Here is a 576,716-nt window from a genome sequence, read left to right as displayed (position 1 = left end):
CCTCTTAGGAGATTAAATCAAATCTGACAGAGAAACAAAATCATTTACTTTTGGCCTTATGGGAGAAGTGAAACACCATTAAAATAAATGTATTGCCAGCAAATGTAACTCCTCAGTTTTTGACTCAATTTACATTTTAAAGCAACATTTTAAGGTTAATAATACTCTGAACAATATGGAGGAATGGGGATGGAGGAGAATAACCCCTCACCTTTCAATTAGTTGTGCTTCCTGGCCTTTGAAGGATCCTTTTGGCTTTTTAATTTATGTATGCATTCTTCACCTTCAAGGTCTTCTTCCAGGACCAACCAAGACCTTTGGTTAAGTATTTATTGAATTGGTGTGAATTAGTCTGTCACACTAAGGCAAGGGTGGGCAATAATTTTGATGGTGGAACCACTCCAAGAATTTGGTGAGTGGTCAAGGACCATACTCTTCCATGATATTAATGGAGGAGGTGTGGATAGGTTGGATGCAGAAGAGAGCTCAGACTAAGGGACTGGGATGCAGGAGACAGTATGGGATCTGGGAGGGAGTTCTGGAGAAGGAGGGGGCTGTGACCAGGGGCAAGGGATTGGGGTGAAGGATCTGAGATGGCATGAAAGTGCAGGAGGGACAGAGGATTTGGGTTATGTGGGGCAGGAAGGCAGAGGTAGGGAGGCAGATTACTGGAGAACGAAGTGTCTGGGTGCCTTAGAAAGGCTCTGGCTGGGAGATGCCCACCTGGGTGATTCTAGGCCAGCAACCCAGCAGGTTCCCTGCATTCCATGCCCCGGCAGGCTTCTCAGAGCAAGAGCTGTGAGGCTGTCTGTGTCTATGAACAGCTGAGAGCCCAAAGAGTAGCGGGGAGAGGTACTTACTGTGCTGCCTGTTCTTCAGACCGGCCAGTGGGAGCTGCGAGATTTGCTGGGTATGGGGTCAACATGTGAACTAACTCCTCCCTGCCCCTGAGCTCACAGCTATTCATAGGTAAACAGGGCCTTTCAGACAACTTTTATGAGCAGTGTGAAGGGGCTGGGCAGGCATGGAGCCTCTCTGGGCCTCCCACCGTGCCAACGAGCCTGATCCAGCAACTTAGCAGGCTGTACCTAGCCCATGTACTGGATTTTGTCTGTCCCTGCACTAAGGGCAAGTCTACAATACAAAATTAAATCGAACTAAGTTACATTCATGTACAGTCACCCCAATAACTAAATTGCTTTTGTGTGTTCACATTATGTTTCTTGTGTCAGCAGTATGTACCCTTACCACAAAAGCTTGCACCAAGCTAACTGTCAGTGTGGGGGCTCTGTGGGACAGAGGCTGAAAGAGCAACAGTAAATGCAAGCAACACGGTTGCTACACTAATATTGTGTTAACTTAACTGTATCAACCTAAACACTATGCTTCTGATGGAGGTGGAGTTATTAAGTGGGCGCAGTGGACAAGTTACGTTGGTGGGAGTTACATTTTAGAGTTTGTCTACACTACTGGAGAGATTGAGCTAAGTTATGCAACTTCAGCTACATCAGGGTTTCCCAACCTATGCGTCAGGACCCAAACATGGGTCACAATTACATTTCAAAAGGGTCACGGGCCGGGCCGGGCTGGGCAGCTCCACCGGAGGCTATTAAGAAGCCATTCACACTCCTGAAGTGGTTCTCAGCTTCTCAATTGGATTAATAGCTGTCCAGCAAAACAAAGAAGCAGAAATGTAGCACCTTAAAGACTAACAAAACAATTTATTGGGTGATGAGCTTTTGTGAGACAGACCCACTTCTTCAGGCAGTTAAGCCAATCAATTAAACTGAGAACCATTTCAGATGCACAGCAGAGAACTGCATACCTGAGGAGCAGTGCCCAGCTCAGGTAAGGTGGGGGCCTGGGTCTGAGGCTGGGAGGGAGGGCAGATCTGATCAGCTCCCTGGCATCCAGCCTCTGAAGGAGATGGGGTCTCTGCAGCTGGCACTGCTGGCGAGGGCTCTGCACCCCAGACAGCTTCCAGCTGTGGAGGTCCCTGTGCCTTCCCTAGCTTCCTACAGCCTGTGAGTGACTCCTAGCCCCTGAGAGAGACACCCTTAGCCCCTTCAGCCCAAGTGACTCCTAGCCTCTGAGCGTGACTCCCAGACGCTGAGTGTGATTCCCCTAGCCGCTCTAGCCTGAGTGTGACTCCCCAGCCCCTGCAGCCTCTGAGTGACTCCTAGCCCCTGAGTGTGACTCCCCTAGCCCCAATTGTGGGGTTTAAGCTGGGGGGGAGTAGTTTGGGGATGAGTGTCTTTCCACCACCACAACTCCGAATAACGATAGTAAATGTAGTGTTATTGTTTTATTAGTAAATTTCCCCTTTTCTATGAAATAACTATTATGAATATATGAACATGAGGGGGCACAATTTTATATTCTTGCCTCAGGTGCAAAATTAGCAAATTATTTGACTGCTCTCTCTCTCTCTCGCTCTCTCTCACCCCCTCCCCTCCTCCTCCCCCCCGCATTTTTGAATTGCTTTGAGTCATCAAGAACAACAAGAAGTCCTGTGGCACCTTACAGACTAACAGATATTTTGGAGCATAAGCTTTCCTCGGCAAAGACCTGCTTCATCAGATGCATGAAGTGGGTCTTTGCCCATGAAAACTTATGCTCCAAAATATCTGTTAGTTTGTAAGGTGCCACAGGACTTCTTGTCATTCTCAAAGCTACAGACTGACACGGCTACCTCTCTGATATCTGGGTCACCAAGTCTTCCTGAATTGTCAAAATGGGTCCCCAACTGTTGGGAACCACTGAGCTGCATGAATAGTGCAGCTGTGGTTGATGTACTTAGATCTACTTACCATGATATATTCATAGTGGTGTGTTGATGGAAGATGCTCTCCTGTCAACTCCCCTTATGCTTCTCATTGAGGTGTAGTCCTGGAGTCAATAGGAGAACAATTGATGTAGAATCCCTTCCTCTCTTGACCTCCAGAGATACTGAATTTGACATCTATGAATTATTAATGGACAACCTCTTTGAAAATGCATTCCACACCAATTTGGAAGTGTACCTTTTTTGGCATCTAAATTGTAGGTTAAATATAATAGTATGTAAAACGGAGGATTTTCCACAACTGTTGTCTGATTTCATCATTCATTTGAATGATACCTCATTGGATTAGTAACATAAAGCAATACACTGAAACTATGATGCCCTTGGTCAAAGAAACACCTGGTGAAAATAAATGTTGCCATATTTTATTATTAAAGTTATTGCAAACTTATATAATAACTTTTGTGAATTACCGGGAGCACTGAATGTTTGTTTGCCAGCGAGGATATAAGCCAGCTATTTTGCCCTTGACCCGCAACCCTTTACATAAAACATTACAGATTTACAGGAAGAATGGGACATTTTCTGAATAATGTGAAGAATCCACAGAAAGAAATGCAGTTTAAAGGCCAGCCAGTACTTTTTAAGCTGACTTGTGTTCAAAATGAAAAATGGGAAAAGTGTGTTAGAGGACTGGTATGATGTTATTTATTAGGCTATAACTACATTAAACTATTTAACTGTGATTCAAGAATATATCTCTTTGCCCTATCTAAAGTACATAACTATAATATATTGTGACATTCTGTATATGGCGTTTATATGTATTCAGCAGTGTGCTGTGCTTTTTCATTTATTGATTTTTTTCTTATACATTTATCTTTGAGGTTTTATTTTAAGAATGTCTTCCCAGGTACACACTGGAAATGTATTTTAAAAACCCTTTAAACAAACAGACAGATAAATATACAGCTGGGCAGATAAACAGATAAATGGACAAGAATGTTCTCCAGTTCTGACAGCTAAGACTCCTACCTCACCATTTATTTAAAATTAAGTTTCTTCTCTCTTTTTAAAATGAGCTCGATACAACAGGTAAGGAAAATACTTGTGCATTGCCAGATCCTATACATTTCCCTTTAATGATGTTATCCAATGTGAATTTCTTCCCATGGATGCTTTCTATTTTTGCAAATTATGGAGGCACATAATTATGAACCACAGCAGCACCACTCTCAAGCTGACAGCTGCATGGCTGGTGGAAAGCAGAGGGAAGCAGCCAGCAAACTGAGCAGCCCTCGGGGGCTGTTCAGTTTCCCAGGTCCCACAAGTGGCAGGGAGCTGGGAACCAGGAGGCAGCCTGGCTCCCCACTCTCCTCTGCTTGCAGAGCCAGGAAACTGACCCGGACAGCAGCCTGGGTCAGTTTCCTGGCTCCAAGGAGTGGCGGGGGCTGCTCCTGGTTCCTGGCTGCCTTCCACTGGCTGGAGCCAGGAAACTGACCATGGCTGCTGCCCAAGTGCTGAGGAGCTGAGAACCAAGCAGCAGCCTGGCTCCCAGCTGCCCTGCACTGGCAGGAACCAGGAAACTGACCAACCATGAGTTGGCCAGTTTCCCAGGTCCTGCAAGCCGTAGGGAGCTGGGAACCTGGCTGCCCCTTGGTTTGCATCTCCCGCAGCTTGCAGGACCCGGGAAACTGACGCACGTGGCCAGTTAGTTTCCCAGGTCCTGCAAGTGGAGGGGAGACAGCAACCAGGCTCCCCCCTGGTTCCCAGCTCCCCACCAGTCTGGGAGCCAGGGCTGGTCAGTTTTCTGGCTCCTGCAAGCCCAGGGGAGCCAGGAACCAGGCTGCAGCCAGGTTCCTGACTCCCTCCCAACTTGTGAGAAAATTTGAGTTACGTGGGGTTACAGGAATGCAACCCATGTGTAACTCGAGGGTTTACTGTACCTGGATGCAAGCAAAAGGGCTGAGATGATGTAAAAGTTATTTTTCATTAACTGTATATTTTAAACTGTATATCAGCATTTTCTAAATAAAAGCTAGAAATAAAGGAATATTCATTCATTCATTCATTCCACTCTCTGCATTATAAAGAATACCAAGCCTTTCTATTATTTTAGGCATGTAATTTATATCCACTGTAGAAAATGAGAAGTCTGAGATAAAATGAATAATACATTAATGCTGCCCCAGGGCCCATGGCTCCCAGCCAGTCATGGCAGCAGCAGCAGTAGCCAGAACCCCAGACACTTTAAATTGCTGTTGGAGCCCCACACCCCACTGGGGGCTCTGGAGCACAAGGGGCTGCAACATTGTACAGACCAGGCAGCGTCAAGGGCTGGTTCTGCAGCCCTGACCCCTTTTTCAAGGACCACAGTGCCACTCCCACATCTTGTCCAAGAGCCCAGCGAGACTGTCAGCTCCCTTGTGTTTAAACACATTTGTACATGTTACAAAATAATGAGCTAGCAGATTGTCACAACCACTGCAGTTAATGAAGATGTTGGTATTTTAGCAAAATCTGCTGTATAATGCAATTCAATGAGAACGCAACAGCTATGATTAAGTGCTGAAAAGTGTAAGGTCCTATTAACACTATTCAAAAAGTTGAACATGTGATTTTTAGCACCTTTGCCCTGCCAGGATATACTGATAGCAAATAATCCCATTGCAAGATACAAATTTCGCATTCTCCAACAGAACCTTCCACACTAGATTGGTGTGAATGCTGAAGCAAAGATAATTTGGACAGGGAATGGATACATCCACTGTGATGGAAATTTAGATGTGGGGTTCTTTGATTTTCACTTTCCATATTTTTTCAGTTTCCTCCCTGATCTGAGACCAATATGCTTTTGTCTTGTATTTTTTCTACTGCTTTGCTTTCACTAATTTCAGAATGATACTGTCTGAAGACTCTCTGGGGACATTATTGTATTCCAGATATTAATATTCCAGCTGGAAATATATACAGCAAGGTTGCAACATTTGCAAATTTAACATTCGTAAATTCAGTTATTTGTGAATGGCTCATGGCCCCAGGCACTGTTGCTGCCATGTGGCTCGAGGCACCACAGCCTTCCAGGTGGTGCTGCCATAGCTGCTAGGTGGCATGAGGCACCATAGCCTCCCGGGCAGTGCTCTTGTAGCCGCTGGGTGGCACCATAGCTGCTCACACAGTGCTGTCGTTGCTGCCGGGAAGCATGAGGCGACCTAGTCGCTGGGCAGCGTAGGGCGCCATAGCCTCCCAGGAAGCACTGCCATATCCACCAGGCAGCACAACGTGCCATAGCTGCCCGCACAGCACTGCCGTTGCCACTGCCCACCCAGTGCTTTTGGACCTGCCGTGAGGTGCCCTAGCCACCTGTGCAGCGCATCCAGGTATTTGCGAAATTCAGCGTTTGTGAGGGTTCTCAGATCCCTGTCCTGCAGGGTCTCTGCCCTGCTGGCTTTCTCTTTCTGAGGCTCCCTGCCACTGCTGACTGCTCAGTGGCTCCAGAGCCTGGTGCCACTGAAACAAAAGACTAAATTCAGTTGGTCTAATGGTGGGCAACTGCATTTAGTTTTTTTGTTTAAGTGGTGGCAGCCTGCAGAGCCAGAAGAGTAGTCAGCGGCAGCAGTGCTTGGAGCTGCAAGTGGCTCCTTAAAGAGCTGCATGGGGCTCCAGAGCCGCAGGTTGCTCACTCCTGATCTATCCACTTACAGTTCCACACATCCATCACCATTGTATATGAACCTCTTCCAAGTACTTAAAATAGGAATAACAATTTCTCTGTCTTCCTTACCATCTTTAGAGAAGTTAATTATTCTTTTATGTTCAGATTTGCTTGTGTACATCACGTGTGCAATGCCTAGCACAAGGGAATCTGACTTCTGAATGGCGTACCTATTGCACACTAGCACAATACAAATATTGAAGGATACACATTGTTGTTTGCTTGTTTAGGTCTGTGTAGAAGTCAAGGGAAAATCAAACTGAATCCATGTGCGTTGCAAATGTTCTAAAAGCAGTTACTTTTTTGGGCATACTAAAAATTCTGTCTTTGCTCATGAGGACTTGTCTAACTACAGATCCCTGGCCCCCAAAGTAGGCCCACATGCCACCTGGTACAATAAACAACAGCCAGGGAACATGCTGATAGTGTGTGGTTTTCCCATTATTCTGTTCAGCTCATTAATAAAAATGTCTGCAGATGCTGAAAACAACCATTTAGCAGTTATTTTTTGACTTACTGGGCAAAGGATTTGGCTGTGGATTACAGCGTACCAAATAGAATGGATCATTTAAATTAGCAGAGGATGGACCCTGCAATAATGTCTAATTAATGTTTTGGGAACTAATGTCACTACCATTTAACATCAAGTATTTGTGAAAGAATAAAAAAGGTTCTCTTACACTGCTTCATACCCCTGTGTCTTTGCTTTCCTTATCAGTACTGAAACCTGGTCAGATACGTCCCTAGTGTAACTGTGCTGAAGTCAAAGGCTGTCTTTAATTGACAACCTCTGTGGAATGGCACCGTGGATAAATTTGGCCCAAGTAAGCAATTTGCTTTGGCTAACTGCCATTCTTCTCCAGAGGTAAGAAAAGCAGCACTTTAATAGCTTGTGTTTATTAATTGAATCTGACTGGTTGTAAATGGTTATCTGAAGGTATGACCATGGGATGTAACCATACCATGCTTGATACATTTTTAACAAGCTCTCCTTATTTATCCTTTTCCTTAAGTTTGTAAGTTTTACTTTTATCTGAATTTAGCTGCTAGTGTGAAATTAACAAAACAAAACAGCAGTCGTGTAGCACTTTAAAGACTAATAAAATAATTTATTAGGTGATGAGTTTTTGTGGGGCAGACCCTTTTCTTCAAATCTGGAGATTGTGCTATACTGGAAAGAAAAAGTGCTACATGACTGCTTTTTTGTTTTGTTAAGATACAGACTAGCACGACTACCTCTGCTACCAGTGTGAAATTAGAAGTTGCTTTTCAGCTCTTGTATGTTGATTAAAAACAGATCAGCAACTGCTTTGATCGTGGTGCTAAACCAGCATTTCTTAAGCCCACCCCCTTTGTAAAATTGCTAGTTGGGAAGAAATATTGCTATTTTTGGTAGATTACTGTCTGATCTACACATGGTGAGCAGTGTTCTATGTTATGAGTGCCTGACCACACTGAAGTCAATGCAAGTTTTCCCACTGACTTCAGTGAGGCCAGGATTTCACCTTGTCTTTACAGTGCATTTTATTATTAAATGAAGTAATATTTACATTTTATATCAAACAATTATTGTACTGTCTAGTCTGCCTTCTGACTGTCATTGTGTCGGGAGATAAGGTTCTTTCAATTCCTATTTTAAGTGAAGTTAATTATTTACTGTGAATAACTTCTTTTTAGCTATGGTCTCATACAGACTTCGGAGCTTCAATCACACAGCTTCCATGGGAGCAGTATAAAAAGACTGGTATTCATCAGTCCTATTTCCTACTTCTAGGTCAAATCCTCAAGTCCTTAGGTGACACTGTCATTGACTTCCATGAGAGTAAGGATTATAGCCCAGATTTTTAAAGGCATTTAGGTATTGCTGTGATCAGTGTTTTGATGCCTAATTGATCTAAGGCTTGGTCTACACTAGGGGGCTAATTCAATTGCAGATACGCAATTCTAGCTACAGTAATTGCACAGCTAGAATAGACTTATCTGTAATTGACTTACCTGCCGTCTACACAGTGGGAGGTCGATTGGAGAAACTCACCCATCAACCTCCCTTACTCTTCACAATATTGAGGAGTACAGGGGTCGACTGCTGACCCCAGATAATTCAATTTCCAGTGTCTCTACCCAGCGAACAAAATCAAGCTCTGGAAGATTGACCCTGACCGAGTCAATCTGCCTGGTAGTGTAGACATACCCTAAGAGCCCAAATCTTAGTTTCAAAAGGGATATAGAAGCCAAAATCCCATCAACTGAATGGGATTTGGGCTCCTAAAGCTATTACACTTTGCAACACTGAGCTCAGTAATGCCTAAATATTTTTAAATATTTTTAAAAATCTGAGCCTGGGGGCCTCATGCAAAATCTATGGTAACTTTATAAGACCACCAGTGACTTCATAACAGGCTTTGAATCAGATCTATCTAATGATTGCAGGACTTGGCCATAAGTGCAGAAAATCAGTTGCTTGTTTTCATTTAAATCATGACAAGCCCTGCATGAAAATATTTTACGTTTTTGAGCTCAGGCTGATGATTAAGTTTTGGGGTGATTAAATCTGCTCAGTTTAAGTAAGAACAGAAACCAAATTTTATTCAAACTCACAATTGAACAAAACTTGTTTAGAGGCTTATTTACTTTTTTAAATTTTTGGATTTACAGATTGTTTCTGTGACTTTAAACAGAAAGATCAAGCTAAAATGAGAAAAGCAACAATCCCAGTCTGGTCAGAAACAGTAATTAACAAAACATCATAAAAGAATATGTGCTCATTTTGATTCCGTGCCAAGGAAATTTAAAGAGACAAGCTGGATATATTGGACCATATATAGACAAGCTTCTTCATGTAGAAGAGATCCTTGTAGCTCAAAACCTTGACTCTTTCACTGACAAAAGATGGTCTAATAAAAGATGCTCTCTCTTCTTGGCTACATCTACAAGAGAGGGTTATTCCAATAAAACTCCAGAAAAACCCATGGAGCGTCTACATGCAAAAAGCACTTTGCCGACAAACTATCAACAAAACACAGCACATCCGCTGGCAGCGTTGTGCCTCTGTGTGTTCAGGAATAATGTCTTCATCGACAGTTTCCTGTTGACAAAAAAGGTGTGTAGAAGTTCCAGGGGCCCTTTTGTCGAGAGACAGGGCTTCCAGTTCCCTAGGCAGCCCTGTTTGCTGAGCTTCCAGTTGGCCCTTCTGTCAAGACAGCAGTCAGGCAGTCTGGCCATGTTCTGTCAACAGAGCAGATTGCTCTTTCAATTCGCTTTTGTGCGAGGATATGATCTGTCGACAGAGGTTTTGTCAGAAGATCTTTTCTGTTAGTGACTTCTGTTGACAGATCGCTGTAGTGTAGATGCAGCCCTCATTTCTAATTTCCTGGGACCAATATGGCTGTAACAAAATTGCAAACAGAAAAGGAGATTTATTAATTCAGATTCACTTTCACATTTTCTTTCCAAACACTTTGGGGTTTGCTCAACTCTAAAATAGATCCATTCTACTCACAGTAATACTGGGTATTTTTACTGTATCTAAATTTAGCTCAGGCTGATTCTGCAATAGTGAAGCACCAGCTATCCTTAAACTAAGCCTTGTACCAGATCCTGAAATCTATGCTCAGTTTTTATCCAGTCTTTACTCAAGAGTGAAGAATGAAGTGAAGACCTCATAAGAACATAAGAATGGCCACTTCCAGGTCAGACCAAAGGTCCATCTAGCCGAGCATCTTGTCTGCCAACAATGGCCAGTGCCAGGTGTCCCAGAGGGAGTGGACCGAAGACAATGGTCAAGCAACTTGTCGCCTGCCATCAATCTCCAGCTTCTGACAGAGAGAGGCCAGGGACACCATTCTTACCCGCTGGCTAATAGCCCTTTATAGACCTAACCTCCACGAATTTATCTAGCTCTTTTTCGAACTCTGTTATAGTCCTAGCCTTCACAGCCTCCTCTGGCAAGGAGTTCCACATGTTGACTGTCAGCTGTGTGAAAAAGAACTTGTTTTAATTAGTTTTAAACCTGACACCCATTAACTTCATTTGGTGTCCTCTAGTTCTCATATTATGGGAACAAGTAAATGATTTTTCTTTATTCACCCTCTCCACACTGCTCATGATTTTATATACCTCTATCACATCCCTACTCAGTCTCCTCTTTTCTGAACTGAAAAGTCTTTCAGCCTCTTTAGCGTCTCCTCATACAGAACCTGTTCCAAACCCCTAATCATTTTAGTTGCCCTTTTCTGAACCTTTTCTAATGCCAAAATATCTTTTTAGAGGTGGGGAGACCATATCTGTATGCAGCATTCAAGATGTAGGCGTACCATAGTTTTATAAAGGAGGCAGTAAAATATTCTTTGTCTTATTATCTATCCCTTTTTTAATAACTCCTAACATCCTATTTGCTTTTTTGACTGCTGCTGTACACTGTGTGAATGTTTTCAGAGAACTATCCACGATGACCCCAAGATTTCTTTCCTGATTATCTGTAGCTAAATTAGCTCTCTTCATATTGTATGTATGCTTTGGGTTATTTTTTCTTATGTGCATTACTTTACACTTATCCACATTAAATTTAATTTGCCACATTGTTGCCCAATCACTCAGTTTGGTGAGATCTTTTTGAAGTTCTTCACAGTCTGCTTTCATCTTGCCTGTTTTGAACAGTTTAATAACATCTGCAAACTTTACCACCTCACTGCTTACCCCTTTCTCTAGATCATTTATGAGTAAGTTGAATAGGATTGGTCCTAGGACTGGCCCTCAGGGAACACCACTCATTACCCTTCTCCAATCAGAAGATTTATCATTTATTCCTACACTTTGTTTCCTGTCTTTTAACCAGTTCTCAATCCATGAAAGGACCTTCCCTCTTATCCCATGACTACCTAATTTACACAAGAGCCTTTGGTGAAGGACTTTGTCAAAGGCTTTCTGGAAATCTAAGTGTACTGTATCTACTGGATCTCCCTTGTCCGCATGTTTGTTAACCCCTTCAAAGAACTCTAATTGATTGGTAAGACATGACTTCCCTTTACAGAAACCACGTTGACTTTTGCCCAACAAATTATGTTCTTCCATGTGTCTGACAATTTTACTCTTTACTATTATTTGACTAATTTGCCCAGTCCTGACGTTAGACTTACCAGTCTGTAATTGCCAGGGTCACCTCTAGAGCCCTTTATAAATATTGGCGTGATGTTGGCCGTCTTCCAGTCCTTGGGTATAGAAGCTAATTTAAAGGCTAGGTTACAAATCACAGTTAATAATTCTGCAATTTCACATTTGAGTTCTTTCAGAACCCTTGGGTGAATGTCATCTGGTTCTGGTGAATTCTTACTGTTAAGTTTTTCTATTTGTTCCAAAACCTCCTCTAATGACACTTCAATCCAAGACAGTTCCTCAGATTCACCACCCACAAAGGATGGTGCAGGTTTGTGACTCTCCCTAACATCCTCAGCTGTGAAGACTGAAGCAAAGAAATCATTTAGTCTCTCCACAACGGCTGTATCGTCCTTGATTGCTCCTTTTGTATCTCTATCGTCTAGGGGCCCCACTGGTTGTTTAGCAAGCTTCCTGCTTCTAATGTATTTAAAAACATTTTGCTATTACTTTTCCAGTTTTTGGCAAGCTGTTCCTCACAAGCTTTTTTGGCTTTTCTTGTTATATTTTTACACTTAATTTGGCGGTGTTTATGTTCCTTCTTATTTACCTCATTAGGATTGGACTTCCACTTTTTAAAAAATGCCTCTTTATCTCTCATTGCTTCCGTTACATGGTTGTTAAGCCATGGTGGCTCTTTTTTAAGTCTCTACTATATTTTTTAATTTGGGGTATACATTTAAGTTGGGCCTCTCTTACAGTGCCCTTGAAAATTTTCCATGCAGCTTGCAGGGATTTTACTCTAGTCACCATTCCTTTTAATTTCCATTTAACTAATTTCCTCATTTTTGTGTAATTCCCCTTTTTGAAATTAAATACCAGATTGTTTGACTGCTGATGTGTTCTTCCCTCCAGAGAAATGTTAAATGTTATTATAGTATGATCACTATTCCCAAGCGGTCCTGTAATAGTTACCTCCTGAACCAGATCCTGTGTTGCACTCAGTACTAAATTGAGTATTGCCTCTTCCCTGGTAGGTTCCTATACTAGGTGCTCCAAGAAGCAGTCATTTAAGGCATCAAGAAATTTTACCTCTGCATCTCGTCCTGAGGTGACTTGCACCCAGCCAGTATGGCGATACTTGAAATCCCCTACTGTTATTATTGATTTTTTTATTTTGATAGCCTCTCTTATCTCCCCTAACATTTCAAAGTCACTATCACTGTCCTGGTCAGGTGATTGATAATATATCCCTACTGCTATATTCTTAGGAGAGAATGGAATTACTATCCATAGTGATTCTATGGAACATTTTGATTCATTTAAGATTTTTACTTCATTTGATTCCACATTATCTTTCACATACGGTGCCACTCCACCACCCGCATGACTTAATTCTGTCCTTCTGATATATTTTTATATCCTGGTAAAATTGTGTCCCACTTATTTTCCTCATTCCACCAGGTTTCTGTGATGCCTATTATGTCAATCTCCCCCTTTAATATGAGGTGCTCTAGTTCACCCATCTTATTAGTTAGATTTCTAGCATTTGTGTAGAAGCATTTAAAAAATTGCCACTGTTTATTTGTCTGTCCTTCCCTGATGTATTAGGTTATTTTATATGTGAGCATTTCTTGTCTGGTCTGGTGCATATTATATCATCTCTCCTCCTCTCTTTCTGACTAAAACCTACAGAATCTCTATCAATGGACTCTCCTCTAAGAGAAGTCTCCGTCCGATCCACGTGCTCCTCTGCACGAATCGGCTTTCCCCCATCTCTTAGTTTAAAAACTCCTCTACAACCTTTATAATGTTTAGTGCCAGGAGTCTGGATCCACCTTGGTTTAGGTGGAGCCCATCCTTCTTGTATAGGCTTCCCATATCCCCAAAGTATCCCCAGTTCCTAAAAAAATGAAACCTCTCCTCCCTACATCATCGTCTCATCCACACATTGAGACTCTGAAGTTCTGCCTACCTGGCCCTGTGTGTGGAACAGGAAGCATTTCTGAGAATGCCACCATAAAGGTTGTGGATTTCAGTCTCTTTCCTAGCAGCCCAAATTTGGCATCCAAGACATCTCTCCCACCCGGCCCTATGTCATTGGTACCTACATGTACCACAACCACTGGCTCCTCCCCAGCACTATGCATAAGTCTATCTCGATGCCTCGAGAGAGCTGCAACCTTTGCACCAGGCAGGCAAGTCACCATATGGTTCTCACAGTCATCACGAACCCAACTATCTATGTTTCTAATGATCACATCACCCACTACTACCACCTGCCTCTTCCTAACAACTGGTGTTCCCACCCCCAGAAAGGTATCCTCAGTGTGAGAGGATGCCATAACATCCTTTGGAAGGAGGGACCCCACTATGGGATGATTTCCCTCTGCTTCCATTGATGCTCTCTTCCCCTGACCCATTCATCCTCCTTAACAGTGCTGAGGGTGTCAGACTGGAGATGGGACAGCACTACCATGTCCCAGAAAGCCTCATCAACAAATCTCTCTGCCTCCCTTAGCTCCTCCAGTTCAGCCAGCCTGGCCTCCAAAGCCTGAACTCTGTCTCTGAGAGTCAGGAGCTCCTTGCACCGGGTATACACATATGCCACCTGCCCACAGGGCAGGTAATCATACGATACATTCATTGCAAAAAACAAGATAGCCCCAACTCTGCTGTTGGGCTTCTGTCTGCATTTTTTCCTAAGAATAAATTTGATTATATATGGGGCTTTTAATATTTGGGATATAAGTTTTATGTCTAAAGGTGGTCAGAAGTAACTAGCACCCTCTAAGCGCCCACTGTAAACTCCCCTCTCAAAACTCCCTCCTGTTCACAAGCTCCCTGGTTGCTTACTATCAGGGTTTATAAAGCCCTGGCCTTCCTGATAGTCCCTCCCTCTGGCTCTGATTGGCTCCCTCTGGCTCTGGCTCGACTAAGGAGCGGAGTGTTTTTTATTTCAAATCCTAATTAAGGCTCACAGCTTCCAACTGCCAGCCTGAGCACATGGCCTTTCAAACAAACAAACACAGTTCAGAACTCAAAACTCCACACAAACCGACAAACTCAAGCATATTTTCCAAAATTCAGGACTGTACCATCCAGGAGCTTTTGGGACTTTTTTCCCTGATCAGAAAATCAAGATTGATGACGTGGAGATGCCCATTGTTATACTGGGCGACTCTGCTTACCCTTTGCTTCCCTGCCTGATGAAATGCTACACAAGAGCCCTGGAACCCAGCAAGGAAAATTTTAATCACAGGCTGAGCAGGGGCAGAATGATTGTGGAATGCGTCTTTGGATGTCTGAAAGTGAGGCTCAGATGTTTACTGACCAGTTTGGACATTTCTGAAGCTAATGTCCCCACCGTTAGTACAGTGTGTGGTATTTTTCACAACATATGTGAATCAAGGCGGGGGACTTTCCCGTCTATCTGGAATTCTGAAGCGGAGGCTATAGGCAGAGCTTACTCGTAGCCATCTACTGTGCCATCCACCAGTAGCCACGCTCAGGCTGCAGCAATAAGGGATGCTTTAAGAAACAGCTTAATGACGGACCTCTAGCGCACATGCTACCTATGTATGTCTCTGCCATATTGCAAATAAATCATATCGTGCCATAATGAATGAATGCTCTTGCTTAGTGGGAGGGGGTTAAGTAAATAGAATGCATCTGGCGGGCAGCTGCGCCTTCAGCATTCCCCCACAACCTGCTCGGTTCCCTCAGCCACACATCTGTTTCACTGCCCAGCTGTGCCTTCAGCGGCACTCAACCTCCCCCCACCCACCTGGTTTGATTTGTGTTCTGCCCCCACCCCACTCCTGCAGGATAAGAAATCATAAAGCTCAAAGGAAAGATTTTATTTTGGTGGGAGGAGAGGTTTAAGTGGCTGGGAAAAGAAGCCTTCTCAAGGGTGTTTGAAGAGGCTTTTGCAGTGTCCCTTGGGACGGGAGCAGCAGGATAGCCTTGCCCTCCGTCCCCATGTGCGGGGATCACAACAACAGGGGGTGTGTGATCTCTACTCAGGGGATTCTGGCCAGTTGGTATCAGCTGATGCCTGGCTGGGTTGGGAATCCCTCTGCAGTTGCAGCAAGGAGCACAGGACTTCCGTCTGCTCAGTAACGGCCTTCACAAGCTTTGCCGTGACCTCACTCTGCTTTGCCGTCACCTCATTCATTTTTGACAACTGAGGCGGCTGGAGGTCAAGCACTCTCTTGTTAAAGTTCACTTGACTCTGACGCCATGCAGCGGTACTGTGATGCCAATGAGCACTGTCCTTTGTCAGGTTCTTGTGCTCTGCCTCCGTGTTTTCCATGTGCTGCAGGATCAGATCTTGTTTGAATTTCTTGCGTCTCCTGGTTTTCTCTGGAATGCTGGGCACTGGGTCTGGAAAATACAGGTCAAAATTAAGATACAATTTGCATAATGTGCTTTCAAGTGCAATGAATGGTTCTTTCTGTGTACTATCACTGAACGTATGCTTTTGAAGGACACATGGGTTATTAAGGATGGGACAGTAAGCGTGCATTTCACAATACCTTACTTGCCATCACTTATCCAGCACACTGCTTTTGTGGACATGGTAAGTTATAAGCAATGTCCTCTTTTGGAAGGAATGGGAAGGTCTGCAAAGTAAGGGCAGCCAGTGGGTGTCCTGTGGCAGCAAGAAATGGACGGCTGCGTGTGAGGCTTCGATAACAATAAAAATAAGTAAAGAAAAACATATCCAAAGAAAGGCCGGATGTAAAGGGACATGACAGGGGAAAAGCACAGCAGAGGAATCCTCTGCGTGGCACAGGGGGATTCCTGAGAACTGCAAAGAAATGGTGCTTGGGAAGGGACATGGGAGGAGGAAACACTCATCAGAGTCTGGCAGCCGCGGGGCACTATGGGGGCCCAGGAAAATGCAAAGAAATGCTGGGGGAAAGGGACATGAAATGGGAAGAGCACAGCAGAGCCCAGCAGCTGGGAAGTCCTGAAAAGCAAAAAGAAATGGTTGAAAGGAAATGCTGGAGGAAGGGGACATGGGATGGGAAAAGCACAGCAGAGCCCAGCATCAGCATGGCACAGGGGTGGGGGCAGGTCATGAAAAATGAAAAGAAAAGCTGGTTGGAAAGGGACATGTGGGGGCACCCTCACAGAGCCTGAAAACCACATTGTGTGGTGGGAAATGGAGTGCCCGCCGACTGCTGCAGGCAAATGTAAGGGAGGAGGGGGTGGGACACCCCGCAGCAGCAGCAGCAGCAGCAGCAACAGCAGCAGCAGCAGCATGTGATGGAGTGGAGGGAGTGCAAAAGGGAGACAGGCTAGATATGAGCAACAAGAGCCGAATAGCTCCCAGGGGCAAAGGATGATCGTGGGGCTACAGCTGGCATGTGACACCTCTGTCCTGAACAAAGAGGAGGGAGGAGTCGAGCTGGCTTTGAATCGGGGGGGGGGGGCGGGGGCCGCAGGTAGAGGCTAGGGGAAGGGAGAGCTGGAAGGCAGCCAGCCTGAGGAGCGGGAAAGCTGCATCCCAGAGGGGCACCCCTTGGGGTCTTCTCCCCAGGACGGGTTGGAAGGACCGTCTCTTCTGACAGCTGGTGCTGCCACTCCTGGGAGAAACTGGGCATCTGTGGCTTAAGAAACCTCTCCTGTCAGACCCTGTGGAGTGAAGTGAGAGTCGCTCCCACCAGGGGACGGGGTGCAGTGCAGGGGGACCCCGAACCCCATCCATCACAGCAGCATCTCCCGGGGACGGGGATGGGGAACCTGCAGCACAGGGCTAGGGGGACAAAGGCCACGGCTCGGGGCCCACACTAACGCCTGTCTCCATTCTTCTTCCCCCCCTCCTCTCCTGTGTCCTGCACCTGCACCATTGGAAGGACCGGAAGAGAGTGCCGGCGAGGCATCAGTGGTCCCGGAGACCCCTCCAGGGCCATCGCTCCAGGCAAGTCCCTCGGCGGAGGACCGACCGGCCCCACGGCGGGCAAGACGGCGGACTCAGCAACACCACACGCCGGCGACGGACCCCCAGCTGCTGGCCATCCACCGTCGGCAGCTGGAGGTCGCGGAGCAGCACCTGCACCTGCAGGAGCGGGTGCTGGCCTGGCGCCAAGAGGCATGGGGGGCCTACATGGAGACTTTCAACCGCCTGGTGGACTACCTGGCCCCCCATGCTGCGCCGGCCGCCGCAGCGTCTGCCCTGCCTGCTCCACCCGCCGCACCACCAGCTGCTCCGCACGTCGCCGTCCCGTCCGCCGTTGCCCCGCCACCCACCGCCGAGGGCCGGAGCGCTGAGGGACCCCTGGAGCCAGCTGAGACTCGCTGGGCATATCTTCCGGTCCGCCCCGCCCGCAGCCAGCCCCGGACAGGGCTCCCGGCCGCCCATGCCCAGTGCCGGACTTTAGGGGCGAGGGGCCTGGGACGTGGCCCCCCCCCGTATATAGTTGGGACTTATTATTTTGTGCCCCCCGTTTGCCCCGTGTAGCCAGACAGCCAGCCCCCTCTCAGACCAGCATTGCTGGGAACACAAGGGAGCCAAAACAACAGGGCACTTAACATAAATTCCAGCACAGCCTTTGAAGCTGTGAGAAAGCACAGGTGTGCTGCTACAATGTGCCTCTGGGAACATATACAACGATTAGGCTCACAGCAGACAGAGAAGCTGTGACAGACATGGCTCTTAGCCCCTACTAAATAACGTGATGCACACACACCAACATCCTAGGTGGGAAAATATTTACCCTAATAAAAGGAATGTCCAGTAGTCGAAACTTATTGTTTCTCTCCCTTGCAAGTGTAAACTACTCTTGCGAGAGCTGGCGTCGCCCAGACAGACCAGCCCCAATTTGGCATAAGAAAGGAGAAAGAGAATAAAGGAGTACAGAGGTATAAGTATGGGACCTACAGCACCATGATTTTTGAGTGCTTTTCACTATCTATCTGCTGGTCAGATAAGTGACAGCCTCCCAAGGCTTCTGCAGCTAAAAGGGTCCCTAAGCCTTGTCCCTTATTCGTCTTTCCGCGGAATTAAGTGACCGATCCTGGCTTGGCACCGCTGGAATCGAGAGATGCAAGGAGGGTAAGAAGCACCCACACCTGATCTCCTATCTTTAGTGTACACATATTTTGAAATAGAGCTCTATACTTTGTTTTCTTTCTTTGGGATCGTGGCTTCAGTTTGTAACTTGTTTGTGTGTGTAACATCTATACATTTAAATAAGTAGGCACTAGCAATTTTGTAACCACATGATTAGAATCTAGGTTAATAAATTTTGGTAACTGTTTGTGCATAAGCCTGACTTGTTTCTCTGGTTTACTGTAAAGCAGCCAACACAATTAAAGAACCTCAGCCGTTTTGGCTATAAAGCCTGGCCATTAGGTGAGAGTACTAAGAGCCTAGCGTTGAGTTGTGCCGCCTCCACGGGGCAAACTCTTGGGGCGCCTGTCAGTCAATCCTGACTGCCCACTGCGAAGGGGCTCTGAGCTCTAGCAGTTAAAGTCACGGGTGCGGAAAGGCTCTTAGTGCTGCCATTGGGGCACCTGTCAGTCAGTGTTGACTGCCCACTGCGAAGGGGCTCTGAGCTCTAGCAGTTAAAGTCACGGGTGTTTAGGACCTTGGGGCATCCGTCAGCGTAGCCCGGGCTGCCCGCCGCGAAGGGACAGTGCGTCCTAGCGGTTAAAGTCACGGATGGTATAAAACGGGCATAGCTGGCACCTCACCAAACATCCTTGGCCATCGGCTAACACCCCGTCCCCCCCATGTAAATAGTTCTCCCCTTTATCATCCCTGGTTTTCTTTTTATTACTGAACAAACTTTTTTATTACTATTGTTTTATTTGTACATATTACTTTGGTTCCACACGTTGTATATAGTTTGTTCTTGTTTTATTTATAGTTAAAAAAAAAAGTTCTAAAAGAAAAAGCAGTTTAACTTCAGCCACAAGTGCGTGCTGTCATTTGTCCAGGAAAAGTGGGAGGGGGGTGCGGTTGGGTGCTCCATGGTGTGGGCGTTGGGGCAGGGAGTGTGGTGGAGGAAGGGGTGGGCAGTGGGGGGCCTGGCAGAGTTCACCCCGTGGCCTCATCATCGAAGTGGGCCCGCAGGGCCTCCCGGACCCGGGTCCCTTCGGGGTCCACCTGCCGACTGGGGGCAGCGTGTGGCTGCACGTCGGCCCTGCCGGCCTCCACAGCCTAGCCCTGGAAAAAGGCCTTTCCCCTTGCTCTCAAATTGTGCAGGGTGCAGCAGGCACCCACAATCAGGGGGATGTTGTTGGGGCCAGCATCCAGGCGGGTCAGGAGACATCTCCAGCGTCCCTTCAGGCGGCCAAATGAGCGCTCCACCACCTGGTACGCATGGTTCAGGCGCTGGTTGAAGCGCTCCTGGCTAGCGGAGAGATGGCCCGTGTACAGGTGCATGAGCCAGGGCCGGAGGGGGTAGGCCGCATCTGCGATGACGCAGAGGGGCATGGTGGTGTCCCCCACAGGGATCTCCTGCTGGGGGATGTAGGTCCCCGCCTCCAGCCGGCGGCACAGGCCCGAGTTCCAGAAAACCCGGGCGTCGTGGGTGCTGCCAGGCCAGCCCACATAAATGTCCTGGAAACGGCCCCGGCTGTCCACCAAGGCCTGGAGGACCACAGAATGGTAGCCCTTGCGATTGATGTAGCGTCCTCCACTGTGATGCGGGGCGCGGATGGGGATGTGAGTCCCATCCAGAGCCCCGAAGCAATTGGGGAAGCCCAGGGTGGCAAAGGCCGCGATGGTGGCATCTGGGTCCCCCAGCCTCACGAGCCTGTGCAGGAGCATGGCATTGATGGCACGCACAACCTGCAGGGAAAGCACATGGGACAGCACCAATGAGGGGTGAGCAGGGTGTGCGTGGCCCTGCCCTGCCCTGCCCTCCTCTGCCCTGCCCTGCCCTCCTCTGCCCTCCCCTCCCCTCCCCTGCCCTGCCCTCCCCCCGTGGGTTCTCTTACCTCCATGAGGTCAGCCCCGACGGTGACCTTGCCGACACCAAACTGCTGTCCCACGGATCGGTAGCTGTCTGGAGTGGCCAGCTTCCAGACAGCGATGCCGACCCATTTCTCCACAGGGAGGGCACGCCGCATGGCGGTGTCCTGGTGCCTGAGTGAGGGGGTGAGCCACTGGCACAGCTCCATAAATGTCTGCCAGCTCATCCTGAAGTTCCTGAGCCAGCGGTCGTCGTCCCACTCCTCAAGCACCAGCTGCTCCCACCAGTTGGTGCTGGTGGGGTAGCTCCACAGCCACCGGCGTGTGAGGCGGGGGTGGGGGCGGGGTGCTGCAGGGTTGGGGGTTGAGCCCTGCTGCCCTGGGGGCAGCTCCTCCTCCGGTGTAGCAAGGAGGTGCTCAGCTGCCTCCCGCATGGCATGGATCAGGGCAAGCCCTGCTCCTGCCGGGAGGGCTGGGTGGACCTCTGGCTGCTACTGCTGCTGCTGCTGGGGGTCCATGCCTGCGTCGCCTGGGGTCTGTGTGCCTATGGCTCCTCAGACCGCGTGCTGTGCAGGCTGAGTGTGTCTGGGAGGGGCCCTTTAAGGGAGCAGCTAGCTGTTGCCCCGGAAGCGCTAGTCCGCCCTGTGACCCTGTCTGCAGCTGTGCCTGGCATCCCTATTTCGATATGTGCTACTTTGGCGTGTAGACGTTCCCTCGCAGAACCTATTTCGATGTGGTGCTGCGCAACGTCGAAGTTGAACGTCGACGTTGCCAGCCCTGGAGGACGTGTAGACGTTATTCATCGAAATAGCCTATTTCGATGTTGCTACATCGAAGCTATTTCGATGTATAATAAGCTATTTCGATGTAGGCTTCACGTGTAGACGTAGCCCGACAGAGACAAATACATACAGGACCTCTACCATGCATTCTTGAAACTGCAATACCCACCTGAGGAAGGGAAAAAACAGACCAACAGAGCCAGACGTGTGCCACGAAGCCTCTTACTACAGGACAAGCCCAAGACAGAAACCAACAGAACACCACTAGCCATCACCTACAGTCCTCAGCTAAAACCTCTGCAGCGCATCATCAGGGATTTACAATGCATCCTGGACAATGATCCCCCACTTTCACAGGCCTTGGGAGGCAGACCAGTCCTTGCCCACAGACAACTTGCCAACCTGAAGCAAATCCTAACCAGCAACTATACACCACACCACAGTCACTCTTACTTGGGGACCCATCCATGCAACAAACCTCGTTGACAGCTCTGCCCACATATCTACACCAGCAACACCATTACAGGACCTAACCAGATCAGCCACACCATCGTGGGTTCATTTAGCTGCACATCTACCAATATAATTTATGCCATCATGTGCCAGCACGGCCCCTCTGCTATAGACATTGGACAAACTGGACAGTCTCTACGTAAAAGAATAAACGCACACAAATCAGATATCAGAAATGGCAATATACAAAAACCTGTAGGAGAGCACTTCAATCTCCCAGGCCACACAGTAGCAGACTTAAAATTAGCTATCCTACAGCAAAAAGATTTCAGGACCAGACTTCAAAGAGAAATTTCTGAGCTACAATTCATCTGCAAATTCGACACCCTCAGCTCAGGCTTAAACAAAGACTGTGAATGGCTGGCTAAACACAAAAGCAGCTTCCCCTCCCTTGCTGTTCACACCTCCAGATCAACTGCTGGTAGTAAGCCTCACCCTTGCTGACTGAGCTAACCTTGTTCTCCCTATCCTTGCTCTGGCTTATTTATACCTGGCCCTGCAGATTTCCAAGACCAGCATCTGATGAAGTGAGTCTGTGCTCAGGAAAGCTCATGCTCAAAACTTTTCTGTTAGTCTATAAGGTGCCACAAGACCCTTCGTTGCTGTTACAGCTAGTGTGAAGTGCATCTGCCTATTTTTTTAAATTGGGACAGGGCAACATGAACATGATACATGAAGTGAGAGCCAGTTTAGATCATTTCTGGTTGCAAGTTATCGGTGTTTAGTTTACGAAAACACTCCACGTAGCCTGAGACTACCATGATTATCTCTGAAACTGTTTTTCTCTATGAGACCTGTTGTAGCAGATGGATTAGTCAGACTGCTCTAGTGTGTCTCAAGAGTTAGAGTGTAGGCATGCTTATGAATTTTAATGAATAAGGGCTATGAACGAATATGAGATAGATAGAGAGATAGATCTTAGCTCTGTATCCACGTGGCTCTTTGCACTCTATGGCTCTTTGTCCTTTACTGGTTGGCGACCGCTGACCTACTCTCTTCAGAGTGGGAGACAGGCTCCTTAGGAATGGTTTGTTTTGCTTTGTTTTTTCCCCAGACATTTTCTGGCCCACAAATCAGTCAGGGTTAAACTAGTTTGTAACTCTAGCCTGTCATTCCAAAGAGTTACTCAACTGTCAGTGAACTTGTTTTTTCTAACTTGGGCTTTGCAGTAGACAGACCAGCCAAAGACATGATTTGGCTTGAAGGTGTCATGCCACCTTTTGTCTGTGGTGCCCCTACAGTCAGCAAATGTGTATCTATCAGAACAAGAAGTTGCGGCCTGCTCCTACACTTCCTAGCCCAGGCCAGAAAAACACATGCAACAGGCACAAGTTTCACCTGCCCAAGGAACAAACATCTCCTAAAAACTTTTATGCTGTTGCTCACCCAGGCTTAGAACCCTCCACCCCACCCCAGCCAGGCACACCTGGTCACTAGCACTGTAACAACCATCACACACCCCTGCTCTGAAGAGGGATAGCCAGCCATACCCTCACTGCCCTGGCCTCTGCCCATTCCACCCCACCAGCTCTACCCACACCGCAGCGGCTGGGCCTGGCAGCTGGTGCCCCACGGAGCAGCTTTGCTCCCACCTTCTCCAGACTCACCCTGCACTGACTCTCCAGAGAGTTCTCCGCCACCAGAGCTGCACCTCACCACCAGGCTGGTGCATCCCAAGCTATGCGGAGCAAGAAGATTCAAACAGGGCAGCAAGGTGGGGGCGAGGTGGGGGGACAGCCAATCACACAGCAACCCCCTTCCAAAATTTCACAAACCCCCTGAGGGGACATGCCACACACTTTGCACGCCCCTTTTAGGTTATTGTGCCAAATGTCCCAATGCTAAGTCTTCAGGAATAGGAGTTTGAGAACTGAGTTTCTAACTGAAAATTCAGGAGACGCAAGGGTTCAGTTTTCCAAGAAATCACATGGAACACAACATTTTATTGAGTATTAACTGCACATGTCACTTTTAGTTTGTAGATGATTTACCCATCCAAAACAGCTTTAGATTCATAGTACTACTGTTCCAAAGAACTGATTTTATGCATTTGTACTTACAATGCTGCCACCTATTGATTTAGATGTCACTATAACCAGAGCTTTGAGATTTTTTCTTTATAATAATGCTTTACACTTTATCACCTTGAAGCTCTCTGCACTTCAGTTTCATTCCCCAAACCGTAAAAGAGGAAGGACCTTCAGGCTAGTGATGCTGTGAAGTTTACTGAACTAATGTTTTGTAATATACATCCACATATTTGAGTGTGATTCACTGTAGAAAGGATGCTACTGCCAAAGTTTTCCAGAATAGGGCAGCAGTCTCTTCGGTGCACTTTTAATGTTAGATTATATAATAACTGGAACCAAACAAGATTCACAATGTCACTTTGACTTTTCAATGGGAGCTAGATGCCTAATTCACATAAAATGCTTAAAAATCGGACCTATGGAGCCCAAGTCCCATTTTCAGAAGTGTCTTAGGTCCTTCAGATCCTCAAGAGATGTTTAGGCACCTAACTTTGTCTGATTTAGATCCGGACCCAAGGCATCATTGAAAGTCACAGGTAACCAGTTTGTTGAAAGGAGCAGAGCAGTTTTAGTGGAGGATCTCACTGCCTGTAATGATAAGGACCAGTTCATTTCTCACCTCTTTTAAAGCACAATGCAAAATACTTATCTTCCTTCAAACACATATGATGAAAAGGGCAGTAAGACTTTTCCTTCAACATATTTTTGTCCAAGAATGCCCTACGGAAAAATCTAAGGAGGAGCTATGATGTTGGTTCATACTCAGCCAGTAATGATATTCTATTAGTTCTTGTTTGCTGTAGCAATAGACACACTAAGGGCAGGTATACACTATGGGGCAAAGTCGATGTACCTTAGGCTGAGTTGTCTGTTTGTCTAAATTGTAAGCTCTTCATGGTAGGAATAGTCTTATTTTATGTCTGTACTGTACCTAACATAATAGGGCCATATTACAGTAACAGAGAGAAAGCCGTGCTAGTCTATATACTATCAAAACAAAAAAGCAGTCCAGTAGCACTTTAAAGACTAACAAAATAATTTATTAGGTGATGAGCTTTCATGGGACAGACCCACTTCTTCAGATCATAGCCATATCAGAGCAGACTCAATATTTAAGGCATAGAGAACCAAAAATAGTAATCAAACTTGACAAATCAGAAAAATATTATCAAGGTGAGCAAATCAGAGAGTAGAGGGGCAGAAGTTGTGGGGGGGAAGTCAAGAATTAGATTAAGCCAAGTATGCAGAACAACCCCTATAATGACCTAGAAAATTCACACCGCGGTTCAAACCACTTGTTAATGTGTCGAATTTGAATATAAAAGAGAGTTCAGCAGCCTCTCTTTCCAATTTGTTGTGAAAATTCTTCTTCAGTAAGATGCAGACCTTCAGGTCATTAACAGAATGGCCCACTCCATTAAAATGCTGACTGACTGGTTTGTGGATCAGGAGTGTTTTTATGTCTGTTTTGTGCCCATTAATTCTTTGTCTAAGAGAGTTTGAAGTCTGTCCAATACACAAAGCATCTGGGCATTGTTGGCACATGATGGCATATTTGATGTTAGCTGAGGAACATGAGGATGTGCCCATGATTCTGTGAATAACCTGGTTAGGTCCAGTGATGGTATCTCCAGAATAGATATGTGGACAAAGTTGGCAATGGGCCTTGTTGCAAGAAAAAGTCCCAGGACTAGTGTTCCTGTGGTATAGACTGTGATTGTTGGTGAGAATCCTCATAAGGTTAGGAGGTTGTCTATAGGAAAGACCAGGCCTGTCACCTAGAGCCTTCTGGAGTGTGGCATCCTGATTAAGGATAGGCTGTAGGTCTTTAATAATGCATTGTAGTGGTTTGAGTTGGGGGCTGTAGGTAATTGACGATGTGCCGACCTACTTCGGGTTCCATGGGTGCACGTGGGGTGTGATACAGCAGGGGGAGTCGGGTGGCCCAGGACCAACCACCCCACCTTTATAGCAGCCTGATATAGTGGAGCAGCAATATGTGATTCAGTGTATTCACTTTAAAACCTAGGTTTCCACAGTATTATGAGTACCAGGAACAATAACACTTTGACTGTGAACACCACAATGCCCTGTGGCTGTTCTAAGTCCCAATAATTCTCTATACAGACCCAGCTAGACCAGCTAGTGGTATTTACCAATAGTGATTTATTCATTTATTCGTAACTACAATTACTTAACACTTGTTATATATATATATAGATAGTTATTTATTTGGCATAAGCTAAATACTAGGTTACATATAACTATATATAATTACATGTGACTTACCAATAACATCCAATGCTCCCACATCTCACCAATAACTACGTTACAGCGGCCCTTCAAGTCAGAGATACGGCTTGGTTGGGACCTTTCGTGGTGGTGACGTCCGGGTGATCAGGCCGGGGTCTGCTGTCTGGACTGGAAGTTGCTAGCCTCCGCCTTGTGTCCAGGAGCCCACACCCTTATTCCTGCTAAATCACCTTTTATACTGTTTCTTACTTGGGGGTTCGATACCTGGCCAATTAAAGCGTTTGTTACCTAATTTGGGCTTTCTATCCTCCCGGCCTGTTAGAACATGTTACAAGATTTCCTCTGTCCTTGGTCTTTTTCTGAACCTCCCCTGAGACCCTCTGATGTTGTACAACCAAGATGTTCTCTTTGGGGGGGCTTCCAGCTACTAGCCCCAGCTGTTCTCTTTGGGGGCTTACTATTTGCTTGTCAGGATGTTCTCTTTGGGGACTCTCCAACTACTTGTCAACTTTCTGATTTCTTTCTCCTGGCCTGACTTCAGACCTTCCCGCCGCTGTATGATAGCATTCCAAGATGGAGTGTATGGTCATTCTGCCTTGCGAGTGAGGCCCGGCCACCAGGTGCTTGTGCTCCCACATGCCCCTTTGGCCGTGGCCGAGCGAGCAGGACCTATACCTCCACATCACTACTGCTATTAGCAGCTAACAACAGCTCAGTATCTGCATGGAGGGCAAGAGAGTTGACCTGAGTCCCTATTGAGGTTATCCTGCGTATAAGTTGACACCCCAAAGAAACGACAAGTAATAATGCTATGAGTATTATGCAAATAGACCAAAATAATTGTTTTAACCCTCCCAATCCAAATATGGATGGGATACCACCAAACCATTTGTCCCACCAAGATGCCGCCTCTCTGGCCTGTTGACCGATTTGTTCTATATCCTGGATTATATCACTTACATTTTGCTTGATTGACTGAATTTCAAAACAATATTGTCCATTAAATTGTGGATACTTGTTACCTAGCCATTCACAAAACCCATTTTCTTTAGCAAGTAAATAATCTAATGCCAAGCGATTTTGCATAACATAGGTACGAATTTCTTCCATTTTATCATTTGTTAACCCTAATGCTTCTGCAGTTCTATTCCCTAAATGTTCTATACTTACGCCTAAAGCTAATATTTGCTCCTGCATAACTAGGTTACCTAATGGATTAAAGCTAACAATAGCTTGGGCTGTTTTTGATACCCAAGTTTTAAAAGCAACCCAACCATCCGATGTGCAACCTCGCTTTTTCCGGCCTATAAATCGTGATTCGGAATTCTTTCTGGTATAAATGGTGCCACCAGAAATTGCTAGTTTTCCTATAGTACAGCGACCGATAGGGTACTTCGGCAATGTTGAATGAGCCTGACTCCCACAAATCCAAAACCAGGCTGGGGGTAAGCTGTTTTGTTTTATCCACTTATGTGCCAATAAGTGGTCGGGAACTTTGGCCTGTGGCCGTGTATTATTAAACCTGTGCCACCATGGGCATCCGCCCAGCACACCCTGATTTTGCGTATTTTTGGCCTTACTTTTGGGTGAGTGACCCAAACACGTCATGGGGTTTATGATGGTAGCATTAAAGTGCTTAGTGGAGTATTTGGTAATATTACACCCCCGTTCAACCATATCCAATTGCCGAAAAACCCCGTTGGCTGCAAAAAATGCTGGATGCGACTTATCATTATTACACGCATCTGCAAGCGATAACCAATGGGTATTATTCTTGTTAACAAAATTATCGGTTACATTTATATTTGAATGATTATATAACTCAAACAGCGAAAGCGTCAAATTACAGTTTTGTTGAAACCCAACAAAAATTGGCTTGTAATCTTCTCGCTGTTCTCCAATACATTGATATATTGTCTCATGTAAACGCGGAAAATCCCAACAAAAAGTTCCTTCTGGGGCAGGGGTATCCGTTATAGCCAACGTTATAAGTGTACTTGCTCTGGAATTTCTTTCTTGATAATCGGGGAAATATCCGAGGTTAGTAGAACTGAAATTAGAACTGTTCATAAACACAGGGTCCAATCAAAATGGAGCCTCATTAGCAGAGGGTACTTTGTTAGTACAAACTACACATTCAGTGGCATTGGCTAAAACTGCAAATGCAGCTGCCCATAATTCAACAGTATTGGTGGAGTTTCGTGCTGCCGATTTCCATACGGGATTGCCGCTCCCAGCATGAATTAGGCTGACCTGTAATAAAACACATTAGGCTCAGAAAATTATCCTGGCCATATGGTTAGATTATATGTTACAAATTATCTTCTGCTAAGCCAATTGTGATGCACCAGCACTTCCCCTTTGTGCTGTAAGCGAGTTACCCAATAGGTATTAGGGTATTGGGCCTGTCGTATTATCTTTCCCTCCTCTGGGATTGATCCCTTCAATTGGGGTATATGAACCCATACTGACTCTTCTGCCGCAAACTTTCCTTGCCACGGCATTGGGATTTTGGGCTGCAAATTTGGCCACCTTGATGTTTGCTGGTTTAAATTAATAAGTACCTTTGGCAAAATTAAATCCCATCCCTTATAACCTTTTCCTTTGTTTTCTGTTTTAATTCCTAATTTCAGTACCCCTATTTTTCGTTCTACTACACCATTGCTTTGGGGATGGTATTGTAAATGAACATGATGTTTGATGTTATAAAATGTAAGCCACTGTTCTAGTTGGCATGCAGTGAATGGTGGTCCCCCATCCGTTTGAATTTCTGTGGGTATTTCCCAATGTGCCACTGCCTTTTCAAGGCCTCTTATTACCTCCTTGGCTGTTGTCCTTCGCAAGGGCAAGACCCATGTTTGTCTGCTTCCCAGATTGACTATTACCAGCCCCTTGGGGTATTGACGGGCCCCTTCTAATGGTCCCATTAGATCAACCTGCCAAACTGTTCCCGGTTTGAATTGTGCAGCTGCAAAAGCACCTTTGTCATGGGCGATCGTCCCCATGGATTTTTCTGATTGACACACAAAACACTGCCGTCCTGCATGTTCCCAAATATTCAGCGGTATCTCCGTTTTCCCCACTATCTCCCGCTGGTATCGGTGATAGTTCTTTCTAGCCCCATAATGTCCCCATTCATTATGTAACCAGTTTGCTAACCATTGCACTTCCTCCTCTGGAACCTTATTAGCCCCTACTGCAATGGGCTGTTGTGCCTGTTCGTCCACAAATTTATGAGCCCAGTAGGTATCTGGCCTATGGGACTGTATATGCACTATATATGCTCGGTGATACCTTTCCCTAACACTTTGTAACATTTTTTCCCACCTGTCTCGATTTAAATCTGCAGTTCCCTTACAAGTAGCTATAAGGATGATATAGTGTGCATCAACTCCCATAATTAACCCCTCCTTTGGTGAATGCTTCTCCAATGCATGTTCTACACCCATAAAGAATGCCTCAGCTTCTGCATGCTGAGCTCCGTGCTTGAAAGGCAATGCTTTAACCTCTACAGCTTCACACTTTACACAGTACATTGCCGCTCTATCCTGTCCTCCCTTTGTGCTCCCATCTGTAACTATCCACGGTTGCCCTACTGCTTCGCAAAACACAGGGCGGGTAGTTATATCCTCCATTTCATTAATCTGATCCTTAAGCTCCCAATTTCCCCAAAAATATTGGGCCTGTGTTGTTAGTTGTGCCCAGGTGCGCAGGGTCCCGGAAAAATCCGGGGCAGGGCAGTCCGGTGTAATCCATTTTAATGCAGTTATTAAAGGAGCTTCTATAATTTCTACGTGCCCCTTTGACCAGAATTGCAAGTGTGCAAGTCCCAACAACAGCTTCCCTAATGGCCCATAGTTTCGTTCTGATCTATTTATGCTCCATTGCTCCAAATGTATTATCTTGCCCCTTTGAGTTATCCTGGTTAAAAAATGGTCTGCGGTCCATGCCAGCCATATAGTTATAGGAATCTCCTGTTTCACCCTGGATAGAGTTAACGGCTGGTTACTAACTTCAATAAGTTTAGTCAACGCCTCTGAATCCTCTGTGGTCCAATAAAATGGGTGTTTTTTAGTGACTTTTTTCTGCAATAGCCTAATTGCCCAATTAATTTCTAGGGGGAGAAACTGTCGAATATAGTTTAATTCTCCTAAGATTTGTTGTACTTGTTGTTTATTCTCAGGATGCTTATTTTCCCACTCCTTTAATCGTCTGTCTTTTCCTTCCCTTGGCCTAATGCCATCAGAGTCTATTTGCAGGCCCAGGAAAGAGAACTCTGTTTGCACGACCTTGGACGACTTATCTTCACTGACCTGCCATCCATTCAGTTTTAACTGTTGATATACCTTATTTAGAAGCCTTTGTGTGGTTTCCCTCTCCTCTCCGGCAACTAAAATGTCATCTATGTAATTTAACACAACCGTTCCCGGTTCCTCCTTTATCTTACTTAAAGTCTCCGTCAACTTTAAACTGCACACTGCTGGGGAGTTAACATAGCCTTGAGGGCAAACTTTCCATTTATATAATTTCCCTAACACTGAAAAGTTTAAGATGCCCTGATCATCCCTTAGGGGGACTTGAAAAAACATGTCCTTAAGATGAATACTTGCCCCATATCTCAGTTTCTTAGACTGTAACATCTTCCAGAGTTCCGGTAAGGTATATGGTGTTGTAAATTGTACCCTTTCTACTCGTGTATTAGCCTGTCTGTAATCCACCACCAGCCGGTACCCATCACCACTCGGCTTCCTTATTCCCCACCCGGGAGTCAGAAACCTTGACTCTGGTACTAACTCTATTTTTTGTTCTGACAGCAATTTCTTTAATAAAGTTCTTATATGCCCTTTCCCTTCCTCTGGGGAAGGAATTAGTTTGAACTTCCACGGACTCCCGTTAACTACTTTTGGACTATGCACCGAAGCACTTTCTAATTTTACTGGTAAGGCCTGCCATATTAATGTCTTCAGGCCCAGTCGTCGAATCTCATTTACCCCTAGTAAATTTTCATGCCCTATAATAGCTCTAATCTTATAAAATTTATTACCCCTTTTAACCTTAACCATAGCCATTTCTGCGGCTTTTACTTCGTGCAGTCCCTGGACCCATAATTTTTTTCCTAATTTAGTGTGTGGGACAGATGGCTTAATTACTGAAACCTGTGCACCCGTGTCTAACAAAAATCTGATTACTTCCCCTTCTATATGTATTTTAGTGTAGGGCCTTGTGTCTCGATTAAGCTCGGTTACTTCAGATACGGCCCTGTCTGAAGCAACCCCTAATCGTTTTTTGCCTTGTCGTCTGCCCCATTCTTCCCCTTCTCACTGTCTCCGTAAGGGACAAAACCCTTCGATTTTGCCAAGGTGAATTGCTCCTCCGGACTCAATTTTCTCAGTTCACTTCTTGTAAGATTGCTGTTATTCAGCAAGAACCCAAATACTGCCTTTTCAAGGGGGGAAAACTTTTGCTCTCCCTCTCCTTGCTTTCGGTTCTGCCTGCTCTCGCTTGCTGCTAGGACTTTTGTTTCCCCTACGCTTGTTGGAAACTTGAGTTTGCCTGTGACCGTAAACAAAGTACCCAAAGGACGTCCGACTACTGTCTGCAGCCACATGAGATCTCCTGCTGTAACCCCTGCTGCCTCACCAGCCCCTTCAACAGCTACTGCACTAACAGGTACTTGAGACGGGTCTGCCAAAAACAAATAAGGACGGGGATTGTTAGCCTGAGCTGCTGTTAGTCCTAAGGGGTGTTGGCGAGCTTGCCACATGATAAATGACATGCCAGCAATGGTATTTATCAGCTCCTCCTCAGTCCTAATTGATCCCAGAGGTATGTTAAACATTTGTAACATGCCTTCTGTCATCAAGGAGACGACAGCTGGGACAGTGACGGGCCATTGGGTGTTATCCTCTATCTCCCGGCTATTCGCAACACCCCCTGACCATCGAGAGTTTCGCACTAAATATCTAGCCTCTTCTTTATCTACTAGATCTGATCCAAACTGTAATACTAACCGACCTAACCACTGAGGCAATGGTTCACCGGGTTTTCTGCTAGTGCTGTCTAATAACTCTTTCCGTTCCCCCAGGGTACGGGTCCGTAACACAATCTTAGTAGTTGTTCCCCCGGTTTGATCATGCTCTGTTCGTGTGACTGCTATAGGAAATGCTTGTACTACTCCTGTCCCTTCAGCCATAGTCTGCTCACGTTCCCCTTTTCCTATGCTACTCGGTCCTTCCCCCTTTTCCTTCAGCTGCCTGAGATCTGGATACAACGTCGGGGCTGAGGGGACCGCTGACTCAATCACCTCTGGGGGATATGGGGGGGGGGGTGGCTCTCTCAGAGGAGCTGACTCCCCGAGCTGGGTGCCCCCCTTCTCTACTTCCCCTAGTCCTCCTGGTTTTTTCTCCAGAGCAGATGTCTTTTCCTGTTCCCTGACCAACGACCTAGCCAATCCTTCTGACGTGTCTAGGGTGCATAACAACTTAACAAATTTCTCTGCCATGATTTTTAACAATCGCCTTGGGTCATGATCATCTGCTTTTACTTTATGAGCTATTCGCGCTTCCCAGCACTCCTCAGCTGTCTCTACCAGCAACCTACGTGCTTGTCCCCCGTCTTCCAAGGCATATTTCGGAAACCAAGGGTTCTTTTCTTTTGTAGCTCTCTCTACACATCCTAAAAACACTTTATAAGCATGCATCTGATTCTGCTTGGGATCCAGCGGTTTCTGTATCCCTTCCAACTGCAACTGCTTCTTTTCCTCCCTGGGATAAAACCTCGACCCTGGGTGTTTTCTTAAGACACAAGCCAGTCCCTCAACTGACACTCTCATAGTATACTTTCTGTCATCCCCCTTATCAAACAGACATACATCAAGTCCCTCTTCTCCGCCCTGCTCGGTTTCCAATTTATGGAACTGAGCATGATAAAATAACTCCTCAGGCTTTGACTCCCTCCCTGTTGACTCCCACGGGCATCCGCGTCCCAAGGGATAAGACCCTTGACATCCTGTCCGTGACGCCATGACGATGTGCCGACCTACTTCGGGTCCCGTGGGTGCACGTGGGGTGTGATACAGCGGGGAGAGTCGGGTGGCCCAGGACCAACCACCCCACCTTTATAGCAGCCTGATATAGTGGAGCAGCAATATGTGATTCAGTGTATTCACTTTAAAACCTAGGTTTCCACAGTATTATGAGTACCAGGAACAATAACACTTTGACTGTGAACACCACAATGCCCTGTGGCTGTTCTAAGTCCCAATAATTCTCTATACAGACCCAGCTAGACCAGCTAGTGGTATTTACCAATAGTGATTTATTCATTTATTCGTAACTACAATTACTTAACACTTGTTATATATATATATAGATAGTTATTTATTTGGCATAAGCTAAATACTAGGTTACATATAACTATATATAATTACATGTGACTTACCAATAACATCCAATGCTCCCACATCTCACCAATAACTACGTTACAGCGGCCCTTCAAGTCAGAGATACGGCTTGGTTGGGACCTTTCGTGGTGGTGACGTCCGGGTGATCAGGCCGGGGTCTGCTGTCTGGACTGGAAGTTGCTAGCCTCCGCCTTGTGTCCAGGAGCCCACACCCTTATTCCTGCTAAATCACCTTTTATACTGTTTCTTACTTGGGGGTTCGATACCTGGCCAATTAAAGCGTTTGTTACCTAATTTGGGCTTTCTATCCTCCCGGCCTGTTAGAACATGTTACAAGATTTCCTCTGTCCTTGGTCTTTTTCTGAACCTCCCCTGAGACCCTCTGATGTTGTACAACCAAGATGTTCTCTTTGGGGGGGCTTCCAGCTACTAGCCCCAGCTGTTCTCTTTGGGGGCTTACTATTTGCTTGTCAGGATGTTCTCTTTGGGGACTCTCCAACTACTTGTCAACTTTCTGATTTCTTTCTCCTGGCCTGACTTCAGACCTTCCCGCCGCTGTATGATAGCATTCCAAGATGGAGTGTATGGTCATTCTGCCTTGCGAGTGAGGCCCGGCCACCAGGTGCTTGTGCTCCCACAGTAATGACCAATGGTGTTCTGTTCTTGGCTTTTGGGGGCTGTCTTGGAGTAGCTGGTCTCTGGGTATTTGTCTGGCCCTGTCAATTTGTTTTTTTTTTATTTCTCCTGGTGAGTAATTCAGGTTTATGAATATTTGGTAAACATCTTGTAGTTTTCGGTCTCTGTCAGTAGGATCAGAGCAAATGCGATTGCACCTGAGTTCTTGACTGTAAACAATGGATCTAGTTATGTGTGAGGATGGAAGCTAGAAGAGTGTAAGTAAGTGTAGAGATCAGTGGGGTTCTGGTAGAGTGTGGGTACTGATCAAGCCATCCTTGATTTGTACTGTAGGGTCCAGGAAATGTATTTCTCACGTGGAGTAGTCGAGGCATAAGTTGATGGTGGGGTGCAGATTGTTAAAGTCTCCGTGGAATTCTTCTAGAGTCTCTGTACCATGGGTCCAAATCATAAAGATGTCATCAATGTATCATAAGTAGAGGAGGGGTAACAGGGAACAAGAGCTGAGGAATTGATGTTCCAGGTCAGCCATAAATATAGTGGCATATTGTGGGGCCATGCGGGTGCCCATAGCAGTTCCACTAATCTGGAGGTATAAATTGTCCCCAAATCGGAAATAATTGTGGGTGAGAACAAAGTTACAGAGGTCAGACACCACGTTGGCTCTGGTGACATCAGGGATGGTATTCCTGTAATCCGTCTTTGTGTGGACTATTAGTGTACAGAGCCTCTACATCCATGGTGGCAAGAATGGTGTTGTCAGGAAATTTTCTGAGGTTTTGTAATTTCCTCTGGAAGTCAGTGGTATCTCAGAGATAGCTGGGAGTGTTGGGGGCATAGGGTTTGAGGAGGGAGTCCACGCAACTGGATAGTCTGGTGGTAAGGGTGCCAATACCTGAAATGATAGGGCGTCCAGGGTTTCCAGGTTTGTGGATTTTGGGAAGTAAATAGAATATTCCAGGTTGGGGCTCAGAGGGTGTGTCTGAGTGAATAAGGTCCTGAGGAGCAGCAGGGAGTTCCTTAAGTAGTTGTTGTACTTTCTTTTGGAATTCCAAAGTGGGATCAGTGGAGAGAGGTCTGTAAAATGTGGTGTTGGAGAGTTGTCTGGCTGCCTCCTGTTCATAGTGTGACTTATTCAGGATGACAACAGCACCCCCTTTGTCAGCTGCTTTGATTATGATGACTGGGTTATTTCTGAGACTCTGGACAGCATCCAGCATAGTTAAGATTGTGTCTCATTTGGTATTGTTTGCATATAATGTCAGTCTGAGTATGGTTGCAGAAGCATTGTACGTAGAAATCCAGACTTTCACTACGACCATCAGGGGGCATCCACACAGAGTTCTTCTTCTTTTGGTGTTGACAGTGGGGGGTTGAGAGAGTCCCATTATGTTTTTTGCTAGCTGACAGTTCTAGAGACAACCACTGGGGAAAACAAAAAAAGATAAAAAGGCTAGACGGCCTGAAGACGGCTTTCAAAAAAATATGATTAGTTCACACATTCACCCACCGTTTTTCCCCTCCAACTCTCTCCCCTGTGGGATTATTAAAAAAAAAAAACAAACCTAGCCCAGAGAATCACCCAAATCAATCACTCACAGACTACAGCCTGACACCATATCTTTCTAGCACTGGATTATCCTCTGTGCTTCGTAGCTGCAAGTAGTGGATTGACAGGACCTAAGAATCAGTGTTTCTGTAGCACAAGGAACTTCACACTCCTTGCTTGTGTGGATGGTTATTGGGAGCAGATTCCCATTGCAGACTGGCTTTTCTGCTAAACAACTCACCCCCGCCCCCAAAGAAGTTTAAGCTTTAACTGAATAAGGATCCACAGACTTTCAAGGCACTCACAGGTTTTAGGGCAACAGGTATTTTATGTTGAGTAAGAGTGATAGTGAACCAGCTGAAACGTAAGCAAGCAAGTTGAAGTAATCAAGCTAAGTGACAACAAAGAGATTGATCTCTGGGAAAGCAGAAGGTCCTGATCTCACCATTTACAGAATATACTCTAGCAGCTCATTTAACAGAGTGACATCAAGGTGAGTCCCAGAGAGCATTCATCTTTCAGTGTTTCCACCGAGTAAGGGTTCAGCATAGGTGGATAAGAAAACAGCAGCAAACAACAATGGATCTGGGTTTGCCATAATATCTATGTACCTTTAGGACATCAAATGGCATGTTTTTAAAAGTTTGTGATTTTTTAATCATTTTAAATAGAGTCTGAGCTGGATTAGCTAATCGAAAGTGAGAAAAACATTTAGGCTCTGTCTACACTTGCATTCCTCTTTCAAAAGAGGAATGCAAATGAGGGAAATCAGAAGTGCAAATGAGGTGCTGATTTATATATCTCATGCTTCATTTGCATAATCTTTTTTCGGGAGAGGTTCCTTCAAAACTAAAAAAGCAGTGTAGACAGGGCTACATTTCTATATTTCAGAAATAAACCCCATCTTCGAAAGAACCCTTCTTCCTGAAACAAAATAGGAAGAAGGGTTCTTTCAAAGATGGGGTTTACTATAAGTTTAAATTTTGAAGACATACACAATTTTAAAGGGGGGCGATTGGTAACTTTCCAAGCAAAGATCTTATTAAATAAAATTCATATCTAATAATCAAAGAACTCTTGGAACTTTTACTACAGCTTCATCATTAATAGTGCTCTCCCATAACAATATTTTCATAATCAATCCGTATCGCTTCCCTTCCTTGTTTAGCACTTGCACCGTTCTCGCTCGCTTCTCTTTATTGCCTTCAAGGATAACTGTATCATCTGTCAACCTCAATCCGTTGATTCTCAACCCATGCACAGATATATCTTCTACCTCTTCCTTGATCTCTGTCTTAGTGCGTGATGAAGATGCTTGGCAATATCGGCTCCTTGTCTCATACCTCTGCTTATTCTAAACCAACTTCCCAACTCTCCCCATGTTCTCACCTCTGCCTCCATATTGTTGTTGATATCCTTCAACAACCGTATCAGACTGCTATCCACTCCGTACAACTCCAGCACTGCCCAGGTCACTTTGGCTGTGTTTAAACTAGAAAAATAACTTCAAAGTTGCTTACTTCGAAGTACAACTTCCAAGTTGAGCATCTACACACACCCTACTTCGAGTTAAACTTTGAAGTACAGCACTACTCCATTCCCGAGAATGGAGTAAGGCCTTTGAAGTTGGGTTCCCTACTTGGAAGTTAATGTTGAAGTAAGGGAAAATGTTTGTAGACTCTCTGCTGGCTACTTTGAAGTAGTGTCTAACCTCGAAGTTAACTTTGAAGTTAGTTCCTACTGTAGACGCACTCTTTCAGATATGTAGTGTCAAATGCCCTCTGAAAATTGACTAAGCAATTGTACATGTTCTTGTTCTTTCATCAAGCTTTCTCTGCTATCAATCTTAGCGCCAGTATCTGCTGCATGGTACTTCTCTCTTGCCTGAATCCCGCTTGCTTGTCCGCTAGGTTTTCTTCTATCTGTGGTCTCAGCCTCTCTGTCAGCATAATCATCAGCCCCTTGCCTAAATGACTTGTGAGGGCAATTGTTCTGTAGTTCTTGCACTCCAATGTACTTCCTTTCTTGTGTGTTTTCATTAGCACAGATCTTGTTCACTCCTTAGGTGCCTTCCCTTCTTTTCATGATATATTACACAGTACATGTATTTCCTGAATCATACGTTCTCTGCCATATTTGATCATCTCTCCTGTGATCTTACCATTTCCAGGGCTCTTGCTGTTCTTTATCCATTTCACTGCTCTTTCTACTTCCACCTTCGAAATATCAGTCTTGCTCTCGAAGCTCAGCAGAGATAGCTCTTTCAGTTCTTCAGTCAGTCCCTCTGAGACACTTAGGTCCAACTATGCTTTGTACAGATCAGTGCAATATCTCGTCCATTACTGCTCAACCTTCTCCTTGTTCACGAGCACCTAATCTTTCTTGTCTTTAATCGCCATCTGCTTCAGCTGCCACTTCCTGTTAAGAGTCCTGATCATTTTATACACCTCTCTGGTCTTACATTCTCTGTAATACCTCTCTATATCTTGACACTGATCCTCTAACCATCTCGCCCTATCCTTTCTGGCCGCTTTCCTTACCTCGTTGCATTTCACTCTATATTGCTGTTCTGTCCTCTCAGAAACATCCTTTCTGATCGTCAGTGATCTCTTCACTTGGACCAACTACAGTGTCTCCTGAGTAATCCACTTCTTACTGATCTTCTCTTCTTCTAGAACAGTCTGCGCAATTGCCTCTTCTGCCACAGTGGCTATCCCTTCAATTCTCCTACTTAGGTCTTTCTCTGAGCCTGCATTCCTAATCTTCTCTTTGAGTGCTCCTCTGTATGCATTCCCTATTTCTTCCTTGCCTAGCCATATCATGTCTCTTCTTTTTTTTAAGCTGTGTTTTATACTTTCTCTTGAGTTTCATTTTGATGTTTGTGAACATTAGACTGTGGTCCAAATCTATATCTGATCCTTGGAAAGTTTGGCACTCCTGTATTGATGTTACCAATCTTCTTCTTCTTCTCAAGATCATATCTATCATGTTCTTGGACTTCCCATCATTCAATCACTATGTCCACTTCCTGCTTTTGTTGGAATCTCGTGTTGCAGACCACCGTCTCATGCGCCATAGTAAACTCTAGTACTTTCTCACCTTGTTTGTTTCTTTCTCCGTATCCAAATCTTCCCATGACTCTCTCCCAACTTTTGTTATCAGTTCTGACCTTCACAATCCAATCTCCTCCAATGATCAACACATCTCTCTTCGATATTTTCTCCAGAGTCTTTGTCAAGTCTTTATAGAATAGCTTGATCTCTTCCTCCATACTGTCCGACGTGGGTGCATACACCTGAATGACCAAGATGTTGAATGGTTTTGCTTCAAATCTCACTAACGTGATTCATGCAGTCACTGGTTTGTATCCTAACAGTGCTCCTCTTGCTCTTTTGCTGTGAAGGAATCGAACTCCTGCTTCATGCTTCTTTTCATTCCCTGACCAAATGACTTTGCAACTGCACATCTCTCCTGATGCCGTCCAATGCAGCTCCACCAGTCCAAGTATTTCATATCTGTATCTCTCCATCTCCTTTTGAAGCAGCTCTAACTTTCCAGTTGCCCAGTGTTTGGATGTTCCATGTTGCAACTGATAGTACATTGTGTTAGCTGTAATTTTCATTAAGTAGCCAATTTATCAACCCAACCCTGATCGCTCAATTAGTGCCACGGACCTTGTTAATCCAGGAGAACACCCAAGCCAGCATCCTTTATCAGTTTGTTGTACTGGGATCAGATTTCATTCGTATTGTTGTTTCACAGTCACTGCATCGTCACTCATCTGACCAACCCTCTTCCTTTATCCGGGCTTGGGACTGGCATGGAACAGGCTTCATGGCAGAGTTGTATTGCATTTTAGCACAGAGTCCATATTTATACATCTCCTAATTAAATACATATTTTTAAAGTACGATGTTCAGGTTAAAAATTTCAAACTTAGATATTTAATGTTAGGCTAGGTCTATACTACCGCAGAAGATTGACCCACTCAGGGTCGATCTTATGGGGTTTTGTTTCACACAAGCGCAAAATCATGCTTTCTGGTCAAAGTTGACCCTGGAACTTCTCACGAGTGGTGAAGATTAAGGAAGGTCAACGGGAGAAATGCTCCTGTCAATCTTTTTTCATATAGGCAGACAATGAAGTAGACAGCTGATAATTCAATTTTAGCTACACAGTTGGCATTTATTTTAAAGCTTCTTCCCCTTTTGTTACAGCTTTATGTTTTCACATTGTATTAATAAAGGCAGACAGACACCATTATTCAGGAAAAGAAAAGAGGAACCAATATTGAGCAGCAGCAGAGAGTGTTCCATCTTCCTGAGCAACAGCCGTAGTCATGGGCAGGGGAAAGGGGCATAAGACTGGTGGTACTGCAGTCCTATGATCACAGAGTCATTCTGCTGAGTCTAAACAAAGAGGTTTTTGTTTATTCTTTATGCTAGATTAAACTCCCCCAGAATGTGTGTTTATTGAAAAAGAAGAACATGAGTGTTGTGAAACTTAGCATCTCTGTGCACCTTTTCACAGCAAGACCTGGCACTGCAGTATTTTTACTTTCCTTACCCCACAACAATCTTTGACCTACTCACACTGTAGAGGTGTCATGGCCTTCCAGCCAAGCCAGAATTCCCTGTAGGGAGACAGGCAGGCTAGCTTGCCTCAAGAGGATGCCAGAAGTCTTCCCCAGGAAACTCCCCTCCTCTTTTATGACACTCATCCTGTACCAGTGGAACCAGTGGACTAACAGAACAGGGTTGACCAGCTCCAAGCCTTCTGGCCCTTAAAGAAGCAGGCTACTCAGTTAGAGAGAGTAGAAAAGGCTGCTTCATCATTTGTTAAGGGATTAAATCAAAGTTTCTGAAATAAACACACACACAATACTTTAACTAATAAAGTCAACATCAGTCAACCTGATATCCAGTCACAGAGTGAAAAACCACGATAACGATGCAGGCAGAAGACTACCAACTGACTCGTCAAGATGGGACTGCTTATCTTGTGGCCAAATGATAATATTATGTGTGTAAAAATATGCTGTAAACAGAACACTTTTAAATGTTAATATTTTTCAACAAGTGCCTTCTCATTTTAACCTCTCTTAGTGCATTCTTCTAGTGAGAGAAGCTTGAATTCAGGGAGACTACTCACATGTGCAAAGCACTTGTGTTGTCACAGAATCAGGGCCCAGAGCTTGAAGCTTTTATCTAAATGTTTCTGTAAAGGCAGACACAAACAGTTCCAACTCTGGGAGCATGAAAAACAGAGAGGAGATAGACTAATGCTGAGCACTCTGAAAATCCCACACAGAATATTTTTATGTCATTTTGCATTTGCAAACTTCAAAAATAGTATTCTTTTGCAAATAAATAAAATGATGACGATGATGATGGTGATGATAGCATTTAAGAGCCCCACTCATGGAACAAAACTAGGCTGTGTTAGCCACTGTGCAAGAACTGGACAAATAATATTTTCTTCCCTTTCATATTGCATTTCTAGCGTATGGATCTGTTGCATTTTTGGAAGGAGGCTGCTATCCCTGCAGTGTTTGCAGTTAACACACAAATATCACTTCAGAAATCAAAATTCTCCTGTTTCAAGTCCCATGGTTTCCACTCTGTGTGTAATGAAATCAGCTCAAGTCAACAGTTCAGCTGCAAAGCTCCCTGGCGGCAATAATACCACAGTGAGGGAAGCCTCCGTCCCTCCCACGCACCTGTCCCATTACTACCTGAACAGATACCCATTTTCTTTTGGAGACTAACCACGCTTCTTACCACTGCCTAGGGTCACAATGCATATAGCAAAGGAGCTTCCTCCTGCCTGCTCGGCATTGCACGGAAACGTGTGCTCAGCCCAGGAAGCTGCCGACACGGATAAAGCAGGCGGAATGAAGCCTAGTGCATCCCCGCTCCTGTTGGATCAGCACGCCGCGGCCGCTCGGGCAGCAACCCAGCCTGGCACTCAGCGCGCGCTTCCCTACTGAGCCAAGCGCTCAAGTTTCCCCGGCCCCAGGGTGGCCCCCTGCAGGGCCAGCCTGCGCCCCTGAGGTTGCCAACGCTCCCGACCGGACGCCCTCACAAGCCCTGGCATCTGGTCCATCCGGTCGGGGGCGTTGGCAACTGCGTGAAGACCGGCGCTCGCTCTGCTCCGCCAGATGGCGCCGCAAGCCCAGGAGGCGGCACAGCCCGCCCCGGCCGGAAGCCGGACGAGTGGGCCGCGACGCCGGTGGTGCCCGCGTGGAGTTACAGTACGTGCCGCGCGGGCGGGGGGCTGCGTGTGGGGCTCGGCCGGGGGGCGGCGGGATCCTCTCTGTTAGCCCGGGGGGCAGGGAACCGCCTCACCCCGCCTGGAAGCTCAGCTGGGGACCTCCCCCTCCCCCAAACCCTCTGGTTCAGAGACACCCCCCCGCATCCCCACTGCGCCGGCCTGGGCTCCCAGGCGCAAGGGGTTTGCACCAGCATTGGCCTGGCATTGTTTTGTGTGAGGCTGGCACGTGGCAGCCCTCAGTCATGCCCCGGGGCCTTGCGGTGTTAGGTGCTGTGCAGAGGTAGCCCATGCACCTAATGGGGAGCAGAAAGACAGCCCGATGCGAGATGGATGCCCCCGAGGAAGCACACTTAGCAAGCGTCAGATGCCTATTAGCCCATGCGGTGTTACAACAAAGGCCCAATGTGGGCAGAGGGGCGGCTCACTCCTACTTTTTACGTCTGGCAAAAAAATCTTGCAGCAGCGGGAGCCGGTGGAGACTACAGCCCTTAGATGTAATACAAACGGCTGATGACTTTATTTTTGCCCTAGGAGTGTAACAGTTGTAGAAGACAGTATGTGTACTGTCCATATTGGCTCTACAGGGCAAAGGTTTTGTCCCTCCTCTGCAGAACTGAAGTTTAGATGCTGCAGGGACATGGTCACACTGATGAGCCTTATGTTCAATGGGAAGCTCACCTACTTAAACATGTTTAAATCTTTGCAAAATTGGAACTTACTGATATTTGTAACTGCAAATGCTGAAGATGTTTCGTTTGGTTTGTTTTAACTAGCAGCTCAGGATTGGGGATAATTTTTTTCTTTCAGTATTTATTTTTAGAAGACATCTAAAGATTAGGGGTAAAGTTAATGATAACATATTGCTGACTATTACAGATTTTTTTAAAATGCAGTTGAAGTTGACATTTCAGTTTTTCCAAATCTAGAATCTACATTTGTCCTTTTTGAAATGCAGAGTGCGTCCTGAATCCCAAAGCAATAGCTTGTATTCTCAGATCCATATAGGACAGAGGTGTCTAAAATGAGTGACCCCCCTCAAGGTGTCATGGATTGACATTCAGGGGTGCACAGAGGGCTCAGACAAGCCCCCCATGGGGTGCGAGGGCTGGAGAGAGAGCACCACCAAGCTCCACTCTTCTCCCACTTCCATTCAAATCCTGCTTCCAGCTGTGGTTCCAACCCCGACTGTTGCCCAGTTCCTGGCCACAAATCCAGTCTCTGCCCCAGCCCTTGGCCCCAAGACAGATGGGCCTACCCTCAGCTAAGAACCTAGCTGCAGAATTGGCCCCACTCCCAGCTCCTGACTGTGCCTCCCCCAGCTGTGCTAGCAGGAGTTTGTGGGCCTTTGATAAAGGAACAGGGCTTTAGACTCTTAGGACCTAGTGAACTACAACTTTATATTCCCATGTTCCTCAACTAACATCATATATGCCATCATGTGCCAACAATGCCCAGATGCTTTGTATATCGGACAGACTTCAAACTCTCTTAGACCAAGAGTTAATGGGCACAAAACAGACATAAAAACACTCCTGATCCACAAACCGGTCAGTCAGTATTTTAATGGAGTGGGCCATTCTGTTAATGACTTAAGAGTTTGTGTCTTACTGAAGAAGAATTTTCACACTATATTGGAAAGAGAGGCTGCTGAACTCTCTTTTATATTCAAATTCGACACATTAGCACATGATTTGAACCGGGATGTGAATTTTCTGGGTTATTACAGGGGCTCTTTTGCATACTTGGCTTAATCTAATTCTTGACTCGTGCCCCCCGCCTCTCTGCTCTCTGATTTGCTCACCTTGATAATGTTTTTTCTGATTTGTCAACCTTGATCACTATTTTTGGTTCTCTGTGCCTTAAATATTGAGTCTGTTCTGGTCTGGCTGTGGTCTGAAGAAGTGGGTCTGTCCCACGAAAACTCACCTAATAAATTATTTTGTTAGTCTTTAAAGTGCTCCTTTACTGCTTTTTTTATTTTTAGTTTATATTTGTTACTGCATGGTGTGTGTACAGTTTTTGTATTGGTTTAACTGTTTTCAAGTGTGTGAGGCAAGAGTACAGTCTCTAGCCTGGGCACAATTATACCATTATAACTTACTCCCCTTTTCTTACAATAGTAAGCTGTATCTGCATGAGCTCCTTTATACTAGGATAACTGCATGCATATTAGATGGGTCTGTAGTGCCCCTACTGTACTGACTAGATAACAGCCAGGTCCTAACTGAGTCTCAAAAATCAACCAGTAAACATCATTAATGTTTACAAATATTCACAAACAGGAATATCGTCTACAGGAGTTTGTGTTAAAGGAATATATTGGTACAGTTAATTGGTTCTGTGATGCACATCTACAAGAATTATAACTGAGCTATGTCAATAGTTAAATGAACATATGTGGTGATGGGCAGTGGTAAGTAATGAATATCTGAGTGTCAGATAAGGCTGAATGGTTTTTCTTTAAACAGTCTTCTGCCCCTCAGATTTCCTAGCACTGGAAAGGTAAGAGAGCATGATAATTTGAAAAATATAAGCTGTTGGTGCTACAGTATGACATTTTGTTTTCACTGAGTACTTGGAATATGTACAAAACACTTAAAGCAATTTTAGTATTGGTTCAAATCATTGGTCCATCTGTTCCTTTATCTAGCAGTCAGATAAGGGTTTGGTGAGAAGTGGGGGGGGGGAGGGAGAATCGTTCCTGACATGCACAAATGATTGACCTGTTCCCTGAAATAAAAGTTGTAGTGACTTGACTGAACAGTTATTTTATAGAGCTACAACAGTTAATATTGATAAGATTCTCTTGTCTTCTTGACAGTTTTTCCATTTTGTTTATTTCAGTAACTTTCTGTGACTGGTATCAGAGAGGTAACCGTGTTAGTCTCTATCTTCAAGAATAACAAGAAGTCCTGTGGCACTTTATAGATAAACAGATATTTTGGAACGTAAGCATTCCCGGGCAAACACCTGCTTCATCAGATGTAGCAGGTCTCTGTCCACAAAAGCTTATGCTCCAAAATATCTGTTAGTCTGTAAGGTGACATGGGACTTCTTATTGTTTCTGTCACAGTAGATTCCACAGACTGACTGTGAACTCTGTGAAGTATTTTAATATGTTCTAATTCTTCCCCTTCTTAATTGTTTCATGCTTTATATTCTATTACTGTGCAACTGTGAAAAGAAAGGACGTAGGAGATGGACGTGTTGAGAGTCTCTGGGTTAGACTAAGAGGGGTAAAAAACGAGGGTGATGTCCTGCTAGGCATCTACTACAGGCCGCCTAGCCAGGTGGAAGAGGTGGATGAGGCTTTTTTTTAAACAACTAACAAAGTCAAGCAGGGCCCCAGATTTGGTGGTGATGGGGGACTTCAACTATCCAGATATATGTTGGGAAACTAATACAGCGGGGCACAGACTATCCAGTAAATTCTTGGATTGTATTGGAGACAATTTTTTTATTCCAAAAGGTTGAAAAAGCTACTGGGGGGAAGCTGTTTTAGATTTGATATTAACAAATAGGGAGGAATTGGTAGAGAAGTTGAAGGTGGAAGGCAGCTTGGGTGAAAGTGATCATGAAATCATAGAGTTTGCAATCCTAAGGAAGGGTAGAACACAAAACAGCAAAATAGAGAGAATGGATTTCAGGAGGGCAGATTTTGGTAAGCTCAGAGAGCTGCTAGGTAATGTCCCATGGGAAGCAAAGCTGAGGGGAAAAACAGATGAGGAGAGTTGGCAGTTTTTCAAAAGCACATTATTAAGGGCCCAAAAGCAAGCTATCCCGCTATGTAGGAAAGATAGAAAATTTGGAAAAAGACCACCTTGGCTTAACCAGGAGATCTTGCATGATCTCAAAATAAAAAAGGAATTGTATAAAAAATGGAAACAAGGACAAATTACAAAGGATGAATACAGGCAAACAACACAAGAATGCAGGAGAAAGATTAGAAAGGCTAAGGCACAAAATGAGCTCAGACTAGCTACAGGCATAAAGGGAAACAAGAAGGCTTTTTATAAATATATTAGAAACAAGAGGAAGACCAGGGACAGGGTATGGCCATTGCTCAGTGAGGAGGGAGAAACAGTAACAGGGAACTTGGAAATGGCAGAGATGCTTAATGACTTCTTTGTTGCGGTCTTCACTGAGAAGTCTGAGGAAGGAATGCCCAACATAGTGAATGCTAGTGGGAAAGGGGTAGGGTTAGAGGGTTAGAAGTTGAAATAAAAAAAGAACAAGTTAAAAATCACTTAGGAAAATTAGATGTCTGCAAGTCACCAAGGCCTGATCAAATGCACCCTAGAATACTCAAGGAGCTGATAGAGGAGGTATCTGAGCCTTTATCTATCATCTTTGAAAAATCATGGGAGACAGGAGAGATTCCAGAAGACTGGAAAAGGGCAAATATGGTGCCTATCTATAAAAAAAGGCAATAAGAATAACCCAGGAAACTACAGGCCAGTCAGCTTAACTTCAGTGCCAGGAAAAATAATGGAGCAGGTAATTAAAGAAATCATCTGCAAGCACTTGGAAGGTAGTAAGGTAATAGGAAACAGCCAGCATGGGTTTGTAAAGAATAAATCTTGTCAAACTAATCTGATAGCTTTCTTTGATAGGATAACAAGCCTTGTGGATAGGGAAGAAGTGGTAGATGTGGTATACCTAGACTTTAGTAAAGCATTTGATATTGTTTCTAATGATATTCTTATAAAAAAAAAAAAACTAGGCAAATACAATTTAGATGAGGCTACTATAAGGTGGGTGCATAACTGGCTGGATAACCGTACCCAGAGAGTAGTTCTTAATGGTTCTCAATCCTGCTGGAAAAGTATAACAAGTGGGGTTCTGCAGGGGTCTGTGTTAGGACCGGTTCTGTTCAATGTCTTCATCAGTGATTTAGATATTGGCGTAGACAGTACACTTGTTAAGTTTGCAGATGATACCAAGTTGGGAGGGGTTGCAACTGCTTTGGAGGATAGGGTCATAATTCAAAAGGATCTGGATAATTTGGAGAAATGGTCTGAGGTAAACAGGATGAAGTTTAATAAGGACAAATGCAAAGTGCTCCCCTTGGGAAGGAACATTCGGTTTCACACATGCAGAATGGAGAGAGACTGTCTAGGAATGAGTACAGCAGAAAGGGATCTAGGGATTATAGTGGACCACAAGCTAAATATGAGTCAACAGTGTGATGCTGTTGCAAAAAAAGCAAACGTGATTCTGGGATGCATTAACAGGTGTGTTGTGAACAAGACGCGAGAAGTCATTCTTCTGCTCTACTCTGCGCTGGTTAGGCCTCAGCTGGAGTATTGTGTCCAGTTCTGGGCACCGCAGTTCAAAAAAGATGTGGAGAAACTAGAGAGGGTCCAGAAAAGAGCGACAAGAATGATTGAAGGTCTAGAGAATGTGATCTATGAAAAAAGGCTGAAAGAATTGGGCTTGTTTAGTTTGGAAAAGAGAAGATTGAGGGGAGACATAGCGGTTTTCAGGTATCTAAAAGGGAGTCATAAGGAGGAAGGAGAAAACTTGTTGTTCTTGGCCTCTGAGGATAGAACAAGAGGCAATGGGCTTAAACTGCAGCAAGGGAGGTATAGGTTGGACATTAGGAAAAAGTTCCTAACTGTCAGGGCAGTCAAACAGTGGAATAAATTGCCAAGGGAAGTTGTGGAATCTCCATCGCTGGAGATATTTAAGAACAGGTTAGATAGATAGTACTTGGTCCTGCCATTGGAGCAGGGGCTGGACTCGATGGCGTCTCGAGGTCCCTTCCAGTCCTAGTGTTCTATGATTCTATGACTGATTAGCTTTTGCTGTGCCTTTCATAATTTTGAATAACTTTTGGGGGGAGAAAGAAGGGCTAAATAGTCTTGCTTCTTCAGGTCTTGCTATACGAAACACTAGTATTTTTGTCCAATGTCTATAGGCCTTATCAAGCTGTGCAATATATTTGAATGGGTGGCTACAAAAACTTTCTACAATACTCCACCAGGGGGCTGTGCTGTGTTGGAGTACAATGTAACATCGCATTGTGAAAACACAGCATTCCAGGATGCAGTCTTACAGGATAGTGATCCATTTCAACTTCAGTAGAACTCAGTGATGGCACAACACTTTGTGGGATTGGACACGTAGTTAATTATAGCTGTATTCTTCCTACTGCTTGCACGCTTCATGTTTATAAGTAGATGGGTATGTTTTGATGAAGTGCAATACATCAGAATTTGCTACAAATGGGAAATTATTTTGTTATTCGAAAAGTTAGAAAAGGAGCTACTTTGTATTGGCGGAAGTGGCCTGTTTGTAATGTGTACAGTGCCTAGCATAATGGGGTCTTTATCCAAGATTGGGACTCCTAGTCTCTGTAGTAATAAAAGCCGGTAATTACCCAGATGTGATAACGAAAGGGGTGTGTTGGGAACCTTCTGCGCCAAAGCCCTCCAAGCAACAGAACATTTCAAAAAACAGAAAGGGACCAAAATATTCTTTTTCCAGGTATTTTATTTCTGGTGCCTGCAGACATGAAATCTTTTATTTTAGGCCCTAATCCTGCCAGGTGGTCTGTGCCAGCAACCTCCCCATTCCTCTAGTGAGCCATGTTCAGTAATACTCCACACTGGGATTAGGGTTTGCCTGCACAGATAATTTGGCAAGATTGGCCCAGTCTTAATTGTATTACCATAAATAGTCCTTTTGATTGGACTATTCACTGTAGTAAAATTGAGCATGTGTGTGAGTGTTTGCAAGATTGGGGTCTTATCTTTAGTGCTACCATTGCAAAATTCTTCCCATCCAATTGCCTGGGGATAGTAATCTTTGTTTGAGCAAGTAAATGTTTTAATCTCCTCTATGGTAGTTCAGGCAATTTGATTTTTCTTCCAGAGTCATGCATTTTTTTTGGTAATTTTATAGTATAATTCATACCTTTTAGTAATTTTCTCCATTTGGAAGTTTAGTGATGTTTCTAGTGGCATTAGATTACTTTCAGATTGTAGTGCAACCTCCATATTTTAATTTTTTAGCAATTAAAAAAAAGCCTGTGAGTTTGTTTATTTTCTGCTTCTTGTATATGTTTTGATAACCAATTTAATTTACCTTTGAGTCATTTTGGTTTTTTATTTCTTACTAATTATATCATTGTTTGTTTGTATTGTGGTAGTACCCAGGATTAGGACTTACCTGTGTTAGGTGATACATTACTATAATAGTTCATAAATAACTTTTATAAAATTATTTTTTCTGTTTACTAAAGTGTGTTTATTTCATGTTCAGTAAACCGATATATTTTGAATGCATTTGTTCGGGGTTATTTACTCCTCAAAAAGCTCTCTGTATTTGCTTCTGAATATGTTGTGTATTTTATCACTTATGGTATTAAAAACAATGTCCATTTATATCAGGCTTTGAACCTGGTTTTTGTTTATCCTTAAGCCAATTCAGAGAATGTTTTGGTATGCAAAAGTCATAGGCAGACAGAATTCTGGTGAACGTAATTTTTCTAAGCTCAAGGCACAGATGGGAGCGGCAGCTACAAGAGATCTTACATTTTCAATGTGAGAAAGAGACTTTTATGTTTATTCCAGTGACCCTGACAGTACCCAGATGCACAGACACCCCGTAAGAGAGAAACACAACTTCTAAAACCAGGATAGCATGGGAAATGGTGTTATTCCAGTGACCTTGACAATACCAAGATGACCAAGTATACATTCATCCATAGGCAGATTTATGTACACATATGGGAAACCGTATTTGAGATGAACAGAAATGGGCAGCACCCAGACCTTTTATACATCTGTAGGCTAGTAATCCTGCAAGTCAGTACAATATTTCTTTAGTGACCTGAGCTCTTTTTAACTCCTGCCTCTGTTGGCAGGTGGGAAGGAAGATGATTAGTTCACTCTCTCAAATAGTTATGAACCTGATTTTGCTAATTGTCGCTCATATGTCTAGGCCCCTTGACTGCATCAGGACTACTTGTGTATGCAAGGACTGTTTGCAGTAGGGTTGCTGAGTGAGGGTTTGCATATTTGGGCTCTGTCTCCACTATACAAAGGGTGACAGTTATGCCTTTGTGCTGCTTTGCAATAGCTTCATGATTTGCATTTCTTTGGTGATGTCAGGATGGACTGCACTCAAATGTCCTTTCACTCTGTACTGCTGTCTTAAGAGGCGAAAAGTTGCTGTTTGATCAATAAAGCCAGAGGCCAAATTTTACTTCATCTGATGCCCTGGGCAGTCCCAGTGGGAAGAATTCTATTCAGTTATATTTTTTTAAATCTGTGATAATCCTAAAGGAAACCATAGAGTTACTCCTGTTTTACACCAAGGTAACTGAAAGTAGAATTTGACCCTCTACTTGGAGTAGTGTGGGAATGTCAGACGATTCTTTGGCTCAGTTATTTAAAATAATTGGGGAGTTAATCTTGGTATCATTCCCCTCTGCTCTTCTTATCCCTTTAAGTGAGTCTCTTGGTGATGACACTATGCAGAATGGTTGTTGGCTTTTTAAAATCTTGTTATAATAAAAAAGCTGTCGAGTAATCAGGGCATTATTTAAATACCTTTTAGTGTTTAATGTTGGTAAATAACATTAAAGGTTAAAAATACAATGTATGTGCTAGGTCAAGAGCAGACAAGATACTCCCTCCCAGACCCTGCACCTCACTACCCTGTCCCAGGTCACAGTCCCCTCCTTCACCCAAACTCCATCTGAGACTCCACACCCTCTTCTGCACCCTTGTCCCCTACCCTGAGCTCCTTTCTGCACCCAACTTCCATTCACACGCCACACCTCCTCCATAGAGGAGAGCAGCTCTTGACCACGTACCAAATCTTGGAGTGGTCCCCCATCAAATATGATTACCCACCCTCACACTAAGTAAGAGTCATTTTAAACTGCAACTGGTAATAGCAAATCTTTATGCAAACTGGTCCTTTCCAGCTTCCACTTCTGTACTTAACCCCTCTTCTCTCCCTTCAGCTACTTGATCACCACTTGAATTTGTCTGCTTCCTTTCCATGAAGCAGAGCTGCAATCAGGAAAGCATAACGTGGGAGAAGAGGTGGGTATACAAACAATTACAGCATAGAATTAAAAATAAAAACCTTACTACCTGAATGAAATCAAAATGTTTTTTAAAATACTTAAAATCCTATAGGATTGCTTCTGCAGATGCTGCTGAGGGATAAAGTGAAGTGTTTCTCATTTAGGGTCATCATTCCAAGTCATTAATTTTGAAGATTTCTAAAGGTGGAGGAAGCCACTATTGTGTGGAAGATAAAAAAGGGAGTTATGACACAAAGTTTATTTCTCTCTTTCAGCATTCTAGGCTGCAGAGGGTGGGTGACAGAGAAAATGCTCTGCCCTTTGATCTTGAACCTTGCGTATTAATCATCTCAATACTTAAAAGTTACTTACTAAAGATACGTTCTGTATTTGTACCTATAAATTTATAAAATTAAAAAAGCACTATTTTCTCTTCTAGTTTACGTTGATCATTGGAGCAAACTCCACGGGTGATGGTAAGCATTTGTTACTTCCATTATGGATCTGACAGCATGGTTAATGCACACTTCATACATTAACTGCATATACAAGAAAACTATCGAACCATCAGCACTTATTTAAAGAATTGTGTTTTGAAGTAGTTAAATTGCATTCAAAATAAAATTAATGTATTACAAGTGTTGTTTAATTAGTCCCTGCAGAGAAGAGTCTGGAGACACAGAAGAAAAATCAACAGAGAATTCTGCTAACCACTTTTCTTAAATTTATAGCATTTATTAGGTTGAAAAAACTTCCTCTGCATTTCCATTTGCATGACAGATGAGAAAAGCACAGACATGCAACTATATTGCATACTCAGACTTTAATGCGCTCCTTTCCTTCCTTCACCCCAGTCTAAAATATCTCTTAATTTTTGTATTCAACAGATGGATTTTTAGAATTCAGTGAAAGAGTGAGGTTCTCTCAGGTCATTTTTTTCCTCTCCCAAATACAGACGTATTTGGATAGGCACCAGAATCACAATTCTGTCTATATGAAGTGGCCCTTTGTATGTCTCGTCCCTAAATTAACAACTGGGGCTAGTCAGATAGACAGATCAGCCAGCTGTATTCCACAGTTTTCAGTGAGGTCATCACCAAGGCCCATTTTAGAAACATTTTAGTTAGAAAGAACTGAAAGATAATTCTTGTATTTTAAAAAGATATGTTGTCATCTTAGGGAATACATAGAGAGTATGAAATGTTCCTTTTTTGTCAAGTTATATTAACTGCTCTACTGATCATCCCAAACTTGATTTTTAAGTATTTCAGACTGAAAAATTAAACAGACTTCTAAAATTAACTCTGTGAAATGGGAATTGCAACTTCTCAGACCTGATGATGGAATTTTCCTACTCTTGACCTTACGTTGAACAAGTAGCATGAGAGTGACATTCTCATTTAATAAAAGCAAGTAAGAACATTAAATATCCTGGGGTTTAGGAGTTCATAACACAGTTGTAAATAAATACATCGTAGCAACAAAGTCAGACTCTCCTCTTACATCAGTGTAAATCAGAGATAAATCCCCCAAAGTCAGAGGAGTTTCACCAACTGAGTATACTTGCACGAGGAGTATCTGACCCATAAAGTCTTAGCCAAAAAGTCAAATATTTGTTATGCATTCCCATAAAGATTAATCTGTTTTTTAAATCACTTATATAGCAAGGATTTGCATAAACATCTGAGACACACTCCCTGACCCAGTATTTAATTGACTTGGGGGGAAGGGAGGCTATTATCCTGAAACTTTTTCTTCTTGTAAGTACTTAAGCATAACCTTAAAATTATGTTGTCGACATTTTAAGCCCTCACACTCCATTGGCGGGGATAGAAAAAGAGGTTGATTTCGGGGAAGGGAGTGGTAAGACTTCAGTTATAAGGTGCTTGTAAACCAAATTCATAAATCGGATTTTTTTTTCTTTTAGAAAATCATTCCCGATGATTTAGGATGTAAATACAGATAAGATGATACCTCTATAAAGTACAATATTTTTTATCTTGATAGTATCCCTGAAAAAGAAGAAGACCTTCCACATTTAAGGTTGAAATATTCAAAATGTGTAGCAAAAAAAAAAATCAAATAAAACACTCCTTCCGCTGAGACACATGCATTAAGGGAAGAGTATCAGACTTTTACACTAAATTTCTTCGCTTTTATCTATTAAAAATAGATGGGGAGTTGCATCATCGATATCCAAATGAATAAAATAAAAGCAACTTGTTCTTAAATTCAGTGTTACTTTTCATGCATCCAGAACCCTTCCTCAGAAGTACTACCCCATGGGCAGACAGTGGGCAGCCCCAATGCAAGAATGCTTTAGCTTTCCCGCATCTCTAGCCCTTCTCCAATGCTACCTATGTGCACCTTATTTGGTAGGGGAGGGACGCCTATTATATTATTTTTCTATACATAATTTACTTTATAGGATCTTCGTTCTTAGAGTGATGTGGCTCGAGTAGAGCCGTGGGTAAACTGTCTTGCCAAGCAAGCAAACAAACATTTTTAAAAACAGTTGTTGCTTTTTTGCATTTTATAACTGAAAAAGGATAGTTTATTTCACTCAATGAACTTTATTACCTTTTTTCGGATTGTAGCCAATGATGAGTAAAGAAGTGAGAATTTGCTAAGCTTTTTTTTTTTTGTTGTTTTTGAGACCCTAATGGATGTGTGGCGACCACTGAAATTATTTTGGCAAGGAGCTTGGGTAAAGGCATTACTAAATGAAATAGGCGCCTCTATTATATAAAGAGGAATTTCAGATGGCTTGAGTTTTCCATCTTAACACAGAGGTGATATATTTGTCAAGTATGGTTTATCAGATGCACACGTGGAAGTAAACAAGTTTTATTCAGCTCACCTTTACCTATGTTGAATGTGCATTCAATTGTCTTAATAAGCAGTGAGTATTTGTGTCCACACAGGCTCAGTTTGCATTAGAACATTTCAACTTTTTATCCCAAAAGAGTGGTTTCAACTCTAATAATGGAGATTTGAGGGGAAAGCTGTGATGTAGTCATTCTCATTATGTTCTTCCTTGGTGACTAGTAAAGCGAGCAACATGCTCATGTTTCAAGCACTTGTCCAAAATACATGATTTTTGTTATCCTAGGAAGTAAAGCATTTAGAATGACAAAGGTTTTCAATTCTAGGAGTTGCCTTGAAACTTTGCTCCCACTTTTTTCAGGAGGGCTCTCTGGATGAAGGCTCTCAGCCATGGTATTATGAACAAGTATATGCAAGGTACTGGAAGCATTACAATCAAGCCATGCACTGGATGTACAAGCACAAAAATGCCTACAGGAAAGCCATGGAGTCCTTTTATCAACTGTCATGGTATCCACCCAAAACCCTTCCTACAGACCGTTACTCGGATTGGGATGGAGGCAACCCATCAGATGCTGACCACTACTCTGCCTGTGCTCCAAGCAGCAGCGTGCATTACCCTTCCTGGCCCCAGCAGTATGCAGGTGCCCACTGCAGTTCCCGAGTTGACAAGGAGATGGTCGGGGATTCTGAAATGGAGGAGAACTCTGAGTCTGAAGAGGAGATTGAGTGCGACCTGAGCAACATGGAGATCACAGAGGAGCTCCGCCAGTATTTTGCACAGACAGAGAGGCACAGGCAAGAGTTACGTAAGTTCAGGCTTTGCTTGTATTATATACATTCCATTTTAGGCTAGAATGACTGTGTCCTTAATTGAGCACTAGGGGTGTTGCAATACAGTACACAGGAGTAATGGGCACTAAAAATAAATGAGCCAGTGAAAATACTTGTGGTTTTTCTGCATAGAATGAATATGAATACTTTGGAGAGTAGAAGTAGCCTGGATTTGTTCAGAAGAACATGCTGCCCTTAAAGCAGGGTTAGAACCCCCTTAGGCTTGGGTCTGGCCTGCAGGCTGCATCTGGCTCTTAGTGTGTATATAGCCCATTGTTGGTAGGGTGGTTGGAGGTGGGGAGCCATGGGCTCCTGATACAGCTGCAGGAACCGCAGGCAGCCGGCAGACAGCATGGTAGCAGTGGGGGTTGGGAGTTGCGAGCTGGGAGCCCTTTAAATCAGTGCTGTTTAAAGTGCTTACAGCCCTGCTGCTACTGCGCTGCCACCTGGGGTTCATGTGGCTATTTCAAAACCCCACGGCTTCCCGCCCTGTTGTTGCTGGGGTAGAGGTGGGGCTTCTGATACACCCGCCGGAACACCAGGTGGTGGGCGGGGAGGCAGTGCAGTAGCAGCAGGGTCATGAGCTCTTTAAATAGTGTTGATTTAAATAACCCCTGCCACTACCATGCTGCCTGCCCACTGCCTGCAGTTCCTGTGGCTGTATCAGAAGCCTGCAGCTCCCAGCCCAGACAGCACCCCAGGTGGTTGCCAGGTAGCGTGGTAGCAGTGGGGACTGGAAGCCCTCAAAATAGCATCAATAGCATTAAATATCACCTCAGGTTCTTGTGGATATTTAAAAAGCTCCAGGCCCCCCACCACTACCTTGACCTCAGGGTATAAATAGCATGTGGGGTGGATCTACCCATGGGCTGTATCTTGCCTGCCCCTGCAATAGATGAAAGATGGTGAGGTAAGAAGCTGTCAGGGGCTGTACGTTGATCAGAATTCATGGAGTACCCTTCCCCTGCCCTTCCCCGGTAAAAATATTGCCCACCTCTCATTTAGAGCAGTTCTGGGGGAAACAGAGGTATCTGTAAAGTTAAGCTGGAAATCTCCATCTTTTTCCTCAACAGAACATATGGAAATGATTCAAAGGATCATTTTTAACTTTCTATTGCCGTGCCCCTGCTATGCTTAGGTTTATCCATCCTAACCTATCCAAGTGCTGAAAAATTGTTGGGGTGACACCCAGTACTTCCTTTAAAACCAAATATATATTTTTTTAATATTTTACAATCCTGACTCAATTGCTGCTCCCATTTTAAATTAATGTGTAAGTCACTTGAGTTAGAAAAAATGAATACAGCAATATTCTCAAAATTTGGGCTTCTTAAGGTTAAGCATAGCAAGAGTCCTGAAATGTCCAGCCCAAAGGAAATTCCTAGCTACATTATTTAATACTGGAGGAAGCTGCAATATACTCTTTTAAGATGGAGTAGCCATTTGTTTTATTTTTCTTTGGCTCTCCCAACAGTAGAAGTTCCAAGACCTCTCTTCCCCCATGGTACCCTTCAGTGCTGTACAGGAAATATTTTTTTCTTTCACATTCAAAGCCTCAAGCCTAACTCTGGGAAAACAGTAGGGGGATATTAGCCAAAAAAATCATTAAGGGAGTTTTGTAAGGCTTGGTCCTTGGAGACATTAGTCATCTTTATCTCTGTGAAACCCTTTTCAAGAAAACAAAGTGTCTCGTCCTGATTTATAGTTTATTGACAGAGTTTATTGCATAAACAAAGTTTACAGGCAAGTTTACAGTCGATTTTGAGGAAAGAATGTGAAAAAAATCATTTTCCCTATGTTATTTGCATTGGAAATAGCCAGCATAAATGCTTAATAGAATGAGCTCTTAAGGGTCATAAGCTCTGTAATGAGCACTGTAATTTTTATCTTTTTTTCTGGGCATTAAGGAGGAAGGTAGGTGGAAAGTAATTTTAAAATAGCTAATCAAACAACTAGGAGTTTTCTGTAAATTACTTTATGCTATTTAAATCCTTAGAATTGAGAATATCTGAAATGCTGAAACATATAAGAGTTAAGTATACACTTGCAATCAATAACATAATAAGAGAGGCTAAAACACACAATGGGCTTGTCTATACCAGCTCCCTACTTTGAAGGCAGTATGGTAAGTAGGGTGTCGGGAGTTTATTAATGAAGTGCTGCGGTGCACATGCAGCACTTCATTAAACAAATTCCCCCCCACAGCAACTTCGAAGTGTTAAACTTTGAAGTGCTGGCTTGCATCTAGCCATGGCTCATGCGCCGGTACTTCGAAGTCCCTTTACTCCTCAAGCAGTCTCGGAACCATTGAGGCTGGGTTAGGTTTTAGAGGACTGGAGAAGGGGAAACATAATACGTATTTTTAAAAAATGGAAACAAAGAGGATCTGGGGCCCTGATAGACCAGTCAGTCTAACTTCAATACCTGGAAGGATTCAGGAACAAATTATTAATCAGTTAATAGTCCCCATTGATTTATGAAAAAATTAGGTTAGCTTGGCATTATCGTTCCTTCTTTGACAGGGCAGGGTTACTGGCCTAGTGAATGCAAGAAGCACTAGATGACATAAGTAAATTAAGGGCTTGATCTTGGCTTTTGACATAATTGTGGCATTCTTCTAAGTAAACAAGGGCATTTTAATTCTAAATGCAATGGCTGAGGTATGTGCACACTGGCTGAAAGACTGTAGTCAAAGAGGAGCCATCTGTGATACACTCTCAAAATGACAAGAAGTCCTGTGGCAGCTTATAGACTAATAGATATTTTGGGGCATAAGTTTTCGTGGGCAAAGACCCACTTTGTCAGATGCATAAGAAGGGAACCCTCACTCATACATCCAACAAAGTGGGTCTTTGCTCACAAAAGTTTATGCTCCAAGATATCTGTTAGCCTATAAGGTGCCACAGGACTTCATGTTGCTTTTGAAGATACAGGCTAACGTGGCTACCTCTCTGATACTCTCAAAATGGGAATGACATCTAGTGGGACCTGGTCAGATCTGGGTTCAATGCTATTTAATAGTTGCAGTATTGACTTGGATAATGGAATGAGTATGCTCATAACATTTATGGATGATACCACACTAGGAAGGGTTTCAAGCACTTTGAAGGGGGACAAAGTTAGAATTCAAAAAGACTGATAAATTAGTCTGAAATCAACAAAATGAAATTCAGTGAAGACAAGTGCAAAGTACCACATTTAGGCTGTGTCTACACTAGAGAGTTTTGTTGAGAGAAGGGGCCTTCTGTTGACATAACTCGGGGAGCGTCTACACACTTTAAGCATTCTGACAACAGAGTCTTGCCAGAACTCTGCATTTGTCGTACTCTATCGACAGAAGTGCAGCGCAGACATGTCTGGCGACAGAGAGGGCTTCTGGTTGCCAAGCAGCCCTCTTTGCAGAGCTGCCATCCCGTTTTCCGGCACCAGAGGGCAGTGCAGTCTGGAAGTTCTCTGTCCACAGAACAGGTTGTATGTAGATGCAAGCTATTGACAGAGGTTCTGTCTAGATTTGCCCGTCAACAGTAACTTCTATCGACATATGCTTCCAGTGTAGACATAGCCTTAGCAAAGTAAAATAAAATGGACAAGTACAAGATGGGGAGTAACTAGTAGTACTGCAGAAAAGAATCTGTGAATTATATTGGATCACAGGCTGAAGATGAGTCAACAGTGTGATGCAGTTCAAAAAAGGCTAATCTGGCAGTGTTGAGGCCTCAGCGGTACTATGTGCAGTTCTGGGAACCATACCTTAGGAAACCTGGACAAATTGAGAAGAGTCCTGAAGAGAGCCAGTAAAATAAGAAATCCAAGCTACAGTAAAAACTGAGCGTATCTTGGGTTAACAGGACTGCTGCCCCTGACAGGAGTGGAAAGCTGTGAGACAGGCAGCCGTCCCTGCCAGGAGCAGTCTCCCAGTTCCCAGAGTGGCAGGGAGCTGGGAACCAGGCGGCTGCTTGGCTCCCGGTTCCCCACCACTTGCAGAGCTAGGAAATTGATCAGGGCAGCAGCCTTGGTCAGTTTCCTGGCTCCAAGGAATGGAGGGGAGTCAGGAGCTAGTCTGCCCCTGGTTCCCAGCTCTCCTCCACTCTGGTAACTCGAGGGTTTAGTGTAGTAGTGAGCTCTGTGGAGACCCTTTGGACAGTGAAAGATACAGTGCTGCTATATTTAATTAGATAGAGCTATTGATTTTCCTGAATACCATTTTTAACTCAAATGAAATTTACAGAAGGTTCATTAAGATGAATTCTTTCATGACATTGTCTTGGTCTATCTTTCATCCTTGAAGCTGTATTGATTCTCAAAGAAATATAGAGGAAGCAGATAAAATTGATCACATTATCTGCCTTTTATGCATCTCTTTCAGGCATTTTTCTTTTTGTAACCCATCAAAGCCAGACTTGGTTCTGACCTGGTAGCCTAGTGGCGATGAAGGGTTCTCGAGTTCAGTATCTTGTTGTTAATTATTTGTGTCTGCCATAAAAATGCATGGTGCTACGCATCACAGCTTTTGCTGAGCAATTAACAAATTGACACCCTAGGAAGTGAAGAATCCAATAGTACAAGTGAAAATAAACTGAAGCAATATAAATCAGAATAAACAGACATTGGCCACACGTTTACATGTGTATTATGGAGTCCGGAAGAGTTTCTTCCGGACTCTGAACCCCGTGCCTATATGCCAATGAGGCGCGGAAATTTACATCCATGCCTCATTAGAATCTTCTGGATGGCTCATTACCATGCCGCTTCCAGAAGAAGCAGCACGTGTAGAGACAGCCAATGAGTTATAAGAAAACTTCCTTTCAGTACATTCAGAATTATGATGTAATTTAATTGTTTTAGTAATATTTTTTATTTTATTGGACTGTGCTGGTTATTCTGTTGTATGGTTCCCTGCAGAACTGGTGATTACATAAATTCAACCTGCAAGTGATGTTTTGCGGTTGCATTTATGTCTTCCCTCTGGCTACTGAGAAGAAGAACATGTAGTCATCTTTCCAGGTTATTGCACATGTCTGACGAGACATGCACTATTCCCGAATTTTACAGGCATGCTGGATGAAAAAGACAAAAATACATTACGCTTCCCTTTATAGGCTCACAAAGAACATGTTTTAAGAATTAAAAGAACATAACGTAAGAAAAGCATTTTGTCAGGTCTTGCAATTCAGCAAATAGTTGTAGATATTTTCCATTTCACACTTTTTAACCAAGTCTTTAAAACATTACTCACCTTTTGGATTTTTCTTACATAGTATTTTTCTCTTTGTGTTATTTTTAATAAAGGGGAAATGGTATAGTGCTATAATGCAAGGTTAATTACAGAATTAACAATATGCAAACTACTGTACCGCAGTATTAAAATGGCAATGGGATAGTTTCCTGTATTTAAAAACAAAGCAAAGCAGAGGAAATTACAGTCACACCAGTTAATAATTAAGGCATGCCAGTCTGTCCATTGCTTATGGCATGGCTAGCTTTTTTCCATTAGAACCACGGTTTTTAGTGGATACGCATATACCCCCCACCCCTTCAGTTTACAAAACTTGTCCAAATAAAATGCTTCAGACATGTTTTCCAGACAGAGAAAGCCATTAAAAAGTTTTGGAGTGATCATATAAGATGTTTGTTACATATGAGAGATTAAAAATTCAGAGGTTTTCTAATTTGTCTCTTTGCCCTCCTCTGAATCTTGAAAAACATTGGCTTCTTTCCTGGATCTCAGTGCAGATGGCTGCCTTTGGCTATTTTGTAAAGATTGGTGAGTTAAATTGGGAATTTTTCAGTATGCTATGTTTAATATGTGGAAATACCAAGATTATGATTTTTAAACAAGTTTGTACATGTTTCCTTAGAGCCATATACTCTTCCAAATAGAATCGTAAGACTAGAAGGCTGGGTCTAAACAGTGCAGCTTTCCCAGCAGATTCATGCAAATGAGCAGCCTCGAAATTGCAAATGGCTGCTCATTAGCATGATCCCACGGCTCATTAGCATAGCCACGCGAGAGCTTGGCCTCAGAAGAGGGGGCGCTGGCAGTAAAGAGGCCGTGTGGACTTGCCCCTGCTGGCAAAACCCCCCTCTGTTGCCAGACCTTTATGACTGAATTTTTTCAGGCATAAAGGTCTGGCAACAGAGGGGCTTTTTGCCAGCAGGGACAAGCCCACATGGCCTCTTTACTGCCAGCAGCCCCACCCCGCCGAGACCGAGCTCTCGCACGGCTATGCTAATGAGCTGTGGGATCATGCTAATGAGCAGCCATTTGCAATTTTGAGGCTGCTCAGTAGCATGGATCTCTTCTGGGCAAGCCACACCATGTAGACCCAGCTGAAGTGACCTCATAAGGCTTTTTAGTGCAGTCCCCTGCACTCATGCCAGGATTAAGTATTAAACAGATCACTGAGATAGATTTGTATGCCATCATTATAATCCCCGGACATACAGTAAATTTTTCTCCCCGCTCTTCGGCTGCACTCTTTCCCACCAGAGGTCCTAACAGTTGCTTGGTGTTGGATGCCACTATCCTTCCTTCCTTTTCCCACTGCTGCTAAAGCAGGGTGATTGGTGATAGAATCATCACCCCCGAGCACGCTGCACATGTCCTCTTAACTTCAGTGGCTCTGCCAGCACCACTGCCACTTGAATCTCTCAGCATCCTCTTCCCAGTACTTGAATCACTGAAGAGTCTTCTTTTGGAGATGACATGGCCTGAGTGCTTACACTAGCAAGCTCTCTTATAAAATCAGGCTCTTTTTCAAAAGAATACATGGCGCGTCTATACACAAACAGCACTGTTTCGATCTAAAATCGAAAGAACACAACTCTACTTCCAGAAGTCCTCCTCTGCTCCCAGATCAGGAAGACCACCTCCTTTCGAAAGAGCTGTCCTCACAGCACTGTATTTTTCAATCCCTGGACCACTCTTTTGAAAGAGCAGGGGCTGTGTGGACGCTCTCTATTGAAAGAGCGAATCGATCTTCTGATCCACTTTTTTGTGTGTGGACATGCTCTTTTAAAAGAAGCGGTTTTTTTGCAAGAGATCTTCTAGAAGAGCTTCTTTCAAAAGATTTCTGTAGCCTCTGAGACAGGACTGTCTCCCAAAGGCTGAGGAAGTTGGTGTGCATGCCCCTTCAGGAGCTGCATGGAGCGAGTGGATGGGAACAGCTTGGAAGGAAATGGGGAAGCAAACAGCAGAACTCCCTTTCCCATGTAGGGAAGCAGTGGCAGAATTTTCACATCCTCAGCATGTACTTCTGTCTTGACATGTAGTTGTAGTTGTGCAGTTCCAGAATGTAGACTTAGGCCTACGTTTGAGGGGTGATAGAGGCAGATGAGTGGACATGCTCATGTATCTGTAATTTCACAAACGACAGTAACAGAGAGGTTGCCGTGCTAGTCTGTATGTTAACAGAACAAAACAGAGTCATGTAGCACTTTAAAGACTAACAAAATAATTTATTAGGTGATGAACTTTCATGGGGCAGACCCACTTCTTCAGATCTGGAGCTTAGTGCCCTACAAAAGCTCATTGCCTAATACATTATTTTGTTAGTCTTTAAAGTGCTACATGACTGCATCTTTTTTTTAATTCACAAAGGACAGTTTCTTTACTTCTATAAGTATCTGTTGGGGAACACAGATTTAGTTAGAGAACTAGTTGGTGGGTTTTTTTTGTTTGTTTTTGTTTTTGTTTGTTTTTTTTTAAGAGCATGCAATTATCCTTCTTAAAAGCCCGAGGGTCTTATATTATTTCAGAGACGCTTTGAGCATGTACAGATATTTTGCTTTTGTAGATGGGGATGTAAATTTCATAACAATCCAACAAAGCCAGCAAACCCTGAAGCCTGCACTGTATGTAGAGCTGCTATGAGAATAATAGCTAACTTAAAGCAGGCATCGGAAGGAAGGCTTATGATGTTAATGATGGATCAGGGCTTTTGTCCCTGGGTAATTGATTCAAAGGCAACCTGAGCTTCATGTTGTTTGTTAGTTCTTCAGTGATTAACTTCAAGGAAGGAAGTTTCTATCTAAAACAAAATTATTAAAATAAATTATTACAAAAAAAGTAAGAGGTCCCAGTAGCTAATGGAGCAACTTGCTAAGCCCTCACCAGAGTGGTATGGTAGCACAGTTTCTTACAGAAGTCTGGAAGAGTCCCATGCCTAGAGACTGTCCTTGTGGAGGGATGAGAGTCTTGAAAACCCTAAGACCCTAAAGTGGGCTGCATGTGAAAGACACTTCCTGGGAATGGGGAGAAAGACAAACTGTGGATACTTCCAGCCGGAGAAGGGAGGTTGCTGTGTGGGACTGTCTTAATAGCTCCGTGGGGATTCTAGGATTCTGCTTTTCTCTAGAGCTGCTACTGGCCCTGGACTCTGCTACATTTGTAATTTTCTGAAGTTAGTCCTGTTTATTTACTTATTTTGGTGGCATCTGCAGCTGCTCTTACTTGCTCCCCTGCTCTCTTTCACATTCTTTACCCCTCCAGGGGAGCCTGGGAGAACAGCTGCAGCTGCCAGGCAAAGAGCTAGTGAGTTCCTGATGATAACACTGTCTCCTTCTCTGGTAAGTCCATTGCTTCTCATGCCTATTCAGCTCTCTGCTCAGGGTCTCCTCTCCCCAGACTCTGCATTTGCTGCCTGCCCCATAACCCACGGTGGCTGGAAACCTTTGTTAGGCTCCTTTTGAGGGGAAATGTCTAGTATTTGTGGTTTCCTATATGAATACAACCAAGTTGGTCAGTTCCTTGCCCTTGTCCTGATGAATCCTGAAAAGTTGGGCATTCGCAGAAGCCCAACAACTGGCTTCTACCAGGAAGTGGAAGCAGGGGCCTGGGAACAATGAACCTATTCTAACAAGCTATTAAAATAAAAAAGTATTTTCCCTAGCCCTTTGTGCATGGGAGATGGGGGAGGAAACTATTCCTGTACCTATTTCTACAAGAATTTTTTTTAAAGTGCAGAGGTGGTGTAGAACGTTGGGATAAATAAAGCAGAGTGAAAGATTAACATGACTAATGAGATATACACAGAGGACATAGTTTCTGCAATTCCAGGGCTAAGAATTGGCCACATAATCTCTCGTCTGCCCTGGAATATGGCTGCACAATATCTAAAATTTCATTTTTAAAAGATATATTTTCTCGTTCATATGGTAATAGAAAATTTTCCAGATGCCTGTCTCTGAGAGGTGTGAGCTGTTCTCATTCACTTTAATGTGCATTAATACTCAAACTTAGTAAAAGTTGAACCTCTCTAGTGCAGCAATATCCATAATCCAGCATGATTTTTGTTAGCTGGATGACCACTTATCATGGGTGTGGCCAAGTTTCCTGTGGTCCCATAAAGTTTGTTTACAGCCACCAGTCCTGGCTCTCAGTGTTCTGTTGTGTTATTTATCTGTAATTTACCCCAAATATCCTCTAAGAGCCCAGTAAGCAGTGGAAGTGTTGGCAATGCTGATAGATGCTATGGACCTCCCATGTTCCAGCAAATCTTCTAGTTCAACACCGCTCATGTCCTGATGGGGGGTCAGACTAGAGAGGTTCAACCTGTAATAACTATGCATATGCCAACATCTTTCACTATCTCTCTGATAAATATGTTAGCAGCAACATCCCAATAACATGCTTATGGCAACGTTATACGCAATCAGGAAGAATGGAGCTGAGGAGTTCAGGGCTTCTGCCTCTGCCCTCTTCCAAAACTATCACCTCCTACACTGGTCAAAAGAAAGAGAGCACAAGGGTAAGGATGGTGTGATGGTTAGGGTGCTGAATTCAGATGCGCTGTTATGGAGATCCCGTGTGAAATCTGGGAACGTCACTTCTTCATCGAGTGTTCCCGTGGGTGCTCCACAATAGGTGTCAGGCTCGCCCGGCGCCGCAGATCGGAATTCTTCCAGCAGTTTCTCCTGGATCGCGCATGTGCCGGTGCGCGCCGCTCCCTTGCGCGTCCCTGGCCACATGTGCGATCCGGTCCCCGCCAGTTCCTTCTCAACCGCCATAGGCTGCAGACGGAATCCACTCAGGCTACGGCCAGAGTCAGATTAACTAGAGTTTTACGTGTAAATTGTTGTTCTTTTTTCTTTCAAAAAAAAAAAAGAAAAAAATATATAATAAAAAGAGAGAGAGGAGCGGAGAAGACGCGTGGACGTGTAGGCCAGTAGGCCTCCCGCCGCTGCAGGCCGGTATCCGCGACGGGTAAACAGGCACGAATTGAGTGCTAAGTGCCCTATCAACAACAAAAAGACTCACCGCGATGTCCTCTTCTGGCTTTAAAAAGTGTGAGTCCTGCCGCGAAGCTATGCCGGCCTCCGATGGGCATAGCGAATGCATTCGGTGCCTGGGGGAATCACACGTTACCCAGAAGTGTTCCCACTGTGCTAAGCTCACAGCCAGGGCCAGGAAAGACAGAGAAATGCGGCTGAAAATGCTCCTGTTTGATAAGGCTCTCCAGCCCGACTTGCCAGAGAGGCCTCAACCAGAGGGGCCCTCAGGGCTCCACAAAAGGAAGGCGGCTTCCCTCACCCCCTCCGTGCAGAAACGGAGGAAGCTCTCCCCAGCCCGATCCCTGCCGGCGGTCTCAGCTAGCGGGACAGGCGGAGCACACAGCCCCCAGCCGCATACTCAAACAAGCGGCAGTGCAGCAGCGCACGTGGTAGAGGCTGAGCCTCCGATTACCAAACAGCCGGCACGCACGGCACCTAGAGCGGCGGCCAGGCAAGCGCCGGAACCGGCGGCACCGACCCCTGCGGCGCCAGCGGTGCAGGGCCAACAGGCACGGAGCCTGCAGGCACTGGAGGACGTCATCCGCGCGGCACCACAGCTGAGCGGGCTAAGCGCGGTGCCGACAGCGGGGCTGAGATCCCCGGCACGGGAGGGGGCGGTGCCAGCCCCGCAGGGGAGGAGGAAGGCAAGAGCAAAAACCCAGCACCGCAGCCCTTCTCCGGCCAGGGCTGCAATGCTGCTATCAACAAGCCCTCCCCTTACGCTGCACACGCCACCCAGAAGATCTGGGTCTCCACCGGCCTATCCAGAGCCTCCTTCTCCATTCCTCCAACCTACAACACCATGGCTTGGGCCACCTTTGCCCTTTCTGGGACTGGATCCCCTGGAGTACTATCACAAACCAGTTTCGCCGTTATCTGTATTGTCGCGGAGATCTCGCTCTCCCAGACGTTGGGGGTACGCACCCCGAGAGTGGTCCAGGTCTCCATCCCCGGACCCGTGCCTGTGCTGCCATGGTCGTTCTTATCATGCTGGACACAGACACCCCAGGCCTACACCTAGGGGCAGGTCCCCCCCGGCCATCCAATACCCCCCGGACACTCCCGGCCAGAGACAGAAACACAGCTATCTCAAGGGGAGTTAATTTTAGAACCCCGAGACTTTCCTTCGTAACCCTGCAGCGAGCGCGTGTACCATCGGCCACAGGAACCTGAGAGTTCGAGGGAGGTTTACCCCAGTGGTTCCTCCTTGTCCTCCCCTGATGAGGCCACGGCCCCTGGGGACGTTGCTCCCCCGGACGACCTCAAACAGTTTCAGGAGCTGTTTAAAAGGGTGGCTTTTATGCAAGGCATCCAAACGGCAGAAGTGCAGGAGAAACATCACAAACTCCTGAAAAATTTGAGACCCCCGGCTTCATCCAAAATCGCTATCCCACTCGACGAAGCCATTATGGAGTCAGCCACTACCATATGGCAGACCCCGGCCTCCGCTCCGCCTATGAACAAGAGAGCGGATAAGAAGTACTTCGTCCCGGCGAAGGGCATGGAGTTCCTTTTTAGTCACCCACAACCAAACTCATTGGTGGTAGAATCGTCTCAGCAGAGATCAAAGACTTCTCAGTACAAATCGGGGGGTTCAGACAAAGATGCCAAGAAGCTAGAGCTGTTTGGCTGGAAGGTATATTCCTCCTCCACCCTGCTATTGAGAATGGCAAACTATGCAGCACATCTAGCGAACCATAATTTTGATAATTACTCCAGGCTTACTTCTCTCATGGATTCGCTTCCAGAAGATAAGAAGCCGGTGCTAAAGGCAATTGTACAAGAGGGCTGCGCGGCTTCGAGGACGGGAGTCCAGATCGCCCAGGACGTGGCGGACACAGCGGCATGCTCAATGGCTGCAGCGGTGGTCATGCGTAGAGAATCCTGGCTCCAGACATCGGGTATCCCGCGGGATCTGCAGGCGAAGATTGTGGATCTTCCCTTTGACACGCAGAAATTGTTTGCAGACTCAACCGACTCGGTCCTCCACTCCAGTAAGGACTCCAGAGCTACACTTAGAACTCTGGGTATTTATACCCCTCCCTATAGGAAGACAAAGTATTACCCTCAGCAAAGACGATACCCGTACCAACCACAGCGTGCTCAGTACCAATGGGGCTACGAACAAGGGCGACCTCAACAGTAGCAACAGTACAGAACTCCCAGGCGACGTTCTCAACAAAGCCGTGCATCCTCGGGGCAGGCCCAAAGGCAACAAGTTTGACAGGCATGTCGAGGGCTGCACTATCACTACCATCGCGCAATGCCATTCCCAGCTCATGTTCCATCATCGCCTCTGACCGTTTCACTCCCAATGGCAAAAGATCACCGCAGACAAATGGGTACTGGAGATCATAGCCACGGGTTACGCGATCCCCTTCCAGTCGCTCCCACCGCCGAAACCTCCTCCCAGGCCCAACCTCGGGGACGCTTCCCACGAGGCGAGACTCAAACAGGAAGTGGACCATCTTATGTTCATAGGGGCGGTGGAAAGAGTGCCGGAGCAATTCCTGGGGAAAGGCTTTTATTCACGCTACTTCCTCACAGAGAAGAAAACAGGAGGCTGGAGGCCCATCTTAGATCTTCGGGGCCTCAACCGGTACTTGCGCAAATAACGTTTTCGGATGATCATAGTCGCCTCCATACTCACGGCACTGGACGATGGAGATTGGTTTGCAGCCCTCGACTTACAAGATGCTTACTTTCATATAACGATCCACCCGGCACACAGGCGCTTCCTCCGTTTTACCGTCGGCAAGGAGCATTTCCAGTACAAGGTTCTCCCATTCGGCTTCTCCTCGGCCCCCAGAGTCTTTACCAAAACCCTGGCAGTGGTGCCAGCCTACCTGCACAGACAGGGGGTATTTATATTCCCATACCTGGACGACTGCCTATTGAAAGGGGCCTCGAAGGTAGAGGTCCTACGCATGATACGCGTAACAGCAGACACGTTTTCTTCGCTGGGCTTAGTCAGCAACCTCGTGAAGTCAAAGACCGACCCCACACAAGACATAGAGGTTATAGGGGCACGTATAAACTCTATCACAGCAAGGGTGTATCTACCCGACGCCCGCTTTCGCGCCATCAGTTCTCTGGTGCAAGTCATTACATACAACCCCACAGTGCCGGTCTTAACGTGCTTGCAGCTGCTGGGCCACATGGCGGCGGCGACGTTTGTGGTACAGAATGCCAGATTGCACATGCGCAGCCTACAACATTGGCTGGCGAGCGTCTACAAACTGGCATCCCACACTGTCCGCAAGGTGGTATCGCCCACGACAGAGGTGCGCAGATCCCTGCAGTGGTGGGTAAACCCCAAGAACCTGCTAACAGGGGTACCCTTTCACCAACCACAAATCTCTATTTTTCTTACTACCGACGCTTCCCACATAGGATGGGGAGCACATATCGGCGACAAGGTGACGCAAGGACTATGGTCCCCTACGGAACAGTCGCTGCACATAAATCTACTGGAGCTCAGAGCAGTGTTCAACGCCTGCAAACGTTTTCGAGACCACATACAGGGCAAAGTAGTCTGGATTAATACAGACAATACCTCCACTATGTTTTATATAAATCGACAAGGAGAAGCCCGATCCCATGCCCTATGTGCGGAAGCAGTTCGGCTGTGGAACTGGTGCATCGCCAACAATATAACGTTGAAAGCCTCATATTTGCCGGGAGCTCACAACATGAAAGCAAACCAGCTGAGCAGGCGCTTCGCACTCACGCACGAATGGCAGATCCGCTCCGATCTGCTACGACCGATCTTTCACACATGGGGGTTTCCCCAGATCGACCAGTTTGCCACTCAGCACAACAAGGAGTGCCCTCAGTACTGCTCCAGGGCAGGATTGGGGCGGGGGTCCCTGCGGGACGTATTCACAATTTCTTGGAAGGGCCCCTTACTTTATGTGTTTCCCCCCACAGTGCTCATCCACAAGGTCTTGCAGAAAGCCAGAAGGGAGAGAGCCCACATGATTCTACTAGTCCCAATGTGGGATCGACAGCAATGGTTCCCCTTGCTTCTGAGCATGTCGGACCACGCACCGCTCCCCCTTCCGGTGGCGCCGGACCTACTCACGCAGGCCAAGGGGTCCATAGTGCACCCACACCCTCAAGGTCTGCGCCTACAAGCATGGCTAATCCATGGCTCAGCTCCCTAGGAAGCACATGTACGGAGGGAGTACAACAAGTCCTGGAAAGTAGCCGAAGGACCTCCACCAGGGAGACCTACAAGCAGAAATGGACTCCGTTCACTGCCTGGTGTTCCGCCAAGCAGTTAGCTCCCCTTGATGTTCCTATACCTGTAATACTAGAGTATTTATTGGACCTCAAGAGGGACGGGCTTTCCCTATCCTCACTAAAAGTCCACCTCGCTTTTATATCTGCTTTTCGGCATGCAGAGGAGGGGCCCATGGTATTTGCCCATCCTATTGTTACCAGGTTCCTGAAGGGGCTGGTAAACCTGTACCCCCCTCGGAAACCGCTTCCACCATCGTGGAACTTGGACTTGGTGCTCAGCACGCTAACGGGTTCACCATTTGAACGCTTAGCCACAGTTCCCCTACGTCTCCTTACGATAAAAACAACATTCCTCCTTGCAATTACGTCAGCTCGCAGGGTGAGTGAACTCGCAGCAGTTATGGCAACGCCGCTCTGCACGGTATTTTCAAAGGAGGCGGTAACTTTACGGCTGCACCCAGCCTTTGTTCCGAAAGTTTCTTCAGAGTTCCACCTTAACGAACCAATAGTTTTACCCTCGTTTTACCCGAAGCCTCACAGCTCCAGCAAGGAGGCGCGCCTACATCTCCTAGACGTGAGAAGGGCGTTGGCCTTCTATATAGACAGAACTAAGTCCTTCCGGAAAACAGACAGACTTCTAGTCTCTCTCGCTCCCAGGTCAAAAGGAGAAGGTCTCTCTTCACAGAGGATCTCTAAGCTCATTGTGTCCTGTATAAAAATGCGCTATGAACTTCGAAAGACTCCTTTGCTAGCCCCGCCTAGGGCTCACTCCACCAGGGCGGTGGCGGCGTCAACAGCCTTCTTCAAGGGCATTGTGTTAAAAGACGTCTGTAGAGCGGCGACCTGGTCATCCTATGACACCTTCGCCAAACATTATGCACTACAGCGGGTATACCAAGAGGACACCCGTCTGTCGACAGCGGTCCTTTCGGGGGCGAGCTGCACATAACCGATTACCCACCTCCTTACTTGGGTTCCTGCTGAGTAGTCACCTATCGTGGAGCACCCACGGGGACACTTGATGAAGAAAGAGAAGTTACTCACCGTAGTAACGATGGTTCTTCGAGATGTGTCCCCGTGGGTGCTCCACCACCCGCCCATCCTCCCCACTTCGGATCTCTGTTTAGTGTTTTTCAGGAGCATCCAAGGCGGTTGGTCAAGGAACTGGCGGGGACCAGATCGCGCACGTGGCTGGGGACGCGCAAGGGAGCGGTGCGCACTGGCGCATGTGCGATCCAGGAGAAACTGCTGGAAGAATTCCGATCTGCGGCGCCGGGCGAGCCCGACACCTATTGTGGAGCACCCACGGGGACACATCTCGAAGAACCATCGTTATTATGGTGAGTAACTTCTCTTTATGGTGGCTGTTGCTACGCTACATCTACCCCAGAGTGACATAACTTACAGCAGTGTAAGCAGTGGTATAAATGGTAATCTCCCTCCTGCATATCTACCACCACTAATGGCAGCTGGAGTAAGAACACTGTTGGGAGAGCTCTCTCTCATCAGCTTAGTGCTGCTGTATTAGAAACCTTATGGGTGCATCAGTGCAGGTGCAAAGCTACAAGCTGTCTTGTGTGGCCATAGTGTCAGTCTTTCTGTGCCTGCAAAATAGAAAAAAAAAAAAGCACTTTCATCCTTCATAGGGTCGTTGTGAAATTAGTTCTGTTAGTGACTGAGGTATTCTAATGCTCCAGGGAATGGGTCTACATAAAGCACCTAAATAGATTGCTTAATCACTTTCCCTGTTCCACAATTCTCATTTGCCTCCTGAGTGCCAAAAAAAAGTCCTTACCCCACTCCAACACTCCCCCCTCAGTTCTGAAAAGTGTTTGTTATCCATATAAAATTCTGCAACACATTGAAAATATGGCAGCCGTGTAAAATGAAAAATAAATGTTGAATCGAGGTTTGTATTGAAATTAATATTAGAATGAGTAACACGGAACATTTTTCTGATTCTGTGCTTGTTCATATTTAATTTAGTAAAATCCTCCCTGCTGATTTCACTCGGAACTTTTACAGAAATGTCATTGCACCAGAAAATTCCTAACTGCTTTGCCACAGAAATCAGGAGCACCAGCTGTGGAATTTAGGTTCCCAAAGAGTGGCTGGGGCCCTGATTTTGACACTGATATCTCAAAGTACCAATATACCAACCTTCTGATATTCTCTTCTACTGCATATACCTTTTAGATTGCCTTCCTTTCCAGGATGCTTGCAGCTGAAGATGGAGAGATGGAGACTTGAGCACTTGTGGTTGAATGCTTGTTTCAAGTCTGATCAGTTGTGATTATTTTCAAATTTTATGCCAATGCCTTGATTCAGTAGAGCTAAGAAATCGTTTTCTTCTCTTATCATAATATCAGTGAAGTCATACATGGTAGGAAATGTTAGTAATTTAACATTGGGTAGGATGCCATCTACCTTTTTAAAACAGGTAGTAGTTAGGCACCTGATCCAGAAGCAGTCTGTGAATTGTTTCCTGATCTCAAACCTTCACTTGCCAGAGCAGGCAATGATGGAGGCAGCTCCAGTCACATCTGGAGTCCATACATTTTATTGGTTCTTATCAGTTGGGTTTTTAGACCTAGGTGTGGCACATAGCATTGACACTGTTGATTCATGATCTGTTTCTAATAAGTATGCCAAAGGGTATCAAAGTTGATTTTACACATCTGTCTTCTGTAGTATATATATATATATATATATATATATATCAGAGGCAATGAAGATTTATCATTTGTTTGGGGAGACTTGCAGGAGTTTGATAGGGAACACAGGGGAGGGCACTCAAGTAGGTGTTGTCAATAACTTTTCCTCCTCCCAGAAGGCTCTCAAATGCATGGTGCTCAGACTTGTCACCTTGCCTGTTCATCAAAGAGTATATTGCTTCTATCCTTTCTCATTGCTCAGTTGAGGATCACATGGATTAAAGGACCTGATCGTTTTTCTTTCAGTGCAGAAGTACGAGGAAAGGAAGGGGCTTTTTTTTCAGGAGGCATTGTGAATAATCCTAGTTTAATTTACTAAGATGTGCAGGTAAGTGAAAAACAGTATCAGAAGTAGGAGACTGTTTCAGTTTATACACTGGTCTGGACCTTTGCTTTCTGACATGTGAGAAGCAGTTTTAAAGAACCTTAGAATTTCCAAGCTTGTTGACCAATAACCTTGTCTACAGGTGAAGTTGCTTGGTGGTTAGTCAGCATAATATAACAGCAGTGGGAAATACCAAGAACATTCAGAAGAAAGTTGAAGGAAAATTTCAAATTCCTTGCTACCAAAGTTCTGATCAATAGAGCCGCTCTTGAAAGTGTGACAACCCCTCTCACTGGAAGCCCCTTAGGAAATGATGGACAAGCCTGGTTAAGTAGAAAATCCTTGTAAGTGTCATTTATTTCATTGCGTGTCTGCAGTACCAGTAACTTGAATTAACTGAAAGGTCAGTGTGTAGTTCCTGTATGTTTCTTTAAAAAAAAAAAAAAAAAAAAGACAGTTAAAATATTATCTGAAAACACTCGAAGAAGAGAGTTTTTGCTAAAGCAATGAGTAACCATTGAACCATTGCCCCATTGCTTATTATTTTAGTTGCATTCCATATCACACAGGGTAAAATAGCTTCTCTTCAACATCCCAGTCTGTTCCTGGAGTTGGGAATATCATTCAATTTAATATGCTATGATGAAAATGGCATTTTAAAAAAAATAATATAGGCAAAATACGAGATAAGACTCAACAATTCACATTTCAGTACCATTCAGTTGTCTGTGGTATTCTAAATGGGTATGAATTATTTCATAGCACAGATACTTAATCTCTCTTCATAACTCTGCTCAGAACACAGGGGGTGATCTTTGACAATGGCAAAACAGATTTAAAAATAAAACACCTTTGGATTTGGGCATTTTGAATTTGTTTAAGATGCTGGTATAAGCTGTGAAATGGAGCATATAATAAAATAGACTGTCTCTCCTGTTGTGTGTAAAGTTATGTGGCCATATACATAGGTGTATTTTATATATAGATGTATGTAATCTCTCTGCTTTACTGGCATCTTTGTTGCCATCATCGACAGATTGGAATTGTTTTGGGGGAGGGGAAGGAGTGCAGAATCAGGTGGTCTGGTTCTAATCTTATTGCTGTAGACTTGATCCTTACTGGAAGCAGCTGCCAGAGCCTGAGGCTGCACTGATTTCAAAGTAATGGTCAGCAGCTCATTGATGTTGTAGTTCAGTCATGTGATGGAAGTGTACGGACTCTTGATATCCCTTCCAATAGGTTGTGTGGCTTACTGGATAGGTAGTACAGTATAATGTGACCTACTTCAGTCAGTTTAACATTGTGAAGTGATTCTGTGCCTGAGTTACTTGGGATGCTTTAGTCCATTTTGTATGCTGTGTGGACCAGTCCATGTGTGGCAGATGGGACTGATTGTGGATTCTGTTAGAACAGCCTTTAATTTCTAGAATAAAATTTCACGCAAAATGCTGCCAGCCAAACTGGTTTCTGTGTGAAGTAATGTTTGTTTGAGTCCATGTTATACAATAGAACCCCAACTTACACGGTTTCGACTTATGAGTTTCTTCCCATAACACAAGTCAAAATCGTGAGTGGTGGAGAGCTGGGAACCAGGCGGCAGCCTAGCTCCCCTCTGCTTGCAGGAACCAGAAAAGGGACCCACGCTGCTACACTGGCCAGTTTCCTGGCTCCAGCAAGTGGCAGGGAGCCAGGAAGCAGGTTTGCCGGCTCCACTCACCTCGTGGGTGCCAGCAAACTGACCAGCACAACAGTTCTCCACCATTCCCAGGAGCCAGGAAACTGACCAGCACTGCTGCATCTGGTTCTGGGCTCCTTGCCGCTCACAGGACCGGAAGACAGCATGGCCCCTCCCCCACCCGGTTCTGACTTACGCAAAATGTGACTTACACATGGCTGTCCAGGAATGCAACCAATGCATAAGTCAGGAGTCTACTGCATTGGAGAGTAACGTGGTTTTTTTTTTTTTTTAAATAATCTTTGAGGTTAGCTTTCAAAGGTAATAGGAGAAACATAAGCCGGCTAACTGGCAGTTTAGTTGAGCATCCTGGAGAGTAGGAATGTAAAGTATTATTAGAGTGAATATTAGATTGATAATAACCTAAACAATAAATCTGGAGAGGCATTTCTGATCTTGGATCTTTGGGCATGTATGTGAACTGAGACCTTACAAAAGATTTAGCAAGTAAAGAAAAATTAGTTTCTTTAATCTCCTCTTGCGCTGAACTTCACCTGGTCATTTAATCTCAGGTTTTCAAAATAATTTGAAATCATTAATCCTTCCAGTGTTCCTTGTCAAGTGGGAAAATATTCTACTAATTTTATACATCTATAGACTGAGGCATAGAGAAGATAAATAATTTGCCCACTATTCTAACTATTCTAAAGCAAATCTGGAAATGTAACCTGAGAGTTCTGACTTCAGTTCCTTGTTTCTAACTAATTTATGTTCTCTCAATATCTTGATAGTGATTTCATCTTACTTCTACAATTGTCAGTTTCCCTCTCGTAAAGCTCTAGAAAAACTGAGAAAACATCTATTGCATCACAAGACAATGAGCTGAGTTGAATGCACTTGATTTGGAAAATCAGTTTTGTGTCTGCTGCAACAGACTGTCTGTTACAAGGATGTCTACCCTAAAGAGTGCACTCTTCGGATGCTTTTCTCTTTGTTTTCTACAGTGAGATTTCAGCCTATAGCAAGATTGACAATGAAACACATCTGCTTCTATTTCTTATGCTGAAACGTACAGTGAAACTGTTTTTTTTCCCTTAATAGTTGTGGTGTTCATAGATTTAAGCCGAGCTCATAGTAGAATGTATTCCAGTTGTTAGTAAGTATGGAGGTGTGTTAGAAAGTCAGATGGATCACCTAACGTAAGGAAATTCACAGGTAGAACTGGCTTGCCTGTGCTGTATCATGTTTCCTCAATTAGCATGTATGTGCAGTACTTCTCATTGATTAGTGCTCACCTGTGTCAAAGAAACCATATTCCATAAATGAAACTGTGTTTTTTAAGAGCACCAGTTTTTTAAAAGTTCTGTGATTTAGCCTTTAAGCTTCTTACAAGATATTGCAAATAGCGAAGGGCAAAATGAATCAAAATTACATCAAGTATTTGGCATTGCTCTTTTAAAATGAGGATAAATAGTGTCATCTGGGCCACTAAGGACCTGTAGGAAAAATTGCTTAAGCTTTGAAGAGGGCTTAAGCCCCCATCATGCAAATCAACACATGGAAGGTGGTTGGTTCCACATGGATCCCAATTGCCAGTTTTGGGGAAGGGGAGGGGGGGGCACTTCCCTGCTTGCGAACAGGGAGTTTAGAGAGGGAGTTCTCTGAGTAAAGGCGAAGCAAATACAGGACTCTTAAGTAAGAGGCTGTCTGGGTATGTGTTGTGTTTGGGGCTTTCTGGCTGTGGCTGTGGTGTTTTTCTGCTCTGTGGTGTGTGGGGGTTTTTTTTTCCCCTCCTGCTCCCCCTCCCCCCCCCACACACGGAGGGCGGACTGGGACTAGCAGCTGGAAACTGTTGGCTTCTAAATAAGCTTGATATCGAGAAGCCTCTGCTGATTGGCTGAGGCTCAGTAAGGGGAGGGACTTTGAGGCAGTTCAGAGCTTTATAAAGCAGTGTCCAAGTGAACAGGGGACTGCAGACAGGGAGTTTAGAGAGGGAGTTTGGAAGGGAGTGGAAGGGGCCAAGGACCCTTGCCTTTCTTCTAAATCCCTGTTCTAGGATGGCAGGCATGGATAGTGATAGGTCTGCTGTTGTTACCTGCTTGGGATGTGCCATATTTGTCTTCCTCCCCAAGGAAAGAAGGAATTTTGTCTGCACTAAGTGCAAGCTGGTTTCGATTTTAGAAGAAAAATTAGAGGACTGGAGGCTCAAGTGTCGACCCTATGCCCAATCAGGGAGGATGAAGATTTCCTTGACAGAAGGGAGCATTTAATCTTGCAAGCAGAGCAGGCGGAAGAACCGTGGAGGGCGGTAACGGATGAAGCAGAGAACTGGCAGCACATAACTTCTAGAAGAAAAAGAAGGCCAGTACACGAGTGCCCCATCAATATAGAGATAAGTAATCGCTTTCAGTCTCTCTCCACTGGGTGAAAGAATTCAGAGCGCAAGTGGTGTTCTGGTCCATCTTCCAGTCGAAGGGAAAGGGCTAGGTAAGGACCATCAAACTGAGGAAGTAAATGCATGGTTACGCAGGTGGTGTCAGAGAGAGGGCTTTCAATGCTTCAGTCATGGGACGCTGTTCCAGGCACAAGCATTATTGGGAAGAGATGGGTCCACCTAACCAAGAGAGGGAGGAGCATTTTCACGAGTAGGCTTGCAAACTTAGTGAGGAGAGTTTTAAACTAGGTTCGCTGGGGAACGGTGACCAAAACCCTGATGGGAGAAGGGAACTTGGAGGCCAGGAAGAAATGCAAAGAGGAATGTACAACAAAAGTGGACCCCTGGTTCAAGTAGAGAGGGCAGGGCGATCGACTGGTTATTTAAGGTGTTTGTACATCAATGCCAGAAGCCTGGGTAACAAGCAGGAGGAATTAGAAGCCCTGGCCCAGTCCAAGAACTATGACTTGATTGGGATAACGGAGACACGGTGGGATGACTCGCATGACTGGAGCACTGTCATGAAAGCGTATAAACTGTTCAGGAACAACAGGCAAGGGAGGAGTTGCACTGTGTGTAAGAGAGAACTATGATTGCTTGGAACTCCAGTACATAGAGGGAGAAAAGCCTGTTGAGAATCTATGGGTCAAGTTTAGTGGTGTAGGCTGGTTGGTGTCTGCTATAGGCCACCAAATCAGGATGATGAGGTAGATGAGGCTTTTTTTGGACAACTGAGAGAAGTTTCTGGATTGCAGGCTCTCGTTATCATGAGGGACTTTAATTACCTTGACATCTGTTGGGAGACCAATACGGCGGTACCTAAGCAGTCCAGGAAGTTTCTGGGGAATGTTGGGGATCACGTCTTGGTACAAGTGCTGAAGGACCCGAACAGAGGTTGTGTGTGACTCGACCTGCTGCTTACAAACAGGGAGGAGCAAGTAGGGAAGGTAGTGGTGGGTGACAACCTGGGAAGCAGTGATCATTAGGTGGTAGACTTCAGGATCCTGACCAAAGGAAGGAAAGAGAGCAGCAAATTACACACCTTGGACTTCAGAAAAGCAAACTTTGACTCCTTCGGGAACCTGATGGGCAGAATCCCCTGGGATGCTACCATGAAGGCAAAAGGAGTCCAGGAAAACTGGCAGTATTTTAAGGAAGCCCTGTTGAAGGCGCTGACAGAAATCATCCTGATGCGCAGCAAGAGAAGTAAGTGTGGTAGGAGACCAGACTGGCTTACTGGGGAAATCTGTGGAAAGCTTAGGCACAAAAAGGGAGCTTACAAAAAGTGGAAACTTGGACAGATGTCGAAGGAGGGATATAAAGGTATAGCTCGAGAATGCAGGGCAGTTATCAGGAGGGCGAAAGTGCAACTGGAATTGCGATTGGTGAGGAATGTGAAGGATAACAAGAAAAGTTTCTACAGACATGTTAGCAAGAAGGAGGTGATCAGGTAGGGTGTGGGGCCCCTACTGGATGAGGGAGGTAGGTCAGCTCCAGTTCCTTTAGCCGTGAGACTCTGAATTGGGAGTGTGAGGGGCTTCTAGTACTCTAGTGGAAGGATAACTTTCCTAGTAAGTCCTGCTCGTTTATGTACGGATTAACATTGATGTTTGTTTCAGAGCAGTGTTGGAGTCTTTGCTTTGCCCCATATATATTATAAGACTATGCAGTTTATAACATTTTTTTTTAATTCAGTACATTGCTAGTTACTTATTTTCAATCTTTTGATGCAAGGATAATTGTACATTTCTTACAGATTCTTTTAATTTTAAAAGTGCATTTTGTGCTGTGAAAAAAGGCTGATTGATACCCATTGAGCCCAGAGTCTGTTGTTTTTCCACAGAACAAGTGCACTATGTGTAATATAGAGGAAACATCCCCATTTTCCTGGAGGGACTTCTGCTATAGATGCTTCAGGTTGTACATCAATTCATTCTTTGGATTTTTCCCCCCAAGATTTCCAGCAGCTGCAGTATTTACTGCCCATTGTGATAGTAGCTTTTGTGACCATGGATAACAGATTTCAGACCACAAGCACATTTCACACAGGCCCCAAAACACCTCAGCTGCTATCTTTTAGCAATAGTGAAAAATGGTGTGAAATTGAACAAGTATCATGGAAGTGAAAAGCTGTGTGTTGGTATGCATGTCCTTTGAGTCAGACCTCTTTCTGAAGAGTGTTGAACAGCATTTGCTCAGGGCTTTAAGCATCTAAGGGTATGTCTGCACTACAGTGTAAATTCGATTTTATTAAAATTGAGTTTATAACGCCGGGTTTTATAAATTCGAATTTGACTTTCCTCACCTCCCCACAAAGTCCCCAAAAAGTCGACTTATTGCTGCCAAATTAAATCACGAAACATTGACAGTTGCAGCAACTATCCCACAGTTCCCTCAACCCTGTAGCATTCTGTGTATTTTCGCTGTTGCAGTATGGGAAAAAAAAATACCCCACGTGGTGAACGCCAGCGCTGAAAAAAATCCTCAGCCTCTCCTGCTATACCCTGTGCAGGGAAGAAGCCACCACTCCATGTTGGGGCTATTTTTAATTAGTAGATAATAAAGAAGGAAGTTGTCAGCCTTTCTTGCAAGCATGACCCCACAGCCTAGCCACCACAGGCTTCCTTGTGCAGAATTCAAATTCATGGGCTTCCTGTTACCTAATTCCTGCACACCTGGAAAGTGATGGAGAAGGAAGCAGCCAGAGTGGACAGTCGTGGGGCGTTGTGGGATACGTATGGGACACCTGAAGACAAATAAAGTCGATTTAAAGATATGGCATTTTCACACTAGCTTTAATTCAAACTTTTAAATTCAAACTTGGCGCTATGCTGTCACTTTAGATGGTGTTGTAATATTGATCTTAGAGCGCCCAAAATTCGACCTAATGGTATTTACAGTGAAGGCAGTGACATTGTAAAATCCAGCTAACTGCCTTAAAATTGACTTTATCATGCAGTGTAGACATAGCCTGAGCCTCTATGATACAGTGAGTTTTGGAGAGCTATGAGATGATAAATGGTTTGGTAAAGCTGGGTTAAAAAAAATCAAGAGCTGTGCCTATTATAAATAGAAAATAAAACACATATTGTAGCAGTGCATTGATTAATTTTATATCAGAAATATTTGTTATAGGTTTCTAACCACACAGACTGTCATAGATATTGGCAGAATAATGTTCTTCCCTATGGAGACGTGGCTTTTAAAACAAAATAGTTGTAAGAAGAGCATCTAATTTGAACAGGCATGCTCATCGTTCTCAAAGACCTTCGTTTCCTTGCACAAAAGTATGGAGATATGCAGTAACCTTGAAAATGGCAAGGCAAAGCTTTCTGTCTCTCCAGCAAAGAAACAGATGCTGGAGTTTCATATTATACTATTTAAAATATCTATTTTCTGTAAAGGAAGTATGAGGAATAATTTGTTTAGTGAGGCTCACAGACTGTCAGTTGGCTGCTCTACACACTACTTTCCAGCATAAAAATAAATTACAGATGTTCCAAGGCAGATAGATCAAGATACTTAACTTTGGTTTAGAGTTTGCAGATGTTGTGTGTTTAGTGTTGCAGAATAATGAATTCTCCATAACTCTACAGACTGACTCTTGTGTGTAACACATTTTGACCTCTGCACATTTGTGTTTGTTTTTTTTTAAGTACCAGAGCAAAAACACATGACTTGTCTTTTCTTCCTATAATATGCACCAAAACCAGTTATTAACTACAACCTCTGTTGTGGAAGATGTTGACTACTCTTCTCTCATAATACATGTTGAAACTAGTGGTGCTGGGGGTAGTGCCATATGCCCAGATTTAAGTGGTTTCCACCATATAAAGGGTTCACAGCGGGGGTGGGCAGAAATTTTTGGTGGGGAGCCATTCCAGTATTTTGGTAAGTGGGCAAGGGCTGCACTTTTCTATGGAGTAGGTGTTGGGTCTGAGATGAAGGCTGGATGCAGAAGAGAGCTCAGGTGAGGGGACTGAGGTGCAGCATAGGGTGTCAGGTCTGAGAGGGAGTTTGGGTAAAGGAGGGGGTGGCAACCAAGGAGGGCTAGCTTGCAGGTTCCAGGAGTGGGTGGGGATGCAGGTGTGGATTCTGACCAGGGGGTGGGATGTAGGAATGGTTGAAGGGTTTTGGAGGGAGTTGGGGTGTGTTGCCAAAAGCAGGCTCTGGCCAGTGGGACCTGAGAAATTGTGCAGCACTGCTTCCAACCCCAGAAGAATCTCTCAGCTCCTAATGGCCGGGAACCAGCCAATGGGAGCTGAGAGATTTTGCTGGAGGTGAGGGAAGCACCTAAAGCTCTCACCTCTCTGCAGCCTGAGGGACAAGCTGTGGGCTGGATCCAGCCCCTGGGCCTTATCTTGCCAGCATCTGGTTTACAGTTCGGTTAAGTGGCTCTCAGCACTCTGAAGATACGAATTGTTCTAGTACCCCGCATCTCTCATTTTCAGTGGTTGTGCAAAGCATTCAGCACCTTGCCTACTATATCTTCTAGGAGTTGTTCCATAACATTGTGCCCTTGTTTTAACAGCATAACTAATCTTGCTGCAGTGATGGTTTTTCCGTTAGCTTATAGTTGACTGCATGGAGCTGAGCTGGGAGTGGGGAATAATCCAGGTATTACTTGCAGGTGAGTTTAGTTTATTTCCAAGAGTAAATATAACTGTGTTGTACCTGTCTGAATTACCGTACTACATGTTAATATTTTGGTGTGCTGCTGGGGTTTTAAAACAGAACATAACAAGAAAATTGTCTGAGGGCATTTTGTAAAACTCAGTAATGGATGAACTTGGCGCAAGAGTGTAAACATGGCACTGACAGTTGTATTTCCTAAAATACGCTGCATGGCTGGCACTTGTTCTGTCTTTTCATATAGAAAGTGTAATTTGAGATGGTTGGCTGTGGTTTAACTAAAGTTACACTGTTTTGTATATCATCTCATCCCAGCTGCAAAATAATTGCTTCCAGCATTGGGTCTTCAACCTTGATGGGACGTTGAATATGTAAGGGAGAGATGAGGCAAAGCTGATTCAGTTTGGGTTTTTATAAAGGCAAATTTCTCAACAGCTTCAAGATTCAACTCAGACTATTTTGTTCTCTTTTTAATTTTTCGTTATGTGATTTGGTCGTGTTCTTACATCATGTGGCATGATATTTAATGTGAAGTTGTTTTGTAAATGTAACGGTAAGCCCATGAGTGATTGTGAGCTTCAGCCTTAACCACTAGGCCCTGAGTGCATTTGAATCTGTATGTGCTTACCAAATAACACACTGAAGAGATTTCAGCAGAGCTAAAGCATTACTGGGTGGTATCCTACTAAAAATATTAAGTCTCCTGAGGTTGGTTGGTTGGTTTATTTATTTATTTATTTGCTTAGGAATGCAGCAGCAGCTTGAAGCTGAACACCAGGATGTGTATGTTGAAGCAGATCATGACCTACACTTAACAACACGTCGTTCAGTACAACCACCTGCAGAAAGACCCGGAGAGAGAAGAATGGCTGAGATGAAGAAACTCTATGGTGTGGGTGCTGCCAAAATCCAAGCCATGGAGACTGCCATGCAACTTGCCTTTGATAGGAACTGTGATAAAAAGCAGCCTAAGTACTGGCCTGTTATCCCTCTGAAACTGTGAGTTGTCTCTTCTTCAGTATTAGCAGTCAAACACTGCAGCTGTGGGTGCCCAGTCAGGCTACACAGCACAATAAATGAATCAGAGATCTTCACTTGTTCTACTCATCCCAGCCCCCACACTTCCCCTCTTCTTTTTAATCTGTCTGCCATACTTTTCAAAACCTATAGCCTCTCCGCAGGGAAATGCTAAATTATTGATTGTACTGTACAGAGACGGAAAGCTTACTTCTTTTATAAATATATATATTTTCAACAATTTAATGTTTGTCTGCCTTGACCATGCCTGCAGGAAATGGAACAGCATTTGTTTTCACTTAGTGAGCTGGAAAGACTGTTCAGCAAGAAAAAAAATTAAAGTTATGAAATCGCTGCAAATGATCTACTTTTTGATTATTTTAATGTATTAACCTTGAGATAAATTTTAACACTGAAAAGCTTGAAGTGTTGTGAATTCTGAACCCTTATTGATTTTTGGGATCCTGCAGTCAATTGGTGAAGGTACAAAATACTGAATTACTGTAGCATGGCCATTCAAATGCTTTTTGAAAGCAGTAAGGCAGGGATTTTTTTCTTCCAGTCTAAAACTCGGCAGGCAGAATTTCTACCCAGATGCAAATTTATATGAAACCATTTTTTTTTTTAATTTGGCCATTTGTATTAAACGACTGTTTGGCATAGTAGCAAAAATGTCTAATTTTGATATATAAAGAAAAAAAATCACCCCAATGGAGAGGGTTAGGTTCCGGTTCTGTCACTCTTCACTCATTTTGAATGCTGTCTGACTCCACTAATAGTTTCATTGACTTGTGGACTTGCTTTAAGCAAGCAATACCCGTGTTGAGTTAGGGAGACAGAACTGAGTGCGTAATGTTGAAAAGTGAGTACTCTGTGCACTTAGTTTGCAGCAAAACAAGTCTACATCCAGACCAAGTAATGTGGACCTCAAACACTTTTCTGTAGAAAGAGGTATACAAAGAATATTATGGTTAAATTGTCTCTCCATGTAATATGCGACGTTGTCATGCTTCAACATAAGTGGTTCCAAAGAAACGTATTGGTGTCTGAACTGTTATAAACATGGATGACCTGTTTTGGGGATAGAGAAGGCTGAGGCTGAAGTTCTACCTTTAATTTGCTTTAGCTCTGTCTTGTACTTGCCTTTTTGGCCTAGCTCTTGTGGAATGTATGATGTGTCATAGACCATATTAATGTCTGTCCTTTGCTATATCCAAGTAGACTAGAACAAATTTCAGATTAAACTTTGAATATCCTTGTTCTTATTGCTTAGTGTTGTCGTGTACGAGCGAGCAAGAGCCAGTCCTGCTTACCGTGCTCCACCTCCCGAGTCCCATTACCACACAAGCTCCTCGAGAGGCTCAGACCCCGGTTCTAATAGTGGGCTGGTGATCCGTGCTGCTGTCACGTACGATTCCCCGTTTGTTAAAACCTTTTTGGTAAAAATTAAACTGTATTGCCAATTAGACCTGATAAAAAGTGGGTGTTTAGTCAGAAGTATGGTGCCGAATTTTAAGGGTATACACAGGTGCCTGCACCAGCTTGTTCAAGCTACCCGGAGGGGGCATCAGATAGAGCTCACCACCCCAGTACACCTACAGTATGCCTGTAGGCAAACAAGAATGAGACAAATGAATAGTTCAAAAACAGATAAAGAATTTATTTGTTTCGACTGTTTATATCTTCTTAACCCTCAGTTTAGTGTTACACTAACAAGTTCTTGTAATATACTCTTAGATATAACTGTTACATAGTTATTAGGTTACTCACATGAAATATGCTGTACCCATGGACCATGGCTTGAAACATTGGGACTGAGCCAGTATTCTTTGCAATACAAGAAAATTATAAGATAGCAAAGGTTTTTGCTTCCCTTGCTCCTATTTTTACTGACCTCCGAGGTCACTACTCTCAAAGGTCTGGGTATTTTCCTTGAGCTCAAGGCCCTGCTACCCTGAGCTATATTACATTAATAATACTAACAATAATAGTAATTATTCAAGGTGGGGCGCTAAATACTACTAAATACTAATAAAACTACCAGGAACTACTAAATACTAATAAAAATATATTCCTATGTGTAGTACAATATTTATTTTAAATAAATGCTTATATCTTTTAGTAAGTACAGCTAGGATGTTAAACGGTGTTTTGCTTCTTAACTGTGTGCTATAAAATGAATAAACAACAATAAGCAAGTAAATTCTTCACTAAACTTATCCTATACCTAACTAAATAACTAACCAACTAATTATTTAATTAACATATCTAATCCTAACCCTATACTTAATCTTAACTCTATACTAGTACTAATAATATTAACAAAATTTTGCTTATAACTAAACAATCATATTGAATAAAGTGTCTTTGTTTATCAGCGCTATTGTTAAGGAAGTTAGAGTTATTGTCTTTTGTTAACTGTTTGGAGTCAATAATTAGGACACAAATTAATTTGAAGGATTTTATCGGTGGGTAGCTGGAGGAGCACTTTCTTTTGTGCGTCTCCTGCGTCTCCTTCGATGGCCACCTTCTGGATAATGCTGCAGCTCAGTCACTGGTGCTGTTGTTGGGCAACTGCCAGCGATGATGTGGCCAGTCGCCAGGAAGCGCGGCCGCTCTCTTGGTGCGATGTGGTGAGCTAGTGCGGAGACACCGCTCAACGCTGCCTAGCTGCAGGTAAAGTGTCAGCTCTTTTAGAAAGGCGAGCGGAGACGAGGTTCTACGCCGCACGCCAGTGATTTCAGTAAAGCAGGGTGATGGAGGCTCGCTATCACCACCGCTGCTATCAGCTCTTTTTATAAGAAGACAAGGCGCTGCTGTTGCCACTTTTCAAGCGCTGCAGCCTCCGCTCTCTTCAGGTAGTTGTCACCACCGCTTTTCTTCAGTCTTTTTCTGTAGCTCCTCTCTCCAAAGGTCCCTGTGTCTGAAGGGCCCCGACCCTTCTGCGGGCTGTTTTTTTATAGAGCCTCCTCATGAATATTGATGAGGCCCAAAAGTTCCATGTGGACCTGTTTGAAAACTTTAGTTTTGTGGTCCACCAGACTTCAGAAAGTTCTGGAAAGTCCAGGTATTTTTACACAGGTATGAGTTCATCCTTGATTTCACAGGTGAGTTCATACTGTCATGGCATTAATACTCAGGCACGATTGGATTGTAAGTGACCGCTGGGGGCTCCAACGGTAATGCGCTCAATGTAAGTGAATGGACATGTGATGGTTTAAAAGTAAAACTATTTCTAATAAACAATTTTAAAACCTCATGATTCGCATGGGATAAGCATGACCACACATAGGAGGAGACCTTGCAATTCACCCCAAGGGCGGGGACGTCAAAAACCCCACTAAGGGATTCTTAACATGCCGCTGTGGCCTCGGCCGAGGGTGGCAAGGTCCCTCCACGCTGGGCATGCACCCATCCAGCAAATCATGAAGAACCTTGTTTACCTACCAATTTCCATATATGTGCCCGTTCCCTTAGATTGATAAAAAGGATATTTTATTTGAATATTGACTTTGATTATTAATTATTTACATAATTACACGCTATTTACAAATACTTTGATTCTATTACAAATATGAATAAGTAACTTGAGGGTCTACCTCTTCATTATTCTCTTTCTTTTTGAGACACTAATTAGATAGGACATCATCATGAAAAACAAATATACACAAACAATGATCAGCAAGATTAACACCGCTCCCTTTACAATTTGACCACCCAAATAACCTAATGGCTTTAGCAACCCAGTCCAAATATCCCATGACTGTGGCTCAGGGGGAACATAGGCAATTTTCATTAAATGTTCAGCTTGATTGAATACTTCATTATAGTTGTCCGGAATATATACACAACATTTTTCCTTGATTAAAGCACAAGCCCCCGGCTTTGCTGCCAATATTAGGTCTAAAGCCATTCGATTTCGAATAACCATTTGCGTCACGATTCGTTGTTCTTCTGCTAATAATTTTAAGGCTTCCCCTGTGTCATTGGCTACATTTCCAACGCCGATTGAAGACGTAATACTGGTGCACCGACTTGAGATATACCCACGGTGGGCAGGAAGGCCCAGCCTCTCACTGTGTTCCCACATGTGAATGGGGGATTCAGCTGCCCAGTGGGTATTTTGGTAGCTAAAGGATCCATGTGGGGTTGGGTCAAACACTCCTCTGCTCCTTAAGAGTGTGCAGGGAATACATTCTGAAAATGTGTAGCTGTGTGTGTGGGGCGGGGGGCAGCCCTGCTATGAGATCATAAAAATCGTTAAACCAAGGTGTCTCTCATAAATAATTTGTAAGAGACGACATCAATGGCTAACACAAAGGGCATGTGTGACAAATGGATCCAAATCAACTCCCTATTGTGGCTGTCATTTGGAAGCCAGAAAACTCAACAAGAAAAAGGGGTAGACCTAGGATCGCTTGAAAGCATACGATCATCAACAACACAGAAAATGTAATCTGAAATGGGAAGACTTGGGTCACATGGCAGCTGATAAGCATGCGTGGAGAATAAGAGTAGCCCAATGTGCTGAAAAGCCTGGGATTATCTACGGTCTGCTATGAAGAGATCCTCTGTAAAGGAGAAGCAGGATCATAGGAAATTGATCTGAGAGGGAAGGGGACAGAATTGGTGGATCTGTAGAGTTTAAAAACCAGTTTCATGACCAGTTCCAAGGAGAACCAACCCTACGTTCTCCTCTGTTTCCCCATTCCATCTCCAAATAGAATAATGTGGGGAAAACTCTGGGAGAATATTTCTAATTTTGTTTCCCAGGTTTTTATGGGAGGGTTTAGTCTGGCTCCACGAGTTTCATAGGAGGGAGCCTCACGCCTGTTGTACCACAAGAATAATGTTTCTCAACTTGAGAGGAGAGAACCTCTCATCTGCAGACTTACAACATATTGAGGAAAGGGGCTGTCTCCTAGAGAACTCCCAGTTTTCAAGGGATAGGCTGTTCGTGTTTAGCCAGCCATCTCCAGATATAGCCAATTCTGCACTTTTGAAGCTCTTTACTACCATAATGCTAGTTGTTCCATCTTTTTTGGACATCTCAAAAGACAGATTGTGGAATCCTTGCTGGTAAGGGCTCAGATGTGAGAAAATGCCCATGTTAAGATGGTGTGTGCAGTTCTAATTCGGACCCTTTGCCCATATGTATTATGCTACAGTCCTTAATTATGAGCTTTCAGAAAATTTCTCAAATAATACCAGGTTATATCCCTTCAGCCCCTCAAGATGAGGAGCACAAATGGAATGGTGTAGATCTGATTTCCCCCCTGCCTTAACATCTGGTGCAATCATCTGCCCCTGTGCAAAGTGAGTGTCAAATGCCACCAAGTTAGAACTCTGCATTCAGAGTCAATTTGACTCTGCAAAGAAAAGTCACATCCAGGGTTGCTACCTTTGTATTGGCTGGTAAACAGACCCCTGAGGCTCCATCCCCTTGCTCCCCCAAAGCCCTGCCTCTATCGCTTGTAGTCTCTTCACCAACACCCCTAAGACCACTTAGCTGAGCGCTTGCAGACTGTGCAGAGCCATGAGCTATACAAGCAGTCTGGCCCAGAAGTGGTGGCTGCTGTTGCCGCTGCAGCACTGACTCTTTCTTTCCACTTCAGGTTGCAATCTTTTCCACACAGCCAAAAAAAACCACCTCGGAGCTTGTCAAGTAGCACCTGGACAAAGTAGCCAAAACCCACATTGCCTGGGTGAAAACCAAATAGGTGGCATCAGTAAAGTGGGAACAGTGCAAAGCAACATGGAGATGTTCTAAAGATTGATTTCAGTGTTTCAAGAATGTTTTGAAAATTGTCGGGGGGGAGGGATGGTAAAACACTTTTTGTTTATAAATGCGGCAAAAATTGGCATAACTGGACACAACATAAGTTTAACATACAAACAATGTGATGACCTCCGCATCTGATCCCGAAAGAAAAGCCGTGTGTGCTGGCACAGTGGAAACATTGTCAAAGATCTGTTTGTCCTTGTGAAAGTATTTCTCCATAAAGCAGCTAATTATCTCACCTCCTCACAGTTGCTGCTGCCTGCATGTGTGCGCTTATTGGTGGCTATTCTACCTGGCCTGACCAATTTTTACCTTGCTTGCTTGCTTGCTCATTTGTGCTGATGCACTCCCTCTTCTATGTTTTTCCTCTCCCTGTGGTGATGGTTCAGAAACCTCTTGCATGGTGATTGGCTACAGATGCTATATTCTGTACTCAGATGACTCACTCAGAAGGCATTTTTAGCAAATACCATTCCTGAGCAAGTTACAATAAAATCCTATCATAATCTCCATGGAAGACATGCACAAATATGACTATCAGGTGTCAAGTTTCTGATGTTTGTATCTTGTTGTGCTCCCTTTGCTAGAAAGTTCAGTTTGGTCTTAAAAGCTAAAGCTACTTTTGTAAAATGTGGGTCATTTAAGACACCTAAATAAGGGACCTGATCTTCCAAAATGCTAAGCACTTCCACTTTCCATCCAAGTCATAACTCACAGTTCAGCATCTCTGAAAAAGAAACCACTTTTATTGAGGTTCCTAAACATGGACTTACAGGCATCATTTTAGGCACTCAGATTGAAAATTTTAGCTTGAATTTTGTGAAATATGATCTCAGAGATCAGAAACTTATTTTCTTTGCCTAAAATTTCAAGGTTATTCAGGAAAACGTTACTGCCACAGTTGTTTATAGTCCATCTTAATTAACTACATGTTCAATAAGTGTGAAAGAATTATAGTGCATTGCAGCTGAGTATTCTTACTACAATCCTGAATGTATTTGTTTAAAAAAAGTTGCACACAAAATGAAATGTTAAACACCCCATGTTTGATGAAAGATGCTTTTCAGCCAAATAATGGCCAGTTTTCCCCTGGAAGTTATTTCCTATCTTGTGTTCTATCTGATCTCCTAAACTGCATTGGGACTTGTTGCCTAAAAATCTTCTGCAAATCCAAACAAAAATAAATAAATAAATAATCCTGGGCTCATGTTCCTGGTATGTATTTTCACTGAAGAAATTAGCTTTCTTGGAAGAAATAATTTAGCAACCGTATCGCCTCTTTTTCAAGCAGAAGTCAGAATGTTGATTCTGAATTTTTTTTTTTTAATTTTCTATCTTTTATTTCTGCTACATTCAAGATCGGGAATGTAAACTTGGCACCATTAATGACAATGGTAGTTTGCCACTGACTTCAGTGAGGCGAAGATTTCACCTGTGGTTTCTATTGAACTGCACTATGGAAAGCAGCATGATTATCTTGAGGACACAGTCTTCTTACGAAGTTCCTTCTTACTTGTACTCATTGTTTTTGCTGTTTCACATGAGAAGAGTAAACCACTCCTGTTTCTCTTCACAGGCATTTTACATAATCAACGATTTTTAACAGTACTCTTAGGAGCTGTTGCTTTTTTAATTTGGCAAGTGAGAAGCATATTTTTCTGACTGTGATGGGTCAAATTTGTTCTTGGTATAACCAGGTGCTGCACCTCTGAAGTCAGAGGATTTCTGGTAACAATTTTAACTACATTTTAAAAATTCAGTCAAACTCTGAAGAATAATATTGATAGGCACATAAACACTGAGGCGATAATGATATAAATGTTCATACTGTGTTTGTTCTGTAGTAATCCTTAGAAGCCCTGGCTCTGATCAGAGTGCCACTGTGTAAACATGAGATGAAAAACAGACCATGCCCAGGGTTTTATTAATCTCTACTTTCTCAAAATTCCCTTCATAGAAATGTCATATACAAGTCAATGTTTATACTGTGTAATTGAATAAATTCTTCGTGACTGTGTATTTTTAAATATTAATAGTGGGTTAGCTATTTTTGCATATCCTTGTCAGCAGTATTGTGAATACAGTAGAACCTTGGAGTTACAAACACGTTGGGAATGAAGGTTGGTTATAACTCTACCAACCATTATGGGCTTTCTTTCAAAAGTTTACAATTGAACATCCACTAAATACAGGTTTGAAACTTTACTATGTAGAAGGAAACAGGTGCTTTTAATGGTTGTAATTGAAATGAAACAAGCACTGAAACAGTTACCTTATCTTGTTAAATCTTTTTGTTAAACCTTTCCCTTTATTTTTAATAGTTTACATTTATTACAGTACTGTACTATATTTGCTTTGGGAGTGGAGGTCTGTTGCTGCCTGATTGCATACTTCCAGTTCCAAATGATGTGTGTGGTAGCTTGGTTACTTCATAACTTTGTTGTTCATATTTCCGGCATTCTACTGTATTCACCCTCCTTTTAATTACAATGGTTAATAGCATTACTAAGGTAATTACTACTGTGATTTTATTCTGTAGCAGACGCATCTTGGTATTTCTGAGTTACAATCTATTAATTATGATGTACAGTTCCTTCCATGTGCAGCAGAAAATGGAAGTACTCTGGTCGTGGAAATATAAATAATCATCAACTTTCCCCTTTTTCCAGCTAGCTGGTTTCAGGTTGCCAGATCAGTCTTTCCTAGGCTTCCCACTCTTATGTTCATTTCATCCTCCCATAGTCTTAGCAATTATTTTCTTGGCTCTTATTCTTCGTCTGCGAACTCTAGTGTCAAATGTCTCTGTAATGGGATTTCTTTAATCCATCCTTTGTACATGCCCATACTCATCTCAGCCACCACTCCTGCAGGCTGTGTCTGAAGCCACAGATGGTCTCACTCCTAATTACATCATTCTGCCTGTGGTCTGGTAAAGTCACTCCTTTCACAGCCTTCAAACATCTCATATCAATGGCCTCAAGTCTTCTCAAGTTCCTCTCTTTGGTTACTCATGTCTCTGATGCATATAGAAGAGCAGATTTTACCATGGTTTGGTATAGTTGTCCCTCAAACAGTTCAGCATCCATTTATCACAGATCACTCAGGCACTAGGCTTCCCCCCACACTCAGCAGTCTTGCTTGTTGTTCCATCCATTAGCTGCTAAGCAACCCCCAAGGTTCTTACATGCAGAAAACCAATTTACCTCCTGGCTCTTAATGCTGATATTCGTCTGTCTTGTTTCCACACATGGCATCCTGGTGAGTTTAGTATTTTCATTATTTTTTAAGGCCTTGGTTTGCTAGGATGTTGCTCCAAGTATCCGTTGCCTGAACTAAATCAGCTTCTTTCCTAAACTGGGTTCCACTCTTCAGCAAATGCAGTTATGATAGAGAAAATATAAATGGTGCTGTATTTTTCTAAAGTTGAACAAAAGAAGTCTGATTTGTATCGGATACTTACTGCAAATGAAAAGCTTTTTAAATAAATTTGTGTCAGGAGCTATGAATAGAAGATCACTGCAGTGACAAAGAAAATGTTAGCACCCTCCATACTCACTAGGAAGTATATGTTATGTTTGTTCAATAACTAGCTCACCAAGAACCATGCTTGAACAATACATTTCACCTAAAACTTGTGTTCTGTTGAACGGACGTTCATTGCGGTGTGGTTAACTAGGACTGGGGCCTTTACTGTTGCCTCTCCTTCTTGGTATTCTCATGTTGTAATGATAGTCTCATAACAAAGTGATGTCACTGAGCCAAGGTCTTACCATGTTGTGGTGCAAAATGCTGAAATGACAACACAACACTGTGTCGTAAACATTCTGCCAATGTGATGATGGAGCTGGTCCCATGGGACCTGTTCACAAGTGAGGCAACACAACACAACTGCAGAATCAGACACCTAAGTGAGCTAGAAGACTAGTAGGTGATTTAAACAATTATCACAATAGGGAAACCCTTACAGTTAATCCTCTAAAATATATTAATTTTTGTGTATGTATTTTGTGACTTTAGTTTTTGTTAACTGCAGCCCTGGAGGCAAAAGGTCATGGAACCATGTACAATAGAGATTACAAAAGCCTACTGGTTCATCTTATTCAGTCTCTGGAACCAATGCAATATTGTTCCCTATTGTGTGCTTCCCAGTTGCATTGTCGATCCACAAATAGGAACACAGAATAGGAACACTATGTGCAATAGCCAGCATTTCTACAGCATCCCATTATCATTCTTTTACACTAATTATATGTGTCTGTCTGTCTGTGTCTGCCTCCTGGAAACTTTCCTGTGTTTTTTCACTGTAACTCGTATCCCTTTTGCTTGCTTTCAGACTTTAGAATTATGAAGCATACTCTCTCGCACAGCTCTTCTTCACACTTGATTTTGCACTGAAAGTAATGGTGCTGAATTTGTGACACTAAAGTCCACAGCAACAGACTGTGATATCCTAAACACTGGATTATGAATTCATTTCAGGAATAAGACGGAGGAATAGCTGCACAGTAATGGAGAACTCTTAGTACAATGCTGATTTCCCACAACAATGAAGCAAATGCAGATAATTACTGACAATAAATAGCATAAATACTCTCTTTATTTATGCTCTATCATGAAAGTGGTCATAATGTGCTTCTGTTATTGCACCTTAAATAGGGATCTCTTTACTACAGAAGTGCTGTTGCAGAGCACTAGGAAGGATTAATGGTTTGTATATTGCTAATATATTTCACTACAAGGGACCTGCTCTAAAAAATGTTCTCTAGTTTCCTTGTCAAAACCAGTTAAGTTCTGGTTAGAAACAGGGTGCTAGAATTGTTACTATACTCTGTGCCTTCCTATTGATTTTTAGGCTTGGCAGTATAATTTGGATTATTCAAAGCTTAACAAAAGAGATCTTTTCCCCAGCACAACCACTGCTAAAACTTTTTCACAATCCCACATCCATAGTAATTAGTAAAGATAGAATATTGTATTGTGCAAATTGACATTTGTATGCTAATCTGGCTTGCTAGATGTAAACAGGTAGTTCCCTTCAGTTTAATGAAAGCATTTCTGTAAGCAGAGCAAGCTAGAGTTGATCTTAGAGGTTATCCCATCCCATAGGAGTAGGTGATAATTGAGTATTGTTGAAACACAGAGCTTTACAATCATACAAAAAGAGCTATTGACCATACAGTTTTTCCCTGAAAAATTAACTGTTTTTTACCAAGCTCTTAAAGCTTGAGACAACACAGAGAAGATGCCATTGGGTGATTGGACAATGCAACACAGTGCATTTTCTGTGGAATCAGTTCAAGAGTCAGATACAATAAAATACTGGGCAAAATGTTTCTAATATGTTGGTGAGAGATGCTAAAGAGGAACTCTTAACACTATCAAAATGGAAAAAACAAAAACAACCTTGTGTTTGCCCCAGTTTGTCAATAGTTCAGATATAATATTACTTTCACTTTTGATTTACGCAGTGAGCAGGCAGGTGGTGAGTGATGGGTGGAATGAGTAAGATGCTGGTTTCCTTCCCCTACTCAGAATGGGAAGTGAACTCTGGATGCTCCTCTAAACTCTGGGTCCACCCTGAGCAAGGGCAGCAACTGTGTGAGGGACTCAGAGACTCTAAGTTTGGGTGTGAGAAGGGACATTGCTGTACCTAAGAACCTAAGAGGAAATAGACACTGCCCAAACTACTTGGGGTCAGACTTTTACTCATGGTTGTGCTTGTGAAATCTGTGGTGTTTTCCCAAATTAATGCCAAGTTGCTTTCTTCCCTTTTATTAAGTTTCTTTCTACACTCAGACACTGTGCTTGTGTAACCTTGGCTGGACTGGACTTCACTGCCCTTCTCCAGTGCCTAAAAAAACCCCACTCCCACTGCCACACAGTACTGGAGAGCCAGAGTTCGGCATGTGAGGAATTTCAGCAAGAATTGCCCAGTGTCAGCCTCCCTACGTTCAAGTTCCAGAAGAAACTAAAGAAATTAATTTCATTAAATAACTGTGTAAAATCTTATGAACAAATCTAATTCTTTCAACAGACCCTGGCCCCTTTATGTCTTGACGGAGGGTGGTTAGCAGCATCAGTGAGGACCTATAGGCAGTGTTTGAGTTTGCAGCTCCTCTCAGAACTTATAGTCCAATGTTACAACAGAACACAGCTCTTGTGTAACCCTGAGATAACGTCCATAGTTACAGTAAGTAAAAAGAAAATTAAAAGTAAAATTTGAACAATTCAGTCCACACAGATACAGTAAGAAGAGGCTAAATCTTAGATTTAGTTCACCAAAGCCTCAGTTTGTGCCTCTGATCATCAAATCTGCACCATATGCTGAGTCTGAACTCTCTCTCCATTTGCTTGTAGGGAATCATCTGCTGAAGTCCAGGCAGCCTCTTCCTCTGCTGTGGATCAATGCTAGGCAGCCAGCTCACTGATTATACTAGTCAGTTATCTCACAAGTGCCCAGGCTTAAAGAAACCCTATTACATAAACAAATAAATAAATTAAAACCCTGAGAATAACAAAGTAGAAAGGATTCTTTCCCCATTACTATATTTACAGAGAAGCTAAAGTACTGAGAAAAGTAACTAAAACAGTTTGGCTAAAATCAAAACAGCATTCACACACGCAGTTAACACAAAAGAAGGTGTTTTCCCACCCAGGTTGTCCTTGCTCTAAGTAGAATTGCCCATGATCCCTGGTAGAGGGTTAACAACCTGCTGCAGAGTGAGGAGCAACAGTCTGTTCTCAGCTCCTGGCTCAGTTCACACAGGCCTTAGAGAAGCATCTGCCCTGCCTGCTTACTCATGAAATCTGACCCCAATCTACTGGACCCAACTCCAGAAGCTTCTGGGTGGAGCGGTAAATCTGCCCAGCAACAGTAACGCTCAACTCACTCTTACTGCCGCCCAACAGGGATCTCTTAACGAGATAGCTCCCTATTGGGTACATGGGTTACATTTGCTACTGGGAAAGCATTTCCTCTCAGGCTATGGCTAGACTACAGCTCTCTTCTGAGATACCGGAGGTTTCCTAGAAAAGGTCTGCCACATCTGAGAACACTTCCGGAAGAGCAGATGCATTCTGTCACCATCCCTGTAAACCTCATTCTACAAGGATGGCCCAACAGAGGAGGTTTTTTCCAAAATTTGGCACTGTGTAGACCAAATTTCAGAAAAGCCCCTCTTTCAGAAGAGTGGGAAAAGGTTCACAAATTGCAGTGCACAACTTATGTATCTTTTTCCAACGTGTATCTGTAATTTAGCCATAGTGTCAGAGGTGCCTGCAGCATTGTGTGAATCACCCACATGACTGAGTGGGGGCTTGAGCTAGTTCTGTATCTGATGAATAGAGAGAAACCCCAAATATTGAACCTGGCCCTAGCTGCTGCTGGCTCTACCTGGCAAAAGGGTTACGATAGTTTCACTTTTTGCTCATATTTTGTCATCATATTCAGTAAATAGATATTTCTTATTGTCATAAAGGAAGAGCAACAGAATAAAGGACCAATTTTTAAGTCTATTATTATCATCATCATTACAGACAAGACACTAAATTCTTGTAAATATAAGATTTTTTAAAAAAATCTGATTTACTTGTAACTGTACTGTTTACTTTATTCATATACCTCAGAGTGGAGAGTGGAAATAGTGACTTATCTGTTCCACTTTTACTAATAATGTAGCCAGTTTCAATCATGCACTAGCATCAGCAGGCCACATTTGGATGGAAAAAGTATAAAAATGTTTATATGTTTAAAAACAATATTTAAATTGGAATTTTTTAAAAATAATGGAAATGTCCTCTTGGCTTTAGTTTTTATAACAAATCTGATGTAAGGAATGTGGCAGCAGGAATGCAACATTACTGAGGCTGGGAGGAATGTGTCTCCCAGAGGTCATCTGCATGAGAATGCAAAGGGAGGCATGTGTGATACTGAGGCTGGGAGGAATGTGTCTCCCAGAGATCATTGCATGAGAATGCAAAGGTGTGCATGTGTGATGCCTTTCAGGCAAAGCCTAATGGGTAGCAAGTAAGCCATGAGATTTGGTCTATTGTAAACATGTTGTTGTAGAATCACAATTTAAGCTGACACTCCGTGTGGGAGTTGTGAGATCTCACCAATGCTCTTGAGTTGTTGTGGGGGACAGGGCAGTTGCCATAGCTGCATAAGACATTGATTGCACAGGGCTCCCTGCTTTAAAACATTGTAAAGGGAGAGGAGAGGAGAGGAGAGGGGTGGGGTTCTGGTTCTGGTTCTGGTTCTGGTTCAGCCAGCTTGCTGAGTGCCTGGGCCCTGCATATGCCTTGGCCATATAGCTATAAGCCTGGCTTGACTAGCCTTCCCCACCTGTTGAAAGATAGAGCTGGATACTAGGGTGTTCACGAAACCCTACTGGAGATAAAGAGCTGAAATCACAAAGTGGTAGTTAAGGCTGTGCAGAGCTGAAATCACAGGGTTCTGCCTCAGGGCGATCCCTAGCAGTGTGATCAGTAAGGGAGTGACGATGGTGACTGGCGGGCGGCCGGTAGGAGGAGCAGCGGACGAGGGCGGCTGGCGGGCGGCTGGTAGGAGCAGCGGCGGATGACGGCGACTGGCAGGCAGCCGGTAGGAGGAGTGGTGGACGACGGCGACCAGTAGGCGGCCGGTAGGAGGAGCGGCGGATGACGGCGACCAGCAGGCGGCCGGTAGGAGGAGCGGCGGATGACGGCGACCAGCAGGCGGCCGGTAGGAGGAGCGGCGGATGACGGCGACCAGCGGGCGGCCGGTAGGAGCAGCGGCGGATGACGGCGACTGGCGGGCGGCCGGTAGGAGGAGTGGCCAGCGGCCAGCAGGTGGCAGCAAGAGGATGCTGCAGACAAGTGGACAGCTAGTACTGCCCTGGTGATGTATCTGGGCTCTGGGTTCGGGACTGCACCGTGGGAGGTACACCCTGTAACCATGTGTGGGGTAAAGGGCCAAGAGCCCCAGCAAGAGACTTGGTTCTACTGCATATGGGGATGGTATCTTGGTAAAGGGGTTTGTCTCTTCTTTGCTTAGATATACGGCATCTGTCACTGTAACCTTGGGGTAGGTTATGGTCATTAAACAAGCTGTTTCTATCTCAGACTCTGTGCTTGTGAGCGGGGGAGAACCGCCTTACAGGCACCCAGCACGTGGGGTGAAATTGTCCCAGGGCACTGGGTGGGGGCTCGAGCCGGTTGGTTGTATCCTTGACAAGAAACCCCCCAGGAGTTGAACCCAGCCCTTCTGGCAGTCATCTGGCATTAATAGAAGGGTTACACTGATTTTTACCAAAGCACATCTTCGTGCCAAATTTGAGCCCACGGATTCTGAAGAACTCTGTGTAAGCACAAATACTTGTTTACAGTCCAGTAAAAGATATTACCTCACCCACTTTGTCTCTCCGCAACTCCAAGTTCTTGTTCGTTTTTCCTGGTTTTTCTCTCTGACTTTCTACATACTCTCATCTACCCAAAGGGCCTCAGGCATTCCTTTGAATTCCACATTTTCAATGACACTTGGATTCCTGTATAGTCATTGGAAGCAGAAGCTGGCTCTTCTACATTTGGGGCTACTAAAAATGTTGTAATCTGTATCTTCTCTCCTTTTTATCATCCAGCCACCTTTCCAGTTGCGTGCTTCCTAAACTACCACCAGAACTGGGGACAAACATTTCTGCTGCAGGTGTCTGTCCACGTAAGGAGACCAGTAAGTTACCAGGCCCATAGACGGAGGGGAACAAAGCAGACTGTTGCCTAAGGGCCCAGCAATTTGAAAGGGCATGGGGCTCCTGGCTGCCACTGCCACTTCCTAGCCACTTGCTAGAGCTGTAGCTGTATATGCATGCAGTGTCTAGAGTGCTAGAGAAGCAGTGACAGAAAATGCAGTGAGAGAAACATTTTTAAAAGTACTTTAGCAATGAACCAAAGCAACACAGCATCCTATGAGAGAGTTTAATTCAACTTCGTAAATGTTGCTTCAGTTTAAATCTTGGGCACCACTCACATTTAAGGAGTAAAATTACAAACTTCTGTAGGACTCTGTGCTTTTGCCATCTGACAGAGTGAAAAAATTAGAAGGAAAATGAAATCAGCTGGCTCTGACTCAGCCTCCGGTTTCCAGCTGGACCGGGGAACCCTGTTAAGTGAGTAGGCTCATACTTTCCTCCCCAGCTGTTTCAGTTTGGTTAAAGGTGCTATGAAAAGCGCACTTTGGAATATATTCAAAGGCTGTCTGTGGTTGGCATCAAAGGAATTTTCTGCATTAAAAAGGGGGAATTAGAGACTTGTCTCAAGTCTTGTCTCTTGCCAATATGTCTCCTGAATTGGCTGCCTTGAAGCCATTTGTTGGCTGGGTACCATGCTGGAGTTGCTAGATGGCAGCCACTTGTTTAACACTCCCAAATAAAAGCGTATTTCTTAATTTGCAACTCAACATGACACCTAGTTCTGCTCTCTGTGCACTCAGAAGGTATGGGGCTCAATTCTGTCTTTTTCAGCTATTTTCAGAAGATATATGCACATACCATGCTCGGTCTTGAATTGAATACTAATATCAGAGAGCTTGCGAGAAAGCTTGTTCAGCTGTACAGTAAACCCTCAAATACGCGGCTTGAACTTGCATGTAACTTACTTTAAGCTGCTATGCAGATGTCAGCTTGCCTCTAGGCAAGCTAAAAGCCCCTTCTCCTTGCCTTCCTCCAGAGGCACAGCTGTCAGCCTTCGGGCTGGGTTAAGGCAGGGAGAAGCAGCTGGGCTGGTCAGTTTTCTGGCTCCAAGAAGTGGAGGGGAGCAGGGAGTCAGGGTGCCCCTGGTTCCAGGCTCCCCTCCACTGGCTGGAGCCAGAAAACTACCCTGGTCAGTTTCCCGGATCTGCAAGCCCAGGGGAGCTGGGTCCTGTCTCCCCCATGACTTGTGCAAAAATTTGAGTTACACAGGGATTGCAGGAACGCAACCACCATGTAACTCAAGGGTTTATTGTATCTGGTCTGGAGCATCTATATCCAGAGGGCTCTAAGTTCCAGAGATGTCTGCCTGGTCTTTGCTAGCATTGATTTCAGTTGAGTAACAGAGGTAAAGGACAGGTACCACCAAACTTTAATCTTTCATACAGCTCTTTAATGGGTCTTAGATAACTATCCTTTGTCAGATACGTGTATTGCCTCATGGATGTGTGCATTACATTCAGATGATCACAGAAAGGGAAGCATATTTGGGAATCAGGAGAATCCTAAATTTCTCCTGGGAGGATAGGTGCATGAACACTAACATCCTGGAAGAGTCTAACATGACCAGCGTTGAAGCCATTATCATTCACCAGCAACTTTATTGGACTGGTCACGTGGTTCAGATGTCTGATTTAACACCTCCCAAACCTGTTTTTCGAAACAAAAAGCAGTCAAGTAGCACTTTAAAGACTAGCAAAATGGTTTATTAGGTGAGCTTCCATGGGACAGAGCCACTTCTTTAGACCATAGCCAGACCAGAACAGACTCAATATTTAAGGCACAGAGAACCAAAACCAGAAAGCAAAGAGGACAAATCAGAAAAAGATAATCAAGGTGAGCAAATCAGAGAGTGGAGGGGTGGCGGGGAAGGTCAAGAATTAGATTGAGACAAGTATGCAATCTAATTCTTGACCTAATTCTTGACCTTCCCCCCCACCCCTCCACTCTCTGATTTGCTCACCTTGATTATCTTTTTCTGATTTGTCCTCCTTGCTTACTGTTTTTGGTTCTCTGTGCCTTAAATATTGAGTCTGTTCTGGTCTGGTTATGGTCTGAAGAAGTGGGTTTGTCCCACAAAAGCTCACCTAATAAACCATTTTGCTAGTCTTTAAAGTGCTACTTGACTGCTTTTTGTTTGATAGTGTATAGACTAGCATGGCTTCCTCTTTGTTACTGTTTTTCGAGTTAGAGGAAGGACAGAGGAGCCTTGGGGGCCAGAGGAAGTGATATAAGGACATGCTGAGGGCACGCATGAAAAGGTGCAGCATCAGGGTTGACACCTGGGAGAACCTTGCCCAGGACCATCCCCAGTAGAGAGTGGTAATCTGTGAAGGGATAGTGAAATTTGAGAGGTTCCACCACCATGCAAATGAGGAAAAGAAGAGAAGCAAAAACTTCTCTGCCCTCCTCCAACAGCTACTAACACCTGCCACTTCTGTGGTAAGACCTGTGGCTCCAGAATCAGGCTGATGAACCATCAACAGGCTCACGAACAGGAGGGTGACGTGAAGACGTCCTACTCGTTATCAAGTGACAGCCAAGAGAGAAGAGAGAGGCTGTTCCAAGAGCGAGGTCTCAGATCCTCATGTTGAGTCTCAGCTCCACACTCCCCACTGGCCCAGACTACCAGTCACATCAGAGAAGAGCCATATACATAGTGTCAGCAAAATATCTACCTCAAGAACCGCCAAGTAGACCTAAAAGGAAAGTTGCTCTTTAATTGCCAAGGTCATGGTCTGACTATTAGTTCTTTATTTGTATTTCAAAATATCTTCAAATTACAAAAACACTGTTTTGGTTACATGACAGATGATTTGGAAAACATGCTGGAGTGATAACAGCATGCCACTGAATGGTGAATATGTATTTAACACTGTAATTAACTCAGAAATGGTAATCACTAATTTTCAGATAAAATTAACTATGATTCATTCAAATAGTAATGTATTCCCTTGAATATGCAATTATAATTATTCTAAAGCAATCACAGCTCATATTTACATATTGAGAAAAAGTTGCTGGAAATGTGACCTCAGTAATGAACAACAATATTGATTTTTTTCATAGCGGGTATTTCATTTGCTATTGTAACTGAACTTTAAATAGCAGAGGGACTTTCTCTAGCATCTAGATAATGTTAACAAATTACTTTTCATTTTTTGCTGCCCTACAAAATGTAATTTTCTCAGAGCTGCTTTTTCCCTAAACCTTCATTAACTGATGATGTCAACCATTAGTCTGGCATCTTGTCAGATGAACTTCTGAAGCAACTCTCTGAACTGCACTAAGGTGACTTCCTATGGCACCAACAACTGAAGTCCAAAGCAGTGCAACGTCACAGGAAAGGTACAAATGAGAAGAGCATAAATTAGTCTCCTTAATCTAAACAGAAATGCAGAGTTCAAAAAATACAAAAGGTCATTTCTTCATCTTCATCAGGAAGGAAATTTATGGTATAGATTGAACATCCCTAGTCCAGCACGCTCTGGACCTGACTGGTGCCAAATGAGAGAATTCACCAGACCAACACTTCCACTGCTTACTGGCCTCTTAGAAGACATTTAGTGGTAAATTACAGCTAAAATAACAACACAGAAAACTGAGAGCCTGGACTGGTAGCTGTAAACAGACTTTATGGAACTGCAGGAAACTTGGCCACACTATGGTAAGTGGACATCTGGCAGATGTTGCCAGATCAGAGAGTGTTATACTAGCAAGGTTCAACCTGTACATTATATGATGGTCATTTTATTTCTCTTTAACGTCCAAGGTTTCTATTAAAGCCACTAGGAACAAGAGACCAAATGGGACACTGAAATGAAAAGAACAACATGCACAGGATGTGCAAGGTTCATATGTGCCTAATTAAGTCCTCTTAAACTTTTAAAATTCTGCTGACCCTAGCACTGTCCACAGACTCCAACTCAAAGAAATTGCACATGGCCTCTAGGAAGCAGAAATAGAGGATAGCCACGTTGCATCTCCAAAACCCGGCATCCTCTGTCCTGGAAACACACCTCATCCAGCAGGACAAGGGATGCTCCTGGACAAGAGCAGGAGGGACGAGGGCAGGGGAGATGGCATCCCCCGGCAGCCTTGTAGATCCAGGGCTGGGGTGCTGGAGTCCCCCAGTTGCCCTGCAAAGAGCTGGGGCTGGTTAGGAGAGACACTGTGGCTGCAAGCTGTGGCAGGCCAGCAGGGGCAGTCAGGGACCAGGGAGGCATTAACCTTCCCTGGTCTGGCAAAATCCCTTGTTCGGGATCACTGACATCGTAGGAATTCACATAAGTGTGCTCCCTCGAACAGGGCAGACAGTTTTTGACAAAATATGCTGTTTGGGCAGCGCCAAAACATTTCATGGAAAGGGTCTTTCTGGCAAAGTTTTCAACAGGAGGGTTTCGGTAGCCTAGGATGAACTCTCCAGTGCAGACAGAAAACAAACGTTGAAATTTCAAAAGTTGTCGCTTGTCACTCTCAGGCCCCCTTCCCACACCACAGCTTGATATCCTAGCTCCAGCTCTCTCTCCCCCAGCCCTCGGATGGGGTCACACACCATGTGGGAATTAACGTTAGAGCCAGATTATTTCCTCGTGGAGGAATGAGGAAGGAGTTGTGTCCCAGACGAGTAACTGCTTCTAAGTGTAAGATGGAAACACTGACCTTCATACGCTGCGGGATATGTTGCTTCTTCCCAGGGTCATCAGTGGAGCTTCACGCTGTGCTCTTGCCCTCAGTCACTGCTGGAGCGGGGCTCCCTGTCCTCCCTCAGCAGCCATTTGTGGTCCATCTCCCTGACTCAGCTCAATAATGTAGCTCAGAGTGGGTGTCCCCTTTTTTCCCACAGGCAAGAACTAATCTCACCAGGCTAGGACATTGGGAGACACCCTGAGCATGCTTCCACAGAGACCTACAGGGATTTTATTGAGGAGCTTTTCATTTTTACTTTATGGAGCTTAAAGGGAGCTTTATGGAGCTCTATGGAGCTTATTGCACCTCAGTATTTGCAATATTCATTACTAGGGGACGCTGCACCTATTGAGGTAACATGACATTGAGTTATTCAGGCAACTGGAAGGGTGTGAAGTGCCACTGTTATAAATGCTTATCCTGGTCAGTGCTATAGGATTCCGAATCTTCAGCTCTCCTATTATGCAGGGCCATGTGCAAAGGTAGAAGGGGGTATGCAGGGGGCATATTCATGAAACACCTCTGGGGCTCAGAGGGGAAGAGTGAGCATCAGCCGGTAACTACAGTGGGAGATGACAACCCCTGCTTCCTGAGGCCATGGTGATGGTGGGGGTGGGGAACCAGCTCTTCTGGCCCTGGGGCACTAGCTGGGGTGGCTGTCCAGTGCTCAACTGGAGCACCAGCTGAAAACGGACCCAGCCGGCTTGCTGACCAGGCTGCTTCAAGTCCAGTTGGTGGTAGCAGCTGGCTTCACGCAGTGCTCAGAGTCAGTGTATGTCCCTCCAACTTCTAGGGGGGCTTCATGCATTTCCCCCATCCACATGCACTGCCCCGAGAACTGGTTCCATGGCTCCTATTGGCAGGGAAGCTGCAGGAGGAACAGAGCTGAGACATTATGGCAACAGTCGACAGACGCTCTGGAGCCAGCGCTCAGAATGGCACCTGTGGGTGGGCAGGGGCAGTATCTGGAGGACTCCTTGCTTCCCCTCGTTGTAGGCACTGGGGGGGATATGGCGCTGCTTCTCAGGAGCTATACAGATGTCCTCTGTCCCCAGGCATTCCTAGGTAGCACTGGTGCAGCTGCTGTTTAGGGAGGCATCTGAGGTCAGTGCCTTCCAGACCTCTCATAAACTGCACCAGCCAGAGACACCCAGAGCCTGCACCCCGAATCCCTCCTGTGCCCCAGATCCCTGTCTCACCTCAGAACTCCCTCCCACACTTGAACTCCCTCACAGAGCCCGCACCCCTCTCCCTCCCACCCCCTTGCCCCAGCCCTGACCTCCTACTCACATCCCAACTTCTTGGCCCAGCCCAGAACCCACTTATGCACCCCAAACATCTTGTTCCCAGCCCCACCCCAGAGGCCACCTGGAGCTCTCACCCCTCCAAAACCCCACTTCCTGTCCCCAGCCAGAGTCCCTTCCCACACTCTGAACTCCTTGGTCCCACTTTCAGCCTAGGATCCCTTCCTGCACCCCAAATCCTCTGCCCCATCCCAGAGCATGCACCCGCAACTCAGAGCCCTTACCCCCATCTGCACTCTAACCCCCTAGCCCAGCTACCCCCCTACTTCTCCCAGAGCTGACCCACTTCTACTCTCTCCCTGCATTACCCTGCCCCCATTGCTAGGTCTTCCCCATGCCACCACCTCAGCCCTTGCCACTGGCCTCCCTCCATTCTCCCCCCTCTGCTTCTGCCAGTTGCGTTCTGCCCACTAAATATCATTTCTGGCCCTGCCTCAGAGCCTGTAACACCAGCCCAGAGCCCATGCCCCTTCCCACATCCCAACCCTCTGCTCCAGCCCACTTCTACTGCATCCCCAACCCCCTCCCATACCCAAAATACCTCCTGTTCTTCCTAGCAGCGCCCCCCCCCCTGCCGATAGGTGGCCCAGCTCTTTACAAGCAGCCAGCAGCTACCTGGGCAGGAGGGGTCAGATGGAGAGACTCCTAATTTGTGGCTCTTTTCTCCAATAGTCCTTACCCATGAGCCTCCCCTTCAGCCCCTCTGAGGTGTTCCTGTACCGCAGTTAAACTCCCTGCTGACCTGCCTCAGTGGATTGAGGCCGTAACATTATTACAGCCATTTGGTCGCAGAGTCTGGTGTTCGGCTAGTTCAGACAGAGGCACACAGTGAGTCCCACTCAGGACAGCCAGCTTTAACTGTTGTGTAGACACATCCACCCACACTGCCTCCCAACAATCAGGATGCAGTAGCTGCTAGCCTTGGCACCTATGCGGGCCAGTCCCTCCTCACAAGAAGTGCATGTAGGTTAGCCTGGCTTCAGGCATGTCTCTGTCAGTGCATCCAGGGGCAGCTCAGTGAAGGCCGGTTTGCCTTCCTCCACTGGGATGGCCCCTGCACCTCACCCCATCAGTAGCGCACACCAGGAGCCATACCTGCAGTTATCCATCGTTCCCTGCAAAGCCTGGCTGTTCACGCTGCTGGGGGTCTTCCAGAGTTTGCAAAGAGTAAGTGGGTCACATGGTCTGATGGTGCCAACTGCACAGGTGATACAAAAGGGGCCTGGCAACAGGGAATGCATTGCTTCACTAAAACTGATGTTCCTAAAGCAGAAGAGCTAGTCCCTGGATGTGGTAATTTCCCTCACATGCATATACAGACACTTCCAGTTTCAAATAAAGGGCAATTTAGAAATTATAGGGGAAATTTTATTTTTAAGGCTGTATCCCCAATGTTGTATATGTGACACACATTCGTATATAAATAATACATTGGTGCGGAGCTAGTCTACAGAAACTAAGCCCCTCTGCACAGGACAGGGAAAGATGGAAGGAAATAGTGAGGGAAGCACTGGACAGCAACGGGTGCTGAGTCCATGGCTGTTGATGATGATGATGTACAATCCTACGCATGAAAATAGTTATTGAGTTGATGTGTAATGTGGAATGTTGGGCACTGAACAAAGGATGGATCGTCACGCTGTGTATGCCATATTCCCTCTCAGCCTGCTGTGGAACAAATCTGGGACCCAGTGCAAAACTTGAAATGAAGATCATTAGAAATTTATTGGTGAGCAGGATGGAGGGGTCATTTTCTGCAGCATGAATTACATTTCATGCAACCTCATCTTCTTAACATTGAGGACCTGTAATGAATGCATAAAATAATAACAGTTTAATCTTCAGATTATACATATTTAAACATAAATGTCAGGAAATGTTCACATTAAGGTGCCCACAACTTTCATTTGTCCATGCTGCATATAGCGACTATTCAAACATACATTTAAACAATTTAACTAGTCATTAAACACAGGACAGTATAACTTTTTTCCCGCTATAAAGTTCATTGCCAGGTAGGGAAAGAGTCAACCAGTGGCTGCAGCATCATGGGATCCCCTACCAGAAACAGTTGGGTGAAGACAAGAAAAATCAACCTCCTGCAATAGTCTCTTTAGTCTCACTCATTGCAAACAGGGGAATAGGGGGAATTAATTTTACATTTGCATTTAAAATCTCTCCCTGGCGAGGTGGAGGATATTGATTCACACATTCCATCTCCCACATTCCAACTGTTGCAGCTCCTGGATGTCTCCTGGAGCTTGCTCTGGTGTTGCAGTGAAAATGAGTGAGTGAGCAAGGGGGGGGAGAAGTGTGAATGGTGCGGGGGGTGGAGTGAGCAGGGGTGGAGTGTTTGGAACTGGTGGAGGTCTCCGAGAAGTGGCGGGCCAGGGGCCAGGCAATGATGTTCCGTTTTCTGCAATTAGAAAGCTGGCAGCCCTAGCTTCAGCAGCAAGAGGCAGCTTCTCTAGGAGAAAGGGTTGGAGCTCTCCTCCAGCCACTGCGACACAGAAAGTGCCCCTCCAAAAACAGCCTTTTATTTTTTTTAATTACTGTGCACACATTTGCCGTTCTGGCCTGAATCTTTAACTGCACAAAGCCACCTTTGCATTCCCCTGAGGCCCCAGTTCTTCTGAGGATTAGTCTGGATACAATCTCATATAGAGTAGTCGTTAGCAGCGTTCTAAACTGCACCCAACTGCAGCAGCCCCAGGCAGGACTGTCAGAAAGCAGCATGCTGCAGGGTTGCCTTCCTCCATATCATCCACACACATAGAGTACCACGATATGGCGTGGGTCACAGAATCCCAGGGCTGGAAGGGACCTCAGGAGGTCATTGAGTCCAGCCCCCTTGCGTCAAGCAGGATCAACCTCAACTAAATCATCCCAGCCAGGACCTTGCCAAGCCAGGAGTTAAAAACCTCTAGGGAAGGAGAATCCACCACCTCTTTAGGCAACGCATTCCACTGCTTCACCACCCTCCTGGTGAAAAAGTTTTCACTAATATCCAACCTACTCCTTCCCCTCTGTAATGTCAGACCACTGCTCCTCGTTCTACCATCTGACACCAGTGAAATCAGTTTCTCTCCATCTTCTTTAGAGCTCCCCTTCAGGAAGTTGAAGGCTGCTATTAAATCATCCCTCAGTCTTCTCTTCTGTAAACTAAATAGGCTGAAATCCCCCAGCCTCTCTTCATAGGTCACGTGCTCCAGCCCCTTAATCATTTTTGTTGCCCTCCACTGAACCTGCTCCAGCACATCCACATCCTTTTTATACTGGGGGGCCCAAAACTGGACAAAATGTTTCAGATGTGGCCTCACCAGTGCCGAATAGAGGGGAACAACCACTCCTCTAGATCTGCAAAGCGCAGTGCGCTTTCTAATGCATCCTAAGATGCTGTTAGCCTTCTTGGCACCTGTTTACTCATGTCTAGCTTTTCATCCACTATAACCCTGTCTTTGCCTGCTAATGCAACATAGAGAGGATGTGTTTCTATGAGCATCTTAACTCTGAAATTAATCCTGAATCTTCTATTCATGGTGAAGACCCCAGCTCAAAACTCTCCCCTCTGAGCTCAGTCTAAGCATTGTAATGTAGTCTTGGCAGAACAACCAAAAGTTCTGACATCAGCCCTACTAACTTTTTTTTCAGAGATACAATGTAGCCAGAAATGGAAATACCAATTGTATATTGAGTTCTAACCAATATTTGAACAGCTGTTCCATACTTTCTTCTTTGAAGAGAAAAAAGCAATCCAGCCTTACTTAAGATGATGAAGTTAATAAGGAGGCTTGACTCTCATCCCACAGCATGAAGATTTAGATGTGTAACTCCCCCTACACCACCATGAAAGCATACACCACAAACATGTATTCTTGTTTGGTGTGCAGATGCTTAGGCCCTGATCCTGAAAGTATTTACGCTTCTGAATAACTTTACTTGTGAAAGTAGTCCCCCTGACTTCAGTGGAATTTCTCTTGTGTGTAGAGTTTCTCATGTATACTGTGCTTGCAGGATCAGGCCTTATTTCCCACCTATTTTTAGCATTTATCATCCAGCACATCCCATGAGTTTTGCAAGCTATAAAATTAATCAAAGATCTTCCTTCTAGAAGGAAAATTCATTATGTCTCCAACTCATGGTGAAAACACAGCAAGATAGTCTTCCTTTTTGCCTTCCAGCTCCTTCCTTAACTAGAGTGACACTGAATAGCACTCTACTATGTATGAATAGCACTCTGCTACGAGTCATGTGCTTTTTCCATTATTAATCCCATTTTTCAGAACTGTATGGCCCATCTACTTTAATTGCCAGCGGGGACTAGAAATAACTAGCTTGTGAGCAGCTTTGGTGTAATTTTTTTCCATCTTTAAAATAGTTTATCAATCAATTAATACATTTATTACATTTTTAGATCAGAAATAGCAATGTGCGCTGAAACTATTTAGTCCCAGATCCTGCAAAAGAGTAAAAGATCCAAAGTTGTTAATGGAGGCTACAGATCCATTTTGCAAAAGCAGAAACATCATCTTATTTTGGTCCAAGGCATAGGCAATATGTTTTAAAATTCAGAACAAAATACATCCCCCAAAGCAGCACTTAGATGCATAAATATAAGCATATATATAAATGTCTGCAGGACATATGAGCCGTGTCTACACGTGCACGCTACTTCGAAGTAGCAGCACTAACTTCGAAATAGCGCCCGTCATGGCTACACGCGTCGGGCGCTATTTCGAAGTTAACTTCGACGTTAGGCGGCGAGACGTCGAAGTCGCTAACCCCATGAGGGGATAGGAATAGCGCCCTACTTCGACGTTCAACGTCGAAGTAGGGACCATGTAGTTGTTGCGCATCCCGCAACGTCGAAATTGCGGGGTCCTCCATGGCGGCCATCAGCTGAGGGGTTGAGAGACACTCTCTGCAGCCCCTCAGCTCAATGGTGGCCGCGTGGAGCGGCCCCTTAAAGGTCCCCTCCCCCTCCCTTCCTGTGCAGGAAGCTGAGAGCGCGTGCAGGCAGCAGCCCAGACACGCGGCCAGCCTGCACGTCCCTCAGCAGCCACAAGACCCTCAATGGCCACCCGGCAGCCCCCCCAGCGCCCCCAGGGGACCCCCCCCACCAAGGGGAGCCAGGGCAGCCAGCCCAGCCAGGCGGGTAGCCAGGCTGGCAAGCGGCAGCGGGGCCCCTCCTGGACGGAGGCCAAGCTGCGGGACCTGCTGGGGCTCTGGAGCGAGGAGGAGGTGCTCCAGGTAATGGGGAGCAAGAGGCGGAACAAGGATGCATTCACTCAGCTGGCCGACGGCCTGGCTGCCCGGGGTCACCCTGCCCGCACTCCTGATCACGTCAGGAGTAAGGTGAAGGAGCTGCGGCAGGGTTACGCCCGGGCCCAGGATGCGGCCGGCCGATCTGGGGCCGCCCCCGTCACTTGCCCCTTTTACAGGGAGCCCAGGGACATCCTGGGCCCCCGGCACACCTCCTCCCCTCCGGCCACCCTTGATACCTCAGCCGACGAGCCCCAGCAGGCCCTTCAGCCAGAGTCCGCCCCGGAGATAAGCCCCGCACCCTGGGGGCCCCCCCCTGGAGCCCACCCCCGGGCCATCGCGGCAGGAGGAGGAGGAGGAGGAGGAGGGGGGCTCCTCCTCCGCAGAATCCGGGCTGCAGATCCTCCTCCTGCCATCCTGGAGCAGCAGCCGGGCCTCCGCCCCCCGGGGATCTCCGGACCGTGGGAGTGGACCGACAGGTATGTACCCCCCCTCTGGTGTACACCCCTGGGCTTGAGGGACGGGGGGTAATAGATATGTGTCCAGGGCCCCCCACATGCTCACATGGCCATGGCCCCAAGGACAGCAGGCCCATGTCCCTCACAGCACTGCATCCATCAGCCCCTGCCCCCCCGCCACCCCGCATGACAGTGCCATGCCCCATCCCCGGGGCAGGGGGGAGTGGAACCTCAAGGGGCCCCCGGGAGGAGGGGGTGGGACACCCCACAGCAGCAGCAGCAGCAACAGCAGCAGCAGCAGCATGTGATGGAGTGGGGGGAGTGCAAAAGGGAGACTCAGGCTAGATATGAGCAACAAGAGCGGAATAGCTCCCAGGGGCAAAGGATGATCGTGGGGCTACAGCTGGCATGTGACACCTCTGCCCTGAACAAAGAGGAGGGAGGAGCCAAGCTGACTTTGAATTGGGGGGGGAGGGCGGGGGCAACAGGTAGAGGCTAGGGGAAGGGAGAGCTGGAAGGCAGCCAGCCTGAGGAGGGGGAAAGCTGCATCCCAGAGGGGCACCCCTTGGGGTCTTCTCCCCAGGACGGGTTGGAAGGACTGTCTCTTCTGACAGCTGGTGCTGTCACTCCTGGGAGAAACTGGGCATCTGTAGCCTAAGAAATCTCTCCTGTCAGACCCTGCGGAGTGCAGTGAGAGTCGCTCCCACCAGGGGACGGGGTGCAGGGCAGGGGGACCCCTGAACCCCATCCATCACAGCAGCATCTCCCGGGGATGGGGATGGGGAACCTGCAGCACAGGGCTGGGGGGACAAGGGCCACGGCTCGGGGCCCACACTAACGCCTGTCTCCATTCTTCTTTCCCCCCTCCTCTCCTGTGTCCCGCACCTGCACCATCGGAAGGACTGGAAGAGAGCGCCGGCGAGGCATCAGTGGTCCCAGAGACCCCTCCGGGGCCATCGCTCCAGGCAAGCCCCTCGGCCGAGGACTGACCAGCCCCACGGTGGGCTAGGCGGCAGACCCCGCGCCACCACCAGCCGACGGCGATGGACCCCCAGCTGCTGGCCATCCACCATCGGCAGCTGGAGGTCGCAGAGCAGCACCTGCACCTGCAGGAGCGGGCGCTGGCCTGGTGCCAAGAGGCATGGGGAGCCTACATGGAGACTTTCAACTGCCTGGTGGACTACCTGGCCCCCCATGCCACGCCGGCCGCTGCAGCGTCCGCCCTGCCTGCTCCACCCGCCACACCACCAGCTGCTCCACACGTTGCCGTCCCGTCCGCCGTCGCCCCGCCACCCACCGCCGAGGGCCGGAGCGCCGAGGGACCCCTGGAGCCAGCTGAGACTTGCTGGGCATATCTTCCGGTCCGCCTCGCCCCCAGCCAGCCCCGGACAGGGCTGCGGCCGTGGCGGGGTTCCCGGCCGCCCACGCCCAGTGCCGGACTTTAGGGGCGAGGGGCCCGGGACGTGGCCCCCCCCTTGTATATAGTTGGGACTTATTAATTTGTGCCCCCCGTTTGCCCCGTCCCCCCCATGTAAATAGTTCTCCCCTTTATCATCCCTGGTTTTCTTTTTATTACTGAACAAACTTTTTTATTACTATTGTTTTATTTGTACATATTACTTTGGTTCCACACATGTTATATATAGTTTGTTCTTGTTTTATTTATAGTTAAAAAAAAAAAGTTCTAAAAGAAAAAGCAGTTTAAGTTCAGCCACAAGTGCGTGCTGTCATATGTCCAGGAAAAGTGGGAGGGGGGTGCGGTTGGGTGCTCCATGGTGTGGGCGTTGGGGCAGGGAGTGTGGTGGAGGAAGGGGTGGGCAGTGGGGGGCCTGGCAGAGTTCACCCCGCGGCCTCATCATCGAAATGGGCCCGCAGGGCCTCCCGGACCCGGGTCCCTTTGGGGTCCACCTGCCGACTGGGGGTAGCGGGTGGCTGCACGTCGGCCCTGCCGGCCTCCACAGCCCAGCCCTGGAAAAAGGCCTCCCCCTTGCTCTCCACCAAATTGTTCAGGGCGCAGCAGGCACCCACAATCAGGGGGATGTTGTTGGGGCCCGCATCCAGGCGGGTCAGGAGACATCTCCAGCGTCCCTTCAGGCGGCCAAATGAGCGCTCCACCACCTGGCGCGCGTGGTTCAGGCGCTCGTTGAAGCGCTCCTGGCTAGCGGAGAGATGGCCCGTGTACGGGTGCATGAGCCAGGGCCGGAGGGGGTATGCCGCATCTGCGATGACGCAGAGGGGCATGGTGGTGTCCCCCACAGGGATCTCCCGCTGGGGGATGTAGGTCCCCGCCTCCAGCCAGCGGCACAGGCCCAAGTTCCGGAAAACCCGGGCGTCGTGGGTGCTGCCAGGCCAGCCCACATAAATGTCCTGGAAACGGCCCCAGCTGTCCACCAAGGCCTGGAGGACCACAGAATGGTAGCCCTTGCGATTGATGTAGTGTCCTCCACTGTGATGCGGGGCGCGGATGGGGATGTGAGTCCCATCCAGAGCCCCGAAGCAATTGGGGAAGCCCAGGGTGGCAAAGGCCGCGATGGTGGCATCTGGGTCCCCCAGCCTCACGAGCCTGTGCAGGAGCATGGCATTGATGGCACGCACAACCTGCAGGGAAAGCACATGGGACAGCACCAATGAGGGGTGAGCAGGGTGTGCGTGGCCCTGCCCTGCCCTGCCCTCCCCCACCCTGCCCTGCCCTCCCCCGCCCTCCTCTGCCCTGCCCCGCCCTCCCCTCCTCTGCCCTGCCCTCCCCCGCCCTCCCCTCCCCCGCCCTCCTCTGCCCTGCCCTGCCCTGCCCTCCTCTGCCCGGGCCCCCCTCCCCGACCCTCCCCTCCTCTGCCCTCCCCTCCCCTGCCCTGCCCTCCCCCCGTGGGTTCTCTTACCTCCATGAGGACAGCCCCGACGGTGGCCTTGCCGACACCAAACTGCTGTCCCACGGATCGGTAGCTGTTGGGAGTGGCCAGCTTCCAGACAGCGATGCCGACCCGTTTCTCCACAGGGAGGGCACGCCGCATGGCGGTGTCCTGGTGCCTGAGTGCGGGGGTGAGCCACTGGCACAGCTCCATAAATGTCTGCCGGCTCATCCTGAAGTTCCTGAGCCAGTGGTCGTCGTCCCACTCCCCAAGCACCAGCCGCTCCCACCAGTCCGTGCTGGTGGGGTAGCTCCACAGCCGCCGGCGTGTGAGGCGGGGGTGGGGGCGGGGTGCTGCAGGGTTGGGGGTTGAGCCCTGCTGCCCTTGGGGCAGCTCCTCCTCCGGGGTAGCAAGGAGGTGCTCAGCTGCCTCCCGCATGGCATGGATCAAGGCAAGCCCTGCTCCTGCCGGGAGGGCTGGGTGGACCTCTGGCTGCTGCTGCTGCTGCTGCTGCTGCTGGGGGTCCATGCCTGCGTCGCCCGGGGTCTGTGTGCCTATGGCTCCTCAGACCACGTGCTGTGCAGGCTGAGTGTGTCTGGGAGGGGCCCTTTAAGGGAGCGGCTAGCTGTTGCCCTGGAAGCGCTAGTCCGCCCTGTGACCCTGTCTGCAGCTGTGCCTGGCATCCCTATTTCGATGTGTGCTACTTTGGCATGTAGACGTTCCCTCACAGCACCTATTTCGATGTGGTGCTGTGCAACGTCGAAGTTGAACATCGACGTTGCCAGCCCTGGAGGACGTGTAGACGTTAGTCATCGAAATAGCCTATGTGGATGTAGGCTTCACATGTAGACGTAGCCACGGAGATCTAACATTGTGAAAGGTGAATTAATTTTCCTTTCAGACTTCTATTCTAATTGCATGCTCTTGACGCCAGCTACTGTTTGGGCCCCAGACATGACTTAGGTGACCTCCGGTGGGTCAGTTTCTATTCCACCGTGATTCCATAGCCGGGTGCACATATCGATTTGCAGTTCCTTTATGGATCTGTGAGCACGGGTGTGTACCTCATGCAGTTCACCCCAGTCCCCAGTGCTTGCTCCTTCTGCAGAATGTGGGATAACTTGGCTCACACATGCCTTTAGTGTGCCAGGTCACAGCCCATTTTCTGCCTCCTCCAGAACCTCCAGCTGAGGTTCTGGCTGTACTTTTCCCCAAACCTGTTTATTTTTGCATACCCTACCCATGACCTCACAAAGTCGCTGGACCTCTTTATCAACCGCTTCCTAGCCCAGCCAAGGCCACCACCTACAACACCAGGGAGCAGATTTTGGATGGGGTGGCGCTCCCTGAATGTGAAGCTTATTCTTGCTCCTCCCTGATCTCACGTATCCGGGCAGAGTTCCTCTGGGCAGCATCCACTGGCTCCCTAGAAAACTTTGAGGAGCAGTGGGAACTGTCCAGAATTCTCTGCTCAGTGGCCCCCTCTGAGTCCCTCATTTCGAACTTCTGACCTGCACCACTGAACCTGGTTTTCATTAGTTGCACCCCATATTCACTTGGAACTTGGGTCTAGTGCCCGTTCTGCAATGCTGGGGGAAGGGCCTGCACCTGCCCTCCTACCAGGATTTCCAATAAGGACTGAGGTGAATGAATGCCTCTTTCTCCGTTGTGAGTTGCTCTGGCACTCAGGCAGTATTGTACATATTGCGTCCAGAAACAAGCACACAGGTGGCAACAGTGTAACTGAAGGGTACATGCCCAGAGCAAAAATCTAGGTATCAAGTGAACTCAGGTGCCTGCATAGTTTGGTAGCAGCTGAGTGAGTTTTGTGAGTCACACTGGTGCCTAAAAACAGGAGCTAGATGCTTAAGGACTTTTGTAGATCCCACTGAATTATCTTAATGTGCAATCCAGAAAAACAAGTAAACTGAAAGTAGAAGTGACCAGTTTGTCCTTATCTTACCTAGCCCATTGCAAAAAGGTTACAACTCAAAAACGTATTCAATACTGAGGAATAAAGATTTCCATAGCTTCCCAAGAATCAGTTCCTTTGGAAGGAAGACAATTGCAGCTTGAAAGGCATTGCTTTGTAGCACAGAAACGCTTTTTAAAATTCAGACAGTTAACACTTTGAAGTATCAGCTACTGGGCCGTTTACCCAATATAACTGTGATAGGCTTAATAACAAGCAGAAAAAAAACAATACATTATTTATTTTTGTTTGTATATTGTTCATTTCAAATGCCAAGTAAATAAAGGTAACATTTCATTCTAGATTCCAACTCTTTTTTATTTTTTTTTACATTAAATGGCGTAGTGGCCATGTCATAGTTTGTCTACTGTGACCCTGAAATGCTTTTAACTATACAGAACTTTATGATTTTTCTTGCAAAAGTTGGCAGCTGAACATTGACTTAGAGCCTTAAAACTTTACTGTGTAGAAGAAATATTGCTGCCTTCCCTTTATTATTTTAGTAAGTTACATTTAACACAGCACTGTCCTGTATTTGCACTAATTTTTGTTTTTTGTTTTTTTTGCTGTCTGATTGCATACTTCCAGTTCCAAATTAGGTGTTTGGTTGACCAGTCATTTTATAACTCTGGTGTTCATATCTCTGAGATTCTACCACATCATCTGTTGAACCTGAGTTTCAAAGTAATTTTATAAATACATATGTAGATACTTACATTTTATATATATAAAAATTAAGAAGGCTGGGATAGCTCAGTGGTCTGAGCATTAGCTTGCTAAACTGAGGGTTGTGAGCCCAATCCTTAAGGGGACCATTTAGGAATCTGGGACAAACAGATTAAGCAGCTAACAGGGTGTTTGCCAGGGAAAGCATCCTAGAGGAGCTCAGGTGAGTGTGGCATGGGGGGTGGGGGGGTGGGCTGGGTTGTGAGCTGGTGGGTTGAATTTCTGTCTGTGCATTTGTTTAGTGGGGAGGGATAGCTCAGTGGTTTGAGCATTGGCCTGCTTAAACCCAGGGTTGTGAGTGCAATCCTTGAGCAGGCTATTTAGGGATTTTGGCAAATGCATGTCAAGGATGGTGCTTGGCCCTGCCAAGAGGGCCTACAGGGGACTAGACTAGATGACCTCCTGAGGTCCCTTCTAGTTTGTATCTCCAATTATATCATTTTTAAATGCCCCCCACAGCACTATAGTATCTGACCACAATATTAATAAAGTTAGCTTCTCAGAATTATGGTGAGGAAAATAAGGATTATTTTTACCACCTGACAGATGAGCAACTAAAACAAGGACAGGGCGACATTTCGAAAATGCCAGTCACCCATCAGCTTCATTTTATTTGGAAGCAGACCCCTGATTCAGGTGCTTAACTTTAGGTAAACATTTTTTAAAATCTTGGCATGAGAAATCAAGGCCAATATATTTTTTAAAGTTCACCTACGCTCCATGCGGAGTACAAAGGTGAAGTAGTAATAATAATTTTAGGGCCTTAATTTTCCAGTACTCAATTTGAGACATAGTAGGCCTGGTTCTCAGGCTATCCACAACTCCAAATGAAAACAGTGGAAACTGTGAACATGCAACAGCTCCACAGATTAGGTTTATGGAGTCTCAAATCTGGGGACTCCTAGACTGAGACAATTCAGATCAATTAAAAGATCAGGGCCCAAAATCTGGTAGGAAGTCAGTGGCAGAGCCAGGAATGGAACCCCCAGTGCATCAGTTCTAGCCCAATGGCTACCCTTCTCAGAATATAGTGGAAACTTTTATGTAAATATTATCTTATAGGAAGAGTGTTTTAAACCAGACTATTTTAAAGCAATTTTTTGTCTTCATAAAAGGCCTTTGCTCTGACTGTGTTGGCTTGTGCTGAGTATTCTTCACTAAAACTATTAATTCTCTCACTCACCCGTCCTGGAAATCTCATTCATAAAAGGCTGGAGCTCCCCTCTTGTTAGCACGAATGGGACATTTGCAATGGGAACAGGCTGGGGACTTTACGCTAGGGCTGTTTGGCAGCCTCTAAGCTCTGCGCAGCGCAGCGGGAGGGAGACAGCCCGTCAGTGTCATGCCTGGCACTAGGCAGAGCGCAGGACAAAGAGAGGAGCGGGAACGCTGCGGGGCAGGGAGATTACACGAGCTTTAGCGCCCAGGAGCTCCCAGCCAGGCTGGGGGAGGTAGCGAGCCCGGGCGGCGAGGCAGATTACGGGGGGCGGGAGGCCGGGGGAAGGAGCGGTCTGCCAGCCCCCGGTCGCCGGCTGTGATTTGCACTCGATGGGGGGAGTGGGGGCGCTCGCCCCGCGGAAGGGGCCATTATCTGCATTGCACGCAACTCCCCCGCGAGAAGCCCCTCCCGCCCAGCAGCCAGCACCGCGCGCTGCCCGCGCTCAGGGGGCGCTGCCGCCCCCCCCTCAGGGCCTGTGCGAGCTGGGCGGGAGGCGGCAGCCGGCCCCGCCCCGCCTCGCCCTGTCCCGCCCCGCCTCCCCGCCACAGCCGCGGGCGAGCGGAGCCGGCCAGTGTGGGAGCAGCTGCAGCCGCTGTCCCACGTGCGACCGGAGCTCACAGCCCGCTCGCAGCCGCCGGGCAGAGGGCCCCAGGACGCCGCCGCCCAGCAGCCCGCCAGCCGCCCCGGGGCAGCGAGGGAGGAGAGCGAGCCATGGGTAAGCGAGCGGCGCCTCTCCGCTCCGCTGCCCTCCCAACGCAGGCAGCCTTGAACTTGGCAGCTGACTTTGCCTGGGATGCTCCGCGGGGCTGGGGCTGGGGCTGGGGCTGGGGCTGGTGGGGGGGAGGACGTGCACAGGCTAAGGCGGAGGTCAGCCGGGGCAGGGGCAGGGGCAGGGGCTGGGGCTGGTGGCGGGGAGGACGTTCACAGGCTAAGGCGGAGGTCAGCCGGGGCAGGGATGAGCCCATGGTGGGGCTGCTGCAGCACCCCCACGCTTGGCGGGGTCTCCAGTTCGGCTCACCAGCTCTCGGCCCCCGCCGCTGTACAGATTGTTCCAGCGGCCCGGGGGAGTGTGCGAGGGACCCCGGCCAGCCCCTGCCCCGGGGAAGGCAGCAGCAGGTGTGCGCCCTGCGCTGCGGCTAGGCGGGGTGCAGCCTGAGCCCCGCTTAACGGGATGCCCATGAGGTCCTAGCAGGGCAGAGCCTGGAGTTCCATAGCGAGGGGAGGGGGCGGTATGGGCACAGTGCAAACCCCCGTGCAGGAGTTCCCTTTAAGTTTAACAGCCCGCTTTGAGCCCATAGCCTCTCCGCTGTCACTGAGGAGTAACCCACCGCCCCCTTGTGTGTGTCTGGATTCTCGTATCCAGTCCAGTCTAATATCTATCTACCGCTTTCCATTTGGCAGTTATTGTGGGCATGGGGGGGCGGGTTGGTAAATCACTTCAGCCTGTTGAATTCCCTGATGAACCAAGGCAATGCTAGCCAAGGACCCTGATGTTTTTTCTTTTCAGAATAATTTCCCTACCAAGCAGAATTAAGTATTCATACTGGGCTATAAGTCATCTGTCCTGTCTTGCTATTCCTTTTGATCAGTTTGAGTTAATGCCCGCTTCCTTAAACAGTCAGTGGGTCTGCTACTTTGGAAATTACCGGTGTTCTGGGAATCCATGAAGAAAAATTGAGTTGGGTACATGCTGGAGCCAATATTAAGTGCACCCAATCTTTTTGTTTTTCCACACAGTATTTTAGTGTGCAGATAGAAATGCAAGCATTTTAGGTACTATGTGTTCTGAGTGTAGCTGGTATAGTTAACAGAGAAATGAGAGAGCTTTGCTAATGAACTCCAGCTGGAGAGGGTTATATTTAATTTTTTTTAACCTAAAAGTTTCTTACATCTGGTGTAAGTTTCTTCTGTCATGCCTAACTATTTGAAACACTGCAGTCAGCAAAATCTCGTAATGTGATTATCTGACAGACTGTCTGAAGTATATGGGCATCAATGAAAAGTATCTAGATTTACGGTATTTGTACGACTGTTAATGTAAGTAATGTGCATCTAGAGGGAGTATATGTTCCTTTGCTGCAGGTTGGAAATGTAATCAGCATCTGCACAGAACCTATAGTTAGACATACCTCTACAATGAGGAGTGATAGCAAAGGAAGCAGTTTTATATTGGGCCTCAACTTCGAAATTCAATGTGCTCATACTTTTTCAATATCTCCTGCCATAAGTACTAAACTAATTGTGTGCAAGTCTTTATTGGATTCCCAATGGGATTCAGTTCGTGTTTTTGTGTATTTCAGTGCCTAAAGTTTTAGTTATGCATTTCCTTTTCCGTTTACAAGACTCTCAAACATTAATTCATCCACAAATTGTTTGTGTAGACAGAAGAAGGATGGCCTCTGAAGGTGGATACAGATGTGGATCTTTGCATTTACAAAGTTCCATGTGTACTGGTGGTACTATAAACACTAACTGTATTTAAACACAAGGAACAATCTTTTAGGTTTTTGCGGCATTGTGTTAAAACAATTTAAAATCTTCTGGGTTCAAAACTGGCTTCCAGATTCTGATGTACCTATATATTTTCTCAGTTACGTAAACAAGATTGGGTCGCATGATACAAAGTCGTTATACAGGTGTGTCTCTCACTAGTCCACGCACATTTTGTATTCGTATTCTTTATACAGTAATAGATTTTTGTATTACCCAAGGTTTAAATCTCTATTTGAGTCAACAATCTAACAAAATAAATTGAACAACAAGGAAGATTATGAAGTTTGAAGTTACTGAAGGACAAGTATGGCCGTGTTCTTGGTTTTTAAATAAATTGTATCAGCCTGTCATTTAAGGAGGTTGTCATTGCTGGAACCAAACTGTCATTTCATGTCAATCTGTTAATATGCACATACTGATGCTGTCAGGCTCTCTGGCTTTAATTAAAAAAGGAGCACAGTTACTCAGCAAAAGCTAAAAAGAAAAACAACTGATATTCCTATGGCTGTATATTGTTAAATAAAATGACAGCAACTAATTTTTCACTTTCTAGGTGTTTTTTATTTGTTTGCACTTGGCTAATGAAGGTCAGCCTCCTGACACATTATGGAGTTTTTAGTGATGGTTTTTAATTACTGTGCTATCCTTGAAGATCCTCCAAGACTCATGCTTTTTACTTTGCAAACTTCTAAAGTTACAACAGGCAACCCCCATAATGGCTTGTATTATGTATTGTTCTAACATGCAGTTAGATATTTTCCTTCATATTTGTCTATTTTGAATTGGGAAACTTTATTTTTTGGTCTGTTTTAAATAGCTTGAATTTTTAAAGGGCCTCTTGTACTGACAGATTTTGTGCTTCAGCATAATGGATTGATGTTTGCATGTCTTTGAATAGTGTCTGGCAGTTTGCTGCAGAGCTAGCTAAAAATTGAAAGAGAGGGTAAAACGTCTCTCTTTTAAATTAGAAAATAGAGAAGTTTACATTTGTGGTGAGCTCAGTTTATTAGATAGAAATTCACACACATGAATAAAATTTAATAGTTTCTTCAATAAGCCTGAAAATATTGTAAGCTAAACTGGGGGGTGGGGGGGGAAGCTCTAAAAGGAAACTACTTCCAATACCAAAAGTCTTGATTATCAGTATGCTTACCATACTTATTTGAGGTTTGGTATAGGTCATAGTTCTTTTCACAAAGATGTCATTTAATCCATGTTTGGGATTTATTCTCTAAAACATTGACCTAATTTTGTCAATACAAATTTAAAATAAATATCTGAACTGCAGTACTATGACAGATATTAATTAAAAAGTAGAGAGAGGGACCCATAAAGCAGACATTTAGGAAAAGTCATTGCACTGGCAAAAATGAAAAACTTCCTGACCATCCTTCTGACATGTACAGGTAAATATGCTATATTTTCAGTATTTTTAATTTTTGAAGATTTATATTCCAGTTATATAATTGTGTACCATTTAGCTAATTTGATAGATACAGGAAGGGAAATGGGATTTAAAGACAGGGTTTGTTTTTTTTTTTTTTTTTTTTTTTTGTTTCCCCACAAGAAATACTTCATGGAGGAGTTGTGGAGCCCTTATCCTTGTCAGCTGGTATCACACTGTTTTGTGAATTAAAACATTTTGTTCATGCTGTTGCATAACTGTAGCAATAGCATTAAGTGGGCTATGGCTAATTTGACTACATCTCAGATAATGTCTTTGTTTACTCAGGTTTGGTTTGAACTTCATCACTCAAATTTTAAAACTAATACAGCGTACTCAATGATTAAGCTACAAAAATACTTTCAATAGTCAAAAAATCCTGATGATGTTTCTAACTAGGCCCATTAAAATAGTCCTTACTTAGGCAAATCCCTCAGAAAAGACTAGAATTATGTCCTCCTCAATCCACAACTCCCACTGACTTTGCTGGGCTTCTGGAGTACGTGGCACTTTTGAAAATCAGAACCATTGTGTTTATCAAAATTTGCATTTTCACTGTAGGCTTTGGACTGTCTAAAATGGACGGTAAATGTACTGTGCCTTTTATGGGAAAAGATTAACACATTGGGCTCAAACCTTTCAATTTTGTCACTTGATAAATGAAACAAAAGAAAAAAATACTGAACTTGAACAAAAATGATCTCAAAGTCTGGTGTAAATGTATATTAAACCAAAAATGGACAATATCATCTTCCTGAGTATAGTATGATTGTTATTTTTACCACCTTCCATCTCCCTTGCACTAAAAGTTGTGTTTATTTGAAGTTTTGGAAAGATTAGATGTTTGTCAGTACACTTTATGGACTTTTGATTTCACCAGATATACACACTGATGAAAAAACGTCAATAACTGAAATTTATAGTTAGTCATACTAAGAAAAATGCTGCCTGAAAACTTTTGAGAGTTTGAACTTGAGGATATTTGTTTTGTATATATTGATAAATAATGTTGACGAGTAGTGTTTTAGTGATTTATAAGGTTTGTTTATGATCAGTCTGTTATTAAATACTTTTTGTACCCCCCCATAATTTCCCAAACTATGAACATTTACATCAATACAAATAATACTTGAAATAAACCAATATTATATGAAATTATTTAAAAATGTCAAATTGTGCCAAGTCGTCGTCTTTCTCTCTCTGAGAAACAGTCTTGGTTTGCGGTGTTGAGATGAGAGAGGGTTTTAGGGCAGGATAGGTTTAATCTGTAGGGTACGGAAATCAAGAATGTTGTCATGGTCTTGCTTCCCAAGAAGAGAAATATATTATTCAAAGGTCGGGGGAGAACAACAGTCTTTAGTAAACAGTACTTTCAACGTGCAGTCCTAAGCAGGAGATGATTGTGCTGGAGAACTCTGTATACAAATGTATATAGAGAATATTTAAATTTAGTGTATGTATAATGAAGCTTTAGAGTTGATCTGAAGTGGAAAAGTGTAGACTAACATATTTGATTCTGTTATTTCTGTGGTTGGCTGGAATACTGTTTAAACTATACTTCTTTCTTCTAAGCAGCTGGAGGTAGATCTTGAAAGACAAGCAGCCAGCTTTTTTTCTATTCAACTGTACATTTTGTCCAGGCAGGATTTAAAACCTTTTGTGTGACACAGTAGTTGTAAAATCACCTTCATATTGGTCATTAAGACAATTAGCGTTCTGTTGCAGGTTCCCGTGGTCCATTCTGTGCTAAAGCTTTGTCATTATTTTAATAGATGCTAAAACTTACTAAACTTATATTTTATTTATATCTCATCTAAGAAAAGGTCATTAATGCTAAACCTTTTATTACCTTCTCTGCTCCAAAACCACTGGACCCAATTTGACCATAAAATAACCATAATTTGACCATTTCTTACTATAGTCTTTCCTGGTTGTACATGAGAAGGAGGTGGATGAGAGGGTGCCTTTTTCACATTTCTCATCATCATACATTGCTGTGATGGTTTTACCAAGTGTGCAGACTGTCTCTGTCATTAAGGTTGAGATTGAATAATTTAGGAAATCTGCTCCGTATATGATTGATTGCCTCTGGGTTTCCCAGTTTGGTGTTCACCAGTCTCTATTAAAAGGATAGAACCATGTTGAACTATATAGTCTGAAGCTATGGTAGTAGCTTGGATTGTTAGTTTCCTAAGATGGTTCTAATTTGGTGTAAGAATTTACTCAGGCATTTTACATGTGGATATCATTTTAATGCACTTTAGAGAAAGTGCTTCAGCAGTTAAACTTTCTTTTCTCTAGTCAGATGTTTCTAATGTTTCTACAAAGAACTTTGGATGTAACTAGTATTAATTCAATAGGGTAACTCTAAATATTACTCTTTTTCTCTCTCATTTGTAAGTTATTGAAAGTTGCAAGTCTTCCAAAGGAAGCTTATAGGAAATTTTTAAAAAAGTTTAAAAGAGATGCAAAAATATCATATTTCTTTCGCTTCATTATTAAGTTCTTAAAAAAATAAATAAAAAGCTGTTTTGAAACAGGACCCTGACATGGTGATCTGTTGGGTCTGTTCAATTTCGTTCACACAGCAGCATGCTGACATCACTTTGTTCATACACACTTTCATATGTTCCATTTGTGGATATGTACGCTGTGTTTTAAAACCTACAGCAGCAAGGCTCAGAGACCAGCTCATCAGAATTTCTCCTCTAGATGGGGAGTCCGTACAGCCCTATATGGACTCTATGTGCCAGTCAACATTTCGCCTTTGTCAGTGGTATTTAATGTAAACCTATTAGAATGCATTACCGTATGTTTAAGCTGATTGTCTTCAGTGAAGTTGCATCTGCTCATGTCAGCAGGTAATCTGTTTCATTTTCTTAATATGATTTATTATTCACCTTCCTGTTTCATGTTGTTCAATAACACTATTATATATATTTACTTTCTTTACATGTGAATTCTTTCCAAATGGCAGGGTTTCCCAATCTGGTTTTGTTCTGCCCTGTTCCTTGCCTCAATAATTGTGTGTGCCATCAGCGCTCCCACCTCATGATCCTCTTCCACACATCAACAACTTCCCCTGTTCAGTCTGTCTCTCAGCCCAGAATAATTCCTTCAGTTCCTTTAGGTGAGGTTCTGGGGCGTTCCTTCTCCCTTTACTGTAACACACATGGTTCATCACTTGGAGTAGTGAAGCTCTTACTTAACATCAGGAGACTTAGATTTTTGGTGAATCACTTTTGCCTTTCTCTGGAATCTTAAAACTTCTTGGGGTGTTGGAGGGGTAAGCACTGCAAGTTATGCATAGGCTGCTTAAATTAATTATATCACAGTCTCTTCTGGAGCTGAAAAGTAAGAAAAAGAATAATTATGCCACCTATTCCCCTGCATTTTCCCTCCTCCTTTTCAATTTGCCATGTCCCAATGAGCAAAATCAAAAAGAAAAGCGAATGCAAACCTACAAAAGTAGTAGTAAAATCCCATTTATAAGGTACAGAAGAGTAGCTCAGAATAGTAGCACCATAAAAAGTTAGAAAACGAGCAGAGGAATACATGCAAAATGTGCTGCTGATATCTACAGCAGATGGCTTTAAGGCACCCATGCAGGGCTTGATCCTGCCAGAGCACGCAGTGTCCTGGAGAATAAGTGCTTTCTTGGATCATTGCCAGGATGCCCAGAACCTTTTGAAGACTGAGCCCACAGAATAAAAATGCAAATACTCTTTCTGCTGCTTGCGCTCTAGTTCTACGTCACTATAAAGTGATGGTTGGGGGCCGGGGGGGCATGGAGAATGTGTTTAAGGAATAGGTTTGGATCCAAAGCTCGTTACACAAATAAAATGCTGAGAATCAGTTAAGCTTTTTAAAGAGCTACTGACACACAGCAAGGAACATCTTCAAAGAATGTTGCTGCTATTGTTTCTATTAAACTAGCAACCAGAGGTCTCAAGTGAATGTTAGGGCTTTCCCTGCTCTGGAAAGTTTACAGATTAAATACACAGAACAGACCACAAGTGGAAGGGGAAACAGACACATGGAGAGGTGAAGTGCTGGTCTAAAATCTCATAGCAGGTCAGTGGCAGAACCAGAAATTGCACCCAGGTCTCCCGCATCTCCATTTTTGTCCCTTTTACACAAGACCATATTGCCTCTTCCTGTGTGATTAGTTGTGCCCCTTTACTCTCTCTAGCGGTGGCTCTTAACCTGAGGTGCACGCAACCTCTGGGAGTACATGGTGCCCTTTTTGGGGGGATGTGAGATATGCCAGATTTTTTTTAGAAGGTAAATCATTGAAAACACAAATTAAGCACAGGCACATAAGTACAACCACATCATTTAATCAAACCTATGTATGAATTCAGTTAGCTGCTAACTGTTAGCCTGTAGGTTACAGTTTACTTCCACAGCAAAACTTTGCAACATCTCTGGGTAGTACCTGAGTGTTTTTGTATGCCTATTGTACTATTATTTGTGGTGAGTAATAACATAAAACCATTTTACATATATTTAATATGTATTTAAAAGTGTATAGGCCCCCCATCTCTATTTTTGATATTTATGGGAGGTGCGAGAACATATTTGAGAACCAAAGGGGTGCAGGCTGCAGTAAAGGTAAAGAACCACTGCTCTAGATTGTCGACTTGATGGCACTCAATTTGTATAAGCAAGACATGTAATTTATAGATCTTAAATGGGTCAGAAGAAATGTCAATATTGTTTTATGTTGACTACCATCTCCTTTGACTCCTACTTCTTCACTTTCTCTCTTCTGTGCTCACCCAGTTTTGCTCCACCCACTATTTACGTCTCATTATTATGTCAGTTTCACACAGGGCTTTGGGCACAAAGGTGTGCAAGAAAATGGCAGCCTCAGAAATGTTTACAAATGATACAAAGAGTTACCTGAATGAGGAGTTTGGGCTTTGTTTCTCGACCTACCTAATGGATGTACTACAAAATAGTTTCAAACATAATGGCTGTTCAGAGGCTGTCAAATGGTGTGTGCTTCTTCATCATCATCATCATCATCAATAACCATGGGCTCAGTGCTCATTGGTGTCTGATGCCTCTCACTATTTCTTTCCATCTTTCCCTGTCTAGAACAGAGTGGCTTAGTTTCTGTAAAATGGTTTGTTGCTCATGTGTATATCACATGGTGTACTGTATTTTTGCCATTCATGTTTTCACCTCATTTTTTATATGATTTACGGCATGGTGTTTTATATCATCTTTAGTTGTCCTAAAATTTTACAAGATGTTTCAAAAGTGGCTGTGATTATTTTCTGGGGATGCTCTCATTGAGCTATTGGCATGTAGCTGGCAGGAGCTCAGCACTTTGTGAAAAGCCAGCTTCTTCAAGATCTTGAAGTTACAGAAGGAGAGGAGTAGGTTGGATATTAGGAAAAACTACTTCACCAGGAGGGTGGTGAAGCACTGGAATGCGTTACCAAGACAGGTGGTGTAATCTCCATCTGCAGAGGTTTTTAAGTCCCAGCTTGACATAATCATGTCTGGGATGATGTGGTGTTGGGGTTGATCCTGCTTGAGTCAGGGGCCTGGATTCGATGACCTCTTGAGGTTCCTTCCAGCTTTGTGATTCTGTGAATCTATGATTATGTCTGACAGCCATAATCACTGATTTTTTTTTTTTTTTAAAACTCTTACCCTTGTTTGTTTTTAAACATTTGATTAAAAATGCAAAGAGGTCCAGGGGGACTGGAATTCTGCCTCATATGTTTCTGCACCTCCAAAGGTTGTGATAATGGGATAATACTGTTAATAACACAGATTTTATTTGACTTGCAGACTTTTAATTTTATTTGACTTGCAGACTTTTAATTACTGATGGTGATTCATGAGTACCAGAATCTAGTTTGACTCCCTGTATTGAGGACTGAGTGCTAGAACAACATTTTGTAAAGTGAGTAAATCACAGTGAGACAATAAATATAGAGCCTCATGTCACTCTTTCAGTCACATTTTAGAGAAGGACTTCACTTTTAATTAGTGCTGGTGACTATAGTCCTTTAACCAAGTTAGGTGTTTAAGATGCTGTTGGCACATGTGGGAAATCACACCTTTTGAACTGGAAGGTAACTAGAAAAGTGTTTGGTCCCTTACTCAACTTTTTGTATATATTTGTCATAGTCACTTGTTTGATATCTTGTGTATTTACTTTCATGAAGACTACTTAAATGTGTAAGATTTGTAGGGGGTGCACAACTTTTGCTTACTCAAATGTAACTTTTAGTTGCTTCGTAGCTCTCGGGATTAATGTATTATGTTAAAGAAGATGAACTTGAAATTCAGTATCTTTGAAAATAATGATTTTTATTACTTCACTGTGGAAGTACTCATTAGGAACTTCAAAGAAGGTGGCATCTTGATTTAATCTAGGTCCTGATCTTTTAACAGGATCTGTTAAGGTGGAATTCAGCACTCATGGCATCCCATTGAAGTCACTCTGAACCAGTGCAGATTAATGCTCCCTCCATACTCTTTTTGTTTTAATTCACTTGTCAAGGAGAGAGATTTAAAAAAAAATCCAGTTTGTTTTTGTGGGAAACCTTGTTGGATCTTTATATGTAACATTTTACGTGTAGATTAAGCATGCTGTATTTGCCACTCTCCTTTTAAAAAAAAAAAAAGGGGGCGGCGGTTTATCAGGGTTGTGTTAATGTAATGATGCTTGTGCCTGAATGAAAAAGTGAAATAAGATGCCACATGTAGAAATACAGTAGAATCATAGAACACTGGACTGGAAGGGACCTTGAGAGGTCATTGAGTTCAGTCCCCTGCCTTCATGACAGGTCCAAGCACTGGCTAGACCGTCCCCAATAGATGTTTGTCTAACCTACTCTTAAATACCTCCAGTGATGGAGATTCTACAACCTCCCTAGGCAATTTATTCCCGTGTTTAACCACCCTGACGGTTCAGAAGTTTTTCCTAATGGCCAACCTAAACCTCCCTTGCTGCAGTTTAAGCACATTGCTTCTTGTCCTATCCTCAGAGGCCAAGGAGAACAATTTTTCTCCGTCCTCCTTGTACCACTTTTAGGTAACTGAAAACTGCAATCGTCCCCTCCCACTCTTCTCTCTTCTAAACTAAACAAGCCCAGTTCTTTCAGTGTTTCCTTGTAGCTCATGTTCTCTAGACCTTTAATCGTTCTTATTGCTTTTCTCTGGACCTTCAGTAACAAATATTAGTTTGCCAAATGGAAGATGGATATAACTTGTGGGGAACTGAATACTCTTCTTGATCTACTTTGTGCATAGTACAATAAATAAACAAACAAAACCCCCCTCCCTAGTTAGAGTGCTTGTAGCCATTAGGACGTGGTGCAAGCAGAGAGGTCTGAAATAGTGCATCTTCTTGCAGGCTGTGGGCCTGTGACAGTAGCCTAAGCTTTTCAGACAATGGCAGTAGTGTTACTGCCAAGACAAATGGCTGGTAATTTGTGTGATTTGTACTATTAACCTCTTTGAAATCAACCTGGATAAGAAGAGCTACATCTGCCACTTGCTCTCCAAACATTCACTAATCACTAAAATAGGTATATGTTTAATTTCAACAATATCTTTATCTAAGCAAACACTAAATATAGTATTTATATAGTGGCGAGAAGGCTTATTTTTTAAAATTTCTCATAATCTAAAATCAAGCATAAATCAATGTAATGGTGGTCACTTAAGACTTAGCTTGTAATGATATCTGCTTGTGGCTGCAACAAACCCAAGAAACTTTTTGTTTTTTGCTCTCCCCTTCCATGCTGGTTAGTGTGTTTACCCCTTTACATTCCCATTATGTTTCTCTTGCTCCCACTTAGTCTTGGTTTTTAACTTTGTCTTTTATAGACATTGCTCTCTTTTTTTTTTTCAATCTTGGCCTCACCCTCCTCGATCCTTCCTTATTTCTTCTTCCTTCTGGGTCAAATTCACCCCTGATTCTCACACATTTTATGCATCTGTCTTGAGGTCAATAGGGTGAGTGAGTTGGAGAAAGCAAGCAATCAGATGTGCCTCAATGCTATTGTAGTTCTGTGTTTTTCTGTGTTCTCCTGTCTGCCATACCCTACCCAAACAGGCGGCTTCTCTCCTCCTTACCTTGCACCATTCCATGTCTGGGCCTGGACTCCACACTTCAGTTTTTCTTCATGCTGTGCTGTGGTCCAAGAGCCACTGCTGTGTCTGTAAATCACATTGCTATTCATGACACTCACTTGTAGAAGCTGGAAGCAGACATAACTTCAGGTCTGATGCCATTTGGTTGATGTGTGCATGTTGAAAGTTACAAATATTTGTATATGCATATTTGTAAGTGTAACCTCTTCAAAAACTGTTGGGATAAATTATCAGCTCAGATATATTTAAAGAGAGGATTTGTTCCTTTTTAGATAAAGGACATTTAATATGAGAAATGTGGGAGAAACCCATTTTAAAAAGATCAGTGAAAAGAGTTGTCTGAAAATGGGAGGAATTCTTGTAGGTAAGTCAAGGACTTGCCTTTACTGGTATTTGTGGCAGTTGGGAAGCACAACACGTGAGTATAAAAATTGTTACCAAGGACAACATTACGGTCACAAGTGATACGGTAAACTGTCTTCTGAAAACATATCCACTGTATGGTAACTGTTTTGGTTTTGTAATTATATATTAAAGAAATGCAGGCAAGACAGTGGTAATGGAGACTGAAAGTGTATCTACTTTTTCCTATTCTGAAATGTTTCCACAGTGGATGGAAACTGCCTTGTTTCATGCATAGTTAAGCTATTTGGTAAGTATTGTGGCTATTCCTTGGCTGTTTGTTGATGCCTGGAGTAATATAGGCTGATTTTAAGACAGATGTAAGATGACAAGCTGCATTTGGAAGTTCAACTATCTTGTTGGAAGAAAGTTTCAAAATGTATTAGTAGTACATCTGTTCAGTTTATCTCACTAGAGCTCTAAATGATCCCATCACAGAACTCTTATTGTTATAGAGTTGGCTGTCTTTTTGAAATCATATTTTTGTAGGAAGACAAGGAGGTGGGAGAATATTTTGTTCTTGTTTGGTTCACAACAAGAGGCTGTTTTTTCTGACCTTGTAGTGTTCTTCTCTGTCTGGCCAACATAATACAGAGCTTAAGGATTCAAAAATGGCATCATGCCAGCTTAACTTCTCCAACTACAATACTTTTAGAAATATCAGCTAGTGCTGATCCTTTGTTATACTGGTAAATGTACATGGGAGGCTGAGAGTGGGGCTGGTGGGAGGTGGGAGGAAGTGTGCAATTATTTGTTTGTGTGTACTTGTGGGAGTGACAAGCTGCAATATATGCTCTGAATCACGGACTAGTTTGACTAGGACATTACATGACTGGTAAGTGTGCCAGAATAGGTTAATTGAATTTGACTTAGAATCACTGACTTTAGAAATCCCAGTATCTTGCTAGGCTAGAATAAAGCTAGATGGTTTGATCTATATCTATTCTGACAGAGACACTTCCTACTTGCAAGGCAGCTTTTGCATAAATTCTTGTTTGTTCATTCTTTGGACTCTCTTCCACCCTGATTTTTAATCTGGAATGAAGTGTAAAGTAAGCATGTGTAAAATAAACTTCTTATCTAAATTTACACTCTCCTTACTTGTATTTGGGAGTTAAAAGATCTGATAGTCACAGTGGTAGCTGCTTCTCCCCAACGTTGTGGAATGCCGTAGAGTGCAATCAGTGTATTGCTCTTATTTAATGTTGATGTACAAGTAGTAGCCCATGTCACTTTACAGTATCTTGAATACCACAACGTGTGTGCTCTGTGTCCCCCCTTTATCTGGTGATGACACTGATTTCTTCTAGCCACCGCAGTGTAAGAAGATTTAAGAAGAGCTAGTTGAAACTGAGACCAAGAAAGACTAAAGTGATGCTTGTTGGTAGGTAAAAACTCTGAGGGATTGGCTTCCACTCATACCATTTTGGAACCTCCCAATCAAAAGAATGTCTTTAGTCATTAGTAGTTGGGAGAGTGTGCAGCCTTGGGATGCTGCTAGACTCTGTTTCTGGCCTTGAGCACTCAGTTACGGTCACCAGGAGTGCCGCCTTCTCTCCTGGTTGCCTGTCAGACAAGGAACTGGCTGCAGTGTGGTCCATGTTTTTATTTACTTCAGGTTGGATCATTGCAATATCCTGTACTTGGCTCACATACAATTTGACAAGGCAGCACGTGAACTTCTAAGGTGATCTGAAAAGTAGGACTTCTACAACCTACAATGACTCTCATCACATGGTTCTTTTAGAGCTATCCAGGTGTCATAATGGGATGAATCCATACTTTTTCAAGAAATCTCTTGAAAGAGCACAAGGCCCTTACAGTCATCCAGTATACTTGGACTAATGGTGACCTGGTACCCAGAGGGAAGGAGATTTCCTGTTTGTGCCCCCCCCTCAAGTTCACCCCAGAAGAACACGGAAGATTGCTGCAAGATTCAGTGCTTCACTGAAGCATTTCTCAGTGAACTTGTACAAGAAAGAAGATAAAGTTGGATGAGTGTTCATTAGAAACAGATGATGAAACTAAAGAAGGATGAAGAATCAACTATCCTTTTGGGATCTAGGAGAGAAGGTGAAACACAGCTCTTTGGCTAATTATATGTTTGTATCTCCATATCTGGAAATAGAAATATCCAGAAATCTTTCGGAAATGGTAACGTTATGTGATGTATTATATGGCAATACTGATGAAATATGACTAATGTGGTCCATCACATCACTGTGTCCACATCAAGGATGACGACAAAGGTGATGAGAGTTTGAAGCTAATTGCAAGCCTCAGAGAGCATTGGCCTCAAACTGCAAGGGTAGAGATACTGTTTCATTCAAATATTTTAAGCTGCTATTCTCATTAAACAGCAAAAAATGTGTGTTATCAGGTTGAAGATTGTAATTTGGGTACCTCATCACAAATTACACTAGCAAATAGCCTATCCAGTTTATGCCTCTGTCATGAATGAGGATTACAGGTGTGTAGAATGCTTGCTGGTGGACAAGTACAGCTTGAACCTCTCTAGTCCAGCATCCTCTGGGCCTGACTGGTGCCAAATCAGAGAATTTGCCAGATCACAGGAGGTCAGTATTACCTAGCAGCATTACCAACCCCTCCACTGCTTACTGGGCTCTTAGAAGCAATTTAGGGGTAAATTACAGCTAAATAACAGCACACTGAGAGCCAGGGCTGGTGGCTGTAAACAAACTTTATGGGACCATGGGAAACTTTGCCACACCCATGATAAGTGGCCATCCAGATAACTAAAATCATGCTGAACAAAGGATGTGGCTGGATTAGAGAGGTTCAACCTGTACTACATTGTGTCATGATGTTCTTCACATCCTGCCTGACGCTGTTGTGCATTTTTTCTGTAAAAAGTTGCAAATAATTAACCTCAGAGAAACCTCTGTATCATTGCTGGATTATTAAAACAATCCTCTACCTCAGCCTCTTGGTAAAGTTTCAAGTGTTCACTGAGGTTTGTTCGAGGAAATGTAAATATAAGATCATTACTGTAGAGGTGGACTCAGTTAGTGTTGCTAATCTAGCAGAATATCGACTAAGTACAAGTTAAGGATATTCCATTTATTTAGAGAGCATTAAGTGAAAGTCAAGTGTAGCAGTCATGACTCAAATTTCAGATGCACATATAATGGTGCTTGTTTTCAGACAATTGGAACGAAGTTATAAAAGGGTGAGAGGTGTTCTGAATATGTGTACAAATGTCTCATGCTACTGTGTGTTTGTGCAAAAAGTCCTATGGTAATAGCCTATCAGAAGTTAACTTTTAAGATGATGATCTTTTCTGCAGACTGTAAGTCTTCTGCGCCTTCAGTCATTTCTGGTGGCAGGAAATTTCACTTTTTTTTTTTCCTTGTATAAATAAAATGAACAGTTCATATTTAGTGTTTTTCTCCTGTTTTAAATTTTTGAAACTTGAGAACCCAGGGTATTCTAGGTTCTTCCATCTCTGAAGCAACTAAAATGTAAATTTTTGTTATTACTTTATACTATAGTAATGTTAGTGCTGCCATCTCTCTAACAGCTGTCAAACAGTCCACTGAAGGCCCTGCCCACTTGTCCAGTCCCCTTCCCCCACAGTGCTTAGCCCCTGTTGCACATTCTTCTTTATCCCTCCCCCATTGCTTTCTGGATCATCTCCAGAGCCTGCCTGAAGGCAGGAGGTAGACCGGATTGAGAAGGGGCTGGTGCACATGAACCTGAACCTGCCCACACCCCCAGTAAGCGGACTTTGAGTTCTGGTGCCTTAATAGCATCACCAACAAGCTTTACTGATGCTGGACCCATTATAGAACCCTGCTGCAGACTTGCTGGTCTTCTGGGGTCAACTGATTCTTTTGTACTTCACAAAAATGTGTAGCTGCCTGTACCTTCTAAATTAGGTACTATTCCATAAGGTGTTACATACACCAAACTTTTCAAAGCAGCTGGGTTTTGGAAAAAAGATTAGTTATATGACCAAACCCCTGACAAAGTGAATAGTAATGCCCTAACTCAAAGCAGGCTCTTCTGAAGGAACACAGATTAATTACTGTGCAGTTCTCTCTTGGCTTGTGCTAAGAGGGTGATTATGAAAAGGGGGTTTACATCAGAGGCACAGCAGTCATTCAGAAGGCAGGAGGCCTGTTCTTATCCCAACAGTAATATGACCTCAGATTAATTGGTATTTAGTACTGATAGTTGCACATTTCCTTAGATTATCTCCAGTTACTCCATTCCCAGTTTCACATTAAGAGTCACCGTAGCTTGCAGGGACAAAAAAACAAAGCTTGTTGGCACTGCTGCAATTTTTCCATGAGGGAACAACTGCCATTATAAACACTGAGAAATGCCAAAGTTTCTGAGTGCAAACTCACACCATACGTGTAAAAGGTAAGCCTGAAGCTTTCCTAAAAATTCGATGGTAAGCCACTCAGTTTTGATACATGCCATGTAGAGGTAATAGGTGGAATTGAAAACCTCAAAAATGACATTTTACATATTAAATTACAAGTTGGTTTGTGAGGAGTTCAAGAAGTGACTGAGGTAAAACTACAAAGTATACTGGGCCTGGGAAAGAGAAGCTGTTTAGTCTGAACCAACGCAAAATTTCCAGATGTTTCCACTCTGTTGGTACATAGGTTTAAAAAGTGCTTTGATTGCATGCCATAGTGGCACCTGTCTTTATAGGTAATGTTGCTTTCCGAAGAAAGCCTAGGCAGTAGCTTGTACCAGCACAATTATTCTGTTTGTATGCAGTGGTGTTACGTGTGTTTTAGAAAGTATTTCCATTCAAATATTATATGCCTGGTTGTTTATAGCACAGCTATCACAAAGGGCATTCACGGATAGTGTAAACAATGAGTTTGAAGACTAATCTTGATGCTTTGCTTCATAGATTAATAGATTCCAAGGCCAGAAGGGACTACTGTGATCTAGTGTGACTTGCCGTGTAACAGGCTGTACCATCTTCTTCTTCAAAATAATTCCTAGATCATATCCTTTATAAAACACATCCACTCTTGATTTTTAAAATGGTCGTTGTAGGAGATTGGCACTTTGTTCTAAGGCGAGCGTGTGAGAGATAGTTTTGGAGAGAAAATTCAGCTTTACCTGATTCCTGAAGGCCAGAAAGTGACATGCCTACCAAGCCCAAGAAATAGTTGAGAAGATATGAATAGATAAGTCTTTTGTTCTGAAAGTGTAAAATGCCTTGGTCCCTCTACTTGTATACATCACGGAAGATGTGAGAGAGTCATCTGCCAAGAAGAGTTGAACTCCTGCACTTGCAAGCTTCATCCAAAGTATCATTAACAGTCTGTATGGAGCACAGCTTTCTTGATAGGTCATGATCAAGGAGAGAGAGGTGTTTCTGAGATAAGCCAGGCCAAATATCCTTAAAGGCCTTGATTATCAGGCAGGCCCACTGATGGGTGGGTGGGGGGTGGGAGAGAAGTGGGCAGTTACCCCAGGGCCTTGTGATTCAAAAGTGTCTGGGGCTCTCAGCTGCCACAAGCCACTTCAGCAGCAGCCTGGGCCCTTTAAGTGGTGTGTGTGTGTGTGCGCGCGTGCGTGCATGCGTGCGCGGGGGGGGGGGGGACTAGCCCCACCCAGCCTTTTGCACCCAAAGCCCTGCCTCTTCTGGGAGCACAGAGACACTGTCACCCTTGTTTGTTGGCCCAGAAATTTTGTCAGCCCCCTGATATCAGGCAGAGTGCACCAGGATCATCTCTTCTAATACTCCTGGTTTCTTTAGAAAAAGGACTGTTCACATTTTATCATCTGGAGATTCTTTATGGTATCACTTGTCCATAGTGAGCAAAGTACAGGAAACTCTTTCATACCTGGCAGCATTAGGACCAAGAGGTTGCTAGATATTCAGATATTCTGGAATTAGAGAGAGGCATACCTAGCAATGCGTAATGCTAAAGAAAAACAAGATTAGAAACTAATAAACAAAACTGTATTCAGAGTACTTTATTTACCAACAACATTAGTATTGTACATTGCAAGCTTACTGTATTTGCTGTATTCATTTGTATTTACTTTCACTATACTTATGGAAAATGGAACTAAAATTTACTGATGTTTAAAATGCTGGTTATTTCAGAGTTCCAGATGATAGAATGACAGTTAAGGTAGAATTTATTCTACATTGCATTTGTAGTCTTCAGGCTTGACACTTGCAGAGGCCATATCTATATCATACAGGAATAAGTACAACCTACTGGTCTGCTAAAACATGATAAAATGCATTTATGACTAGTGATGCCATTTAAATGCTCAGGAGCATAGAAGAGTTATTAAAAAAGCAGAAACGGAAGTTTTAATAACATTGCTGTTATACAATAATATGGCACAAAGATATTGTGTATTGGAGTTCTAATGTCAAACTGTTGAATGTCCAGTCTTGTCCTGCAATATCATGAGAATTCTTGGATGGGTATTTGGTTTCCCACGTATAATGCAACGGAAAAGAGTTCGTTGTGGGTTTGAAACTGTTAAAATTTACAAAATGGCACTGATTTTTAAATTTAACTACTGGAGTAATAATCACTGAATAATCATAACTTTTCTTCCTATTCTGTGCAAATAGTGACATTCAAAAACTGCACAGCAGTGGTTAGCTTTACTTATACACGCCCTTAGTGTTTGTCAAAAATATGAGCTAAACTTTACATTAATTTGTACATGTACATTTAATTTGTCTTAAAGCTGTTCAGAGCTCTCTCAGTGCTTTTGAGATTATTTAAAATGCTTCATTTAAGCACTTAAGCTATGTTTGTTTGTTTTAAATAATTGGAAATACATATCTCTTAGAAATGGAAGGGACCATGGGAGGTCATTCAGGACCAAGCTCCATCCCTGACATCTATTTGCCCCAATCCCTAAATGGCCTCCTCAAGGATTGAGCTCCCAACCATGGGTTTAGCAGGCCAGTGGTCAAACCACTGGGCTATCCCTCCCCTGACATTGTTCAAGGGCGTGAATGTTCCAGCTCCTTAGCAAGGTAAGTTACACTGTTCGCAGTGCTATGCCTGTGGAGGAGGTGGTTTTATGATGTTTCAGTATCTGTATTATATATGAGCACAGCTACACCTCTGCAGTGCTGTATGTATAGACATAGCCTTAAGAGAATGGCTTTCTTCTCAAACCTGTTGTGAATATGTATAGTTGACTTGTCCTGAATACCATATTAAGGCCTCATAATCAGTGTTGTCTCATGGAACAAATGCTTTGTCTTTATCAGTATTGTTTATTTTTACAGCAGTTAAGAAGTTGATGTTGGCAGACGAACAAGTAGTGGAGGACTTTTTTTTTTTTTTTCTTCTCAGACAGCAGATGAACATACTTTTAGGTGGTTCTTTCCGATTATAACTTTTATATATTTCAAAATTTTGTATAATAGAAACCTGGGAACCAGATTTGAGGCCAAAAGTGGAGCTGTGCATTACTGACATATTCATTATCTCTTTTGATTGTTTCCTCTGTCAAATTCAAAATTTCATTAATAAAACAAAATTGGTTCTATATAGTAAGATAGCATTGTAGGTAGCCTGTCGTGTCCAACGATGACATCTTGAGCTTGCACAGGCGCATTGGTTGTGGACTCACGTGTGGCTGAGGAGTCCAAGCTTTGAACGGCATGGGCGTTCACAGTGGGGGCAAGAGAATTATCCTGTCTCTCTTGGTGTGGCTGCTACTGTTGCTTTCTTCCTCTCATGAGCATCAATGAGGTGTACACGTTGCTGCTCTTCAAAGATGTCATATGCGTGTCGTACGAGAGCACTACACCCAGTTCAGTCTTTTGCATGCTGCTCTAGCTGATCTGATTTTTAAACCAGCATGAGCAATTTTGGCCTTCACGCAGTCTTTATACCTCTTGTGAGGCCTACCTTGATTCCTTTTGCCCTGGGAGAGTTCACCGTAGAGGAGTTGCTTAGGGATTCTTGACTCCTCCAGTCGTATGACATACCCTATCCAGCAAAGCTGCGCTTTCAGAATCATGGCTTCGATGCTCGTGGTTCCTGCTCTGTCCAGGACTTTCAGGTTTGTAACTCTGTCCTGCCATTGAATGTTCAGTACTGACCTCAGGCTGCATGTGTGGAAGCTCTCCAGCAGTTTTGTATGTTTTCTGTACAAGGTCCAGGTTTCACAGCGATACAGGAGACTGGTCAGGACTACAGCCTTGTACACTTTCAGTTCAGTGGACTGTCAGATATTGTGCTGATTCAACACTTGCGCCTTCAGGCATCCTAGTGCCCGGCTGGCCTGGCAGATTCTGGCATTGATTTCTTTGTCAACATCATTGGCTATCACACTGCCAAGGTACTTGAACTCCTCTACTGTTTTTAACTATGTTCCTTCAATAAAGATTGAAGCGGGGAGAACAGCAGATCCTGGAGCAGGTTGAAACAGTATCTTTGTCTTTCCTAGGCTGATGATCAAATCAAAGAGGTGAGTGACATCACCAAACTTGTTGACGATGAGCTGGAGATCAGATGCCTTGTGTGCCATAAGTGCACAGTCGTCAGCAAAAAGTGCTTCAAGGATGAGCCTCTCAAGCATCTTGGTTTTTATCATTCGGACAGCGAAGGTGTAAAAGTGACCCATCAAGTCTGTATTTTATGTAGACTGCATGGTTCAGGTCCCTAACTGCATGGCTGAGAATGCACTTGCGAAAAAGGTTAACTAGCACTGGGGCCAGCACACACCCTTGCTTCACACAGTTGGATATCTCAAACAGATCTGAGGACTCGCCATTTGAAAGAACAAAGCCAGTCATGTCATCGTTGAACAGGTGTATGAGGTTAATGAATCTTCTCGGGCAGCCAAGATTTGACAGGATAATCCACAGGGCTTCTCTGACAGTCTCAAACACCTTGGTTAGGTCTATAAAGACAGTGTACAGATCCAAGTTCTGCTCTATGCACTTTTCCTGGACCTGACGAACCGCAAAGATCATATCAGTGGTGCTGCGACCTGGATGAAAAACACACTGTGCCTCTGGTAGGTTCTCCTCTGAGATGCTGGTGATCAGATGGTTGACGACGACTCGAGCCAAGATCTTCCCAGCAGTACAGAAAAGGGAGATGCCCCGGTAATTTACACAGTCAGCTTTGTTGCCCTTGTTCTTGAAGAGCGAGATGATTGTGGCATCCTTAAAGTCTTTGGACATGTCTTCTTCCCAGATGCCGATCAAGATGTTGTCAAAGGCTTCAAGTGACACTGGTCCTGCTACTTTGAAAATTTCAGCAGGGATACCGTCCATCCCAGGGGCTTTGCCAGAGCTGGTCTGGCTGATTGCCTTTTTGACCTCATGCATTGTTGGGGGCAGGTCAAGACTGTATATTGTGGTTTTCTGAGGGATCTGGTCTAGGGCCACAGGGCTGATAATGCAGGGTCTGTTGAGAAGGTTGCTGAAGTGCTCTCTCCACCTATTGTTGATGCTGTTCTTCTCCCTCAGAAGGGTCATGCCATCTGCACACAGGCGAGGTGTAGTACTTGGCTCTGAAGGTCCATATATAGCTTTGGTAGCACTGAAGAACATCTTGGAGTTCTTGGTGTCAGCGTAGTATTGGACTTCGTTAGCTTTACTCTCCCACCACTCATCTTGCATTTTGCAAAGTGCCATTTGCACCTGGCTCTGAAGGTGTTTGAAACGATTACATCTGGAGATTGAGGACTGATCGTTTTGCCATAGCAGACATGCGTTCTGTTTTTCCTCAAAGATCTTCATGATGGCTTCGTCATTTTCATCAAACCAGTCTTGGTGAACTCTCTCTCTCTCTCAGTCCTAGTGTTGACTTGGCTGACTCCGTCACCAGGGTTTTGAACTGGTTCCACTTCTGTGTTGGATCTCCAGTCAGAGGTCCATGGGATGTCAGCACTTCATCAAGGCAGGCTGCGAATTTCTCACAATGACTAGTACATTGCAGCTTTCTGATGTTGAAGGAGGGTCTGACAACCTTGGGCTTCTTGCGGTGCAGTGGTGTGATGTGCAGCATAAGGACTGATCTGACGAGTCCATGATCAGTCTAGCACTCAGCTCCCCCCATGGCCCTGGTGATCTTAACATCTCGAATGTCCCACCTGCAACTGATGACATAGTCAATCAGATGCCACTGTTTTGATCTCGGGTGCATCCATGTGGTCTTGTATTTATTGGCTTGCTTGAAGAGAGTGTTGGTAATTGTCAGGTCATTTTCTGCACACAAGCTCAGCAGAAGACAGCCACTGGCATTCATGTTACCAACACTGTGATGCCCCAGCACCCCTTTCCAGGTCCTACAGTCCTTGTCGACCCTGGCGTTGAAGTCACCCAAAAGGAAAAGCTTGTCACTAGGAGGAGTTGCTTTCACAAGATGATCAAGGTCCTCATAGAAACTTTTTTTCGCTTCGTCGCTGCTAGTCAGTGTGGGGGTGTAAGCTCTGATGACTGTAACGTGGCAAGAGGTGTTGAGGGGGAAGCGGAGCTTGATCAGACGCTCACTGATACAAGTTGGTAGGTCAGGAAGCTGATGCAGAAGTGAAATCTTGATGGCAAGTCCCACTCCGTGGATTCTGTCTTCATTTTCTGGCCTGCCTTTCCAGAAGAAGGTGTAACCTCCTTTTGGTTCACAGGTGGATCCTTCCTCTGCCAGCCTGGTCTCACTTAGGCTGTCTATGTCAGTGTTATAACATGCCAGCTTTCTTGCTACGAGGGCCATTCTTCCCTCGGGCCTTACAGCATTCTCTCTGTCCAAGAGGCTGTGAATGTTCCGTGCTGCAAATATCTTTCTTTTCACTGTTTTTTGACCACTGTGTGGGTAAAACTGCCAACTGTGGCCTGCTGGCCAGTTTGGTTGGGACAAGCAATTTTTGGGACACCTTTTCTAGTCCTCTCCCTCATTTTGAGGGTGAGCAGTGCTGTTCCTCAAAAGGCCTGCTTAGTCGGCTGGGTTGCTCCTGAACTCCTCTGTCGTCTTGGGGTCAGAGTCAAGCGACCAAAGTCCACAGGCCGCCTACGTGCAGATTTGGAGCTACGACTCCCAGTGGTCGTCACCACCTGTCGTTTTGCCCCTCCGCCATTGCCGTAGGAGTTTGAGGTAGATAGAAGTGATGAGAATGTGCAAAGACCCTGTGCAGGAGAATGTTTAAAGTGGAAAAGCCGTTGCACAGGGGCAGTTCCACTCTCTCAGCCTCAGAAGCCTGGTTCCACTGGTATGAAAAGTCGTCACAGCAGGGACTTCCTAGGCTGCAGTGGATGCCATGCTATCTTTGATGCCTTGTCATGCCCTTCAGTCTCCACAGAGCATTGCAGAACCGCCTTCCTGGTTGTTGGATCTTGCTGTATATCTCACCCGCCCAGTCTGCTGGGGCCGACTTTGCATGCTGAGATAGGGCATTGCCTGCAAGCTATAGCATGCAGCGGCCACACCCCAATAAACCACTTTGACAGGTGGGCTAAACCAGGTGAGAGTAGCTACTGGTTTAGCCCACCTGTCAGTGGTTTATTGGGGTGTGGCCGCTGCATGCTATAGCTTGTTGGAGCCACAGGTGAGAGCTGGGTGCCAGGTGGGGACCAAAGGTGCATGAACTGCCCTGAAGAGACACAAGTCCCCACACCAGAGGTGCTACCCCTCCCTGGACACCCCATACACCCCCAAGATAGCATTAATAATGGCATTACAAATTTACAGATGTGTTCTCTCCCAGATGTTGGAGAAATAGGCAAGAATCCCCTTCACTTAACCATTATCCAGAGGGGCAACAAAGCAAGGGTTGTGCAATACCATGGTAGTTTTAAAGATAAGGGTTCTCTGCAATTCAGTTCCCTCCTGTCTTGCCTTTCAAAGGTAACATTTCTTCTTAAAAAAAGAGCACTGGACTGTGCCTACAGATAACTTATATTTCCTTTTATGTTCATGCTATATCTGTGGTAGAGACCTCTGTGGGCTTTTTCCTTCTTGGGCATTTCAAGTTTCACGCTTCATATTATCTGTTTATTTAATTTGTATGACTGTAGCACCTATTAGCCATGGTCAGGATCCCAGTGCAGTAGGGACAGAAGAAACACACAAGAAGAAACACAGAAGAAAACAGGGTACCTAATCACTACTCTTGTTGCAGAGGGGTGTAAATAACATCTATTGCCAGTGAGGCCACTTGGCCTCCTGCATAGATCTGCCTAGATATACAGAAAGTATTAATATTCCCTTAGTTTTCTCTCATAAATGTTTCTCCTTAGTGGAAAGTAAGTCCTGTAGGAGTGTGTATGGAATAGGCTTGGTCCGTGCCTGTCCTGACTAAGTTACCTTTGCAGACATAGAACTGTCAAACTCGAAAATCATGAGTTAGTCCCCAGTGTCATGAACTGTGATTTTTTTTTTTTAAATATGTTTTGAGTTCTTTTTATTTGCCTGCTGGGTTCAGGTCTTTCAGAGGGTGCGCTCATTTTACATTGCTGAGCTTTTTTCCTCTGTTGGGATGGATAGAAGGATACTTCCTTTTAAAAAAAAAAAACCCTGAGGTTCTCACTTATTTATTTGACTCCAGCGCAGGGGTGGGCAAAATTCAGACCACGGCCCAGATGCAGCCTGCCAAACATTTTCCTCCAGCCCACTAGGACCCTAAAAATCCCACAGAATAGTGGGGTGCCCTAGCATGCTGCCTGCTTGCTGAAGCCCTGGCCATGGTGCTCATGGAAATGGCTGGCAGTGCTAGCAAGCATGTTTCTGTGCTCTCTGAGAGGACAGCAGGTCCCCATGTGCTGTTGCTGTCACTGTCCCCAAGCACCATCTATGGCTGGAACTGGCCAATGAGTGTGGCAGGGCAGTGCTTGCAGGAATATGTAATGCGCGGAGATCCTCTGTTCCGCTCCTGTGCAGAAGTGTTCAGAATGAGACTTATTTGCCAGCAGGAGCTGGCCATTTTGAAAGTCACAGGGGCACCCTGGCATGCAAGCAGCCTGCCTGCCCATGTTCCCCATTGTGTCACCAGCCAGGAGCTGCCTGTGCTAAATATCTCCCAGGCGGGATCAGCATCTGCACCTCGCTCCCCTCTCTGCTCCTGAGGTGAGAATTCCCTCCCAGACCCTGCACCCCAGTCCCCTGCCTGGAGTTCCCTCCTGTACACAGACCCCACATCCCTCCCTCAAAAGGAAAGTGCAGCCTGTGACCATTTTGTAAAATTCTTGGCGTGCCCTCCCTGTCTCCCCCCACCCGGGTCTCCTGCAAAATTTATTGCCACCCTTGGGACTTTCAGACTAAAATTTCAAAACTCATGAGAGGCTCATGCCTCTCACTTCCTGGATGGTTCTAGTTCCTTACAGCTGCCCCAGCAGGGATGAGGTTGGGACAACATCACACTGCACTACTTGCCTTCCTGGTGAACTTTTCGCCACTGGCAATCTCCACCAGGGTGTACACCTGCAAGTTCATAAGACAGCACAAACTTTGGTGAATCTAGCCAAGAGTATGGGTTAACTTCCAGGTAAAGTTAATATTTTCTTCCAAAACGTTTGCTTTAAGGCATCGTATCTTTGTCTTTCTGTCAAGTCAGTGAAACAAAACATAAACAGCCTGATTTAAAAACTTGCAATAGCATGCAGAAGGTGTATTGGTGAAGGTGGAGCTGAGAAGAAAACAGATTTCAGTTTTCCAGTGGGTAAATTATATCTTGAAGTGTCTCTCTTAGAGAACCAGCGGAAACTTTTTTCCTTCTCTTTTGAAACTGAAGAGATGCTGTATCTTTAGGTCCCCAAATAGTCAGAGCCTTTTCCCTCACTTGTTTCTTGAAAAATAAACAAGGCACTTTTCTGTAAGTTCATTGTACAGCCAAATGCATACAATATCTTTAGTAAATAAAGGCACGCATATGCTACCCAGGACTCCTTTAAAATTAAAAGTTGCATTGGTTAATTTCTGCATTCTGCGCATTTGACTTTGTAGTATGTGTCTAATTTTTAGAGGGGAAAAAAACTTTCGGGGGAACTTTTCTAGTAATGCAGGTAAGGAAATTACATAGCAATGTTCCCAAGGCATTCGCTTGTCTTAGCTCTGCTTTTATCAGATTAAGTTTTTGCTAACAAAAATGGTTGAGAGGGTTGGTTTAGTGGGTTAGATAGGCCCAGGGGACTAAATTGTGTCATCCTCATCCAAACATTAGTGCATTTAATCAACACTGATTACTGGATACAAACCTCTGTTCCTCCTCCTCCTCTTTCCCAAAGATGCAAACAAAATAAAAATATAAATGGGTTTTCTGTTGGGTTATGCCATAACATCTGTCTTTTGCTAAGACATTAAAAGGGTTACTACAATGATCCTGACAACGTGGCTCTGAAAGGGGACTGCATGCCAGTCCTGGAGTCTGACTACACAGAACTGTTGACAGGATCAGAATTATGTGTTGGGAACTAGTGTAATAGAAAAAATTAGAACGAGTATTTATGTGTAGAATTTGGAAAATAAATTGCAAACTTCCTTTGACATTCTGTGCACAGTGTTGAAAGAAGTGTGATTAATAGTACAGTACTGTGAAATAAGCATACTTTTTTTTTCTTTGTCTTTGCCTATGTATATTGAAAACTACAAAAACTATTGCCCTCGGGAATATTACCAGAAAATTTCCACCAGTGTTATCACCTGTTCTGTAGTTTAGTGAAATGTAATTTGGTGGAAAAATTGCTGGAGATGACTGGAGCCTTATTTGGTGGGAATGCTTTTTAATATTTCCTAATGTAGACCAATGGTTCCCAAATGTTTCAGCATCATGCCCACTTTTTGATTTTTGAGAAACCCTCACATCCCCCCCACCTCTGCTTTACCATCATCCAACCCCCCTTTAACAAAAAATTCAATTAATAATTTAAAATAAACACACAAACTTTGGTATAAAATGTTACTTAAAATTAAAAATAAGTGCAAATAGTTTTTCTTGGCCCCAAAATTTAATAAACATTTAACATCAGGAATAGCAGAAAGAAAATGAATTTAATGTGAAGAATGATGCTGCATTTTCTTCGTGAACTGAGAAGATGAAAGTGCGGCGCGCAAATAGCTTTCGACATCCAGTAGATTTTTTTTTTTGTTTCATTTTTAGTGTGATTAAACTTGAAAAGCTTTTTTCACAGAGGTGCATTGACAAAAATAGAAGAACATGTAGTGCTTCTTCTCCAGGTTTCAAGTGCATTGGGAAATGTTTTATCCAAAATTCTTCCAAACATGAGTTTTCAAAATTATCTTTCATGCTTGAATCATATTTTATTTCAAGTGCTTGTTCTTACAATACTTCTGGTAGTGAATAAACATCAATGTTGAATGGACTGCGAATGGGGTTGCCAGAAAAGTTGTCTGAAAAATAGTGGATGAATTCATCAGCAAGGCAATCCAGATGAAACACAGTTTTGTTCTTCACATCCTCTTTTCAAAGTTCTTGGAAACCTTCATTTTCAGGGAGTGATGAAAATGTCAGACAAGATGAAAAGTTATGCGTCGGAGCTTGTGTTCGACATTTCCAAAGCTGGATTTTTTTTCTGTAAATACTTTGATGGCACCATGGTGCACAATATTGTTTGCAGCATTGTTTCCTTGCAACTGCAAACTGAGGTTGTTCAGATTCAAAAATGTCCATTAAGTACATCCGTGAAAGTTAAAATGTTTGGTTCATAAATACACAATATAACTTTTTTTTTTCTGTTGCTTGAGGAAAATTTCCACTTCATCTTTCAGCTCGAATAATCTCAAGAGCATATTCCCTTTGGAGAGTCATCGTACCTCCGTGGGAAACAAGAGTTTTATGATGCGCTCCCAAATCTACGCAAACAGCTGCGAAAAGTGTCATATTTAAAGCACTTTTCTTCACAAAATTGACAACTTTGATGGCCAAATTTAACGAGTCACATAGGTCATCTGGAAGTGTTTTAGCAGACAATGCTTGTCTGTGTATGACACAGTGAGTTGTGGTTATGGCTGGGAAACAATGGTATGCTGACCAGTTTATCAATAAAAGACTGAAAGCATAATGGAACTAATAAAATGTATAGATGTTTATTTTCCAAAAATGATTAAAAGTCAGTTGTGCTCTGGTAGTTGTTTGTATCTCTTTCCCCCTCTCGCTGACCTGTTGTTTTTGTATTTTTTTTAAAAAGGTAGATTAAACCACCATACACAAGTGATCTCAAAAATTCATTTAGCAAATGGAAAACTAAACCATTTGGAGAGAATTTTAAGTTTTAAAGTGCATGTTATTTTTTCATTGCAGTCTTTTAGTCAGTATTTGCTGCCAGTCCTATAAACAATCAGTGCTTCTCTCTTTCTTTTTTTTTTTTTTTTTTTTTTTTGCGCCAGTACTTGGTGGTACTGAACACCAACTCCTTGGCAGCCCCAGCCATGGGAAGAGCACTGCATACAATTATATATCATCCCTTCACAGATTCTCAGACTTTCAGGGAAAGAATATGTGCACATGCACATAGGTGTGATAATACCATGTGTTAATAAAATTCTTATTTTCAAGAGTGTTATGTTACTGAACTTGTCTTGCTATATACTGGCCCAAAATATGTTTGCTTGAAGAGTTCAGTTGATAAATTGTAGAGATCTCGAAGTTTAAAAAAATATTTAAGATGTCCATTCCGTCAAGATGCATTTTCAGGAACATACAAGAATTAGACGCTTCCTGTATCTCAAATTTCAATCTTTGAGAGCTCACACAGTTGTCTATATTTGATACTTAATTACATTTTTAGCTATGACAAAAAATGTATCTTTCAATGAGATAATTAACAGCCACAACTTACTATTGTTACACATAAAATATTTAAAATACCAGTTTCATAACTGTTGATTGATTTCTGTAAATGCTGAAAAGTTGTTCATGATTCTCCTTTCTTAACATCCTAGCTAGGAAGGACAGATGAAAAGGGTCCTGCAAATGCATTCTGAAGTGCTGCCACATAATTTTTTGCAAAACTATTTTCACTGGAATAGGCTTACTGAATTCAGCATAATGCAGTGGTGTCCATTCGGGAAGTATGCTTTAGTGGATAAAGCACAGCTATTTATGTAGCTTGTAGTCAGATCTGGGTTATATTCAGTGCGATCTCAGTACCATGTCTCCTTCTAAAATAACTGTGACATCCCAGCAGCTTCCTCTTGGGTTGGGGCCCGGAGTTAAGAAACGCCAGTCTTCCTCATTAAATCTGTGTAGCATAGGGGAAAAAGCTCACAAAATACCAGATTGCATGGGATGAAGCCGTATCTCAGTCTCTAACGTTTTTCATGGCCATGAATTTGTAGTGCCTTAACTGTTGCCTTTGTGACCTGCCCAGGCAAAGCACAAGTTCATGGTGTCCTGAGCTTTGGCAGGTGTAAATGTGAAATTTCTAAAATGTGGTTGTTTTGAAACGTATGGATGAAGAAGTTCTTCAACACCTCTGTTGTACCAAGGCCACCCGCCCTCCCTCAGCCCACACATGATTTTTCTGCACTGCAACACAAGCCCCAGCTCATACTCAACTTTGTGCCCAAGCCGTCTTTTCTGTCCTAACTCATTTTTCTCTTGGGCCAGTAAATGCTCAGTACCCAAGTCCTACACCTGGCCATGGGAAAGGTCTAAGCCCAAGTCTCAATAGTATTTATCATTGTGTAGTGGGGATGCAGCTCAGGGCCAGGTATCCAAACTCATGTCCTAGGAGTCTGCCAATACTGTCCCACAATCCCATGAGCTACTGTCTGTTGTTGGTTTGCTCTTTTTAATCCAGACTAGTTACTTAAGCGCCAGGGAATGGAAGGAACCCCCTCAGTCCCAGTACAACTAGGATTTAACACTTCCATTTTATTCTCCACTGGTGAGTTGAAAGCAGAGTGAACTGTCTGTTAGCAATAAACAGTGACAAGAGGTCCTTTGCTAAATGTTCTGTTACTGGGTCACGGGGCAATAATCTGTATGAGACAAGTAAGGCTTTGCAGCCTCAGTAAGAATCCCAGAAATGACCATGTCTACCAAGAAACAGAGGAGATCTTGGCAGTCTTAGAGAGTCAGTGAACTGGTGACCAATGCAGAGCATGAATTCAATGGCTCAGGGCCAACTGTCATAAATCCAAGGAGGAGAACCACAGCTCTGGGAACTCCCCAGCACCCTGTATCTCTTACAAGAACTTTAACTGTGTGCTGGGAACAGTGATTAGCACTGGTCCCTTACGGTGCCGGATAGTTTGATCAGTTGAGATGGTGGCTTACTGACCTTTTAAATGTAATAATTTATACTCTGGAGGAGAGCTGAGGCTGGCTAGTGAAGTGTCTCTGGTGCTCATGCCCCTGTGAATCCTACTTTGAAAGAAATGGGAGTCCAGCAGCTGAGGTGGTGGTGGGGGACATCATCTGCTGCGTGGAGTTGGGTAGTGTAAGGCACTAATTCGTGAGCATCAGAAGGGGAGTCAGAGTAGCTAGATAGATGCATGCATGGGGCAGGGGAGAGGAGGTGAGGGAACTGCATAGGGCTGGGGGGTTACAGAAGAAATGGGTATGTCAGAAGAGAGGACCTGGGAAAAGTTACAGGACGTGGTAAGGTGATCACTAAATTTTGTCACTGGAGGAAGGAGGGAGGCTTTTCAAACGTGCTTGGGAGTGGGCCTGTGGAGCACTACAGGTCTGTTTTATATAGTGCTTTGAGATCTACGGATGAAGAATGCTCATTCTATGCTACGTATTGTTAATTATAAACTTCACATTCAATAAACGTAGCCGATATCTGTTTCTGTGGAAATAAGTATTGCCTTTTGCTTTTCAAATTTAACACTATTAAATGACTGTCTTGGAAGAGAAAAGTTGTAAACCTTATGGTGAGGTAGATTCCCATTTCATGCCTGTTTCACATGTCAGTAACTTGTCCAAAGTGCTAAATTTATAAATTTATATTTACTCTGACATCTGCTGTGCCAAATAAGACTTCATAGCAAATTGAAAAAGAGAAAGTATGTGTGACTCACACACCAAAGCCAAAACATGAATAATTATTTTCTCCTCAGTTCCTTTCCAAGCTAATCTGAAAATCTAAGGGCCATTTGATCTATTTACTCAGATTTATAAGCAGTTTCTCCTCTGGATTTCCCCACTCAGGGTATGTCTTCACTACCAGGAAGATTGACCTGGTCAGGGTCAACCTTCTGGGGTTTGATTTCACTCACCTAATAGGGATGCGCAAAATTGAACTATTGGCGGTTGACAGTCAACCCCGTACTCTTAAATCTCATGAGGAGTAAAGGAGGTTAATGGGAGAAACATGCCCTTTGACCTCTCTCTCTGAGGATGGCCAGGTAAATCGACTATGTAAGTTGATTCTAGCTATGCAGTTACTGTAACTGGAATTGCATATCAACAGTTGACTTTAACTGCTTACCAATGTAAGGGATTCACAATCTGGTCCTAAACCTGGAACATTTGATTTTCTTAGTAATAGTTTACTGTTTTAGCATCAGAGATTTTAAAGTTTTATTTCCCAGTGTAAAGCAGCACTGCGTATATTGGGTAATATGTTACTTGTGCAGTAATATCATTGCTTTAAGAACTAAATGCCAAGCCTGTTGAAGTCAATGGTAGTAGGGTACCATTCTGTGCAAGTGGCAGAACTTGGCTCAGATTGTGGCTAAGAAGTATATTCTGGAGAGTAATTTAAATTGTGGTAGTATTCCTTCCAAAGTACAGTGTCACTTTATCAGCAGTATTTCTGAAACGACTAACTAGTTTTCATTTTTGCTTTGTTTTTTTTATTGAGCCTGAAGACCTGGAGAGAGAGCGCTTTCCAGAAGAAATTAATTTTTTACCCTTGAGTCATAAAAGACACTCTGTCCTAGAAACAGATAGACCAATATTGTATTCCATTTTAGCAAAGAGGGCTGTTTGGAACAGGCTTGTTTGGAATTAATTTTGGCGACTTGCCTGGCTAGATTCTGTTTTTAACAAGTACTGCTTTGTGCTTTAGCACCCTGTGCTCCAACCCCCAACTTTGTAATTGGAGGGAGGAACAGAGAGAGGGTGAAAAAGCAGCTGTTAGAAGATGGGGGAAGAGATGGTAATAAGGGCTGGTGGCGGGAGGAATTCTTCCACAGCAGCTGTTCAGATTATTGAAAGGGAAGGCGTAATTTTAAATCCGATCACTCTCATTTGATATCGAGAAGACTCTTGAATGCCTTTGATTATATTGTTAAAATGTAGTAGTAACTTTTAGGGTCTACAGTTCAATTTCGAGTGAAATCTTTAATATTTTTTGCCAAGGAGAAAAGCCTGTACTAAGGCAATAGTTGAAACAAATTCAGATTCAGAATCCTGGATTTTGCAATTCAAAAGTGTGAATTCCAAAGTAATTTTTATATGAATGGCTGTGCCTTGCAGTGAGGAACGAAAGCTTGCTGATATGGATTTAAAAAAAACAACATAGCTCAACTTATGACTTGGACCAATACAAAAGTTATAGCATGTATTGTGACTGTATTTTTCATTTGATTTCCATATTCACAGCATTTAATTAGTGTCAGTTGCCCAAGGAAAAGTGCCAGAGATGATTTTTTTTGCCAAAATATACGTTCATAGAATGTCAAAGTAGCTGAAAGTAACAAGATGTGAAGGAGAAAAATGCTGTGTCATTCCTAAGTGGCATATAGTCAGTGTGTTCTTGATTTAAACCAAGAGAATATAAATTGTATTTAAAAAAAATCGTTCACAGATGCAATGATGGATAACACACTGGTACTGAGGCTGAGTAGCATTACTGAAAAATGTTGAGCTGTTAGCCTAAAACATACTGATTTAAATCTATCCCTTGAGCAGAATATCTGTGAGTCATCCTGATTAAGTGGCCATAATATACTAAAATTAAGTGTCTTGATGTGGTAGTCCATTAGACTGTAGGTTTATGTTACCTATTAGCAGGAGAATGACATAATGAGTGTGGGTGGGTTTTTTTAATATGATTTTGTCTGCCCTGTAACTGATAACATAGGAAAGTTGCAAGGCTGTGCTGTGTATATATCACTGAGGATATCCTACCCTGTGTGATCCTTTCAAGGTATAATTATGTGCAATAAAACAAATCATTGTGGTTGATAGTGTGCAGCTGTATCTAGCTTTTACAGTAGGGAGGATAAATGAGACAACCACCTTTGGCCTTGTAAATATAATCTCAAAGTGTGCACAGATTTTGGGGAAGCTTCCCTGTATTACAGGGGGAAAATAGCTGGCTCCATTTTAGTTTTTTTATGCTAAAAATAACTTCCTGAGAATGGGGTAGAACAGCCAAGAATTCCATTCTTAATATTTTATGTGGATAATCTTCAATACACAGTGCAAAATTAAAATGCAGCCACCATTAATAAGTATGGGCCTTGTCTTCGTGAGATGCTGAGCACCTTGAACTGTGCAAGACTAAGTGCTATCTTAGCTAACTAATGTTAGTTCAGTCGAAAGGGAAGAAGACAAGGTAGAAATAGATTAAAATAAAATATCTAAGGGGAGAAGAGTTTTCTTCTACTGCCGTTGAAATTTGAGTAAAGGACTAGTGTCTCTGGCTGCAGCTGGCCTCTGTGGGGCTGGGGCCATGCCACAACCTGGCCAAGGCTGCACCTGGTGCCTGCTCGACTTAGGGCCCCCAGCAGTCTGATCAGGGTCAGACCCAGCCATGATGGCCGGGCCTGAGCTGGACCTGGCTTCTGCAGAGCTGGATCCAGGCTGGGGCTGCACTGGCAGCCTGGTCATGGCCGAAGCCCGGTTATATCCAGCACCCATGGGGATGTGGCCACATCTGGCACTCGTGGGGCAAAGCTGGAGCTGGCAGCAGCACCTGCCTCCACAGCCAACAGCCTGAGCATGGTCCACCGCTGTCAGAATAACATTTGGGCAGGCATTAAGGGGGGCCGTGGGGCTGGAAATAGGAAGGGGAGGGCAAAAGTGGAGTTGACTGCAGGGAGGAGCAGCAGACTGCGTGACTAGAGGCAGGGAACCTCCCTTTATCTGTCAAATTCCCTCATCCAGGGCCAGTCAGGTCCCAAGGGAGGGGGTGCCAGTTCAAGCTCATAGTGTAATCTAATCCATTTAGAATGACAATTTGTCTGAATTCATCTGTAAGATTCAAATTAGTTAAGTGCAAAGTTAACTATTTTTCTCTAGAGTGATCCTCCCAACTCTTTTTAATACATTGATTTAAAAAAAAAAAATCTACAGTATTGAGAAGTAGGGGTATGGCCTAGTTACTTGTTTCACAGCGAGATCTATGTTAATGAAAAAATAAGGTTGCAAAGCAAAGTGCTTGAAAGTCCAGAAATAGAAAAAGCTTCAGGGATTACATTCATTCTACCCCCTTGTGTATATGTTTTAACTGTCTTTAATTACATGGTAGCGTCCTCTTATTTCTGTGGTACACTTGTCTTGCTCAATGTACATATGAGACAGTGGTGCAGTGAATAAGGAAAGAGTGCAATATGTTTATACAGCATGAACCTAGCGAAATGGAAGTTGAAAAATGCCAACTGTAACTTTTCTCTGATAAAATTAAAAAAGCAAGCCTTTTTTACTGCTGTATATTAAATGCATATAATCTACTACGTATTTTAGATAATTTCTCCCTTTGTCTGTTTGATCAAGGACTCCTCCTAAATTATAAGAGCTAGGACCACCAAACTGGACAGACGGCTTCCTCTTACTGTAACTTAAACCAAGGTAAGAGGTTGGTTGAGCCAGGAAAATGGGATGTGCCTCTAATGGCATTGCTTCTCATAAAACCAAACAGAAAAGAAGCAGAACCACCAAATCAACTATAGTCCTCAAAATTGACATAATAGAGTGATTGTTGAGAGAGATGAGCCAGAAAAATAGGATGAACGTGGAACAGGCTTTCTGGTCAATAAACCTTTCTTCAAGGAAATACAATGGAGAATTTTGAAGTAGAGCTCTATTTTGGTACAGCTAAATAAATCCATGTTTAAGGTTTGGAAACTAGAAGAGAATATTATTGAAAACCAAATTGACTATATCTCTTTTTTGTTAAAACATAGCAAATAAATAAGAGTTTTTATGCATGAAAGGGGAAAAAGCATGATGGTGTTCCCATTTAAAAATATACTAAAAAATAAAAATGGAAAAGATTTTTAAAAGAATCTCCTTTTTCAAGAAAGCCAAAATAAAAAAACTCATAAAAATAACATTATTTTTGAAAATATACAATAATTTAATTAAAGCATGTACATTTTCCTCTTTATTTCTGCACTCTTACCCCCACTCCTTCCCCCCAAAAAAACACCTTAATTGAGTTAAGGACCTGAGCAACCCTGGGTAAATCTGCTAGTATTAAATAAATAAAAATTAAATATTTTTGTTTAATCCTCTCTGTTCAATAAGTGCAACCTGGCCTCATTCTCGTGAGAAAAATGCTGCTTGGAACTTTTTAGGAGTTTGTAAGGCTGTTCTATTTGTATGTGTGTTGACATGATGTTGACAATTTGTCTTAAAACTTTAACTCTTTGAATCTCAGCGTCTACAGTATTGCCGTTAAACAATTATCTAATACACTGCCATAATTCCCTGTGAAACTTTATATCAATAAAAATAATAAATAAACCCTGTACTTTTGCACAACTGTGAAAATTTAAATAGATTAAAAAAATCGGTAAAGGCTTTAAAATGATGGTATCCACCTAATAAAAGCCAAATAGCAATCTAATTCGGCCAAGCCTAATCAGAATGCATTTGTAGAAAGGGACAGGATTAAGGTTGCATGTACAATCTTGATTGTAGCATTTCGTGACTTCTGCAATTGATTTTTTGCAACATTTTCAAGATGATTTTTAATAAAATGGCACATAAGTGTTTTACCCTCCATTGTCTGCCTATAATGCTAATTTGTTGTGCTCTCATTGTCATAGTTTGGCTCCAGTTGTTCACTAGAAGTGGCTTGTGAGTGAGCACATCTGGCCATTTCTGGAACAGGCTTAGTAGGTTTCATTTGGTGCTTCACTAGAATTTGCAGCTGGACAGCAGGTCTGTGCGATATTCTTGGTTTTTGACTTTTCAGACAATTTCTTTGTGAAATTCACCTGCAAGGAATTCCCTGTAGCCTGTTCTCCCCCCCCGCCCCCAAAACGAGTTGCTAATCAGCCAAACATTCAGGGTGATTTGAAGGTTTGAGGATACTAATCAACTGTATTCCTATAAAGGTAAGCTAGTGTGCAGAGTAACTAGAAGACTGATCAACTAAAATTCTAATGTTCATTTTCTTTTTTCATAGAGATGTGCTGGTCACTTGATGTTCCCAAGATTTCCAACTGCAGATGAGATCAATAGTTTGTCCTTCGGGGAAGGGACATGTAGCAGACATTCAACACAAAACTGTGGTTTTAAAACTTGTTTGACTGTTAAAAATTAGAACCATCATGTCCTTGTGATGGTGATGTTGTAGTTGTTCTTATACAAATCAATGTTTTTTTTAAAGTATTAGCCAGGTTGCCACAATAGTAGAGAACCGTGTACTGATAGTTTTGGTACATTGTCTCTTCTAGAAAGGTCCCTTAAGCTAAATCTAATTTCTGCAAAATCTACCACACAGCACAGTTAATAATTTTAATAGTAATAAATACAGTTCATTTTATTGAGCTAGATTCTTGAAGAAAATATGAAGTCAGAAGCAAGGAAAACTGACAATAGATTTGGATTTTGATCCCCACTTGCTCCTCCCTCCACCAGACGTCCAGTGACTTCAGGGGAATTTTGCATTTCAGTTCATGCCAAGGCTTTTTTTTTTTTTAATATTTGCAATTTTTAAAATGTAAAAACCAGATATTACTACTGTCTTCTATATTTGCCTTTCTGACTTAATGATCTTACATATGTCAAGGTCATCTTTTTGGGGGGGGCGAGGGGAATCCTAGATGGAATTATTGCTCATCTATTTAAAAAAAAAGAAAAAAAAACAAACAAACAAAAAAAAACCCCAATGAGGGATCAACATGATAAATAGCATCTGTGTTGCAAAAATGGAAAGGACACTTGAACCCAGGGGTCTGCAACCTGTGGCTCTGGAGATGCATGCAGCTCTTCAAGGACTTCTTTATGGGTCCTGAGGCTATAATTTTTAAAAAAAAAACAAACAAAAAAAAAACCACCTCAAACCACCCTTCATGATTACTTTCAAGAAACGGTGAACATCCTGCAATAAACAAACATGTGTTACGTTACAAATCATTGTGTGTGTGCTGTTTTTAAAATAGGGGTTACAAAAATTATGATTTGAGGTTATTTTCCAAGGACTGTTTCGTATGCACATGCATTGTGGCTCTTCTTGCTATTGTGGTTGCGGACTCCTGGTTTAACATATTTCACATAATAAGTGCATTCTTTTTCCTGTTACCTTTAATTGGCTTCTTTGGTAAAATTTTCTGAAAATTACATGTGCTGCCTTCTACTATTGATTGGTTGGCATGAAATGTTTACCTGCATGGTGCAGTTTGAGTCCCTGGAGAACATTTTTGACTTGATTAGCAAAACCAAAAAAGTGATGTTTCTAGCTCCCAGGCAAAATTGAGACTTAAAGTATTGTAGCCAAAGGCACTGAGAGGTATGGAGGAGTAATTCCAAGGGAGTAATTCTATCATGTACAGCATTGTTTGCCAGGGAAAACAGAATTTGCTGCCTCCTGCATGTAATCTTTTTAGCTATAGACTGTATCCAATTTTTCCATGTAGAAAAACTTGAATGTTCAGTCCCCATAAAGCAGTGGCAACAGCACAGCATCTGATTGTTTTCTGAGTGTAGCGCTTGGAAAATGTATAATTACAATGGATTTCTGTATAATATTTCTTAGTTTGTTAGTTGCTCTATCTAACCCACATAGGGCTTGTCTACACTACCACCCTCCTTCAAAGGAAGGATGGTAATTAGGGTGTTGGGAGTTTACTAATGCAGTACTGTGCTGCATATGCAGCACTTCATTAAGCAAATTCCCCTCTCAAGCAACTTCAAGTTCTAAACTTTTGAAATTTTGAGGAGTAAAGGGACTTTGACGTTGCCCCAGCACTTTGAAGTCCTGGCGGGTGAGCCGCAGCTAGATGTGAGCCAGTACTTTGAAGTTGAAAACTTTGAAGTTGCCATGGGGGGGAATGTGGTTAATGAATTGCTGCGTATGCATGGCAGCATTTCTTTAGTTTAAACTCCCAACACTCTAGTTACCATCCTTCCTTTGAAGGAGGGTGGTAGTGTAGACACAGTCATGCTCTTCAACATAGTCTGCAATGTGTGTTATAATCGGGAGCAATGCATATTCTTCATACTGTAAGCTTTTGAAGAATTTCAGCTATTTAAATGAAAAATTAATGAAATTTCTTCTTACATAAAAGAAGATGGCTACTATGCTGTCCAAAGTTGTGACACCCACAGAACAATGATGGGTAGTGCAGAGGCGCACCTTGAGATTAGTTTGAGGATGTTATTTTAAGAACCAACTATATGCGCCAGAGTGTGTTGGGGAGCCATCCTTCGAGGAGGTGCTGTATATTCGATTCGCTGTGGGAGCATATATGTTGGGGACAGGCAGATAGAGACAGGGCAGTATTCAGTCAGTATGAAGAGAATAATTCCTGGTTCTGTTCTTTTACCCAGGCTATCACATGGCTGCTGCTCACCTTAGTTTTTTCAAACTTTGTAAATGTGGTGTCTTTTTTTGCAAAAGATGTATATTTTCAGAGCACCAAATATCCAGATATTGAGCAATACTTCACAAAAATATTTTAAAATTATATTCTGATTTTAAAAGAATTATACTCTAGCTTTGTGGAAGGTAGTCACACTCGTGATCAAACATATTGTGAGTGGGTACAGAGCATGAAACTAGCACTGTGAATATTTTGTTCAGCTCCAATTATGATTGAAGACATTAAATTTTGTTCTATTGTATGCAGATACCTACATTCATGCGTAACCCTCCTCTGTATTAGAATATGGATTGTTACCTTAACACTTCACAAAAAATGAATTGCAAGTAGTTTGTAGTCTGTTTTTACTATACCACGAAAATGTGCATATTCTATTGAATTCTTCCCTTCAGATCTTAAAAAGAAAGTGTCATATCTGTGTTTGATTTTAGTTCCCACTAAGTGTGCCAGATGCATTCAAGCCTCTAGTTAACAGGAGAATGAACTTGCGATCACTGTTGACTAACTTATATTTAGTGTCTATGTATATCTTAATTGTAATATATTTTAGATCATTACAAAGTTTGCTGTTGGGTTAAATGTTTTTTCATACTGAGAAATGGCTTTCATGGCAACTAATCTGAGTCTCTTTGCCTGTTGGTTGAGACTTGCCATACTAATAGCCAAGGGGTTTGTATGTGAAATATTTTTCAAGTGTGTTTGCTTGTAGAGCCCTCAGCACAATGGGATTCCAGTTGTAATTGGGTGTGTTGGGTGTTGCCACAGTGCAAATAAGATTAATATTGAAACATTTAAGGGGACTACTGTTAATTATATTGGACCCTGTGTGTATAAATGCATTCATGTTAGCAGAAAAGCATCTACTTTAGCAATCACTTTTTCCTAAACTAAGGTGCTGAATTTACACAGTTGTGTTGAAGAAAATTACTGTTTGCGCAATGCACTGCATTTGTGGCTGGTTTTTTTCCCTTCAAGGCAGACATGCAGCATATAACTCGGAAAAATAAAATCCCCCTTTTAAGGAGTAAATGATGGCTGTTGCACTAGCACTGCCAATCTAACCTAGCAAGTCAACTCCTGGGATGTCTGAGAAAGTTTCGTTCAACATTTTTGATGTCTGAAAGTTCAGCCTTTTCACTTGATGGTATTAATCCTAGGGCTGGAAGGGACCTCAGGAGGTCATCTAGTCCATCCCCCTGCTTCAAGCAGAATTGACTCCAACTAAGTATCCCAGACAGGACCTTGTCAAGCTGGGACTTAAAAACCTCTGTGGTGGAGAATCTACCACCTCTCTAAGCAACACATTCCAATACTTCACCACCGTCCTGCTGAAGTAGTTTTTCCTAATATCCAACCTACTCCTCTCCTTTAGTAACTTCAGACCGTTGTTCCTTGTGCTGCTCTCTGACACCACTGAGAACAGTTTTTCTCCATCCTCTTTAGAGTTCTCCTTCAGGAAGCTGAAGGCTGCTATCAAATCACCCCTCTGCCTTCTTTTCTGTAAAGTAAATAAGCCCAAATCCCTTATCCTCTCCTCATAGGTCATGTGCCTCAGCCCCTTAATCATTTTTGTTGCCCTCCACTGAACCTGCTGCAGCACATCCACATCCTTTTTATACTGGGGGCGGGGAGGCAAAACTGGATACAATATTCCAGATGTGGCCTCACCAGTGCTGGATAGAGGGGAACAACCACCTCTCTAGATCTGCTTGAAATGCTCCTCCTAATGCACCTTAATATGCTGTTAGCTTTCTTGGCTACAAGGGTACAGCGTTTACTCATCTCCTGCCTTTCATCGACTATAAGCCGTAGGCCCCTTTCTGCTGTACTGCTGCTTAGGCAGTCGGTCCCCAGCCTATAACAATGCTTGGGATTCTTCCACCCCAAGTGCAGGACTCTGCACTTCTCATTGTTGAACCACATCAGATTTCTTTTGGCCCAATCCTCCAATTTATCCAGGAATTTTATCACTCTGGAATTTTTTAATACACAATGGGTACATTCACACTACAAGCATCGGCCTGCAGAAGTTACTGTTGGAAGAGATGTTTGGACAAACCTTCTGTCAAGAGCTTGCATCTACGTGTAAAAGTGGATCAATTGTTTGACGCTCTGTGTCAACCCAAAGGGCCTCCAGATTGTCTAAACAGCTTTTTTGTCTCAGTTTTTTGTCAACAAAATGTTCTTTGTGAATTGATGCTCCACACGTTTTGTCGACCAAAACCCTCTAGTGTAGACATAGCCAATAGATGCTGAGTTACATGGGCAGGTCAGCTATCCTGTAAGAGAATAACTTATACTGGTAGGCATGTAAATAGACACACAATACCCAGAATGTAGAGGGGCTGTGACAGGCACACAGGTCACCAGACTCCTGCATTCTGCTTGCCAGTGTACAGTAGACCCCTCAGTTACATGGAGATTGCATTCTTATGCAGAATAAGTCAAATTTTGCATAACTTGGGGACCCAGGAAGCTGACCTGCTCAGCCGTGCTGGTCATTTTCCCTGTTCCTATGAGTGGCAAGCAGCCAAGAGTCAAGCTGCCACCCCTGACAGGAGCTGGGAAACTGCTCCTTTTGGGCAGCAGCCTGATTTTCCACACACCCCCAACAGGAGTGATTTTTCCTGCTCCTGTCAGGGGCATCAGCCACAGTCAGGCTCTTGGCTGCCACCACTGACAGGAGTGGGAGAATTCCACTGATAGGAGTCAGGGAAACTGACCAGCACAGCAGCACTGGTCAGTTTCCTGGTTCCCCTGAGTTGTGGGCTGTCCAGAGCTAGGCACCAGCTCCCCACCGCTCAGTTGCATTGCGCATATCTCAGGGTTCTACTGTGTAGATATGCAGCATACCATTCAAACACTGTGTGTGATAGATATTCACAAATATTTTTACCTATTTCACACAACTGTATTGAAATCTTTGGTCAAGAGGGGTGGGTTTTTTTTGTTTTTGTTTGTTTTTTCTTTTAATGAGTATTTACGGCTAAGAGTCTACACCCTTATTTAAGATCAACCTTAACATTGGGGCTATGTCTACACTAGAAGCCTCTTTCTACAGAAGGTACTGTTGAGAGAGATGTTTCAACAAAACTTATGTCGACAGATGCATCTACACATAAAAGCGGATCTTTCTTTTGATCTGCTCTGTCGACACAGGGCCCCAGAGCATCTCTACATCTTTTTTTTTTTGGTGTGACAGTTTCTGGGGACCAAATGAGTTTTGTGTGTCGGTATTTTGCAAGTTTTGTTGACAAAACCTCAGTTTTGTGTACTAAACCCTAGTGTAGACATAGCCTGGGTGTTTAGCATTTTTGAAAACCAGTTTAGGGACCCAAATTTTAGGAGCCAAACTCTTAGGCATCTCTTTCTAAAGCTCTTTGAAGCACCACAACTTTTTGTACAATAGAGTGCACCTAAAAACAAACACACATTTTCCAAGCAAACTCTGTTTGAAATACTGAGTTTAAGGAGTTGTAGAAGTAAAAGGGATTTGAGAGCTGAGGGGTTCAGCTCACAGTGCTGCATGTCCATGTATGGACTTTCTCTGGCTGGAAAAATAGGAGTTGGTGGAAAGATCTGGTCAGCTAATTAACTACAAATGCCTTTGGGAGAGGTCGAGTGTATTCTAAGCTGTCTATTGCTGTGTGTGACAGCTTTGGGGATTTGTGGATGCCAGAAATCTGTAGATTAAAACTGTTGTGCACTAAAGAAATAAGATATCATTTGTTTAAATGCAAAATTATTTTGGTGAAAGCCATTTTTAAGTGATTTACCAGACAGCAGTATGGAAAAATTACTTCTATGAGGAACTCACATTTGAGTGCACTTTGGGGACCAATGCCGAAGAAAACCAGCATGATTGAGAAACTTCCTATTGCAGTCAGAGAGCATGATCTTATGCAGCTGTCCTAAAGATAGCAAAAATTGTTTAAAATTTCATATTTCAAATTATTGCTCATTATGATTGTAAAGATAATATTCTGAGTCATAACTCATGCTCCCCTACTTTGAGTATACGTGTTAGAGAATGTAGTTGGAGACTGAGGTAGAAACTCATCAGTAAAGCAAGCTTCACTTCTTTTCCCCCCTCAAAGTCTTTGGAGTCGGCCATGAATTTTAGTGGCCCCATTAACCATAGATTATTACATCAACCTTTCAACTCTGTTTCTATATCAAGCATTGAAAATATAATAGCGCAGCAAATAATCCTGACTTGTTATCGTAGTTATTTGTCACTTAGACCACTCTTTTGTTGTACCATTTCATGAAAATCTTACATCACCTTTCTTAAACAATGTGTTGTCAACTAGCACATAGCAAATGATCTGCTAGTGAAAGCGCTCAGAAGGACCAAATGAAAAAAAGATTAAGTCCTTGTAATATCAGATGAAAATTGCGGGAGATACATTACACTTCAAAGGGTACATCTACGCTTTCTGGGAGATCCACTCGGTCAGGGTTGATTTTCTGGAGTTCGATTTCATGCACCTAGTGGGGACACAAAATTGAACTATCAAGTCTTGACAGTCAACCCCTGTACTCCTCGTTATTGTGAGGCGTAAAGGGAGGTTTCTTCTAGTGACTTCCCTCTGTGAGGACAGCCTGATAACTTGAATCTAGGCGAGTCAATTCCAGCTACACAATTTTTGTAGCTGAAATTGAATATCTAGGACTTTCAGCTCTAATATAGACCCTGCTGAAAGAGTCGTGCCCATCTGAATACCTTTGGATACACTGGGCAACGAATACATAAAACAAATCCAGTGTTGAAAAGCAGAGGACACATTTTTCCCTCCTCTAGGAGCCTTGACTTACATTTCCTTAAGTCATTTAATCTTTGTGCCTCCATTCCCCATATGCCAAATGTGAATAGTGATGTCCTCTCACTCAGTCTGTACTGTTTGTTTAGATTGTACACTGTTTCAGGCAGGAACTGTATCTAGCTAGAAGTATGTGTGTTGTCCCTAATGTGATGGGATCTGATCTAATTTGGAGCCTGTAGTTACTTCAGTTTGAACCTCCTTCATCCAGTACCCTTGGGACCTGACCAGTGCTGAACAAGAGAATTTGAGGGACCATAGGAGGTCAATATTGTCCAGCATCATTACCAACATTTCCACTGCTTACTGGGCTCTTAGACTTTTAAGGATAAATTAAGAACAGCACAGAACACCAAGAGCCAGGGCTGGTGGTGGTAAACAAACTTTATGGGACCACAGGAAACTTGGGTATGCCGATGATAAGTGGACATCCAGCCAACTAAACTTTTGCTGAACCACAGATGTTGCTGGATGAGAGGTTCAATCTGTACTGTTTTAGAAGTAATAAAATGAAATAAAATAAAAAAGAAACAAAGTTTTTGTGGGTAAATTTGGAAAGACCAATTTACAAGAGATCCTGTTGACCGTAGGGAGTAGTTGTGAAAGAAATAATCTGAGTTTCATTGTTACAGTGTAGAATTCTCCAAATGCAAGAAATTCCTCTGTTAATGTTCAGTGCTGACCTGACATAACAAAGTGCATCTGAATGAGGGTAAGCTAGAATTCTTAGAGGGAAATTAGAAATTTCTTGCAAATTTCATCTTGCAGTACTGCTCAAACAATTTTGATAAAAAGTAGATAGCATTTTATTGCAATACATGACTTGATACAAATGTCTTTTTTTTTAATGACTCTGCTTAGTTTTCAGTTCTACTTTCTAAAACATACCCAAGAGGACTAGCTAAAATAGGATCGAATAACAATTCTGTTCTGTCCCTTTAACCTTTAAAATGATAGGGAAAAATTAGTGGTTTGCACATATTGATAAATTTGCAGCATAACTGCAGGCTTTCACAAATTATGATATCTGATTTGTGTTCTCTTTTCAAACTTATTCCAGTGAGGTAATACACAATTAATTCTGAAAGTAGTCTGTTAACTTGAACTGGCGGGGCTGCTTCTTGTGAACTTGTTGAACTTCTCTAATCCAGAACTCTCTCATCTGGCAACATCTGCAATCCAGCATGATTTTAGTGAGCCAGATAACCTCTCATAATTGGTGTGGCCGAGTCTCCCGTGGTCCCATAAATTTGTTTCCAGCCACCAGTCCTGGCTCTCAGTGTTCTGTGCTGTTGTTTAGCTGTAGTTTGCCCATAAATGTCTTCTAAGAGGCCGGTAAGTAGTGGAAGTGTTAGCAATGTGCTGGACAATATTGACCTCTTGTAGGCCAGCAAAATCTCTCATCTGGCAACAGTCAGGTAGGTGGCATTTTATTTCAGTTAAACCTAAGTAACATCTTTTATGATCAGTATGTAGGTCAGCCAAACTTCGTCCCATGTGGCTAATTGCCATTTGAAGAAGAAGAAGAAGAAGAAGAAGAAAGCTTGCCCTTCATATCAGTGTGTACGTATGTATGTGTGGGGAGGAAGTTGACATTCTCTTTGTAGTTTTTTGAGACCTCTGGTAGCTTAAAGTGGGGAAGAAGACATAAGGATTGTTTGTAAAATGGAGCAGCTTCTGGAGGTTTGTCCTGGCAGAAATGGACCTTTAGGTCAGCGATCAGTAAGGCAATACCAATGGGTAACGGTGCTCTCAATTAACCCCATCTTGCCTTGGGAAACATGAACTAGGAATTACACTAGCTTAATCCTGAGTTGGCCTTTTCCAGTGCATGGGAAATATGAATCATACATGGTACTCCTTTCCTATCCTTCCCTTGTGAGCCTGGGGAGTTAGAAACGGAATGGGAAATCACAGGAGGAAATGGTGGATAATGTGTAAAAGAATTTCTGAAGACTTCAGCACTGTTGCTCATTTTGAGTCTTTCAAGTGTTGGTCTGAACTTGCTGGGGGTCCTTGTTCCACCTTCAGCTTCTCTGTTCAGTTTCGCATAGTTGGAATATACCTGCTTGTTTAATTAGCCTTGTGGTAGTCCCTACTGGTGCACCTGTGCAAAGAAAGAAATAATCACAGCATCTATGACTTGAGGCTGCTCTTTCAGAAAGCTAATGGCCTACAACATTAATCTCATGTCCCAATAAACCAACCACCCAGCCCTGAGTTCGTTGGCAATATTTAGTCCCCCAAAATCTCCATTTCCGCTTCCTCCCAACTTTTCCCTGATAGCTGCTTTGGATCAGGATTTCTAATCAGTATTTTTCTTTCCCCTAAGGAACACACTGTTCTTTTGTTTAACAAGGTTTTGTTCATCAGGCTGTGGGGATGGGGCCATGAAATGTTTTGTAGCCTTAAATGTGGTTTTCTCCAGTTGCATGCCACATGCATGGGGATGTACAGTACGTTATAAGTGAAATATGCAGCTTCTGGAAGTTCACAAGGCTCCATTGTAAAACCAGAAGCAGCTCAAACTGTCTATTGTTCTACGCTTTTAGTCTGGCAGTGAGATGCTAATTCATTGTGTTGTGATTGGCAGACTCTTTTTTGTTGTTGTTTGTGTCCTCTTAGGAGTACAGAGATGCTTTGTCTTTTGTCTGCATTTTTTTTAACCTCTTGTTGCATTCCCTGAAAAAATAAGCTAGTTGAACAACCTTGTCCTTTTTAAACTTCTTATTACATTCCCTAGATAGGAATGTGGGGGGGAACTAGTTGAACAACCTTGTGACTGTCTTGAGTTACACAAGTTGATAGACCTCTGAAGCTGCTAATAAACCTCATTTTTGCAGCTGAGTGTCACATGTAGGGCTGCCTTTTGGGGCCACAACTTCAAACAGAACTTTTTAAATGGTGTAGGCATTACTTTTCCATACTATTTACAGCTCTCCTCTCTTTCCCCCAATTGCTGCTTTTAATCACCTGGAGCTAAAGGTGCAGGATACTAAGAAGCAGACCTGGCCAATTGGTAATTTCCATCTCAATTTGTTTATTGTATATCATCTGTGCAGATGAAATATTGTTTTGAGAAACAATTTTGTTTTATTTTAGGTTTTTTGGGGAGGGGGTTTTAACATAGTAATCTGAATAATTAATCTACTTCCAAACTTAAAAGAAATGGTGTTACTTGTAGGTCTCTTGACTTCTAGGTTAATGGCAGATTTATGTATTTATTACTTAAGTGAGGGCTAAGAATTTTGCTGAGCAGAGGGTGGAGGCTGAAACTTACTTCTTTGTTGCTAATTGTAACTCGTTTATCAAGGGAATGTGTGTATTATGGCAAATTCCACCTCCTCCCTGCCATTGACCCCAAAAAAGCTCATACGGCTGGATTCAGCATTGCTGATACCGTAGGTGTTAGGCTAAATCTACACTAGCACTTTTTTGTCAGTAAAACTTTTTTTGGTTAAGTCTGTAAGGAAAAAAATACATCTTGGCTGACGTATATTACACTGGCAGAAGCATCAGTGTGGGTGGTGCTATGTTGGTGGGAGACACTCTCCTACTGATATTGCGCCTGCTCTTCACTGGGGTGGTTTTAATTATGCTGGCAGGAGAACGCTCTCCTGTTGGCTTCAAGTGGCTACATGGGAGACCAGACCTTACTGCAGCGCAGCTGCATTGGACCAGCTGTGCTAATTTTAGGTGTCTAGTCTAGACATTGCTTTAGTGAAGCGCAAATCCTAGACTTACTCAAATCAGTTATTAGTGACCTATATTGAATTGCTGCCTTTCTTTACTAAATTCTTGATTAGTCAATTGTTGCAGTAATATTGTTAACTCTAAATACTCAGAAGTGTGTTTGAGAGAGAGAGAGGTTTCCTTCTCCCCTCCCCAATATGAGATTTAAAAGCAGCTCTTGGGGGGGCTCCCCAACATTTTGTTTCTTTATATATACGATCAAGTTATTGAACTTTTAGAGGTTACATGGTCCACCTCTACTCAATAACTATGAAAGCTAGAAATGTAGTGTTGTGTTGACGGGCGGGTGGGGGGGTTGTTTTGGTAATTGAGCCTGAGGTTTGATAGTCCTGAAGCTGGAACCTTAAGGAAAAAAACAAATGTTCTGAGGTTGACCACAAAGCTGCCAGAGAGGGCAGGCTTGCTACTGGTGGTTGATATTTTTGGTAGTGCATTTCTATTATGGCATTTCTATAGGCAAACTAGGGAAATGTCGTTTCCTCTAGACTACTGTAAGGTGGGAGTGCAGCTGCTTTTTAAAAAAAAGTACTGAGTACTTTTCAGTGGCTCACTATCAAATTGGGAGGACATAACTAGTGCAGTCCTCCAGGAGTCTGTACCCAGTCTGGTACTATTCAGTATTTTCATTAATAGCTTAGGTAATGGACTGGAAAATATGTTTACATATGCAGATTTAGTTTGGTGCATGGTTTGATAGATAGACCATAATGGATAGAAAGCAATAATGAATTGTTTAATTCAAATTGGATTTTTGCTTTTTAAAAGTAAACCTGTCTAAAATTGGATCTGAAATTCATAACCTATGTTAAGGCCTAAATTTCCTGTGATCCATTACAATCATTTAAATAATACATGTTCTTCTTCGAGTGTCCCCGTGGGTGCTCCACATTAGGTGTGGGGCTCGCCCGGCGCCGCAGATCGGATCTTCCAAGCAGTTTCTGCCAGACCGCGCATGCGCTGGTGCGCGCCGCTCCCTTGCGCGCTGCTGGCCACGTGCGCGATCCGGTCCCCGCCAGTTCCTCTTAACCGCCGTCGGCTGCAGACGGAATCTGACTAGGCTATGGCCAAGTTAGCGTATTCAATGGTTTTAACTGTTTTTCTTTAAAGTTTTCAAGTTCTTAGGCTACTGTTAAGTTAGCCAGTTGTTTCTTTCTTTTTTTTTTTTTTTTTTTTTTGAAAATAACAACAAGCGGGACGGCATTCAGTCCAGTCCTAGTAAAAAGCAGAGCACCAGAGGCCAGGAGCCTAGGGCCATTAGCCCTCCTGCCGCGGCAGGCTATCGGAGAGGGGGAAAACAGCACAGAGAAGGTGCTAAGTACCCCATTAACAACTGAAAGACTCACCAACAATGTCCTATTTAGGATTCAAGGAATGTGAGTCTTGCCGAGAAGCAATGCCAGCGTCTGATGGGCAAAGTCACTGCATAAGGTGCCTGGGGGAGTCCCATGTCACGCAGAAGTGCTCCTTCTGTGCAGAATTAACAGCCAGAGCAAGGAAGGACAGGGAGATGTGGCTTAAAATGCTGCTCTTCGACAAGGCCCTCCAGCCAGACGTGCCGGAGCGGCCGCAGCAGGAGGGACCCTCCGGGGCCCATAAAAGGAATGCCGCCTCCCTCACCCCATCAGTGCAAAAACGGAAGAAAGTCTCCCCAGCCCGATCCCTGCTGGCAGCAACAGCGAGCGGGACGGGAGGAAAGCACAGCCCCCAGCTGCAGCAACAGCTGATCGGCGGCGGCACGGAGAGCCACGTGGAGGCGGCTCAGCCTCCAATAATCAAACAGCCGCCCCGCACCGCAGGCAGGGCAGCGGCTAAACAAGCGCCGGTACCGGCGGCACCGCAAGCAGCGGCACCGACCCCGGGGAACCGGCGGTGCAGAGCGCGCAGGCACGCAGCCTGCAGGCACCGGAGGACACCGCCCGTGCGGCACCGCCCATAAGCGTGCCGAGCACGGCGCGGACGGGGCCGAGATCCCCTACACGTCAGGGGGCGGAGCTACCCCCTCAAGGGAGGGGGAAGGCTGCACACAAAACAAGGCACCACAGCCCCTCTCCAGACAGGGCTGCAGAGTGCTCTCTCTCAGCCCTCTGCTCATGCTGCAGACTCCAACTAGGAGGCAGGGGTCCCCCCTAGCCTACCCGGAGCCCCCGTCTCCATTTTTACAACCAGCCTTGCCCTGGCTGGGACCACCTTCACCCTTCCTGGGGTTTGAGCCGCTGGAGTACTATCACAAATCGCTCTCTCCAGTGTCCCAGGTCTCTCGACGATCTCGCTCCCCCAGACGCAGAGGCTATGCACCAAGGGAGTGGTCTAGGTCACCTTCCCAAGAGCAGTGCCCATGCTGCCATGGTCGCCCCTATCATGCGGGGCATAGACACCACCGGCAGTCTACCAGGGAAAGATCCCCACAGACGGTCCCGTATCCCCGAGGGCAATTGCGAACGGGGACAGAGACTCAAGTGTCTCAGGGGGAACTGATTATGGAACCCCGAGATTTTTCCCTTGCAACCTTCCAGCGAGCGGATGTACCATCACCAACAGGAACTGGAAGGGTCCAGAGAGGCGTACCCTAGTGGTTCCTCGCTCTCCTCCCCGGACGAGGCTACGGCCCCGGGGGACGTCCATCCTCCGGACGATCTCAAACAGTTCCAAGAGCTGTTTAAGAGGGTGGCCTTCACGCAAGGCATCCAGACAGCAAACGTGCAAGAGAAACACCATAAGCTCCTCAAAAATCTGAGACCTCCGGCCTCCTCCAAAATAGCAATACCGCTTGATAATGCAATCTTGGAGTCCGCCACTATGATATGGCAGAACCCTGCGACTATTCCGCCTGTCCACAAGAGAGCAGATTTAAAAAAAAAAAAAAAAAAATCTTCGTGCCGGCGAAGGGCATGGAGTTCCTGTTCAGCTACCCACAACCAACTTCCTTGGTGGTGGAATCGTCGCAACAAAGATCAAAGACATCTCAATTCAAGACGGGGAACAGACAAATATGCCAAAAAGCTAGAGCTGTTCGGCAGAAAGGTCTACTCCTCCTCCACTCTACTGTTGCGAATGGCAAATTACGCAGCGCATCTAGCGAACCATAATTTTGACAACTACACTAGGTTAACCTCCCTCATGGACTCGCTTCCAGAGGGCAAGAAACCGGTGCTCAAGGCCATCGTGCAAGAAGGCTACACGGCCTCGAGGACAGGAGTTCAGATCGCCCTGGATATTGCGGACACAGCAGCATGGTCCACAGCTACGGCAGTAGTGATGCGAAGGGAGTCCTGGCTCCAGACTTCGGGTATACCGAGGGACCTGCAGGCAAAGATAGTCGATCTTCCCTTCGACTCGCAGAAGCTGTTTGCTGAATCAACCGACTCGGTCCTTCATTCCAGTAAAGATTCAAGAGCCACACTTAGGACCCTGGGGATTTACACCCCTCCATACAGAAAGAAAAAGTACTACCCTCAAGAAAGACGGTACCAGTACCAGCAACAGCGTCCCCAGTTCCACAGGGCTTACGAGCAAGGGCGACATCAATAGCATCAGCAGTACAGAACTCCCAGGCGATGTTCCCAACAGAGCCATGCGTCCTCGGGGCAGGGCCAAAGGCCACAAGTTTGACACACAGATCCAGGGCTGCGCCATCACTACCATCGCACAAGGTCATCCGAAGCGGTTATTCCACCATCGCCTCCGACCATTCTATGACCAGTGGCAAAGGATCACCACAGACAAATGGGTGTTGAAGATCATAGCCACGGGGTACGCCATCCCCTTCCAGTCGCTCCCACCGCCACGACCTCCCCCCCGGCCCCACCTCCAGGATGCCCCCCACGTAGCGAGGCTCAAGCAGGAGGTAGACCATCTCATGCTCATAGGGGCAGTGGAAAGAGTGCCAGAGCAACTGCAAGGGAGAGGGTCCTACTCGAGGTACTTCCTCACGGAGAAAAAGACAGGAGGCTGGAGGCCCATCTTAGATCTTCAAGGCCTCAACCGGTACCTGCGCAATCAACGCTTTCGGGTGATCACAATCGCCTCCATCCTTACGGCACTAGACGATGGAGATTGGTTCGCAGCCCTCGACTTACAAGACGCGTATTTTCACATAACTATCCATCCGGCTCACCGATGATTCCTGCAGTTCATGGTAGGCAAAAAACATTTTCAATACAAGGTCCTACCGTTTGGCCTCTCCTTGGCCCCCAGAGTCTTCACCAAGACCTTGGCAGTGGTGTCAGCCTACCTGCACAGACAGGGGGTATTTATATTGCAGTATCTGGACGACTGCCTACTCAAAGGGGCCTCGAAGGAGGAGGTACTACGCATGATACGCGTCACAGCAGGCACGTTCTCTTCGCTCGGCCTGGTTATCAATCTGGCAAAATCAAAGATAGACCCCACACAGGACATAGAGTTCATAGGGGCACGCATAAATTCTATTACGGCGAGAGTGTATCTACCAGAGACTCGCTTTCGGGCCATCGGCTCCCTCGTGCAAGTCATCACCTTCAGCCCTACGGTGCTGGTTCTGACGTGCTTACAGCTACTGGGCCACATGGCAGCAGCGACGTTCGTAGTACAGAACGCCAGGTTACACATGCGCAGCATGCAGCACTGGCTGGCGAGCGTATACAAACCGGCAGCACACACCGTTCACAGGGTGGTGTCGCCCACAACAGAGGTGCGCAAATCCCTGCAATGGTAGGTAAACCCCAAGAACCTGCTAACAGGGGTACCCTTCCACCAACCACAAATATCGGTTTTTCTTACTACAGATGCCTCCCTCATAGGGTGGGGAGCACACATGGACAAAGAGGTGACGCAAGGGCTGTGGTCCTCCACGGAGCGATCACTGCACATAAATATACTGGAGCTCAGAGCAGTGTTCAACGCCTGCAGACACTTTCGAGACCATATACAAGGCAAAGTAGTCGGGATCAGTACAGACAATACCCCCACCATGTTTTATATAAATCGGCAAGGAGGAGCTCGGTCCCATGCCTTATGTGCGGAAGCAGTCCGGTTATGGAACTGGTGCATCGCCAACAATATAACCTTGAAAGCCTCGTACTTACCAGGCGCTCACAATGTGAAGGCAGACCAGCTGAGCAGGCGTTTCGCACTCACACACGAGTGGCAGATCCATCCCGATCTGCTACGACCGATTTTTCACGCATGGGGTTTTCCCCAGATAGACCTGTTTGCTACTCAACACAACAAGAAGTGCCCACGATTCTGCTCCAGGGCAGGACTGGGACGGGGGTCCCTGGGGAACGCATTTGCGATCTCCTGGAGGGGCCCCCTGCTTTACGCTTTCCCTCCCACAGTGCTCATCCACAAAGTCTTGAAGAAAGCCAGGAGGGAAGGAGCCCAAATGATCCTAGTAGTCCCAACATGGGATCGACAGCAATGGTTCCCCCTACTCCTGCACATGTCGGACCGTCCACCGATGCCCCTTCTGGTGGCGCCGGATCTGCTTACGCAAGCCCGGGGTCTATAGTGCATCCGCACCCCCAAGGCCTGCGACTACAAGCGTGGTTAATCCATGGCTCAGCTCCCTAGAGAGCACATGTACGGAGGACGTGCAGCAAGTCCTAGAAAGTAGGAGGAGGACTTCCACCAGGAAGACCTACAAGCAGAAATGGACTTGCTTCACGGCATGGTGTTCTACCAAACAGCCAGCCCCCCTTTCGGTGCCTATGCCTGTGATATTAGAGTATTTACTGGACCTCAAGAGAGGAGGACTCTCACTATCCTCGTTAAAGGTCCACCTTGCCGCCTTTTCGGTGTTCAGACACGAAGAGGAAGGGCACATGGTGTTCGCCCATCCCATGGTTACCAGGTTCCTCAAAGGGTTGGTAAACCTATACCCCACTTGGACACCGCTTCCACCTTCGTGGAACTTGGACCTGGTGCTTAATGCAATAACGGGACCACCATTCGAGCCTTTGGCCACGGTTTCCCTCTGCTTCCTTACGATAAAGACGACCTTTCTTCTCGCAATCACGTCAGCTCGCAGGGTGAGCGAGCTGCGGCAGTTATGGCAACGCCACCCTGCACTGTTTTTTCCAAGGAGGCGGTAACCATACGGCTGTGTCCAGCCTTTGTTCCTAAAGTTTCTTCTGACTTCATATTAACGAACCTATCGTTTTACCCTCGTTTTATCCAAAGCCTCATAACTCTAACAAAGAGGCGTGCCTACACCTCCTGGACGTGAGGAGGGCGCTAGCCTTCTATATAGACAGGACCAAGTCCTTCCGGAAAACGGATAGACTCCTAGTCCCTCTCGCTCCCAAATCGAAAGGAGAAGGTCTCTCTTTGCAGAGAATCTCGAAGCACATCGTATCCTGCATAAAAATGTGCTACGAACTCAAAAAGACTCCTTTACTGGCCACGCCCAGGGCTTATTCCACTAGGGCGGTGGCGGCATCAAAAGCCTTTTTCAAGGGCGTTGCGCTAAAAGACATTTGCAGAGCGGCGACCTGGTCATCCTATGACACCTTCGCCAAACATTACGCCCTTCACAGGGTATTCCAAGAGGATACCAGTCTCTCGACAGCGGTCCTCTCGGGGACAAGCTGCACATAATCCGATTACCCACCTCCTATCTTGGGTTACTGCTGGGTAGTCACCTAATGTGGAGCACCCACGGGGACACTCGAAGAAGAAAGACAGGTTACTTACCGTAGTAATGGTGGTTCTTCGAGATGTGTCCCCGTGGGTGCTCCACTACCCGCCCATCCTCCCCGCTTCGGATCTCTGTTTAGTGTTTTGCAGGAGCATCTGAGGTGGTTGGTCAAGGAACTGGCGGGGACCGGATCGCGCACGTGGCCAGGAGCGCGCAAGGGAGCGGCGCGCACCGGCGCATGCGCGGTCCGGCAGAAACTGCTTGGAATATCCGATCTGCGGCGCCGGGCGAGCCCGACACCTAATGTGGAGCACCCACGGGGACACATCTCGAAGAACCACCGTTACTACGGTGAGTAACCTTTCTTTTGTTCATCATCAACGTTAGCCATGGGCTTATTGCATGTTGGTATCTGATGCCTTGCTTATTCTGCCCTTTATGTTTCCTTGTCCAGTGCAGAGTGGCTTAGCTTCTGTAGACTAGCTCTGCACCAATCTACTATATCATCTACCCATTCTCTGTGCAGTCTGTCTCCTGTGTGAACTGTCCATTATGCCAGATGCTAGGGTTTGATTTTTTCATTCGTCGTTCATTTTGCAGATACGCTTAAATAGCTGTAACTTCCTTTGTATAACTCTGTTACTTTTCTGCAGTAGATTCTCTTTTTGCTGTATCTTCCTATATAATTCCTTGTTGGTGACCTTCTGCATTCATCCTATTCTCAGGATCTTTCAAGAACAATTCCTCTCGAATGCCAGTATTCTTCAAATCTTTTGTGATCACCCATGTCTCACATCCATTAAACATGCTGCTAAATACATGTTTTCAAGACACTCTGCTTCATTCATATGCTAATTGCTTTGCTTTTCCAGATCTAATCTATCACCTTCAAACTCACTTCTGCTTTCGCTATTCTAGTTGCTATTTCCTTCTGACAGTCGAGATCATATGTTATGTTACTTCCCAGATATGTGAACTTCTCTACATTCTCTAGTTTGATCTTGTGTACACTGGCTTTCCTTCTTGTTTCTCAGCTACCGTTTTTTGTTTTATTGCTGTTCATAATCAGTCTGTACAGCTTCCCTTCCTCGTTTTAGCACCTGCACCATTCCCAGTGGTTTCTGTTCATCTTCTTCAATGATAACTATATCTTCCAGGAACCTCAAGTTGTTGATTCTCATCCCATCCCTTTCTACCTCTTCCTTAATCTTGTCCATCACTCTCTCTAGGTGCATGATGACGATACTTGGCCATATCGTGTCTCCGACCTCTACTCGTTCTAAACCATCTGTCCAACTCATGACGTTCTTACAGCTGCCTCTGCATTGTCATTGATATCCTTCAACAACACTGCCTAAGCACCTGGAACCTGAGTTTGCTGATGTGCTAAAAAGCTTTTCACATCAGTAGCCTCTTCTACAGGGATAGACTGTTTTCTTTATTTCAGTTTGTCAGTTAGTTCTGTTCAATGATTAATTCATTAAAAGTGAAGAAACTGGTTGGGAGTTGGAAAAGTAGGAATATTATTCTGCTCCTTCAACTTGTCAATAAATACCAGAAATGTCTGGTGACAGGGTGACCAGAAACTCAGCTCAATTCAGTCTGTGCACTGTATGATATATCAGTTAGCTTTAAATGCCAAACTTTGATTGTCTTTAAGAATAAAAAGTTTATGTATAAAGCACTTTTTAAGGTAGTTTTTTAAAATAAATGCCTAACATGGTGAATGCTAGTGGGAAAAGTGTAGGTTTAGGGGATAAAATAAAAAAAGAACAAGTTAAAAATCACTGTTAATGCCTGCAAGTCACCTGGGCCTGATGAAATGCATCCTAGAATACTCAAGGAGCTGATAGAGGAGGTATCAGAACCTTTAGCTATCATCTTTGAAAAGTTCTGGAAGTCGGGAAAGATTCCAGAAGGGTGGAAAAGGGGAAACATAGTGCCCATCTATAAAAGGAAAAAAGAACAACCCAGGAAGCTGCAGCCCAGTCAGTTTAACTTCTGTGCAGGGAAAGATAATGGAGCAAATAATTAAGGAATTCATCTGGAAGCATCCGGCAGAAAATAAGGTGATAAGTAGCAGCCAGAATGGATCTGTGAAGAACAAATCATGACAGACCAATCTGATCGCTTTCTTTGACAGGAAAACAAGCCTTCTGGATAAGGGAGAAGTGGTGGATGTGGTATACCTAGGTTTTAGTAGGGCATTTGATGTGGTCCCACGTGATTTTCTGGTCCATAAACTAAGCAAATACAACTTAGATGGGATTTCTATAAGGTGGGTGTATAACTGTTCTCGGAGAGTGTTTATTAATGGTTACGCTGAAAGGCGTAACAAGTGGGGCTCTGCAGGGGGTCTGTTTTGGGACCAGTTCTGTTCAATACCTTCATCATTGATTTAGATACTGGCATAGCAAGTACTCTTATTAAGTTTGCAGATGATACCAAGCTGGGAGGGAATGCAACTGCTTTGGAGGACAGGATCAGAATGCAAAATGATCTGGACAAACTGGAGAAATGGTGTGAAGTAAACGGGATGAAGTTTAATAAGGACAAATGCAAAGTACTTCACTTGGGAAGGAACAATCAGCTTCATGCATACAAAGTAGGAAGTAACTGCTTAGGAATGATTACTGCAGAAAGGGATCTAGGAGTCATAGTGGATCACAAGCTAAATATGAGTCAACAGTGTGGTGGTGTTGCCAAAAAAAAAAAAAAAAAAAAATCTAACATGATTCTGGGATGCATTGACAGGAGTGTTGTTAGCAAGACACGGGAAGTCATTCTTCCGCTCTACTCAGTGCTCATTAGACGTCAGTTGGACAAATGTGTCCAGTTCAGGGCACCACATTTCAGGAAAGATGTGGAGGAATTGGGGAAGGTCCAGAGAAGAGCAAGAAGAATGATTAAAAGTCTAGAGAACATGAGCCATGAGGGAAGACTGAAAGGACTGGGCTTATTTAGTTTAGAAAAGAGAAGACTTAGTGGGGGCATGATAGCAATAATACCATAATAACATGATACTTAAGAGTGTTACAAGGAGGAGGGGGAAAATTGTTCTCCATGGCCTCTGGGAGCAAGGGGGCTTTAGGTTGGATATTAGGAAAAACTTCCTAACTGTCAGGGTGTTAAACACGGGAATATATTGCCTAGGGAGGTTGTGAAATCTCCATCACTTGAGATATTTAACAGAAGGTTAGACAGACATCTATCAGGGATGGTCTAGACAGTGCTTGGCCCTACTGTAAGGGCAGGGGGACTGGACTCGACCCCTTGGTCCCTTCCAGTTCAGGTGTTCTGTGAGTCTATAAAAAACTGAAATGCTCTTTCTGCATTTTAATTGAATTTGAATTGCCATCCAAATGGAAGTTGACAGAAATTACAAGTAAAAAGTGAGTTATGGTCCAGCAAATAAGACATTCATCATTCATAATTCTCTGACATAAGTTATTCAGATTCATAATTTCTTACTAAGGTAAGTTTAGGTGAAGGTGAATAGATATTGTGTCCGCAGCACCACAGAGTTTAAAGGCTGTATTTAGTTATAAATTCATCTGCTTTAATGGATGCCAACTAATGAGAATCAACCTTCCTTTAGGACAGTAACTAAAAAGTACAATTGCAAAACATGATTAAAATTGATTATTTAAATCAGGTTTTCCTGCTTGGTAATTTAGATCACAATTAAAATCATCAATTTAAATTGTGTTTATTTAAAGTAATCCACCCTGATTGTACACAGTGTTGCCATGTATTACCATTTTATCATGGCTCTTACATGGGATCTCATGTTTTATGCCAATGAGTTCAAGTGATTCTAGATTCTTCTTCCTTGACAAACTGGGAGCTAAGAACGATGGTTTAAGTAAGTTCACTACAAACAGTCAGTGGCTTTCATTGTTTGTGCTTCTTTTTGTACGTGCATTCTCTGCTACCAGGGCTGTGTAATATGGGAAGCAAATGTAACTTCAGAAGGGATGGTAGTTAGCATAGTGGGTCAGAGTAACCTTGTGAGTTGACAGAAAATGCTCTGGCTCCCAGTGATATAAACACAGTAGTTCATAGCTGAGAAGGAAAAGGGAGGGGGCACTTAGGTTTTATTTCTTGCTATAGAGGCTTAATCCTACGTATAAGGCAACATAGCTTCTTATAATAGCCACATATAAGTAGTTCAGCTATTACTTATTATTCCTGATTTTTTGTTTCAAAAAGTGGTATGTGAACCTAGCTACTGCAGTTCCGAAAAGGAGCTAGACTTATATTAGTCCTTTACGCTACAAGAAAGTTTCATAGTTGCTTTGGCCACAGCAAAGGACATTTATCTTCCCTTCTGCTCTCTGAGAGGCTACATCTCACATAATACTTCCGTGTCTTCAAGTTTTAGATTTAAGAATGTAGAAATGGATCAAGAGGCCAGTGTTTTAACTGCCAGATGTTAGCTCAGTTAGAAACCATGTGATGAGCTTAACTACTTGTATTTTAAGTGCTTCCAAGTGTATCTAGGAGCTACATTTATTACAGTCGGAGGAGAGGATAAATGCAATGGTCATGGTCATAATGGAGGAAAACACACATTTTCTTTCAAAAATACATTCCCTGGTTTGATAGTTTTATATCTGTTTATAAGCCCTGCTGAAACTTGGTAAACTTGCACGAGGATCTGTACTATGTATTCAATATGGAGTAGATGCATCATTGAGATGTGGTTATTTTGTCGGGTTTTTAGATTAAATTTTAGTTCATTATCTTAAGTTGTTTGTGGCATAGAAGAGTAATTTATCTTGTGACATGATTTTGCTACGAAAATATACTTCTCTGTATCTCTGAAAATATTTTGTTTAAATGTGTAGGGGGAAAAAATCTATTTGAGTGTCAAAAATAATTAAGGTTGAGGGGTACACAATGGAGTAGTACAGTACTTCACTGGTTCAGATATTGTGAGGATTAATATTTTAAGGAATTATGCATATACTTAACTTTTCATGTTCTAATTCCATTGACTTCAGTGGAACATCTCTGAGTGGAAAGTTAAACTCATGCAGAAGTGTTCAACGAGACTCAGCCTTATAGTGGTTATTTGAGAAGGGCACATAATTTTTTAGTTTGACTTCTGTACAGTTTTAGTAGGTTGCTTGTGGTTTTGAAAGTTCGTATGCCCCAGTAAGGGAAAAATAATACATGACCTGAATTTGATTTTCCTTTCAGGGTATTTGAACTTGTTAAATCTCTCTAGTTATCTGGGGTGGGAGGTGGGGGTGTGTGCACATGCACACACTTGCTTTTGGGCTCTTCTGCATCCTTACCGCAAAATTTTTGGCTAAGATACTCGGCACCTGGAAGGATGGATATAAATTTACATTGGAGAGCCATGCAATGTACACAGGAAAAGGAATGTGGAATAATACAGAACTTCAGTTTGACTCAAGAGTCTGATGGTATCATTTAAAACTTGTGTGTTGAACACATGGAATCCCAGTCCTTATGTTCCCACTAACTCATGTTACAGGTATCTAAGTGTTGCATTAATCACAGTAGAAAAATCATTTCACTGGAAGATGAATGAAGTGTGTTTCCCTCTAGCTTCAGAATTCTTCAGTACAGGTTTTACCTCCCTTATCCATCGCCCTCGGGACCTGAGTGGTCCCGAGTGAGGGGATTTGCCTGATGAGGGGAGATCAGGCTGGCTGCCTGGACAGGGAGCCCCTCCTTCTTCAGGCTCCCACTCGGGGCTGCTGGTCTTTCCCTGGTCCAGCACAGTACTGCAGCTGTAGGGCAGGCTCTATGTCTCAGCCAGCTCCCTGCTGCAGGGCTCCCCTGGGGCCGTGGGAGCCCTGCAGCTGCAGGGCTGCTGGCGGGTTCACATAGCCTAGCTTTCTTTCCTCTTCCCTGAACCCTGGTGGGGCTCCTGATTGGAGCAGGGCACCCAGCAGTGGGGCTCTCCAACCTGTGCCGGGCTCTTGGTAGTGGGGCTCCCTGACCTGGATCCCTGCCCTGCCCCATGGCTCCCCAGAGTGGGCTGCCAGCAGGGCTCCGCTGTGCCTTGCACAGCTGGAGGTCTCTGGTCCAGCAACATTCATTGTCCTGCCAGACAAGGGATGTTACTGAATGAGAGTGTTTCAAACCCTTGCTGTTATTTTCCCCTTCTTTAACCCTCCCACGCCAGCCTCAAGGCATCCTCTACCGTCATCCTCTAATGGAGAGGCGTAAGATTGGGACTTGTTTTCGTGCAATGCTGTTGTCTGCTCTTGTGTGAAATGGGGTTAGAGATATCTGCCTAGAAATTAACAGCAGATCACTAGATCAGCCCTGTAAACGTTTAAAAACGTCACTATTTTGCAGCAAATTATCTTGAAGTTGAATAGAAGCTCAGTGAAAACCTCTTGCTGCTGCTTAAATAGATAAATATTAGCTGTATACTCTGGAAGACATTGTCATCTCATCTTCAAAAATGCCTAATGCATGGTTTGATGTTAACTTAGAGAAATGAATTGTTTCTATCAAATTCAAGGCCACAGTGAGCTAGTGATGTTTCAAAAAGTGTTCTCAAAAGTTATTGCTGTGTACTACTGGTATCAATTTCAGCTTCTGTAGTAACAAAAGGGAGCAAAGCCGGCACAGGAAAACCTTGCAGGGAGTATTTTTAAAATGGCATAATAAAGTAATTTTAGCTGTGATGACATGCTCAAATAAACAGGATTTTTGTCTTTGCTGCACCATCAATAATTCCATTATGTGTAACAAACTTGAGGTTTAGAAACTTACATCTGGCATGACACCTAGTATGTCCAACTTGATTTTAAATGGAAGGGTTATTATATCTCTAGAATTTGTCTACAATGAGTATCTATCAGTTCAGTTTCAATGGTATAAAAAGTCATGAGTGACTGAATTTTTTAAAAGGGGTTTATCTATTCTCTTAAGGTGTTAATAGACTAGTGTGGGAAGGAAGTGGAGGTTTATGATTACTTGCCTCACATGAGTGAGGTAAGTCTGTATTAATGAGTCCGTAATTGTTTAAATTCTTGAATAGAGTGCAAATTATTGGACAAAAAGTGGAAATTATATTAATATACATTATAAAATATTGCTAAATTATTTACATTGTATTTTGTATACATTTTCAATACATGCTTGCTAGCTATATATTGTTTCAGTATGGGCTTTGTTTACCAGCTTTTGAGTAGTTCAAAATTACTATTATTCAACCTTCAATGTCCTTAGCTGCTACTTGTGCACTTTGGGCTTAAAGGATTACAGTTCAGTGTGACATCACATCTGTCCCACAGCCTTTTATTTGTATGCTAATGCCATATATTCTCCTGCTTTACTGTCAGTACATTTCAGTCAGTGTGCAAGACCGGCTTCAGAGTCCAATAATTAATCTTTGGTAACTTTGGTACCCTCATTTGAATTGTTTCCTTGCAGTATCTCCTCCACTGCTCTTACAGCACGTAAATCATTTGACCTCGTTTTGATGCATTCTTGTTAGCTGTATGCGAAGTCTGCTCTTAGAGTAGATGCAGCCATGTGTTCCATGTAGGTGAGTGTGCATACAGTGCACCAGAGCCAGAGAACTTTGCCTAGCGGTAGTGGGAGGGGCAGAACTCACATCTCATGGCCTTAGCCCTTCCCCTGACTGTTTAGAGACGGCAGCTTTGTCTTGATCCCTGACAGTTCCTTCCCAGTGCCTGTAGCTGGAGTTCTCTTTCATCTCATGTTTAGTGATCTGCACCTTTTTTTCTTCTGGTACATAGTTGTAAAACTACCTTAGGTTTGATAGATTTACTTAGAGTAACACTTTAACTTAGTGGCTGCCTTGTGTGATCCTTCTTCAGAGTTCAAGCATTATCTGTCCTGTTGGAGACAATCCCAACAATGATCTCGACACAAGATGCTGATTGTGTTTCAAGGAGGGATGCATCAGTGAGTCATGCCCCTTCTGTAAGTCCCTTACAAAGAGGACTTGGGTGCTGAGGGGTTAGTTGAAGCAGCACTTGCTGGACAGGCCATGAGGCGCGTGATCTTTGGCATCAAGATCGGTGTCCGATCACAGCTGACTGTGGAGTCAGCAAGTGAGACCACTCCATGTTTGGCTTCCCCCAAGTTGACAAAAAGACCTTCACCCTCCTCAGGTATGCCGAGGAATAGGTCCTATAAATCCAGCTGGGATTATTTCAGGGACTGAGGCGTGCTGACCCCTCCAGCACTACTTCTGGTATGTGAGAGGGGTTAGGTTCAACTAGTTGCTCCCCAATATCACTCTGAACTTGATAGCTGGTGCTGTTGACTCTGGTTCCAGCCGTGAGGTTAGCACCAACAGCATCAGCATTGGCACTGACTGCCTCTGCACCAGCGACTTACCAATCATAAAATCTGCTGTGTAGATAGTGAAGTCATGGAAGTTTGGTTCCAGACTCTCATGGTTCTGGAGCCCTTTGGGGCCATGACTTCCACCACCTCATTCTCCACTGTGCCCTTGATAACCTCAAGCTGTATGCTACAGCCCCAGGTTTGCCAGCACTGCAGCCTGTGTTTTCTGGGATGCAGATGAGGGAGCTGAGGCTGAATCTGGGCCTCAAACTGAAGGCCGCCTCAAGGGGCATGCATGCCTTGGCACCGTCGTTGTTCTCACAGCAAGCCCAAACCCTGGGTATCACTACTGGTTTGTTTGTTTTTTTCCCAAGTTACAGACAAAGTTCCCCTGCTACATCAGAGACAGGGATTCTGCTGCTGGTATATCCTGGAACCCAGAAGTCAGACCTAGTTTTGAACTCTGTGATCACAATACCTGAGTCAGGTACGTGATATTCCATAAGTCACTCTGGCATCATTCTTCCTTACCTTGTATTCCAATGACTGGTGGGCTGCCCTGGACCTTCCTCTTCACCCTGCCCTGCATCTCACAGCATGCGTGCTGCACAGTTAGATGAAGAGGAGGAATGATGTCTGACACGTCCTGCTGAATAGCAGGAAAATCGTCCACCAGCACAACCCCTGTTACATAGCATTTTTCCCAAAGGTGGGCTCTGCCCTGGAGAAACAGTGCCTTCACGTGTTAGCTGTATCAGACAATGTTGAGCTTTCTACTGGGTAGGACTAACCCTTTCATTCCTCACCTTGTATGTTTGGGTCATATACAGGTTGAATAAAGTGTGAAGCAGACGCTTCCCAGACTTTCTCCAGTCGGATAACTTCCTGCATCATGGTAGATGCTACAAGAGCTCCGGTGACATCAATGGCATTTTCAAATTACTACGTCATTACTCAGGCATCCTGCATAGATGCAAACTTGGGGGGAACCAGATCTTGCAGTCTTTGTTTAAACAGACTGCAAGCCCCATTGACTGCATATACTGCTTATGAGCCATTTAAGTGGAATACCTGGCTGCATCCACTCAAATAAAAAACAGGCACTGTTAGGCAAAGTTCTCTGGCTGCAGTGGACTGGGCAGGAGAACATACATAGGATACACATCTGCACCAGATCCTGAAGACCAACCAAATACATAACCCTGTTTTCATTGCCTGCTCCACTACCTTGAAAAGAAAATGTTTCAAACGCTTAATTGAGAATTTTTCAATACTTGTGTCATGGTGACCCAAAGACTTGTAAGTACAGGTTGAACCTCTGGAGTCCAGCACCCTCAGGACCTAACCAGTGCTGAATGAGAGAATTAGCCAGACCACAGGAGGTCAGTATTGTCTAGCAGCATTACCAACACTTCGACTGCTGATCAGGCTGTTAGAAGACATTTGAGGTAAATTACAACCAAATAACAGCATAGAACACTGAGAGCCAGGACTAGTCGTGGTAAAACTTTATGGGACCACAGGAAACTTAGCCACGTATCATATGTGTAGCCATCTGGTTAACTAAAATCGTTCCAGATGATGAATGTTGCCGGACGAGAGAGTGCTGAGTTAAAGAGTTTCAACTGAAGCTAATAAATGTTATTTCCAGATGCTGTTTGAGGGTATTGGTTGGGGGTGGGGGATGAAAGATGGAGATTATATAGTGTTCATACTTGCGTTTGTCGAGAATGGGTCGCCAACCTTTGGGGCAGAGTGCTGCATTTTGACCCTTTGACCTCTGTGTAGGTCTGAGTGGCAATGATACTTTCTAAAGTGACTAATAGCGCTGCTTACAACAGCTCCGTTAATAAATAAAGATGCCGAGCGTTACCACCCCGGACTCATCTTGTTTCAAGTTTCATTACAGCAGAGGTGGGGACCTTCCCCCTGACAGCTTGTGTGGATCCAGAACTTAGGGCTCCCCTTCCCAGCATTCAGGCCGTGGCGGGTTGGGGGTATGGTGCCCCGAGCCGTCTGGGCCGGATCCAGGCGAGCCGGGGCCAGATCTGGCCCATGAGCTTCCCTGGGGTGGGGACGGGCAGGAAGTGGCCTTGCCACCACTGCTGCTGCCCTGCGCCTCTGCTTCTCCTCCCCTTCCACCAGCTGGGGGAACACCAGCATAGCACAGCCTGGAGAGAGGCTTCCCCACCACTCTGAGTATCTGGAATTCCTGCCAGTCAGGCCAGGACAGCGGGGAGGGCAGTGTACAAGAGCGTGGGAGAAAAGTCCCTCCAGGGCACTTTTTCCCCCCCGCTGATGTCCCCCCTGCTGGGAGACGGGGCAGTGACAACACCGCAGGGAGATAAGTGCCCTCCCCTTCACCCAGCCTGCTCCTGCTCCCTCCTCCTGCCCAGACCACCCCACCCTGCTTCTACATCCCTTCCTCCCAGACTCCCTCCTACCCTCCCTTCCACTGAGGCCCCAGACACACACCCCAGCCCACTGGGGATGGGGAGAGAGCCCAGCCTGGTTTATCAGGGCTCCACCGATGCAGCCTCCAGCCTGGGCCCTCTGCTGTGATGGGGGCTCTGGCCCTGTTGGTTTGGGAGGAGGTGTCCAGCCCCAGCCTCATGCTGCACAGGGTTTTGGCCCCAGCCCTGTGCTGTGTCAGGGTCTTCACAGCAGGGGCTCTGTCCCCCTCCTCCAGCCCTCTCCTGTGCTGCATGGGTGGAGGAGAGGCAGGGTTGAGCTCCCACTGCATGCCACTTAAAATAGGTTCACATACCTGCAGTGCTGTGCATCCCGGGGGTGGCTGACCCCTGGTCTAGGGTTTATAGCATCAGTGTCAAAAAGGAAGTGGTGGAGGTGAGGAAGAAGCCCTTTCTGATTCCCCCCATTAAACATTTGCCAGAGGAGTAACAGCCAGCTGTTTGTTCATTTAAAAAACTAACTGGGTCTCAAGAAACTTGTTTTGTTTTTTTCCCCCTCTTGGGGTGTGGGTAAGGCTGTACCCCTCTTGTTTGATTTTATAACGGTAACACCATGTGGTCAGTAAGGAAGACCTAGGGATGAAAAGTTTTCTGTCCCTTTGTGACCCGAGCTATTTGTTGGTGCATTTTAGTACTTAGCATGTTGATCTTCATGAAATCCACCCCCGCCCCATGACCTATACTAGGTGTTCCCGAAGTTTTTGTTGGGATGATCACATTTTAATGAAGTATTTCCTGTCAGGACCTCAGGCAGCATGCAAGAATGCCATCTTACAGAGCAAAATGGCATCTTCTGTGCAGGACTTCCTTGCACGCACGGTATGTGAATTCGGGCCACGTGAAAGATAACATTTTACTGTACTAAATGGGAAGCTCCACACAATGCATGTGGCAGTGTGCGGAGCAAAATGATGTTGCCCATACACTGGGGATTGCTGTAACTCCACTGCTGATGGTCTTATTCCATTTGGGGTCATGAACCACATTTTGGGAGCTAATGCCCAGTACTGACACAACCAAAATGGAATCCAGGAATAAAACGTTGCAAAAGGATGCTGATATGATTTCCTACTGCCCCACTCTGAGGTTACCATGGTGATGAATTGTTACCAGTAGATTGCTGAATCCTGATTCTAAAGGTGGTGAAAGAGCCTTTCCCAATTAACAAACAGAAGTAGAGCCTGCTACAAATTGTCCTCAACCTCAGTTCAATTATGTTACCTATGGTCAGCCTTTTGTTTGCTTTTTCCACACTTTCTTATTCTGTGTCACCAGCTATAGTGGAGCTCTTCTCATTTCTAAAATCTTTATAGCCACCACTTACTCTTTCCTCCTTCAGATCTCTCCTCAGAATATTGAAATTGTATATGAACAAGTTTGCATGTCAGGCATTGAATTTAGACATATGGCTGGAGGAGGAAAAGACATGACTTGAAAAAATGATGGTTTTTTTCCTCCTCATAGCTCACACCTGGAAAATTTTTAAGCATCCCTAAAATAATTGGTTCCTAATATCTTAAAAAGTGGAGGTGGAATCATTTGGTTGTCTCCATGGAGATTCCTCCCCCATTCATGCTTATTTTATCACATCAAGCTGTCTGTTGGTAAGCTTGTGATTTCATTGCACACCAAAGTGGTTCTGCAGTGATTTCAGTTACATCCCTGAGAGGACTGGGGTTTTAACTGGACATTTATTTGCCATGAAACGTTTTGAGAAATGTTTTCCTAACTTACAAGCCATTAATTGAAATAACTTAGCATTAACCAAAAGAAATGTGATGCTAATTTGATAAAGGTTGCATAATAGCAAAATAGTATAAATTTAGCATATATATTGGAGTATACTTTACACTTGGAACTTTCTGTTTTAAGTATACGTATTTTAGCAAAGTCAGTAGGCTTTTGTTACTAATATACTACATTATTTTGTGAGTGTTTACTGTTGATACATTCAGCTTCGTAATGCAGCAGTTGGCAATTCCATTTCTGCTAGTGATTATTTTATGTTTTGTAGATATTATACTCAACCTTTCCTTCTCATTTTACCATGCAAATAGCTGACTCTGATATAATGTCTATATTCTTAATAGGACCGTGATCTCTGCACTCCGAAGAATCAATGCTAATGCACATGCACTTCAGCTGTTAGCAGCATAGCCATGAGGGCAATGAATGTCAGGATGGTAGGACTTATCTACCCCGGAGAATGAGTGTGTGTGTAATTGGTACATTAGCAGTGGCCCATGTGTAACTGGCAAGTTACCAAATGTGCCCACTGTGAGTCTTTTTGATATTTTTTTATCCTTGTATCTATTCACAGCACCATAGCAGCGCAGGACCCAGGAGCACCTGTTAGGTACAGTGGCTTGTAGAAGGTTTCAGAAGGGTATCTAGAGTAACCAGAATCTTATCAGATGCTGATGGGAGAACTAACTGTAATGTGAAGTAACCCTCCAGTGCTTCTCATCTATTTTAGCACTATGATATTACAAGCAAGCATGTGCTAAGAATAAATAATATTGGTATTTGCTTGCTCCAGTGGCACTAAAAAGTGTGCTGCTGGAATATTTGTAGCAAATTTTTGTGTATATGTTCAGCTTTCTAGGAGCTAATAAACATTACTTAGCCCACCTTAATTCTCTTGTGGTCCAGCAAAAAGCATCCGCCTACTCTTGTGTGCATGCTTTCTGTCATACCCACACTAGAATCATGACCACTCTATGGCCTGTTGTATTAGATATGCTGAAGTGGCAGGATGGCCACAATTTCTGTGCTAGTAACAGCAGTGCTTTCCCTGCTCACTCCCCATCCCATCCTCTACCTCAAACATGGCCCTACTCAAAGGATAAATGGATTGTTCAACTATTGTATAAATAAATTCTCTTATGCGTGCACACAAGGATACAACACCCCACCTGCCCATGTGGTTTTAAAAAAAAAACCCGCTTTTTAAATGTAATCCAAAGGAACACAGAGGTTTTAGTTAAGCACACACCAGCGTATCTAATTTGGCAGGAAAATGTTACTGTCAGTCTAGTGCTAGGATTCAGTGTGTAACTGTGCACACACAGGCACTGTCTCACCTTGGCTAGGCCAATTATTACTCTGAGTGCCTGGAAGTGTTCAGGGACCCCAGCTGGACTGGTTAAAGTCAGCCTTGTGTATTTTAGCTCCAGCTGCAATTGTAACTGCCTACAGGTAGGCTGGAAGCTGAGACCTCCTGGAGTTTAGTGCAGGTGCCTCTACAGCTTGAGCTGAAGGCCAGCTGGCTCTCAGCTTAGGCTGTAGAGGACACTTAGTTCTCTGTGGTGTGGTCTAGGTAGCACTACATGGGACGGTTAACCACACATAGGTGTGTGGGTTACATACTTCCCCTAGCTAAGGAAGCATGTACTGATTCTACATCTACCAAAATTCAGTGCAGTAAGAATATTTTATCCATGAACATAATCTCCCAAAGTGTGTTGCTAAGAAACCTTGTTCTGCAATCAGTTAAGTCAACAAAAATTTTGAAGGAGAGAAGATGGTAATGCTAATATGTACGGTATTTCTAGAAATAATGCTTGTCCTTTCAGTCTCTAAAGTCTTAATAGTTTGAAGCAGTGGTCCTTAACCTGGGGTGCACACAACCTATGGGGGTGCATGATACCCTTTCTGGGGGTGCAGCACATGCCAGATTTTTTAGAAGGTAAATCATTGAAAACACAAATTTAAGAACAGACACGTAAGTACAGCTACTTTTTCATCAAACCTATGTATTTATTGACATTATGCTTTTTTAACAAAAAACTATTTTACATATCTTTAGTAAGCATTTAAACGTGTATAGCGCCCCCCGCCCCATCTTCATTTTTGATAAGGGGCACAAGAACATATTTGAGAACCGAAGGGCTTCAGGCTGCAGTAAATGTTAAAAACCACTGGTTTAAAGAAACATGAAGGGGAGCATTCACTTCACCACTGATGTGGACTAAGATGCACATATAGCTACAGCCATGCATTGGAGGTGGATACAAGATACTTCTTGCATGTTCTAAATGTACTTGTTCTTTTGCTTTTTCTTTGTTTCAAAAAGAAACAAATCATGCAATTTACCGTTAATAGATTTTAGCAAAGAACAGGAAACATTGGCTTTTTTCATATTTTCTTTATACTAGTAGAGGAATTTCAAAGAATTAATAAATAATTTGAGGCTATGTCAGAATCAGCAGTAAAGCATTTGGTCTTGCCAGTAAGTATAAAATAAAGCCTGAGTCCTGCAGCATGACTGACATGGGTGCAGACGTTGTAGGATTGGGGAATTAGTTCTTTCCTGGTATAAAAGGACCCAAAAGTCATTTTGGAAAGATGTTAAAATCCAGATTGACGTTGATGATTTACAGTGAGTCAAAAGGAACAGAAAAATACAAATTTTAGAATTAAAAATTAAATCAATAGAGAAGATGGAAATAAAAACCAACTTCCAGGGAGTGCAAAATTATTTTCGTGAATTTTGAAAATGAAGAAACAATCCAGGAGTCTTCAGAAGTACCCCTCCATGCACACACCATTTTATTCACCTATATTTTTAAACAAGGTTTAATTTTTCCTTCACAAATATTTAATTACCACTAAAATTGTTTTTTTAAACTGTATTTTTTCAAAATTTTATGTGAGGTACATGGAACAGAACAGGGTCTGTACAATGACAGTAAAATGCTTTCAGAAAACGTCAGGCCAGAGCCACGCTACAGTGGAAGATCGACCCGCTTAGATAGGGTCAATGTTCTGGGGTTTGTGAAATGACATTCCCAGGGGTCCTCCTCGCGAAAGGCAAGGAATAAGGAAGAAATGCTCCCATTGACCTTCGACCATGTGGGCAGGCATGGAAGTTGACCACAGGTAAATTGATTTTTAGCTATGCAATTGGCATTGTTAAAATTGCATATCAGCAGTTGACTTCTTTGTCTAGTATAGCGTTATAAATAAATGGTGAGCATTTTCAAAATGAGCTGAAGTATTTCCCTTCAGTAAACCCAATATGGCTAAACCACATGCATGCAGATTGGAGAGAGAGAGAGAGAGAGAGAGAGTGTGTGTGAGAAAACTATTAACAGTGAAATAGTTAAGTGCTGCTATTCTACATAATGATTAACATATTACAGGCTTAACACCCCATTGAGATGAATACAACCATACCTCCTGTTGATGCTGCTGTTTCAGATTGGTGGTTGTTCTTGGGGTTTGGATCCTAGTTAGAGGGTGACCTTCAAAATAAAAGGGCTAGGAACTAGTTTTTCTTTCCTCCTCTTCCCCTTTCTTTAAATTCTGCAGAAACCCATAAAACTGCCAAGGAAGAGTTATCGTGGTATACTGTACATATAAACAGTACCTACTCATCCCAACTCATCAGTAACAAACTATAATTCTAGTTAAGAGTTCTGAGTATTCTACAATGCACATGTTTTTTAAATCTTTTCAGGAAAATGTCAGTATGAATTATATGCTCCCTAAGTAAGAGTGTAGGTGAGTGTCCCTGTATTCACTTTCGGAATCAAATCAGAAGCTCCTAAAACAATTTTATTTTTCCATAAAAGTTGTGTTGCTGCTCTGTGGCACTAAAGCTTTCATGGCAAGAAGGGACACTGAGATCAAGATGAAATATCTGTTTGACAGAAGAGTATTATGCTAGGTCTCAAATTCCATCTCACATGACTATTAGCATGCCCATTTGACTACTGTCAGGAAGAATGAAAAAAATATAGGTCTTGGAAGGAACTGAACAATGGAGGAGGAGTCAAAAACCAGAATTAACTTTTTGGATTGTTTTCTTCACATGATTTAAAGTAGGGTGATTAAACTTTTTACATTGGGCCCCACATTTCATCCCTGCAATTATCAGGGCCCCTCAACCTGTCTAATGTAATCCAAATGAATGGAAATGTTGGTTATATTCATATGGAAAAAAAATCCTTACAGCACATGTAAGAAAATAAATATGTAGAATGTAAAAACTTTAATGGTATATAAATACGAATACACATACATTAAAAACCTTGCTGCACCCCCTTTGCAAAATTTCATGCCTCCTGAGTGGGCCTACGCGCCCTGCTTTGCACACTGCTGCTTTGAAGCCTTTAAACCTGGATTACTTAACAACAACACAGTGTTAGAAAATGTTCCCGTCTTTTGTAAAGTGTTAGTATTTGTGCTAAAGGAGCAATAAGGCCATCCAAACTTGTGGTTTTTATTGCAACTCATGCCAGGAAATTCTTGTTCCATAACTTCTATCTTGGTTCTCTGAAATTCCAGTCTGAGGCAAATTTAAATATGGAGCTTGACAGGCATTTTGGAAAAGGAGAGGTTTGGAGATGAGTGGCTGGGACACTGCCTGACTTGTCTCAGCACTTGGGCATTCAGAGATCTATTAGTCCTGCCCCTGCCACTGGGTTTTGGTACATCAGGGTGGAATGAGCGAGAAATAAGCAGCAGTCTTCAAAAGTATGCACACTACATTGAAAAGTGGTGTGATACTTACTTCCTTCTGGTAGCATAAAAATCTGCTGTTGTCCAGAAAGAGATGTGGTGCTAATATTTTTTGTTTTATCACTGAGAGTGCATGGACAGGGTGGGGTGTGATACAAAATGTCATCCAGGTTTGATCCTAGTTGGAGGGTCAGACTGTTGAGGAAAATAGCCATTTTATATAAACTTGTAGGAGTAGGAACTTTAGGGGTTCTGGGAACCCATTGGTTTTTCTCTTCATCTGACGGTAAATAGATGACTGGCCTACTTAAATCAGGATGGAATGTTGTTTGCAGAAAAACCTAATGGTGCTTGTCTTTCCAGTGTGATATAAAATCTCTGCATCTATAAGTAACTTCATGGTAGTTTCACTTCATGACAAATCTGTCAAATTGAGCTGAACTAAAATTTTGATCTTGTTGTGCCCAAAGTGATTGAAAATAGGTCTGACCAGAAAAATCAGGTCTACAAAATGACAAAAGGTCTATATGGTAGTGAAGAAACTTCATCACTTGCTCCCTTCTCTAGTCCTTCTAAAATAAACAAACAATGGCCTATTGGATATTGGGGAAAGGATCCAGCAATAAATGAATTAATTCAAGTAAAGGAGCAAAAGCCAAGCTTATGCTCCAAACCCTGAGTGAATGATGCCAGGAAAATAAAGCAGAAATTTGAAAAGTGAATTTAATGTTTGAAAGGCTTTGTCTGATTTCAGCATTAACATTCAGCTTTCTTAGGTGTATATTTTAGAATAACTCTGAGTAGCTAGTTTGGGAAAACTGATGGTATGTCTAACAGGTGTGATGTTTCTTAATCGGGGATAGTGAGAGGTGTATGCATCTGATGCAAGACACAGTTGTGTAGTACAAGGTGACAGCAAACAGTGCTGAATTCATAAGAGGCAATAAATACCCTTCATGCTGCCAGTTGACAGGCAGAGTCAGGTCAGCAAGTCCGTCAATTTTGGATAAGTGGATATGATTGGTAGGGAGTAGAGGAAGGCAACTGATACATGCAGTTCCCAAACTCTCACAGGTAATTCTCTATGTCCCCTGAACTCCCCCTGCCCCAAAAACAAAAAACAAAACAAAGAACAAAACCATCAGAAAAGACATGGACATGCATTCAGATGGAGAGAGCTGCTTTAGGGTTCTGGATTTTTCTTTCTTGAAGGGGAGGCTGGGGGCAGGGAGATAGACTAAATATGTGGCCTGGCTTTTGGAAGCACTGAACACCAACAAGCAGAGCAGTGTGAAGTCCGGGTGAGTAAATGAAGACTCAGTGCTACAGGAATTGGGCCTCTTATGTCTAAATATAAATGAAAAAGCCTCATTTGTAAATCAGTTTCTGAAATGTTTGGCCTAAAAGTCATCAGCTGAACTGCGATTTGTAGGAAACATCCCTGTTTGAAAACTGACCCACATCACTGTAACACAAACTGCTCATCCAATTAAAAAATCAAATCTGCAAGAACTGCGTTCTGAACAGGGTTGATTGATTTTGAGTCAAGACAGTTTAAATCACGGGGGAAAAAAAACCCAAAAACCAAAAAAAAGCTAAGACTGACAGTGGTTACAGTGCACTTAATTTTAGACTAAGCCCCGTTGAATTCATTGCCACATCTGTTTTTTGAGAAAGCAAGTATAGAATGGGGTTCCCTTGGAAAAGCTGAGTTATGCTGAGGTAAAATAGGGAATAGACCTATGGCATCACCATTATGGTCTGTGGCTGTGATGTTCCAAAATAAAGTGTATGGATTGTGTAATATAAAATAAGACAATGGCAGTAGCAAGTGATTATTATAGATTTCTCTTACTGCAACTTTCTGTATTGTATACCTGTTATGTGATTCTAAATCTAGTTAACTAATTAAACAAGCCATAAAGATTTGGTAAGCTGAGCCTTTTTTCCAGCAACATCTAATACAGCAAGCAACTTGGGAATTTACTTCTCAAATCACACTTGTGCTAAAAGGCAGAGACAGAGTCTTGAAGAATGATGCATTGCAAAGTGAATTATTTAAGTTACTAGCCAGTTGATCTATTCAGCCACATCCACATCTTTATTCACATAATTTTTAACCAATAAGGAATTTTAGTTATGCTGTTTTACCCTTGCAAATAGGTCCTGTATCATGTTTTTGCACTGCTTAAACTTGACATGTTTTCCTTTTTTACCCAGTGAACAAATTTCTTCAAAATATTCCCAGTTAGGGTGTCTCTTACACCCAGAAGCCATTATGGGTTTTTCTGTGGCTAAAGTGTAGGGAGGAATATAGGAAGGGGGGTGTGTGTGTGCGCGCGCGCGCTTAATAACAGCTTCCCTTTTCTTTCCAGTTCCATCCACTTTTCCTTTCTATGCTGCCCTCATCCTTTCCTATAGTTTGTCTCTGTGTCTTAAGACAGTGTCTTAACTACCTCCTTTGCCATGCTTGGCTATTGTCCATCACAACATAAGCACAGAACAAAAACAATCCTGTCTAGTGTGTGTGTGTCTCATTGCACATGTTACCTTTTACTCTGCTGAGAAACAGAAATGGAAAGACGAGAGCTTTAAAGAAACAAGATCTAGTAGTTAGAGCTGGACAGACTAGAGCAGGGGTGGGGAAACTTCTTTGGGGTAGGGATCACTGACGCTCGACAGATAAATTGGGGGTCACACACGTAAGAAGTACAAAAAACCCCAAACCAAACCCCCAGGACATGGTCCACATGTGATCCCAAACTGTAGGAGGGCAGGACTGTGGGGTCATGATGAGAGGGAAAGTGCAGAAGCAGGCTGGGAACTTGGGAGTCTGGGCAAGCGTGAGAGTGCAGAAGCTGGGCTGGGCACAGGCAATCTGGTCAGGAGTGGTGTGCAGGAAGGGGCTGGGGGTGGGTGATCTGGGACAGAGTGGGGTGTAGGAAAGGGGTGGGGGGGGTGTAGGAGAGGGCTGGGGATGTAAGGTCTGGGTGGGAGGAAGGGTGCAGAAGGGTTTGGGGTGAGGGTGGGAGTGAGGGGTCTGAGAGCAAGGGGGCAAGAGCAGGGTGAGGCGAAGGAGCTGGGAGGTGGGAGGGAGGGTGCAGGAGCAGTTGAGAGGTGCAGGGTCTGGACTTACCCATGGATGCACGTGGCTCTGCATCCCCTCCCTCTGCTCCCAGGCAGCACCTGCTGCTGCTCTGATTGGCTGGAATTTCATCCAATTAGAGCATTGGGATGAAGCCTCCGGGCAGCACTGCTGAGGTCACTGGTGCTCCACCTTCTTTTCCCCAGTTGGGGGAACACCAGTGAGTGGCAGTGGCACTGCACCAAGCCACTTCCTGTCCCTCGCCCCCAAACTCTGCCAGACCCACAGTCTGGATCTGGCCTGTGAAGCTTGGAGCTCAGTGCTCCCCACCCTGCAGCAGGCTGGACCCAGGGAACGAGAGCCCTGAGCATCAGGGTCCAGATCCAGGCAAGCTGAGGTCTGGATCTGACTGCAGGTGGGGGTTCTTCACCCCTGGACTAGAGGCATTAATTCATTTTATGGGACTGTAAGTGTATGTGTAGCATGTTTGTGATGAGATTTAATTGTAACTGTTTCTTTTAAAAGAGATTTAAAATCATCAATAAAAAAAGAAAAAAAGGTCCAATCTAATTTTAAAATTTTTTTAAAAAACGCTTTTTATCCATCCTGGTTCTGGATGTGATTTCTGAGTGTGTAGCTTACAAGTTACATATACAACTTTAAAAAACACCATGGAGTATTCAGTACTTGTAAAAATATGTTCTAAGCCATGTTAATTTCATCAGCGTTACTTAGCAACAGGGTTTAAAATAGCTGTATTACTCAGTGGTGTGAGCCAGATTTACATGTGCTAATGTGCTGCATGGCATATTCAGAAATGCTGTATTATACAAGTGAAAAGTTAATGTCAAAAGTGAAGATGACTTGTTCCCTGTCATTTGTGACTTGCGATAGTCAATGGCTGTGTAAAGTCTTGTCTTCCCTTGGGTTTTGGTATGCTAGCTGTTGTTTGGACCCTCTCGTGTGACCATGATGTATACATGTGCACACGCATTTGCTCACTGTATTGTGTAAGGGTTATGTACCAGTATTTGGCTCTGAGCAATGCTCCCTGCAGTCAGCTACTAATGTGTCAGTCTGCACCAATGGAGAGCCAGGATAAGAACAAGAACTGGAACAGTGAGTAACCCAGGTTTATTGGCTGTCCCAGGGCAATCCCACCCTGCCGCAGCAGCTTTCGTTTCGAAAGCTCAGAGAACTCGCAAGTGGGCTGCATGTCTGCATTTCTTCTCCTCTATTCTCTAAGCTTGCCATTCAGAGCAGCTGAGGTGGTACTTGTCTTTTCTCAGCTCTTCCTGCCAGCATGCTGCAACAATCCTCCCTTGCGCCGCTGCACTCCCCACCTCCCCTGGAAACAAGAGCACATGTGCATAATGAAAAAAAAAAAAACAAATACAGCTTTTATAACTGACTAGTTTTGGAAATTTTATTCATTTCCACAGGCCTCTCAAAAATTCATTTCCTGAAACCAAAATGGACCAAATCTTTGGTGAGTTACGAGCATAATTGCTTCTTCCAATGTCTGTACTTTACTGGGGCTGGCTTCAGATGGTCACTTCTGAAAAAGAGAGCACAGAACAGGGGTTTATTAAAGTGATTCCCTAAAGGGCTATGCCCATATCTCTACATAAAGGCATTACACTCTGCATAGTGTTCCAGCTCCCTTTAATAACCCACCTATCTCATCAGGCGCTCTACTGTAGTCCATTGTTGTAGAAAGGACTCAGAGGAAATTTTGGGACTTGCTCAGCAGCATGGAAGGGTCTGGATCGCTCTTGGCTATGCGTCCTGGAAGAAAACATGAGAGAGATACCATTACTCCAGCTACAGAACGTGAAAAGGAAGCAAAATAAGTCAAGGACATAAAAGAAAGTGGGGGAAAAAAATCACATCTGGTTTCTTGAACATCGAAGCAGTGCACCCAAAATATTCACCGTATCCTATATCAGCCTCGCAGGCAGTCTAACAGTGGTTTCAGAGGAAGAAACTTGCTCTCCATCACAACACTTGCAAGTGTAAACATATAGCAGGATATATATGAACCTTCAAGCAGGACAGTAGCATTCAAAGCATCTGTTACAATTAACGAGAATGTAAGCCGTTCCCATGTATCCTAGAGAGCACAGATATTCTTCTACAAGTGTCCCCGTGGGTGCTCCACGTTAGGTGTCGGGCTCGCCCCGGCGCCACAGGTCGGATCTTTCCAGCAGTTTCTGCTGGACCGCGCATGCGCCGGCGCGTGCCGCTCCCTTGCACACTCCCGGCCACGTGCGCGATCCGGTCCCTGCCAGTTCCTCTTTAACCGCCATCGGCTGCAGATGGAATCCGCTCAGGCTACGGCCACAGTCAGCGTATTTAACGTTCTTAAAGTGTTTTAGAGTTTCTTTTTCAGTCTTTTAGATTGTTAGCGTGTTGTTGTTTTCAAAAAAAAAAAAAAAAAAGAGGAAGGAGTAAAGCTTCCAGCCTTAGTAACAAGCAGAGCACCGGAGGCCTGGGGACATAGGGCCATTAGGCCTCCTGCCGCGGCAGGCTGAGTCAGAGAGGGTAACAGACACAGAGAAGGTGCTAAGTACCCTATTAACATCTCAAAGACTCACCATAATGTCCTCTTCAGGATTCAAAGAGTGTGAGTCATGTCGCGAAGCGATGCCGGCCTCCGATGGGCACAATCAGTATATAAGGTGCCTTGGGGAATCTCATGTCACCCAGAAATGTTCCTTCTGCACTAAGCTCACAGCCAGAGCAAGGAAGGACAGGGAGATGCGGCTCAAAATGCTGCTCTTCGACAAGGCCCTCCAGCCAGACGTGCCGGAGCGGCCGCAGCAGGAGGGACCCGCAGGGGCCCATAAAAGGAAAGCTGCCTCCCTCACCCCGTCAGCGCAAAAACGGAGGAAGTTCTCACCAACCCGATCCCTGCCGGCAGCTACAGCGAGCGGGACGGGTGGAGCGCATAGCCCCCAGCTGCAGTTACAGCTGAGTGGCGGCAGTGCGGAGACGTACGTGGCAGAGGCTGAGCCTCCGATAATCAAACAGCCGCCCCGCACCGCTGGCAGGGTGGTGGCCAGGCAAGTGCCGGAACCGGCGGCACTGCAGGCAGCGGCACCGATGCCCAGGGAACCGGCGGTGCAGAGCGCGCAGGCATGCGGCCTGCAGGAAGCGGGGGAGACCACCCACCCGGCACCGCAGCGGAGCGTCCCGAGCGCGGTGCAGACAATGGGGCCGAGATCCCCGACGCAAAAGGGGGTGGAGCCAGCCCCGCAGGGGAGGGGAAAGGCAGCACAGAAAACCCGGCACTGCAGCCCTTCTCCAGACAGGGCTGCAAGGCTGCTCGCTCTGAGCCCTCCGCTCATGCTGCGGACCCCAACAAGAAGGCAGGGGTCACCCCCAGCCTATCCTGAGCCCCCATCCCCGTTCCTACAGCCAGCCGCACCGTGGCTCGGACCACCTTCGCCCTTTTTGGGCTTTGAACCTTTGGAGTACTACCAAGAGTCAGTCTCTCCAGTATCTCAATTATCCAGACAATCTCGCTCCCCCAGGCGCAGGGGGTATGCGTCTCGAGAGTGGTCCAGGTCCCCATCTCAGGAGCAGGGCCTGTGTTGCCATGGTTGCCCCTATCATGCGGGGCATAGACACCATAGGCATACTCCCAGGGACAGATCCCCCCAGACGGTTCAATATCCCCGAGGGCAATCGCGGACAGGGACGGAAATGCAGATATCTCAGGGGGAGTTGATTCTGGAACCCCGAGATTTTCCCTCGCAAGTATCTAGCGAGAGGATGTATCACCGTCAACAGGACCCAGAGGGGTCCAGAGAGGCTTACCCTAGCGGTTCCTCGCTATCTTCCCTTGACGAGGCCACGACCCCAGGGGACGTCCATCCTCCGGACGATCTCAAACAGTTCCAAGAGCTGTTTAAAAGGGTGGCCTTCACGCAAGGCATCCAAACAGCAGAGGTGCAGGAGAAACACCATAAGCTCCTTAAAAACCTGAGACCTCCGGCCTCTTCCAAAATAGCTATTCCACTTGATGAAGCAATCATGGAGTCCGCCACCACAATATGGCAGACCCCTGCGTCCACTCCGCCTATAAACAAGAGAGCGGATAAGAAGTACTTCGTCCGGGCGAAGGGCATGGAGTTCCTGTTCAGCCACCCGCAACCAAATTCTCTGGTGGTGGAATCGTCTCAACAGAGGTCGAAAACTTCCCAAAACAAGACAGGGGGAATGGACAAAGATGCCAAGAAACTAGAGTTGTTCGGCAGAAAGGTCTACTCCTCCTCTACCCTGCTGTTGAGAATGGCGAATTACGCAGCGCATCTAGCGAACCATAATTTTGACAACTACTCCAGGCTGACTTCCCTCATGGACTCGCTTCCAGAGGACAAGAAGCCAGTGCTCAAGGCCATTGTGCAGGAAGGCTACGCAGCCTCGAGGACAGGAGTTCAGATCGCCCTAGACGTAGCGGACACAGCAGCACGCTCAACAACTACAGCAGTGGTCATGCGCAGGAAGTCCTGGCTCCGAACATCGGGTATCCCGAGGAATTTGCAGGCGAGGATCGTCGATCTCCCCTTTGACATGCAGAAGCTGTTTGCTGTAATCAACCGACTCGGTCCTTCATTCCGGTAAAGATTCAAGAGCTACTCTTAGGACCTTGGGGATTTACACCCCTCCATACAGGAAGAAAAAGTATTACCCTCAGCAAAGACGGTACCAGTATCAACCACAGCGTCCCCAGTACCACAGGTGTTACGAGCAAGGGCAACATCAACAGCACCAGCAATACAGAACTCCCAGGCGACGTTCCCAACAGAGCCGTGCGTCTTCGGGGCAGGGCCAAAGGCCACAAGTTTGACACACAGATCCAGGGCTGCACCATCACTACCATCGCGCAATGTCATCCGAAGCTGTTGTTCCACCATCGCCTCCGACCATTCTACGACCAGTGGCAAAGGATCACCACAGACAAATGGGTGCTGGAGATCATAGCCACGGGGTACGCCATCCCCTTCCAGTCGCTCCCACCGCCACGACCTCCACCCAGGCCCCACCTAAAGGATGCCTCCCACGAAGTGAGACTCAAGCAGGAGGTAGACCATCGCAGACTCATAGGGGCAGTGGAAAGAGTGCCGGAGCAACTTCGAGGGAAAGGGTTCTACTCCAGATATTTCCTCACGAAAAAAAAAAAAAAAGACAGGAGTCTGGAGGCCCATCCTAGATCTTCGGGGCCTCAACTGGTACCTGCGCAAGCAATGCTTTCGGATGATTAGTCGCCTCTATACTTACGGCACTGGACGATGGAGATTGGTTCGCAGCCCTCGACTTACAGGACGCGTATTTCCACATAACTATCCACCCGGCTCACAGACGCTTTCTCCGGTTTATGGTAGGCAAAGAACATTTTCAATACAAGGTTCTGCCGTTCGGCCTCTCCTCGGCCCCCAGAGTCTTCACCAAGACCTTGGCAGTGGCGTCAGCCTACCTGCACAGACAGGGTGTGTTTATATTCCCATATCTGGATGACTGCCTACTGAAAGGGGCCTCGAAGGAGGAGGTAATTCGCATGATACGCATCACAGCAGGCGCATTCTCTTCGCTGGGCCTGGTCATCAATCTGGCAAAATCAAAGATAGACCCCACACAGGACATAGAGTTCATAGGGGCACGTATAAAATCTCTCACAGCAAGGATTTATCTACCAAAGACATGCTTTTGAGCCATCGGTTCCCTCGTGCAGGTCATCACCTTCAGCCCTACGGTGCCGGTTCTGACGTGCTTACAGCTACTGGGCCACATGGCAGCAGCGACGTTTGTAGTACAAAACGCCAGGTTACACATGCGCAGCATGCAGCACTAGCTGGCGAGCATCTACAAACCGGCAGCACATACTGTTCACAGGGTGGTGTCGCCTACGACAGAGGTGCGCAGATCCCTGCAATGGTGGGTTAACCCCAAGAACATGCTAACAGGGGTGCCCTTTCACCAACCACAAATATCGGTTTTCCTCACTACAGACGCCTCCCACATAGGGTGGGGAGCACACATGGGCGAAGAGGTGACGCAAGGACTGTGGTCCTCCATGGAACAGTCACTGCACATAAATACACTGGAGCTCAGAGCAGTGTTCAACACCTGCAGACACTTTCGAGACCATATACAAGGCAAAGTAGTCGGGATCAATACAGACAATACCTCCACCATGTTTTATATAAATCGGCAAGGAGGAGCTCGGTCCCGTGCCTTATGTGCGGAAGCAGTCCGATTGTGGAACTGGTGCATCGCCAACAATATAACCTTGAAAGCCTCGTACTTACCAGGCGCTCACAATGTGAAAGCAGACCAGCTGAGCAGGCGCTTCGCACTCACGCACAAGTGGCAGATCCGTTCCAATCTGCTACGACCGATCTTTCACGCATGGGGTTTTCCCCAGATAGACCTGTTTGCCACTCAACACAACAGGAAGTGCCCACGATTCTGCTCCAGGGCAGGACTGGGACGGGGGTCCCTGGGGGACGCATTCGTGATCTCGTGGAGGGGCCCCTGCTTTACGCATTTCCTCCCAAAGTACTTATCCACAAAGTCTTGCAGAAAGCCAGGAGAGAGGGAGCCCGAATGATCCTAGTAGTCCCAACATGGGATCGACAGCAATGGTTCCCCTTACTCCTGCGCATGTCGGACTGTCCACCGATGCCCCTCCTGGTGGCGCCGGATCTGCTCACGCAAGCTCAGGGGTCCATAGTGCATCCACACCCCCGAGGCCTACGACTACAGGCAGGGTTAAACCATGGCTCAGCTCCCTAGAGAGCACATGTACGGAGGAAGTGCAACAACTCCTAGAAAGTGGCAGGAGGACTTCCACCAGGAAGACCTACAAACAGAAATGGACTCGCTTCACTGCATGGTGTTCTACCAAACAGTTAGCACCCCCCTTGCTGTGCCTATACCTGTAATATTAGAGTATTTACTGGACCTCAAGAGAGGAGGACTCTCCCTATCCTCGTTAAAGGTCCACCGTGCTGCTATTTCGGCTTTCAGACATGAAGAGGCAGGGCACACGGTGTTTGCCCATCCCATGGTTACCAGGTTCCTCAAAGGGCTGGTAAACCTATACCCCCCTCGGAAACCACTTCCACCTTTGTGGAGCTTGGACCTGGTGCTTAGTGCGCTAACGGGACCACCGTTTGAACCTTTAGCCACGGTTTCCCTCCGTCTCCTTACTATAAAGACGACCTTTCTTCTCGCAATCACATCAGCTCGCAGGGTGAGCGAGCTTGCAGCAGTTATGGCAACGCCACCCTGCAGAGTATTTTCCAAGGAGGCAGTAACCTTACGGCTGCATCCAGCCTTTGTTCCCAAAGTTTCTTCAGAGTTTCATATTAACGAACCTATCGTTTTACCCTCGTTTTATCCAAAGCCTCATAACTCTAACAAAGAGGCGTGCCTACACCTCCTGGACGTGAGGAGGGCGCTGGCTTTCTATATAGACAAGACTAAGTCATAAGAACATAAGAACATAAGAATGGCCATACTGGGTCAGACCAAAGGTCCATCAAGCCCAGCATCCCATCTGCCGACGGTGGCCAATGCCAGGTGCCCCAGAGAAGGAGAACAGAAGACAAGTGATTTATCTCCTGCCATCCATCTCCTGCCCTTGTTATGAAGGCTAGGGCACCATACTTTATCCCTGGCTAATAGCCATTTATGGACCTGACCTGCAAAAATTTATCAAGCTCTTTTTTAAACCCTAATAGAGTCCTGGCCTTCACAGCCTCCTCGGGCAAGGAGTTCCACAGGTTGACTGTGCGCTGTGTGAAGAAAAATTTCCTTTTATTAGTTTTGAACCTACTACCCATCAATTTCATTTGGTGTCCCCTAGTTCTTGTATTATGGGAAAAGGTAAATAATTTTTCTATATTCACTTTCTCCACACCATTCATGATTTTATATACCTCTATCATATCGCCCCTCAATCGCCTCTTTTCCAAACTGAAAAGTCCCAGTCTCTCTAGCCTCTCCCCATATGGGACCCTTTCCAAGCCCCTAATCATCTTAGTCGCCCTTTTCTGAACCTTTTCTAATGCCAATATATCTTTTTTGAGGTGAGGAGACCACATCTGCACGCAGTACTCGAGATGTGGGCGTACCATAGTTTTATATAGGGGAAGTATGATATCTTTTGTCTTATTATCGATCCCTTTTTTAATAATTCCTAACATCCTATTTGCCTTACTAACTGCCGCTGCACACTGCGTGGATGTCTTCAGAGAACTATCCACTATAACTCCAAGATCCCTTTCCTGATCTGTCGTAGCTAAATTTGACCCCATCATGTAGTACGTGTAATTTGGGTTATTTTTTCCAACATGCATTACCTTACACTTACCCACATTAAATTTCATTTGCCATTTTGCTGCCCAATCACTCAGTTTGCTGAGATCTCCTTGTAGTTCTTCACAATCCCTTTTGCTTTTGACTGTCCTGAACAACTTGGTGTCATCTGCAAACTTTGCCACCTCACTGCTTACCTCATTTTCTAGATCATTGATGAACAAGTTGAACAGGATCGGTCCCAGGACTGAGCCCTGGGGAACACCACTAGTTACCCCCCTCCATTGTGAAAATTTACCATTTATTCCAACCCTTTGTTTTCTGTCTTTTAACCAATTTCCGATCCATGAAAGGACCTTTCCTCCTATCCCATGACCACCTAATTTACATAAAAGCCTTTGGTGTGGGACCGTGTCAAAGGCTTTCTGGAAATCTAGGTATATTATGTCCACTGGGTGCCCCTTGTCCGCATGTTTATTAACCCCTTCAAAGAATTCTAATAGATTAGACAGACACGACTTCCCTCTGCAGAAACCATGCTGACTTTTGCCCAACAATTCGTGCTCTTCTATGTGCCTTGCAATTTTACTCTTTACTAGTGTTTCTACTAATTTACCTGGTACTGATGTTAAACTTATCGGTCTATAATTGCCAGGATCTCCTCTAGAGCCTTTTTTAAATATTGGTGTTATATTGGCCGTCTTCCAGTCATTTGGTACCAAAGTGGATTTAAAGGATAGGTTACAAACCACTGTTAATAACTCCGCAATTTCACATTTGAGTTCTTTCAGAACCCTTGGGTGAATGCCATCTGGTCCTGGAGACTTGTTACTATTCAGCTTATCAATTAATTCCAAAACCTCCTCTAATGTCACTTCAATCTGAGTGAGTTCCTCAGATTTGTCGCCTAAAAAGGCTGGCTCAGATTTAGGAACCTCTGTAACATCTTCAGCCGTGAAGACTGAAGCAAAGAAATCATTTAATCGCTCCGCAATGGCACTGTCTTCCTTGATCGCTCCTTTTATATCTTTATCATCCAAGGGCCCCACTGCTTTTTTAGCAGGCTTCCTGCTTCTAATGTATTTAAAAAACATTTTACTATTGTTTTTTGAATTTTTGGCTAGCTGTTCCTCAAACTCTTTTTTGGCTTTTCTTACTACATTATGACAGTTAATTTGGGAGTGTTTTTGTTCCTTTCTATTTTCCTCACTAGGATTTGACTTCCACTTTTTAAAAGCTGCCCTTTTCTCTCTCACTGCCTTTTTAACATGGCTGTTTAGCCATGGTGGTTCTTTGTTAGGTCTCTTACTGTGTTTTTTTATTTGGGGTATACATTTAAGTTGGGCCTCTAGTATGGTGTCTTTAAACAGTTTCCATGCAGCTTCCAGGGATTTTAGTTTAATTACTCTACCTTTTAGTTTCTGTTTAACTAGCTTCCTCATTTTAGTGTAATTCCCCTTTTTGAAATTAAATGCCAGAGTGTTTGACCGCTGCGGTGTTCTTCCCAACACAGGAATATTAAAAGTTATTATAATTATAATAAAGTTATTATAATTATAAAAGTCCTTCCGGAAAACAGATTCCTAGTCTCTCTCGCTCCCAAATCAAAAGGAGAAGGTCTCTCTTTGCAGAGAATCTCGAAGCACATCGTATCCTGTATAAAAATGTGCTACGAACTCAAAAAGACTCCTTTACTGGCCACGTCCAGGGCTCATTCCACTAGGGTGGTGGCGGCATCAACAGCCTTTTTCAAGGGCGTTGCGCTAAAAGACATTTGCAGAGCGGCGACCTGGTCATCCTATGACACCTTCGCCAAACATTACGCCCTTCACAGGGTATTCCAAGAGGATACCCGTCCCTCGACAGTGGTCCTCTTGGGGACAAGCTGCACATAATCTGATTACCCACCTCCTATCTTGGGTTACTGCTGGGTAGTCACCTAACGTGGAGCACCCACAGGGACACTCGTAGAAGAAAGAGAAGTTACTCACCGTAGTAACGGTGGTTCTTCGAGATGTGTCCCTGTGGGTGCTCCACCACCCGCCCATCCTCCCCGCTTCGGATCTCTGTTTAGTGTTTTGCAGGAGCATCCGAGGCGGTTGGTCAAGGAACTGGCAGGGACTGGATCGTGCACGTGGCCGGGAGCGCGCAAGGGAGCGGCGTGCGCCGGCGCATGCGCGGTCCGGCAGAAACTGCTGGAAAGATTCGACCTGCGGCGCTGGGGCGAGCCCGACACCTAACATGGAGCACCCACGGGGACACATCTCGAAGAACCACCGTTAGTACGGTGAGTAACTTCTCTTTCTGTAGCTGTTCCAGAGAGCTGTGTCGGAGATTGTGGGAATAATCCGCAGGCCCTGCAACACTGGTAGGGAGTGTGATTGCAATATTCTTTGTGAATCCAAACAAGACAGAGCATTTCATCTTACTATTCATTGCAATTAGTACCAGTTCAGTTGCACTGGCTTGTGTATGCTGCAGTGGTTCAGTTTTCTTCAAGTAGATATAAGATACAGATTATGAAGAATTGTGTATTGTATGGGGATTCTTTCTTGAGAGAACTCAGTACATCTCTTCATCCACAACTCTCCACAAAGAAGCAGATCAAACTTTTGTCCTTTAGGAAACGTTTAGTATCAGTTTAGTAGAATGAAATAACAATAGATATTTAACTGCTCAAAGCAGTTAAATTTTTTTAAAAAAAGTTTAACACCAGTGTTAAAAGTTTCATTTAGCATTAATTTTAATATTTGTAGCAAAAATTCTTTGCAGTAAGTGGGTAATGGTTAAGCCATATGGTGGTCTGCTGAAGAGCGTTTGTTGACTTCAAGATGAAATGCAGCTTATACACTTTGGATCGTTCAGCTGCTTTGAAGAGCTCTAACGCCTTCTCTGGAACTGCAGAAATGCGTGCCTAGCATCACTAAGTAATCTTTGTAACAAAATTACTATGCATTATCTTCTCAAAAACGATGGCATATTTTTCTCCTGGAAAGGCTTAAGGCAAGTTAAAATAGCAACTGGGACTGTCATTTGTTTCATATACACTGCCACCGAGAAAAAGTGTGCTACAATGCAAATGCCTAAAAGTTGGTCTTAAAATAGGGGACATAATATATTAAACAGGTCTGTTCGGTTTTTAGGTATGTTTAAGAAGGCAGCCTATTTCTTCTGATGAATTTCCAGAAAAGTCGAGTCTTAAATTTTACTGTTGAAACCCTGATTCTGTACTATTACAGATTAATAATTATTGTTTGCTCGTACACGAGAGCTGCCATACTGGGTCAGCATATGGTCTGTCTTGCTTGATATTTTGTCTCTGACAATGGCCTGTACCAGAGGTTCAAAGGTTATGTAAAGAATCGGAGCAATTATGTAATGATCTGCCCCTGAATTCCACTCCTGGCATCTGGTTCTCAAAGGGTTGTGCTGAGCATGTGGTTGTGTCCCTGACCATCCTGGCTAACAATGCCTGCAGTCCCTTTTGGAACCCAGTTATACTTTGGCCATCACAACGTCCTGTGGCGCTCAGTTCTGTGAGTTAGCTGTGAGTTATGTGAAAGTTTTTTCTCATGTTTGCATACAGCCTGCTGCCTATTAATTTCACCAGTTGAGAAAAGGGGAAGAACACTTCTCTATTCGCTTTTTCCACACTATTTCTGATTCTTCTTTGAGTGGTCCCCATGGGTGCTCCACAATAGGTGTCGAGCTCGCCCGGCACCGCAGATCGGAATTCTTCTAGCAGTTTCTGTTGGATCACGCATGCGCCGACGCGCGCCACTCCCTTGCGCGCCCCTAGCCATGTGCGCAATCCGGTCCCCGCGAGTTCCTTCTCAACCGCCATCGGCTGCAGACGGAATCTGCTCAGGCTTAAGCCAAAGTCAGATAAGAGAGTTGTTTTTACGTGTAATTTTTGTTTTGTCACTATTTTAAAAAAAAAAAAAAAAAAAAAAAAGAGAGAATATCAGCTAGCAGAAAGAAGAGGAACAAAGGAGAGAGGGGCGGACAAGAAGGCTAGTTAAGCCGTACGCTGCCCCGCAGGCCGGTGATTATTTGGGGTAAAAAGGCACTGATTACGGGCTAAGTACCCTATTAACAGTAAAGACCCACCGCGATGGCCTCCTCGGGGTTTAAGAAGTGTGAGTCATGCTGCGAAGCTATGCCGGCCTCCGATGGGCATAGTGAATGCATTCGTTGCCTGGGGGAATCACACGTTACCCAGAAGTGTTCTCACTGTGCTAAGCTTACAGCCAGGGCCAGGAAAGACAGTGAGATGAGGCTCAAAATGCTCTTGTTTGATAAGGCTCTCCAGCCGGAACCGCCGGAGAAGCCTCACGCAGAAAGGCCCTCTGGGTTGCATAAGAGGAAGGCAGCCTCTTTGACCCCCTTGGTGCAGAAGAGGAGGAAACTCTCCCCGGCTCGATCCTTGCCAGCGGGCAGGACGAGCGGAACGCAGAGTCCCCAGCCGCGAGCTCATGAAAGCGGCAGTGCAGCAGTGCACGTGGCAGAGGCTGAGCCTCCGATTACACAACAGATGGCATGCAAGGCGCTGCGAGCGCCAGCGAGGCAAGTGCCGGAATCGGCAGCGCCGACGCAGGCGGCACCCGCCCCCGGGGCACCAACGGCGCAGGGGCACCCGGCACAGAGCCTACCGGTGCCGGAGGAAGCTACCCGCGTGGCACCGCAGCCAACTGTGCCGAGTGCGGTGCCGACAACGGGGCCAAGATCCCTGGCACAGGAAGGGGCGGTGCCCACCCCGAAGGGGAGGGGCAAGGCAAAAGCAAAAGCTCGGCACCGCAGTCCATCTCCAGACAGGGCTGTGCTGCCCTTATCACCTAGTCCTCCCCCCCCCCAGATACACACGCCACACCGGCGGGCTGTGACTCCACCAGCTTATCTAGGACCTCCCTCTCCGTTCCTCCAACCAATTTCGCCGTGGCTTGGGCCACCTTCACCATTTCTGGGCACGGATCCCCTTGAGTACTATCACAAACCAGCTTCACCACTATGTATGTCGTCATGGAGGTCCTGCTCTCCCAGACATCATGGGTACGCTCTCCCAGACATCATGGGTATGCTCTCTGATCGTGGTCCAGGTCTCCATCACCGGGCCCTTGCCCATGCTGCTATGGTCGTCCCCATCATGCTGAACACAGACACTGCAGGTCTAGATCCAGGGGCAGGTCCTCCCCTGCTTCTCAATACCCCTGTGTACACTCGCTCTGGGATGGGAACACAGTTGTCTCAGGGGGAGTTAGGTCCAGAATCCCGGGACCTTCCTTCACAATCCTCCAGGGAGCAAGTATATCATCGACCGCGGGAACCAGAGGATTTGAGGGAGGTTTACCCCAGTGGTTCCTCCTCATCCTCCCCAGATGAGGCCATGGCCCCTGGGGATGTCTCCCCCCCCGGATGACCTTAAACAATTCCAGGAACTGTTCAAAAGAGTAGCTTTCACGCAGGACATTCAAATAGCAGAGGTGCAGGAGAAGCATCATAAACTCCTGAAAAATTTGAGACCCCCGGCTTCATCCAAAATCGCTATCCTGCTGGACGAAGCCATTATGGAGTCAGCCACTAACATATGGCAGACTCCGGCCTCTATTCCGCCTACGAACAAGAGAGTGGATAAGTAGTACTTCGTCCCAGCCAAGGGCATGGAGTTCCTCTTTAGTCACCCACAACCAAATTCTTTGGTGGTCGAATCGTCCCAGCAGAGGTCGAAGGTGTCTCAGTACAAATCGGGGGGATTAGATAAAGATGCTAAGAAGCTAGAGCTGTTTGGCAGGAAGGTATATTTCTCCTCTACCCTATTATTGAGAATGGCAAATTACGCGGCACACCTATCAAACCACAACTTTGACAATTACTCCAGACTTACTCCCCTCATGGATTCACTCCCGGAAGACAAGAAGCCGGTGTTAAAGGCGATTGTTCAAGAGGGCTATGCAGCGTCGCGGATGGGAGTCCAGATTGCCCTGGACGTGGTGGACACAGTGGCACGTTCAACAGCTACAGCAGTGGTCATGCGTAGGGAATCCTGGCTCCAGACGTCTGGTATCCCCAGGGACCTGCAGGCGAAGATCGTGGATCTTCCCTTTGATAAACAAAAGCTGTTTGCGGACTCAACCGACTCAGTCCTCCACTCCAGCAAGGACTCGAGGGCCACACTTAGAACCTTGGGCATTTATACTCCCCCATACAAGAAGAGTAAATTTTATCTTCAGCAAAGACGCTATGCTTACCAACCGCAGCGTGCTCAATATCAGCGAGGCTACGACCAAGGGTGCCATCAACAGCAGCAGCAGTACAGAACTCCCAGGCGACGTTCTCAACAAAGCCGTACACCCTTGGGGCAGGCCCAAAGACAACAAGTTTGACGGGTATGTCGGGGGCTGCACTATCAACATCATCGCTCAATGCCACTCTCATCTCATGTTCCATCATCGCCTCCGACCGTTCCACTCCCAATGTCAAAAGATCACCACGGACAGATGGGTGCTAGAGATTATAGCCACAGGTTACACGATCCCCTTCCAGTCACTTCCACCGACGAAGCCTCCCACCAGGCCTCATCTCAGAGACGCTGCCCACGAGGCGAGGCTCAAGCAGGAGGTGGATCACCTTATGTTCATAGGGGTGGTGGAAAGTGCCGGAGCAATTCCAGGGGAAAGGTTTTTATTCACGCTACTTCCTAACAGAGAAGAAAACAGGAGGCTGGAGGCCGATCTTGGATCTATGGGACCTCAACCGTTACTTGCTCAAGCAACACTTTCGGATCATCACAGTTGCCTCCATACTTACGGCACTGGACGATGGAGACTGGTTTGCAGCCCTCGACTTACAAGATGCTTACTTTCATATAACAATCCACCCAGCACACAGACGCCTCCTCCACTTCACGGTTGGCAGGGAACATTTCCAGTACAGGGTTCTTCTGTTAGGCCTATCCTCGGCTCCCAGAGTTTTTACCAAAACCCTGGCAGTTGTATCAGCCTACCTGCACAGACAGGGAGTGTTTATTTTCCCATATCTGGATGACTGCCTGCTGAAAGGGGCCTCAAAGACAGAGGTCTTACGCATGATAAGCGTCACCGCGGACGTTTACTTCGCTGGGCCTAGTTATCAACCTCGCAAAGTCAAAGACCGAACCCACACAAGATATAGAGTTCATAGGGACACGCATAAACTCTATCACAGCAAGAGTATACCTGCCCAACGCCCGCTTCCACGCCATCAGCTCACTGGTGCAAGTCATAACGTACAGCCCCACGGTGCTGGTCCTAACGTGCCTACAGCTGTTGGGCCACATGGCGGGAGCGACGTTTGTGGTACAGAATGCCAGGTTACACATGCGAAGCCTGCAGCATTGGCTGGCGAGTGTTTACAAACTGGCATCCCATACTGTCCACAAGGTAGTGTCGCCCACGACAGAGGTGCGCAGATCCCTAGCGTGGTGGGAAAATCCCAAGAATCTGCTAGTGGGGGTGCCTTTTCACCAAGCACAAATTTCTATTTTTCTTCCTACCGACGCCTCCCACATAGGATGGGGAGCGCACATTGGCAGCAAGATGACGCAAGGACTATGGTCCCGTGCGGAACAGACACTGCACATAAACATACTGGAGCTCAGAGCAGTGTTCAACGCATGCAGACATTTTCGAGATTACCTGCATGGCAAAGTAGTCGGGATCAATACCGACAATACCTCCACTATGTTCTACATCAATCGACAAGGAGGGGCATGATCCCGTGCGCTATGTGCAGAAGCAGTCCGATTGTGGAACTGGTGCATCGCCAACAACATAACGTTGAAAGCCTTGTACTTGCCGGGCGCTCACAACACGAAGGCAGATCAGCTGAGCAGGCGCTTCGCACTCATGCACAAATGGCAGATCCGCTCCGACCTGCTATGGCGCATATTTCGTACATGGGGGTTTCCCCAAGTCGATTTGTTTGCCACCCAGTACAACAAGAAGTGTCCCCAGTACTGCTCCAGAGCAGGAATAGGGTGGGGGTCCCTGGGGGAAGCATTCATGATTTCATGGAAGGGCCCTCTACTTTATGCGTTTCCCCCCACAACGCTTATCCCCAAGGTTCTGCAGAAAGCCAGGAGGGAGAGAGCTCGCATGATACTCATAGTCCCAACTTGGGACTGGCAACAATGGTTTCCCTTGCTTCTGCGCATGTCGGATCGCCCACCACTTCCCCTACCGGTGGCACCGGACTTACTCACGCAGGCTCAGGGGTCCATAGTGCACCTGCACCCTCAGGGTCTGCGTCTACAAGCATGGTTAATCCATGGCTCAGCGCCTGAGAGAGCACGTGCACGGAGGGAGTACAACAAGTCCTGGAGTATCGCCGAAGGACCTCTACCAGGAGGACTTATGAACAGAAATGGACTCGATTTACAGCCTGGTGTTCCGCCAAGCAGTTAGCTCCCCTTGACATTCCTATAACTGTAATACTAGAATACCTATTGGACCTCAAATGAGACGGGCTTTCTCTATCCTCACTAAAGGTCCACCTCGCTGCTATATCAGCTTTTCAGCATACAGAGGAAGGGCCCACTGTATTCACCCACCCTATCGTCACAAGGTTCTTTAAGGGGCTGGTAAACCTGTACCCTTCTCGAAAACTGCTTCCGCCATCGTGGAGTTTGGACTTGGTGCTCAGCATGCTATCGGGACCACCCTTCGAACCATTAGCCACGGTACCCCTCCAACTCCTTATGATGAAAACAACCTTCCTCCTTGCGATTACGTCAGCCTGCAGGGTGAGCTCGCTCGCAGCAGTGATGGCAGCGCCACCCTGCACAGTATTCTCAAAGGGGGCGGTAACCTTACGGTTACACCCAGCCTTCGTTCCAAAAGTTTCTTTGGAGTTCCATCTTAACGAACCAATAGTAGTATCCTCGTTTTACCCGAAGCCTCACAGCTCCAGCAAGGAGGCATGCCTACATCTCCTAGACGTGAGAAGGGCGTTGGCCTTTTACATAGACAGAACTAAGTCCTTCCGGAAAACGGACAGGCTTCTAGTGTCTCTCGCTCCCAGGTCAAAAGGGGAAGGCCTCTCTTCACAGAGAATTTCAAAGCACATCGTGTCCTGTATAAAAATGTGCTACGAGCTTTGAAAGACCCCTTTGCTGGCCCCGCCTAGGGCTCACTCCACCAGGGCAGTGGCTGTGTCAACAGCCTTCTTCAAGGGCATCGCGTTAAAAGACATATGTAGAGCGGCGACCTGGTCATCCTACGACACCTTCGCCAAGCATTATGCCCTACATCGGGTATTCGAGGAGGATACCCATCTGTCGACAGCAGTCCTCTCGGGGGCAAGCTGCACATGAATCGATTACCCACCTCCTTACTTGGGTTCCTGCTGGGTAGTCACCTATTGTGGAGCACCCATGGAGACCACTCAAAGAAGAAAGAGAAGTTACTCACCTGTAGTAACGATGGTTCTTCGAGATGTGTACCCATGGGTGCTCCACCACCCGCCCATCCTCCCTGCTTCGGAATCTCTGTCTGATGTTTTTCAGGAGCATCCGAGGCGGTTGGTCAAGGAACTGGTGGGGACCAGATGGCGCACATGGCCGGGGGCGCGCAAGGGAGCGGCGTGCGTCGGCGCATGCGCGATCCAAGAGAAACTGCTAGAAGAATTCCGATCTGCAGCACCAGGCGAGCCCAACATCTATTGTGGAGCACCCATGGGGACACATCTCGAAGAACTATCGTTAGTACAGGTGAGTAACTTTTCTTTTGTTAGACTTCTGTCATAAACCCCCTTATTGTCGCTTCTCTAAGATGAACAGCTCTTGAATCATTTTTCCAATCGCTTAGAAGCCATCATGCTAGATGTTGCAGAAAACATGCAACATGCAAACCATGAGGAAAGTTTATCATGGTAGATGGCTAATCTCAGAGACTAGATACCTTCTACCTTGTACTAAAGCAGAGGATTAGGAAGTTATGGATTAAATTTTCAGTATCTCTGAAGCCATCAGGAGTGCAGGGGGTGTTACATGTTATTAGAGGGAAGCAGGGAGTTCTAGTAGCATTTGGGGGGAGGGATGATTCTGAGATAGGCATATATCCATATGTGTATTTGTTTTTCCGATGGCATGGAGCAAAATTTTAAAATCACTGTTTATGAATAGACATGCTGCTTCAAGTCACGTTTAGAGGCAGGGGGCTGAATTCTCTGCTATTGCAAATGGAGTTGACTCCGTTGACTTCAATGGAAATGACTTACATCATCCTGAGAATTTAGGTTTTTGTTCTTAATATAGGTATCCCAAACTCATACCTCTGTACCTGTACACCACAGCACATACTCTGTGTCTGGATCCATAGCACCTAAAATAAAAAAAAAAAAAATCCAGAAATAACAACATACTTATTAGAGGCAGCTGACCAGGATTAAGTGTGGTAAGTCATTGTGCCCGTTAAAGGATCGGCAGGCTATGGGAAATGGCAGAAATACAAGAGATGGTCAAAAGATTTGAAGGAGTTGGTGACATTCAGGCATCTGCTAAAAGTTCAGATAATGGTGAGTATGCACACCCACTGCTTTAAAGAGCAAAGGGACCTGTTGAGAATTGCTTTAATGAAACCATTTGACATTTTTATTAGTACCTACGAATTAGATACGCTGTTTTAAAAGAGTCTTAGTTTGAAGCCAAGGAAACGATTTTATACAATAACTGAAGAATTTATCGGGTTAAAAAAAAAAAAAGAATGGCATGTTCGACTTCGGCTGAAGAATGATTCTCTAAAACATTCACTAAGAACAAATGGGTGGGATTTGCAAAAGTGCCTAAGTGATTTCAGAGCACATGATAGTCAGTGGGATTTGTATAAACTGACTTAGAAGCTATTCATTGTCAGTTTGCCTCAGCACAGATTTCTTTTAAGGTTTCAAATAAATTCATAGGCAGGTGCCTTCATAAATGTGGCAACTGAAATTCTGGCAGAGAAAATAATTGTCCCATTACTACTTGAAAAAATATATTTTGAGTTGATAGTTGTGCATTTCACCTGGCTCCTACTTGTAATATAATCTTTTCCTTTTTTTTCTTTAAGAAAAGCTTGGCTCATTTACATTAGAAAAAAGAACTCCTGATGAGAGGAGTTGATGCATTTTCATCAGAAATATTATAAATAGCATGAAATTAATAATATGATAGACTTTCTCTTATTTTCTGTGTGCAAGGTTTGTAACCAGTCCAAGGAGATAGGTAATTGTTTGTAAATAGGTATGCAAAGCTGTGTAAAGTTGTCTGTGCATAATTTACAGCATACGAAATCCTTAATTTGTTCCAACAATTGTGCATTCTTGGGGTCTAAATCTGCAAACAAGTGCACAGGGGCAATTTTACCCAGGAAATCAATGCCTCACTGAAACTTGCTTTGAAGTGTTTGTAGGTTTGAAGGCCATGTCATTTGACACGGTTGCTACATAGTATACAGGAGAATGAATGTTGAAACCTTGTGTAAGACTTCTCCTGGAAGGAGTCAGCAGCAACCAGGGCTGGGTTCAACATCTAGGGGTTTCTTTTCATCCATCTCACATGGAACCTGCTTAAGCCCCCACTCAGTAGCCTGGGAAATTCACACATCCCTGCACACCTTGGAGGGGTGCTTCCCCTCCCACAAGCACAGAGCCTGAGTGTAGAAAAGAAAGTTTTAATGAAAGAGTCAGAAAAGTCATATGGCATAAGCTTGGGAAAATAGCACACCCAGAGTTCCTAACCAACCCTTTAATAGCTGTCCCAGGTCAAATGGATTGAGCAGTGTCCTTTGCCTCTCAGGCTCACTAGTCCAATACTATAAACAGCCAATTCACACACCCAAACTTTCTCCATACCCTTCTGCAAATGCCCCACTTACAACTCTGTCCAGTCCACACAGGCCCTGACACATCATCCTGATGCATTCCCTCACTGAACCTGAGGCAATGCCACCTTTGTGTTGGTCCGGCGTTCCGCTTGCTCCCTGCCAGCTGCCCCACCGGCTGCCTGCCAGTCGCTCCTACTGGCTGCCCACTGCTTCTCCTACCGGCCATCTGCCAATTGTGCCTGCTGGTCGCTCGCTGTTTCTCTTACCAGCCATCTGCCAGATGCACCTGCCAACTTCCCACTGCTTCTCCTACCAGACATCCACCAGTTGCCCGCTGCTGTCTTGTGGGTTTTGCTGTAGGCAAAACTCTGGGATTCCAGTTCTCTGTAGCTTCAGCTACCAGTGATTTCAGCTCTTAGTAGCATTGAGCTTTGGGTCTAGCCATAGCATCTCATTATCCACAAAGGTGGATTTTCATAGAATAACTATAGATCTATCTTTAGGCCTACCTTTTGAACAGTGGAGAGGGGAGAACTACTCAAATCAGTCTTACAGCTGTGTAGCCAAAAGTCAGCTGGTTCAACCACTATCCCTCCCCCTCCTTTTCACCTCACAGGCTACATCTACACGAGCCCCAAACTTCGAAATGGCCATGCAAATGGCCATTTCGAAGTTTACTAATGAAGCGCTGAAATGCATATTCAGCGCTTCATTAGCATGCGAGCGGCAGCGGCACTTCAGAATTGACGCGGCTTGCCGCCGCGCGTCTCGTCCAGATGGGGCTCCTTTTCGAAAGGACCCTGCCTACTTCGAAGTCCTCTTATTCCCATCAGCTCATGGCAATAAGAGGACTTCGAAGTAGGCGGGGTCCTTTCGAAAAGGAGCCCCGTCTGGATGGGACGCGTGGTGGCGAGCCGCGTCAATTTCGAAGTGCCGCTGCCGCCCGCATGCTAATGAAGCGCTGAATATGCATTTCAGCACTTCATTAGTAAACTTCAAAATGGCCATTTGCGTGGCCATTTCGAAGTTTAGGGCTCGTGTAGGCACGGCCACAATGTTTAGATGGAGGCAGCCCTCTGCAATCCATGTGTTATGCAGTGGTGATGACTGCTCTGTCCCCCCACAACAACTTGAAGCGTTGGTAAGACTCTAATTTTTGCACCCGGTGATAGCATAAATTGTGACTTTACAACATGTTTACAACAGAGCTCCCATCAGGCTTTGTTTACAAGGTATTACATATGCACACCTTTGCATTTTCATGCAATTGATCTCTGAAGGACACATTCCCCAAATCCTTCAGCAGTATTGAGCTCCTGCTGGCACATTCCTTACACTTGTATGTTTTGAGACCTTATACGCTTCCGATTCAGGATACCTCTCAGGCATGCTTAAGTCAATGAGACTTTTAAGTATAGTATGTGTGCATGTGATGTATGCAATATAGACGTGTATTAAAAAGCTACTTAAAATATGTGTAGTGTTTCATTGGGGGAAGGGGAGATGTTGAGAAAGTGATCATCCAAACGAATAATTTTACAATGTTTGGTAATTTTAGTGTAGAGTTAGGGAATTAGTGAAGCTAAAATAGAAATATAAACAGTTTCTTTATGATTTCTTTTGTCAACACACACAAATAGGGTGACCTTTAAATGTTTATCCTATACTTCAAAATTATCTTGTTACAGTGGTTATAATGGGTTTTCTTATCAATGGCTTGTTTCCTGCTGGCTGGTTTCCCATGAATGCAATTTGTACTTAGTTAACTATTACTGTTGATTTGCTCTCCTAAGTGTACACATATGCTGATATATTCCATTATCCTTAGGGGTGATGTATTTTTTTTATTTTTGGTCAGGTAATTATAGCAATAAACTTAATGGAAGAATCTACCTAATACACATTTAAAAAGTGTACGAAAGTTGGTCTTTTCCATTTTGTCATGGGATAGGCTCCCCCAAGTTTAATTTTCTGTTTCTGAGTGTTTGGGGATTGGTGTATGTTTGTTTTTTAGGGGGCAGGAAACTAATTTGAAGTTTGTGGCAAAAAAATCCACAACTTTTTGTTAACTTTGGTCAGATTTGGTTGTCTAAATATATACTATTTCCACACTTTGAAAAATTAGTTTATCTTCTCCACGTCCCACTGACAGGTTGCTGTTCACAGAAGCCTTCAGTGATGAGGTGCTGATACTTTTCATTTGTTTGCATGGTTTTTATTCTCACAGTCTTAGTAAACTGTGGCTAATAAAGTACATGATTGTAAACAGCTCAGGAAAGCAATGTGGAAAAGAGGAGAAATTACAGAAAAAGGGTCAAGTCTTTGATACTAATGGGAGTTTTGCATGAGGTAGAAGAGCAAGATTTAACCCTAAAACCAAGTAATGTAAAGGGCAAACATATCTATTTTAAGCAGCCCTTGCACATGAGCAAATTTGTAAAGGTACCATAAATGCACAGGCTTGGCAGAATTCAGGCTCTTTCTTTCTGATAATGTTGATGTTTGTTGTCAAGCATTTTTTCCCATTTTTAAGTCTATAAGTTTTCCAGTTGCAGGAAGTATTGAGAAAATAACTGTTGAAGTACAGTAGATATTCAGATTTTAAAAAACAAAGCTTTGTAACTGTTGAAAGACAAATTTTGAATATATCAAAATTTGCATCATAAGTATCCTTGAATCAAACTCTAGTCAAAACTCAGTTGTCTTAGTCTGTTTACAAATACGCAGTCATCATTGGAAATGTTTTTTCATCAGTTTGTGTGTATATGGTGTAACTGATTTGTACCAACATTTTAATGTTTCTGAGCTGATACGTAGATATGTTGGCCTAGTGCATTTAATGCTTTCTCTGTGTTCCCTTGTTGCAACTAAACACATTTTGGGCTTGGTTTTCAGTCCCACAGGTTTACTTTGCATGCATAAGTGGCACAGAGTGAACTCCTAGCATTCAGTGCTTTGGATTGGTAAATTCCCCTCTAAGGGAGAATCTCTGCTGGCCTAACTCAAGCGGAGATGTGAGGGGATGGCTGAGGTGTGTTCTCATATACCTGATCTTCCACTGGTACAAGCTCTCTTAGCTTGGGCTAGCAGCAAAAGTTGGAGCAGCATGGAGCCTAGTCTGACATCCACCAGAGATCAAGGATTGCAAAGCCATTGCCCTTTTTTTGTTCAGACATAGGAGAATATTGATGCCAATGTTTACACAGACAGGGATCTCCTCTCTAATCCCAGTTCCCCTCCTCCTTGACCCAGCGGTGAAGAAGGAAACCTAGGTTTGAGGTCTCTGCTCATTTATAAATTATTGTAATCAGACATCGTGTGTCAAAGAACAAAAACATGACAGGTTTTGAGGGTAGATATCAAGTAGAGGGGCAGATGGAAGAAAGATGTATACATCTGGAAGCATTCTGAGATAAATGGATGTAAAGTTATAGCATTATCTGTTTGCTTTACCAAGTACACAAGCCTCTGTCTTTAAAGAAATGAGTACAAATTTATTACCTTCATTAATAACCTTTTGTGAGTTGTGAATTGCACTGCTCAGTTAGAAAGTAAGTGTATGCCAGAGATTGAGCACGTGTGTAGTAGTCTTAATGAAATCAGTGGCTCATGAGATTACAGTTAGGCATGTGCTTCAGTACTTTGCTGGATCAGAGGCTAAATGAATAAAATAGAGATGGATCTATACTGTAAATTTGACTTGAATCTCCTCAGCATTTGGTGCATCTGTATGATATGGTCTCAATCTCCTTGGTGCTTCCATTTGACATCTGGTTCTCTGTTCCAGACTCCTCTCAGCATAAGTTTGGTTCTCTGTTCCCCTGGACAAGATACTCAGCAAACATATTCGTCCTCTTTCCACACATGTTCTCTTCCTCTAGGACTTGAAGCTCTCAAGAATGAATCCTGTTTTCTCTTGTTTCCTTCCATTCTTTTATGTAGTAACAACTGTTGGTAAAGGCAGCGAGGCTGAGGGTCTTATGTTCCTGCTGCTCGTTTAGCTGTTGTTGGTCGTCTTTGTAACGGAGAGAGCCTGGACGCTGTTAGAAGCACCTAGAAACAAAACCGAGGGGCTGGTACTGGAGTAAGTCACATCAGTGCCTTAGTCTCTCTGAGGAAATATTGCCTTCTAGGTTTCTCTCACCCACTGATCATTTGTGTTGCAAATTCTCTTCTCCAATGTTTCTGCTTCCTTTCTAAATCAAAGATCTATCTCACTGTGGTTTTTGCTGCTTGTAGAAATATGTTTTGTGTTTTCATTGGCCATGCTTTTATATTCCGGCCTACCTATTTCATTAATATGCTGCTTACCAGTGTTCTAGGAAATAGAGATGTTAAACTAGACTGGATTTATTGTATCATTAATTTCTGAACTACCCTATTAAACAATTTATCCCTGATCCCTTTGGTTTAATTCAAGAACTCCATTTCCTCTGGGGTATAGAGTCTGTTGCTCCCTGACTTTAGGTGCAGTCATTAGGAAAACAATAATTGTCTAGTTTTTCTCGTTTGGAATGAAACTTGGCATAGACAATGTTCTGTATTCTGGCTCAATTTTGTGTCCAATTTCCAGGATGTTTCTGAAATGACATCCATGGTTTCCCATTCTGCAGCTAGTTTTTTTTTTTTATTTTTTGAAGGCTTCTGGTTAACATTAAATGCTTGCTGTGTTAAAGCTACTGTGCTTGTTTTTAATTTACTAATTCTGCAGTTCTGTTTTAAAAAAGCAGGCAAGCTTGTCCAGTGAGATCTCTTCCCTTCCGCCGAGATTTTTCTAAGTGATTTGTGATTAAGTGCCCAAAATTTTGTATGTCTGCTTTGACGTTCTCTTTAAAGGGGCCTGATTTTCAAAATGTCCTATGCTTCCATCTTCTGATAAGTCGGCCATTTCAAATATGTCTCAATGGGGGGCACTCCAAGTCACTAGCTAATTTTTTAAAAAATCTAGTCTAGAAATTTGCATTGCTGATTATTCCATTTCTCCTTCCCCATCATGTTTTATTATACAGGGTTTTTTTTTATTAATAATTGAAATTAGTGAATGGTATTTGTTTGGGTTGTCTTTCTCATGTCATTTGATGTCTCTTTTGTTACTCTTTGTACTACTGTTTTATATTTTTTTATTGGCAAGAGATTTAAAAAGTCCAAAAATGTAACTGGACATAAAAGCACTGTTTATGAGTAGTGTAGTCCTAACAGTGATTTCAGATTAGCCTTTCTTGTAGGTTTTCTTGTTTTGTAAGGCTGATAAAATTGTTTCAGGTGAAATGACATGGTTAACAAAGGACACTATTAAGACACCAAGTTGGAATTTCAAGTAAATATGATATATACATTCTTCTAACAAGAATCCCAGAGAAGACCCAAAGGGAAGTCAAATATACGCATACTGCTGTGTCTTAACAGCTAGTTGGGAAACATTTTTACAATAGTTATCCTGTGTTGAAGTGCTTTGGGACCTGCTGCAGAATTGCTTTATAGCATTGTTAACAGCTAAATGCAGTGCCCTGCATGGTAAATAGTCTCAGAGGGGACTATGACATTGTTCAGTTTTACTGGTATGCAAACACTTGTAAAATCAACTGTTATGCTGAAAGTTTTAAGTTTATCTTTGGCTGCTTTGCACACTAATTGAAACTTGACATCATGAACCATTAATATTGTTTTGCGGAAACAATTACTAAAAGGTTATCTTCTTCTCAGTAGAGAGAACAGGAAATTGTGCTAGGACCTCGTACTCGAGAGAGATTTCATAGTAAATCTTACCAAGAAGACATTCTGCCCTGTGGCAGTGATCCTGTGGAGTTCAACATCTCTTAGCTGCAGGGCAGCAGCTTTCAAACTGTGCATCAGAATTCCAAAATTGGCAGGTCTGGCTTAGGCTTGCTGGGAAACGGAGCCAAACCTAAAGCCTGAGCCCCATTGCCTGGGGCTTAGGTTACCGGTCCCCAACCTGGGGCTGGAGTCTTTGGGCTTCAGCTTTCCTCCCTTCTTGGTGGTGCAGCTTAGGTGGGCTCGAGCTTTACTCCAGTCACCTGGGGTCGTGTACAAATTTTTATTGTCAAGGTGCAAGTTGAAGAACTGCTGCTTTAGGGTTTTGACAATGCTAATCATAGTAAAAACTGTGTTATTGATCATTCAGGTAACCAGTGCTCTCAACGCTAACTGGCATCTGGTCTGCTGCTGTCTGCTGGGCCGGCTTCTGCTCATAAGGGAAATGTCTATCTGACCTCTGTTAGTGGCATCTTAGGCCTTGAACATGATGGTTTAGATCCCTTCCAAATTTTTTTTTAAAATAAATCCCATATAATTATAGGTCTTCTTGTCTTTCATACCAGTTTCAATCATGTTTGTCTATCCTGTTCAGGTCTTGGCCTCTTTCATAACTTGAAATAATTATTTCTGCAGAATAGCTCTTCATTGTGTATAAAACTTTATATTGGTTTTAGAGTTGCGCCTTTCATATTCATTGAATGTCTGCTTGTTTAATTATGACAGAAAGCAAATTTGAAGTGCCCTTTTTAAATTTTCTGGAAGAGTATTTTGGGTCAAAGTCATGAAAATATTTCTCATGTTCTTTTCTCTTTCTTTTTTCCCCCCAGGGTTTTCTTTTAATTTAATTAAATAAGTACCAGGTTGGTAGCACAGTGATGCTACTAAAGGCCTTTTCTACATCCTTTCAAGAATAACAGTCCAGTATCTTTTGGCAGATACTGTTAAATTATGTTCAGGTCTGGTTTCTGCTAGTTAGATCAGTTTTCTCTTCTTGAACAACTTCAGTAAAGCCACAATTTCAGTGAAATTGAAGGCTCTTAGACCCTCCCCCCCACCACTACTCTGAGCGGATGTAGTAGTCTCATGATTGTTATTTCTAACAACCACCTGAAGCTGTTCTCATCAGGTTTCATATCAGGATGGGGCCTGGGAGGTTAACGTTATATCCTGCCTGTTTGTAGCCTTAAAAATCACGTGGCCTCACTCACAGGAGTTAGGCTTGCTAACACTGATGACCTTGCCAAATTCCAGGTTGGATAAATAGTCATTCTGCCTATTGAAATAGTCCATGCATTTTGATTTGGATATAGTTGTTGCACCTCTTAAAACTGGCACTCTTTGGTCTGGTGACATCCATGGTCCAGCAGGACCATGGATGTTTCTGGATCAGAGAACCTGGGCAGGAGAGCCAACCGGCTCAGGGGGCAACCACTTCTTCAGCATGGATTGGGCAGTGCCAGGCTGGAGTCCGCATCCCAGGGCCTCCCCCAGAACTTCTTATGGCAGTGTGGGGTAGGGCCAGAACCCAGCCGCCCCCACAAGCAGCTGGGTGAAGCAGTGTGCCTGCTCTGGGTTGGGGGCCCAGAGCAGAAGACCGCCTTTGGTCCAGTAAATTCTCTTGTTTGAGACCAGTCAGGTCGCAAACATACCAGACCCAGGGAGGTGCAGCTAGTAGTATTTTTCACTTCTTGTTATGAACTGTGGTGTAGTGTTTAACGTGCTCTGTTGACCTTAGTGGCTGCTGATTGGCAAAGGAATTCTTAGCTACATCTATGCTATGAAATAAAGTTGCCTTGATTAGTCTACTTTAGAAAATCCAGTATTACAAAGTCGAAGTTGAGCGTCCGCAAGTCGACTTAGCGTGTCCCCACTAAATTGCCAAAGACTGACTGCAGCAGTGCATCATGGGAACCTATCCCACCATTTCATCAGCCCTGTGGCATTCTGGTTTTTCTTGCTGGTGCATTATGGGGAAAAATGCCCCGCAAGTGGTTGTGGGGGTGTGATGTCATCTTCCCAGTATGCATTGCCCTAATTTCCTCTCATTGAAAAGAAATGGCCATTTTTCTGAAGCCTCTTTCCCCAGTGAGAGAAATTTTGTCTTTACACCCCCGCAAAGTCCCTGATGCCCCCAAAGTAGTAAGTGGTCAATGTTTTGTGCCTATATAAAAAATCCTGGTTATAACAAAAGTGATTCTACTGCTCTAAAATTCAGTAGTATTGTTCCCTCTTCTTTGGAAAAGAAAAGCGTCCCACCCACTCCTTATTTACTTGACACTTTAATTTTTATCTTAAGGTCTACTTGTATTATAATAATCACTCATTTCTGGTGCTTGTCTAAAAATATTAAATTATAATGCAAGCCAAGGTTAAGGGCTATTGTATATGAAGGCTAAATATAAAGATTACATTTGTAACCTTGTTTGAAGACTCCTGGAGCACAAGTTTAGTATGCTCCAGCAGGTTCCAAAATCTACTGCTCTACATGCAAAAATAAGCCACTAGTTATTCTGAAGCCAAAACTGGCAATTATAAAACCTCTTCATGCTGGCTGGAAGTCTGAGTTCATTATGAGGGAGCTCATTCTTCCTTTCAGCAATGAATGTAGCTTTTGAACACATTTTCTAGTTTCACTTGGTCACAATGCTGGTGAATTGTTTTAACCATGATCTCCTGATGGGAAACTAACTTACTTCTTCCTGGGGGAAAAAAATCATGTTGATTCTTGCAGCAGCTTTTAGAATGACAGGATATGATTTTATTTATTTATTTTTAAAGAGCTGAAGATTTGGCACTAAGAAAGGGAAAATATCTTCCTATCCCCTTGCTTTTTTTGGGAGGCAGGGAGAATGGGGGGGAGAACTGCGCAATCATGAGTTTTCATTTTAAGACTGTGAATGCACTGCAGAGGAAACGCTGTAATAGGGTTTTTTGCTTTTGTTCACTTTTTTAAAAAATAGCAGACTTATTTCCTGTAATGCATCTGGATCATCTTGGGAAGTACTTTTGAACAGAAAAAGGCAAATCCTCCACAGTACTTTGTTAGGCACTATGTGAGACCATAATGTCATTTTTATGGGACCTGAATTAGGGGGTTAAAACCCCCCCACCAAAATGGTGCTTCATTTGTTTATTTTGCTTCTCTAGAGAAGCAAATTATGAAATAACAAACTTCAGTTCATACTGACTGCGTTGCGGTATAAGAGGATTGCCTGTTGTGCAGAACACTATTTCCTTTACAAGTCTCATGGGTTTCAAACAAAAAAGGTGGCTGGAAAGGTCTGGTTGGTTGTTTTAGTTTTTGTTTTGTTCTTGTTTTTTGGAGTGCTGAGGTTGCTTACAGGTCATCAGTTGCTGAGGTTAAATTTGGGGCGATTCTTTGAGTGCAGTTTCTGGGGGTGCTCCACTTTGTGTCAATGCACCCTCATGCTGGTGATTGGAGACTTTTGGTAGCAGTGCTCAGCCGCCATCCCACGGTGCCATTGGTGCCACACATAGCATGGATATGATGGGCCCTGGGAGGGGTGGGGCACAAGCCATCTGTGCAGCAGATGGGACCTCTCAGGTGTCATGACTTCTTCTCCTTTGAACAACAAAAGAGATGTAAAAAATTGATTACTTTTCCCACATCTATCCCTAACTCTGCAGTTTTTTTGAGGGGGGAGACCCTAAAAAACTTTTGCCCTCTCCAAACCTCCAGTCCCTTAGGGGTTTGTGCTCCATCCCTACAACTGGCACTATGCTGGGCTCTCCTTGCATCATGAAATGTGACTGCTGCTGAGAGGCCAGGCTGGTCTCTTGACAGCCACTCCTGCTGCATCTGATGCTTAGGGGAAGCCCATATTACCCAGAAATGCCAACACTGCAACAATCTTAGGCTAGGGAAAGGTGAGACAGAGAGCAATAATTGAAGATGATTTTTCTGGAGAATTCCTTGCAGCTCTCTGAAGAGACTCCTTCTACAGGGTCTCAAAACCACCAGCAAGGCTAAGGCTTAAGTTCTGAATAATTCCAAGAAGTAAGCCTCACCTCTTCCTGCCCAGAATTCTGGAGTGTCAGGGTGTGTGTCACCTCCAGACATCCCAAATCAGAGCCAAGATGCAAAGTCCTTTCCAGGGCACAGCTGTCACTTGATCTGGCACCTAACCCAGCACAGTCGGAGGTGCCTGGTCACTGGCACCAGCAGGAATATACCATGTGGCACATGACATCATAACAGTCTGCACCAAAGTAGTTCCTCTGTCTCAAGGACACTGAGGCTGAATCTGTACCTCTTATCAGCCTCCTGCCTGCTTCCTCCACACGCAGCCAAATGGAAGTAAGCAGGCATGACAGTCAGTTCTCCTCCCAACACTCCCCTTCAACATAAAGGAGACGTCCTTGGGAGCCCACCAATCCTAAGGCTGCTTATGCCAGCCCAGTGCCGCCATGTTATGGACAGCCATGGCCCTACTCACCACCACCTTATCCCATGAACTGACCACCAGGGGACCCCTGGGCGAACTACAGACTCTTATTATATCACCCCATCTACTCCAGCCCAAGAAGCCATCAGCCCCTTCCCTCCAACACCTGATACACACGATGCAGTGTCTGACGAACTGTTGGAGGACAAGAATCATGGTCCTGGTGACGATAAGGACATTTTCAAAGCACTGCAGGAGGTTCAAGAGAAGCTACACAAGTTCAAGATGGCCACTCACCACAGTTTTACCAGCACTGGACAAGGGAGACAGGCTTTCAGCTCTTAACCTTCAAGATACATATTTCCATACTTACACAGTTACTCAGCATTGCTTGGGATCTTAAGAAGGAGGTCAGGATATAGAGACTTCAGATGTGTGTAGGGGGGTGCAGAACTCAGGGTTGGGGGGTCAAGAGGGGTGCAGGGCAGGAGGTTGATAAGGGGGGTACAGGCATCAGGGTTTGGGGCTGAGAAGGGGCTTGGGTGTGTTGGGAGTGCTGGAGTCAGGCTCTGGAATAAGGAAAGGCTCAGGGCATGGGGTTGGTGTGCAGGGGTGCAGGAGCGAAGGTTTGCAGATGAGGAGAGGCTCAGGGCACAGGTTGGTGAGTGACTGGAGTGATGGAGTTGGGGGTGAGGAGGGGCTGGTATGTGGGAGAGGTGGAAGAATTGGCAGTAGTTTCCATGTTATGGAAGACAATCCCATTCGAGGCATACCCTGTTTTCCTGCCACAACCAAACCCTGGCATTGCTTTAAGTTAGGACACAAGAGGCCTGCATATCTAATTTGATGGACCTAGCTCTTACTGTTTAACAGGAGTTCTTGAACAAACGGACTCACAGACAAATGCACAGACATATTTCTAAAACATAGATACAGATCATAGTTCATCCTGCCCACAGATGTTTCCTCAGGTTGATGGGCAGTCCAAACACTGCCAATACTGAGTACATCCATTTGGTCTGTTCACTGTCCCACAAGTCTTTGCAAAGTCACTCAAAGTAGTAGAGGCACACCTCCAATGACAAGGGGTAATAATATTTCCCTATCTAGACAACTGCTCAATCAAGGGCACCATTTGCCACAAAACTGTAACCGTGGTGTATGCAACTGTAGTCTCCAGATCAACACATACAAATTGACCTTGGAAATCACACAAACTCTAGAGCTCAGAGGAGCACTCTTGGATTCCGCACAAGCCAAGCTGATGTTGCCTGAACATCGATTCACCATGCTGACAACACTTATCGCCATATTCACTCACTGCCTCCACACTGCAGTGAGATCCTGCCTCCAAATCCTAAACTGCATGGCAACTAGGACCTAGAAAGTGAAATACACAGGACTACACATGCACTGACTCCAGAGCTGGTTCACCACAGTGTGTACACCTGCCCACCGCAGCAGTGACACAGAAGTCACACTTCCACTGAAGGTACTTACCTCCCTACTCTGGTGAACGAACACAAACACAGAGCTTGCTTGCAAGCATCACTTTCTGACAAGACTCTCCATCACTGGCTAGCACTGTGGACACATCCCTCATAGGATGGGGTACTCACCTGGAGCACCACGCCATCTAGAATCCCACCTGGAACTCCAGCTGGTAAGCAATGCTTGTCATCGCTTCCCGTCATTAATATGAAACAAGGCCATGTGCATGGTCACCAACAACGTGGTATGTATGTTTTATATCAGTTGGCAAGGAGGAGCCCTGTCTCACTCCTTGTGCACTGAAGTGTTCAAATTATGGAACTAGCACTAGCAACAACATAAACCTAACCACATCTTACCTACTGGCATGCCAAAACACCATGGTGGACACCCTCAGTTGCCATTTCTGAGAACAGCATGAGTGGGGGAGAACCCCACTGTCTTCAGTAACTCCGCTTCCACAAATGGGGTTACACACAGATCAGCCTCTTTGCTACACTAAAGAACAACATGCTCACTTCTGCTCATGTCACCTAAGGTCACATTCTTGTTAGTGATCACCTTGTCCATATGTGCTGGAGAAATAGGAGTCCTTATGGCAGAACCTCCCTGTGCTATTTTAACAAAAGATAAAATTACAGTACAACTACACCCCACATTTTTGCCAGTGGGGTCACCACTTCCACATTAATGAACCCATCTGGTTACATGCATTCTATCCTAAACCTCACAAGGTTGCCCTCAAAATGACCATCCATGCAGTCAACATGAAAAGAACTGTTTGCCTTCTACCTTGACAGGACCAAGCCATTTCACAACTCCACAAAACTATTTGTCTCCATAGCAGAATGGTCCAGAGGGTCTGCGATTTCCACCCAACAGGTCTCCAGATGGATTTTCACCTGTATATATACTTGTCACACTGCAGGTGACGAACACCTCCCTATGGGAGTCAGTCTATTCTCAAGCTGCAGCAGTTTCCACAGTACTCCTTAAATATGTCTCACTAGCAGAGGTATCCAGACCTGCAACCTAGTCTTTTGAAACACACTTTTGCCAAACAAAGGTGGACCTATCACTGTTACCACCATTGGCCTGACTATGTTCTCTTCCATGTGCAAGACATAATTCCAAAGCTCACAAGCCTTATGGGGGCACTGATCTACTGCCATGTAGAGTGGAGCATCCTCAGGGACAGCCCTAGAAGAAGTTACTCACTTTGTACAGAGATGATGGTTCTTCAAGATGTGTGTCCTTGTGGGTGCTCCACTGTCTGCTCTTCTCCCCGTGTTTACAGAAGGAACAGATTGATCCGCGATGCATGAACATTATGTGTGTGCCAATGGCACCGTATGCTTGATGTGGCTGAACACTGCTACCAAAAATCTCCAGTCACAAGGATGCACCAACAGCTAAAGTGGAATAAACACACCCAGGTACATAAATCTTGAAGAAAATCATTGTTGCTGTACAAGGTAAGTAACTTCTCCCTCTTGTTCCTGCAGACCTGGATCTGACTCTGACAGCAAGCAAGTATATTGGTGTTTGCGGCCACTAACAAGCAGATTATAGAGCACAACTGCAATTCACAATGAGATAGTGTAGAATGTTATGCTGGAGAGAGTTTTAATGTGAGTGAAATGTAACTCAGCTTGAAGTAATGGTTGAAAACCATAACGAGTTTTACTTATTCTAATGTATGTATTTGTCAGGGCTAAACACCATGGCTGCATCTACGCTACAGCGATCTGTTGACATAAGTTACTGTCGGAAGAGATCTACTGGCAAAACTTCTGTCGACAGATCACATCCACACGCACAGGTGAATTGACAGAGCAATCCACTCTGTCAACAGAGTGGCCAGACTGCCTGGTCGCGCTCTCAACAGAACGATCAACTGGAAAACTCAGCATACAGGGCTGCCGGGTGAACTAGAAGCCTTGTCTGTCAACAGAAGCCCACCCCTCTCTCCCCCCCGACCCCTGGCCGAACATCTACATGGCGTTTTTTTGTCGACGGACCTCATCAACTAAGGCATTGCTCTTCATCATGGAGAGGCAGAATGCTGTCAGCAGAAGTGCCGAGTTTTGTTGACGGACTGTTGACAAATGTATTTAATGTGTAGACACTCATTGTTTTTCTCAACAAAACCCTCTAGTTGTAGACTTGGCCCGTGAGAAGAATCCATAACTTCATACCAGCAGTCCTTCCACCACTGGGGAAATTTACAAAACAAAACACCCACTTCCCATCCCTACTTTCCTCCCATCTCCAGAAAAAACAAACCAAACCAAAAGAGACAGAGAAGCCCAGTGTTCATGTTTCATATTTTAAAGACCCAGAGGAATTTGGACCTGCAAGGAGAGGTGAAGAGTGCAGGGAGGGCCACTCAGAGGAACCGGGGAGGCAGGGTATGAGGACACACTCTATTTAGCAATTGAAATTTTGAGCAGGGTCACAAAGGGCCATTGCCCTTTCTGAGTGCTACCACAAGTCGCATCTGGTTAAAAACAATAATAGAAAATATTCTGGCTACTTTCACAATCTTGTCTTAAGTTTTCATCAGTAATCAACAACACTCTGAATTTTAAGGTCTGTAATAAACTTTATATTTAAGCTGATTTTCCTATGGGAGTGAAGGCTGAGGTAGCTGTACAAATTGTATTTATTAGCCAAAGGTATCCAGTTCTGATCCTCAGTGAGCTTTTAACTTACTGTCTGACTTTTGGGAGAGATTCGTAACCACTTTTTGCCAGGAAGACCTAAGCCATGCAAGAAGATACCACTGAACCTAAAACCAGATGCTGCACGCACCCTGAGCTTTTCAAGATAAAAAGTACCAAAGAGTATTCTTTTGGCTAACAACAGTATAGAAGGAAATCCTAATTTAAAAAAAAAGAGTTGTGTAATTTCTGAAGGTGATATTAGTTCAATGCGAGAAAACTCTATAGTATAGACTAACTTTCGCTGGTTTGGAGGGAAAGCTGTTCTTTGCTGGGTATTTGATAGTCTCTCTTTTGGCCAGCTAGTGTCTTTCCGTTGTTGCTAATGTGAAGCAAAGCAATTCACTACAGATATCAACTCCAAAATCTTTAGTGTTTGCTCTGGGCATGTTACAGTACATGCTTTTGTCCTTTGGTGCAGCATTGGGGGAACATACAGAATTTTTTGCTCCATGCAACTTCAAAGGAATTCCAAAGCAGTTAATCATGTGACGTTGTTGGATGTAGATAAATGATCGTTTAGGTTCCTATTAGTTCTGTGTCCTTTTTCAAAAGTGAATTCATTCTGCTTGTGGTTCTTTTTTGTAGGAGTTTGAGAATGCTGTTTTGTTCCTATACACAGTATTGTACACACAATTCCACGTCTGTCTCCCATACTGTACAATACCTTAATATTTTAGTATTTCGGTAGACGCCATAGCTTCTAAAATAGGTCTGTAGATACTTCCCACTAAGTCTGTGGAATTAATCATGTTTACTGAAAGCAGAAATCATATGCTTAATATTATATAATAGAATGCCATGGTTAGGATGCTTTAAAAATTCAATAAACCCTTGAAATGCATGATTTTGAGTTGTGCTTAACTCACATTAACATGAGTTAAGAGCACCTCAAAATCCTGCTCACCACCCACGCACAGCTCTGCCTCCAGCTCACCACCCCTCATGCGTGGCCCCAGTTCAACCCCACCCCCATCCTCCGCACATGGCTTTGGCTCAATCCCTCCAGCCCTGGTTCAAGCACGCACCCTGTGCGTGGCTCCAGCTGAATGCTCCCCTATGCGTGCCTCTGGTTCCACCCTACGGGCCCCAGTTCAAACCCCCTCACCCCCCGCACGCAGCTCTGGTTCAACCCCTTGCACGTAGCCCCAGTTCAAACCCCAGCCCAGCTCACCACCTTTGCATGGCTCCGTCTCATCACCCCTGTGCATGGCTTCAGCTCAACCTCCCCTCCCTGCCCCAGTTCAGCCACCCCCTTCCCTTACATGTGGCTCTGACTCAGCTCCAAACCCCACTCCCCTGTAGCCTTAACCCCTCTGCCCCCCCCCACCATTGCCCCAACCCACTGCCCGGCTTAACCCTCCCCAGCTGCCCCCCAACCCCAGGACTTACCTTTCTGCTGCTTCCCCAGCTGCAGAACAGGCTGGTCCACTGGGGTAAAAAACTTCCCCAACTCATGTGAAATTTGGTTTATGCGAAAGTGCGAGGGAGCGGAACCCCCACGTAAATTGAGGGGCTACTGTACTTTTTTTTTTTCTGAACTAGTTTGGCCAAATCTCAGTGACTTCTTAAAGAAAAGATTGCTTGATTGGGCTCAAAATTATACAGGTACAATCCGCCTTAAAATTCTTCCTCTGTTCTTTCTGCAAGAAGTCTGGGGTTTTAGAATGAACATATTGCCTTTGCCTTCTATAAAAATATTTTTTCAGTTGTAATAGGCTTTAAATCCTCAATCAGTTATTAAATCCAAAGCAAGAAAACAGCAGCATATGTTGCCCAACTCCTAGAATAAATCACCCGGTGAACAAGACTCCCACCCACATATGCCTCAGCACCTCTACACTCCCAAATTTCTGTCCTAAATAATAGGTTTTGCAGCATCCAATGAAGATAACTAGATCCAAACTATTTTGGAAGGAACAATGGACAGGATTTCAAAATCCAGGAAACCTTGTGGAGGCAAAAATGTTCTAATTCAGAGGTAGGGAACTCATGTGTAACACACAAGATCTCACTGTAGCAAGTGGCAGAACTACTGAACATGCAAGGTGCTTGAGTTGTGGTTTTTCTTAAGGTTCCTGGATAAGCTACAAATTTCCATAGTTATGGGCAGGGCTGGCTTTGTAATTTTTTTGTTATTTAAAAATAGTTTTAATAGGCAACAAGATATACTCCATAATCATGTTTTTCCGACTAAAGGTTAAAATTAAAATTGCAATACTGATGTGATTAAATATGATACTATCACACATGAATTAATAAAATGTAAAATGGGGTGGGTAAAAAGAAGAATTTGACCAAAAAGTATTTGAGACCATGTAAAATAGCATTACATGTCTAATTCTAAATCATAAGTTCACTGTAGACTTTTCGCAGAAATTTTACTTTGAAGCAAAGTCACTATCATGCTGAAATTATACAAAAGCACACACATTTATTGCATAGGTGGGGCACTTGGTTTTGGCCTGGGACTTCTGCAAAACACATTGAATGCATATTATATTTCAATGTAGAATTACAGAAGTGGAAAGAACCTTGAGTTGAGAGGTGATCAAGTCCAGTCCCCTGCATTCATGGCAGGGCCAAGCATGACCTACACTATCCCTGACAGATGTTTCTCTAACCTACCCTTAAAAATCGCCAGTGGTAGAGATTCTACAACCTCCATAGGCAAAATATTCTAGTACTTAACCACATAGACAGGATTTTTTTTCCTAATGTTTAACCTAAACCTTTCTTGCTGCATTTTAAGCCCATTGCTTCTTGTCCTATCATCAAAGGTTGAGAATAATTTTTTTCCCTCCTGCTTGTATATACCTTTTAGGTACTTGAAAGTGGTACCATGTACTCAGTTTTCTCTCTTCCAGATAAAACACACATTATTCTTTCAGTCTTCCCTCCTAGATCATGTGTTCTAGGCCATTAATGATTTCTGTTGCTCTTCTCTGAACCTTCTTTTCTGAAATATGGTGCCCGTAACTAGATGCAATATTTCAGCTGAGGCCTAACCAGCACAGAGTAGAACAGAATTATTATTTCTTGTGGCTTTCCTACAACATTCTAACACTCCTGTTACTACATCCCCCATGTTGACTCATATTTAGCTTGTAGTACACTGTACATTCTAGATCCCTTTCTGCAGGACTCCTTAGACAGTCATTTCCCATTTTGTATGTGTGAAACTGCTCCTTCATAACTGGAGTACTTTGTCCATGTTGAATTTCATCTTGTTTACTTCAGACTATTTCTTTGCTTTGTCCAGGTAATTTCATAGTTTCTGAGACCACTTCATCTGCTGTTATGTTTTATTTTGGGCTGCATGAATTGCATTGATCCAGCGGTGTACAGCTGTCTGTGTGTACTGAGAGATCATCACTAACGTAACTGTGACTGTTACGCATTTTAAAAAGCAGAACCAAATAATGGACTGAAAGTCAGTGGGAGAGGCAAAGCAAAAGAACAATGGTCTTATATATAGCCTAGTGGAGCGAGTTGACCTCTCGGTGTACTATCTATTACTTCCACTGTCAGCCTTAACCACGGTGAATTACACTAATCCAGTTTGAAGATAACCAATAGTGGGATGAAATCCTCATCGTGGAAGAAGAGCAAAGTTTCGAGAAAACAAAAAATTCTTCCATTTTAGGCTAATGCTTGAGGCATTCTGTGTGTGCCTTCTAGGCTGAACAGTGACTCTAACAGGATGCTTATGTAGCCCATTATTTATATGAATGGAGGAGGCATGCCTTTGATGGAAGCTGAAGATACCATCCTGGCTATCTGCTTAAGAGGTTCTGCCCCCTTTTCAACCCTGATCATTCCACCTTTGGTTTTTTCCTCCAAAGTTCAGTCTAACCTAGCTGATCTCATGTAGGTATTGTTGCCCCTTGTGGTGGTGGAAGTTGAACCTGTGGCAAATTGTAAGAAAACTAAGTTTTCAGTTTTTTGAGAGTCAAGCCATTTTCCTCTCACTAGCTCTTCATGTAGATTTTTAGAAGAGTGGAGACAGGATGGGTGAGGGCTTTCAAAATTTTCCATTACCAATAATCTTTGAGACCTCATGAGGACAGGGGAAGTGCAAACATAGTGAAGAACAGATTTGGAATTCAAAATGACTTTGACAAATTGGTGAATTAATCTGACACCAACAAATTCAGCAAAGACATGTGCAAAGTACTACACTTAAGAAGGCAAAATCAAATGGACAACTACAAAATGGGGAGCTACTGACAAGGTGGTTGTACTACTGTAAAGGATGTTGGGGTTGTAGTGAATCGTAAATTGAGTATAAGTTAGTGTGATGGAGTTGTGCAAAATAGCTAATCTCTTCCTGTGGTGTCGGAGTGTCCATGTGTAAGACTTTGGAGGTAACTTGTATACCCTTCTTGGCATTATGATGCCTCAGCTGGAGTACTATGTCCGGTTTTGGGCACTACACTAATAGGGAAGAGGAAAAAGTAGAGAGAATCCAGAGCAGAACAGCAAAATTGATGAAGATTTAGAAAGGTTACAAAACCTGGGCATGTTCAGTCTTGAGAAAAGAAGACTGATGGAGGACTTGGTAACAGTCTTGAAATACGTTAAGAGCTGCTAGAAGGAGCTCTGTGGTCAATTATGCCCCATGACCATTGAAGGTAGGACAAGAAGTAATAGGGTTGATATGCAGCAAGGGAGATATTAGGGAAAACTCTCTAACTGTAACGCTGGAACAGGCTTGTAACGAAGGTTGTGGAAACCCACTACAGACTTTTTGAAGGCAAAGAAGGCCAAACATCTCCATGTGGGGTGTGGTTTACTTGATATAGCCTCAGCGCAAAGGAGCTAGATTTAATATTCTCTCCATGTCCCTTCCAGCCCTACCTTTCTCTGATTGTTTTACAACACAGTGTATTACTGTTGCTCTCAGTGGAAGACTAGCCTCTGGACCAATGGGGCCCATGTCTTGGGGGCACGGCTTTGGAAAAATGGGCACCCTCATGCCTCAACCCATTCTGCCCACCTGATGCTACTGCTGGGGACCTGGGCTGGGGTGTCCAGACTTGCCTCAGTCTGCCTTCCTGGTGTGCCTGCTGGGGTGCATTGGGAAGTCTCTATGCCCTGACCGTATTTCCCCAGCAGGGGAGTGGGGTGGTGGTGGTAAAGAAGGCAACAGGCAGGAGGGGTGTGGAGGGGACCACACTTGCCCTCTCCCAAGGCTCGACAAAAGCTTAATCCACTACTGTCTGAATCCTCTTACAATTTAAAATCCACTTATTTCTGATAATGGGGAACAGCTGTTAGCAAATTAGGAATTCCAAATTGCAAATTGTGAGACTTTCTTTAAATTGTGCTCTTCAGGCTTGCAGTGGTGGTGTGTTTTTAAGCATGGAAACACAAAAGAAAAGTGAGAGAGAAACTATAAAGAGACCAGGACTTAGGTTATATTTCCATCCAGCTGAATATTTATACTGTCTGCTAATATTGATTCCTTGTTATACATGAGAGCGAAATACAGAAAAACTCTCTTGCCAGGGATTTCCTTGAGGAAATGTAAGTCATCTTCTGAGTTCCCAGTCTTTACCAAATGGTAACGACTTAGTGCTCTGGACACACTAGCCACACATGGTGCATCTCAATAAAAGCTAAACAAGCAGAAAGGAAATGTAATAAAGAATATAAGTAGGTTCAAAGAACCCAACTGAAACTGCAAATATAACTTGCTGCTTGGCTTAAAAGCTGGGCAAGTATTGCCAAGTAGAACAAACAATAAAAACTGAAATGTTCCTATCTGAAAAGTAAAACTTCCTATCTTGAAAGATAAAGTACAATTCAATAGTAAAGAGTAGAGTGAATTAACCTCCACTGTGCAAATCAATTAATTGGAAGTCTTGTGTTTGTGTCCAAAGAACTAAAACCAATAGTTATAGTTAAGGAAACACCATCAACTTTAAATCTAGCCAGCGGGGGGTGTGGGGGGGAAGGTGGAAAAGTTATTTTGAGGAGCTACACATGGACCTAAATCTCCCTAGCTTTATATAATGCTTTTCTCTTGTATTGGGTTAAGACCCAAGGTACATAAGGTCAGTCACACTGAGTCAGACCAATGGTCCATCCAGCCCAGTGTCCTGTCTTCTGACAGAGGCCAAAGCCAGATGCCTCAGAGGAAGTGAACAGAACAGGTAATCAAGTGATCCCTCTCTTTGTCATTCATTTCCAGCCTCTGACAAATAGAGGCTAGGGACACCATTCCTAACTATCCTGGCTAACAGCCACTGATGGACCTAAACTCCATGAATTTATCTAGTTTGTTTTTGAACCCTGTTAAAGCCTTGGTCTTTACACCATCCTTTGCAAGGAGTTCCACAGGTTGACTCCTTGTTCACTGCCTGAAGAAATACTTCATTTTGTTTTAAACCTGAATCAAGAATTTATTTAACTTTTTCTAATATCATTGTTAGTGTTATTTTTATTGTTATTTTTAACAGTAAGTTTAAAAGAAATCAGATTGTAATTTTGTGGTAAACAAAAAAATCCCTTCCTTGTAATAACTTCCTATATGTTTTAATGCAATTATTTTCCCTGCATCTGTAATTTGATTTTACTGTAATATTCACAAGCAAAAGCTTCAAAAATAAAACTTCAGATATCATACAAATTACAAATATTTGAAGATAATAGCCAAATTCATGCCGTTCTTCATCTTATGCCATTTGCTGTGCCTTGGGTAAGCAGTTTTCACTATGAGTTGGTATTGGATTTCTTCACAGCACCCACAGAAAAATTCTACAAAATTTAAGGATGAAAACTAGGGATCTAGAGAAATTACTTTTGATTTTAAAACCCTATAAAACGTCATAGGAATTGCATAATTTTTAAAAATCATCTGGTGAGCAAAATGACATTGCAGGGCAAGAAGGTCTAATAAATTGGATAGAATGGTTCAAAAATCTATATAAAAGCTGTTTTAAGTCCCATAGGGACTGGTGCATCTGGAATAGCTGGCATCATTCGTACAACTTTTACAGATAATTGCATAGTTAGAAATAAATTAATAAATACAAATAACTGTTGACATCACCAGTATGCTTGGTGCCATTGGTGGCTGGATGGGACTTAAATGCATGTTTTTTGGTGCATCAGGAGTACTGGCCCACTGTGAACTTCTGGAGACAGTTTGCCACAGGAAGGCAAAGTGTATCCTGCCACAGAGTACCGTGTGCTCCTCCCCAGCATCAGGTCAGCTCCACTAGAAGGTTCAGGAGCATGGAAGCCACAACCTACCCTGTGTCATGGGAGATGCTGTCCTGGATCCAGTAATTCCACTGGGAATGTGCCCAGCCTGGTGCAGAGAAGAGCATAAGAGAGAAGAAACTGTTTGCACTCTTCCCTTCATCACAGATCTGTCTCCCACTGTCACAGGCCTTTGCCTAGGGGGTCTAAGATGCTGCCTGCTTTAACAAGCTGCAGTCTGACATCGCTCCCCCTCCCCCCCACACGCATACTTTGTGAGAGAAGTGTGATGTTGACAGTAGAAAACAGTGAAGGGCTACGTATACACTGCATAAGGTTATGCATAGAGATTTTCAAAGCAGTGGTGGGGAGGGGGCTGGGCACACATTTTCCATTCACGTTAATGGCAGTTGTGTGACAAACTACTTTTGCACTATTTTGAAACTGGGATGGCTCCTTTTTGTCTGTGCTTCTCTGGTTTTTACCATTGCTGATGACATATTTAAAAGCAGGGATATGATGGCCATTTTGGAAATCAGGTGAGGGATCAAGAGCTAATTTCTCTTGTAGTGCAGTAACTCCCAAGCAGCAACATCTGAGTCAGTACTGATAATTGACCCATATGTAACTGGTTCCACTTCCCTAACTATAAGGATGGCCCTCTGTTGGGGGTTTTAATGTACCACCTCTGCTCCAAGTCAGTCTTGTAGTAGAACTGGAAATATGCCAAGATTCAGCACAATTTGGAATATGCACAAGGAATAGAAGTAGGTGGTCACTAGTTTTTTATAGCAGTCATCTGAGCATGGTAAACCTGGGTGTTTGCCTGTAAAGATTGAGAACCACTAAACATCTTCAACCAAAGTCAGTGAGTTGAATGAACCTCCCCCCTCACAAACAAAAAAACCATATAAAGGCTTCTTCCAGTTCATGGATAATATATATTTGCCTCTGTGGTAATCACCTTGTATGAAAGCAGTGCAGACCACCACACGCATTTTTGCCTACGAAAGTGGCAGCTTGTATTGTTACAATATATGTAAATGACTGACTTTTGGGGGAGGGTCTCTCCTCACCAAGGACTTGGATGTGTCCTGAGCTGGCTAAAATCCTGAAGGATATCCTCTTGTAAAGACTTACTTATTTTCAAGATACATGTAAAAAGAAAATAGCCCCTGTGCATTGTGGAAGATACTTAAGATATAGTTTTGGTTTTGTATTGGCAGTGATCTGTAATGGAAAGTAAATAAGTCATAATAAGGTTTAACCAAAAACGTAAGTTCTTGAGCTTATTGCTCTCTGTAGGAATCTTAAAATGAAGAAATGGAATATTTTTTTCAGAATATATCGCACATGCCAAGTCAGACAGACTCCTGTAATGATCCTCTAAAGACTATGTAGCCACCAGGGAAGGCAGATTTTGTGGTACTTCAGCACTGCGAGGAATGAGAGAAGAGTGCTGCTCCACAGCTGGCGGCTGTGTTCTGGAATGCCATAGGGTGTGTGTGGGTGTGCGTGTACATGTGTATTAAGATATTAAAGGTTTATTTGCAAATGATGTCTTTTTCCTGACTGTATCTGAAAGGCTGAAAAAAACCTTCTGGAACTTGGAATTATTCTCCTTTACATATGAGCATGTAGTGACCTGCTCAGACAAGTTGGTGAGGTACTCTCACCTTGCCTGTTTAAAAGGTTTGGTCTGTGGGATGTTCTTTTTCTGTATACACCAGGAAGAAGGTGCTCTGGGGCTGAGCCTGAAAGTGGTATACTGAAAGGGATTTCCTTTTTTATGGTGGAAATTTTTCTGAATGCCTTTGATTTGTGGGGGGGTAAGAGGATGAAACTACTGATATGTAGCACGAGAATATAGCAATTTGCAGATCTAGCCAAAGAGTTGTCTAGTCTACTGTCCATTTCAGAACAGCCAAATCCATGCTCTGCAAGCAGTCATACTGAAGTCAAGTTATGGAGGTAGACCTGATCCCCATTATGGCCCTAAATTCCTTCCTAATTTATTAGCTTGCCCTTCTAACCAGGGGCTGAATAAAAAGTCTCTGACAACAAATGTAAATTCCTCCTCTTTTTGCTTTAGCATGAGATTGTGAGTTATATCTTTCCTTTGTAACATGAACAGGTCTTGCCCTTTGTACCAAATTGTCAAGCACTTTGAAGTCTTAGAGGCATGGCTGGTTGTAGAAATAGCAACTTGAAGTAATGTATGGCTGCTTTTAAATAAATATTCACTTACTCTCTCTCTTTCTCTCATTTACTGTTATTCCATAGGGATTTGTTTGTGACCTGGAAGGCAAAATAAACAGACGTGCTTGCAATGATTAAATGTATCAATTTAGTGACCCCAAACAATTGTTTGATTTATACAGCAAGTGAGTCTATGCCCATCAGCCTGTGTGTCAACATTCATTTGAAATTCATTGATCATTCGTTTTAACTTCTACCAATTCCAGCTGCCCACAAGCCAGCAACAGAAAGGCCAAATGAAGACTGAAACAATTCCTGTCTGATCTCACCACTAACAGCCCTCATAATTCTCCTGCCCCTCGAATTTGCCCCCTGAGTTAGGGAGAATGAAAGGGTTTTGTATTGTGCGTTGAAGGCCAACAAATTCACCCATTGGGACCAAAGGCAGGGCAGTGGCTTGCAAGGTAGAAACCCTTAGCTCCCACCCTTTCATACAAAGGGGAGACCAGCTCTGGTTTAAACTCCTCAAAACTGCAGCCTTATGGCTGGAGGAGAAAAGCAGTCGCTCTGACAAGTGTGTAGTCTCGGGCCATGCAAGGCTACGTAGCTCAAAACTTAACATCTTTAACTCTGCCCAGCTTAATATACCAGCAAACTGAATATGAGGGGCTCTGTGTGGACTAGTATCAACAATCATGTTCATAAAAGGGTCCTATTCCAGCCACCTCATTCTCCCAGATGCCACAAGACCATGAGCAACAGCTTAAGCCAGCCACTGTTGGGAGTTAGGTTAACTTTGCCTCCGGGTTAATTTCTTCCTATAACTGCCAACTTCTTGCACCTTCCTTGCAAGCTCCTGCTACCAACTGTTGTTGGTAAAGGATGCTGAAATAGATGGAACATGGGTCTGATCCTTAGGGCGATTCCTATGTTACTGTGAAAAAAGGTGAGAGCAGGCCCACTGATGTGGGGTGGAGGGAGGGCAAAGTGGGCATCTTCCCCAGGGTTTAGAATTCAAAAGGGCTGTTGGTGTTGGTGTGGCAGCAGCACTGCCTGGAGCCCCTAGCTCTTTAAATCGCTGCCCAAGTGCCATACAGTGTACTGCATGCGGCTCTTAGGGCTGCCTGGAGAGGCAGGGTCACTGCAGGGCAGGCTGCCCTCAGCTCCACCCCTTCCACCAAAGCCCCATTCCTTCTGGAAGTGTGGAGCCACCAGCCCCTCCCTCCACCTTGCCGAGGGGTTGGCTCCCCTGGATGAGAGAAAAGCATTGCCTGTCCCTGGAGACACCAGCCGCAGCAGTGTAGCCTCTAGTAGAGCAAAGCAGAAAATGTAAATTAATTGCCTCCCTGGGAAATCTCAGTGAAAATAACTGCAGAAGAAATGACATTTCAAAACAGATCACTATGACTAGTGTAAATACCCTTCCAGTATTACTCCCGAAGACACCAGCCTGAGTCTGCTGTCTTGTTCTGAATGGATCCAAGACCACTTCATTCAGAGTGGGGTGGACTTTAACATCCCCTTTTTTTGCCAGAGCTTCAAGAGCATTACACACAGTGCCCTGAGCTGTGCTTTATAACAGGTGCTTGAGTGTAGATCACACCAGAGCTTTGTAAATGCAGGACTGTCTCAGGGAAATGCCTTTTACCAAGACTGCCACAGAGCTGTCTGCCTTCTTGCCTTGCCACACTAACTATGGATTAAAAGCCTGGTACCAGCATTCTGGCCAATGGTAGGTCACCTAAAGCTATTTTGGTTATGACAATATTTTGCTTTTCAGTCTCAAATTCAGCTTCTTTCTCTCCTTGTAATTATCTATACTTTCTAATCCAATCCCCTTTTAACGCTGTCTCCTCTGGTTATACAGAGGACAATCGCTATATTTTCCCTTAAATCTATCAGTACTGCATCTGACTGAATTGTAGTAGGTTTTACCTGTTCTAGTTTGTGCAGAGGGAAAGAAAACCAAGTTCCTGCTGAAGAAGCCCATCTTCCAGAAGAACTGCAGTTTGTTAGAGCACTGTCAATAGTTCTAAAACCCTGGGTGACAGATTGCCTACAAACCTGGAGTGAGCAAAACAAACACACATAAATAGTCTGAGAGAGAAATGCACATAAAGCTGTACAAGCATGTGAGAGGTTTCAGTAGAAATAATATACTGGTAAAAAATTTGCTCTTTTCTGGTCCAAATAATTATTTGTGTGTATGTTAGAGCATCAAGATAATCCTTTTTAGAAATGAAGATCTTTTTCATCTAGCATGTTTTCTTCTTTAAAAAAAAAGTAAAATCTTGTTAAAGATGTTTTAAGCTAGATAATTAAACTTCAAACACTGCTGCTGAAAACAGTCTTGCTTCTTTTGTTTAAACTTTCAAAATGCAGCAGCTTAATACCTCTATTGTATGGAGGGGAAATATGCTAATTTGAAGCACATTTCCCATCAGAATCCCTTTCAGCCATGTCATAGCTGCAATATGAATGATGACAAAAGAGAGAAGAATGGAGAGGCCTGTATTATGAGAGCGCTGCTGTTTGTTGTTATGCATTAAGAAGAGGGATGAATAGAGCTGAAGAGTTCAGTCACCCATGAAGACCCGTGGACTGCTGGCTGCCCAGAGACGAGCAGGTTCTCATGGGTTTAGTCTGGGCGCCTTGGCCGACTGACTCTTCTTGAAATCTTTTCTATACAGATGCATACAACAGGGGGCTGCCATGTACCTTCTTCAAGGAGAGCAGTCTGCACACAATGTATTGATTGTAGTAGGGGGTGTATTCAGAGAAACTCTAACCCAAGCCTTTAGCTTGTTGGCCAAAAAGTCACAGAAATAATAAAGGAGCAGTTCTTGGCCTGTTTCAGAGGAGGTTCATCTGTGTTCAATTCAGAGTCCATATAGCCCATCCTATAGCGCACAAAATCTGATCTGATGTTCATTACATATACCCATGTACATTCATCAGCATGTATTTTGACAGCTACATGCTTCTCATAGTTATGACTCTTGTATCTCGTCTACTTTTTTTTCCCAAATGGAATAAACTCATTTGAGCACAACCGTTTCCCTCATGAGATAAGAATCTAACACCTTTATTTTCCATAATATCTAATGTCAGCAGAGAGGTCGTAGTAGTGTTTTCTACTGGCTTGTTTGGGCAGCACAGTACAGGACTTGGCTAACAAAGATGTGCTTTTCTATCTGTTTTAGCCTTGTAAGCAAAGTGCATTACTGAAGAGCCAGAAGTAAAATAGCGTTTTCAAGAGCAGAATCTGGCAATCCTACAGACATAGAATTTTGATAATCTCATAAGTAGTCAGCAGTTTAAAATCTTTTTGAAATATCCTTTAATCAAGATTTTTAAATCAATATAAGTCCCAAATCAAATATAACGCAAAGAAAACACACCCAGCTCTGTGTCTATTTGGTTGTGTATTAGAGCTATTAGAATATCTATACAACGTACCTCATGGTTTTAAAAAAAAGTCAGCATGTCCTATTGTTAAACATTGTCATTGTTTCATCTAATGAGATTCTTATGACATTGGCATATATTGATTAGGAAGAGTGTCAGTTGACTTGTTTGCATTTAGGACTCAAAGTCACAGCAGTTTTTTTAGTTTTATGTACTGTACAAGATTTATCTATATTTAAGTGAACTCATGGAAATAGAAGGAACTATGTCAATTACTCCTAACCAGCAATGAATCTCCTGATAATGATATTAGGGTATTTGCTTGAAATTGTGCTTAAATCAAGAATAAGGTTGCAGTTCAAGTTATTTGCGGCCTGAGGAAGCCAGAAAACATGGTTTAACTAGAAAATTAATCTGACAAAAATGTGCTTTTATTCATATATAGTATTTTGTTGTGTTGCTGCTATCTTTTATTTCCTGTGTATGTGACAGGAATGCATTTAAAAGCCTTCTTTTAATCCTTCTTCAATTTTTTTAACTTATTTCTACTGGTGCATTTTTTGAACAGCTAAATCAGGGTGGATAGTTTGCTCAGGAACAGCCATACATTTTTCATGCAGTACATACTGACACTGCCTAAAGAACAGAGCCTCAGGCCCAGATTGACCAGGGTACCTCTTCGAACAGAACATTGAACTGGCTTAGTCATTGCTGTAATCCAAATTGTCAAAACCGGAGCCTAGCCGGGGGTAGGGGGGTGGAGCGGGGGGAGGAATTCATCAACTGAAGATCATCTCTCACTTCACACTCTCTTTCCTCACACAGCTTCCCTCCTCCACCTCCCAAAAGAAAATGGGGGGAGCCAGGAGGGACAGTGAATAATATTGAAATAAATCTAAGGGTGGTGGAAAAGATCAAACTGCACGAGTTTACAATAAATACTATTGAAAGGAAAAATACCCAGTGCAGTTTTGAGCTGCCTATCTAGGAGCATCAAGTCACAGAGCAGGTATGTAAAAATTCCTTTCTGTGCAACTGGCAAGAGAGCTCTGGGAATAGTGCCTTTAATCCTCTGAAACTCCAGAACCAGAAAGACACTGACCGCCTGAATGGAGTTCAGAGAATCTAATCATAATCCAAAAGTAGGAGGGGATTCACATATGACGACGAAAAGAATATTCCATTTTAAATAATGACAAAATGCAGATGTAGATGTTTGCAAGTGTTTTAAATAGTGAAGAAGTTTGCAGAGAAACTATGTAGTTAGGCATGATTAGGAGTAATGTGATGGAAAAGAAGAACATAGCTGGCCTTCAACAAAATCTCCCTGTTGGTGAGGACTGTGAAATAGACTCCAAGCAAACTGTTGAAAACCTCAGGACTTGAGGCTCTTAAAAACTAGAACCGACAAAATGCTAGAAATATATAGTGTAGTGATCGTACTGTCCTGGCAAAGGAGTTTCTAAAAAGCCCATCAGAGAATTGTGAATGAACTATCCTGTCCTTAACTCACCTAGTAGTGCTTTTATATTGAAGCTTTTTTGTATGTGAGATCACCCACTGCTCTGAGATTCAGTAAAAGCTAGACATGACATGATCCAGACATCACTCCAAATTTCCTAGCTTTAGTCTGGTTAAGTTGCTCAATATGATAAGATAGGGTTTTTATTTAATTATTTTGAGTTCCCCAAGTATACACTTAACTTTTTTTTGTGTGTGCAGCCACTTGTATGTAAGTGAAAAAACAGTTAAACACTTCAGCAGCCATTGTTTGTTGCCCATGAACAGCATTCTCAAGGGCATTGTAAAGTACAGAAAGAACCGTTACTTTATACGTGACTCGAATTCCAATAGGTGCTGCGCTCCAGCTCAGAAGAGAGACTTGGAAAAGCTTCACTTGTTCAAGTTGCCTGGCACATACTTAGATGAGTTAATTGGAAGCCCTCAAAGTAGAACTTGCTAATGTCCTGCAGTCCTCTTAATGAGGAAATCTGTACTTTCAGAGAATATGGTAATTAATTGGGAATCCTTTAGTCAATATCTCGGCTGAGGATTTCCTGATTAAATGGCTTGTACACAAATCAAATATCCATTTATAACTCAAGGCATGCAGTTGCCTTAGGTAACCCTGATTTTTCTCACCTATGGTATAATCTCATGGAACCAATGGCTAACTGGCAAGGTGCTGAAACAAGTAGTTAAGTAAACACTGGTTGGGTACCACATGTTGAAGCCATTTTGTGATGGGTGGGATCACTCATCGGTGTCCTTGTTACTTTGCTGGGGGGGCAAGGGAGCCAACAGCTATGCTGGGCACCTGGGAGGGCCCCAGCTCCATGCTCCTGGAAGGAACAGGGCAGAGGGCAGTTGGCCTTCAGCACTTCCCAGACTGCAGTGGTGCATTCCCAGCACTGCTACTGCTGTAGCAGCAGCCAGAGCCTTGAGCCCTTGTAAATCACCAAGCCTGGGGCAGTTGCCCCCCTTCTCCCCCACTGTGTGTGCGCCTTGGTGAGGGGCTGTTACCCCAACTCTGTGCCTTGGCTGTGGGGAGACCAGAGTATTTGACTCAGCAGGACAGGGAGGTGGGGTGCCCCAGATCAGTGTTGTGGTATCAGCAGATCAGGTGGCAGTCTCAAAGGGATCTCTGTGACCCAACCCAACACCCATTTATTTCAACACTTTGTCAGTGTTTTGGCTGAGATTGAGGGAGAGGGTCAGTTAAGCTGCTGCTGTATAAATTGACTATTTCCTGGCTGAAATCCTGAATCTGTTCAAGTTAACAGTAGTTTTGCCATTGACTTCAGTGGGGCTAGGATTTCAGCCCAGCTGTTTTAGATGAGACATTGATATATGCTTGGTCAGAATGGCTTCTCACAACGAACTTATGGTTGTCTTATTTTGGTGGCATCTTCAAACTCAGGAAAAGTATGTAAAAGTGAACTTCTGTTTCAGAAAGATGGCAAGGTGGTTATGCTGCTGAGCTGGATGTCAGCAAACTTAGGTAGTATGTTTGGCTCTACCACAGGATTCCTATAGGACTTGGGGTGGGCAACTCACTTACCTCTGTGTCTCATTTTCTCAATTTACAAAATGGTGATAAAGTTACATTGCATCTCCCAAGACTGTTGTTTGTTTCCCTTATTTTTCTAAGTTGCTTTGAGATCTTTAGCTGGAAGATGCTATAGTACATAACATAAGAACATAAGAATGGCCATGCTGGGTCAGACCAAAGGTCCATCCAGCCCAGTATCCCGTCTGCCGACAGTGGCCAATGCCAGGTGCCCCAGAGAAGGAGAACAGAAGACAATGATCAAGTGATTTATCTCCTGCCATCCATCTCCTGCCCTTGTTCTGAAGGCTAGGGCACCATACTTTACCCCTGGCTAATAGCCATTTATGGATCTAACCTGCAAAAATTTATCGAGCTCTTTTTTAAACCCTAATAAAGTCTTGGCCTTCACAGCCTCCTCCGGCAAGGAGTTCCACAGGTTGACTGTGCCCTGTGTGAAGAAAAATTTTCCTTTTATTAGTTTTGAACCTACTACCCATCAATTTCATTTGGTGTCCCCTAGATCTTGTATTACGGGAAAAGGTAAATAATTTTTCTATATTCACTTTCTCCACACCATTCATGATTTTATATACCTCTAGCATATCGCCCCTCAATTGCCTCTTTTCCAAACTGAGAAGTCCCAGTCTCTCTAGCCTCTCCCCATATGGGACCCGTTCCAAACCCCTAATCATCTTAGTCGCCCTTTTCTGAACCTTTTCTAATGCCAATATATCTTTTTTGAGGTGAGGAGAGGAGGGGAAGTATGATATCTTTTGTTTTATTATCTATCCCTTTTTTAATAATTCCTAACATCCTATTTGCTTTACTAACTGCCGCTGCACACTGCGTGGATGTCTTCAGAGAACTATCCACTATAACTCCAAGATCCCTTTCCTGATCTGTCATAGCTAAATTTGACCTCATCATGTTGTATGTGTAATTTGGGTTATTTTTTCCAATGTGCATTACCTTACACTTACCCACATTAAATTTCATTCTCCATTTTGCTGCCCAATCACTCAGTTTGCTGAGATCTTTTTGTAGTTCTTCACAATCCCTTTTGGTTTTGACTGTCCTGAACAACTAGGTGTCATCTGCAAACTTTGCCACCTCACTGCTTACCTCATTTTCTAGATCATTGATGAACAAGTTGAACAAGATCAGTCCCAGGACTGACCCCTGGGGAACACCACCAGTTACCCCCCTCCATTGTGAAAATTTACCATTTATTCCAACCCTTTGTTTTCTGTCTTTTAACCAATTCCCGATCCATGAAAGGATCTTTCCTCCTATCCCATGACTGCCTAATTTATATAAAAGCATTTGGTGTGGGTCCGTGTCAAAGGCTTTCTGGAAATCTAGGTATATTATGTCCACGGGGTGCCCCCTGTCCGCATGTTTATTAACCCCTTCAAAGAATTCTAATAGATTAGTTAGACACGACTTCCCTCTGCAGAAACCATGCTGACTTTTGCCCAACAATTCGTGCTCTTCTACGTGCCTTGCAATTTTATTCTTTACTATTGTTTCTACTAATTGGCTGGTACTGATGTTAGACTTATCGGTCTATAATTGCCAGGGTCTCCTCTAGAGCCTTTTTTAAATATTGGCATTATATTGGGCGTCTTCCAGTCATTGGGTACCAAAGTATTGTTCTGTGTGTGCGTGCATGTGTGCACATGTTCACACTCGTGTGTTTTGGTGTCAGTAATTTACAAACTTGTCTTTCCCTCCTAGTCTCTGCCCCCCTGCCTCCCGCCAAGTCTGGTGATATCGGTATAGTTCTTCAGCCTGAAGAAACAAGCCACATTTGTTTGCTTTTTTAATTTCTGTATGATTGCAGCGTGTGATTTAGGCAGTATTTTTTTTTAGGTCTGGGTTCTAGTACCAAATAACACAAATTGCATTTTGTTCTTGTGATTTGCCCCCCCTCAAGCTCTACAGAATATTTAACACTTTTGTACTGAGCTTCATATTTTCAAAGTGATTGGCAACAATTGAGAATTAACTGGCTTTAAACATACGCCCTTGGGAGTCAATGTTGGATGTAGTTCTATTTCTGTATGGATTTAACATATAATCTGAACGTAAAATTTAACTTTTATCTCTTGCTTACAAACCATCTCAAATATTAAAAAGTAAGAACCCCTTTACAAATTAGGGGCCAGTAACTCTTGGAAATCAAGCTGAATGTTTTTTTCTTTCTGGTCCACCCAGTGGAGAATTAGCCACTGGGCCAGTGGGGCCCATGCCCAGAGACTCAAGGCAACAGGAGTGCCCTGCAAAAATGGGTGCCCCAACCCTGTGAGTAGAGCAAGCCCCCATGCCCCACCATGTTCCCTAGCAGAAGCATCGGGGTGGGAGGAGGTAAGGAAGACCTGCAGGCAGAAGGGGTGGGAAGAAGTTCCCACTTGCTCTGGCCCAAGATTCCACAAAAGTGTGATCTGCTTCTGGCCACCCCGTATGACCTGTTTTAAAGTGATGATAATGCAAATAGTCATATTTTCAATTTCAGAAGATGGAGGCATCCCTCAGACAGTCCTGGGCGTCGCTAAAAGGGAATGCTAGCACAAAGAGTAATGGTTTTTGAGGTGAGATTTGGAGAGAATGATTTGGTGGCTCAGACTGGGAGAGAGCCTGGTGGATGAGGCAGCACAACTTCAAGTGCAGAACTCCTGCCTTTCTGGAAGCCTGAAACGTGAGATGAGAGTATAGGGTAAATGGGAGCGCAGGAAAGGGAGCTGTGGCAAGGCAGCAGAGAGTTCTGAGAACAGAATGGTGGGTGAAAGGTGAGAGAGCAATCTTTTCCACCTCTAACAGGTAACATTCTGTTCACTCATTCCCGGGTAAGTCTGGAAGTGCTCTTTAATAGACTCTCAAGTATTTTGTTTTTCCATGACCAGTGATGGGCTTTTGCCACTTCCTGCTAGCAGACTGTGGAGTCTGGCCATGGTGTTCAATGTATAATTTTATACTATAACACAATTTTCCTTGGCACAATTTCATCCCATTTCCCGTAGTTTTACCCTCACAGATCAAGCAAGGAAAAATTCCTTTCTTTCTTGGGCATTTGCAAACTGCAAGTACAGAGCAGCTGTGGGTATCTGGAGGCTTGAGAGATACAGACTATTCCTGGTTTGTGGAACAATTTTGATATGAATAGGTCTTTTGCCCCCTTCATTTATACTGTATGGTGGCATAGAATAAACAACATAACATGGGATAGAGCATGTGGTATTAACATCTAAGGAGATGCTTCAGCAGATTCAGAATTAAGTACAGATGACAATTTTCTGTGGTGGCCACAGATTTAGACATGAAATCTGTTAGAGGACACATTTCGCAGTCAAGGGTGATTCTAATTTATTTAGCTTTAGGTGCAAAGTCAAGGTCTAAGTTTAGGAAAGTGAAAAGTCTTGTAGCCTTGTATTTTGTATCTGCTCCAACCTGTGCTGCAGCACGTGACTACTGGTGGTTTCATAGTCAAGACAGAGACTAGAGGGGTCTGTAGGTGACTCAGGAGTGCATTTGCATGGATGTAATGTCAAAGCTAGCAGAACCCTAAGAGAGGGATGTAGAGAAATTGAATCTTGAAGTATTTAAAACAAGAAAGAGTGAAGTGGGATGGGGTTGCTAAGTGGAGTCTCCAGGAATGAGTTAAACTTGAGGAATGCTAGAAACGCATCTCAATGAGGCACTGGAAAAAAAATATATATAGTGTTGAGATAAGTTGCAAATAGATGAGAATCTACAGGGGATATGGCAAGGTAAGTATTATGTAACTAAGATGTTAAAATCCAAAGAGCATTTGAACTCAACAGGTTGAGTTACCTCTGGTCTTGTGGTATTGCCTGCTGGTGATGTAGCTGAATGTGAAGTGGGAGTGCATTTTGGTGAAAAAGAACAGACTTGAAGTCTGCCATTTGCTCACGTAGCTTCGATACCCTCATTCCTCTAAGACTGGGAAACTTCAGGAGGTGCCCAAACTTTATGCCCTAAAGCGGGAGGAGGAAGCTTATGCAATGTGTGTTAAGCAGTAGCTATAGTATGAGTGCTTGATTTGCAAAGATTTTCCAGTTATTCAGCTAGCAAATAGAATTAATTGGATAACTAGGCAGTTGAAAAATATGATGAGGCTTTAAAGCCTTCAAAAGCAGCCATGCTGTTCACTTCTAGGACTATAAAGATGGCCACGGAATATTCAGTCAGTATGGGTGGAGAAAGCCACGAAGATAGAAAAGGGCAGCATTTTCAATGTCAGTGGTTAATTAAAAAGCTGCTTCTCATAAGGAGGTTCTGTGCTAGCCTTGGCAGGATCTATTTCACAGTTCAGTTGTCATTCCAAGAGGCTCCATGTTAGCTGTGGTGAATTTATGGGTGTGGAAATACAACTGCTTTGGTGTTTGCTACACTGTAGTGTGTGCACCTTTTCTGGGGAAGGAAAGATGTGGGATATAGGGCTCTATTTGTTAAATGTCATTGAATTTAGGGACCTACCAGAACAATCTAACATGTTTTCCTGCTAGGGAATCACTCACATTACCTATCAAACAGTTACTACAGTTTTGTCCAGCCTAGTTTTAAAAGTCCCCTGTGAGGGGAATTTCACTGCTTGCTTTGGCAGACTGTTCTACGTCAGGAAATGTGCCTGATATTCAGCCAAATTTTTCCTTTCTGATTTTCAGCAGTTGCCTCCTATGTTGTTATGCTAAATAACTTTCCTTCCTCCTCTTGCTCCTTGCTATTGGGAGGCCGTTTTCCTGTCCCATTTGCTTAGTCATGCTGCATATATTTAGTGTTTTATTATCTCTTTTTTATTATCTTTTACCTTAGTCACTCCAGGCTCTTTAATATTTTTGTAGCTGTTCCATGAGCTCTCCCCAGTTTTTCAACACACAGTATTTCTGGTAACCAGGTGCCAAGAACAGAACAAATTTCACATATGATTATGTCAGAGCTATCAAGAAGGCCAATTGCTTCCTGTTGAAGTTTGCAACCTGACTATTTGTTTTGTTTTGTTTACTGTTTTTCAGTGTTACTGTTTTCTGTATTCCTCTTTCCCATTGATATTTGAAGTTTGAATTACTGTATTTTCCCACAGATTTGAAGTTTTTATTTCAAGGTGAATCTTTTGTTTTAAAGTTTCTATTTACAGTTCTCCTCTCCGAACATCTTTGGATCATTCTGCTCTGCTAGGTAGTGTTCTTAATACCTTTCAGTTCATTTTAATCTATGAATTTCCTTGTCCTGTTTTACTCCTTTTTCTAAATAAATATTGTTAAATAAGGTTTGTCATAACACAGACCATTGCAGTGCCCACCAGAACCATACCTCTCCCCAACTTCGTTCTTTGGCATGAGGAAACTGTCTGAAGGACTACAAAAAATAGGCCATAACTGGCAGTGATTACATTCAAGCCCTTTTGACTCCATTTTAAGAACAGGGTTTTGTGAGACTCTGTACCAAAGGTTTAACTATAGTAAATCTACTGCTTTACCTTGTCCACAGATTTGTAATATTGAACAAGCGGTTGGATTAGATGGCGCACAGACTTTCGGGATCCATACTTTTTATTGGTTAGGGTTCTTTTCACAGCATCCCATCCTCCTCTTGCTTTATAACAAAATGCTTATGAATATGCATGTGCATAACTTGAAGATGCTTTGAAACCCAAAATAAAGCCATAGGTTAAAGTGTCTGTATATTTGCTTGTGTTATCTGCTTGCTTTAAAACCATCCCCTTTGAATATATATTGCAATCCTATGTGATAGTCTCAGGATGTAGCCTGTAAAAGTCCAATCTCTGTATTTTAGGTTCAAATGTTATTTGAGGAAAGTGTGAGAACTCTTTGTTTAGCTCTCTAAAGCCTTTGTAAAAATGGTGGCATGTGTCCATCTACTTAATTTTCTGTACTTAATTTCCGTCTAATGAATTTCCTTTAACTTACCACAGATCTCCATATTGTTTATGAATGTAAACTAGATCATGTCACTGACTTGAACAGAAGCAGCCAGCATTTAAAAAGAATGGGCACCTACTAACAGAATTATGTTTTATATACCTATATATCTTTAACTATAGTTATTTATATATACATAAATATTTAAATATTTTAAAGGTATTTTTAATTTGTGTAATTGCAGTTCTTCACTTTGACCAAGAAAATAATCAGATAATTTTAAAAAACAGAGATTTTGTAGTAACTGATTATCCACAGGGACCTATTCTGTGGTGTTCTCACGTATTTAACTCCCAGTTTCCTGCTGTAGGCTTAGGGCTGTGTTTCAGCAGTAGAAATCTCCATTCACAAACCCCCACTCATTTTTAATGATTTTGAGCTGTAAATAAAATGTCGCTCTATTGAACTCCTGGAGCATAATTGTGTGACTCTCTCCAGCATTGGTTATCACAGTCAACCCAGTATTATGACTGTGGTTATCTGGATTTCAGTCCCTGGAGACCTTCTTGTTGTATTTTGTTTAAGCTTTTAAAAACTTTTCAGAGGAGGGAAGGAGTAGATTCTAAACATTCTCTGTGGCTGTCTGGGTAACAGTGCTGGTCACCCCATGGAGTGTTTGCATACAACCTCGCTTCCCTGGAGGTCAGTGCATTTGGGAAAAGATTGACCTGATTTTGAGACAAGATGGGGCTTGTGCTTAGGTTTTTGATTTCAGTGGTGTTGGATATATACTGTTAGCTGATGTATGTCATAGACTGATGGCAGAAGAGGAGAAAACAGTGTTTGTTCCCTCTGCAGTGCTTACTAATGAAGGGAAATAAGTGCAGGAGCATTAGGAAGTGACTAGAGTAAGATGATAAAGAGTGACTTAAAGTCAATCACATTTTCCAGCAAGCTGAAAGGCAGGAGGGAGTGGGAGAGAACTTCACACTTTGCTTCATCACTTAAATCTTCAGAGAATGATTCATTAGCTAGAATTAATAATTTAATTTGTTAAAATAGCTTTAAATAGTTAGATTGATGTCTTCTCAAGATATTTGTTCAACTTCTTGATTAGTTAATGTCTTCTTCTAGCATTGTATTTCTTCTGTACCTGGGGTGTAGGAGAGGGGATCCTTGAAGTGGGGTATGGTCTCCTCCTCCCACTAATTAGTCAATAACATCTTGTCTAAAGTCCTGAACTCACTCAGCAAAACCTGCTTATGAACCAGAAAATATGCAACTTTCAGCCAATAGACCTCACTTATATTGACAGGAGGTTCTGTAGTAGTTTTCTTCTGAAGATAAGTGGGTCAGCCAAAACATTAAAAAGCAACAACAACCATCCCCCAAGATGATTGTATCTTGGGAAGGATGTCACATGTCATAAACCTATTAAAATTGCATCACTATGGAATTATGTCCGTGCTCTGAGGGGAAAGAACTGAAGTAGCAACCTTCCAAATAAGACAGTAAAAGTCAAATTAAGGAAAAAGAACTAAATGTGGCATAGCAATTATCAAACACTGCCAGTTTGTTGATAAACTGTGAAAGCCTCAGTGATTTTACTTGCAGAAAAAAATAGCTACCTTCCCAATTTGATTTGCTGCTGTAGGAGGGTGCGAGGGAGGCCAGGCAAGGCAGGGGGTTAAACATGGCCTGTTGGCCTAATCAGCCCCACTCCACTTCACCTGCGGCTAGTGTCGGGCCTGGAGCGGTATAGAGGGAGGGAAGCCAGCTCAGTTGGAGGCTGACCAGTGAAGAGGCAGGAGGCCCCATGCCAGAGCTGCCACCCGGTTAGCCACTGGAGGGTGCACCCCAGGACCCTCCCCCAGGTACTGAGGGGAGCGAGGAGCCCCTCCCCGGGGAACCCCCCTCCTGCCAAAAAGGGGAACTAGATTCTCGGGCCACACCCCAAACTCAACCCATAGACGCTTGGGTGGGGGCTGCAGACCCACCCAACAGGCCCTGGCCAGGAGGCCTAGCCACTAGGCCACCCGGGCCCAGGTGCAAACTGCTCACAGCGGCTTTCTGGTATGACAATGAAGCTTGGAGCTGTGTCTGTTAGAATCATCACCTTGCACTTTTGTTTTCACTGATGTCAGATGGAAAAATGCTCCCCAGGAAAGGTATCTTTGTTTACAAGGATCATTAGACCAAAGTTTAATTCTGTTCTACGCAGGTTCTTATCACCATAGTATCAGAGCATGATGTCCCTGTCCCCATAGCATCCAAGTGCTTTTATGTGCCAAATATCGGAGGGGTAGCCATGTTAGTCTGGATCTGTAACAGCAACGAAGGGTCCTGTGGCACCTTATAGACTAACAGAAAAGTTCTGAGCATGAGCTTTTGTGAGCACAGAGTCACTTCGTCAGATGCTGGTCTTGGAAATCTGCAGGGCCAGGTATAAATAAGCCAGAGCAAGGGTGGGGAATAAACGCACACAAATCAGATATCTGAAATGGCAATATACAAAAACCCGTAGGAGAGCACTTCAATTTCACGGGCCACCCAGTAGCAGACTTAAAAGTAGCTATCCTACCGCAAAGAAATTTCAGGACCAGGCTCCAAAGAGAAATTTCTGAGCTACAATTCATCTGCAAATTCGACGCCCTCAGCTCAGGCTTAAACAAAGACTGTGAATGGCTGGCTAAATACAAAAGCAGCTTCCCCTCCCTTGGTGTTCACATCTCCAGATCAACTGCTGGTAGTAAGCCTCATCCTTGCTGACCGAGCTAACCGTCTGCATCTGATGAAGTGAGTCTGTGCTCAAGAAAGCTCATGCTCAAAACTTTTCTATTAGTCTATAAGGTGCCACAGGACCCTTCGTTGCTGTTACAGATCCAGACTAACACGGCTACCCCTCCGATACTTGAGCTAACCTTGTTATCCCCACCCTTGCTCTGGCTTATTTATACCTGGCCCTGCAGATTTCCAAGACCAGCATCTGACGAAGTGAGTCTGTGCTCACGAAAGCTCATGCTCAAAACTTTTGTGTTAGTCTATAAGATGCCACAGGACCCTTCATTGCTGTTATGTGCCAAATGTGGTTTGATCTTTTTCTTATCCTCTCCCTAGGACAATAGTTCACGCCTCCCGAAAAGCTCTATGTCCTACACAGGTGAACTTTTCTTTGGTGGTAGAAAGTACATTTGTGCTAGAGCAGCAGAGCTGTTATCCAACGACTTTACTCTAGAATTTTAGGTAAGCATTAAGTACTTGATATATCATATAATGCAGACCACTTGGGAGGCAATGCATTGGTGTCCCATTCATGGGATGGGACAGAGTCTCTTAATTAATCAAAGATGGTAGAAGGCATTATTTGGAGGTGCAGCTATTAAGTGCTTGCTGTCAGTGAGAAATCTAGAAGTACTCCCAAACTGGACTGAATTGACCAAGTATGGGTGTATTCATTGTAAACAAAGGAGATAGTACCATGTCTGAAAAGTCTTCAGAGTGCTTTTCTCTGGGCAAATGTCTTTCTCCACTTAAATATAAGGTATATATGTAACCTACACACCTATGCAGTGGTACCTAGACCACTTCACAGAGAAAGAATAAGTGTCCTCTACAGGCTGAGCTGAGAGCCACCTGGCTTTTAGCCCAAACTGTGGAGGTGCCTGCACTAAACTCCAGTGTTCCCTGGTTTGAGCCTGTCTGTGGGCAGTTATGTATGCAGGATATGGGACTTAACCAGTATGGTGCTGAGCATCCAAAGCAACCACTAAAGAAAGCTGGTATCCCATTTTCTTGTAGGGTCAGCCCGGAGGAGGGGGAAAAAGTACAATTGGTTAAATCACTGAGCTTCCTAATCCCCGCGAGTGCCCATTATTTCTGTAAAAATGTCCTCTTCTTTAATTGCCTGAACCACTGATTCAGAGATGCACTTTGAAATGCACTTAGGTCCATCCCTGTTCAGGACAGTGCTTAAGCACTGCTTAATGCTGAGGATGTGCTTAATTTTTTCTCTGAAAAGGAGTGGTTCCCTGAATTAAGGCCTCAGGTTAGGCACCCCTGTGAAAATTATGGGCTGTATGCTTGCTTCACCCAGTTTCATTTAAAAAAAAAAAAAAAAGACATTGTACTTCTCTTCATTTGTATGCACATTTATATTGTGACCTTTGCTAGCTAGGGGAGATGGAAGGGATTTTAAACTCTGCTTCAGTTTGTGTTTGTGTTATGCGAACACAGATACATCCATACACAATTGTTTGTTTTCCTTTGGTTTATGCTGTGTGGGAGCCAAATTTTACTTGCTTCTTAAAGTCAGCAGAAGATAAACTGGAGGCGGCATGCATATTGTGTTTATGTTCTCTGCAAGAGCAGAGGGCATATGGAATAAATCAGAACGTGAAGCATAATAATAGGGTCCCATGGGAAAGAGAGCCTTGTGATTGTGTGATGACTCTCCCTAGAGACAGCAATAGCTGAGTCATGCGACAGAAGGGGGCTTCTTTCATTCTCACATACATCCCCACTCCTGATGTCACAAATCCATTATTTGCTGAGAGAATTGATTAACATTCAGTGGGAGCCTCTGGAGGAAGAGAGGCAAGGGGAAAGAGCGAGCACGCAAGGAGAAAGGGTGTTTAGCTGAGTCTTCCCATCCCAGCGACACAGAAGTTGGGACACAATTGGACACAGAATGGCTGTTTGTAGCTGGGGTCCTTGATGATGTATGGCTGAGCGTTTCCTGGCACAAATCTTTATGGACCAGTACGCAGAGCAAAATTGAAGCCGACAGGACTTTTTGCATTTTGGAAAGGACTGAAATCTACTGTACTGAAGAACAGAACCACTCAATCACTGCTGCTGTAAATAAGAGACAGAAGGGAGTAAGAAAGAAAGAAAAATAAAAGAGAAAAAGATTTGGCTGGGAGGAGGGGGGAGAAGGCATTTTTGGTGGATGGTATGAAGCCAGCCATGGAAACTGCAGCGGAGGAAAATACAGAACAAAGCCAAGAGAAAAAAGGTATCCAGAGGTCTAACAATAGCCTGTTTAAATCTTTTCAGTGAGGGTACTTAAAGAGGGTTAGACTGGTTTTGTCACTCTCTTTTTAGAACAGCTCTTAAACAATTATGATTGCATCTTTCTAGCTTTCAGGGTTTTTTCTTTTTGCTTGCGAGGCTTGACGGCATATTAAAAGAGCAGGAATCTTTCCCTCTGTGTATGTTCTTGCTGTAAACCTTCTCCAACCCCATCAAAAAAGGTGCGATTTTGCAAAAGAAGCCTTGTTTTGCTACCACTTTTTGGTCAGGGTTGGCAGCTGGAAATGTGTGCATGTGTATGCTCTTCAGAGCCATAATCAGAAATTTTCACTGTGAAGCTAGACATGAAGCAGTGCTGTACAAGGCTACGTGGGAGACCTAGGTTACAGGAACTACAGCTTTCTGCCTGTTTGGAATGAGATCTCTAGCTGCCTTTATACAATAGATAAGTGCCAGATAACAGATTGATTTTTAATTCCTTTTAATCAGCTACATTTAATTCCACAGAATTTTGTTTTTGAAGAGGTTTGTCTATGGTAGGAAAAAGGAGAACTGTAGAAGGCAGTTAACCAGTGTTGAAGTGTGAGCATGTGTGTATCATCCAGAACTGCTCCTTGATGGGGAGAAGAGTTCCAAATTTATTATTCTGAGATAAGAATATGGCAATATGGAAGGAGAGACACTTAATTTAATCTGCGTGATTCAGGTGATTTATTGACCTGAAGTTCAGCACTTCCCAGGATAAAGTCACTGTTGAAAGACTGTTATGTTTTGGAATCAGAATGCAATATAATTCATGCCTTTCATCATAGCAGGCTATTGTAGAAATAGTAACCATAAATTCTGCCAAGTGATGCAGCTCTAACAACAATTATCTTGTTAAAGGTTTTTGTTACGAACTTTTGACAGTACCTACATAATGAACTCACCTCAAGAACCTGTTGCATATATTATTTATTAACAATTATAATATGGCAAATGTCTCTACTGCTATTTTATGCAAGGAGGAAGGGCAGTTGTTTGGTTGTAGTGGTTTTACATATAAACAATTATATAGAGAGTGAAAACCTTTGATATCAGAGTTGGAAAAATATTTTTCATTTCCCTGGCTTGAAGAGGTTTTTTTCCTTTCCTCATTCATCTGATTCAAAACGAGTGTCAGTTTCAACAAAATGAAATTTGGCAAGTGATTACACCATAGAAAAACATAATCCCCAAGGGATTTTCCAAAACAGTTACAATGCCGAGAGATTAAACTTTGAAAGCCGTTAACATGCATGGGCAGCAACCAACTTCACTAGGGCTATTGCATACATATTCATGTACAAAGTATGTATCCTAAACACTTTGATTAGAATAGCCGTATCAGTCACTTGGATAAGTTTTCAAAAGTCTAATGTTTTTCTTTCCATTTGGTAAATAGCACAAGCTTTGGCAATTTTTATCAGCTCTTAAAAATTTATTTCCATATATTTTGTCTTTTGTAACATACCTTGCAGACACAGTAATATTTTTCATTGTTGTCTAAATCCCCACAGCATAGCATGTAGGGAATGTTCATTATTTTAAACAGATTGAGTGTTAAGACAGATATGCATGATGAATGACAGACTATCTTGTTTTCGTATAGGGGCAAGCCGAAGGGAACTCTCATTTTACCACGGTTTCCTGGCTTTCCTATAGCTAGTTTAACACACTTAACATGATATTTAAATGCATTTAATATTTTTATGATTTTGTTATTCTTGGCTACTTCATCATTTTATGAAAGCAACATACAACCTTTCAGTCACTATGAAGTTGAATCATCATCAGTTAAACATCACCTTTCATAAATTCAAACAAAATGCTATGTGTCCTCTGTTCAATTTAAACAATGAAATAAAATAATCATCCAGTGCAACTTGCCTATTCATTCCTACCGGTACTCAGAGAGAAAGGGCATTGAGTTTTGTTTTAAGCTTTTGGGCCAGATGGTCACAAGGGCTTGGCTGCTATTTAGTCACCAGAATGAAGAGACAATGTTTCATAAGAGCTCAGCACCCAGTGGCTTACACTGAGAACAGTAGGAGATGCCCGTACTGGGTACTCTGGACAACCCTGCCATTTCACTTAGGTGCCTAAATAGGAACTGAGCCTTTCAGAATATCTGGCCATTTACGCCAGTGCCAAAAACTGGAGCCATTAGTTTGAGCTCTTTTGAGTGTGTGTGAATAGTCTTCAGTATCTGCTTTTAATTTTTTTAACACCACCTTACTTTCAGAAATAAATTGTCAATTTAAATGAAGTAAAATAAGCCAGAGGTGCTGGGGTTGGTTTTGTTTCCTTACTTCTCTTAGGAAATGTGATTGTTTTAACATACCATAAACATTGAACAGGATCCCAACCATTCATATCCATGGATCTCCATGGTAGATATCCAAGTTCATGGACAGGATCATGTGTATGCGTGAACTGAAGAAAACAAACATGTTGAATTTGAAGCATATATACCAATGTAGGAAAAATGTCCATTTTCACTATTAATGATGGTCTAAATTTCTATGGATTTTTAAATCAAAGAATCTCAAAGTGAATTTACAAAAACAGCAATACAGATATTTATTAACTTGTTTAGAATCAGCACCCACCCCGTCTCCATACAACAGTATAGGACAACAGGTGACAATGTAGTTTACTTTATAGTATCTACATGTATCTTGAATTGCATATGTGGAGTTCATGTTTCCTCAAATTATAGTAAATTTAAAGTGGCAGACACTTAACTTCTATAAACAGCAATAGCTCCATTGACTTTAGTGCTGCTACAATTTACAGCTGTTCCAGATCTGTCCAAAAATGCTTAAACTATTTAGTTATTTGGGAATTAACGTACAAATGACAGCAAGTAAATTAATTGAGTTCATATTAAATAATAAACATATTTCTGCCTCAGGTAATAATACGTAGTCCAGCTGCTGATTTTGCAGCATCATTTCCCCGGCTGTTTCTCTCAAACTAGAAAAAAAGTCTGCTGTCCTGATTTTTTAATTGGAAGAGGAACAATGCCCTTGTTCACGAAGATAGGAAATAAGTATTGCTTAGTCTGCATATCAGAGAGAAACACCATGACCAGAGCTCATGTAAATGTTGAGCAGAAATTTTACAGCGCTCTAGAACAGACTGAATACACTTAAGAAATTTGCAAATGACAGACTTTTACTGTAGGCATTAAATTAAATCAAAATGTGAGGACTGGGTAGGCAGATTCACTGAGCTGGAATAAACGGGCAAAACGAAATGCCATTTTGCATCAGCAGTGGAGGAAATATATCCAGAAACATATTAAAAGAGACAAGAAGTTTGCTTTTTACATGCAACAGAGAAAAATATTACTTTCACACAGTGATTTGTAAGTGTGTGGTTATTTAAAATAAAAGAGCCGGTACCCAGCTGGCTCCCTACTCCCCACCCCCTGCCAGTCCGGTAGCTGGGGCTGCTGAGGTGCTGGTACTCAGTACTAGCAAGTACCAGCACAAAAAAAAGCACTGCTTTTAAGTTGTAAAAGTGCCAAAAAACTGCTATGAATAAACATAATATATTAGGCATGAATGAATGCTAGAAAAGAAACTAATAAGAAATAGTTTTAGTGTATTAGACTAGTACACAAAACCTCTAATTTTATATGCTGTATTTTAAAAGTAAATGGAAAAATCTGAGCAGTTGTGCTGGAAATTCATTTTGATTGTAAGTTAGAAGGGAGCACTTAATCAGAAAAAATGGAGCTCAGTTAGGAATTGCTGAGAGACTTCAGACAAAGAATTTTATTAGTCGTGGTAAGGGAAACTTGAAGTATATAACTGTATTGTAGCCTAAAACAATAGATTTACATCTCATTTCTATAACATTTTATACTAATTTTTTAAAAGTGTGAATTGTAACGTGTAGTTTAAAACCAGAACAGTTAAGTACTACTAAAAAGATAAGGCAGGTGAGGCAGTATCTTTTGTTCCACTAATTCTGTTTATCCATTACATGGAGAGGAATGGTGAGGGCTCTTGTTCAGTATTTATGTTGTGTTATCACCAATCTGCTTCCTATTGTTACAGATCTTTGTAAGATAGAAATCTTGTCCCTCTCACCAACAGAAGATGGTTCAATATCAGATATTACCTCACCTATCTTTTCTTTCAATATCCTGGTACTGATATCGCTGTAGCACTGCATATGATAAATATAACTGACTTCTTAATATCAGGGGTTAATTTCATTTTGAGGGAGGCCTTTGCTTATAAACATTAGGCATTTAGTGACTTGAGGGATATGAAGACTGTGGCTTATGTACATTGATCTCACAGTGGGAATATGCAGAGGCCACTTGAAGGAGTGAAGGTTATTTACTTGTAAGCTAAATTCTTCAAGAGGAGCCTCTGCAAATTACCACGTATGGTCAAGGCACAACAGGTGAGAATATGCAGAGGCCCATCAAAGAAGAGATGGTTTTTCTTTTTGGGTGTTCAAACAATGCAATAAATAACCCATCTTATTATTATTACATTAATTATACTTATTAGCCAAAGTTTTCAAACTTATGCCTTGATGGTTATGTTCTTAATCGGTATTTCCAAGATGCTAAACTGCCCCAGTTCCCTTTGTCTTTAGTGGGATTTGCTGGTGCTCATCCCTCCTTGATATAATGCCAGTTAAACAGAAGTGCCTGAATATATTATTTCAAGTTCTACTTAACAGGTTTTAGTTTCTGAAAGTGAACGTCTTAAAAAGGAATGTATTGCCAGCAGTTTGCCCACGAGCATAGGAAGGAAGACTTACACACGTGTAGCACAGAATATGTTGTATCTAGAAAGATTTCCAGATTGCAGTGCACATGCACAATAGGCACCGTGTGGCACGAGAGCACTGTCATGGAATCAAAGGAAAGGTGGAAAAGGATCCTCTATGTCATCCACAGCAATCTTAAATCCTTCCTGTTATCTGTCTATTCTTGCTTCCAATATTTTACTCACCAGCAAATTGTTGTGTTTCAAATGGCTAATTAGTGGTGTTTTCACCACTTCCCTGGAGAAGACTAGCCATATTCTCCTTTAGGAAATAATCAGATTACATCGGCTTTGATGAAGTCCTCCATGTCATGCCTACTTGGTCCACCTTAACGAACCCTGTCCACCACCAGCAACCTTTTTCATTAGAAAACCTCAGACAAGTCTTCCATAGCTGTATTAACAACAAAGAAATATAGATTTTGACCCGTGAGTACCACAGAAACATACAATTGTGGGAACTCAATTATTATGGTACATATTGTGAGCTCATAAACAGAAGTTCATTAATCAATGAGCAACAAGAGGAGATGAAGTGGTTACAGGAGGTACTGTTTTTGAGTCCAGGATCATTTTAGGAAAGTATACAGGTTGAGCATCTCTGATCCAGATCTCTTGTCCAGCAACATCCGTAATCCAGCATGATGTAGTTAGCATGACAACCATTTATTGGCTAAGTTTCCTGCAGTCCCATAGTTTGTTTATAGCCACTGGTCCTGGCTCTCAGTGTTCTGTGCTGCTGTTTAGCTGTTGTTTACCCCTAAATGACAGCTAATAGCCCAGTAAACAGTGGGAGTGTTGGCAATGCCGTTAGAAAATATTGACCTCCCGTAGTCTGGCAAATTCTCTCGTCCAGCACTGGTTAGGTTCCACGGGTGCTGGATTAGAGAGATTCAACCTGTACTAGAAAATATTTGAAAGGTAATTGAATATGTAGGCTGTCACACTTCCATTTCCTTGCTTGTTTGTTTTTGTTTTGGAGGGAAGGGAAATGGAGGCTTTCCCCAAGTAGAAGAAGAAAATATATGAAATAAAATAACTTCTTTCATGAAAAATATTTCCCATATATAAGCTTTTGGCACAAATTACAAAGAGATGAAAATGAGCAAGAGGAAATAAACTACTAAGTATTCATTAAAGAATCCATTGATGTTAACTTGGTATTGGTTCCAAGGACTCTCTGAACCCAACAGATTAGTCATAAATACAATATGTTTATAATTTCCTGTTTCCTATCTTCCTAGATACATATGACTGGAATCATAGGACCAGATTCTCCTCTGCCTCTTGATGTACACTGTACTGAAATTAGGGTGGTTACACCAGTGCAAAAACAGTGTAGACTCATGCCCGTAGACTTCTGATTTTAGAGTATAATTTGTGGTACCTTATCTTTCTTGTTCTAGTAACCTGCTTTTCTCACCTATTGGAAAGTAATTGTGAGTAATGTTCTAAACTATATCTCATCCACCTGCTGAAATGCTGCTAAATAAGATTTATTTTGGAGAAAGATGACCGTTACTTGTTCATGTAGCTGGTACAGAGTGGAAACTCCAGTGTATTTTAAGAAGTGATCCATCTTGCATTGATAGTCTGTCCAATCATAACTAAGGCAAGGTGAAAAATGTTGATCCAACAGCAGTGGGTTTTTTTTTTGCCAATAGCCTCTTCCTGTGATGCTCAGGAGCAATAAAGCTTTGAAGCGTTTTCCTGGCAAATTACGGAGCATTACATATGACTGGAAGTGACATGACACTACTGAAATTTCTCAACAGTTGAGAAGGGTTGGGGGAGGGGAGCAATAAGTTGAATTTTTCCCTCATGTTCATTGTCAAAATGGAATAACTCTGCTAAAATCAATAATGCTGGTCGAGATGTGCACCAGTGTGAGAATAGAGCATGATGCAATAAACTGCAGCTTTTCCTCATCTGTTTGTTTTTAGAAATTAACTTTGTGTGACTGGACAAATTTATGTTTGAATCTCTCTCTCTAAACATCTGGTGATAATTATCTCTGTTGGGTTTAGGATATTTTAAAAATACATATTTGGTTTTCCACAATTCTGTTTCCCTTTCATCCCTATCTCTTAGAGAAGGGAGTGCTTGCCAGAAAAGAGAAGTGGGTTGGTGTTGGGAAAGTAAGTTTTGATTATCTGAGGCCACAATATATTAGACTGTGTTAATATGTATTTATGGTCATTCAAAAAAGTGGAAGAGTCCTGTTGATATTCTTCCTTTTGGTTGGTACAGAGAGGTTATATTTCAGATATTAACCTCAACATATTTTTCTTGGCTCTCCACTTAATTTTAAAATTAACTTAATAAAATATTGAATGGTTGTTGTTGTTATTATTATTTTTTTTTTTTTTTTGCTGGTGACACTGACTTTTTACCACCTAAAATTGGCAGTGATCACCACATCAGAAATGGAAATTGGCAGGTACCACTGGATGTGCGGGAGTTCAAGGCCATACCAGTACCATCATGGGCCAGCACTGAGAGGCAATATTAGTCCTTTGGGGAATCCAGGTAAATAAAGGGTTGGGATGAAATCTAAATGGAGAGTTCAAATACACTAGTGCTAACATGATTTGAAATAGCTGTAACTTTTTTAAAATGTTTTCTTTTGTTTCTTAGGAGTCTGATTTTTCTCATATAGTTGCTTGAATAAACTTTAATTTTAATCTGTTAGTGTTGGAAAGTTAGCAACTTGCCATTATAAATGTCTTTCTGTTAACTGTATTGCCAGCAATCATTTCAAAATTAGCCACAGACAAGGCAGGACAGTATTTTCAGTGTATGCAAACACAGTCAGAAACTGATGATATAATTTATAGCTCATCAGTGGTGTCCACGTCCCGAGAGGGAAACACATAATGCAATAGGTCTTGTCTCAAGTGCTCCTTTAGACGCTGTTTCACATAATAGCTCATTTTCTAGCAGAAATTCTGTGTATGTGTGTCATATTTCAAAGAAAGACTAAGGCCAAGATTTTCCAAAGTGACTAAGGATGGCGCTTCGGTCACATTTTGGGTGCCCAACTTGATCCACTACAATGGAGGCCTGACTTTCAGAGGGTAAGCGCTCAGCTCTTTTTGAAGTTATCCTCTGAAATATCTCTGGTCAAGCAACATGCAGTGGTGGTTACCCAACCACCTTCTTCCCTGTGAAGGACACAGAGGTACTGAGACCTCATGTGGGATGAGTGATGTCTCTGCTCTACACCGTCAGCTGAGCGCCAGCTGGCCTTTAGCTCATGTGGTAGAGTGGAGGGCTTTAGACCCTATGCTTACAGGTTCTATCCCTGGGGCCAGCAACCCAGGTCTGTTAGTGTTACAACTGGTGCATTGGCCAGTAAGAACTGCTGGAAGGTCTCAGAAGCTCAGGATGCACTTTCTCAGCCCAGGGAGGCATGTAGTACCCACAGGAACTGAGACCTCATCTGGGGTGAGTGATGTCTCTGCTCTACAGCATCAGCTGACCTTTAGCTCATGTGGTAGAGTGCAGGGCTTTAGACCCTATGCGCACAGGTTCTATCCCTGGGGCTGGCAACCCAGGTCTGCCAGTGTTACATGTGGATGGAGCTGATCTATTTAATCCAGTTCAGAAATTTGAGGGTTACATTGGGAGAATGTTAACAAAGTTCTCTTCATAACCCCTTTCCTTATATTACCTGATGGCCTGGTTCTTCAGATCTTAAAATGCTTTTTCCCTGGTAGGCTTAGTCTGTAGTCTAAAAATGAGTGAATATGCCTATTTTTACTGTCCAATTGTATATTCAAAAATATTGCTAAACTAGTCAGATGTATTATTTGTTTGGTTGGGTTTGTTCTTACCAGTGATGGTGGGTAGAGGGAGAATGTCTTGTTGTTAATGGTGCTTCTTTATATATTCTAAAAGTAGAAACCGTACCATTGCATAACAACCTAAACCAAATTTGAAATGCAATGGTTTATCAATATGCCACAGTACCTTTTCTGCCCTCCACTTCGCTGATGCCGTAGACTGTTACCTTTTTTCTTGTGAACAATCTTAGTTGTGAACCTGCTACCCAGATTCAGAATGTCCATGTACAAATGAGAATATAGGATGTTGGTTGTTATCTTAATTTCCAAAGAGGAACCAATGGCTAAATACATACAGAAATCTTCTAGCAGTATTTGAGATGACAGTCCACTGTACAGAATCATTTTAAAACCATTGTGGACCATCAGTAGTTTAGCTAGACTTCAACTGATTTGGCCATAGCGCTTTATAGCACTGGAAAGTAGGCAAGTTTTGTCCAGTGCTTGATCTTCTTTGGCTCAAGACATTTTTTGTGATTGCAAAGTCTCTGAGATGTGATGATCCTGGACTCATTCTACAGATGATGTGGCTACTAAAAAGCTCCTCCTCCTCGTCACAAGCCCAGCATTCAGTACAAATGTGATCAGTCTGTTTTGTATATTAGTGCTAAATTTGAAGAGGATCTTACTGGTATCAGAGTCATTTTTTTTCCATTTGGATATATCTTCAGATCAAATGTTGAAGAAAATCAGAGACAAAGGTGACTATTCATAAATGCAGTTCTTGACCAAGATTTACAAAGCTTATCCACATACTGATCGTTGGTGCCTGTACTTTAGAAGAAGTAGACAAAAGGTTCTCTAAAGCTTTGTTCAACTGCCTGGGAGCAAAATACTCATTACACTGGTAGCTGTCAGTTTATATGGTTCAAGGAAATTGGTTTCCAGAACCAATGATCAATGCCATGTAGAAGATTAGGCGTGTCCACAGACACTAGTTGAGTTAGGCTTACTAAAATACGGACATAACTTTGAGCTGGGAATGTTACGTTTCTGGGGCTTTTTCAACAAAGAGTTGTGTAAGAACTCCTGGACATAACCTGAATGAACTAGAGACTGAAAATGACATCTTAATGTGGAAAACTCAGTTTCTGATCTCTCTGATGTAAAAATCCTGAATCTCTCCAGATGCACTGTGGCCGTGTCCGCACTAGCCAAAAAACTTTGAAATGGCCATGCAAATGGCCATTTCGAAGTTTACTAATGAAGCACTGAAATACATATTCAGCACCTCATTAGAATGCGGGTGGCCACCGCACTTTGAAATTGACACGGCTCGCTGCCGTGTGGCTCGTCCAGACGGGGCTCCTTTTCGAAAGGACCCCGATAACTTCGAAATCCCCTTATTCCTATGAGCAGACAGGAATAAGGGGACTTCGAAATGGCCGGGGTCCTTTTGAAAAGGAGCCCCGTCTGGATGAGCTGCGTCAATTTTGAAGTGCCGCGGCTGCCCGCATTCTAACAAGGCGCTGAATATGTATTTCAGTGCTTCATTAGTAAACTTCAAAATGGCCATTTGCATGGTCATTTCGAAGTTTTTGGCTAGTATAGACACAGCCATTGTGGTAGAAAACTGAGAATAGTAACAGACCAACTACACTGAACAAGGCTGGAACAAAGATACCAATCTCTGTGCCAATGATTATTTAATTACAATGAAATGCTGCTACTTCCCTTGAAAGAGGAATGTAATCAGAACAATGGATGTTTTTCATTTCAGAGCAGATATAGAAATATCCTGTTTTGTATTGAACTGAATAGTACACTGAAAAACACACCCAGCTCTAACAACATGTAAACTTGTTTCCTAGGGTTCCCTCCCTTATCTCCTCTTTCAGAGTCTGTAATAGGTGGCGTTGGGAGAGAGAACTTTGTTTCCCTTTTGATATTTTGCTGCTTTCACTAGATCGATACATAAGGAACGATCTGTCTCCTTGGATCTTCAATTTATCACTTAAATGATAATTTATTTTCCCTTTCTCTTTAAAACTCCTTATTTAAACATTGGCAACCTTGTTTCAATATAAACATTAATGTCAAAATTCTTCTAAATAAATTGGGTTTTTGTTTGTTTTATGGTGGAATTTCTCATCCTGAAAATGTTAGAAATTTTTGGTGCCTATTTAGGTAGGCCTGAAAAGGTGCACCATCCATTCAAGATTTAAAATCCTTCCATAGGGATGCAGGCTGTCTCATGGACAGGGTGAGACTTCCCCAGCAATCTACTTATACAACCACATTCATCTTTGTTGGTGCTATGACTGACCAAAGGTCTTTATAGTGATGATTCATTTTCCATTTTTTTCTGTATATATGTAAGCTATTTTTCTAAAGATCCCATTTGTTCCAGATTGGGCTTCTGAATCCAGTTTGAGTTCACCAGTCTGAAAATCTCCCTCCCCTTTTTTAAAGAAAAAAATTCTATGTAAGTACATGTCTTACTGGGAGGGAGATTTGTTTTTGTTTACTTTCTTGTATCTACGGAAGAGTCAACCGGAGAAGCAGTTGGCAGCTGTGGTTGGCATTCAATGAGATAAAAGTTGTATTCTGCTATTGGATACCAATTGTTGATGAATCAATTGTTGAGTGCTCTCATGTTGTCTCAGGTACCCCACCAAAGTGAGAAGAGTAGACAGAGTTAGTGGGAGAGTATCAGCTATCAACTTACTCATGTGGAAATAACACAATAAGCATTCCTAAATACATGGACTTCAGCTATGTTATTCACATTGTGTAACTTAAGTTGAAAGCCCACAATAGTGTATACAAGGCCTAAAATTCAAAACTCAAATTTTAAAGTAAGGAACTAATCTTTGATTAGAACAAAAACATTGCTAAAAAGAGTTGTTCTGTTTATTTCCACAAGAAAACACAGAAAACTCTAATTCACACAGGGTGAGGTTTACAAAGGCCTGAAAGCAGTCAGTGGGAGTTAGATACTAGATCATGTGACCATGTTTTTAAGTCCCTCTGAGCATCTTTAGAGGCCTATGTACCTTTGTAAGTCTGACTCTGAGTCTAACTTATTAACCTTTTGGCTCAGAGTTGTCTAGATAAGTTGGTCAGACCAGCACCTTCTGAAACTGAGAGGGGAATAGTGTGCCTGAGGGGAAGTAGGCGGAGATCAGAGTGAGAAGTCTGATTTTTATTTTTTTTTTTTTATCTCCCTGTACCTGTGGGACCATATCTCCTCTGTTTTGCCACTAAGATACCAACTCTTCTAGGTGGACATCTTGTGCAGAGTAGTGTTGTGGCTCCTTGACTTTCTTGAAATATGTATGAACACTCTAGCTGAGAAGGTTGAATGACATTGAAGTAAACCATGCTGGCTCCCCCACACTAGTTAATCCAGACTGTGAGATGGTTCCTTCTGATCTTGAAAAGTAGCTGGAAAGGCTGCAAAAGCATATTTACATAAGCACATTGGTAAAGAATATACTGATATGAAATATATGGTACCTGGAGCACGAGGTTAATCCTTAGTTCATCAGGACCCTAAGGTATTTTATAATGGCGCACATAGGACAGTCTCTTTCCAAATGCGAAGGGCCCTAAATGATTCTTCTTATAACATGAAATATTAGATTCCAAAAACAATTTCTGAGCTAGATATTAATCATATGAGCAGTGACATTTGAGTTCATCCTTAACTCGGCCTATTATTCCACTGTTCAGCTGCACTTGTTGCTGTAGTGCCTAAGCAAGCAATTTAGCTTTGTGTATTGAGTTAAATTTTTTAAAATTTTTTCTGTGACATTTAAGTAGAACAGGACAAAGAGAGAATGAAGCCTAGGTCTTAGCAGAGGCTTGCAAATAATTTCAAAAATGACAATTCTAGTGCTGCATGCTCATTGCCAAAAATAGAAAAAGTAAGTGAAGGTACATTCAGCACTGACTTTCAATGTACTGTTGTGGTGTTAGATTTTTCTCTCAATCTGCCTTGTTGCCACACATCACTGACTCCTGCACTGGATGACGCTCCACCATATGTTTGCTGAGAATTTCACGTGAAATGCAGATGATCACAGGATGTTCATGGCTGGAGGAGGAGTCAGAACATTTCATTTTTTCTATGATATGCCACCAGTACCTGCAGCTCACCTTCTGCCAATTGTCCTGTGCGCTTTGGAATATAAAATGTGTTTCACAGAGTGAATAAAGCTTTTATGGGTAGAGATTAGCAAAAACATGCAATGTAATGAAAAGTCAAATTGGCACTTACCTCCACCAGAATATATTCAGTAGTCTAGTGGAGGTCCGAGATTCTGCTGGCATTTCTCAAGTTGGGGCATCAGTCAAAGCAGATGATACCTAGTCAGGTAGTAGGCATTCTTCAGTCTGCATAGACTATGGATTGCGCCCTTTATAGTTTCAGTTGAGGACTTCATTTACAGCGTCTACTGTGACTATGAAGACCCACATGAGAGTGACAGTCTTTGCTGCATCTCTTGCAGATGTGGTGGGTGTCTGGCAAGTCCTTAGTGTGCTTTCTGTGTGCTCGCTTCTCCTCTGCTAGCTGTCTGATCCTCATCTCACCCTTCTGAAGGCCCTTGTGTAACCCCTGCCTCCATCCGCTAGCGGTGGTCTGCTAGTTCTTCCCAGTTGTCCAGCTCGATGTCTACCTCTCTGAGGTCTCTCTTGCAGACATCTTTGTAGCGCAACTGGGGGCGTCTGGGAGGTCTTTTGCCAGAGGCTAGCTCACCATACAGGATGTCTTTTGGAATCCTTCCATCATTCATCCTGTGGACGGGGCCAAGCCAGCAGAGTCGACGCTGCCTGAGGAGGGTGTGCATGGTTGGGATTCCAGCTTGCTCGAGGATGGCGGTGTTGGTCACTCTGTCCTTCCATGATATTCCAAGGATGCACCTGAGGCAGCGCAAGTGGAAGACGTTCAGCCTCTTTTGCTGGTGGGCATACAGGGTCCAAGTCTCACTGCCATAAAGGAGGGTGCTGAGGATGCAGGCTCTGTAGACTTGCATTTTGGTGTGAGTGTACAGCTTTCTGTTATTCTACACTCTCTTGCTGAGTCTGGACAGAGTTGTGGCCACTTTTCCGATCCTCCTATTTAGCTCAGTGTCCAACGACAGGGTGTCAGTGATGGTGGACCCGAGGTAAATGAACTCGTGGACGACCTCTAATGTATAGTTGTCAATGCTGATTGATGGGGATTCAGCAACATCCTGACCGAGTACGTTTGTCTTCTTTAGGCTGATGGTAAGCCCAAAGTCCTTGCACGCTTTGGAGAACTGATCCAGCAGTTTTTGAAGCTGGTCATCTGTGTGAGACACTACAGCAGCATTGTCTGCGACCAGCATGTCTCTGATGAGGACTTCCTGCACCTTAGACTTAGCTTTCAGCCTTGCAAGATTAAACAGTTTCCCATCAGATCTTGTGTGCAGCAAGATGCCCTCTGTTGAAGATCCAAAGGCATGCTTCAGGAGGAGTGCGAAGAATATCCCAAACAATGTTGGAGCAAGCATGCATCCTTGTTTGACGCTGCTCCTGATTCTGAAAGCATCCGATAATGCGCCGTCATATTGGATGGTTCTTCTCATGTCTTTGTGGAACGACTGGATCATCTTGAGTAACCGTGGAGGACAGCCTATCTTGTGGAGCAGTTTGAACAGACCATCCCTGCTGACCAGGTCAAAGGCCTTGGTCAGGTCGATGAAGGCTATGTAGAGTGGCTTCCTCTGCTCCCTGCACTTCTCCTGCAGCTGCCTTAGAGGGAAGACCATGTCAACGGTAGACCTCTCTGCACGGAATCCGCACTGCGATACGGGGTACACCCTCTCAGCAATCTTCTGGAGTCTGCCAAGGATGACGCGAGCGAACAGTTTACCAGTGACGCTTAGGAGGGAGACTCCACAGTAGTTGTTGCAGTCGCTTCTGTCTCCACAGATGGAGCGCTGGGTTGAGCACTACTCCGAGCTGTACTCACGCGAGAACGTTGTGGTTGACGCAGCCCTTGATGCCGTCGAGCTCCTACCAGTATTGGACGAACTGGATCAGGAACCGACTGTGGATGAACTGAAGAGAGCCATCGACAGCATTGCAGCAGGAAAGGCCCCTGGTCAGGATGGTATACCACCAGAGGTAATCAAGTGTGCCGCGGACACAATCCTGGAACCCCTACATGAGCTACTGTGCCTGTGCTGGAAAGAGCGTGAGGTTCCACAGGATATGCGCGACGCTGACATTGTAACATTGTATAAGAACAAAGAAAGGGTACCTAGATACTGAGAAAATAAAAGAAAAATGTAAATACCCACCTGAGGAGAGTCAGGTTATGTGAATTGGGAATAATGTGACCCAGTGCTTTCCCTTCCCTAGATCCTCCCTCTTCCTGTTTTGCTGGAAAAAACGGCAATATGTCTGCCTTATAACCCAGTGTTCAGCACAGTAGATACCCCAAGCTTTGTTACCTATGCAGGGATATCTGTGGAAGAGAAACTTCATGAGTTTAGCATTGCTAGAGCCTGTCCCAGGGTTTATATAAGTAGCTGACAGACCTCAAAGCAGCATGATGAGGGAGAAAATAGTGCCCACCATGTCCTCCTTCAGGAAAGCTAGGCGGTACGACATGGAGGGAAGAAGTGAGGGGTACAAGGGAGGTAAAACTGTGGAAAGTAACAGGAATTAGGGAGAATGGCATGAGTGTGTGGCAGGTTGGTTCCCTGACTGACTGTTTCCTGAACTTCAGATTTTCCATCCCTGTTTCACATTGTTCTCCTACATTTTTGTTTCCTTCTTTACACTTGAGTGCTATGATGTCCCTTCTTTCTACGTGAGAGAGGCTGGGGCACTAGCATAGTCTGGAAGAAAAGCTGAACTTCAGAAGACAAGCACCACCTTCCTGCAGGTGAAATGTTGGCTGGCAAAGGAGCAGCTCAGCAGATGTGTCTCTGTCTGTTTAATGACTGAGTAACCAGTGTCTTTCTGTCTTACTCATCAAAACATGGAAATCTGAGATCTCAAGAGTTAAGCTCTATGAGAAGATCCTTGAGACATGGGTTAGTGCTGTGTCGCAAACTCACCCCTTTGCCTCCACTCTATGTGTCCATCCTATTAAAGTTGTAATCTTGCCCCAACCTTGCCTCTGCAAGATGTTAGACTGAGAATTATTGTCTGAAAGTCCTTCCCCATTAATTCTGCATTTCCTTGCTTTTCTGGATTTAAATCAGGTATCCCTCCACAGTTTTGAATTGAGTTTTGGCCATGCAGTTGCCAGTATCATTAATGGGAGTTGTGGGACAAAAGCCCTACACATAGTCAGCGATGTGTATGTTGTTCCTCTCCCAGCTATATATGGGTATATCACTCATCACAGTTCATAGGAGAAGAATTATATGAACAACCAGTTTCTTCGCTGACCTTTTATGTATAGATTCATCCTTTACCAGTTTCCTGTGACTGATAGTTTCCAAGAGACTGCAAGAGAATAGCTGGTTCCTGTTCTTTCTCCTCTATTTATTTTTGTCCCTTAGCAAGAAATATCCAGGCTGAGTTGTGTATGTGTGTGTGTTTAATAGCACTCATTCTCTAGAGAATAATCTCAGTCCTTGTTTTAGCCGGCCTCCTTCTGAGAGTGTGTTAAATCTTTAGCCAGGATCACAAGCAGCTCTGGGCAAATCACTGGGCTGTTATTAACTTGCCTCCATGGCAACTTCTGCTCACAAGCCTGAGGACAAAAAATGTTTTTATTCCACTGAGCTGCACAAAAGATTCTAGTGATGTTTTAGACAAAATGGCCATTGAAAGCCAGATGCATTGATGTGTATTTGTAATGCATGGTTTATATTTAAACTGTTTTACACTGCTGATGTGGTGGGGTATGTAGAGTGCTAAACATTGCCTGGTATCGTCTGTGGGCAAAGTAAAGCCAGAGCAGAATTTGTACCAAACATATTTTTAAACATGTTTTTAACAAACTTCCCAAATAGCATTGTTTACGGGATGCACTGCTCCAGCAGCAGAACATGTTAGCAACTAGCTCTGCTTATTTTATATTTATGTACAGATTTGCCACTGCTTGTCCGTTGTGTGGTAACCCACTGCCTTCTGATTCAGAGATATAGCAGAGCACTAGGCAAACTGCAGCTAGAAAGATCAAATTCTCCAGGCCAGCATTTCACCTGCTGCAACCTGACATAGCTCAGTAGGCTGGGTGAAATTCTGTTTAGTGGAAATACTCCAGTGCTAGCCTAGGAAATTTGGTAAGAAAAAAAGATCCTTGATTTTTGTCTGAACTAATAACAACATCTGGTTTAGAAAAGCTTTTCTGGTTTGTATTCTGGCAGTCTTGGGTGTGAAAAATAGACAAAAACCTCACACTGTCAGGTTTCATTGATTTGAATTTAGGGTCTCCAAAAAGTACATTCTTTCAGTGTGTTCAGCAATGCTGCAAACATTCTTTAATTGGATTGTATTAAAATGGTTATTTGTGGGGCTTTGGCAGACTAATGCCTCCAACAGGTGGCGTGTATTCTTCAAAGCTGATATCCTTGGCTGTGTGTACGTTTCCAAAGGATCAAAGAGAGTGTGTCCCAGTTATCCAGTTGTCCTAGAGTTAAAGGCTTGCTGAGGCTCTGCTTTGTCTGTCATCTGGCTTGAAATAGCACAGTAGCTTTATGGACTTGATTCAGTGGTGTCTTGGCCATCGCACATGAAGGTCACCAGAAAAAAGATGCTGCCTTTACTCATCTGGAGTAGGATGCTGTAGGAAGCATGAGTTGTGAACAGTGCAGCCGTACATATAGTTGCCTACTACAGACAAAACTTGCAAGTTTTGGGGAATCAGCTGCTGGGAGTCAGAATGCAAGGGGTTAGGGTTGATGAAGTGGTGTGATCTGCCTGAATGTGTGATCAGAAGATTGCTCCCTTTTCCGGCCAAGTCCAGTGTATTTATTACTGTATGGCAAATCTAGCTGCACAGTCTGGGGTTCCCAGTCTACTGGAATGACCTTGATTTTGGAGTAACATTTAGCCCTGGGTCTATGTGGATGTAAACGTTTTACAAAGTTACTCTTCAGTGCTATTTTCTGTTGACCCACAGAGGCTTTGATGTTGACTCTGAAGGAGGTTGGATATCCTACCCTCCATCATGAAAGAAGATTTTATAAAAGCAACAGGTTAAGAGGAAAGATCAGACTGAGGTAAACAGGATGAAACTCAATAAGGACAAATGCAAAGTACTCCACTTAGAAAGGGACAATCAGTTGCGCACACACACGAAATGGAAAATGACTGTCTATGAAGAAGTACTGCAGACAAGGATCTGGGGATCATAGTGGGTCACAAGCTAAATATGAATCAACAGTGTGATGCTGTTGCAGAAAAAACAAACATCATTCTGGGATATATTAACAGGAGTATTGTGAGCAAGACACAAAATGCAATTCTTCTGCTCTACTCTGCTCTAATTAGGCCTCAGATGGACTTGTGTGTCCAGTTCTGGGTGCCACACTTCAGGAAAGATGTGGACAAATGGGAAAAAGTGCAGAGAAGAGCAACAAAAATTATTAAAAGTCTAGAAAACACGATCTATGAGGCAAGATTGTAAGAACAGGATTTGTTTATCATTGAAAAGAAAAGGCCAAGAGGGATCATAACATCTTTCAAGGAGCTAAAAGTTTGTTACAGTGAGGAGGGAGAAAAATTAGTCTCCTTAACTCCTGATGATAGGACAAGAAATAATGGGCTTAAATTGCAGCAAGGGAGGTTTACAATGGACATTAGGAAAAACTTCCTGTCAGGGTGGTTAAGCCCTGGAATAAATTGCCTAGGGAGGCACTGGAATCCCCACCATTGGAGATCTTTTAAGAGCAGGTTATGCAAACACCTGTCGAGGGTGATCTGTATGGTGCTTGGTCTTGCTGGGAGTGCAGGGGACTGGACTCAGTGATTTCTTGAGGTTCCTTCAAGTTCTTTGAGAGAAGAAATCTGACTAATGCAGAGCCAGAATGATACAATGTGAGAAGCTTTAGTGTCTGGGTTCTCAGACCAGTTAAACATCCCAGAAACCTATTTGAACAATGGATGGGACTTGCAATTATGTGGTGCCTTCTAAACTTGCTTTGTGAATTTGCCACACCACTGGTGATCACCCTGCAAAATATGTCATTCTGATGTTTTCTGTAGCTTTGGACCTGAGTGATAAGGTACATGCTGTGGTTAGGTTATACTTCTTCCCACTGAGCCGCCTTTACCGCTTCCTTTCCTTCGCCCCGCCCCACCAGGCTAAGCAGTACATCAGGCTGTCTGTATTTATTCTGTGGCATTTGAAGCACGAAGAGAGTTCTTTACTGAATGGATTCCAGCTGTGGACTTGACTTTAAAAGCTTCCCCAGCTGCCTTTCATATAATTAAATCTTGTATGCATTTACTAAAGTGGCATTTCATAAGACATCTAAGTAGCAATAGCTGTTTAAGCTTGACAGAGGCCTTTGGAAAGAGATTGCTAAAGCAAAGGGTTATACATTGACAAAATGGTGTGAGGGTTTTCTCTTATTGCATGCACATTATCTCCTAATGCCTCCTGGAAGAGCCTGTTGCAAAACTCATTCATTACTTGGAAGGCCAGGCAGAGCATTAGAAAGAGGCCTGTTTCGTTTAGTAGTCATAAATGTGCTGATCAGAGACCAAGGTTATGTTGTGTGCACCACCCAGTTGTCTCCATAAATTTTAAATAGCATTTTGTACCACATATTCGAAGGAACAGACTGTTTCTGTTACAGTCAACACCAGTAGTTCCATCGAGCAGTATACTAATGGTTTATACTTTGCACAGTTGTATGAAACCTACACTAACAATGAATGCTTAGCCAGCTTAATGCTGTCACTCTGCAGTAATGAATTGGTATAGATTGCCATTAATGTTATAACACACTGGTAGCCCTGTTTGTTTCCCATTCACATTACTCAGTCCGGCAAGCAAATGGATTTTCAGGCAGTGCCGTCCAGAGGAATCTAATGGTTGCAACTGAAATTACTGTATTTTATCATAACGTCTCTGTTGTAGTGGTGGTGTAATGCTAACCTTCATCCAGATGACAAAGTACATGCAGTATTTTCTCTAAATCTGGGGACAAAACTGTGCTCTCTAAATAGTACAGCATAGACCTTGTGGAAAGGAAACATTAATTGCAGTTTATTTGCCAACATTCACTTTTCCTTTTTTCTATTTAAATATGATTTTTTTCCCTTTAAAATTTGATTCTCTAAAGCCAAATATTCCTCTTTTTGCCACTTCTCAGCCCCATTAGCTTTTTATGTAGATGCAACAACTGGATTCTGAAGATCCCAGAGTATAGAACTTCTTCATTCAGTAGAAGTAGAAAATAAATTTTCTATTCCTAACATACTTCCCCACAGCGTGTGTTTGGTTCCTTGGCTAGCTTAATGGGCATGGCAGTAGTATGAGGGATGCTGCATAGTGTTAGTATGAACTGTTTTTAAATGCAATGTATTATATGGGAGCTGAACTGACTCATCAATGACATCTTGATTGGGCAAAGATGTAAGGTTTCAACTTATTTCCACTTCTGTGTGTTGAATTCATGCAGGCAACACTGAAGTGCATTGCGCTAGAACAGGAATAGTCATCTTGTTGCATCATCTGTTAGCGTTCCATCACTGCCATTTATATTTAATTATGAGCTAACCCCACTGGTTGTACTAACTGAAAAGTGAACATTCTTCTCATAATTTGCCACTGTGTTTAACAATGTTTCATTTTTTCTGCTTAGGTTGCTTTGAATGTTGCATTAAGTGCCTGGGAGGAGTTCCATATGCTTCACTTGTGGCAACCATTCTCTGCTTTTCCGGGGTAGCATTGTTTTGTGGCTGTGGTCATGTGGCTCTCACTGGAACCGTATCTATCCTTGAACAACACTTCTCCACAAACACCAGTGATCATGCTTTGCTGAGTGAAGTGTAAGTATGTCTCTCTTCCATTACTTTGTGAGGAAATGCCAGCAAAACACCCCATAATACAAAACTCCACTGCAATTGGAGCTGCATCCAAACTCCAATGCCGAACTTAGAGGCTCAGGCTCTTTTTCTCTAAATAATATACACACAGCACAAAATATCTAGTGTTATTACTTCTGTGCACAAAGATTCACCATACCCTTTCGGCCTGGTTGATGACTTGTGGTAGGAAAAATGGGTGTAAATGCTAATGAGAACACAGTTTGTTATCTTTGTAACAGCTGGATCTGAATCAAATGCAAAATGGCAGATGTTTCCAGCCAATGTGAGGGCCCTAGAATGTGAAGGAGCAGAATATAGAAAACTAGATCGTAGCTTGTCCAGAGCTATGCACATCATCTCCAGTAATTGATCATAGGGAAGGCAGACCATGTGCAAACGGTGACACACTCCTCTCAGCCTCATTCTGCATGTGCTACAGATCTGTACCAGAGTGCATGACTGAGCCCTGCAGAACTTCAGCTACTGAGCTGTGACCCCAGGTTCACGATCAATAGGACAGGGGCAGGGTGTGAGGTGGGCACTACTGTGGTGGAGGCACCCAACAGCTCTGGTGTGAAGCTCGGGAATCCTCCTTGCAGTGCGATCATGTTCTGTATTTCCTCGACTAGCAAATGCACTGCATGCTCGTCTGGTGGAAATGGGCAGGAAGAGCCCTTTTAATGTTGTTTAGCCATTGCTTCTGGCCCACATGCGGGTGTTGGTGTAGGGGGATTCAGGTGTGGTGTGGAAGATCCTGGGCGCTTTTACTTCAAAGCGCATGAACACTCAGAATTTCTGTCATCTTCCCTCTCTTCTTGACCGCTCTTGCCATAGTTTTATGAACTACTGCTGGATCCAGTTTATTGCAAAATAAAGCTTTTCTCATTTAATCTTGTTCACCAGACCCCTGATTGGTGACAGTCACCTTAGGTCGAGAAAACACAAAAGCAGTCCTGTAGCACTTTAAAGACGATCAAAATAATTTATTAGGTGATGAGCTTTTGTTGGGGCAGATCTGAAGAAGTGGGTCTGCCCCACAAAAGCTCATCACCTAATAAATTATTTTGTTAGTCTTTAACGTGCTACATGACTGCTGTTTTTTGTTCTGCTAGAATACATACTAACACGACTTACCTCTCTTAATATTCAGCATACTTAGACTGAGAGTTTAACAGCGTCTAAAAACCCTTTTTGCAAGGTCCTAGTAGATTATCCATGCTATACACATGCATAGAGCCCTGTGCATTTGTATCCACCCCTGAGCCACAATCCACAGACATGATGTGCGATAGCACAGATTTGCAAGGCTCTACAAATGCAGTAGAGCCACAGCTTGCGTAGAAGTGGCATGGATCTTCACTGGCTAAGCTTCAGCAACAGTGTGTGAGACAAGGCCTAATGTGCAAAGTCATAGGGTTTATTTAACTGAGCTAAAATAGCAGAAATCCAAACAATTCAAATATAGCCTATTGCAGGCTGACAGGGACCAAGCTTTGCAAGAATTCTCGCCAGCAGTACATGCGAGAGAACTGTTGTGATCAACTGTTTATCATTAATCCTGGTTACCGTGGCATCGTTCCGTGGAAATAAGCAATTGGTACATGAATTACTATGGACACTGGCTAAGTGAAAGCCTAATAAGAATTGCAATGGGTTAATGGAAATTGACAAATCTAGTTGACTGGGTATGTCTAGTAGGTTAGCACTCTTAGATTGTATTTTTAACATACATGGTTGTGGAATTATGGACTCCTGGACTGAAGCATTTGTTAAAATGGACAGTGCACTAATGCACATATTGTCAGGAAAATTATCACGTTTATGTGCACTATAAAATATGTAAGCAAATGCATTGAGGAGTGTAAGAGGGGTGTGAATTTAGGAGCTGATGATGCTGTCTCCTTATGGGCAACATGGCCTTTCAGAGCGAGCACAGAGCTTGGCAGCTATGGCAGCTAGAACATCTGAATTCTCCTCTAGCCTTTGCCACTTCAGCATTTTGCTCCTATATATTAATCATAGCATCAACGTTTAGTTACAGGTCACAACACCCTATGAAGTACGGAAATACTTCTATTTTGCAGGCTTAAAGATTGTAACTATCCTAATGTCATATAGCCAGTCAATGTAAGAACCATGATCAAACCCCAAATCTCTTTACTTCCGGGCAGGTTCTAGACCATTGTCCCTCTAGTGCACATCAGTTTCCCATGTCAGTTTCTACATCTGTAAAACGAGGATCATAAGACTGGGACATACGCCCCAACTCTCTTCTTTAGACAGCTCCACAATATTTGAATGGCATTCTGACAAAACACATTTGCTTATACTTAATAATAGTCAGGTAAGACCTGCTTGTGTTAATGTGACTGCAAGTCTAACTATAACTTTTATTTTGTCTTCCATTTTAGAATACAGCTAATGCAATACGTAATCTATGGCATTGCATCATTTTTTTTCTTATATGGAATAATCCTCTTGGCAGAAGGCTTTTATACCACAAGTGCTGTGAAGGAGCTGCATGGTGAGTTCAAAACAACAGCCTGTGGCCGATGCATCAGTGGAATGGTGAGTACAGTATTGTAGTGGTCACCGTATTAGCTACAATCAGCTGCCTTTAATATTTTCTTCACACTGGTTATGATCTTTGATCTGGCTTAGTTTGACTGATGCTTTTGGACCACAATGCTTTTGCCCAGTTAAACTTGTCATACCCCGCAAAGATAGATGTATTCAGAATTGTGGGTTTAAGGTTAGAGGACTGTAGCATTGAAGACTATTATAGGTGGGAAGACAAGACTCTTAGGCTACAGTTACACCACAGCGATCTATTGACGGAAGTCACCGTCGGGAGAGATGTCCCAACAAAACTTCTGTTGACAGAGTGCGGCCACATACAAATGCCAATCGAAAGAGCGCTCTGCTCTGCTGACAGAGCGGCTGGACTACCCCGCTGCTCTCTTGACAAAACAGGCACCAGGAAGCACAGCAGACAGGGCTACCCATTGTTCTGGATGGCCTGTGTGTTGAGAGAAGGCCTCCCCAGAGCATACATGCGGCTTTTGTGTTAACAGAATCAGTCAACAACAGTGTTATGCTTCACTATTGACAAAATGCATTTTGTGTGTGGATGTTCCACCAGTTTTTGTTGACAAAACTGGAGTTTTGTCAGCAAAACTCACTAATGCAACCATAGACCTGGAGTTTATGAATGGTTATTTTCAAAAATAGAAAAACTTTAAATTTCTGTAGCACACTTAACCTTGCCCAAAGTCCTTGAAACATCAATGAAGGAAATTTTACAACCCCCCTGGAAGCCAGCCAATATTCCTGTCCCATTTTTACCAAACGGGAAACCAAGGCATAGAGAGCCAAAAAAAAAAAAAAAAAACCTGAGTCAAGATTGCACAAGGAGTCTTCGGTACAGATGAAACAATAAAAAACTTTAAAATATGCAGTTTTTTCCCCATCAGTACACTTAAAAAATAAACTAAAACTTCACACTCTTTCCCACAAGTCCCCTCATGGTTTTATTGCTTTAGGAACAGAAACACAGCAATGTTTTTGAGTCAGGATTTCAAAGTTGCCTCTGAAAACTGAACTCAAAGCTGATAGTTATGAAGAAAGCAAAGTAACATGGTTGGGATTGCCCAGGAGGAAATGTGGGTGAAAAGTGCAGAGGCTTTTGATGTGTTCATATTGCATTTTAATAATATAAAACATACAGCCTGTAAATGGAGCTTTATTTCAGCCAGGGAATATACCAAAGGAATATTTGTATTGAACAAAAAGAGCAAATTTTCAAATACATTATTTAAATACACTTTTCAAAGAGCTAATAAAAATTACTCAATTTGCTTAATTTAATCATTTTTGAAGCCAGGCAGCTTTACTGTCAATATTTATTTTATTTTCTGGAAAGTGTAACATTTAAAATATGGCAATTGGATTATATCTAAAACTGTATTTTCAAAAGGTCAAAAATGTGAAAATGCATATACTTTTACAATGTTCAAGGTAGTTAACTGTAGTCAGAAAAGTAACTATTCATATCCTTATGCATTTGCCTTTGTGCTCAAATGAGATACAAAAGTGTGTAGTTTTCCCTGACCTTGAAAAAATCTGACCACTCTTTTACAGTAGTATTAGAATAGAAATTGCGACAAATGTACTACATGAATCATCAATAACGTGGGAATTTTAAAAGTAACAAAAAGCAATGAGACACATTAACGATTAAAATTACGGTACTAACTGAAAATAGAGACATGTCTGTGTAATATTAAGCAATCGCAATTTGTAACTTTTGCCAGTGCAGCCAGATCCCTTTTCCCATGCTGCTGGCTCAGTTCTAGCAGATATAGATCTCCAAGCTTCCAGAATGATTTATGGATGCCAGTGCTGTCAATAGGAGCCATGTCAATTAATCTGTAGAGCTGCATTTTTCCTGGATATTGTAGGAGTAAAGGATTTCATGTAAAATTCCCTTCCATTTTCATGTAAAATGCCCCACCATCCCCCTCCTTCCCAAAATCATTATTGTTCTTACTGAAGTCAATGGGAATACTTCGGAAGTAGGATACTGTTTCGTATGAATAAAGAGTCTGACCCCATAGAAACAAGCATCCATGTCGTGTAGGCCTACTACCCGCCTTCTCTGATTTCTCTGCGTCTCCAAAGCATTCAGAATCCAATTTTCATGAATGTAAAAAGTGTGGTCCTGTTAGCTTCCTCAGATGCCGAAATGTCTTTTTGCTGCTTGTATTTCCCCAAACTCAGTTTTCTTCCCCAAAGAGGTTGATTCCTGGGGTTTCTTTTTAGGGATGCTGGCTCTAAGTCCAGGGATGTTTGCTCTAAGGTGTCTTCCCATGCTTCTGTTTGTTTCACATTGCTGTTGGCCTGTTTTTCCTTTTGACTTTCAGAGGGGTTGCCATTATATGGGCTTTACAATGCTTAATCTACAGATGAACCTGTGCAGATATTTGAAAATGCATTCTTTTGTCTGGCAAAAACCAATGTTTCACCTCTGCTAGGGACATCTTAATACAAATTAGGACATTTTCATCACCTAGACAAAACTTTTACACTGTAATCAGTCCATACATTTGAATGAATGAAGTTGGAGCGTCCAGACTAGTGCCTTCTAAACATATTATTTGTAAGTATCCTACAATTGCACAGAGGTCTAAGTCAGGATTGCGGCTTCATTGAACTAGGCGCTAAATATATGCAAAATTGGAAAAAAAAAAAAACACGCCAAAAAAAATCCAATCCCGCTTCCCCCAGCCCTACCACAAAACTGTTCCTGCCCTATGGTGTTTACCACTTACATTGTCAAAGCTGGAGAAAGGAAGGATTTTTTCCTTCTCCTATACATGAGGTTCTGAGGCACAGAGATCACGATATGCCTGGAATCACAGGAAGTCTCCAGTAGAGCACCATTGAATCAGATCACCTAGGCCTTTCTAATGGTGCTGTCTACATGGTCTCTCAAACAAAATTTAGGCTTTGTCAATACTAGGCAGGTAAGTTGATTGCAGATACACAATTCTAGCTACAGCAATTGCATAGCTAGAACTCACTTGTCTGCAATCAACTTGCCTGGCCGTCCTCAGTAAGGAAGGTTGATGGGAGAGTTTCTCCCATCGATCTCCCTTATTCCTAGCAATAGCAAAGAATATAGGGGTCACCTGCTGACCCTTTGTGCGCCTCCCATAGGAATGTGAAATCAAACCCTGGAATATTGACCCTGAGTGGATTGATCTTCTGGGTAATACAGATGTAGCCTAAGTCTGGCAAATAACTCAGAACATAAAATGCAGGGTCTTTTCCAAAGCCAAAATCAAGTGCAGTATCTGTTTAATATTACAGACATCCTCTTCAAGGAGGTTATACCCTGCAAAAAAGAGGGATTATAGATTTGGCTCTTTCATTTCATGTCTATGATATTTTGCTGTTCATTTGCATCATTTTTAACAACCGCTTTTAGCTGATATACACTTCCTAGTTTGTTAGGGGTGTTTGTCATTTTAGGAACCCAGATTAATTTTTCTGGAAACAAAAATGGATTGCCATAAATTTATGTTGAAAATTGACCCCATGAAATCTCCAGACAGATGTGCATGGCTTGATCTCCCTGCATAACATACAGCCAGCAAGAATTAGAGAATTTTGTATATACGGTATATAATTTTTTAAAATGTTAAAATTTGATTTGTTGGCATTTACTGATTCAGTTTAGAATTCTAACAGTGATTAATAAACTGTTCTTTCAGAAGACTAAACTGGTTACTCAAGCACACATATTAAAGTCCTACATTTTCACTATCACCCTCAAACCAAGTATTTCTTTACAGAAAACAGCAAGCAAGAAGTAAGAAATGCTGGTCTGATCATTTTTCTACTGTCCTAAAGATCCTATTACAAGGAAAAAAAATATATGGCAACTGGCTTTTAATGTTAAACTGTCTGAAAATGACTTGTAGGAGCTTATTTAAATTATAGACATACTTCTCCACCAAAAAGCATATTCTTTATGTTCCTCTCAGAGAATTAAATTTGAAATGTGTTTTCTCTGCCTAGTTTGTTTTCCTCACATATGCGCTTGGAGTGGCCTGGCTTGGAGTTTTTGGCTTCTCTGCTGTGCCTGTCTTTATGTTCTATAACATATGGTCAACTTGTGAAGTCATCAAATCACTCCAGACAAATATGACAGCTTCAGGGGACCAGATCTGTGTGGATGTCAGGCAATACGGTACTTATTTTAATCCTGATTAAGTTCTTTATCCTCTTTCCTTGTCCTGTATTCAGTAGGTTTGTCTGTCCTATCAAATGAACTGAAAAGCAGAGTATGGTATCCCTGGAAATTCCATTACATTTCCAATTCATGCAGTGAATAGGCAAGTCACTTATCTAAAGTGATTTTGTAGCTGTTCCCCATATTATCAGTCTTAAATATAAAACAAGCTGCAAAATAAAATGCTTAGGAACAAAGTGGACAACAAATTGATAATTTTGAAAATATCAATTTTAAAAAATTTTTCTTTTAAAGACATTTTTCAGATTTGCAATCGATACGTTATTTTAATGCCTCAACTTATGATAATCTATTAAAATTTTAATGCTGCAAGAAAGAGATCTTCAGATTAATTATTTGCGGGACAGGTGCTGCTTTTTAACTAAATACAGAATCTGGCAGAATATATCAAACTATCAAAGTCTACCCAAGCTTTATAAATGTCACATTGATATAGGACATTAAGCAAGCATCTGTGTTATTTTCAGCCCATACTTTGGGGTGGCTGTAAGCTGTAAATTTGTTGTTGTGCAGAAAATCTTTTACCTTAATTATAGCAGGTTCAGAGGATATTTTCTTCATTTGGTCTAGTTCATTCAAAGTTGGCAAACTGACTGGGCATTGAAAAGCTGGTCAACTTGCTTTCCTCTTCCAATCTATGAAGAAAAACAAACTGACAGAAGATGAAAGCTACACTTTCAAAATTCCACTAGGCACCTCTGATTGAAAACATTGGGAACTAGGTGCCTGGAAGGATTTTCAAGAGCCCCCAGGCAGTTTAAGCATCTCTCATTTATTACCATGAGTGAGGTGCTTTATGCAACTGTCAAAAGCACCATGGCAGTTCAGTTGCCTATCTGCATCTTTAGGTACCTAAATATTTTGCCTGTGTGGACCAGAAGCAGCCTGTTGTTTCAATAACTAAAATGAAGATAACCTTTATTTAAAAGTCAGTTTTAAATCTGAAACTTGTTTTGATAAATTTTGTTTCTGATATGTATCCAATAGTTTAATTTTATTCAACTAGTAAGTAAATTTTTTGTGCATTTAATTGAATTATAATTTCCATCCAAATGCAGCTTGACTAAAATCCAAAGGAAAACCAAATAATTTATTGATAAATGTATCCTTTACCATCTCCATCCAAATGCAAATTGGCAAAAATGGAGTACAGTTTTCCCTATGGTAAATGTGGAAGACTCCAAAAATGCACCTCAGAATTGAACAATCACATTCAGTATGCACATCTTTGACTAAGCAATCATTAGTATCTCACTACAGTATTTACCGGGGTTGGTGCTGTGCATTTTGGAATTGCAAAGCAAAACAAAGTGATTATGCAGTAAATCCTCTGAAAGTCTGTCTGCAGCTGTACCAATTTAAGATAAATTTGTTTTCAGACAGTCTGCCCTTCCCACAACCACTAATTCCAACCAGCAGAGTTTGATCTGTTTTAACAGTGGTGAAAACTCTTTTTTTAAATTGTATTGTGGAGACAGACATTAACACAATTTAAAGTGGTAAGCAGCAGTTTAAAACTAACATGGCGAGGCTTACAGAATGAATGAAGAAACTTGCTTGCAGTATATATTTTAAGTGGATGTAAAAAGAATGATACTTGCCTGTATTTAAGATTTATATATTTTACGGGCATAAAAGTTTACTGTTTAGTATATTGCAGATCTCACTTATTTTAAAAATTAATCATGTCGGTAAATAAATAGTCATAATGTGCATTATGAGAGTGAAAGGGGTCTGGGAGTATTGGATTTATATGTTCCAGGTTTCACCTAAAATGAAAAAACACTGCTACCATGCTGGCACTAAAATGTTTTCTACCTGTCGGAAATAAAACAAGAAATAAAAGTGGTGTTTTGTCATAGGAAGGACGTCAGTGTTGAAAACAGTTCTTAAAGGTGCCGAGTACCTTTTCAGATGCAAATTGCCTCCCCCAAAACCAACTGAGTTGGGCATACTCACATATGATAGGCCAACAGCAAGTAAAATCGCCATTTGGCTGCCATATGGGAAACCTACATCTGAGAACATTTGGCAAGCAGCCGCTAGTCTTGGTGTACAGAGAATGCACAGTCTGAGTGATTTCTTTGTAGTGTCTCCTGCCAACTCAAAGCTGTGCTGGTCAATGTGTGGGTGCATCGTAAGGGAACACAACTGGCATGTGGGTGGGGAGGAATAAGATTTGAGAGTAATGGAAGGGTATGCGTTGGCTGTTTAGAACTAACTATACATTTTGCTACTGGTGTTGCCATTTCAGGTATCATCCCATGGAATGCTGTACCTGGCAAGGCTTGCGGTCCAATTTTAGAGAACATCTGCAACACAAATGAGGTACAGCAACCACCCGCAGGGCTGATACAGAAGCTAAAGAAAGTAATGTTAGAAGATAAAAAGCCTTTTTCAGAAGCCTCTACTAATCTGCCAAAACCACCATCTATGCAACAATGGCAAATATCAGCATGGTTAACATCCTTTCTTTCTTCCATCCCTGTGTAGGAAGATGAAGGCTTAAGCCCATACACCACAGGCCTGGCCTGAGGCCTAGCTAACTATGGACAAAACAGGGCTAGCAAAGCTAAGCTGTGAACAAAAGGCAGGTCCCTGATAACAGAACTTGGCACAAAAAGGGGTGAGAGTATGAAACGCTAATTGGTAAGCGGCCCAGGTGCAGAACAATAATTGGTATTAGTCGTAAGGTGAAATCACAAGGTACCACCCGCTCATTAAATAAGAGCTTGGTACCAACTCTTCACAGATAGACTCAAGTTCAGGAAAGAGTCTAAAACAGTGGTTCCCAACCTTCTCCAGTTGGGGACCCATTTTGACAATTCAGGAAGACTTGGTGACCCAAGGCAATTCAAAAATGGGGGGACACTGGGAGCAGTGCCATAATTAGCTTATTTTGTGCCTGAGGCAAGAATATAAAATTGCGCCCCTCATGTTTGTTTATTCGTAGTAGTTATTTCATAAAAGAAGGGAAAATACATTAATAACACTAAGTTTATTATAGTTGATCTGAGTTGTGGCAGGGAAAAGACCCTCATCCCCATACTGCTCCCGCAGCTTAAACCCCACTGTGAGGGGGTCACACTCAGAGCCTGGGGGATGATAAACAAAAAATGAAAACAGAAGGGGGGCAAAATGGACGAAGAGAGGAGGAGGAGCGAAAATTACTAATTGCAGGTATCTATTAAATGGTTTACCTGGGATGGCAATGGATATCAAAGGTGGAAAAGCTGTCTTTGTAATGCATAATTGCTTCTCTACAAATAGAGCTGCTGGATGTGGCAGCATTAAGGAACTGCAAATGGCTTCTTTAAGAGCCACATGCTGCTCCGACTTGCTGGTGACCCTTAACAAATCTAATCGCAACCCATAGGTTGGGAATCCCTGGTCTAAAATTAAAGCATGATGGACAAGAGATGATCTAATCAAACCACGAGGTACAGGGTGGTAGGTGACAACCTGATACGTCAGCAGTGAGCTGTGATTTGTTTGTACCTGGATATAAAGTGGTGTCTTGGGGGTGACAGTCTTTTTGTATGACCTAGGGAGCACTGGAAATTTCCTCCTTGGAGTCATGCCATTATGGCAAGTACATAAGTGTAGTGGGGTCAGTAGAATTTAATAACAACTGTTACTGTACTCTGCTTAATAAACCTGGCCAGGCACCTTCACTCTTTATCTAGTCTGTATTTTGGGTCTTTGATGACAACCAGAAGGCTGCTTTCATACATTGACAGAGCCAGAGATCTGTAAGGATACCATGGCAGTAGAGCCTCCTAACTGCACCCTGTTCACTACTAATATTAAGTTTTCTGGGCTACCTGCTGTGTAAATAACAAGTAATACAAATGGAAAATGTCTTAGAGCAATAGAAGAAAAAGGAATTTAAAAAAACTGGCCGTATTAGAGTTCTCCAATGAAATGGCAAAACAGATTCAGTTATTTTCGTCTAACCATTAAAATGTTTGTTCTAATCTTTTCTAGTTCTACATGTCCTATCACCTGTTCATTGTGGCCTGTGCTGGAGCTGGTGCCACTGTCATAGCACTGGTGGGTAACATCTTCTGTATTTCTAATGAAACTTAATGCTCCTTTCAGCTTTTAACATTAGACACCTTGAAAACAGATACCCGTTGCACTTAGCTTGTAGAATAGTCGCCATTATTTAGCTGCATTGCACTTCAGTGTAGCTTGCTCAGAGTAGAACATCCATCATAAAGGCAAGCAAACTTTGATGGGATAACACTTTGTATAGACCTTTACTTATCACAGCTCTTAGTACCATTTGATAAATTACTCTGGCTGTGTCTAGACTAGCCCTGAACGTGGAAGGGGGCATGGTAATTAGGGTGTTGGGCATTTACTAATGAAGTGCTGCCGTGCATACGCAGCACTTCTTCAGTCAAAACTCCCCTGTGGCAGCTTCGAAGTGCTGGCTTGCATGTAGCTGCGGGTCAGCCGTGGGTCCTTTGAAGTGCCTGCGCTACAGCAAAGTCCCTTTACTCCTCTAAATATCACACTTCAAAGTTGCCACGGAGACTTTGATTACTCAGCAAGTACTGCAGTGCATCTGCAGAACTTCATTAAACTCCCGATACCCTAATGACCATGCTCCCTTCAATGTTGAGGACTAGTCCAGACCCAGCTTCTGTGCAATTTCAGATTGACTTCTGTTTGGGATAAGGCCCAATTCTGGCAATTTTAAAGTGAGAAAAATCCCACGCTGTAATCATAAGTTTTGGTTTTTTAGTTTTTTGTAAGTTCCGCTTTTACAGCTTTGGAAATAACCACATTTCTTATCCACGAGCTGGGGTTTTTAAGTTAGCCATTTCTCTCCCTACTCCTCTTTCATTTCACAGTGAAGAATAGTATGTAAACCTGTTATCTGAAAACTTGGTCAGGTTACTTTGGTACTGGGCCTGAAAAAAACTATGTAAGCAGCAAGTGGAAATGTAGGTATTGACAACATGGTATGCCCTTTTTTTTTTTTTTTTTGCTTACAGCAGGGGACTATAGGCGCTATCAATGTTTGACTTTGTGTTAGCCAAATTCCTGGGTAGTATTTCACCATTCTTACACTATAGCAGCCCCAGGCCAGATTGTAGATTTTATCTAAAGTAGAAAAACATTTGCTCAAATCTTCATCTGAGACAGAGTTACATCTGTCATAGAACTGATCGAAAAACTGCCCAAGGGGGCTTGAGCAGTCAGCTTATTGTATCTTACTCTCCTGTATTTTGTTCTTTTTCACCAGCTGATCTACATGATGGCTACCACATATAACTATGCTGTTTTGAAGTTTAAGAGTCGGGAAGATTGCTGCACTAAATTCTAAATTGCATAAGCCCAGTAAAGAACTGCATGCGTAGCCTTGAAATACCACTGACAACCTAGACTAAGAGTCTAGCTTTTCAGTTTGTTACAGTAATTTGTAAATAGCTTCAGTAAACATCATCTAGCATTATCAGATTAATAAAATGACTTACTGTATATGAACTGTGATGTGGATGAGATCTGGCTATTTTCTGAACCGTGAGAGGATTCAGTTACTCTAGATTTTGCAAATTGTCTTCTGAAGACAGAAGTTACTAAATGAACGACATCCTAACAGTTATCTCTAAAACAAATTTGTAAGTGCCAGTGATTAGTTATTCTCTTCTGTAAACTAATTTCAATAGTAAGAATGCAGCCAGAATAAGGGACCAGTTTGAAGAGAATTAGTGCCAGTACTAGCAGTTTTACTGGCAATTACCACGTATTTAAGAAAAAACCCCGCATACCTTGGCCAGTATTGCAAATGTATGGATAACAAAGTACAGCTTATTAGTGAGGCTTTAGGAAACTCCTAGAAGAATTGAAGCTTCATTACTAAATTTTCAAATAATTGCCAAATCATGCTTTCTCTGGGAAAAAAAAAAATCTATAGTGCTGCGTAAAACAATCATTTTCCTTTTTTGGACCCCAGACTGATTGTAAGAAACAGCATTTAGGTAATTTCTGTTCTGGTACTGTTTATGAAATAGTAACTGAGTTCTCAGTAGTCAGATCTCAAAATACAACCGTATGGAAAGCGAAACTGTGCATGGACCTACACTGTTGAAAAGGCACAAAAGAATCAAGGTGTTTCCTGATAGATTTTTCTTGCATGAAATTTGGTGAAAAGAAGAAGAAGAGATTTTCACTGTGCAAACAATTTCTATATAAGCTTCAACTTTACCTGAAGATAGAAAATGGAGTTAAAAAGTTTTATAAAATGCTACCACCAAGATTTGTTAATTCAGAGACTGCATGCTTTTGCTTATTGTTTTGGACTCACATTTCCTTATTTAATTTCCCCATTTAACAATGTAGCTTATTATTTACCTAGTAAACAGCATTTACAATGTTAGGCTTTTTTTTGGCAGGGGGTAAGAGGGTGAAATGGGATGGGACGAAAATCTCACCAGAATCTCTGTACTTGCAGGTGCTTAGAGAAAACCACCACAAACTTAAGTGTCAGTTATGTACTCTAGACAGAGTATATATTTGCCCAATGCAAAAACCTGCTTATATTTTTGCTTCCCTTTTTCCTGTGTTGCTTTTAACTGATCAGTAAAACTCTGTAGCTCATTTTACTACTGCTGCATACTAACACACTCCAGCTAGTTTAACAAGCAACCTAGAAATTAAGCATGCAAAATTCTAGAAGTCCGTGCCAGTTTAATAGCACTGCTTATTAATGTAGAATAACTTTTCTTGTTTTGTTTAAAGACCATCTGTTAATCTGACTAGCAGCTCGCTTTGCCTCTTGACATGCTCACTAGCCATCATGCTCACCCTTCTCTTCCAGATCCACTTCCTCATGATACTGTCTTCTAACTGGGCCTACTTAAAGGATGCAAGCAAAATGCAAGCTTACCAAGATATCAAAGCTAAAGAAGAGCAGGAACTTCAAGATATTCAATCTCGGTCAAAAGAGCAACTCAATTCTTACACATAAAAGTTTGCCAGAGTAATTCAACAGAAGAATTTTGTAGCTCTGACAAATCATCAAACAGCTGCTCTGCAGTACAGATGTGTGTCTACCACTCTAATATAGAAGTGTAAAAACTTCACATTCAAGCTCCTGGGACATGTACAAAGGGAAACCTTCCAGTGGGTAACTGTCCTTTCTTTAGTACAGATTTAAGATGTTTCAGTTCAACCATTTTAAAAGGCAGCACTTTGTAACAAGTGACCACTCAAATCATCCTTCTCAGATTCTTGCTATTAATTCTTATAGCGTTGTGCTCCGCCACAGATTTGTAGAAGGTGACCCAAAACAGCAAGTAGAAGGACATTTTTGGCCAGAAATAATTGCACAGGTATAAGATATACGTTCTCAGTTTTTTTCTATACCAAATGGCTAGCTCATCAGATTTCTCATAGATGAGTTTATTCACAATACAATCTCAGCACCTAAAGCCAGCTGATTCATGGAAGGGCAGTATCTAAAACCACTTTTTAATGGGCTGAAGGACAACAGTCTGGTTTTGGAGCCACAGTTTTTCCATGTTATAGTGAGCCACTCTCATTCTATAGCATTTATTCTCTGTGTAAACTGGATGCTGATTAATTGCCCAAGCTGCTCCAAATTTTAAGTATTTTTATTACTGTGTTGATGGAATGTAGATTCTTGTCAGGATAATGATCCCCTTCTATGAAAATAAATGTCAGCTTTGCCTTAATATTTATTTTCTATAAATGCCTTAGCATTTATATAGGAGACCATTATCAGTATTAAGCAAAAAGTGTTACCTTATTAAAATGAAACTGATTTAACTATTCTGAATGAGCAGACTAGTGAATTTGCAGAGTTTTACATAAGCTATAAAAATTACAGCCATAAAGCAGACCACTGGTCAGCCACCTTTCTCTTCTTTGGTGCTTAAGTTTCTAGCCTGTGCTCCTTCATTTTCTCTTTATAAGCTCATAAAGCAAGTGTGGTGTTTAGTGAAAAATCTGGTGCCGTGCTAAAGTCATTTCCCACAGTGGTCTGCCTTCATTTTGTTTTTTTCAGAAACATTCAGTGATATCTTGAGTATTAGTGATGGTATATTTGGTGTTTGTTATTTACAAAATATTATATAAATATGGGGCGGGAAATCAAGTATCAGTAATTTGAAAAAATTTATAGTAAAGTCAAGTTATATTCCCATGTTAAGTTAACGTGTGGTTTGATTAGTTTTGACTGTTGGCTGAATATTAAAATAAAGGAAGCACAACTTTCTTAGCTGAGTCCATACTAAGAAGTCGACAGACATTTTTTCGAGTATCTTATGGCTGAATTTTTTGGTTAAATGCATAAAATTCTAATATGACAGTTTTAAAAATGAGGCACAGTATATGTAGAGCAGATGACATTGTAGCCTAGTGTTTGTTTTACCTGTTGCATGAAGGAGAAACATTTCTACAGCAACGCAGGTTATGTTCTAGCCCATTGTTTGCATAAGGATAATAGAGACAGTGTCTTGAAGCCTAATTCTTTTCTAGTTCGATGTAGCTGTTACTGGGAGTTTTCTGAAGTTTTGTTTCAGTAGTCTAATATTTTTATGTAAAAAGCATTAAATTTTGCTATGTATAAATTTTTGTAACCTAACAGTGAATCAATATTTTCTATCAGTGCCAAGGGCTTCCTGTAGCTATATCCAAGTGTTACAATAAATATTTGTAGATAATAGACACCACTTGTTTAGATTTATTTCAAGACTCTCTTTTTAGACAAATTTATGGCTGCAGAAACAATGAGAGCTACTTTATTTGGACAAATACTACATCTTACTTTTGAATTTGTCTTTGACAATTCTTCACAATTTACTGGTTATCATTATGATGGGGAGAAATGCTGCCATGATTCCCCTTCAAGGTGGCATGCTATAGCACAATGGAAACATCCAAAGCCAACAACAGTCCTTTTCATAATCTCTTAAAATCAAACTATGACTTTGGGGGTTAATATGGAGAGCAGAGGACTATGTGTATGATGTAATTAAGTCTTGACAGTTGTTTCTTAGGAGTTCTACAAAATTGGAAATAGCCATAACTCGCAATGCTCAGTTGCTTTGCCAAATCACGTTGAACAAACAAACTGCAGGGCTCTGCTGTGACATTACCTGTAAATATCCTCTCAAGATAAATATTAATTTACTAATAAAAAGACAGATAATCATTTCTTTCCTTCCATTTGTTTTATACTGAAGTTTTTTTTAAAAGAATGCAAACCTTTAGGTATGGCCAATTTGAGTTCCCCCAAGTGTGACTGTGCTTGAATGAAGAAATAGCTGTACTTTAAATATTACAATTAGATTGGCAGCCCTGCAATCACCTCAGACTAGAGCTACGGTTTTCTTCTTGTTGCACATATCACCAGCAACCACAACCCAACTCAAGTACAATACAAGTTGCATCTTCCCTAAACCTACTGTATAGTACAATGGTTCTCTGATTTGATCATGTCCCATGTCAGTTGAAAGTCATTTGCACAAATACATACACCAGTATATGAACCAACAGTGCTCCACTTCAAGCAGTTTTGGCTTCATTTTTCACTTGAAGTATTTTGTTGTAAAACGAGCCAACAATCCATTGTAATAGATGCAAAGCTGTAGTTTATGCTTACTGTTAAATGAGTGAATGTTAATCCCTTTGCTTACAGACAAGTTTTTTCTAATATTAAGCCGTTGAAATGTGTAGTGCCATCTAGAGTCAAATGCTGAGCACTGAGGACCTCATCACACTGGAGAAATCAGATTTTCTAGTTAGTAAAATAGGCACCTCAGTACCACCAGCCCCCCACCCCAAGTGTCTAATCCCTCCAAAATAAATTTCCTACCGCCCATTTGAGAACCTCTAATAGAGTAGTACATATTGCTACCTTAAAATGTTAGGTGTGCAGGTAAACAAAGACTACTTCCATAGTATGTTGATGATCATCAATTGGAAATTCTGTACCTCAATAAAAACTTCACAGATCATACACTTTATTATAAAATACCCGAATGGTCTATAAAAGAGGGAGCAAAGAGGATTAAGACAGTTACTGTTCTTGTAACTCTTATGAAGTAGTTAAGATGCCCAAAGTGAAATAAATGAGGCTCACTTTTTAAAGTGTATTTTTCTTCCCCGGTATTGTTGCTCCTGTAAGTATTTAAACAAGTTAACTAGTTCTTTGAGAACACAGTGACACTAGTGTAGTTTCTTCACTAGAGTTATCTGGGATCTATCAAAATGCGCATTCACTTTTAATTAGTATATGTAAGCCCTTGTGCTGCAAATAGTTATCTTAACATGCCATTTGTGAAAACATAAGCATGATGGGAAAAAAAAACATCACATGCAAATGTAATTTGTTTGAATTTTCATTTTATTTAAAGTCTCTTCAGTTAAGGCAGAGTGGTATTTTTAAAAGCAAACCTAAACTACCTAAATAAATGCTGAACTGCCTTACTACTCTAGGCGCCTGGGCTGTTGCATAATAACCCAGAACTCTTCCATAAACACAGAAAACACATTTTTGATAAACTACAGTGACTGAGAATGTTGAAGAATGCTGCTAAAACTGTAAGAACATGGCCTATTAGTACTACCAGTCATTAGACTCATCTAAATTATTCATTTGGGACAGTGTCTTTGTAAAAGGATTTTTTAAATATTAACATGTTAAATTTCAACACTTGAACCATTGTGCATGAAAAATTCAGTTCTTGTGTTATAGTTACTGTTTACATGATTTTACACCACCCTCCAATGTACTGGTCATTAGGAGACAGCATCTATTCACCAGAAGTCATCTTCAGGTTCTCCATGAGAGATGCCTGCAGCACTAAACATGGGGTGGAAGGGAAAAGGAGTTAAAGGGTTCTGAAGCAGTTTACGTGAAATTTACTCATGCTTTTAAATATCTTTCCTTCTACTACATCTGCTGTTTTCTGTACCAGGGTTACACTAACTTATGATGATTTCAATGGAAATACCATACATTAAAATACCCTCTAGTTTTAGCAAAGCATGTCACAGCCCATTATTATACCTTAAAGGGACAATCTTTGGAAAGCAGGGATAGCTCAAGATTTACTTCAACTATTAGTTTGTAATGTAAAAATTCAGACAAGCCCTTCCACTCCAACATAACTCTACACCACCTCTACCTGCAGTTTAAAAAAATACTCCAGATGGGATGGTTTAGGGACCTGAGCAGTAGGATAAGGAATCATATCATTAACGCTGATCTGACTCGGCGCAAGAGAGTTTTTATTTTTCAATAGCTTTTTCTAGTCTACCTGAAGTAAATGAGCAAATATACACATAACCAAAACTATTTTGCCAGTTCAGAATTCTTATTTGTTGGTCTTGCAGAAGTGTTATGTACTAAGTGGGTCATCACCCCACAGAAATTCTCTCAAGCCTCTGGGAAGGAGGAGGTTATGCTGCTGCTATTTCCATAAATGAAAGGGCTAAATCACCTGAATGGTTGACATGTCTCCTTTGATTATAGTTGCTTAACATTATTGTAAATGGGGTTTTTCCAAATGCTGTAATAACTTATTCACCCAAGAGAAGGGGGCTGCATTTTTCTAAGTTTTTTTTTAACTAGCCATTTTTACTAAAAGGATATTTAACTTTGGCATATTATTTTTGATCCACTTGTTGAGGAGTAGGTTTGTCTGAATGTTATATATGAATTTCATTTTTAAAAGGCAGACATCTGTTAAATATAAATCAACCCACATTAGTAAGTCACGTTTTGAAGTAACATACTATTTCTGTGACTTCTTACTAATTAACAATACCACAGCTTTAAACAAAAATTGCATCCAGCCTGACCTGTCATCTTTTCCACTAGACAGTCTCTCTATCAGTGATACTTCTTCTACGTCCTCTTTTTGGGAGGCCTGTCAGAAAAGAGAAAAGCATTAAATTTGTCAGATTACATTTGACTTTTTGGCCTAATTTTGCAAACAATGGTAGCTTATGATTTTATGGAGTCCTTAAGCACATAGCATCTGTTGACAAAATACCTTACCCGGTGATTTTTTGTGCCAGTACTTCTCGGCAGCCCCAGCCATGGGATTGGCTGCAGGAGAAGGGTGGGAAAGCCGACTGAGTACCAGCTCCTCTTTTATGTTTACAAAAAAAAGCACTGACCTTACCTATCTGTAGTTTTACGCATCCCATGATTTTTTTAAATAGCATCTCATAGAGGAGCAAGCATGCTACTAATAATATGGTATTATATCCCAAAAGTAATAATGTTGTGGGATACAAAATGTAAATCACTAAACAGAAACTTGTAGAATAATTACACAAGAATTCCATTTTTGATGGCAATCCACTCACTGGAATGTTTTAATGGAACATTTTTTTAATCCCATAGTATACAAAAATTGCAGGTATGAAATAACTTGTAGACGAGTGGATGTCAAATGAAAATTTAACCCTGAGAGAACAAGTAACTGTCATAATTTACATGTGTAAGTAAAAGCAATGATCAAGGAAAACCCAATTTCTGCAGAAATGGGTTCTGGAAGTATAAATTCTATCATTTGTGTGCTATTGTCTTAAAGCGTTATGTATATGGATTAAGCATATGCAAGAGGAGGTCTCTAAAAATTAGGCCTGCAGTTTTAACTATTCTCTGTTTACACACAAAATTTTGAAACCATTAATTTCTAACTACATTATATACACATGTTCTGCGTTACTGTTTGACACGATGTAATATAGCTGGACACAGAATTATGTAAAAACAATAATCTTGCTATTCCCACAAGAGTTAGGCAAAACCCTTTCGGAAGACAAATCTCTAAGGGTGAACACAAATCCAGCAGTTAACTGACCAATTATATTATAAACTTGCTCCTCTTCTTACATTTTGTTACTTTTAACTTTCACTCTGAAAAAGAAGATTAAACTGAGTTGAAGACCATATTCTCCACCTCATGATTTATGGATATATTGCAATTCAGACAAAACACCCAGTAAAACGTCACACTTTAAAGTCACCCAATTATTGCCTATAGGTTCTGGCATATCACCTTGTTTGTCAGCTCCTGCCCTCTGCTCTGCTTTATCAGTTTCATGTATTTTTCTAGCGGATTAAGACAAGGATCGTGCAAATCATCTTTAGCATCAGGATTATTGATTTCTAACTCTTCCTCTTCACTGCCGGTTGGTTTTTTTAATTCAATTTTCAACATATCTTGGATCATCTTCTAAAAACCACAAAAAAACAGAAATAAACTTAAAACTAATAAGCCAGTTCAAAAATATTTCAATCATGTTTTAGCTCAATACGTTCAGATATGAAGTTCAATACATTAGCTGTCTAGTCTAATAATCTGTGATCTAGTTTGAATCAAGTGTTTAATGTGACATGTACCCATATTCACTCACACTTTGGGGATGGACCAGATCATGCAGTCCTTGTACAGGCAAAATCCCACTACAATTAATGAGAGTTTTACTTAAGTTGACTGAGAGACTGGATATTATGTACCAGACTATTTTTTCCATTCAGTTTTTTTCCTCCAATCTGGGAACCAATTTAGAAACTAGCCTTTAGCTTAAAATGTGACTCTTTCCATATTGAAACCAATGCCATACAACAGTATCACATGTAAACATGAGCTACTGGACAGCAAGCTTTTAATCTCACCAGACATTTTAGAAAAAATAAAATGTAGTTAACTGTTGAACTATTATAAATGACAGTAAATCCAGTACAAACTATTCTATGTTACAGTAACGTAGAGAAACAATATAGGAGGTCAATTAGGATTGCTATGTAGTGTATTCCATTCCAATTATACAGTATAACAAAGCTGCATTCCTGTCAAATTAAATTATTATATTACCGTGTCTTCATTCAGTTTTTCTAGTTCTCTTTCTTCCCTTTCCAATGCTTCCTGTCTTTCTCTTGGCTGCCTTTCTTCTCCCTTGCTTCCATTTTCTTCTTCCCATTTTCTCTCATTCTCTTCTCTTTTTGGTTCTTCAGACGGCCTTTGATCAACAACAGCTGTGACAAAATTAGCTTTTCATCTTTTTTGTACCAATCAACATACAGTGTAGTGATCAAGAGTTTGCAAGTGGTGGCTATTGAAATAGAGTGTGACATGTATTTTGATAATACACTGAGTGAACTGGCAGTCCCAACTGGGAAAAATTAGAGAGAGAAACTAACAGCCAAATGATTATATAACTATTTCTGTACATCACCCATAATAAACGTAAAAAGCCCTGGCTGTGTACTTTACATATGTACCATGGAACGTACTGTTAATCTGAGCTAACGTAGCAGACAGAGTTCCTTTCAATTATTAGGTTGTCTTATCTTACCGGTTACACAGTGACACTGCAAGACTTAAGTAGAAGAGGCAGGACAGTTCTATGATTAAAGTCAAGAAGAGCAAGTCAGGAGACACCTGCATTAGTCCCAGCTGCGCCATAGACTTCTAGAGTAAGCTGTGGAAAGTTTACACAATTTTTTCAGTTGTGGATGCCTAACCTGAACTAGATGAAATCCATATTTGCAGTGGGCTTCTAAATAGGTGGCCTGACTTAAAAGTTGAAAACACACACTGCACACAGTGAGGTCAATATGGATTTAGAGATCCCCTAGTTTAGGTTCTAAGTAGGAAAATGCTAGCCTGAGCCTCTCTGTGCTTCAGCTGCCTGATTGGTAAACTGGAGAGTAGTAGTACCAGTAGTCTGTAGAGTGCTTTAAGATATTTGTAGAAAAGAGATTACAAAAATGAAGTATTATAAAACAATTATTTTGGAAAAACTATCACAGCACATAGATCTACTTAAACCTGAAGGGTTTAAATACTAACATTTACTTCTATAAAGTAGTAATAAGAACATAAGAATGGCCATACTGGGTCAGACCAAAGGTCCATCCAGCCCAGCATCCCATCTGCCGACGATGGCCAATGCCAGGTGCCCCAGAGAAGGAGAACAGAAGACAATGATCAAGTGATTTATCTCCTGCCATCCATCTCCTGCCCTTGTTCTGAAGGCTAGGGCACCATACTTTATCCCTGGCTAATAGCCATTTATGGACCTAACCTGCAAAAATTTATCAAGCTCTTTTTTAAACCCTAATAGAGTCCTGGCCTTCACAGCCTCCTCGGGCAAGGAGTTCCACAGGTTGACTGTGCGCTGTGTGAAGAAAAATTTCCTTTTATTAGTTTTGAACCTACTACCCATCAATTTCATTTGGTGTCCCCTAGTTCTTGTATTATGGGAAAAGGTAAATAATTTTTCTATATTCACTTTCTCCACACCATTCATGATTTTATATACCTCTATCATATCGCCCCTCAATCGCCTCTTTTCCAAACTGAAAAGTCCCAGTCTCTCTAGCCTCTCCCCACATGGGACCCGTTCCAAGCCCCTAATCATCTTAGTCGCCCTTTTCTGAACCTTTTCTAATGCCAATATATCTTTTTTGAGGTGAGGAGACCACATCTGCGCGCAGTACTCAAGATGTGGGCGTACCATAGTTTTATATAGGGGAAGTATGATATCTTTTGTCTTATTATCGATCCCTTTTTTAATAATTCCTAACATCCTATTTGCTTTACTAACTGCCGCTGCACACTGCGTGGATGTCTTCAGAGAACTATCCACTATAACTCCAATGTAATCTATTACATACACAGAATACCAGAAGCTATTTGAAGCTAGAAACCCTTTTGCCCACAAAAATATCCCTGAGTAGGACTTGAAAACTGTAGGACGTATAAGCAAGATGTTCCAGGCCACTCAACCACTGAGTACTGAAGCACTAGAGGAAGTATGCATATTGCATTTAAATCATCTTTGTCAGTTTAGCTATCTTCTGGTTTTATACCGATACCCTGTGCAATAGAGATTATATACTGAGTGAATTCATGTGCAAGACAATCAGCAAATGCAGACACACATTAAGGATAATGTTGAAGAAAGATTCTCCCTAAAGAAGCAAAGACAATGAATTAATATTAAGGATAAAATATGAAGTATCTTGGAAGAAAAAAAATTAAAAAGATTAAATTAAACAAAGGTGACGATAACCATCCTACAGAAATCCAGAATTATCAAAGATATATTCCTTTTTCTATAATATCTGAACACTAGCTTTTGAGAAAAACATTCAACCACTTCAATATAAGAAACTACAAAATGCAAATTTGTTCGCTATTAATGCATTTGCCATCTAAAAGTGTATTCACTTTTGTTTCTGAGCTGAGAACTCACTTAAATCCTGTTGTGAAGTGGCTGTAGCTGGCACAGTGTTTGTGACATTGTTTTCATTGACACTGTCTACAGATGGATGTGACACATCACTTTCGAGCTCCTCTGGAATGTCTCCTTGATCTGGAGAAGAAATTTGAACAATGGTCTCATTATTCTGTAATTATAATAGTGGGGCAAAGGAATGGACACAAAGTGTGGGAATGGCTGGAATTAGAATACATAAACTTAAGCCATTAATCAAGCACTCTCCCCTTCAAACTCAACCATTTCACAGAAACTTAAATATCAAGTAGGCTGCACTTGCTACTTTAATCATAAACTTGATATTGTTTAGCTTCGAAAAACAGTTGTAACAAATGAAGTTTACTAAAGCTATTGGCACAATTGAAATCAATGTACACTTGTGAGATGAAGTTTTTTTTAAAATGTTACTTGATCCATAAATAGCTATACCCACAGACCATAAAAACAAGTGGTCTGCTTCATATAGTATATCTATGCACCTTGAGTAGAGCTGGATTGGCCTGGAATCTCCCACAATTAGCATCAATTTCCCAGGACTACTGAAAGCAATCCTGCAGAGGTCATAGGATATTTTTAAGTTCGGGGGTAGGGGGAAGTCTCCTAGGATTGCTTCAGTCAGAGATGGTAACACTAGCCTAGAGATATATATCTCACCAAAACCAAAAAACCACACCACACACTACACACCACCACCTATATTAAAATCACTCAGAAGTTAGGAGATGCCAGAATGCCTGTTCAATCTTAGTCACACTTGTGTGCAATGCATTATGAGTTATTCTTTAATTAATGATAAGATACCATTGTCCATAGGGTCCCCCTCATTCAGGAGTAATGGTGTTCACTTAAGTAACTATTCAATAGTTTGTTTTCTCCTCATTGTGTGACCCCAAGTCTTATTTACTGCACACTATTCAAACTCTTCTCTGTAGACATAAGATTTAATTTCCTCATGGGCTTTTTCTATGATGCTTATCACAACAGTAATGAATTTATTTTCATACCATCACTGCCAGGTTAGGGGGTGGTATCCCCATTTTACAGATGGAAAACTAAGGCATGGAAAGATTAAAGCCAGAAGTATCCACTAATCAATCCTGAGTGTCAAATTTGAGACACCCTACATGACACTGGATTTTCCCGAAATTTAGCATTAGATAGCTTTTCACATGGGTTAAACACAGCTCCCATTTACTTCACTTGCAAATGAGTGTGCTCAGCAGTTCTGCAAAACCAGACCCAAAGTAAGATATCCAGAAAAAAATGAACATACACATAACCTAGCTCTGACAGATGGCCACCCCAGTGACTTGCCTAATATTACATAGGAACTCTGGAATTCAACTGTGTTAATCGCAAGATCTTTCTTTCTCTACAATCCCCTGCCTTATTCACTACACATGTAAATATTACAAATGAGGCAGACATCTGACATACAACAGCCTTCTGTGCTACACAAACCTCATCCAGAGCAGATCCATTAGTGCCTGGAATGAGACAGGCATCTTATATGTAAACATGGGCCCTAGAATTTCTCGCAAAATAATTCCTAAAGCATGTATTTAGAAAAACTTCCAATCCAAAACTTCCAATTTACTAGCCCTATGTATAATGTCACAGACAAATTTAATTCTTTCTTATACTCCTCAGATAACTCATTATGGCTATTATCAGAGAGACAGACATGTTAGTGTGTATCTTCAAGAACAACAAGAGGTCCTGTGGCACCTTATAGACTAACAGATATTTTGGAGCATAAGCTTTTGTGGGCAAAGACCCACTTCGTCAGATGCACTCATGCATCTGACGAAGCTGGTCTTTGCCCACGAAAGCTTATGCTCCAAAATATCTGTTAGCCTATAAGATGCCACAGGACCTCTTGTTGTTCTCATTATGGCTAGGTCTACATTAGAAGCATCTGTCGACAGGAGTTACTGTTGGCAGAGAAATCTCGACAGACCCTCTGTCAACAGACTGTACCTACACACAACTTGCTCTGTCAACAGAACTGCCACACTCTACTGCCCTCTGGTGCCAAAAAGCAGAATAGCAGCTCTGCAAAGAGGGCTGCCCAGCAACTGGAAGCCCTCTCTGTCGAAAGAAGTGTCCACAGTGCACTCCTGTAGACAGTACTCTGTCGAAGAGTATTATGCCTCAAATTTTTGACGGATAATACTGTTGAGGCAAATGTAGAGTTCTATCGAGAATCTGTCAACAGAATGTTTCAAGCATGTAGATGCCCCCTCGTTGACAAAACTCTCTAGTGTAGACCCAGCCTATAACACACATGCATCTATTTTACTTTTGTTTTCTTTTAAATTAGTTTTAAATAAGTTTGATTAATAAAATAAAGATAAGAATACACAGATATTACTTATTTTGCAGTCATTAGCAACAATTATCAATTTGTTTCGTATACCCTATACTTGAAACAGCAACATTTCATGTGTGCAAATTGATAGAAGGAATGACTAATTAGCAAAACCATTCTTAATACTCCATTATGCATATAACTATCAGTTCATATATTTGTATCATAAAACACACTGCAACAAGTAACAAGGCCATTCTTTTGTTATTACACATTACTGATTCTAAAAAAAAAAAGTCATCCACACAGAACCAGAGATCTAGACGAACAACAGCAACATATTCACCAAAATAAGACAATAATGGTCTTTATGTGCAGCCAGAAAGCAACAACACTTTTTAGAAAAACTAAAAATATATATTTAAAAACCACTGTCTTTCTCCGTATCTTCATTCTTACATGTAAAGTAGGTGGGGGTGCGAGAGAGATATTTATGGCTATGAGTTTAGAATAACCATGCTAAGTCAGGCTAATAATCTACATCAATGATTAAACCTATTTTAGGATGGATTGGTAGTTGGGCATTTCTTATCCCCTGATGTCCTCTTGCACCATATACTGATATCGTTGCTACACTCTCCCTTTTGCTCTATTTATTTTCTCATCTCCTTGCATCTAACTCCTTCATGACTGTATTTCCCTGCTTTTCATAGTTCCCTTCCCACCCCCACTCTCCAGGAGGGTGGTGAAGCAGTGGAATGCATTGCCTGGAGAGGTGGTGGATTCTCCATCCCTAGAGGTTTTCAAGTCCCAACTTGGCAACTGGAATGACTTAGTTGGGGTTGATCCTGCTTGAAGCAGGAGGCTGGAATAGGTGACCTCCTGAGGTCCCTTCCAGCCCTATGATTCTGAGTTTGAGATTGTATGATGTGAGGTACTAATGCAAACATGTGCTTCACCTTCCTCCCCCGCCGCAAAAAAAAAAACAAAACCCACCCCCCAAAAAACCTGCATGATGGGGTGTGTTACAGGACCAGGAGAGTACACTGTTTGCTGCAAGGAGGTTTGGACTCCTGAGTGGAAACTGCTTGTTTGAAAATCTGGGGGACTTCATCTACTGCTCACTGAACATAGCCAGCATGTTTCCCACTGAAAACAGAGCAACCTTATAGATGTTTTATTTAAAATTTAATACTGTGTAAGAAAGCAAGTAAGGGATTTGTTACCCTCTCTCCATGTTTTATGAGCCCCAACATCAATGTATGAATTGACAAAGTGTTAAACCTAGAGCTAATGCTGATCTCTGCATCCATATTTTTGAGATGTATTCTACCTTTAATTGGTGGTCCTTTGCCTCCATTTCTTTCTATTTATCAACAGTGGACTTAATTTGCCATTGTATATCCAATTACCTATGTTTAGTAACAGTTTTCTCCTGTCTTTATTAAATGAAACAATTGTGTCATCTGCAAATTTTGATATAGGTTGAACCTCTCTAATCCAGAAGTCTCTCATCCAGCAAACTCCGTTATCCAGCATGTTTTCTATGGTCCCAAAAAGTTTGTTTACAGCCACCAGTCCCAGATCTCACTGTTCTGTGCTCTTCTTTAGCTCTAAATTATCTCTAAATGTCTTCCAAGAACCCAGTAAGCAGTGGAAGTGTTCATAATGCTGCTAGACAATATGACCTCATATGGTCTGGCAAATTCTCTTGTCTGGCACTGGTCAGGTCCCAAGGGTACCAGATTAGAGAGGTTCAATTTGTACTTCAATGTACACCTTCTTCTCCACACACAAACATATTACATTGTAGTTTAGGGTGCACACTTCTACCTGAATAGCATTTTCCTCAAACGCTGAAAAACTTAAACTGAAATCTCTTATAGAACCCAAACTATGGTTTTGCAACTGCTTCACCACAATGCATTAAGCAGTATTTGTTTCCAGCATGGATTCTTTAAGCACTCCCTGCTAACTCTTTGCTAATTCTACATTGAAAGGAATGGTTACTCTTCAGGAAAACAGAATCTCCGGCTCTTTCAATTGACTAAAATTGTCTGGGAAGTAAAAAAAAACAAAAAACAAAAAAGCCACCAAACCTTACATTTAAGAGAAGAATCATGATCTTCAAGGTCCTCATATGCTAGCTTCTCTGGTTTTGAAGAGTCACTGAAGTCCTGATTATCAGCTTGCTGTTCATGAAGACTTAAAGTACACATGGGGGACGGAGGGGGGGGGCGGGGGGAAATGAAAAGGAGAGCGAGGACATGAATTGAATAATAAACAAAACGCCAAGGTTTAATAAGTAAAATGTCAAGCACATTGGCATGTAAAGATAGCATGTAGTACACAAAAGAGTAGTTATGGAGTAAGAACATTGTGATACCACATAAGCAAAATAATATATACACATCAGAATGTACATGGTATGTAATTTAAATACACTAACCCAATGCTAAACACCTTCTGGTATGAATGTAAGACCCAGCTCTTTGATATAACTTTCTTCTGCAGTCTCTCCCCAGAACAAACTTACAACTGGGAAGAGTGAAATACATATAAAAAGAAAGACATACTAAGAAAGGAGTTAAAAAGAGGAAGAGAAAACAAAGAAAAGGAAAAAGGACTACACATACAAACCAAATTGTAATCATCTCCTTTTAACCACACTCAGTTTTGTAGTTTAATTTGTATCCAGTGTTTTGATGCGTGGTAGTTTGTTAGATGAGGTAACTTTTCATCCCTGAAATGATATATTACAATCCTTATTTTGGCCCTATGAAAAATTGGGTTCAGTGGGTCTCTTTCTAATTACTGTTGGGTATTTATAACAGCATCAAGCATATTACACCCAGCATAACTCAGCTAGCAATTTCTTATCCAGAGAGTAGAGGGGGAGCTGCAGGTCACAAATAAGATGCCTAGTAGCAGTATGTACAGAAACTTTCTTAACACCCTAGCTGTATTAGTCTTTCACCATTATAAGCAAAAAAACCATGAAAACATAAAATATTTATAAAAATTCCAAGGAATACAGGCTTTTATGGGGTGAGGGAAAAGAGGACAATACATAAAATGTACAGCCTAAAAAAGACAGCCTTCAATTTACATTAATTAAGCTTAAAGGGAAAATACTCCTAGCAGTATTGATGCTGCCATTTCAGAAGGGTGGCCGACAACACAAAAACCGTGTAAATTATACATGTCCTCTATTGCTGTCATATATAAGTGGTATTTGTAGAATTATATATTCTAGATAATGTATAATCTGTATATAATCTATTTTAAATCATTATATTCTCTCTATAGATTACTTTTTCTGATGCGTATATAGTATCTATCTAGTGTACAGGGGACACATGGCGCTTTGCATAATACTACCAGTATTAAATCCTCCAGAAGTGCTCGGAATTGAATTCATTTGGAATGGAATTCAATTGGACAGTAACAGTAAACAAAAGAAATGTTTGTCTCATTATGGCAATTACTTGCATGAACCTCAAAGGCTTTTCACAACCTATTTTAATGACAGCAATTGTGATGAATATGGACTGTATCCAGTATCAACAACATTCCATAAAACAGTCTCAGTCAACAATATATTATTAGAAAGATGAATTAAAAACTATTATTTTGAGAGACAAAAGGATTTATATGAAGGTGGTTTATGGACTGTAAAATTGCCAGCCATAATCAAAATAGTCAATCTAATTTTTTAAGACTATCAGAGGAATCAGCATTAAATCTGAAGCAATCATAGGACAAGCATGAGAGATGTAATGGGCTCATCCTTGTCCTTCTGATGACACTAACGTATTTTGGGAATAACAGCAAAGAAAACATTACTTCCCACAGAGACAGACTGCCAAGAATACATTCATTTTTAAGGGAACAAAAAGGGGTTGCTTTCCTAAACTTCCTTCCCACCCACACACAGATTGGGACAGGAAACTAACTGCTGCGAGCAGTTCGAGCAGACGTTTTCCCCAATGAGGTGTTCTCTTGACTGTTTCCATGGTGTTCTAGACAGAATATGGACCACTCTGGAATATACCGGATTTTCCACACTTCAAAGACAGTACCATGATTATGTTTGTTAACTCCCCTTCCCACTCATTAAACTTGCCCAACAATATAAATTCTATCAACTATGTAACATTTACCTGATATTCAGACTGAACAGCTGGGAAAACCCCAGACACTTATTGCTGTACTTCAGAAAAATATTTTGTTGCATGCTATAGCCCTTTTCTCATAAACAACACTTAACCTTTAACTGGAAAGGTCAAAAATGCAAGTACCAAAAGGGACAACAATGAGACAGTTGGGAAGGCATGAACAAATGGAATGGAAGAGTGGAAGGTGAGACCCTGTACAGGCTCTGGGTGAGCATGCACTACCTAAGAGGCCCCAAAAATTTCCAAACAGTTTTTTTCCAAGCCCAAGAATCAAAATCTCCATAATCTACAGCTGCATAAAATATAAAAATAAATTATATGTATTTCATTTAAAATGAGTAGAGAGGACTTATTTTTCCAGAAAAAAATAATGACAAATGAGCACTTCATATGACTCCAAGAGATTTCTAGGATGGTTTCTGGACTGGATTTAAGGGCAGGTGACTGTTAGGAGTACTGGGCTGGAGGGACGGGCATAGGGTGATGTTTTCATTGTTAGCAGCATTTTTGCTAATACGTGGACAGCTATGAGGATTCTACTCAGGCTGGTAGTTGCAAGTGATGAGCATAGGTTTTGGTGCTAGGGCTCATTAAAACATGTCTTTGCCCAGTGAGAACCACCAAGAAACTGCAGGGTGGGAGTCAGAGAGGAAAGAAATGAGGAATGTATTGATGATGTTTTGTTACTTTTTAACTCCATAATTCTACCACAAAAGATAGCCTAACAACTAAAAACAACAAGCAGCTCCAAAACCCACTAGAGGGTGCAAATTTAAGTTCCCCTGCTTCAGTAATATGCTCTGTTGGCATGAAGAATCAAAGGGAAGCTAATCCTCAAAAACTGAATGTTAGCATTGAAACTTTGTGGAGTAGGATATGAAGATACGAGAATCTTTGCCTAACATTCTGACTGCAAACCTCACTGAAGCAGGCAGTGGAAGTTGCTCTGCCTTGGCTAGCACAATCCTAAAGATAGGTCAGCCAGGCCTCAGTTGTGGAAAAAAAACAGCAACACAACTTTGCAGTCACAGTCATCATGGAGAGATAGTATCTCTCAAGGAATCAGTGTGGCCTTTAAAGGTCTTTGATGTGCCTGAAATAGAATCCCAAAAATCTTTAAACTTCAGCTTTATGTGAAGGGCCTTTCCAGCATGAGGATGAGAAACTCTACTCTCACTTTCAAAGGAAACAACTGATGAGTTCATAACACAATCTGGTCCTTGTACAATATGGTGCAAGATGTGTCCGTCACAAAAACCTGAGGCTTGCTCACTCACTCAATGAGCTGGTGTTCCCTTCACCAGGAAATTATCCTTCCCACACAAAGCGTCTGGTTAAGTGAGCCAACAGGCACTTCTGCGAGTCTTGTCAGGTTAACATCTCAGGACACAGAGGGTTTATTAAATGGAGTCTCAAAACTGTTGAGACCCATGTGAAGTTGAGTGCTAGAAAGGGGTCCAGGCTCCCACATATTCATCACAGAATCTAGTTTCTCTATGTGATCAACTTTGACCAGTCTCTGTCCAATACCAGTCCACAGCAGTTTAGGGAGCTAAATTCACATCAGGTAGCATGATGCTGAAGTTCAATAGATTCTTGTTTCTTTTAAGCTTGAACAGAATCTGGTTCCCAAGAGATTCTAACTTAAAAAAAACCTGAAGGTGACAGAGTTTTGTATCTTAGACTGGCCAGGTCCAGTCATTTTCTCAAGCTTTAGACATTCAGGATCATTCTTAGGATACGGATTGTCTGGCCAGAACCACATCTTGACAGATGAGACTCCATGGTGTGACTGTGTTGCACCTGAAACTAGTGCTGGCCCTCTAAAATTTCTCCAGAGTTCCAATGAAGCTATGGAAACGATTACAGCTTCACTCTTGAAGTACTATGCATAACTAAAAGCACTGAACACAGACTGTGTAATTTCTGAACACAAACACACACTTTTAGTGATATTCGAAGCACACAATTTCATGGAAAAATCAATGGGAAAGTCATAATAGTTCAGGCTGCACAGGGAAAAAAATTAAGCATGTTTACGCTCCCTTTTCCACATGCATACCTGTTTTGCTGAAAAGAAGTTGCTTCCCTGAACTGAAGCCTTCATACCAAATTCTGGTGCCATTGGAATCACTTGACATTTTGCTATTAGGATCTGCTTATAATTAGATTTAAAAAAATTTTGGTGGCACACAAAACTCTGTCCACTATCCTTACATCTCAGTTTTGGTGAGCCCTTTCACTGTTCCAGGGCCCTCCAATACTCCTCTTAGCCAATTTTGCCTTTTTGTTCTTGGGTTCTTCTACAATGGCCAGTAAAATCTCTCTTTCTGAAGTCCCTACACTCCTGAACATCCTTTTCTAGCACTCAACTTCACATTGATCTAAGTAACGAATGATCTAATCTACTTCCTCATCAGACAGGGAATACTGGCTCCCCTGGGCTTTGGTCAGCTTATTTTTCTAGGAAGCTCCCATCTGAATAGAAAACTATGCAGGTTAAGGATTCTGGATTGCTTTACATAGTTAACCCAATGCTAGATGCCAGGATTTTTCCTGACACCTCCCGGGCATTTCAGCTCAAGATGGAAACTACATTGCTAAAGTAAAGACAGTGTTACAACTAAAAGGACATTTACAAAACAAAGTAGTTTGCACACTAATACAGACATATAATAAATAAATAAATAAAATACCCAATTCCTTTCAAGTCCCTAGAGATATAAACAGTCAAAAAGATAAGACTAAAGACTGACTGAAATTCAAATGATGATAAAACCAGAAAATATAGTCCCTAAACAAGGACTACTGCAGAAAATAACTTCAGCTATTTTAGTTAGAAACACTGGACAGTTTCCTAATCAGTAAGGCACACCTTTCTCTAAAAGAAATGCTTAAAATTATCTTTAACTACAGATGGTGTTAGAATATTTACCTCAACTTTTGCCTATGACTGGCAGGAGAGGAAGGAGCAGACTCAGAAGATGAAAAATGGGCTGTCTTCAAAATAGGAGAAAGAGGCTGGTTGATACTCTGTTGCGAAGAGACTAGGTACAACTCACTGCCATCTGTAAAGCAAAAGGTAGCAACTTAATCACTTAATTGTATTGTTCCTGCATATCCTAATTATAGGCAGTGCTGGTAAGCACAAGGGTTTCCTGACAGGTGCCATTGTAAGTCTCTGTTTTCAGTTGCTTACACCTTTACCAAATTTGAATCATTTGGATTATTTCCATATCATGTGTACGGCTGAATTTTTTTGGATAATTTTGACCAAAACAGTTCAGCTGTTTCCAAGAATGAAACTAGGGAAAAATATGTTGTTTTGCCCATGTTAAAGCAACACTGGTGACCCTGAAATATAATATGATGGCCTTTGTGTCATGGATGTATTTCTCACCATTCATGTCAAAATCCACCCAAATTTTTTCAAGTTAAAAGCCAATGATAAAAATCACTCTGCACATGCCCAGCAGATACTCTGATTTTAGCTGCTAAAAATCTCTGAAAATATTGCCCTCACTCAGCATATTCAAGCCTCTCATAATTCCACTGCCAGCTACGTGCCACATGCACCATCCCACCAGAACAAAAGAGCCTACACCATCCCGCCCCTGGCCACAAGGGCTAAGCCAGGCTATTCTTCCGATGGCTGCTTCCAGATGCACCAGGGCAGGAACAGAAAAAGGGTAGGGATCCTTCCTCTTCAGTGCTCTGCCGCTGATGACCCCATGCTGGCACCCAGAAAACATGATGGATGAAGCCAGGTGATTTGAATGCAGAAGTGACAAAAGCCTCTGGAAAAGAAGTCTGGTAAGATTAGAATTGCAAAGTGGGTGGGCAGCAGGGGGAAAAAACTGGCACTCACATGTTGATAGTTTGATGAGATTGGAAAACATGGGGTGGGAGAGGCTGGGACCAGGAGCCAGCACGCAAAACTGGAAAGAGGGAACAGACTTGGAGCTATCAGACAGAGAGACTGGGAAATATGGGGTCAGGGAGAGAAGAGTAAAGATTAGATGAGGAGGTCATGGGAGATGGGGAGACTTTACTAGAAATTAATGGAGGTAGAACTTGGGTGGGATGCCAGAGGAGAATAGGGAAGACTGGGACAAAGCACTGGCACGAGGACATGAAATGGAAGGAGAGCCTAGAACTGGAAACTAATTGTGGAGGAAAAGGAGAAACTGGGGGGAGGGTTGGGGTGGGGAGATTGGTAGGCAGGCTACAGAGAAGAGGACTGGATATTGTAAAGAGGAGAGACTTGGCTGAGTGGGTAAACTAAGGTTCTGACACTGAGTATAGAGCAGGGGAAGACTAGGATTGACTTAGCAAGGAAACTTGGATGAGAAACCAGATGAGTGTAGATTGGGATTGGATAGGCAAAGAGGAAAGGACTGAGACAAGGAGTGAGGTGTAGAAAAGACAGGACAGGTTATAATGGGTAAAAATCTAGGGTGGATGAATGGGCTTCAGACTATGCCCACTACAAAACATTCCCCTCCAGAATCTACAGTGGAAGAAATGATTACTTAGTCTCAAAGATTACTGAGGTTCTTTGAGATTTGATGCAGATGTGTAATTCCACTTCAGTGCACGCACACACAACACTCTGAAACTGGAGAACTTTGCCTATCATTACCTGTAGGAGGTGGTGCTCATGCCTCACATTGGTAACTATTCCCCTGCTTACATGAGGTAGCAGAGCATCAAACCCCTGCCTCTCCCATAGTTCCTTCATACCAAACATCCAGAGACCAGACTCCAAAGCAGAGGAACAGACAATGGGCCATGGAATCTACATCTGCAGCACATTTCAAAGAACCAGTTGTAAGTAACCATTTCTTCTTTGAGTAGATGCAGCTGTGTATTCCACATAGGTGGCTCACAAGCAGCACCACGGCTGGGAGTCTACTTCAATAAACGCTGCAAGACCACAGTTAGAAGCCTAGACAATGTTTAACATCTAAGCTGATGCTCTTCCGGTAATGAATGTGATCTATGTGAGCACACAGGTAAACATACCACCTGGTTCAAATGAAACTGAAAAAACACTGTAGAAAACACATTTGGATATGGTTGTAAAATCAACTGCTCCTTAGAGAACTGTTTATGAGTATCTGCGATGACAGCCTGCAACTCACAGCCTCTCCTTGTAGATGTTACCACTATCAGGAATGCAATCTTCTGACACAGAAGTAGAAAGGAACAAGATGCCTAAGGACTGAAGAGATGAATAGGTGACCCTGAGGGTGCTTGTCTTGAGGGACAAATTCCTGCTGAGATGCTTCACAAGATGATTCTGTAACCTAGACAAATGATTGCCTATCATAGTGATATTCTCCTTAATGCAGAACTGCCACAAGTTGCTTGGCTCTTGCAGAACAGCCTGGAGTGTGCTACCCCTTGCAGCTCAAATATTACATCATGTACTATGTACATCATACATGATATGTATGCAAACACCTGAGCAACTAATACAGTCCAGAAAAGCATGACATGCATTGTAACAAAAAAACCCAGCACATCAACATGTAAGGAAGACTCCTGTACTGACCACAGACCTTGAACTTTCAGTGATCCCAGATATGTTTCTCAGTCCATCAAGGAGGTGTCAATGACAACAGATCTGGTAGGTAAGGGCTGGACAATGACAATGCCCTGACAAACATTCCCTGGAAGTGTCCACCTCTGCAAGTTCAGGACTAGTGAAGAAAGACAGACCAATCTCTCCAAGAAGCAAAGAGTCGAGGGTACACTGCCCTGAGCCACATCTGAAGGGGATGAAGACACAATCTTGCAAACTGGACTACCTGTATGCATGCAGACATGTGCATGAAGGGTCTCAGGCATATCCAAACGATTGAGGAAGGCTGAGTCTGAAGACTGAAGCAAAAGTGGTGAATAGCCTTAATACAGTCAGCAAAAGATGCCCTTAAACTTGTAGAGTCGATTAAATAAACTTGATTTGCTGAGTGGGAACCAAAGTTGACTTTCTGATGTTTATGATGAGACTCACACAGTTGACTAAGCATAATGAAAAAGGACATAAGAAAGGACTTTCTGTGCCTGTCCCTCAGCAGCCACTGTTCCAGTTCACAAGAAGATGTGGATTCTTTTACTCCTGAGGCATGGGCCTTGGTGACAACCTACAATTGGTAAAAAGGGCAGAAGAAAGGACAAATAGAAGCACCATCAAGTGAAAATAGTGCTGTACTATGACCAATGGCAGGACTTTTCTATGGTTTGGCACAACTGGCAGGCGGGGCTATGGGTACAAATGCTGCTGTCCATTGGTACTGCTAAGCAAAATTCTCTCTGAAACACATTTCTGGAATTATAATTATAGGGTTTTGCAACAAAGACAGAAAACCACAATGTTCTAATCATCCCCAAAATCTAAAAGCCATCTTCCTTTAATGTATTACTCACCAATGTGCGGAAGCAATGTCACAGTAACAGGAGCAAATACTAGACATTATTTATGAAAACCAAAAAAGATAGGAACTATAGTCATTCAGATTTTCAGAACAAGCAATGGACCATCTTATTAGACCAAATAAACAATCTAATTATGCCCTCCATTACTGCCCATGCAACTCCACTATATAAACAAATGAGGCTATGTGGTGAGATTTAAAGTAGCTGTGAGATCACAGTTAAACTCTCCAGGCAGAATTACACTTAGGACCTGCTTTTGAATAAAATGAGGATTACCACAGGACTACAGCTTCAGTGGATCACATAGGTATACTTTAATTACTCACTTAAAACTCTTTAAAAGAAGATAGGATAGCTCAGTGGTTTGAGCATTGGTCTGCTAAACCCAGAGTTGACAGGTCAATCCTTGAGGGGTACATTTAGGGATCTGGGGCAAATAGATTAAAAAAGGATGGTGCTTGGTCCTGCCAAGAGGGCAGGGACTGGACTCAATGACCTTCCGAGTTTCCTTCCAGCTCTACGAGATGTGTATCAAAAGGGAAATAGGTTTACACACAAATCACACACATGCACACTTCTAAAACACTTTTTTCAAAAGGTTAGCTTCTTATCCAATTATATTTTGCCTATACCTTTTCTCTTGGCCTTAAACATATGATAAAAGATTCTCTAATTTAAGTTTCCTAACTGGACTCCTAGGAAAAACACCATCACCACCACCAAGTAGCAGTAGTAGTTTACCTTCCGTTAGAGTATAGGTATTGATGTTTCTCTCCACTTTGGAAAGAGGAGTAGAAGACAGGCGCCTGGAGGAAGAGATTCTTCTTCGAGGAGGAGTTACTTGATTTTTCAAGGTGGTATCATGCCCAGTTGTCATATTTCCTTGGCCTTTCGGACTGCTAAGAAAGAAATGCTGAGAGCCAAGGTTGTCTTCAGCAAACATAACTCTGTGTTCAGAAGCCAAGGGGAATTTATCAACATTTTGTGAAGGTAGAGGCAACTTAGTCTTTTTTGGTGACCTATTTGCAACTACACCTTGAATGACTCTATGTTGGTAATTTCTGTAGGCCTCTTCCAAATACTCTGCTTCTTTCTCTAGTTCTTTTATCCTCGCTTTGGTTTTGGCAACAAATTCAAGGTCAGAATCTGGAGAAGAGTTGCAGGTCTGTGAATGGTGGCGATAACCAGTGTTTGGAACTTTATTTGCCACTGTGATATCAGTAACAGCATGGTTCTTCAAGAACACACTATCTGCATAAATGTCATGAGGTACAAGTTTATCACCAGTGAAGTCAATGACAGAACGGTCAACAAGAGAAGGTTTGGGATTCCGATAAACTTCATTCTCTAGAACTACAAATGTAAAAAATTCACAGAGAGAAAAGAAAAAGCAGCATGAATTTCAGGGGGGGGAAAAAACAAATCAAAAGAAATTATTTGAATTCTCATTTGGTCACATAATTCAGATAAGAAATTAATTACAGGGAATTTTAAATATAGGGCTTTTTCATTTGAAAAGTAAAGCATAATCATGAAAAACAGAGCTATATTCAACTGCATTTGATGTTGGTGCATAACAGGTGCAAGCTGGTATATAGTTATATAAATTAGAACCAAAAAAAGCAGTCCAGTAGCACTTTAACAAAATAATCTATTAGGTGATGAGCTTTCATGGGACAGACCCACTTCTTCAGATCATAGCCATACCAGAACACACTCAATATTTAAGGCACAGAGAACCAAAAACAGTAATCAAGGTTGACAAATCAGAAAATTATCATCAAGGTGAGCAAATCAGAGAGTAGAGGGGCAGAAGGCGGGTGGGGGGAGTCAAGAATTAGATAAAGCCAAGTATGCATAAGAAACCCTATAATGAACTAGAAAATTACCATCCCGGTTCAAACCGTGTATTAATGTGTCGAATTTGAATACAAAGAGAGAGTTCAGCAGCCTCTCGTTCCACACTGTTGTGAACATTCCTTTTCAGTAAGACGCAAACTTTCAGGTCATTAACAGAATGGCCCACTGCATTAAAGTGCTGACTGACAGGTTTGTGAATCAGGAGTGTTTTTATGTCTGTTTTGTGCCCATTAATTCTTTGTATAAGAGAGTTTGATGTCTGTCCAATACACAAAGCATGTGGGCATTGTTGGCACATGACGGCATATACGATGTTAGTTGAGGAACATAAGAATGTGCCTGTGATTCTGCGAATAACCTGGTTAAGTCCAGTGATGGTATCTCCAGAATAGATATGTGGACAAAGTTGGCAATGGGCCTTGTTGCAAGGAAAAGTTCCAGGACTGGTGCCCCTGTGGTATACACTGTGGTTGTTGGCAAGAATCCTCATAAGGTTGGGAAGTTGTCTGTAGGAGAGAACAGGCATGTCACCTAGGGCCTTCTGGAGTGTGGCATCCTGATTAAGGATAGGTTGTAGGTCTTTAATAATGCATTGCAGTGGTTTGAGTTGGCGGCTATAGGTAATGAATGACCAGTGGTGTTCTGTTCTTGACTTTTTCCTTGGCCTTTTGGACTGCTAAGAAAGAAATGCTGAGAGCCAAGGTTGTCTTCAGCAAACATAACTCTGTGTTCAGAAGCCAAGGGGAATTTGTCGGCATTTTGTGAAGGTAGAGGCCTACAGACCTACAACCTATCCTGTTAATGACCTGAAAGTCTACACCTTACTGAAGAGGAATTTTCACAACAGTTTGGAAAGACAGGCTGCTGAACTCTCTTTTATATTCAAATTTGACACATTAACATGTGGTTTGAACCAGGATGGGAATTTTCTAGGTCATTATAGGGGCTTTTATGCATACTTGGCTTTATCTAATGCTGAATCCTCCCACCCCACTTCTGCCCCTCTACTCTCTGATTTGCTCACCTTGATAATATTTTTCTGATTTGTCAACCTTGATTACTATTTTTGGCTCTCTGTGCCTTAAATAGAGTCTGTTCTGGTATGGCTATGATCTGAAGAAGTGGGTCTTGTCCCACGAAAGCTCATCACCTAATAAATTATTTTGCTAGTCTTTAAAGTGCTGTTAGACTACTTTTTTGTGTTGATAGTATATAGACTAGCACGGCTCTCTCTCTGTTACTATTATATAAATTAATGTTTAAATCCAATGGAGACAAAAATCTGAAAAAAGTAATACTTTCTGATACTTCAGTTATCACTGCATCTGAATAACACATACTCAGACAATTCCAAAAAAAGCAAAGACAATTGATGGCAGCAGCTCCTAAAAACCTATTCAATCCCATTTTTCAATGATTTTCAGACAATTAACTTGCAAACTTTTAGAGCCCAATTCACATGCTCACTGATTCCAACAGGTGAAGGGGGAGACCCTTACATGAACTAATATATTGGGTACTAAAACAACAAAATCAAAACAGAACATCAAGATACTGCACTTGCTGTCAAGTTTAAAGGTGACGCCTTTCCACTAAAAGAAAACCTTCCCCCAAAATCAGTTATATTGTCTGTGTTAATGGTCTCTGTTTGTACTTCTAGGTTTACATAAACACATCAGAAGCAAGTACTATCTGTTGGGAAGGAACTTTTTCACAGAGGTCAACACATATTACATAATAAGAGTTTTCTTGTGAAATACAAAGAAATGTCTGTTTCACCACTGCAACCTTAGCTCCGACGTAAAATAAGTCAGTACTGTGCCTTCCACAAGGAAAATTTTACTGAAAATTTTGAGGAGTAAGGGGACTTCGAAGTTGCCCCGGCACTTTGAAGTACCGGTGGGTACGCCCAGGCTAGATGCGTGCTGGTACCTCAAAGTTTAAAACTTCAGAGTTGCCGCGGGGGATGGAATTTGCTTAATGAAGTGCTGCCTATGCACAGCAGCACTTCATTAGTAAGCTCCCAACTCCCTAATTACCATCCTTCCTTCAAAGAAAAGTGGTAGGGTAGACACAGCCTTTATGAAGTGCTGCCTATGCATGACAGCACTTCATTAGTAAACTCCCAACACCCTAATTACATCCTTCCTTCGAAGGAAGGTGTTAGTGTAGACAAGACCCTTGCAAAGTAAAAAGCTAAACAAAAATACTTGTGAAGAACAAAAATTACACAATGAACACCAGGAAAGACTGACTAGCTTTGAATGCCAGTCAACATGTAATATAAACATTATTTCACCAAAAATTATATGCTTTTCAACTAAACTACGTACAATTATCATCACTACAAAAGGCAATTACAGATTTTAGTGGTAAAAAACTATTGTTTAAAAGAAAAATTAATAGTCTACAGAAAAGGGATGAAAAATAATAGATTAGAATACAATTAATGAGTTATACATTGGCTGGTTCTGTTACAAAATATTAATTTTCTTATATTTATTAGGAATGTTTATTATCTAGACACTGCAAGATTTATTCTTCCCATAATTCCTTGCTTTAAAGGCTTGAGTTTTGTAGACGGTGTCTTAAATAACAAAGATGTGATGTCATTAAATTTAATTTTATTTTAAAGTTGGAATGCAATTCGTAGTTAGATTGAGTCCTTGCAACATGAACTACTTTTCAAGCCACTGGAAGTGTCTGCACACATTAAAAATCCTTTGTAAATACAGTTGAAAAATATTTAATACTACAAACCTGTCTGTGTTTGTTTCAGCTGCAATTTCAAATCTTCAACCTGTAAATTTAGCTTTCTGATAGTAGTTTCGAAGTCTAGCAGCTGGGTCTTTAATTGTGCACAACGTTCAACCTGGAACAGGTTTTGGAAAAAAAAAATTGTCATACAAATATGAACAAGTACCAAAAAGGAGAAAAAGTATCTCAGCCCATGAAAACATCTTTTTCTCCCTGCTTTTCCTAGATTCCAAATGCCAGAAGCGACCATTGTGATCATCAGGTCTGACCTCCTATATAAACACAGGCCCACAGGACATCTTCAAAACAATTCCTACAGCATCTTTTAGAAAAAAGATCTAAACCTGATTTTAAAAATTGTCACTGAATCCACTAGGAGCCTTGAGAAATTGTTCCAAATATTGTTCCATAGATAGCTATTTATAGATTATAATCAATTCACGGTTTAACCATTATTTGTTAGCATTTTCAAGCCTCTCCTCTGAGCCCTCTCCAATTTATCAACACCCTTACTGAAGTGTGGGCACCAGAACTGGACACAATATTCAAGCAGAGTTTGCACCTATACCAAATACTCTCTCTACTACTTAATTCCCCTGATTAGGAATCCAAGGATCACATTGTGTCTTTTGGCCGCAGCACTGCATTGGGAACTCACATTTAACTGATTATTCACTATGACCACCATATCTTTTTCAGAATTACTGCTTCCCAGGATAAAGCCCCCAACTCTGTTAAGTATGGCCTACAGTTTAGCACTGCAAAAAATACAGGCACTTGCTAAGAAGTAGTAAACACTGCATGTGGGTCTGAATGCAAAAGATTAGCAGATATGATTCCTGACCTAGCACAAGGTAAGAAGAGTTGCTAGAAGTGGTAATAGGGATGTTTTGCTCAAGACATCTGAAACAAGGCACAAGGGGAAGGAACAAGCAGATGTCATGAACCACAAAGTGATACATCAGTTGTTTGTCTCAGTCTATTAACTTTGGGGTAACTCAGCATAACCCTTTACGTGGCTGAGGGGACAGCAAAAATACCTGCTACGGACTGAGCTGCTCATTGCAATTGGCACCCATGTGTTAGTGTACCTGTAATCACAGACCCAGGGCACTAGAACTGTACCTGGAAGAGAGTAACCCTGGCCAAGCGTCTATGCCACCAAACCATGCCTGCGGGCTCTCTTTACAAGTAACATCAAGGTCTGTTGAAACAGAAGACTGTATCATCTGCTAACTAAGTTAGCACTGAAACTCTAAGGACAGAAGCATTGAGTAGCTGTAACAGCTTGGTAGTTTGAACAGCATTACCAGAACAGTGATGTTTCAGCCTTCAACATTTAACAAACACTGAGAACTTTACCAGTGATTCTGTTTTCTTCCAGGTGTAGCCTATGGGGCTAGCCTGCTTGTTTGCTCTATATCTTTTCTTACAGATTTCTTATATTATTTGTTTTATTATAGTAGGTTTATAGGTTTTTATTTAACTAGCTTGGCTCTAATGCAAGGGACCTACATACTACTTTCTTTATGTTGAACTAAGGCAAAGTTACCACACATACATTTGAGAATTTTCAAAAATGTAGGCAATGCGTTAAAGCATAAGATCCATAAACGGCTGTAACCTTTAATATAGTTAGATAAAGGGTATGTGAAAATAGGTGGGCATAGGGGGCTTCCCAAGTTCATATCCTCTTACAAACTTAACTGGTACAACACTATGAAAGACCCAAAATAACCAGGGAGGACAAAAATAAATGTGAGAATGATCTAATAGTTCCGGTAAGTATACCCAACATTTCAGTAGATGAGGAAATCAAGTTTGTACACAAGAAGTAGGGCCTAGGCACTCAAGCTATGGAAGAGGGGTGCAAGCAAAGAAAGTTCTAAGCTTTGGAGCTTCTGTGTTCCACGGTTTGTTTAATTTTTGCTAAGCTCCAAATGAGTTCCATGTTAAGTGGAGCAAATATTTAGCTCTAGGTTTTTAATCAAAACAACATGTGGTACAAAGTCAAACACTTTCCAGACGTTTAAGGCCATCAATACTACCTTCTTCCATCAAACCTGTAACCTCATCAAAAATAGAGATTAGGTTAGTGTAACAGGATCTGTATTCCACAAACCCAAATTGATTTGTATTCCACTACCTTACTTTAAATCTTTATTAATCAAGTCCCTTATCAGACAATGCATTATCTTGCCTTGAATTAATGTGAGTACAGGTCTATAAATACCCAGGTTGTCCAGTTAACTTTTTTTAAAAAATACTAAAATTACATTAGCTCTCTTCCAGTCTTTTGTAACTTTTCTAGTTCTTTAAGGCTGACTGAAAATTAACATTAAAGGTCCAGCAAAGTCCCCAAACAGCCCCTCTAAAGTTCTGGAATGTGAATTATCCAGATCTGCTGATTTTACAATGCCTGACTTCAGTAAGTAAACCCTCAAGTGACGTGCAAACGAGTTGCACGTGCCTCGAGTTTACACAACTGCCACCCCCGACAGGAGAGGGAAACTGCTTTTGTCAGGGGAGGCAGCCTCAAGTCAGTGGGGAAACCACTCCTGTCAGGGATGGGAGCCTGACTCGTGGCTGCCATCCCTGACAAGAGTGACAGCCGTGAGTCAGGCTGCTGCCCCCAACACAAGCGGTTTCCCAGTCCCCGGACTGGCAGAAAGATGGGAATGAGGCAGTAGTCTGGCTCCCAGCTCCCCTCTGCTTGCAGAGCCAGGAAACTGAGCAGTTTCCTGCTGCCCTGGTCAGTTTCCCCTCCCTGCAAGCAGTCAGTTTCCCTGGTCTCACAAGCAGGGGGGAGGTGGGAACCAGGCGGCCCCCTGGTTCCCAGCTCCCTTACACTCTGGGAGCAGGGCTGGTCAGTTTCCTGGCTCCTGAAAGCCCAGGGAAGCCAGGAACCAGGCAACAGCCTGGTTCCTGTCTCCCCTCAACTTGCATGAAAATTCGAGTTATGCTGGGGTTGCAGAAACGCAACACCCACGTAAACTCGAGGGTTTACTGTAGTTTCTGTTTACACCTTCCAGAGATGCTCGTGGAAAGGACAAATGTTAGCATCATCATACAAGACTATATCACCAGTTCTTCCCCCAAAACATAAATTAATTTAATACATCCACCTTTTGGGGATTATTACTGATAACTTTACCATCTTTATCTAGTAACAAACCAATATGCTATCAGGATCCTTTTTGTTCTTAATTTATTTTTAAAAACTCCTTTTATTGTCCCGAATGCCTTGTGTCCCTGGGCCTCCCCTTAACAGTTTTCTACAATTCCTAACGTCTCAAGTGTATACATTACTAACAACTCCCCCCCTTTTCCATTTGTTTTACACAAACACACACTTTTAAAATTGTTCTCAATTCACCTCTAAATCAGTTGATATTTAATTATGTCTTTCTTCCTCAGTGATCAACTGGGGACATCTGAGATGTTTTGAAATGATTCCCAAGTATCATTCTCATTTTTCTGATGAAAATCTTCCTTCTGACTGATCTGGCTCAAAACCATTTTCAGCTTGTGAAACTGCCCTTATTATAGTGCCACATGTACATGCTATTGATCTGAATTTCATTCTGCTTTCACATTATAAATGTGATCAAGTCATGATCAATTCCATATTAACCCCTCACTGACTTTTGATTCTGTGATTGGTTGCTGTAATTCTATAACTGGTTTTAACTGTGAGGGCAGATAAAAATAAACAACTCTCTTACATTGGCAGCAATTTTTATTTTTAATTTTATAAGCACAGATAATCTTATTTTGATGAAAATGAGCATGTGCTTTCTAGGTCCAGTTAAATTTTTCTCCCCAGTTTCACCATCTGTGTTGACCTATAGTAAATTAGCACTGACAAATCTTAGGTTGAACACACAATTGCTTGGTTGATGTTTTAAGGGAAAAATGGAATTAAAGCACTCTAATACCTGTTTTTTACATAGGGTTACCGTATTTGACTTTTCAAAAAAAGAGGACATGCTTGACAACAGAGCGTAGCGGTATCAGTATCTACCAACTCAGGTTGTATTAATACACTGTAACACATTAATACAACCCCAGTTGGTTGATACTGATACAGATACATTCTTTCTCAGGGATGTCTTTTTTTTTTTTTTAATATGGTAACCCTATTTTAGAAAAATCTGCAATGGCATAAGTGTTTACAAAATGACAGAAAAATAACCTTTTACTAATTAGAAAAAAACAGAATTTACCTCACTTTGTAGTTGCCTTTCGAGCAGCTGTTTATGGGTTTCAAACTCATCTTGCTCCAACTTTTTAGCATGTTCAACTCTCTTCAACTCTGCCTGGCAGGCTACATGTTCAGCTGATGGTTGAGTTAACTCTTTCACATAAAAAAACAAATATCAGTGGGTATTCTAAAACATACTTTAAAAATGTGCATTCACTATTTATAACCTCACCCTAGAAACTTAAAATTTAAATATTTTTCCTAATCACAATAGGTTTTAAATAGCACAACTTTATTTATACAAATTTTGTGGATATGTGTTTCCTCTAAACACTGAACTTTGTTTGCCTTCCTTTGGACATTTATGAGCTAAGGAAGAAAGTTTTCTGCTCTGCAGCCATTTGTTCCTGTTGTACCCAAACAGACGTTGCCCATCTCTGCTCTTCAAACACAAGATGTTTCACAACTGAAGATGTTAAATACAAGACAGTGGTTTCTTAGTCTACAAAGGCCAAGTCTATGAAAAACGTCATTTACCAAAGCCTTTGACTAACCACAGTAAAGAATGCTATGAGAACAACAAGAAGTCTTGTGGCACCTTATAGACTAATAGATATTTTGGAGCATAAGCTTTCGTGGGCAAAGACCTACTTCATCAGATGCATGGGTGGGTGGGGTGGGGTGGTAAAGAATGCTGTGGTTGGGGGCTTTGGAGGGTGATGTGTTTTGGGAGATAAGAGGAAAGAAAGGAAAGAAATGGTATTATCAACAATTAACAATTTTGTATTTTAGTAGCATCTTGTGCAAAGCTCCACCATGCAAAGAGTGAGAAATTTCCATACAGTGCTTACAACATAAATTAGACAAGATAAAGGCATGATCATCGTTCCAATTTTACAGATGGGAAAAGGAGAAAGAAATAAAGATTTTGTGATATTACTGAGATTACGCAGGAAGTCAGTGGCAGATATGGAATCACACACAGGTTTACAGATTACTACTGCTATAGCCCCAATAACCAGTTTTTAGAAAGTGGAACATAAAAAAATCTACTACAGTTAGGGACTTCTGGACCTTTGAGGGGAAGCAGATGAGGAAAATAGAATTGATCTATATTTAATCACCGTTCCATGAAATGTCCAGGGACACTCAAACTATCACACAATACTTGTGATGCCAGGAACTTTGTTTTTTCCAAAGATAAATAGAAAGACAAAAAAAGTTAAGCAGTGTGAAAGCAAGTGCAGGTTGATACACATTCTTCCAGCAGACACAGAGTTCCACCTGTGCAGGCCCAGAGCAGAACCCTGCTGATGGCAGGGAGCCCAGCTGGCAGCCTGCTCTGGGGAGCCCAGGGGCAGAGAGCCAGTTCAAGGAGCCCCACTACAGGGAGATCAATTGAAGTTGGAGAGCCAATCCCCAGTGGGGAGCCCTGCCAGGAGCCCCACAGCTGCAGGGATCCCAGCTAAGCAAGGGAAGCTTGGCTGCTGTGCAGAAGGGAGCTGGCTGGGACATGGAACCCCACTGGCAGCCCTGCAGCTGCAGGGATCCATCCAGGAGAGTTCTGCACCCTGCAGCAGGGTGCCAGGTGGGGCACAGAGCCCCAATGGAAGCTGCAAACCTGCAGGAACTCTGGACAGGGCCAGGGGAGCCAGGCAGCCCTATGAAGGGAGCCCTGCAGGAATGCCCCCTGCCTCAGGCAGCCGGATCTCTCCTCATCCAGCAAATTACCTCATTCAGAACCATGGTCCCAAGGGTTCTGGACAAGGGAGGCACAACCTACATTACAATATTTTTAAAGTTGACTGTTCACTTCATTTTAACATATATTCTTAAATGTCAATAGCCCTTTAACAGTCACGAAATAAAATGTTCATTTTAACGGAAACTATTAACAACCCTTTTCTAAAATGAAGAAAGGAAACTTATAAATTGTTAACACTAACTGTCTCGGATATGCAGGTTTTCATTGCGCATCTCCTCCAATTGTTGTTTAAGTAGTTTATTTTGCACCTGAAGCTCCAGTTTCTCTTCCTTTAACAAGGGGTAGTCCGCAAGCTCTTTCAATTTTTCTGTCAACAACCGATTCTGTTTATTTACCAATACCAGTTGCGCCTTTACTGAATCCAGCTCCAGCTAAAAAATATGTCAGGAACTTATTAAGGTGTTTCTCAAGAAATACACTTTGCACCACATATTATTCTTGCAAGGATACCACAAAACAGTTCAACTGTGTTAATCAAACATTGCAGTCTCAATCCAGGCTCTCAATTACCTCAAGCTCTTTTGCATGCGATTCAACTTGTTTGAGTTCTTCTTTCTTTGAATTAACAGCAACAGTCTCTTCATGTAACAGCATAGCCATCTCTATAAGGATCATAAACAGTTTCTGTAGGCTAACGTGTATCTCACACTTAAAAAAAAACTACATAAAAAGAACACTGAGGTCGCAAAGTCAAACACTCAAAAGTTAAACTGAATTCTGGATTTTCTTGCTAGTGAAACCTTAATTCAGCATGTTTATGCATAAGTATGATACAAGCTTTAATTACATAATTTTATACTATTTCTTCCAAAGCAACACAGCTTACAAGTCTGAAGATGACCCTGTCTTTCTCCAACTTCAATTAAACACACTATATATTGTTTAAAAATACTGTTTGGTTTCCTCTTATTACAAGCTATAATAGAAACAATGTCTGTGAAGTATATCTGAAAGAGACTGGTTACCTTTATTCTTTTTCTCATCTTCAGTAACCTTTGTGGTCCTTGCTATATATTCTTCCTTCAACTCGAGTTGATATCTAGAGTAAAAAGAAATTAGTAAACATCAAAGCAAAACAATTCTGAATGTCCCTAAACTCAGCTTTAATTACCTATCAAACTGTACATAAATTACAGTGAAAATTCATTAAGGTCATAATCCAGCAAATGCTGAATGCCCTCAAGTTCTACTGAAATCAAGGGGAGCTGTGGGTGTGCAACACCATATAAGACCAGAACCTAATTAAAATGTTAAGTATTTTGAGGCAGTTATTCTATCATCCAGTGCCCTTGTACAGTGTCCCACTGACAGAGGCTCTAAGTACCTAGATAGAAGTATGTGAGAATAAAAAAAAATAAGTAAATCCTCACTTTTCTGATCACTCACTTCACAATTTCCAGACAAAAAAAGAGAAATGATCTACAGTGCTCATCAAAGATCAGTGGTACTAAATGCAGAGAGTATTCACACTGTCTTCATTATTTTTCAAATATTTACAATACATTATAAACCAACTATGCAACTGGCAAAAATGTGATTTTATAATCAATAATGAATTATACACAAGTCTCCTAACTTTTTTAACCAAAGTCGATCATTTTCAAAAAGAGTAATTTATTAATCTGAGTTCCATTAACTGTATGCACCTTTTGTTGTTGTTGTTTGGATTTATAATTATTCTTTCCTTTTAAGTTTTTGTAATACCTAACAATATTTTATACTTTAAATTTTGCATGCCACATTTTGGCTACGTCTACACGTGAACGCTACATCAAAATAGCTTATTTCAATGTAGTGACATCAAAATAAAAACGTCTACATGTCCTCCAGGGCTGGCAACGTCGACGTTCAACATCGACGTTGCGCAGCACCACATCGAAATAGGCGCTGCGAGGGAACGTCTACACGCCACAGTAGCACACATCGAAATAAGGGTGCCAGGAACAGCTCCAGACAGGGTCACAGGGCTGACTCAACAGCAAGCTGCTCCCTTAAAGGGCCCCTCCCAGACACAGTTGCACTAAACAACACAAGATCCACAGAGCCAACAACTGGTTGCAGACCCTGTGCATGCAGCATGGATCCCCAGCTGCAGCAGCAGCAGCCAGAAGCCCTGGGCTAAGGGCTGCTGCACACGGTGACCATAGAGCCCCGCAGGGGCTGGAGAGAGAGCGTCTCTCAACCCCTCAGCTGATGGCCGCCACGGAGGACCCCGCAATTTCGATGTTGCGGGACGCGCAACGACTACACGGTCCCTAGGCGCTATTCCTATCCCCTCATGGGTTTAGCAGCTTTGACGTCTCGCCGCTTAACGTCGATGTTAACATCGAAATAGCGCCCAACACGTGTAGCCGTGACGGGCGCTATTTCGAAGTTAGTGCCGCTACTTCAAAGTAGCGTGCACATGTAGACACGGCTTTTAATTGTTAAACAAGATCCTAGAGCAACTGATAGATAGCTCAAATAAATTTTGTAATGAATAGATGCAGACTAAGACTTTTAGAGCAGAGATTGTGTTTTCCTAGGTGTCTGTACAATGCTTACAATATAGCGGACACTACTGTAATCTACCTACATTTGGGATAGTGTTGATTATGCACTATATGTATCTGATTACTTTTAAAACAAACTTTGTGTGTGTGAACAGTTTAAGCACTATACCCAGACGTACACACACTCATTTCTTAACCTTAGCTCTAACGTTAACTTTAATAAAACAACATTCTCCAATAAACAGTCCCTATTAAGATTTGCAAGAGCTCTACTAATATTAACAAATGAAGCCACTGAATTAGATGTTCCATTTAAGAATAATTTAGTTACCTAAGTATTAAACAGCAACTTACTAGAGAACTAAAACAAGGCATAGGGAAGATTACATGTTTGCTCAAGGTCAGTCACTCAGTGGCATCCATCAAAGCACTCCCTCTTCATATTACTAGAAAACACCATTTCAGCTAACATTTCTTTTTAACTGAAATCTATTAATGGCCTTACACCTCCCCTCCAAAATTTAAACAAATCCACATTAGGAGACTGTGGGTGCACTGTTCACTATAAAGCAACAGGTCCCACGGAGCTTGCATATAACCAGGTGTTTATCTGGTGAGTTGTTTTCCTCCTGATTCCCAAATGGCTGATTCACTTTTTTTTGTGAGCATGAGCAATCATACTGGGAGCACTTTCTTGCAACAGAATAATCAGAAGGCCTCAGGTGAACAGCACACACATCAGAAAGTACACAAAAGCATCTCAGCCTAAGTATTATCACTTTCCACTGCTAACAGCCCAAGAAAGGGTGCAGCTAATGCCATACAAATCTCACTCCTCCCTCAGATGCCTGTCCTGGCCACCAGTCATGAAGGCCACGTCTACACATGCCCCTTCCTTTCAGAAAGGGCATTTTAATGAGGCACTTCAGAACAGGTTAGTGAGAAACTGACATGCATATTCAGCACCTCATTAGCATAATGGCAGCCAGTTGCGCTCTGAAAGTGCTGCTTTCGAAATACAGATTGGCTGTATAAACATGGGCATATCAAAATAAACCTCATACTTCAAAATGCCCTTATTCCCAATACATTTTGGGAATAAGGAAATTTTGAAGTGTGGTGCTTATTTTGAAACGCCCACGTCTGTATAGCCAGTCTCCATTTCGAAGACAGCTCCTTCAAAGTCATTATGGCCACCATTATTCTAATAAGGCGCTGAATATGCACGTCAGCCCCTCATTAACCTGTTCCAAAGTGCCTCATTAATATGTCCCTTCTGAAAGAGAGGGGCATGTGCAGACACGGCTAATAAGTGCAAGGAAAATGCAGAGACAAATCATATAGGGCCTCTTTCTTCATCGCCCTCATAAATCAGACTATGACCACACCACAAGCAAAGAAGTGAGGAACAGAGAACGTTGCTTAGTCTGTCGGGCCCTTCAAATCCTGGGGCCCTTGCACAGAAGGCTACTCAATCTCTCTCCAGTTCTTCAGTCCCAATGACTAAAGGGAGAAATGAAGTTTTGGGAGGTGGTGGTCAAGATGGAATATGTTTAGAAGTGACTGTAAAGATGTTATTGTGGGGTACAAGTGGATTTACTTTTGGGTTCTGCTGAATGTGAAGAGGTATGGGTTTGGGGTGAGGAAAAATGAATGCTATGGGAACACAGCGAGATGATTTTGTGGTGGGGGAGAAAGATGGATCTTGCCAGGCAAAGAAGGATTCTTGAATGCAAAAAGAGATTGGTTTATAAAGAACTTTTTAAGAATTGTGATTTGCTTGCTTTCAGAAAGTTGGGGCAGCAGAGAAGGGTGGCCTATGACATGCACCAGGCTGCACCACATAGACTGTATTTCAAAAAGAAAAAAACCTTTAAGTTTCCTCTTGTAAAAGTGTCTCATCTGACCCCTTGAAACTCCCTGAATATTGGCTTCATACATTTAGACTGCGTCCAGATCCACAAAGTACTCATTATTTCAGCACTCATCAAAAGAAATCACCAATGATATTTTGTATCCGCCTATCTAGGAACCTGACAGATTCAGATGACTTCTCCTTCGCAGACAGGAAGACTGAAAGTCTGAATTAGTTAAATTTTATAGGTTTCTGGACAGAAGATTATCAGAGTGGACTTCTTCTAGAAGGCATAATAGTTTTAACCCTGCTTGGTTATGAAATCTATTCACCGTATTTTATTAAAGAACTGATTAAATCAAAAACACTACGTCTTATATATTCATTTCTTGCTTTTTTACCATTCACAATGATCATTCCTATAGCATTTTTCACGTTCTAAGCTTATGTGAAATATGCATTCTTTATTAGAGACAAAAATCAAATTACTTCAGGAGTTCATTCTTAAGCCTTTGATCGTAAGTCTCTTCAATGTTCTTCACAGCTACTTCTCGACGTCGAAGTGCATCATCAACAGCTTTATTTTTTTCTTCTTCAAGTTTCTGAGTACTAATATAATGAGAGATATACTGACACTTGTGGCATTTAAAATTATGTTCAGGTCTACCATCAGCATTCAGTAAGTTAAATGAAAAGAAAAACATACTAAGCTGTACTGTTCAAGACACAGATTGATCAACTATACAAACAACTGTATTTGCAATTCCTGAAAATAAAGTATTACAGGAAGGATGTAATTTAGTTCCTCAGTTTTAGAAAGCGTGCTTATCTCACTACTCTATCAGTACCCTCTGCTGGCTGAATAAGAATGTAACTTTTGTTAGTGGGGAAACAGCATTCTTCTTTCTTGCTCAAAAACACACAAGACACTAACAAATTAGAGAGCACTGGAAAGCAGGTAAGAATTAATTCTGGGGGGGTTTAACTGCACAAGAAAACATTTCATTAAATGTGCACTTGCATTATATAACAGGGTGAAGCCCACATTACAAATACAAATGTGTCACTACAATTACCTTGTTGGCATTGGGACTACATACTTTCTTTTTAGTTAAGGACTTCAAAGCAGAAGTCCACTTGGCTAGTCTCTCTGAAGTAATGCCAGACTCTTTTGCAGAGAACAGAGTAGGCCTCTTAGAACAGGAAAACCATGCTGTTGGATGCAGCCTTATGATATTACTCAGAGGTAACATCAAATTTAAAAGGTAAATGAAACAAATTTCAATTTCATAACAATTGCACCATTTTGAGACATGCTTTCAACAAACAAGGTAACACCAAAGGTACAGAATCACCTAGTCTGACTCACAGTTCAAAAGCTTCCATTCTTTGCTTCAGTTCTGCCTCCCTTGTTCTTATTATTTCAATATCTTTCAGCAGACTTTGTCTTTGTGAATAAATCTCCTTTGCTTCAATCTATAACAGAAAATATTCCTGACATTAATTTTTATACTAAACGTTGAAATTGAAATTAAAATAATTTTCAGTAAATTCATGCAGAACGGCAACAGCAGCAAGGCATAACAAGACACCAATGGTCAAAAAATTAGAAACATCAATGTTACAGATCTTGCTCCTGAACTGGTATGATTCTGACAAATATTATTTTCATAGCTTGCTTCAGTAAACAACTCATTTACACTAACCAGGGGCTATGTCACCAGAGGTTGCTTCCTTTATTTGATTTTATTTAAGGTTAACACACTTGAAAGTTATTACCTATCAGGAAACTTAGCTTTTCGTATGCTGCACAGATTCAAAAGCCACAAAATAAATTATTGTTTATTTATAATACTTACAGAATTACCACACACAAATACAAAACTTTAGAATTTATCAAAACTGGGAGAGAAAAAGCAAGTATATCAAAAAACAGAAAAAAATAAAAAGAGAAATGGTAGGTGAGATGATAACTTTTATTAGACTGACTTCTGTTTGTGAGAAAGAAAAGCAATCAAGCTTACACAAAGTTCTGGTCTAATAAAAGATTAGTATCACCTACCTAGTCTCTCCATTATCTTTGGACCAACACAGCTAGAACACACTGGAATAAATAAATAAATACATAAATAGAACAAATAAATAATCAAGAAAAGAAATTTTTAACTCCTCCTTCACCCGATAAAGGCAAGTTAAGGAAAAAAAATGCACTCTGCATAATTGCTTTAAAACAAAACTTTCTTCAAAATACTGGTTCCATTTGCAGCTCCCTCCAGTTTAGTCTCCAAATCAAACAAGATCTTCAAGAAATCTACTCTGTGACCATGATGGCAACACCAGATGTCACATCTACAGCCTGGCTCTTACTAATAAACTCTGTGGTTCTTATCTTTAAAAAGAAACACATTACGTGCCTCTGCAGAAAGACTCAGAGCATGAAGACTGAATGACCTTTTTATGCCATAGATGGTCCTATCAAATTTGCAATTCAGGTGTTTTGTACAAGTGTCGGAAAACTTGTAACAGCCACCATCTCCTACTCCTTTGTTTTGGGTAACAAAAGGAATTTCATCTCCAGCACTTTTCCTTAGATTACATTTTTTCTACAAAAAAAAAAACCCTAGATGACCTTTTATGTGCAATACAAATGTCCCTTGGCTCAGAGGTACTGACGATTTTCTTTATGGGGACAATCCAGCAAGTAAACAAAGGGAGCACTTGGTCTCTTAAGACAACAGCACCTCGGACCCACAATGCTTAACTTGACAAATCTGCAATGCAGAACTTTAATGACTGAATTAATGTTCATGAAAATGGGAGTAATAGCATAAGGTAGGGAGATATCACACAAGTTTCTAAAGGACATGACCAGTATTCCCTCTATGTTTTAATGTCCATGCATGGAATAAACTGTGCCCTCTAAAGCCTCTCTCTTTCTTAATCCAGCCCTGCTCCTGGGGCTGGAGAACACATCTCTCCCCTGGCCAGGACAGCTCCTTGACACTGGGGCCAGAGGAACGTATGCCTCTGCCCTGGCTGCAGAAGGGGAGAGACATCGTCCCCCAGCCACAGCAGAGTATAGCCATGGCTGAGGAGCATCTACCCTGGGTACAGCCTGAACGCCTGCATGGGGCTTATTAGGCAGCTGTGTGGTCATGCAGCTTAGAGGTAACTTGGACAGGAAGTAGACTAAATCATCAGAGAGAGGCAAAGTTTTGTCATGCATCATAAAAACAAAATAGACAAAAGAGGAAAAATAAAATGACTAATTTTCAACATAGCAGGAAATCAAAAACAGAGTATTCAAAAATCCATTTTAGGACTGGTGTTACTCATTATAAATATTAATGTTTTGGAAAGAGAAGAAAACAGAAAGGTGGCAAAAATCTGGAGGTGAGACAAAATTACTTTAGAGCAGGTTGAAGACAGCAACATGAAAGCAGGCAAATTCCTTGAAATCAAGAGAAAAGTAACAAAACACTGGGAAGAACAACCTGAACCACACAAACATCGTGTAGAGTTCCAAAAAACAGTGAATTAAATTATAACTTTGGAAAAATCCCGAGAAGTCATGGATTCACACATATGATCGATGCATGACAGTGGTAAAAATGTAAACTGTATCATGAGATATATTAGAAGTATAGCAAGGACCAAAAAGATAAAAAATGTAATTATATACACAAATGTTATGTCTACACCTTGAACATTATGTTCCATTTTATTTATAATTTTTTCTACTTCAGTTCAAAAAAGAGAAAGCTACAAAAAGAAAAACAGAAAATCCTAACTTTCATAATAAACAGAAAAGAAAAACCTGTTAAATAGCTATATGGGACTGCCATTTAAAAAAATCCTCAATACTCTCAAACAGGAGTAGGCAACCTGCTGCCCCCCGAGTTTGCTGAACCTCCCATTGAAGCATATATGGTTGACTTGTCTTACATATTTATACACTCAATATAGGATCTCAAAACAGACTACAACGTCAACATCCAAAAACTGTCTTGTGACCTATGAGCAGATTACCCAGACGGATCACAGTTTGCCCAACACTGACCTAAAAGGAGAATAGGGATTCATACATAGAAGAACAGCTATTACATTTCAGTTTTCATCTGCAGCACCGCTGCTACTCCCGTCTATTTACATATTTATAAAAACTCATCACCATTGTCACCGAGGACCTGAAATCACTAAACATGCCTATCTGTAAGGTGCTTTCCTGATGTAAGACTAAAGCAGAACTATTGAGCTCTTCTTCACTTATAATCCAGCTAAATGAATATTTCTAAAAAGATCCTCCCAAGGGCAATGTCATTAGCTCCCTGAACCACATAGTACAGAATCCAGTTATTTTTAAGCATTACCTCCTGTTGTTTTTGAAGTCTTTCAATTGCATTCTTTTCACGAGCAATCAGAGCTTCAGACTTGGCTTGGTTTGTCCTTTCAAAGTCTCGACGCAAATCAGAGACTTCTTTTTGGCACCGTGCTCTCTCTTCCATCCTAATTTTTGCTATTTCAACTTCTTTGAAATGTTGTAACTGTCACACATAAGAGCAAAAACAAAGTAAATATCCCTCACTCAATCACGAAAAGATAAATAATCATTTTTGCTGGGTTATATTTGATGTTCAAGACATATCCACTTCCTTGCAAATCACTTATTTACACTGTTAATCATTGAACTGTTGTAAATTCCCTTTGACAAACTATACAATAATGTCTGACTAAAAAGATTACAACGTTTAATTAAAGTATGTAAACTTCTCTGTGACCAAGCACCTTTGAAGCATATATGATTGATATCCTACATATTTATAATAGTACTTTTAGACATAAGCAAATTAGATATAATACATATTACACTACATGGGTTACCACTGCCCTCTGTGCTTAAAGCCTCCAAAAACTGGGGGTTTTTTTGTTTTGTTTTTGTTTTTTACATTCACTCCTGTACATACAGCAAGGAAACTGAGATGGCTGGGAACAGAGCAAGAGATGAGGTAAAGGAGTTACATAAATGTTCCACTCTCAAACCTGATGCACCCTGGCTAGCAAATAAAGAATGCCACATTCCCTAATTCCTCTTGTGAATGGCTCTGCATTTTCACTTCATTCCCAAAGAACCCACGTTTGTCTGGTGTTGGAGCCAAAGGCAGAAGCAGTCCTGCTTTTAACTGCTCAGGCACACTGAAAATCAATCTTTTGGGCATAGAACAGATATGACCCCATAAAAAGAGGAGTCGCCTTCAACCAGGGATTTGTGAGCACAACTGGAAAATGGCATGAATACAAATGGAAGACTTAAGGTCTGTTTGAGTGTGTAGAAAAAAAGAAGGACCACTTCTGTAGAGGGAAGATAAAATGTGAGAGTGGGTGGAAAAGAAAATAAATGGGATTGCAAGATTGCATATGAGAAAAAAGAAAAAAATGGATGAGAGAGAGTGCAAACGATAGCGAGAATGAACAGGAGTACTAAATAAAAATACATGAGGAAAAAAATTTGATGCTAGAAGAAAGAAGTTAGGTAGGAAAACAGCATAGCCCAGGACCTCTGGCCAGGGAATTAGAGTCTATGTCTATGCAAACTTGCACTGGCTTTCACTATGTCTATACTACAAGATAAATTTAATTTTTAATAAATTTGATTTTTAACCTCATCATTAAGCATTCAAATTAGGTGTCCACAAAGTTTCATGAAATTCAACCCACCTTTTTTCTGTGTTGAATTTCCGCATCCCCATTACCCTATCAAGTTCAACAGCACAAGCATTATATTGTGAGTACCTATCCCACAGCTCCTTAGCCCAGGTTGTTGTGGGCATTTCATGTTTGAATCCCAGAATGCGAAGCACTGTCCCAAAATTCAGCACAACAGCAACTGCACAAAGACGAACTGGAGATTGCGCTATTTCCTCCTGAGGCTTTCCAGCACAAGCATGGATCCCCAAATGCTTCAACTCACAGCACACATCATTTCAGCAACCACACGGGCAGTCATGCAATTTTGCAATTACAAAGCTCACTAACAGTTCACTATCATAAAGACAATGACGACAATGGTTTGGAAGAGCAAATCTCCCAACTGTGATCTTAGAACTCAGAGCTGCTGGCTGCCCTGGATGCACTGCTGACAGTGCAGCGGCAGTTTTGGACTTGGGAGACCAGCGCACACTGGTGGAACCACACCAGCAGTGGGTGCTGAACTTTCACATGCAAAAGTCCACTTTGACAAAACTTTGTGATGTTCTGGCCCCTGCCCTGAAGCACAGCAACACAAGTGGCAATCACACTGTGGAAGTTCGCCATGCCCAACAGTTACTTGTCAGTGGCAAATCAATTCAGGGTGGGCAGATCTACAGTGGGGTCCATGGTGATGGAGGTGGCCCATGCAATCTGTTGGAGTCTCCTCAGGAAGACTGTGACCCTTGGAGATGTACAGGCTATAGTGGATGGCTTTGCTGTCCAGGGGATTCCTAACCGTGGTGGGGCAACAGATGGCACGCACATCTCCAATATGGCACTGGACCGTCTGGCCTCTGAGTACATAAACAGAAAGGAGGACTTCTCTATGGTGTTGCAGGGATTGGTAGATCACAATGGTCGTTTCACTAAAGTTAACGTTGGATGGTCAGGGAGTGTTCACAATGTGCGCATCTTCTGAAATTCTGGCCTGTGCAGAAAGCTCCGGGATGTGACCTTTTTCCCCCCAGTCAGAAAATCATGACTGGCGACATGGAGATGCCTATTGTTATATTGGGTGACCCTGCTTACCCTCCGGCTCCTTTGCCTTACGAAGTCTGCACAGGAGCCCTTGACCCCAGCAAGGAAAACATCAATCACAGTCTCAGCAGGTGCAGAATGGTGGTTGAATGAGGCAGCTTAAAAGTGAGGTTCAGATGTTTACTGACCCGTTTGGATCTTTCTGAAACCAATGTGCCTACCGTTATTACAGCGTGCGCTATTTTGTGCAAATTTGTGAATCCAGGCAGTAGACTTTCCTGTCCATTGGGAATTCCGAAGCTCAGGCCACAGGCAGGGCTTACTTGCAACCACATACACAATCATCCACCAGTAACCATGCTGAGGCAGCAGCAATAAGGGACCCTTTAAAACATAGCTTCACTGAATGATCTAACGCACATGCTACCAATAAATCATACTGCGTCTTAATGAATTAATCCTTTTACTTGGTGGGGCGGGGGGTTAAGTTGCAGTACACAGAATGCATGCTGCACGCAGCTATGCTTTCAGCCCTCCCCCAAACCGCCTGGTTCCCTCAGCCACACATCCAATGCAGACTTGGGAGTATTGCTGGGCAGTCATACCATCAGCCCTCCTCCAAACTGCCTGGGTTCCCTCAGCTGTGCGTCCACTGCAGACCTGGGAGTATCACTGGGCAGCTGTGCATTCAGCCCTCCCCCAAACCACCTGCTTCTGTCAGCCATGTGTCTGCTGAAGACCTGGGAGTATCGCTGAGCAGCTGTGCCTACTGCCCTCCCCCAACCCCCCCTATGATTTGTGTTCCCTACCACTCCTACACTCCACAAAAATCACACCAAGCTCAAAAGAATGATTTTATTTTGGGGGGAAGGAAAGGTGTCAGTGGCAGGGGAAAGGAATCTTCTCCAGGGTGCCTGAATAGCTTTTTGCAGTAGCCCTTGAGCCTGGAGCAACAGGCTATTCTTGCCCTCCCTCCCCGCATGCAGGGACCGCAATGACAGGGGGTGGGCAATCTCTCCTCCGGGAACTCCAGGCAGCAGGTCTCAAGTCCTGCACTACTGTGTTGGGAGTCCCTCTGCAGGTGCAGAAGGGAGCACAGGACCACAGTTTGCTCCGTAACTGCCGTTATAAGCTTTGCCACGGCCTCACTCTGCTTTGACGCTTGTTGCTGTGGAAATCAAGCATTCTCTGCTGAAACTCAGCTTAACTCTGACACCACTGAGCTATATACTATGATGCCACTGAGCAGTGTTCTTTGTCAGCTTGTGCTCTGCTTCATTCCACTCCACGTGCTGCAGGATAACATCCTGCTTGCACCTCTTTCTCCTTCTGTTCCTCTCTCCTATGCTGGGAATTGCCTCTGGAAAGCGAAGGCCAAAATTAAGATACCATTCACATAATGTGCTTTCAAATGTAATGAATGGGTCTCAATGTCTACTATCAGGGAAAGCTGCCTTTTTTAAAGCTGCTAAAGGCTTACCAAGGATGGGATAGTCAACATGCATTTCACAATACATCCTCTGCCATCACTTATCCAGCACATTTCTTTGTGGACATGCTAAGTTATAAGCAATTGTCTGCTTTTTGGGGGGAAGGTGAGGTCTGCAAAGCCGGGGAAGATGCCAGGTGTCCTGGGGCAGGGGAAAAAAATTTTTGGCCATTCCTGGAGCAATCCTCCCCAATGATCAAGCCATGCAGAGGGGATTGAGGTGAATGGTTCCTTTACAGCCGCCTGAATGGCTGCATGGGGGAGTTCGATGTACAATGAAACTAATGTAAAAAATAAACAAATAATCCAAAGAAATGCTGGGTGGAAAGGGACATAGGAGGAGAGACACCCATCAGAGCCCATCACCTGCAGGGCAAGGGGGATTCCTGAAAAATGAAAAGAAATGCTGGGTGGAAAGGGACTCAGGGGTGGAGACAACCCGAAGACCCCAGCATCTGTGGGGCACAGGGAATTCCTGTAAAATAAAAAGAAATTTTGGGTGGAAAGGGACATAGGCAGGGCCTAGGTGGAGACAATCCAGAGAGCCTGGCAGCCATGCGGTGCGGGGGATTCCTGAAAAATGAAAATAAATGGTGGCAGAAAAGAAACATGGGAGAAGAGAAGCCCCATAGAGCCTGCAAACTGCGTTGGGGGGTTAGGGAACGGAGTTGCAGGCAAATGTAAAGGGGCAAGAAGCACGTTAAAAGAATACGATGCAAATTCCCATGCTTTTGAAGGTTGCCAAAGAAGACATCACCCTCCTAAAACTAACATATGGACAAAGAACACCTGTTCATGTTGTGTGACGAAAAGCCTGGAAAATTTGCTGAAATGCTGTGAGGTACCATGACACCAGATCGCTGTCTGGTTGCCTGGAGTGGCAAGGTGTGCTTCAGTGCAAGCCACAATAAAAGTCAGGACTGCACAAGAACCTTGTGAAAAAAAATACAAGAGTGCCTGGATGAGGCCTTCAAGGAGCTCTCCAAAAAGGAGAAGCCCTCTATTCCAAGAAGCACTAACATGCTGTTCTGAGGGGCACAGAACCATAGCAAACCTGTACCCATACACAACCCCCTATCTATACCAACTTCCTTCTAGCATGCAGAATAAATGCTCACTTGAACAGCTTGCTCCAGGAGGCCCAGGGACCACTGTGGAGATAACCAGCATGGACGGGGAATGCCATGGAGGAGACCAGTTTCAGGTCTATAGTGAAGAGCTCCGGGCTGTCTAGAAGAACTTCCTTAGCCCCTGCTCATTGCCTCCTTCCACATTTCCACTGCCCTGTTCTGCTGGGACACCGAGCTCCCTGGGCTCACCCTAACTCCATGCAAGGGCCTCCAAAAGCATCATAATTAAGACTGGCCTCTGTGGTGGGGTGGCTCCCCCTAAGCATGTGCAGCTGTGGATAACACCTGCAGGTCTGTGGAGCTGCCCCAGACTGCTGGTTGGCTTCCCAGACTCTTTGATAGGCGTTCTGGAGTTCTTTCACCTTCATCCAGCACTGCATTGAGTCCCAGGAGTAACCTTAGGCAATCATCTTGTGAGACATCTGATCATAGATTGCTGCACTTCTCTTGGCCACCTGAAGTCTATTCGCCACCGACTGGTCTCCCCAAATTTCAAGAAGATCCAAAATCTCCTGATGGGTCCATCCTGGGGCTCTCTTGAGACCCTGAGAATTACTAGGCAGATCACTACCCTGAGTGCTCACAATTGTAGTAGAGGGCTAATAATGAAATTGTTACCGATGTGGTACAATGGCTCCTGATGCGGTGCCATGCAATGGGCAAAGGAATTTTTTCATAATGGGTGCCCTTTATCTTTGCAGGCTTGGTCACTGCTGAATTCCAATTCAAATTTTAATTCAAAATTCAATCAAAAATTCGCAGGTTTCCTGTGCAACTGGATGGAGAGCAGTGCACAAGGAAGAGGCCATAAATGGAGGGTCACCGTGTAGCTTTGTGGGATACATATGAGACACTTCTAGAGGTTAATTAATTCAAATTAACGATATGGCATTTACAGACTAGCCTTTATATGAGGTTTTAAATTTGAAATTGACGCTATACCCATCCCGTAATATCAACATTTTATCATCAGTGTAACGGCTCAATAAAATCAAGCTAATAGTATTAACTCTGATGACAGTGATGTTTTAATATCGAGCTAATGTCTCTAAATTCGATTTTATCTTGTAGTCTACATAGAGCCTTAATTAAGCTGTGTGCAACCCCAAGTGTAGACACTCTTAAAATTGTTTATAAACAGCTAATACTAAGTAACCAATTTTAGTTAACTTATTGTAATACATTTTTTAAACTGATTTAAGGTTTGCACCGAGGGTTGCACCAATTTAACTAAAATAGTGCATAAATGTCTACATCAAAACTTGCCCAAACCTTTAGTAACAGTAAGATCACATCTACATTGGGGAATTACACACACAAATTCCCCACTTCTGCTGCCACTAATTCAAATATAAACAAGACACCAAAATTATAAGAAATTTGCTTATTGTAGGCATGAGTTTAACAGCAGCTGTAAAGGATCTGTTTTAGATATAATGTTCCAAGGAACTTTTTATTTTGTTAAACTTGAGGTAATTGTACTCAATTATTTTTGGGTTATAACATATTTATTATAACATATTTATTCTGAGTGCCTTTTATTTTCACCATGACATTAAGATATGGTGGACCACATTTTTAGCACAACCTAATGAAAGTCCCTGTATTTCAGAGATATTTCACAGAAAACTTTTTATTTATACACCAGTGTTGCAACCATCATGCGCACATGTAATATTTTCCATTTCTATGTTTCTTGTTACATGTACACTATACTATCTATAGTATGGTAACTGGGTGGACTTGTGATTCCATTTCCCAGCCTTTAGCCCCAACAGAGAATATGTATTTTTGCATTTATAGCAAATTAGCATATTTGCTGATTCAAATTATTAGAAGCCTTACAAGTTTGCAAAATAAAATGAATACATCCTACCCCAAATATCTATGGCCATTTATTTCTGGGTTATACCTTTTCAGACATTTCTGCTTGAAGCTGCTCCTCTATTTCTTTTCGATATTCAGTGAGTTTCACTTCTAACGACTCAGATTTCCGATGCTGGGGATAAAGATCTGCAAACTGTTCATCAATCAGCTGAAGTTTTTCCACTATAAAAAAAGATAATGCAAAGTGCCATCACACAACTACATTATATTTAGTAATACTCTTGCTCCTGCCCAAAACTGTAGGGCTCCAGGTACATTTTCACTACCCATGCCTAACTTCCACTGAAAAGCTACCAAGGAAGCAGTGAAAAGATCACTTAAGACTGAAAAGTGTAGACAAACAATATAGTTGGAAACAAGCCACCTGAGTACTTCACATTATGACATGTGGTCCATCTCATTTCACATGCAAAAAGTTGGAGGTGATATTAAAATAAGACAATCAGCATAGCTGGGTAGGATAGCAGGTAAACCTCTCTCACTGTTTTCCCAATGAAGACATGCACTTGAGGAGAACTGGGCAAACCGTGATAAAGAAACCAAATGGCACATACTTCCTGCCCCACAACTGCTGCATGTTACATCTTGATTCAAAATCTCATCAGCTACTAAGGCAAACATGAAGCTCTAATTTCAAAGAGATGCCTATACATTTTATTGTACAACCAAACTTTAAACAGCCATGCATTCCAATGAACAAATCTACTCGACCACTTATAGGAATGTAATTACAAGTATGTTCAATTTCTGTTTTGTCCTACATAATTTTTGGCATTGGAAGCAATTATTGATTATATTATAACAAAAATGACTCATGTCCAACAACAATTTTCAAGGCCTCAAAAACTACCTTGTTCTGCAGCGGGGCAAAACTGAGATCTTTAGCTATTTCCACAGAGAAACAAGAAAAAGATGTATGTATGTACGTGCGTGCGCACGCACACACACACAGAGCTAACGGGTCAACAGTTAAGGAACTCACATGAGAGGTCACAGATGTAGGAGAACCTTTACTACTCAGCTATTGACTACTCTTAGAAGGTTCTCTCTTGTTTTGAGCATATATTCTATTTTGAACCTGAGGAATAATTCCTTAAAAATGATATTTTCCTTGAAAAAGTTTAGTTTTCAATTAAATGATGTTTTCAACCTCCTCCCAAAAAATGAAAAATGTTCAAAAAAAATCTCACAAACAACTTTAATTACATATTTCCTTAAATTGAATTTTAGGCATATGCTTTTTGCGCATGTAATACTAAGAACAATAAATCTAGGATGGATGCATGGATTTGTTTAAGTATCAGTTTAATACATAGAAAGGTATTTGAACTGAAGATCTAAAACACAATGAAACTTTCTTACACTTCCCACGGCTTATCTCAGAATACCAAGGAGAAATGCAGTCTAATGTCCATTATTACTTTAAGCATGGGGAAGGGCTAAATGGATAATGTAATGAAATGAGGAAAATAGTTTATGAAAGTTCCGCTTACCAAGAGATTCTCTGTAAGGTGGTAGTGAGGTTGTTTGAGTTTCTGTGTTGCGCCTTTCCTTATACAGGTGATGCTCTGTCAGTTCCATTAACATCTGTATAAGAAAACCTTAGAAATACGGAAAATTGCTTACTTTTCTCTTCCACAACAATTGAATTTTGAAGGCAAAATAACTTGCTACACAAAGAAAAAACTAAGTTGCAAAGATAAAATTATTGCCAGAGAAGATAAGAAATTATTCAATAAAACCAACATAAAAATTCTATCAACCATATTAAAAACAAAGATGCTCAGGAACTCCACAATCAAAAAGTTCGCCCTGACCAGAAGCAGAAGAATCACTACCTCAAATAATAAATGACTTAAAAACATTTAATCAAATGTACATCAACCAAAACTAATCAAATGTATTCAATATCTAGGTATAATCAAAGAACCTTTATGGTTCATTTGTTGTCATAAATTAAGCTACCAAGGAAAAAGGGAGACATATTGGGGAAGACAACTCATATGTCTGGTGTGTAGATATGGTATACCTTTTTTGTTCTCTTTTTGAGCTCCTGAAGTCTGTTAAGGAAACAAAGATAAAATTATTACTCCATGTAGTCAATCATCTATTCTATATCTCTATATATTTTAGAGAGTTTGTGCATGTATGTCCATGAGTCAGTCAGTCTGTTCCACAACTCCTCCTGAACGGTAACAGCTAGGACCACCAAATTTGGTATGCAGCTTCCTCTAATCATAACTTAAAGCAAGGTCAGGTTTTCATTGTGCCAGGAAAATCTGATGTACCTAGAATTCGATTTTTTTCCATAACATGGAAAGGGAGGGGTCTGATAGGAGGGACAGTTGTGCTCTGTAATGACCACTAGTAGCAGCAAGTACAGCGGAGAGTTTTCACTGCAAAGTGACCATCTGATGTGGGGGGCAGCCACACCAGGAAGAGACTGGCCAGCTGGGGCCAGGGATCTCCATACTGCAAGCCACTGGCACAGAAAAGCAGCACCCATGCCTCCAAACCCATCTGCCCCAACCTCAGCAACAGCACCAGAGAAGGAGGTGAGCTCCACCAATCAGCAGCCATACCCCTCAGAAGCAGCCACTGACTGGGAAGAGCTATCAGGGTAGTGCAACCCCTGACTCAAGCACCCGCAAACACACACCTCCCAGCCCCCTGCTCTAATTCCTTCACTCCTTAACTCCTGCACCCCCCCCACCAGCAGCCCTGAGTCCCCGCAACCCCTGCCCTGACTCCTGCATCCCCAGACCCTCAGCTCTGAGCTCTTCACATTTCCAAGCCCCTGCCCAGGCTCCTGTACACCTCCCACACCCTTGCCTAGAAAGACCCACACAACACTGGATAAATCTTCTAGTAAGTCATAATTAAGTAAGAGTTACAGAATCAAAAATGTTACCAATGATTTGTAAAGACTGGATTTTGGATTGATCCTAATTAGCTGCAGAAGATCTTGCACATTAAGCACCTTTTTTAAAAGAGAAGGAAAAATAATAATAAACATTTTAAGAACATTACAAGACATTTTTTCCTCTATTGGGATCAGACAGCCACCTTGGATGTGCTCAACCAATTCATAAACACAAATTTAGTGAAACAGGGCTTTAGCCTTCCCATTTCCTATCATCTGTGAGCTAAGCAGCAGCCAGGGATATCTCTTGGGGTAATGCCCAATTCCACAGCTCACGCACATTCTAGTCAAAGAACAGGTACTCTGGCACATTGTGCTTGTTGAAATAAAAAAACTATAACCCACTTATCTGTTTGAATCAATACTGTCTTTTAGAATACAGAGTTACCGCACATTTCCCATCTCTAGAATATGCATAATACCAATGAAACACTACAGATCAAGTGAAGAACTCCTTTACCTGGGGACTGAACAGCTATAAATTTGGACTAAAAACTTCAAACTAATATGCAACTGACAAACCTTGACATTACTATGCAAATCTTTGGCTCTTCCTTTGCACTAAAGGAAGATTCTAAAAATTATATTAGAAGGCTTCATAAAGGATTACAAAGTCCTGTATGAATATAATCTCATATCATACCATACCATACTATACATCCCTAGCATAGTAAGTTACAGTGCTCACCTTCCCCTTTTCTAACCCACTTTCTGGATAGAAAACAGAAAGTGAATACTCATAGCCACAACTACGCAGGTGATCTGCCACTAGGCTGTTGGAAGCACCAAGTAACAATGAACTGCCTTGACTGGACACAGGTCGTGGCTGAAGTTCTCCACTTAAAATTGGATGCATCAGTTCATGGATTAGCTGGTTTCGGAGCTGTGTCTGTTAAAATAATAGAAATTCAATAAAAAAAGAAAATGGTGGACACTTTTGCTTTCCTAAAGCCACATAGATCTAGCATATTAAAAATGTGATGTAAACATACAAAAGCAAACAAATTCTCATTTCAGGCTATTTTGTTTAAATCTTTGAAAACAGCTCAGGACTCCAAGGTTATCCTCATGGTTATTAAAAGGCACCTAGGTGGTCTTTAATTTCCACGACAAATATTATGAGAAATGAGGCTAAGATGACCTGTTTATTCTCCTCCAAAAGACATACACTTCTATGATTCTCAAACTTCTGCCAAAACGTAATTTAAGTTTTAAAATTATATTTCACTGCTTTCCCCTTTGCTTGTTGTTCAAGATACACAGAGAACTCAAAAAAAATTGCATATGGCATATATTGATCTTAAGGCTGCATGTGACTCAGTGGATGAAGTCGTACGATGGCATGTCTTACAGGATATAGGTGTCCCAATCCACCCTGCTGGATTCGATTAGCAAGCTGCAGAAGGGAACCAGTGCCTACATGCATCTTGAGAACTAGATGTCAGCACCTTTTAAATAAGTATCTGCTATCAGGCAGGGCTGTCTCTTTGCCCCTGCACGAGTTTGTCAGGCAAGGGATTTCATAAAGCAACATTATATGTCAGATTCACAGGCAAGTTGTGAAAGTGTGCAAACTTTCCAGCTAACACCATTCTCTGGGTGTTTTTAACATCCAAGACAAAAAAATTCCACCGACCAAACGGTGAAAGTGGCCCAGAGGCAGACCCATTATATTGGTGCATAAAGTCTGTCCCAAAATTAGACTTTCAGGCCATCAGCGCCTTGTGGCGTAACAGGAACCCATCAAATGACAAATGATTATGGCTGACAGTTCAACTCAACATTCAAGCAGAACCATATCATGAAATCAGGAAGAGTACGAGCATAAAAAGGATAAGTAATAGGTTAAAATTTTAAACTAAGTATTTTATTATTAGATTATGAAGCAAAAATGGAATATTTAATCCTTAAAACAGCATGGGGGCATGTGTGGCAGCACCAGTATTTTCACTTTGGCTGGTGGGTTTAACTGAAAAAGTAAACAAGTATCAGGTAAATGTTTCTAAACCTGATATAAATTCTCTACATTCCTAACAAAGACAAGAATTCTGCAAGCCGACCTGTGGAGATAGCTATTAGCACCTACGTGAAACCCTGCTGCGTGTGGCAGGTCTCCATTCAAATGAAGTTCCCCAAAGATTGGCTTGCAGGACTGGGTCAAAACATGCATTTTCTTGGACAAAAAGACCACGTAGCGAAAGGTTTGTCTCGCATGGACGTCTCTGACGCCTATTGCTCTCTGGGCCTGAGAGAAGTGTCAGGGATCCCCAGCTTAAAACAAAGCGCACACCTTCAGTGTGTCCAGCACACCTCGGCTCTTAAAGGTCTGATACAGTCTTTTCCGGAGCTCGTCCTGAGACAACGCTTCAATCTCGGCAGAAGACATCCTGAGCAAAAGTGTCACCAACCACCGCCACTCCCGGGAGGCGCCCTGCCCCCGCTACACCGGCTCGGCGGCACTCAGAAGGAGAGGCGGCGTCCCGAGAGGCGGATGCTTCCTTAAGCGCCGATCCCCGGGCAAGGGCGGGGCCGAGACTCGGACTCAGACGAGGAACGGCCGTGTTCGGACTCGCCCGGCCCGAACCAGCACTGCTCGCGCTGGCACGGCGGAGATGCAGCCGCCCCGGTGCTTCAACTACGGAGCCGCACGCCCAGCAGGGGCGGCCGAGAAAGGGAGGGACGAGCGCGCCACTGCGCAAGTCACCTCGCCAAACCGCAGCGATGCTTCCCACAGCCCCTCTTCGCGACTCAGCCGTTACCAACCGCCACCGTCTTCGTTCGACCGCTCTCGCGAGAGCCGCTGGGCGTTTACCCGCGAGCGCCGTGGTTGATGACGCCATCATCCCGCGCCGGATGTGCGGGCTCTGAACTAGGACGGTTTGTGGCGGCCAGGCGAGCAGGTACGCCCTTCCCCCTGTCGGGAGTTGCTGTGGGGGCTGTCCGTGGCCGGCGACCTGCAAGTGCTGGGCGTGGACTGCGCTGAAAGGTGCAAGTGGCTCAGTCCTGGGGCGGGGTCTAGTGAGGGCCTTGTACCCACCCCACGCACAAACGGTACCTAACGCTGCATGTGAGGCGGCGCCCGGCTCCAGCCCATGAAAGCTGATGCCCAAATCAGTGTGTCAGTCTTTCCCCTTCTCTTTATCAGCCTAGTATTTCATCGTGGGACAACGGGTAGATCAAGCCGCAGCCCTGCAAAGGTTCTGTGAGCGCCTCACTTTCCGTACTGTGTCTCGGTCAAAGTTAGGGGAACTTGCATATTGAAAACGAAGCCTGTCATTAGTAACTGCAGGATCAGGACTGTATTTACGTTTACTTTGGTGGTTGTTACCAGCCAACTTCAGCTTGTGGTGTGCTACCAAAACTTTGTAAGGATTGGATTGCAATGGAATGTGTAAATATACGTAGATGTCTTAAATTTGTAAATGTATTTTACAAAAGCTTGTTTTTAATCTGAGAGATCTTGTCAAGGAGTTTCTTAATCCACAAAATGTTTTTGTATTATCTGATTTTTAATGCATTTATACTTCATGTGTCTGGAAACTTCTGTTCAGCATATCTCTTCTTTCTTGGAAAGGGCATTATTTTGAAGACAATGTCTGGAAGTTTCTACTTTGTAATAGTTGGTCATCATGATAATCCAGTATTTGAAATGGAATTTCTACCCTCTGGAAAAGTAGAGTCCAAGGTTTGTGAGTTCTGGTAATAGTTTGTGTATCCATAGTGCTTCTATTTGATGATTTCAACATTCATTACAAATATGAATTGATAAAACTTCATCTCAGCCCTTTGAGGTAACTAATATTATTCTTGCTAGTATAGAAAATAGGTGGCAAAGCAAGGAGTAGAACCCATAACTCCTGACATTTTTCTTTGCATTAAACACTATATCATTGTCTCTTCAGAACACACACATTTCTGAATGATTTTAATTTAATATGTACTGCTGATAGTCTCTGCTTTATGTGTTATTTGCTGTCCTTCTGATGTCACTCTAGAGGATAGTAAGGATGTTTGCTTGAGGTTTTGTTTTTTTTCCCCTAATTAATATAAAGCATAAAGTTAATATCACTGGCTTTAGTTCTGATTTTAATGATCCTGCTCTTACTTTTTAAATGGGCTCAGGTCTGAATAAGATCTCCAAAGTATGTGATAATTGACCTGATTAAGTAGCTTTACACATTTAGTTCGTATTCTTCCACATAACCTAAAAGTTAGATGTTTAGTTGTGCAGAAAACATCTGACAATTGTGTAGACAATTATGTAGACTTTGTATGCTAAAATGAAAACTTGAAGCCTATAAAATCTTATTGAGATAAACGTCTTGCTGCTTCAGCCCCCAGCAGGGAGAAGCTATCTGCCTGCCCTGCTTCCCCTCAGCTCACGCAAGCCCAAGGGAGCTGGGAGCCAGAATGCTGCCCGATTCCCAATCCCCCCACTTGTGCGAAATTCAAGTTATGTGAGGATGTGCAGGAGCACAATCCTCGCATAACTCGGGGGTCTACTGTACACACAGAATGTGCTTTGTCAACAGATAGAACCTGGCACATCCACTGGCAGTGTTATGTCTCTCTAGCTTCAAGTATAATGCCTTTGTTGACAGCTTTCTGTCAAAAAAAAGCCGCGTAGATGCTCTCGAGGCCCTTTTGTTGACAGACAGAGCTTCCGATTCCCCGGGCAGACCTGTTTGCTGAGCTTTTGGCTGGCCTTTCTGTCAAGAGAGCAGTTGGGCTGCTCTCTGTTGACAGAGCGGATTGCTCTTTCGATCTGCTTTTGTGTGTGGACATGATCTGTCAGCAGAAGTTTTGACGGATCTCTTCTGACAGTAATTTCTGTCGACAGATCACTGTAATGAACTTGTAGCCCTAGTGTTGTAAAGTAGGGCTCTTCTGTTCTTCCCATTTTGATTCTTCCTGGTCTCATTAGCTGGTGAGGCAGTGATGATACTCATTGCTTCCACTGAATTTATTTCCCTTCCAAATTGTACTCTTTTATATAAAGCATGAGCAGAACAGACTAAAGCTATGAGGAATGGAGGGGACCAATATATGCAAGAGTAGCATATGGGAAGTATATCCTCAGGGATGGACATGCTGCCTGGACAGCTGTATATAAACTGTTGGACACTTAGGCTATGTTTACTCTGGAGAGTTTTGTAGACAAAACTGGGGTTTTGTAGAGAAAATTCACGGAGCCTGTACACACACGTGTTTTGTCGACAGAAACTGTTGACAAAAGAGCTGTGTCGATGCTCTGGAGAGCTTTCTTGTCTACCGAGAGAATCAGAAGATCAATCCACTTTTATGTGTAGATGGAATTTGTTGACAGAGGTTTTGTCAGGACGTCTCTTCCGACAGTAACTTCTGTAGACAGATGCTTCTAGTGTAGATGTAGCCTTGGAGTATGGTATAGTCAGTAAGCCATGTTTTAATATTTGAGGATGTGAGAACTACTGCTAGGCACATAATTGCTTTTTCTAACATAGTCACAACACTGTTGGGGATGAATTTAGCTGTGGCATTCACTTAATGCCATATTCTTATTTATCATAGCGGGAATTGCACCTGTTTACACTCATGATATTTAATTCTGGTATCTAATGCACAATGCTTTAAGTAAAATGGGCTGTATGAAAAACAAACCCCTATTTTTCTTTCATCTCTGACACCAAAGAATTGGGAATATATTATGTATTTCAGGAAAGACCATGTTATATTGCAGAAAAAAGGTTGAAGATAAAAATGGCAGGAAACTGCTGATTATTCTTTGTATGAAATAGTTCATTCTGTTTTCTACTTCAGGATGATCATCGTCATCTCAACCAGTTCATAGCTCATGCTGCTCTTGACCTGGTAGATGAGAACATGTGGCTGTCCAACAATATGTACCTGAAGACAGTGGACAAGTTTAATGAATGGTTTGTTTCTGCTTTTGTCACTGCAGGACATATCCTTTCCCTATATTTGTAATCTCTTGCCAGGCAAGTGGTTAGTTCTGTTCAAGATTTGTTTCATTTAACAATACTTAGGTAAGAATACTTGCCCAGTTTGCCAGAGGCCAAAATAGGAGATATAGCAATGGATCTTGAAAGTGGAACGAAAATGAGGAGAGGAGAAGAAATACCCAAAAGGGGAGGTGTGTTTCTGCCCATACAGTTTTCTCTAATTCCAACCTCTCTTTGGAAGCTGCAAATACGAGACTTAACTATAAGTGTACTTGCCTGTTGGTGGCCTCTACACATCCAGTAAAAATGGATAGGTCAGGTGATTTTGATATACTGGCTTGATTCAGAATATCAGATACTGAGTGTTAATTGCCTGTGAATTTTAAAAGTAATGACTGCATTTGTGTTTCACTATTATAATTTCACATATGTGAAAACATTTCCTTTGTATTTTTTTAAAAGAAGTCTCTTCAAAATTTGGATTTCATACGAGACTTGAATGAGGGGAGTAATACTTTCTGCTCCCAGAAGCATGGGAAGTTTAATTATGGATTGAACTTTAATGTTTTCTACTGTTAATATGCCTAGAGACCCCTCTTTACATTTTAGTTTCCAGTGACCATTGTTTTGCATTTATAAAATTGAGGTGTAAGCATTTGCTGCATTGGGGGCTGAATACTTGCCTCCATTAATTAACATGTCACATTACTTGGAGGATGGGAAGGACAGTCATTTTTGGAAGGAAAATTGCTTCCTTAATTGTACCACATATGAGATTTATTATGCTTCATGATGTAAGACAAGAAGATGGAATTAAAAACTTTTTTAATGATGTCTATGACTTGTACGTAAAGGTAAGAAGTAACTTCTTATAACTGTGTTCTGTTCTGTCATGCACACTAAGCTATATTAAACTGTGTCTATTAGACTTGATCTTGTCAGGTTTAATTCACATGGCATTATAAGCAGCTCTGTTCCTGCCCCCTCTTCATTTCTGAGTGTATGTTTTATCATTAAAAGCCAAATTGTAGGTGGGAACCTAGAATAATGTAAATTGTACCTTCTCAGTTCCTGTGACTGAAATTTGGAGATGATGGATAAGTGGTTGAAAGTCAAAAGGCATTTGTGTGCCTGAGTGCACCCTACATTCACACCTTACATGCTTTCACAGCCGTTTTTGTACAGAATACGCCTTGTGAGGTATCATTTTAAAACTAATAACTCACTGATGAATGTCATGATAGCATGTAAGTATGCATGGTGTATTAATAGTCATAAGCATAGGATGAAATTATTCCTATTTACCAGAAAAGCCTGGGGAGAGGGTAAACCTTTTCCTAAAAGAGGAAGGAAAAGCTGACACCTCTTTCCAGATGTTATTAGAGTTGACGAGTGTTGACTTTCGAGGTAATCATTCCTTGGCAGTGAAGAAGAGCAGGAACAGAGCAATCTGTGGTTTTTAGCAAACACACCATAGTGACTTTTAAAATGAGACTTCATGTCCTTGCAGCAGAAAGGAATTTTTAAGGGGTGTAACTCTCAAGAAAATGCATTTTCAGAGGGAGACTGGACTACAAAAGTGATGGGCAAAACCATTCCTGAAAAATGTTTTACTTAAGATGATTAAGGAGCCAGCTTTTGGACAGGGTTAGGGTGCCCAATTTTCTAATGTCTGAAAATTGGACCCTGCCGAGGTTCCATCTCAGCTCTCCCTCATCCCACAAGGTCTATCCCCAACGTGCTCCCCTTCCCCTTCTCTCACTGCTCTTTACTCTCAACTCCAGCATAAATAGCCTCAAGGAACTTGCAAACCCCTCTCCAGCAGGCAGCTTGGAAGGGCACAAGAGTGCAGCAGCCAGCCAGCCTCTCTGGTCAGTTAGGACCTGGCCCTCTGGCATGGCAGCCTCTCTCGGTGTTGCCTGTCCAGTAACCCTCTTCCCTTCCTGCTCAAGTTGTCCCTGTCCCAGAGCTTGGCTCACAATGTATTGGTGGGGGAAGAGGGACAACTCCAATTTGTTCCATATCTGCTTAGAGCCCCTTACCTAACTCACTGTGGGCTCCCACACTCTATTCTTTGTCACAGCCCCACAAAACCATGCCCCTCAAAGGGGTCTCCCAAGCTGCATGGGTGCTGCTGTGGGAGTCAGCACTCCAGGAACAAGTGATAGGCTAATAGCCTCCCCTCCCATACACAAGTAACTTGGTTTTTAGTGGGTGGTCAGTACATCTGTCTGAGCACTGCCAGATCCTTTTCTTGACCACCTGACATCTGGCTACCCTAAGTGGGGGAAGGATCCTGTTCTGGGATTCTAGTCAGTAATATTGCTGGAAGTACGTGATAGGAATTTCACCTTGAACTAAGTCTACTCCATTAAAATGCAGTTCCTAGAGCAGGGGTAGGCAATAAAATAGCAGTGATTTGTCAGGGTTAGCCACAGATGGGCTGTTGCTGCTGTACTTATGCATGCCTCCACAGGTGCAGGTAATTGCACCTCATGTAGACTATGGATTGCCATTCCCAGTCAATGGGAGTTTCAGGAAGCAGAGCGGACCAGGAAATCACTTCCCATGGCTCCTGTGTGCTAGGAATGGTGATCCTCAGACAATGGGTGATGTAGTTGTCCATATCTGTGGCGGTGCAGATAAATAAAATAGCAGAGCTCCGCCAGGGGCTAACCTGGGGAACCCAGATCCAGCCTATGCACTGGTAATTTCCCACTGCTGTACTAGAAAGTGTTTTTCTCTTGTAACCATCTGCCTGCAGTATCTTATACTTCTACTTACTTAAAGGCTGGCTTTGTGGTTAAACTTTTTTTTAATCAAAACTAATTCAGCATTCCAACTGAACTGTTCAAGTAACTCCAGTTAAAGCAGGAAGAAGTTGCATATTGATCCCCTTTACAGTTGAAACAAATTGCTAATATCTGAGCTGTGGCAGAGAGTGCAGTGCAGTGCAGACGCTTTGAGGGAAGATTTCAGGATTGGGCATACCAGGGAGCCAACCTCAATGTTGTAACTGAGGTTGCTGGAAGTCTGTGTGTGACTGGAATGTTGCTGGACCTGGGATGTACTATACATACACAGTCGGTGTGACTTGCATGCTGTTTGTGAGCAGCCTAGCTTAGCAACTACAATAGACAGCGTTGTGAGGCACCCAGAGTGGTGGGACAGGTGATGACAGCTCCTCACTGAACTCTAGTCTAGCATGTGAGTTTGTCTAAACTCTTGTAATAGACACATGGGGTAGGGAGCAGCAGATTAAATTACAGCAGTTTAGATGTGCCTCTCAACTTGCCTGAATGAATAGTACAATATCAAGAAAGATCTGATAGGTATTTTCATTGAAACAAACAAAAAAACCACCAACCCCGTCTTACCAAAATAACTCCACCTGCTGGGGTAGCTGAAGTACTAACCAAGTGGAAGATAGCTGAACCTCAGAACAATACCACTTTAAACAAATTTTCAGTAATACCACTATTGTGTTGTGCTTAACTAGTGATAAGGTTCATTATAGGGCATTTAGTAATTGTTCTAAGAGCTCTGAGACTGACAGCTGAAGAATATTTACGTCTGTAAAAACTGCTTCATTCTAGTTCAAAACAATCAGTTTACTGATGAATCTCTCCTTTTTCCTCAGTTTGCAATGAATCCATTCTATGAGCCCAATTCTCCTGTTCGATCAAGTGCATTTGACAGAAAAGTGCAATTTCTTGGGAAAAAACATCTTTTAAGCTGAATACTTTCCTTAAATAAAGATACAGTTGATATACTCATGAAGATACTTTATTGTAATTAACTTAAATAACTTGGTAAGTTTTCAGCTTGTTTGGTATCTTTTTGAATAGTTAAGACTTATCAGATACCCAGTTTTTTTCCACTGACAACTAAAAACCAATTGAGCTTCTGGGGTTATGAGATGCTATAATACATAGCAACTAGAATGATTTTTTTAAACTAATAAGTCAGTATAAACAGTGGTAGCAAATATTAATGTTTCCCCAAGTTAGAGCTATCACTATGCCATAGCCACCTTATTACTGCTGAGATGAAGAACAGGTTTTTTTCTGCTTATGCAGCCTGTTCCAAAATAAATCAGTTCTAAATTTTAAAAAATTTGTGTGGATGTATTTCAAAATTGTATGACTTAGCACAAAGAAGAGGGAACTTAATGGTTGAGGGTAAAGGAGAAATGTTAACTTTGCTTACTATGTTTGTCACAGTTTTTGAACAGGAAGCTGTTGCACAGTATTATTATCAGACAGATGCTGTCCTCCCCAATCATGTGAACTCAGAGATTCATCCCAGAATGCTGTGGTTAACTGCCAGCCCTAGATCTTAAGTTCTTGCAATCCTCTTTCTCCAGTAAATCAGCAACTGTTAAATCAGCTTTTTTCTGAGATCAGAACTGATGAACAACTTACTGGGGTGGTTGATGCAAGAAAGCTATACCTATAGATCATGCTCAGAAAGGAGTAAAGAAAATACATCAAAAGATTTAGAAATTTTTCCCAACTTAAGTATATGATTAAGTTCTGTCCTGAAAATAAATGGTTTAAATTGTTTACTTCAGTGGAACATAAGTGTTGAAGCACCCACCTGAAGAGGGAACTTAAAACTATTTTGAGGTAGTATGGAGTATACTGTAAGTCAAGGCAGAGTTTGGACCAGCCTATTACTATTCTGCACCTATAACAGTAACTTTTATAAATGCATATTTTGGAATGACAGCATAAAGATACTGTATAATTGTAAAATAGCATATACATGGTTAAACATGCTAAAATACTTGGTTCAGTTTACAGTACCTGTAGTCCAATATTTTGCATTATATAATACATTTGTTAGCTATAGTTTAAATATGTAAAAGACTTCATACAAGTGACTGAAGAGGTGGTTGTTTCAGAAACTTTTTGCATTGTACATAGTTAAAATTGACTTATTTTAGCTGTATAGTTACCCAGTTTTTTTAAAACTGTTTCTAAAATGTCCCAAGAAAACTGAATGATATTAAGTGGTCTTGCTGTTGTTCAAATATACTTTGATATTGCATGATGTGGACATTTCACCTGTACATATACTACAAATAAGTTGAAGATTTTCTGACATGGTAAAAGATGGGGGAAAGGGGACATACTTGCTCCATTTTTATTGATTGACTGGTATAATAAAGCTGTCTTTTTGACAGGGACTGCTGTATCCCAAAATAGACATAAAAGGAAGTGTACACAATTAACTTTTGTACTGTTTTTTTTAAGTGTCAGAGGAAAAGTGTGATCTTGTTTTGATAGTTTGGAAGACTGATGTATCATTATAGACTGCATTGATTTTTAGCACATAGCTGCTTCATTATAAAATAATATAGAGGTGGTTTGTTGAACCTGTTTGCTTTACGCTCGAGTCTTAAGTTCTAACAGCAATTATTTCACTAACTCATACATAGCAGATGAACTGTTTTAGAAGTGATCGATTGTGAGTTTAGAATTCAAATTTCAGTATCCAACTACAATACCACAAGTTAATATTTTTCAGATTTAAAATTCCCCTTTGCTTTAGTTGTTTAATAAAATATTTCCATAGTGTTTGGGGCCTTATCGTCCTATAATGTTTCTCTGTGGGGCTACAGAGCTTTTCCTGTAGTATAGGATAGAACCTCAAATGTAAACATTACAGTCACAAACTAGATGCCATAGAAACTGGAAGTAACTTGTCAGGCAGCAGCAGTGACCAACCCCCGCCCAAACCCCCATGCTACATTGTGCCTGTAATGCATCTTAAAAGGTAGGCACTTCTGGGTTGCTGTCCTCATTCCCATAAGTGGGGTAGCCAATTGAAGCAAGACACTAGGGCTGGTCACTTAAAGCAACCAGAGCCAGCAGAGAACACCACCAATGAAACCTGCACATTTTTACCCTCTTCATGCTATGGCAAGGGTGAACTTTTTTTTGCCAAGAGGAAGACTAAATTGCAAAATCATAGCTGGATGGGGTAGGGAGCTCAGATGCTGCAGCAGCCTGGTGTGGCCTGGCACCTACTGGATGTGAAGCCTAAATTGTTCTTCTCAGAGTAACAATCTCCATTCCCAAGGAGTACATAATTCAGGTTCTACTGTAATTAAATGTTACCTTAAACATGCATGCTCCTTGTTAAAGCATTTGCAATGTAGTTATTTGCTAACTTAATAGTCATGAATGTTAATGATAGAGCATGGATCCCACTGTTAAGTTGAGCTCCAGACTGGAGTATTAATGGCAGTTGTGGTCACATCTTCTGTACCATTTCATGCTTCTACACACAAGCATGAAGAGCAGAAAACCTGACTTTTCTCTAGCCCTTCATGGCAGTGAAGTGGAAATCAGAGGCTTCAAGTTTACATGTCTTTGTTAACCTTTGTTTTTCCAATGATTGGTTTGAAAATTGTCATTAAACACAATCAGATTAAAAACCTTTAGAAACTAAACTAGTTCAAGGGCCCTCTAGTACCTCGAGATCAAATTTCTTACATGATGCCTTATGACTCCCTGTGCTGTCCAGAATTAAACCCTGAGAGGGTTTTATATTGCTCTGGATTCCAGGGTCATTTATCAACCTGAATCAGAGTAGTCCTTGGCATGCTGAAACATTAACTGCTTAACTGGAGTCAAAATACTCAGTTACCATATCTTCTTGAGCTGACAACCCACTCCACTCTGGCACGAGGAAAAGTATCAGAAACGATAGTGAAAGTGCCAAAAGCAGTAAGCTTGGCACTGGCATGACTGGAGCTTGTGCCCCCCCGCCACCAAACTCAAATTCAGCAATGAGGCTGGACCAGAAGTGCATCTCCAAAAGTAATTGAAGGACATCTTGTAAGAGGGTGGAAATTAAGTCCTTTATCTACAAGCTGCCAAATGCTTCAAGGGCATGCCATTCCAATGGCCAAGCGTACATAAAGAAAAAAGGGCCCATTGCCAGCAATGCTATCTGCCTTTCAAGAAGCAGTACAGACAAACCCATTGCTGTCCTGAGCTATATACACACTGATGTCTGATTATTGCATCTGCAGTAAGACCCTTGCCCTTTGCATTGGTTACACTGTGCTGTGCCATCATTTGACAGCTTACACCTTTTCACCTTCACTCAGTTATTTTGCAAACATTGATGGAGGACCCATTTCCCCTACCATTGAGAGGGAATCCTTGTTCAATGCTCCCTCACAGGCAGAAAAGTGACAGCAGGAAAGCTAACCTTAACCCAATCAGTGTACATGTTGTCCCTACCATGGCCAGCATCATGTGTGTGTCTGCTTTACCTCCCACCCATTACAAAAGAGGTGGGAACACAGGACTCAACAGTACAGACTGGATCATATCATCCAGGCCCCTGCTGTTGTAGGCAACCTTATCATATAACTCCATTCATAAATACATTAAGCAAAATCTTAAAGCTAGTGAGGTTGTTTTCCCCAGCTATTTCTACTAAATGGCTGTTCCCGAACCTCGTACTCGTTTCAATTAGCAATCTTCTGACTTCTCCAGCCTACATCTGTGTCTGCAGTTTTAGTCAGCTTGCACACTTGGAGCACATGGACGTCTCAGAACAGGGCTGGGCCACCAGAGGTACTTCATTTAAAGTTAACTTTGCCCAGTAAGGCAGCAATAGGAGCCCCAGCACTATAATAAAACTGTTTAAGAACAATCCATGACCTTGTGACCTGGTACATCAGCCAGTGAGCCAGGAGTAGTCTAACTCCATCTCTCACAAAGATGAGCTTCCATGCTTAAGAAGAACCACTGACATGCTAACATTTTTTCTAGGATACTGTCCTAGAAAGCTAAGGCATATATTTAATAACTAAGTTAAATGTACAGTTCTTTTTAGAAAATGACTTACTGACAACACCAGATGCTATTTTACTGTATGAAACTACCATCTGTAACAAACACGTAGTCTTTCAATATACATAATATCTAACTGCCACTGCTGGAAATTTATCCTGGGATTTGGCAGTCAAGTAATAAAAGGGTACACACTTCAAAAGTTATGCTCTCAGGAACAGATGTACCTGTATTTGGAGACAGACTGACATAAGCTGTATTATCCATATTTGTCTAAAAGAGAGAAGGATAACAGGAGTAAAAACTTATTTGTTGCTTATTTAAGCAGATGAAGCCCTGCTTCTGCATAAGAAGCAGTTCTGAAAACTTGGGATCCTTCAATCGTACAGAAGATTTTTCAGCCACGTCAAGTGCCTCGCATGAGAGGTCTTTTATTTGTGCCAGGGAGCACGAACAGCTTTAAATAAGCTGTTGGCAATATTCAGCAATGTTTTAGAAGAGCAGATGAAGGGAAAACACAGACACTTAGTATGCAGGAAGTTTATTTCCTACCTTAAAATCTACAGCAGTTCTAATGACATTAGGTACTTAATAGGAGAAAAATCTAAAGATTTATATTAACTTAGAATTTAAAAAAAAAAGTACCACTCAGATGAAAAGGAATGTAATGAGACTGAAGTTCTTTAATATTTAGCTTTGTTATGAAATGGGTTTTAGTGAACCAAAAAATGGAATGCTAATTTCATAAAAATATACACATACATATAAAATTTATTCCTTGCATTTGAATTACAGAAAAAAAACCAATAGTAGTGCTTCTAGAACTTTCAAGTTTCTCTGAATTACATTTAAAGTATTTATCATTTGATTTGTTAACTTTGCAAGTTACACATTTATATTGAACATGTTTAGCTGACACCTAAGAAGATGTCACTAATTCAGTAACAAGTCACTCACTGAATAGAAGCTCTTCCCTACTCCCCAGTAAAGCAGCAGAATATTACATTTTAATATTAGAGCAGAATCCACGTATATTTGAGCTGTTACTCCTTTTACTTTTAGGATAAGTTTGTCAGAACTTTATTGGCAAAAATAATCTAACAGTCAACAGCAAGATGAACTGGGTTTGGGCTTCCGGTGAAGATGTACTGTGTCAGTCTGAATCAAATGATCAGCTCTATCTTCAGTAGCAAGAACTTGTCGAACAGCCTCCTCAAAGGCTGCTGCAACATTAGTGGCATCCTTTGCACTAGTTTCAAAATAGGGATGGTTGCCGTTGTTCCTGCACCAGGCCTGGGCTTCTTCTGTAGATACTTGCCTTTCATTTATATCAACTTTGTTACCCAGGATCACAAAAGGAAAACTTTCAGGCTCTTTGACATCTGCATAGTAAATAAATTCTTTTTTCCAGTTACCCAGGTTTTGGAAGCTTTGAGAGTCATCTACACTGAATGTTAGAAGGCAACAGTCCGAACCTCTATAGAAAGGAGTCCGTAAGCTCCTGAACCGTTCTTGACCTGCTGTGTCCCATATTTGCATTGTAACGAAGTGTCCATCCACTTCCAAATCTTTATTTAAGAACTCCACACCTATTGTGTGGAACAACTGTGTATCAAACTTGTTAGTGACATATCTGTTCATAAGTGAACTCTTCCCGACTCCCCCATCACCTAGGAGTATTACTTTAAGGAGTGAGGATTTTGTTGCCATTGTTAGGAAATGGATCCTTCTGTTCTGAGTCCTGTAACATAAGAGAAACTCCATTCAGAACATTTTTCCCTTGTGATCCAGACAACTTGTTTTGTTAAGTATTTAATTGTTTACTCTTGCATTACCCATAAAGTGCTAGGCCCAACTCACTAAATATTTCAGTAGTTCACTAAATCTAAAGAGAAAAGAGAGAATTTACTACATACGTTCGTAATTTAAGTGTCTATGAGTAGCACACTTTCCAGTGGACCTCAAATGGGGCTTGTTACAAGTGGGGCAATTTTCTAATATCTTGGACAAACTTAAATTTTACTGATTTAAGTTAATTTAAGGAGCTCATATTGGAAGTTATTTTTGTAGTGTAGACATAGCCTATGTGATTATGGTTACATAGTTCAAGTCCTGCAGGGGTTACAATTTTCAATATTTTAGTTTCTTTCCACATAACTTTAACAAAAGTCAAATAAGATCCTTCTAAGCAAAGTCTTAAAAATCTAGTATTTTAATTTGTTATTAATTTTAATCTGAGATCACATGTTAAATTTCAATTTAAAATTTAAAAATCCAAATCATTCAAACAGACCTAACTTACTTTTGCTGTTTAAATGTTTTATTATTTAGATTAGTCAACTAGTATTTTACCTGTTTTGAAAGTTACAGAATTTATATTCCTGTTGACTGTATAGAATTTATATTTTGTACAGTTAATATCTACGATGTATAGCTACACAGGCAAAATATCAGCATATTACTTCATAAGAGTGCTCTTCTGTTGGATAAGTTTCTCTTGGTGAAAGTCAGGCTTTCCAACTATACAGAGCTCTTCTGATCTGTAGCATTTGAAAGCTGATTTTTTTAACCCTTTTTGTGTGTCTAATATCCTGGAACCAATAAAGCAACAGCAACACTGCAATGTTACATTGAAAACATTTACCTTGATTATTCAGTTTAAATCATCATTCAGCATCTGCAAAATGAGGAAAAATTAATTTGTAAAATGTATAACCAATGTAGCTAAGCATGTAAGTAACTGATATAGCAAGAGATTACAGAAGCACATTTACTCTCTCAGTACTTGAGCTAACTGGTTTAAGGATGGCTAGACAGACATATACTCAGTTTTTTTCTGTAACAGTTTTGTACACATATAAATACAAGATTTATTATCATTTCCCTCTCAAAGGGATTTCCTAAATAGGAAAAGCCAAAACACAAGAAACAGCAATCCCACTACTTTGCTTTCATACACCTACCCGGTCTGTATTTTTAATAAAACGCTGTATCTGTTAACACTGGGTCCTTGACTTCAATATATTTGCTTCTCTGTGTTAAGTGGATGCTTTAATATATACAGTACCTCATGAGCTTTTCATTTAAAAAGTTTCTTGGCTTTAAATTTAAATTCCCATTCTTTATATTGAATTAAGGGCTTAAAATTTAATTTGATTTATTTACAATTAAGTCAATCATTTTCATTTGATGGCAGACCAGAGAAAGCAACATCATAGCAAAGATGCTATAAAAATACACAGTATAGGCCAAAACCTGTAATTCCCAGGCCAATTCTGTATTTTGGCTACTGCACCACTGAAGGTAGCTGGACTTTTCTAAAGTTTATTAAAACAGCAGCAACAAAAATAGAGACCCAGGAAAAACCACCAATTACCTTGCCTTTTTAAGTGCAAATGAACCTTAAGAAACACCCCAGCTGCTTCCTAGAGAGTGAAGCCAGGATGAAAGATATCTAATAAACTTAACTGCTTGAGAAATTCTAATAGCTGAATATATGAGTTCAACTCCACACTGCAAGTAGAAGCATCTGTGTGACCAGTTTATGAACTTCCTCTACTCTTGGTACAAAATGCAGTTGCCCAGTTTTCATCCAATTAGTTCATCAAATTCAGTTGTTCAGGGCTGACACACATGCATTTTTGCACAGCATCTAGCATAACAATTCACCAAATCTTGTTTGGGGACTACAGATCAATAATATTTGTTTCTACATCTACCATGCTTCCTGATCACACTCCTATCAGCTGCATTCTAACTGAAAAGGAGAGCAGCTATCCCAGACCATCCCTGCAGAGGATAGACTGCAGGAAAGATACGCAAACAGTGAACTTTCACAGCTGACAGCCTGGAGACCAGGGAGTTGTTGGATATTCTATTCTGAGCAAGTGGAGATGGGAGAGGCACAGGCGGGGGTCAGTGGCAACCCCAATAACAAAGTTCAGCTCTCCCAACACCTCAATACCAGCTCCTGTTCAACCAATGCCTCCACCTTGTTGGTGGGAACAGCGTGGTTCCACTTGAAGATGATGGGGGAGGAGGGGTGCTTGCTGCACGGCCCAGGGAGCCGCCATGGACAGTGAACATCAGGCGAGAGAGCAGAGGTGTCCACCGGCTGCAAACATACAAGCACCAGAGGGACATACACACGCTCAGTTCTCTCTGAGAATTCTGAGTAAGCAGCAGCCTCATGGCTGGGGTTAGTGAGTCATGTCAGTTATTTGAGTGCTCCAGTTGCTCAAATCCCAGATGACAAGTTTACTGTCTAAGTATGTCCCTCCACACACAAGTGTGTTTTTTGCAGAATGTCCAGGTCACACGAAGTTTCAAAATGTCATTTCCTAGGAACCTGGAATTCCAATTTTCAGCCAGCTCTGATTAGTATAACCCTTTCCCCGAGCATGTTTTCAAGCTCATCTACTATGACCTGTTTTTCAAATTGGAACTACTTACTAGCCTTCCCTGCTAGTATTGTGACTATTTAAAAATAACAGTTGTTACAACCATAAGCCGTGGCACTTACAGCCACAGCCCAACAGCAATATGCAATCCCAGGAATGCATTCTTTGCTATTAGTATACTGAGTGTACTCTCAGCTTCATGCCTCTCAACCAATACTTTAAAATATCTTCCTGCATATCAGTGACAACTGAAGTGGTGAAATGGACACTGATGTTGCACACGAGTATTTAATGAAAATATGCTTTTAAGTATGCCTCACTCAGATATGCTTTGTGCAAAATATAGGACATAACTGCTAATAGAAAAACTCAATCCCCTGAGTGTATATGTTCTATTTGTGTGTACGTATCATTCCTGTATTTGAAGTTAGAAAGATGAAATATAAACCTGTTTATGCATCTAGATGTGCTAATGAAGGCTATTAGTAATACTCAAGGAACTTAATGGCTCAACACTCACAACAACGATCTATGAATAGTCTTGCTTTTCCTGTAAGCCTGGACTATGGTTGGTCCCGCCTAGATGTGGTCAGATCACCTGATTCTAGAACTTGTTTTGGATGTAGTACTTTTCCATGGGAATGTAAAAGGGTTGAAACTGAACACAATGGAATTCCCACAGTGGTTTCCTACTGATAAACAGATTTTGCCCATACAATAGGAGTTTCCACCAACACATTCCCTGCTTGCCACCCAGATTATTGCTGGAAACATCTAAAACTGAACAAGGATAAGGAGTGGGGTCATGCTATGAGGCTGCCTAGACTGTGAGAAAAAGATTATTAGAACTACTGTTAGGAGTAAGACATTGCATGTAATGAATTTCTTAGAGTATTGAGCTTATCTGGCATGTCATGTTCAGCTTAGTAAAGTACTTTGATCTGTCCATTGTCACTTGCAACAACTTAAATCCTAATTAAGTACAGTCACACTCATTCAGCATTAAACCCATGGTAAATAATTAAAGGAGGGTGGGGGTGAGGGAGGAGAGATACATCATCTGTGCAGGTCTTCCATCTCTCTTTCATTGATAAGGGAAACACAATTTATGAGCATGCTCTGTATACAACTTTTATGCAGATTAAGATAAATCTATCTGCTGCCTGTGGTCCCTCTAGAGTATGCCATTTCTCTGTGACTGAGCCTTCCCAAAGCCAAGCTGCTCTCAGTGTCTGTTTTGCTTTGCTGTGGGCTGTGAATCCATGTCTTTGCTGAGGGAGACCAGACATTCTGGCTCAGCCAAAGTAGAAGGGCACACCACAAGGCAGATAGGTGGTTTCAGTGGTATTATTAGCCCATCAAGCGATAGCCTTAAGGGGATCTCTGTGACCAAATCTGTCAGACAATTTCCCCAAACTCCACCTTCTGTAGCACGATCAGGATAGTAGGGACCACGTACATTTGTCAGGCCTTGCTGCAGAATATATTTTAGCTATCCAAGTCTTTTAACTCTTCAATATCTTTTTTTCTGTCGTATAACTTCCGTGCATTTCTTAAAGGGAACTTGTGGCTTTAATTTTTCCCGTTCATGTTTTCACATAGCTGATTTGTTAACAAGGAAAGGCAGAGCTTACATTTAATCAGAAATGTAAGTGTTCTTGTTGCTCTGTGTTCTTTCATTGCCTATTTCCAAAAGATCATGACTGCTTAAAAAAAATCTTACTGTAGTACTGCTTCTTTGTAAAGCACTTTAAAAATAATTCGCATATGCTCCCATACTCTATTAATGCACTGCAGTAACAATGTTATATGAAGTACAGTATTTTCAAACAACAATGGTTTAATATGTCTGGCAAAACACTTCTCAAAACATTTTAGCTTTTCATTTACAATAAGGGGGGCACTAAATATGCTCCAGCCATGAGTACTGGGTATTGGCTTTTCATCCAGGTTAAGTCAAAGTTATTTAATGCTATCAAATTCAAGACTTAAGACTGCATCAGATGATTACTTTACCAAGTCCCACTACACATTTTTTTAAAAAGACAGTTTACGCTCAAAATAATAAAACCTTTCCAAATGGCAAACTTTCAAAGAGTATTCTTCCTGAAGCAGTCATGTCTTCTTGCCAAAAACTTATTTAAATAGAACACATACATGCAATTGCAATCGTAGTTTTGAAACATGTTATTCATGATATTCAGTTGTTGACAATCTCCAGTCAAGCTCTTGTGTAAAGTTTCACACATGGTAGGAATGTCAGTAGTTTAAAGGGATAGTGACAACAAAATAATTTTGCCTGAAGGGGGGGAAAAAACCTACTATTGTTATACCACATAAAATTTACTGGGGGGGGAGGGGGTTTAAGAATAGAAATGCCTTTGACAACACTTTGCCTAATCTGTTTTCATGTTAAATCAAAGTTTATTCCAGTGTTTGGTGGAGGGAGTGACATTCAGAGAGCAACAGAAGACAGAAGAGAAAAAAAATTCTGAAACCACAAACATTGCCTAAGAACTCCATCCACTTCTCAGGAGCAATATTTAGCAGGAAGTCCTTTCAGGGTCTTGTTTTTGAGTCAGCTCCAAAGCTTGTCTCTCTCACCAACAGAAGTTGATCCAACAAAACATTACTTCACCCACCTCTGTGTTAAGTCAACAATGATCCTGTACAATTAAGATTTTCATTTTAGTTTTATTTACACTGCTTTTGAACTATTACTGTACTTACATGTCCTTAATGTGACAAATCTATGTTCCCATCAGATGATGGAGGTAAATCATTCCTTCACCTCCCCTCCATCTGTCGGAGCTCAACAACAAAAACAAGCAGTCTTGTAAAGACTAACAATTTATTTCCAAGTTTTATGTTTTTAGAAGTGACTTATGCTTCAGCTAATTATGTGTTATTTTGAGCAAAGTATTATACTGTTTAAAATAGCTTCTCAAAGTCAGTTTGCATGTCAAATGAAAAAGTGCAAGGAGTTCAACAGAAGGGGAACAAGCAAAAATGCTAATTTTCTCTTGCAGTTAACTATTTAACACCTTACCTTCATTTAATGTGGTTCAGCTAAAAGCCATTTCAATTATGTTTTGAGGAAACTGAAACACAAAGATTCAGCTACTTGAGGTTCCACAGGAAGTCTATATCACACACACAGCAATATAAACTAGCTGTTTTCACACTAAAGCTATAGCTAAAATATTTGTAAGACTTCTTTCCATTATTAGCGTGAGCCCTGTCCTTACCTAACTGTTGTAACTTTCACCAACACTATCACCACTTGTTGGGGGGGAGGGTAATTGTGCTGGCAGGAGAGATTCCCCTCACCAGCATAGGGCTACTCCACTCGAGACTGTAATGGTATAACTGTGCCCACGTAAGGTCTTTAGTGTAGACACTCTTGATGCAATACTTTAACCTCATGACTGTCCTTTCCCCTGATAAATGAGCCTCACTGAAGAACTGCAGCATTGCATAATGTGATAGATTCTTCTGCAGTTTATCTCAGAGTTGTGGCATATGAAGTCCTTCTTGGAATTTAGCAGTGGTCTCTGCATATCATATGCCTGAAGGCTCTCCAAACATTAGATTCTATGGATTCTAGATACTGGTATGTTCCAAACAAACACACAATTCCTGCCATTGAAGGAGGTAGCAAGTACGTTCTGCAAATAGGTGATGCTCAACCATTAGACTGACCTACACTCAAAATTGAGGTCAACATAATTACATTGGTCAGAAGCGTGAAAAATCCACACCTCAGCCAACATAGCTATGCCATCCTAACACTCACTGTAGATGCAGCTCTACTGACAAAAGAACAGCTCCATCAACCTAGTTATTGTCAGTCAGGGAGATGGTGTTCTTACCAAAAAAACCACCCACCCACACCCCCGCTCCTTCAGTTGGTGTTGCCAGTTATGCCTGTACACTTTCCCACTGTGTAGACATACCGACAGGTTACAAGTATCAGAGAGGTTGTCATGTTAGTCTGTAGCTTTGAGAACAAAAAGTCCTGTGGCACCTTATAGACGAACATATTCTGGAGCACAAGCTTTCATGGGCAAAGACCCGCTTCATCAGATGCATGTGTGTGTGTGTGTGGGGGGGGGGTGTTTCCAGAGGGGTATTTAAAGAGTGGGGTCCCAGTAAAGGGGGAGGGCCAGAACTGACAAAGTCTATTCAGCAAGGTGGAAATGGCCCAGTATTGTTGACATTGTTATTGTACTGTTGATACTGGGCCATTTCCACCTTGCTGAATAGACTTTGTCAGTTCTGGCCCTCCCCCTTTACTGGGACCCCACTCTTTAAATACCCCTCTGGAAACACCCCCCCCCCCACACGCATCTGATGAAGCGGGTCTTTGCCCACGAAAGCTTATGCTCCAAAATATCTGTTAGTCTATAAGGTGACAGGACTTCTTGTTGTTCCTGACAAGTTAGTTACAAAAGAACTAATTTCCAAACACTGCCCTATGAATTCTGCAAAAAAGCTGACCTCAGCCTTACTCTTTAGTGTTCCCAGTCACCCATGTCCAAAATGGTAGTTCTAGGACTAATCTACAAAACTGCACAAATTTAACTAAGAGTGTTACTGTAAAACCATTTAGTTGAAGTTGTGCAGAAAGCTTTGTGGGTATTTAGGGCTTGTCTACACTTAAAAGCTATATAAATCCACAGCCTATTTCAGTTTTAATTAACTATTTTAGAATGATTGTGGGTACATATTCCAGATTAAGAGTGTTTACATAAAAAGTTCAGAAATAACTATTCCCAAACAGGTCTACGTATAGGCAAGCCCTTATTTCAATTGGAACCAGGCTTATTTCGGTTTCTTACATCAATTCAGAATACTTTTAAGGTAAAAAATAACAGCTTCCACATAGCTTTTAAACTAACTTGGTTTAGATAAACCGGTGTGAAGCAGTGCACAGACAGTGCTATAAGACCTTAGTCTTAGATTTAATCTAGCTCCACCTTTGGATGCAACTCACCGGTCAGGTTGCCCTCCTCCATTGCTTTCCTGTCCCTTTGCTGTACGGACAGTTCACATCCTCTGCTGAACAGATTACAACATGTGTGACAGGCTATCTGATGCTCTCCCAAAGTAGCTCAATTGTGATTTCTTCTCTGCCTTGTTTCCTGCTTTCAGCTGATTATGGTCTAGTTGCCTAACCTTTTCTTTCCCATAGCATTGGCTCTGTTCAGAGGCTCATGTGGGCATCTCCCATTTCATGTGGATGCCCCACTGCCTTGCTAATGGGATAATTTACCTTGCTTAGCATAAAATTCTTTCTTTTAGGACTTCACCTGGCCTAGGATCTACCAGGCTCTATCTACAACCATCAGTGAGGCCAGCTAGCTGGCACTTCCTTTGCAATCCACTTGTCTCCAGTCTAGTTGACACTTTCAGCTGCCTCCACCCTGCTTCCACCCACACATCACCTGTTTCTCACTGTGTCTGATAATCTCTTGCATGGGATGTCACTTTCTTTTCCTAGTAACTATGGCTCTGGCTCTCATGAGGATTGTTCTAGAATCAGGACCAGTGTTAGTGGGTGGCAAGCAGGACAACTGCCAGGACCCCACCAGGCTCAGTTGCTCAGGCCTGAGCCACTCTGGACTCCAATGAATCTAAGGCTGTTGTAAACCCTGTTAAGAAACTCATGACCCACTTTGGAGTTAGGATCTGCAGTTTGACAACTAGGCTACATCTACATGTGCCCCAAACTTCGAAATGGCCATGCAAATGGCCATTTCGAAGTTTACTAATGAAGCGCTGAAATGCATATTCAGCGCTTCATTAGCATGCGGGCGGCAGCAGCGCTTCGAAATTGACGCGCCTTGCCGCTGTGCGGTGCGTCCCGACGGGGCTCCTTTTCGAAAGGGCCCCACCTACTTCGAAGTCCCCTTATTCCCATGAGCTCATGGGAATAAGGGGACTTCGAAGAAGGTGGCGTCCTTTCGAAAAGGAGCCCCATCTGGACGCGCCGCGCGGGGGCAAGGCGCGTCAATTTCGAAGCGCCGCTGCCGCCCGCATGCTAATGAAGCGCTGAATATGCATTTCAGCGCTTCATTAGTAAACTTTGAAATGGCCATTTGCATGGTCATTTCGAAGTTTGGGGCATGTGTAGACACGGCCCTAATGAGCTAGATAATGGTAGGAGCAAGGACACAGAGCAGCTATGACCTGTAGACCAGTCCTCATCCTAGATGAGTGAATGGCTTACCTAATACCAAGCCAACAGCAGCTTAGTATTTAAATTATGAAACTCTAGAGCAGTCAACTTCAGAATCTCCAGATCTGAAGTAGTGGGTCCTGTCCCGCAAAAGCTCTTCACTTAATCATTTTGTTAGTCTTTAAAGTGCTACAGGAGTGCTTTTTGTTTCATGAACTTCAGTAGAAACTGAAGCCTCATATAGCAATTTTAGGTAAACTGAACATCCTGTTCCTCTCTACTGGCAACAAATAGCATGTATGATGGCGTGAACAAAATATAGCCCACCAGTTGAATCCAGCCCACTGGCAGGGTCCCTGCCTCAGCACCAAGTCTCTAAAAGCAGCTGGGTACTATGGCTCCATGCCTCTAAGCGCTGCACACTGGTTTTCAGCCAACGGGAACTAGCAGACTGTACTAGGGCAAAGGCAACATACAAACCCACCCCGACCCCGGACATGCCTCTAGCTGCCAGCCACTCTGAGCAGCCCATGGCTGTGTCAGGCAGGGAGCGTGCCTCAGGGTCCCACTGGGCTGCTGGCTGGAAGGCATCTACGTAAGTATCTCGAGGCCAGAGCCTGCACCTGGCACCCCAATGGCTCAGTGCTTTACGCATTAGCCTACTAAACCCAGGGTTGTGAGTTCAGTCCTTGAGGAGGCCATTAAGGGATGGGGGCAAATAGACATCAGGGATGGTGCTTGGTCCTGGCAGGGGACTGGACTAGATGATCTCCTGAGGTCCCTTCCAGCTCTAGGAGGTGTGTGTATCTCTGCCTACACCAGATCACCACCCAAGCAGCAACCCTGCCATTCCCCAGTCACAACTACCTCCCACACTCTGCACCCCTCATATACTGTTCCCCAGGTCAGAATATTGTCCTGAAGCCATAGCTCCTCCCTGACATTGCACCCTGCTCCAGGTTGCAACCCTTGCAGTACCCCTCCCTCAGGTCAGAATGCTCTCCTGCGCCCATACCCCCTCTTGGACCCTGCATCCCAATCCCTACCCCAACTGACCTTCTGCACCCAACCTCCACTGCAGGCTGCACCCCAATTCCATAGAAAAGTGCAGCCCATGACCACTTACCAAAATCTTGGCATGGCTACCCCCACCAAAAATTAACTTAGAGATCTCTATTGTAAGTAGAATTTACACTGGTTGTGATTACATTCTGCACATCAGTTGCAAAGACAGAGCTCACAAGACATACCACTGGTTAAAATGAAAGTTACTGGCTCAACCATACAGGTATACTAAACTATTAGCTAAAACTTTTGCATTACAAAATAAGTGTGCTATTAAAATCATAGGACCTGGGAAGCAGGGGCTGGGGGGTGGGAGAAGGGGACCAAATTCTCCGTGAAACCAATATGGATAATTAAATGTAGATCTTGTCTGCCTACTTTATTGTTAGATGCTACTGTGATGGGTGCTATAAGAAAATTCTGTGACCACCTCCCTCTCCAGGGCTTGCTTCTGCAGCTACTCACAGGTTTTTGAAGGACTAACGGTATTAAAATGACAACATTTTAATATGAAACATAAGAGGGTGCTGGCCGTTTCAGTACTCAACACAGCACTTTGAACAACAGTGAAACTTACTGGGTTTTAACCGTACACAAATAAACGACACTGCAGTGCCTTGCATTTGGAAAAGGATATTTTCCACAGGAAAGCTGAAAACGCGTCAAAATTGACATGTCCCAGTGCAGCCAGGGAACTCCCCGTTTGTCTCGCAGCAGGTAAACTCCTGGAGTTTGTCCATCTCTGTAATCACCGACTTATTTTAGAACTGCCCTGATAATAGCTCGGGGAAGCAGTCCATCTGGTCGGTCTGCCTGTCTACCTGCCTGTCTTCCTTCTGAGCCCAACTACAGGAACATCCCCGGGGAGGGGGCTCAGAGAGAAGGACCCCTCCGCCCTCCCCAGCGCTAGCCAGGGCCAGGCTGAAGGTGCCACTCGGTGCCGATGCAGCGGCCGGCAGCCCAAGCGATAGGCCCCGCAGTCACGCGACGGCTAATCACGCTGCATCTCAGTACAGGTCTCGAGAAGTTTGAGCAGCAGCAGCAGCCATCGCCGTCGCCGCCGCCACCACCTCCTGGGCCCCATCCTGAACTGCTCCTTCCCACGGCCGGCCCGCAGCGGCCGTCACCCCACCCCCCGCCCGGGCCCGGCGGCCGCCACCGTAGCGCCCGGCCGCAAGCCAGAGCCGAAAACCTGAGACGGGGGCGTACTCCCGCCCACCGCCCCGAGACAGTGACGTCTGGGCCCAGGGCGGTAGGACCGCCGCGCGCTGTTACCTGCCGGGGGAGGCGCCGCTGAGGTCGGAGCCAGCTCTGCGCAGCACCCGTCCCGCCGCTGCAGGCACCAGCAAGGCACAGCGGGGAGGGGGGAAAACAACATGGCGGCGGCGGGGAGAGGGGTGGAGCCTCCATCGCACGTGACCCGGACCGCCCGCAGGCCCCGCCTACTGGAAGGCCGCTCGCCAGGCCCGGAACGCTGTGGGCGGGCCTGAGAGCGGGGCCTGGGGTAAGTGACGTCCTGCTGACCGCGCCCCGCCCCCATCCCCTGAGAGCGGCCCAGTCGGGGCCCCCACCCCCCCGTGTGGCGCGCCCAGCAAACGCAGCCGCCCTCCCCTCCACCGCCCCAGCCGCAGGAGCGCGCGCGAACAGCCCCGTCACGACGTGTCCTCCCTACTTTGGGGGCTGCAGAGCAGCCAGGCTGGGCCCCTGCGACGCTCCGCACCCAGAGAAGGCGCCCTCAGCAGGCGGCTTTCCAGCTTGCGCACACGCGAGGGTCACGGGAGTTGGGAGGCGTCAGGCCCGGTGATTCAGACACGCCGTCCTCATTACATGATTTGTGCAACCGTTTGCCATGGTGCAGCCTCCTTTTCTTTCAAGAGCCCCGATGTTTCCTTGAGGCGGCTGACACAGCACTTTTATGCTGTCTGTTGCTTTGTCTCTGCCGTCACTTTCCGCTTCAGTGTCTTTTCAAAAGAAAGTTTGCAAACTTTTATCCTCCTTGAGAAAATACATGGGCTAATCAGGGACCCACATGCAGCAGCCTTGCACTCACATTGACATTCCTGTTCTCCACTGATCAACACTTAATTCAGAATAAAATAGGGTCATCTGCACTCTAGTCCTGAGGTGTGGCTGTGAGGGCACCCGAGGATTGGATTATCAGGGTTTTAGGCTACATCTCACAGGCCTTTCCCCTATCTCGTGTATCTCATCTCTATGGTCTGAAGAAGTGGGTCTGTTCCACGAAAGCTCACCTAATAAATTATTTTGTTAGTCTTTAAAGTGCTACTGGACTGCTTTTTTGTTTTGATAGTATATAGACTAGCACAGCTTTCTCTCCGTTACTGTCTCATGTATGTTATCCTTTCTTTTTTTATACTCTCTCTCCCCTGTACCCTTTGTTTCAATCACCCACTGTATTTTACTTAACACTGTAATCTTTTTAGGACGGAATGTTATTCACTATGTATTTGTATCACACAAAAGGCCTTAACAGTAGCACTCTCCATAGTATGAGCCCCAGTGATGCTAATTAGCAATCACTCAATCTTTGGAGAAATAGGACATCTACCTTCCAAAACATTAGACATTTTTTCTAGTTTCAGCTTTAGCTTGGAGATACAACCTTAACAAATAGTAACACTGATAATACTTTGCATTATATTGCTGCTTTTCTTCCAACACCAACGTTCCATTCTGACCCCACTGTTGCCCCTCTGATGAGCAGTAGCTGATCTCTGGAACCTGGGGTTCCCCGTGGAGGAGAAATTAATGTTTGTTTTATTTATGCATACTCACACCTCCTGAAACAGACATGGGTTTGTCCCACAAAAGCTCACCCAATAAACTATTTTGCTAGTCTTTAAAGTGCTACTTGACTGCTTTTTGTTTTGATAATGGGAATTTAGTGTCGGTCTTATGAGTTTTTGCCTACGAGCAGAAATTTGGGAACCAATTGTGCTTGTATAGTGAGGGATGAGTGTATAATGGACTCCGTTAATTTTTTTAACCTTTTCCCTCTTCCACTCTTAGCACAAATAATTCCACTGAAATCAATAGGACTACTTGTATACATAAAGTTGGGCACATGTTTAAGTATCTGGTTGATTAAGGCATAACTGATTATACAAGGGAAAGAGTGGGCACTGAGTGGACACAAAGTACTATCAATTACACAGATTTAAAAAAAAAAAAAGTGTCCTCTCACTGTTTTCAGTTACCATGGTATAAAATGTTACTTGTAACCAGTGTTCCCAATAAGCTCAGCCCTCGCGGGCAACCCAGGAGAGATTCAAATGCCACCCAGCTAAGTAGCAGTGCACCCACAGCTGGCAGCAGGCATGCCTGCTGGTGGTGCATATCTGCACACAGCTTGGTGCACATAAAATGTGTTCTGCACATGAACAGAAACTGGAGGGAGGGAATACTGATTGTAACAATTTTCAGACAGATAACTTTTTTTTCACTTTAGAGGGGTAAATGTGCTGGTATGTAGCGTCACAAAAAGCAAGCAGTCATGTAGCACCTTAAAAGCTAACAAATTTATTCATTTGGTAATGAGCTTTCGTGGGTAAGACCCACTAACCCAAGAAAGTTCATTACCTATATAAATAAATTTAAAAAGTTGGACGCTGACCACTCAGGAATCACATAACTAGTTAGTGTGCCAGAATATAAGTCTGCATATACACTAGCCCCCTCCTTTCTGAAGGGGCACAGTAATGAGGGACTTCGGCAGATACTAATGAGGCGCTGCCATGAATTTGCAGCGCCTCATTAGCCTAATGGTGGCCGCACGCAATTTGAAAGTGCCGCTTTCGAAACGCACATCGCTCGTGGAGACAGGGACCTTGTGAAAGGACCCCCCCCCAACACTGAAAGTCCCTTCTTCCCAAAACCAAATGGGAAGTAGGGGCTTTCAAAATCAGGGGATCCTTTTGAAAGGCCCCTGTCTACACAGGTGGCATGCATCTCGAAAGCAGCACTTTTGAATAATGCTCAGATGTCATTATGCTAATGAGGTGCTGCATATTCATGGCAGTACCTCATTAGCATCTGCCAAAGTCCCTCATTACTATGCCCCTTCCAAAAGGAGGGGGCTAGTGTAGATGCAGCCTAATTATTTGTTGTTGGAATTAACCAGACAAATCAGTCCATCAAGTAAGAACAGAGGTACTACAGGACTGCTTGTTTTGGTTTTTTCATTTTAGTTGACAGTTTTCCTTTAGTTAACTTGTAACTCACCAAAAAAACAGTTTCTCCTCTCATCTCCATAATGGATCTCTCTAAAAGCTTTTATTTGGCTGGAGTGCTCTCAAGACAGTGCATTAGCAGAGAGAGGCAGCCATGCCTCATTTATGCAAGACATATGTGGAGCAACCATTCCAAACTCCTTTAGAGCTGGCTGAGATAAGCAGGTTCTCTGCAAATTTATCTGATTTGGTCTGCAAAACACCTGCTATAGTCCCAAGTTCCTCCTGCTAGTTATGCCAAGCATGTAGGTATTTTACTGTGTTACACAATGGGAAACTACTCCTCTGGTGTCTAAAGCAAGCTTGGGGAAAAAGAAAAAAAAAGACTATTGCATTAACACTGCACCATCTAGCCAAGTAATTATGACTTCACAATTTCTAACAATAATCCAGTTTTGCTGATAACATAGCCCCACATCTCTCCATCAAGATAGCATTATTTTTCACTGTATTCTCTCTGTATCATGCAAAGTTAAAGAAATCCTAGGCTAAGAAAACTGGGACTGAATATAAGGATAATTTCCTTGAGGATTCAAGTACTGATAATTAGTTATAAGTAACAGAGAAAATATATAGGAATGTAAGGTATTAAATTATTCATTTAGAGAACCAGTGAGAGTCTCTTCCCCTTCCTACCATGTTGTGCCATGCTCCTCCCACTCAGATCAACCAGAAAAAGAATGCCACCTTGATGTGATGTGTGTATCACACACCGGAAATGTAGACTACCAAAGAATTCTAAACTCTAGTCAATTTCATTCCCAAATCACACCTGTCTACTCCATTAACATGGGCTCATGAAATAATTTTCAATGGTAAAAAAAAAAAACCAAAAACCAAAAATGAGAACATTGGTGCTTTTTAATCCATAGCCCATTGGAGATGGAAGAGAATTAACTTTGTATTGTATAAATACATACAGAAAAAATATAAATAAAAAAGTAAAGGTCACAGAAGAAAAATAAATGGATACTAGCAGGATATGGATATTAATCCTAGCTTATGTGGTTACTACGCATGATATAAACCTGATATATGAATTTATAGGACACATGCTTCACTATTGCAGAAAGAAACAACCATAGAACACAATATTTCACAGATTTGTGTAGTGAAAAACAGAAATGTTTCCTCCCCTGCCATGTACTACCTGAATGATAAAAAAGTAACATTCTGTTAACAGAGCACAATTTTTGTGACTGTCTTTTCTAAAGATAATTCTGAAGCATAAACTGGTTTAGTATGTATGAAATATTTTGGATTCCTAGACAAAACAGTTTCTAGAAACCTTGCCTTCAGACTCACTTTATGTTTACTGCTTTGGTATATGGGCAGCACAACATCCAGGATGTGTGACTGTTATACAGGCTGAACCTCTCTAGTCTGGCACTTTCTTACCCAGCAACATGTGTCACCTGGCATTATTTTAGTTAGCCAGATGGCCACTTATCATGGATGTGGCCAAGTCTCCCATGGTCTCAAAGTCTGTTTACAGCAACAAGTCCTGGCTCTTAGTGTTCTTTGCTGCTATTTTGCTCTAATTTACCCCTAAAGGTCTTCTAAGAGCCCAAGGAGGAATGGAAATGTTGGTAATGCTGCTAGACAATGTGGAGCTCCCACAGTTTGGCAAATTCTCTCATTCAGCACCAGTCAGGTCCTGAAAGTGCTGGACTAGAGAGGTTTAACACACAGTGATAATTTTCAGAGACTTTTAAGAGGAGATTTTTTTCTGTTTGATAAAATAGTTGCAATTAGTAACTAAAACCCCACATCAGGAAACCATCCCTATTTGGGAAAGCACTTTAGCATATGGTTAAGTCTCATTAGCTAAATCACTTAATTTTTTGAATAAAGATGATTTAATATTGTGCATAAATAACTTCCTGAATCAGGCCCTTAGAGATCTAATTCTGCAAACATCTACTACAAAGTATAATAATGCACACCACTTTAAAATGCAAATTTGGACCACAAAATTGATACAATAATCTATGACATTCAGTGGTTCCCAACCTTTTCACAAGTGCGGACCCCATCAAAGCCAAGTCTTTTTTCTATCATCATTATTATTCGTTTTTTTATGGACTCCCTGTAACACCCTCATGGACCCCAGATTGGGAACCACTGTCTATGTCATACTCATGTGTGATCTGGGATCTTTTTTAAGGAAGCATTTTTTGCTTAGCTACAAAAGAGTTTACAGCCAAGTCCATTTTTGCTTGAATTTTCTACCATTCTCTCCTACTTATATTTGGCATCTTATAATTGTACTTATGTATGACTAAATTGTTTAGAAACATAATCCAATTCTTATTTGCAAATTAATTTCTCATTTAACTGACACAGCAGGTCTGTGCTGGGCGTTCTTCAATGATCATCCTGGGGGCCAGGGTTGGCGGGGGTGGGGGGGCAGGGGGATGTTATACTATTGCAATTAATTTGCTTAAAGTGTTCTAATGGCCTGTTTTGAATAACTGCTGAGTATCCACACATCCGACTGAAAACATTAAGAACCATAGTGCTTGGTACCTTTGAAAAGAAGTCCTTAACTATTTTGAAATACCAAGAACTCTTTGTTAAAAAGCAAGCAATGTATTTACCATTATATTACATTGCCACACAATGTATATTTTACACACATATAGAAAATAAAATTTAAATATTTAAAAGCCAAATACAATGGGAAGTCCTGTGGCTCCCTATACACTAACAGATATTTTGGAGCATAAGCTTTTGTAGGCAAAGTACCATTTGATGAAGCAGGTCTTTGCCCACAAAACTTATGCTCCAAAAAATCTATTCATCTATAAGATGCCACAGGACTTCATGTTCTTTTTGCGGATACAGACTAACACAGCTACCTCTCTGATAAAAGCCAAATATTTATTTCAAAACTACCTCCAAAATGATTTTATGACCATTTCTAGCTATTATCCTACAATTTATTATTTGCAGTTAGTACTGATTTATAAACATTTAAAATGAACACAAAATACACCCAACACACTTTTCTTCTAATATCTATTTTGCATTTTTCACTTTTAAGTGATATTTATTAAAGGTTGAATAATCACAAACAAGTCCATCTGCTGTGGTACCATTGCTCTCCACATTCATTACAAATAACATAAGTCACCATTTGTTCATCTGGATTAGCATTTCGCACCCAACTAGGGAGGAAGAGAGTTCCCCTGGCAATCATAGTGACAGTGCAATCAAATTTTTCACAGCGCCTACATTTAATTTTGGTTGTCTGCGTGCCATCAATAACTTGGGGAAGTTGATGTTCCTGAACAGATGATTCTGTGTACAAAGCCCTGAGTTTTTTCAATTCATCATTGGCCATTTCCATCACTGTCATCTCAGCAAAAGTCTTTGGACTCAAAGTCCCTGAAAACAGGTTACATTTTAAATGGGAATTTTTAGGATTCTTTAAGTTAGAGATTTTGCTTCTGATGCAATTTTTGTACTTTTTGTCATTTTTAGCATGTAAAGCAAAAACTTGTTTTTCAATTTCTTTCGATAATTCTTGACGCTTATCAGTTTCCTCATTGCTTGTTGCAGAATCTATCAAGGCTTTATAAATAAGTTCTGCGCATTTAGACCTCATGGCCTGCATACGTTCTTCTTGTGAGCTTGTTTCGGTGCTAACAGGTTTAGTGTCTTCATTATCAGTGTGCTGTTCTTCTAAGAGACCCTGTTGATTCACATTGCCTTTTGGCTTAGTACATGCCGCATCTTTTGAAAGGTTTTCATCAGAAAACTCAGTCTGTTCTTGTGGAATTACGCTGACATATTCATTATAATCTTTCACACTCTGAGAAACTGACTTTTTACCTTGTACTGACAAAAGATTGTTATTTCTGTAAAGTGTCTTCCATTTTGATAATAAATGCTTTGCTTTCTTTTTCAATGTTATTGCAGGACAGTTCTTGAGGACTCTATACACAGCTTTTGCAACATCAGTTTCTTGGAGATATTCTACGGTCATATCAACAGCATCAAGCTCTGTAAGATGATTTCCAATCTTTTGGAAATTGTTTTCACAGAGTAGTTTCTCAATATAATGTGTTCTGTTCATAATTATTTCCTTCTCAGACATTTTTAAACCTGAAAAAGTAATAGTAACAGCTTTCTCTGGTCAGTATAATTATAGCACATATTTTATTAATCATCTCAAATCTTGCATCAGCTTTGCTAAACTATTTATTTTATTTTTAAGTATGCAAAAAATCCTATTTCACTAAAGATGTCTCTATTTGCATGTATATTATAAAAGCAGACACTTAAAATAAGTTGAATATATAGCCAGTTACATGCTTCGTCAAAATATTCAGACATCAGATTGGCCATGCACTGTATCTTAAATACTAATAGACTCTGGTTCTATTAGTTAATTGAGAAAAAAAGTCCAAAGCTAAGTGTTCACTACTCAGCATGCCTTCTGATGTTTAAAACCATGAGACTCTTAGAAAAAGGGCTCCTGCTGAAAAAACTGTTACAATGACCCAGAGAAAACTCTCTCATACAGCCAAGGACACAAATAGTTTAGGGCTATATACTCTCAATGCCAGCAACTTGAATTTCACGAAGCAGCAAAGAGGAAGTCAATGAAGTCTTCAGGGTGTTTGGTGTATTACCATCAAGTTTATATGTTTGCGTGATGGCTAGCACAATGGGTTTGGGATCTCTTAGTGTTACAAATAAGACTACAGTGTCAAAAACATTAGCTCCCAGATAGACTTTTATGACAGACCCATGTAGAACATTCCAATAATTCAATCTAGCAGTCAAAACAGCAGCAATATTGATGACAAGGCCCATACCTAGGAGAAATTGTTCCAGTACTCAAGTTCCAACTGAGCTCAATGGGAGCATATCTAGACAAACAAGTGGAACGCTGGCACCCAAAAGTCTACAAACATCTGAGAAGATTTTTGTTTGTGGCTTTTAAAAAAAATCAGTCTTAAAAAAAACCCACCCAGCTAGTTCTTTTCTTAGCATTAATTCTTCCATCAATATTTACAAATTTGTACGGCAAATTTAATAAATCTCCAAACATTTTACTGTTTTCCATTACAGGCAGCTTTAATTATAATAAATCAAGTTCTGCATCTTACCCTCACAGAATAGAACAAAAAACCCAGGAGTCCATTATGTCCATCAGTGGACGTCTAGCTAGTGACATAAATGGGGATTATACATGCACATTTTATGGTGAACAAATTCTTAAGAAAAATCCATGCATTCACATTCTCCTCCATGAAACTAGCTTTCAGTGCTTACATTAAAAGTGTTATGTAGCAGAAAACTGAAATGTGCAATGATTACTTCATGTTGAGCTTCTCCTAGGCCTTCACTACGTCAGAAAGATAAAATCATGTGACTGAACAATGCGTGCACTGTTTGACCAAGTCACACTTTCTCTGGAAAATGAATTGATCCAATATAATTCAGAATGAATTTTTAGGCCACTCTTATGGATCCAGCACTTTTCATTTTTTTTTTCAATTATATTTGACATTTAGGAGTTTTGGGTAACTATTATAGTAAACAGAGGAACATATATAACTTAACTGTTTATTGCAATGTGGATGCCAGTTAAACCCTGGGAGGCTAACACAGAGACCAAAAGAGTAAATTTCAAATGAGATCATCTCCTTTGCCCTTTCTCCTACTTGTTCCCTGCATTCCATATCAAGTAACTATTTTATTTATTTTAAAAAGGTAAAGCAGATTTAAGAATAGGAGCTGTTATATTAGAAACTGTTAACTGTTCTCTTTGCAAGCTCTTTAGGGCAAAGACCTTTTTGTGTTTTTTTTTTCCATAAAGTATCTTGGCATGCTGGCTGTGCTGTACAAGTAATGTTTTCAAAGCAAATGCACTGTTATACAGCCTAATGAAAAGTAAAGGGCATCTGCAATGCAGATTCCCTTCTGCCTTTTCCAGCATGCCCATTGAAAAAAACAAAAGAAAAAAAACAAAAAAGAAAAAGCCCAAAGCCCTCAGAAAAGGAACAATGCACAAATTTGTACAAAAGACCAGCAGTTCTAATACTTTTCTTCATTATCTCACTCTGATAAGCATAAATTACAACTGTATGAAATGTTCACTGGAGTGAATAATAGGCCTCAAACAACTGTTTGTATCTCTTTTTTCAGGGTTTGTCCTCATCTTTTTTTTAAAAAACAAACAAACAGCGTTTTGTCAAAAATTTTGTATCTCTCTTCTGCCTTGAGCAAGCTAAAGAAGCCACCAGCCTACTGACACTGATAACAAGGTGGCTAAATGCTCAAATACAAAGAAATATAACATCGCCAGGCTTATCACATGTGCCATTCCTGCTTTGCTTTACTCTTCAAGGCTCCAAGCAGAAGTCTGGCCAGTGCACTGAATGATGAGCTGACAAATAGCTCACATGATCTGCAGCCATGTACAGGTAATTACTGACTTTGCCTACTATGATTCAGGGGTCTGATCAGCTTCCCTGAATCACAGGTGAGTAGAGAATTAAGGTGGGGCCTTTCGGGCTGGAACAGAATGAAGACTAAAATTAAGAAGGAGATTTAGTCTACAGGCTGACCAATTTTGTCTCATTGCTTCCTTGTCCTCTCCCGTTTGTCTGTATCTGTGTGCTGTCTTTTGTCTTATAATTAGACTGTAAGTTTTTTAGGGCATAGACCATCTTTTTGTTCTGTCTTTGCACAACGCCTAACACAACTCAGTCCTAGACCATAACTTAGGCTACTAGCAAAACAAAAAGCAGTCAAGTAGCACTTTAAAGGCTACTAAGTGCAGTAGTAATACAAATAATAATACAATGAATAATTATTGTAAAGGGAATAAGGAGAAAGTAAAAGGGAAGAAAACTGAAAGATGGTGAAAGATGTAAAATGACCACAGGGAGCATGAGGCAAAAGAAAAAATAGAAAACAAGAGCATAGAAAGTATGAGAAAGAGGCAGAGGGGGTTTCTTTCTTCTTCCTCTACCCCCAGATGCTAAAATTCTAGCTTCACACTTCCCTGACTGCTTCCAAAAACAACCCAGGAATGTTCCCAGACTGCCTGTCCCATGTTTTCACTTTGAAAATCTGCTCAGCATGACTGAATGAATCCACTTTGAAGATTCTTATGATCTTAACTCATGACAAATTTTCAAAGTGAGGGAAAACCATTGGTATGCATCCAGAATATACATCCGCAAAAGAGTAGTTACAGACAGAAGTTCAAAAGGAGACAGCACCAGGGGAATGTTTACATACATACAGTTGTAAAAATACAGTCATTCTACAGTAAACTAACAGCTAAGGAAGTGGGCTATCTAAGCTATTTTTGCAGAATTTAAGATTTCTCTAAACTAAAAGTTTCAGTACGTTATGGCTGCAAAGATGAACTTCCCGCATGCGAATTTATTTCCAACCTTCCAAATCTGAACTGAATGCAAACCAATTTAATGTTGTCTAACTGACTTTGCAGATAATATCAATACCTACAATGAAAGTAATAGAAATTATTTATTACAGGGTCTGCCATGTTTCTCTAAGTGTGAGCCACACCCCAGTCTAACTTTCAATTGGCACCATAATCTGCCTCCAAAATGTCAAGCACAAATGGGTTTGAAGAGCTTTGTGAATCTTGGAGGATTAGTATTAAAAATGAAAAATGCTACTGAAGCATAGTTTTAAAATATTCAGAGAGGAGGAAAATGGACGGAATACATTTTTCAATTACACCAGCTGAATTGTATACATAATGGCATCCTCAATCTCATTGTTTAGTTTAGACCTATACACTCAGTTTTATTTGTGAAAAACTAAAGGGAGGGAAAAATAATATTAATTTTCAAAAGTATCCTACATCCTTTACAACAAATATAGATCCAATCCAGCAAGTACTAGACTGTAACTAAAAGTGATGCAACGAGAGAAGAGGTATAAACCCTGCACTTGGTAAGCCCCCTGACTTCCAAAGATTAAGTAGCTGGGGTTGAAAGAGGAAGATCTGCTGGCTGTACTAGTTGGGCATGAGACACAGGGTGAAATTAGCTACAGTGTCATGTGCTCATCCAATATATATTATACTGCACTTCGGGATCAGGCACTGGTTTGGCGTACACCCTCACCGCCAAATGTAATCTCTTCCAGCCCTCTTTTAATGGTTACAAATGTGTGTGCACTGTCACATATGAATTCTATTCATACCTTTTCCATGCACATGCCCCTATGACGAGTTTAAATTACTGAGCTTTCTGAATCTCCCAGGCATGCACTAACATTTTCAGGACTTCACTCTAAGTGATTAAAAATCACACGAGATTTAAACAACAAAGACAGCCTGTGTAAGAGTCTATGTGACACAGCAAGAGATTATACTTAATATGGACTACAAATACACTGAACAATACAACAAGCAATAACTTAGCAAATATATAGCTCAAGACACAGGCTACTTACATGTAAAGCAAAACGGCTTATAGAAAGTCTTTCCTGAGAGGACAATGTAGGCATTCAATGAATTGTAAGGAATCCAAAGTAAACAGTTCACATGGAATCTGTGCAGCAGAGCTAAGTAAGAAAAAACGCAACAGTTAAATCAGTTATCAAAATATGTACACAAAGCTATTAATAGGCCCCGTCATGGCCCCAAAAGAATTAATGCCTTTACTGAAATGGGATATTCATTACTAACTAGTTGTAATAAAAAACTTTTTCAGAACAGAAACCACTCAAAAGTTAAAAGTAGTTAAAAATCTTGACGAAATTAGGTAAAGAGATGTTCCCACAGGGAAAGCAGTTCTCAGTGAGTATGTCTATGGTGACATGTAATCCCCGTGTCAGTGAGAATGGAATGAGTTGAACCAGGTTAGGGAACCCTAGGTTTGAGCATCTACATTATATTTTAGCTGTAGAAGGGGAAAAGACAAAAAACACTGTCCAGTACTCCAACCTAGGGCTCTGGCATCCACACTGCAATAAACAGACCAGTGCTCGAAGTTTTTCCATCCGTGTGTGGAACAGATTTTGTTATGTGCACCAAGGCACATGCAGATGTTTACCACCACTAGGAATACATGCTGCTGGTTGTGCGGTCTGTGCTAATCAGCTGGGGGGGGGGGGGGCATTTAAATCTCTCCCAAGTAGACACTCAAGTGCTCATTTTACAGGGAACACTGGCACAAACCCAAATCAAGATAATTATATACCAGAATCACTAATACTGGCCATCCCACCAAAAGGAATGTGCTGCACTGTGCGAAAACTACTGCTCACCCTACAAACTATCATGAAGCAGACTGCTTTGCAAAAGCCTTGATCAGTTCACTCTCCATTGGAAACTCAGGAGACTCTCTGACAGTGTTATTTCGCTGTGTGAAGTTGTTTTGTCATCAGCAGCAAACAATTTATCTTGACTCAATCAAGATATTAAGATATATTCCAGCAAAGAATCCTTAAAAGAAAAACAGTCACTTCATGTAAATGACAAAGGGTCAGCAGCATATATATCACTCTCTTGCACGCACAAAGAAACACCATAAGCAATTTTGATTTGTTAATTTTTTATATCAATATGTCTTGTTTGCCAATTTAACCAACAGAACTGTATGTAGTTAAGGGCCAGCCGTTTCTGGTTCACAAGTCATACACTGTTTTGGTAAATTTTAAAATGTTTATCACTTGGAATTAAACAGTGATATATATTTAAATTACATCCACAAGTAAACACTAATATCCTACCACTACAATATTTTGACAAAATATTGTTAAAAGACCATAAAGCTCCCCCCAAATCAGAAAATCAAAGGGAGATATCAAAACAATAATCCCAAAATGCTCCACCATGCCCCAAATACCTGCCTTATTGTGTCCCTTCCACCCAAAAAGTGAGTTGGAGAGGCTACAGTTAGTCCTGAAAGCTGATAGAACTGGGCATTTCAGACAAATAAAGCGGAATAAATTCTAAAGTTCTCTCACTTTGGTCATCACAGGACATCTACAAGAACAAAGACTGTGGACAGAAAGCCTGGGACTATTTTATAAATAACGACAGAAGCTAAGATAAAGGAAGTCCTATACTCATTTCAGTAAAGACTGTTGTTTTTTCAGCAGTTTACTCCCTCAGATCTCCCTGGAAACAGTGGTTATGCTGGCCTCCATGGATCAATGTCTAAACTACTCCCCACTAAAAAGTAGTGCACACCCACCTTGGATTACAGGAGATAATGGGTAGACTATGGTGTGGTTAAATTTCTAAATGCCCTGTCTTCAACACAAACATAAGATCAAAGCTAATGGAGATGATGAAATCTTGAGCTGTTCAAGAACTATGTATTTTTTCATAAGAAAACTTCAGAATGGATGTGTTGTCATTCAAAGTCATTAAGGGTCCACAACACTTATAAAAACGTTACAGAGTTACCATAATATTCTGAGCAAGTTTTCTTCCCACATATTAGCATATGAATTCCTGCTGCTCTCTGTCCCAGAGTTGGAAGCACTTCAGCAGTGCTATATGTCTTTATTTTGGGAAGGGCTTTAGGATCCTTCAGGATTAAGATATATACATATAACTACACAAATTTTACTCTAATTTTTGAGTTGTTTCTTTATATACACATATATATACATACATAGTCAATGTCAGCATTGCTCAACAAATAGCTTGAGACAGGGGAAGCTGTTGACATTTTCCAGCACTTGGTCATCTGCCATGGTTGGTTCGGGTACTGTATGGCAGGTGCTGGCTGAAAAAGAACTTTGGCCTTTTATGTACTGAGAGGAGTCACTCCCAACCTGCAATAGGCCATGGCAAAAACATTAATGATTGCTTGGAAAATATCTTCCAAGGTAGCACTAACTTCAGAGTCATCAGCATACTGAATTCTAACACTGGTGGGCCGTGTCTACACTAGCCAAAAACTTCGAAATGGCCATTTTGAAGTTTACTAACGAAGCGCTGAAATACATATTCAGTGCCTCATTAGCATGCGGGTGACTGCAGCACTTTGAAATTGACGCAGCTCACCGTCACGCGGCTTGTCCAGACAGGGCTCCTTTTCGAAAGGACGCCTGCTACTTTGAAGTCCCCTTATTCCTATGAGCAGATGGTCCTTTCAAAAAGGAGCCCTGTCTGGATGAGCCGCGCGGAGGTGAGCCGCGTCAATTTCAAAGTGCCACGGCCGCCCGCATGCTAATGAGGCGCTGAATATGTATTTCAGAACTTCATTAGTAAATTTTGAAATGGCCATTTGCACGGCCATTTCAAAGTCTTTGGCTAGTGTAGACGTAGCCATGATGTTGTAGTCTTGGTCTTCGTTCTGAAGCAGCTTAGATGGAAGAAGCTACTAACCGTCCTGTAGGTTATTTTCACTCCACTTAGAATATCATCTCCAATAACCTGTATCATGGCTGCCAGGAAGATATTAAATAGCATAAGTGCTATCATACCCCCTCATTTGCCTCCAGTCCTTACATCCATTGGTTCAGTTGTGTCACCATTGCTGAGTATCATGGCCTGCATGTTGTTGTGTAAGAGACATGATGTTGATGGTTTGGCAGATAGCCAAAGTGTCACAGGACCTTCCGGAGGGCCTCATGGTTGATGGAGTCAAATCCCTTAGTCAAATCAAAGAATGCCATGTACAGAGGCTGACATTGCTCCTGACACTTCTCTTGTATTATGTAGGGAGAAGAGATAATATCAGTTGTGCCTTACCCTGATTGGAAGCCGCATTGTGACTCCAGAGGAACTTCTCCCAGAGGGAGGTGATTCGGGTAAGCAGGATTGGGGGTTCAGAAGGATTCAGGTGAGAATTTACTGGCAGCTGAAAGCAAGGAAATCCCTTGGTATTTCCACAGTCCATCTTGTCACACTTCTTATAGATGGTCACTGAGATGGAAGACCTCTGCATATCCTGAACTGAGAATCACTGATTCACAAAATATAATTTGCAGTTTTAAAATTCAGGATTTATTTCTTTTCACCACCAGAGGGAGCTATTGTAATATGAAATGTTGATTTTTATTTTTCTGAAGTGACATTGTATTCACTTCTGATGCATTCCATGACATAGTGTGCACTCTCTCAAGATTATTATATCAGCACACAAGATTATTGCTTTTTTTCTATCTTAAAAGGTTTTTCAAAAGCCCAGGCAACAGATGAGTCAAGCAAAATGGTAGTCCCTAACATGTGCAGAGGGTGCATGGTTTGATTCAGCGTAATTTTGTAATAATGACATTATCCTGGTGCATGCAAGAAAGGAAAATTAGAAAAATCCAATGTTTACCTTTGACTGTGTTTTGAAACTGTATAAATAGTTAAAAAACACCAACAAACTGTCTTTCAGAAAAATATGTAATAATGATTCCAAAAGCTACAGTGAAGTACAAAAACAACAAGAAGTCCTGTAACACCTTAAAGACTAACAGATATTTTGGAGCATAAGCTTTTGTGGGCAAAGACCTGCTTCATCAGATGCATGGGGGTGGTTCAGAGGAGGATTTAAAGAGGGGCCAGAGCTGACAAGGTCTAGTCCATCAGGGTGGAAATGGTCCATTATTGGCAGTTAATGAGGAGTTGTGAACATCAGGAGAGGAGAAAACAAGTCTTTTCTACAAATACTGTGACAGTTTCAGCATATCCACTGCCTTCCCTGAAAAAATATTCTTACTTTGTGCATAGTAGTTAAAAGAGCACACAAGAGGCAAAATGGTGTGTCTGTAGTTTTGGATTTGTATTGTAATAGAGGACTATAAGGTAATCTTGTCATAAAGTCCCTCACTCCAGTTTGTTCTTCATGTACAGTAAGTGCATGCATTTTACCAAGGAGAGCAGTAATTGCCAATAACAGAAGTAACCAGACAAAAGTCTTGAAAAGGATTAAAATTGTTTAGTGAAATAGCGGTGTTATGTGGGCAAAGGCAGAATGTCCTAAACCAGTGTAATCTCAGAGAACTCAGAATACATGAGCCAATCCTCCAAAGTGGAGTCTTCTGTCACTTCAGTATAAAAACTCAGATCCAGGACACTGTAATAGATACAGAGAGGAAGCCGTGCTAGTCTATACACTATCAAAACGAAAAGCAGTCAAGTAGCACTTTAAAGACTAGCAAAATAGTTTATTGGGTGAGCTTTCGTTTTGTTTTGACTGTAATAGATCTTCAACTTTATCAACGGTGGCACATACACCCTTAATAAATAGCCACCGCCAGTAAAGCTTGATCCTGCAAGTTGTTCCCAGTTGGCAGATTCCTGTATCCAACTCAGCCCCATTGAAATCAGTGGAGTTCCCTGAAGGATCAGGGTCTTCAGTTGTTACTAAGGGCCCTCAGAGATATCTTTCTTGGAACCCTGTAGCCTGGACTTGCCCATCTCCTGTGCTAAGATGAGGTTCTCTCATATATAAATCACTCTTCCACTGATTCTCTGGACATAAAAGTACTGCATTAGAGCTCTTGGCTTTCCTGGTGTGAGCCTGACAGTCCTACAAGCATCCAAGAGTCCCATAAATATCCTTTTGGGACCATACCATAGCTACAGAAAGAACTGGAACTGTGATTTTTCCACCAGCATTAATGTGCCAAATAGCTGTTTCTCACAAGACTGACTTCCCCAACCTGTCGCTTTACTGCCTGTCTGAGTGCTACGCCATTAAAACCACTCTTCTGTTTACACTGGTACCTGCAAGAAGGTAATTGTCCCTCTCTGAAAGTTCATCCTCATTTTGGGCCAGATTCATCTCCCATTGAAGTCAACGGAAAAGCTCTTATGAATACAGTGAAAATTGGATTTGATCTGTAATGCAGCTCTGGGTACAGCACTGCAGCAATTCAAAGAGGCCTGGAGCTCCAGTCCCCTTTAAAACACCGGACCTGGGGGTAGTGTCCCCCTTTGGGCCCATCCCCACTCCCATCAGCAGATTTGGGTGGGGTCCACAGCTGTCAGCCCTCAGCACTGCAGTGCTCCCTGCCTCCCCTTCCCTCAGCCACACGCAACAGCAGAGCAGCGCTGCTGTGGCAATTCAAAGGGGCCTGGAGCAACAGAGTTCCATGGCCCTTTGAAATGCCAGGCCTGGGGCAACTGACCCTTTTGTGCCCGTCAGCAGGTCTGGCTCTTAGGCCAGGACTAAATAATTTTTTGTCAAGGTCCAAATGGCTTGGCTAAGGTACAATCGAGGTCCAGACTGCAAAGAGACATTTCTCACCCCACAATAACCATGACAATATGGCAGTTAGATTTCAGGGTTGGTTCAAAAGCATCTGGTGGCCCAGAAGTGATCTGCCTGTTGACCACCCTTCCTAGGCTGTCTCTGTTGCAGACTCTAAAATAGCCTAATTCATGACAGGGAATGCTTAGCATCTGCTCTCTCACCTTCTTTGCCTCCATTTCTCCACAAGAGTCCAGTACGTGTTCTCCCCCTGTAGGTAGCATGCTTTCCGATTCCAGATCTCTTATCCTTCCACACCATCTCTACTAAGGGAGGTCACTGTGCTCTCATCAATTTCCCTTGTTCCTACCAGCAAGGCAGCAGTGCCACAGTCAACAGGGCGCTCTGTAAATTTAATTTAGCATGTCCTCAGTAGGCTCGCTAGATCAAACTCTGGAAGATCAACCGTGGCAGGGTCAATCTTCCCTGTAGTGTAGAGGTACCCTTATTTTTTTTTCCTGTGGGTGGTCTGCACAGTCCATGCCCATGTTCATAGCAAATACACAAAATACCTACCAGTAAATAGTTGCTAGTGGCTTTAGCAATGACACACACGTTCATAGTCTTAATGTTGCTATGTATTTTACTAGGATTTTTATTTTGGAGTTTTTACTTTTAACATCTTTTTATAGTACATGTTTATTGTGCTGGATCATTGTGGCTTCCAGTCTGACAGATTTCCTAGCCTGGTGTCAAAACTTTGTTTTCACTTGTTCCACCAGCAGGGATTCTGTTTTGCAACTCATTTTTCCTCTCTTCATAGCCATTACTATTTTTTTCCATGTTATTGCCTGTGTGTAAAACTCAACTCTCAAATAGTCAATAAGGGCAGTACACTTGCTCATATTAAATCCTTCTCAAAAGCAAACATCTACTTTTGAGTGTAGTAGGACCAGTTCCACAAGAGCAGGAGCCTAAATACCTGAACAACTCCAGACCCAGCCTCATATTTTTTCCTGCTACTGTTCCCAAACCTTTCCTATAACTAAGGCTATATCTACACTACAAACTTATATTAACAAAAGTTATATAAGCATAGGATTGCCACAAACTACACATCACACTTTGTGGTATGTGTACTCACCATACTTAAGTATGTGTACTTACATCGCTTCACAGCGTGGTGCAGCATGCATGGTAGCCCACTGTGCAACTCACCACTATCCAGGACTGTATTTTGGGAAGCTTTGGATGACACAGGGATCATGCGATGAGCTTCCTATAATGCAGTGTTCAGTAGTAGTAGTATTCACCGTTCCCTAATTTCATACTTGCATGGAAAATTATATGTAATTTTGCACTTTTTTCTCCTAAATCCCAGACTACATCTGTACTATGAAATAAAGTGAAATTTATGGAAGTCGAGTTTTTACCACTACATTTTATAAAGTTGTGTCCACACTGCCTCACTAAACTGACTTAGTGTCCCCACTAAATTGCCAAATTTCCATTGTTGCAGCAGTTTATTGTGGGCACCCATCCCACGGTCCCTGCAATCCCACTGCATTTTGGGCTTGTTTTTTTTTTGCTAGTGCATTATGGGAATAAAATGCCACACAAGTGGTTGTGGGTGTGTGCTCTCTTCTACCCACAATGCATTGCCCTCACTCCCCTCCCCCCCGCGCTGTTGAAAACAAACCACCATTTTCAGCAGTCTTTTCCCCGTGAAAATACACCAAACAGGAATGGTTCAGTAACTGACACCCATGACACCGAAGTGGAACTTTCTGTATCTGGAAGGTGGGGTTCGCCACACGTACAAGAATACGAGCTGAGTCTGACACTTGCAGCTGGTGCACATACTCGCCCTCCCCGCCTCCGCATGGCCCCAGCTCAGCCCCCGCCCCTGACTCTAGCTCACCACCCCTCAGGCGCGACTCTGGCTGACCTCCCCGACCCCAGTTCAACCCCGGCTTCCAGCTCACCACCCCACGCGCCTCTGGCTCCGGAACACCGCCGCGCACGCGCCGCTCCACTTCAATCCCCTCCCGCCGTGGCGTAAACGCCCCCCTACACGCGGCCCCAGTTCCATGCTCCCGCCCGGTTCAACCCCCTGCGTGCGGCTGCAGTTCAAATCCAAACCAGGCAACCCGCCACGGTCCAGGCTACCCTCCCTCTCCGCTCCCCGGCACCCCTGGGGGGAGGGGGTGTATGCAGAGCCGTCTCTCTAAATATCTTGTCCCCCCCGTCCACGGGGAGAGAATGGAATGAGCCGGAGAGGCTCGACCAATCCAAGGGCGCGGCTGGGCGTGGATGGGCCGAATCCATTGAGACCCTGGAGGGAAGTGCCCCGCCGTTCCCTGCCACCCCCCTTCAGGGCTGGCGGAGTGGTTCAGCCCGGTCAGCCGACCTTCTCTCCCGCTCCCGGCGGGGGGGTGTTCTCATTCTGCTGTGTTGGCTCGGCCCCCAGCAGTTGGGGGGGGGGAGGAGGTTTCGCGCATGCGCTCCGCCTACGGGTGTGCGCGTGGCCTCCCTGTTGTGCCGAGGGCCCAAGCTGGCTGCCTGCAGCGTGAGGCGTCATCGTGGTGATAGCCAGTTCCGTCCTCCCGCCCCGGTTCAGCTCCCTGTGTGCGGCTCTAGTTCAACACCCCTCGCCCGCCCGGACCTTTGCAGGCTGTGTTCAAATGACAGTCATGCAATGGCTAAGGCCTATGGAATCGGGGCTGCCCTGAGGGTGGTTGAAAGGGAAGTTAAAGACGTGTTTGCTGTGTATGGTGGTGTGGCCGATGACGTGGGTTTTGAGGGTGCTTACAAACCACTGAAACATTCTGAAACGCAGTCGAACTCATCCCCTCTGCCAAAGATGATGCTTGAAACCAGCTACAGATTTTTGAAGGAAGCAACACTGATTGATGGGTGCCCACGATGAGCTGAGATTTCCTTCTGCATGCCTAGTGGTAGGAAAAGTTCTCAGAGGATGCCAGGCCAGGAGTTTACAAACTGCTGAAATGTTTTGGAAGGCAGTCCAACTCATCATTGGCCAGGTGTTAACAAACCACTGAAACACAAGCCAAGCCTGTCATGGCAGGGCATGTTTCTGTCTGTGATCTCAGGCTCACCATCAGCACCTTGCCTACATGACTTGCCAGGGTGATCATTCTGTAGTTCTTGCACTCCAATGCACTTCCTTTCTTGTATATTTTTACTAGCACAGATCTTGTCCATTCCTTAGATGCCTTCCCTTCTTGCCATGCTATTTTACATAGTTTATTTCATGAATCATACTTTCTCTGCCTTATTTGATCATCTTGGGTCCAACTGTGCTTTGTACAGATCAGTGCAATATCTTGTCCATCGGTGCACAACCTTTTCCTTTTTCATGAGCACTTCTTTCTTGTCTTTTATACCATCTGCTTTGGCTGCCACTTCCTATTAATATTCCTGATCATCTGTAGGCAGACATGAACCCCCCATTTGGCCTTTTCTTCCTCCCCCCCCCACTGGGAGAGACAGAGAGAGAAATAAGCAGGGGAGACAGGCGGCCTTTGATGTCCTGGGAATGCAGGTGTGCTGTCTCGCCCAGCCTCTCTACTGTACACAAAAAACAGACAGTAAATGGGCTAGCTAATGGCCACCCTTCTGGCTGATCTCGGTAATTGACACGCCTTGATCACTTCCCCAGCCTTGATCACTTCCCCAGGAAGATTGGGGAACCCCGCCCATCACCTCCAAAGGTGCCCAATTGTCCACAATTCACAGGTGCGAATTGAGCCTTGCACTTTCCCTGGGAAACCTGGGGTTCAAAACATTCCTCCCAATTGGCCACTTAAGACCAGGAAGAAGCATACGTGACAAAAGCAGTATAAAGGGGCTTGGCAGACCACCCCCCCTTTGAGTTTCAATCACCTACACCTGCTGGCCAGGTCTGGAATTAACTCCCGAGACTGGGGACGCCTGGTTTGTATCTACTTCTTCCCGAGGGATTGAGAGAATCTGGGTCACACTGGATCTAGGAGGCAGGGGTAAGAATTACACCTGTATTACACTTCTTTCCTATAGGAATTGAGGGAAAGACTCTGGTTCCACCAGGTCTAAGAGGCAGGGGTAAAAATCACACCTGCCACAGGCCTTTCTTGTGTACACATTAATTGTATTAGTTTAAGCTAGCTAGTTTGTCTAAAACTTTTCTTAAGTTAAATTGTGTTGTTTCCCCTTTAAGAACCATACAAGTACAAGTACTAACTTGTACTTTAATCATTTGTCTTAGTTAAATTGTTTCTATCTTTGTATAAATAAAAAGTAACTGTTAAAGCCTCTCTAAGGGTAATTTTCCTCTTGCTGCTGTACCCGAACTAAACACAAACCAAAGAACCCAGCCTGCCCTGGCTGCTTAGCATAGCTGCTGGTGTAGCATCACCCCCCTGCCCTTTTTTTTGCCTCACCAGACCTTTAGCTGGCACCTGGGCATCGGCTCACATCATCTTATAGAGCAGCCTAGTCTTACACTCTCTGTAATACCTCTCTATCTTCACATGACTCCTCTAACCATATCGACTTATCCTTTCTGGCTGCTTTCCTTACCTCGTTGCATTTTACTCCATATTCCTGTTCCACCCTCTTGGAAACATCCTGTCTGATCTCCAACGCTCTCTTCTCTTGGACCAGCTTCAGTATCTCGTGCATAATCCACTTCTTATTGACCTTTTCTTCTTCCAGAACTGTCTGTTCAACTGCCTCTTCTATCACAGTGGCTATCTCTTAGACTCTCTTATCTAGGTCTTTCTTTGTCTGTGCCCGCATTCCTAATCTTCTCTTTAAGAGCTGCTTTGTATGAATTCCTTTATTCTTCCTCACCTGGCATTGCCATTTCTCTTGTTTTCTTAAACTATATTACACTTTCTTTTGAGTTTCATCTTGATGTTTGCAATCACTAGCCTATAGTTTCCCAAACTGGGGGCGTGCCCACCTGGAGGGGCATCAAGAAATTCCAGGGGGGGCACGAGGTAACCCAACCCTCTCCATAATTTTCCCCACCCTTTTCCTTCTGTCTCTCAGCCCCTGCCATTTTACGTGGGTGACCCGGTGCCGCTACTATAAAAAGCAGGCAGCTGGCGAAGACCCACATGCAAACGTGAGTGAATGTGGTTTGTAGGGGCGGGGGGAGGAAGAGGAGGATGGGGTTAGATGGGAGATGGGGGGTAACTGGCTCAGGTAAGGGGGATGCGGATGGGGTAAGAGCAGGGGGCTGGTGGTGCCTGGCTTTGTGGGAGGGGAGGGACTTGGGCGGGTGGCTTGCGGAGCTCAGGCAGCCATCTGGCTTGCAGGACTCACGAGGCTTGGGTAGCTGGTTCTGGTGTTGCAGAGCTCAGGCAGCTCAGGCTAGCAGGCAGGCAGCTGGCCCCAGCAACATGGGGCTTGGGCTGGCAGCTGGCCCAGGCTTGAGTGGGCGGCTGGCCCCAGCTGCTGGTGAGCAGGCGGGAGGCTGGTCCTGGCAATGTGGGGCTTGGGCGGGCAGCTCTGGCAGTGCAGGTCTGAGGCAGGTAGGCAGCTGTCGTGGGCAGCTCTGGCGGCTGGCATGAGGTTCAGGCAGCTCACCAACTGGGGCTGCGCCAGGGACTAACAAGGGGCCAGAAAAAACTATGTTTATTTTTAATTACATTTTTATATCAAGTTTTTGTGTTTATTTTAAACTACCAATTGAATTTTTTGTTAAGGGAGTTGGATGATGGTAAATAAAAGGGGAGGCATGAGGGTTTCTCAAAAATCAAAAGTGGGGTATGATGCCAAAAAGTTTGGTAATCACTGCACTAGACTGTGGTCCAAGTCTATATCCGCGCCTTTCAAAGTTGGGCACTGCTGTACTGATGTTACCCATCTTCTTATCAAGATGATATCTATCATGTTCTTGGACTTCCCATCACTTGATTGCCATATCCGCGTCCTACAGTCCCTTTGGTGGAATCTCGTGTTGCAGATCACCATCTTGTGCTCCATAGCAAACTCTAGTAGTTTCGTGCCTTGTTCATTTCTTTTTCCATATCCAAACCTTCCCATGACTCTCTCCCAACCTTCCTTATCTGTTCTGACCTTCACGTTTCAATCTACTCTGATGATTAACACATCTCTATTTGGTCTCTCTTCCAGTATCTTTGTCAAGTCTTTATAGAATAGCTCAATCTCTTCCTCTGTACTGTCCGATGTGTGTGCATACTCCTGACCGACTGAGATGGTGAATGATTTTGTCTCAGATGTCGCTATCATCATTCTTGAAGTCGCCAGTTTGTATCCGAACAATGTTCTTCTAGCTCTTTTGCTAAGAAGGAATCCCACTCTTGCCTCATGCTTTGTTTCATTCGTGGACCAAATGACTTCGCAACTACACATCTTTCCTGATGCCGTCCGATGCACTGTAAGTCTGAGTATATCATCTCAGTATCTCTCCATCTCCTTTCGAAGCAGCTCTCACTTTCCAGTCACCCACAGTGTTCAGACGTTCCATGTTCCAATTAACAGTATATGTGTTCATTGTAATTTTCTTTTGGTAGCCAACTTATTGACCCAACTCCAATCACTCGATTGGTGCCATGGACCTTGTTTATCCAGGTGACATCCAAGCCAGCATCTTGCATCAGTTAATAGTACTGGCATCAGATTTCATTCATATTGTTGATTTGCAATCAACGTATCGACACTCATCCAACCAACCCTCCTCCTTCATCCAGGCTTGGGGCTGGCATGGAACCCCGAGAGGCTTCATGGCAGAGTTAAACTAAACATGGTGTAGATTAATTAAAAATCAGGGTCTTCAAACCTTACTAGTAGGGAGGATTTACTGCTGAAGTAAAAGCCACAAGATGCAGATACTCCTACAAGTCTCTGGAGGTTGGAGGCTAGAGAAGCTTATAGGAAAATTTTTGAAGTGATTTTGAAGACACCTTTTCAAATGTTTGAATTCCTCTTTGAAAGATGAGGTCCCCATTGACTAATATGTTCATGCCTTAAGCCAACACTGGCAGGAGATGCACAGTGGGTAATTTCTTATTTTGGAATTTTATCTGTTTCCCAAATCCATCAGACATTAGTCAGAGGAGGCATCTGTTTTTCTGACAGTTTAGGATTAGTGTAAATCCATAAGAAGGTAAAATTATTCCTTATTAACGCTTTAGCTCTGCTTACAGCTTGAATACAAGTATGCAATGCTACATATGCAAGCGCAAGCCACAAGCTTCAAATTCAGTTCCATCTGCTGCAGGGCAGTAGCTGAGAAATTAGAAGCAAAAAAAAAAAAAGATACTTTAAATAGAGTTTAATTATCCTTTGATTCTTATTCATTAATTTATATCAGATTTAGTAATAAGAGGATGCACCATTATAACTGTCTGCATGGTGATGTGTTCATACACAAGAACTCATTCTTTTTCATATCCATGAATTTAGGAACAGATGTCCATATTTTTCCCCATGGTCCAGGATTTATGACCACGGTAGTGTAGCTCCTCCTCCTTAGGATTCTTGGGCATTCTGAGTGTTTTGTTTACTATAAAAATAGCCTGACAAGATTTGAGTGAATGGCTCCTGTTAGTGCTTGATATCTTGTCCAAATTTGTCCTCTTTCAGGCTGGGATGTTACCACTACAGTAAACCCTCTGTTTAATGCAGTAGCGAATGGCAAGGGGCGCCAATTAATGCCCAAAGTCCATTGAATCCAAATCTGCAGGACTGGAGGTCCCAGCCATTCCAGCGGCCCGTCCAGCTCCAGTGGCCACAGCCGCTGCAGTGTCCCCAGAGGCTCCAGCAGCAGTGGTGGCTCTAGCAGCCGTGGTGAGTCGCCAGCATTTATTTGGGGTCGGGAAGGCTGGCGGACAGCGTCTGTTATTTCCAAAGTCTGTTAAATCAGGGTCCATTAAATCAAGGGTTCACTGTATTGTTATGTTAATTACAGTTATAATACTGCTGGGAGAAACAGGAGTCCAAAAATGACGAGAAAATTTAGATAATTTTAGTATGTGAGTAGGAGTGAGCATGATGAATATTTTGCACTTGGTACTACTGTTGTATTGCATTTATTGATCCAATTCTATGTTACAGTGTTTAAAAGGACATGGAAGTTTGAAAAGGGATAAATGCAAATTTGAGTTTACTTAGGTATGTGATGTTTTGAAAATTCTAAGCTTTGTGTAGAATGAAAATTAGGCACATATGCCCATGTGGCATCTATAGTTCCATTAACACCTTACATATGCACATTGAGAATAAAGATCTCTTTTGCCAGAGTATATGCCATTAAAATAATAGTTTTGGGGAAACTACAAGCAATACCATGGAAAACAGTTTCACATGTAACTACTTATACTTTTATAATTCACCAGTCTTCTTTATTCTAGTACCCATTGAAAGCCATTGCAGCTGTTCTTAACATCAAAGATCATAGGAAGAAAATTGTACCCTTCCCTGCAGTGGCTGTGACATCCTGAGTGCTGAAACACACTGACCTCATTAACCAAGGTGGGTTAGAGCATCTGGGAGAGATGTGCTGCATTGCACATCTTACTTCTACTCACAGTGTAACACTGTGTACACTTTGAAGTGCATCCCGCAGACTGCACCATGCGTGCACCTGAGTCAGAGTACAGACTGTCTCCAAGCTGATATATCAAAACCACAAGTGTTGCAAAGTGCTAAAAGGTGTATAAACCAACCCCATTTTAAAGCACTAGGCAGTTACCTTGCCTTGGTGGTATGCTGTTGGACAACAAGACTCCTTAAAATATTTTTTCCTCTCTGTTATACTCATGCAACATAGACCACAATTCATCCTCAGCCAGTGTGTGCTTTATATATTATTGAATATTACAAACTTCCATAGGAAAAATCACTTACTGAATGAGGGGGAAGTTCACTGGTTACAATGAATTCTATAGTTTCCAAGGAAATTTGAAAAAATCAATAGAGATAAGAATTTGGATTATTTTCCTCCTACATTGTTGTAAGTTACTTTCATGTTTTCCCTAGAAGGGAGGTTTGTTTAGGGTCAGAGGATGTTCTAGGTAGAAATTGAAACAGGCATGAAAGGAACCAAGGTATTTCTCACTCAGCCAACAATTCAGTTATTTACTTTTCCTGGGTGGAGTTACAGTTCTCAGAGTAGGTTTGAAATGAAGATAAAATCTTTCAATAACTCATAGGCATAGACAGTATTCAGGAGTACTTAATCAATTTGTATAGAGCTGTAATTGTCTCTCTCCTAAACTAAATACATACAGAGATCATATCACTGAAGTAATAGGCACCTTTAAGATGGACAATAACAAACAGTGCCCAACAGAGAAGAGAGGATTTTTGCATCCTGTGCTTACAACTTACTCTGTTTTAATGTACATGTATAAGCAATAGGACCAGAGTTTTAGAGGTCTTGTTTAACACAACCTTCAACACAGAAGTCAATTGCTCCATGACTATTTCTTTCTTGGCTACCAAAATCTGTAGTTTTTCATCTCAAAGATAGACCTCTGATACACTCTGCTTGGAATGACATCTAAAATCCAGAGAAGCTAGTGTAGCTTGTGGCAGTTTGTTTCATAAACAGTGTACTTCCCTGAGAATGCATAACACCAATGCTCTGGGATCTGCATTGTCTGCTGCTGCTAACTGGATGGAGTTTAAGAAATCAGGGGTTTGACCTATAGAGACCTTAATGGCCAGACACGCTTATGAGTGACCATTGCTCCATCTGTTCTGTGTCGATGCAGTTGCAGTTAGTGGAGATGCTGAAGCTGGAGTTACCGCCGCATTCTCTCAATGTTGTCCTTAATTTGTTATCTTCCTTCCTAAAAGACCAGACTAGCTGACCATGCTGCAAGGCCCATCTTTTCATGCATGCTTTTTGAGATGGGAGAGTAGTATGAGTGTGATAAGAGCTGCTTTTGGAGCATGTGCTCTGATGCTATTTGACTCAATATTACTGATTCTTATTTGTTTTGTGTAGTGCGCAAGTTTCATTGTATCAAATCTTTAAATTTATTATTAAGGATTGTAGAAGTCCAGATATGCAATTTCATCTGTGTAATAAATCTACCGTTATGGTCATGGCACACAGAGAAGTTAGATAAAAACATGAAATGCACCGTATGGAAGTTTGCAAAGTACCACTAGTTTATTACATAACATGCAGAATATTAACACAGAAGAACTAAAAACAGAAAGAGAAAAAACAGGCTACTCCCCAAGGCAGCGAATCACATCTCAACTCACTTTGCTTGCTTTAAGCTTGCTTTGTAACCTGACTCTGACTTCTTTTAGAGCACCCTAGCCTACGAATGGGACCAGGAACTCCCTTGGGATTTAAAGGGACAGTACTTTTTACACAAGCTTTCAATACATCATATCTGCTAGCATAGTTTGTTGTTGCTGTTTTTGTGGGTTTTGGCTTTTGCATAGCTAGGGACAATATACAATAAAAAATGAAAGCGTGAAAACCAGAGCCCGGGGATTAGCATTTTGCACCTTGGAATCAACTCAGAAACATAACATTCTGAGCACCCTTTCTTCCATTGTGCAAATACCAACTCCTATTTGTAAAATCCCACTTTCTTAGTAGTAGGTCACCCATATAAATAGTCCAGGAATATAGAATATTTGTAGGCTATCCTGCTTATAATGATAATGGCATGCTTTATGCAGTTGGAAAAAGCATATTTTACATGCTGGTAGATGAAGTTTCATTTACCACTTTTCAAAGAGCCATTATGAAAGCTCATTACTAGCAGATGAATCAGTCCTGCAAAGTAACGAGTGATCCTACAGGATCTGTCTCTGAACCAGAAAAGGTTTCACATGTTCCTATTCATTACAATGCAGCTTGCTCTTTGCTTGTATTGTTACATATAAACCACTCCACTCTATCTATATTTTTTCCACATTTTTTTTTCCAAATTAGCTCATCTCAAATTTGGTTTCAGGGGTAAAGAATAGCACAAAGGGCCACTCCTGTTTTCTTGTTGGCTTCATTCATTGAAGAAGTCAGATTCATGGACAGCAGATTTATTTTAAAGTGGATGACCAGAGACTCTTAAGAGAAGAAGTAGCAAGCTATGAAAAGAAATGAAAAATGGCCAGAGGAAAAGGCATTCATATGGTGACATTTGTTTCCTAACCCAGTGTCTTATTCAATTCTTTCCAAAGAGGTACCTGGTATTGTACTTTCAATTTGGGGCTTCTGTTCTGTGAAGATGGTCTTAAATTCATAGTTTTTATTGTTCCTACAGAAACAAAATCTGCCCATGACCCAGATGTACATGTCAGTTCATTAAGTGACTCGTTATGTGACTGCTCGTAAGTTAAGGAAAAGTGACATACTGCTAGCACCAGTGATTTATAATGTAATGAAATGAGGACAAAAGTATCATTCTCCTTTGTGATATGCATAACTGCATCAGATACAAATCTTATTTTCATAGATTGTGAAAATTCAAGGATTAGGACATCACTTCATAGTCTGACATACAGATTTTGCTTGGCAAAAGCATCTCCATTGATATCAACAGCTGCAAGGCATGTTAATTTAGAGAAATGGCTACTGAACAGCGGTCCCCTCAACAATAAGTTTTATGAATTAGGTCCTGATCCAGCATTCATTGGATTTGGTACAACTACATTGGGACTTGGATACAGCCTTGACTGTCTCCAGTCTTACTATAAATTACAGCTATATGTGTTCAGATAAAAAATTTAATGAGCAATATTATCTGATCACTGCCATTCTTTCACATTTGGACTATTTACTGCCATATGTATCATCTGCTTGAGGTAGTGCTGTAGCTTGACTCAATTTTAGATAGCTCTAGAAATCCAGTTCAGGTTATTCTTCCTCTTGCTGTAGGAGGACAAAGGAAGCTCTTCTAAACTGTCTGACCCAGGTGTGAACTTACTGTTTTCCCCTGGGGCAAATACGGGTAAGATTCAGGTTTGATTAGTGTGCCTCCATATGAAAGTAATTATGCCTTTACTCTTGTTCCAACTGGTTATTTAAAAAAAAAAAAAAATTTTCTTGATTAGTAAATTTAATACACTGAGAGAGAAATAGCTCCAGTCTGTAGTTAATAGACAGTTGAACAAGAGCCTGGAATAACCATAGGATTAACATAAATAAAATTTCAAGGATTATAATTAGAGTTCTCCCAAATTCATGGCCATGGAAAACACCTCATGGACTGCGAAATATGGCCTGCCCCTATGAAATGTGAACTTTTGTTTACTTTTACCGTATACAATACAGATTTCATGGGGGAGCCCAGCTCTTTTAATGGGGTAGGGAGTAGCGGGGCCAGGCACAAAAGGGAGTTGTCAGAGGGTTGCAAGGTTACTTTGGGTAGTTACAGTCCTCTGCCTTTACTTCTACACAGCCTCCACAGATGGAAAACCATAGAGTGGTGGCTGTTCGCCATGTGCACAGCTCTGAAGGCAGTGCTCCACCAGCAACAGTGAAGTAATGGTAGGAGTACCAGAGCATGCCACCCTTATTACTGTGCTGCTGCCATCAGCGCTGGGCATCTAGAGAGTAGCAGTTGTCAGGGCCCAGCTCTGCAGGCAACACCACAGAAGGCAGCATGGCAATATCATACAATGCTATCCCCCTTCTGCACTGGTGTTCCTACTGCCTCTCTTTCAGAGCTGGTCTCCTGGATAGCAACCACCACTATCCAGCTACCCAGTGACAGCAGCAGCACAGAAGGGTAGCAGTACAATAGCCTCTCCCTACAATAAAATTGCAACCCCATCCACCTACAACTATTGTTTTGGCAAGGATGCCTACAATTATAACACAGTGAAATTGCAGATTTAAATAGCTGAAACCATGACATTTACCATTTTAAAAATCCTATGACTGTGAAAGTACCAGAATGGCCCCTAAATTTGGCAGGACCCTAATTATAAGAGAGCATTACTGATCCTATCATCATTTTGAAGTCTGTGAGTGCCCTGTGGATATATTAAGTACATCTGGTAACGCTGCTGTATAAAAGAGATGAATCTGAATCAAAATGTAGAATGTGAACCTTTGTTTTGGTTGTAATTTTATGGTTTGGGCTAATTTCTCTACATAGAGTTGTTAATCAGAGCATCAATGGGTGCTAAAAAGTTATTTAAATGAAATTTCAACCTTGTATTTCAAATCCAGAATAACATTCAACATCATATCAGTCATTTACAAACCTATAATAACCAGTCCAGGATTTTGTTTTTAATTAATTACACAAGGTTTGGGAGATAGCCAGTGGGACAATGCCATCAGTTCGGACCGACCATTACTCCCGCTGAATTAATGGCATAATATTCAATCACGTTTCAAAAGCACAATGATCAGCCTCTGATTTAGAAGACTGTCTGGGAGAGACATCACAATGGCTGTGTCCACACTAGCTCCCTACTTGAAGGGCGCATGATAAGTAGGGTGTTGGGAGATCATTAATGAAGTGCTGTGGTGCATATGCAGCACTTCATTTAACTAATTGTCCCGCACGGCAACTTCAAAGTGTTAAACTTCAAAGTGCTGGCTTGTGCGTAGCCGCAGCTCACCTGCTGGTACTTCAAAGTGCCCTGGCAAAATTTGGGCAGTAAAGGGCCTTCGAAGTTACCCAGGCACTTCGAAGTACCAGCGGGTGAGCTGTGGCTACACGGAAGCCGGCACTTCAAAGTTCAACGCTTAGAAGTTGCTGCAGGGAAGAATTAGCTTAATGAAGGGCTGCATATGCACCACAGCACTTCATTGATAATCTCCTGACACCCTACTTACCATGCTCCCTTTGAAGTAGAGAGCTAGTGTGGACACAGCCAATGTGTAAACAGCAGAATCTGTCACTCAGTCTTCTATTTCTTACTTCAGAAAATTACCCTGTATGGATACCAGTTAAAATGTTAAAGCAGATGTGTCAGACTTTGACTTGACAGACTGGTCAAGCTGCACAGAGCACAATTACACCTGGGCTACGTTTACACTAGCCCCAAACTTCGAAATGGCCATGCAAATGACCATTTCAAAGTTTACTAATGAAGCGCTGAAATACATATTCAGCGCCTCATTAGCATGTGGGTGTCTGCGGCACTTCGAAATTGACGCAGCTTGCCGCCGCGCGTCTCATCCAGACGGGGCTCCTTTTCGAAAGGACCCCGCCTACTTCAAAATCCCCTTATTCCCCTCTCATGAGCACTTCATTAGTAAACTTCGAAATGGCCATATGCATGGCCATTTTGAAGTTAGGGGCTAGTGTAGGCATAGCCCTGGTGTTGTATCCTGTTATTTCAGTTGTTTGTTCTAGGATACTTCCTCCCCTTCCTCCTTAACTAATTTCCTCCTTAACTAACAGCTGATAGGAATAAGGGGATTTCGACTTTCAAAAAGGACCCCCATGTAGATGAGCTGTGCGTGAGTGAAAAGTGCCGCAGCTGGCAGCATGCTAATGAGGTGCTGAATATTCATTTCAGCACCTCATTAGTATTCTCCAATTTGGCCATTAGCGTGGCCATTTCCAAGTTTTGGCCAAGTGTAGACAAGGCCATGGAGATATACCTATCTGATAGAACTAGAGGGGACCTTGAGAGGTCACGGAGTCCAGTTGCCTGCCCTCCCGGCCGGATCTAGCACCATCCCTGATAGACTTAAAAAAAAAAAAATCTATTTGCCCCAGAACCCTAAATGCCTCCCTCAAGGATTGAGCTCACAAACCCACATTTAGCAGGCCAATGCTTAAACCACTAAGCTATCCCTCCCCTGATTGTTCCAAGAACAATTAATTGAAATGACTAAGGCCAAGTCTACACTAGGAAGCAAAACTGATTTCAGATATGCAGACCACTTGGTGGGGCTGACATCGCAGACTCCCACTGCTAGGCCAGAAGGCTCGTCCTGCTAACAGTCCAATATTGTGTTACAGGAAACCACTAAAGAAATTAAGATCAGGTTTACAAAAGCAGGGCAAACATTTCATTACCATATTCCCTCATCTCAGTTCTTCATATCTGCTGTACAGTTAGTGGAAAGCCCAAACTTGAAACTTGCCATCTTGCATAAATTCTTTGGCTTCAGGGCAGATTTGTTCAAAGGGAAATCAAGCTTGAGAGTGAAGGACATTATATATTAAGATATTTGTGTCCTGTTAGACTTCTTACAGTACCTGTGATGAATCATCTTTTGGGTTTTTTATTTTTGGAATGTTTTTTTGGTAACACTTGTCATTCTCTTTTCATATAAGTATAAACTTTTAAAGATGAACATAGATATTTATAAGTTAGAGGAAATACACAAGGATTTTTTTTCTAGCAGTAACACTGATGACTCAGAAACATTACTCAACCCTAGTGTACTCTTCACAAATTTTATTAGTAATGAACACACACATAAAATACCACAATTCCAGCTGGTAACTTTTTTTCATTTATTGAAGGAAAAGACTGTTTCCCTCTGACCTTACTGTAGAGCAGATTTTAGCTTCTACATATAAAATGTAGGAAAACCATACAGCTATCCATAGGCTAACAAAATCAGATATTCTCTCTGCCATGTTCACGTTATTTGCCATCAATTTAGTGGCAAATAAGTGTGTAAATGGAGAAGAAAATGGATGCCATATTTTCTAGATATCTAAACTACAGTCTTCACATTTATGCTGTGAAGCCATCCAAACTATTACGTCACTTGAAAAATTCTTTGATCCTAACTTCTTCATTGCCTTGCACCTTTGTATAGTCAGTTATAACAATGCAAAGTGAGTACAATGTGGTTCTAAAAATCAGAATCGTAGGGAGTAATAGGGTGGAGTGGGTCTGGAAGCCCCTCCAGTCACAGCCACTCCAGGAAGGATGCAGTGGAAAAGCTCCTACTAGTGGGCTAGAGAGGCTGTGGGAAGAAGCAGCCAATTAGGCCCCAGCAGGGCCACATAAAAGAAGCCGCAGAGCTAGAGACAGGGGGTTTATTTGCTGGAGCCAGAGGAGTTCCAATGGTGCCACTGGTTGGCTAAAGAAAACTGCAGTATCATGGGCAAGTCAGTGCTCATAGAAACCAGGGAAATGATGAGCTCCTGGGTAGTGCCTGTGCCTGAATTATAAGGGCGAAGCATCAGTGAAGGCTGGGGCTGTGGGGAAATGGCCCAGGAAACTGAAATCAATTAGCTAAACAGATGGCAGTATATGGCTATGACCTAGAGGTGTGGAAGGGGCATAGTTCCCCTTCATAGGCCACGAGGTGAAGTGGCTTATTCATTGACTGTGATAAAACCCCAGAAGGGGTTCTGAAATGTTAACAAGTCCAGTTGGAGAATTGGGGCCAGAGCATAACACAAGTGTGAAACCATTGCCTCCAGGGAGGAAGCGTTAGTATATGACCCAATAACCGGGCTGTGAATGTTTAAAACACCATGGCCATACCTGGCCAGATGGGGTGCCGTACCCCTATACTGGAGAAATCCTATATAGAGCTGGACACACTTTACAGAGGTAAAAATTACTACACAAGAGGTAACACTCTGAAGAATCAAGAGCTCTAAAAAACATAAATTTTACAGTGTGAGATAAAATGTTATACTGGTAAGTACTGTTAATGACAGTTATGGCACTTCTGAGAAAAACGTTGTTCTAAGGTCATAAAAATAATTAGAGGTAATAAAATTATCTTAAATACTGCTTTGTGCTCCGTTAGATGGACAAAGTGGAATATAAGACATAAGGTCATCCTTTAAAAGTAATTTTATGTAAATAAATCATATGCACTGTAGAAAAGCAAGACAAACAGTTCCATACTTCATGAACCCTTACCTTGAAGTATAGAATACGGTATTGCTAGATTCAAAGCAAGAATTAGTATATCTGATAGAAAAATATGTACCTAAAAGGGTTTTGCACACTTCGTGAACATCAGTTCTTTGCATTATTGTGTTAAGTTCAGGAAATTTTCCAGCTGTATTTTCATCTGTCATGATATGACAAAATACAGTACGAGCGAAACAAAATAGGAATAGAAGTAAACTCAGATATCCATTTTCAAGTGATCTGTAGGGCACAAACCTGAAACCTTAAACCACTATTACAGTGTCCACTCCAATTTCTCCAGTTTTGCCCTTCCCACGTTCTGATTCAAAAATGATCTGGCATAAGAAAGAAAAGCATTAATTCTAAGGATGCAGCAAATGTGAACATTTAACCTCTGTTGAGGAGGAGAAGAAAGTTATCTCATTCTAATTAAGTAACATATCAACTGAAAGATGGTATTCTGATCACATCCTAAGAAGACTTATCCACTTAGATCCTTGATCTTTTCATAACACTTAAATGTTCCCACTAATCCTTTCTATCCATGGATGGATTTTTTTCAGTCTATGGGCAGAATAAATGTTTATGTGCACCGAGCTATGTGTGAATGTGCACCATCAGTAGAAACAAAACCTAGCTGTGGGTGCTCTGCTAAGCAGCTAGGCAACATTTAAATCACCACTGAGTAGGCCCACAAGCACTCAGCTTACGAGGAATACTGCTCTTATACTATCTGAACTACAGCAAGATTCAAAACAAAAAGCAGTCAAGTAGCACTTTAAAGACTAGCAAAATGGTTTATTAGGTGAGCTTTCGTGGGACAGACCCACTGGTCTGAAGAAGTGGGTCTGTCCCACGAAAGCTCACCTAATAAACCATTTTGCTAGTATTTAAAGTGCTACTTGACTGCTTTTTGTTTTGATAGTGTATAGACTAGCATGACTTCCTCTTTGTTACTACAGCAAGATTGATTGTCCTCTATGCCAGTGGTTCCCAACCTTTTCACTAGTGTGGACCCCCAATCACCCCCCCAACTGTGTGTGGACCCCCATCAAAGCCAATTCTAGCTGCTAGCTACACTTCATTAAATGAAGAAGGAAACCACAACATAGATTTTTGGACAGCAGTAACATTATTGGAAGATATTTAATTTAAAATAATAATTGATTGTAACATTGCAATTTATTTAAAACTTATTTTCTATGATAGTTTTTATTTATCTTTTATTTTTTTCACAGACCCCCCCTGCAATACCCTCACACATGCCCAGGGGTCTGTAGCCCCCAAGATGGGAACCACTGCTCTGTGATCTACTGTACCAAATTCAATCTCATAATGTAATTTAATTTGCTATAGTTCCAACAAAATGCTGTCTCTCCAAAACCAAGAATGCATTATAAGAAGTAACCAGTGTATATGTTGCTGACATGTGATTATATGTGTATTCCTGTCTTTGGGGATATTACAACTGTGGGTTTGCCCTTTATTTGTATGTTTAGTTACTGAGTCCAATATTTATTTCAGCTACTTCTGTGTTTTACATGTAGGGTATTTAGCCCCAGATCCTGAAAGGCTCTTAACTTCTATTGAAATCAATCAAAGTTAGAAGTCTAACTGTCTTTCAGGATCTGGGTCTTAGTATTTCAGAGCCTGATTCTCAGATACTTCAGAGCCCCTTTACACCATTCTGGTAGTGTAAAGGGGCCTTAAAATGGTCACAGATGAACCTGGTGTCCTCATTAAAGTCCTTTATACTTCCAGAGCTGTATAAAGGGATCTTAACCTAAATGGGAATCTGACCATAAAGTATCAAAAGAACCTTATTTATACCTGCTACAATACTTGGAGCAGGTTCTGACTTCTGTTTAGAAAAGCAGATGGAAAGCTGTCTTAATTACCTTTTTTTTAAAATTTTAAAATAAGGGAATCCCAGGTTGGTTTGGCTGGCAAAATGACATTGCACCACTCATCTCTTGTGTGTATTGAGACTGCTATGTATTCTGGTGATACACAGCTCTCAGAATAGCCCCTTGGAAATGTGTTTTTGGGGCTGCTCTAGCTAATTTCCAGGACTATCCCATCCACTGACCAGCTCCAGGAGCTGCAAAAAGAAGGATAAACTCATCTTAAAATTCAGTCTGGCACATATGGACAGAAAATCTTGTTGATAATGTATCTGTGTCATGAGGAAGCAAGTCTTTTTGTATGGAATATCAAGAGTGTCGACACCACCATATGTATCAAGAACTTCAGGAGGCAACTAATAAGCATGTCAGTCCCGACTGGATACAGGCTGTGGACTAACTGAAAATTGCATCTGTATTAGATAGCTTCCCCTCTCCTCCTTTCCTCATGAAACAGCATCCATGAAAATACCCCAAACACAACTTATTTGATGATGAGGATTACAGTATTTAACACAGTCCATCAAATTATCAGGAAGTGTTGAGAGACAAACTGAAAGCTCTTATCCTTCACCACGTATGCTAAGTTCAACCTTTAAAAGCAGTTGTTGGTAGAGGTAAAAATGACTTCTCAGTGCATATATTTATAAATTTTTTTTTTTTTGCACTGAGATGCAAATCAGAGGCCTCGACTAATTGTGATCATTAAAGATCTGATGGAACTTCCACAAAGTGATAAGGTTCTCATTCTTACATCCTGAGCAACTCAGGTAGTTAAATTCTCTCTAGTTAAATTGCCCTTGCAGTGTCAAGAGAATGTAATTCCTTGTTTTCTGCTAGTAATTATTTGGTATTGCTACCATAGAATGGCACCCATTTTCTAACTTGGAGGTGGCTTTCAGGAGTTGGTAATTGGTATGCCTACAAAACAGCCTATGGGAAGCTTAAAAACCAGCGAGGATAAAACACAGGCTGCTGTGTTAGTGTAATTGGATTCTGCCTTTACTTACATTCTTAGTAGTCTCCACTCCCTGAAGCATTTCTACATGTCCAGTCCTTCACCTTACATCTTTTCCTCTGCTCTACTCCCATGTAGGAGCACTTCTGTGGCTGCCCAAGAACACTCTGAGCTTCCCCACCCTCTCTCCAGCAAGGTGATAACTGAAAATCAAGCAGTAGTTGCTATTCGGTTTCAGGTCAGTGAGGAGAAGTTTCAGGCGACCAATGCTCTTTTTGTGCCCAACAAAGGCTGGAACTGCCATGTAGTATCCATCACCTTGTGAGGGGAAAGAAACAGGCATCTTTATATGTTTTGTTGCATTCTTTTGAAATAGTTTTCATAGTAACCTGAATAACAGTTTGCCAAGATAATAAGTGAAAGCTTCATCACTTAAATAACTAAAGTTTAGTCTAGGAAAAAAGTGTGAAATGTATTATGTAGGAAACAATCCTGCACCATCCAGAAGGATGGATTAGACGGCAACTATAGACAAAAGATTTGACTAATTCTTTGAACAAAATTTATTTGAAAGGAATTAAAGACAACACAGAACTTGGTGTCTCTCTGTATTACCAGTCTGAAGCACCCAAAATTCGTTCAGAGTATAGTTTCCTTCTTGTTATTATTGATTATGTTGATTATGGTAACACCTAGCCTCAAACAAGATTGGAACTCCATTATTCTAAGCATGGCACAGAGTAATTAACAGTCCCTGTCCCAAAATGCTTCTAGTCTAAATAGATGAGGCAGACAAAAAGTAAGGAAAAGGGATAGAACACAGGAGGAGAGCAAACAAAGTGAAAGTGAAAAAATCTCAGTTTAATTGAATTGTTTGTGAGGGTGTTTGGGGATAAGGTACAGCAAACCCTCGATTTAAGGGACTAATAGAAAGGAAGGGGTGTCCGTTAATGCCAAAAGTCTGTCAAATCTGAATCTGCAGGACCAGAGACCCTGGCTGCTCTGGTGGCTCCTTCAGCCCTAGCGGCCCCGGCCACTGTGGGAGCCCAGTGGCTTCAGCCGCTCTGGTGGCTCCTCCAGCCCTGGTGGCTTCAGCGGCTGCAGCAGCCCTGGCAGCTCAGGTGGGTCACCGGCGTTTATTTAGGGGTGGGAGGGCTGGTGTACAGTGCTCATTATTTCTGAAGTCCGTTAAATCAGGGTCTGTGAAACAGAGGGTTCACTGTATTGTTGGGAGAGAATTAGCTAAATGGAAAAGCTCTGGAAGGGAGATGGGCCATTGAAGGGGAAAAAGGGATAGAAGAAAGAATGAGGTTATGAAGGACAGGTGGAGAGAGGTGGATGTGAAGACTGAGATAGCTGGACCAAACAACCAATCAGTGCAAGAGAGAAAATGTCCAGAGTGAAAACTGTGGAATGTAAAAGGGAATATGCCTCACAGTAATTAGACACCCATAAGGGACGGGGCAGGGCACATTGGGCCAAAAGACTTTAAAATTGCTGTGTAGATATTTGGGGGATCTGTGAATGGGAAGAGCTTACGCTTCAGCACAAGCCTGAATGTCCACATAGCAATTGCACAGCTCTGTAGACTGGGTCCTGAAAGCAGCCCATCCCTGGCCATGGTGTGGGTCTCTCATGCAAGGGTGGACATACCTGGGGTGGCTTACCCTGCCTCTTTCAGAGCCAAGAAGCCCTGGGACTAGCAAGCTCTGTTTAATTATCCCTACCCTGGCTCAGCTCAGTGTAGGACTTGAAAAACGGATGAAGCTGAGCTGGGAGGGGCTGGCTGAGCCAGTGAGCAGTTGAACCAAGTCACAGGCAGGAGCTAATTCCTGGGGGTAGACCCTGGCATTAGGTGTCAAGATCCAGAGAGGTAGTCCTGGGACCAATGGTCACTAAGAACAGGGAGCTGGAGAGAAACCCAAAAGGGATGAGAGGAGAAAGATGTTGGGTAATGTTTAATTTTGTCTGTAGTTTTGAGCTGTACTAAGGGATTATAGGACACACTGTAAAAGGGAAGTGCAGTTCTGTTTGATTTGGAAAGACTTTGTGGCCAGACTAGGGGGAGCCAGGCAAAATGACTTTGAAGAGGCCAGCTGGAACAAGTCTGCTTGAGGCCTGTCCAGTTGGACTTGGATTACCTGGAAGGGGACTGAACTTTTAAGTGACTTGGCTGGAGCTCTAACCCCAGAAGCCTCAGACAGAGTCAGGCCATTGTGAGGTAGAGGAAGTGACCAATGGGTGAAGGCCATTGATGGAGAGACTCAGCAACGTAATACCCAGACACAAGGGTCCATTGCCAGCCAGACCTTTCTGGGACTTGCCCTGGGGCAGGACCCTATATTGCAAAAAAAGCAAACATGATTCTGGGATGCATTAATAGGTGTGTTGTGAACAAGACACGAGAAGTCATTCTTCCGCTCTACTCTGTGCTGGTTAGGCCTCAGCTGGAGTATTGTGTCCAGTTCTGGGCACCGCAGTTCAAGAAAGATGTGGAGAAATTAGAGAGGGTCCAGAAAAGAGTGACAAGAATGATTAAATGTCTAGACAATGTGACCTATGAAGAAAGGCTGAAATAATTGGGCTTGTTTAGTTTGGAAAAGAGAAGATTGAGGGGAGAAATGATAGCGGTTTTCAGGTATCTAAAAGGGCATCATGAGGAGGGAGAAAACTTATTCTTTTTGGCCTCTGAGGATAGGACAATAGGCAATGGACTTAAACTATAGCAAGGGAGGTTTAGGTTGGACATTAGGAAAAAGTTCCTAACTGTCAGGGTGGTCAAACTGTGGAATAAATTGCCAAGGGAGGTTGTGGAATCTCCATCGCTGGAGATATTTAAGAACAGGTTAGATAGATGTCTATCAGGGATGGTTTAGACAGTACTTGGTCCTGCCATTGGGGCAGGGGCTGGACTCAATGGCCTCTCGAGGTCCCTTCCAGTCCTAGTGTTCTATGATTCTATATACGCTGACAGCAACAGCATGAGCTGTTGTTATACCTTCTGCAGCATTTTTTGTATGTCAGCACGAATATGTCTAATCATTTTAGGTAATATCTTCAGCCATCCTTTTGTTATCTGAGTACGTGAATGCTAATCACATGTAGCACTTCGTGATTGTGTTGTCATGTTTAACCAGGATACGTTTGGTTTTGAATAGTACCCCACCATTCACTCTCTGTAAGGAGTGGAATACCTCTCCTCTCGGCTAGCTTAACTTGTAGTGTTTAGCAATTCTGAACTGGAACGACAGCCTCTGGTCTTGAAATTAAGGGGAAACGTAAATTTCCCTAGCTGTCAGCAGAGACTTTCCCCAGACCTCTATGATACTGTACCCATTTTTTGTACCTTGTCTCTCACTATGATACTTATATTTAGTTATGTTGAAGTAGGTTGTGGAATATCTATTCATCATTATCATCACCATCAACAACCATGGGCTCAGCGCCTGTTGGTGTCTGATGCCTCTCTCACTGTTTCCTTCCATCTTTCCCTGTCCAGTGCAGAATGGCTTAGTTTCTGTTGACTAGCTCCACACCTATCTACTATATCATCTACCCATTCTCTATGGGGTTTGCCTCTCCTGTTTGAACCATCCATTATGCCAAATACCATGGTCTTGATTTTTCGTTCATCGTTCATTCTGCAGATATGCCCAAATAGCCGTAACTTCTGTTGTATAACCTTCTGCAGTAGTTTCTCTTTTGGCTGTATTTTCCTATATAATTCCTCATTGGTGACCTTCTGCATCCATCCTATTCTCAGGATCTTTCCATAACAACTCCTCTCGAATGACAACATTCTTCTCTTCAAATCTTTCATTATCACCCATGTCTCACATACATACAACATGCTGCTGAATACACGTTTTCAAGATGCTCAGCTTTGTTCCTAAGCTAATTGCTTCGCTTTTCCAGATCTTATTCATCACCTCCAAACACACTCTTGCTTTCACTATTCTAGTTGCTATTTCCTTCTTACAGTCTAGACCATACATTACGTTGCTCCCCAGGTAGATGAACTTCTCTACGTTCTCCAGTTTAATCCCATCTACACTGATTTTCCTTCCTATTTCCTTATCTCCAAATACCATTGTTTTTGTTTTATCGTTGCTCAGAATCAGTCCGTACTGCTTCCCTTCCTCGTTTAGCATCTGCACCATTTTTGCTAGCTTCTCTTCATCTTCCTCGTGATAACTATATCATCTACAAACCTCAAGTTGTTAATTCTTTCCCTGTGCACGGATATCCCTTCTACCACTTCCTTGATCTTGTCCATTGCTCTCTCTGTATGCGTGATGAAGAGACTCGGCGACATCAGATTTCTTTGTCATGTACCTCTACATATTCTAAACCAACTTCCTAACTCCCAGCACGTTTTCACTGCTGCCTCCACATTATCACTGATATTCTTCAGCAACTGTATCAGTCTGCTGTCCACTCCACACAACTCCAACACGCCCAGGAATATCCTTTGCCCTCCAAAAATTTAAACAACCTCCTTCCACCTACCTCAAACCCCCCTCTTTCTACTTCATATATTTTGAGGATTTTCCTCCCACCCCCACTCGTCCCATCTTAAGGTGCTTACTGAAATCACACCACCTGATTACAGCGTTTTTGTTTTTGGCCTAGAACTATCATATTGCAATACAACTATCAAATTAAATCTTAGCAACTGTATGTATTTTATACCATTATCTTGATCAGCAGGATTCCAGTCAAAGTCATCATCAGTATCTTGTTTTCAGTCACAACTCCCTTGACTAAAGGTGCAATCAACTGAAAAATTTGAAAAATATCTTAAAAAAAGAGAGAAAAAAGACAATAGCCTGTACGGATGTGCTTTTGTTATGAAAGTTGTTTGCGTAGTTAATACAGTTATCCAAAATCTACATTTAGAATCGTGCTGCAATTCCTGTCTTAACTCTCTGAATATCACCTGTTGTGACTAGTTACTTTAAGAGTTCTCCTCTTATTTCACATAGTTCACTTTTCAGTGGCTGCCTGCTAAGTTTCCTATTGTAATTTAAAATGCATGTTTTTGAGCTATAAAGCTATTAATGACCTGGGATCTGCCAATATGAGATACTCCCTCTCTTATTATATGATATTGCTGCAGCTGTGATCAGCTCCTTCCATTTAAAAGAGAGCCATGACCCTTGAGTTTTTAACTCACCCCCCCTTATATAACACTTACTTTGAAATAGTGTGAATTTATTGGGTTTTAGGGCATATTAAAAGACCATATTGTTTGGTGCACAGCATAGATTAATTCTCTATCTGTAATTTAAATAAGAAGAAATTAAATAAATATGGCACTGTACAATGCTGTAAACAAGCACAAGTCATATTCAGACTGACGTCTCACCAGTCCTTTGAGTCTTCTTATTTTGGGGGTTTAAATCAAACCATTCCGATTATTTTAGCGTACGTCAATGTGGAATTAAGACGGAAGATTCAGAAGGCATTGTTTGGGGTGCCTATGATTATTGTAAATGTCCATTGTCATATGATTGCAGTTTTCTGGAGAAAAATTAGAGTTGGCCTAAAATGTCTCATGCTTGTTCTCAGCCCAAAAGCATGGTGGGCTTTTGTTATTTTTATGATTTGGTAAAATGTCACTGGGTCATGTTTACCTCAAACCCTATTCCTGAAAGACACTCAGACTTCAACTGGCCCTAAATTCTTATTCCACTGCCCTACATGGGTTGAAAGCTTAATAGCTCCACAGGAGACCTTTCTTCCAGCTATACTACAAGGCCTGTGGCAGTGCTGAGTATGTATCTGCCTTCCCCCCACATTAGCCTTCTAAACCACCACATAGGTTCTGGCTTTCTCTCCACGTCCCTCGGCAGCAGAATATCTTCAGCTTCCTGAAGTTCCCACTATGACCTACATCATACTTGTAATGGATAGCTGGTTTCACTTTCCTCAGGAATGGTGAACAGATGAAAATCAGGTGGACAAATTACACATGATCAGTTTACTACACTTACAGAGTGAAGGGGTCCTGTTGACCCTTGGTCCCTCCCATCTTTTTCCATATTCTGCCTAGTGTTGCAGTGCCATGCATTATAACTCCTAGCAGCTGCTGGTGTTTTCTGTAGCCACAAGCTTTGTTTGAAAGGTAGGATAGAAGGATGCTACGAAAACTATACACACTGCACAAGAAAATTAATACCATAGTAAATAAGAATTTACCTTCCTGCTCTGGTTTTGGTACAGGAACTTTCCTGGCCAGGACAGGACCAAAGGCAGCTGCTTCCTATCAGTGCCAAACAATTTACAAGGAGCAGCGAATTAAACTGTTTCAGCGTACCATTTGCCATCATATAGGCTTCATGATACAATAGTGTTGATCAGCAACATTACCAAACCTAAATACCTCGTCCAGACAACAGTTAGGTGCCAATGCCAAACTTTAAAGAACAACAAGCCTTTAATGTTTACCAAGCCAGCAAATGAAATGTGTTTAAAGTGAAGCTAAAAAAGCAGCAGAATCACAAGTTCATGAATGTGGGGTGTGTGTATATGTTATACACACCTAATGATTGGACACGTGTTGCTGCAATGTTTAGTCTCATATCTGTGGGATACAGCACAGTCAGCAATATCATGCTTTGGCAGAAAACTGAAAGCAGGAGCCATAGAAAGCTCAGGATGTTAAAATTTTCACAAAAGTTATAAAACATCATAGGCTCAGTTGTGCTTTGTGAGGAGCAAATAAGCTGTGCTCCAAGTTCTAAATAAGGGTGTTGGTGAGCGGAGTGTTGAACTGGGAAAAAAGGAGGGCTGCTTCTTGGTGATGACCTGCACTACTGAGATTGATTCTGCTATTACGAAACTGGTGTAGTTATAGCCGTGGCTTACACCACACTACTAACAGGAGGAATAGGATTACGCCCAACGAAAGAGAAGCACCCCCTGGGGTTTTTCTAACTCCCAATAGTTATCTAAAACAGCCCATGGGTTGGTGGAATTCATTGGCTGTTATCTATCCCAATTTCTAAGAGCTGTTCCCTATCCCCAAGAAGTGTGAGTTTTGAGTTTCAGGGGATGGGTCTACTTAAGGGTTAATAGGAGGGTATGACACACACACACAAACGACACTCTGTCCTGTAGAACACGGAGGTTCAGTGGATCACGCTTCCCAGCTGAGGCAGCTTGCTTTCAGAACTTCCCGGTCATTGGGTCAAAGCCCTTTCGGGGGTTCTGGGGCGTCTTTGCCTCAGCCTTATATGTGACCCTTACAGGCTCATGAAACTAAAACACAAACACATCAACATATAGACAGACTTGCCACAGGACAGGATACAAACAGACAGAATACAAATGGAGTTAATGAGAGCATTTACTGAGAGCATATACTTACATAGTTAAGCAGATACAGGGATAAGACGCACCGTTGCATCATGTTACTTCAGCTAGCTATACTACTAATACAGATTTTTGTGGTATTGTTAGGTATTCACACCCTACTCTATCTAACTCGTGAGCAAGCGGGAGGAGTGGCAAAGGGTGATCAGGCCTTGTCGCAGACAGCGTCTGGTCTCTCCAGGATTCGGGAGTTCCTCCTCCTCCTTATGTTATAGCCCCGCTTTATAATCCTGCTGTTTGCTGGCTCCACCCGAGGCCTGGCACATCACAGCCTGGTAGCTTCTGCTTCTCTTCACTTGCAGTCCCCCTTAGCCTCTCTTCCCATTTTACACAACTATATCTCATACTTATTTTGTCCTTGTTAAAGTATGCAGCTGGATCCTCTGGGCTGATGGGTCAGAGGCCTTGGTCTCTCCTGTTTTTCAATTTAGGCCGGGAGGATGTGGATGCTGCTGAAGTTACATACTGCTGTTAATGCAGGCTGTATGCAGTCCAGTAAATCCCGGTGCTAACTGATTTAGACTTGCCCAATTTACTCGGTTCCTCATTTCTTGTTCTGGGGTTAATGTTTTAGCCATTTTGTGCTGAGGCATATTTCTGTATAGTATTTTAAAAGGGTCTCTGTACCCTGCCTCCATCCCACGTACCTCACCGCATTGTTCAAGTGCCCATGCATTTCACCTTAACATACCCAAGTGTGGCCAGTCACTTAGGGGTCACCAGGTTATTTTGCACACTTTGAATGCACAGACCCTCATTAGAGTCAGTGGAAAGTGCACTGTCAGAATAGGAAATCAAGGAAGCTTGGTATCTATATAGAGGTACCACCTGTTAGAAAATACAGTACATATGCCCCTCCAAAACTGACCAGCTCTGTTGGCTAGTGTGGAGGGCAGGGAGGACCATACCCCTGCCTTTTTCTTTTTGTCTTTATGATGTCTGGAATCAAGAGGAGTGTGCCACCTAAACTGTTTTGAAGTCAAGGATTGTGAACAAGTTCTCACATAAAACTCGTTTAAGCCAAACTTGGAAAAGTTGATGCAGGTTTGCTGCAGGATTGGAGACAGGAGATCTGTTCTCTGTTGTTCATATCAATGTCCTTTCATACGCTTCGCAACAGAGAATGCTCAAACAAGTAGAAATGCTCATCTCAGCATCAGCCTGGAAGATGGAGCCAAACCCCTTCAACCTGTATGATATATTCCAGTTTAGGGAACTGGAAAACTGAGGTTTTCAACTGATTGTCTGCCTGATGTAAGTATTTTGACAATCTGAGAGCAGGAGCAGTGTTATTGTAGAAGACAGCATGGCGCTGTCTATATAGAAATGGTACAGCTACTCGCAAACAGCACAATAGAGAATTCAGCTTCCAGTGATGGAGGATATACTGATGTATCTGATGACATTAAGAGCCTGAAGGTACTACTTTTAGGGGACAAAAGCCATTGAACTATTGATTATTAACAATGCTAGTTTGGCAGTTCTCTAGGCAAGAATGCACTAGCCATCCACAGAATACATGCCGTATTTAGTTCAGGTTTCCCTCACATTGCTAGATGGGAGGAGCTACAGAAATTATAAAATTGCTTATCCATGTCACTGGATTATATTGTTCACCAACACTGTAATATTCTAAAAGCCATTTCTTTCCCATGCATGAACAGGATTTACAGTTGAGATGAAAGTTTGGTTCAAGTAGCCACTGCTAACTTTGGGCCTATTTCAACAAAGCACTTGAGGATGTATGTGAGTCCCACTGAAGATCAAGACAAACCACCTTCCTAAAAAATGGAGCTTCTAGTGCCTTAATCACCATCTGAAGTTTTCCTCTTACTACCAAAGTGACAAAAAAGATTTTCCTGTACCTACACCAGCTTGAGGTTTGTGACAACTGTTATTCAAAGAACCAGTCCCAGAATCCTGTGCACCCATCAGTAAATACACACGGGTGTGTGCATGCTTGCCCTCAAGGCAGTTAGGTTGCTGCTGAACTGAGCAGAGAAAAGACACCTTTGAAATACTATGTGTGCATAGATGGATTCCTAAGCACTTGTCTTCTCTTGTTGCACTTGCAGCTTTCATATCACCAAGATCATTGCTTAAATCTCTTGGATAATTGTCTTACCTCAGGTTAAGACTAATATATATATATATTAGCTATATATATTTCTGGTTCTTTACGCAGGAGTAAGTACACAGAGGCTGAGTGTAAGGCCTCCAGTAACATTTTATGGTCATTCCACATATCTGGGCGGCACATTAGCAAAAGGAGTTGTGGCTGTAAAAATGCTTGCCAGACTGAAAATGCAACTGCAGTATGATCTGTTCCAGAAAGAGCAAAGTGGTGTAACTAAAGACAGGAGCTACCACAATGGTCTGTTTTATTGAATTACAGTACAGCTTCATTTGGGAGACATACCTGCAAGTGGAACTGTGTGCTGTTAATGCCCCAAGTGAAGAACTCTCATGTAAATACAGTATGAATAGAGGGCTCTGCCCCTGCTCACTATGCTTGGCAACCATCTTCCCTTCCTGGGGGGGCTGTGGAGCCATGAAGCCAGCTCTCCCCACCTCCACCTTTTCCTGCATGGCAGACAGACGCATTTGCATCATGACATCATTCTGTTGCCCAGGAGGAAAAAAATGCTGTATATAGAGAGAGACAAGGAAGCAAATGTTGCCTTTGAATCTGTTTTTTTTTTTTTAATGTGAAAAGTTACACTCTGGTTCTCATATTCCAACTGTCAAGTAACCATAGGGTATTACAAAAAAGTTGATGTCTTTCAGATATATTAGAGCGTATAAAAGGAGGACAAAAAGCTTCTTGCAAAAATTACATACAAATAAACTTCTGCTGACTTAGATGGCTGTGGTTATGTCAGGATAATTTATCTTCTACACTGCTAAGGGTAGGTAGCAATCTCCGGAACCAAAAAATGTGACTTGTCATGTTCTGCAGATGCATAAATAAATACACATTCTTTCAGAAGTTCCCAGCACGGGTGTTGATTGATATCACCCGTGACATTTTTTTTTAAAAGCAGCACCACTTGCGTAATGCCCCTGTTGTGACAACACACTATGACTTTTCACAGATTATAGCATGGGGGCTGGCAGAATTGCTGGGCCCCTGGGCAAGGTTTGTGTGTGGGGACCAGGTCTGCACTGCAGAAAGGGGCAGGGCCTTTGGCAGAAGGAGTGGGGCTAGGGACAGCCAGCTAGTCAGCACAGCCAAGACTGTGCTGTGTCCCGACCCAGCCCTCAGATGCACCTGGAGTTCTGGCGCTCAGGCAGCAATTTAAAAGGCCCCGAGCTCCCACCTGCTGCTGTGGCAGTGGCAGCTCTGGAACCTCAGGCCCTTTTCTATTGGCAAGCTTGGATTACAGTACTAGTATGTGCAGGGCTTGGAGCTGAGGTGAACTGTGTTTGCTGTGTAATGGAACAACCACCCCACTAAGATTTGGGGTTTGATTTTGCACACCTGTGGGAATGCACTAAATTGAATTATCAGGGGTGGACAATTGACCCCTGTACTCCTCAATCTCACGAGGAGTGAGAGGTCGATGGGGAAGTTTCTCCTGTCGACCTCTCTCAGTGAGGACAGCCAGGTAAGTCGACTGTAGATAAGTTGATGCCAGCTACACAATTGCCATAGCTGGAACTGCGTGTCTACAATCGACTTTAAGATCTAGTGTAGACCTGACCTTAGGCTATCTGGAGAACGTTATTTGATCAAAAATAGTAGTAATGACATAATGTAACACAGGAACAACTCAGTAAAACTGTATACTTAGAAATACTTTTTCAGCACCTGTTCCAGACAGTGAGATAATGGTGCAGCCAAAAAGGGAGATGAAGCATTCTAACAGTATGAACAGGCTTGTGCAAAGAGCCATTAAAGAATTTAGGAACCCTGTGTATGGTCAAGCAAACATCAGAAGTCTATCTGAAGAAAATTCTGGGGTTCAGTGCTTAGGATGTGCTGCATATTGTAGCGCAAAAGAAGTAGGGTCGAGAGCCATCTTGTAAACAATTCCGAGGCAGTGGATTTCTGAGAAGCTGTTGTCATGAAAGTGACTGGGCAGCCTTCTGGAGGGTTGGTGATGGTGGAGCTCACGTTGAGCACATCCTTCATTCCTGTTCCAGCAGGGCCTTGGCACAAATGTTACTGATAGTGTGGCTTGACGGTTAAGGGTCAAGTATGACAAATGTAGAGGGGAGTTTTCAGGACCCCCCTTCTGTAAAAGCATAAGTTGGACCAACATACAGCAGAAAAGGCCAAAAGTGAAAACAGAAATGTAGATAAACTGAGACAGTTTATTAGAATGTGATATGGAGTCAATCAATGGAACAATATTTTTATAGGATGTTATCTATAAACAGTGCAACAGTATGGACAAGTGAGTCATTACAGAACAAAAGACACCCAACCAAAGCAAAGGTAAGTTTTCCTTTACCTGCACTTGGTTTCACCTCTTTGCAGAAGCAATTGCTGTATATAAAATTATTTGTAGATATTTGTGCTCACAGAAGTTCACTTGGTTTTAAAAATGTGGCTTGGTTTATAATTTGAAGGTAGTTTATTTTTCATCCAGGAAATGCATATGACATCATTAAAATTTTAGTCTCCACCCACCTCTGCAAACACACATAAATATGATAATATTTCTTATATCTCACCTATGCTATCACAATGTCCTCTTAATGAGGCAGCCATCTTGGAAGAATAACTGCATGGCATGACAGAAATCTTCAGTCACCTCTCTCACCCACTTCTGCAGCAAATGTAGCAGGGGTATTTCAGGGCCCCAGTTCGTCCCCAGAGCAGGTCTATTTTGTGCACATACTGACATTTCACTTTTTTGAGTGCTTGACTTTGCAAATGTTAAAACATTCTTTTAATATTTTGAGTTGTATAATTGAAAGGATTGCTAATAGCAAAACAGCAACAGTGGTCAGTGTGCACGCCACATCATGGCAAACAGACTGGTGTACAAATGACAATGATTTTATGTAATGCTATCCAAGCTTAACCAAAATCTGTTAAAATGCACAGTGCCATCTGATGACTTCATATGTCTGAAAGAATGGCTTTGCTCATCATTCATTGCTGTGGGTAAAACGTGCACAATGTTTCCGCCCCCGCCCCCCCAAAACTTTTCATACCCCACTACAGATTACAATCTGCACGCCCCTCCACCATGTGAGAACCTCAGATGTTAACGTTACTTACATTCTATGAAAGGTGTTACTACAATTTTCCTTGTTAATTAACCTCCCTTCCAGGAAAGTCAACGATGAAGTCTTTAACAATACAAAAAGCAGGGTTTGATGACTCAGGGAGAAATGCACCCACATTATAAGACAACAAAATAATTGCTAAACAAATGTCAAAAGGGATTTCTTAATGGAGAACTTTTGAATGGACTCTTAAAAGACAAGATGGTTTAAATATTTGCAAGTGTTTACTGTAAATTTGTGACTTCTTATAAATGAAGATTAGAGGATTTTTATTTTACTGTTGGGAGACCCGCCTGGCCATCTTGTGGGAGCTCATATGCAAGGCTTGATCCAGTAGGCCAGCTCTGAGCACACTTGGGTGCAGGGGAGTAGGGATTCTGTGAATCCTGATTCTGAGCTTTAGAAACATGAAGAGGTAGTCAGCTGCGTAAATTCTTTTGTGAATCTTGGCCTCAAGTTCCTAAATCCCATTATCTTTCACTAAGACCTAAGTTCCCAAGTCTCTTAGTTGCTATTGAAAATTTAACCTTAGTTTGTAACAGTTTTGATTGTTTATTTGAGAAAATTAATTTGTGAATGCTAGTGAGTAAATGGAATTCTGTTCTTCCAGGAGTGCACAAAAAACCCTGAATAATCTATGAAAAGTTTACAGGCATAATAATGTATAACAATAAGGATTGGCACAGGAACATCAAGTAACCTCAGCACATTACAATGGGTCTGTCAGTGGAATTACACTGATGAAAATCTGGAATAATGTAGCAGTGAATCAGGCTCAATGAACCTGTATTTGATGCATAATATAGAATTTTAGAAAATACTGTGCAGACAATTTCAGTGTGATATTTTATTTAAGGTGCGTACCATTGTTTGTTCTGCCTGAGCTTCTTCTGTTAGGTTTTTTTGCACTAAGATCAAGTAAGCTGTGGCTTTGCCTATGCATTTTGTATGACAGAAGAATCATTTATGCTAAATAAACAGCGGGAAGTAAACCAAAAAAGCCTGTGAGCAGCTCATGACCAGAAATATGTAACCAAATGAGCAAAAGTAAATGTACCTTTGTGTTTGCGTTAGAATTTGTTAGGAAAACATGACTATTACATTTTTTTTGTACCATTCCTTGACAACACATTTTATCAAATGAAATGATACTAGGTGAAGCACCTGCCCAATAAGTCAGACAGACAAGAATATGAAACAAACCATGCAACTTCAAAAGATCATGATATTGCCTGACCACTCCCACACCCCACCAAAAAAAAGTTAAGGCCTTGAAAGAATACATTAGAAAGAGAAGTTACTCACTTGTAGTAACGATGGTTCTTCGAGATGTGTCCCCGTGGGTGCTCCACAGTAGGTGTCGGGCAGATCGGAATTCTTCTAGCAGTTTCCACTGGATCGTGCATGCACCGATGCACGCCGCTCCCTTGCGTGCCCTCGGTCATGTGCACGATCCGGTCCCCGCCAGTTCCTTGACCAACTGCCCCGGATGCTCCTGAAAAACACCGGACAGAGATCCGAAGCGGGGAGGATGGGCGGGTAGTGGAGCACCCACGGGGACACATCTCGAAGAACCATCATTACTACAAGTGAGTAACTTCTCTTTCTTCTTCGAGTGGTCCCCGTGGGTGCTCCACAGTAGGTGACTACCCAGCAGTAACCCCAAGTAAGGAGGTGGGTACTCGATTCATGTGCAGCTTGCCCCCGAGAGGACTGCTGTCGACGGACGGGTATCCTCATCGAACACCCGATGCAGGGCGTAATGCTTAGCGAAGGTGTCGTAGGATGACCAAGTTGCCGCTCTGCAAATGTCTTTCAACGCGATTCCCTTGACGAAGGCCGTTGATGCCACCACCACTCTGGTGGAGTGAGCCCTGGGCGGGGCTAGCAAAGGGGTCTTTCGAAGCTCGTAGCACAGTTTTATACAGGACACAATGTGCTTTGAAATTCTCTGGGAAGAGAGGCCTTCCCCTTTCGACCTGGGAGCGAGAAACACGAGAAACCTGTCCGTTTTCTGGAAGGGCTTAGTTCTGTCTATGTGAAAGGCCAATGCCCTCCTCACATCTAGGAGATGCAGGCGCGCCTCCTTGCTGGAGCTGTGAGGCTTCAGGTAAAACGAGGATAATACTATTGTTTCGTTCATGTGGAACTCTGAGGAAACTTTCGGAACGAAGGCTAGGTGTAACCGTAAGATCACCGCCTCCTTTGACAATACTGTGCAGGGCGGCATTGCCATCACTGCTGCGAGCCTGCTCACCCTGTGGGCTGACGTAATCGCAAGAAGGAAGGTCGTTTTCATGGTAAGTAGTCAGAGGGGTGCCTTGGCTAATGGTTTGAAGAGTGGTCCCGATAGCGTGTGGAGTACCAAGCCCAAACTCCACAACAGTGGTAGCGGTTTTCGAGGAGGGTACAGGTTTACCAGCCCCTTCAAGAGCCTTGTGACGATAGGATGGGTGAATACGGTGGGCCCTTCCTCTTTGTGCCGAAAAGCTGATATAGCTGCGAGGTGGACCTTTAGCAAGGATAGAGAGAGTCCGTCTTGTTTGAGGTCCAGCAGGTATTCTAGAATTACAGTTATAGGAACGTCAAGAGGAGCTAACTGTTGGAAGAGCACCAGGTGGTAAAGCGTGTCCATTTCTGTTCATAAGTCCTCCTGGTGGAGGTCCTTCAGCTACACTCTAAGACTTGTCTTACTCCCTCCGTACACGTGCTCTCTAAGGCGCTGAGCCATGGATTAACCATGCTTGTAGGCGCAGTCCCTGAGGGTGCGGGTGTACTATGGACCCCTGAGCCTGCGTGAGTAAGTCCGGCGCTACCAGTAGGGGTAGTGGTGGACGATCCAACATGTGCAGAAGCAGGGGAAACCATTGTTGTCGGTCCCAAGTTGGAACTATGAGTATCATGCGAGCTCTCTCCCTGCTGGCTTTCTGCAGAACCCTGCGTATAAGTGTTGTGGGGAGGAAACACGTAGAGTAGAGGGCCCTTCCATGAGATCATGAAGGTGTCCCCCAGGGACCCCCACCGTATTCCTGCTCTGGAGCAGTACTGAGGGCACTTCTTGTTGCGCTGGGAGGCAAACAAATCAACTTGGGGAAATCCCCAGGTGTGAAATATGTGTCGTAGCAGGTCGGAGCAGATCTGCCATTCGTGCGTGAGTGCAAAGCGCCTGCTAGGTGATCTGCCTTCACGTTGTGGGCTCCCGGCAAGTACGAGGCTTTCAACGTTATGTTGTTGGCAATGCACCAATTCCACAATCGGACTGCTTCTGTGCATAGCGCACAGGACCATGCCCCTCCTTGTCGATTGATGTAGACCATGGTGGAGGTATTGTCGGTATTCATCCCGACTACTTTGCCGTGCAGGTACTTCCGAAAATGTCTGCACGCATTGAACACTGTTCTGAGCTCCAGTACATTTATGTGCAGTGTCTGTTCCGCGGGGGACCATAGCCCTTGCGTCACCTTGCTGCCAATGTGCGCTCCCCATCCCATGTGGGAGGCATCGGTTGTAAGAAAAATGGAAATTTGTGGTTGGTGGAAGGGCACTCCCACTAGCAGGTTCTTGGGATCTGCCCACCACGCTAGCGACTTCTGTACCTCCGTCGTGGGCAATACTACCCTATGGACGGAATGGGCTGCTGGTCTGTAAACACTCGCCAGCCAATGCTGCAGGCTTCGCATGTGTAACCTGGCATTCTGTACCACAAACGTGGCTGCCGCCATGTGCCCCAACAGTTGCAGGCATGTTAGGATCGGCACCGCGGGGCTGTACATCATGACTTGCACCAAGGATTTGATGGCGCAAAAGCGGGCGTCGGCCAGGTATACTCTTGATGCGATAGAGTTTATGCGCACCCCTATGAACTCTATATTTTGCGTGGGTTCGGTCTTTGACTTTGCAAGGTTGATAACTAGGCCCAGCGAAGTAAACGTGTTCGCGGTGACGCGTATCATGTGTAGGACCTCTGCCTTTGAGGCCCCTTTCAGTAGGCAGTCGTCCAGATATGGAAAAATAAACACACCCTGCCAGTGCAGGTAAGCTGATACCACTGCCAGGGTTTTGGTAAAAACTCTGGGTGCCGAGGATAGGCCGAACGGAAGAACCCTGTATTGGAAGTGTTTCCCGCCGACCGTGAAGCAGAGGAAGCGTCTGTGTGCCGGGTGGATTGTTATATGAAAGTAAGCATCTTGTAAGTCGAGGGCTGCAAGCCAGTCTCCATCATCCAGTGCTGTAAGTATGGAGGCAACTGTAATCATCCGGAAGCGCTGCTTGCGCAAGTATCGGTTGAGGCCCCGTAGGTCCAAAATCGGCCTCCAGCTTCCTGTTTTCTTCTCTGTTAGGAAGTAGCATGAGTAAAAACCTTTCCCTCAGAATTGTTCCGGCACTCTTTCCACCGCCCCTATGAACATGAGGTGATCTATCTCCTGCTTCAGCCTCGCCTTGTGAGAGGGGTCCCTGAGAATAGGCCGGGTGGGAGGTTTCATCGGTGGTAGTGACTGGAAGGGGATCGTGTAACCCATGGCTATAATTTCCAGCACCCATTTGTCTGTTGTGATCTTTTGCCATTGGGAGTGGAACGGTTTGAGGCGATGATGGAACATGAGGTGAGAGTGGCATTGAGCAATGGTGTTGATAGTGCAGTCCTCGACATACCCGTCAAATTTGCTGCCTCTGGGCTTGCCCCAAGGTTGTGCGACTTTGTTGAGAACGCCGCCTGGGGGCCCTGTACTGTTGCTGCTGTTGATGGCACCCTTGGTCATAGGCTCACTGATATTGTGCGTGTTGTGGTCGGTAAGCGTAGCGCCGTTGCTGAGGATAAAACTCCTTTTTCTTGTATGGAGGAGTGTAGATACCCAAGGTCTTAAGTGTGGCCCTCGAATCTTTGCTAGAGTGGAGGACCAAGTCGGTTGATTCTGCAAACAGCTTTTGCTTGTCAAAGGGAAGATCCACGATCTTTGCCTGTAGATCTCTGGGGATACCAGACCTCTGGAGCCAGGATTCCCTACGCATTACCACTGCTGCGGCTGTTGAGCGTGCCGCTGTGTCCGCCACGTCCAGGCAATCTGAACTCCCGTTTGCGAGGCCGAGTAGCCCTCCTGGACGATCGCCTTTAACACTGGCTTCTTGTCCTCTGGGAGGGAATCCATGAGAGAGGTGAGGCTAGAGTAATTGTGAAAGTTATGGTTTGATAAACATGCCGCGTAGTTTGCCATCCTCAATAATAAGGTAGAGGAGGAGTAGACCTTCCTGCCGAACAGCTCTACTTTCTTAGCATCTTTATCTGACCCCCCTGATTTGTACTGAGGCGTCTTCGACCTCTGCTGGGACGATTCGACCACCAAAGAATTGGGCTGTGGGTGGCTAAACAGGAATTCCATGCCCTTGGCTGGAACGAAGTATTTCTTATCTGCCCTTTTATTCGTGGGCGGAATAGAGGCTGGAGTCTGCCATATGTTAGTGGCTGACTCCATAATGGCTTCGTCCAGTGGGATAGTGATTTTAGATGAAGCTGGGGGTCTCAAATTTTTCAGGAGTTTATGATGCTTCTCCTGTACCTCTGCTATTTGAATGTCCTGCGTGTATGCTACTCTTTTGAACAGCTCTTGGAATTGTTTAAGGTCATCCAGAGGGGAGACATCCCCGGGGACAATTGCCTCATCTGGGGAGGATGAGGAGGAACCGCTGGGATAAACCTCCCCCAAGTCCTCTGGCTCCCGAGTTCGCTGGTATGCTTGCTTCTTCGTGGGCTGTGAAGGAAAGTCTCGGGACTCTGGACCTAACTCTCCCTGGGACAGCTGCGTTCCTCTCCCAGAGCGAGAGCGTACACGGGAGTATTGGCGAGGAGGGGGAGGGGATCTGCCCCTGGATCTAGACCTCCGATGTTGGTGTTCGGTATGATGAGGACGGCCATAACAACATGGACAAGGGCCCAGTGATGGAGACCTGGACCATTGAAGCTGGTTTGTGATAGTACTCACAGGGATCCATGCCCAAAAAGGGTGAAGGAGGCCTGAGCCAAGGCGAAGGTGGTTGGAGGAACGGGGAGGGAGGTCCGAAATAAGCCGGTGAAGTTGCCGCCCGGCGACGCAGTGTGTGTATCACGGGGGGGAGGGGGCTGGGTGATAAGGGCATCGCAGCCCTGTCTGGAGATGGACTGAGGTGCCAGGTTTTGGCTCTAGGTTTCCCCCGCCCCTGCAGGGTGGGCGGTGCCCCCTCCTGTGCCGGGGATCTCGGCCCCGCTGTCGGTGCCGCGCTCGGTACTGTCACAAGCGGTGTAGCGCGGGTAGCTTCCTCCAGCGCCACTGGGCCCCATGCTGGGTGCCCCTGCGCCGTCGGTGCCATGATAGCCGGTGCCAAGTGAGGCGGTGCCGCCGATTCCGGTGCTTGCCGCGCTGGCGCCTGCAGCACCCTCCGTGCCAACTGCTGCATAGTCGGAGGCCCGGCCCCAGCCATGTGCGCAACCGCGCTGCTGCTTTCATCAGCCCGCGGCTGAGGGCTATGCATTCCACTCATCCTGCTCACTGGAACCGCTGGCAAGGATCGAGCTGAGGAGAGTTTCCTCTTCTTTTGCACAGAGGGGGTCAAAGACGCCGCCTTCCTTTTCTGTGACCCAGAGGGCCCTTCTGTGTGAGGCTTTTCCGGCAGCACAGGCTGGAGGGCCTTATCAAACAAGATCATTTTGAGCCTCATCTCTCTGTCCTTCCTGGCCCTGGCTGTAAGCTTAGTGCAGTGCGAACACTTCTGGGTAACATGGGACTCCCCCAGGCAACGAATGCACTCACTATGCCCATCAGAGGCCGGCATAGCCTCACGGCATGACTCACATTTCTTAAACCCCGAGGTAGCCATTGCGGTGAGTCTTTACTGTTAATAGGGTACTTAGACGCTAATCAGTGCGTTCTACAACCCAAATAACATTCACGGCCTTCAGGGTAGCGGACGGCTTAAACAGCCTTCTTTGTCCGCCCCTCTCCCTTCCGTTCCTCTTCTCTCTACTATTTTGTATGCTTTTTTTTTTCACTTTTTTTTTTTGTATAATAGTAAAAACAACGAGCTAACAAGTTAAACAACTATCTTATCTGTCTCAGGCTTTGGAGCCGGAGCGGATTCTGTCTGCAGCCGTTGGCGGTTGAGAAGGAACTGGCGGGGACTGGATCGTGCACATGACCGAGGGCACGCAAGGGAGCGGCGCGCATTGGCGCATGCGCGATCCAGTGAAAACTGCTAGAAGAATTCCGATCTGCGGTGCCGGACGAGCCCAACACCTACTGTGGAGCACCCACGGGGACCACTCGAACAAGAAGTAAAGAAATTCTATATTTAAAGCAGAAATGTATCCTATTCCTTAAATACGTACGGTGAAACAGGAGGAAATTGTAGTCATCATCATCATCAATAACCATGGGCTCAGCACCCATTGGTGTCTGATGCCTCTCTCACTATTCCCTTCCATCTTTCCCTGTCCAGTGCAAAGTGGCTTAGTTTCTGTAGACTAGCTCCGCACCAATCTACTACATCATCTATCCATTCTCTGTGGGGTCTGCCTCTCCTATTTGAACCGTCCATTATGCCAAATACCACGGTCTTGATTTTTCATTCATTGTTCATTCTGCAAATATGCCCAAATAGTTGTAGCTTCCCTTTTATAACCTTCTGCAGCAGGTTCTCTTTCGGCTGTATTTTTCTATATAATTCCTCCTTGGTGACCTTCTGCATCCATCCTATTCTCAGAATCTTTCTATAACAACTCCTTTTGAATGCCAATATTCTTCTCTTCAAATCTTTTGTTATCGCTCATGTCTCACATCCGTACAACCTGCTGCTGAATACACACGTTTTCAAGACGCTCACTTTATTCTTAAGCTAATAGGTTTGCTTTTTCAGATCTTATCCATCGCCTTCAAACTCGCTCTTGCTTTTGCTATTCTAGTTGCTATTTCCTTCTTACAGTGTAGATCATATGTTATGTTGCTCCCCGGATATGTGAACTTCTCTATATTTTCTAGTTCAATACAATCGACACTGATCTTCCTTCCTATTTCCTTATCTCCAAATACCATTGTTTTTGTTTTATCAATGTTCCTAATCAGTCCATACCGCTTCCCTTCTTCATTTAACACCTGCACTGTTTTCACTAGCTTCTCCTCATCTTCCTCAATGATAACTATATCATCTGCAAACCTCAAGTTGTTAATTTTTTTCCTGTGCACAGATATCCCTTCTATCTCTTCCTTGATCTTGTCTATCGCTCTCTCCAGATGTGCAATGAAGATACTTGGCAATATTGAATCTCCTTGTCTCATACCTCTACTTGTTTTAAACCAACTTCCCAACTCCCTGCATGTTCTCACCGCTGCCTCCACGTTGTCACTGATATCCTTCAACAACCGTATCAGTTTGCTGTCCACTCTGTTTGACTTCAACACTGCCAAAGTCACTTTCTGATCCATACTGTCAAATGCCTTTTGAAAATCGACGAAGCAAGTGTATATGTTCTTGTTCTTTCATTGAGCTTTCTCCGCTATCAGTCTTAGTGCCAATATCTGCTGTATGGTACTGCTATCTTTTCTGAACCCCGCTCGCTCATCTGCTTTACGTTCTTCTATCTGCGATCTTAGTCTCTCAGTCAGTATGATCATCAGCACCTTGCCTAGATGACTCATTAGGACAATCGTTCTGTAGTTCTTGCACTCCAATGTACTTCCTTTCTTGGGTATTGTCACTAGCAGAGATCTTGTCCGTTCCTTAGGTGCCTTCCCTTCTTTCCATGCTATATTACATAGTCGGTGTATTTCCTGAATCATGCTTTCTCTGCCGTATTTGATCATCTCTCCTATGATCTTATCATTTCCAGGGCTCTTGTTCTTTAGTCATTTCACTGTTTTTTCTACTTCCTCCTTCGAAATATTGGTCTCAGTCTCGATGCTCAGTGGGGATATCTCTTTCAGTTCTTCAATCAGTCCCTCTGAGACACTTGGGTCCAACTGTGCTTTGCATAGATGGGTGCAATATCTCGTCCATTGCTGCACGATCTACTCCCTGTTCATGAGCACTTCTTCGTTCTCAATCTTTGATCACCATCTGCTTCGGTTGCCATTTTCTGTTAATATTCCTAATTGTCTTATTCACCTCCCTGGTCTTACATTCGCCGTAATACCTCTCGATATCTTCACATTGCTCCTCTAACCATTTTTCCTTATCCTTTCTGGCTGCTTTCCTTACCTCCATGCGCATGGCCATGTAGGCAAGCAGAACTTCAGAGTCTCAATGCATGGATGAGACAGTGGTGTAGGGAGATGGGGTTTAGATTTATTAGGAACTGGGGACACTTTTGGGAAAGGGGGACCCTATACAGGAAGGATGGGCTCCACCTAAATCAAAGGGGATCCAGACTGCTGGCACTAAACATTAAAATGTCGTAGAGCAGTTTTTAAACTAAGAGATGGGGGAAAACCGATTGGTGCAGAGGAGCACGTGGATCGGACAGAAACTCCTCTTAAAGGAGGATCCATCGATAGAGATACTCTAGGCTTTAGTAAAAAAGAGAGGAGGTGAGATATCAAACAATGGGCTAGATCATACAAACAATCACATATAAAAGAATCTAATACATGTGGGGTGGGAAGACATAAGCAGAGGCAGATCTTTAAAATGCTTCTACACAAATGCTAGAAGTCTGACTAATAAGATAGGTGAATTAGAGTACCTTGTATTAAAGGAGGAAATTGACATAATAGGCATCATGGAAACCTGGTGGAATGAAGACAATGTGTGGGACACAATCATATCAGGATATAAAATATATCGGAAGGATAGAATGGCCATGTGGGTGGCGGAGTGGCACTGTATGTGAAAGACAACATAGAATCAAATGAAACAAGATTATAAATGAATCAAAATGTTCCCTAGAATCACTATGGGTAGTAAGTCCAAGCTCTACTAGGAATATAGCAGTAGGGATATATCATCGACCACCTGATCAGGACAGTGATAGTGATGTTGAAAGGCTAAGGGAGGCTACCAAAATAAAACACTCAATAGTAATGGGGGATTTCAGTTATCCCCATATTGACGGGGCACATGTCACATCAGGACGAGATGCAGAAATAAGATTTCTCAATGCCGTTAATGACTGCTTCTTGGAACAGCTGGTACAGGAACCCACAAGGGGAGGGGCAATTCTCCATTAAGTACTGAGTGGAGCGCAGGGTCTGGTCCACAAGGTCATAATTACAGGACCACTTGGGAATAGTGATCATAATGTAATAACATTTAATATTCCTGTGGTGGGAAGAACACCTCAGCAGTCCAGCACTCCGGCATTTAATTACAAAAGGGGGAATTATGCAAAATTAGAAGGTTAGTTCAACAGAAATTAAAAGCCAGAGTGACTAGAACAAAAACCCTGTAAGCTGCATGCCAGCTTCTCAAAGACGCTATAATAGAGACCCAACTTAAATGTATACCCCAAATTAAAAAAAAAGATACTAAGAGACTGAAAAAAGAGCCACCATGGGTTAACACCCATGTAAAACAAGTAGTGAGGGATAAAAGGGCATCTTTTAAAAAGTGGAAGGCAAATCCTAGTGAGGTAAATACAAAGGAACATAAACACTACCAAATTAAGTGTAAAATTGTAATAAGGAAAGCCAAAAGAGATTTTGAGGAACAGGTAGCCAAAAGCTCAAAAAGTAATAACAAAATGTTTTTTAAATACATTAGGAGCAGGAAGCCTGCTAAAAAAACAGTGGGTCCCCTAGACGATACAAATACAAAAGGAGCAATCAAGGACAATAAAGCCATTGCGGAGAGACTAAATGATTTCTTTGCTTCAGACTTCACAGCTGAGGATGTTGGGGAGATTCCCAAACCTGCACCATTTTTTGTGGGAAATGAAACCAAGGAACTGTCCCGGACTGAAGTGTCATTAGAGGAGGTTTTGGAACAAATAGATAAACTTAATGTTAACAAATCACGAGGACCAGATGGCATTCATCCCAGGGTTCTGAAAGAACTCAAATGGGAAATTGCAGAACGATTAACACTAGTTTGTAACCTGTCCTTTGGATCAGCTTTCGTACCTAATGACTGGAAGATAGCTAATGTGACACCAATATTTTAAAAGGGCTCTAGAGGTGATCCTGGCAATTACAGACTGGTAAGTCTAACGTCAGTTCTGGGCAAATTAATTGAAACAATAGTAGAGAATAAAATTGTCAGGCACGTAGAAGAACATAATTTGATGGGCAAAAGTCAACATGGTTTCTGCACAGGGAAATCATGTCTTACTAATCTGTTAGAGTTCTTTGAAGGGGTTAACAAACATGCAGACGGGATATCCAGTGGATATAGTATACTTAGATTTCCAGAAAGACTTTGAAAAGGTACCTCATCAAAGGCTCTTATGTAAATTAAGTTGTCATGGGATAAGAGGGAAGGTCCTTTCATGGATTGAGAACTGGTTAAAAGACAGGAAATAAAGGGTAGGCATAAAGGGCAAATTTTCCAAATGGAGAGGGGTAACTAGTGGTGTTCCACAACAGTTAGTCCTAGGACCAATCCTGTACAATTTATATCATAAATGATCTGGAGACGGGGGTGAGCAGTGAGGTGGCAAAGTTTGCAGATGACACTAAACTGTTCAAGATAGTCAAGACAAAGGCAGATTGTGAAGAAATTCAAAAAGATCTCATCAAACTGAGTGATTGGGCAACAAAATGGCAAATGAAATTTAATGGGTAGCAGGTTTAAAACTAATAAAAGAACGTTCTTCTTCACTCAGTGCATAGTTAACCTGTGGAACTCCTCGCCAGAGGAGACTGTGAAGGCTAGGACTATAACAGAATTTAAGAAGGAGCTAGATAAATTCATGGAGGTTAGGTCCATAAAAGGCTATTAGCCAAGGGTAGGAATGGTGTCCCTGGCCTCTGATTGTCATGACATCAACTAGTATGATGTGAGTTCTACTGATGCAGGGATGACATTTCATTCTGATCCATCATCATCTTTCGTGAACACTTTGCTGACAAGAATTACTGATTTGTGTTATCTAACTAAAATCGAACAACTATGCTGCCCCTACTTTCAACCACACTAGTTGGAGCTTTATTCCCCTGAACCCGCACATGACCTTTCATATAGGCCGTGGAACAGGCCTGCATGTGTGGTTAAGCCATTCCTGAAGCTTGTCCAAATCATGGACTAGTTCTTCATACACATCTATCAAGATGTGCACTGCAGCGTCAAAGGGGCCAAGAAATTTGATCTGAATGAGTTTCTTCTACTCCACTGAAAATCAGCGTAGCCAAAAATTTATACATATATAAAATATATTCAGCTCTACAGTGATAAACAATATCACCCAGCAATCTTGCTCCCACCAAAATACTTGAATACTAATGTTTCTTCATTGCTGTGTGATTGGAATGAATGGGTCTTTCTTCTGCAGAAATAAGACCTTCAGGAAATCTCTTCTTTGCAATAAAACGCCCCACTCGCCTATTATAGTTGATCAACCTTCAAACTCGTCCTCAATCTGTCAATGTTCAAATGAACAGGACATGGGTGTGGGTCAACTTCATCACAGGTGCAAAGAGAGCATTGTAATGTGAGGCTATTCTAGTCCCACTCTGGGATTCTCTTCACTAAAAAGTTGCATGAAATTAGAACCCAATTCTAAGAAATTCCCAGTCTGTTTGGGGTTCTCAATAACCAATGACAGGATGTTGAACATGACTCACCTCACTCTACACAAACATAAAATTATTGTCAACTTAATATTAATTAACACAACTCCTCAAAGTATTGTCCTGACTTGGCGTTATTTTCTAATACAAGCATGGGTGAAGCAGTCTGTTCAAGTGGTTAGAGCATGGGACTACCAGTCAGGAGAACTGAATTGTATTGTTTATTCAGAATGAGTGGGGTCAAGTCACCTAATTGCGATATGCCTCAGTTTTTCCACTTCTATAAAGTATTTTGAGATCTTGAGTTGCTATATCTGGAAGAGCTCAGTAATTATTAATATAGGGTAGAATGGAAGCGCATTGAAGAAAGGCCCAATTTCAGACATCCTGTTGGCTCTGCAGCACAAATCTTGTGTAATATTTGGTTTTATCCTCTTACTGAGCTGAAATATCCTTCAATTATTACTTAACCTTGAAAGAGGGTAATTATAGAAGTGTAGTGCCTCCAGCAAGCAGACGAGTATTCTCCAATATATTCCAGATTAATAAACATATTTGTACTTGGATTTATTGCTACTCTATTAAAAGACTTCTTGTTCTGGCAGCAGCAAACATAACATTTTCCTTAAAAAAAAAAAAACCACTGATATTATTTGAAAGGTTTCTTTGAAATACAAAGGATTTATTTGATTCTTTGTAGTAACAATTCCGGTGCTGGCTAACCTGAGTTATGCCTTCATAAATAATATTATGGGCCATAAATATATCATTTTAATCATAACCAATAAGTTATGTCCCTACACATGGGAAGAGAGAGAATTTCCTGGATCAGCTACGATCAAGGCATGAGTTTTACATCATCTGTTTATTCAGCCACCAGCTTGAAGAATCTGAACTAAAGATACTATTATAAACATTACTTAGAATGCATTTAAAAGCTCCTTCAACAAAGATGACAACCTTCCTCTTAAACAACAGGGAAGAACACTTGTTTTCCAAGGAACTAAGTGAACTGAAATTCTCTGAGGGCTTGCTGAGGAAATACATGTACATCTTCCTGATGTCTTACTAGTGATGGTAATTCTCATCCAAGCACTACCAGTGTTCTTAGCTGTATACTTTTGATACATTTTCACATTCAAATCAAAGAGCTGAGAAGCTCTGATGCATAATTAGTGACTTTTATATGATATGAATAACAATGATTCATGTTCAGTAAGCCTTGCTATAGGAAGTACAAAGACACAAACTACATGACTTGTACAATATTTGACTATAATCTTGTTAATTTGTGTATATACTTTTACATAAAAGTCAGTACAGATTTATTCACACGTATTAGAAATGATGGCAACACTTACTAAAGACATCTCCTCTAAGGTGTTGGTCATGGCCAATCTGGTTTACCAGGTCCTTCTGTTCTTCCACTGCTACAACAACTTCTGTCCCTTTTTCACCTTCATCATAGGTCCCTCCAACGTAAATACTGTCTTTATAGTCTAAGGATGAAAGCTGAACCTTAGAAGCTGGTGTCATGGCTGGTTCTGAGATCACGTTTTTTATCACTTTATGTTTCTTCACACTGCTCTTGTGTGCAAGAAGTTTCTTGATTGTGTCCTTGATGGCTTCAGGGATTCTTGGGACTTCTTTCACCAAATTTTCAGGGATAACTAGAACCAACAACGAAATGTAAAACATACATTTGAAGTAATTGGACCTCCCCAGAACCTTAGCATTTTTAAGCAAACACTCCATTACAAGCTTCAGACAAACCATATGGCCAAATTCACTGTTGTCAGATGCAGTGGGTCTGGCCCACGAAAGCTCATCACCAAATAAAACATTTTTTAGTCTTTAAAGTGCTACATTTCTGCTGCTTTGTTTTGTTGGAGTACAGACTAACACTGCTACCTCTCTGTTACTATTCTGCATACCCTACCAGTGAACTTGGCCCACAGTACAAATATTCTTTCCCTATTGTTTGGTTACAGTTTAGTGAAAACTTTTTCCTTAACTGCTGCAATTACAAAAACAATACAAAGTAGTCATAGGTGAACCTCAAAATGTTCAGTTCAGTGAGCTCCTAGAAGTTCAGGGGTTCATCTGGCTTATCATAACTTCTTGCTTTTTTGCAGGATCAGACTAGAAGTCTTAACACTAATGTTTTGCCTCTTGAGATTCCCAGAATTTCAACTGCCATTTGGCCACAAAATACCATAAGAGCATTCAGGTGTGTCACGTGTTGGAACTTTCACCTTTTTCCAGTATCCAAAATCTACAGAGACTGCTGGAAATGAAAAACCAAGATCATGTGTGTGAGAGAAAACTTTAACCAAACTTTTTCAAACCTTAAGAAGAATATGAGATTTGAATTTGGGGTGAATTTGCCCACCCTGCCACATAGTAGAATATAATTAAGCCAAACATCATTTATACCTACACAGGAAACTACAAACACCACTACTGGTAGAATGCCTAAATGATGCTTTTAAATGCAAGCAGCAGCTCAATTTTTCATGTAATATTTTCCTTGGTAATGTTTTGACCTCCATACAGCACTTCCCTTCAATGTATTTCTTATTTTTTGTTTTTACATTCCCTTCTCCTGTCTCCATGATCCCCAAACTATTTTGTGTTTGTGCAAGTTGAGGTGGGGGGGGAGTTGTTTCCTGGGGAAAGAGCCGTCAGGATTGCTATCATTATCAGTGTTGAGTTGGATGAGAAGGGCATGTTTTTGTTTTTGTTTTTTTTTGTGAGTGATGACACAGGTGAGGAGCCAAGTTGTGGTAGAAAGGGAGGCTTGGGAAAGATTTGAGTTTCTGGGCCTATGGGGGCGGGTAGAGTGATCTGGTTACTGTATGTAGAGCTGGGGTTTTGTTTGGTGTACCTATGATTGATTGGTTGTCTTTCTTCCCCTGTGCAGATGTTAGGGATTACTTTTCTCTGCATCGTACACCAGTTCATACCATTTACTTTCGCCTAGGTGACAGTGGACTCTGATGGATGAGCTTTCTCTCATACGCACATGTTCAATTGGCAAAGGAACGTTATCTCTCCTTACTAGGGAAGGCTTTAGATGTTATTTCTCAGAATATGGTATTGGATGGTGTGGGGTTGAACTTCTGTTCATATTGTCAAATGAAAAATTGTCTGTATCTAAAATACTTATGCCTGTTGTTACCATAGCATTTGAAAGCCTCACACACTTTCAGTATTTGACCTCACAGAACCCCATGAGGTAGGGCAGTACTATTACCTGCATTTTACAGTTGGGAAACTGAGGCACAGAGACACTAAGGCGGTGTCTACACTACCTCCCTACTTCGAAGGAAGGATGGTAAGTAAGGTGTCAGGAGATTATTAATGAAGTGCTGTGGTGCGTATGCAGCACTTAATTAAGCTAATTCTCCCCCATGGCAACTTCGAAGTGTTAAACTTCCAAGAGCCAGCTCACATGTAGTCCTTTTACTCCCTTACTACTACTAGGAGTAAAGGGGCTTCGAAGTTGCCCAGGCACTTCGAAGTACGGGCGAGTTAGCTGCAGCTACGCGCGAGCTGGTACTTCGGAGTTGCTGCGGGGGAGAATTAACTTAATGAAGTGCTGCATATGCACCACAGCACTTCATTAATAATCTCCTGACACCCGACTTACCATGCTCCCTTTGAAGTAGGGAGCTAGTTTAGACAAGCCCTAAGTGAGTGTTCCAGGGGCACAGAGAAGTCTAGCGGAACAGGGAATTCAATCCAGGACTCCCAAACCCTAGGCTAGAGGACTAAACATCGGGCCACCTTCCCTGGTGGATAGTAAAATACTGACCAGCCATGATTTGACAAAAGCTAAAACTGACTTCACCCATATAGCACAGACATGGTGGGATGACAACGCAGGACGCACTTTGGCTAACTGATTCCAGATGGTTACATGGTAGAGCATGAACTCGAAAGAACAATTAAGATGATGTTGCAGCTCAACTATGTCTGGCCAATAATGCAGAAAAGCCAGTGCTCCAAAACTACACCTGATGGTGCTTTTCTGTGTGATATGCAAGTCCCATGAAAGAGATGGGTACATGTGTGGTGATTCAGATGACTCACTGCAGCAGCTGTTTACATACAAGCAGAGGAAATTCCTACTTGTGGCATCAGAGGAACTGAGGGAGACAGCACCTAAGGAGTTTTAAAACCCACACAGATAGTAAACCTTCCAAACCAGCTCAGGACTTCATGGCCACCATGACAATCGTAGGGTTATCCCACGTCAGTATACGCTCCACTCACATCTCTGTCCATACTCTGAAGCTGTTTAGCTTAGGAACATAGCTTGGAGGGTTGGAAGTCCCACTCCAAGACTTGCTTCACCTGGCTTGAGTTCAGGGCCCATATCTCCTGTTGGAGTGGAGGAGCTACTTTCATGGTATGTCACTACTAGTCAATGAGAGCTGAACACTCCAGAGAGCTCTAGAAGAGACTTTCTGGCCCACAAACCACTATCAATTGTATGGGCTTTAAAGATATTGCAGGGAGATGCTTCTAGGTGGAGGGGGATGAAGTTTATTTTAGGAATCTGAAGGGCAGGGAGAAGTTGATATTTCCCTCTTTGTTACTATTACATAATGGTTGTGTATGCAGGGAGCAGGTGCTGCTGCTATGGATTTATGAGTTGCATTTTAATAGATGGGGAGGACATCTAGCACCCAGGGCAGATTTTCTTTTCTGTATGTTTCTTTAAATAGTAGCAGCAGAAAAAATTAGCAACTAAAATAAAATCCTTTAACGTGTAAAATGAAGTGTAGGGGGGCAGATAAGGGCACATCAGCTCCTCTTTTAACACATCACTATTAGTTTGAATTTGTCCTTTTTTCTTTAAGCCAAAAGTGTCTATATTTTCTTTTGCAATGACCAGTCCCACACGGGACAAAAGCAGCTTCTCTGGGAGGCACTTAGTGATGTATTCAGGTTTTATGAGGCTGCAGTTGCAGGTATAAAGCAAACCAGGTCAGTATAAATAAATTAAAATCTCATGATATTTTTCTTTCTTTCTTTCCAGGCTCATTTGCCAGACATCTGCATGTCACGACTTTCTTAACGGGCTGCTTAGTGAACCTTCCCCCCAGGGGCTGGTGCTATAAAGAACATACTGTACAATTTAGCTGATATGGTTTACTGAGTCTTTACTCAAAACACAGAAAGAAAAAATAACAGGAAAAGCCCATTCATGGCAAATTTACTCTCCACAAATCAGTAACGTGAAACTCCAGGGTTTTACTAAAGAGCCTATGGAGGTTTTCAAGTCAGGTCTGAACCTGAACATCTGCTTTCAGTTTCTCCTTTGATATCTTCCTATTGAAATGAAAAATTCTTCTAGTTCAACCTAATAACCTGTTTGGTGCCAGAAAACCAATACTCCTTTTATTTACAGAAGAAAATAGGAGTAAGGAAACCAACCTGCAGCTGTGATAAAAATATGGGGACAAAATGTGCTCAGTCCGCACACTTTTTTGGTTTGTCAAAACAAAAAGCAGTGAAGTAGCACTTTAAAGACTAGCAAAAGAGTTTATTAGGTGAGCTTTCATGGGACAGACCCACTTCTTCTTGACTGCCTTTTGTTTTGATAGTGTATAGACTAGCACGGCTCCCTCTCTGTTACTTTTTGGTTTGTAATAATGCAAAAGCTACAGACTCATTTTAGAATCAGGGTCGGATGAAGGCTGGGCTAGGAGCTGCTTTTTGGAGATACCACGAATCCTCTTTCCAATCTGATTCATGTCGTCAAGTAGCCTAAGGTGCTAAATTTAAGGCAATTAAGTCTGGATATCAGCTATTTAGCTAGAAAATCCTATGCGCTCACATCATGTTCTGTAGAATCCATTGTCAGAGTTTGCTAACTTCCACACGTGGACATCGCAGAAAGGAAAAGCCTGAGTCTTCACAAGGAGGTAGGATGCAATGGAAAGCCACAGGGCAAACTGCTTAAGCTGAAAGTTGTGAGGCTGGAGTTTTTGAGAAGAACCCTCACATATAATCCTATATTTATTGAACACACACCTCCATGCATTTATCAACAAATCTGATCCATTTCTCCCCTGCCCTTCTTTGCAAGTCTCCTAGCTGCCAGTTGCAGATTTGTACCTGTTGCCATTCTTTTCCAATTTGTGTTTGTAACACCTATACAAAAACACAGCTTCTTTCAAAGGTACTTTAATTCACAGAGAATTAGAACAAAAACAGCAGTGCAAGCAATAATGCCTGTGGCGGCTAAGGGTGAAAAGTGAGTCTTTTCTATCAACAGCTTCTGTGCAAGTTGAGGGGATCAAAGAACTGGTGACTAATGTCTGAGTTAAGCCAGTGGAGTTGGAAAGAACATAGTGCAATTGCTAGACTCCAACTTTTTGTGTGCTGTGCTCTAAAAAGATGGATGTTGTTCCTGTGTGCAAGAACAAAAAGATGGAGATGGAAGTTCTTTTTTCTTTCTTTTCAGGCTTGTGTAACTACAGCTAGGAGTTGGTACATAAGAACACACAGGTCCCAACAGAGGAGAGAAATTACGGTCCAATCCGATATCCTATATATTGCTTCTCCTTGACACTTAACCTTACATTAGCCTCAAAACAAAACAAAAACAAACAAAAAAAACCCAAAAACAAAAAAGCAGTCAAGTAGCACTTTAAAGACTAACAAAATAATTTATTAGGTGATGAGCTTTCATGGGACAGAAGTGGGTCTGTCCCATGAAAGCTCATCACCTATTAAACTATTTTGTTAGTCTTTAAAGTGCTACTTGACTGCTTTTTTGTTTTGATAGTATATAGACTAGCACGGCTTTCTCTCTTACTAATCACCAGGCATGTTTTCTAAGAGGTTAGTTTATAACTTTGTATAGAGAAGTGTATATATACACCCATTTCCAACTTTTATGGAAGATGCTTAATGAACTTAATAGGGGTGCAACCAGGAGGGTTCCAGAGTAATAACTTTAAAAACCGATTCCATCTAGCAGAGAATGTTGCCATTTCAAAATTCTGCAGAAACCATCCTATAAATTTCCAGACTTACAAAGGGTTTACAAATCCTGTAGAAACATTTCTAGGGTTGATTCAGGAGCAAACTCATTTAATTTTTAAGATACATAAAACTGAATGAAAAAAGATGTTGGTAATACTGAAAAGATGGTAGAGGAATTTGACCTAAGAAATTAATCTGTATGGTTACACTGATGCGAACCACTGGCAGCAGTGTGCAAATGGGCGGTCTCCAAAATGGAAAATATCAGGCATAAGAGGCTGCTGACAAATGGCAGGATTCGCCGGCAGACCCACATTTATTTACACAGCATTTTTTTTGTGCTGGCGGCAGCGTCTGCTGGTGAGCAAATATACAAATGAGCGGCCATTTGCATTCTCAAGACCATCCTTTTGCATACTGCTGCCAGCAGTTCATGGCAGTGTAACCATAGCCTGTGAGTGGGTCTCTTCAACATGTTTTGCACATAGGGAAAATATATATACATCACTGAAAGCATCCAACCCCAGTAAGGTGAAAATCCAAAAATCCTAATGCGTATTATGGTTTCTGTTAAGACCCCTCACTTTTATGCCCAAATTTCATAATCTGGTACATGACCTAACTAACTCATAACATGTATCATGGTTCACAAATACAGCTAGTGTGAGAAGAAACTTACCAGCAAGGCCATAGCTTTCTCATAGTCTGGAGAAAGATAATAACCACAGCAACTGTGCTCCAAGGCCAAGTCCAGAGACTATGAGACAAGGCTAAGCTGCAAGGGACAAGATACACGCCTACAAGACTTCTCCCTAGTTCACTAACCCAGGGCCCCAGATACAGGAACAATGTGTTACAAAGAAGTGATGGTTGTTATGTACTCTCATTGTTTTATTTTAACTCCTTCAGATATGAACCTGTGGCTCATACCCAATCGAATAATGGAATCATTATTCCAGTGGATACATAAATGGGATTAGAATCAATGTATATGTTGCTTAAACAGATGACTAAAGAAAAACCACCTGTGTATTGTGTAAAATATTGCATGTAAATTACGGGCAGAGAAACTGTGTAACCTTTTAGATTATTGGCTTATTGTGCTCATCATGTCTTGCTGCCAGCACCTATCTGGGACTTAGGACCTCTCATCCAGTTGACTCTCACTGCCCATTGATATCCTATATAATCACTTGTAACCTAGTGCTTGACAGTGCTTCACTGAGCATAGCCTGACAGGTAAGGGGCAGTCTGCCAGCACTATGCGTAATAAACCCTCTTGCTGGACTCTAGAGGGTGTCCAGACATTGTTCCTACAGATACATAGTATTTTTGCTACTGGGGAGGCAGCTTGCTTGGACAGGGTGTTGGGTAAAGGGGAGAATGTTGTGCATACTGTGGTTGTGTCCAGGAATTAAGCCGCTTGGGGGAGAACTTGCAAGAGAGTTTCATTTATGACAAAATGCCAGTATTGCAAATCCAGTGACTCACTCACTTAATGCATAGGGTGATCATATCTCCCTATCCCAAATACGGGACAGGGAGATGGGGGGGAGGGGTGGCTCCTCCAAGCCCCGGGGAGGCAGGAGGGAGGCAGTAGCTGCCAGACCTCCCCTGGAGCCACTGGAAAGCCATAGCTGCCAGCGATCCCCAGAGCACCAGGGAAGAAGCAGCCCCCGGCAATCCCTGGGAGCCTGGGGAAGTGGCAGCCTCCAGCGATCCCCCGGAGCCCTGGGGAAGCGGCAGCTGCCAGCCTCCCTGGGAGCCCCTGTGAAGTGGCAGCCCCCGGCACTCCCTGAGCCCTGGGAAAGTGGAAGCTGCCCAAGCTCCCCTTGCTTCCCAGAGGCGCAGCTGCTGGCGGAAAAATTGTGAGGCGGGGGGGTGGCCCAAATATGGGACAATGAGTCCCTTTTAAAAAATAAGTTGGCACACCTTTTTGGCGTCCCAAATATGGGACTGTCCTACCCAATATGGGACAGATGGTCACCCTGTTAATGCACCAGTGAAGGACTTGCCTTTAAAACAGAATTACAAGTTTTTTTAAATTATTATTATTAGCAGCTAGACTGTTTTGCACATTATTGGAAAAATGTGACTCTTCCTCCTATGGAATTGTGGTATAGTAAAATATGGCCTGTCTTAATGGAGGAGCTTTCACACACAAGGGAAGTGCCATAATGTGGATAGGTGCTTAGGAATTTGGTCATCCTTTCCTGTGTATTCAGAGGAGGAGGAGGGCTCCCACCCAACCAGCACACCAGAATCTTTAGCCAAGTTCTTTATCTAGGATCAGGTTAATATTTAATGTAGTTAGTTAGCTGTAACTGTGTTAATAAAAAGTTTCAAACAAATAAATTCTCATTAAAAATCTCACCAGCCGGGGTAGAGAAAGAGTCAGAGAGATCTAGAAAAACTACAGCATTTCCACAATGCTGGATTATACTTGCCTAAAGCAAGTAGCAAGACTTCCAGCAGGCAATACTCGAGACAACAAATGGATCACAGTTACTGAACAAAGAATGGCAGCAGTCCTGGGCTCCACTCTAAACTGAATTATGAGTCTCACCACAGTGAAAGGCTTAGAGCAGCTTGTTAAGATTCCAGCAATCCTGCAATGTTAGCACTGTGCTTTGCGGAGAGTGGTGAATTAGTAAGAAAACAGAGCCAAACTTGGAATTTGCATATACTTTGAGAAGCAATTTCGCCCTTAGCAAAGTGATACGATAGTCAGACAGGTGATAAGGACAATTGTGTCCACATGCTGCCATTCAGAAACCTAACAAAGAGTAAGACAAAAGAGTGCAGAGGTTTCCAGCTGGGTAATACAATAAAACACCAATGCACGACAGAATGCTGGATAAAGCTAGTAGTCTCAAAGATAGCACCCCCTTTTCCTTGCTCCTTTAATAACGTCATACAGAGTGAATTAAAAAAATCAGTTTCTGTTTCTCCAAAAATCCAAATTGCTTATGTAAAAACTCTGGGGATTCTATTCTTAAATCAAAGGCTAAAGCACAATACAAAAGTGTGTGATAGAAGCAAGGTACTTTACACACAATTAGAAGTCAGGAGAAAGAGAGGCTTGCCAAGGCAGTGGACTGGACTAAGATGAAGGCCAGATGTGGGAACAGCTAACACCTCTTTAGGTAAAGGTAATAAAGGTTACACTTTTTGTAGGTTTTTGGCAGCAGATCAGACATACTCCCACATGCCCGTCACATCTACAAGCTGAGAGGCAAAAGCCAGCCCAATGGAGCCAGACACTGGCCGCGTCTACACGTGCACGCTACTTTGAAGTAGCGGCGCCAACTTCGAAATAGCGCCCGTCACGGCTACACGTGTTGGGCGCTATTTCGAAGTTGAAATCGACATTAGGCGGTGACATGTCGAAGTTACTAACCCCATGAGGGGATGGGAATAGCGCCCTACTTCGAAGTTGAACGTCGAAGTAGGGCACGTGTAGCCGATCCGCGTCCCGCAACATCGAAATAGCAGGGTCCTCCATGGCGGCCATCAGCTGAGGGGTTGAGAGACGCTCTCTCTCCAGCCCCTGTGGGGCTCGATGGTCACCGTGTGTAGCAGCCCCTAGCCCAGGGCTTCTGGTTGCTGCTGCGGCAGCTAGGGATCCATGCTGCATGCACAGGGTCTGCAACCAGTTGTCAGCTCTGTGGATCTTGTGTTGTTTAGTGCAACTGTGTCTGGGAGGGGCCCTTTAAGGGAGCGGCTTGCTGTTGAGTCCGCCCAGTGACCCTGTCTGCAGCTGTTCCTGGCACCCTTATTTCGATGTGTGCTACTTTGGCATGTAGACGTTCCCTCGCAGTGCCTATTTCGATGTGGTGCTGCCCAACGTCGATGTTGAACGTCGACGTTGCCAGCCCTGGAGGACGTGTAGCCGTTATTCATCGAAATAGCTTATTTTGATGTCGCTACATCGAAATAAGCTATTTCGATGTAGCGTGCACGTGTAGACGTAGCCACTATGTATAAACACAGCATTCTGTATGCACTTCACTGTACTGGTCATTTTCCATTCTATATATAGATGAAAAACAGCATCCCCACATCTGGATTATACATTTATTAGTCACTTAATTATTCAGTGCCGTGAACAGGTTTAGCCACATGATTCTTGTTGTTAAAAGCAATGAGAACTACATGGCTAACCTCTCACCTAATACCTGATTTCTCATGAATTAGTAAAACCTAATGCCATTGCAATGGAAAATCATGATATCCTGTACAAAACTTACCTAAACCTCGTGATTCCTCTCCCCAGTATGATATTGTTTTGGGACTAGTCATGCAAAGTTACCAAGTACCCTGAACTACCAAGATGAAATCCTGATCCTGAGGAAGCCAATGGCAAAATTTGCATTGACCTAAATAGGTCCAGGATTTCATTCCCATTGCCTTGTGAATTAGGAGCACATAGCTGTTCAGTATGGTTAGTTCTACACTCACTCCTTGTGCTGGCAGCTTGATGCAAATTAGCAGTCTTGAAAATAAAAAATGACTGCTCATTTGCATATCCAAACAGCTCATTTGAATATTCACAGCAGAATACACGCAGTGAAAACATGGTTCCGCGGGCAAAAAACCCCTCTGTCGCCAGGCCCTTATGCCTGGAAAAAATCAGGGTAAGAAGCTGCCGACAAAGGGGGTTTTTGCTTGCAGAACCACCTCTTCACTGCTTGTTTTCTGCAGTGAATAGGCAAATGAGACACTCAGATATGCAAATGAGCACCCATTTTGCATTTTTGAGACTGCTCATTTGCATCAAGCTGCAGGCATTATGGGTGAGCACAGCGTTAGTCCCAGTGTTTCTACTATGTCTATACATGAATATTATATCTGAATTAGTGCTTCCCTCTCAGATAACCACGTCTTGCTTTCCACAGGATTGTCCCAGTTTTGAGCAAGCTACGTTTTCAATATACGTGCGTTTTTACTTTACACTTTGTCCTTTGGGGCAGATTATATTGCAACATCTTCAAACTCATAAAACTGTCAACCCAAAGTGGAATTCAGTATGCTTTGCTACAAGTTCTCGCAGTATACGTGTACGTTCTCACACACTCTCTCTTTTGGCATGTCAGAGTCATGCTCTTAAACCAAACAATGTACGAAATCTGTCCAAAATTACATTTTCTTTGATTGATCCTAAGTAAATCAGTTCGATGTGATCCAAATTTCTGACCCACTAGCTGTCATGCAAGTCACCCCCAGATTTACCTGATGAAAAGATACATCAAATAGTGGTGGCAAAGCAGTGATAAAGTTTAACTCTGCAATCTTAGCACTCTTAGACATTGACTACATTTGTTTCATTTGCAGCGTTAGAGGTGTAGTTAGTGTGTAGTGTTCACTGAATTTGACGACTGTTCTCCCCAGCCATATGCCTTTGCACCAGCATTAAGAAATTAATAGATGATGGGCCAAATTCAACCTTGAAATAGTTTTGTCCTTATTGAGTTTGCTCATGTTGGGTCTGAATTAAGCCTAATACATTAGTATTGATGCGAAAATGATTTCTGCATAATTTGTCGCTATGTACAGCGTCTAGAACATGCTAAATCAAGATGTGCTTTTTAAGGTATTATTACAAGGTTTGTGATACTATGGTCACGGAATCAGGACCTGGTTAGAATGTATCATACCAGAACATTTTGGGGGTGCTAGCATAAGATAGAATTAGATAGAATCAGAAATATAGGGCTAGAAGGGACTTTCAGAGGTCCAGCCAAAGGAAGTCCACATCCAACTACCTAAAGTTTAAAAGGATTAATGGAGTAGGACCATGGAAAGGGCTACAGTGACATGCAAAGTAGGTAAGAGCTTATCAAAATATTTTGATAACATTCTTCCTATGATGAATGAAAACATTTTCATAGCTCCTTCAGAAAGATTTATTTAAGTTTTAGGAAGAACCTTCCCCAGAAAATAAGAAGGTACACTTAAATAGACTGCTCCAATCGTTATGGTTATTTTTTCCTTGTTTGGAGGGTCATTTTCATTTAGGAGCGGGCATTTGCATCTCTGTGGACAGAGCACACATAAGGCAAGACTACAGATTTAGCACAAAAAGCAAGACCTCTTACCTCCCCTCAACCCACCCCTACACAAACACCTATTTTATCTGGAGCTGGTTTCCAACTCTTTGGTCACAGTTACACTGAACCGAACTGCCAGGAGTAGTAGGCAAATGGGTGATCTCAAAAATGCAAACTGCTGCTCATTTGCATATTCACTTGGCAGCAGAGGTTGCTGCTGACAGAAGAAAACAGCGTAAACTTGGTTCTGCCAGCGAACACCCCACCCCTTTGTCGGCAGCCTCTTATGCCTATAAAAAATCAGGCATTAGAGGCTGCCAACAAAGGGGGGGTGTCACCACCAGAACCATGTTTACACTGCTTTTCTTCTGTCAGCAGCAGCCTCTGCTGCCAAGCAAATATGCAAATGGATATACATTTACATTTTTAAGACCACCTATTTGCATACTGCTGCCAGCAGTTTGGGTCAGTGTAACTGTAGCCTTCTAGAAAGGGCTGAGCCTTTGAGAAAAAAGGCCAAACATTTGAGGAAGAAAATGCAGCAGATTTCTTTACAGAGAGAAGACCATATTCTACTCACCATTACACCTATGAGATACCACCAGTTTAACAGAACATAATTTGGCCAGAAGAATACTTTGATATGCAATAAGAGACCATTCTTGTAATAGGACTTTGACTTCAGTGTGAGTTTTGTCTGCCTAAGGAATGCAGGACTGGCTTCTAATAATCATTCCTTAGTTACCCTGAGAAGAGTAAAAACAATGCAGCTCCAGGGTTCAACAGTCACTTACCAGAACATTCAAATCCACTACCTCTATAGCCCTGTTTACACTTGCACTTGAAGGACCCCTGAGTATTGAGGCACTCTGCGTGGATGTTACACTGGTGTGTACTTGCAGCACATTCATTTATATCTAGAAAAAGGGACACTTCAGTGAACATTTCATTCAAATCATTGTTTCACAATAATCTGCCTGTGGCAGTCATCTGTTTTCAGAAAATTTAAGCACCAGTGTCAGAACAAGAATGTCTGAGACCACCAGTAACAGAAGATTATGGACACTGTGTTTCTCAAGACCACAACTTTTGGCATGCGTGCCTGTGCATGATTTGTATTACAGTAAAGTTTAGGGTCTACTCCTGCTCCCAGTGAACTCAATGGAACTTTTTCTTCTGACAACAGGGAGCAGGATTGGGCTCTGATACTGTGAATGTTACTCTGCTAACAAAATACAAAAGGCCCATGAGAAGAGGCATGACTGTGATGAAATGCAGTCATGTCCAGCCTAATTCTGCTCCCCCCACCCCTTTCCCATGGAATAGCACCTCCTCCCAAGAACAATCCATTGCAAGTAAGGGTGGCAGAACTGTGCCTGTAGACTAAGATCTACGGGCAGGGAGATTTCTTGGAGAAGTGACAGGCACACCCATGATTCTGTTGGAAATATAATTTATGTACTAAAGCATTATGTTAAACTGAAATCAGAATATTTTAAACAGTGGCAGTAATTGATTTTATTTTTTGTTCTATTTGATTTAGCTACTGTAAGGCACAAGATACTTTCCAGTTTCTCCCACATGAGGGAGCTAAGTTCTTACAAGATTAGTCCTTAGTACCCATTCATGTATTACCCAGCCATGTTTTGCACCCAGCAGATTAAAGAAACAGACACAAAGAATGTATGAACACATGCAACAGAAGAGAATTTTGCATCAAAAGGATGATGTGTTAGTCAACAAGTTTCAGCCCTGCAGGCTATAAGCTAGGTCTCTCCATTTTGTCAATGCACATAGATTTGCAGGAGGGGAGGAAAAGCTATCATTTTTAGTTTTAAGGCTCCTGGGATTATGAGTACAACAGGAAAACACTCTCCTAAATCTGCCTTTAAATAAAGACAGAAACATTTGTTCTCATTTGTATGTATTTAGTGGAATCCCAATTCTCCTAGGCCCTCACATACTGTATCAGAGCAACATTTTACAATGCCTGTGACATCAACTACAAATTGGCTCTTCTTACACTATATGTGAGGCCTCTAGCTAATGGACTGCAACAGGAGACTAGGAATGTTTAACATACACAGATGCAAAAAACAAATGTCAAGATGACTTGAGTGTTTTCGCCTGTATTTGTCTCTGCATCTAAACATCAAAATGCAACCAAGTAATTAAAACCTACTTTTTCCAGATTTGTTTATTTTTCTTATCTAAGCTGTACAAGCCATCTCTTTCCATTGTGTTGACACAATGAAAGCGTAGGAAGCTGCACCTTACTTTGCTGATCATAGCCAAAAATATATTACTCCCCCCCCCAGTTTCAGATTGAAAAATATGCCTTCAGTTAGCATCCTTAAATCAAACTGAACACTCCCTCATGATCCATTGTTCCCTTGTTGCAGACTTCATTGCAAAAGTTTACTTATCTTTTGTAAAATTTCCTACAGTGGTCTTGGCAAGGCAATATATAAGTTGCAGTTGCCATTGTACATTTTCATTGATATCCTTTTATCTAGTTATTCAGTCATCAGGCAGCTAAGATTTTAGATCTCATTCTGAGCTGCAATCTCAGAGGCCAATATTCAAGTTTAAAGCAAAATCCACTGATGAGTGTGCAATAACATGAAAGATGTACATTGGAGGAAAGGGAAGAGACAAACCAACTGATTGCCTAAATCTTACCTACACAGTCATAATGGCCATTGACATACTGCAGTTCATAGCCCATCTGACACTTGCAATAGTAGCTTCCAAATGTGTTGACACATCTGCGGTTATAAGAGCAAATAGGTCTGCCCGTGGAGCACTCATCAATATCTAGGGCAATGAAAATAGAAATTGGTAAGATAAAGCAGGAGTCCAAAGGTGGAAGCAAATGCCAGCTGTCACTTGCACTGTGCCCATTAGTCATGGCTGTCACTGGAACCACAAATTTCAAAATGTTCATGTTACAAATCATATCCTGTGGCTTTTATATTTGTGGACTGATTTACTTGGGGTTAGCTGGCTAGGATGGCCACTGTTCAATCAAGTTCATGGACAACTTTGACAGCTGCCAAGTTAATTATTAGGGTGGGAGACAGCAGGAACCATTAAAGGTAATGGATTGTCAGATGGTCATGGAAAGTACGTAGACGTTTGTGCGGGTGCATCACAGATGGCTATTTCGCTTTTGAAGAGCACTCTTGCAATGCCAGGGTGGGAATGCGCTAGTGGAAAAAAAGCAGCAGATTTCTTTCCTGATTTCCTGTGCTGCTGCTCACAGGGGAAAATCCTTTGACACTAGCAGGAAAGTATGCAATTAGGAGTAGAACTCCGGCTGGAAGTCATGACACCCAGGGGTTGGCAGACAGCTGTCCTAGGCAGGTGATCACCCTGCCCTTACTGATACATGGAAAAGGGGTCCCAGTACGGAAAATGCCTGAGAACCACTCTTTGAAAGGTCAGAGGTGATCGGTGTGGGGAAAGGGGGAGCACCAGCTATGTGCCCTGCCCAACTTCCTCCCACGCCCATGCCCATACCTCTACTCACCCATCTGGTGCTCTGCTCCCACCCACCATGCATGCCAGGTAGTCTCCCCCATCCCCTGGAACAACACAGCCTAAGAGTAGCACAAGCTAGGAAGCCCACACTGCTCTGAGGCTATGCCACTTGGGGGGTGGGAGGGGCACCACACTTACTGGAAGTGGCACGAAGCTGATGGTAAGTGCAAGGGGGAACCAACAATGGGGGTAATGTGTGGGCCCTTGTGTGCCCCCCCCAGCCATTTGTTGCTTATGTGAAAGGATCTTCAATGTACTGGAGTAGTTACATATTAAATTTATTTTATTTTCTTCCTGCAAAATGATGTAAGATTTTCCTTTAAATTGGTGCTATATAGCATTTTAAAATAGATGGTATTTGCCTTCCCTCTCCCTCCTGCAAGCCTACATGATCAAAATGTGACTTTACAATAGAATTTGCCTTGACAAATCACTATCCTTAAGTATTATTTCTACTTACGTAGTAGTGTGAAGTAGCATATTAAATATCTGTTGACACCACAATTAAATAACCCAACTTGACGGTGTAGGCACTTGCTTGCATGTGAAGAAAAATCAGAACAGGAGAGTCTGAGCAAGCTTCCTCGTATAACAAGGTTAACGCAGTCCCCTTAAAGCTATGTCTACACTTGAGTGATCTGTCAACAGAAGTTACTCTCGGAAGAGATCTGACAAAATTTCTGTTAACAGAGTGCGACCACACACAAAAGCCGATTGAAAAAGCGATCCACTCTGTCGACAGAAAGCGGCCACACCGCCTGGCCACTCTCTCGACAGAATGGACCCCAGAACCTTGTCAGACAGGGTTACATGGCTGGCAATCCTTTCCAGGAGCCCTGGACAGGCACTCCCTTAAAGGGACTCCTTCCAGCCACATTTCCTGCTCATGCTGAGACGTGCCTACCTCATTTGAGGCCAGCAAAGCTACTGCAGGGTTCACATGCTTTCTGTGACAGAGTTTGTGCCATCCAGTTAGTCACTGTGCCAGAGCAGGGCCTGGGCCTGCACTGGACCCACTCACAGCTGCTGTGCTACTACCATGCTTCCCCCTTCCTGCCACTGGGTTTCCCTGCAGCTTTAAGAATGGCCAGAGGCAGAGAGCATAGAGCTGTGATTGTGGTGGACAGGGCGCCCCCCCCATGGCCAGGTGGCCGGCACCATGGAGGACTGTTCTGTTGACAAAAGGCCCCCCCGGAGCACCCACACTAGTTTTCTGTCAACAGATTCTGTCACCAGAAGCATTCTGCCTCATGGGGGAGAAGCAAAAAGAAGGCTGTTGACAAAAGTGCCAAGTTCTGTTGACAGTAAGTCAGCAGAATGCATTTGTAGTGTGGATGCTCCATGAGTTTTGTCGACCTAGCCAAAGTGTTTTGGTGTGTGGCTGAGAGTTTTAGCAACAGAAGTTGCACTACAGTCAATACAACAGTTAGCAACTTTAAAGTGAGTTTGAACTTTTAGTAAGTAGACCTACAATGTAGATATTTACAGTAAAAATCTTCCCCTCAGCCTCATTATGAATTCCTTGGTTCTTGATCTTTATTGCCTTTATCTTTATTCAGGGGAGGGATAGCTCAGTGTCTTGGGCCTTGACCTGCTACACCCAAGGTTGTGAGTTTAACATTTGAGGGGGCCATCTAGGGCAAGTAGATTAAAGAAGAAAAATCTGCTAGGGATGGTGATAGTCCCTGATGTGAGGGCAGGGGGCTGGATGCAATGACCTCTCAATGTCCCTCCTGGCTCTATGAGCTATGTATATCTCCAAATATTTATAATCCACATTCATTCCAGGTGCAGAAAACCCACTTAATAATACAGGGAGTACTGAACACAGAATAGCCACAGTGCAGGTCAGGGAGGATTCTCACCTTAATGAACTATGTAATAATTATTCCTTATCTCCAGATCAGTCCCAGCCTTTATTCCTTTGGATTCTTGGGTAGGTGTTGCCAGACAATTTTCAGATTATAGCCCAGATTTCCTAAATGTGGCCTATAGGACTCAGGATTGTGTACACAATTAATTGTGAATTCAAGTATTAGCAAACAGATGGCCAGCTGCCTGCAATGTGCACGCACCTTTGAGGGGGTTAGATGGGTAACTGTTAATACTGTGTCTGGGATGAATGCTGAATGACAAAATAAAAAGCAGGTGCACTTTAAGGGGATGCAGGCTGTGCACAAAGAAAGCTGGGTCGAGGCCTAGGTGCAAATCTAGCCATGTAGTTGCTAGCTGTTTTTAAAATTGTGACTAGCTAGAATGCATGAAATGTGCTACTCATCAGGTCCTAACATTGTGCAGCATTTTTAACCCATTTTACTTATATTAAACACTTCCTGTTGGGCTGCTTGTCTATTGTAAGCACTTCCATGATCCTTTCTGCTTCAGTATCTAGCAAATATTTGATGCATTTATCCTCACAATATTCCTGTGAGGTTGAAATTACTACAGGTTGAACCTCTCTAATCCAGAACTCTCTGACCTGACAACATCCATAGTTTGGCACTATTTTAGTTAGCCAGGCGACCACTTACCGTGGGCGGAGCCAAGTTTCCCATAAAGTTTGTTTCCAGCCACCAATTCTGGCTCTCAGTGTTCTATGCTGTTATTTAGCTGTAATTGACCCCTAAATTGCTTCTAAGAGCCCAGTGAGCAGTGGAAGTGTTGGCAATGTGCTAGACAATAATGACCTCCTGTCGTGCAGCAGTTCTCTCATCCAGCACCAGTCAGGTCCTGCGGGTGCCAGAAGAGAGAGGTTCAACCTATATTATCCCCAATTCACGGATAGGAAATGGAATCACAGAGCAGCCAAACAATCTGCCCAAGGCCATACAGGAGGCTTGTGACAGAGAAGGGAGTTGCATACAGATCTCTCAAATCTCAGGTTAATACCCTCATCACTGGACTGTTCTTCCTTTTGTTCATGATTATAACATTTCTATTGCAGTGTTAGCATTTACCTAAACTCCTTTTTAGTTTAAGTTTTATGCTGAATGTACCGAGGTGCTTCATGAGCTGAACAAAAAGCAACCAAAATGTCTGCCTGAATAGCTAAAAGAAAATTTTAATAGACACTAGATTTGTCTGTTGTATTTAAACATATGCTTCCTGTCAACCTTCCAATAGCTCTTCAATAATTCAAACACATGCTAATAATAAAACTACAATGGGGCAGGGCTGGTTAGGGAATCCTGCTTATACACCCCAAAACAGGGCATTTCCAATCCCATTCCTTTCATTTTTCAAGGAGAGAAACACTGTTCCCACCGTGGAACGTTTATGATTTGAAAGCTGAGCCAAGTCTCCATCTGGGGTCACTCTGTAGCTCATAGAGCAATACATCACTCTGGTCATATGGGCTGCGTCTACACGTGCACGCTACTTCGAAGTAGCGGCAGTAACTTCGAAATAGCGCCCGTCACGTCTACACGTGTTGGGCGCTATTTCGAAGTTGAAATCGACGTTAGGCGGCGAGACGTCGAAGTCGCTAACCCCATGAGCGGATGGGAATAGCGCCCTACTTCGATGTTCAACATCGAAGTAGGGACGTGTAGACGATCCGCGTCCCGCAACATCGAAATAGCGGGGTCCTCCATGGCGGCCATCAGCTGGGGGGTTGAGAGATACTCTCTCTCCAGCCCTTGCGGGGTTCTGTGGTCACCGTGGGCAGCAGCCCTTAGCCCAGGGCTTCTGGCTGCTGCTGCTGCAGCTGGGGGTCCGTGCTGCATATACAGGGTCTGCAACTAGTTGTTGGCTCTGTGTATCTTTCACTGTTTAATGAAAGTGTGTCTGGGAGGGGCCCTTTAAGGGAGCGGCTTGCTGTTGAGTCCGCCCCGTGACCCTGTCTGCAGCTGTGCCTGGCTCCCTTATTTCGATGTGTGCTACTTTGCCGTGTAGACGTTCCCTCGTTGTGCCTATTTCGATGTTGGGCTGAGCAACGTCGAAGTTGAACATCGACGTTGCCAGCCCTGGAGGACGTGTAGACGTTATTCATCGAAATAGCCTATTTCGATATCGCAACATCGAAATAAGCTATTTCGAAGTTGGGTGCACGTGTAGACGTAGCCATGAAGTTTGTGGAAGGTGTGCAGTGGCATTTGTGTCAAAAGGATAACGCCTATAGCAACTGTCTCTCATTAGAGAAGTGTCTCTATGTTGACACATTTAATTGATCCGTTGCTTGAAGAGGTCATGCATAATGTTATCTGCCAATATAGTTAATATTCATTTCCTGTGCAACTGACACATGAAACCTCTCTGAGATAAAAACAAGAACTAGGGGACACCAAATGAAATTGATGGGTAGTAGGTTCAAAACTAATAAAAGGAAATTTTTCTTCACACAGCGCACAGTCAACCTGTGGAACTCCTTGCCCGAGGAGGCTGTGAAGGCCAGGACTCTATTAGGGTTTAAAAAAGAGCTTGATAAATTTTTGCAGGTTAGGTCCATAAATGGCTATTAGCCAGGGATAAAGTATGGTGCCCTAGCCTTCAGAACAAGGGCAGGAGATGGATGGCAGGAGATAAATCACTTGATCATTGTCTTCTGTTCTCCTTCTCTGGGGCACCTGGCATTGGCCACCGTCGGCAGATGGGATGCTGGGCTGGATGGACCTTTGGTCTGACCCAGTATGGCCATTCTTATGAGATCCAAAATGTGCTTTGGGCTGTCAAGTGAATTCCTATAAAAGGTGTTCCTCAGCAACATCTGAAATCGAATAGCTACTGTATCCCTCTGCTCTTATCGCATATTGCCTCCACAGATGTTCCTTGTAACCTAGATTCCAAGCCAAATTGTTTGAAGTTTAATCAAATACCATTGTGATAGGCACTGTGTAAATGCCTGAAATCATCATCCTCTCCTCTGCATTAAAGGCATTTTCATAGGTAACACTGTCAGGGCCAGTTTAAATCTTCTGGGGTCCCAGGGCACTTAGAGCTCGCGGGCGGGGAGGGGGGCAGAAATGAAGGGTTTGGAGTGGAGGAAGGGGGCTGCAGGTTGAGGCAGGAGAGCGGGTATGGGAAGAAGTGTAGGCTCTGGGATAGGGCTGGGGGTGACTCATGTGGGGTAAAGGAAGGGGCTCAATACAGGGGGTGAGGGACAGGGTCTGGAGGGGAGTTAGGGTGCTGCAGTGGGCTGAGGCCTGGGGTGTGCGGTCTAGGAGGGAGTTGGGAACTTTGAGTTCAGGAGGAGTCTCAGGATCAGGTAGGGGTTTGGGCATGTGGTGCTTACCTAAAGCAGCTCCCTCGCCTGCTGGCACCATGCCCATCCTCCCACCAACTACCATTGGCTGGGATTCCTGGCTAATGGGAGCTGTGGGGCAGAGCACGACATATCTTTCCCTGGTGCTTTCAGTGACCTGTGTCCAGCCCAGTAGCGGGATAGTAGCATACACAGCCGCATCCTCTCACTCCCCCGCCAGTCAGGGCCAGATAACAGGCAGGGACTTTAGTGGCTACAGTTCAGAGCCCAGCAAGAAGATCTGCACTTCTGGCAGCCCAGAGATCTTTTTGCAGGATCTCCTTAGCCTGGGTCGGCTGCCCCTTTCTTAATGTGGCTCTGAATAAGTGCACTGTACGTTTGGATCCACCACAGAACAGTTTTCTAAGTTATGAGTAGAATTAGGTCAAGTTTTTTTTTTAAATAGTTTATTTGACAAAATGTGCAGTTATGGTCAACTGGCAGCTACATGTTAAATATCACACAGTTTCAGCCATTCAGAAAAGTGCCACAGAAGAAAGAGAAAGTGGTGCTGTTGCTCATGTGTCTTTCCCACCCCTCAGTCCTTAGCTCAGTGGTTCCACCTTACATCGGGGATGTTGGAGCCCTACATTTGAACTGTGCTATACAACCAAACCAAGATGGACTTTTTTAATACACCACAAATGCAAAACAATTTCAGATTCTGTCCAACCTGAATTTAATTAGATTGTCAGTGTTTTGGAACTACCACCAAACTTGAGGGAGCGGGAGAGAAGCTATTATTGCAGAGCTATAGTTATGAGTTTCAATCTTCTAAGTTGCCTGACTGGACTGGAAGTTCCCAAAATGCACAGAGGTTGTGAGAGACACAAACTGTCGTGGAATGCTGAGTGTGAAAATTGCAAAGTTTGCATATGCCTGGTGCACCTTTATCTTTTGGGCAAATGAGCTCATGTGCCTAATGATCTTTGTCACTGCATGAAGTGAGTAGTACTCTGAAAATAAGCTTCATTGGCACTGGCATCGGCACAGCCAAACTTGAAATAGTTCTTCTGGCAACCCTTTGAAACAATGTAAGCATGAAGTTTAAGATTTCTGCTGTGCATCTATCTAACACTTACTGTTGACTTGGGTCCCCCAAATGCAAACAAACCTCCTTAGAGTTACCTTAAGTGCAATAAAGAGACCTTTGGACACACAGATAGGCACTAATCCCATGGGTGCTCTTAGATTGGAGCAGTCACAGAAGAAAAAATGGTGGATGCTTAGCACTCACTACTGGCCCCACTATCAGCTCCTCCCCTTTTCCTCAGTGCCTCCTGCCCACATCAGGCCCTGCTGATCAGCACCCCCCACACCTTGTGCCTCCCACCTGCGTTAGCAGCTGGCAGGAGGCATTTGGGGGAGTGAGGAGTGAGGGTGGGGCATGCTTGGGGGGGGGGGGTGGAATGGGGCAGGAAGAGATGGGGTTAGGGTTTGGAGCAAAGCAGGGGCTGAGCACCCCGCAGGAAAAAGCATTCAGTGCTTGTGAATGTATTGATAACTTAACAGAAACAAGCGGCCATCTTTCCCAGACAGAAAAAGGGTGGAAGCTTTGCAAGCAGCTCTAAATATCCTATGTAACTAGCAGTGAGCTCACTTCTGGCTTTGCCATGAGCAGGGGTCAGCAATCTGCAGCTCTGGGGCTGCATGCGGCTCTAAGGAGTCATTTCCAGCTCTTGCCACTGCCACTGCTGACTCCTCTGCAGCTTCCTGCCCTTCTGCCGCTGAAACAGTAGAACAAAATTTAGTTGGCTTAACGGCTGACAGGGTACATGTGGCTGCCCAGCATAGAGTTCCCCGCCAGTGGCATGGATTGGTTAGTCCCAGGAGCCAGTTTGGGGCTGAGAGGGGTTACGCCTGGGGATGGGGGGGCAGTTTTGGGAGGTGGGGAGGTAAAGCTTGGGGATCTGGGGGGGGATCTGGGAGCTGAGGGCTGAGGCAGGTAAAGCCTGGAGAGAGGGGTAGATTTGGTGGCCAAGGGGGTGGGGTAAAGCCTGGGGGTGGAGATGCGGAGGGTTGATACAAACATTGCTCCTTCCTGTTTAAGAGCCTATCCCCAGGTGCAGCATTTTCCTTGTCCTCATTTGCTCTTCAGTCCAGGGGTGAAAGTAAGTTAAATTTTCTAATTGGTACAAATCATTGTGTGTGTGCTGTTCTTAAAATAGGGGTCACAAAAAGTACAGTTTGATGTTATTTATTAAATATTGCCTCCTCTTGACAAGCACTGCAACTCCTGAAGTATTGATTTTGTCACTGAATTTGAAAAAATGGCTCTTCTCACTATTTCGGTTGCAGACCCCTGGCCATGAGCCTTGAGTAAGAGGCTGTGCATTGTTGAGAAGCTACCTCCTTCTTACCTCCTGCACATGGTCATTTGTCAGTGGTGAAACTGACCTTTGGCTCTCAAGCACTCTTGTTTGCTAGGTTCTGAAAATAGTAGGGATAATTTCTTTGTCACACACTGAAAACAAGAGTCCATAACAATGACTCTGGCAGGAGGGTCAATTGTCCAACACCAGCCTCAGTATGAAGATTTATTTTTTGCAGGGCGTGAGGGGGTTAAGAATCAGGAGTTCATTCTGAACTGATATTGCAGAAAAAGGTTGAAAAAGCCACACTACACGTACCTATACACGTCCTTCCATTTGGTCCCAATTGAAGTCCAGTTGATGGACACAAACACCGCACCTCCTCCTTGACTTCTTCGCATCCATACTGACAGTTCACCATAGCACATGTCCTGGAGTCTGAAGAAAACAAACAAAACCACCCTTGCTGGCATCTAGACTGGAACTATTACTAAGCTAGCTCTGCATAAATGTCATATGTTCAGCTGCCAAAATAATGGAAGAATCTCATTTTTAGCAGTCACTACTACAGGTTGAACCACTCTAGTCTGGCACTCTCTCGTCTGGCAACATCTGTCATTGAGCATGATTTTAGTTAGTGGGACAAACACTTACCATGGGTATGGCCAAGTTTCCTGTGGTCCCAGAAAGTTTGTTGCCAGCCACCAGTCCTGTCTCGCAGTGTTCTGTGCTGTTACTTAGCTGTAATTTACCCCTAAATGTCTTCTAAGAGCCCAGGAAGCAGCGGAAGTGTTGGTAATGTTGCTAGACAATACTGACTTCCTGTGGTCCAGCAAATTTTCTCATTCAGCACCAATCAGGTCCTGAGGGTGTCAGACTAGAGACGTCCAACCAGTACTATAAATAGATGTTATGTGAGGAACTGAATGAGTGAAACCTCATTAAAGCAACAGCCAGTGCTTTTTTTCTAGAAAAAAGGGTGCCAGAACTCAAGCCCTGCTGGCAGTGCCAGCTGTGGAATCCCTGGCTGGCAGGTGGGGAGACCTCGCAGCCCTGTGACTGGGAGCTGGCTGGGATGCGGAGACCTGCTGGAAGCACCAGAAGTTCAGGGTGCCAGAGGAGGTGTGTGGGTTGAGAGCACTGTTTGGGGTGCGGACGTGGACTCAGGCAAAGGAAGTGTACAGACAGAGCTTCCAGGCACTTGCAGCTGCAGCCCACCCAGAAGGGATCGCACTGTGAGGAGCTACATCCCCTTCCTGCTCCTAGGCAGGGCCAGAACACAGGTGCAGCCAGGGCACCAAAATAAGGGGGCCCAACAAAGAAATCTGCACCTCTGGTAGCCCAGAGATCTCTTTGAATGGCCTCCCTTAGCCTGGGGCTGCAGCTCCTTAAGCCTTTTTCTTAATCAGGCCCTGTGCATATAGTGTGAAATGGCTAACATGGGCCTGATTTCTTCTATTAAAAATCTTCATACACTGCAGAGTAGAAGTCACACAGATAGCTAAGTACGTTGCTGCAGAATCAGCAAGCTACAATATCAACTTCCTTCCAACCAAAGGCAATCATGTGGCCTGAGACCAATTAACCCACTTGCTTGCACATATTCAGGAGGGCAAAGTCTAATTAGAGACAAAGCCCCACTGGGAAAGACCTAGTTTAGCTCTGTATCTTTTCTGCCTTCCTCCCCAGAGTTGGGAAAGACCCATCTTTCTTGTTAGAAACTAGGCTGAGAAGGAAAGAAGGATAGACAGGCTAATCAAGGGGTGAGGTAGAAGCTTAATTAGACACAGAGGACTTGAAGAACTGTAGCCTGTCTGAACCCTTAAGCAAGATGAGGAATGTATGAGCCCCAGAGTTGTAGTTTTGATCAAGTTACAGCTCTCAGAACTGTGAGTGAAGGCATTATCTCTTCTAGTTTAAGTTCTACTACACTCAGTAAAAGGAGAATTTAGGGATGTCCTTTATGAATAAATAGGATTGCAACAAAGAAATACCTGCTTCTATTATCAAACATCTAAACAGCCTGAAAGACTCATAGGCTATGTCTATGTGAGAGGCCTTTCCTGGCAAAACTGGGATTTTGCTGGGAAAAATCGTGGAGCATTCACAAACAAAATGTGCTTTGTCGACAGTTTGTCGACAAAACCTGGCACATTTGCTGGCAGCGTTATATCTCTTCCTGTTCAGGCGTAACACCTCTCTCAACAGCTTTCTGTCAACAAAAAAAGCCCTGAAGATGCTCTGTTGACAGAGAGGGCTTCTATTTCACCAGGCAACCCTGTCTGCAGAGCTTCTGGTCAGCCGTTCTGTTGAGAGAGGGCAAGGAAGTCTGGCTGCTCTCTGTCAACAGAGTAGATTGCTCTTTTGATCTGCTTTTATGTGTAGATGTACTCTGTCAACAGCAGTTTTGCTGGGAAATCCCTTGCAACAGTATCGGAGGGGTAGCCGTGTTAGTCTGGATCTGTAACAGCAACAAAGGGTCCTGTGGCACCTTATAGACTAACAGCAAAGTTTTGAGCATGAGCTTTCGTGAGTACAGACTCACTTCATCAGATGCTCACGAAAGCTCATGTTCAAAACTTTGCTGTTTAGTCTATAAGGTGCCACAAGACCCTTCGTTGCCCTTCCAACAGTGACTTCTGTCAACGGAGGCTTCTCATGTAGACTTAGCCAGAATTTGATCCGCTTATCATACTCATCATATCAGTATGAATAAAAATAGCTTGCTTACTGGCCTAAGAAATATTCTTGTACTCGGAACTCTTGCACCAACACAGAAAATGTAAACAAGCTAACCGTGCAGTATTTGGGCATCTATATACCTGTAAATATATATCTTGTATATATAGTTTTGTACATATCCCTTTTAGGTGCCTTTGTACTTGTTTGAAGAAAACGCCCTAAGAAAAATGAATTCTCTACGAAGATTAGCCATATGTGTAACTGATGTCAAGTGCTTGGTGGACTCTTGAAAATATTCAGCATTCATATGAGTGAGACTATTCACAGGGACAGTAAATTAATAGAAAAAAGACTGGACAGGCCACAAGTCATTTTAGTTTAGTACATAAACTAAGTGGCACAGGATTAAGAAGAAATTTCCAAAATGAGTAGATTTCCTGATTTGTCTGTTACAGAGTTTCCTTCACCTTGCTATAGATAAGCTCTTGCTGATTTGTCTCAGACAGGAGACTATATTTGATGGACTGATCTAATGTGACAATTTCTATGGAACTCTGGCTACTTCAGTTTGGGCACTAGGCTATTAATGACATAGTGCATTAGTTCTCAGAATGTTTTTATCCTGTGCATCACTTGATAAAGACATTATTTCAATTACCTCCCCTCCTAGCTCCCTAATTATGGCTTCCATCGGGGCCTGGTCCTACTAAAGAAAATGGATCCAATCCACACAACTGGAGACCTAGGCTACATCTACACTAGCAATCATCTTTCAAAAGAGGCATGTAAATGAAGAAAATCACAAATGCAAACGAGGCATATATTTACATATCTAGCACCTTATTTGCATATTCTTCTTTTGAAAGAAGACAAGCAGCGTAGAAGCAGCTGTTTTGTAAACCCCACCTTCGAAAGAATCCTTCTTCCAAAAAAAAAAAAAAAATAGGAAGAATGGTTCTTTCGAAGATGGGGTTTACTTTTGAAAGAGCTGCATCTACACTGCTTTGCTTCTTTTGAAATATAAATATGCAAATGAGATGCCAGATATGTAAATCTGTGCCTCATTTGCATTTTTGATTTCCTTCATTTGCATGCCTCTTTTGAAAGAGGAATGCTAGTGTAGACGTAGCCCTAGAGTAGTAGAAGACTTGGTTCAAAATGAGTAGGATTCTGATAGAAATAGTTCTCTCCCCAGACAGACAGGGAAGAGCTCCACTGAAAACTAACTCTATAAACCTGCACTTCACCCAGGGTCCCCTGAGATCAAACTTAACTGAGGTCAGAAGTAAATATGACTAAGCATTATAATGTTAGATTAAATCACAGTTATCTCACAAAATTACTACTTCATTTTATAAATGTGGATGTCAAGAAGGGCTGTGATGATGTGGGGTTTGTTCAAGGAGTCCAGAAGAAGAGGACGAGGATGGACAGAGCCACTGCTGGCCTCATGGGAATGCTCAGGTGGCCTCAAGCATGTTACACTAGCTCTACAATGCAGCTGGAAGCATGCTTCCCATCTCTGCTTGACCTAATGCATGTCTCTCAATCTGAGCTAGCACCCAGGAAGTAGCAGCATAGCAGGGGTCAGGACTGGGGGTGGCTTGGGCTAGCCACTAGGGAATGTATCAGGAATTCTACCAGGTGGCAGCTAGCCCAAGCTACCACCTGCACCACCCATGTCTACACTACTATTTGTAGTGTGCCAGCTCTATTTGACCTACTCACAGTCCTGCTTGAGCTAATGAATGTCTGTCTATACAAGTTCAGAATGTCTGTCTATACAACTCCCTGCTTCAGTGAGGATGTGTAAACATATGATTAGCTATATGAAAGGTGTCAACAGCAGGAGAAGAGATATGATCCAAGGTGATACAAAGGACTAATAGGATAAAATTATGCAGTGGGCAATGGAGGCCAAATATCAGGAAAGGTTTCTCTGTCAGGAATATTATTGTGGAAGTCTTCCAAAGAAAAATTATGAACACTGCAGCTTGAACCATGTCAGACAGAATTAGAAAGAGCAGTAGAAAATAATGTCTAGGATATTAAATTGATACTTTTACTTTGGGGTGGAAAAAGGCCGTTCCCAAGTGGGAGAACATGGATTCTCCATGTTTAAGAAGATTACTGAACACTAAGAACCACCCTAAAAAATCAATTTGAATTCTGGGCAAAGATTTGTATCTGTAGTTTATTGGCTTGGTCTCATTTACCCCTAGTCAATAAGTATATTGATCCCAGAATAGCAGAGAGAGACAAAGTGGGTGAGGTAATATCTTTTATTGAACCTACTTCTGCTAGTGAAAGTGACAGGCTTTTAATCTTACTTTGATTTGGGATACTGTCTAAGATCTAAAACTTCTCTCTCTCCAACAGAAGTTGCTCCAATAAAACATATTACCTCACCTGGCTTGTCTTTCTAATACGGTGCACCAGGAGAGTTGAGGACAGAGCTATGCTAGCTACATTTGAACTAACATTGTAGAACTGCCTAAAGCTTTTATTGTTAAGGATTAAAATTCCCCTAAAAACACAATTGTGCTCTAATTCAGTTTAATCCATCCCTTTAAAAATACTGACAAGTATCAGAGCGGTAGCCGTGTTAGTCTGTAGCATCGAGAACAACAAGAAGTCTTGTGGCACCTTGTAGGTTAACAGATATTTTGGAGCATAAGCTTTCATGGGCAAAGATCCGCTTCTCATGCATCTGATGAATCGGGTCTTTGCCCACGAAAGCTTATGCTCCAAAATATCTGTTAGTCTATAAGGTGCCACAAGACTTCTTGTTGTTTTAAAAATACTGCCACAGGCGAGCACATCCTTTAGTGCTGACAGTACTAGGAACCTGAGAAAGACCCTGTCAGAGATAAACTAGCTGCCAGCCATCATCACAGAGAAGGCATTTGTGACAAGATATTGATTGGATAATCTGTGTATCTAAGTCACTACCCATCCTGTAATATTCATTACTTACTTGCACACGTGCCATCTGGCATAAGCATGTGGCCATTGAGACAATAGCACTTGTAGCTGCCATGGGTGTTCATACATCTATGCTCACAGGGACGTGGTTTCAATCCACATTCATTTGTATCTGCAGAAATAATTTGAAATGAGTGCAGGGATTTTTATTAAATACATGGTTGTAATGTTGCTTCATGCCTCAAATTCCCCAAAGTAAAAGTACTGGGATAGAAAGTGATCCAACCCTTTGGAAGAAAGGAATTCAGAAAACCAGCTGTGTAAGTGAATGCTATAAAAACTAGCAGCTGAGAGCCTGCTGCAATGGACACACTGCAGTGCAACCTCTGGCAAATTGCACAGGGGAGAAAAAACCATGATACAATCTTTGCTAAGAGCAGGGTTTTATTATTCTAGCCAGAGATTTTAGTGCCCCATCTGCCATCCATGTAAAAATTAAAAAGTGATAAGTCAGTCGCACAGCATGGGGGAAAATATAAACATTTTATGGGACAAGCACCAGTTCTGATGTCATGGGAAGAGTAAATTGTTAAGGGAGAGAGAAGCAAGGATAAGTTTTTAAAGGAAACTCGTGCAGCTGAATTTTTTACAAAACTTCTCCATTTTATTCTCAAAACTCAACCTGTCAATACAATCTGAAAAGCAGCAGCAGAGGGATTTACTTCAGTTACCCCTACGCTACAGCAATCTGCCAACAAAAGTTACTGTTGAAAGATCTTCTGAGAAACTTCTGTCGACAGATCACGGCCACGTATGAAAGTGGATCACTCTGTCAATCTATTCTGTCAACAGAGAGTGGCTGGACTGCCCGGCTGCTCTCTTGACAGAATGGCCAACTGAAAGTATAGCAGACAGGGCTGCCCACTGGGAAGCATGCTCTTAGCTCTATCCAAATGATCTCAAACATATGTCTTTTGAAGTATGCCAGGAGAGTCACCACATAAGGGCTATTTTGGACTAGTAGAGAGAGCATATTTATAATGCCTCCCTTCTTTCATGTATTTTCTGGCTCCTGGGAAGCAGTGACCTCCAACTCCTAGCCCAACCTCAACATGCTGCCTCTGAAGTCCTGGTCCTGCAGCTCCTATTGGCTGGGAACCATGGCTAATGGGAGCTGTGGTGGGCAGTACCTAGGCAGAGGCAGAATATGTAGTAAGGAGCTGAGTCCATGAGGTAAGCACCATCCTGCACCCCAGCCTGGAGCTCCTTCACACCAGAACACCTGCTGCCAGGGCAGGAGGAGGGGATAAATTGCCCCAGCAGTGACTGGTATGACTGACTTGGGGGCTGCCAGAGCTCCTCAGGTGGCCCCCTGGGTCCAGGCACATTGGCTGCCGCAGAAATCATGGAAAGTCATGGAATTTGTTACTTTGATGACCTCCATGACAAACACGGCGCCTTAGTCATCCATGACAATTCAGAATTCCTGAAGTGGTTAAGCTGTAGCTGCAAAGTAACAGCTTATTCCCCACCCATCCCAGACACATATACTTTTCCACAGCGAGCTGAAGACAAAGGTAGAGACTCCCAACAACCCACGTCTCTTTCTGGAGAAGAACTATAGTGTGCACAAACCTTGGTTGCAGGTTTTCCCTGTAAATCCAGGAAAACATTTGCATTTGTTTGGCCCCACACACTCGCCATACTTGCACCCATGCTCGCAGGTAGCTGGCAGGGCAAAAGAAACAGAAATGAAAGGTCTTGCTGGAACTCTTGAGACAATTCATCACCATTCAGAGTTTGCTGTGGGGGAGCTGGGGAAGGGAAATCTGTAAGGCTGGTAGAAGTGTGGAAATTTGGAATTAATATGTGTATCCTCTCCAAAAAGAAGTCTCAAACTCATCCACAGTGAAACAAAAAAGCAGGCTTGTAGCACTTTGAAGACTAATAAAATAATTTATTAGGTGATGAACTTTTGTGGGCCAGACCCACTTTGTCAGATCTGGAGATAGCGTGTCTGCCCACGAAAGCTCATTACCTAATAAATTGTATTGTTAGACTTCAAAGTGCTACAGGACTGCTTTTTTGTTTTGTTAGGATACAGACTAAGACGGCTACCTCTCTGTTACTGTTCATCCATAGTGGTTCATTACCATAAGAGTGTTTGTAAGTGCCGCACTACTTGGATATTTTAGCTTTTTAAAACCCAAGATTCAGTTGTAATGACTATTTTTTTATAATGCATGGATCTGAGTTTTTCTCCCTTTTCCTCTCTGTCTTTTATCCAGGCCTTTTTCTACCCATTCTGGAGTTCCACTTATGAACTTCTCCAGAAATGCTTTATTTCTATAGAGTGCTGCTGAATTGTCTTCTGGTTTTAAGCCACTCCAGAGCAGCTTCAGGTTACTGATTCCCTGCCAATTTCCCTTGGAAATTCGACACATCAGGAAAATTCTGTGCCAGTTTATGTAATCTGAACGCATTCTAATGTTGGGGTCTGACATGCCACCCAAGAATTGCAGAGGCTGTCTGACGTCATGCGTGTGTAGCACAACACTGTTACGTATGCAGTCATAAGACGTTTAAATACTGTGTATCCTCTACCATTAGATATTAAAGTCTTCCCATAAAATATGAACCTGTCGGGGGAACTAATGACGTCAAGAGCTTCAGATACACTTGTGCAGGGGTAGCCAACCAACATAACAAGAAGAGCCATTTTTTCCAGTTCAGAAAAACCTCAGTAATTCAAGAGCTGCAACATATGTGAACACGAGATGGTCCTTAATAAATAATGTCAAACCAGACATTTTGTGACCCCCATTTTAAGACCAGCACACACACAATGATTTGTAATGTGATACATGTTTACTGCAGGATGGTCGCAAACTTTTTACATATTCTATTTCCTCCCACTTTACGTGTTTGTATCACTGTCTTCCAGATTTTCACCCCCAAACTGTCTCTCTCTCTCTCTGGGAGGACGCTAGGTGATGTTTCGAGATCACCTATTGTTTGCTATTTAGATATAAGTTGTTCATTTTGGGGCTTTTTCATCGTTTATCAAAAATAATGAGGAGGGGTTTTTTTTTTGTTTTTTTTTGTTTTTTTTAAAAACTTTGCACTTAGTGCATTGGGAGTCACAAAGAAGTCCCTAAAGAGCTGCATGTGGCTCCAGAGCTGCAGATTGCAGACCCTTGCACTTGTGCATCCTGGTATGGAAAGGGAAAAGCAATCTAGGCATGGATTCTGTACTATTAACTAAATGCTTTATTTTGTCTTTGGGCTGTGATGTTGCATGTTCCATCTCACCCTGAAGGCCACTTTTTTCTTTCAAAAGAATACCAAACAATTTGGCAAGGTTTACTGGCAGGGGAAAATTTAAAATTACTCCTTCCATTAGTAAGGCCTTCCATGCAAGAAACATCAGGCCAAATAACTCTAATTACTCCTGCCAGGAATAACATAGAAGTTCCCAGGAAGGAACCATTGAGTGTGAGGAGGAGGAGGGTGGAGTACATCAGTGTTCCCATGCTATGTCTGTACTGCACTTGGAAGTCGATCATAGATATGTGATTTTAGCTACGCCAACCGCGTAGCTAAAATTGATAGATCTACATTCGGCTAACTTGACCTTCCTTATTCCTCGCTTCTTGTGGGGAGCACAGGGCTCGACTTTGACCCCTGTGAGCTTGATTTCATGTGTGTGCGAAATCAAACCCTGGAAGATTGACCCGGAGTGAGTCAATCTTTTCCCATAGTGTAGATCACTGTCCACTTTTCAATCTGCTATGCCTGCTCCCCCGACCCTGGCTGCTTTGCATCATGACAACCACCCCTGCGACACAGGAATCCATGAGAGAGTCAGGAGTAAATTTAATCCATTCTCTGCTCTCTTCCTGCAGTGGGATTCGAGTTTGTATATAAGAACATTCACTTTGTCCTGTTCAAGGTGAAATAAAATGTACCCAAGTTAGTGCCTCCAAATCACTTGCTAGATTTGCCACCAAATTCTAGCCTCATCTTCATCTATAACCTTGCCTCTGGCTTGTACGTTGTGGTTATTGAGTTGTGCTTTACCTTTTGCTAGGAAGAGGTTAATGTTTGGAGAAGCATGAAACATACTACAGATTACTATAAATTACTAAACCTCTTCTACTTGCTGAGCCTGGACATGTTGATAAGTTTAAGCCTTTCAATTCACAACCCCTTAGGTAACTAGCTGGTCAGTGTCCTTCTTTCTAATACTTCCAAATTGTTCTCATGGCTTGGCACTTTTAAAAAAAATAGCTACTCACATGGTCAAGAAATTCAGTGTGATTACTAACATCAGTAAGTGCTACAAAGCAGGCAAAACACTTAATGAGTCGGTGCTCTGAAATATATTTGTACTTTAACTGTTTGTAATATTTCACTAACTGTTATGGTTTAAGTATCAGTGTACTCAATACACTACTGAGCAATGCTGAATTGGAAAACTGCCATTGTGATATTTTTGATACCCATGAGCTAGTGGGGTTGCAAGAATGTCAGCTTTTGTTCTTCAAGGTCTAGATTGCATCAATCTCCCTTTATGCTGATGCAATAAAAAGAGCAAAAATTTCAAATGTGCGTTCAATATTAAGCATCTAAATTCTTATACAGACACCTAAATAAATACACTGATTTTTTTTCATATGTCTTAAGCAGTAGACTACTTAGGTAAACTGCTTAAATAAGGTTTAGACACCTAACTTCGGACATGTAAGCTTGAAAATTTGGTCTCAACTACTATTTGTGCAAAGGAGAGTGGTTATGATTAGTATCAGAGATGTGTCTTTTTCTTTGGTAATTTCCCAGTTTACTGATTTGTCACAAGTCTTATGAAAACCCTATTTCCCCGTGATTTAGAGGTTTCTTATGCAGCTATAGAACTGTTCATATTTTTCAGAGGTGCTCATCCAATATTTAGCAATCAAGAATCAGATCATATCTTGAGCACAAGACACTATAATATTTTGCAAAAGCAAATATGCTTCATTTTGACATTTTTTTTTTAAATTTAAGGCCTAATGCTGCAAAGCAATGTAACTCCTGCTGAAGTCAATGAGATGTAATAATTGTTTATTTGTACTGTCCTGGCACCTATAATCCCGAGAAATGTATATATAAAAAGTTTATAGGTTCTTGACCCAATTCGCTTGTGTACCTGTATTGCCAGTTAAACCACACAGGAAAGTTACAGTTTAGATTTCTGGAATTAGTGCTGGAAATATAGATATCTCTATTTTATAAATTTGTTAAACATTTATTAAATGTATTAATCCATTGGTTTTATATTACCCTGTACAGGCTGAACCTCTCTTGTCCAGCACTGTGGGGACCTGAGTGGTGCTGAACAAGAGAATTTGCTGGATGACGGGAGGTCAGTATTGTCTAGCAGCGTTACCAAACACTTCCACTGCTTACTGAGCTATCAGAAGACATTTGGGGTAAATTACAGCTAAATAACAGCACAGAACATTGAGAGCCAGGACTAGTGGCTGGAAACAAACTTTATGTGACCACAGAAAACTTGGCCACATCCATGGTAAGTGGTTGTTCAATTAACTGAAATCATGCCTGATTATGGATGTTGCTGTAAAAGACAGTGTCAGACTAGAGAGGTTCAACCTGTACCTCAAATTAACAAAGAAGTTCACCACACAATATCTACACTGACACAAAGAAATCCTAAATAAAATGTAGTGGACTGTGAAATAGAGTATTCTTTTTAAAAAAAAGATCAGATTGAGAAGCCACTGCATCTTTTTGTTTACGATTATTTACATCATGGTTGGTTCAAACCAGAAATCTGCCAGGTGACAAATTTCAAGAACTTGTGAAAACTGGACACCAATAAGAGGTTATCTGAGTACTCCTGGAGGAAAAAAGTGACAACTGCATTTGCTTGTCCAAATTACTTTTGCATATTGCCACTTTTACCTCTGTGTATTGCTTACCTCCAGAATTAGGGTTATACAAACAATGAATTAAGGAAATCCTCTCTTCAGTTTTAATTTTCTTTTAAATTGGCATTGCTATCTGAAAATCGTATTAATATAAACAAGGAGAACAAGGTTTTTTGGTACTCTCCCTTTTAGACAGCAGTATATTGATTTTTTCCAATTATACTTTGAACCTTTATTCTACTCTTAACAGATAGTCAATGCTCAGTTGATTGGGACAGCAGGTAGAACAATTGAGAAACCGACTCCAGCTAAAGCTCAAAATTTCAAGTTCATTATCCTTTGCCTAAATACAGCTGGGGAGGGATTTCATATTACGCCTGCCCTAGCAATTGCATACCCTTAACAGATTGGCAGCCTCCTAAACCCCACTGAGCCAACTCGCCATGGACCAGAACACTGATTGGCAACGTAAGTTATATTCAGTAAGATATGCCGCTTGAATTTTGTTCAGTTTTTAGAAGGGTGAAAACTATTGCTTCTCAGGGAATCTGAAGAAAAAGGGTGCCCCTTAATGAACAGCATCTGCCTGTACATAAAGTTTTAGGCTGGGTCTACATAAAACTCTACTCAGTACTACTGCTGGCGGAGCTATGCAAAGTGAGCTTCTCAGGATTGCAATTGGCTGCATATTTGCTTACTCCTAAAGTTCAGTCCCTTATGCCTCAGGCATTGGCAACAGAGGTAGGTTTGGCCGGCAGAGGCACGTCCACGCGGCCTCTGCAGTGCCAGCACCCCCTTCTGCCAGCACTGAACTCTCACGTGGTTATGGTAATGAGTTTTGGGAGGATGCAAATAAGCAGCCATTTGCAACCCTGAGAAGCTCACATTGCATAGCTCTGCCAGAGCAGCGCTGAGCAGAGCTCCGTGTAGACCCAGCCTTAGCGGCTACAGTCTCCATAATATCTAGTTATGACATTCGATGGCTGTCGTGGTACAAGTACTCACCCTTCTTTTCCTTTACTTTATGTTGTCCTTGGGCTGGCCTTTGGAGTGGGTGATTAGGGCTCCACCCGCCCACGGTGGCCCACCAAAGGGGGTGCTCTCAGCAGTGGGAAAGTAAGCTGGTGTGCTCCCTGCAGCCAGCTCGCTGGGGTACTTGGCTGCAGGAGGAGTTGGTGCACTCCCAGCCTGGCTCCTGCAGCTTTCTCCAGGCTGCTGCATTAAACAACAGGCAGGTGAAAGGGGATGGCTGGGGGTGTGCCCCCCGCACTGGTCTGGGACTGCTCCAACCATGACACTCTCCTTTAAGGAGGGTCGGGGTGGGGCTGAAGCTACCCCTAGATTCATAGAGGATGCTCATCACTGCTTTGCTCTTCCCTGTTCCATCAGGGAAGAAAGAGAAAGCTTGCCATCTGCTGCTACATTCCCCTCTGTCTAGCTGGGGAGGGCAGGGGGCAGACAAGCTGTGCACTTTCCCCTCACTCCCTGACAGGGACAGGAAGGGAAACATCTACCAGCCCTGGTACACTTCAGCCCCACTGCAGGCCCTACACAACCCCCCTACCATGAGTCTCCCACGAATGCAACCCTGATTCCCGCATCCCCCTGCTCTGAACCCCACATCCCCAGCCCCACACCCTGATTCCTGCACACCCCAAGTTCCCTCAGAGCAGGTGGGTGCAGCGAATAGGAATGAAGGGGGCACAGTGCAGGGGTATGGGTAGAGGAGGAAGGTGCAGGGGTTGGGGAGCCCAGGGAGTTCATGGTGACCCAGGGGCAATGAGGGGCCCCATCTTCCTTAAGGCCAGCCCTGTGCTATCCACAAGGTTAGACCAGATAATCCTAATGGTCCCTTGGCCTTGAAGTTCTATTTGGCTGGGTGGCTCTGCTTATCCAGTTCTGCATTTGAAAGGGATTCTCTTTGCAACGTATCTTCTTCATATTCCTACAGTATATTTAGTCTCCACCTGTTCTGATTCCTAAAACCTCTGGTGGACCCCTTAGGAACCACTGTAATTAAAAGCCAAGCACACAGGAAGAAGTCAATGGTTATGTGCTAATGTTACCTTCGCAGTGCCCTTTGTTCTTTCTCCAGCCATAGCAGCACTCGAGCTTAGAACCGTAGCGACAGACCCCAGGCTGGCTTACAGTCATCAGCTGCCTGTGACCTCTTGAGCTGTGCATGAAGCATAAGGTTAGCTGCAGCTGAGGAACACATTTAATCTACCATCCCACTGCTTCCTTTGAATATTTTAATCAAATATCATCCCTCATCACGCATTTGAATGTTGCTGACATGCTTTACTGAAGAAGTCAGTAGAGTTTCTAGAAGGGAGGCTGAGGAGATAGTTCAGGGGGTTTCAGACAAACTAGCTTTCAGCTTTTCATAAGAACATAAGAACATAAGAACATAAGAATGGCCATACTGGGTCAGACCAAAGGTCCATCAAGCCCAGCATCCCATCTGCCGACGGTGGCCAATGCCAGGTGCCCCAGAGAAGGAGAACAGAAGACAAGTGATTTATCTCCTGCCATCCATCTCCTGCCCTTGTTATGAAGGCTAGGGCACCATACTTTATCCCTGGCTAATAGCCATTTATGGACCTGACCTGCAAAAATTTATCAAGCTCTTTTTTAAACCCTAATAGAGTCCTGGCCTTCACAGCCTCCTCGGGCAAGGAGTTCCACAGGTTGACTGTGCGCTGTGTGAAGAAAAATTTCCTTTTATTAGTTTTGAACCTACTACCCATCAATTTCATTTGGTGTCCCCTAGTTCTTGTATTATGGGAAAAGGTAAATAATTTTTCTATATTCACTTTCTCCACACCATTCATGATTTTATATACCTCTATCATATCGCCCCTCAATCGCCTCTTTTCCAAACTGAAAAGTCCCAGTCTCTCTAGCCTCTCCCCATATGGGACCCTTTCCAAGCCCCTAATCATCTTAGTCGCCCTTTTCTGAACCTTTTCTAATGCCAATATATCTTTTTTGAGGTGAGGAGACCACATCTGCACGCAGTACTCGAGATGTGGGCGTATCATAGTTTTATATAGGGGAAGTATGATATCTTTTGTCTTATTATCGATCCCTTTTTTAATAATTCCTAACATCCTATTTGCCTTACTAACTGCCGCTGCACACTGCGTGGATGTCTTCAGAGAACTATCCACTATAACTCCAAGATCCCTTTCCTGATCTGTCGTAGCTAAATTTGACCCCATCATGTAGTACGTGTAATTTGGGTTATTTTTTCCAACATGCATTACCTTACACTTACCCACATTAAATTTCATTTGCCATTTTGCTGCCCAATCACTCAGTTTGCTGAGATCTCCTTGTAGTTCTTCACAATCCCTTTTGCTTTTGACTGTCCTGAACAACTTGGTGTCATCTGCAAACTTTGCCACCTCACTGCTTACCTCATTTTCTAGATCATTGATGAACAAGTTGAACAGGATCGGTCCCAGGACTGAGCCCTGGGGAACACCACTAGTTACCCCCCTCCATTGTGAAAATTTACCATTTATTCCAACCCTTTGTTTTCTGTCTTTTAACCAATTTCCGATCCATGAAAGGACCTTTCCTCCTATCCCATGACCACCTAATTTACATAAAAGCCTTTGGTGTGGGACCGTGTCAAAGGCTTTCTGGAAATCTAGGTATATTATGTCCACTGGGTGCCCCTTGTCCGCATGTTTATTAACCCCTTCAAAGAATTCTAATAGATTAGACAGACACGACTTCCCTCTGCAGAAACCATGCTGACTTTTGCCCAACAATTCGTGCTCTTCTATGTGCCTTGCAATTTTACTCTTTACTAGTGTTTCTACTAATTTACCTGGTACTGATGTTAAACTTATCGGTCTATAATTGCCAGGATCTCCTCTAGAGCCTTTTTTAAATATTGGTGTTATATTGGCCGTCTTCCAGTCATTTGGTACCAAAGTGGATTTAAAGGATAGGTTACAAACCACTGTTAATAACTCCGCAATTTCACATTTGAGTTCTTTCAGAACCCTTGGGTGAATGCCATCTGGTCCTGGAGACTTGTTACTATTCAGCTTATCAATTAATTCCAAAACCTCCTCTAATGTCACTTCAATCTGAGTGAGTTCCTCAGATTTGTCGCCTAAAAAGGCTGGCTCAGATTTAGGAACCTCTGTAACATCTTCAGCCGTGAAGACTGAAGCAAAGAAATCATTTAATCGCTCCGCAATGGCACTGTCTTCCTTGATCGCTCCTTTTATATCTTTATCATCCAAGGGCCCCACTGCTTTTTTAGCAGGCTTCCTGCTTCTAATGTATTTAAAAAACATTTTACTATTGTTTTTTGAATTTTTGGCTAGCTGTTCCTCAAACTCTTTTTTGGCTTTTCTTACTACATTATGACAGTTAATTTGGGAGTGTTTATGTTCCTTTCTATTTTCCTCACTAGGATTTGACTTCCACTTTTTAAAAGCTGCCCTTTTCTCTCTCACTGCCTTTTTAACATGGCTGTTTAGCCATGGTGGTTCTTTGTTAGGTCTCTTACTGTGTTTTTTTATTTGGGGTATACATTTAAGTTGGGCCTCTAGTATGGTGTCTTTAAACAGTTTCCATGCAGCTTCCAGGGATTTTAGTTTAATTACTCTACCTTTTAGTTTCTGTTTAACTAGCTTCCTCATTTTAGTGTAATTCCCCTTTTTGAAATTAAATGCCAGAGTGTTTGACCGCTGCGGTGTTCTTCCCAACACAGGAATATTAAAAGTTATTATATTGTGGTCACTATTTCCAAGCGGTCCAGTAACAGTTACCTCTTGGACCAGATCCTGCGTTCCAGTTAAGACTAGATCGAGAACCGACTCTCCCCTTGTGGGTTCCTGTACTAGCTGCTCCAAGAAGCAGTCATTTAAGGCATCAAGAAATTTAATCTCTGAATCCCGTCCTGAGGTGACATGCACCCAATCAATATGGGGATAATTGAAATCTCCTATTATTACTGTGTTTTTTATTTTGATAGCCTCTCTAATCTCCCTTAACATTTCAGCATCACTATCACTGTCCTGGTTAGGTGGTCGGTAATATATTCCTAATGCCATATTCATATTAGAGAAATGAATTGTTATCCATAATGATTCTATGGAACATTTTGATTCCTTTAGGATTTTTACTTCATTTGATTCTATATTATCCTTCACATATAGTACCACTCCGCCACCCGCACGACCTGTTCTGTCTTTCCGATATAATTTATATCCCGGTATGATAGTGTCCCACTGATTGTCCTCATTCCACCATGTTTCTGAGATGCCTATTATGTCAACTTCCTCCTTTGATATGAGGTACTCCAGTTCACCCATCTTATTAGACAGACTCCTAGCATTAGTGTAAAAGCATGTTAGAAAACTACCACTATTTATATGTCCGCCTTTCACAGACACGGTGGATTTTTTTATGCACGATTGTTTTACATCTGATCTTGCCCATATATTATTTCCCACGTTCCCTATCTGACTAACTTCTAGGGAATCCCTGTCTATGGAGCCTCGTGTAAGAGAAGTCTCCGTCCGATCCAGGTGCTCCCCCGCACCAATCGGCTTTCCCCCACCTCTTAGTTTAAAAACTGCTCTATGTCCTTTTTAATGTTTAATGCCAGCAGTCTGGATCCACCTTGATTTAGGTGGAGCCCATCCTTCCTGTATAGGCTCCCCCTACCCCAAAAGTGTCCCCAGTTCCTAATAAATCTAAACCCCTCTTCCCTACACCATCGTCTCATCCACGCATTGAGACTCTGAAGTTCTGCCTGTCTATCTGGCCCTGCGCGTGGAACTGGAAGCATTTCAGAGAATGCCACCAAAGATGTTCTGGATTTCAGTCTCTTTCCTAGTAACCTAAATTTGGCCTCCAGAACATCTCTTCTACCCTTCCCTATGTCATTGGTACCAACATGTACCACGACGACCGGCTCCTCCCCAGCACTGCCCATAAGTCTGTCTAGATGCCTCGAGAGATCCGCAACCTTCGCACCAGGCAGGCAAGTCACCATACGGTTCTCCCGGTCATCACAAACCCAACTATCTATATTTCTAATGATCGAATCCCCCACTACTAAAACCTGCTTCTTCCTAACAGCTGGCGCTCCCTCCCCCGGAGAAGTATCCTCGGCACGAGAGGATACAACATCACCCTCTGGAAGGAGGGTCCCAACTACGGGATGGTTTCCCTCTGCTCCCCTTGACTGCTCTCCTTCCCTGAGCCTTTCATCCTCCGTAACAGCCTCAGGACTGTCAGATTGGAGGTGGGACAGCCCTACTATGTCCCGGAAAGTCTCATCCACAAACACCTCTGCCTTCCTTAGCTCCTCCAGTTCAGCCACCCTGGCCTCCAAAGCACGCACTCGGTCTCTGAGGGCCAGGAGCTCCTTGCATCGAGCGCACACATACGCCACCCGCCCACAGGGTAGGTAGTCATACATACTGCACTCGACACAATAAACAGGATAGCCCCCACTCTGCTGCTGGGCTTCTGCCTCCATTTCCTACTCTAGTTATATATGAGGGTTAATTAAATGTTTCAGATAGAGGTTGTTATAAAGGATTTAGTTTAAGGGCAACAGAAGTCACTGGCTCCCTCCAAGCTCCCCCTCTAAACTCCCCTCTCCAAACTCCCTCCTGTTAGCACGCACCCTGTTTGCCAGCACCCGGTCGCAAAGCTCCCTGGTCGCTTACTAGCAGGGTTTAAGTGCTCGGCCTCCCTGATAGCTCCTCCCTCTGCCTACAGCTCAGCCAATCAGCACACGGTGTTTCAATTCAAACCTAATCAGCTTCCAACTGCCTGCCTGCCTGCCTGCCTGCGCACACGGCCTTTCAAACAAACAAACACACACACTCAGCTCAGCACTCCAAACAAACTCACTCCAAACTCCAAACAAACACACAAGCCCAAAACCTCCAAATATAAGCAGCCACTTACCCCAAGGTGCTTTAGTTTGCTCCTTCCTTCTCCTCCTCCAGGAGAGCCTCTCCAAACTCCCTCCTGTTAGCACACACCCTGTTTGCCAGCACCCGGTCGCAAAGCTCCCTGGTCGCTTACTAGCAGGGTTTAAGTGCTCGGCCTCCCTGATAGCTCCTCCCTCTGCCTACAGCTCAGCCAATCAGCACACGGTGTTTCAATTCAAACCTAATCAGCTTCCAACTGCCTGCCTGCCTGCCTGCCTGCGCACACGGCCTTTCAAACAAACAAACACACACACTCAGCTCAGCACTCCAAACAAACTCACTCCAAACTCCAAACAAACACACAAGCCCAAAACCTCCAAATATAAGCAGCCACTTACCCCAAGGTGCTTTAGTTTGCTCCTTCCTTCTCCTCCTCCAGGAGAGCCTCTCCAAACTCCCTCCTGTTAGCACACACCCTGTTTGCCAGCACCCGGTCGCAATTGCAAAGTAGAAAGTAGAGCCCAAGATTGCAAAAGTCAGCGTAGCTTCACTGGAGTCAATGGGGCTATTCTGTTGTGCACCAGAGGAGGAAACAGATGATTGTGATTCATTCTACAATGCTAATTACCAAATTACTATACTTGTGAAAAACACTGCTGCATAAATCATGCAGTTAAAGCACACAGGACGTGACGGTTTTGGGGTTTCTCCCCCTCATTCATAAACCTTCTCCTGACTCATTATTTTCCCCCTCACACTCTTGTCTATAAGGTCGTTAGCCATGCAGCCTCCTATGCATGAAACTCCCTCCAGGATGTGAAATACCATGCCTCTGCTCCCTTCTCCAAGCCCTTTTTAATACACTCCTTGGACAAAGTTTATAAATATTGGCAATTTCTTAAAGAAAATGTTACCTCACGAGAGAAAGTTCAGAAGGTGGAATTTGTGAAATGGCTCAAAGATTTAAAACACAAACGAGTGATTCTGATTAAACAATAGATCTGGAGAGCTAGGGCTTGGTGCAATTGATTCTATAGGTAGCACAGCACACCAAGGATTCCTGGGGGAATTCTAGGCCACTGCACACACGCAGAATTCATGTGCCATGGGGAAGACCAAAGCATAGGGCCCCCACCCTGATTTGCCATACCCAAGGGATGGCTCTGTTGAGAGTTCTGTATTAATATGCCTAGTAAAGAATCTTATTTGTCATAAAACAGTTCCTGAACCTTTGGTTGTTGCCATCGCTGTCTGTATTGTTACAGACATGGCTGCTAACAGGTGTTTTGAAGTAAAATACCAAAGTAATTGAAACTGACGTGATTATATTGTGTTATTTTGACAAATAAATATGCAGAATTTTAAACTATCTTGTGCATAATTTTAAATTTTCTGATCAGAATTCCTCCAGGAGTAACTGAGGAAGTGACCCAATCAGTAGTAGCAGTCGGCATCCTTCAGTCTACATAGACTATGGATAATGTAGTCTATGTAGACTATGTGACCCAATTAGTGTTGAGGATATGAGCAAACAAAAGAAAGCCAAAAAAAAAAAAACCTAGTTGGCCCCATTGTTATCCCAGATTATGTTGCTGACTAATGACAGAAATGCCCATAAATGATAGGTAAGTTTTATGGTCTGCATTATATACATACACTTAAACACCATGTCATTTGAAGCCATGTATTTGTTCTGAGTTATGATCTCTTTAATTTCTAAAACTCTGCAAAAATCTCAGCCATTCATCTTTTATTGAGCATATTTCCAACTTTGCCATAGCCAACTGAAAAATGGTGAGGCCCCAGTTTCAGAGTGATTTCCTTCAGATCCGCCAGGAGGAATTCTGGCTGAGTCAGGGAGAATTTGGCTAAGCCTTCTATCATGTCTTTCCTCCTCCAGATCACATGGTTATTCCTCAAAGGCACAATTCAGACCTGCTTTTCACCTTTTAAAGAAGTGTAGATTGTTTTCTTGTCTGTCTCCCACTAAACGTGTTATACAAATCTAGTACGTTTCTTTTGGTATAACTTCTTCACCGATTTCTACCTTTCCAGTGATTATTATTTCTTTCACAAAAAAATTAGTATTCAGTTTTTCAAAGCTGACTCTAATTTAGATGTTTCTTGCCCCTCTTTCTAAGCTTTATAAGAGGACAAAAAATACAAGTGTTCTAATTTAATATCTTCTACAAAATGTATTTAATATGTTGGTTAATCCATCCATGCAGCTGTTTAAAGTCTTTTTATTAGTACAAGATGCAACTCCAATCTTTGCCAAAACCCATCGGGAACCACCAATCTGTCTTGTCAGACTTATGCATCGGACATGAAGTAAGCATCAGTCTGAACGTACAATTTCCTGGTTTAATGTTATATACAACACACCACTAGTTTAGCTTAAAAAAAAAAAAAAAAAAAACTCAAAAGTTTTCTGTTGAAATAAGGTGATGCTTTCATTTTGTAATTTCATGCCATTGAAGATGTTTGAAACACAAACGCATAAATGCTCAAGAAACAACTAATACAAACAATGCTTGTTATGGGGGCCCTGCTAGAAGTGTAAAATATATTTTCTATGCAAGACGCTCTGAATTTTATAAACTTGAATCCTGATGCTGTTCCTGAAAAACTGAGCACTTGACAGCTGGGAACATGCTGGAACAGCACACTTACACTTGCTGATAAGAAACATACCAGTTCATGACCCTAATACTAAACAAATAAGCCAGGCTACATCTTGGAAACGTTGTCTCTAATTGCCATGAATTATCCTTTTTAATAGTTATTTATTGTGCTCTTTATGGCTCTTTGCTTAATTCTCAATATGAAGCCCTGGAAAAGTTTGTCTGATATTGAATAACTTTGCTAGTTCCCTTTCAAACTGTATGCTAGACCTCACCTTGCTACAAATACAAATGTTTAAAACCCTTTAACACGTGGATCTTTATAGAGTGCCTATTTCTGAAAGAAAATTAAAGACAAGGATAATTTATAGCCTTCTGTATTTTGCTTACCTCCTTTTTATTCATCTATATCTCCTTGACTTTTTTAAATTACTGTGTAGAGCCAGAGCCATACCCAGTGTAACCCCATTACTCCATGGAAAGTTTAGTCTATAGTCTGTAGTCTGTAAAACAGAGGGAAAGTCTTAGTAACTCTATCTCCACTATTGCTATACTCAGCTTTATAAAAATCAGAGTGGTGCCAACAAGCAGTTCTGAATTTAACATACTGTACATCTATCTGTACGTCTAAGTGGAAAACGTTTGAGCGTTTGATGCATCCAGAGCTGTGGGGGAAAACACATGAAGATACAGATTCTCATGCAAAGTCTGTTAAATCCATGTCACGCAAAGTACCCTACAAGAATCTCTCTGCTCAGGCACAAAGAGCATGAATAGGAGAAGATGATCATCCCCGCCTAACAGCTGCTTGCATCCTCAGTCAAGGTTCAAGAGGATCCTTGCCCTCCAGAATCAGCTGCTGTAACAGTCACTGATAAGAAAGTGGTTAGAGAAGGGGGTGGAGTAGGGGGAACAAAAGAAGCTGTTCAGACCTGAGCTGAATAATATATATTAAAGCTTAGTAAAAAGCTGGAAACCAAACCCCATGTCTGGCCACCCATGAAGTTACAAATTCTTAACTAGAATGCATATTTCACAAACCTCCCTCCTCTACACACTCACTGTTTTTGATCCCCCGCCAATTCTAGATCCAAATGCTCCCAGATTTCGCAGTGTTAGAAATCTGTTTCTGAAATGTTCACCTTGGGTCTCTCTCTAATAGCAATTTGCATAATACATGTTTTAGACTTAGGCTTAGACATCATGAGATTAGTACATCACAGATTTATGTACATGAATTCACAAACACAGCAATACCCATCCAATACATTTGTATATATTGTTTAAAAGGATAATTGTGTAGAGGAATAAGGGAGAAGCTTAAATTAACGTACATTTGAGCAGAATAAGAAAATATTTAAAAACTGTAAATATTCCTGTAATTAACAAAATCCAGAACCCCTTTTATAAGTTTTCTGTGATCATTAGGACAAGAGATTTTTCTCATTTTCAGGTTTTTTTCCTGCCACTAATCTGTCCAGCGAGGAGAGGTGGACAGGTGTTTATGCAAATATTCGTGGGAAAAGTGTTTCTATCTACACCTTGACATCTCTATCTTCCCTCCTCTTAATTCTAAGAAGATATTCATTCACCCACCCGAGCAGAACAATAGGGTGACCACCAACCACCCCACTTCCCCTCCAGCCCAAGAGGCAACTAAAGCCAATAGCTAGGGGCGGGAGAGGAAGTCCCAGGAAGCTCATCAAAAAGACACGAGACTGACCCACACCTCTGTAACCATCCACACCTATTCCCTGGGCCCTGGCCAGCAGAAACAAAGGGCTGACACCTCACTCATCCGCTCCAGAAATGGTAGTGTGCCAACGGCAGCCGAGGGGCTGGGCTGCAGAGGTCACATCATCACCCCCCGTGACCACCGCCCCTGCCTGGAAGTGCAATGGAGATGGGTGCCTTGGGCTGGCCCTTTTCTACTCACCTGGCTGGGTCAGCCAATCCCCGGGCAAGCCAGGGCAGCAGGACGGCTAGCAAAGCGCTGCAAGCCGCCGGCCCCATGGCCACGCCGCAAGGGAGCGCTCTCCGGCGGGCTGCCTCAGCGGGCGTGATGTGCCTTCCCCTCCAGCGCCGGCTGGGGCTGGCCGCCAAGGGAGTCGGTGAGCAGAGGGACTCGGGGGAGCCCGGCCGGCTGACTGCCAGCGGGGACATGCACGCGGCTGCTCCCCGAGCGAGCGAGCGCGCGCGCCGGGCTTTGGGTAAATAAGCCGGGGGGCGGCGGGGGCGGGTCACTCGCTTCCACGGGGGGACCCGCCCCCTGCAGCACACGCGCCGGCTTTCGCGCGCTGCCGCCGCTTCAAAGCACTGAGCTCCTGGCCAGCGCCGCGGTGCAGGAAAAGGGGGGCCCGGCTGGATCAGCCGCTTAATAACCCACCTCCCCACCAGCACCAAAGGCAGGAGAAACGCGCTCTGAGGCCGTATTGCCTTCCCCTCACCAGACCCGGAGCAGGGGAAGAAAACGACCAGGCGTGGCAGGGGAGGGCTAGCTCCGTGGTTAGCCCATTGGCCTTGGAAGCCTAGGGGTGGGGAGAGAGTTCAGTCTCTAAGGCCTTTCAAGGGTCTAGGGCAGGTTAGATTTCCGCCTGTCCTGCTGACCTCTCCAGGTCCCTTCCGGTTTTATGGTATCCAACATATAATGCACCCTAGCATAACTGATGCCTTGTGCTGAACACAATTTTACTGTGACCTGGAGGCTGCAGGAATCTAATCAAGCAGGCTTTAGCTATACTTACCAGAAGATGGACTTGTTCAGGGTTGATCTTAGGGGGTTCAATTGAGCACACCTAGTGGGGACATGCTAAGTAGAACCATCCCCTGATATCCACAGTGGGCCCTGATACTCTTAATTATTGAGAAGAGTAAAGGAAGTAAACGAGAGAGTTTCTCCCATCGACCTCCTGCTGTAGGACAGCCAGAAAAATCAATCTACTATAGGTTGATTCCAGCTATGCTATTGTCGTAGCTGGAATTGCTTCTCTTAAATCAACTTTTCAGGCTAGTGTAGCCCTGGCCAGAGGTAAAACAAAGGTATGCACAGTGTTCCCTGTAATGGGCAGAATACATTTGTTATGTGCACCGAGATGTGCGAATATGCACTACCAATAGAAACACCTGCTGCTGGCTGTGGGCTGCTGTGGGTGCTCTGCTAATCAGCTGGGCAGCACCTGAGTCTCTTCTGGGCAGCTGTCCAAGAACTCAGCTTACAGGGAGCACGAGTGGTGCATCACCCCATTTACAGAAAGGGTAAATAGTGGATTCATTGTTAGCCATGGATCAAGTGATACAAATTCCCATAAACATTTCCATGTACTCTCATTTGGCTTTCCTCAAACACTGGTTGATTTTAGTGGTGCAAACATGCAAGGAAAGTGAATTTCAGACATAACTGTATTACGCAACATGAGCTTCGAGTTTGCGTTTGTGAATATCCTCACCTCCAGCTGCTCCCTCACCTTTGCCAGAGGAGACACATTAATTATTATTTAACATGTTATGGCAGTGCCTAAGGGCCAGCCAAGAGTGGGCTAGGCAGTGCACAAACAGAACAAGAGGCGATCCCTGCCCTGAAAGCATTCATTCCTAACACACTTACCAGAGGGAGTTGGAATAACTTGTACAGTGAGGGTGCTGAGAACCACAAAACCAGACTAGAAACCTTGTATGCCACGGAACCCCTCTAAGCAGGGAGTGCTGCAGCGTACCCACACCCACCCATACCACTCATTCCAGCACCTGCGCATCCACACTTTTCAGTTTTCTTGCTGGATAACTATGGAGATACGTCACTGTTGAACTTTCTAGTGCCTCTTGGCGTTTGTTTTGTGTCTAGTGTTCTCCGGAGACAGTTTTCCTGCGAAGACATGTAGATGTGTCTAACTTGATAGCTGTCCAGCTTTCACAATCCTATGCTAAGGTGTAAATAACTTTTATATTACAGTCATACCCTGAGATACGCCCATTTGGGTTATAAGAATTCGAATTTACGAGGAGTTTCATTTAATACCCCTACTTCGCCTTACAAGGCATTTCCTCGAGGATACACTGCTGTGGCTGGTCTGGGTCTCTGCCCTGTCGCTGCAGCAGTGGCACACCCCAGCCCGGCTGGTGGCCACGGGCTCCCAGATGCTCCTGTGAGACGTGGATGCTGGGCATGCAGCCCATCCTGGCCCCACCCCTACCACTCCTCACCCGCGGAGGCTAGGGAGCCACCGCCACCCGCCCTGCGCAGCTATGCCTCAGGTGTAACTCACCGCCTGCAGCGTTCCATTGCATGTAGGGCCTCTCCGTCATGCAGCCCCACATGAGCGAGGCACCGCCCCTTGCCAGCCAAGGGCCCCCTGTGCCTGCGCCTGCGTAGCTCCCTGCGCAGCCAGACCCCGGCACTGCCCCCTCCCCACTTAACCTAAGCTGCTCTCAGGCCAGCCTGCCTCCCCATGCCTTGCTCTCCCCCCGCCCACCCCCTTGAACCAGCCCCGCTTCTGCAGCCGTGGGCAGCTATCCGGCTTTACGCCCTGCTCCCAAGCGCTCTTCGATTTCTGTTCCCCTCGCAGCCCTGTCTCTGCACCTGGGACAGCCCCACAGCCCTGGCCTCTGCTCCCCAGGCTGCACCACTGGGAGGACTTTTCTGAGCTCTGCACCTCTCCTGAACTCCCGCTTCCTACTGCAGCCCAGCCACCGCATCCTGGTGATGATGCAAAACAAGGAGGCATTGGCTTCCTGGCAGATCTCCCTCCCCATTTTGTGTACTGCAATTAATGAAGAGACAATGCTGTGTTAGGTTGTGTTATGATAACTAATGTTAACTATTGAAGTAATTGTGTTTATTTTAATGGGATTTGGTGTTGTTTTAGCATAAATGGGTGTAAATTTTGGGACTCAGGAATGCATAACATTTTTTCCCATTGAAATTAATGGTAATTACATTTTTGACTTCTGAGAATTCGCCCTAAGAGGGGATTTTCAGGAACGAATTACCCTCGTAAGGCGGGGGAAGACTGTAAAGAATGAGCTTTTGGTCTTTAAAATTTAGATTTTCAATGACCATGTCTTGTTTAAGCTAATGAAAGCTGTTGCCATTTTGCCAGTTCATGACGTTATTTCCTTTTGGTTATCCCCCCGGGCTTCAGTGTTATGGCCAAGATATGAGGATTGACTCATCCCTTTGCATTTGAACAATGCAAGAGTTTGGAGCTACTGGGGTTCTCACTGGATTTATTGTTTTCCTCACTAGTAACCATTTCTTCTGTGTCACTCTCAGTTTTGATATGCATGTTGGCTGAACTGTCACTTTTAGAAGATCCCTGTTGTCAGCAAAATTTAAATCTTCTAGTGTCCTGTTGTTGACCCCTGCAATGCCTGTGTTGCACTGTCAACCCTTTCTCTCATAATGAGGTCAAGGGGAATGCCAAACACAAGAAGTGAAAGAATGCACTCTTATGTCGGTCTGCATTCAGCCGTCAACATTCTTAATGAACAGGTTTGCAGCAAGGAAACACAGGATTCCTTATTCTGTTTTTGACTCCTTATGGAAACAGCCCATAGCACCCCAATCACTGGCAAATCACTACATTTCGAAAGGACTTAACAACCCAGAGGGCAGGGAAAGAGCAGTCTAGGATAGAGAGGGATGGCAGAGCCTTCTTTGTGCCCTAAACAATATTTGGCACTGGCAAAATGGGAAGGATCCAGATTCTGTTTTCTCACCAACAATATCTGTGCATGGCTTCGGTCAGCGAACAGGAACAATCCCATTTATAGCTGTGCAAATGTAGAGTTAAAATGCTATGTATGTTGAGTAACTGATGCCAGAATCTGACTTGATGCAGTGTGACTTATCTGAGTAAGCACAACAGCACAAGCATTATATCATACTATACCATGTGTATGCAGTGCCACTCACAAACAAATCAGACAGGTAGAGTATTCTCAAAAAAGTGCCTGAAATACAGTTCTATGACAAATTCAGGAGAGTTATAATCTGCTATGGAATTTCCAGGTCTGAAAAACCCTCTCATAAATGTGCAGTGTGACTTAGTCTTTTCAGATTGTTCACCTCTGTCCAATCACAATAATGTATCTGTCTCAAAAGACATCAGTCAGCACTCTGCCTTGGGGAACCTTAGCCAGTTACACTACTTTGCACTGTATAACACCTTCCATTCAATGATCTCATAGCTCTTTAAAAATCATTAAGGCTTTTAATACCCTTGCAAGCTAGGAATGAAGCATTAACCTTATTTGGCAGAAGGAGAAGCTCTTTTCTTTTCCTTTTATTCTTTTTTCTTGGCAGTCACTCAATAACAAGTAGAATGTTTTCATGTCACCCTCCTATTTGTGAGTCCGTTGATGGTTGATCAGCCTAGTTCTGGAGCCACAGACTTTATCACCGAAGGGCAGGTTTTAGTAGCTGTTGGAGGGGTGCAGGGCAGTTTTTGATGCTCTTTTCTTCTTCTCTGCCTCTCTTCATCTGCATTGCAGTGGGACCTCTCCAGTTATGCCACTTCCTCACGGATTTTTCTCTCCAGTGGGGACGGTCTTGGGCAAGGTTCTCCCAAGCGTCGACACTGATAATGCACATTTTCATGTGTGCCTTCAGCATCTCCTTTTACAGTTTCCGCTGGCCCCTGACGCTCTTCTGTCCTTCCTCCAACTCAGAAAACAGAGTCTGTTTTGGAAGGTGCTGATCAGACATCCAAACCACGTGACCAGTCCAACAAAGTTGTTGATGAATGAGAATGGCTTCAATGCTGGTCATGTTCGACTCTTCCAGGATTCTAGCATTTGTGCGCCTGTCCTCCCAAGACACATTTAGGATTCTCCTGAGGCAGCATTGATGATATTGTTTAAATGCCTTCAAGTGACACTTGTGTGTTGTATGTTATGTATGTTGCAGACTCTAAATCATCTCATCGGGTTACCAGTTTTAGTCTGGCATATTCATCATGATGCAATCTTCAAATAAAGATTAATCTTTCATTCCTGGAGACTCCAGGACAATCCTGGAAGACTGGCAACCTTAACATCTCATCACAGAGGGGCAACATCAAAACTTCAGAGTCATTGAAAACCATAATTGTAACAGGATTTAAAACTGAGGTCCAGTACTAAAATGAGCCATAACTGTTTGTAATAGAAAGTGACCAGATGTCCCATATTTAAAGGGACAGTCCTATGTTTAAACCCTCTTGCAGGTAACACAGACTTTTTCTTAAAAATTGGCAAAGTGTCCTGTACTTTACGTCCCCCCTCAACCACTACTGGTGGGTCTTGCTGCTGTCCAGGGTCTTCCTCACCCCTCCCCAAGTTTTGTTTCTGGTTGGGGTTGACTGCATGCTGCAGTGGCTGGTAAGTTTGGGCAGGCACCAGGCAGTGACTGGTTACATGTCGCCTTTCCTGCCCACCCATTGGCCCTTTACGTGCTCCCCCACTCCGTCTTCTCTCTGCTTTTTCCCTTCTTTCCACCAGTTCTGCTGCTCTTCCACATCCCCCTGTTGGGTTGCATCCCACTCCCACTGCTGTGCAGAGAATCAGCCCCTGGTCAGAGTGCTGAGCTCGCCAACAGCCTTGCTGGCTGGCTACTTACTTCCCCACTGCCTCTGGCTGGGCAGGCACCCTGGGAATGCCCAAGACCTCTGGCCTGGGGTGAGTCAAGTCCTGTGTGTGCCAAAGCCCAGTGTAACCCAAATACCTACTGTGTCTGGTTCACTGTCCGATGTAATGGCACCTAAATCACTTGTACAGAGAAAGAATGAACCTCCTTTACAGCCTCACTTGCAAGCTAGCTGGCTTTTAGCTCAAGCCGTAGGGGCTCGTGCACTAAGTTCCCGAAGTCTCATGTTCAAGTCTGCCTATGGGCTGTTTATGCCTGGACAGCGCTGGCATAGGGAAGCTCTCTGCCCTCAGCTAAGCTCTGGAATGGCAAGGGAAAATGATTTCCATTGTTTGTGCACTGGCCCTGCAGGCTCTACAGCAGCCTGCCAGGTAGGGGTTTAACTTCATCTTCACCTGCCTGCACACTGGCTCCTGCTCACAGAGGCCATGTCTGCACAGCAAAGTCATTCCACAATTACGGCCGTTGTTTTGAAATAACTTTGCAAGCATCTACATTATGTGCATGCTATTTCAAAATACATTTGAGATAGTGGGCATGTTCTTTTAAATTTTGTACACATCATTGAAGGAGGAATAGCTCCTACTTCAAAATAGCTATTTCGAAATAGGCACTGTTAACATATGGAAGAGCGCTATTTAGAAATAAACCATAATGGCGTCCAATTTCACTTTCAAAATAGGCACTATGTGCCCGAACATGCTATTTCGAAAATAGATGGGTGCTAGTTCAAAATGCATTTTTGGCTACATCTACACTTGCATTCCTCTTTCGAAAGAGGAAGAAGGAGCTTTCAGTCCTTTCCAAAGGCCCCGTCTACACAGGTGGTGTGCGTTCTGAAAGCAGCACTTTTGAATCCTGTGCGGCTGCCATTATGCTAATGAGGCACTTGCATATTCATGCAAGTGCCTCATTAGCATCTTCCAAACTGCCTCATTAACATGCCTCCTGTGAAGGGAGGGGGAGCATGTGTACATGCAGCCTACATGTGTAGCTGCGTTATTTCAAAATAAGCTATTTCAGAATAGCTATTCCAGAATGGCTTATTTTGAAAATAACACTGCTGTGTAGATGTAGCCAGAGAGCGCAGGCCTGCTCCGTTCCCTAGGCACCCTCCCATGCCACATCTCTGGCTGGGTTTGCTGAAGCCCCTGCAGTCAGGTTCTCTGGGCCCTCATGCATGGTGCATGGTTAGGGCTCTACTACTTCCTGCCTGAGCTGTAGCGGTGAGACAGGAGATAGCTGGGTTATGTTGATGACCAGCAGCAGCATGGAAGTGTTAGCTACCTTTCAACACTATCTGAGCAGTCAGGGAGAAGCTGTTTCTATCCACGTGGTGGGGGGAGGGTAGAGAAGATAAGCTCTGCAGCGCTATGGACCAGGTTATCCCTTCCCCGCTTCCTCCTCTGCGACTGGGAGCCGCTTCTGTCTTCTCCTTCCTGCACAGGACTGAAAGGCTGCTTCTGGCCCCATTCTGGTGTGAACCCTGGTAGAAATCTGGAGAGGGGGCCATGTGACCCTGCATGCTCCTCTTCCCACATATTGCCTCAGGAAAATGCAACATGAAGCATTAGGAGAGGCAGATTCCATCCTGGAGGCCCAGCTAGGCATGGAGGGCAGAAAGTGCTAGGCAGGGAAGGTTGCTTTGGTCTGTCAGTCACATCTGCTTTCCCCCCATCTCGTGAGAGAGGTGTACAGGAGGTGTGCGTGTCACCCCTCCCTATCTGAACCCCAAAGTCTCCAAGATAAGAAAGTAAATAACAAGGATCCAACTACACAACACTTCTTTTTAACAGGCCACTTCAGTCAGCTTGATGTTAATTTTGGCATAGTTCCAATTGCCATTGAACTCAGTTGAATAAGAATTATTTTATGGAATGCCCTGTATTCAGCATAAGAAAATATGGTCATCTTATTTAAAATATGTGAATGCCATTTGCTGGGGGACTCTGGATGGATGGATAACAGGATCTGTCACTTTTATCTCTAGGCTGGTTGAAATACAGCCTGGACAGTAGGGAAGAGATGCTTTCACCATGTGATAAATGGACTGTGGCCATTGTGAAGTATCTTGGCACAGATGTTGATTGAGTGTGCAGAGACTCGCTCACCAAGGGATGGTTACTTCAGGACAGGCTTACTGGACGTGGGTGAGACAGACTAGGGAAACATACATTGCCAATGTGAGCATCATACTTGGCTGCCTGTGCAGTTGACAAAGAGGGGGATTCAATCAATTAAGTGCCATTTAAGATCACTACTTTTCCTTACAAAGTACATGAGAAAACATGGCAATTTCTTCAGGCACGTGCATGAGAGTAGACATACAATAATTAATGCAGCTTTTGATGCAAGACATGCCATTAAAATGATGATCAGGGTTTCATTAACTGAAGGAGAATAGATTCTGAATTTTAAAATTAAATGGTTGTGCACTAGGATTTTTCTCTTCAGAACCATTTTAGATTATATCAGCCTATTGATAGGTAATAACCAGACTATCCATGGGGTCTGCCTTATGTTTAGTTAAATAATTAAAAAAAACTGAACACTGATTTCCCACAGGACATTTAGCTTTTGCCAGTAGTTTAATATTTGCAATCCTGTCTCCTTTTGAGGATTCAGTCATGGAGGGTAGTGAGCTATCCTGTGAGATACTTAGTGCTTCCACTTAGCATTTGCCAGATTAAGCCCAAAGGCAGGAAATCATCCATCATCAGAGTATCATCTGCTCCTCACACTTTCTGCAGTCAGGATTAAAATGACAGGGTTTAAATAGTGAAATAACCTGGTTGAATTCGACTTTACATGCGCTTGGCATAGGAGTTCATTTTTGCTACATCTCCCTTGTACAAAATCTACCTCCAGGACATAATGAGCTTCTTCTGAAGCTACCAAAGTCCCATCTACATTGCTATTGCCTTTATGCAACTATAATTGAGTTATGGAACTTGGTCACAAGATACTTCTCCTCTAAACAGCAGTAGTAAAAAGAGAAGTGAGTAATCTAATCTAAACCAATTTCCATACCCCCAAATAAGAAGTGGGTAAACTTCATTTACCTGTCATTATCCTCTGCAACATTACGGCTAATCTGGTTACAACATGGTTAAAGGAGGTTACCACAGAGCCATGTCCCTTTAAACACATTCCACAATACAAGATTAAAACAGTCTGTAATCAACTCTCTGGGCTCATGTAAAGAGACATTATAGGTAAGGCTTGAATATGACATCACGCCATCTCACCTCTGTTTGTGGAACACTCCAGAGGTTGTTCCCAAACACTGACCTCCTGCTTTGCAGTGTAGACTACCAGGCAATGAGTTTCCTTTCAGTAGACCTCAGGACTTATATTGATCTGTATATAAGAACATAATAATGGGTACACTGAGTGAGATCAAAGTCCATCTAGCTCAGTATCCTGTCTTCTGACAATGGCCAATGCCAGGTGCTCAAGAAGGAATGGACAGAACAGGAAGTCAAGTGACCCATTCTCTGTATTTCAGTCCCAGCTTCTGGCAAACAGAGTCTAGAGATACCATCCCTTCTCATCCAGGCTCATAAACATTGAAGGACTTATGTATCTAGCTCCTTTTTAAACCCTGTTATAGTCCTGGCCTTCACAACTTCCTCTGGCAAAGAGCTGACTGTGAATTGTGTGAAGAAATACTTAATTTATTTTAAACCTGCAGCCTATTAATTTCTTATGGTGACTTCTAGTTTCTTGTGTTATGAGAAGGAGTACATAGCACTTCCTTACATAATTTCAGTCAAAACAACAAGAAGTCCTGTGGCACATTATAGACTAACAGATATCTTGGAGCATAAGCTTTCGTGGGCAGACTCACTTCATCAGATGCAATGTGGGTATTGGTGGATCAGTGTGCTGTTCAGTGTTGTGTTGGAAGTATTCCTTGAGTCAGAGATGGTGAAGGCAGGCTTCCAGATCATTACAGAACTGTATCAAGTTTGGGCGGGGTGGGCCAAAAAGAGAATCCCCAAGATAGGGCCAACTCTTCTGCCAGGCTGAGTGTGCAGCTGGATAAAGTGACAATATTGCTGGGTGTGTTAGGGCCACTATTGTGGCCCTATGTGGCAAGTAGGAGTTTAGATAGTTTACAGTCCCTTTTTCTCTGTAGAGAAGTGGAGTGTGCATTGTAAATCTCCTGTCTTGTTTTAATAAAGTCCAGCCATGTGGAAATTTGTGTAGAAGGCTGGTTTTTGTATGAGAGTCTCCAGATGAGATCCTTTTTGATGTTTTCCTGTTTGCTGTACAGGATGCTGATCAGGTGGTTCCTCAGTTTCTTAAAGAGTTTATGGCACAATCTCTCACCATGGTCTGTGTAGTTTGTCAGTTGCAGTGGATTTTTCACCTTCAATCCTTTTGGTATGATGTCTATCCATTTGCATTTGGAGAGGAAAATGATGTGTGTCTGTATCTGTGCAAGTTTTTTCACGAGACTGATGTATTTCCACTCCATACGGCTAACGACAGTGCCTTGCATGGTGACAAGTATCAAAAGGGTAGCTGTGTTAGTCTGTATCTGCAAAAAGAACAAGTAGTCCTGTGGCACTTTATAGACTAACATGTATTTTGGAGCATAAGCTTTTTGTGGGCAAAGACCTGCTTCATGAGATGCAAATTCAGTCATGATTTTATAGACCTAAATCACATCCCGCCTTAGACATTTCTTCTCTAAGATAAAAAGGCCCAGTCTTATTAATCTCCCCACATACAGAAGCTGTTCCAGACCCCTAATATTTTTTTTCTCTTTCTTTTCTTTCTTTTTTTCTCTGTTTTTCTTAACCTGTTCCAATTACAATGTATCCTTTTGAAGATGGCGTTACCACATCTGCATGCAGTCTTCAAGATGTGGGCATACCATTTATTTATATAGAGACAATCTGTTTTCTGTTTTATTCTCCATCCCTTTATTAATGATTCCCAACATTCTGTTTGTTTTTTTGACTGCCACTGCGTGGATGCTTTCAGAGAACTATCCACAATCACTCCAAGATGTCTTTCACGTGTGGTAGCAGCTAATTTAGACCCCATTGTTTTGTATATATAGCTGGGATTATGTTTTCCAGTGTGCATTGTTTTGCATCTATCAACATTAAATTTCATCTGCCATTTTGTTGCCCAGTCCTGCAGTTTTGAGATCCCTTTGAAGCTCTTCGCAGTCTGCCTGGGACTTAACTATCTTGACCAGTTTTATATAATCTGCAAATTTTGCCACCTCACTGTTCACCCCTTTCTTCAAATAATTTATGAATATGTTGAACAGGACTTGTCCCAGAACAGACCCTTGGGGAACTCTACTATAACTTCTCTCTATTCTAAAAACTGACCATTTATTTCTGCCCTTTATTTCCTATCTTTTAACAAGCTACTTATCCATAACAGGACTTTCCCTCTGATCCCATGACAGCTAACTTTGCTTAAGAATCTTTGGTGCAGGACCTTGCCTCAGGCTTTCTGGAAATCTAAATACATTCTATCTACTGGATTTCCCTGGACCATTGGCTTGTTGATCCCCTCAAAGAATTTTAGTAGATTGGTGAGGCATTGGTAGTATATGTTTACTCAACTAGCCCAGAGATTGTTTGGTGCCTGTCCATATTGTGAGATCAGACTGATCTTTATCTCAAGCACAAAAGTAAAAAATGAGAACTCAGTTTTAATTAACTCCTCCACCCTTTTCTTTCTTCCAGTATCTCCCACTCAAATGTGTCACACTAAAAAAGATCAGCGTAAAGCGTACACTGGACAGTTACCCTTCAGAGATCTGGGCAACTGGTCGTCTGATGAGAGCCATCTGAACTTTGCTACACATATTGCAATGTCATTTTAGTGCTTGTGAAAAAGGTGATACAATATCCTGAGAAAGAAGGGAGCTCTTAGTTTTCTGTCAGTTCTATTTAGGATGATCTCAGATACAGCAGAACAATATGAGAAACAGGTGCTCCCGGCAGAGCTCTTTGGAATTGTTCATTTATGTCATTGAAGGAGCACTAGGATGTTTAATTTCCCCCCTTTGTAGATGGATTACTAGCCATCCATCAAAGCAGACACCTTACCAAAGTCTTACCCAAAGCTGACTATATTCCTGGCTCATTTATCCAGGATTTATCCACCAATGTCTGGGCTCTTATTTTGTTCTCCTTCTTGACCTTCCACATTGCTGAACTCTAAGGCTACGTCTACGCTGGGATGCTAGGTTGAAATAGCTTATTTCAACATAGCGAAATCGAAATAAGCTATTTCGACACTTAGCATCCAGACATCCTCCGGGGCTTCTGTTGTCGACGTTCAACATTGACGTAGGAAAGCACTACATTGAAAGGGGCCCTCCAGGGGAGTGTGTACACACAAAAGCAGTCCCTATCAGAATAAGAGGGCTAGGAAAGCCTGAGGACAGGGTCACAGGGTGGACTAGCCCTTCGGGGGCAACAGCAAGCCACTCCCTTAACGGGCCCCTCCCAGACACACTCAGCCTGCACAGCATGAGGTCCGCAGAGCCGACAACAGGTTGCAGACCCCCTGCATGCATCATTGACCCCCACAAGCAGCACACAGGGCCATCTCCGAGGCAGGGGCCGCACTGCTCGGTGCCGCAGAGGAGGCTGCCCAGCACCTCCTGGAAGATAAGCTGTCCTCCTCAGGGGATGAAGGAGCCACCCCAGACCATCACGTGGCCCTCCTGGCTCCCTCCCCCGCCGGGTGTGCCGCCGGCTGTGGAGATACCCCACCAGCATGGAGTGGTAGGAGTGCCTGGTCCTCGAGCAGTGGGACGATGACCACTGGCTCCGGAACTTCTGGATGAGCCGTCAGACTCTCCTTGAGCTCTGCCAGTGGCTCACCCCTGCCCTGTGGCACCAGGACACCCCTACGCAGCATGCCCTCACCGTCGAGAAAGAGGTTGGCATCGCTGTCTGGAAGCTGGCCACTCCAGACAGCTACCGATCCATAGGAGAGCAATTCGGTGTGGGCAAGGCCACTGTCGGGGCTATCGTCATGGAGGTAAGGGGACCCCAAGGAAAGGGGGAGACCCTGGGGTGGTAGCCTGGGGGTGAGGGGGGAGCCGAGGGTGCAGCTCGGGGGAGGGCCAGGCACACCCTGCACACCCCTCACGGGTGCTCATGTCCTGCCCCTGCAGGTGGTCTGCACGCCGAACGCTCTGCTGCTCCACAGGCTCGTGGCTCAGGGACCTGGATGCAGCCATCACAGGGTTTGCCGGCATGGGGTTCTCCAACTGCTTCGGGGCACTGGACGGGACTCACATCCCCATATGCGCCCCAGAGCACAGCAGAGGACGCTTCATGAACAGGAAGGGCTGCCACTCGGTGGTCCTCCAGGCCATGGTGGGCAGCCGGGGCTGCTGCCAGGACATATATGTTGGCTGGCCTGGCAGTACCCACAATGCCCAGGTTTTTAGGAATTCAGGCCTATGCCACCAGCTGGAGGTGGGGACCTACATCCCCCAGAGGGAGATCCCTCTGGGAGGCACCACCGTGCCCCTCTGCCTCATGGCGGATGCAGCCTACCTGCTACAGCCCTGCCTCATGCGCCTCTACATGGGTCACCTTAGCACCAGCCAGGAGCGGTTCAACACCCACCTGAACCATGCGCGCCAGGTGGTTGAGTGGACTTTTGGCCATCTCAAAGGCCTCTGGAGGTGCCTCCTCACCCACCTGGACATGGGGCTCCCCAGCATCCCCCAGGTTGTGGGCACATGCTGCATACTCCACAACCTGGTGGAGAGCAAGGGGGAGGCTTTCATGCAGGACTGGGCTGTGGAGGCTGGCATGGCCTACCCCAAGCCAGTTGCTGCCCCAAGCTGCCAAGCCGACCACGAGGGGATCTGGGTCCAGGAGGCCCTGGGGGCCTATTTCGTCCAGGCTACAGGGTGAGTGCGGGGAAGCCAGCCTGGTGGGCCACCCACTGCCCCACCCACAACACACTACACTGCCCCCTCGCCCACACTACTGCACCCTGAGAGCACACAACACACATTTTTTTTGTTTTAAATAAACAAAACATTATTGAAACCCAACAAAAATGATGAAATGTTTGAATGTGAATGGGGGGACTAAGTAAATGGGGGCGACAGCTGCTAAAGGGGGGTGGGATGTGGCAACTATTTACAATAATGGGGGGGAATTATGTACAAAGGGAGGGCCTGGGTGGCCCAGTCCTTGGCCCTCTTCCAGTACCCAGCATGAGGGGGGAGCGACCCACGCTTGGGTCAGAGGCCCCGTCGAGGCTGGGTGGGGGCCAGGAGGACCGGCAGGTATGGCCAGGCTGGCTTCTGAGCCCCACGGTCCTCCTCCTTGGCGGGGTCCAGGGCAGCTGGGACGGCGGCCAGAGCGGCGGGGGGCAGCATCCACTTGGCGATCCGCTCAGAGGTCCTCATGAAGGTCCCCCAGGCCTCCTGGCGCCAGGCCAGCGATCTCTCCTGTAAGTGGAGCCGGTGCTCCACCACTTGCAGGTGGCACTCTGACACCTCCACCTGGCACTGGAGGGTGGCGAGGAGCTGGGGGGTCAGCGGCCGCCCACGGTTGGTTCCGGTGGTGGTGTGCTCATCCCGGGATGGGTCCCTGCTGCATTCCCTGGCTGCCACGGCGCAATGTCCCGGGCGGGCTGTCTGGCATGCTGGACGTGGCAGTCGTGCTGTCGTGGCCCTCAGATGATGCGGCTGTGGAAAAGAGCAGGGAAGAGTGAAGACAGACATTAGTCTGGGCCCTGACCCATGGCCCACGCTCCTCACCCCTCCACTGCTAGGTCCCCATCCCCTGTCCTCCAGGGATGATGGAGGGGTGGTGTCCCCCCCCATGGGTGAGCCCCTTTGGGGGTTCTGCTCCCCCCAGGATGGGGCATGGCACTGTCCTGGGGGGCAGGTGCTGACGAGCTCTGGAGGCTGTGCTGCTGCTGTCCCGGGGCCGTGGTCTGGCTGGGTCACAGTGGGTTGGGGTCGGCTGGGTGTGTGTGGGGGGTCTGGTTGTGTCTCTTGCCCCCACCCCTTAACCCAGGGGTGTGCACCTGGGTACATACCTGACGGTCTGCTCCCATGGTCGGGGGACACCCATTGGGTGGATGCCCTGCTGGAGCTGTGAGAGGGGAGGTCGATGAGGAGCCCCCCCCATTGCTGGAGCCCTCCTCCTCCGCTGTCCCAGGGGTGGGCTTCTCTGGGGGCCTCTGGGGTGCAGGGCTTGCCTCCAGGCTGGACTCCGGCTACGGGGCCTGCTAGGGCTCCTTGGCCGAGATGTCAAGGGTGGCCGGGGCGGGGAGGAGGTGTACCGGGGGCCCAGGATCTCCCTGAGCTCCCTGTAAAAGGGGCAGGCAGCAGGGGCACCCCAGACCGGCTGACCATGTCCCGGGCCCGGGCGTAACCCTGCCACAGCTCCTTGACTTTACTCCTGACATGGTCAGGAGTGCAGACAGGGTGACCCCAGGCAGCCAGGCCCTCAGCCAGCTGGGTGAATGCGTCTGCGTTCTGCCATTTGGTCCCCATTACCTGGAGCACCTCCTCCTCGCCCCAAAGCCCCAGCAGGTCCCGGATCTCAGTGTCTGACCAGGAAGGGCCCCGCCGCCTCTTCCCCCCCGACTGGATGGCTGGGAACCCTGGGACCCCTTTGGGGGGATGTGCCCTGGGGGTGCTTGGGGGGGCTGGCTGGCTGCCCTGGGCACTGGGTGGGGGATCAGGGCATCTGGAGGGCGTGCAGGCTATGCACTTGTCCATGCTGCTGCCTGCACGTGCTCAGCTTCCTGCCACAGGAAATCAGGGAGCATGGAGCTTTAAGGGGCTGCTGCACGGGGTGACCATAGAGCCCAGGGGCTAGATAGAGCGTCTCTCAACTGATGGCCGCCATGGAGGACCCTGCAATTTTGACATAGCGGGATGCGGATCATATACATATGCCCTACTTCGACATTGGATGTCAAAGTAGGGCGCTATTCCCATCTTCTGATGGGGATAACGATTTCGATGCCTCGGCACCTTATGTTGATTTCAACTTCAAAATATCGCACAGCATGTGTAGACATGCTGTGAGCTATTTCAGAGCTGGGCTGGCTATTTTGAAATAGCCGGCTAGTGTAGGCACAGTTTTAATGTTTCTAATTTCTGGTGTATAGAAATCTCAGTGAGGTGAAGAAAAAGCGTCCACCCAGACCTTTCATTTTTTCCTCTCCAGATGAAGCACACTGATTGAATCCCAAAATGACAGATTTAGACTGCTGACACATTCTATTCCTTCCTTCCTTTGAGTAGCAAATGCCTTACACTGACAGCATACAAAGCACAAAAATCATGATACTGGGAGGTTGTTACTATAAACATAGTGTAGCTGTCCTAAATAATTAGCCCATAAAACGTTCAACTCAAACTTCCCAGATTCCAATCAGCCTCACAAACTATACACAAGACGCACTCCTTTAGTAGTCTTGTGCTTCAAAAACCACTACTACCCAGGTTAAATATGATGGAATAAATTGTGCTCTTTCAAAAATTAGCTATCTGATTGCACAAAATCTGAACTAATTTACAGTACATTCAACTAACAATGTTTCTTTTTAAAATGATTACAAAAATAAGTGCTTCCCCATGCCCAACAAACATACATTTTCTATTTTGTACTGGAGGCAGCATATAATTTTAAAATTCACTGTCTGATGGTCACTAGATGGTCACCAGTGTCTCTATAGTCTAAACCCTTTATCAGGGAATCAGCCCTCCCCCCCACATCTCTAAGACAAATCATACAAATATATTCATTTTGGCAAGAAATTCAGGGAAAAGTATTCTATGCCTAAATCAGTGTGTCAGAGGAGAATATCTTAAGTAGTTATATGAGGTTCCCTCCCTGCTGCCACTGGGGGATCCTTATTTAAGAATTTCCTGTTTCTTATACTGCATAATGAAATGAACCCTGGACACAAACCTGAACTTGCTGATTGATGTCAATGATGTCAAAGCCATGTCAGTTAGACCTGGTAATTGCTCAGATGGCCTTTTTTGCCTTATTTTAAAAAAATATTTTCCAAAATAATAACAGGACATGACAGGCAATCCATTTACCATGGCTCAGTGCACTTCTGGGGCCTCAGATATATACTGATTCATCCACTCATGCTGTGTACACTAATCCCCAGGTAATAAACTATTTCTTGAGTATCTAGGCCATCTGATGGGTCTGTTCTCCTCTCCCCTACATCAGTTTTATATATGACAATCAAATCTCCTTGTCCCAAATAGGGGACAGGGACATATGAACAGGAGGGGAGGCTCCTCCTGGCTCCACCAAGCACTGGGGAGCTGGGAAGGAGGCGGCAGCTGCTGGAGCTCCCAAGGGGCCCCGTGGAAGCCGTAGCCGCCCGCGATCCCTGGGAACCCTGGGGAAGTGGCAGGGACGTGGCAGCAGCCCACACTACCCCGGCTTCCCCAAGGCTCGGGGAAGTGAGTCCCACCAGTCAGCAGGGGGATGGCCCAAATACAGGATGTAACCCTTCTGCCAGAAGGAATCGGCAGCACCCAGGGCCGGGTTCAACATCTAGGGGTTGCTTTTCATCCATTTCACACAGAACCAGCTCAAGCCCCCACCCAGTAGTCTGCGAAATTCACGCACCCCTGGGCGCCTTGGAGACGCAATGCTTCCCCACTCGCCAGCACAGAGTCCGAGTGTAGAAAAGAAACTTTTAATGGAAATGGTGGGAAAAGTCAATTGGCATAAGCTTGGGAAATACCACACCCGGAGTTCATAACCAGCCCTCAAGTAACTGTCCCAGCTCAAATGGATTGAGCAGTGTGTCCGTTGCCTCTGAGGCTCATCAATCCAATACTTTAGACAACCAATCCACACACCCAAACTTTCGTTGTACCCCCTCCCTCAAACACCCCACTTACAACTCGGTCCAGTCCCTGCAGGCCCTGCCACGTCACCTCACTGAACATGAGGCAATGCCCCCCTTACACTGGTCCAGCGTTCCACTTGCTCCCTGCCAGCTGCCCCACTGGCTGCCCACCAGTCGTGCCGTTTGTCCTCTGCTCCTCCTAATGGCTGCCTGCTGGTCGCACCTCCATCCGTCCGTCCACTGCTCCTCCTACCAGCCATCTGCCGGTCACGCCGTCTGTCCGTCCATCCACTGCTCCTCTTACCAGCCGTCCACTGGTCAAGCCATCCATCCCATCCACTGCTCCTCTTACCGGCCATTGTCATTATCCATCCATCTGCTGCTCCTCCTACCAGTCGTGCTGTCCATCTGCTGCTGTCTTGAGGGTTTTGTTGTAGGCAGAACCCTGTGATTCCAGCTCCCAGTGATTTCAGCTCATAGTGGCATTCAGCTCTGGGCCTAGCCACAGCATCTACCAAGGTGGATTCTCACAGAACAACTATAGATACATCTTTAGGTCTACCTGTGAGCAGTGGTGGGTGGTGGGAGAACAAGTCAAACCAGTGTTACAGCGGCACAGCCAAAGACTTCCAGCCAGCTGGTTCAACCCCTATGCATCCCCACTTTTCCCACCCACAAAGTGCATATCTTACACTGTAGTGATGACTACCCTGTATCCCCACAGCTTCAAGCATTGTTGAGCCTGGACAGTTCTTACATTGGGTGATAGCATGAATTGTGACTTTACAACAATATGTTGTTTACAATAGACAAAACCTCATTGCTTTGCCTGCTCCCATGAGGCTTTGTTTACAAGGCATTACACATGCACACCTTTGTATTTTCATGCAAATGATCTCTGCAGGACACGGTCCCCAACTCCTTCAGCAGTATTGAGCTCCTGCTGGCATAGTCCTTACAAGGACAATTAGTCCCTTTTTAAAAATAAGTCGGGACCTCTATTTGGTGTCCCAAATATGGGACCGTCCCTCCCAGTATGGTATGGATGGTCACCCTAGCTTTATGCCAGAGTAAGACTGTTGATTTCAGTGAAGTCACTCCTCATTTACACCAGTCAAGGAAGAGAAGGATCAGGCCCACTGTCTGTCACACACCTACCCCTACTGTAGAGTTCAAGGAATTGCACTTCATTGTAAATTCCTTCAAGGGATCAATATGAGTGCTTTTCACACGCTCAATCGGCTGCAGTGACCTGTGCTACATACACATGAACTGTTCCCTGCTAATGCTCACTAGAACATACGACTGGCCCCACTCACTCTGCTTCCCATCTCTTTTGGGGGTGGCACAGGTTTTGGTGGGCATTCACGGGGAGTAATATCTCTGCTAAAGACCGGCAACTGTGGGACTGAACTGGAGGCTGGCCCCTGTGAGAGGGGGTATTGGAGGGCTCTTTGGACTCTTTTCTACCCTTCTCTCCATACTCATACAGGGACCATTCACCATGGAGACCAGATGGAGAAGTCCACAAGGTCACATTAAATAGTCAACCAAAAATGACTTACAGTTTTTCTTTCAGCTGTAGGTCCCATCTTTTCAGCTGTAGTTTACTTCTCTCCCTTTGCACTGCTTTTAGCCTACTTTTCATAGACATAGTTTAGTGTGATCAGAAATGGCAAATCAAGGAACCATGGCCCGGGAATGAGCTCCTCATTTTCTGAGGGTTATTTGTGAGTGCTTCAGTTGGCATCCTGGACTTATTTTGAGGGCCCATTTGCTAGCTCTGGACTCAAGCAGGTTCAGTGATGTGCCCTGGAAAGACTGAGCCTGCACTGTTAGACACACTGAGGCTTCACAATCTGCAACAATGTATGTCCATATATACATGGGCAATACTGTTGACATCATTGGGACTACTCATGTATGAACACATGCATGAGGCTTCACAGCGTTGTGACCTCTAATGCCATTGACTTCAGCAGAAGTCGTGTCTCCAAAGAGCTGCAGGATCAGACCTTGCAGTGTGGGATATGTTTATGAATCGGTATTTACTGGGCTGAAATGGTACACACACTGAAAATGGAACAAACTCTACAGTGCTCCTGTTAAATCAGTGGAAGTGGGCCCCATAACAAGAAATTCCTTCTCCTGGGCCTCATGGAAGCTATTTATGTGGAATGAAATCCTGCTTGCCTTACTGAAACAAAGTTGCCCTTGAGTTCAATGGAGTCTTGCATAAGGAAAGCAAACAATTTAGGCCATAGGGATGAAGCTATGGGATTAATTTAATTTCTAACTAATGCTGAATAATTCCTTTGTATTTCACTTGTCACTCACATAGTATCACAACCATGCTTGTGTACATAACGCAACATTCAATCACACAGAAAGTGATCTCAGTAAATTTCCTAGATAGATACTAAGGTAATGTAAAACAAGTTTATATTTGGTTTATGTGTGATAAAATTTACATTGATTTAAAATACATCTTTTATCCTTTTCTTTTAAACATTAGAAAGACATTTAATACATAAATCCTTTTAATTTACAGACATTTCATTGAGTTTAAAATAAACATTTCTCTCTCTGGGGGATTGTGGAGGATTGCCATGTTACCATACAGGTTTTAAATGCTTCAAGCCAAAGCTTACTCCTATGAGTCACTCAAGCAGTCCTACGTTAAGTATATAAAACTGACGCCGTGAGCAAGGCTAAACCTAGCATAAGCCTCATCTAGGTATTAGAGCTTACTTTTTATCTCATGATAATGGTCCCCAGCAACAATTCCTGCTGAATGGGTACTGAAATGGTTTATTACTAGTGGAAATAGGACAAAATCATTTTCAGAGCCATTACAGGAAAAAAAAGTTCTTCACTGTCAATTCAAATCTGCATCGCACTTTCTGAACATGGCCTAGGGCAGATTTTGAAAGGCACAAATGATACACAAGATTAGATTCGTAAGGGGATTTGAGCACCACTGCCCAAAGGTGTGGGGAAATGGGAACATTTGGCCTGGGTCTTCCTTTTGAGAGGGCCCCCAAACCAAATGGCACTGTGACCAGCCATATGGGGTTGCAGCACCACTCTGGTTTAACTGTCACTTCAGATGCCTAAATCCAAAATTTAGATCCTGAAAATCCACAGCCATTTGCCACTGAGTGCGGGAGGCACTTACATACTCTAGGTGCTTCAGTTTCTGCCAATATAGTCCCTGGGCCAGGTGCCTGTAAGTCTGCCAGTGGGACTGTGCACTGATGGTTGGTGCTAAAAGGCCCTTCAGCTCTAGCAGCCCCCTCTGACTAGGCATTCTCTCTCCTAATCTAGGAGGCATGCTTAGCAGCTGCCTCAGAACAAGCCTAGTGTTGCACGGTTTGCATCAAACAGAGTAGGAGGAGTTGCTGTCCCCTTTTATACAGTAATTCCAGGATTAGAGCATTGAGTCAGGATGTGGGCAACTCTTCCTGCGAGGAGCATATCATAAAAAGATGCAAGAACTCCTCCTATCTGTCTAATTTCAGCATAGACAAAAGTGCATGAGCTTACCACAGGAAGGTGATTTCCCCAGCCTGACAGGCCCAGAAATCAGGTTACAATGGGTTGTTCTTCACAGCACTAAGAAAGGCAGTAAGTTTGTGCTTGCTTAGTTTCATCCTAGTTTTTCAGCATCCCAGCGGAAATGATAGAGAATTGCTCTTTAACCCAACAGCCCGTGTTAGGAGCATGGCCAAAAGTAAAGCCTGTTCATGGAGGATGCTATATGACGCCACCCTCTAGTTCACCCCACTCTGTGGCTTGGCAGAATGGCTTTGACTGAGCCCTGCTTTACTGTTACTGACTTGTCTCTTCTGCATCTCGTGGGGGAGTGATAGCTCAGTGGTTTGAGCTGGGGTTGAGCATTCACCCCTTGAGGTGGCCATTTAGGGAGCTGTGACAGATTGGAAAAAAAATCTGTTCGGGACGGTGATAGGTCTTGCTTTGTGTGCAGGGGACTGGACTTTATGCCTCTGAAGGCCCCTTCCTGGTCTGTGAGGTAGGTATAGGTCTCTGGAGCCTGAAGTGCTTTGTTGGGAATGTGAGGTGAGGGCAAGCAAATGAAATCATGCAGAGCTGGACTTCTCTCTTTCATGGCTTCTGCTGTCCTATTCACAAGAGAAAAGGGAGCATTTAAGGGGTTGGTTGCCTTTTAAAATGAAATCCTTGATCCTGAAAATATGCCTCAACTTCAGTGTGAAGATCCTAACACCAAACATTCAACCTATAAAGCCCCACATTTGAGATCTTATTTCCCATCAGGTTTTTAAAACTTTGATTCCTATGCAGTCTGCCATTACAACAGGGATTGTCATTTCCTGCAGCTTGAATTAATGAATGTAACAAGAAACTACTATATGGTTTTAACTGAGAATTTTTACAAGTATAAATTCCTGGCTTTTGTCATGATTCTCTGGTTTCAGCTACTCTTGCCAAAAATCTGTGGACTTTGCTATTTCTTTATATACTGAAATGTAGGGCTTTTACTCCTTGACTACATACATCTGTAGCAAGAAAAGTCAAGTACAGTTGATCCTCTTTACGAGACTTTCCATATGTTTGCTTAATAAAATGGAATCTGTCTTAGCTGTCTTCTTTCTGACAGGAAAAGGTGACTTTAAAGCCCATGATGTGAAACTACACCTTTACAAATGAAAAGTGCAACATGAATACCTTTACTGCGTTACACTAGTGTGTCAAATGGTAATTGATTGCTCTATTATTCAACCCTTTAGAACTTCAGACTTTAAGAACTATCTCCTTTTGATGTTTTTAAATAAAAGGCTAGCACAGCATATGGAAGAAAGGTGAAATTCGCCGAGTCCCACCTGGAAGCTGGGTTTTGTATCAGGGCCTAAGCAGGGACTGGCTGGCTGGAAGGAATTTACCCCATGTGTTCTGCAGGCAACAAGTATATCTGTTGCTTGTTTGCTGTATTGCAGCAGTTTCAGTCATGGAACACTTGGACATCACATGGCTTTCTGCAGGACACTTTATCTTTTTTACATCATCCTACAAACTACGAGGAACATTACTAATGGAAAATATTTCATAATAATATGAATTAATTTGTGTGGTAAATGCAACTCAACAAATCATAATGAAACAAGACATTAACAAAACTCGTATAGCAGGGAGGACAGATAAAACATCCCAAAATGTTTTTTTTTTTTCCTGAGAATGGGGAAGAGACCACCGTTACTCAATTTCAATGGTGGAACACTTTGCCATAGCTTGCAGAACACCAGTCTTCCACCAGAACATAGTCTGGGAGCCACTGCTATATTGGATAAAATAGAAACTGCTGCACAGAGAGATTCTTCTAGAGAGTTTGGGCCATCAGATCTGGGTAAGCTTGCATCCTGTGGATACTACAGGGGCTCAGTACTGGCTAATTCAGTATCAGCATGGTGATTCCTTCCTCAACTCACAGGGAAAGCAGAGGCCTTCCATACTGTAACATTGATCACACATACGTGGTTGACAGGAGGGAGTTTATGGGATCCCTTGTTCATAGAAGTGATGTCTGAAGGAAGGCCTCAGTGTCTAATTTAAAAAATTAAATATCTGCAAAGGGACAAGGCTAAAGGCAGTCATGAAAACTTAAGACAGCTGTAAACCAATGGATGGGGGGTGTTGGATATTCTATTTATACAAGGGATGATGGATTTCTTTATCTTCATCATCGTCATCATCAACCATAGGCTCAGCACCCGTTGGTGTCTGATGCCTCCCTCACTATTTCCTTCCATCTTTCCCTGTCCAGTGTGGAGTGGCTTAGTGTCTGTAGACTAGCACTGTACCAAACTACTGTACATCTACTCATTCTCTGTCAGGTCTGCCTTTCTTCCCAGCTGGAGTAAAAAGGGGTCGGGGCACTTGTTCTGGCCCCGGGCCCCGTGACCTGCAAGTCCACCTCTGATGGGGGTGGAAGGCAAGGGGGGGAGGTGGAGAAAGAGGGGAGGAGGGTGGTAGTGGAGGATGTGGTGGGGAGGGGGCAGAGGGGCCCCCTGCCCCACTGAAGAGGCTGTTGCTGAAGCTGTCATAGAGGCAGCTGGTCATGCCCCAGGCCCAGCAGTAGCAGAGGCTGATATTGAGCAGGAAAACATGTATGGGGCTGTGCAGGTGCTGGAAGTGGGCGAACAGCACCAACAGGTGGTGGCATAAGCCCAGAGTGCTGCTGGTGGTGATGAGTAGTGCCAAGAGCTCATAGGTGCTCCGGCTAAAGAGGGGCAGGTCCCCGTGCTGCTCCTGCTGGCCCAGGCCAGGTGCCAGGCTCCAGGCTGAGGCCACTGCTGTTGCTGTTCCTGGAGTACATGGCTCCAGGGCTGGCCGCCCATGCTCCTGGCACCCAGCAGAGGCTCCCAGCCAGCCCCTCAGCCCACCACTGCCCATGCCAATGGTAGTGAGGGGAGGAGGAACTGCTGCCAGCTCAGATGGTCACTTGTGGCTTGCTGCACAGGCAGGCAGGGGGCAGGGCAGCCAGGCTTCTCTGTTGCATGCCTGGGGCAGGTGTGCGGCCGCGCTTACATGCTGTATCAACACGTAGTTGTGGGCCACAAAAAAATTCCATTGGCCTGCATGTGGCAGGGCTGCAAGTTTGACATGCCCAGTCTAGTGCGTAACACCATTTTGAGGATGCATATGTTTTCACATAGGGAAGGAACTAGTCCTACTGTGTTCTTTCGTAACTTAGCTGTTAGCTGAGGAAGAGCTGAATGATTTTTCCTGTGTAGGAGATATAATTGTGAATTCAGGTGTGGCTTCTCTCTCTCTCTCTCTCTCTCTCTCTCATTTTTATATGTGCATCTCTTTTACTCTTCAGATTTTTTTTTGCATTGGAAATATCATTAATATGACATGTAAGTGGAAATTAGGAATATGAGGTTGAGGTAGAGATCAGAAAATTGCCCCTAGACTGAGGCAGCCCATGCCAAGCTTCTGACCAAAATCAAAGTTTATAGGTCAGCTAAAAGGCTAATGATGGACATATTGGTACAACTGCAGTCTTTGCTCTCATTGACTGCTTCTTTTAATAAATCATTTTCTCATGTTGAGTAACTGACTAAGACTAACTGAGAATTTAGCAAAATATAAAAAGTAAAAAGTAATATTTTGCTGGTTTCTCAGTTCTTGCTCACTTCTGCTCCAGAATCTGTAGAAGTGGGTCTTTCCCGTGAAAGCTCATTACCTAATAAGTAAAATTGTCAGTCTTTAAGATGCTATAGGACTGCTTGTTTTGTTTTGTAAGAGCTACGACCACCAAATTTTGTACTCAGCTTCCTCTTATCCTACCGTAAACCAAGGTCAGGGTTTGGTAGTGCCTGGAAATTGGGAAGAGCCAGGAATGGGGCTGTTTTCTGAACATGGAAAGGGAGGGAGCAGAGGGAGGTACAAGGGAGGGGCACAGAGAAGAGACACTGAGAGTGACCACTGGGGGCAGCTGCTGCACCAACAGGGGTCAACAGGTTTGGCGTTCTGCCGTCTTGCCTGCCACAAAGACTGGGTAGGTAACTCCCCTGCCCCAAACCCAGCAGGGGGAGCTCTGTGTCTGTGGGGTCTATTTCCGCTCCCTCTCATGTACTGAGCAGAGTTCCTTTGGGCATGTCCACTGGCTCCCTAGACAGCTTCAAGGAGAAGTGGGTGCAGTTTGGGTTCTCTGCTCATGTGTCCTTCTCTGGTTCACTTGTTTCATACCTGTGACCTGCGCCTCCAGCCCTGTTTTCTCATTTGTTGTCCACTGAACTCAGTTGGTCCCTGGGTCCCTGCTGGAGGGGAGGACAGCTGGAGAGGGAGCAGCCCCCAGAGCCTGGCCCCTCCCAGACAGCCTGCATGATTTGGGTGGCAGCTGGGGGGGGGCAGTCCCCAGAGATTGGCTTCCCCCTAGACAGCCCACAAGCCATGGGGGGAGGGCCACTGGACTCTGGGGAGCAGCCCGCAGAACCAGCCACTCAACAGCCTGTGGCTGTGGGGGGACACTGGAGGCTGGGGGCAGCCCCGGGAGCCTGGACCCCCCCATAGCTTGCAGGATGTGTGAGGGAACTGAAGGGGGAAGCCCTGGGTGCCTCACACCCCACGCAGCCTGCAGGCTGAAGAGGGGCCACTGGAGGCTATGAGCAACTCCCAGCCTTGCCCCCACCTCAACAGCCAGGAGGGACTACAGAAAGGAGGGGCAGCCCCCCAGAGCCTGCCTCCCCCCATGACAGCCCGTAGAATGTGGAGGTGGGATGCTAGAGGCTGGGGACAGCTCTCGGAGCCCAGCCAGTCTCCAGAGCACCCCACCACATAGGCTGCAAGATGGAGGGGTTCTGGAGATCAATGGTAGTACCAAAAGCACCCCCGATAACGTCTTCAGGGTGGGGGACAGCTAAAGGCCAGGCCAGCCCACAGACAGCCGCCCCCCGCAACAGGCTGCAGGACAGGGAGCCCACTGTCCTAAGCAAAGCTCCCCTGGAGCAGCTGCAGTTTGAGGGGCAGCAGCAGGCAGGAGCCTGACCTCCAGCCACTGTAGACCATGAGGGGAAGCTGGAGGCCGTCACTGGCACCCAGAACACCAAGCCTCCCTCTTGACAAGCGTGCAGTCCAGATCCCGGAGTCGCTGGCTCAGGAGCGCTGGCCTGGCTCCTGGGAGTTGCTGCCACTAGAGCAGCACCACGCTTCCCGCCATGGGTGGCCCTGGTAAGACCTCCCCCAGCCTTCCAGACCACTGTCCTGAGCTCCCTGCCCTGAGTCCTGCACCTCTCACTTGCCCTGACTTCTGATACTACCCCCTGCCCTTAGCCCTCAAGCCCCAGCCTTGAGCCACCCCCCACTCCTCCCAACCATCTGCTCTGAGCCACCTGCCCTTTGCCCCTCTTCACCCCAAACCCTCACTAAGAGCTGAAATCACAGGGTTTGCCTCAGGCCAAACCCACAGCAGATGGATGGATGGCGCGACTGGCGGGTGCCTGGTAGGAGGAGCAGCGGACAGCAGGACTGGTGGACAACTGGTAGGCAGAACACTAGACCAGCACAAAGGTGGCATTGTCTCAGGTTCCATGAGGGAACGCATCAGCGTGAGGTGTCAGCGCCCACACAGACTGGACCGAGTTGTAAGTGGGACATTTGAATGGGGGGTTTGGAGAAAGTTGGGTGTGTGGATTGGCTGTTTACTGTATTGAACTGGTGAGCCCGAGAGGCCAAGGACATTGCTCAATGCATTTGAGCTGGGACAGTTACTTGAGGATTGGTTATGAACTTTGGGTGGGGTGTTTTCCCAAGCGTGTGCTAATCGAACTTTCTGCTTCTTATTAAATGTTCTTTTCTTCACTCAGACTCTGTGCTTGCGAGGGGGGAAGCATTGCCTCTCCAAGGCACCCAGGGGTGTGTAAATTTCCCAGGCTACTGGGTGGGGGCTTGAGCCGGTTCTGTGCGAGATGGATGAAAAGGAACCCCTAGATGTTGAACCCGGCCCTGGTTGCTGCCAATTCCTTCCATCAGAAGGGTTACAGTTATAGTCAAGGCTTCCTATCTAAGCAGCAATAAGAACTATGCAGCTGACCTGTGCACTAGAATATCTAGGGAAAGTTTGATTACAGTCCGTTTCATGAACATTTGTGGTCATATGATACCTGTCAGCTGAACCAGACTGATGTTCTTTGAAATAAAGTATCTTTTCGTGGGTCTTCCTTCAAGCTTGGTTTTTTGCCTCCTGCCTCCCTCCCCTCTCTCCGTATGACCCTTCCTCCTTGTGGGAGCAGACATCCCCTCAAGTTCCCTCCAGTGACCCCCACTTCTAGTCCTTTGCCATGTTTTTTTAGTTCCCACCCCCTGTAGGCACCCAAAGAAAAAAAAAAGTCCTCTCCCCTCTTCCTTCCCTTATGAAAGAGGGAAGACGAATGGAAAAGAGAGGCAAGGGTGACCTGGATCTCAGGAAGGCTTCCTGGGTCAGCCCTTAAGACCGGAGGCAGACCCCATTTTAGACCATTCTCATGAAGCATATTGTTTTGAGGCTGGGTCTTCCAGCTTTATGAGCAGTAGAGCAGGCAGCAGACAGACTTTACTAGGACCTGGTCAAGGTGTGTATTGGGGGGGTCTGGTTCCAAGACCCCAAAAAGGGAAGGGCTGGGGCTTGCCTCCCACAGCCACCTGTTCAGTGCCTCCTGATGTTGGCCACCCTGGGCTCCGGTGATGATTTTATGGGCCCAGGGCTCTGGCCACCACCATTGCTATTGTGGTGGTAGCCAGGAGCTCCGGGTCCTTTTAAATCACTGGGACCCAGTACATACCTCCCTTCCCCTCGTGTTGAGTAGAACCTGCTGCTTTCTCCGTCTCAGATCTCTGAGGCATGGTAGCCTTCTTCCTGTTCACCGACCCTTCCTCTGGCAGGATTTCTCCTTCTAAACATCTCCAGTCCAGGGAGAGCAAGCCTCCCGGGCATGCTTTTTATTTGAACAGGCCCAGGGAGCTTGTTAGTCACTTCTTCGCCAGTGTGTGAGTTTGTCTTTTCCCATGTCAATACCATCATTGCCTCTCCTTGACCTCAGTAGCTAGTCAAAGTTGTGGGTATTCCTGTGGGGAGCAGAAATAACATGGAATCTGGTAGTTGCTTTGACTCAGTTTTGTTTATATGCACAGAATGCATGAATCCTGGTGTTTATGAGCCCCGTGGGAGTCAACGAGCAGGAAATTGCTGCTTTTGTTCAGAATATCAGGAATGCTCTTTTAGCCAACACCCAGACCTCCGAATCTCTTCCTATGTTTCTTCCAAGGTCAGCCGCCATGATTTCAGTTGCCCCCTCAGGCTGTGTTTCTTCCTCAGTTGGTTTTGATTATTTTATCCCTCTCTCATTCCCTCTGAAGTAGAATGCTTCAAGGCTCATCATTTGGCTCTGTCATCCATTATCTTCAGTAATGTTTCATAGCCAGACTTTCACCACTAGGCAGAAGATACTTGTGGATGTTAATCTTATTCATCTGCCTGTTTTCCAGGTGTTTGGAGACTCCTGCCAAAATTGCTTTTGAGATTTTTCTGCTTCTTCCCCTTCCCATAAATTTCTACCAACTCTTCACTCTTTGTTCAAGTCACTCTTTCCTAATTTCCTCTCAAACACATGGTCAGAATAGGAAGTGTGTTGTGTGCTGCCTTGATTGGTGCTCAGCTCCTTATTCTTGTGTGTTAGGGTTAGATCAGAAAGTATTGATCCTTGGGCAGACAGAGAGAGGGGAGGCAATTGGTGCACAGCTCCGATTTCCCATGCTGCCAGCAGAATTAAGGGATAATAGCAAGCCATAGGACATGACCAGGTTTGGGGTTGGGTTAGTGTGGTGTGGTCAGACTCATTCCTGGGCCCCAGGCGCTGTGTTTAGTCCATGGGCCCCACTGTATGCACCACATTACCCTTGTTGGGGCAGGGAAGAAACTTGGTCCCCACCCGCTCACTCTGGGTTCTGGCCCAGGGACCCTGGACGGCTGCTACCTGGGAGGGCTGACTTACTTCGCCCTGGCCCCTGCAGCTTCTCTCCCTGGACTCCGCAGCTTCTCTCCCTGGACTCCTTCCCCCAGATGCTTCTCCCTGGTATTCACTTTCTCAAGCGGTAGTCATGGCAGCTGGTCTTTTCCTTAGTTTGACTCCTTCAGCTGACCAGTTCCTTTAAGTCTCTAGTGAATTGGGCACCCCCCCAGGTTGCTGAGGCTCGGCTCGGCTCCTCTCCCCCTAGCTATTTCTCTCAGTCTCCTTCCTTCTCTCACTCACCTCCCAAACTCTCCTTCCCCACCTTCCCCTTGCCCTGCGTGGAGAAGAGCTTATAAAGGTAGCCCCTGAGTAGGCTCAGCTGACCCTGATTGATTTAGGGCAGCCTGCTCCTCAGCTGTTCCTACTTTGATTGCCAGCTCTATCCCCGCTCTTTTCACTGCTGCCTCCCCTCATGTTGGGGCTCCTGCAGGGCTGCCATGGAAGCCCACAGCTGGGGATCCCATGGTTGGGAGGTGGGCCACCCTTGGCTCCTTCGTCAAGCCCCCACAGGGCTCTCCTTCTGATCCCCTTCTTGGGCCAGCTTCCCTCCTGCCTCTGGCAGGCTGCTCCTTCTCCCCCGACTCCACCCTTTCCAGCCAGTTTCCCCTAGAGCTGCTGGGTGAGTGGGTGGGTGGAGTGTGGGAGACTCTTGCCCCCTGGCAGGAGGGCCCCCACTTCTATCCTGGGGGGAGGGAGACTGCTGGCCTCCTATTCGGGCCCACCTCCTTCCACCTAACAGCTGCTGCATCCTCACCACTCCGGAGGAGGTAAGGGGTTTCTTAAAGTGGCGGTTGGGCTCCCTTCACAGCCTCCTGTGGAGTGGCTTAGGGGAGGGGTGAGTTTGGGTGGGGCCCCTCTCCACGGGGGCTCCAGAGGGGTGGCGGCATAGCCAGGGGTGGGGTGTTAGGGCATAGTCCCTGCCCCACCCCTGCAGCCACCGCCTCCACCACTGCCCTCCCCACACCCAGCTGCAACCAGGGACCTCCCCCACCTGGGCCCCCCAACCATCTGCCCCTTCCTCCCCCTCCACCTACTTGAGGTTCTGCAGCAGCTGCTGTGGCCCCTCCCCCACCCCAAGCGCCTGTGGGCACAACTTCTCCCTTCTGGCCAGCTCGCCCCCCCCATGTGCTTGCGCCCCCCTCATCTTTTTTTGTTCTACTAGGTGCTTGAACCTCCCCCTTTCTCACTCACACCCCCACACGCATTCACTTTGATATCCCCTCACATCCCAGTGCAGAAGCAGGAGCCGTTCTTTCCATCTTGTGCTGGGAGAAGTGGCCATCTTCACTCCCCCACTTCCCTGAGCCCACCTCCCTTCCCTGCCCTTCCCCCACCTGGCCAGGTCCTCAGCCCGGCCAGTGGGGGAGGGGCAACTATTCTTTCCTCCTTCCCTTCTCCCGTCTCCTCCCTCTTCCCCCGCTCCTTCTTAAAGTCCCTCACTTTCAATAATTTCCTCCCTCCTATATACCCTCATCATGGCCTCTGTGCCCACTGGGGGGTCATCCAGTGATGCCTCCCTGCCACTGGTCCCCCTCCCACTTCCGAAATGGCGGCCTGCTTGTCCATGGCCGCCAGGGTCCTTGCCATCACGTCGGCTGCGGGCACAGGCTCTGGGGCTCCTGCCATCCCCACCGTGGTGTCCTCCAGCAACCCTGCCCCGAATCCAACCCCCCGAAAGGGTAGGAAGGGCCAGGGGAAAAAGAAAGGCAAGAGCCCCGCCCGGAAGGCCAAACCTCCTGTGGCGGGGGCTCTTATCCTAGCTGCTGCAACATCCAGTGCATCTCCCCCTTCTCCCCATCCCTCTGTTCCCTCCACCACCCCTGGGGGCTCCGATTCTTTGGCGCCCAGGTTGTAGGCCCAGGTGGCGGCTGCCGCCTCGCACCCTTCTCGCTCCACCTTCCCCCTGACAGTCGCGGCCCCTTCCCCACGCTCACCAGGAGGCATGGAATCCGCTGCCTCCTGGTGGCTGCCTCTCCCCATGTGGAAACCTACATGCCAGTGTTGCCACGGGTGGCAGCCTCCCGGATGTTCGGGAAAATTGTTGTCTTCCTGGCGTTGGAGGCTGCTGCCCTGGAGGTGGCGCAGAAGGGCTTGGTGGTCGGGGGCGTGCACGTGCCCCTGGAGCTGCTGGAAGACCTGGGCGTACAGGTGGTGTTTTCCTCTGTCCCACCCTTCCTCCCCAACTCCGCCCTTCTGCCCTTCCTCACTGCCCTGGGCCGACCTCTGTCAGTCCTGAGTCCCCTCCCCCTAGGCTGCAAGGACCCCGCCCTACGGCATGTGCTTTTTTCCACCAGCAGGCCTGTATCCAACTGTCACCGGCAGCAGCACAGGGTGGGGTAGCCCAGGAGGGGGGTATACTGGTGCCGTATCAAGGGGCCCAGTACTGGGTCTTCTACACCCTGGGGGAGGCCCAGTGCTTTGTGTGCCGGCCGGCGGGGCACGTCCGGAGGGATTGCCCCCTGGCCCAGCATGAAGAGGAGCCCAGGACCTCCTCCAACCCAGGGGGGCACCAGCCACAAGACCAGCGGTGCCCCGACTGCGACAGGCTCTGGAACCGGCCCTCCTCCTCTAGCCCTGGACGGAGCCATCGCCTCTCAGGCATCGGCGGGTGCCTGATTGCATGGCACGGGGCATGAAGACGCCAGTGCAGGCGCCTGAACGGGCACAAGAGCTGGGCCCGCGGATGAGAGGGAGGCAGGGCCGGCGGCAGGACCCGGGCAGGGCCGGCGGCAGGGCGGGCCATCCCTCCCCCTTGCCTCCCTGCCCTCTCTTTCCCTCCTTCCTTGTTGCCTCAGTCCCCTGGCCCTTCCTCATCTGCCACCCAGTCCCCCTCCTCGGAGGACTGGGTGCTGGTGGTGGGGAAGGGGAAGAAAAGGAGTGCGCATGCCCGGCACTCCACCCCGTTGGAGGATGGGGTGGATGTGCGCTGCAAGGCACCCAAAAGAGCCACTAGCCCCAGCCCACCCGCTGAACCCCCGGCCACTAACCACCTGCTGGTGGTGATGGAGGCCGTTGTGGCAGCCATGAAGGATACCACCCTTTCTGCCCCGAAAAGTGGAGACGGCCTCCGTTGTCCCCTCACCCTCCTCTGACACCCCTCCAGCCGCTCCCCAGCTTGCCACTGTGGAGTGTCCAGGGGAGGTAAGCCTCAGTCTTGCCCTCCTCTCACAGGAGGTTGAGGCCCTGGGTCTCACTCCGGCAGTCCTGGATGTGGACGGCCTTCTATTGGAGGCCTGCGGGCCGGCCGTCCACTCCCCAGTCCCCTTGCTTTCCTTCTCCCCACCCACCAGCAACCCCCTAACTGCCACCCCCCTCTGCTCCGGGACATCACAGGGTGCAGCCCACCCTCAGCCGGAGATGACCTCCCGGCAGAGGTCGGCCAGCCCCTGGATGCCATGGAGGAGCTAGTGCTCTCCATATACCCCCCTTCCCCCTTTGGACCCAAAGACCCCAACACCACTCCCCTCACCGTGCCGCTGCCTGCTGCCAAGTGTGCCGATACCTTGCCCTTTACCCGCCACCACCTGTGGAAGCCCCCCTCCCAAGACCCCCTCTGCTCCTGTCCCTGCCCCCGCTCCCACCTTGGGGCCCCCCCCTTCACCCTTACCCCTCCTCCAATCAATGTCCCACCCCAGGACCTGTAACCCTCCCCCCTCCAGACCCTGCCCTTCACCCTTACCCCTACTCCCTTCTCCAATCAATGTCCCGCCCCAGGACCCATAACCCTCTCCCCTCCTCCCCCTTTTCCCCCCACCCCCTGCTTTTCCTCCACCCCACCCTCCATGACCCTCCCCCTCCCCTTCAAACCCCCATCATCTCCACTCCCACCCTTCACCTTAACCCCATCCATCCACATCTGCCCCCCGAGGCTGTGATAGCTCAGGAGGCCCCTGCCGCATCGCCCTCTCCCAGCACTTCCGGGGCTGCTCTCCCTCTGCCGCCCCCATCCTTCCTGAACTCAGATCCTAGCCCCCGCTTGGACCGTTTTTCCTGCTGCGGGGCCCACAAGAATATGAGACCGATGGGTACTCGATACTCCGAGGCCTCAGCACCCCATGCGCTGGTGGGCGAGATGCACCAGTTCTTGGATGACGTTCGTGGCTCCAAGAGCAAGGTTGCTCTCGCCCTCCAGCGCTGGGGTGACTTCCATGTCATCCTCGAGTGTGTGAGAGCCCTTCTAAAGTAGGCAAGGGGACTGGGAGGAGGGATGCCATGGCCTACCAACGGGCCCGTGGCTTCCGTGATGCCCTGATTGCTTTCAGGGTTGGTCATGGGCTGCTGCGTGGCCCCAAGGGAACCGTTCGTGCTCCCTCCAGTGAGGATCCTCCCCAGCCCTCTCCATGGTGCTGCTCATCCTTGCCACACTGAATGCCAGGGGCTGCGGGTTGGGTCTCCGTAGGTGCCAAGTGCTCTCCTTCCTCCGGGAGGCGGGGTACTCGGTCACCTGTCTGCAGGAGACCCACACTATCCCAGCCGCCGAAGCCAACTGGCAGCTGGAGTGGGGAGACGGATTCTACTTTAGTTATCTCTCAGCCCACCGAGCCGGGGTAGTGTCCCTGTTCTCCCCAGACCTGCAGCCCGAGGTGCTGGGGAGTGTCGAGGTTGTGTGGGGCCACCTGCTGTATCTCTGGGTGCAGGTGGAGGGGCTGCCCCTCCACCTTGTTAATGTCTATGCCCCGACACTCGCCCCGGAGAGAACTCGCTTCTTTCGGCAGGCGGTGGCCTTCCTCGACACTATTGATCCTCGCGAGTGCCTGGTCCTTGGCGGGGATTTCAACTGCACCCTCGAGGAATGGGACCGCACGGGGACTGAGCAGTGCCTGGCCACTGTGGATGTCCTCAGGAAGCTTCTCAACCATTGCTCCCTGGTGGACGTCTGGTGCAGCCACCACCCGGACGAGGACACTGGCTTCACCTACGTCTGGATGGTGGGCCATAAATCTGTGCACTCCCGGTTGGACCGCATTTACATCTCTCAACACCATCTCTCTTGGGCCCACTCCTCCAGCGTAGGGCCGGCCCCCTTCTTGGACCACCACCTGGTGGCCGTAGAAGCTTCCCTTTTGCCGGGGAAGTAGGGGTCGGCCTACTGGCACTTTAACGGCCTGCTGGAGAATGTGGGCTTTGTGGCATCCTTCCGGGAGTTCTGGCTGCCCTGGTGCAGGCAACGGCACACCTTTCCCTCGGCATGGCAGTGGTGGGATCTGGGAAAGGTGTGTGCGCGGCTCTTTTGCGGCGACTATACCTGGGGGGCCAGCCGGCAGTGGGATGTGCTGATAGGGCAGCTGGAGCAGGAGGTTCTTGAGCTGAAGAGGTGTCTAGCTGCCAGCCCCAGAGATCCATCCCTCTGCGGCACGTACCGGGAGAAGAGGGACGAACTCAGGGCCCTCGACGCCCTTTGGGCACAGGGGGCCTTGGTGAGGTTGCGAATCCAACTCCTTCGGGAGATGGACCACGGCTCCTGCTTCTTCTACGCCCTGGAGAAAAAGAGGGGTGTCAAAAAACATATCCTCTGCCTTCTTGCACAGGATGGCACCCCTCTTATGGATCCGGCAGAGATGCGCGAGAGGGCTCGCACCTTCTATGCCACCCTTTTCTCCCTGGATCCGACCGACACCAACGCCTGCAGGGTGCTTTGGGACCAACTCCCTTTGGTCAGCATGGGACTGGGACTGCCTAGAACTTCCGCTCACTCTAGCTGAGCTCTCAGAAGCCCTTCGTCTCCTGCCCACCAACAAATCCCCAGGCATGGACGGGCTGACCGTGGAGTTCTACCGTGTGTTTTGGGACATCCTTGGCCCAGACCTGGTCAGCGTCTGGGCCAAGGCCTTGCAAAGCAGGGTCCTCCCTCTGTCGTGCACATGAGCAGTCCTCGCCCTGCTGCTCAAGAAGGGGGACCCCCGCAACCTTAGGAACCGGCATCCCATCTCGCTCCTCGGCACGGACTACAAGGTCGTTGGTAAAGCCATCTCCCGCCGCTTGGGGTCCATGCTGCAGGACGTGGTCCACCCCGACCAGACCTACACTGTCCCGGACCACACCATCTTCCACAATCTGTATGTGGTCCGGGAACTCCTAGAGCTTGGGTGTAGGGATGGCCTGTCATTCGCGCTCCTGTCCTTGGACCAGGAGAAGGCGTTCGACAGGGTGGAGCACGGGTATCTCCTGGGCACCCTGCAGGCCTTCAGCTTCGGGCCCCACTTTGTCGGGTTTCTCCGGGTGCTGTACGCTGCCTCGGAGTGCATGGTGAAGCTCAACTGGACCCTGACCGCTCCAGTCAGCTTCGGACGGGGAGTACGACAAGGCTGCCCGCTCTCAGGACAGCTCTACACCCTGGCCATCGAGCCCTTTCTCTGTCTCCTTCGTCAAAGGTTGACGGGATTGGTGCTTCCAGAGCCGAGGCTGCGGCTGGTCCTGTCGGCGTACGCTGATTACATGCTACTTGTGATTCAGGACCCGGGAGACCTGGTGCGGCTGGAGGCTTGCCAGGCTTTTTACTCGGCAGCCTCCTCCGTCTGGGTCAACTGGGTCAAGAGCTCTGGCCTGGTGGTCGGAGCTGGATGGCAGACGAGCCGCCTCCCACCCGTGCTTCAGGCCATGCGGTGGAGCGCGGGTCCACTGCTCTATCTCGGCGTTTATCTATCTGCCACGCATCCTTCCCCACTGGAAAACTGGCAAGATTTAGGGAGCAGGGTGGCTGGGCAGTTGCGGAGGTGGACAGAACTGCTCCGGTGTCTCTCCCTGTGTGGGAGGGCACTGGTACTCAATCAGCTGATCCTGTCCATGCTCTGGCACCACCTCAACACCCTGGTCCCATCCCTGGAGTTCCTGGTCCAGCTGCAGAGGTCAATTCTGGAGTTCTTCTGGCCAGGACTGCACTGGGTCCCTGCAGGGGTACTCCATCTTCCCCCGGAGGAGGGAGGACAGGGCCTGACTTGCATGTGCACTCAGGTCCATGTCTTCTGCCTCTGGGCCCTGCAGGGACTTCTCAACACCAACAGTGCAGATAGTCCAGCATGGAGTATGCTGGAGCACTCTTTCCTCCGCCGTTACTGAGGGCTCCGATGTGACTGGCAGCTCCTTTATTTATCCTTGAGAGACCGTCCGTGAGGCTTCTTGGAGCTGCTGGCCTTCTACCAGGGCCTCCTCCGCACTTGGCGGCTGCTTGCAGCCTCCAGGTCCTTAGCTGCTGCCATGGGGAAGACCTCCTCGCGGAGTCCCTGCTACACAACCCCTACCTTCATGTGCAGGCGGCGGAGTCTCCCACAGTGCGCCGGAGGTTGGTCCTAGGTGGAATCACCAGGGTCGGAGACCTCCTGGACTATGACTGGGGAGACTGGATGGAGGCCTCGGCGCTTGCTCGGCGCATGGGGCTCTCCACCCTACGCTCCCCGCGGTGCGTACTCGAGGAGGTGAAGGCCACCCTGCCGCCTACTGCTCACATTTACTTTGGTCGGGTCCTGCGAGAGGGTGCGCCCTGCCCCGCTCTTACTCCTGGCCCTCTGGTCCTCTCCGTGGGCCCCGGCCTCGGGGCCCCGCCCGCTCCCCCCCCCACTCTCACCATCCCAGTTGGCTGCACACTTTGCAGCCGGTCCCGTTCCGAACCATGCCTAGACATTTTTTGTACACGCTCGTGCTTCACATGCTCCACTTCCCCACCCTCATGTCCCACCCCGACCACAAATGGCGAGACCTCCTAACATCTTTGGAGGGTGGGGAGCCCCGGTGGGCCAGCCTCTATTCCACCTTGGTTCCGCGGCCTGCCAGGTACATCAGCTGGAGAATCCTTCACGGAGCGGTGAGCACGGGCGTGTACCTGGGGCAGTTCACCCCTACCCCAGACACTTGTGCCTTTTGCGGCATGAGGGAGACCCTGACGCACATTTACGTGGAATGCGCCAGGCTGCAGCCCCTCTTCTGGCTCCTCCAGAACCTCCTCCTGAGGTTCTGGTTGCATTTTTCCCCCACATCTCCTTATCCTCTCTCACCCTATCCGTGGCCCCACGAAGTCGCGGGACCTCCTCGTCAGCCTCCTCCTGGCCATGGCCAAAATGGCTATTTACAAAACTAGGGAGAGGAGGCTGGCAGAGGGGGCGACCTGCAACTGTGGGGCTACTTCCATTCCTCCCTCCGGTCATGAATGCGGGCAGAGTTCTTCTGGGTGGCATCCACCAACTCCCTCAACAGCTTTGAGGAGCAGTGGGCGCTGTCCGGGGTTCTCTGCTTGGTGTCCCTCTCCGGTTCCCTCATTTTGAATCTTTGACCCTCACTCCTGTCCCTGTTTTTTGTTTTTTTTTTTTGTTGTCCCCCATATTCACCTGGGGCCGTGGCTTCTTTTTAGTGGGCCTGAGAGGGCCCTTTCTCGTCCTGAGAGGGGCCTCTTAGTCATGGGCCCGCCTACCCACCCGGCCTTCCAATAGGCTCTCCAGGCCCCACCCTGCCACAGCTAGAGAAAGCACAGCAGATCTGTCTCATGCTGGAATTTGCTCAAAACCACTGTAAGCGCCTGAGTATACAGCAGCTTCCTAGTAGAGAATGTTTTATGATGGCATCCGTCTGGTGGCACTTTAGATTCCATGCAAACTGGAAGACTGGTTCATTGAGTCATCATTTGCTCACTTCCAATGTAATATGTAAATTATAGAAAGCAAAGAGATGAAAATCAGGCAAAGATTTGCTAAACAAATTCTACTGGGGGAGGAAGAGATGTGCTCCGAGGTCTTACTGAAATGCTCTTACTTCTGTTTCGCAGGAGTTATTAAAGAAATCCATATTTTGGGATTCTAAGTTATTGGTCTGGGAGAAGATGATGTCTTTGCTTTTCCACTGAGATTTGTGAACCCTCTCAATCTCTGTTCAGTGTCCTGTACATGGCTTTTCTTGTGAATTTTTTTATGTGCATTCCTATTCTCTCAAATATATCTTGGTAGAAGCAGGAGCAAGTCCAATACAAATATTCAAAAATTCTCATTCAAATAAACAAATGTGTGATCAGACGCTTATGGAAGTTCTTATATAACTTGAATTCTTTTAATAAACAATTCACATGAACAGTCTACATAAGCACTTTCTCTTTTTCTCTGTGTGCAGTCAGTGCCTCTGAAACTACCACTGGTCCCTATTCTGTGCTGAGTGAGCTTCCTGCCAGTAACTCCTTGCACAGCATTCAGCACAGGATTAGGGTTAGATCTCAAAGTTGCTTGCAGGACTAGAAAACTCAGCAGTATATTTTTGAGTTCAAAAGTTATGTTTCATTCCACATTTCCTTTCATTGGTATACATGCCTGTCATCTCCAGAACATGGCTAAGACCTGTGCTTAAATTGATGCTGTCCTCTGGTAAAAGCCTCCTTTAATTTAATAACTAATAGATTGCATTAAATCTCTGTGCCATGTCCTATGGCCTCTGAGATCTTAACTAAATTAACAGTGAATCAATCATGCCTTCAATGCATGGCAATACATCTGGAAACAAAGAATGTAGCTTATACATTTTTGTTGGAGAAAGCAGTGACTCAGAGAATGCCTTGGGAATCACTGCAGAGAATTGCTTCATCATGAGCTCTCAGGGCAGTTATTTTCTTTTGGGTGGCACCTGAAAAGCATTGGGCTGGGATTATGATTGCCTTTTGATATTTGAAAGTCATCTTAATGCTTCAGGGATAGTTTAATGGATTCCTCCAAGTACCACCACTGTAAAAATGAATGGGACAGTTATCCACAATGCATCACATGGCTTGTACCTCATCACAGTTACAATTTTGTAACTTTTTGACTTTATTTCCCTATTTATGGAGGTGATAGTCACATCTGACTTCTTTTGTCAGCTTTTCAAAGAGGTCTTTGGGACATCACAAGCATGGCATAATTTGAGCCAGAGAGTGCTGGCATCTCTTCTGATGGCCAATAATGCTGATTCATATATTCAAAAGATCTTCCTGGGTTTGATTCAGGAGAGTGTCAGTGAACTGAAGCCTGGATGGTCAGCATCATGGCAACCAACATCACGTGCACTATTTTAGTCCAGGAGCAAACAACAAAATCCTGGCTGCTCTGCACCTCTCGGTGTTTTAAGACTCTGTTTTCTGTGTACATGGTGGATGTCTTCAAAACGGTTATAATCTTGGCTACCTTCCACTCCGGTTTTGTGTTGTGCCAGCAGACTAGGTGTTGTTGAAGATGTCTGTTAATGTCTTGTCTTGGGGCCAAGATTCTTCAGGAATTCTGTGTATATTTGGTCCATTCCTGTCGCTTTCCCAGACTTAGTGTTGGAGAGACACCTGTCCACTCTATCCATGCAGTATTGCAGCAGAAAAGGGCTGATGCAATCTCTCCATGTATTAAATGGGAGAACATCAAACAGAAGTACAGAGGCAAGATCCCTACCTCACAATATTAGTTAGACCACTGCTAGATACTCTGTCCAGTGTTTGTATCCACGTTCCTGGAAGACAGTGGAAATACTGGAGGGAGAAAAGAGGACCCCTAAACTGATTCAGGGATTGAAAAACAAGCCTTATGCTGTAAGACAAACTGAATAGGTTGAGTTGTTTATCCAGAAAAGCAGTGACCTGATCACTGCATGTCGTTACTTACCCATGGAAAATATCTGACGGAGATGCTTTTCAACGTTACTACAATGGCATAAGAAGATCCAAATTCCTATCTGCAAAGGCAGTTAAACATTGGAAGAGAACACCATGAGAGCTGGTGGATGAGCCATCAATTGGTATCTTTAGAAAGATATGCAATCTTGCCTCACAAAGTATGTGAATACATCTCGTAGGCAGGAAGGGACCTCAAGAGGTCATTGAGTCCAGTCCCCTGCACTCACAGCAGGACCTATCACCATACCTCACACTTTTTTTTTTTTTTTAAACTCTAACCTGCCTTAGAGCCTTGAGTGCTCCGCTCAAGGATTAAGTTTATAACCCTGTATTACTTCGGCCAATGCGCTAACCACTGAGCTATACTTTTGCCTGATCCACTGTGGTAGCTTCTCACAGAAATTCTGTGGACTGTGTGCCAAAGGTCAGGCTGGATGGTCTGGGTAGTCACTTGCAGCCTTGGAATCTTGGAATTCCCCCCTCCCCATTCATCCTCTTTCTTCATGGTCCATAGGAGAGAGGCTTGCCTGCATTGTCTTTAGCATGAGGCTAACACGTGCAGTGCTGCATTAAGACAATGTCTATAATAATAATGTATATATACCTGTTAGGGTAGGGGTGGGCAATAAGGGGGAGGTAGTTCAGCAAGGTTAGCCCCTGGAAGGCTGCCTACTTTATATTTAACTGACTGTCAGCAAGTATGGCTGCTTGCAGCTCCCATTGGCTGTGGATCACTGTTCCTGGCCAATGGGAGTTGCAGGAAGTGGATGCATAAAATGCAGGCGGGCCCCTAGGGGCTAATCCTGGTAAACTGCTTCCAGACCATCCCTGTGTTAGGGTCATCTATGTATGTCTCATTGAATTAATTCCCTGCCATTCCAGGGGCTTTGTGCATCTTGGTCTTTCCTGTTCTCTAACAGTTCAGTCTCCTGAGGACTCAAATTCATTAGTCTAAAGTCATTGGGCTCATCACAGGGCTAACTGCATGAAGTTTTAATGGACTATGTGATACACATTGATATATAAAGCCTCTGTACAACCCAGTGTAATGTGGATGTAAGTTTGTAAGGGACTTTGTTTTGTAACATTCCATCATATAGAAACTCTGGTATTGGCCTAGTAATGGAATGATGTGTTAGTGGTTTCTTAAGAATTGCCTTTCAAGAATTTGTTATCGTAACTAAACCTGCATTTTAGGAAGTTAGGCACGTCTGCAATTTCATTTAGAGGTGTGAACGCGGATGTGGGTGTTGAATGGAATCAGTCCCTGAAGTCTCTGTCTGGATGACCAGCTGCCAGCAGCACCTTGATGGCCAGAAAATAATAAGAGCTGAGCCCTGCAAAAGAACCCACCAAGAAAGAGAAGATGCAGGCATCTGGCAAAGCGGGTCTTTGCGCATGAAAGCTTATGCTGCAAAAATCTGTTAGTCTATGTGGTGACACAGGACTTCTCGTTGTTTTAAAGAAGGAGAAAGAGGCCCCGTGTTAGCCGATGGTCAGGTGAGATGCCACTATGCCCTTGTATTAATATGAGATTTCAACTGCCAGGGCAGAGCTCACTAGTGACCAGGCTGAGAGCTGCTGAAAAGCAGTTAGGTTCTTTGTTTTGTGTTTGGTTTTTGCACAGTAACAGGAGGAGTCAGGTTACCACTTAATCAATTACTTTGTTTATTTATCTAACAAGTTAATCTCTTACTGTTAAAATGTTGCTTTGTTTGTTTACCTAGCGAGTTAAGCTCTTGTGGTTACAATTGTTACAAGGTTTATACTTTGGCTACAAATAGCTAGCATACACTCTAATTCATAGATCTATACTTGTTAAATGCAGGCAAAAGAAATAAAAAGTAAAATACCTAGCAGGTCTTATTCTTACCCCTGCATTACCAACGTGGCTTGGCCACTTTCCTCTCAATCCCTTGGGAAGAAGTCCTTTGTCCTTTTTTTCCAGGAGTCGAGCATCCCCAGGGACCTGGGGAGACCCCCCCACCCTCCTGTCTGGCAGGAAAGATGATTGGAGCTCAAAAAGGGGGTCTGCCGGACACCTCTTTTATATTCATTGGGTTACATAGGCTTCTTCCTTGGTTTAATTGAATTAAACTGTCTGATGCTGGCTCTCACAGGCAGTTTAAGGGAGTAGTTCACACCTGTGAGGTAGAGACAATTAGGGGCATTTGTGTCTTAATAGGCCAGAGATTTTTCCTCCTGTCTGGGACAAGTGTCCTGGTGAATCAACAGATGGTAATTAGCCAAGGGCAGTCTGAGGCCCGGCTGTTAATTAGTCCATTGTTCTTAGCTTTGCTCTGGGAGCTTCAAAGACCATGGCTAAAAGAAGCCCATCTGTGCTCTTGGGCATTCCAGGGCTGGGCTATTCCTTTTAACCCTTTCGTGCTCTGAAGCACCTAGGGAAGGCAAGGTGGAGTAGAGCAAAAGATGGAGGGGGGAGGTTCTGCGTGGCTACACCCCGTCAAGAGAAGATCAAAGTCCCATCTGCTCATGGTCACACAGAGTCCTGGGGCCATGCGCAGGGCAAGAGCTGTAGACTGAAACATATAAAAATGGGTGTAAAGCTTATGGGGTTGGTCTTCTTGCCATCCCCACTTGGCAGGTGTTCATCTTGGCTGGCTGGGAAGGCAGGAGGGCTCCTCCCACTTTCTCCAGGGTGGATGGTACTGACTGGTCCTGTGTACTAAAGCTGATAATGGGTCATACAATCAGCTTGCCACCCTGGATTCATGACTGCAGACAGACACAGGGGACCCATTATGTCTTGGCTTCCTCTTTTGTCTCTGTGCAGCTCTTCACCAGCATGCGTTTGCCTGTGTAAATGTGTGAGTGCAGGAGGGTGGGAGTGTGTGGGGGTGGGTGCTTGCAAGCTCATTCCCCTTCCTTTAATCCAATGATGACATTTAATTAAAAAAAAAAACCATATGAGTGTAACCCTGGGGTGGTCTCTAGTGAAAGTAACATGCATGCGGTCAGACTTCTTGCTCTAAACTCTATGAAATGATTTTCCATCTTGACTATCATAATTCCCTCTTTTGCGGACTTTCCTAATACCTATTTTTCTCTTGATACATAATATAGTTGCAGCACTGTGCATTAATTTCTCCCAGGACAAGGAGATCACTTGTATCATCTAACACTTGCTACTGTCATTCCATTTTCCCTCTCCAACCACACGTCCACCTACTTTCCCTGATCTGTCAGTCTTGGCATTTTCTCTCATCTTCCTCTGATGCTCCAGTGCTGAAAGTCACCTGACCAACCTATCTGGGAACTTTACCCACCAAACCCTTCAGTCATTTCCTCTCTAAATCTCACGTTAGCCATTTATTTCTTATTGGCATATATTTGAGTGTCTATTATTAGGCATTAAAGTTATTCTCTCCCACATGCATCTGTGTAAAATCTGTTGCTAATATCCAGAGTGTAAAACTAGGTCTAATGGCAACATATTTATTATATCTCTGCTGCAAACAGGTTTTTTCAATATGAGATCCTTCCCTCGCCCACCGTGGGGTTTTTTTTTATTTTACTTTTTTGGCTCTTCAGCTGTGTACAGACTGTAAATAAAACAGCACCTCCAAGCCATGCTGCTTGCATCATCTTACCTCCCCCGTCTAAAATCCAGTGCTTCCCCCACTATTACAAAGTGGCTGCTTTGAGACATCTGATTCTTATTACTCTCTGTGTCAGACAGAAAACAATTATAGGTCTCATAGCATGGCACTTTTCACAGAAGGAAGACCTCCCAGCTCTTTTCTGGGAGAGACTCATTATTTCCTCACCATCAACTGTATAAAAGGCTTTGAGCAACTTTTCCATGGGACTTGGTAATTTAATCACAAATCCAGCAAATCTCTCATTTTCATGAGCATTGGAGCCTGAACGTTATAATGTGTGGAGTATTTGACCCAGTAAATGGCAAACAGCTGCTACAAAAATAGATGTTGCGTATGCTTATTATATTTTTCAGAGTCTCCTTCTCCATATCCCCAACAAGCTACTTCAGGGAAGTCATAGCTTTGCTCTGAATGACCACAATCCCTGCACCTTCTAAAAGAACCTGCTTTGCAAGCCCTCCTTTGGCTTTATGTAACTTCTTGTGACCCAGATTTAGGATAATCAGAGAACCTTTGCTCCCCCTGCTCCCATTCCTCCAGAGTTAAGGAATTGTTGAGAACTTTATGAATCTAAGAATATGTTCTTACTGGGAAAGTGAAGTTGGCAAAACAAGCTGATGAATGTTCCTTCCTCACAGCTTTCATTATTTGTCATAATTGTTAAAAAAAAATGTTTGTAATTCTTCTCAGGGTATGTCACCTTGCAGTCTTTATGTGGTGGAAATTAATGCAGGCAACCTTTTTCACTTACAGAAAGAATGGAATTAGAACAGTAGAGAACTTGGAGGGTGGGGGAATTATTAATGATACCCAAGAAAGGAGTTTTGTGTCACTCACGTGCTAAAAACACATTATGGGGACATTTTCAACTCTCACATTTAGCGAGGAACTAGCTCTAGAACTCTCATGGAACTAAAATGTAATTAATTAGGGCATCAGCTTGTAATCATGTTTTTTTTTTTAAAATGATAATCTGTACCAAATGTGAGGAGCTACAGCTGAAACTGGTATTGTGGAGGGAAAGCCTCTCTCTGGCAGGCCCTATCTGATCAGTCTAAGGATCTGTTCCTCCTTTCACTACTATGAGGCATGGCAGATGATGCTGAGAGTGAGTAACTGTGTGGGGCAGAGAGAAGAGATTCTCAGCAAGTCCCTGCCATCACAGCCTGAGAACTACCTTCTCCTGCCCTGAGGAGCACTGGCCAGTCCCTTAAAGGCCATGAGTATGAAGTCAGGAAGATTGCTAGCTGCATAGGCTAGGAGGGATAGCTCAGTGGCTTGAGCAGTCCCTTGCTGAACCCCTTATTGTGAGCTCAGTCCTTGAGATGGGCTAGCGGGAGCAAATGCACGCCTCCTTTTTTAAAAAAAAAAAAACCCCACATCTGTCAGGGATGGCGATAGGTGCTGTTGTGAGGGTAGGGGCTGGACTCAATGACCTCTGAAGGTCCCTTCCAGTTGTATGAGGTAGGTATAGCTTCAAGTTCTTATCTTTTTGTTTTTCAGTCTTCTGTAGTCAGCCAGGACATAACTCCTTTGATCCTGCTGCAGGTCTAGTAGTTTTCTATTTGTATTTGTTTCCCTTCTTCTTCCTTGGTTGTAACCAGTGCTTTTTTTTTTTTTTTTTATCCTAAAAAAAGCGAGGAGCCAGTATGCTCCCTGCTCTCCCCGTGGTTCCCATGAAGCTGGCAAGGCCTCCAGCTCCTGGCCACATTCTGCCTTGGGGGCTCTGGCTTCCAGCCCATTGCTGCCACAGAGTTAGCGGGGGCTCTGGCAGTCCCGTGTCTGAGAGCCATCTGGGGTGCTGAGCCCTGCTGGCAGTCCCTGCTGCAGGATCCCTGGCTGAGGGGAAGATTGGTGCGGAGGTGCTAGTACGCAGTACTGGCTTGTACTGCCACAAAAAGGCCCTGGTTGTAATTGTAATGTCTTGAACTCCAGTTATATGTCTTGATACTTTATGTAGTGATGGATAGGACTTGGAGAGCCCCATATATCCAGAAATGTAGATGTCCTTGCCAAAAGCCTGAGGAAAAGCAGTAAAGCAGCCAAAGAGGATGGTGACTGGTAGAGTGGCAGAGAACAGACCTGTGTCAGTGGCATTTTCTGTTTGTCATGAAGAATCCCACTTGTGTATATTATGTGTAAAATATGTTTGAGCTTCTCAGTTTTTATTCTGTTATAGCAGGCTGGATTCTAAGCTGGTGTAAATGGGAGCAGCTCCATTGTAATCTGAGGATCTGGCCTAATACGTGGATTAGAATGTTGTAATCTTCCACCATCAGTGGTGGATGGATTTTCATACTGGCTACGTCTACACTAGCCCCTTCCTTTCAGAAGGTGTGTGGTAATGTGCGAGTGGGGAAGATGCTAATGAGGCACTGCCATGAATATGTAGCACCTCATTAACATAATGGTGGCCACATGTGACTTGAAAGTACCGCTTTCGAATCACGCACTGCCCATGTAGACGGGGGGCCTCTTGAAAGGACCCTCTGGACTTTGAAAGCCCTTTCTTCCGAAAACCAAATAAAAAGAAGGGGTTTTTGAAGACTGGGGGGATCCTTTCAAAAAGCCCCAGTCTACACGGGCAACGCGCAATTCAAAAGCGGCTCTTTTGAGTTGTGTGTGGCCACCATTATGCTAATGAGGTGCTACATATTCATGGAAGCACCTCATTTGCATCTTCCCAACTCACTCATTACCATACACCTTCTAAAAGGAGGGGGCTAGTGTAGAGGCGGTCTCTATGGTTAGTATTTTATGTCGTGGGTGTTCTGTCCAAATGGGTAAGCTAGTAGTGGAAGGCACAGTTGATGGATGCTTTAGTAATGTCAGATGTGGCAACAATGCTTACATCAGTTCCTAATTGCTACGATACAGTCATAAAGTAAGCAGCAGCCTCAGTAGTATGAGTAACACAAATATATTAAATTCCCTCACCTCAACATTGAAGTTGGAACAAACGTCCTACTAAAAAGTTAATGGGCATTGTATGGCTGCAGCTGCCAGCTTTTGTGGCTTTGTAAAACTTAGGTCTTCACCCTGGGTGGTAACTGCACATCTCTTTCTATGAAAGGGAGTGATAGTTAAGGTTGGTTATTCGATCAAATCTCTCTAACGTACACTATCTGTAGTTCTATTGGATGTATCCTAAAACATAGTTTTGTTTTTTGTTGTTGAATAGCTGCCATGTTCGTCTCAGAAGTGGCTGTACTGTAGCTGGCTCTATTCCAGCAAACCTAGTGAGGAGGGTTTTAAACTAGGTTCGACAGGTGCAGGTGACTAAAGCCCACAGGTAAGATTAAAAGATGGAGACCTGGGAGTTGGGCTGGACATGGGAGGGAATGTGGGTTACAATAACAGATCAAAAAGAGGGACTAGGCAGAACTGGGAGGCAAAATCAGATAAGTATAGTAACAGAGAGGAAGCCGTGCTAGTCTATACACTATCAAAAAAAAAAAAAAAAAGGAGTCAAGTAGCACTTTAAAGACCAGCAAAATGGTTTATTAGGTGAGCTTTCGTGGGACAGACCCACTTCTTCAGACCATAGCCAGACCAGAACAGACTCAATATTTAAGGCACAGAGAACCAAAAACAGTAAGCAAGGAGGACAACTCAGAAAAAGATAATCAAGGGCTGTGTCTACACGTGCCCCAAACTTCAAAATGGCCATGCAAATGGCCATTTCGAAGTTTACTAATGAAGCGCTGAAATGCATATTCAGCGTTTCATTAGCATGCGGGCGGCAGCCGCGCTTCGAAATTGACGAGCCTTGCCGCCGCGCGGCGCGTCCAGACGGGGCTCCTTTTTGAAAGGACGCCACCTTCTTCGAAGTCCCCTTATTCCCATGAGCTCATGGGATGCAGACGAGCCAAGTATGCAGACGAGCCCCTATAGTGACTCAGAAAGTTCCCATCGCGATTTAAACCATGTGTTAATGTGCCAAATTTGAATATAAAAGCCAGCTCGGCTGTTTCTCTTTCCAGAATGGTGCGATAATTCTTCTTCAGTAACACACATACCTTTAGGTCATTGACAGAATGCCCCATTCCATTAAAATGTTGATTAACTGGTTTGTGGATCTGGAGTGTTTTGATGTCTGTCTTGCGCCCATTGACCCTTTGTCTAAGGGAGTTAGAAGTCTGTCCAATACACAAAGCATCTGGGCATTGTTGGCATATGATGTTCGTAGAGGAGCATGAGAAAGTGCCTGTGATTCTGTGAGTAACCTGGTTAGGTCCAGTGATTGGTATTTCCAGAGAAGATACGTGGACAAAGCTGGCAGCGGGCTTTGTTGCAGGGAAAGGTTCCAGGACTGGTATTCCTGGGGTATAGACTGTGGCTGTTAGTGAGGATCCTCATGAGGTTAGGAGGTTGTCTGTAGGAGAGAACAGGCATGTCACCCAGGGCCTTCTGGAGTGTGGCATCCTGATTAAGGATAGGCTGTAGGTCTTTAATAATTCGTTGCAGTGGTCTGAGTTGGGGGCTGTAGGTGGTGACCAGTGGTGTTCTGTTCTTGGCTTTTTTGGGCCGATCTTGGAGTAGCTGGTCTCTGGGTATTCATCTGGTCCTGTCAATTTGTCTTTTTACTTCTCCTGGTAGGTCTATATACAAATGCAAGAAGTATGGGTAATAAGCAGGAAGAACTCGAAGTACTAACAAATAAACACAACTATGACATAGTTGGTATCACAGAGACTTCGTGGGGTAATACACACAATTGGATTATTGGTATTGAAGGGTACAGCTTACTCAGGAAAGATAGGCAGGATAAATAGATGAAGTGCTGTTTTGTATGTTAAAAATGTACCCATCTGAACTGAGGTGGAGACTGACATAGGAGATGGAAGCATTGAGAGTATTTGGGTTAGGTTAAAAGGGGTGAAAAAAACAAGGGTGATGTTGTGTTAGGGGTCGACTACAGACCACCAACACAGGTAAAACAGGTGGATGAAGCTTTTCCTAAGCAACTAACAAAATCATCCAAAGTACAGGATTTGATGGTAGTGGGGGACTTTAACTCTGCAGACATATGTTGGGAAATTAACACAGCAAGGCACAGACTATCCAATAGGTCCTTAGACTGCATAGAAGACAATTTTTTTTAATTTCAGAATGTGGAAAAAGCTACTGGGGGAAGCTGTTCTAGCCTATATTTTAATAAATAGGAAGGAACTGGTTGAGAATTTGGAAGTGGAAGACAACCTGGGAGAAAGTGAGCTTGAAATCATAGAGGTCATGATGCTAAGGAGTGGTAAAAGGGAGATCAGCAAAATAGAGACAATGGATTTCAGGAAGGCAGATTTTGGTAAACACAGAGAAGGTGTTGGTAAAGTCCCATAAAAAGCAAGAGTAAAATGGAAAAACAAATGAAGAGAATTGGCAGTTTTTCAAAGGGACATTATTAAGGGCCCAAAAGCAAGCTATCCCGCTGCGTAGGAAGGGTAGAAAGTATGGAAAAAGGCTGCCTTGGCTTAACCAGGACATCATGCATGATCTCAAATACAAAAAGGAGTCATAAAAATGGAAACTAGGACAAATTACAAAGGATGAATGTGAGTGAACAATACAGATATGTAAGGGCAAGATTAGAAAGGCAAAGGCATAAAATGACCTAAAACTAGCTAGAGACATGAAGGGTAACAAGAAGTCATTCTACATAGATAGGATGACCATATCTCCCTGTCCCAAATATGGGACAGGGAGATATGGGGCGGGGGGCAGCTCTTGCCTGCTCTACCAAGCCTCTGGGAGCCAGGAAGGAGGCAGCAGCCCCCAGGGCTCCCCAGGACCCCTGCCTGGGAAAGCGGCAGTCGCCAGCCCTGCCCTGGAGCCCTGGGTAATGGCAGCTGCTGGTGATCCCCAGGACCCCGCGGGGAAGCTGCAGCTGCCAGAGCTCCCTGGGAGCCCTGGGGAAAAAGCAGCCCCTGGTGTGCCGCAGGGAACAGACAGACTCCAGCAATCCCCAGGAGCCCCTGGGGAAGCGGCAGCTGCTGGCTCTGCCCCGGAGCCCTGGGGATGCCACAGCCTCCTGTGCTCCCCAAGCCCTGGGGAAGCCACAGCCTCTGGCCCTCTCCTGGAGCCCTGGGGAAGCAGCAGGGAGAAGGCAGCCGCCCATGCTCCCTGGCTTCCCTGAGGCTCAGGGAAGTGACTCCTGCCAGTCAGTTGGGGGACGGCCCAAATACAGGACAATTAATCCCTTTTTAAAAATAAATCAGGAGCCCTTTTTGGCATCCCAAATACAGGACCATCCTGCCCAATATGGGACGGATGGTCACCCTCTACAAACATATTACAAGCAAGAGGAAGACCAAGGACAGGGTAGACTCAGTGAGGAGGGAGAAACAATATCTGAAAACTTGGAGATGGTGGAGGTGCTTAATGACTTCTTTGTTTCAGCCTTCACCAAGACAGCTGATGAAAGAATGCCTATCACAGTGAATGGTAGAGGGAAGCAAGTAGGTTTAGAAGATAAAATAACAAAAGAAGTTAAAAATGACTTAGGAAAGTTAGATGTCTGCAGGTCACCAGGGCCTGATGAAATGCACCCTAGAATACTCAAGGAGCGGATAGAGGAGGTATCTGAGCCTTTAGCTATCACCTTTGAAAAGTCATGGAAGTCTGCGGAGATTCCAGAAAACTGGAAAAGGACAAATATAGCTCCCATCTATTTAAAAAAAAAAAAAAAAAGGAATAAGAGCAACCCAGGGCATTACAGACCAATCAGTTTAACTTCTGTGCCAGGAATAGGACAACCATATCTTCCTGTACCAAATGCAGGACAGGGAGATGTGCAGAGAGGGGCGCTCCTCCTGGCTCCACCAAGTCCTGGGGAGCTGGGAAGGAGGCAGCAGTTGCCAGAGCTCCCTGGGAACCTGGGGAAGCGGCAGCCACCGGCCATCCCCCTGAGCCCTGGAGAAGCAGCGGGGACATGGCAGCTGCCCATGCTTCCCTGCTTGCCTGAGGCTTGGAGAAGTGACTCCTGCCAGCAGCTGACCCTGTGCAGCTGCTGACAGAAAAGCTCAGCAGCGGGGAAGGCCCAAATATGGGACAATTAGTAACTTTTAAAAAATAAGTAGGGACACCTTTTTGAGATCCCAGATGTGGGACCGTCCTGCCTCATATGGGATGGATGGTCACAAGAAAGATAATGGAGCAAGAAATTAAGGAATTCATCTGCAAACATCTGGAAGAAAATAAGGTGATAGGTAACAGGCAGCACAGATTTGTAAAGAAGAAATCACGCCAAACCAAACTGTTAGCTTTTTTTGATAGGATAACAACTCTTGCGGATAAGAGAGAAATGGTGGATGTGGTATACCTAGACTTTAGTAAGGCATTTGACATGGTCTCACATGATCTTCTTATCAATAAACTAAGCAAATACAACTTAGATGGGGCCATTATACGGTGGGTGCATAACTGGCTGGACAACCGTTCTCAAAGGGTAGTTATTAATGGTTCACAATCATGCTGAAAGGGCATAGCAAGTGGGGCTCGATAAGGGTCTGTTTTGGAACTGGTTCTGTTCAGTATCTTCACCAACGATCTAAATATTGACATAGGGAGTACGCTTAGTAAGTTTGCAGATGATACCAAACTGGGAGGGGTTGCAACAGCTTTGGAGGACAAGGTCAGAATTCAAAATCATCTGGACAAACTGGAGAAATGGTCTGAGGTAAATAGGATGAAGTTTAATAAGGACAAATGCAAAGTACTCCACTTATGAAGGAACAATCAGTTTCACACATACAGAATGGGAAGTGACTGTCTAGCATGGAGTACTGCAGAAAGAGATCTAGGAGTCGTAGTGGACGACAAGCTAAATATGAGTCAACAGTGTGATGCTGTTGCAAAAAAAGTAAACATGATTCTGGGATGCATTAACAAAGAGTGTTATCAGCAAGACACAAGAAGTCATTCTTTCACTCTACTCTGCACTAATTAGGCCTAAGCTGGAGTATTGTGTCCACTTTTGGGCACCATATTTCAAGAGGGATGTGGAGAAATTGGAGAAGGTCCAGAGAAGAGCAACAAGAAAAATTAAAGGTCTAGAGAACATGAGTTTTGAGGAAAGACTGAAAAAAATGCACTCGTTTAATTCAGAATAGAGAAAACTGAGAGGGGATATGATAGTGGTTTACTAGTACCTAAAATGTGTTAAAATGAGGAGGGAGAAAAATTGTTCTTCTTGGCTTCTGAGAATAGTACAAGAAGCAATGGGCTTAAACTGCAGAAAGGGAGGTTTAGGTTGGACATTAGGAAAAACTTCCTAACTGTCAGGGTGGTCAAATACTGGAACAAATTGCCTAGGGAGGCTGTGGAATCTCCACTACTGGAGACATTTAGGAGCAGGTTAGATAGACATTTATCAAGGATAGTCTAGATAGTACTTGGTCCTGCCGTGAGGGCAGGGGACTGGACTCGGTGACCTCTCGAGGTCCCTTCCGGTTCTAGTGTTCTATGATTCTATGAATTGGTACAGGCATTTCCTGTTTGCAATCTTTGTTCCTATCTGTACAGATAAATTTGTTCCTTGCCTCCATCCACAAGGAAGATGTAATGCAAACCAAATTATTGGCACTCTAACAACTGTTTTCTAATGCTGCCACTAGATACCTACAATCTTAAAACAAGTAAGGTGCACCGATTAGATGACACATAACTAACTATTAAAGCATTTAGGTATATTAGCTTTATTTTCATTCTTCTTTCTAAGATTCGAGTTCACTGTAGATAAGATGTCCCTTTGAGTTGCTTAGACATTCATTGAGGGTGCGTCTACACTAGCAGGCTACTTCGAAGTAGCCGGCACAACATTGAAATAGTATGTGTTGCGTCTACACACGCCGTGAGCTATTTCGATTTTGAAATCGACATTAGGCGGTGAAATAGGCTACTTTGATACAGTGTGTTAGTATAGATGTAGCCTAAGTGTCCAAGTAACTCAAAGGGATATTTTATCTGCACTGTAACTTCTGTCATTTTGGGATCTTCAATCTACTAAATATTTTTAGAGAGTTTGTCTGTTTGATCCATAACTTCTCCTAAAAGGTATAAGCTAGGACCACCAAATGCAGTGTACAGCTTCCTCTGATCATAACTTGAATCAAAATAAGGGTTTGTTTGTGCCAGGAAATCAGGATGTTCTTGGAATGGGATTGCTTTTCATAACACCAAACAGAAAAGAGACAATCACCAAATAAAGTACAGACCTGAAAAATGACGCAACTGAGCAAATGTAGAAAGAGACTGAATCAGGATGAGTCAGAAAAATATGATGTGTCTGGAATAGGATTGCTTCTCAATAAACGTTACGGAAAAATTATAAAAAGGAGAAATTTGGAGTAGTGCTCTGTTTTGCCACAGCTAAATCAATGCTTGAGGTTTGAAAACTAGAAGAAAATGTTATTGGAAACCAAATAGAATATAGCCCTTTTAATTTGTTTTTTGTTTTGTTTTTGTTTTGTTAAAATATAGTGAATGGCAAGAGTTCGTAGGGATGAAGCAAAAAATACACTTGATGGAATTCCCATTTTTGAAAAAATTACTAAGATAATAAAGGGACATTTTAACAGCCCCTTTTAAAAGTAAAATCTGAAATAAAAGCTAACTTAAATAACACTGCATGTTTGAAAAATACAGTGATTTAAATAAAGCACATACATTTTCCTTTTATTTATTTAAACCACCCCTTAATTAAGGACCCAGACAATGATGGGTAAATATGCTAGTACTATACAGGAACTTTAGAAAAGGTATAGAGATTTCTATGTGAAGAAATGTGCTAAGTATTGATCCATACATAACCCATTACTATCTGAATGCTCTCCTGATATGTGATACTGGCTTTTCCCATGGATAACACACACACTCTCTCCCTGTTTTTAAGCACTATAATATAATCATTTCCTGCATTTGTTTTGGGAAATTCAACTTGTGGGAGGCCATTCTTCACTTTCTGATCATTATCTTGACTTTAAGTGCTTTTATAAATGATGGTGAATGAAAACTGTTAGAAAAGTTCTTTCAGTCCTGTAACTTGCTCAGTAATTTGGGAACTGAATGTCTGTAATTTTAAGATTCAGTCAGCAGAGCAACAAATTGACAGTCACATTACTAAAGGCAATAAAAAAGGTAATAACATTGTTATGCATTATATTAAGACAGGTAATTCTTCTAGGTCTGTTTAATTTCCAGGCCACACTTTAAAGAGGCCATCTGTGTTATGTATACAATCTCCAGTAGCTCTCCTTTGGCAATATATGAGTGTGCTTTCTAAATTAAAAGATAAGAAATTCAATATTCTATTATGTAGAATATTCTCATCTAGCAGCTTTCATCCTGCTGTATATTGATGTGTGTATATTATATATGTAGGTGCACACACAGGACCTGATGAATGTGAATTTGGATATTGTGTAATTTTGTTCACAATGAAATACAATAAAGGACCTGAATAGTTTCACTATTTTGAAAGGTTCAAATTTCAGATTCAATCAGTGCACTGTGGCTGCTTCTGTTTTTTTGAGTGGGTACTTCACTGTAATAAATTCCTTTTTACTATGCACATGGAACCAAACTTCGAGAAGGAGCAATGCCCTTAAGCTCCACTTATTTGGGTACCTAAATGACTGCCAACCTCTTTTGACAACCTGGTCCATGCTGGGAAAGAGGTAAAGCCTACAGAGGCAGGTCATTATTAGTCAATAGAGACTTTCCCCCTTGCATTCATTAAGGTTCAGAATTTACCATATGTAATGTGAGTGGGCGCTAGGAGAGAACGGCTACGTCTACACGTGAAGCCAACAGTAGCAACATCGAAATAGGCTATTTCGATGAATAACGTCTACACGTCCTCCAGGGCTGGCAATGTCGATGTTCAACTTCGACGTTGCGCGGCACCACATCGAAATAGGCACTGCGAGGGTACGTCTACACGCCAAAGTAGCACACATTGAAATAAGGGTGCCAGGCACAGCTGCAGACAGGGTCACAGGGCGGACTCAACAGCAAGCCGCTCCCTTAAAGGGCCCCTCCCAGACACAGTTGCACTAAACAACACAAGATACACAGAGCCGACAACTGGTTGCAGACCCTGTGCATGCAGCATGGATCCCCAGCTGCCGCAGCAGCAGCCAGAAGCCCTGGGCTAAGGGCTGCTGCCCACGGTGACCATAGAGCCCCGCAGGGGCTGGAGAGAGAGCATCTCTCAACCCCCCAGCTGATGGCCGCCATGGAGGACCCGGCAATTTCGACGTTGCGGGACGCGGATCGTCTACACGGTCCCTACTTCGATGTTGAACGTCGAAGTAGGGCGCTATTCCGATCCCCTCATGAGGTTAGCGACTTCGACGTCTTGCTGCCTAACGTCGAAGTTAACTTCGAAATAGCGCCCGACGCGTGTAGCCGCGACGGGCGCTATTTCGAAGTTAGTGCCGCTACTTCGAAGTAGCGTGCACGTGTAGACACAGCTAACAGGAGCCTTTCACAGAAGTGCTTCAGGCAAAGGTCAATAGATACATTACGTAAGTTACCAACAAATTCAAATGAATCAAAGGGTAAGTTCAAGAGATGCTCATTTTGTTTCTGGATGACCTCCCTGCTGTTTTCTCTGTGATGGTGCAAGCCAGGTCAAGCCTTGTTACTGTGTGGAGCTAAATGGTCCACCACAAGTGCAATTTTAATCTATCAGGAGTGTTCTGGCCCTCTGGAAACAACTAGTCCATCACAGGGCGGGGAAGGAGCAATTGACCTTCCACAATCCAGCATTAGCGAAAATGAGGCTGAATCACATCAGCAGTCTGAGAGTTTGTTGAACAGAATGTCTGATTCAGGGATACTACCCTTTGTGTTGCTTGGATAAGGGCATCATTGAGCGACAATAATGTGTCGCCTGGAAGAAGCAACTGAGGGACATGTTGGAAAAAGGAGTGGGATTAAGGTAAATCACAAAAAGGGAAGTGTGCTCGACCAGACGTGCAAGGATAGGCCTATTGTTTGTTTAAATCTATTTAAACCAGGCCAGATGAGGGAAGATTCTAGTTAGAATCTATGCAGTGAAGAAAGAATAGTGCTGTTCGGGGAGCCGGAACAATTTTAAAGAGGAGGGTGACAAGAGCCATTGATTGAAATTGTAAAGCCTGTATATAATAGAAAGCACTTCAAGCTAGGGGGTGTGGCAGCACCCTAGTTTCGACACCTATGGTTGTGTTAGTGGGCAAAAGTGATCATTTAACATTAGAAGACAGTGACTCTCTGCGATTCAGATTTTTTTTCTGTTTTTAACATTGATGACTGTCATTTTTGAATCTCAGCAGTAAATAACGTACAGTGAGGTGGCAGCAGCATATTTGCTTCTCTTGGAAATGAAGCCCAAACTACAACACCCTGGTTCTTCTCTTGCAGATAGTGCAAACGGAGCTACAGTGCCTTTTAGAAGGCTGCTGTCTTGTGGACCAATCAGGAGCAATTCCCTTTGTTTTTAAATGGTGGGTCTTTCAGTAAATCAGGCTTCCATGAATGGCAGTTTTTTGGACAGCTATCAATTCCAGTTTGAATTAAAGTTTGTTTTTTGACTGAGCCATCTGTGCTTGTAATTAATAAAACACTCCTGTGTGGAAAAATTACAGGAAATTGGGATAGGTAAAGTGAATGAATCCAGATTACTTTCTACCTCAACTTTATCTCTTTTGTGCTCAGAACAACAGGCTCAATTCTTTTCCTCCTTCGGGAATATTTATATGTTGTTTGGCCAGGATGGGAAGCTTCTTTGGGATTCTGGCAGGTTAGGGAGCGAGAGAGGAAAGCGCAGTGGTTTGAGCTTTGGCCTGTTAAACTCAGGGTTGTGAACTCAATCCCTGAGGGGGCAATTTTGGGGTCTGAGGCACATAGATTGGGGGCGGGGGGAGGGATCTGTTAGGTCCTGCTGAGAGTGCAGGTGATTGGACTCAATGACTTCCCAAGGACCTTTCTAGCTCTGTGAGATAGGTATATCCCCATATATGCTGAATCTCTTCAATACGGAGACGCTTCAATGAGTGCTAAGCAGTGCTTTATCTCTTTTGAAAGAGGTGCTGGGGCTCAAGCAATTTTTTTACTTTGATAACTGACACGCTAAATCCAGAGGTGCTGGGGCTATGAACTGCTGAGCCAGGAGATATCAGAGAACTTGTGGTCCTTTAGCTGGCTTGCTGATGAGGGTGGGTAAGGGGAGAAAAGGGCCCTGGAGATTTAAAGGGGCTTGGAGCTTTGGCTGCTGCTGCAACAACAACAGCAATGGCACCCAGAGCCCCGAGCCCTTTAAATCACCAATGGTGCCCCACCACAGTGCTCCATGTGGCTTTCAGGGGAGTCGCACGACATGTTCCAGACAGAGCTGATGGTGGTGGTGGGGCACTAGGATTCAATAGCCGCAGAAGTCTGGCTGCCATCAGCCTTGCCCCTTCCACCCTCTGCCCTGTGCATTTGGGAGTGTGGAGCTAGCCCCCCGCACCTTGCCCAGGGGCCTGTCGGCTCCCCTGTCATTTGGGCAATGATCCATAGCTTTTGCTATCTCAGAGATAGATTTCTTAAACCATGTTAAAAGAGCACAAACCGTAAGAACATTTGGAAATATCAGCTGGTCCAGAATGTGATGTTTCTGCCAGGGAGAACATCACATCTGCAGGTTGAACTGCTCTAATCCAACACCCTCAGGGCCTGACCAGTGCTGCATGAGAGAATTTGGCAGACTACAGGAAGTCTAGCAGCTTTACCAACACTCCCACTGCTGACTGGGGGCTTAGAAGACATTTAGGGGTAAAGTACAGCTACGTAACAGCACAGAACACTGAGAGCCAGGACTGGTGACTGGAAACAAACTTTATGGCACTACGGGAAACTTCACCACCACACCCATGGTAAGAGGTTAACTGAAATCATGCTGGATTACCTCTGTTGCCAGATGAGAGAGGTTCAGCCTGTACTTTCTGTGCTCATGCTATGGTGCTGGACAGGCATATAAAACCCCTAGGAGAGTATGCAGTAACTTCCAAATTGTTTCTGGGAGAAAATGGTATTTCTGGAAGTTGTTGATTTTGACTGATAGGATTGAAATCAATGGACAGACAGATTGATTTTAATGAATCTTGGAGTGGACCCTTACTTTGCCAAATGGTTTGAATAACAATGACTCTATGAACCCCATCTCTGTATGACAAAATGCCAATTACAAACCATGGTTCTTGAGTTTACATCCCTCCTCCTCTGGTTTTAAATGCTAAGGGCATCTGTGGCAGGCAGATCGACTCTCTTGTGGGCCTGGGCCTATTAGATTTTCTGGGGCCCCTGGGGGTTTGGAGTGCAGGCTCAGGACTGGGGCCGGGGATTAGAGTGTGGGAGTGGGTGCAGCTCCAGCTGGGGGAAGGGCCCTGGGTTGGGGCCAGAGATGGGACAGGGAGGTTGGGTGAGGTAGGTGCTTTGGTTGCAGGATCTGGGAAGGAGTTTGGGTGTGGGAGGGGGCTCTGGGCTGGGGTAGGAGATTGGGGTGCAGTAGGGGGTGTGGCGTAAAGGCTCCAACCAGGATGTGCTTACCTTGGGTGGCTCCTGGTCAGCGGTTCAGTGGGATAAGGTAGGATCTCTGCCTTCCCTGGCTCTGTGCTGTTCCACTCTGCTCTGTTCCCTGAGGTAAGGAACAAGTCCAGCCCCTAGCGGAGGGGCCAGGCTGCTCTGCAGAGTGCACACTGCCCAGGCCCACAGGTGCCATCCCCCACAGCTCCCAGTGTGGATAGGGGCAGTGCATAGAAATTGCCTGCATCCTTCTAGGGTCTGCAGGGCATTTGTTGCTCCAGCCCAAAGTAGGGGTTGCATCTGGGCTCAGAGAATTGAGGCTGTCTGGATGAAAAGAAGCAGTGGGATGCAGCCACTAAAGCCTGTACCTGCATCCAGCTTTGGTGGCAGGACTTTTCAGGCAGATGCTCTGAGCTCTGCTGGTTCCTATCTGTCCATCTCTGGTCTAGCAAAGCTTGAACCTGATGGCCTTCAGGACATTCTGCAGATACTAACATTCTCTCAGGCTTTCCCTTCAAGGTTGGATTGAATGTGGCATGAGTGAGTTGAGACAAGAGACCTTTATTTGTGATGTGTGGGAAATCAATCTATGTATTCCAAACCATTAGACCTTGGATTTATTTCCCTGAAAGAATGTATGGCACCTAGTATACCAGAGAAGTAGATGTAGTAAATCTGATATGAAAGTTGTCAGTTCTAAATGACATGTAAATAAAGAAATCACACATCTTCTATTTAGCATTCTTTGGCTCACATCCTGGGATGCTAGACCCCACATGGGGAGGTACATTAGTGACTGAGCCAATGACTAGTGATGCAGAACAGATACCACTGAAATGTAGTCAGAATGCTCTGCTGTCAGAAATCTCACCCTGGCAGTTAGGGAGGTCTGAGTCTTTCTCTGCAGCATCTTCAAAACCACTAAAATTACCACTAGAAACACTGTCTTGCTTTCCAGAGCTGTGAAAGCCCTGAATTATTACTTTCTTCTCCACTCTTTAATAACGATCTCAGCAACAAAGAGGAGTTAAAATCAAATCAAATCCATGTGTGAGGCAGCCGTAAGCATGAAGCATAAATCATGTCTCTCAATTACAGTAGGCTTTTGAGGATCGGGGGGAGAGCAGGCACAGATAAATTAAATTGTGAACTTAGGGAGTTATTGACATTTCACTTTCAGGAGAAAATTTTTGACTGCAAATACCCAAGTTAACCCCGGCTTGTAGTCTGACTTGGAACCTCTTTCTCTATCAAAGTACCTTGGATATTCCAAATATCAACACAGAATTGTCTGAATATGAGACACCTCATTCAGAGGTCTCCTTGGTAACCATCAAGTACAGTAAAACCTCAGAGATATGAACACCTTGCAAATGGAGGCTGTTCAGAACACTTAAGATTTTCCTTTCTAAAGCTTGGAACTGAGTGCTGACAATAGTATTTTGAAATTTACTATACAATAGAAGAATACTTCTTTTCTTTTCTTTTGCTTTTGATAGTTTGCATTTAACTCAGTACGGTTCTCTATTTGCTCTTTGTTTCTGCCTGTCTGTGTATTTCTGGTTCCAAATGAGATGTGTGCTTGACTAGTCAGTTTGTAACTCTGAGATACTACTGTAAAGGGAGTGTCCATCCTCAGAGTTTGTTTCTAAATGATGTAGAAACTTAGACTAACCAAAGTAAGTGAAAACCTCACCTAGAGAAATGAGTCATGGCCAGGAAATCAAGGTAATGTGGACTTGATTGTTGCTTATCATCATTTCAAAATGGAATCAAGGGACTAGCATTCTTCAATTCCAACTTGAAAAAATGATACATTTTTACACCAGAATGTAAGTGTTTGAACAGGCTGACCAATCTTTAATCTTTTACCTTCAATACAGCCAAGCTTCTGGTCAAAGTCAGGAGAAATTCCAGAAGACTGGAAAATGGCAAATGTAATGCACATCTATACAAAGGGAAACAAGGACAGCCCAGGAAATTACAGACCAGTCATCTTAACTTCTGTGCCAGGAAAGATAATGGAGCAAATAAATAAGGAATCCATCTGCAAACATCTGGAAGATAATACTACAATAAGTAACAGCATAGATTTGTCAGGAGCAAATCATGTTAAACCAACCTGATCACTTTTTTGGTAAGACAAGAAGCCTTGTGAATAAAGGGGAAGCAGTGGATGTGGTATACCTAGACTTTAGTAAAGCATTTGATACATTATCACATGATCTTCTCCGTAAACTAGGGAAATGCAACCAAATGGGGCTACTATCAGGTGAGTGTGTAATTGGTTGGATAACCATTCACAAAGGGTAGATATTAATGGTTCACAGTCAGGCTGGAAAGGAAAAACAAGTGAGGTTTCGCAGATGTCAGTTTGGGGGCCAGCTTTGTTCAATATCTTCATAAACAATTTAGATAATGGCATAGAGCGTAACTGTGCAAGTTTGCAGATGATGGTAAGTTGGGAGGTGTTGCAAGTGCTTTGGAGGACAGGATCAGAATTCAAAATGACGTGGACAAACTGGAGAAATGTTCTGAGGCAAATAGGATGAAGTTCAATAAGGACAAATGCAAAATACAGCACGTAGGGAGGAACAATCAGTTCTTCATCGAGTGTCCCCGTGGGTGCTCCACAATAAGTGTCGGGCTCACCCGGTGCCGCAGGTCGGAAATCTTCCAGCAGTTTCTCCTGGATCGCGCATGCGCCAGCACGTGCCGCTCCCTTGCGCGTCCCCGGCCACGTGCGTGATCCAGTCCCCGCCAGTTCCTTCTCAACCGCCATCGGCTGCAGACGGAATCCGCTCAGGCTACGGCCAGAGTCAGATTAGACAGTGTTTCTACATGTAAATTGTTGTTTCTTTTTTTTCAAAAAAAAAAAACAGAGGACAAAGAGAATACCAAAAAAAGAGAGAGAGGAGCGGAGAAGAAGAGTGGACGTGAAGGCCAGTAGGCCGCCCGTTGCCCTGCAGGCCAGTGTCCGCGATTCGGAGAAACAGGCACTGATTAGGTGCTAAGTACCCTATTAACAGTAAAGGACTCACCGCGATGGCTTCTTCAGGCTTTAAAAAGTGTGAGTCCCGCCGTGAAGCTATGCCGGCCTCCGATGGGCATAATGAATGCATCCGATGCCTGGGGGAATCACACGTTACCCAGAAGTGTTCCCACTGTGCTAAGCTCACAGCCAGGGCCAGGAAAGACAGAGAAATGTGTCTTAAAATGCCCTTGTTTGATAAGGCCCTCCAGCCAGACGTGCCGGAGAGGCAATCAGAAGGGCCCTCTGGGTTCCACAAGAGGAAGGCAGCTTCTCTGACCCCCTCGGTGCAAAAACGGAGGAAGCTCTCCCCAGCTCGATCCTTGCCGGCGGTTTCAGCGAGCGGGACGGGCGGAGCACACAGCCCCCAGCCGCATACTCAGGCAAGCGGCACCATGGCAGCGCATGTGGCAGAGGCTGAGCCTCCGATTACGAAACAGTTGGCACGCGCGGCGCCTACAGCGTCGGCCAGGCAAGCGCCGGAACCGGCGGCACCGCCACAGGCGGCACCGACCCCCGTGGCACCAACAGTGCAGGGCCAACAGGCACCGGAGGACGTTATCCGCACGGCACCGCAGCTGAGAGGGCCGAGCGTGGCGCCGACAGCGGGGCTGAGATCCCCGGTGCGGGAGGGGGCGGTGCCAGCCTCGCAGGGGAGGGGAAAGGCAAAAGCAAAAGCCTGGCACCACAGCCCTTCTCCGGACAGGGCTGCGCTGCTGCTAACAACAAGCCCTCCCCTTATGCTGCACACGCCGCCCAGAAGGCCTGGGTCTCCACCGGCCTATCCAGAACCTCCTTCTCCGTTCCTCCAACCAATGTCACCATGGCTTGGGCCACCTTCACCCTTTCTGGGATTGGATCCACTGAAGTACTATCACAAACCAGTGTCACCACTATCTGTGTCATCGCGGAGGTCTCGCTCTCCCAGACATCGGGGGAACACACCCTGAGAGTGGTCCAGGTCTCCGTCCCCGGACCCGTGCCCGTGCTGCCATGGTTGTTCTTATCATGCTGGACACAGACACCCCAGGCCTACGCCCAGGGGCAGGTCCCCCCAGGCTGTCCAATACCCCTGTGGGCACTCCCGTTCAGGGATGGAAACTCAGTTATCTCAAGGGGAGTTAATTTTAGAACCCCGAGACTTTCCTTCGCAATCCTCCAGCGAGCAGGTGTACCATCGGCCGCAGGAACCTGAGAGTTAGAGGGAGGTGTACCCTACTGGTTCCTCCTCATCCTCCCCAGATGAGGCCATGGCCCCCGGGGATGTCGCTCCCCCGGATGACCTTAAACAGTTTCAGGAGCTGTTTAAAAGGGTGGCTTTCACGCAAGGCATTCAAATGGCAGAAGTGCAGGAGAAACATCACAAACTCCTGAAAAATTTGAGATCCCCGGCTTCATCCAAAATTGCTATCCCGCCGGACGAAGCCATTATGGAGTCAGCCGCTACCATATGGCAGACTCCGGCCTCCGTTCCGCCTATGAACAAGAGAGCGGATAAGAAGTACTTCGTCCTGGCAAAGGGCATGGAGTTCCTTTTTAGTCACCCACAACCGAACTTGTTGGTGGTTGAATCGTCCCAGCAGAGGTCCAAGACTTCTCAGTACAAATCGGGGGGATTGGACAAAGATGCCAAGAAGCTAGAGCTGTCCAGCAGGAAGATATATTCCTCTTCCACCCTGCTATTGAGAATGGCAAATTATGCGGCACATCTAGCGAACCATAACTTTGATAATTACTCCAGGCTTACTTCTCTCATGGATTCACTTCCAGAAGATAAGAAGCCGGTGTTAAAGGCAATTGTGCAAGAGGGCTACGCAGCTTCGAGGACGGGAGTCCAGATTGCCCTGGATGTGGCAGATACGGCGGCATGCTCAACAGCTGCAGCAGTGGTCATGCGTATGTAGGGAATGTGGCAGAAGGAATGCAGTGCTGCTGAAGGCTGGGAGGAATGAGTCTCCCAGAGGTCATCTGCATGAGAATGCAAAAGGTGTGCATGTGTGATACCTTTTCAGGCAAAGCCTAATGGGTAGCAAGTAAACCATGAGATTTGGTCTATTGTAAACATGTAGTTGTAAAATCACAATTTAAACTGACACTTAAGGTGGGAGTTGTGAGATCTCACCAATGCTCTGGGTTGTTGTGGGGGACAGGGCAGTCGCCTTAGCTGTGTAAGACATTGATTACACAGGGCTCCCTGGTTTAAAGCATTGTGAGAGAGCAAGGGGAGGGGTATGGGTTGAGCCAGCTTGCTGAGTGCCTTGGCCCTGCCTATGCCTTGGCCATATAGCTATAAGCCTGGCTTGACTAACCCTCCCCACCTGTTAAAAGATAGAGCTGGATACGAGGGTGTTTGTGAAACCCCCCACTAGAGATACCAAGAGCTGAAATCACAGAGTGGCAGCTGAGGCCACACAGAGCTGAAATCACTGGGTTCTGCCTTAGGGCAGTCCCAAGCAGTGGGGTTAGGACTGGCGGACAACAGCAGGACCAGCGGGCGGCCGGTAGGAGCGGCGGCGGCAGACGATGGCGACGGCAGATGACGGCGACCGGAGGGCGGCCGGTAGGAGTGGCGGCGGCGGCAGACGACGGCGACCGGAGGGCGGCCGGTAGGAGCGGCGGCGGCGGCAGACGACGGCGACCTGCGGGCGGCCGGTAGGAGCGGCGGCGGCGGCAGACGACGGCGACCAGCGGGCGGCCGGTAGGAGCGGCGGCGGCGGCAGACGACGGTGACCAGCGGGCGGCCGGTAGGAGCGGCGGCGGCGGCAGACGACGGCGACCAGCGGGCAGCCGGTAGGAGCGGCGGTGGCGGCAGACGACGGCGACCAGCGGGCGGCCGGTAGGAGCGGCGGTGGTGGCAGACGACGGCGACCAGCGGGCGGCCGGTAGGAGCGGCGGCGGCGGCAGACGACGGCGACCAGCGGGCGGCCGGTAGGAGCGGCGGCGGCGGCAGATGACGGCGACCAGCGGGCGGCCGGTAGGAGCGGCGGCGGCAGTAGACGACGGCGGCGACCGGCGGGCGGCTGGTGACAGCAAGGGGAGGCTACAGACAAGTGGACAGCTAGTATTGCCCTGGTGATGTATCTGTGGGCTTTGAGTTTGGACTGTACCGCAGAGGGTACACCCTGTAACTGTGTGTGTGTGGAAAAGGGCCAAGAGCCCCAGCAAGAGACTGGGTTCTACTGCATATGGGGATGGTATCTGGGTAAAAGGGGTTTTGTCTCTTCTGTGCTGAGATATACTGCATCTGTCGCTGTAACCTTGGGGTAGGTTACGGTCATTAAACAAGCCATTTCTATCTCAGACTCTGTGCTTGCGAGGGGGGGGAGAACCGCCTTAGAGGCACCCAGCACGGGGGTGAAATTGTCCCAGACCACTGGGTGGGGGCTCGAGCCGGTTGATTGTATCCTTGATAGGAAAACCCCACAAGAGTTGAACCTGGCCCTTCTGGCAGGCATCTGGCGTTAACAGAAGGGTTACACGTAGAGAATCCTGGCTCCAGACATCGGGCATCCCGAGGGATCTACAGGCGAAGATCGTGGATCTTCCCTTTGATACGCAAAAGTTGTTTGCAGACTCAACCGACTCGGTCCTCCACTCCAGTAAGGACTCGAGAGCTACACTTAGAATCCTGGGTATTTATACACCTCCATATAGGAAGAAAAAATACTACCCTCAGCAAAGACGCTACCCGTACCAACCACAGCATGCGCAGTATCAACGGGGCTACGACCAAGGGCGACATCAACAGCAGCAACAGTACAGAACTCCCAGGCGACGTTCCCAACAAAGTCGTACACCCTCGGGACAGGCCCAAAGGCAACAAGTTTGACGGGCATGTTGAGGGCTGCACTATCACTACCATCGCGCAATGCCACTCTCATCTCATGTTCCATCATCGCCTCAAACCGTTTCACTCCCAATGGCAAAAGATCACTGCAGACAAATGGGTGCTGGAGATCATAGCCACGGGTTACGCGATCCCCTTCCAGTCGCTTCCACCGACGAAGCCTCCCTCCAGGCCCCACCTCCGGGACGCTACCCACGAAGCGAGGCTCAAACAGGAGGTGGACCACCTTATGTTCATAGGGGCAGTGGAAAGAGTGCCGGAACAATTCCAGGGGAAAGGGTTTTATTCACGTTACTTCCTCACAGAGAAGAAAACAGGAGGCTGGAGGCCCATCTTAGATCTTCGGGGCCTCAACCGCTACTTGCGCAAGCAATGTTTTCGGATGATTACAGTCGCCTCCATACTCACAGCACTGGACGATGGAGATTGGTTTGCAGCCCTCGACTTACAAGATGCTTACTTTCATATAACGATCCACCCGGCACACAGGCGCTTCCTCTGCTTCATGGTCGGCAAGGAACACTTCCAGTACCAGGTTCTTCCATTCGGCCTCTCCTCGGTCCCCAGAGTCTTTACCAAAACCTTGGCAGTGGTGTCAGCCTACCTGCACAGAGAGGGGTTATTCATATTTCCATACCTGGATGACTGCCTATTGAAAGGGGCCTCGAAGGCAGAGGTCCTACGCATGATACACGTCACAGCGGACACATTTTCTTCGCTGGGCCTAGTCATCAACCTTGCGAAGTCAAAGACCGACCCCACACAGGACATAGAGTTCATAGGGGCACGCATAAACTCTATCACAGCAAGGGTGTACCTACCCGACGCCCGCTTTCGCACCATCAGTTCGCTGGTGCAAGTCATTACATACAGCCCCACGGTGCCAGTCTTAACGTGCTTGCAGCTGCTGGGCCACATGGCGGCAGCGACGTTTGTGGTACAGAATGCCAGATTACACGTGCGCAGCCTACAACATTGGCTGGCGAGCATCTACAAACTGGCATCCCACACGACAGAGGTGCGCAGACCCCTGGCGTGGTGGGCAAACCCCAAGAACCTGCTAACAGGGGTACCCTTTCACCAACCACAAATTTCTATTTTTCTGACTACCGACGCCTCCCACATAGGATGGGGAGCGCACATCGGCGACAAGGTGACGCAAGGGCTATGGTCCCCTGCAGAACAGGCACTGCACATAAACATACTGGAGCTCAGTGCAGTGTTCAATGCCTGCAAGTATTTCCGAGACCACATATATGGCAAAGTAGTCGGGATCAATACAGACAATACCTCCACTATGTTTTACGTAAATTGACAAGGAGGAGCCCGATCCCGTGCCCTATGTGCAGAAGCAGTCCGACTGTGGAACTGGTGCATCGCCAACAACATAACGTCGAAAGCCTCGTACTTGCCGGGCGCTCACAACGTGAAAGCAGATCAGCTGAGCAGGCGCTTCGCACTCATGCACGAATGGCAGATCCGCTCCAATCTGCTACGACCGATCTTTCGTACATGGGGGTTTCCCCAGATCGATCTGTTTGCCACCCAGCACAAAAAGAAGTGTCCCCAGTACTGCTCCAGGGCAGGAGTGGGGTGGGGGTCCCTGGGGGATGCATTCATGATTTCATGGAAGGGCCCCCTACTTTATGCGTTCCCCCCCACAGCGCTTATCCACAAGGTCTTGCAGAAAGCCAGAAGGGAGAGAGCTCGCATGATACTAGTAGTCCCAACGTGGGATCGGCAGCAATGGTTTCCCTTGCTTCTGTGCATGTCGGACCGCCCACCGCTCCCTCTACCGGTGACGCTGGACCTACTCACGCAGGCCCAGGGGTCCATAGTGCCCCCAAACCCTCAGAGTCTGCGCCTACAAGCATGGCTAATCCATGGCTCAGCTCCTTAGAAAGTACATGCACGGAGGGAGTACAACAAATCCTGGAAAGTAGCCGAAGGACCTCCACCAGGAAGACTTATAAGCAGAAATGGACTCGATTCACAGCCTGGTGTTCCGCCAAGCAGTTAGCTCCCCTTGACGTTCCTATACCGATAATACTTATTGGACCTCAAGAGGGATGGACTTTCCTTATCCTCGCTAAAAGTCCACCTCGCCGCTATATCAGCTTTTCGGCATACAGAGGAGGGGCCCACAGTATTTGCCCATCCTATCGTTACTAGGTTCTTGAAGGGGTTGGCAATCCTGTCTCCCCCTCGGAAACCGCTTCCGCCATCGTGGAACCTGGACTTGGTGCTCAGCACGCTCACGGGTCCACCTTTTGAACCATTAGCCATGGTTCCCCTACGTCTCCTTACGATAAAAACAACCTTCCTCCTTGCAATTACGTCAGCTCTCAGGGTGAGTGAGCTCGCAGCAGTTATGGCAACGCCGCCCTGCACAGTATTCTCAAAGGAGGCGGTAACCTTACAGCTGCACCCAGCCTTTGTTCCAAAAGTTTCTTCAGAGTTCCATCTTAACGAACCAATAGTTTTACCCTCGTTTTACCCGAAGCCTCACAACTCCAGCAAGGAGGCACGCCTGCATCTCCTGGATGTGAGGAGGGCATTGGCCTTCTACATAGACAGAACTAAGTCCTTCCGGAAAACGGACAGGCTTCTAGTCTCTCTCACTCCCAGGTCAAAAGGAGAAGGTCTCTCTTCACAGAGAATCTCAAAGCACATTGTGTCCTGTATAAAAATGTGCTACGAGCTTCGAAAGACTCCTTTGCTGGACCCGCCCAGGGCTCATTCCACCAGGGCGGTGGCGTCATCAACAGCCTTCTTTAAGGGCATCGCGTTGAAGGACATCTGTAGAGCGGCGACCTGGTCATCCTATGACACCTTCGCCACGCATTATGCCCTACGTTGGGTATTCCAAGAGGATACCCGCCTCTCGACAGCAGTCCTTTCGGGGGCGAGCTGCACATAAACCGATTACCCACCTCCTTACTTGGGTTACTGCTCGGTAGTCACCTATTGTGGAGCACCCACGGGGACACTCGATGAAGAAAGAGAAGTTACTCACCGTAGTAACGATGGTTCTTCGAGATGTGTCCCCGTGGGTGCTTCACCACCCGCCCATCCTCCCCGCTTCGGATCTCTGTCTAGTGTCTTTCAGGAGCATCCGAGGCGGTTGGTCAAGGAACTGGCGGGGACCAGATCGCGCACGTGGCCGGGGATGTGCAAGGGAGCGGTGCGCTCTGGCGCATGCGCGATCCAGGAGAAACTGCTGGAAGATTTCTGATCTGCGGCACTGGGCGAGCCCGACACCTATTGTGGAGCACCCATGGGGACACATCTCGAAGAACTATCGTTAGTACAGGTGAGTAACTTCTCTTTTCACACATACAAAATGGACAGGGACTCCCTAGGATGGAGTACTGCAGAAAGAGATCTGGGGTAATAGTGGACCACAAGCTGAATATGAGTTAACAGAGTGACACCATTGCAAAAATAGCAAATGTGACTCTGGAATGCATTAGCAGAAGTCTTATGAGGAAGACACGGGAAGTAACTCTTCCACTCTTCTCTACACTGATTAGGCCTCAACTGGAGTAGTGCCCAGTTCTGCGCCCCATATGTTAGGAAAAAGATGTGGAGAAATTGGAAAGGGTCCAGAGAAAAGTGACTGAAATGATTAAAGGTTTAGAAAGTATGACCTATGAGAAAAGAATAAAAGAACTGGGTTTGTTTAGTTTGGAAAAGAGAAGGCTAAGAAAGGACATGATAGTCAGCTTTCAAGTACCTAAAATGGTATGACAAGGAGGAAGAAGAAATATTATTCTCCTTAACCTCTGATGACAGGACAATAAGCAATAGGCTTGAACTGCAGCAAGGGAGGTTTAGACTGGACATTAGGAAGCAATTTCTTAGCTGACAGTGTGGTTAATTACTGGAATAAATTGCCTGGAGTGGCTGTAGAATCTCCATCAAAATCCAGCGGATTGATCGCGGTGTGTTGACCCTGCAGTAAGTATAGACATACCCTCAGTTTTTCACTTTGAAAAGCTGATCAGCCTGTGGGGTGAGGTATGAGAGGTATCAGGGGAGGGGGACTCTGTTATAAACAACACTGCTCTCATGTCAGAGATTGCTGAATGACGGAATCCACAAGCTTTTAAGTAACGGAAAATGTTTTGGGGGTGTTTAAAAAGGAAAAAGAGTAAGAGCCTGACATGTCTCTGCCTCTCCTGAGCAGAGAGAGTAGCATTTTGCATCTGCTTGGAAAAGGCATAAATGACTGTTCAAGGTGCAAAGCCAAAGAGAACCAGACTCAGAAAACAGTGGGGGAGGGTCACAGGGGCTGCACTGACACTATCTTTCAAAATATCTGCCAGAAAGTGTACACACAAAAAAATCTTTCTCTTCAAACTAAATTGAAAGAATGCGGTGCTGCTTTCAGAAGTGCTCTTCCACTCCCATTTCAGGAAGAACACCTTCTTTTGACACCTTCTTTTGAAAGAAAACGTTTGTAGATGCTCCACAGGCCCTTTTTTTTTTTGAAAGAGCAGTCCTCCTGGCACCTGATTTTCCAATCCCTGGCCTGTTCTTTTGAAAGGGCGGGGGCTGTGTGGATGCTGTCTTTCAAAAGAGCAGATCGGTCTTTTGATCTGCTTTTTTTCTGTGTGGACGCGCTCTTTTGAAAGAAGTTCTTTTGGAAGAGATCTTCCAGAAGGGCTTTCTTGGAAAAATGGCTGTAGTGTAGATGTAGCCAGGATGTTTGGGGTCAAAGCTAGCATTGTTTCCTCCAATCCCTTCCTACCAGCCACAGTTTTAGTAGCTTTTCCTCCCTTCCATCTGTGAGTGGAGGGATGTTGGATGCATGTATACACACATACATAGGTGTGTGTTTGTTGGAGCAGCCAATGTTGGTCCCTAATCCTGTATTCCATCCTTATGTGCTGGCTCCTCTGCCAGGTGACAGGCAAGCTGTCTAGTCTGCCACCTGCAAGAGGCTTGGAGTTCATTATACAAATATGGAAAACTAGCTTCAAATTGTACTATGTGTAGGAAGGCAGATAGACCACATGGCCTGACTCTTCACTCAAGACTATGGTCTGTTAAGTGAGTGCAACAGGTTTGTATTTCACATTTGTAAAGATACTAGCTCCATCTTTGTACTTTAATTTAGACAGCAAGAGACTTTAACTAAATACATCTCCCCATCACTAATTTTACATCACTGGATGTTGTGAAGGTAGCTAGGGACAGGAAGGAAGGAAAAAGAGAGATGGAAAACAGCCTTTGGTACGGTGCATAATAAATTACATATACATATGCATCTCCCATTGTTAATGGGGAAATTATACCACACTCAAAAAGTAATCTTTTATTGTACTTCTTTGTATAATTGCATGCATTTGAAATTTGAGACCCTGAGACCAAATACTTCTTCATTTTTATTTTTATTTTCTTAATCCTCTGCTCAAGTTAACAGCACAAGGAATGAAGCATGTATGTACCCTCAACTTTTAAAATGTATAAAGAATATTCTTAAAAGAATCCACCTGGTGGGGATACCCTGTAGACATTAGCAAAATATGGCAAAAAATTTCCATAGAAAATATGGAAAAAGACCGCCTTGGCTTAACCAGGAGATCTTGCATGATCTCAAAATAAAAAAGGAATTGTATAAAAAATGGAAACAAGGAAAAATTATAAAGGATGAATATAGGCAAACAACACAAGAATGCAGATGAAAGATTAGAAAGGATGAGGCATAAAATGAGCTCAAACTAGCTACAGGCATAAAGGGAAACAAGAAGGCTTTTTATAAATATATTAGAAACAAGAAGAAGACCAGGGACAGGATAGGGGCATTGCTCAGTGAGGAGGGAGAAACAGTAACAGGGAACTTGGAAATGGCAGAGATGCTTAATGACTTCTTTGTTGCGGTCTTCACTGAGAAGTCTGATGGAAGAGTGCCCAACATAGTGAATGCTAGTGGGAAAGGGGTAGGGTTAGAAGTTTGAAATAAAAAAAGAACAAGTTAAAAATCACTTAGGAAAATTAGATGTCTGCAAGTCACCAGGGCCTATGAAATGCATCCTAGAATACTCAAGCAGCTGATAGAGGAGGTATCTGAGCCTTTATCTATCATCTTTGAAAAATCATGGGAGACAGGAGAGATTCCAGAAGACTGGAAAAGGGCAAATATAGTGCCTATCTATAAAAAAAGGCAATAAGAATAACCCAGGAAACTACAGGCCAGTCAGCTTAACTTCAGTGCCAGGAAAAATAATGGAGCAGGTAATTAAAGAAATCATCTGCAAGCACTTGGAAGGTGGTGAGGTAATAGGAAACAGCCAGCATGGGTTTGTAAAGAATAAATCTTGTCAAACTAATCTGATAGCTTTCTTTGATAGGATAACGAGCCTTGTGGATAGGCAGTTTTAGACCATTGATTAAAAGCTATCAGGAGGGTTTGAGAAAACAAAGGCCAAATTCTTCAGTTGCTAGTGAAATCAGTGGAAATTTCATGTGCATCCTGAAGGCCTCATTTGGCTATAAGGCAAGATATTTTTTCAGGACTAATACGTTTCAGCCCCATAGAATTAGAGCTTCAATTGCACTGTTATGAAATCATATTTCTTGAAGATCCCGTTTCTCTCGCTCCAGTTCTCCAGGGTGTGTGGTTATTGTTCTCTGTCCTTAAGAATGGGGATGGGGGAAGGAGGGAAGGAAAAGGATGTAAATTCTTGTCTTTTGTCTCAGGTGCTTCTCCTCCTCCCTGCTGGACATGTCATATTAAAAGTTTAAATCATATATCACTTAGTTCTTGAAATAACCTTGGCTATTTCAAATTGCCCTCCGTATCCTACCTGTATTGGTAGAGGATCAGGATAAAAAAACTTAGAAACTGTTAGAAGATGCTGAGGAGAGGTGGGACAGCTCAGTCTCCTTGCAGTTTCACTTTCCTCTGCTTGAGGCACAGCAAAGATCCTGACTGACAGGGTATGTCCAGAGATTGCCCCCTACTGCAGTAAGACCCATTGTGCAGGGAGGCCAATATGATGGATTTCCTATTACGTTTCTGTTATGTTTGTTGAGAGATTTGACTGAAAACAGCTTCATGATGTCTGGCTTTATTTCTGAGAGGGCCATATGTGCAATGGAATGCAAGCTGGAGTTGCTTTTGTGTTTTGTGGTAGCATTATTGCTTCTAGCAGCGATATAATGGATATGGAAAAAGTTGGCTGAAGTGTGTGTCTCTGATTTATTGACCCAGTCAGCGTGACTGGGCACACTCAGGGTAGAAACCACAAGTCTAAACTCTTCAAGTAGTTTGCAGAAGGTAATTGGATGTGAACTGCATTCCAAGTAGTTAGTATGTCTGCTTGACTTTATGTAATGGGTTATCAACTTCTGTCAGACTTGTAATCTTGAAGGCAGGTGCTTCAGACAAAAGACAAGGTAATATATAAGTATGTGTGTGATAGTATGTTGCACGAACACAGACTTCAAGCGGGATGTGAGTTGGAGCTTACAATTCACTGTCACTTTACAGATCTTAGTCATTCGCACATATCACACATCTGTGCAAGATCATACTTTAAAAAGAGGCCTGTCTTCGTTGATATCTCAGCAGTTTGGACATGACCCCTGTGGGGCAGATGCAAATATCCAGGCCTTCCTTCACCTTCTGCCCATTATTAAACTAACTAGATGATTTTATCAACCTGGTTTGCCAAGACAGGTTTGCAGTACAGTTGGGAGGGGGGCAAGACGGGGGCTTTTTAAACTCACCAGTTCTTTTTGGAAATACCGTCTTTTGAAATAAAACCCAGATAACTTAGACTGTTAAACTGCCTTTGTGTCTCAGAGGGGCAGTTTGTCGGATGCCTCAGATTTGCACCTAATTTGAAATCCTATGTAATTTTATGTAAATCCATCATAAATATATTTTTCTCTTTGTCTTTTAATATGCTGTTTTAAATAAGCATGGTTATTGAAAAATACTAGCAGGAAGAGGTATCACAAATGTGCCTGAGGCTGGCTGTGAGAACACCCTGCAGTTAATGAAGCTGTCAAAATAAATTATCTGAAGCACCCCCACATAAGGAGAGATGGGGCTCTGAACACAACCAGAGGTTTGGACTGCTGAAGTGTGTGAGTGACAGAGAAAGAGAGTGCACTTGCTAGCTAGCAAGATGGAAACACAGAGTGACAGGAGTTCTGGGGCAGGATGGAAGCCAAGCATCAGTCTGGAAGCACAGTGTGACCCTGGAAAGGTAGAAAGAGAACTTTTGGGTTTCATGGCTAAAGAGTTAGGGCTGTAATCTAGTTCTTGGTTCCTCCTGGGATCAGAGAAGGAGAGCTTTGTGTATTCTGTGTAAATGCACAAGACTTCATTAAAAAAAAGAAAACAAAACCCAACCAACCAACCAACCATCGCAGCCAGCTCCCGGCCTAGCCAGGGATCCTACGGTTGGCGCTGCCAGCAGGCCTTGAGTTCGGGCACCATTTTTTCTAGAAAAAAAGTCACTGCTGCTGGGAAATATGCTTCTGGCCCTGTTTCCAATTGAAATGTGGTAGTCTGGGTGATGGGCTCCACAGGGTGCAGTATGGGACTGGTGGGACCACTGTGCCCCCCCATGTCTTCAGCCTGGCCTGCCTCTCACAATGCTTTGCTAGTAACAAGCAGCAAACTCCTTCAGGTGTTGTAGTTCAGCACAACTGCATGTACAGCTCTACATTCAGCTAGTGCTCGCAGAGCCACCCGTGAATCACACAGAGAAACGCCCTGGCCAAATCCGCCCCCAGCCCTGTACCTCAAGAATATGCCGTCTTGCAGTGCTCAATGCAAGTTTATTAATTAGTCCATCGCCTCACCAATGGAAAGTGGACACACACCAGGCTTTGTAAATCTGAGCAGATGTACCAAACAGTTTATCTTTACTCATGAGTTTGTCTAAACAGAAAAACAAGATAAATTTTTAAGAGATTGTAAGTGTTAGGCAAAAAATCAGCATGGTTACCAAAAGAATCTAGGTGTAAGCAGGACCTGAGGGAATGCTTCTTACGGCTAGTTGGAAGGGGGAAGACATCCTGGATTTGTCTAGGTAAATACATATTGCTTTTGCTTTGCTTAGATTTATTAGATATTCAGCAGATGAAGTAGCTTTTTGCTGGTTGTATTCACTTAAATTGTGACCCAACATCAGCTGTGTTTTTTATTAAATGCAGTGTTAGCTGAAATGTGGTTGCTAATGTCTGTAATTTCATGGGACTACAGAGAAGTAGGATTGTGCTAAACTGGCCCAAAGAAAAGGACTCTGTTAGCAGAAAGAACCTTGCTAAGCAAGGGCTCTACTTTCAGAGCGCTGTAAGAGTAGAGGGAGTTAGGGAAGGTCATTCTGGTCAGCAGGCTGCAGACTCTCCCTTGTCTGGCTTGGTTTGATCTGTTTCATCCACACTTTTCAAAGAAAAAAACTAAAGAGGCATCATGAAGAGCCTCTATTCTTATGTTAATTATGTCGTCATCATGTTTCTTCTATCCTGCTTGCTAAGAGTGAAATCACTTGGAACGGAAATCATTTGAGACTGACAGGCAGAAGTCACAGTCAAGTGACGGATGGGAGTTAATGGTGTCTGACAGCCCGCAGGCAGAGGTGGAGAGATGCAATGAGAGGCCAGCAGGGGAGCACCAGAGCGACGTGACAAACAGCCAGCAGGGTGTTGGCACAACAAGTGGCCAGCAGGGTGGTGCCGGGGAAGTGTGACAAGCAGCCAGGAGAGGGGTTGCGAAGAGCATTGTGGCAGGAGGATGGCGCGTGACCAGCGGAATGAGCAAGATGCCTCTTTATCTCTCCTACCCCTTCCCCTGCCCAGAATGGGAGGTGCACTCTGTGGATGCACATCTGAACTCTGTGCCTTCATTGACCACGAGCAGCTACTGTGAGTGGGGTGAAGAGAAAGTTTGGGCGTGTGAAGGGGATATTTAGATTGTAGGACTTAAGAACCTGAGGGGAAAGGACACTGCCCAACCTCCTTATGGTGGGATTTTTACGCATGGTTTGTGTTTATGAACCCTCTTTGAGCTGTTTTCCCAAATTAATGCCAAGTTACTTCCCTCCCTTGTATTAAAAGTTTCCTTTCTTTGTTCAGACTCCGTGTTTGTGAGGGGTTGTGCTGTGAGCACTGCCTCTTAGAGGTGCCCCAGGGTGGTGTGTGAATTTCCCAGCTTACTGTGTGGGGACTTGAGCCAGTTCTGTGTTGGATGGATGGAGAGGAACCCTAGATACTGAATCCAGGCCTGGCTGTTGCTAGCTCCACTTGGCGGTAGAGCTACATAAATACAAGCCTGTTTAGACTTGACTCATCACTCTAAGCAGTGTTTTCATCAAGCGATATTCTCACTCCAGTGGTTGTTACAGTTCGTATACACAGGTTTCATCCTTGAAATCTGGACTTGTTTCCTCCTTGCTTGCAGCCTAAGTATGGGGACGACATAAGGCCAAGCATGAAGCCCTGTGTTCTATGTTATACATGTAGGCTGTGTCTACACTAGCCCAAATACATATTCAGCGCCTCATTAGCATGCCGCCAGCCGCGGCACTTTGAAATTTCTGTGGCTCACTGCCAAGTGGCTCGTCCAGACGGGGCTCCTTTTCAAAAGGACTCCGGCAACTTCAAAATCCCCTTATTCCTATCAGCAGAATGTATGTATGTATGTATGTATTTCAGCGCCTCATTAGTAATCTTCGAAATGGCCATTTTGCGTGGCCGTTTTGAAGATTTGGATTGGTGTAGACATAGCCTTAGGGAGAACACAAGTCTAGGCATGTCTGGTGGGCATTGTTGAGTCACAAGGTGAACCAATACCCACCGTGTTTCTGCAGGGAATGAGTTATTGAATTGTAATTCCTCTGCCAGACACTGGCTGGCAGCTGGACAGTGGCAGCACCCACCCACACATTGGCTGCTTCCCTTGTTGTATCTGGAGAGCCAGTATCTGTGTGCTTACCAAACCCTAAGTGTATTTTAGTGAAAACCCATACAGCACAGTTCTTATTGTTTCATCTGCATTAATGACACCTATTTAGATGGAACAGTGGGTTTCAGCAGATGATAACCTTTCCCCTGATACCGCATGTCATAATTCATATGCAATATCACATTAGATAGATCAGTGGTTCCCCAACTTTTCAGCATCACGCCCCCCTTTTGATTTTTGAGCAATCGTCATGCCCCCCTACCTCTTCTTCACCATCATTCAACCCCCCTTTTAACAAAAAAATCAATTTGTAATTTAAAATAAACACAAAAGCTTGACATAAAAATGTGATTTAAAATTAAAAATAAGCACAAATAGTTGTCCTGGCCCCGTGTGGATGCCTGGTACAGCCCCAGCTGGCCGGCTCTCTGAACCCCATGCCAGCCACCAGAGCTGCCCATGCCAACCACCTACCTACCCAAGCCCTACACTGCCAGAGCTGCCCACCCAAGCCAACCAAGCCCTGCACTGCCAGGGCCTGCCACCTGAGACTTGTGCTGCTGGGACCAGCCACCTGTCAGCCGGAGCCTCGCGAGCCACAAGCCACCTGCCCGAGCCCCTCCCTTCCCTCAAAGCCAGGCACCACCAGCCCCCTGCTCTTACCCCATCCCCCGATCCCAAGCCAGGCACCCCTAAGCCCCCATCTAACTCCATCCCCCTTCTCCTTTCCCAACCCACACTCACTCGCCTTTGCTGGAGGCAGCTAGCTCCACATGGGTCTTCTAGCTCCATGTGGGTCTTTGCCAGCTGCCTGCTTTTTCTAGCAGTTATGCTGGGTCACCCATATAAAATGGCAGGGGCTGAGAGCCAGCAGCAAAGACTGGCTCTTTCTTGGGGCGGTGGGAATGATGGAGCGGGGCTGGGTTACCCTGCACTCGTCCCCGGAATTTCTTCACACCTCCCCAGGGGGACATGCCCCCCAGTTTGGGAAGCTGTGAGATAGATATAGATGAAGACTATTAGGATTACAGGGGGCTTCCCCGAGACATAGAATGTCCAAGTTCAAACCCAAATAGTACACACTAGTGATCTGCCAAGCTGGGATCATTTTTCTGTTTTACAGCGGGGGTTATCTAACCATTTATGTGGTGACTTGTACATTACAAAGCATATGCTCTTACTGTGAAACTATAAGGAGATAGAATTACTGTAGTAGTGTAGTTCATAATGCTAGTTTAGTGGTTTATTAATATTTCTATCATAAATCTTTGTTTTAGAGTAGTTTATAAAAAGCTTATCTGGGATGAAACTCAACCTATAATATTTGATGGAAGGAAATAGTACTTCTTAAAACTATACAAAACAAAAAAGCAGTCAAGTAGTATTTTAAAGACTAACAAAATAATTTATTAGGTGAGCTTTCGTGGGACAGACCCACTTCTTCAGACCATAGCCAGACCAGAACAGACTGAATATCTAAGGCACAGAAAACCAAAAACAGTAATCAAGGAGGACAAATCAGAAAAAAATGATCAAGGTGAGCAAATCAGAGAGTAGAGGGGTAGAAGGGGAGGGGGAAGGTCAAGAATTCGATTAAGCCAAGTATGCAAACGAGCCCCTATAGTGACTCAGAAAATTCCCATCCAGGTTCAAACCATGTGTTAATATGCCGAATTTGAATATAAAAGACAGCTCGGCTGTCTCCCTTTCAAGAGTGGTGCGAAAATTTTTCTTCAGTAAAGCCCACACTCTTTAGTCATTAACAGAATGGCCCACTCCATTAAAATGTTGACTAACCGGTTTGTAGCTCTGGAGTGTTTTTATGTCTGTTTTGTGCCCATTAACTCTTTGTCTAAGGGAGTTAGAAGTCTGTCCAATGTACAAAGCATCTGGGCATTGTTTAGCATATGATGGCATATATGATGTTAGCTGAGGAACATGAGAATGTGCCCTTGATTCTGTGAATAACCTGGTTAGGTCCAGTGATGGTATTTCCAGAAAAGATATGTGGACAAAGGTGGCAGCGGGCTTTGTTGCAAGGAAAGGTTCCAGGACTGGTATTCCTGTGGTATAGACTGTGGCTGTTGGTGAGGATCCTCATAAGGTTGGGAGGTTGTCTGTAGGAGAGAACAGGCATGTCACCTAGGGCTTTCTGGAGTGTGGCATCCTGATTAAGGATAGGTTGTAGGTCTTTAATAATGCGTTGTAGTGGTTTGAGTTGGGGGCTGTAGGTGATGACCAGCGGTGTTCTGTTCTTGGCTTTTTTGGCCCTATCTTGGAGTAGCTGGTCTCTGGGTATTCGTCTGGCCCTGTCGATTTGTTTTTTTATTTCTCCTGATGGGTAATTCAGGTTTATGACTATTTGGTAAAGATCTTGTAGTTTTTGGTCTCTGTCAGTTGGATCAGAGCAAATGCGATTGTACCTAAGGGCTTGACCGTAAACAATGGATCTAGTTATGTGTACAGGATGGAAGCTAGAAGGGTGTAAGTATAGTGATCAGTGGGTTTCCAGTACAGCGTGGTACTGATCAGGCCATCCTTGACTTGTACTGTGGTGTCCAGGAAATGTAACTCTTGCGTGGAGTAATCGACGCATAAGTTGATGGTGGGTTGCAGATTGGTAAAGTCTCTGTGGAATTCTTCTACAGTCTCTATACCATGGGTCCAAATCATAAAGATGTCATCAATGCATCTTAAGTAGAGGAGGGGTAATAGGGGAAGAGAGCTGAGGAATCGTTGTTCCAGGTCAGCTATAAATATATTAGCATATTGTGGGGCAATGCGGGTGCCCAGAGCAGTTCCACTAATCTGGAGGTATAAATTGTCCCCAAATCAGAAATAATTGTGGGTGAGAACAAAGTTACAGAGGTCAGACACCAGATTGGCTGTGGTGGCATCAGGGATGGTATTCCTGATTGCTTGTAATCCATCTTTGTGTGGAATATTAGTGTACAGAGCCTCTACATCCATTGTGGCAAGGATGGCGTTTTCAGGAACTTTTCCGATGTTTTGTAATTTCCTCAGGAAATCGGTGGTATCTAGGAGATAGCTGGGAGTGTTGGTGGCATAGGGTTTGAGAAGGGGGTCCATGTAACTGCATAGTCCTGTGGTAAGGGTGCCAATACCCGAAATCATAGGACGTCCGGGGTTTCCAGGTTTGTGGATTTTGGGAAGTAAATAGAATAATCCAGGCTGGGGCTCAGATGGTGTGTCTGAGTGAATAAGGTCCCAAGTAGTAGTAGTAGTAGTAATTCCAGCCCAGGGTCCCTGTGTGGCTGCTAGTGGTTTGGGAAGGCTCCCCTTATTATGAACAGCGCAGCTCTTCCCTGGGCCACTTCCCCAGACTATTTGTCTCTCCCTGTACCTCCTCCAGGTAGTGGCAGTGGCAGTAGTAGCAGCAGCAGCAGCAGCAGCCTGTTCCCCCTCCTGGTTTTGGCTCCTCCTGTGTGATCAGCCTGCTTGGTTTCACACCAAATCTCAGGGCTTCCTGGGCAAGGGCCTTAGCCCCTTGCCGCTGACCACTCCTCTCCTCCTCTGGTGCCTCTAGAAAACTCGTTTTGCTTTGCTTTGCTTTGCTTTGCTTTGCTTTGCTTCGCTTCTCCTCTCTCCCCCCTGCATACTGGGCAAGGGTTCTTTTAAAAGCAGGCTTAAGTGGGACCAGCTGGCCCCAATTGGCCCAGGGTGGCTTCCTCCCCAGCTGCTCACACTCTGCCTGTTTGCCGGCCCTGCTTTTCCCTCTTGTTCTTACCCCCTCCCAGCCTTACCTTGTCACAGTGGTCATTCAGTAACAAGTAGGACATCTCCATGTCACACTCCTATTTGTGAGTCCATGGATGTCTGATCAGCCCGATTCTGGAGCTGCAGATCTTATCACAGAAGGGGCAGATGTTTGGTAGCCGTTGGAGGAGCACGGGTTAGTTTGTGATGTTCTTTTCTTTATCTCCACCTCTCCTTGTCTGAACTGTGGCAGGACCTCTCAAACTGTGCAACCCCGTCCTATATTACCATGCTCCACTGGGGACAGTCTTGGGCAAGATTCTTCTAACAGTTGACACCGATGCTGCACTTTTTCATGTGTGCCTTCAGCGTGTCCTTATATTGCTTCTGCTGGTCCCCAGTGCTCATCCTCCTTCCTTCAGCTTGGAAAACAGAATCTGTTTAGGGAGGCGCTGATCAGCCATCCAAACTATGTGACCAGTCCAACAAAGTTGTTGATGAATGATAATGCCTTCAAAGCTGGTCATGTTCAACTCTTCCAGGATGCTAGTGTTTGTGCACCTGTCCTCCCAAGAGATATTTAAGATTCTCCTGAGGCGGCATTGATGATATTGTTCAAGTGTCTTCAGATAACACTTGTATGTTGTTGAGGTTTTACATGCATGCAGTAGTGCTGGAACAACCACTGCATGGTATATAAGGAGCTTTGTCTTGGCATGATGTCCTGGTTCTTGAAGACCCTTTGTCTCAGTTGGGCGAAAACAGAGCTTGCATGGCTCAGACGATGCTGGATTTCCACATCAATGTTGACTTTAGTGGAAAGATAGCTTCCAAGGTGTGGGAAGTGCTCCACATTTTCCAGCACATCTACATTAACTTCAATAGAAGGTACATGAGATTATCCTGTGGGCAAGAATTGGTGGAGCACTTTGGTCCTTTTTATGGTTCGTGTGAGGCCAGGATTCTTGTGTGCTTCAGCGCAGGTACTTAAAATGATCTGAAGGGCTGCGAGAAAAAGCAGGAACCACGTTCTCATCTGTATACTGGAGCTCCATGATCAAGGTCTTGGAGGTCTTGCTTTTAGGCTTCAGTCTCCTGAGATTAAAAAGCTTCCTGTTCATTCTGTAGACCATCTTCTTGCCATCTGAAAGCTTGCCATCAATGAGGTGAAGGGTCATGGTGATGAAGATGCAGAGCAATGATGGGGCAATGATGCAGTCTTGTTTGATTCCCATTTTGACCACAAAGGGGTCACTTTGATCCCTTGTTGCTCAATACTGTGTCAGTCATGTTGTCTTGAAGTAGCCTCAAGATGCTAATGAATTTTTTTGGGGCAGCTGATCTTTGAGAGGATGGTCCACAGGGTGCTATGATTGACTGAGATGAAAGCTTTGGTCAGGTCAATGAAACTCATGTATAAGGCTTGGTCTTGTTTATAACATTTTTCTTGCAGTTTCTGGGTGGCGAAGATTGTGTCTGCTGTTCCTCGGAATGATCAGAAGCTACACTGTGATTCTGGGAAAATTTCTTCTCAGTGGCAGGAGTCGGTTTGCAAGGATTTGAGCTACGATTTTCCCTGCTGTTGCCAGGAGAGAGATGCCATGATAGTTTCCACAGTCCGACTTGCCGCCCTTCTCGAAGATATTGATGATCAGAGTGCCTGTGAAATCTCACGGCTTCTGCTCCTTGTTCAAGATATTGAGAATCAGGAGGTGGAGTTGTTTGTGGAGCTCTGCCCCACATTCATTGAAGACTTCAGCGGGGATTCCATCTAATCCAGTTTCCCTGTTGCACTTCATCGCTTTGATAGCAGCTTGTACCACACTAAGGGTAGGAAGTGTTGCAAGAGCATCCCGAGATAGTGGCTGGAAAAATTGCTCAAGGGATTCTAGGACCAGGGTGGAGGGACAGTTCAAGAGTTCACTATAGTGCTCCCTCCAGTGAGAAGCAATAGCTTCACTGTCTTTCAGGAGATGGGTACCATCCTTTGACCTCAGGTGATTGATTCTATGGTTTTTTGGTTCATAAACAGCTTTGGTAGCATTGAAGAAGCCTCTTGTATTGTTAATGTCTGAGAGATGCTGGAGTTCTTGCATCTTCTTAGTCCACCACCATTTATTCAGAGTCCTTGTTTTACACTGGACTTTTGCCTTGGCCTTGGCTTGCCTTTCTCTTTTCATTGTGCAGTTGATGTTGCTTTGCCAGGCCCCAGAGTCTTTCTCTTTTGCCTCAATCAGGAATTCAATTTCCACATCATTCTCATCCACCTAGTCCTGATGCTTCCTGGACTGGCAGCCAGTGGTTTCTCCATAAGTTCCAGTGATGGCATTTTTCAGCTGACAGCAGTGTTCTTCCACATCTTCAGAGTGTACTGTCAGCAGCTTCCTTTGGAGCACTATCTGGAATTCACTTCGTCTGATGGGGTCCTTCAAGCCTTGTATGTTGATCTTTCGGCAGATATATTTCCTCTGACTTCTCTGTTTGGTGACAATCCTAATAACCACTGTGGATTGAATAAGGCAATGATTGCTGTTGCAGTCATCAGCTCTAGTTATTGCACTTGTGAGACGGACAGCACACCAATCCCAAGCGTAAGCAATAACATAATCTATGAAGTGCAAATGCTTGGATTGAGGATGTTGCCATAAAGAATTAAATTTGTTTTTCTGGCAGAAGAGGGTGTTCATGATGACAAGCTCATGTTCCACGCATTTTGTAAGGAGGAGCACTTCTCTGGAGTTGCTGTTTCCAACTCCTTCTTTCCTCGTGGTAGTTTGCCAGAGGTCCATGTCTCTTCTGACTCTGACATTGAAATCTCCCAAGAGAAAAATCTTGTCTTCTTTGGGGGTATCTTTAGGACCTTAGCCAATTGGGTGTAGAACTTCTCCTTCACAACATCTTCAGCACCTAGAATTGGTGCATAAGCACTGATAACAGTTGCCTGTTGGTTTTTGGCAAGGTTCAAGAGGAGAATCATGAGATGCTCATTGATGCCAACAGGGACTTCAGATAGGATCTTTGTCAGTTTGTTTTTGATGGCAAATCCTACTCGTAAATTTGTTTTTCTTCCTTGGGGGTTCCCTTCCAGAAAAATTTGTATCCTCTGCCTCCCTCTTTCAGCTGTTCTTCTTTTGGTCTACGTGTTTCTACCAGGGCAGCTATATCTATGTTCGTCATCAGAGCTCATGGATGATAACTGTGTGCATCTTTCAGGTCGCTCACTGTCTGTGTTTTCCATTAGAGTCTGAATATTTCATGTTCCAAGTTTACTGTATGATTTGAAATGTGTGGAGGTGAATCCCCTGGACTCGATTATCCAGTCGGGGGGTTGAGGTGGACTGTGTTTAGGGCACCTTTTCTAGCCCTCCTCCCCATGTGGGTTGAGCAGAGCAGATCCTAAATAGGGCTGCTTAGTCATAGACGCAACAACCAAACCATTCTACCACCTCAGTCCTCAAAATGTAATGACTGACACATACATCCACTGCCTACATGCTGGTCCTTGACTAAAGACTTCCAGATTTCACATTCCTTCTCCTGTCTCCATTCACCAGTTGCTGTAGCACTGAAGTGTAGGAGAGTAGTCGGCAGAGGAAAATGTCTGTGTGACTTCTTTTAATGTAGGGGGACTGTTGCACTGCAGCCACCACACAGTTTGTGATCGATAGAAGGCTCAGGTCCAATAGCATGGGATCCATGACAGCTGGGAGTCTCCTGTCCACTGCAGCCTTCATCTGCCTTCACAGCCGGTGTACCCTTGCTATCCTCTCCCTTTCCAGATCGTCACTTTGTCATGGTAAATGGGCTTGTGTGCTCCAGTGAACCCGAATGTGATGCTGTAGGGAGTCTCATACTTCCAGCAGGGTTACCCATGGTGGTAAGATCAAGGGGGAGGGTCCAGATGAAGAACGATCCTAAAAGTCCTCAACAGCAGAACATGTAATAAGGTAAATAACCCAACGTTAAAATGTGATAACAAAACCTGAAGAAGACATGTTACAAGACAGCAATGTCAACATTAAACTCTGTCAACCTCCCAGTTTTTTCTTAACATATTACTTGTTTTTGGTATGTGTTAAAGTTGCACCACGCTGGAATTCAGAGTTAAGGCTGAAGCTTATTTAACACGTCTATGCATTACAGCACGCAAGATTCTTTAGAGAATCTGTATGATCTATCCAGAACTGGGTGACATAAAACATTTGTCATCCAGTGCAGTTTTTGTGGCTTTCGTAGAGTCATGAACGTGTCACTTCACTTCTACTAAAAAGCATTTTTTAAAAAATGATTTTGGTTTTGTATGATGCCCTCCCAATAAAATATAATGGTTTTTACATTAGTGGGTTGTTAAAAGTTCATAAACTTTTCAGAAACAATGGAAATAACACCAAAAGGGACAGATTCAATGTGCTTGAAAGAAACAATGAAAGAAACAAGTAGGATACTACTCAACGTAAGTCTGGATAGCAAATTTGGTTCCAGGTTTTCATTAACTTTTTAAAAATATTAACAGTTCCTTGTATTTTAAAATCTTAATTGACTCCATACTCTTTGTCACTTGGCTACTTTCAGGGAGATTCATTCAGTAATAGTTCTGTGTACAGGTTTAAACGATGCTTTCTGATATTACTGGTGCTTTTGTGCTTGCATCTAGAGGAGGTTATGCTATCTAGCAGTGTATGGCTACATCTAAAAGTAGATCTGGGGATTCTTAATATAAATGGAAATAAGAGCTGAACTGGAAAATTTCATGTAACTGACTTTTTCCATAACACCCCATGAATGTCATCTCAAGGGCTCCTCTTGCATTATTGCCTAACCACAGCTTGTTTCCTGAGAGGATTAAGAATATGCTGATAAAAATTTCACACATGAAAAAGTACAGCATACATTTCAACTTGGGAAAGAAAGCTTGCAGGCAGACAGTTAGTAGCTGTCGGTTGCTTATGGACATTTTCATAGCTTTTTATCATTATCCATATCTTTTTGAAATTTAAAGCCTGGGGAAAACATCATTTGCAGCTGCAAACATCCCTGCAACTCCAGGTGCACAGGTGTCTGAAAATACAGGAGATTGGGTGCTTTTGACACAGCAGTTCCATTCTCTTTCAGGGGACAGGTGGTCCATAGCTTGGTCTGTGGGAGACCTAAGTTAAATTCTTGCTCTGCTACAAATGTCAGTGTGACCCTGGGCAAGTCACTGGGGCCTGGCCTGCACTGCAGGGTGAGTCACTTGCATCAACCTCATAGTAGAAATGTCTCCATTTACATTTGGCGCACACTGCCTTCAGTGCCTCTCTAGGCTGCTTTAGAAGTACCACCTCCATGAGTAGCACAGAGTCACAGTGGGTGTAATTAGAATAACACAGTGCCAGTGTAGACACTGTGTTGTTTACAATAACTGTTCCTGGCCTTTAGGAGCCATCCCACAATGCCGCATTCTGACAGTGCAATTGATACAAGCGCTGCTGGTGAGGACATGCACCACCAACACAAGTGATTTTAGTCACTGTAGTGGTTGTATGCCAATGTAAGTTAGGTTGACATAATATTGACATAATGAGTTTAGGACCTTTTGTGACTACTCCTTGTTTAAAATGAGGATAAGAGGAATTTGTAGGGGTGTCTTGAGAATAAGTAAGGAAGACGAATGACTCTGATTCAGTTGTGAAGACTTATGGTCTCTGAAAAATTCCGTAAGCTGCAAAAGGACCACAGCTCTCCACCCATAGGATGAGAAGCTAAAGACCTAGTGAATCGTTACTGTTATACATTGACCTTGATTGTTGTCATGCTGACTCCCAAATAGCCCCTTCACTCTCACAAATTTCCTTGATTCTCTGACCCCTTTTAACAGATGACGTGACAGAGGATGAAAACTGAATGCTGCTAGTGGGAAAGACAAAGGCTAATTCAGACCATATAAAATGCAATAAATTTCTCAAAGGCTATGCTGAGGCTGTCTACAGAGCGAGAGAACCTTCCAGCAGCCTCTCCAACAGGGTGGCAGAACTGCTTCATTAGTCGTCAGTGCCTTGAGCCTGTTACAGAGCCGAGCACCACATGCTGTGAAGAATGATCATACTCCTTAGCTGAAAGGATCACACTAATAAGGAAGGCTTCTCAAACAGCATGAATCTGCTCCTCCTAGCTGCCAGCCAGTAGCCTGCCTGCATTCCCAGAGTTCAGTACTTTTTCTTGTTAAGAAGTTCTGGGCAGCAAAAAGGAGCCTCAACCCAAGACTGCTGAATCTGACCTGTGCCCCTCCTGGCTTTTAAAGGAGAGTCAGGAATGACAGTGACCAAAATAGCCAATATCTGAACCGGAGACAGAATCTTCTATTTTTTCTGATTCAAATAGCGTGATGAACGCTGAAGAAAGATACCATAGATCCTTCAGCCCTAGTCAACTCCGCCCAGTGTTTAAACCACCCATGTCTGGGCAAGTTCATAGAAGAGCAAGTAAAAGGCCAACTATGAGCACATCTAATGGCAGCCAATAGTCTACGTCTGGTACAGTTTGGTTTCATATCAGGACACAGAACAAAAATGGCTTTGTTAACAGTGGTAAATGATGTCCTCCTGTCAGTGGATAGAGGACAGATATCCATTCTCATCTTGCTGGACTTTTCGGCAGCACTCAATGCCATTGATCCTGAGATTCTGCTTTTTTGCCTGAGAGAGGTGGCTGCATTCAAGGTAATCCACTAAAATGGTTTGAGTCCTTCCTGAGGGGATGTGCCCAGGGAATAATGATGGGATTGAGGAGCACAAATTGCTCCTCTTCCACTAGCTCCCTCACCTGCAGATTTCCCCAAGGATCAATATTCTCTCCAGCCCTTTTTAGCGTAGATATGAACTGCTCAGAATATATACTCTTGAGTGCCAGCAACATGCATATTATAAATGGCATTACCTATCTTCCACATGTATCTATATAGAATCAGAGGGGTAGCCATGTTAGTCTGTATCCACAAAAACAACAAGAAGTCCTGTGGCACCTTATAGACTAGCAGATTTATTGGAGCATAAGCTTTCATGGGCAAATACTCATTTTGTCAGATGCATCTGATGAAGCGGGTCTTTGCCCATGAAAGCTTTGCTCCAATAAATCTGTTAGTTTATAAGATGCCTCTGGACTTCTCGTTTTATGTATGCAATGTCACCACTAAGGTGGTCCAGTGCTTGGAAGAGCTCAGCTCTTTGATGCAGAATAAGTGGCATCAGCTAAATCTAACCAAGACAGAAGTGATTCTTGTTGGCAGAGGGAAGTATTTTGAAGAACTTGATAGTCTCTGTTGGTTAAAGATATACACCCAAACTGGTCGGTCGGTCGGTCGGTCGGTCAGTCAGTCAGTCGTCCAGAAGTACCCTCAGATACTTTTCTGACACTGAGCTGTCACATAACAGCATCCATAAGTGTTGCTTTCTATCATCCCTGCTTGGCAAGGAAAATCTAACCCATCAAGGTGGATGATGACCTCGCCTCAGTTATCTATGCTTTCTTATATCTCTTTGCTGGATTATTGAAGTGCTTTCTATGTGGGCATAAAGCTTTCAGTATTTACAAAACACCATCTGCTACAGAATATTACAAATTTATCTCCTCAGCAACACAGGTTATCATAAAACCACCAAAACTAACCTCTCGCGCTCTCTCTCCTGGCTTCCCACACCATTTTGAACAAAGTTCAAGATCTCAGTCCTTTACCTTCAAAGCACTTAATGGGTTGGGCTCAGGATACCTGAAAGATCATCTAAAGCTTCAGGATGAAGACCATAATTGACAACTAAGCTCCACTGGCAAAACGGAACTATCTCAAATAAGAACAAAGCTAGACTGTGCACGATACAGGATCTGCCCTGGGGGCAAGTTTAAGACTGTGGAATGAACTCTCATAGGAGCTAAGGTTGATCAAAACTTAACCATCTTTTGCTGCAAGTGAAAAGCATATTTCTTGACTTGGTCTTCTCTAATGTAAGCATATAGCAACAGGGGATGTGAATGTGTATACATAACTCATGCCCACCATCCCAAAACCTAGACAATCCATTGCACATCTCTGTCCATCTAAGCATAGGATAAGACAAAAATATATGACAAATGAACACTCATTGGCTTAACGTACTACTGGAAGGCTCTAAGATATTACATTGATAAGCATGATATACAAATGTGTATAGCAGAGCTCTTCAAAATATGGCGAAGCTGCTTCAACATTTTAGTTAGCTCTTTCATAGAGAAAAGTTGCATGCCATGAGAGTTCTGATGCCAGCCGAGCTGTACTGATTTACACTGGCTGAGGAGCTGACCCATAGCACTGAATGTGATTTTTACATAATATCACATATCGAAAGGACACTTTTATAATACTAATTATAAATGTGGTGCAAGTCAAGAATGCTTTTTAAGCTTAATTAGCACTGAATTGTCATAGTTCCCTTGGTTTTCCATCTTTAAAAAAGCCAGTTATAATAATGCTTAATGATTTTTGTGCATAGATAATCTCTGTACGTCCAAAACACTTTTATAATGATTCCCTTTTATAATGGTCTTATCTGAAAGATTTTTACGTTTCATCTCTTATTCGTTCAGAGCAAAATGTTGAGCACAAATGTGTCAAAGTTAGACTCGAGACTCACAATTTGTCAGACCACTCTGTCTATTAGCAAAGCTGCTCTGCTAATACATTGAGAAAAAGATGAGCCCCCCCACCTAGGGCTCAGGTCTCTCAATGTATACAGACAGAAGAAGGCAAGTTAATAAACAAAGAAAAACCAGACACACACACCCACCCCACATAGCCCCTGAGACCAGTCACATATTTTCATTTCCATATCACCTTCAGCAGTTTCCTGTTTGTGACTCTCTGGTTACCTTAATTAATTACCCTCTAGCACCTACTGCTCTGGTTCCTGCTTTCCCAGGCACACCTGGCTCCATCCAAGCCCACCTTACATTCCTACACACAGCATCAACATAACGTCCCCTTCTTGAGCTCAGAAGCAACATTGTATCATAGTGTGATTTTTACAATGTAACTCTTATACTTCCACAAGTGAAATACTACAGCTGTAGTGCTTCTACGTGGACACTAAGTAAGTGGGTGGGGTTCTCCCATAGTTAACCCACCTTCCCAGCAGAAGGTACCCATGGTGGTGGAAGAATTCTTCTGTTGAACTTGTGCCGTCTGCAAACAGGGTTAAGCTGGCTTAACTACGCCCCTAAAAACTCCGCCTACAGTTTGCAAAGAGAACTGTGGTTGTTTACGGAAGTTTAATTCACCTACATTTCCAGGTCAAAGCTGGCACAGTTCTTATTGCAGATGACTTTCAAATCTTCAGGAAATGGCAGTGCCAGTACTATTGTAAAGAATAGAAAAACAATGAAAGAAGACAGAGTGGGTTAAATTCAGCTTTGAAATAGTTTTCTGAATAATTACAAGGAAATCAAAAGAATTATATTAAAGATTAATTTGGTCCCCTGCATCAGTTATAATCTTGTATGGAACATCTCCACTTCATCGAATATTAGCTCATTTGTCCAGGGACCAAGGTGCCATTTAGAAATGACTAGAAAAAGTTACAGATACCAATAGTTTTGTGTGAATGGATTCCAAATTCTGATGTTCAGAGGTTCCCAGTGTTGTCAATGCAGGACATAGGAACCTGAATAACACCATTTTCTGAGGTTTATTGCTCGTTACTCTGATTACTAATAGCACTTCCTGAATGAAGAGGAAATTGCTATGATACAGTTATGCTGACAATATATTTTGGTATGGTTTGTCTCTACATATATTGCTATTTGTATCCTGTTTGTGGGTTCATCTTATGTCTGCTCATAATGCTTTTTTGGGAATTCTTGAATTAAAGATTTCATAGCTTATACCAGCCTGTCTGCTTCATCATCACACATTGCATTTCCCCTATTAATGTCTTTTGAAGCATTTGATTTCCAGCCAAGTATCTGACAGTGCAATCAGTGTGAGGCATTATTGCTATTTCTAGAAATGAGTTAATTAGATTCCATCAGGGACCCAAATGAAAAGCCCTTATCTTTAATCAGTTTAATTTCTGCTGTATCCATTTGAGTTAGTGTGTTGTGAAAGGATATTTCTCTTCTGTTCCTTTTCATTGTTTAGTTTTATTTTTAATTCACTTTGTTATTCCGTTTCAGAAGGGATTTCCTCAATCCTTTCAAAGTTCGATTTTCCCTAGGAAGTTGGAACGCAGTTCTAAAATCTTGTGTCTCTTTAACTCTTTTTTTCCACAAACCTCCATTCATGGCCCTGTCATTTGCACATATTTGGGTGGGTTGGGGCTATTACTTTAGTCCCTGGAAGTGCTAAAAATCTAATAGGGTAGCACAAAGGTCTCCCATTCTTTCAGTTTATTTTAGCCACAGAAAAACTTAGCAGGAAAATGTTAAGTAGCATGAAATATGAAAAGGCCTCACACTCAGGAAGGGGAAAATCTAGTGGTGTTTCATAGGACAAGTGAATGATAAACTGAGCAGCACCTACTGTGATGGTATTGGTTATGGCCATTTGCAGTGGTGTGTGCATTCAGTACCATTTCAGGTGCCTCCTCATGTGCCTTGAGGCTGGTTTGCACACTGTGCCCCAGGTGGTGGGGGTGTGCTGTGCGCTCCACAAAGCGCTGGAGAGCAAGTGGGAGGCGTTCGTCTGGCTGCTGCCCCAGTCACCAGGCCCACTGGGACCGGGCATGAATCAGGGAGGCCCTCTGAGAACTTCACCAGCAGGCAATGTGACCCTCCCCCAGGCAACCATGCAGGCCCCTCCCACTCATGCACCCTTCACTGCTTCCCCACCAATAATGGGGGGCATGGGCATTTTACTTAACACAAGAAACTTTGTGATGATGGAAAACTTTGCAAACAGCAAGGTACACCGTGGAATGAGAGGGGTAATTATGTATATTGGGAGACTCGGGACAGAGGGTGGAGGCTTCCCAACCTGGATGGGGGCTTAGGACAGGGGTTAGGGGCCCTTAATCCTCTGAGAGGGTGGATGGCCAGGGTCCCCAGCTAGGTCCCCATCAGGGCTGGGATGGGGCTGGGACCATGGGGAGGTAGGGACATGGGAGGGGTGCAGCAGGCTCAGGCTCAGGCTCAGTGGGGAAGGGGGTCAGGGCAGTAGGTGGGGCAGGGGAGGGGGAGCTGGGGGGCCCTGGGAGGCTGCTCCATCTAGTTAGTGATGGCGTGGCTGTTGTGTAGTGCAACTGCCACCTCACCCCAGGTTTCCCACCACCAGGCCGGGTCAGCTTTAAACATGGCTGGATGCAGGGGGCAAAGAGCACTGGTCAGGGTGTCTCTGCGTGCCAGCTGGCTGGCGCCACGGAGTGACCCCTCTTTCAAAAGAGTGACCCGCGGAACATCTACACACCTCTCTTTCGAAAGAAGGTGCTCTTCCTGATCTGGGACCAGAAAAGCACCTCTGAAAGAAACACTGCGTTCTTCTGATTTCCTTTCGAAAGACTGTGTTTTGTGTGTAGATGTTCCATGGGATCTTTGAAAGAGCCCCAGCTCTTCTGAAAGATCTTGCTAGTGTAGATGTAGCCTATGGATATTACTGAAAATTTCCATACCGAGTTCTTGGCTCATTTCATCTTGGTATCTCATTCCCCGGCCACACACAGAGTTCCAGGCAGATTACTGCTTCCAGTTCAATATCTCCTTCTCTCTTCCCACTGGAGGGATGAAGAAGATTCCGTGGGCACATGAAAGAATGGGAAACAGAAGAAAGGAAGTGCATGAGTATTGGCAATTCATATAATTCACCAAGGTGTGTGTGATTCAGCTTCAGAAAATGTCACTTATTATGCTGTTTCTGGCTTAGATGCAGCTGTCATTTTATTTAAAACAAATTCAGATAAATTAGGTGTCTTAATTAATTTTTTTAAAAAGGAAAGGCACTGAAATTGAACTCTTCCATCTTCTTATTCCAAGGCACATAATTATTTGGCAAATGAATGCACAGCTGTACTTGTAGCTTTCCCTGATTTAGGGAATACACGCTTTACAGCATTGACAGCTTTCATTTATATTTGTATGTAAAAATATACTGTTAACAAATGAGACAAGAGAACTGCTTAGGAACTGGAAACAAGCATAATCTCATTTCCTAACCCTTATGTACATTTAAGTACAATAATGTAAAGTTCAATGAATACTTTAGAAGCAATACAAAAAATGGCTGACAGCCCAAGGGAGAAAGAAACCTATAAGCAAATAATGCGAACAAGAGGCTAAGAGGAGAAGAGAATAATAGACAGAATGCCCCCCCCCAACCCCCAATTGTACTGGCTACACAAGAAAACACAATGTACAATCCTCAACTCATGCTCCTACCCCCAAAACACAGCACTACTCTGTGGCTACGTCTACACGTGAAGCCCACATCGAAATAGGCGCTGTGAGGGAACGTCTACACGCCAAAGTAGCACACATCGAAATAGGGATGCCAGGCAGAGCTGCAGACAGGGTCACAGGGCGGACTAGCGCTTCCGGGGCAACAGCTAGCTGCTCCCTTAAAGGGCCCCTCCCGGACACACTCAGCCTGCACAGCACGCGGTCTGAGGAGCCATAGGCACACAGACCCCGGGAGATGCAGGCATGGACCCCCAGCAGCAGCAGCAGCAGCAGCCAGAGGTCCACCCAGCCCTCCCGGCAGGAGCAGGGCTTGCCCTGATCCATGCCATGCGGGAGGCAGCTGAGCACCTCCTTGCTACACCGGAGGAGGAGCTGCCCCCAGGGCAGCAGGGCTCAACCCCCAACCCTGCAGCACCCCGCCCCCACCCCCGCCTCACACGCCGGCGGCTGTGGAGCTACCCCACCAGCACCGACTGGTGGGAGCGGCTGGTGCTTGAGGAGTGGGACGATGACCGCTGGCTCAGGAACTTCAGGATGAGCCGGCAGACATTTATGGAGCTGTGCCAGTGGCTCACCCCCGCACTCAGGCACCAGGACACTGCCATGCGGCGTGCCCTCCCTGTGGAGGAACGGGTCGGCATCACTGTCTGGAAGCTGGCCACTCCCAACAGCTACCGATCCGTGGGACAGCAGTTTGGTGTCGGCAAGGTCACCGTCGGGGCTGTCCTCATGGAGGTAAGAGAACCCACGGGGGAAGGGCAGGGCAGGGGAGGGGGGCCCGGGCAGAGGAGGGCAGGGGAGGGGAGGGGAGGGCAGGGCAGGGGAGGGGAGGGGAGGGCAGGGCAGAGGAGGGCAGAGGAGGGCAGGGGAGGGGAGGGGAAGGCAGGGCAGGGCCATGCACACCCTGCTCACCCCTCATTGGTGCTGTCCCATGTGCTTTCCCTGCAGGTTGTGCGTGCCATCAATGCCATGCTCCTGCACAGGCTCGTGAGGCTGGGGGACCCAGATGCCACCATCGTGGCCTTTGCCACCCTGGGCATCCCCAGTTGCTTCAGGGCTCTGGATGGGACTCACATCCCCATCTGCGCCCCGCATCACAGTGGAGGACGCTACATCAATTGCAAGGGCTACCATTCTGTGGTCCTCCAGGCCTTGGTGGACAGCTGGGGCCGTTTCCAGGACATTTATGTGGGCTGGCCTGGCAGCACCCACGACGCCCGGGTTTTCCGGAACTCGGGCCTGTGCCGCTGGTTGGAGGCGGGGACCTACATCCCCCAGCGGGAGCTCCCTGTGGGGGACACCACCATGCCCCTCTGTGTCATCGCAGATGCGGCATACCCCCTCCGGCCATGGCTCATGCACCCGTACACGGGCCATCTCTCCGCTAGCCAGGAGCGCTTCAACGAGCGCCTGAACCACGCGCGCCAGGTGGTGGAGCGCTCATTTGGCCGCCTGAAAGGACGTTGGAGATGTCTCCTGACCCGCCTGGATGCGGGCCCCAACAACATCACCCTGATTGTGGGTGCCTGCTGCGCCCTGAACAATTTGGTGGAGAGCAAGGGGGAGGCCTTTTTCCAGGGCTGGGCTGTGGAGGCCGGCAGGGCCAACGTGCAGCCACCCACTGCCCCCAGTCGGCAGGTGGACCCCGAAGGGACCCGGGTCCGGGAGGCCCTGCGGGCCCACTTCGATGATGAGGCCGCGGGGTGAACTCTGCCAGGCCCCCCACTGCCCACCCCTTCCTCCACAACACTCCCTGCCCCAACGCCCACACCATGGAGCACCCAACCGCACCCCCCTCCCACTTTTCCTGGACAAATGACAGCACGCACTTGTGGCTGAACTTAAACTGCTTTTTCTTTTAGAACTTTTTTTTAACTATAAATAAAACAAGAACAAACTATATACAACATGTGTGGAACAAAAGTAATGTGTACAAATAAAATAATAGTAATAAAAAAGTTTGTTCAGTAATAAAAAGAAAACCAGGGATGATAAAGGGGAGAACTATTTACATGGGGGGGGATGGGGCAAACGGGGGGCACAAATTAATAAGTCCCAACTATATACAAGGGGGGCGGCCACGTCCCGGGCCCCTCGCCACTAAAGTCCGGCACTGGGCGTGGGCAGCCGAGAGCCCCGCCATGGCCGCAGCCCTGTCCGGGGCTGGCTGGGGGCGGGGCGGACTGGAAGGTATGCCCGGAGAGTCTCAGCTGGCTCGAGGGGTCCCTTGGCGCTCCGGCCCTCGGCGGTGGGTGGCGGGGCGACGGCGGACGGGACGGAGACGTGCGGAGCAGCTGGTGGTGCGGCGGGTGGAGCAGGCAGGGCGGGTGCTGCTGTGGCCGGCGCGGCATGGGGGGCCAGGTATTCCACCAGGTGGTTGAAAGTGTCCATGTAGGCCCCCCATGCCTCTTGGCGCCCGGCCAGCGCCTGCTCCTGCAGGTGCAGGTGGCGTTGCTCCACCCGCAGGTGCTGCTCTGCGACCTCCAGCTGCCGACGGTGGATGGCCAGCAGCTGGGGGTCCGTCGCCGTCGGCTGGTGGTGGCGCGGGGTCTGCCGTCTAGACCGCCGTGGGGCAGGTCGGTTCTCGGCCGAGGGGCTTGCCTGGAGCGATGGCCCTGGAGGGGTCTCCGGGACCACTGATGCCTCGCCGGCGCTCTCTTCTGGTCCTTCCGATGGTGCAGGTGCGGGACACAGGAGAGGAGTGGGGGAAGAAGAATGGAGACAGGCGTTAGTGTGGGCCCCGAGCCGTGGCCTTTGTCCCCCCAGCCCTGTGCTGCAGGTTCCCCATTCCCGTCCCCGGGAGATGCTGCTGTGATGGATAGGGTTCAGGGGTCCCCCTGCACTGCACCCCGTCCCCTGGTGGGAGCGACTCTCACTTCATCCCGCAGGGTCTGACAAGAGAGGTTTCTTAGGCCACAGATGCCCAGTTTCTCCCAGGAGTGACAGCACCAGCTGTCAGAAGAGACAGTCCTTCCAACCCGTCCTGGGGAGAAGACCCCAAGGGGTGCCCCTCTGGGATGCAGCTTTCCCTCTCCTCAGGCTGGCTGCCTTCCAGCTCTCCCTTCCCCTAGCCTCTACCTGTGGCCCCCGCCCTCCCCCCCGCAATTCCAAGCCAGCTCGGCTCCTTCCTCCTCTTTGTTCAGGGCAGAGGTGTCACCTGCCAGCTGTAGCCCCACGATCATCCTTTGCCCCTGGGAGCTATTCGGCTCTTGTTGCTCATATCTAGCCTGAGTCTCCCTTTTGCACTCCCCCCACTCCATCACATGCTGCTGCTGCTGCTGCTGCTGCGGGGTGTCCCACCCCCTCCTCCCGGGGGCCCCTCGAGGTTCCGCTCCCCCCTGCCCCGGGGATGGGGCATGGCACTGGCGTGCGGGGTTGGGGGGAGCAGGGGCTGATGCACTGCTGTGAGGGACATGGCCCTGCTGTCCCTGGGGCCATGGCCATGTGAGCATGTGGGGGGCCCTGGACACATATCTATTACCCCCCGTCCCTCAAGCCCAGGGGTGTACACCAGAGGGGGGTACATACCTGTCGGTCCACTCCCACGGTCCAGAGATCCCCGGGGGGCGGAGGCCCGGCTGCTGCTCCGGGATGGCAGGAGGAGGATCTGCAGCCCGGATTCTGTGGAGGAGGAGCCCCCCTCCTCCTCCTCCTCCTGCCACGATGGCCCCGGGGTGGTCTCTGGGGGGGCCCCCGGGGTGCGGGGCTTACCTCCGGGGCGGACTCCGGCTGCAGGGCCTGCTGGGGCTCGTTGGCCGAGGTATCAAGGGTGGCCGGAGGGGAGGAGGTGTGCCGGGGGCCCAGGATGTCCCTGAGCTCTCTGTAAAAGGGGCAAGTGACGGGGGCGGCCCCAGATCGGCCGGCCGCATCCTGGGCCCGGGCGTAACCCTGCCACAGCTCCTTCACCTTACTCCTGACGTGATCAGGAGTGCAGGCAGGGTGACCCCCAGCAGCCAGGCCGTCGGCCAGCCGAGCGAATGCATCCGCGTTCCACCTCTTGCTCTCCATTACCTGGAGCACCTCCTCCTCGCTCCAGAGCCCCAGCAGGTCCCGCAGTTTGGCCTCCGTCCAGGAGAGGCCCCGCTGCCGCTTGCCAGCCTGGCTGCCCGCCTGGCTGGGCTGGCTGCCCTGGCTGCCCTTGGGGGGGGTCCCCTGGGGGCGCTGGGGGGGCTGCCGGGTGGCCATTGATGGTCCTGTGGCTCCTGAGGGACGTGCAGGCTGGCCGTGTGTCTGGGCTGCTGCCTGCACGTTCCCTCAGCTTCCTGCACAGGAAGGGAGGGGGAGGGGACCTTTAAGGGGCCACTCCACGCGGCCACCATTGAGCTGAGGGGCTGTAGAGAGTGTCTCTCAACCCCTCAGCTGATGGCCGCCATGGAGGACCCCGCAATTTCGACGTTGCGGGACACGCAACGACTACACGGTCCCTACTTCGACGTTGAACGTCGAAGTAGGGCGCTATTCCTATCCCCTCATGGGGTTAGCGACTTCGACATCTCGCTGCCTAACGTCGAAGTTAACTTCGAAATAGCGCCTGACACGTGTAGCCGTGACGGGCGCTATTTTGAAGTTAGTGCCGCTACTTCAAAGTAGCGTGCACGTGTAGACACGGCTTGTGAAACTTCAGGAACTAGTCTTCTCAATGCAGTGCACTGAGCTCTCATTCTGCTTCATTATGCACAGAATTTCATATCTCAAATCACTAGGGTGCCTTTACTTCTAATGAAACAAGGCGATTAACTCCTTCAGTTCCCTGTGGGCATGTGATGTTCATCCAGTGTAGTGTTCTGTAAATGACCCTATAAAAGTTATCAGGAGTTCTTTATATTCCATTCAGCTCTCTGGCATGTAGTAGCCTTGAAAGAACCCAGTATGTATCTAACTAAATTCCCAGGTGGTAGTTAAAGAGATCAAAAAGTAAAATTTTTTCAGTTAAAATATTTCCGAAGTATGAAGATAGCAGCTTCACCATTTTCCACTCACTACATTTGGGAAAATTAAATTTTGTTGACCAAAGCTTTAAAATGAAGAATAGCTAACATTGGAGCTGAATGGCCTTGGCTTTTGCACATTTTGGCTACATTAACATCACAGAGTTACTTTGAGATAACATCTGTTATTTGGAAATAACTTTGCTAGTGTCTACACTACGCATGCACAATTTCAAAATAAATTCAAATTAATGGGTGCATTATTTTGAAATTGCCAACCTGCATTGTAGGAGGAATAACACCTGCTTCGAAATAGGTATTTCAAAATAGGGGCTATTCAGACATGGGGCTCATGTACACTAGCCCCTTCCTTCAAAGGAGGCATGTAAACGAGCCGGATCGCTGAATAGCAATGAGGTGCTGGGCTGCATATGCAGCACCTCATTAGCATAATTCTCGCCATGCAAACTTTGAAATTGGGAGTAAGGGAACTTAGAAGTTGAGCGGATACTTCGAAGTGCCTGTGGCTAGACTACTCGCCAGTGCTTCAAAGTTAGCAACTTCGAAGTTCATGTGGTGCGAATTATTCTAATGAACCCCAGGCTGGTGAAGCCTGCAGTGGTGGCATCGAGGTCCCTGAGATGGATGACCCAGTGCAGGAGGGTGGTGTTTATGTCCCGGATGACCTGCATGGGATGGCAGGTGAATGCAGCCCTGAGCATGTGGCGGGGTGTCTGGGACGCCCCATCCCCTCTTGAGGCCCCCTCCTCTGTTCCCTTCCCTCCCCCATACCCTGTGGTGGGTGTGTGACCCAGGCTGGCTTACTTCAAGGAGGATGACCTCGATGGTGGCCTTGCCCACTCCAAATTGTTGCCCAATCGAGCGGTTGTTGTCGGGGGTGGGCAGCTTCCATAGTGCACTGGCCACCCTCTTCTGGAGCGTGAGTGCAGGCTGCATTCTTGTGTCCTGGTGCTGCAAGGCTGATTCGAGCCAGTGGCAGAGCTCCATGAACGTGCCGTTGGGCATTCTAAAGTTCCGGAGCCACTGTTTATCATCCCACTCCCCCAGGATGAGCCAGTCCCACCGCTCACTGCTGATGGGATACCACTACAGGTGCCGTCAGACCTGGGCGGGGTGCATCTTGCAGCATGGGGGGGCGCACCTCAGGAAAGCCGAGAGGCGGCTAGCCATCTGGAACTGCTGCTGGAGGGCCAGGAGGAGAACAGCCAGTAGGCTGGCCACAGCTTGGAGCAGTTCCCCAGTGAGGAGCTGCTGGTAATTCACAGTGGGTGTTTGTGTGTTGGCTGAGCTCTGCTCTGCTCTGCTCTGTGCACATGCTGCAGACAGCCTGGCAGGCCTCAGTGTGTGCACTGGGAGGGATTTTGGGAGGGGCTCTTTCAGGAAGTGGCTGGCCACGTGTCCCAGAAGGGCTTGTCAGCCATGCAACTCCATCAGCTCCATTTCCTGCTCAGTTCTTTCAAACAAGAACCCGGGGTTGTGTAGTCGCTCTCTTTTGAAAGGACAGAGGAGTCTTTCGAAAGATTGGATTGATGGCTCAATCTGCTTTTTCTGTGTAGCCTCTCTATTTCAAAATGTTTGTACCTTTCAAAAGTTCATATTTTGAAATTTGGCTGTCATATAGCCATGGCCTCAGGGTTATAACATATATATCTGTTATCAAGCAAACAGTAATAGATTAACTGGATGAATATTCAAAAGTGCTCCTCAGAACCCTCCTAGTGCTGTAAAGCAGATTGATGCGGTTCTGGTACTTGCTGAACTATTCAAGCTTCTTGGGTACTTTTTTTTAAAAGAATGGAAATTCCACTCAGATCTGATATCTATAAAAAGTAGGGAAATGGGGATAAAGTGTACACATTTGCCAGTTTCTGTCTCAAAGACAATATGAGAAATAAATTGGATGAATAAGTTAAAGTAGCCATGAGGGAGCTTTAACTTGCCCGTTTGTAACAATTAAACTTTCTCCCCACTCTCAAATTCCCTAACTTTGCCCACTTCAGAGTATTTCATGGTTCTAAAGATGCCAATCCACACATTAAAGTGATATCCTGGTTTTGAACCATTTACACTTTATACAAACTTGTAACACATACTTGGGTCTTCTTTTTCTACCTGCATTTTCAATAAAGTCAGTGAAAATAACACAAGGAAAAATCATTTCTATTTGTTCAGGTCATTGGAATTCCAGATGAGATACAGGACTCCATTTCATGATGAAAGTTTTCCCTTTTGTCAGAATACTGTCTGAATCATGCAATACACTGTTTTTGATGACTTGTACTGCATCCACACATGGTCATTATGGGAGTCCCTATGCTCATATTTTAAATGAAGCCATATTATTCCCCATGACATCTGAAGCAGCTTTTTTGGCTTTTCTAGAAAAGAGCTACAGGGACAAATATATATACATCTCTAAATGTTGGACTAAAGCTTTGAAGGATCCAACACAGAAAATATGAAAGACATTATGTATTTAGAACGATTAGCTGCTTTTTCATTATTTCTTGTATACAGACTAAAATGTTTTAGAAATATTGGTGCACTGTTTTTAAAAAAGTAGTTATAACTGCCAGATCCGATCAGACTTGATCCATTGCATACAAAAGATACTAATAGCAAATTAATGAAATTCAGAGTCAAGTTTGTGGTGACGTAAAACTTGAAGCACTGAACGCTGCATTTTCCAGGTTCTCATATTGTTAACTTTTGTCTGCATAAATATTAAAATAAAAAATAACATTTTTTAGTGTTTAAGACATTTTTAATGTCTATAAAAATAACATTCAGAATAGTGGGAATGCATCTTACTGGGCTGGGATTGAGATCATAGAGGAAAATAGAGGTTTTTTTGTTTAGCATTTCTTATGTTCCAATATGGTTTAGACAAATTTAACTTTCTCATAATGGTGGCTTTTTAAAATATGAGAATGGCCATACTGGGTCGCACCAAAGGTCCATCTAGCCAAGTATTCTGTCTTTTTACAGAGGTCAATGTCAGCTGTCCTAGAGGGAAAGAACAGAACAGGTTATTATCAAATGATCCATCCCTTATTGCCTATTTTGAGATTCTGACAAACAGAGCATAGGGACACCAACCCTGCCCATTCTGGCTAATAGCCATTGATGGATGTATCCTCCATGAATTAATCTTGTTCTTTTCTGAACCCTGTTATAGTCTTAGCCTTCACAACATCCTCTGGCAAGGAGTTCCACAGGTTGACTCTGGGTAGTGCGGAATACTTCCCTTTTGTTTATTTCATTTGGGCTATGTCTACAAAGCAGCATTATTTGGAAATAAGCTATTGCAGAAGAGATTTTCTGGAATAGCTTATTTCAAAATAGCGCATCTACACACAAAGGCGGTTTCTACACAGGCCACTTTCTCCGAAAGTGGCATGGTAATACACGGCCTGAAATATGCTAATAAGGCATGGATGCAAATTCCCCATGCCTCTTAGCATACGGTCATGTGATTTGGAGTCCAGAAGGCTGTTGTTCCGGACTCCAAAACGCTGTTTAGAAGCGCAGCCCCGGGGGAGCTTCCAGAAGGAAGTCCTTCTTCCGGACGCCCCTTCTTCCTGCAAATGTTTGGGAAGAAGGGGCCTCTGGAAGAAGGAGTTCCTTCCGGAAGCTCCTCTGGGGCCGCGCTTCTAAACGGCGTTTTGGAGTCCGGAACAACAGCCTTCCGGACTCCAAATCATGTGACCGCATGCTAGTGAGGCATGGAGATTCGCATCTGTGCCTTATTAGCGTATTTTGAGCCGTGTATTACCATGCCACTTTTGGAGAAAGTGGCCTGTGTAGAAATGGCCAAAATCTGTATGGAAATAGTGCTCAGCTATTTTGAAATAAAGCATCCAGACACAATAGAGCTTATTTCAAAATGGAGTCATTGGACACACTATAGCTTATTTAGAAATAGCCCCTATTCCCTGTCTACACAGCCCCTAGTTTGAAATACCTATTTTGAAATAGGCGCTATTCCTCATAGAATGAGGTTTACCAAATTCGAAATAAGCTGAAATTATTTTGAAATAGTGGGTTGGATTGTGTAGATGCTCACAAAGTTATTTCTGAATAGCAGCTGTTATTCCAAAATAACTTTGCCACGTAGACACATCCTTGGTGACTTCTTGTTCTGTGTTAAGGGAAGGAGTAAATAACTCTTCTTTATTCACTTTCTCCCTACCTGTCATGACTTTATAGACCTTTATCATGTCTCCCCTTAGTCATCTCTTTTGCAAGCTGAAAAGTCCCAATTTGATTAATTTCTCCTCATATGGAAGTCATTTCTTACTCCTAATCATTTTTGTTGCTCTCTTCTTTACCTTTTCCAATGCCAATATAATTTTTTTGAGATAAGAAGGCCACATTTGCATGCAGTATTCAGGATGTGGGCATACCATTGATTTATATAAGAATAAGATGCTCTGTTTTTCTCTTAATGATTCTCAACATTCTGTTTGCTTTTTTGACTTCCAATGCACATTGAGTGGATGTTTTCAGAGAACTATTCTCAGTGACTCCAACTTCTTTCTCGAGTGGTAACAGCTAATTTAGTCTCTATTTTATTATATGTATAGTTGGGATTATGTTTTCCAATATTCATTACTTTGCATTTATCAAAACTGAATTTCATCTACTGTCTTCTTTCTCAGTCACCGAGTTTGAAGCTCTTCACAGTCTGCTTTGGACATAACTATCTTGAGCAGTTTTGTATCATCTGCAGATTTTGCCACCTCACTGTTTACCCTTTTCTCCAGATCATTTATGTTGAATAGGACTGGTCCTAGAATGACCCCAGGGAGCATACCACAAGTTACTTCTTTCCACTCTGAAAACTGACCATTTATTCCTACCCTCTGATCCCATGACAGCTTACTTTGCTTAAGAACCTTTTGTGAGGGAACTTGTCAAAGGCCTTCTGGAAATCTAAGTACACTATATCTATTGGATCCCCCTTGTTGACATGTTTGTTTGACCCCCATTGAAGAAGTCTGGTAGATAGTGGGGGCACAATTTCCTGTTACAAAAACCATATTAACTCTTTTTCCAAAAATTGAGTTCATCTGTGTGTCTGACAGTTGTATTCTTTATTACAGTTTCAACCAGTTTGCCCATCACTTAAGTTAGACTTCCTGGACTGTAATAGCCATGATCTTCCTTTTTAAATATTGATGTCGCATTAGCTATCCTCAAGTCATTTGACAGAGAAACTGATTTAAACAATAGGTTACACAGCACAGTTACAAGTATCAGAGAGGTAGTCGAGTTAGTTTGTACCTTCAAAAACAACAAGAAGTCCTGCAGCACTTACAGACTAACAAATATTTTGGAGCATAAGCTTTTATGGGCAGAGACCCGCTTCGTCAGATGCAACGAAGCAGGTCTTTGCCCACGAAAGCTTATGCTCCAAAATATCTGTTAGTCTATAAGGTGCCACAGGACTTCTCGTAGCATAGTTAGTAATTCTATAATTTCACATTTAAGTTCTTTCAGACCTCTTGGGTGATACGTGTACTGTCCAGCACACTGAAGCAGTTCAGGAAGCCCAACTCATCTAACCCCCAGACCCCCAGATGGAGTCATCGAGGTCCCTGATGCAGATCAGCTGCTGCAGGAGTACCTTGCTGGTGGCCTGGATGACCCGCAGGGCATGAGGGGAGCATGTGGTTGTGGGTGCAGATTGGGGAGCAGTGTACCTGCCTATCGCCATCCCCACCGTCCTGTTCCTGCCCCCATCCCCTACAGGGCATTCCTCCTCGGGACACCTTCCCTCTGTCCCCTGGTGCCCACCCGTCCCTGTCCCCTCCTCCCATCCTTGCCAGGGGCCGCCCTCCCCAGTTCCCGACAGTGCTCCTTGTAGAACAACCCCCTCCTCACTGCCCCCCACCCCCCGCCTGTGATGGGAGTGTGACCTGGCCATGGTTTACCTCATTCAGAACGGTCCTGATGGTGGCCCTGCCCACCCCAAACTGGTGGCTGATAGATCGGTGACTATTTGGGGTGGGCAGTTTCCACAGGCCAATTGTCACCCTTTAGTGCAGGGGGAGCGCTGGCTTCAGGTGTGTGTCGCAGTGCTGGAGGGTTGGGGCGAGCCAGTAGCACAGCTCCAGGAATGTCCCCTAGGTCATCCTGAAGTTCTGCAGCCATCGGTCATTGCTGCAGTTCTCCAGCGCCAGCCAGTCCCACCAGTCGCTGCCTGTGGTGTCGCAACCTGAGGACTGCCTCTAGGAGGATGGCCACCACGGTGGCCACCTGGAGCTACTTCAACACCATGGCCAGCTGGCCACAGCCTCAATGGGGGGAGAGCTGCTCAGGGTCCATGGGTTAGCCCAGAGTGC

The 576,716-nt window shown here is 43.9% G+C and overlaps 7 protein-coding genes and 1 long non-coding RNA gene across 32 annotated transcripts; 4 read left to right on the top strand and 4 right to left on the bottom strand.

The window, feature by feature from the left end:
- The first annotated feature begins 41,863 nt into the window (after window positions 1-41,863).
- GEMIN8 (gem nuclear organelle associated protein 8) lies at window positions 41,864-89,020 on the top strand. 2 transcript variants are annotated; one of them, XM_074993190.1, is made up of 6 exons: window positions 41,864-41,938; window positions 50,936-51,017; window positions 51,441-51,477; window positions 54,189-54,636; window positions 63,153-63,229; window positions 81,705-81,915. In XM_074993190.1, exons 3-6 carry the CDS (start codon window positions 51,475-51,477, stop codon window positions 81,771-81,773), a joined length of 597 nt encoding a protein of 198 aa, XP_074849291.1. In that variant the 5' UTR covers window positions 41,864-41,938; window positions 50,936-51,017; window positions 51,441-51,474; the 3' UTR covers window positions 81,774-81,915. The 2 variants fall into 2 exon arrangements, with proteins under 2 accessions (XP_074849291.1, XP_074849281.1); XM_074993180.1 differs by lacking the exon at window positions 63,153-63,229 and having other exon boundaries at window positions 81,705-89,020.
- Window positions 89,021-116,464: 27,444 nt separating this feature from the next.
- On the top strand, window positions 116,465-288,130 carry GPM6B (glycoprotein M6B). 3 transcript variants are annotated; one of them, XM_074993157.1, is made up of 7 exons: window positions 116,465-116,670; window positions 272,385-272,571; window positions 275,022-275,178; window positions 279,193-279,364; window positions 281,682-281,755; window positions 283,415-283,480; window positions 286,260-288,130. In XM_074993157.1, exons 1-7 carry the CDS (start codon window positions 116,667-116,669, stop codon window positions 286,407-286,409), a joined length of 810 nt encoding a protein of 269 aa, XP_074849258.1. In that variant the 5' UTR covers window positions 116,465-116,666; the 3' UTR covers window positions 286,410-288,130. The 3 variants fall into 3 exon arrangements, with proteins under 3 accessions (XP_074849258.1, XP_074849249.1, XP_074849268.1); XM_074993148.1 differs by lacking the exon at window positions 116,465-116,670 and adding an exon at window positions 251,659-251,958; XM_074993167.1 differs by lacking the exon at window positions 116,465-116,670 and adding an exon at window positions 251,664-251,958 and having other exon boundaries at window positions 284,685-286,402.
- Window positions 288,131-289,773: 1,643 nt separating this feature from the next.
- On the bottom strand, window positions 289,774-340,504 carry OFD1 (OFD1 centriole and centriolar satellite protein). 3 transcript variants are annotated; one of them, XM_074993094.1, is made up of 22 exons: window positions 339,816-340,504; window positions 338,418-338,618; window positions 337,718-337,786; window positions 336,836-336,866; window positions 336,300-336,407; window positions 334,832-334,968; window positions 327,945-328,118; window positions 324,944-325,050; window positions 324,064-324,183; window positions 320,193-320,266; window positions 319,738-319,829; window positions 319,409-319,598; window positions 317,485-317,615; window positions 313,262-313,373; window positions 309,383-309,994; window positions 305,136-305,268; window positions 300,127-300,227; window positions 295,688-295,807; window positions 293,302-293,462; window positions 292,483-292,659; window positions 291,272-291,339; window positions 289,774-290,270 (listed from the first exon to the last, which is right to left on the bottom strand). In XM_074993094.1, the coding sequence occupies exons 1-22, from the start codon at window positions 339,897-339,899 to the stop codon at window positions 290,225-290,227; spliced, it is 3,048 nt and encodes a 1,015-aa protein (XP_074849195.1). In that variant the 5' UTR covers window positions 339,900-340,504; the 3' UTR covers window positions 289,774-290,224. The 3 variants fall into 3 exon arrangements, with proteins under 3 accessions (XP_074849195.1, XP_074849182.1, XP_074849206.1); XM_074993081.1 differs by having other exon boundaries at window positions 340,020-340,504; XM_074993105.1 differs by lacking the exon at window positions 337,718-337,786 and having other exon boundaries at window positions 340,020-340,504.
- Window positions 340,505-340,577: 73 nt separating this feature from the next.
- TRAPPC2 (trafficking protein particle complex subunit 2) lies at window positions 340,578-349,195 on the top strand. 3 transcript variants are annotated; one of them, XM_074993125.1, is made up of 5 exons: window positions 340,578-340,629; window positions 341,304-341,414; window positions 343,529-343,677; window positions 344,444-344,525; window positions 347,312-349,194. In XM_074993125.1, the coding sequence occupies exons 2-5, from the start codon at window positions 341,322-341,324 to the stop codon at window positions 347,408-347,410; spliced, it is 423 nt and encodes a 140-aa protein (XP_074849226.1). In that variant the 5' UTR covers window positions 340,578-340,629; window positions 341,304-341,321; the 3' UTR covers window positions 347,411-349,194. The 3 variants fall into 3 exon arrangements, with proteins under 3 accessions (XP_074849226.1, XP_074849235.1, XP_074849216.1); XM_074993134.1 differs by having other exon boundaries at window positions 340,613-340,715; window positions 347,312-349,195; XM_074993115.1 differs by lacking the exon at window positions 340,578-340,629 and adding an exon at window positions 340,732-340,926 and having other exon boundaries at window positions 347,312-349,195.
- A 2,843-nt stretch (window positions 349,196-352,038) lies between these two features.
- On the bottom strand, window positions 352,039-364,918 carry RAB9A (RAB9A, member RAS oncogene family). 3 transcript variants are annotated; one of them, XM_074993053.1, is made up of 3 exons: window positions 364,807-364,918; window positions 354,133-354,165; window positions 352,039-353,229 (listed from the first exon to the last, which is right to left on the bottom strand). In XM_074993053.1, the coding sequence occupies exon 3, from the start codon at window positions 353,196-353,198 to the stop codon at window positions 352,593-352,595; it is 606 nt and encodes a 201-aa protein (XP_074849154.1). In that variant the 5' UTR covers window positions 353,199-353,229; window positions 354,133-354,165; window positions 364,807-364,918; the 3' UTR covers window positions 352,039-352,592. The 3 variants fall into 3 exon arrangements, with proteins under 3 accessions (XP_074849154.1, XP_074849143.1, XP_074849164.1); XM_074993042.1 differs by lacking the exon at window positions 364,807-364,918 and adding an exon at window positions 364,410-364,596; XM_074993063.1 differs by lacking the exon at window positions 364,807-364,918 and adding an exon at window positions 358,938-358,990.
- Window positions 364,919-368,234: 3,316 nt separating this feature from the next.
- On the bottom strand, window positions 368,235-383,556 carry TCEANC (transcription elongation factor A N-terminal and central domain containing). Of its 16 annotated transcripts, XM_074992976.1 has the most exons (6): window positions 382,699-383,214; window positions 381,756-381,936; window positions 379,098-380,412; window positions 376,655-376,832; window positions 375,839-375,949; window positions 368,235-371,494 (listed from the first exon to the last, which is right to left on the bottom strand). In XM_074992976.1, exon 6 carries the CDS (start codon window positions 371,484-371,486, stop codon window positions 370,455-370,457), a length of 1,032 nt encoding a protein of 343 aa, XP_074849077.1. In that variant the 5' UTR covers window positions 371,487-371,494; window positions 375,839-375,949; window positions 376,655-376,832; window positions 379,098-380,412; window positions 381,756-381,936; window positions 382,699-383,214; the 3' UTR covers window positions 368,235-370,454. The 16 variants fall into 16 exon arrangements, with proteins under 16 accessions (XP_074849077.1, XP_074849039.1, XP_074849049.1 ...); XM_074992938.1 differs by lacking the exons at window positions 376,655-376,832; window positions 379,098-380,412 and adding an exon at window positions 383,517-383,546 and having other exon boundaries at window positions 382,676-382,776; XM_074992948.1 differs by lacking the exons at window positions 376,655-376,832; window positions 379,098-380,412 and adding an exon at window positions 383,517-383,546 and having other exon boundaries at window positions 382,699-382,776.
- On the top strand, window positions 379,080-431,887 carry LOC142012580 (uncharacterized). The gene is made up of 3 exons (XR_012645404.1): window positions 379,080-379,156; window positions 420,900-421,114; window positions 431,545-431,887. It is a non-coding gene; the product is annotated as an uncharacterized LOC142012580 (long non-coding RNA).
- EGFL6 (EGF like domain multiple 6) lies at window positions 398,549-473,910 on the bottom strand. The gene is given in 14 exon segments (XM_074992880.1): window positions 398,549-398,599; window positions 398,601-398,666; window positions 401,246-401,511; window positions 405,886-405,972; window positions 407,395-407,458; window positions 410,274-410,287; window positions 427,859-428,167; window positions 440,344-440,466; window positions 442,232-442,366; window positions 450,962-451,081; window positions 456,303-456,422; window positions 457,886-457,978; window positions 464,247-464,356; window positions 473,661-473,910. Coding segments are annotated over 14 exon segments (1,785 nt in total). The 5' UTR covers window positions 473,888-473,910.
- Window positions 473,911-576,716: the final 102,806 nt, after the last annotated feature.

This window comes from Carettochelys insculpta, chromosome 1, assembly GCF_033958435.1.
Source record: "Carettochelys insculpta isolate YL-2023 chromosome 1, ASM3395843v1, whole genome shotgun sequence".
In the NCBI taxonomy this organism is placed as follows: Eukaryota; Metazoa; Chordata; order Testudines; family Carettochelyidae; genus Carettochelys; species Carettochelys insculpta.
This window is presented reverse-complemented; position numbering and strand designations above follow the sequence as displayed.

Excerpts from the sequence above, each read along its gene's own strand:
- GPM6B (XM_074993148.1), top strand. The coding sequence starts at position 251,898 with ATGAAGCCAGCCATGGAAACTGCAGCGGAGGAAAATACAGAACAAAGC. Across the intron at positions 279,365-281,681 it reads TGTGGATGTCAGGCAATACG|GTATCATCCCATGGAATGCT; the intron begins GTACTTATTTTA and ends TTGCCATTTCAG. Across the intron at positions 281,756-283,414 it reads ACATCTGCAACACAAATGAG|TTCTACATGTCCTATCACCT; the intron begins GTACAGCAACCA and ends AATCTTTTCTAG.
- GEMIN8 (XM_074993180.1), top strand. Across the intron at positions 54,637-81,704 it reads GAGGCACAGGCAAGAGTTAC|GAATGCAGCAGCAGCTTGAA; the intron begins GTAAGTTCAGGC and ends TTATTTGCTTAG.
- TCEANC (XM_074992893.1), bottom strand. The coding sequence starts at position 379,293 with ATGCAGAGGTCTTCCATCTCAGTGACCATCTATAAGAAGTGTGACAAG. Across the intron at positions 375,950-379,097 it reads CAATGCGGCTTCCAATCAGG|CTCTGCTGCACAGATTCCAT; the intron begins GTAAGGCACAAC and ends TTTCTTACTTAG. Across the intron at positions 371,495-375,838 it reads TAAGCCGTTTTGCTTTACAT|GTTTAAAAATGTCTGAGAAG; the intron begins GTAAGTAGCCTG and ends TTACTTTTTCAG.
- RAB9A (XM_074993053.1), bottom strand. The coding sequence starts at position 353,198 with ATGGCAACAAAATCCTCACTCCTTAAAGTAATACTCCTAGGTGATGGG.
- TRAPPC2 (XM_074993115.1), top strand. The coding sequence starts at position 340,822 with ATGAAAGCTGATGCCCAAATCAGTGTGTCAGTCTTTCCCCTTCTCTTT. Across the intron at positions 341,415-343,528 it reads CTGGAAAAGTAGAGTCCAAG|GATGATCATCGTCATCTCAA; the intron begins GTTTGTGAGTTC and ends TTTCTACTTCAG. Across the intron at positions 343,678-344,443 it reads TTTGTCACTGCAGGACATAT|GAGATTTATTATGCTTCATG; the intron begins CCTTTCCCTATA and ends TGTACCACATAT.
- OFD1 (XM_074993081.1), bottom strand. The coding sequence starts at position 340,115 with ATGTCTTCTGCCGAGATTGAAGCGTTGTCTCAGGACGAGCTCCGGAAA. Across the intron at positions 325,051-327,944 it reads GACTTCAAAAACAACAGGAG|ATTGAAGCAAAGGAGATTTA; the intron begins GTAATGCTTAAA and ends TTTCTGTTATAG. Across the intron at positions 295,808-300,126 it reads TCATGATTCTTCTCTTAAAT|ATCAAGGAGACATTCCAGAG; the intron begins GTAAGGTTTGGT and ends TTTCTTCTCCAG.